The sequence below is a fragment of the Coloeus monedula genome (genome assembly GCF_965178545.1).
Source record: "Coloeus monedula genome assembly, chromosome: 17".
Lineage (NCBI taxonomy): Eukaryota > Metazoa > Chordata > Aves > Passeriformes > Corvidae > Coloeus > Coloeus monedula.
Window position 1 is genome coordinate 11,750,603 of NC_138797.1, and position 576,716 is coordinate 12,327,318.

The 576,716-nt window shown below is 42.1% G+C and overlaps 1 protein-coding gene across 1 annotated transcript; it reads right to left on the bottom strand.

Moving 5' to 3' along the window:
- Positions 1-30,936: 30,936 nt before the first annotated feature.
- On the bottom strand, positions 30,937-450,758 carry CDH4 (cadherin 4; the record flags this gene model as incomplete). Its single annotated transcript, XM_082292618.1, has 16 exons — positions 30,937-31,143; positions 32,515-32,679; positions 34,500-34,639; positions 38,808-39,041; positions 40,096-40,329; positions 44,272-44,414; positions 47,505-47,758; positions 53,067-53,252; positions 72,069-72,206; positions 104,104-104,276; positions 117,293-117,437; positions 125,364-125,519; positions 181,196-181,372; positions 197,258-197,481; positions 448,558-448,669; positions 450,693-450,758. The coding sequence occupies 16 exons, from the start codon at positions 450,756-450,758 to the stop codon at positions 30,937-30,939; spliced, it is 2,754 nt and encodes a 917-aa protein (XP_082148744.1).
- Between the last annotated feature and the right edge of the window lie 125,958 nt (positions 450,759-576,716).

The window sequence follows — 576,716 nt, forward strand, 5'->3', positions numbered from 1 at the left end:
GTCCCCGCTCCGTCCCCGCTCCGTCCCCGCTCCATCCCCGCTCCCGAGCGCTCCATTCCCCGCTCCATTCCCCGCTCCATTCCCCGCTCCATTCCCCGCTCCATTCCCCGCTCCATTCCCCGCTCCAGTCCCCGCTCCAGTCCCCGCTCCAGTCCCCGTTCCATTCCCCGTTCCATTCCCCGCTCCATTCCCCGCTCCATTCCCCGTTCCATCCCCGTTCCATTCCCCGCTCCATTCCCCGCTCCGTCCCCGTTCCATCCCCGCTCCGTCCCCGCTCCATTCCCCCTTCCATCCCCGCTCCGTCCCCGCTCTGTCCCCCCTCAGGAAACACAGCCCTGCCCAAACCACGGCCCGCGGTGGGGGCAATTCTCTTCTGCTTAATGCGAAGTATGAATTATTCATTTGCTGACTGCTAAATAATAGAAAGTGGGAGGGGGAGAAATGGGGATGTAGCTTAGATGATGTGGCAGGAAAAAAACCCCAAAACTCCAATTAAATAAATTAATTTAAAGGAAAGGAATGAGGAGAGAGCACGGTGTGCTTCAGTAGGCTTTGATCAGATTGGCTGCCCCACACTATTTATTTATGTATTTAAGTCTTTTTTGAGGGCACAGTCACTGAGTGGAGCAAATGTCTGTGGGCTACAAGAGCAAAGACAGGTACAAGCTGAGGGAAAAAGTGCAGAAGAAAATGAAACTATTGATTAGAAAGATTTACAAACAGGACAGAAATGTTCAAAGGGAACTTCTGGTGATGGCAAGATGTAAGAAAATCAGTGTCAAGAAGCACAGTTCACACAGAATCACCCTTTTAACCACGGCCTCTTTATTTCCCCCCTTCTTTCAACTGTTGCAATTCCTGCAAGTTGCAAATGCATGAGGCTCCATGTGAGTGCTTTTGGAGAGGATGGAGGCTAGCTGAGCCAGGAGCTGTGGATGCTGGAGGTAAAAAATCCCTACTATCCAAGGAATGTGCTTTGGGAGTTCGGGTCTGTGGGAGCAGGGCTGCAGAGCAGGGTCTGCCCAGGTTCTTGTCCCAGTCAGCTTCACTGCTGCTTCCTGCCCTTACCCTAACCCTAACTCCTGCACATGGAGGAGCAGGCTGGTGAGGGCTTCCCAGCTGCCTGAATCCAGCCAGGATCCCCTTGGCTCTTGGCCCTAAATCCCAGTTAATCTGTGTTGAGCTGTGCATCAGTGCGATTTCCCTCCCCTCATCCATCAGTGAGGGATGCAGTGATGGAGAGAGACGGGTGCAGGGCCAGGCTGTGGGGACAGCAGTGGGGTGACCCTGCTTCCATCCCATCCATCCATCTACCCACCCATCCACGCCGCTGGCAGCAATCAGAGGGTTGAATCTGCCCCTTTTCCCATCTCCCTGCGTGCCCAAGCCACTGTAAACCTCCAAGATGCTCCCAAAGCCACACTCTAATGTCACCCTGTGGCTCAAGGGCTGGCTTGGCCCTGGCTGCCAGCCCTGTCACATCCCAGCCCTGTCACATCCCAGCCCTGACTGCTGCATGGATTCCAGGTCAAACCACCCCACGGGCAGCACGGTGTCAGGGAATCGCTGTTTTCTAGGTTGTTAAGTCCTTTGCTCTTTAATTCTTAGCCTCCTGAACACCCCCAAGGTATGTTATAATCACCCCAAAATGCAGCCACTAATTGTTTGGTGTCCCCGTGGGGGAGGAAGAGCAGAGTCACATTAAATCACAACAATCAAGAGCTTCTGCAACAAATGAACTCGAACCCGGTTGACAGGAGGGAGCCGCGGTGCTGCCTCGCGCTCCGTAAGGGCCGTGTTTAGTTGTAATCTTATTTGTAATCTAATCAATATGTTTACTGAAGGAAAGAATATCATCAAGTATTACTTTAAGACACTTAGGGGATGTGACACCGTTCACAACTCAAATGTAAACAGGTTTGTTGGCTGTGTTTGCTCACAGGAGGAACACGCTGTGTCCTAGCGGGGCTGGCAGAGGGGGTTGTGTGGGGAGCAGGGGGACCCCCTCTGCTCGGGGTGCCAGGGACAGGCTGTGCCTGAGCCCCTCCTCAGCTCCCCATCCCACCATCTCCATGTGAGTGCCGAGGCCCTTTCCCAGGCTTGTGGGCAGGCAGTTCCCTCCAATCTTCTGTGGCTGATGGTGAACCCTGCCACGTACCAAGCCCATGTGTCCTGTCCCATGAGACTTTTTTTAGTGTTTGTGCCTTCAGGAAAGTTTGGAGGTTTCATTAAAAACTTACCACCTAACATCCATAACAAAGAATTAGGGTCTAATGCACCCAGTGGAGGAGTTTCCCCCTTGCCCCAGGCAGTTAGAAGGTGCCTTTAACCTGAAACATGAGGGTTATATGTATAAAAGTGTATATAATATTTTCCTTATAAAATTTTTATCCGGCCTAATGTATCCCAAAGCTCTTTAAAAGCTGAAAGCAGAAACTCTGGGGGTTTGGCTGCAGGTCAGGGGAGGGAGAAGGCTGCTTAGGTGAAAGCAGCCCCTGCAGACTGGCAGTGAGGGGGGACACTGTGTCCCACCAGGGCAGAAACATCATCCAAGACAGGCAGGATGGGACCATTCCCATGGGCCTTGGACAGATGTGCCAAGATTCTGAAACATCTTTAGGGGTCCAGAGCCCATGGCATCACACAGACATGCCCCCAGCCCACCAATGAAAAAACATATTACCTGTGAGTTAAACTGACAAGGAAGCTGGCAGGAAAATAAAAACAACAGGAAAAATAAATGCTGCCTGTTCAATTACTTAAATTAAGACTTATTTGAAAGCTGTGTTTGCAGCAAACACCCACCCTCCCCTTTAGTTTTTTAAGAGTTGGGGTTAAGGTAAGGCTTAGGGTTAGGCTTGAGAGAGCCAAAGAGCCTGGAGCTCCAGGAACACTGGGGCTGGAAAAGGTCTGCCAAGATGATTGTGGCAAGGCCCCAAAGTCGCTGCTCCTTCACATTTCTGATCTGGAAACCCATGGTGGTGAGTTTAGAGTTAGTCTTAGTTTCAGGCTCTAGTGAATTGAGGTGGGGGGGGGGTAATGTCCAATAAACTCCCCATTGCCGTTTGGGAACATGTTTAATTAATCAGGTAGGAAAAGCCTCTTCATGCACTGCTTCCAGACCAGACAGCATCAGCATATCCCCTGCCTGTGGGACAAGGCTCCTCAGGATTTCCAGTGGGGCTGGGGTGGGGTTTGGGGTGCAGAGCAGAGGGCTCCAAGAGCTTCTGCCTGTGGAGTGCAAGGGTCACTGCCAACCTTGCTCATGTGAAGTTTTTCCTGCATGCCTGGCACTGATACTGCAGAGAAATGGACTCACCCGTTGTGTAGACCAAAGGAAAAAATTCACCACATCTCTCCCTGTATGCACCTCATGGGGCCAAACCTAGTCCTGGGAGAGGTCCTGCTGGGGGGCTGGAGCTGGCCATGCCTTGGTGGAATTCCAGCAGCTCTTGTGGTGGATGGACTGGGCTGGCATTTGCTGGCAAAGCTCAGTGGCTCTCTGGCATTGCTGTGACTGCAGGGGCTTGGCTCTGGCTTTTCCACCTGTGCAGCCAGTGAAAAACAACCCAGGAAAGGGGGAAAGACTGAATGAACTGGTCAAAACATCCTTAAAATGCCATTTTCCATGGTGAGAGGGAGGCTGTGTGTGAACGCCTGGGAACTGAGGCCAGGCACACCCTGGGCATCATCTGTGTGTCCTTGTGTATCGCCCAGGGTGCATTGGGTTAAACTTTGGAACAGGGAAATGGTGGAGTCACTAGCCCTGGAAATGTTCACAAAATGAGTAAATGTGGCACTTCGCACCACGGTTTAGTGGGCAAGGTGGTGTTTGGTTGGACTTAATGATCTTGGGGGTATTTTCCAGGTTTAATGATTCTGTGATTCTATGAATGCATCTGCTGCTGCTCCGTGTGGAGCTAGCACAGGGCTCCTGAGGTGGCTTTTTGTGGGATTTTCGTGATGTTTTTCTTGGAAGTGGCATGTTTTTTTTTGAATAACATAAAAAGTGATTTAAAATAGAGCCCACTCATCACAGATGACAGGGTAGTTACAAAACCCAGTGTTTCAGGAGAGAAATGCCAACACAACAGCCCGGAGGCACTTGGAAAAGCCAATGGATAAAGGGTGGGCGGCTGTGCTGGGGCTGGTGCCTGGCACCAACCAGGGCTGGGAAGCTGCTTCCCCCTGCCAGGGAGTAGGGGCAGCAGGGTGGGGGATGGCATTTCTGGCACAGGGAAGTGAGTCCAGGTGCCTTTGGCTGCACAGGGTGGGTGTGTGGGATGTGGACTGGGAGCAGAGGAGAAGTATGAGGGGCGGGTGGGTGTCCACCAAAGCCTTGTAGGGATGCTCCAGGGCTGATGCCCCAGCCAGGACACCCCCTGCCAGCTGCCATCTCTCCACAAAAGTAGAGTGAATACTTTGGCAGCTCATCCCCCTGCACATTTGGCTGCTGATGCTGCCTGAGCCATCGGGTGCAAGCCTGAGGGTGCTGGTCCCTTAATTTAAGGGATACTGGAGGGGAAAACACAGGAGAGGTGTGTTGTTTGTTTCAGGGATGTTTTTCCAGTAGAATTGCCAGAGGCAGGTGGCTCATATTCCACTTTGCTGGCTCAGGCATGCTCCACTTCCTTCAAGCTAAGTCTGCTGCTGGAACGGGGCCCTACAACCGTGAGGAATCCGTGAGGAGCCGCTGGCATCCCATTCGAGGCAGAGCTCGGAGCTTGTCTTCCTGCTGCCTGCAAGCAGGGAGCAGTGTCCCCACGCTGGTTTCTCTGCAAACCTTTGGCTGGTGTGTGGTGACACGTCCCCATCAGAAATGCTGTTCCTGGGTGCTCTGACCACTGTCCCTCTGTCCCTCTGTCCCTGCCCATCCTCACAGCATGGATACTTTGCTGCTCCCACACCCACGGACTGGGAGGAATCGTCCGGAGTCCGGCGAGTTCTCCTGTGCAGGGAGAGGGCTTTGCTTTCATTCTGTTATTATCAGATAGACTGAGTCACACTGAGATAAATCCTGCAGATATTACAGTCTGTGTGTGCCTGAAAAAAGATGTGTGTGGATGTTAACACTGCCAGGTGTCACCATGCTATGAGGGATGTTGTGGAAATAGAAATGGAGAAAATATAATAGATACTTCAGATTTCCAGCCTTAATAGCCTTACAGCACATCTAATTATTATATATCTATCACATCAATATACTGCAGCACTCGTGGTATTTTTATTTAGCTCCATCTGGTGTATGATAACACGCTTCTGGTACCAAAACAAGCATGAATTGGAAAGGAATTTAATACATAGCTCTGCAGAGAAGTCCCTTAAAACATATCCTAAACCAAGCACGTGTCATGCAAAACCAATACTGCAGTTTGGACAGAGAAAGCACTTCTGAGTGAAAAGGAGGGTTGTGAGCAATTAGAAGTACACCCAGGCAGACACTGCTCCAGGTTTCTTGCCTGTAGCCTGCAAATCCAACGTTGATGCTGTGTTTGCTGATCTCCCAGCATTTAGTGTGTATTCCTGGGAACAGAGGTGTGGGATGATTTCAGGTTTTCTTTAGCTTTGAGAGAGATATAGGGGTGAAAAGGGCAGGCACAGAAGCACTGGAGACTGATGGTTGAGAGGGGAAGGGGCCACCAAAACACCCTGTGGATGTGGGAATGGTGGGAAGGAGAAATACTGAGCCCTGCTCACTGAGGGCTCCTTCACCAAGACATTCTGAATTCCTCACCTGTGTGGAAATCCCCTGATGGGAAAACCAACAAAATAAATTCCCTGCTTGCTTTCCCCTCTGTTCCCCAGGCGAGCGGCAGCGGTGAGTGGATGTGCCAGACATTGTGGCCCCATTAACTGCCATGGAATAACACTGGGGAACACATTTTAAGAGGGAGAAAAGGGGCTTTGTGAGGGGAAAAATCCATTCCCCAGCTGTGTGATGTGAAGGAAATGATGCATATGCTGCCAGCATCCCTTGCTGGGGAAACCACCTGCAAAGGCCTGGGATACACCAGTGCCGAAATCCTCCTTCCTCTGGCTCTTGCAGAGATTCACCTTCGCTCTCCCAGATGAGCCCTAGAAAAGGTAATTGCATTGAACAACTCCAGTAATGAACTCCTGGTCTGCAGAGAATCAGTTTATAGCCAGGCTGGCCATGAGCAGGTGTTAAAAACCTGGCTCCACCTGGCCCCAGGTGCCCTTGGGGTGTGTTGGCACCGTGCACTGACCCTCTAGGCTTTGGGGCTGCTGGAGTGGAAGCACTGAGGAAATAGGGGCTGTGGCTGTGCCATGGAGGAACCATGTGAGGCTTCCAGGGGCTGCTGGTGACACAAGGTGAAAGATGGAGGTGATACAGGCAGGTGAGTGAAGACCTCCCCACTTTGGCATCTGTGAGTTCAAGTGGAGTTTTCCAAGGAAATCTCCCTCTGCCTCGGTAGCAGCACATCAGTGACCTCACAGACCCCAGCTTTGAGGCTGAGAAGGACAATCACAAGCTCCTACATAGAACTGACCTGCAGCTCCGTGCAGCTGGTCCCGCACCAGAGGCAGGGATGTGCCTGACTAACCTGTCCCACAGCAGAGGGCAGGGGAGCTGTGCTATATTTACTGCTGGATTACTTTTAATCATATGTTTTCCTCCAAACAAAGAATTGCCAGCTCGGTACTTAGAGATCAATGCATTTTATTTATCATCTCCAGGCAGGCACTGTTTCCTATTAACGTTTTCCACACTTTACAGTCTAATTAAGGTCATCCGCCCAGCAGAATGCTGCTGTGTGTGTTTTAAACTACTGCATCCAATTATTTCTTTTAAACCTTGCATGGAGTAGCCTGTGTCTGACCAGCAGGTCCCCGCTGCAGGTTGGAGGCTCAGCATTGGCTCCCTCCTGCTCCTGGGCAGGAGTCAGCACGTGTGGGGACATTGCACATGATCTCTGATGCTTATTTTTTTGTTTTGTTTGTTTGTTTTAAGATTTGGGAGCTCAAAAAAAGCCCTGAAAACTGCTTGACATTGACCCAGACTTTTAGCATGAGCAGCACCAGGGCCTCTTGCTGTGGTGTGACCTCTGAGCAGTGGGAAAGTCCCCCCTGAGCCCAGTCCAGACACACCTGAACTGTGGTTCATCTCCTGCAGTTTTCTTTGATATCATCCCCACGCTCCCAGCACTGGTTTCATGGACCTTGGCTCCGTGTCACATCTAATTTCACTGCAAATAGCCTCAAAATTCTTTGAAAGGCACAGCTTCCCCTAAACAGATTGTGGGACCTGCACCTACCTCCCTGCTACCTTTAAATCAAACTTCTCTGAATATATTACACCGCAGAGCCATATGTTCAGTGCCACTTCCCTCGGCGTGTCATGTAATTCATCAGCTATCGGCTCCCCAAGATATATGGACATTGCCAAAAAAAGGGAATGCTGGACCAGACCTCCTCCCTCTTCAGCAAAAATGTGCTTTCAGCTGGCTGGGGGGGAGGGAGGGTGGGAGTGAGCTTGAGGTGTGACTACATGCAGGAAAATCCCTTAAATTTTGTTCTGCAGACCCCATCCTGTGAATGCTGTGAGGAAAATCCTTCAGCCCTGTCCCACCCAGGATTTTTCATGGCTTTCAGTCTGCATTTCCATGTAACACTCTGCTGGATAAAGAAATTGGAGTGTGTTGAGCAAAAGGCATCAAGAGCATCAATTAAGTTTTGCTGCCATGGGGGGACAAATACACTCCATTCCCACCTGAGGAGAATGGAATCTGCTAAAGCACTGGCAGGTTTCATCTTCATCAATAGGAACAGACTCAGAGGGACCATCAGTTCCCTGTCCCCATGGTGCATCCTGCTCTTCTCCTGGTGTCCCCATCCTGGCATGGGCATAGAACAGCTTGGGTTGGAAGGAGCTTTAGGGGTGAGGCTCTCCCAGGTTCTATTTCGCAGCCTCCTTTATCCCACCTTGGGTTTTGCACCTTTGGCTGGGGCTGCCAGTGCATGTGGGGATGCTCGGTGTCTGTGGAGGTGCCAGACCCCAGAATGGCCCCGGGAGCTGCCTGGCTCCGTGCTCAGCCCCGTGCCCAGCCCCGGCTCCAGCGCTGGCAGGGCACTGCCAGGCCCCTCCGAACGGGCACTGCCGAGTGCAATTACGGCTCTGGAACGCACTTTCCTGTGAATCCCTTCCAGGCCCAGCTAATATATGCTCTGATATTGGCATTGCTCTCACTAATATTCCTGCCAGCGAATTCTCTGCTCTGCTTGAATATTCATGGAAAGCGAATGTGAGGAGAGGAACAGCCTAAATGAGGTGAGTTCGTTTAAAAATTCAGCTTCCAAATTCAGTGGCTATTTCTTGCAGCACTCACCCAAGCGTTAGCTCCTATACTATTAATTTCAGCCTGTGTTTCAGACTTCTGAGCAAATTTTCTGTGTTTTTCCCTCACTGGATCTGCAAACTCTTTCCTCCCTCGAGATCTGTAGCTTTGTATAAAAGCAGCAACTCTCCTTGATGAACTTTGCAGTCAAAGGATTTGTTTTCCCTGACTTTTATTTAAATTATTCTGCCTTCACCTCCTCATGCATAGTTCAGAGCCTGTGGTGGCTCTGTGCTGGGACTGAAACGATTCTTGCTTAGGCAAACTCTCATTTGGACTTGTCAAAGGAGTTAGGTGTGTTTGTAATTAAGTGCCTCTCACACCTTCTTTAACCTCGCTTACAAGGAGTCGAAGCATTAGAAAAGCCTGCAAGAGGCAGGAAAGACTCATTTGCACCTTGAAATGCCAGTGTTTTGGGAGATCAATGCTGTCTGTATGGAACAAAACTATAAGCAACTTTCAAGTACTTTTTTTAATGTAGTGTCTCCTTTGCATATTGGATTAATGTCTGATTATATGGTGACTAAGGTGTGAGATAATAGGAAAGCAGCCTCCAAAGCATTAACTCCTTCACACGTGCCGTGGCTCGAGCCCAGCTCGGCTCCGCTTTCTTGTGCTTCCTCTCTCCTAAATATAATCACACCCGACCGGATGACGGGAAAGAAACGCTACTGTTACAAAGCCGAGCGTAGGAAGTTTAGACTGTATCAAAATTAGGGTAATTAGTGTTTGCATTAGGCTGTTTCGCAGCCCTACAACCGGTTCCACGGCAGGGAGGCAGGAAGCGCTGCTCTTCTCTTTCCCCCAGGAGGTGACACCAAGGCAGGATGACCACCTGACCTTGTCCTTGTGCTCTGGCTCCACGGTGGCCTGAGCCATCCTACATCCCTGTCCGCAGTGAGCTGGAACGGAGCAATCCCACACTTTGCCCAGCTGCCACTCTGCTCACAGCACTGCTGGGGTCGGCAGAACCAGGTACCTTGGTAATCATCCGTGGGCCACTCGTAAAAAGCTGTGAAATTTCCAATTAGCCTGGAAAAAAATGTAGATAAGCGTGTAATTCTCAGCCCAAATTAAATCAAGCGTCCAAGCATGCTCTTCCCTCACTGCTGTGCTTCATCCACCATCACCACCTCCCCTCTGCATCCTTTAGCACAGCACATTTTTCCTTATAATTGGTGGCAGACTTTATCCTTGGAGTTTAAACTTTGCTAGCGGATGGAAGGAAGGGGGTGTCTTCTTTATTTGATTTAGAGAAAGGCTTTGCTGCTGCGAGGATCTAATGCATAAGCTTTTTGGGGGTTCCATATCCACTGCCAGGGCTGTGTCAGATTGACTTTGGTCTGATGCAGCAGAGGAAAGCAGGAAGCTTAGTTTGAGATACTGGAAGGGAGCCCTGGGCCTGGCTCGTTTGGGAAGCTCTGCCATAGGGTTTACATTAGAAACATGTTGACACTGCTGAACATGGAAAACCAAGGGAATACTAATGGTCCATTCATTAAATATCTCAAAGTCCATTTAGGATCCCATAGAGACCCTGAGTAATTAGAGTTCAGGAGGCAAACTGGTGCTGTTGAATATGCAACAGTGAATTTGTGTGTCCAGCCTGCTCCGGTGAGGGACATCCCCCCTGACAGATGCCACCAGGAGGAACAGATCCCAGGGTTCCTGTGCTACCAACAGCTCCCAGACAAAGCCCAGGAGATGCTGGGCACGACAAATTGGAAAACCTGTTACAAAAATAAAGAAGTGATGCATCAGGCTGTGGCTTGCCCCACCAGAGCAGTGTTTTGGGCACTTGGTGGCATTTATAGAGGTAGACACAGAAATTGTCGTCACTCAGCACGGAGTCATCCTGTCCTTCCCACCTAGAGTGTCTTTTCCCAAGGCTTTTTGATGATTCCACCTTTCAACATTTAGCAAACAAAATTCAACAGACCCTTTTTTGTTTGCTTCTATCCCCATATAAAACCGTGAAAAACGTCCAAATCACAGGGATGGCCAGGGAGCCTGTTCCACCCCTGTTCAGTCGCTTTCCCAGTTGCTTTTCCAAAGAAATACCGATCAATCATTTTTCTGTTTATGCAGCGATTGCTCCTAATTGCTGCCTCCATTGTGTGCCTTCTGGTTTGGAGCATTTTTAATGGGAGATTTGTGCTCATCTTGAAAGGATGCTGGCTTTAATGATCAGGGAGAGCATCAGTGAGCTGGAAGTTCACAAAGTAGTGCCCTTATTTCTGATTTCCAGTGTGAATTTCTCCCGTCTGCGGCTCCTGCAATTTAATACTGAGGGGAACCCAGAGCTGGGCAGAGAGGTTTCAGGGTGGGAGGTGGTTCATGTGTACCAGGGCAGGTGGGAGAGTCAGGCAGACATGGAAATTATAGACCCATAGAACTATTATGGTTGGAAAAGACCCCCAAGCCCAACCTTTGAATGGGCACCACCATGCCCACTAAACCATATCATGAAGTGAATGCTGATGTCTACAGCAAGGACTGGACAGGAGCTGGACTCGATTCCTGTGAGTCCCTTCCAGCTCAGGATGTTCTATGAGCCCTTTGCTCCACCACAAGCACAAGGCCTCCAGCAGCTCCTCCACCTGCTGCAGAGGCTTGGTTTTGCTTCAGCTTTTATGTAACAGCAGGAGAAACCCAAATCCTCTGAGAATGGGTCCTGTGCCCAAAAAAGTTTGTTTTGAGCCAGGTGGGAGCAAGGTCACCATGTCCCAAGCTGGTCTTTGGCAATGAGAACAAGAGTCCTGTTGGGATTGCCCAGTGAGACAGCCAGCAGGGATGGCTGTGGGCCATGGCTGGGACAGGATTCTGATGGATGTCTCTGTGGGCTCCACAGGGATCAGCCAGGCACTCTGGATGGAGGCACAGGGCTCCTCAGCTCAGGGCTGAGCTTTCTGCTGGGGAGGGAGGGCTGGAGGAGACCTCGCCTTCATGACCCACTGCTTTCTGCAGCTGCGGGTCTCATTTGGTGGGGTGGATTTGGACATGGAGCTCTGGTGATCGTGTGACAGTGAGAGGCTGGGGAGGGCTGGAGGAAGGGACTGGTGCTCTTACCCATGTGCCAAAGGGCCACTCCTGCAGCCTCACACCCTGATTTTCTTGTGTAACTCCACAGAAATGGGAATGATTGTGATTAGATGGGTTTGGGTTTGGCTTTGATCCTGTCAGCAGAGACAGGAGAATGACGGAAAGGGAAATGAGTGCAAAGAAAGGAGAGGGGAGGAGGGAAACACCGTCAAGATGGTCTTGACAGACGGGGAGGAGGTGAGGGATGTGGCAGGAGGTTTCCCACTGCTGCTCAAATAGGCAGGGGGAGGAGAGGAGCTCAGGCTCCTTTTCGGGGAGAGCTTTCTCGTAAACCTAAGCTGTGATTTCCATTGGTACTGTCAGATCAGCCCCAAAACATTGGCAGGAAGGGCAGTTTGACATCAATTACTGCAGTCCTGTCTCTCCCTGGCCTGGCAGCAGCCCGGGGAGTGCACTTTGCAGACGGATGTGTTTGACTCACAGACGTGATGCAGAGCAGAGTATTAGGCAGTGCACTGAGTTTGGTGCTGCTGCTGTTTTAGTGGAAACCAAGACCCTGGACAAGCTGAATGGCTTCAGTGAGCAATGCACTGCCCAAATCCCTGTTTGTGGGGCAGAGATCCACACGGCTGAGGGGAGCTCTGGAAGTCACAACTGCAGCACTCAGGATGTGGGGACAGAACCAGCAGGGGCTGGCAGTGGGCAGTCTCCATCTCAGAGCCACTCGCCTTGTGCTGTATCAAATCATCCAAAAAGGCAGTGTCAAGTAGCTCTAGGTGTGCAATTCCTCTGGGAACTGGAGGATAAACAATCCTAGTGCAAGGCAATATCAGCTCTCCCTCCTGACCTTGCTCTCTTTGCTGGGGAGTGCTGTGTGTGGGGTCTCACCAGCACCTTCCTCCAGCACGAAGCCCAGGGTTATCCAGCAGCTACCACTATCCCACCTCCCACTTGCCCTCCCCATCCATGGTGGATCCCAAAGGATGAAGCAAAACTTGTCTGGATCAGATCTTTTTGTGAACACAGCCCTGATACTCCCACACTTTAATACAGCACTTCCTGCTCTCTGCTGGAGGTTCTGTAGTGGAGGCTTCTAAAAAAAGCAGAATTTCTGGCATTATTTACAGTTAAAGAGATTGGGTTTGACACATTTATGGCTGAGATGGTAAATATGACTTATGGCAAATCAATTTACTGCATTTGACTGCGACATGGGCGCTGCCAGGGATTTGATTGGGAATTGACAGGGTTATTTGCCAGAGGGCTGGGAGATGCCATCGGTGTCACGGCTGTCCAGGGCCCAGGCTGGAAAATCGTGGTTCTTGCAGCATGCTGAGAGCTCAGCCCATCCTGGCCCACCCTGCCATGCCCTTCCTGCTCTTCCCAAACCTTGGAATCACCACGGGACACTGTGATGAGGCTGATGCTGTCCGTCTGTGCTGAGCTAGCATTTTCATAGCTTCGCCAAACTTTTGGGTTTGTTTTCCATCCTTCCTCCTTTTCCTTGGAGTCCATTTGGATGTCTGAAAACAGAGATGTAGAAAACTGAATTTATGCTACAAGGAGGAGCAGTAGAGATAAGGGGAGGGGGGTGAGGGAGGAGCTCGAAAGGCAGCTTTTTAAAATTTTTTTAGAACTTTTCGCTGATGGCAAGTGGTAAGCATGTTTTATTTATGTATTCCAAGATCCGCCAGCATTGTGTTTTTCTCCTGACTGATGCCTTGGCTGCAATGACAGCTTACACCGAGTCGGCTGTGCACGAGCCTTATTTACCCTCCACAGATGCCTCCCCGAGCCTGACAGTGAATTATTCTGCACCTTGAACTGCTCCTCAGTTAATGCAATGCAAGTTTGGCTCCTTTGTTAAAAAGTTTTGGGTTTTTTTTTTCCAAATGTGCAGATTAGTTTTTCAAAGCAATGGGGCTGGAGGCTTTTCCGAGACGGTAAAAATAAGGCATCTTACAAAATTTTAGTGAACTCTACCTTCCACCTGCCTTGCTGTTCCCTGACTATGGTGGGGTGGTGCCTGTGTTAGGTGAGAGCTAAAGGATGGTGAATCCTTTCTCCCTCCTCTTGCTGCTGGAGAAGAGATGGGTTTTGCCTGTGAGAGCCTCGCTGTGCATTCCCAGTGCCTGCTCTTCTTTCCTATGACATTTGTGAAAACTCATTTATCTGCTTGTCTCCAAAACACTTCTTGGGGTGGCCAAAACCAGAGCTGAGCAAAGACCAAGGTATGAAATCAGAGAGGAATTAGAGGGTGCTCACTGCAAGCTGCCAGGCTCTGTAGGAGATGCTCATTCCGTGTATCCACGAGCACACGTGTGTGTTCAGGAGAAACTTTCACCACCAGGAAAGTTCATGCTGCTTTGCTGGTTCCAGGCAGCTCTTCCTGACAGAGCATGGCTTCGGCCCTGCTTCAATCCCAGCTGGGGAACTACTTTGCAAAATCATAGCTAAACAATGTTTTTAGCAGCGTGTGGTATGGAAGGCATCCAGGATTGTGGTTTTCCAAGGTAACAACTGAAGGAAAGAAAAAAAATGAAAAAAGAAAAAGAAAAAAAGTAAGTCTGAGTTTTTGTTAAGTAATTAAAGAATTCTGGGTTGCTGGAAAGCCCCAGGGCTGTGCTTCTGTGGCTGATCGGAGTCTTTGTTTGCACAAGGCTGGTAAACAATTTGCAGTTCTTGGCAATAACCTGAATTATATCCCACAAAAAAAAAAAAAAGGAAGTTGAAAATGCTGGGTTTATATCATTATTTCAGGGCAGGGAGAAGAATGAGGGAGGGACTTCTGATGGGCTGGCATTCACTGAGGTCTGTGCGGAGATGCCCTCACTTCTCTAGCTCCATCCATGGGATGCTTTTGGGTAAATAAATAAAGTTCAGCAAGAGCAGAGAGCCCAGGATTCCGCAGGACAGGAGTTCCTTCCCTCAGACTGGGTTTAGCCACTGATTTAAGCAGGGGGGCTGGCTGCAAAAAGCATTAATATGCTCCCTATGTACCCTGGCTGTGCTCACAGCCGGGAGATTTGCATGTGAAATCTCTGCTCCTGGAGCCTCTACACCCACATCCTTAATTAAGCAATGCCACATGTTTCTGCTCTATAGGATAAGTGAATATATGCAACTCCAATGCACAGGAGAGAATTTTGTAATGATTTTGCTGTTTGTTTAAGTGAGGAGGAAGTTTGCTCGGTGGGTTTGCCTGACCGCCAGCTACACTTGGTTGGAAAAATACATAAATAAAAGCAGGATGCAATTTCCCATCTGGGGTGAGCTGCCAAGACAGCGCCTTCACTGGCACGTGGGGAGAGCTGGACATCAGGGAGGCCATAGCCCTGCTCCCGTCTCCTGCTGGCAGGGCCAGGGTTAGCCCACATCCAGTGGTCAGCATGGCTTTGGGTTGGGGCACGCTCAGGGGAAGGGGAAATGGGAAAATTGGAATAAAACCAAGAAGCACATGTAAAATGCCCCCTGTCTTGCCCAGCCCTCTGAGGGTGAGGTTTGCAGGGGAGGATAGGGGAGCACATGCCCCTGAGCTGGGGATGGCTGTAGGTGTTCCAGCCCTGCTGCCCCATGTCCCTGTATCCCATCACGCTGTCACCACAGGGTCCCCACCAGTGCCTGGCCTGCCTGCCACAGGGATCCTGCCTCAGGGATGGGATGGCAGGCAGGAGGACACTCACTGCATCTCCTTCAGTCCTGAAAATGCATTGGGAAACCTCCATGGACCCCTCCTAGGAGCAGATGTTATTAGGAGGGCCTAATTTTTAAATCCTGTTGACTCTGCCCAACGTTGGGTCAAGTGGAGCTTGCTGGCGTGGTAAAGACCACGCTCTCCATGGCCTTTGTGAAGTCACAGGAGATATTTTTTTATTAGCCACAGCCACTGAGACAGGAAAAGAAGCTTCAGAAGAGGCACCCTTCCTTGTTGTGCTGCGGGAAAGATTATCTGAATTAACATGCGCTCCTTGGCTATTAAACGGAAATGGGAAGAAAATTCTGCAGTGACTGCTAAATTGCGTGTCAGCAGAAAGGGGAAAAAGCAACGTGTGTCATTCCTATTATCATCTCGAAATCCATCTTCCCTCTACACGCCATGACGGTGGATAATCCCCCATACAACGCCTGCATTGCTAATATTTGCAGGGGCAGAATTCCTACTTTGGGAGAATTTTGCTCTGCATATCTTATCCCCCACCTTGAAGATGTGGTCTGAGATGATTTGAAACGCTGAACATGCTGTTCCTGGGGGTTGAGTTTTGCCCCTGGCGGCAGCAAACTGGCCTCTGAAGTCCAAGGAATCAAGAGATTATTGGAATGCCAAGTCACTGCCTGTGTGTCCCTGGGTGCTGTGTGCCTGGTGTGGGTTAGACCTGCTGACAAGGACAAGGGGTCTTTTCAAACAGGAAAATGGTGCCAAGTCCAGCCAGGGTGAGGGGAAAATGGCAAATGTTTGTACCCAGGGCTGCAGGAGCACATCTTCAAAATGAAAAAGAGAATCTGTGCTGCTTCTTTATCACCTGTGGAAAAGCACAGAGATCAGACAGGAATGCCAGGGCATGATAAATTTTGCAGCATCTGCACTTTTTTAACCCCTTGGTTGCATGGGATGTGATCAGGTGTTTTGCTGTGGTGGGTTTAGATGTGAAATGAAGGTGGTGAAGGGGTCCCTGCTGCCGAGATGGGGCTGCATCTCCCGCAGCTCCTCTTCAGGGATGGGGACTTGGGGCTGTTGGTGACACAGCCCAGCTCCAGCTTCCTGCTCTGTAGGTTTGTCATGGTCATTACCAAAGTGGCATGGGGTGGATAGGCTCATGCTGGTGGGAATTCAAAGCAGGGCATCACAAATGAGTGATAATGTGCAGTTTGTCAGCCTTGGCAATGAGCCATGGCCTGCCACAAGTCTGCTTTCCAGCAGATGTCCCAGTGGGTTGAGGGAAGTGGTGGCTGTGATCTTGGTCACAGCTTTGGTTTTCCAGGCCAGGCTTTGGTGCTCTCATGGTGAAAGTGGGCTGTGTGTGCCAGGTATCACTCAATGGGCAGGTTTTGGATACTGCTGTGTGTGCCAGGTATCACTCAATGGGCAGGTTTTGGATACTGCTGTGTGTGCCAGGTATCACTCAATGGGCAGGTTTTGGATACTGCTGTGTGTGCCTTGGCTTTGCATTACCACCCTCACAACAACTCATTGGCTGTGCGAGAGGAACTGGGATGGGTTTGTTTGCAGCTGAGGAGTCAAGACATGGGAATGAAGTGAGTGATGGAGAGCCAGACCTTGTGTGTGCATGCCTTTGTGTATGGCATGGAAAAAATCTGGACTAACTCCCTCCTTGAGAAAAACAACCTCAGCACTAATAAATCTCCCCCTCCATGGCCCCATCCCACTTTGCCTGACAGGGACAGGAGCATGGGGATGCCCAGGAGGAGAAAAGCACAGAGGGGATGTGATCAAGGGTGAAAAAACCCAAGCTAATGATGTAGAGATTTGCGCAGAGGTTAAAAATGAAGCAATAAAACCTTTACACAAACTTCCAAATGCTTCAGCAGCCACACGCCGCAGCTCAGAGCAGGGAATAAATAAGGGAAGGTGCAGGCAGGCAGAGGGAGGCTGATAGAGCCATCACTCCTCAGTGGTAGCCTGAGAAATATGTCCCCATGCTGTCCCCATAGCCACTGAAGGGAAGGAGTGGAGAAGTGGAGGCTTGGCATGTCCTAATGCCTCCTGATGGGTTTGGGCCATCCTATGGGGAGCAGGAGGGATGAAGCTTGAGCTGAATTTGCCAGGTCTCTTTGGCATGCAGCTTGCAGGGTGGGTTTATGTTCCCTGGCAGGCTGGCAAGGGGGAATTGTAGCCTGTGTGTGGGATGGAGGACTTACCGACCACCCTTTCAGAAGGGGGGTGCAGGAGGGACACATCCCACTTGAATTTGAGGAAAGGTGAGAAGCAAACAGGGGATTCTGGGGTCTCACGATTTTTCTGCTCTTGGATGGAGGGGAAGGGCTCAGCCAGGGCTGGGAGCCCGGGGGGCTGCAGGGTGCTCTGCAGAGGGGTGGCAGAGGCTGTCAGGTGGCCCCATCCCCATATCCCCATGGGTGCAAACACCTCCTGTCCTTGTGATGCCTGGACAGCAGTTCCCCAGCTGTAGGGCAGCAGGGTCTTCCCTGGGATTTGGCTTGTGGAGAGGCAAATTCAGCCCATGTCTGGTGCAGTAATGCAGGGCTCGATGCTCAAAGGTTGAGTCCAGGTTGGTTGGGTTAAGTCCAAAATTGGTCCAAGATTAAGGTGTGTGCAGCACTTCAGGTGTTCTCCATAGATCCAGCTCTTCCTCTTGTGCTGGGATCACCTGAAAAGCTGGGCAGGATTTCTGTGCAGAGGGAGAAATGTGTGTATGGTCAGGCATCAAAATCCCACGAGCTCAAATGCTGCAGCACCTACTCCTGGAATAAGGTTCACCAAATGTGAGGGGAATTCCCACGTGTGTGCAGCTGATGGTAGGAACCACTGTTATCTTCCAAAAGGCTTTAAGTGGTTCAGGGTAATGGGGCTGTTTATATCCTCTTGGCCTAGGGGAGGTTTGAGCTTTATCCTGCCTTGTGAGCTGGAGAAATTTGTGTAGCTAACTTTCTGATCTTTGGGCTGACTTCCTCTCTTTACCTGCCTTCAGGAGACTGTTTCCCTCAATTCCTTCCCCAGCACCATTTCACTGCACCCTCCTGCCCTGAAAAGATTTGATCACTGCTATGACAGAGGAGAGCAATGATGAAAAATGGTATTTTCTGAGCACATACCTGTTACTAAGGCTGGTATATGGGGGATCCTTCAGCCCTGCCTTTGGTTCGGCTGTGTCTGGAATGAGGGTGTTTTGGCGACGAGATGAAGCCCAGTTAAAGCCCAGCATTTCACTGGTCCACAGCAGCTCTTCATCATGGACTCTCCCACAAAGATGTTATCCACAGGGCAGGGAGAGCAAGGAGCAACTCCTGGGAGGACAGGGACGATGCCACTTCCTATCTCCCAAGGCTTTCATTCTGTTTGCACTGACAACAGGCTTTTCTTAGCTGTGTCTCTGATTAGAGGTTCATCATGAATTTCCAAAGGCAGAGACCTGCTGCTGGGAATGCCCTTGGACTTCCCAGGTGGGTGCAGCCTCCCTCCTCCCATCTTGCTGGACTTTCTGATGGTGAACCAACAGCCACAGACATTGTCTGTGTCACTCTGGTCCATGGGGAAAGCCCCTTCTGGCATTGCAGCCAGGAGCTCTGGGTCATCCTGCCCTCACTGTTCTGGGGCTCCTGACTATGAGCCACATTCAGCACTGCTTGGAACCTTTGCTTTATAAATGAGAGTGGAAAAGGAATGTGAGCGTGTTGCAGCTTCCTAGGAAGTTGTTCTGCAGCCTCTGCAGATGAACTCATGGTCTCCTTAGCTTAAGGCCTGGGTAAAGAACTAATTATTTGGACCTAAGCTTAAATCTGTATCCACAAAGATGGATTTGTGACTCTTGCCAGCTTCCCCTAGAGGATCGCAACCTCATTTTGTTCCTCGTGAACTTCTGCTGAGGTGTAAAATAACAACAATCTTGAGAGCTAAAATCGCTGAAGGATGGATTAAATTATAATGCAATCAGTCCAAAAGACCTTCTGTCTGCAAGGAGCAGCATTAGGCTGTCCCAGAGCAGGCAGCCTGTCAGGATTACCCAGCCCACTCTGGCTTTGTCTCCACCAGGAAACTGCTTTTCCTGGGCAGTGCAATTCCATTATCATCTGCTGAATGCTCCTCAGGAGTCCTGGCATCACCCTGCCCAGGGCAGGACTCACACTGAGAAGGGTTCTATAAACCCACGACATAAAAAGGACAGATGGCAATGAATATTTTGAGGTCTGCAGCACATTCCTGGGGAAGGATTGCTTCTGACCTGCCATCTCCATGCGGACTTTAAATTGTAACTTGAGCAGAGAGCCCAGTCTGGAGTCTGTTAATATGTGTTTGGAGAGGATTTAGCATAGCAGGGCTCCAATCCCCACGGAGATTTTTGAGAATAAGCTCCTATAAATAACTAGGATGGAGCCCATGGGATGATTTTCAGACATTTGAAATACCCTGGGCCATGGCCTGGCAGCCCTTGCACAGCTCAGGGAGCAGCTGGGAAAGCAGGAGCTGCCTGGCTGCTCCAACCCTGCTGGGTCCTGGCCTGGTCCCCACTCTGCTGAGCCCTCACCCCAGCGGGTGACATGCTGCTCCTCCAGATGCCCCGTGCCACCACGTCTCACTGGCAGGAGGAACAGGGCTTATTTTGGGACTCTGAGCACCTGGTGGGATGCTGGACAGCGACCTCACAGCAAACAAGGCATCCCACAAGTGCCAGTGCAATAGATGTGGAAGTCCTCATGGTTCCTTGTAGCTGGCTGCAAGGCCTCTTGGAGGTTTTATCCCTCTTCAGGGCAGGTTTAAGACCTCTTTTCCTGCCTGAACAAAGGTAACAGGGGCTTAATTACCTTTCTGGCTTTGTCCAGTTTAGCTTCTCTTTGTCAACGAGTTCAGCTGTCTGTGAGGAGCAGGGGGAAGCAGGCAAGGGGGATGCAGGCAGAGCACAGCTGCTTTTGCTTAAGAAACCCTGCTAAAAAGACATCTATTTGGAAATAACCCAGTGTTGCCCTCTGCTCCATGCTCAGCCTGCTGGGAGCCTCTGTGCTGTGGGCTGTGCTCATTAGGATGCTTTGAGAAAAGTGGTCCTTGAGGACTCTGCCCTGGTACTCCCCTGCAGAAGGTAGGCTCAGCCTGGACTTCACCTTTTGTCCATTCACCTAAGTTGTTTTTAGGCAATGAAATGTGGAGTTTCTCTTAAAAAAAGCCCTCTTCTAGTTGGGCTGAAGTCTACAGGCTTACCTGTAGACCTTACCCAATCATTCAGGCTCCCTAGAAGGTGGGAGCCTGAATGATTGGGACTGAGCTTTCATCTGAAGAGAGGTGGCACAGCCAGGGACTTCCCAATGATTGGACATAATTTCCAATTTGGCTGAAGCCTCACTTGTTTCTTTGATAAGTTGAGATGAAAATATTTTGATTTTTGTTGGCTTGTTTGTTTGTTTTTAGGGCTGTTTTGTGTTAATTTTTTTGGGGGGAAGAGTTTTCTGTGCTGAAATAGTTTTCTTTGTAAAATGTCAAGTTAAGCAGGTCCACCCCTCCCCCCCCGCATGTGCAGTTGCCTCAGTGCCACCAGGGTCCTTCTGCAGCTGCACAAGTATAAGAACAAATGGGAGAGACAAGCATGAACAGAAGCAGAACAAATGGAAAGCTAAGATGCTCAGTGAAAAATTTAGAGAAGCATTTTAGGCAAGGAAAAGGTTGTTCCTTTTCTATTTGTTATATGCCTTGGAAGCGAGGCACTGCCTGCTTGCAGGGGGCTGGGTACCTGCAGCAAAGCCCTGCTCTCCATTTGCATGTTTCCTTGCATTAAGGCAGGGAAGATGATAAAATCCTTTTGATCAGAGGCTCTTAAATAGCAGGAGCCTCCTGTACAAACATGTTTCCCTGACCTGATGTACTCAGGAGTGTGTCTTAGCCAGGGCTTGGGGGCTTTGCACAGCACATGGCTGTGGTGGCATCCCTCACTGGGGCAGGAGGTAATGAGAATTTCATGTCAGACTTGTCCCAGGTCCCCTGAGCCAGCACGGCCGTGGCACTGCAGCGATGTTTGGTTGTTCTGGGATGGATGTTTGCTCTTGGCTTCATGCCTTTTACACGAGCACAAATGTAATGTCAAAAGAAACCACTTTGGTAATGTACTTGGAAGTTAAATATTTTATACAGTACTATAGGGATGTGATGTATCGCCTTCCTGACACTGCTTTTTGCCTGAGGTCTGGAATTTGGGGTAATCTGTGGGGCTGGATTCCTGCATCCTCTCCTCTGTGGTGCCTCATGTGCCTTTTTCACAGGGTGCTGAATTCCTTTCCATCCCTACAAAATGCTAAAAGCAACTCAATCCCAGTTCCTGGTAAAAGGTGAATTCTGATTATCCGGTGGTTATTGTTTGAGCTCTCAGGATCAATAGCACTATGTTAAAGCAAGGTACTCACTCCTTCTCAAGGCACAGCGTGAAAGAAGATTTGTGATGATAAATGTACGTCAGTCTGTGAGCTGGGTGCCAGGACCTCAGCTGGGGAGCAGCAAGGAGAAACAGGCCAGGGAGTCCTCACACGAATGAAAATATCTGTATGTCTGATTTGCACTCCATCCCAATCAATATGGTTTTCACAGACCAGGATTAGTTGGGTTGCCCTTGGTACTCTGAGGTGACTCTAACTACTTCATAAAGTAATGAGTTTGGCTATAGATAGCACAGGTTAATGGCATGGTCGTTATGTACTCAGTTATAAAGCTTCCATGTGGCCTCAGATATTATAAGTCTGGCTTATGAAGATTGGGAGTATTGTCAGAGACCCAATTCTGCCTTATTCCTTCTGCAGCCTGCCAGGGATTTTTGACAATCCACTTTTAGCACCTTCCAGCACAGGTAGAGAGAGACTTTATCTCCCTGAAGAAAACTGCTGGGTGAACACTAACTTGTTGTTTTTTATTTGCCAACATTTCTGAGTGTTTGGAGGCTAAACCAGAGCCAGGATAAGTACAAACCAGAGGGGCTGTGCTAATTCTCCAAACCAAGGTAGGTTTGAACTATTTTGAATGACGCTGACTGGACACACCCAGCCCAGCTATCTGTCCTTCCCATCCCAGCTCCCAGCTAATCATTGTGCCCGGCTGCCCAGCTCAGTTCAGCAGCTGCCGAGTGTTAGATGATGATTCTTTTGCATTTTTATTGCCAGACCTAAAGACAGATTTTTAAAAGTGCCAGTGACAGGCCAGCACCACACCAGGGAAGTCCATGGCACTGGATCTTGCTCACCAAGGCAATCCAGGAGCTGCTTACACAGCGATTTAATGGCTAAAAATGCCTCGAATGGCAGCTGCTGCTCTAAATGCGCTTCCTGTAGGGTCAGTGTGTGTGGTTTGGGGTTCACAGCTCTGCACACAGTGAGAGCCAGGCCCCAGGTTGTGAATTCCCAATTAGCTGATGGGGGGACCACTTTCCTTTAGCTGCAGGTCTTCCTAAAGCCACTGATTGCTAATTAACACAAAACCTTGAAGCAAGGTTTCCCTTCCAGCCCTGTCAACTGAGTGCAGCTCACCAAAGCCTCCAGGCATTTTAGCAAAGGTTTGGGGTCATTTGGGTTAGGCTTGCTTAAAAACCACCTTTGCAAGGAGGTTGACGAAAGGTGTTGATGGAGACGTCTCTCCTCCCCAGTCCTCTGATCTCCATAGAGAAGGGGATGCATGAGGGCAGCAGAGGGGAGGGCAAACCTGCCAGCAAGCCCTGGCTTTTTACAAAACCCCAGGGATAGCCAGGACAGTCTATTAAATTTGTATCTTTAAGTCCTCGCCATGGCACAGGGCCCTTCTCACCTTCTGCTCTGTGCTGTGCTATACTGTAACCTTGTACTGGCGTACCCATGCTGGGGACGCTGCCCTTGTCACAGCCACCCCCCCACTGCTGTGGCCCTGCTTGCACAGAGAATTGCAGCAAAAAAAGAGAACAAAAATCTGTTCTCATTAAAAAAAGAAAGCAGGGAGGGGGAGGGCGAGGCAAGGAGCAGGAGAGATGGATTGTGTTGGGGCGCTGAGTGCGGAGCAGCCGTACATCAACCATGGCGAGAGGGGAGTGGGGAAAAATCCTACAGCTCTCTCGGGACAAGGGTTTGCTGCTGTGAAACGGTGCTGCTGCCCGTGTCCCAGGGTACCTGTGCCTCGCCCTCTGCTCGGGAGCTGCTCCAGCCCCGCTGCTGGTGGGGGATCCCCAGTTCCCAGACTCTCAGGCTGGGAGCACCCAGCTCCCCTCCCCTCTCCGCTTTGCACTGACATCCAAATCCTTAATGTCTCATGAACTCTCTTTCCCCATGCAGATCGGCCCTGAACAGGAGCAGAGGACACCATAAATAATAACTGGAGCACTGCTAGGTCCATCTGAGCAGAGGGCAGTGCCTGTTGAAGCCTGTCCTCTTTGGGTGCCCTTGCTTGTCCCCATCCTTTCAGTTTATCCCACATTAAGAGGAAATGCTGCTCCCGGAACTCCTGAGTGCTCCTGGCGTGGTGCTGCTGTTCTGGCGGCTGGAAGAAGCATCGGGGGTATTTTCAAGTGAACTAGTTAAGGGAGCTACTTAGCTGGGCTTGGGCTTCCCACGGGTGTCCACATGCCCCTGTCTGTCCCATCCTGGTCTTCTGAAGCATTTTTGACCCTACTGATATATAATAAATGCAGGGAAAGAGGCCAAAGCTCAGTCTCAGCACCAGTACATGGTAGTGCTGGGCAGAAGGGATGTGCACACTGAGGGACTGTGAAGGTGCTCAGCTGCACGCAGGACCTCACCATGTCATCAGTACAGCTGAGCACATTTTTCTTTACACGTGGAATGAATTTGCCAGAAAAGAGGCCTTTGGGTTCTTTTACTTTTTAATATAAATATTTTTTGAGCCTAGTAAACATCTTGGCCAGTGATTAATAAAACATTTCACCTTCCCAATGCCTCTCCTGCCCTCACCCAGGGGCTGTTTTGAAAGTAGTGCAGTATGGCATACAGAGTGAGGGTTGATCTTCTTGGCTAAAAAACCTGTTCTGTATTTAAAAAGAGATGTGGGGGTGGGCGGTGGGGATGGGAAGGAAAGGGCTTTGGTAATGCAAAGGTTTTAGTCTGGAGAACAAAGAAAAGTTCAGTTATTTCATTTATTGAAAAAAATCATAATCCCTGTGTGCTTCAGTTTGATCTGAACCACATTCTATTTCAAATCTGACTTGGGAGAAAAAACGCCAACCCAAGAGCCTACAATAATAACTGTAATAGTAATTGTTGTTATTTTTAATTTTGGTACAAAAGTCCCTGGATTTAGGGGAGGGCAACTGTTTCCATCAGCTTAGGAAAACTATTCACATGGTCAAAGTTAAGCACGCAGCTAAATCATTTGAGGAACAAGACTTTCTGCAGGCAGATAAGAGCCTAATAACACAATGATGAGAGCCCAGCCTTCCACTGATAGCAGAAACTAATATTTGTGATGCAACAGTCTTGCATTATTCAGTAGTTAAAGATAATTCTAAGAAACAGAACAGCTTGAGAACTAGCAAAACTATCAATAAAATATTTTTAGCTGACTCCAGGGGGAAGTAAATTGCCATGTACAGGATTTGCATTCATCTTAATGTTTATTAAAAATGAGACAGCGCTGCTTTCCACACGCTTGGCCAGAACAGCTCCACGGATCGCTGGAATTGTGTGTCCTCCTGGCCCCAGTGAGCCCCAGGATCTGCTGAGGCCTCACCAACTCATGGCATGTGTGCATTGGTGTTGGGGTGAGTTAGGGTGGACCCAGCTGTCCACCCATGGCCTGGACAAGTCCCCAGGGCACCGTGAGTGATGGCTGCCAGTGCTAATTGCTAATTGTGTGCCCAGCACTTGCTACTCAGCCCAGCAGCACAGTGTTTGTGCCCCCTCCTAGGGGTGAAACTGCCAGGGAGGAGCAGCTGAAGAAAAGCAGAAATGATGGTCCTGAAGGAGAAGTGCTGCTGTGCACAGTAACGCTGACATGAAGGGTTTGCACACTCACCTACAGCAGTATCTCCAGTCGTGACTTTGCTCCTGCACTTGCAGAGAAGGTGGAGAAATACAACTGGGAGAAGGAAGCTCGGGTTTCCTCTGCAAGCCATCAGCTGGCCCAAGGTGCTCAGTCATTCCTTAAGACCTTTTTGGACCATTCCTGCTCCCTGGCAGTCAAAGGGCAGTGGGCAGGTGGAGGGGCTGGATGTCCTGATGTAGCAGTCAGGGGTGACCAATGTGTTAGCAGCAAGTAAAGACCCCTGAATATGCTGGAATTGCAGTGAAGCACAAAGATCTGGTGCTGCAGGAGTGGAATCACCACCCAACTATTTGCACCAACAGTTTAGTGCAGCAGAAATGGGTTGCTTTGGGATGTGTGAGGAACCTGCACCACCTCATCCATAATCCAAACAACGACACGGGCCAGAGGAGAGCCACGCTCCTGCCTTTAATGAATGAATGCAAATTCCTGCAGGAGCATGCAGGATCTCCAAAAACCCCACTGGTGTCTGTGCACCTGGACCCACACCTGCAGCCAGACCGCCCCTTGCTGTCTCACTGTGAGTATAAGAGCCATGAGCAGTGACTGAGCTTGGGGTGAACATGCGGGGAAGGAAAATGAAATAAAAAAAAAAAATTAAAAAAAAATAATAAAAAAGCAAGTGAGACTATTCAAAAGGGGGACTTTATTTTTATTACACTGGAGCCAGGCGTCAGTGCGCCAGTTCAGCTTTGATACACAATAAATCAGCAAACCTGTCACTCAGTTTGGAAACCAAGATTGCAGTGGCACTAAAAACACATTGAAAACATTTACTTTCTTCCCTTTTTTTTTTTTTCCTCTTTTGTTTTTGGTACAAAAATGGTACAAACAACAATACAAAATATTTGTGCTGTTGACGGTTACAAAAAAAGGTTTCTGAACTGGGTTAACGGACGCAAACTTTTGCTTTTGCGCTTCAGCGTGAATACAGCAGAACAGCAGAAGTCTTCCTTGAGAACAACCACACTCATGCGGGCTGCTACACAGCTTCTCCATCGGAAAGGAAACATGCAAAATCATCATTAAAATAAAAAAAAATTAAAAAAAAGTGCTCCAATTATACATCTATATGTTGTTGTTGTTTTTTCCCCTATTAGATTTGTAGCTTCAAGCACTAACTACGTTATGTACACTGTGTGTGAACAGTTGTATGTGGGGTTGGAGTGGACTGGAAAGAACTTTTATTTTCCCATGAAACCGAGTTAATTTGCGTGGGAGACACCTACGTTGTCTGGCTGCTGTTTTATACACTTGCATTCATCATGACACAGCATTTCCCCCCTCCCCCAATATTTTTTTTTCACACTTACAATGAAGAACTCCAAAAGACATCACAAATAAACGTTCTGTATTTTACCTTTAATTAATGTTTTTCTTTTTTTAGATTAAACAAAGTTGCAATCTTGGCATATTGTGTGGTACAGACGCTGCACTGACCATTACCATTCTTCAATGCCTGAGCGTCCACCCTATGTGGAGCAGTTACAGGCGATACAGCCACCTCTGAAATCCCACCTCTAAAGGCTGGATTTGGACCTGACTATCCCTAAAAACCCCATCACCATTGTAGAACTGCCAACGGCATCGCCTGGTCCAACAAAGAAGGGAAAAAAAATGGAAATAAAAATACAAAACCAGAAGCGAAACCATGACTAGAATGTGGGACACCTAGAACAGAGTTGCCTATTTACTGTCATTATTACCTGCTGAATCTCCTCCTTGCCCTGCAAAGCATTTCTGCGACTGATGTGGCTCCCAATTTTAGGCTACACGATAAACAGACCACCAGGGCTGTGGGTCATGTTCTGCCAGGGGTGGCTATGGGTACAGCTGTGACATTGGATCTGCACGGTCCCTGGCTTGGGGATGTGCAATCCTCATCCTTAGGAGGTAGGGAGACCACCAGACGTGTCCAGCCCCAGTGCCCTGGGAACTCACTGTCCCCATCCCTTAGACAGCAGGGAGAGCTGTGGTGGTGTCCCCTGGCAGTGCTATGGGGTAATAGGGCAGGACAGTGGTGTTTTAGGGACAGGATCCCCTCCACCTGCCTGAAATCAAGTCCTTCCCCACTGCCTTGTAGTGTACAAAGAGTGGGGATCACTTCTTCAGTTAGTGTAATGTTTTAGCTTAGATTAGTCAGGGAACAGGGACTCTGGTCTCAATGCACTAAAGCCTCCTGTGGCTTCTCAGAATTAACAGCAACTGCAGGCTCAGCCAAAGGGTTCTTTGCTCACCACAGCTCCTTTTGAGTCACCACCACCTCCAGCTGCAGCTGGTTGTCACCATGTCACATCAATGAGGATCAGAGGGGTACAGAGTGACGGCATTCTTGTCAATGGGACCCCTTGGATTAACGTAAATTTCCTTAGCTGGATCACAAACCATCAGTAATATTAGGAAGCAGAGAGGTTTGTAAAAAGTGATCTGTTTTCATTGCTGGATGTGCCCCATGCTTACCTTACACTGGTCCCACTGTGAGAAAAGGGGCCTGATGCTGCTGCTGCTGCTTGTGGGGCTGTAAGACTCAGGGGGTCAGGATGCAGGGAGGAGAAAGGGGAAGAGGAAAATAAGGAAGAGGAGGGAGAAGTCCTGCAGAGGGAGACTGAGCAGAACTGGGTCAAAACACAATAACCTGGTTGGTTTGATTTATAGGCTCATGGGATTGGAATGGCTGGATTGCAAATGCTGCAGAAAAAATATCCGCTGATTTTAAAAGAAGTCGCCAATGGAAACAGGTTAGTTTACTTTTAATCGCTCAAACAGTTTTGTTTGACTTAGGTTGCATAAATGTTCTTAAAAACCTGAAATGTTTAGGCAAGCTGAAGTCAGACAACATCCCCTTCATGGCTAAGTCGCTCCTTTCACCGCTGGGGACTGTGTGTGCTGCCGATGGCCCGGAGCCGCTGTCCCACACTGCTGCCAGCCCTTTCCCTACCTGAAATCCTCATCCCAGGCAAAGCCACAGAGGATGTCAAGCACCAAGTGCTCTGGAGCAGGGATTGAGCTGTTGTTCCCAGGTAAGTGGTGCCAGGTGGATGGCAGGGCACAGCTCACAGCAGAGACCTGGCATTGTGGGATCCACACGAGCGTTCCAGGAGCCGCACGGAGCTGGGAGGCAGTGGGACCAACCCAATGGACGGAGAACCGTCGGCATCACCCAGCCCTCAAGCTGAATCCTTCTCCTGTGTCGGTGATGAGGTTACGGCGACGGACACCAGCAGCAAGAAACACCAAGTGCATTTTTATTATTCACTACGCCTGTGCCTGGGCAGTTTCTGCAGAGGTGCAAAGCCCCGGTGGTGAAATACTCCAGCCCATGGCTTTTCCAAAAGAAAAGAAGGAGAAGCGCCATGGGTAAGGAACAGAGGCTGTGGGACCATGCAGCCTCTGTGCCAGGCAGCTGGGGACAGGCTGTGAGGTTTGCCAAGAGTGGTCAAGAGGAGGGGGATGGCACTCAGCAGAAGCAAACCAAGACTTTCATGGTGGTCACACAAGACGACTGAGATCACAACTACAAAATAGGAACCTGGAAAAGTGTCACGTGCTGCCAGCCCATGCCTGTGGTGTGACATCCTCAGCTTGCTGCTGCCATCAGCGCCGTCCCCCTCCTCTGAGGTCCACACTTTTGCCTCCTGGTTTCCTCAAGAACCCTGGGTGAGAGTGAGCTTGCTCTCCAAGCCATGACAAACTGACCCATTGACTGACCAACTGACTGACCAAGACAAAAAGAAAGATCTCACCCTCAGTAATTAATAACATCCTGGTAATGCTGAAGTCCCCTCGGGCAGACTTTTACCACATTCCACTTCATACAAGACACATTTCAAATGCTCATTAATTTACAGAAATTGCATTTTATAGAAAATATGATACAATGAAATATAAAATGCACTAGGAGCATTTCAAAAATCTATAGAGACGATCTTGCAGCCCAGTTTACCCTCTGAAAGGCGCCCACTCATCACCACAAGCTCTCGTCCTCTCATTCTCGCTCTCATGTGCACGCGCTCGCTCCCCCCCGCCTCCCCCCCTTTAACTCTTAGCATTCAACTTGAGAATTAATAGAGATATCAAAAAAAGCATGATTATCCCCCGGATAATCACCTTCCAATACTGTGCACATTCTTGGATTTAAAGGAAAATATATCTAAGCACTTTTACAAGTTTTAGCGAACCCACTGCAAAATCGTCTGCAGAATATAAAACACAGGTAATCCAAGATTTCATAGCACATTAATTAAGTGGCTCATAATCCATTAAATGTGGTTTATATTACACATCCATGCAGTCTAAATCATTTTACAAACATTAGACATAAACCCACTAGTCCAAATCAGTAAAGGAAAAATGTAATAAAAAATGCTAATAACTATCTGTTATTGGTTAAACTGACCCTACATATAAACTAGGTAGTTTGCTACCATTTATAATACTGATGTTGAATTATGCCTGGATGCTGTGAAACCTCTTGTTTACTTGGCAATGCTTGAGCATATTAACCACAAGATACTTAACAGGCCCTCGTTGCACTTCTTCTCCAAAAAAACACATTTACTACAGATAGCAGCGCCTACCCATCAAATAGAAAGGACACACATTAGCTGAGTTACACGATGTTGTTGAGCTTTGGCTACTAATGCTCCAAGGCATTAATGTGGTACTAGACTAACTCCATACTTACGGATGGGAAGAGTGTGGGTAACCTGTCCCTGTCCTTCGCACTGCCTCGGCCGCGAGCGGAGCCGCCGCACAAGCCCTGCCTCAGCCCAGGAGAGCAGCACCGGTGCTGGGCATCCTCAGGGATGTGGGACACCACCACCACCACCACCTCACCCCGCCGCTGTGTCCGTCGCTCACGAGGTCGTGGGAGCCAAAACACGGCGATAGCAGAAAAACAAACAGATGGGCCTTTGGTCATGTCACGATTTACTTTGTAGGGTTTAGGCAAGGGCTGTCGGAGATTCCTGTTGCAATAACCAAAGGCTTTATCAATGCTATAGTTCTATGCAGCTACATTGAGTGTGACCAGGGGCCAGCAGAGCCCCTGGTCAGTATTTTGCATCTGATAACACTGAATTATATACAACATGATGACTAGTTCACCGCCTGCTGAGGCTTAAAGATGGCTGTTAAGATTTTGACTCAAAACATCTTTCCCCCCCCACCCCAATCCTCTTCCACCCCAGAATGAATCACCCCCTTAAAAAAACCAACAAAACAAAACGAAACAAAAAAAGGCAAAAAAGAAACAATCTCCACAGTTCCTTTTTGTTAACTCCTTCCCAGCTAGAACTGGCTTAGGGTCACAGGGAGTGCTGCCCAGGATGGTTGTATGTTTGTTTTCATCACTCCTGAGATTGAAGGGAATCTGACACATGCACCAAAAGGCACTTTCAAATATATATATATATATATATTTTAAAAACAGTGCTTCTGTTCTAAGAAATTCAAGTTAAGACAGAGTGCCTTTCACTCTCTTTAGTCATAAAGCAGGTAAACGAGCAATATCCCAGCTGACATTAAAAAAACAAAAAACCCCAAAAAGAAACCTGCAGCAGAGACAAGTGTTCATGCGAGACAGCTCAATATTCTAAGAAAAAAAAAAAAAGAAAGGAAAAAAGGAAAAAAGAAACCTCCTATATCACCACTAAAAATAACAATACAGTCAGCAGGGGATATTAATTAAAAAAGCTGCCACATCTGTACAGTTCTTGCTCCTGCATCGGCTCTTTTTGTTAACGTTGTCTGTGGGTTTGTTGTTTTGTTTTTTTTTGTTCCTAAATTTTTTTCTTCTTCTTTTTTTTTTTTTAAATTTTTTTTTTTTTTTTTTAATAAGATGAGGTCAGTTTAATCTTCCTCTCCTCCCCCGTACATGTCCGCCAGCTTCTTGAACCTGGGCCCCCAGTCGTTCAGGTAGTCGTAGTCCTGGTCCCCGGAGCTGGAGGAGTTGAGGGAGCTGACGGAGCCGGCGGTGGAGCCGCTGCCCTCGTAGTCAAAGACGAGCAGGGAGTCGTAGGGGGGGGCTGTGGGGTCATTGTCGGCCGCACGCAGGCCCTGGGGGGGTGAACACATGGTGTTAATGCCCACCACGGGGTTTGAGGGGGTCTGGGCTGGGGGGATGTTTGGGATCCCTGCAGCAAAGCTAAAAGAGAAAAATGAGGGTCCCAGGGCTTCCCAGATGCACCTCTGGGTAGAGACCTTTCAGCTGCCTCCAGCAGAAAACCCAGTAACTCCCAGTGTCCCTGAAAAGGAGTTGTATTGAGTGGCAGGGGAGTTATTTCCATTGTTGATCCATTTCTGGATCTGGAAAGCTTTCTGTTCCAGCCAGCGTGCCTTTTCTGGGGTTGCCTGTTGAGATTTCCGGCTTAGCCAATGAAACAAAAACCAGCACCCTTCTTCTCCCACCAATATTTTAATTCTGATGATTTTCATTCCTTTAGGAAAACAAAATAAAAAAAGCAAAATTCTGCAATTAGGGCAGGTGTGGGGTGCAGAATCCTGGGCTGAGGGCTGGGGAGTGTTGCTACTCCTTGCGGTCTGGGCAGCAGTGTAGGCAGGCCATGGAAATGGCCTCAGGATATGGAGAAAAAAAATTGCTTTGCTGCAGAGCCCAGCGTCAGGAAAAGCCTGGTGGAATAGCCCTGCAATAAAGCAAATGTTCCACATTCCCACCTTCAGAAGCCCTGGCCTTAGCGTGGGGAGATGGGAGCTGGTTTCAGCAGCAGGGGCGTGTGTAAGAAGAGCGAGTCTTCACAAGCATGGATGTGTGTAAATGTGAGTGAAGGATGGGCAAAGGGACAAAGGAAGAAGGGATTTTAATGATAAAAATGAGAAAAGCACAGCAGGAAATGCATGTAATAATAGAATTAAATGGCTGTAACATTTATTTTTCTGGCTTAGGAAATGGATAGCATGCTTTGCCTCGGAGGAAATAATGCATTGATTGGTTTGTAACCACTCAATCACTCAAAACTAAAACTGAGATAAGAAATACCAAATGGATAGATATTTGTACAGGCAGATAAAGGAGCAGTAATCTAACATAAAATAAAGCAGCCCTCTCTGATCTGAGTCTCTCTGTGCTGCAAACTCTTTGAGGCTTTACACCAAACAGAGCTTAAGAGGAAGGCGCAGACCGCTGAAATAATTACAAGTCCAGGAGCCACAAATGGCTCACTCTGCCCGGGTGCTGAAAAGCATGGTGTTTGTGACACCCACAGGACAGAAATCTTGGGCTTTTTGCTGGTTCAATGCCCTCATTAAGCTAAGCCCTGCATACTTTGCTCATGCCAATCCTTTCCCTGGCTGGCATCAGACTTCTGGTGTGAGCAGTAACAACACTTGGTCTGTGCAGTCAGGGAAACCTGACTTTAGCTGGCTAATCAAGCTTTGAAGATGTGACACAGGACCTCCTATAGAACATACCTCATTAATAAAATCACCAATATCCCCCGGATGTGGGATTACTGGTCTTATAGGATACTGCGGTTCAGCACCAATAGGTCTTTCATCCACCCTTCTGACTCCGGGTGTCTTGTTCAGCACGTGATCCATGGTCTCTGGCTGCTGGAGCTGGCTTAAATCGTAATCCTGTGACAAATGGGAAGACACAGTGTGAAACCCAGAGCTTTTCGTTCAGATCACCTACTCACTCAATGTGCAAACAAGTCGAGGGCTCTAATTCTGTTTCAGCTGAAGTTCGATGGCAAATCTTATCCCTGGGTATGTAGCACCTCTATCTAAATTACAGATAAATTTGACCTCTGAGTAACTCATAAAACTGACCTCCTAAGAGTGTATCTTATAAATCAGATCAAGTATTTAAATATTTTCTGAATATTTCACACAGCCTCTAAATATTTGGGATAAAACCCTGGCTTTTGTTTGTGTGTGCACAGGTGTATGCATAACTTTTTTGACAAATGACATAATATAATGTAGAGACACAGTGTTGGTAGACATGTTATTGCAATTACGTTTCTACAGAAGTAAAAACATTAAAATGTGTATTGTATTTATGCATGTAGGCCTTTCAAAGTAATTATGCTCGTTTTGCTTGTGAAAAATCCCAACAGAATAGGTTTCTATCACGAAATGAGAACCAGGTAATATTTCATTAAAAATGTATTCATGTAGGTAATGGTGTTTTGCTGCTCTTCCTTTGCTGTTATTTTTAATGAATCCTTTCTAAAATATTTAAGCCTACAGTGTAGTTGCCTGAAACCAGATACTTCATGTTCTACCAGGAAAACTATCCTTGTGCTCAGACGGGGATGATTGAATCTCCAGGAGCAACATTTATAAATAACTTGACAGTAACAAGAAAAAAAGAAATGCTAATTGTGAGGATTTTTCTGTGGAATAAGAACTTTTCAAGATTTGGGTAAACTCCTGCCTCAAAGTTTGTCATGGCAGCTCTCACTGGGCTCGCCCGCTCGTCTTTGGAGGCCACCTGGACCTCCAGGGCAGGATGTGCTGTAGTGGTTTTGTGGGATCCCTAAGCACTGACCTGGAACCACGCAGTCCAATTCAACAAGCAAAAATAAAGCCATTACACAGTGTACAGTCACACAATTTGCATGAAGATCACATCTGAGAGTGTCCTGGGCTCTTTACTCGCATTTGGTAGGAGTAAAAAACTGGTGACTTCAATGTGAGTGAGCAAACTTTGCTATTTTAGCTGAGGAATTGGACATGTAGCAGTGAAAAAGCATATCTCAGGCCAGGGAAGTTTTCATGCAACACCAGCATCGGTGTCTGTAGGAAGAACCACTGGAGGAAATCTGACATGTTCAGGCAGCCTGTGGCTCAGGGCTCTGTCACCCAGCAAAGCTTTGCCACTGTGCACTTCGTGGTGAAAGAGAAAATCCCCAAATCTCTTTAGACACTTCTCACAAACCATGTCCAGAAATTAAAAGGTATTAAAGGCACATTAGAGATGATTAAGTAAATGCAGGGAAAGCCCACAGAAGCTCAAGGCTCAAGCAAGCCAAGGCAAGAGCCTGCAGCCACAGGGCTGGGCAGGCAGTAGCTGCTGGCTGGTTTTATGAAGATCTCTGGTAAAATACACAATTTTAATGACTTAAATAACAGAAATGCAATTTGAACATGAGTGTCAATTGAGTGATTTATAGTTCTTCCCCAGGAAATTGCCTAGGGGGTAGAAAAATCCACATGGCACTGGCCTGCTGGCAGGGTCCTGCTTGAACAGGAGAGTGTCCCAGTAATATCCTGAATCTCCTGGACCTGCTGGCTCTCACCACACCAGGGAAGCCAATAAAGCTGCCTGGTCATAAATAAAGGAACACAATCCTTTGCATGAATTTTACTGAAGATAATGTGGTTTCTGCCTGTTTGAATGTACAGACTGCACAGCTGCTCCTTGGCCACAACTCACGGGCTCTTCTCACCTGATCCTCCTCTCCACCTCCCTCTTCGTCGTACTTGAGGATGTTGTCTCTGACGTCGTCCTCGGGGTCGATGAGGAGCTGCTTGGTGTGGCGCTCCTTCTCCCGGCGCTTCATCCACACCACAAAGAGCAGAACCATGGCTGCAATGGGGAGGAAGCTGGGTGAGCTGGGACCTCCTGCAGCATGAGGCCAGGCTGAGAGTGTCCTAACATCTCACCTGCCCCTGCCCACTGCAGAGAACCTCACTGGCTGCTGGCAGGAAGAATAAAATGTTAAGCCATTGCATGGTCTAATTTTTAAAGGACAGATCAGTGAGAGCTGTAAATACTGTGACAGAATCCCACTACAAAAGTTTCTTTAAGATCCATCACCGAGGCTGATTGAGCTGATATATATCAGGAGTAAAACACAAAATCAAAGGAGAAGAAACCAGAAAGTGTGAAAACTGCAGCTTTCTGAAAATATTTGATCTAAATGCTGAGTTTTCAGGATTAGATTTCCACCTTTATTTTATTCAGGGGCATAAAGTAAAGATGGAGGGAAGACAGCTGCAGAGAAGGAAATGGGTACAGATACCCCAAATTTGTGCACAAGGGGCTGTTCCAGCAGCATGGCACAGGTTCAGCCCATTCAGGTCACAAGCCCTGACTGTGACAGTCTCTGCTGTTTACTGCAGTTGGCCAGGCAAGACTGATCTAGGGAGGCTGCACAACATTGGGTCCTGTAATCCAATTTGGCCTCCCTCATATTCTTCTTTGGTCCATGAAGGAGGCTCTTTAGACTTCTGAGATCAGATTAGCCAGGACATTAGCACATACATTTGGCCATCGACTTGGAAAGCAAATCTCAGATCATCTGAAATCCTTTCAAAAAGCAGGGCTCGCTTTGCAGAACAAGGGAGAGCATATCTGGTAGCACACAGCCAAGCTCCTCGGGCATCAGCATTCACATGCCAGGCTTGGCTAATCTCTCTCAGTACAGTAACAGAGAGAGATGAGCAGTTCTTGAATCATGAGAAATTTTTCCCTTCCTAACTTTACCCACAGGGAACACTGCCTCACTGCTCCACAACCTCACCCTCCAAAGGGACACCCCTGTCCCAGGGGCTGTGTGATCCCTGTGAATTATTGCATGGAAGACGACCTGGGAACTCAAGTCTCCACTAACATAAGGCAGCCAGATCTTGTCTTCTTCAAGAATGTGTTAAATGTTTGTTTTCATTCTTGTACTCAGTAGCTGCAAATAATGCCATGAAGGATGAAGTTAAGCCTGGACAGCTGATGCAGTTACACCTCCCACTGTCTGCCCTCCCCCCCCCATTCTCCATGCAAGCCCCATGCTGAGCTGCAACGGTGGCAATTTGCAGGAGAAGAGATCAATGGATGGACAGTGGATGTGGGAACAAGTGTCCCACGTTCATTTCACCTGGGTCAACCCTCAACTGTGCCAAAGCAACGCAGCCAACACAACCAAACCCAGGCAGGATGCGAGATCCCAAAGTTCACAGGTTTTAGCTGAGACCAGACCCCGGGCACATGGATGGGCCATCCAGCTTGCAGGAGGAGGTGGTTAGGAGGATCCAGATTCTTCCTCCCAGCACCAAAGTGTTTATACCCAACAGGCATTCAGTGAAGTGAGCGAAGAGGACCAGGCAGCTAATTACCGCCATTGTGTGCCAACTGGCGGCCATCCCTGCCTGCCAGCTAACAGAATTGTTTTCAGATAGTTCAGCATTTCTTTAATGCTTATCCTAGATCTATTCAAGAAAGAAAAAAAGAAAAGGAAAGAATATGTAACTCTTATCTGCAATATAAAACCTCAGCTATTTAGCAGACTATTTGAACTCCTTTTCTCATTGTTCATTTTCAAGTCTCTCACAACAAGATACCTGACTGGTCCACAAAGACAATATTATAATGGTTACCGGGGTTTATCTTTTTATTTCCTCTTTTTTTTTAATGATACTTTTTCATGCACTTGTGGAAAAAACTGTGTCATTAATGCCTTTAGAGCTACCTTGGAAAAAAAAAAGACCTTCAAAGTGTCAATGGTGGATGTAGTGCACTCTCCTTCCTTTTATTCACTCTGCAGAATGGGAAGTGCTATTACTGCTGTTAGAACCATTTTCGCTCTGCATGTAGTTTTCCTTGAAATCTATTGTCTTCACCCTTCACAATTTTTTACTGCATTGCTCTTCTAAATGTGTTATTTGTGTAGCTAATACATCAGGTAGCAAGAAGAAGAAAAAAACCCCTCTGAGCAAAGGTAAAGGCATAAACTTCCTTCACAGGAGCAATCCTGGATCTCTCCCCTTGCTTTTTCTTCCTTTTAGAGTCATCCAACTTTGACCTACTGACTCTAAAATGGACAAATAGCACAAGAAAATCCCCCATCTGCCTTTTTCTAGGCTATTGTTTAGAGGTCATGATATGAAACAGATACAAAGGAGGCAAAACACTGGAAGGATGTAACTGTAAAACTGATCATTGCAAATTACATTTTTCATCACTGATGCAGTGCTTTGCAGCTCTCCAAGATAAAAAAAAAAGTCAATTAGAATTACAATGAATGTAAAAATAAGCTTTTGTAATAAAACCCGTAATTTAAAATGGGATAATGTATCTGAAAATGGAAAGAGGAATCTCTTAAATCAAATGTCCTTCAGCTGAAGTTAATTTCAGTCAATAGGATTTTCAACCGTTTAAAATTGTATTTTAGCACTGGATTTATTCAAGAGCAGCAAAAAGAAGACCTGTGTTAATCACCTCTGTGGCTCCAATGCAAACTTTGAGCCCAGGGGAAACAGCAAACCTGCACAGCAAAAGGAGGTGGGGCTGATGAACATCTACATCTTCATCTTCATCGGGGTGTGCGACCACAGTGCCCCAAAATCCACCCCGGCTGAAGGGAGCAGCCAAAACTGGGAATGAAGGGCAGGAACTGGGCATCACGGCTGGGCACAGGGATGCTCCAGCAGCTTGGCTGGGCTGGGAGAGGAGCAGGGTCAGCACAAACACCCAGTTCCTTGCTCACTCTCCATCCTGATCCAGCAGATCAATTACACACCAATACATTCCCACCACTGGCTCGGGATGTGGATGTCTGTCCAGGGATGACCCATTCTCCTAATGTACCATGTCATGGCCCCATTAGGTGACATTTGGAGCATACGTCGCCCTGTCTGCTCTCTGTTTAGATGCACTGGGGGTAAAAATTAAATGTGATTTAGCACCATAACTCCCATTAGCTTTAATGAGAGTCCCATGGATTCACCCTGTGTTTCTTGATGAATATTTACCTCACTGTTCATTTCAGCGCTTGTTTTTATCTATTCCTACTGTGCCAACTCCTGCTTGAAGTTATAATGATAGAATTTTTATTTTTAAGTGTGTGCACACGTGGTTATTGGTAATGCTCATGGAAGCTTGGGACTGACAGCATTCCTGGGCAAAAGGGATAGTTTTGCCTTGAGTAAAGGGATGGCCAGTCTTTACCTGTGATGTATCCCCAGTCCTCCAGCGTCCCTGACAAATTGGGGATCCTTCCTCTAAAAACACTCATAATCCCCCATGATCCTCCAATCTGAAGTCATTCAAAAAGCAACGGGAATAACTACCATTCTTCTTTTCCTTGGAACAACCAGAAAAACACAGTTATGCACTGGCTCTGAAAGGGAATAGCCAGACCCTAATAACCAGTGTATCTGGTACTGGGAACCAGTATATCCACAGCCAGCCAGGGACATGAGAGCTATGGGAGAGCCTGACACAGGGATTTGGAAGGGGCCTTCAATCTTTTCCTGCAAAATATGGAGGATCCTATCACACTCACTACTCGCAAGTTGTTGTCAGGTGTAATAATGTTTGCAAAGCTACTGGAAGTCTTAGAAAGACAGGTCTGATGCAGGCAGAGCTCATTTTGCTAATGCTGCAGTGAAGGAGGTTTGAATGCAGATGTGTGAACCACCCCCACAGCCCAAGCTCAGGGATCTGCCCTCTGCATGGAGCGTAAATAATGCCAGCTATAGAAACAGGACAACAGGGAACAGGGAAACACGAAGGAGGATAGATTTAGAGCAGATACTGGGAAGAAATTCTTTACTGTGAGGGTGTGGCACAGGTTGTCCAGAGAAGCCATGGCTGCCCCATCCTTGCAAGTGTTCAAGGCCAGGTTGCACAAGCCTTGGAGCATCCTGGCATAGTGGAAGGCATCCCTGCCCATGGCAGGAGGATTGGAACGAGATGAGCTTTAAGGTCCCTTCCAACCCAAAGCAGTGTGTGATTTTAGGGCAGGCCCTGTGGTACTCACTCAGTAAGATAATGATGCAGATCAGGATGGCAATGATGGCCCCCGTGCCCAGCCCCGCAGCAGCCACGGCCCCGATGGTGGTGCAGTCGCCGTTCTCGTCACACGGGCACACCTTCACCTTGATGACAGAGGTGTTGTACAAGGGGGGGTTTCCTGAGTCCGTCACGATGATGGGCACATCGTACACTCCTGCTTCCAGGTACATGATCCGCAAACTGAGCTGGGCATAGTCCCCTGCACACCCAGACAGACAGACAGACAGATGAAAGACACTGGTAAAACCTTGCAGCTGCACTTGTGCAGGGTTTCTCTGCTAGAGCCCTCTTCTGAGCCCTGCAGAAGAGGTTATCAACAACACACCTGGCCAGGACAGCTTCAGACCTCTGGCAAACAGTCTGGCCAACAACCAGCCCGTGCTTTGCAAAATACTGTGTGTTCTCACTGCTGCACTAACCCACCTGGATGCCATTTGCAAATCCAGTTGTACGTGTTCAAAACGGCATCAAACACAAATAGGAACACATGGATAATGCTTCCTGAGGCTGGGCTGCCCCTGGCCACTGGGCAGGTTCTACACTCACCCACACTCCCACCTCAGGATTTTGGGAATCCACTGGTGACAGGCACAACTAGGTAAACCCATTGGGATTGAGCCCGGAGCTGTGAGGGCACCAGTTGTTGCCCCTGGTCTGGCACCCTCTGCCAGACCTCAGTGAGAGGGACCAGCTTTGAAGCCAAAACCAGCCCACAGTTCCACAATATTTTCCATCCTCTGCTGAAACTACCAATAAGCAGAGCAAATAGGGCCATTTGTGGTTGCACTCTGCAATATAAAAATCCTTCACATACTAGTAATCTTCACACTTACCTAGCCCTCCTGGTTCCATGGTAAATTAAAAGGCTGCCTTTATGCAATTATGGTCAGAGAAATGAACATTGATCCTGATTGTGGCTTATGACAATTACACTGGAGGAACATAAGGAAGACTGATAATAGCTTTTTTCCCCTTGGCCATTATGGATGATTTATACTCTGTTCACTACTGATAACTGTTCATAATTATGAACTGCATTAAAAAAAGCCAAGTGCCAAGGCTCTTAGAGTTATGCTGCAGGTCTGATACAAATCATTTCTGATTAACTATCTTGTCTATAATGTCAGCCGTAATGTGCTTTAAAAAATAAAAATCAGATAAAAAAAGCGAGAAAGTTTCGAAGTTGGAAGCCGCACGTGGGCTCATTAGTGAACCAGAGCCCAAATGTGCTCAGGATTGCCTGCCCCATTTACCATTGAGCCGTGTGATGGTCCAGTTCTTCCTCACCGCAGATGGCACACTTGGCAGCTCGAAGACGAAGGGCCCCACGTTTGGATCGATGTCAGCGTCCGCGGCTGTGATGTTGATGACATTCAGGTTTGGCTTCTCGCAGATCTGCGCCTCCTTTGGCAGCAGCTCCGGAGCGTTGTCGTTGATGTCGATTAGGTAGATCTGCAGCGTGCCGGTGCCGCTGGCGGGGGGAATTCCTGCACGGGAGACACGGACCTGTGACCGCCACCAGGGAGTGGCAACACCACAGACCAGCCCCTTCTCTGCCTTCCATTCCCAATAAACCAGGATTTTCACCCTGCCTCCCTGGACCTCATTAGGGACATGCTGCACTTTCACGGTCCCTTGCTTTACGTGGTATTATTAAAACTTCCCCAAGCCTCCTAATGTTGCTGTTTTTTGCTCCTGCAGAACAGGAGGTTGAGTTCTGCAGATGTGTAGCCTGCAGCAATGCCCCTAGACCCTGAAACTACAAGCAGGTGATGCCAAGTTGCTCCTGCAAATCTTGGTAATGGCTGTTTGGAAGAAGAAAAACCATTAGAAAGAGAGCTGACAAGAGGAAAAAGAGGGCTTGGAGGGGAGAAAAACCTACATAGTGTAAGCCATGGGTCAGCATTTACTGTAGCACTTGCTGGCCAGTTTTCAGCTTTGAGACCATTACTCTGCTTCAAAGAAAGCCCACCTCTCCAGTATGTCCCACACCCAGCCCTAGCTTCAGTGGTGAGAGGTCCTGCTCAAAGCCCACAGTATGAGCCATCACCAGACACATTGGGTGATGCCACTAACCCCCAGCAGCAGTGTTATGTCCCAATACACAGTTCCCCATCCTCTCCACATCTGTCCCAACCAGCAGGGATGCCACAGCATGGCAGTCCTGGTCCTCCAGCCCCTTCTTGATGGAGAGGCACATTTGTCTGACTAATGACCACTTACACAAAGTAGTATCTGCCCTGGCAGGAGAGAACAGCCTTCCCAGAAAGGGTGCAGTGCTTTTCATTTCTCTCCCCACACATTTATCTGGCAGCTCTGTGTTGGCCTGCCCTCTGCCTGCCTCTCTCCTCTGGCAGCATGGCTTCAGCAATTCTTTTTCAAGTTTGTATTTTCAGTTCTGGCCCTTCCTCCCAGAGCTAGATACAAAACTACACAAACCACTTCCCCACCAGGCTTCTGCTTCCTCGGACTTTCCTTCCTACATTCCTTCCTCCATTTCTCAAGGGAGCCTCAAAAATTCTGAAGGAACTCTGGAAATCCTTTTTTCATGGTTTCCACACAAGCTCTTCAATCATGGACTCTCATCCTTTCATCTTGGAAGCATGGGGTAGGTCTCCTTCTAAAACAATGTCTTTTGATCAGCCTTGAAAGCTTCTGGAGAGGCAGACAGCCCATCAGGATACTGGGGGCTGAACATGAAAACTGACTTTTGGGACCAAGCAAAGTGATTTTACTGCATCCACGTTACCCAGAATATCTTCTGGGATAAAAGCAAGGCTCCCACTGTAACCTCTGAGACAGACTGAACACAAACCCTCAGTCCTAAGAGACACTAACTGGCACGTGGCTGACATAACCTGCAATTGCTGCACATACAAATGTACTTTTGTTGGGCCATTGAGTATTGTTGGGCTCCGAGTCCTGGTTTTTTTGTTTCTTTGTGTTCCTGAGCGCAATTCTGGGGCAGTTTCAGGAGACATGAACAGTAAACAATTCTTTAAATGGTGAAATATTACAAACTATGGCACATTTCACATTATTTCAGCTGTCTAATATGGAGAGAGCAAGGACATAAAGCAGGTACTGATGTATGATGAAGGATCCTTGGACTTTATCCTCAGGAGATGAGGACTGCAATAGTATCACTGACTCCAGTGGAGAAGCTGGTCTGATCCCTGAAATTAAGATTGAAATACTAATGACAAAAGGAAGAGGAATATACAACCTCCACATCTACGTGTAACTGTTGCATTCTCTATCACTGCCTTTTTCACAGGGCCAGTGTCTGCATTCCCACAGCAAGGCATAAGCCAAGGTTTTCATGCTCAGCCCTCTGCTTCCTGAAACCTGTTGGAATATGATATATTTAAGTTCTCAGCTTCCCTGGGAGATTGGCTGAAATTGGCTTCGGGGTTCAAACACTGCCAGGCTCCACACCTGTGTGATCCAAGGGACTGTCTCCTCGGAAACCAGGTTAAAACTACGCTGTTGATTAGGATTCCCCTTTTGCCCTCCTTACATTGCAGCCAAGACTCTTCTTAAAGACAGCACCTCTGCACTGTAGCCCAGGGAGAGAAAGAGAGCACGTCCAAGGAGTATTTGGCTAAACTTCTCCTTTATCATGTACTGAGAGCAGCAAAAAGAACTTCAAGGAAAGAAAATGCTGCTGCTTCTTCAAGAAAGAGAGAAAAATCCCCCCCAAAACCCTTGACCCAAAGCTTTTCTTTGATGAGTACGTGATGCCGGAGAACCTGGAACTTGGGAGAAATGTGGTAAGAGTCTATTAGCCTAGATGAAACTTTAGCTGTTATCCTAAGCACTCTAGACAGAATTTTAAATAAGGTGTTGCTTTATGTGCATTTTGATGGCTGCAATATACCGGTGATAGATTAATTTTTCAGAATAAAGAGATTTATCTAGGCCCTCACTTTCTGAGCTGCTGAAATGATGGATGTGGAGGCGCTGATGCACTGCAGCATCAGCATCACAGCCAAGGAAAGGGGTTAACTCCACATCATGTGGCACCAAGTGCCTGGGATTTGCAAGGTCAGATGGTGACGATTAGGTTGGTGGGTTCAAACTCTACCACTGCACCTGTGAACAGCCTTGGCCAACTCATTTGACCTGTTCTGCCCTGTGGCTTTTGCAGATGAAGACCACTAGACCCTTTCGGGAATATTTTGAATTTCACTGTCCTGGCTGCCTTCATGGAGGGGAAGCTTAGGATGGGGCTGTGGGGTGAGTCCTACCATTCAAGGCACAAGGAAGGGTAAAATGCACTTCTTGGTACAACTCCTCAGCACTGAAACTCTTCCATGAGTTTCCCTTGCCCCTGTGACCCGGGATGCAATGATTGAAGTGATGCATGGAGCCCCAGAGGGAGGAAGTTTTCATTAGCCCTGCAAGCACCACTGAATCTGCTCATAATGGCCATGGCACCTTCAGCCTGAGGGATCACACAAACACTGCCCTGAAAGCACCTGCAGAGTATGAGCAATATACTTAGGTGCTCACAGCCAAGCCCAGACTTAATTGTGCTGCTGAAGCAGGGCTCTGGTTTGAGTGCTCAGCACCCTGGAGGTGAGGGTGGGTGAGGGGGAGGAAGGCCTTCTCCTAGTCCTGGGAAACTCCTGAGCTTTTTCCAGCTGCAGGAACTGAGGAATGAAATACCAGAATGGCCACGTTTGGGTGTGGTTAGCAAAGTTCATCAACTCCTCCTAACCAGGATTAGAAAGAGAAAAGCAGGGCAGCAGCACCGGGCTGCTCACCCTTGAGCGAGGCCAGTGCAGGAGTTTTCAGCGCTGACTGGACCAAAAGAACTGAGTGATCCTTAATGAGGAGAAAAGAGCCAACAGGACTTCTCCAAGAGACCTGGGTGGCCTCAGTGGCTTTGGTAATAAGCACACCAGCACCGAGATGATCGGATGACGGCTGCGCATCTCAGGAAGGCAGTGGCCAGAAAGAGCCCGGCTCCAGTGACAGCCACACCTTTATGAAAGCCACCACAGTTCAACAGATGGACTTATTTTTAATACCCTCCTGACATCCCATAAAATTATTTCTGGTTTCCTGATGGAAGGCTTCCTGAATGCTCTGATCAGTGCCTTTGGGAGGATTACCAGGACCGGTGTGCTTGGCACCCCTTGGAGAGCACATCCCTTTGACACTTTTTTAAGTTCAGGCTACACCGCTACACTGAGCTCCCCAAATCAATTTTCCATTTGTCCTCCCTTTCCCTTAATAACGCTCTCCGTATACTGCGCACATTTAATTTACTCCAGCAATTTCCCATCCCACTTTCACATTTTTGACCATAAAAACCTGGGAAAAAGATAACTTATACTGACAACTCTGTCAGGGCATCATTTCTCTTAATGCATCACATTAGAGTCTTACTGAAGCATGAACAATGTGAAGCCTGGGCTCACCGTTGTCAGCCGCCAAGAATGTGGCCTCGTAGACATTATTCTTAATGTAGTCTGACTCTCGATCAAGGACAGCAGCAGTAGTGATCTGACCATTTGTGGCATTAATGTTCAGCCAGTTTGCAGGATCTGACAGCTTAGAGTATCTACAGAGAAAGGAAATAAATACACGGCAGTCTTTTCACTGACATATCCTTAATATTGCTTGAAATACGTTTTTTTCTGGACTCCTGACCCATGATTCAAAGGACCTTTGGATAACTGGTTTTGTTGACAAACACAATGCTAATTGAGTATCCGGTTTTTGACCTTTACAATTATTCAATTTTTCAATTTCTTTAGTTTTAAAGGTTTTTCTTTCCACTAAGTGGCACTTACATGCCTGTTTCCTGCTGCTAGGAGAGGACATTTCCTGACATCTTGCAGATGAGGAGAAATGGGGTCTGCAATGACCACTGCATTCGTATGCCTGAATTAGAGAATGGATTCCTGCTCTGCCCTGTTCCTGACTTTGCCCTTCTGCAAACAGGTTTTTAAAGCCAAGGTTATCCCTGTTTTCTGCCCACCACGAATAAACAACAGTTTGGGAATACCACACCACCAGAGTCCCCTCCCAAATATTCAGTGAACTCACAGTTGTTGTCTATTCATGTCCCATGCAACCAGCTGAGAACATGGTTTGTTTTGGGCAAACTTTTCCTGTGTTCTCCAGATCAGTGTGTTCAGTTCATCTTTCTCGCTTGCTTGTTTTCTTACTTTTATTTAATTCATTGCTTTTGATTTCTACCTCTCAGTTTTGTACTGTTTGAACTGAGACGGACCATAACTATCTGACTGGAAGCTAATAAATATAGCCAGACTATAAACTGCTGAAATAAGCAAACAGAAGCTGAGCTTATTTCATGGGTAACTCAGACCTGCTGATAATTTGATATGATTATCATTAGATACACAGGTGAGAGCACTACTGGCTTCTGGTGAATATCCCTTTCCAGAATTGGGCTGTTTGAAGCAGAAACTCAAAGGGAAACTTGAGCTGCATCAATCTATGTGAAGAGGAAAGCAACACACAGCTGGCACAAACTGCTGCCAAAGGATAGAATTACATTTCATGGAGCTAGACTCTTTGGGATGTTTTCGTTCCAGTATCACTGCTGTGAGGCTCCTGCCCTTTGTCTGTTTAATGACCAGGGATCCAGTCTTAAAGCTGGCTTTGTGAATGTGTCTGTGGCTAATGAGGATACCTTGAGGTGTGACACTGGCCATGCCAAGCCGTGCATTACTGGAGATGCTCCTGCTTCCTCATCTTCTATTTGTAAAAACTCTGTTTCATCAAAGACTATTTAGAGACTGAAAATTGTATGCAAGGCTCTAGCAGCTGGATCAGCTCTGCAAAGTGCTTATCATGGATCTGTAGGCTTAGCCTTTTGGGTATCTTTGTTCCTAACTCACCAATGCCAACTGTGAAGTAAAAACTAAAATATCTGTTTTTCCATCTCACAAAGACAGGACCCCAAAAACACCCCACTGCTTCTGGCAACACCTGGGCATTGGCTGTCCTGATGCAAAGGGAGAGAGACTGTACTGGGGTTTGGAAATTAAGTGCTGGTGGATGCACAAAATGTGTGTCCTGGAAGCCCTAGAAAGAAACAACTCAAGTAGCTGGCTGTTCATATTCACAGGAAGCCTTACAAGACCCTACATGTGCCCTGTGCAATGATAGGAACAGCAGGTGCTCGTTTGGATTACAGATCACCCCCCTCCAGGTTAGAGGGAGTACTCAATCAGAAATGAGTTGTTCTCTCCTCTGAAAACCAGCCTTGGTACAGACATCAGGGAAATAAAGACCCTTCAAAGGCCAATATTTCAAAAAGAACATAAGAAAAATGAGCTTGTTAGTTAGAATGGTCTCTTTCCTCCAAAGTCCCAATACCTGTCTAAAGACAACAAGATGAGGCAGTGAATAAACGATCATTTTCTAGACCAGACAGCTCCGTGCCAGGTGAAATATTTCAAACTCTTCCTGACACAAAATGTCACAACTGATGCAAGTTTAAGTGGTCTCAGCTGTGGTCATGTTGTATACTCAGGTTTTGCCAAAAATACTGCAGCCCTCACAGACTTAGCAGTGCTATTAGCCCTTACAGACTTTCTTAAAAAAGAAACCAATTTCTGTGGATGTAGAAGCATCCAAGAGCAGGAAATGCATTTCCTGTCTGCACAGATGGAGCTGAAATAGTTGTGAAAGTGTCACAAGGGCTCTCATTTTCACCTACACTTTTCTGTCAATTATTTCCTGGTGGGAAGGTGTGTGAGCTGGGATCCTGGACTGTGGATTCAGTCCCCAGTCTGCCCAGGTGGGACAAAACAGAGTGAGTGACACCTTCTTGGTCACAGCATGAATTAAAAGTCATTTTAAGCTGCTTGGATCAAAATCTCACTTTTACAAGGTTAACATTTTGCCAGCTGAATCCCATTCACTGGGAAAGCAGCTAAGGAGGAGCTTATGTTTGGCAGCTGCTCTGAAGAGAAAGGGAAGGTTGGAACAAATTGCACCTACTTGCCTACTAGCAGGCAAGGGGAGCATTAGTGAGATACAGACCAAGTGCCAGTGGCCTGTGAGTGGGTGTTTGACTGCTCAGGCAATACTGAACTACTGACACTTTAAAAGCCTGCCCAGCAGCTGTTTGTAACCCCACCAGCCTTGCTCTGAGCTAGTGGACAGCTCCTCTTGCACTGCGCTTTTAAGCCAGGTTGAACCTAAATCCTCTGGAAGCAACACAAGGCATGATTAAAAATCCCAGCCATTCCCTTTGAAAAACCAGGCCTAGCCCTTTCTGTGCCTCAGTTTCCCCCCATAAAACAGAAATACTAACGCTGCCTTTTACCAAACCTCTGTGTTTATGAAGTGCACGAACCACACAGGCCAGAGCACGCTGGGCAAGGCAGCCCTGACCCCTGTAACAATGCAGAAACCTGCTTCATTTGAAGGTGTGACCTGCCCCACTGCAAGCCAGTAACACGGGACCCAGCTCTGTCTGCTCTCCTTAGCCCAGCTGCTCAGAGCCTGGCTTACCTGGAGCAGGGGGATTGTGAGTTTACAGGCGTGCAGGACACTGTGCAAGCACTCGACTGCAGGTGCCACTCCCTGCCAAGCATTTAATTCATATCCCACCAGTCAGTTTGGAAATTAGCTTTCAGCTGTAGGGGAGCCCCTTGGCTGCCTGGTGTCCCACCTTACTGCCTGCTGCATGAAGCGATCGGGATCCACCGCCGAAAACGTTGTCAGGACGGTCCCCGTTGGCACCCCTTCCTCCAGCCTGATTAACTTGTGGTTCGTTGGGAAATACGGTGCTTCGTTGACATCTGTGACTGAAATGGTGACTCCTGCTGTCGACTGGAAGGACATCTGGATGCCACTGGCCAGGGGAGCTTGGTTTGATACCATCACTGTCAGCATGAAAGCTCTGTTCATCTCGTAATCGACTGCCTAAAACAAACAAGCAAGTATAGAGCCAAGCAGAGAATAAATTCTACATTCTGGATGGAAGCTGCAAGATTAGAAGGCAGATGATATCAAAGTCATTGCCTCATCTTGTTTCCTCCTGAGCTCAGTACTTTTGAAGGTGTAAATCCAGAGCAACTTCAGCCTAGTGGAGGGTTTGGCCTTCCAGTGCAAATAGTTAAAAAAATTCCACAAAAAAACCCCTGCAAACAGCAGGGAGCATTTTCCCTGTGTTTCACTCCAGTGCTAAGTGGTTTCCAAAAGACAACCTGCCTGTGAGAGTTGAGCATCAAATGAACAAACCCACCCAGGGCTGCTCTAATGCAACAGGTGGAGCCTGTTAAGAGGGATGGGACAGGCACTTAGCAGTGCTATTAGCACTGAAAATTGCTGACTATGGAACCAGGACAGTCTCTGTGGACTCGTGAGCCTGAAGGGCTCTTTATTTTCCCTCTTAAATGAGCTTCTAAGCAAAGGTGGAGCAGCCAGGAAAAAATCCCTGGTCAGGTTAAGCGGGTGGTCCTTCCAGTGGGACCTCTCATCCTCCTGCAAGGCACCTCGTGGTCTCTGGAGGTTGCCTACAGCTCTTACAGCTGGGTTTTGCTGCTGGGAGGCCACAGATCTTTTCTCAACACACTCATGAAGACAATGTGTCTCAGAAGCCAGACGGAGTGGGAAGCCTCTGCTGGCACGACTGACTGAGCCCAGTATAATAATAATTTCTAAACCATCCCACTAATTATTATGAGGGAAGTCACTAATCATCTGCCAGAGCGGCTTGAGTTATGCAGGATCACACCTCTGCTTGTTAAAAACTGCTTTGCCGTGATTTATAAATTTAGAAGTGTATCCATCCTCCCTAATACCTTCTCCAGAGCTGAGTCTGCAAAGCGCTCACTCAAGGTGTAAAACGCCACAGCTACACCGACTTGGGCAGGGATTTACAGCAGCAAAAGCTGGCTGCCATGTCCTGTTTAAAACCCAGTATTGTCAGGAGGGAAATCAAATCATAGGAGGCTACACGAGAGAAACAAATTTCAGGGGCAAAAGGTAAAACAGCGGAATCTCTACTCAATTGAAGTGCAAATGTTCCCGATGCTAAATGGCTTCCTGACAGGCAGGGCCAACATTTAATAAATAAAAGGAAGCATAAAGATTCCCAGTACACCCACCCGTGCTGACTCACGGACTTGTGCTGCATTCAAAACCGATGCATGGTAAAAGTTCCCATTTAAGCACTATTCAAGGCCTTGAAACAATTTGACTAATGCATTTCCTCAATTTCTTTCACACCCCTTAAATTTATATTCCCCCAACTTTCTTCTTTTTTCTTTTATTCATGCTGGTCTGTTTGCTAACCTGCCCGCAGGCACTGTGTACCTCCCTCCCCACAGGGGCTCAGAGGCGGCTGGGGGCTGAGCTGAGCAGCTCCATGGGGAATGATGTGGGAAACTCCCTGCTGCTGGTGCTCAGGACACACTGACCACACACAACTCTGCTAGGATGTGGCCTGATGCAAAGCAGTGGGGGTTTTTTTCCCCCCCAAAATGTAGGGCCATTCTCTCAGCTTCTTCCTCTTTCTTCTGGGAGCAACAAAACCAGGGCTGCAGAAAAATCGTGTAAGGAGTGGGGCTGGACCAGGATCAGCCACCCCAAAGGCTGTCCAGGAGGCATCAGTGTCCCCATACAGTGTCCACCACACTTCAGTCTGCAAGACAGAGCTGATCTGCCCCCATCTCTCCTGTGTCCATTGAGTTGTATTTCACACAGTTTTGTTGGGAAAAAAAGGTAAAATCAAGAGCCTGTGCTGTCTCCACAGTGTTTGGGCTATTGAACCCCATGGGACAGCAGCCCCTTGCAGCCAAACACTGTCCAGCCCTAAGGCAGAACTTCTTTCACACCTTAATAAGCAATTTATACCAGAACAATTCATACCTCTGCTCCCTAGAGCTGCCTCCCGCTGAGGAAAATGGTGCACAGAGCACTCTGTGTTCCTCACACCACACTCAGCCCTTCCACCTCCCTGCATCTCACTGAAAATGCTGTATATTGGTCATCTGACGTGGTTCTAGGGACACGGTGGGCTTGGCATTGCAAGGTTAACAGTTGGACTTGATGATCCTAGAAGTATTTTCCAACCAAAATGATTCTTTCATTCTATGACAGCAGGCTCCTGAAAAAGCCCACAGAGCTGCTACATTTGGGCCAAGGACACATGGGACTGTTGCCTACTTTTCACTTTTATGTCCAAGAAGCACTTGACATGAAATTAAAAAGCAGCACTTTTGCAGATACTCCTTGCTGGATGTTTGGTGTCTGATCTGGCTGGGAAATATCCCCCTGGAGATGCTGCACATCCTCCTCCTTCATGAGCAACCTCCGACCTGGGTGCAGCAGAGCGATGCCGAGGGCTTGCCACGTGTCCTCCTTTTCTTGGGGTACTTTTAACTGAAGTGAACAAATTTGCCTGGTGTTATAGTTGATGCAAATAATAACTGAAGCTTCAGCAGCATCTCCATTATAAATTCACAGCTCTGATCCATGCAGAGTTTATAATAACATTTTACTTAGCTGGCTGCCACAGGGCAGCCACTGCTGCTCTGGGAGATTGTCTTCAGACTCTGCGGTGTCTCATCTGAGTGGGAAGTTTCTCCCCTTGATCAAGGCTTTCTTTGAAGATTAGGGTCTTGCACAGTTATGGAAATGGTTTGTAAAGGCAAGAACAGAAAAGGGAAATGTTGTACTTCTGGTGATCAGACTGGAGCTACAGATGGGGTTTTGTTGAGGGCAGCCGCAAAATGGTTCCCATGAGCATAATCTGAACTCCAAAGGGAAATCTGGTTTGGATGGATTTCTGGCCCTCCATTTCAGGCCCCTAAAATGCTGGTGAAGTGGTGGGATTCTGCACAGAGCCCCACTCCCTGTGCTGTTGCTGTGACTCCTTTGCTTGTAGCAGGAGTTACGTATAAGCGGCTTTGAAGAGCCACGTGAAAATCCAGCCATGTAGGGTCTGTAAATAAATGGTTCATTACTTGACTTAATTTTTTACCTGTGTTTTCAACCCCCATCAGTGATCAAACCAGCAAGAGACTGCTCCCACACCACAAAGAACAAGCTCTGACTGGCCACCCAGTCTGATGAGAGTACATCCCCCAAATCTTTAAGCATATTCACTTATTAACTGAGAACGACATATTTCAAAGAAGAAGGTGGAATCCTAAGAATCTTCCCTTCTTCACCATGAAAATTTAATCACAAGCAATTTCACTCATTCTCCTTGCTGCAAATACACCAAAAAGGCCCTCAGCCTGATAAGGGTAGGGAACCCTGGTGCCCAGGGGGATCAGGTGAGGCGATGTACTGAAGACATCCAATGCAATTTCAAGCTCTGGGCTCAGCTCGATGAGATTGGATTTTCATGTGGTTCTCTGCTTTGTGATCACTGTGGGTTACACAGCAGTGGAAAGTCAACACCAACATCAATGGTGTCTTGACAAATCTGCCCTGCTTTTTGCCTGCAAGTTGTGAATAAGGGATGGTTCATTATGCACAAGTCCTTGTGCGGAAGTGTTGATCATGCAAATCCCCTGTTGTTCACTTTGATGTGCCTTTAAACTACAGTCCTGACACTTTGCAAGATTTAGAACAAGGGGTCCTTCCCTGCTTGCAGTGAAAACGTTGGGATTTCGATTTCAGACTGGCTGCTGATGTCAGTGGAAGTTAAATTTTTGCACTTTACTTAATTGAATATTTTCTGTTTAAGCAGAAAATATACAGTACTTACACACATATATGCAACCATATACACATGTCTAAGCTTGAAGAGGTTTCATAATGTTGCACCGGGTAAGGCTGTCAACCATCAACACAGAGCAGTAAAAAGTGATAAATAAGAGGACCCTGCTGAAATACCATCTGGCAGGTAGGATGATGTCTCCCTTGAAGTTTCAGCAGAGCAGCATCTGCAGACACACACACATAGCCCAAGGGTCAGGGAACAGGACAGGCTCACACATTCCTGCCAGCGTGACCTCATTGGCATTTCACTGATGCCATTTTTCCTAAGACCCAAACTGAGCACATTAGGAATGACTGCAACTTGTTTAGCTAATAACAAGGAAACAGAGCTCAGCACAGAGCTATTCTTGGATCATGCTGCTCTTCAAACATTAGTATTTCTACCTATGTTGTTGATTAAAACTTTTTGTAAGGGAAGGCCAGACTTATCAGAAGGTGCTGGCTTTATCCACCCCAGCAGGTATTAATCCTTCCCATGTGCAGTGCATGGTGTGTGTTGTGCAGCTCCTACACCTCTCAACAGCCTATGCGTGATGTCTTCGCTGTTTTTTGTAGTCAGAGGGAGCATCCACAGGCATCTTATCTGGGAAGAGCTTTGGGGAATGCTGAAGGGATCCAGTGATGTCCTGGCTGTGTGTAATGACTGCAGAAACACTCACTGGCCTCAAAACTGAAAAAGGAAGCGAATGCTCCAATGAAGATAAAGCCATGTTCTTTGGAGGCAAGGAAGGAAACACAATTTGATACTTGCTGCGGGTATCTTGAGGCTTCCAGCTCTCCCAGCACATGGAGGGAAGACAGGATGGTGGATATTTACAGTCTGATTTCTTGGAGTCTTTAGACAAGATCCTTGGCTGATCCAATCTGCAGGGTGGCTTTCACTTGAGTAGAGCTGTCCTGAATTGAGGATCTGTCCCACTTGGTGTGTTTATCACTTAATACCTTATATCGCTTAATTTCCTTATAAAAGGAAAATTTCTCTTGCAGTTTTCCTGCCAAACAACTCAGTCAAAGGGAAGATTTCCTTTCCTTCTGTTACCAGAAAATTCACTCCTCCTGAGATCTCTCCCGCACTCCCTGCTTTCACAGAGGCTCACTTGACTGACCCAGGCAGTGAAACACTGCCCTTGATTCACAGCAAACAGGGGCTTTTCTGGCTCAGGAAGGGCAGGGCTGCCCAGCACAGGCCTGTTCCCTCCTACAGAGCTCAAAGAGCCAAGGAGATGCAGGAGGTGGAGGTCAGGCTCGGGTGCTGGGAATCCCTTCAGCATGTGAGGCTTTTTGAAAGCTCATGGTGGGCTGGGCTGAGCTGGGAAACCCAGAACCAGTGCCGTACGCTGGAGGTGAGAGTATTCAGGACTCCTACATGGAGAGAGACGGGAAACAACAGATCCCAGTACTTCCAGGCAGAGAAGGCATGAAAGAAGTGCAGGCTCCTGGCAATCCCTGCAGCTGTAAGGGTGACAAACATGGTGTGCTTTGGCCTCCCCCTTACCTTCACCACGGTGACCATGCCCTCGTTGGTGATGGGGTCTGTCCGGATGGTGAAGTGGCCAGAGGGGTCCCCGCTGATGATGCGGTAGATGGCATTCCAGTTGGGAGAGTGGGGCTGGTCCCGGTCCATCACTGTCAGGTTTGCCACCACAACCTCCACTCTGTTCTCAGGCACTTCTCCTGAATACTGCAAAAGAAAGACAGCAGTGGTCACGGTGGGAGCTTTCTGTCCATCCTCACACCTCCCTCCCCTCTCCCTTCCATCACCATGCCCACTGGGAAACCAGTCCCATTAACAGGACCATGCAGTTATTTGTAATGAGCAACACATCTCTCTCTAAATTCTGATTTTCCTATTTTTCTCCTTTGAGTATTGTCCCAAAGCCTAACTTCACCTCTCAGCCCAAAGGAGAACAAACCCACTATCACACGGCTGCTGCACAAGATTCAGCAAATGCTTCAAGGAAACCAACGAAAACCATTCCTGGTATTCTTGCTCAGTTACATCAACCAGAGAGTTAATTGTCAACAGCATGGGAAAATGGCAGAATAAAATGTCTAAATTTTTTAGGATGACTATCTCCATTTATCCCAAGGTATTTTGCCTCACTCAGATTTCAGTGATGCCATTTTATTGCTTCTTCAGTGATTTTACTTCATTTTATTTCTTTCTTGCCCTTGATTTGATTCTGTCTCATTATTTGAAGTGTTTCTTGTGATTTTGCCACAGCCTTTCCTGGTGCTTAATTCTCTCACTTAGCACTGATTTCCATGGACCATGTCCCATTCAGGCACATCCTGACACATTAACTGCATTCTTTTCTGCTTTCCAGTCCCTGATTTATCACATGGCTGATCAGGGATCCTGGCCTGTGAATACTTCCAGTGTTTGGGGCTCAAAAGCTGCCAGTAAGACACATTCCCAAATTTTCAACTGTCCTCATGTCTCAGCATTGCCTATTAGCAGCACTCGCAAATCAACACTCTGAGTGACATATGGCAAATTAAACACTGGGGAAATGCCGGGAGCGGCTGGCTCGGTGTCTGCAACTGAAATCCTGGCCCCAAACTGCAGGAGCAGAGCACTTCTAAAATCTGGCCTTTGGTGTGCACAAATGCCAGGTTGTGTAAATGATAATAAATCACGCCTTTGTTAGCACAAGAGTCCGTTTCCCCTCCTAACCCATCCCCATCCTTTGGCATCTCTCCATTACGGATGCTTATATTTAGGATATATTATTCCACCGCTGACAGCAAAAATATTCAGTCTGCCTTATGCTAATGTAAACTTAAATTTGCCCTTTAGTGGTATCCTGAATGGCATCTTGCCCTCTTTTCTGCTATGCACCTGTCCTAAACAAGTTTTCATTAGTGAATGCAGATGGCATCTCTTTCCAGCCATGCCGAGTGGTAGGGAAGAACAGTGGGAAGCTGCAGGATAATTCTTATTCTACTACATGCTGCAGCTCTTCTTTGCTCTTTATTTCCCCTGATTTCACTTTTTCTTTACCCATTCTCTTGCCCAATTTGTAGTCTCTGCAGCACACAGCTTAAGCAAGGGAAATATATGGAAATTTATCAAAAGCCTCTTGAAAAATCCATTAGATTATGTCATATGTACACTCTACTATCACCCTTGTCTGAACTGAAGGAGATTAGTTAAACAGGATCATCTCTTCCTAAATCCACACTAGTTATTGCCCATTACATTAAATTAATGTTGTATGGCACAGCAGCAGTGACAAGCTCATGAGCCCCCAGCCTCTTTTAGGCTGCACTGCCGACAACAAGGTATCATATTGTAATTCCAAAGGAGTTAAACACTCCCTGAAACCATCTCGGATCTTCAACTCAGGACCACAGATTTTTTCTGTCACTCCCAGGCTTATGCCCTGCAGAACCAAATAGAATTATGTCATCAAGAACAAACCATCAGCTGTATTTAACCCATTTAAGAGGGCCAGTCCTATATGATCCCTGAACACCTTTAGCAGGTCATAACCCAGGGGCTGCCAACGAATTTGGGTTACATGGAGGTCCCACGTAATGGATTTTACAGCAGCTCTTCCAACAGCCATCACATCTGTTTTCAGCCCACAATGACAGAGCTTACACATTTTAAAATATGAGGTTATGTTAAAAATTATAAATACACAAGCACATGCCAATATAAAGCCTGGAGGAAGATCACAGCAGCCTATAAAGCTTTTCCATTGGGGTAAATACCACAATGCTCAGCACATCCTGAGCAATCCAGGAGTTCACTCACTTGTTGTTGACCTCTGTTAGGTCCAGTTAGGAAATTATCAGTCCTAAGCAGCACTGAGAGTGGCTACTGCCTACTGCGCTTATAAAGCAAAATGTTTTTCTGATGAGAACAGAGCACCTTCATTGGAATCAAAGGAGCTATCCAAAGCTATTCAGGGTAAGAAGCAAATCTTGGAGAGATGTGCCATGAAGAAAAGAATAATTTTCATCAGCTACAGATCATCAGCTACTGGGAATTCAAACTGCAGTCTGCCTTTCCTCCCTCTCACACTCCCCCACTATCATTATTATAGGTAAATGCTGTAATGTGTATTGTCCACAATTGTCTTTACCTTTAATAAAATTAAGTAATGACATTAAATTACACCTGCTAAAGGAAGGATGGCAGCTCAAAGCTACCCACACTTCTTTAATGTCATTCCCTCCCCACCCTGGAGTAATTCAGGATAATGAACATCTTTCACTATGCCGCTTTCCAGCATTCCCTCTGCTCTAAGTTCTCTTTCATAAGATTACAATTGATTTTCAAATAAAGAGAAGCATATCTATTCAAACAATGTAAAACAATGGGCAACAGAGGAGCTGCTGGAGTAAACACAAGATTGATAAAGCAGTGCTTGACCTATACCTGTAGCATTTACTCATATTCCCCTGTATTTCATTTAGCTTCACTTTCAACTGTTGCATTTGAAGTTCTTTATTTCCAGGGTGCTTTTTTAAAGACCATTCACAAGGATTTCTATGGCTGATTGTTACACACTTTGCTTCCCTTCTCAGATAAGGATTCCTTCTGAAACTGGCATGTTCTTAAATCCTTAAATTCTGTAGGGTCTTTTTTTCTTCCCCTCCCATAAAAGCCTGTGCTGGCAAAACTCCTTCTCCCACTCCTCTGGAGCTGGCCTCTCTGAAATCATGCCTTGCTGAAAAGGAAATAATTCATTCTGATTTTTGGGCTGGTACTAAAATTGGTTAATCCCAGAATTTGTCTTTCATCTCATTTGGACCTGACAGCACATAAACACACAGACAAATATAATTCTGGAGAAGAAAGCGGTTGATGTCGGGGACAAATGATGAATTCAGACCATGACTTGACTTTGTGCAATAAATCTGGAGTCTGGGCAGTGAAGCCATGCACATCTGAGTAAAACCAATTAGCTACTGCAGCCCCTCCTAAGGAGGTGTGGGATTGAGACAGATGAACACAAAGATAATTATTCAGGCTTCCTTCTAAAGGGAGTTCCTTTTTTCCAGTGTTCTTACTTTTTTCCCTGGCTGGTTTTGCTAAAAAGCTGTGAAGGCAGAGACTTGATCGCATGAATGTCTGCAGGAAAGATCTTTCTGTTGTCTCCAAGATTTGCTAATGATGACACAATATTTGTTCCAGGCAGCAGTGGTTTATGAAGACTGAATTGCCTGGAGAAATAATGTTTCATGACCTATAGCTATGGATTAACACAGAAGAATAAGGGCATTTCAGTCCTCTTATTAGACTCTGAGCCCTTCCCCTGACAGCTATGGCTGCTGCAAAGTGCTGAATCTTCTCTCTGGGTCCCTTAGGCTGGGAGAAACCGAAATGAGAGTGAGTGCATGTGGTGGTGGGGAGTCCCATCACTCCCCAGTTCCTGCTGCCAGTCTGCACTCAGGGAGCTCCACTGGCCCACGCAAGCTGTGGGAGCAGGCACCCAGCCTGAATAAAACCTGCAGCTCCTCACGCTTCAGGGCATCCACCCAACCCCTGCTGGCATCCCAGGCAAGGGTTTACCTTTCCTGCATGATATCTAACAAAGATGCTTGAAAAGCAGGGAAATTAATAAACAACTGCGGTCTGGTTGCAGCAATCTGTGTAAAATGGAGGAAAAAAAAAAAAAAAAGATGAAAATCTCCTAATAAATCATTAATTGTGATGTGCTTGCCCAACTGCAGCACGGAAACAAGCAAATGCCATCCTAATTGATTGCTTCTTATTCCATCTTTATAGGCCTGCATTTTTTATTGTGGGGGTTGAATAAGCCCAGAGGTGTAAAAAACCTCTAGATTGTACTCTGCGTATCTGCCAACTTGATATTTAGATCAATAATGCTCTTCCCCTCCCCCCCGCTATTCCTACTACTGGTAATTTAGCTTTTCTTCCTAGCAGACTAATTGCTGTTTTCTTAAGCCTTACTATCAATTCTGTGACCTTTAATTTCCAATATTGTTTGCTGTAGGGATGACTCTGCTGGGGCTGTGAGCTATCCCAGCCCCTCTGCACCGCGTGGCTCAGCCCCAGCTCTCGGCTGCTGTGACAGTCACACAGGGACTGACTGCGAGGTTCTCCCTCCACTGTGTGCAAAGGAGACCATGAGCTGGCTCAAATCCCCACAAAACCCCTGTAAAGTCGGTCTTATTTTCCAAGTCAGGCTTTGAGATGCTCATTTCTGGTTTTAATAAACAACTCACTCCTGTGAGGTCTCGAGTGATGAGCACCGATGTCCTCACTCCTTTTTGAGGCTGCTCTGCATGACACCAGCCAGCAGTCCCTCCATAAACCTCTTGGCTGTTGTTTATCCAAGCTCATGACCACAATATCCCCTGCACTGCAGTGTCCCTGCTTCAGCTTCACATCCATGTGGATCTGCTCCACAGTCCATCCATGTACGCACTGGTGCTCCTTCACAAAGGAGCTGCCCAGACTGCAGGCACTGCCTCATGGTGGTCAGGCAGGAGTCAGCCTTGCCCAGCCCAGTCAAGGAAGTGCATAACAACGAGCTCACCAGCTTCAAAAAGATGCTTTGGAAGTTTTGCCTTTGTCCTCAGCAGTTTGTGCTGTTAAAGCACCTCACCTGCCTGCAAAGGAGCCCTCTCAGCTCTGAGCATGGTGTGGTGGAGACAAGGCACCCACTGGTTCACAGGGAGTTTGTGCAGGAAGTTTGAGCAATGCTCAGCGTGGTCTCAGTGTGCTGGTTTCCTTTTCTTTGGGCAAGTTTGAAAAACAACAGCAAGGCCTAAAGTTTAGCACTTCTGAAGCTGATCCCAGGCTGGAGCACAGACAATCTCTGTCGTGTTCCTGCCACAGGTGACAGCCACAGGCTTTACACTTTGTTGGTGTTATTTTTTCAAAATCTCAAGTAATGACTAATTCTGGATCAATATATGAGTTTTACTCTTTGAATGTGAAGACAAAGCTGGAGCAGAGGAGAATAAAGCAATACCCTCTCTTTCAGACACAGCAAAAGAAAATCCTCTCACTTCAGACTCTGGTGTGAGGAAGGAACGTGTAGGTTTCACCTTGGTTCAAAGACTCTTTGAGTACTTGCCAGGAGTTCAGAGCACATAATAGTAAAAGGATATTAAAAAAAAAAGTAGTTTGCATGTCTAACAAAGAGCACTAATTTTTTTTTCATTATCAGATGTTACATTCTTTTGATAGTATGAAAAGATGCCGCAGAAATGATGACACAAGACACCATTCTGCTGCAAGATAACCATTTCCAAATAAATATATCTTAAGAAATGAGGTTTGAAGTTTGCATAGAAATTTAGATATTTTATAAAAATGCATTACAACACAAAGGAGCTCTTTACAATGTTCATATGAAAGGTTTAAAAAGAGATTAAAATTATGTCCTTGGAAGGCATATAGCCTTGTCAAGAAAAAAAATTCTACATTAACCCTGTGTAGGAAAGTTGTACTTTATCTCTATTTCAAAGGCTATAAAGAACCACTTTAATCAACCTGCTTGACTTTGGGGACTTGCACATCTCACTGAAACTCATGAAATCTGGCATAGTGTGGTTTCCAGAACACAAAAGCCTTTAATCCGTAAACTGACACTCTTGTACATTCAAATCCTGATACTATCTCCTTGTTAGGAACTAAAATTGTGAATTTATCCAAAATGGGATCTCATCTCGTCTAAATGATGTAGCCTTTGCAACAGTGACCTTTAACAATGGTTATACCCAACAATGAAAGATTTTATGTCAGGAGCCAGTGGAAACAATATACATTAAAATTCTGATCTGATAGCACAGCCCTTTATTTTCCAGTTTTAGACAACGATCCTTTGAACATTTCATTTGCTCTCTTGTCTAACATACCTTTGTTTTTTGCCTACGGAATGAACAGCAGGAAAAGGTGGCTGATACTTTTCTGCAGACTATCTGATTGTCAGGTATAATTAGTAATGCTCTTAAATAGAGACATAGATTTTAAAACAGCTGGAACAGCCTACAAAGCCTTATTCTTAAAAAAACCCCCTTATATGCATACATTTATATAACAGAACCTTTTTGCACAGACACATCATGGCTTTACAGTGCTTGACAGCCCTATGCCTCCCTTCAGCTGCAGAACCAAAGGCTAAAGTGACTTGCCTGTCTCCTGAGGCAGCCGCAGAACGGGCTGGAGCCGCGCCCTGCGCTGGGGCAGAATCCTGGGAACATCATTAATTCATGTGTTACTTGATAAATCCATCAGGTCAGCCTGGATTAACCTATCGATCTCCCCAGTGCATTGTCACAGAGCCCTGTGATCCTTGCTGAGCTGCCAGGATGGAAAAGGCCCCAGCCGGGAAGGCTGGCGGGGAACTGGGATGAGCTGGATCACAGCACGGCTCTTCCCAGGCTCTGAGTTCCACTGGGGAACCCAAACAGGTTTGTATGGGCTGGGGAAAAACAGGGCAAAAGAACAACCAGAAGCTCTACCACCTCAAATCAAACCACCACTGTTCTGGATACTCTGACCTCAAATTGCCAAAGTAGTGCCCCCTGCATCCCCCACCACAGCACGGGGCAGCTTCCACTGTACTTTTACTCTCTAAAATAACCAGCTCCCTAAAAAGAGGATGCAATTAATTCATTTGTTGGCATGTCAATCCTCGCATTTCCTTCTCCTTCTGCAAACTGCAAAGCAGCAAATAACCACGCTGCTTTGAACAACACTTTGAAAACATGTTTTTCCTGATTTGCATGTAAACGAGAGCAGCAAAAGTTGTGTGAGAGAGCTCAGCTCCTAAGTGAGAAAAACGTACTGCACAGGTCTGGCTCTGTATCTCTTGGTGAAATGTGTCTAGAAGGGGATGTTTCAATTCAGGCACCTGTAATAAAGTTTCATAAGGAAGGGCCTTAAGCTGATAAATCTGGTTTAGGATTTTCTTATTAACTGCCCATTCCTCATAATGAGTTTTTAATTTAATTTTTTTTCATATTTTAAGGCATATAAAAGCTGCTCATGTGCCTCTGGGATCTCAAGATGGGTATTTGGGAAGAATTTTGAGAGTACTGAGACTGATTTTTTACATATGCTATAATCCTGGTATTGAGATTTTTAACAAGTTTCCCGTGCAGCACAGCTCAGCCCTTCTGCACACTAACTCCTGCTCCAACCTCCTCTGCACTGCAATTGAAATCTCTGTTATTTCCAGATTAGTCTCAGAATTAGCACACAGGGGGTTTTTACGGTTTTTTTAATGAGTAGATTGGCACTCCATCATCAGGCACTGGAAGATCCTCTAGTCTGGCCATAAGAAGGGTTCCTGACTGGACAGAGCACTCTTGTAAGGAGAAAGCCACTGAAGCAGGTGTTTTGTTCTACAAGTGTGGTTTATTCTGTGGTTTAAAGATGTGATCATCTGCACTGGTGCCACAATGGCCAATTTTTTATGTCCTTACTGATGTTTAAAATATAATGGCAATGTCTGCCAGTGGGGCGAGAACTTGCACTCACAGATATGTGCCAGGGTTTCTACAGGAGGGGATGGAGTCCCTAAAATCTCAGCATTACAGAATGGTTTGTGTTGGAAGGGTCCTTTAAAGGTCACCTAGTCCAACTCCCTGCCACCTTCACCTAGGTGAGAATCTGGCACTCTAGAGAAACCCCTGCCTGTTTACAGTAACTCAGAGCACAGGAAAGACTAAATTCAATGCTGTGTAATTAATCAGCCTTGCCATGAAAAAGAGGCTTCTCGCTGCAATTTTGTTTTCAACATTTCCTGTGGAATGGAGCAGAGAAATGCAGAAAGAAATGCAGGATATTGGGTCAGAGAAAACATGGAGTCACTCTCTAGTTCTAAATTTAGGAAAGAAAACAATATTATTTCTCCTTTATTTTTTTAAAAAAATTAAAACCTGTTACTGCACTATGCTGAGCAGTAGGAAAAACTCTACCATGCTCAAGAAAACTTTGCGAAACCTTTCAACCATTCTCTGATTTTAACCGGCTGTTCTCTGTGTTGTGACCCTTTCTCCTACAGCTGAGAAGCTCTGACACATCCTGGACAGTTAGAAAGTTTTGATAAGAGAAAACTCACTCACAACACTCCCAAATCCTTTGCTAAATCTCCCCTTTCCCCCCCCCCCCCCCCCCCCCCCCCGCATGTCACTAAAGATTTCATAAGTGAAATGTACTTAATGAAATTCCAGATATATATCCTCTTAAAATGACAGCCCTCAGAAGCAACTCTTTTTAAGGCAACAGAATATTGAAGAATTAAAAACCTGCCGACCCAAGGAAGTCAGCCAACCTCAGGAGCAGATTTATTTCAGTGCCTTGCAATAATGGAGTTACAGAATGTATTTAAATTTCTCAGTCTCCCACCAGTGCCTGAGATGCTGTGGACTTTTAAGATCATGAAGTAATCCAGCACAAATGGGTGCTTGCCTGGGACATCTGGCAGACATGGACATGCCATGGCTGTGTGGACATCCAGCCTAACCAGGATTCTGCTGGGTAACTACATTCAGAGAACTGAATTGGGCTCTCCAAGGCCAGGTCTGGAGGAGAATTAGGATGTTTCATATGTAACCAAAAGCCGAAAGAGGCACAAAATCTACAAGAAACCATTCAAATTTGAGGGAAATGCTACAGGTGGAAAAATGTCAGACAAGAAACGTGGGTAGATATGTGATATAGGAGCATCAGTGTCTGATTTCTCCTTGAAATTTTAGCCTGACTGATGCACCAGAGATGATGAGAACAGCGTCTGATCCACACACCCTGATCTGGTGGCGGAGCCCTCGGCGATTTCCATGGCAGCACAGCACAGAGTCACAAGGGCATTTCCCTCTGAGGTTTCCTTTAGCTCCAGAGATTCTGTCAGTCCCTGTCACACCTCACTGCACACAGGTAGCTCACACCTTCCTGGAACCTCCTTCTCCCTGGACAATTCCATGGAAAGCACGGGATGGGGATGTGGTCTATGGCTTCTCCCTCTAGATCCTGCACAGATTGAAAAGGGGAGGAGAAGGAGGAGGGAAATCCCTGCTAAATGAGACATTGAACCAGGAGACAGCTCTGCCAGAAGCTGCAAATGAGAGGGCTCATGACAAATGGGGGACAGCGAGTGATGGCTGATGGGTGCTGTCATGGGCCAGGGGTTGTCTGTGCTTTGATAACATTATATGATATTATAATATTAATTAAAACTTTATAATTATATTATTAATATAATTATAAGATTAATTATAAGATTAACCCAGCTGCACAAACCTGCAAACCAGCAGGTTAGAAAACCCGAATGTTAAATCAATTGATGTGTCACATACATGCATTGTGACTTATGCCCACGGTGCTGAGGATGGATGTGCCACTCACCCCCTGAGTGACAGCTGCTGAAAGCACTGCAGAGACAGGAGGGCCTCGTGCTGTATGTTCCAGGTGGAACATATGCAGGAAGCACATGGAATCTGTGCTGCTCCTCCTGGCTCTGCCTCCCATGTGGTGCTGCAGCTCCGACTGACTGAGATTACACTCTCCAGCATGGAGAGGAGGTTGTATTATTCTTGATTTTACACCAAGTAGTACATGTGTCCAATCTGAGAGAGACCAAGAGAGTATTTTTTTTATATCCCCCCCCCGCCCTTTTTTTTGTGACAGAAAATTGAAATTTGTAATGAAACTATCATTCTGTTTTTTTTTTTTTAATCACTGGTCTCTGGCAATTTTAAACTCTGAGGTCTGAAAAATTCATTACCACTAACTTCCATCAAGGGTGTTCCTGAAACCAAAATTACTTAATCAACTCAATTTAGCTTCTTGTGTAGACCTAATTCAGAAAAACTTTATCTTCTTGAATTGTTATTGCAATTAATTCCCCCCCCCCTTCTTTTTCTGCAGCAGACGACATTTCAGTAATCAGATATTCTATAAAAATGAGTTATTCATTCAGAATAGCTTCACTTTTATATTTGATTAATCATATTACCACTGAGGTCTGGGTTTTGTCTCCAAGGAAAGTTTAATGACCTCATTTTAATCCTTCTTTTAACCACCAGGCAGGTATCAATGAGGAGAAATAAAATTATCTTCTTTTTTCTTTTCCTCTGCTTTATTTCACAATCTCAAGATTACATTTGATGCTTTTTCTGTGTGATTGACCCATTTACAAGAAGGAATCTAGCTGATTCCAATTAGGTTCAGGGCAGAATCAGGCTAAACAGAGTCTTGAACTGTGCCTTAATGCTCAGTGGAAAGGAGAGGAACCAGAACTGCTTTACCACGTGGCAGCCAGTTTAAAGCTCTGTACATGATTAATTTGGTGATAATTTGAAAATGAATGTACTGAAAGGAAATAAACAAAACAAAAGGCACTGTAAATTTAGGTTTTGATTAATGGGGTCTATTAGGAAGAGACTTCTATCAAGGCAGTCACATTTTTTTTTAAATCAATGCATACATTCCCACACAATGTAATGGAATAATTCATATAAACCACAGTTTATCTGGGAGTAGAGACTTGGATGTGATTGACGACTGTTTGCCTTGTATCAGCATCTATCTATGCTTTGGATCCAGCTATATGCACATCTATATTTTGTATTTATACATTTACATCTCTGTATCTGTTTTGCAGACTCCACTAAGCAGTCTCAAAGGTATCTCATCCTTTCTGTCATATGTTACACTGGTGTAAACGCTCAACAGACATCACAGAAGAGGCTGATGCTTCTTTCATTAAGACATGAGGAATTATTGCTTTCTCATAAAGTGAGAAGTATCTTTCATTTTAGATGAAAGAGGTGATAAAATAAAGAACAAAAGTTGAGCATCCACAAGAGAGCAGGAAGCGTGTCCTGTGTTCCCTAGCACTGCACTGAAAGGGCCTCCAGGCACTCAGAGATGCTGTGCCTGTGAAAGACACAGAGCTCCCAGGGAATCTGCACTTGGAGCTGGGGATCACCCTCATTCTCTAACAGAATGAGACTGTGTGGGCTTCACCCTTCCTCAGCTCCCTTAGACAGGCTTTGCACTGAGGTAGGGATCCATCCCCAAAGGTTAGTTTGACTCCAAAGGCAGATCCAGGTGTAAATAATTTTGTAACCATGGTTAATCTGTGTGTCTGCAGGTGCAAAGCCCCTGGAATTATTGTGGTAAGTTCAGCACAGGCCTGAAACAGGATGGGAAGAATGAATATTGTTTCTCCTTGTGCTCTGTTACTGCTACCTCCCAACCTAACATCCTTTATCTACTTCATTGTTCACGGCAAAGGTTTTCACCGGGACATGCAACGAGAGGCAGAAAGCCCATTTCAATTTATAAGCACTGGGGTCTTATTTAGGAAAACTAGACTGATTTGTGGTTTTTAAGACTTCACTGACTATATATTTAATGGAAATGCACACAGAATTAGGTAGATGTTCATGTACCCAAATGCTACTGGGCATATTCGATTCACTTGAATATGATAATTTATTTCAGTTTGAGGATGACAGCTCTATAACAGCCCAGGCTTTGCTGGGTAGTTTGGCTGAGCCTCGTTTTGACTGGAAAATTGCAAGTGAACACAGTCATCTGGGAATTTCCATGAAAGCATAATTGATTTTTAACAATAAAGCCTGTCTGCAGGACTGTACAGAACCCCTGGGTTTGTCTTCAGCTGTAAAACACCACAGTCCTCTACATTCCCTTGCCACAGCACCTGGTCTTTCCCCTTGCCAGCTCTGACCTGTGCAATCTACTTGATTTCTGCCTCTTGTGACAACTGCCTCTAAATTATGCCACAGGCACAGTTTTGATGATTTAAAAATTCTGTATGATCCGGGCTAATCTACATTCAAATGTCACTGCAGACTTTCTGAATGGCGCAGGTGTAGTGACGGGGACAGTGAGATCTGAATGGACATTACATATGCAGCTTTAGTCTGTACACTGGCAAATCATGTACACAGTGCTCAAGATTTAAGCCCTTGATCTTTTCCAGGGTTTAGGAAGAGGGAGGAGACAGATGGACATGTGCCAAGGTCCTGGGAGATAGTAAGCTACCCACTTTCACTAGTTTTTCTTGGATCAGCCTCTTAAGATCCCTTTTTAGGAAGCCCTCGTAGGCATCCTGGTGCAAATTTCTGTCTGCAGGAAATCCCAGTGACATCCCACTCCTGCTGGGTTCTCCCTCCACAGTGTAAGATTAATTTGTAAAACATGAGCATGCATGTAAAAGGGATTTCTCATAACACTCCCATGTTCTGAACGCTTCCGGGTACATCTGCCTATAAATGTGTTTAGGAAACCCCAAGGCAGCCTGACGTGGATACCAATTTTGATTTCCTACGACCATTAAATACCATTTCTCCAAAGCAGACCTATTTGCATCTTTGCATCCCAGTCACTTGGAAGTCACAATCTCTCAGCCTGAAGGAAAAGCTGAGGGTTTTCCCTGCTACTTTGCTACTTTGAAACTCACCATTGAAGACGGAGCTCAGCAGGATTTCACTGAGGGGGCTGGAGCCCACGCAAAGCATTCACCCCACTTGCAAAAAAGTCACATTTTTACAGTTCACATCAGGTATTTCTGTGCAGTGCTGCTCTTGCACAGGTTGCTGCACAGCTATATTCTCTCCTCAAACAAACAACGAATGTGAGAACAAACGCATACGGAACAGGGAATACAATTTTGGGTTATGCTTGTATGCTTTGTTTCCACAATTTTGACAAGTTTACAGAGCAGGAGGCTAAGTGAGAGCTACACCATGGCTGTGAAAAAGGAAATACTAGTGCCCTTGTTCAAGGCACTGAAACTGGATTACTATATCCAAATTGGGTCAGAAGAATGAAAACTTAGCAGAGTGCGGAGCACAGCAGGGTTAGCAAGAGAACCAGGGAAGGGAAGCTGAAAAGTAGAAGGGGCTGGAGGATCTTGGCTTGTTCTGCCTCACAGAATGATGCACACTAGTAAATCATGGGGGAGATGGGAGAGAAAATGGGAAGGAAACATCAGAACAGGAGAAGGAAGAACTATTTCTGGTAAAGGACAACGACACCATGGCAATGATGCTCTGAGAACATCTTCACTCTCAAATTCCAAAGCACTTCTCGGAGTGGGCTCATTAATATCTCCCACAGTACTCGAGGAACCAGGACACCTGCACAGACAAAGGTCAGACATTTTTGGCAGTGTGGTGCCAAAACCAAGAAGCCCTTTTAACTCTGCTCTCTCTCCATGTTCTTTTGTTCAGGAAGCGCCGAGCTCTTCTCTGAAGATTCCAGCGCTGCCTGATCCAGCCCAGCACGAGCCACGTTAACTCAGCCTCACTGCAGCAGCCAGGGGTGAGCCTGCTCTGACAATATTAATTAAATAGGCCAGTTAAAAACTGGAAAGAACTGCTTTTCCCAATGTGCTTGTGACAAGGACTTGCTCCTTCACTGATCAGCAAGTCTGTGTTGTAACCAGATTAACCTTACCCAGAAACACATCCCTCCTGCTCCAGCACAGCCTCTCAGAATTCAGGTTACTCCAGACCAGCAACTCTGCTTTGAGTTCAGCCAGTCTTTGGCCAGGCAGCCTCTCCCAGGCCAGCAAATGACACCAGTGCCCTGTGAGCTGGGAAGCATGCACCCATCCTGATAGTCCAGTCCTAAACCTTTGGAGCTGTTCCTAACTGGTGTCAGTGTCAGGCTTAGCGAGCGAGGCAGGGAAGGGGATGATGTCCTAGAGCTGCCTCTTTAAAACAGACTCCACTGGAATTCAGCTTTGCAAGAGGAGATTCTCAAAGCAGTGCCAAAGGGCAAATTTTAAAGTAGCTTTAAATAAGACATCCTAAGGCTCAGGAGATTAAAGAACTTGAATAGCCCAGTTTCTTTCTTCCCTTTCTTTCTGCACCCCCTCTAATTTTTTTTTTTCTTTTTTGAGAGGTTGATTGCCAGGCAGGTTTTCCCAAGAATCCACAAGCTCAAGCAATCATGAGCACTTTAGCCCTGTGAAATAATATTTCCCTTACATGGGCTACTATAAAAACAAGTTCTGCACAGTAGGCAAATTTAAAATAACTTTTAATTAACATTTCAGACACAGAAGTCTGATCATGCAAATTCATCTGCGTCTCCTCTCTGCGCCTGATTGTTCCTGATTGAATATGATAAAAATAGACTTTGTATGAGTCAAGTGTAGGCATGGATTTCTTTCACTTCTCCTCCCCTCTGATTATGCATTTTCTCAGATAAAGTGGAAATCCTTGGATGGCTATTAACAGTATCATGGGTCAGACTGGAAAGGGCATCCTGCCTGAGAGGAGTTAAAGATTCCACTGGAATTAGAGGTGTTCCTTCTGTGAGCAAGAAAGATGCTTCAATCTTACATAAAACCTCACCTGAGACTATCCAGCATTGTTCTGTTTCAGCTGACTTTTAATCTCTGAAATACCAACACTAATTTCACTGCACCCCCTGTATCTGAGGTGAGCATCTGGCCAGAGGCCACGGATCTATATTAATATGGAAAAACCACAACTCACTTGCACACGGGAGATAAATATTTGAAGGGAGACTGAGGAATTTCCCCATAATTAAGACATGTCAGAGGACATGACCCTGTTATAAGTAACAAGGACTCTGGATAATGGAGGGCACAGTGATACCTTTATCTTACAACAGTAGAGAGCCAGTTTTCCAGTAAAACTTCCTATAGAGCCTTTGTAACACAGTCCAGTTAAAATCTTGATATTTTACAATAGCTGGTGACTTGGCAGATTCAAAACCCACCAAAAGTTCCACAGAATTGAATGAGCACAGCTAAAAACTCTCAAAGAGCGATGGAAAACTTGGGCATGGAGGGTTTAAAATACCTTTTTCTATGGCATCTGACCCAGAGCCTGTGGGCATGGGCTGGCTGGGCACACTGAGGAGCCAGTGCTACCTCTCCTCTTGGTCAGAGGGAAGAGCTGCCTCCCTTCATTTATTTTTGCAAGCAACAACGTCACATGAAGAACACGACACTGTGGACAGGCTGAAGTCCCTTATCCAGCCAGAAGATTATTCCCTGGGTCACAGTCCTGCATTAAATCATTAAAAATGCCCCAAACAGCTGCCTGTGATGTTTACAGCATTTCAGGGGATGCTCCGCTCTTGTGGTGTCTCTCAGGAGACGCTTTCCCACTGTTGGCTGCTCTCTGATACTTCTCAGCACAGGCACAGGTAGAGTTGCAGATCAAGGAAACATTCACAAAAAAGAGCTGGAAAGGATCAGAAGAGGCACCTTGTCCTCGCTGTACTCCAGTGCCTTGCAGCTCGATGCAGGTAGGACTGGTCACAACTATCAGGACTGGCCGTGCTGATGGGGACTGGCCTTAGAGTTAACAGCAGACTTGAGTTCCAAATTGTTTCACCCAGAGACTCTGATTTCCTTCCTCCCATGTAATTTCAGAACCCTTTGTTTGAGAAGGTGGGGCTGCTGCTTCTCCTGCCTTTCAGGTCGTGGGCCAAAGGATGTGAAACCCACTGACATCAATTTGCATGGAAGCACCCAGGCATTCTGGAGTTTTACTGAGATATCTTCATTTTTGTACCTTTAAGGATCTTCTCTGTGATTTTATTGCTCTTTTACGACTTCTCATCCAGCACTACACTTTGATGCCAGCCCATCAGGTATTTTGGATGTCCATTCACCAACACACCTCTGCAGGTCACCGACTCTGCTGGACACGTCATTTTGGCACTCCTGTGCCTGCACTTCCACATGGTCCATACACGCAGCCTCTCCCCCCTGCCCTGTGCTCAGCTACAGACGTGCCCTGACTCTCTCGACCATTGCAGTGGCTGTTTTCCTCTCTCCCATCCTGTTGTTAAATTTTACACAGCAATATTAATTCCTGCTGCTGAATACATGAGCTGTGACACCAGCGTGGTGCAGTGTCCTCCTGAGCTACATTCCCATCCAGAAACGATTAAGTCTAAAACCACCCTGGCTGAATGACAGGTAATTTAGGAGCGCTATAGGGTGGGCCTTCGTATCTGTCTGGGATGAATACAGCTCCTGAGTTCCTCTCATCTGGCAGCTTGCCAAGAGCAAGCCACAGTTTCAGTTATTCAGCCTATTTTTGTTTTTACAGCAGCATCTCAATACAACTATTTAAAATAAAAATATACAATATCTCTCCAAACAGTCCGCAGACTTAAAAGAGACCATGGGCTTTCTTACTCTCTGAGGAGCTGTAGATTTCCTGGAAAGTGATTTTTGCTATTTTTTTTAGAGGCGTTAAAATGCAGATTAGACTATTTGAGGACAGCGAGGAGATTCAGCTCAGGCTTAAAGAAACTCATCAGCCTGATGCTGTTCTCTCTGCCAGTAAGGGAAAAAACCATATTATACTTTCATACTCACATGAAATTCAGCCTGGCTATACCCGGGAGTATATCAAAGATATTTGTTTCCATAGAATCAGAAAGTATTATTGTAAAACACCCTTGGTTTTCAACTCTTTATAGAGAAGTCCCATGTGCCACTGTGTAAAGCCCTTTGGCCCTTGCAAAACTCTTTCTTCGGTGATTGAAATTAGAGAAATAATGGTACACATCAACTCTGCTTAGAGGAAGAGTAGCACTTTCTAATCCATTTAACACAATTCTGTGGGTAATTCTCTTGATGGCTTTTATTCTTTCTAGGTTTAACACATACCGAGACATTAAATACTCAGAATTCACCTGAAAGCAGATTTCCATTATCCCACCTTCCATCAGCTTTGAGAAGTGTTTTGGAAAGCCATTAAATTACACCATATCTGGAGGGATGCTGCTCTGCTGAAGGCACCAATGTGCTCATGCAAGTAACCCTGACCCTGCTCACCCTGCTCCCCAAAACCTCGCCTCCCAAACTGCATCTGGAGACAAGGACCCTGCAACCTGGGTCATGTGAACAACCTGTGCTGAAGTGACATGGCCACTAGATGTCATTCCTTTTTCACTCAAATGGAGGGCAGAGAAGTATTTACCTGGCAGAATAAAGTCCCCCCCACACACCAGGGAGCAGCGGCAGTGTTGTGGTGCAAGGTCCCGTGGCCCCACAGACACAAACCTCCTTCTGGAGAGAGTAATCCTGTCCTGGCAGGAGAAAGGACCACAGAGCCCAAGATCTGTGCTGTATTTTTATGGTTCTTCATAATTGTACCATACTGAAGGAGATATTTAAGCACAACTTTACAACACAAAGCTTGAAGCATCCATGATGGACACAAAGCACATGTGTGCTGTTACATCCACTGGAGCAGCAGCACAGCCTGGGCACTGATGCCCAGACCTGAACACGTGTTGAGTGCTCATTTTGCTGTGACTCAGGAGGAATTGAGTGCCTTTCTTCTCCTTAGAAGCTAGGTCCAAGTCACTTCATTAGAAAATGTGGGCAGTGTTTGGGAATTGAGCATGTCACAGCCCCAAGACCAGCTCCTGATGGAGATGGGAAGGAAGGACCCAGACTCCATAACTGACATTAATCCAATCTGGGTCCACAGGGGCATAAAATGGATGACTCTGCATGACTTCCTTGAGTTCTGCGACACATCTGCAGTTTGCAAGAGTATAACTAAGGTAAACTTTGGTCCTACGCTAATAAATATTTAGAGATCCTTTAGGATGGAATGAAAATTCAGAATAATATAAATAATAAAACCATTCCTCCAAGGATGTTCAGTGACTTGAGCACAAAGAAGTTAGACCTTCTGTATTTGGAAAGATTTGATGTCCATTTAAGATACATCACTTACTGCTTCTTGTTGACCCTCATATGAATACAGACAGGGGGTACACAAGCATTTCTCATTCATTAGCATATAGACCTCTGCACTGCTCTGTGGTTTCTAAATTTACTATGCACATTTCAGTCTACATCATTTCACCTTCCAAGTCTTAATTTTTACCTTAACCAGCTCTAAAAATTTTTCATTTGCAATCTCTGTTTTTTCCCCCTTGCCCCCCAGTAATACCTTGGAACACGTGAGAACAGAAGAAGACTGTGCTAATAAAATAAAAATGTTTAACTGATTAAAACCGGATGTACTGAAGAATGTCTACACATTTACTGCCAGCACACACAAATACATCTGTTAGAGCTAACAGTGAGATACAAATTTTACCAGCTACCTGTTACCATTTAGGGTACTTACAGCCCTCTTGAAATCATATCTGAGCTATAAACCCCAAATATCTCTCACTGCTCAGGATTTCACTCATAAGTATTAATAACTCTGATATGTCTACAGCCAATTGCTGTGAAACAACTGCATCCTCTTTAGTGCAATCAGACATGGGCTGTTTGCCACATTATTTCAGCTCCTTCAGCACCTTGGCCAAATCGGTCATCAAATAGTTTTGCTGCTTCATGGATCAGTCTTTTCCCTTTTTTCTTTTTCTCCCCTGAAAGCCTTTATTCCACAGCTATCCATCAAAGTTCCTTCTATCTGCCCAACCAGCTCGGAGACACAGCAGATAGCACCATCCATGAATTCCAAACACTGTGGCCATGCATCACCCTGCTGATGTGTCGATACTCACAGTGCTGGTCGTGAATTCAGGGGGGTTGTCATTCACATCTGTCACTGTAATGATCGCTGTGGCCGTGTTTGAGAGACCATAGTTAAGATTTCCTTCCATATCTGTTGCTTGAACAATGACTATGTACTGCTGAACTTTCTGGAAAGAAAAAAAGAAGAAAAGGAAAAGATGAGAAACAAAAACGTACTCTGTAAAATGCCTTGATTTATTTTCCACATACAAGTGCGATCTTTAAGCAGACTAAAAAGTTAATTGGATAAAAAATGTTAGTAAAAAAAAGATCAATAAATTTTTCTACAGCGTTTTTGAAGTGATTTTTGCATAGATTGGTGGACATCACCTGTCTCATGGGGAAATAAAAGTCTTATGGGCAAAATTCCCTGGTTGAAGCTGACATCTTTATTAACTTTTAAGCATTTTATGCAACATTAGTTTCTGTCTTCTGAAAACCAGTGAAAGTTTTGTTCATGTGTTTTCACTGAAAACATTGCTAACAACATTATACCCCCCAAATTGACATCAACACTGCCTGGCAGCCCTCCAGCTCATTCTGCTCACACAGTTTGATGCCCACAAAGCATTAAAATGCTCTCCATGTTTCAATTCTTAACACAATCTTGGTAAATAAGGAGAATTTAAGTCCAGTATGGAAGAAAAAAATAATTCAGTGCAATAAACAGCAGTTCAGCAAAACTAATTTAAATTCCTGAGCACCCCTAAAACACAGCTCTCAAAGGAAAAAGCTCACAGAGCCAGCCATAAAAATCACACAGTGAAGTTCGAAGGGATGCTGTAAGTCTATGCAACTGGAAAATAAACCTGAATAAAATAGGAGAGGCCATCTGATGTTGCACGTGTACACATCTCTCTGGGATGTCTCTTTATTTAGGAATATCTGCCTGCACCAAGAAAAGTCTCCTGATCTTTACAACCGGCCTCAATAATAAATTTTCATTTAGATCTGCAGAATTTACTATTGATTACATGTCATGCTCACAGAGCACTTTACAGGCAGATAGGAAAGCAAATCTCCTCTCCTGAAATGTGGGCAAAGGGATGCACAAGAACCAGGGAAGGACCCAGCCAAAAGCTCAACATGAGCATGTTCCTTAAAGCTGCAGGTGGCACATCAGAGAGCCCAAAAGGTGTGTAAACCAAGTGGAGGCAGAATTTCATGCAGGAAAAGCTTTTTTGTGAAGTCAAGTGGAGGGACTTTGATGCAAGGAAAGACTAACTACTCCCAGAACACAGCTCAGGTACCCAGGGCTGCTCCTTCAAGGTACCAATGCTACAAGTGTGTGTAAAATGTCAAATGTCCTCTGAAATTTCAAAGGGCAAGAATTAGGTCAATTAGGTCTCTTTATTCCCATATAAATATCCTTGAAGTGCTGTAATTGGCTCGATTCTTTTATTCTTCTGAATTGCCAGAATAAGAGATCTGCATTTTAGCTTTATCTTGATTCCAGGGCTTTTAATTGACCTGCTAAATTGACAAGACATCACACTCAGGGATCCATCAGCACCTTGCAACTGGAATATATTATGGAAATGCACTTTCATTATCTCTTCCTATCTTGTATAATAAAACATGAGGGAGAAACTATTGTTAGCCCTTGTTTTGCCTCATGCAAGAAGGTGCTGTTCATTACTCCATTTGTAAAGCACTGCACAAAGCTGAAATGTCCTTATTAGTGAACGTAATTTCTATTTCATACTTAGCTTTTCCTTCCTTATTCTCTGTTATAGACAACCTGGGAGGCTGATGAATTATTTCCTAACAGGCCAAATACTTTGGTTTAAATCACAGAAGGTTTAAATCACAGAAGTGGGGAGGATACTTAAAAAAGTAGCAGCAATCAGATTACACATAAATGAGAAAAACCTGAGTGTGTGCATGTGTGTGTACTTACAGACCCCAGGTTTACAACAGGCTTGTTTTATTTAACAAAGCACCATTCACTGAGCTCTGTAGCACAGTGTTAAATAACAAACCAAAAACCTGCACAAATTCAGAACACTAAATTAAAGAAGTTTAAAAAGAAAGATATCGATCAGATCGTAACACCAAAAAAAAAAAAAAAAAAAAAAAGAAAAAAAGAAAAAAAAAAAAGAGAGAGAAGGAAAATGGCCAGAATTTAGTAATGTGCCAATGTACCAGCCACAAAGAGCTGCTGTAGAAGGATAGGAAGAAGGAAAGGATGGTATCTCAGCACACCAGAGGCAGCTGCAGCCATCAGGTACACACCACAAGTGAGCTGCTGGGGGAATCCTACAGACATCCCCAAAGCTGCACTGTTTTCCATCAACTGAACACAGAACTATTGTGTTTGGAGCAAAAGCGGATTCTGACATGGAGAATAGTGTGGGAAGTTGTATAGAACTCGGAAATACGAAACCATAGAAACATCTAGGTTGGAAAAGACTCTTAAGATCAAGTCCAGCCATAAAGCCAACATTGCCAAGTCCACAAAAAGGAAACAGTCTGAGATCTGATCTGCCAAACCTTCAGGCACATGGTTGCCATCCACATCCAGTTCCATCCAAAAGGCTCCAGCACTGTGGGCATATAAGGGTTCTCCTTTCAAGTGCCTAGTTTTAGTTTATAACTAATTCAATCTCCAGTGAGATTGGCCCCAGCAGATAACAAACTACTGATTTTTTGTTTTTCTCTAGCTAATATTTTTGCTTTTGTGCATTAAGCTGATTTTATTGAACCATTCAATCAATTTCAATTTAAGCATGTCCTTCCAATTTGTCACATCATCTCCAGGGGCATCTCAGTTTGTTATCCTAATAGTATTATTACTGTTACCACTATTAAAAAAAAAAGGCAGCCTCATGCCCCCAAGCACAAGAGACATTTTTTCGATGGCATTTTGATCATACAGAATAATTCTCCTATTCTCTTTCTTTACAAAAATGACATTTTAAATAGCACAGGGCAGAAGCTACAGTATAGAGGTAAATCAAAATGGTCCTAACATTTATTATATGTTTGCTCTGATGGTGATGCTGTGGAACTCAAGAAATGAGCCCGTGGACCAAGGGGGTCTAGACTAAAAACCCAGCCCCAATGAAGACTGTGAGAGGTCCCATAGCAAGTATTTTTAATAAATCTAACAAACTTTCATGCTACAGAAAAGCAAATGTGCTGCTTCTACTTCAGCCAAGGAAAAAACCTCATCTTGGTAAGTGCAGAGCTTTTAGTCTGACCTAAAAACTAAGAAGGGCTTTTGAAGGAAAAAATTATGAAGGAAGGAATAATTAAAGGAACTGTGGCAGATCTAATCTGTCTGCTCTTCTGTCAATCATCTGATACAGTGCCCCAAAGAAACACATCAGCTAAATTCCGTAAGATGGGAATTAGTTGAAGAGATTTGTTTAGCTGGTTAATGGGAAATTAGTCAAGGGCTTCGTTAAAAAGGTAGCAGTGCAGGAGGAATGGCAGCTTGAAAGAAGGGCAACTAGATAATAGAAAGATGTGATTTAATAGCACAAAATACAGGAAAATGCAGCAAGGCACCAAAAAAAAAAAAACAAACTTTCCTAGAAGTTGTTTTATTGGGTGTAAGGAAGGAGGGCTGTCCCCACGTCTCACCAGCTCCCTGCCAACGCCGCTGGCAAACACCCTGTGTGCTCTTAGCACTGCACATCTGGCAATCCTGATTCCCTGTGCCAAGCACCCAGAGCTCATCGGGATGCTGAGCACAATCCAGGCTCACTGCTGAGCCCCCTGGATCCAACCAGGTGCCGGCACTGAAGAGCCCATCACTGGAGAAGAGCCTGGAAGAGCCTGGCTTGTTTAGTCTAGCAAAATGAAGGCTGATAGCAGATATGATTGCCGTCTATAAATAACATCAGGAGGATAAACACTAGGAAGGCAAAGAAGCAATTTAAATTAAAGGACACTGTTGACACTAGAACAAATGGGTATAAACTGGCCATGAATAAATTTAGGCTGGAAATTAGTAGGTCCTTCACCACTAAAGGAGTGAGATGCTGGAACAATCTAATACAGGGTCTGGTGAGCAAAAACATTCAAAAGAATGTATTAAATTAGGGCTAAATCCCCTTGGCCTAGGTAGGAATTATGACAAATTGAGCTAAAGCAGAAGGCAGATCTCTCAGCATTCTTTGTGTACAAACAACTTTCTAAAACGAAAAAGAAGAAAACCCCTTTCAGTCCAAATAGCATGGAATGTTCATGTGAAAATGGTTTAAGGCTTAACACTGATCGTTATCACTGAACCAGCCCATGCTGTTGGCACACACAAAGGACCAGGTGCCCCCAACAAAATTACAGTTATTGCAAGTGGCTCTCCCCATCGAGACAGAGGCTGGCACGGAAAGCACCGGCTCAAATCCCTGGCTGAGCTGAGCACAGTCTTGCTGAGAGAGGGTATAAACAAGAGTAAATCATATTCACAGACAGAGTAGAAAAGAACAAAGTATTTTAAAATCCAGTCCTAGTAATGGAGTGCTACCTGTGATCCCAATTTTCAAATGTGCACGCACAGTATTTGAGAAACGTGGCTATTGCCAGTTTACACAGGCAATTATTATACATCACACACGAGCTGGGGAACTGTGTATACCAAAGTCCAGAAATGCAGTAATTATGTGATTAAATTAATCTGCATTATGGACAAAGGGTTTGCAAAATTAGGACCTACATTTTCAAAGCTCTGTACAAATATTGTCCAATTAATTACTACTTCCTGAGAAATGTATGACCAGCTAATTTTAGCACCACGTCTGGTAAAGCAAACAAGGTTACCAGGATTTAGGATGTATTAGCAGGAATCTACTGGTGAAGGAGATAGAAAATCTGAATTCTATTTCCTCCCATGGTTATCCTCACATCTTCTTTTATCTATGTGATTTTTCATCTCCCCTTAATTTTGCAACACCAATGAGAAGAATATGAGATGTTCTTGTGACTTGTTTTCTAAACCAGTTTTTTGCATGCTAGTGAAGACTTGATGTTCACATTTTTGGTATCAGAGATGGCAAACACACCATTAATAAATACTGCACCAGAGCCTGGAAAGCCAATTTAAAAACAAATAAACAAACTCCCCCACAAGCCTCTGGGGTATTTGATTTTATGAGCTACCTGTGGTGGCAGGGCCCCAGGCTCAGGCAGTGCTGGTCTGTCCCTGTCCAGCACGGCACAGTTTACTCTGCTGGGAACAGCCCTGTGCTCACCAGGCTGCCTTTCTTCCTAGCAAAGGTGTTGGTGTGACAGCCTGGCCTGCGATGTGCTGGTCAGACTCTGTGTATTCCTGCGACCCTCTGACCAAACCAGCAACCACCCAAGTACAAATAAACTCTTCTGTGTCAGGAAGAGCCTCAGTCCCAACACCCACAGCAGTTTCATCCACACCTCCCATGTGGAGGAGCTGTTCCACTCACCTTCAAAAACCACTTTATCTGATACAAATGAAGGTCCATAGCCAAGCTCAGGATTTTCACTTGGCACTGGAGCTATATTGACATCCACCTTTAACAGGCTTCTCCTGGCAGCCTGATTAGCAAACAGCAATTAAACTTCTTTTTAACACTTTCCCTCTCTGCACCTGTACCCTGAGGGATCTCACACCTTAAGGACTCATCCTCTCTTAAACTACTGCACTTTATGACAGTATATTAATGTGTTAGAATTTACACCTTTTAACCCATTTGGAACCACCAGACACACCATTAACTTTTCCAGCTTCTCCCAGGGCGGGTGTTGAATCTCCCATGTAGGTGTAAATGGGACCTGCTCCAGCTTTTAGCAGCTATCTCCTCTTTTGTGTGGCAGCTTCTGAAAGCAAAACAGCCTCTGGTGGTGGGTACAACACCCAGCAACAGTGAGCTGAGCTTTCCTATGAAAGCATGAGGAAGTGCTTTAAAAGTTACCTGAAAGAAAGCGAATATGATCTTTTTATCACACAGAGGTTACATCATCAAAGAATGCCAGAAAGCCTTTCAGGAGTCTACTCTGTTTGGCCTTTTAGTAGCGTGAGACCAAACAGTTCAGTGGCTGCTGCCCAGGGCTGCCTTTTCTTGTGTCATTCAGACAGGGAAAGTGGTGAAGTGGAAACCTTTCCTGCACTAGGTACAGAGCAGACCCCAGCAGGCATCCCAAAAGCCTTCTAGCATCCTGGCCACATCTCCCTGGAGCCTCCCAGACAGAAGGTCTGTGAACCAAGCAGAATTGCTCATCCACCTCATCTCATGGTGAGTGCCAGGATGCTGCTGAACAGCTCCAGGAGCAGGGCTATTGACTGAGCATCTCAGCTCCGAGAGAGATCTGCCAGTTGTCAGGGATACACAGGGAAGCTCAGAAATAGCAACTCCAAGCACTGAAAAGCCCTGAAACAAAACCAGAAAAAAAGAAAAAAAATAAAAAAGGAAACAAAACTTACCCACAGCAGATAAATAACTGGAAATGGTAACATAGACTGGGGATCCTGATGGATCATTTTAATGATTCTTTTAACTATGCCTGGTGCCAGCAATACTGCGCATAGGAAGGGCTGTATTAAACTGCAGCAGAGGTGCTTTGAGTGCAATATGCTGCAATCACACTCATCTGAGATAGATACTTTTTTCTTTTTTTTGGAGTTTTGCCCCTAAGGGATTAGACATCAAGCCTGGGCTATCAAGGTTTTGAAAAAATACCCAAGCTGCAGTGGAAAATGTGAGATTTCAATGACACAACTTTTGCCCAAAGAAAGGGGCCTACAAGGAAAATATATCCACCAAAACCATAAAGTGACCCAAACGCACCTTGCAGAGGGTTTGCCAGGCTCTGACCCCAGCTGGCCACCACTGGTGGCAGCAGCATGTTTAGAAATGTGCTGTATCCAGGATTAACAGCAAGGTAGGGTTTGTTATTAACCTGATACTTGTTCTAGATTTCGGCTTGCACAGGGTGGGCAACAGAGGCCACAACATTTCTTATCACATATTTCAGCACAGGCATTTGTCAAAACTTGAATGAAGTTACTCAGGTGCTATGAGCTGACTTCAAAACTATTATTAGAATTATTATCAAAATTATTGTCAGAAACTCTGTTATTACAGTATCTCTGTCCTTGGATAATATTAACTTTTCTGTTTAGAAAGACTGTCAGTTAATGAGTTTCTCATATGGTTCTCTCATTTAATACCAACATTAGAATCACAGAATCACTAGAAATGGGCATCTCTCTTTTCAGTGATCCAAACTCCAGATCAGATGTAAGTCCACAAGGAAGCAGGAGAGAAATAAGGAGACTGAGTTACCTGCTTCTGACAGCATGCAAGGGGATGGCAGTGAGCTGGCATGAGCTACAGATACATTTCATTAAAAAAAAAGAGATGTGATGAATATCTTGGATAATGTATTTCGATTCTGACTACAGCCACTGTGCCAAAACAGAGGAGGGTTGTGATTAAGGCTGCAGGCTGCAGCTTGGAAGACCTGGATTTCTTTAGCATTTTCCCAAACACTCCCCAAGTGACCTTTAGCAGGTGATTTAATTTTTCCGTGCATTAAAGACATTGAAAATAACACTTCAAAATGAAATTAAAACTCTTTCTTATCTAACAGGGATACTGTGAGAATAGAAATCCATTTGTTGGCTGAAGCACTTGGCCACTGGGATGAGGGAGGCTGCAGCGCTCCCATCTCCAGCCCCTTCCCTCTGCATGGGCACTAGCACAGAGCTGGTGTCCATCTGCATCTGTCAGAACAGGAACCCCCATCAACACTTTCCAGCCTTTATGCCTCAGAGATTCCATGTCATCTCACAAAGAGCACTTAAAAGCAGACCTGAGGAATAATAAGCCTTCTAACTTTTGGCTGATGCAATTTCTGTAAAACCATGAAATTACATTTGGCTTTTCTTGGGTAGGGAGGTGAGCAATAGTTCAAAGTCTGGGTGGTCACACGGCAATTGGTGCTGCAGAGAGGTGCCCTTTGGTAAATATGCCAGCAGTAAATTGCTGCTACTTCCAGGTGGTTTCTGCCACACACTGACAAAAGGAGTGAGTGCTGAGACAGAAAAAACTCAAAATCTCAAGGCAGAGAAGGGAAAGTAAACAACAATCTCAGAAACATTTTTTTTAAGTAAAAAACAACCTTCTTTGGACTTGTGCAAAGCAAATTCCTCCTACAGCGTGTAACTTCTTGGTGATTACCCAAAGGCCAGGCTTTAGGATAAAAAAATATCCTAGTTATGTCCATTGCACTCTTATAATCCACAAAACCTTTGCTGTCAAATGCTGCCAGAGCAATTTAATAAACAGGGAGAATGCCTTAATGTATTCCGAAACCTGAAAACCACCCATCATTAGCCCCACATGCTGTTTTCCTACTTTCTCTGCTTTAAGCCATTTAGCTGCTACAGCTGTTTTTCTTGTAAGCCTGACTTCTGTTTTTATCAGCCTGATTTGTTTTCTGGTATATCACGCTTGATTAGAAAGAGGAAGAAAAACCTTTCACAATTCAGGTATAACTGCCTTCTTCTTTAAGCTCTGTCAGGCTGGAAGCTTTGAAAAGATCATCAGGAGGATCAGTGTAGGTGAATAAATATTCATAATATTGCTCATTATTTATACTTGGTCTCATTTTTGAAGATAAGCTTGAAATTCCACACTTGTGACACCACTGCTGTAGCCAGACCTTTTTATTCTGAGGAACATGAGGTTTTTTAGAACCTATCAGTGCAGCAACTAAAAAAATAAAATCAATGTAATATATTCAAACCATTTTGTCTAATCCTGTATGGTTACATGTGGCATGTACAACACTAAGATCGTGGATTTTAAAATTATTGGCAGTCAGGAGCACAACACAAGTCTGGGGCATCTGTACTGTGTTGACTCCTTATGGTCTGGATAAAATAAACTCATTTGGTGTCATTCGTTATTCATTGCTGAGAATTATTTTAAGAAAATAGCTTGGCTGAGTTCCTGCTGGCTGCATATCATCCGTGCCTTATGAATTGAAGGGAATGTCCAAACAGTGGAGGAACAGGTTATAGCCACAAAAGCAGCTGATTTATTAAATTTGGCAGAAGGAAAGGTTAGTGGAAAACAGTCAAATAACAGAGAAGAGATTAATGTGAGATGCTCCCTATTGTATTTCTCTTAAGAGCTGTTTCACCCAGTGTGGGCAGGGTCATGTTGTGTCGATTTGCTGAGGGAGAATGTGATTGACAGCTTCTGGAAAAGAAATTCAGTTTGCTTCTGAAGTTGGAAATAGTAAAGGGGGCTTTTGTCAAAACCAGCTCTGCCTGCATAAGGCTTTGTTTCCCTGACTTGGAAAAGGGCTACATGAAAACAGGTGCAAAGGAAAAGATCTCCAACACTGTGGGAAAATCAACTGAAAGCTTAGCCTGTGAGTGAAGGATTTTTTTTTTTCTGGCTGGAAATTCTGACCCATGACAAGAAACAAAGGCATTTGAGCCTGAGCAATATTTGATCTTGCTAATTTTGTATATATTAATAATGTTAAAGATGTAACACAAAATAAAGACAGGCAGTTGATTCAATACTGTTGTACTATGCCTTGGTGTAGAAGGGCTACAATTCAGACTGAATCTAATGGAAAAAACACTTAGGTCCAGAGTAAAATACAGTAATAAAGTTTGTGATAACTTATCAAATGCTATACAGCTACAATTACTTCAACGGTACAAATCACTCACTGAGCAGGATCTAGGATTAATGGAGGATAAGGTGCTATACTTTTCTGGAGAAGGCATCTCAGCTTTTTTTACAAGCTTATGATCCTGATGTTTATATCTAGTTGTATTAGACAAATAGAAAAGAAAGATTTTTTATTAAACATTGTATTAATGGATTTGAGTGAAGTCACAAATGGGTAATTATGTGTACTCTTACAAAAGAAAGGCCACCAAAATGAAGAACTATTTGCAGAGAGCATTATTAACAGCACAGGGCTTTCCATGCAGCTTCCTGATGGTTGTCAGATGCATTCACTGCTCTCTGGAGTACAGCATCTGGGGAATGAGAAACTGTGATCCCAGGAAAATATTGACCGTTATGTTGACCCATCATGGGTTTGCAATAGCAATTGGCTGCAGGATATTTGGGCAAACTTACTTTTGGGTTCCATTATACCCAAAGACCAAGCAGAGAAGCAGCACAGTGAGGTCTGAACCCCAGCCTCTGGTGACTCAGAGGTTTTGCAGATGCCTTTTGAAGGGTGCCATGGTCCAGCTCCAGTGGGGCTTCACTGCCCTCCAGGTACCTGCTCTCTGCTTTGGAGAGTACAACTCACTACACTGCCTGCTCAGAGGGCTTCAGACAAGAGATAAAACTGGGCAAGTGAGGAACAGGAACAAATGACTTAATGATAAACTGAAAAACTGCTGATAAACGAAATGATTGAGACGCTGGGCTGGCAGAGTGCCACTGCAAGAGCTGCTGTGATGAGCAGGGATGTTTTCCTTCCCATACTGAGCCTGTCAGCCTTAATCAGATCTGCCTTAGCAGAGCCTCTGTTCATCCAGGTGAGACTCCAAAGAGAGCAGTCACTGCCATCCGGAGGAAAACTGCTCCATGTCAGCGGCCAGAAAGGGTCCAGTCAGAGCAGAACTCCAGAAAAAGCAGATTGATATATGGAGTGTGAAATTAAATGCCCTGTTTATTAATTTGAAAGAGAAGGGAGTAGACCAAGAAGGATTTTTGATAGTCATAAACTGTCCCAGCTGTATAGGGAGACCTTTGGAAGGGTACCTTGGGCCTGTTCTGGTGACTGTGTATGACAAGAGCATGGAGCAGCAGCCACGAGCCACTGCAATAATTGAAGGCAAAATTTAATTTTCCCAGATCAGGGCCTTAATCAAGCAGCATTTAATTTCTATGCTTTTTGTCATCTAAGGGATGTGCAGGATCTTTGCAAAGTGTCAAAGGCCTTTAGGTGACCAGGAGCAGGTTCCATTGTAGCAGGGGAAATTTTATAAAGGAATTGGCACTGTAGAGACCCCCTTGACAACCTCCCAGGTTCCTGTAATATGGAATTAACTTCACATTGCCACGAGGTATGAAAGAGGAACTTGCCAACCACCTTTACGTGACGAAATGCAATTCTTGCAGTTACAAAATTGGAGGAATGTAGCATTTTCTTGGCTATTACCTGCAAGAGGGAATTTCAGCACTTCAGCTCTCTCCAATGCTGGCCACATTTCCTCTTAAAAAACATTTATGTAGGGAAGTGATGAATTTCATACAAGAAGCAAAATGACCCTGAATTTAGTAGGCTACATTATCAAATACTCAAAAGTAACAGACTGAAATGAAAAATTGCAAAGCATAATTCTGCCAAGATAATTAATCCTTGTTAACCCATGACCTGATCATATATGATGCTGCTCTGACGAGCTTACTGAAATGCTACAAATAATGCCAGCATATTTTATTTTCTTTGTAGGCATAAATATTGACAAATTCGTACTCAGTAAACTTCTGCAAGCTGAGAATTATTCCTGTTTCTCAAATGGGGAACAGGCAGAGGAATTCAAGCTCTTTTTTCAGAGGGATTCATCCATTTGGATAGTCCAGTTGGAGATGCTGAATGCAGTTTTAAGCCTTTTTTATGCACAAAAGTAAAACTGTATTGATTAAATCCACCCTCACAATGTTACTTCCTTTCCCCTCAGCTCCGACCTGTTTCTATGTGCAAGACAGTCCTTTTGCTGAGTGGCACCAGCTCCCTGAGCAGCATTATTCCAAAAAGAAACCTTTTGCATCTGTAAATAAACTGACTGAAAGTTCTGGGCAGCAATTCATTGCTTTATGCTCAGTGACAGAACCAGTCCAAAAATGTAACTGCAGACTTAGGATTTAGGTACATGAAAAAGTTGTTGTGGGACAAGCTGGGGTGTGGATTTACAGTGCTTTTGTCCATCCATAGGATCTGCTTCATGCTACCAATCACCTGCCATAAACCTGAGGTGTCTTATCCCACTTCAGGGTACCACGTGTGAGCTGGAATTTGTTCAGGCTATGTTAGTTGAAAGCAATAGTCCTTATTCCAGTACTGACAATTTCTGGCAATTACAAAGGAAAAGGGACACTGTGGGATAAAGAATTCCCTCAAAACAAACTATTTTTGCTTTGGTTGTGATGTGGAATTCAAATGAAACCATCTCATCTGTGGTTCATGCTCCAAAATCTCAGCTGCCTGTACAACTCAAGGGCAACATCCCCAATACCGCACTGGCATTTTCTTCAGAATCCAGTTTAACATCTTACCCCTGTAGGAGATTTAGAAGGAGCTGATGAGATTCTAAGTTTAATACTCTCCAAAATACTGGTGAGATGTGTACTTTTGGAAAAGCAAATTAGTATTTCTCCTACTCCTACCACAGTGTGCGATGTTACGTTTCTGTGCAGCCGCTCACCTCAGGTTCAGGTGTATGAACTTACACTAAGTAAATGCTGTATGTGTGATGCTGTATTTCCTCCACTTCTCAGATAAAACCATGCTGAGAAAGTAGAAGAACCAGAAGCTGAGGTACTTCACTGCAAGAAAGAAGCAGGGCTGTAACACCAGGCTCTATGTGGGCGTGGTGAGACCATCCTCTTCAGGCATAACGCAAAGGGATTGAGGAGTCTGGTCCTTGGTGTCTCCCAGAAGAAGCTGGAGGCTCTGATAAGTATGTGTCAAGAATTTCGTGAGATGGATTAACTCCCTGTGGGGAGTAAGTTGAAGTCATAAAATGTATTTAATTTTATCATAAGTTGAACTCACATTTGTGTCCCAGAGTGAAAAGGTTTTATCTCACCCCACTAACGGCAGTGTTTACCTCTCTCTCTTGGTTAATGGGAGCTGTATGGATTTTTTATTTCTTTTTTCTCATAGGAAATGTCAGAACAGTCCAGATTTAGAGATGTATTATCTGGCAGCAGAAACCAAGTGCTGTCTCACACCAGCTGTAGCAGGTCCTTACTTTTAGCCATTAAGGTCTCTAACTAAGCCATTAGCCCACGGAATCACTGATGGGAGCCTTTCCCATGGAAAACGCAACACACACCACAGAGGTCCCATTTTCACCACTCTGTTTGGAACAGAAAATACCATCCTGGGCTGGCACCTTCTTTGGTCTAAACATTAGAAGGTGCATGTCTGAGGGACGGGAATTATCCCAGAGATTCTGCATTGCCTGTGGAGAGATGCCATGAGCTGGGCTCCTGGCACGATGAGAGGGCAGGGGTGGGCACAGAGGGATAACCTGGATGCAGGAGCATCTCTTCAGGCAGTTTTCCCACCTGCTCTCCTGCGTGCATCAAGCAGAAGCTCTCTGCCCTTGGCTGTGTGGGGCAGGCTGAGCACAGGGGACAGACAGGGAATTCCTGCTCTAACAAACCCTCCTCCCTCTCCTGGAAAGCTGCAAACAGGCCTCTGGCCAAGCTCCAGGGGCAGCAGGAGCTGCAGGGATGCAGGGTTTTATGGGTTTGCTCCTGGAATGGCAGGTGGGGTACATTTGTCTGATGTTGCTTTTCAGATCCCTTTCCAAAGGGAAGAGAATGTTCAGCCCCATACCCAGGGGCTGGGTGTGCAGCAGGACTGGGCCTCAGGATTTTCACCAAAAGGGAGAAAAGCAAACAAACACAATCAGCAGATGGAAACCCTCAGATGGAAGGGGACATACTGGTTATTTATTTAAAGAGCTGTTAAGTCCTAATGGAAATTTTCGAGACCCATTCCATTTAGAACTAGCAGAGGTTTATTTAGCCCGTATTTTCCACTTGTTTTCACTCATTTTTCATGTTAAAGAACATTTGCTACCAGTACTCATCTCCAGCATCTTCAATTGTGTATTCCCCAGCATTACCCTGGTTGCTACAGAGACAACTGAGATGCCACAAACAACAGAAAGCTCTTCTGGTGCAGGAGCAGTGCTCCAAGGAGAGAAATAACCCTGGAAAACAAGCTATGTACCAGCCCTTGCACACAAACAGGGAAAAGGGGGGACATCTATGGGACAATCAATGTGCTGGACCCTAAGTCTAAACAAAGTATTTCCCCAGACCTGCTTCCCTGTTGCCTGTGCTGCTTTTCAAGCTGCACAAAAGCCATAATCCATATTCCCCTAGACTTGATGCCAAAGAACATTTTCTACCCGGATTTGAATAATGTGAATATATTAATTAAAGTTGATAATAGCTGATAATGATTTCCATCAGCAGTAGAATGTTGCTATATTTATCATTATTTATGAGATCACCGTAGCTCACTGTAATTTATACAGAGAAGACTTGAACTAATGTGACTTGACATCTTAACAACTTTTCTGATCACACCTTTAAAGCCACAGAACGTTGTTTTCTTGGACAACCAGATCATTTCTCAGTATGGAAAGGAAAGTAAAGGGAGGAGATCAAGCCCCCCATGTTTTGCTTTGATCAGCTTGCCCTTTAAAACGAGTAGACTTTGAGACTGGCCACAGCACTGGCAAAAATAAAGGGACAATTTAGCATTTGTATTTATTATGAACGTTGCTTTGCAGAACTCAGATGTGGGCTGCAGACAGAAGCAGGGCTTAAAGTAAAGAGAGATGTGGGAAGGAGAACAGAAACTCTGCGTCCTGTCCTTTCTAAAATTCCTCAGGAGCTGCCCCCCAGCTTCCCTATCCTGAGCAGCAATGCCCCAGGGGTTTGGGGCTGGCAATCCTCCCAGCTCCCCCTTGGACTCAGACAAAGAGCATCTCCCCTTAGGCAGTGCTGAGGGGCCCTTCACAATGGGAACTTTGGCAGCAAGAAGCAAGAAGCATCTTGCAAAGGCCAGAGGAGGCAGCAGGAAGAAATCTGGAAGATGTCTTCTGCAAAGTCTTGGGCTGGATGGGTGGGCAAGGACTGGATTCTCCCTCAAGGAGGAAGAGAGGGGATGATCACGCTAAGGAAGCAGCCAAATCCTCACACAGTGGCGGATCAGTAAGGTCTATAACCCTGTGGGGTGGAACTCAGGATTGCCTGGCTCTCAATCTGGATGCAGGAGGCATTTTTCCTGCTGCTGCTGCTGTGCCTGGGCTCAGTGATGCAGGAGCATCTCTTCAGGCAGTTTTCCCACCTGCTCTCCTGTGTGCATCAAGCAGAAGCCTTTGGCTGCATGGGGCAGGCTGAGCACAGGGGACAGACAGTGGGGATCCTGGTGGGGAAGAACCTTCCAGAAGAAATGTTAGAGAGTCAGACACTGAACATGAGGCACTCACAGTGCTTTCACAGTGCTTTCATGGTAGTATAACATAAAACCAGCTAAACTCTGACTTTGAAAATTCTGTTTTATATCAGGTCACTGGCTATAGACATGTGAGTGAAAATTCTGAAAAAACCCACCAAAATATCAAAATAAGCATTTCCTATAAAACAGGTCCTAGTGATACGAAATTTATAAAACATGAATTCATAAAATATGCAAACCAGATTCACTTTTAGCCGGCACGGCCAAAACTCAGAAATGTCAGTAACTGACAGACTGAGGTCAAAACAGTTCATAAAATAAAACAAGAAAAAAAACCATCCAGGAACCCCCTAATCTCTCAAAGCTGCTGACATCACTGCTTTTGGTTTCAGGACAACAGGAATCTTCTTAAACATTTGTTGTTAAGGTAAATCTAAAATGATTGTCTAGCACAATGTTAATTACATTGTACAGCAATCAAAACAGAGACGCTGAGTCTAATGAATCCCTACTCTCACCTTTGGAACTGAACTGGAGTGTCTTGTTCACCTCCTTATTAGCCCATAAATATTCTAATTAGGAAGCAACTCCAGATGAATAGGATTAGCAATAAGGACATTTTAGACTAGGTACACAAGAGATACTCAAAACTCTCATGTCTTATCTAAGGCTCTCCTGACATTTATAATCATGTAGAAACGCTAAATTTACATAGCTCTGCCTAATTAGACATGGTTGCAATTATGTTTGCAGGCTTCCTTTTTTTCCTGCCCAAGTATAACTTACACTGTCGACACAGGAAGCAGGAACTGAATAGAAGCTCAGCAAGAAATAAAAGTGTTTTCTGCTATTTATTTTTTCCTGGTTTTAATTTGAAATTCATATTTCTAAGATTTTTTTTTCCCGATTCCAGGCAAGTTCTGGCTGTTATGGATCCAAGTCCAGATCATTGTTGCTTTAGATGTAAAAAATGTGCTTTTTAGATCATCAACATCTCAAGAGCAGGCACTAAACCAGGCCAAATTCTGCAAAAGGTGACACATTCTGCCTGCAGCAGGTGGGTTGCTCGTGCTCTTGGTGAGAGCAAGAAACAAAGAAACTTGTTTCCTTTGAAAACTGTAAGGTCCCTGAAATTCTCATCCTGCTTATGAATTTTGCTAACTGCCCTGGGGTTTTTTGTTTCAGTCCCTCTTCCCTGCCTGAACTTGACATTTCTACAAGAATCCTGTGTTTATCTTCCTTGGCCTTCAGAAAGCTGGTGGGAAGCAGGTAATCCATCACGTTGTATTTCTGTGCAGCAAATGTTGGCATTATTGGGCAGAGATTTGATAAATGATGTGTACATTATAAAACTGAATTTCAATATATTGTCTTTGATGGCCATAATCACAGATAGAGTTCTTTCACCTCAACTCAAATATAAATCAAAGTAAGTTATATGCACTCAATTCAATGTGCTTACAAATTCCTCTTTCAGTACTAAACCATAACCATGAAAACTCACCTGCACAGAGCTCAGGCTGCAGCCAAGGTGGATGGAGATGCCCATACATATAAACCCTCAGGACTGGAATATTAGGGAATTCCCAGGGCAAACATCCACAGAACCTTTCTACTGACTGCTAGATGTATAATTATCTCTACTCCTAAATACTTTGTTTATTAGAAAACCAGCATCTTCTTTGACCCCCACATCATGTTTCCAGCTCCATGCCAAAGACCAGAGAATCACGGAATTATGGAACAGCCTGGTTTGGAAGGGACCCTATAGCTCATCTTGTTCCATCCCCTGCCATGGGCAGGGACACCTTCCACTGACCCAGGTTGCTCCAAACCCCTTTCAACCTGGCCTTGGACACTTCCAGGGATGGGGCAGCCACAACTTCTCTGGGCAACCTGTGCCAGAGCCTCCCCACCCTCACAGTAAAGAATTTTTTCCGAAAATCTCATCCAAACCTGCTTTTTCAGTTGGAAGGCATTAAATGACTCATGCCAGCAGAGTCACACAGCCCTTGGAAGCCAGGCTGCCTGGTGGCAGAGGTCAGTAGCTCCAGGCAGAGCAGCACTAAAGAAAACTGTCTTAAAGATTCCTGAGGAATGAGAAAACAACCAAAGAACAGGAGGAAAACCTCCTGTTTCCAGCTTCATTGTGTGGGAGATGTGGAAAAACAACAGTTCTGCTCCAGCAGGTTTATAGAAGCCAAAATTAAACAATTAGGAAACCAAGTCTCCTCCTTCAGCAAACTGAAGCGAAGCAGATCACGCAGCAAACTGACCCTTGTGAGCTCTCCAGGCTGTTCCTGCACAGCCCACACTGGGAACATCCAGCAAGGCAGCTGAAAAGCCCAAGTGCAGCCTCCCAGTGAATTCCATGCTCCAGCTCCACGGAGCTGAAGAGTGGGGGTGTTCCTGAGTATCTGCTTCTCAAAGGACGTACCCAGCACGTTTTCTTTGGCCAGGACATCAGCCCCATGCCTGCTTTCTTATCAAGCTTTCTGATCAGGGCTTGTATCGGTCAAGGCAGTCAGATCTGTGAGCTTCTGATGACAGCCCAAGGAGCTGAAACAAAATCAATAACCATAGAAACCCCATCCCATCCCCTGCTCTGCTGTATTTAAGATCAATCAATATGCATAAATGACCAGTGCCAGGCACATCTGCACTAGTTGTGCACATAATCAACTTAGTCTTGTCTCAGTTTAATACAATTTTCCACCATATTAGCAGCCTTTATGATATCCTGTCTTTTCAAATAGACGTGATTCAGAATCACTACATAGTTCAATTGAATTATTGGAGTCACACACAGACCCACACTCACACCCCCCCCAAATCTGCTCGCAGTGACAGCCTCTCCTCACTCCACTGAGGATGGGATTACAGCCATGTGTAAAGTGTTTGCAAGGAGGTGACATCTGAGGCCACAGCCAACTTCCACCGATACCTCTGGCAGAAGAATGTGTGTGTGTACGTATATTTAACAGACTGGGAAAAGAAATGAACAAACTTATCAAATGCCATGCTGAAGCATCCATTAAAAACTGCACACACTTTTAATGACTTGGGTGAGGGTTGCTGTTGCATAAATTTATTTAACGTTAATGTCCCTAGTTTGCTGTAAATTTCACACTGTGAAATTACCAGGGCAGTTCTAATGGAGCTGAAGCCTCCAGCTGCACTCCATGATAAAGGAGGAAATAATTATGAATTCCTCTGGGAAGCCAAAGAAAGTCAAAGATCTCCTTCGAAACTGCTCCCAGCTGAGCTGCTCATCAGCCAGCTGAGGAGGTGCAGAGCCGCTCCCAGCGCCGGGGGAAGTGGGATGAGCAGGACGCTCCCACTGACGATGGTGCTGCCATCAACTGACATTTAATTTGGAAGGATTGAAAGCTGGCGTCTGCAGCAACTTCTGCCAAGAAACATTATGAACAGTCAAGACAGAGCATGGAAGTGGTTTTATGTTCCAAGTTCAGATGATACTGTGTAATTTTACATCTAATCACCTAGCGCGAGACATAACCAGCACACACGGCTCCAAGAGCTCGTGCCTGCAGCTCTGACAGATGCCTGGATCATCAGAGGATGCTGCACCATGTGTGTTGTTCCATCTACAACGGCATTCTCTATAACCCTTCAAATCCAGAGCTAACAGCCTTTGCAAGAGTTTACAAGAGCGGAAAAAGGAAACTCCTCTCTTCCACCCTCCTTAATCTTCTATCCCTGCAAATATCTCTCCCTTTAATTTCTGTTTTTCCCTGTTTTTTCTTGCTTCCTCCACACCACCATGGGCTCCTTTGGCCAACAGTGCTCTTCCTACAGCAGGAGAGCCCACCTGGACAGTGAGCAGCTGTGGCATACCTGGAGACCCCAGTCCCTGCCTCCTCCCCACCACAATGCTCCTTGCCTGGCATCCTCCCTTCCGTCAGCTTGGAATTCAAGTCCAGTCATGAGCAAACCAATCATGGCTCACCTCTGAGTGCACCTCTGAAATGATAAAACAACTCATTCCTGGTAAAGAAATCAGAGAAATGTAAGAAATAAAACCACCTAATGGGGCAGACAGGCAGTATTTATTCAGTTGCTCCCGGTGCGTCACTCATAATAACATCTTGCAGTGTACTTCAAGCTTGTTTCACAAGAACAAATATAATTCTTATTTATAATGCAACAAAGGATAAAGCAGGTTTCCAGATTCTGATAAGTGACTCTCTGATTATTTCTTCAATAAAAACCGTCACGTCTTTCAGATTGTTCTTTCATGTTTTATTCTGGTTTGGAACAGAGACAGAACAGACGAGCATCTCTGCGCCTTGAGTCACTTGGTTTATTTCCTCATTTACAAAACCTGGGGACCTGCTAGAGAGCACTTCAGTGGTGCTCAAGGACTTTTGGACTTCGTGGACTGGATTTGCAGCAGTGAGTAACCAACAGCTGGCTCTGGTTAGCATCACCCTTTATCAGGTAACTGATCTGTGAGATGATAACATGGGCAGAGAGAGTGAGGCCTCGGAGTTATCGCCTCGGATAGTGACAAAGGGCTCTCCTGGAATAGCAAACACCAGCCCTTCCCAACAAACAGCAACCCGAGATGCTGCTGGGAAGCCTGTCAGCAGAACGCCTGCTCAGTGCATCAACATGCACCAGTCATTGGCTTGATGTACCGAAATGGGTTGAAAAACGTGAAATGCAATGTAGTCACCTCTTTGGACTTTCTGCTTGCGTTCTAATTTCTCTGCAAAATATGTGCCATATTATTTACTGTGTCTTCTTTTAAGGTAGCTGTCACCATACGACTTAGAAACTCCAAACATACTAAGAATGGGATTTTCTGTGTCAAAATGTCCCATTGAAATTCAGACACCTCCTTCTCACAGTCTGTGCAACACTGTGAAGCAAACAGGGCCCGGACCTTATTGGGAAAAAATCCCCAAACAAATGTTGTGTTTATGTAATGATGTATTTATTTAGGGCCACTTCAATCAGATACAGCTGGTTAGACTTGAAAATAACTGCATGTGAAAACGCAAACAATAATTTATGTAACTTTAAATGAGTTTTTGCAAGATGTTTTGATGCATTTTCCTTGAATGCTCCCCTGCACATCTGGATATGAAGTCTGTAATTTAGCTTTCCTTATTCCCTATGGAAGTTGCATGGAAAGGACTGTGCCTGTGCCCCTCTCTGAACTGCCCAGGCACAGCGTCTGGGGTCAGCAGAGTAACACAAAATCCATTTCTCAAATGTGTCAGTCAGCCTTTGAAGATGCTGATACTGCAGGCAATGGTCACTCTGAGTTACATTAACAGCTCTTCCTGCAAACACTGGAATTAGTTTTCAGAAGAACATCCCTAAATACCCATTTTGATATGGTTGGATGACAGTAGTGGCAGAGACCATATAGAGAGCTGAAGGGGCCTGAGGATGAAAACTGGTGGAGAATATTATGACAAAGTGGTTTTTCATCACGAGACGCTAAGAGTGAAACTGCTCCCAAGGACGGGCACTTGAAAGCTCTCCCTCACTTGGAATTTATTTTTACATTGCAAAGCAGTCCTTTTTAAAATGGTTTTAATGGTCTGAGCTAGCTTTGACAAAAATTGATCTTCTAAAATGTCAAACATCATTTTAAAAGACCAATATCAATGTGACATTTTTGCATCTATTAAAACAAAAATACTGAATCTCTCCAGATTTTTTTTTCTGACTGGTAATTACAATTTAAAAAATTCAATATTTTGTCCTAATTGGGGGGTGGAGAAAATGTTGTGGGGCGTTTCCTGCTTAATCAGGATAATTAACATAAATGACTGCTGATGCTTCAATTTCTGATCTGATGGATAGCTGAGAGATTCTCCTGCTTTCTGCTTTAGGGGTTTTCAGACATGTGACCAGGGCCAAAGGAGCTGGGGGTGGGCTACCTGTCCAAAGAACCATCAAATGTCCTGCAGGTTTCCCTGCAGGCTCTTTTTCTAGGGTATTTTGCTCAACTGCTTTGCCAAGAGCTGATACCCTGAACTCATTAAGGCACCCAGTGCCTCTCCAGCTCTCACTGGAGCTCTGCTGCTCATCTGTAGGGCAGATTTTCTGATAGTGCAGAGCACTCGTAAGGCCTCCAGACTGTCTCTTTATGCTCAAATATGCTTTCTTTCAAACCACATCTAGCTGCTGATTTCCCAGCAAATACTGCTCATTACCTTCTCTGTCAAACATCGTCTTCTGATATCAAACATATGGGGGGAGAGAACTGCACATAATTTAGAAATCTAGTAATGCATTTCCCATCACACTCCTCTGCATTGCCATGGCCACGAAAAGATGGAATCAGCCAAGATGAAAGCATTTTCAGGGCTGAAGTTTAATGGCTAAAATAATTGCAGAAACATACACATCTTCAAAACAAACCACTTCCAGAATGAAAAATGCGTGGAGTATCCTCTCATCTACTACTTCACATCAGCACAGGCTCCCCTGTGAGCGAATACACACAATATAGGGTAGGGTATTTCAATCACAGCAGATCCCTGTGGCTGGGCCAGCTCTGCTCTGCTGCAACCAAACCACAGGGTCTGCCCTGAGTTCAAGAGAGGAGGATGCTGCTCTTCTGATCACTCCGAAATTCACCTTCAGAAGGTGATCGACTACAGTGCCTCCTAAGAAGGCATTTTATCTGACATGTGCCTGCTTGGGTGGCACCAAACCCTCCCTTTAGAACAGCAGATACCTGGCAGAAAAGCTTTCCACTTCTACAAGAGTCACTTGCTGTTGACTTACAAATCCTGATTCCCATCCTCAGGCAGCAGAAATCAGTCTGGCCAGTCTACCTCTCTTTGGGCGTCTGCCCAAACCTTTAACCAATAAAACAAGATTCTTCCCCATAAACTGAGGTGAATTCCATGTCAGGATGAATATGAAACTACAGTCTATTTATTTTTCAGACAGATGTATAAATAAGACTGGAAAAAGCAACTTATTGAACATCTGGATAATATGAGTGCCTGCATTTTTATGCAATTAGTTCCCCTTTCCAATTTGAGCCATCAGATTTAAGGTCACTCAGTGACCTGTTCACTTTAACTGAAAACCACATTTATTTTTCTAGAAAGGTCTTTGGAGCAAAAAGCATTTTAAGTGCAAAAAATTAATAGCTTGAATAAAACATGATTGTACTGACATGTACTCTATTTAATGAGGATTTCTTACACAAAGTCTTCCGAATTTTTTAAAAACTGGAATAATAGAGCAACAATGAAAGGAAAATATTTAGCCTAAAAATTGGAAGAAAAATGGTGAGGTTACCATGACAAAAGAACAAACTGCCTCACTGCTTCGGCTCTGCTACTACAGGCTCCTAGATGCTTTAATGTGCAGTTCTGGGAAGAATAGCACACAGCTCCATCCTGCCTGCACGTGACACCTCGCTGGCCTTATCCACAAGCCCTCTCTCAGCCTGCAGTGAACGGAGAATAGCCCAAACCTCGGTACCTGATGTTGTGATTATTTATAGCCAGCCTAGCAATGCTCGCAAGTGTCTTTAACAAGAACAGTCCTCCCCTTCAAAGAGCCACCTTCTGCCACCTTTCTGGATACTAATTAGTATAGAACTCAAGGAAACAGACAGTATTCATGGTGCAGAACAGCAAACGCCCAGATTTTGGTCCCTGTGCACACATTTTTGTATTTTTGGAAGTACTCCATCCTCTGCAAATACAAACTCCATGATCCTGACACTGTTCCACATGAGATGTACTATAAAACCACTAGATACATCACAATTTAAATTATACTTTACAAAGCATATAACAGCCTCTCTGTTGTTTACACTGAGACCTTTCTATTTTAAGAATATTTCAGAATACAAGACTCTGTATCTGGTCTTCTGACAGTCACACTCTGCATTCAAGCTGCCTTCTTCTTATGCCCAGTTAAGGAAAGTCACTGATGCAGGGTGAAACATCCCATAAACTCACTCATGCTCTGGCAAATGTTTTGAAGATAATATTTAAGTAAAAAATTGTAGCCAAAGATGCTCATAGGAATGAATACTGTTATTTAAAAAATAGTGCTAGGTCTAGAAAAAAGGAGTTAACAAAGCCTCTCTTTAAAATGCTAATAACAGACAATGGTCTGTGGATAAGTTAATTAGTGGAGCCAGCTTGTGTTTAATTATTTCACTTGACCTGGTGCAGATTTAGACAATAATCCCTTTAGAGAGGGGAAGGGGCTGTTGGAAAGTATGTGATGTACCAAAAGAAAAACTTTAAATCTGCGTGAGCTGAGCAGGTAGTCTTCTATCTAAAATTGGAATGATATGCTCTTCTCCACTGTAAGACAAGCTCAAATAGAAAAAGAAATGCAGGTCTGAACCAGAGAGATTATGCTAAGGACCTGGTGAGCTTTCCACTCCTATACTCAACTTTTTTTCCCTCCTCCCTATTCAGCTGGGATTTTACTACTGAATAATGTATAAACCAACCCACTGTAGTCAGAGGTGGGATTTCATGAGCAACTTGAAAAAAGTGCAACCAGACTGTACCAGAACTCTCTGAACATATTAAAATGTGTGTGAAGAAAGAAAAGGATCTATAGACTATTAGTATATGTGGAATTTTCTTATAGGAGAGGCTCTGAAGATTTCCATATTTAAAGGAAGGGAACTGATTAGGTGGGGTATCAGTCCTGTTCTTCCTCAGACTCTGTGATTGGATCCAGTTAAACTCAAAGCTTTGTTTTATCTGAATAGTTCAACCCCAAATCACGCAGCTTTTCAATTTGGCAGCATCTCTTCAATAGCTCACCCAAATATGAATAAAAAGTCATTATAGTTCCACATATGAGCTAGTACAACCTCCACCAGAGGCTCCAGCATCTAAATGCTGGTGATACCAAAAGCAAGCCAGGTGTATAGAGAGAGTCTAAGCCAGATGGGAGAAAGAATTAAAAAAACAAATTGGGAGCTACTCTGGCAGGCAGTAAATAGTGTCATAGACACTGCCTGAGTGGGAGGAAACTCTTCAGCCAAAGGGCAGGACTCACTCTTGGTGGAATCGGCTCCATGGGAGATGTAAACTGGCTGCAGGTTTCCATTCACAGTCCAATTCTGAGGCTGGAGCATCCTCCTGTGCACATCTTCAGGAAGGACACACAGTGCACTGGGAGCAGAGCTGAAAAACTGCACAGAACAACCAGACCAATAAAAGCAGCCCTACTGCTCTGTTTGATTTTCTTTATTAAAAATGTAATCTGATAGGGAACGAAAGGCCTTAGGACAGGACAGGGCCAAGACGAGCGCAAGCAGATCACACAGCCAGGCTGAGCTCACACTAACTCCCAGCCAAACTGTGCCAACACACTCTCAGTTTGTACAGCCAGCTGATCTCCAGCCCATTACACCTGTGTCCTGATCATCCTCCTGGCGTACCTTTTTGGGAGATAAATACCACGGCTGTTTTGCTGTCTGCTCATAGGACTCTCACAGGTTCCAAGCTATATACCAGCCTCTTTCTTTGGAAAGCTCTTTCATTCTTTAAAAGTGTCTCCTATTATATCCACTTTTTTTTTTTTTTTTCCTACACATGCTATTTTCTTCCAAGGCCATGGCTCAGAGCTCTTCCTCTATCAGTTTTACTAGTTTATCTAGCCATCAGGCTTTTTTAAAGGAAAAGTAATCAAAAAACCCTTTCCATACACTGGAGCTCTAAAACTGATTGTCAGCTTCTCATTTAGAGAGTTGCAGCAATCATGCAGAAGACCAAAAGGTACAGAACATTCCAAAAGCACCCATCAGAAAGACACACAGGCACTGCAATTTGAGGAGCTCGAACAGGGAGACATATTCCTTCTGGGAATTGTGACAAGGCTTCAGAACCCCTGGCATTATTTCCTTCTTATTGAAAACAAATGGTGTGATTTCTGTGACAAGGCTTTGCTCACATCTTTCCCACCCTGCAACAAAAGGCTATGAGGGATCCCTTAAGCAGTGCTGGACCAACAGTGCTCAGAGCAGATTTGAGCTCTCCCCCTCTGCTAACTTCTGGTATCTCAAATTACTGCAAGTGGCCCTCCACTGAGTGCGCAACACACTTCCAAAGCACTAAACAGGGTTAATAAAATGAATCTTCTTCATTGATGAGTGGTAGTGCTCCTCACCATAATTTGCTGAAAAAGGTCATTCTTGTCTGTAATGAGAAAATGAAATGCACTGGAATGATGGAGCAAACTCAAATCAGTCCTATGTACAATGTAGAAACGTAAACCAGAATCCAGCATAAATCTGCTGGCTAAATTCAGCTTATGGCTAATCAGCTCTTCCTTTGACAGGATATGCTGCTGTGGAAATGGGATAATTTTATAACTGAATAATTTAACCAGTTTTATCTTTAAGTAATGATTTCAGGCATATTAATACATAAAGCTTCAGTATTTACATTTTCGTTACATGGCCCTGAAAAATTACAAGGTATCAGGGATAACGTAGTATTCACTGATAAACGACGGGCACAGAGTGGATTTCATCCCTCAGAGTGACTTTGTGCTCCACAAATCCCTGGGATGGCACGTGGCTGACAGGCAGACAGCGAGGGCAGAGCCTGTGGGGCAAACTGCTCCTCAGTGGCAGAGGGGAACTGTTTCCTAATGAGTCAGAAACACATTAGGGCCAAGGCTGGGCGGGACAAGTAAAACACAGTCTGACAGAGGATGCTGAAGCATTTTACCTGCTTGTCCCTGCTAAGACTCCAGTAGTTCATGTCTGGCTTGAAGACATGTTCCACAAGGACTCCCAATCACCATTTGAATGCTGTGAGAAGTGGAAAAGCCACTTAACCCTGGAAATCTGTTACAGTCCTTCATCATCTCAGTCAGTGGAAAACCCTTTGGGAGCCTGCAAGTCTGGAAGCTAAATACAAGGACTTGGGGTCCAAATTCATAGAAATGGATGTGCCTCACTGGCAAAATAATTACTAATCCCTCACTCTGGTTCTCCTCTTGTGAGTGCAGCTGTGGAGGCATTTTTCTGCACATGTTTTAATGCAGTGATATGGGAAGTTCATCTTGAACAGGAAGATACTCATCGCTCCACAGAGTATAACAACCTTGTTTTAGTTCTTCTCTGGAAAAAGTAATGAAAGGAACATGAAAACCAGAATCCCTCTCACTTTAAAGAACTCCTGTAATAGATACAAATAGCAAACACGGTGAATGCTTGATGGTGCTCGTCAGAAGATGACATGCTTGTAGCAATTCTGCATTACTCCTCCCTGCTCCTTGGAGAAGGCTAATCTGAGTGAGGAAAATAGGAACAGAAGCTCTCAGGATGCAGTCAAGCCATTTAGATGTCACTTTCCCTCATTTTTTTGTATTCTGTCAGTACGCACACACTAATGACAATCTGCCCAGGTAAACTCATCTATCACTCGTATGGTGTGGGATCCTTCAGCCTCACACTGCAGCCTCAGACGCTCCTCCAGCCCTGCCCAGAGGAGGAGGAGCAGCTTTGCAGAACATCACACTGATATGCAGTGAGGGAAATAATTAACATGGGCCATGGTAATTTAGAACAGAATAATCCCTTTGCTGTATTCCAGGGGTGGATGAAGGATCGAAAGCTGCTGAACTCCACTGTGAGAGGGAGGTTTCCTGGTACAAAAAGCCAGGCTTAGCCTGAGTTACCTGTTGGTTACACTTAGATAATTGGCTGGCTGGAAGAGACAAACCCAGATTAAGCCCACTGTATTTGGGTAATCTCAGACCAGTGGGTGTCCATCTGTGGGAATGTTTCACAGCAGTCTCAATGGCTAAAGTCATCCCTGTACCAGGGCAATGCCTTGTTTACTCCCAGACAGCATTTGAATGAACAAGGAGGTTTTGAAAAGCTGTTGCAATGACCTGCAGATAAATGTACCCCAAATAGTTACTGCAGATGGTAAAAACCATCCCTGCTCAGTGTTTGGAGCAGTGTACAGTTGTTTTTTTTCTTTAACATAACATATCAAATTCTGCACTATCAGAAATGTCTAGTTGCACCAAAACCAGAGTGCTGGAGAAGAAATCAACTGTCTCTGCTAATAAGAAGAACTTCTCCTCTTCCCCACAAAAATCCTGCCATTTCATTCATAAATAAAATAAGCCTCTAACTCAGTTGTTGGCAGGCTCTCCCTTTTATCTTTCACTCACTTGAGAAGGACCAGCAACATCACGTTTTTAGAAAGCCAAGTGCAGTAATCATAGAATCGGATTTCATGTATTTTTAAAAGCATTTGCAGCAGCAGAGATCCAATCACTTTTAGAAGAAATACAAACATACAGAAATTTGGAAGAAGTAACTCAGTGCTCCTGACTGCCTTCATTTCTCCAACACCAGATGATTGTGCTAGGAAGGGACTCCTTTCTAAGGGACATCTCAAAAAGTTAGCAACATTACACTACAAGCACCGCAGTGCTGAAATACTTATTATCTCAAATAAACCTGGATGACATTTGAGATGCCTCAACATTTATTGGCCTGCCAGCAGAGCCTGGGATCAACCACCTCCTTTTCTCTCATTCCCTTTTTTTTTTCCCTCCTGCTTGCTCAAAGTAGGTGTTCATAAAATATTTAGGGGAAGCTCTTCAGAGGATGATATTGCCTATACTATACCCCCAGTGCAGGTTTACTGTGCTACTGAGACAGATATTCTGCCACCAGAGAAAGCAAAATTGGTGATGGGGTTGAATTACTGCACCAGGAGCACCATCAGACTGACAGTCTGGGCTTGATCCCACCTGGGACGCTGGGCTGAGTGGAAAGAACGAAGTAACACATGGAACAGAGCTGGTCACTTCTGCAAGGTTATACAGACAAATGCTACTTTTCAGGATGGGAAACAAAAATATGAATGTTTTGCTTTCTGAATGTTTCTGAGACCCAGCTGACCCTTTCTTACCTCTTTAAATTTTCTTCCCAGTGGAAAAAAATAACCCCAGCTCAATGAAATGAGGAATTCAGATGTGCTGCTACACGAAGCCGTCAGTTGGGCAGCATCTCCTGCAGTACCACCCACTTCTGCAGCAGCCTGCCATAAATTAAATCAGCAGCAATGGTCCCATCCTACTCCTGAACTTTGCCACAACCCGTTCACCTCATGCATTCACAGCCTATAATCCACACATTTTGTGCTCCCACCACCACATGATCCTTTCCTCCTAATTTTATGAAATCAGCTAGAATGTTCCTATGTTACTCTGATGTTTTCCTGCATTACAGCAAGCATCTGCTTTTAACCTTCTCATCAAAACCTGGCTGTCTGAATGTACTTCTGAACCTCTGATGACCCTAAATCCCTATCATTTTCCCTCTTAGTCCAAGGGATAGGTGTTCCTTTGTTCCACCCTTGGCATTTCTCACCCTCAGGCATCCAGGCTTACATCAGGCTGTTGCTAAACTGTCTCCCTTTAATAATTTTTATGAAGTACAGTCCAATTAACTTTATCTTCCTTGGGGATCCATTCAATTAAGTGCAGTCATAATGAGCAAGTGGACACAGAGCACTGTCACCATATTTACATCCAGATTAATGGAACCAGGTAAGATAACTTTAAAGCCATCAATATTTTAATACTTTGACTTTTGAGTGTGCTATCTTCAGTGTCGGACACATTTAGGAAAGACCAGCACAATCTGAGAGGCTGAGTGTTTAATTGCCTCCATGGTTTGTGGAAATGGGGGTTTAGAAACAGCAGCAAAAATACATGACTTTGTCTTAAAATAGGTTTCTTGCGGCTCAAACAAAACACTTCTCATGACACAAAACAAGCTAAAACTTCATCCAGTTCATTCTTTCATGGATTGAAGGTAATGTAGGAAAACAGCAAAAAACCAATATTGAAGTGGAGATGCTGAGAACATCAGGAAATCTCATTTAATGAGCATACAACAGAAATGCTGAGCTAGGAACACCAGTTTTGAAGTGACTTTTCTCCCTTCTGAGAGACAAATGCTGGATCTGGAACATGGATCTGTCGCTCAGATATGGAATAGCTCTGGAAGTTATTTTTACTCCTATTTTGCATTGCAGAAGCAAGGGAGAAAGGTCCAATGGAGACTGAAAACCTGGTTCTGTATCACCACAGCTTAACTTAATCATGTCTCAGGCACTGATAAATGTGTCAATAAGCATTTTGAGAAATAACTGGTATCCAGGGAATTTATCTTGGTTATAGTAGTTTCAGCTGAATAGGTCAGATTTGTTAACATTTTAATTTACACAAATATGCATTCCAAATATGCATTCGTCTCCTTTTCCTAATGACAAGGAAATGTCAGCAGCAACCCCAAATTCACTTCTCTAATAGCTTCTTCAAGTTTTCAGGAAAAACAAACAAAACCAAGAAAACAATCTGTGGTACACTAATGGGGGTGTTTAAACACAATTTTCGATTTAGATGCAATACAACTTTATGTTAATAAACCAGAAAGTTTTGCCAGTTCCAGATATAATCCTGAAAGTAGGAGAGAGAGCTGGGAATAAGCATGCCCTGTAGCTTCAGGGCAGCCCCAGGATTATGCCCAGAGCTGGTTGTTCTGCCTCGATCCAAGTGTCCCTTGCCCAGTCTTGTACTCAGCTTGGGACACTCAGCACCAGATTTTCACATACACTGTGCCAGCTGTGACTTCCTGGACCCTGTGCACAGGGGAACTCACAGGAAGCACATGGTTCCCTTGCAACTTTTTAAAATACTTCAGATGCAATGAGAGAAACACGAAAAAGGCAATCATTCTGCCTTATGCTTTCCCCTTAATTATTACCTGCCTCTTTTTTCAGCTGATTTGCTGAGATTAAAGCCTCTCTCCCACCAAGTTATCCCAATCTGTGTTTCTGAAATTAATATAAACCAAGGACCTTTCTCTGCCCATAAAGCCCTACATTAAAATGCTGGGCCTCACTGACGTCGGGGGGCAATAACAGTTCTTTAATTCCCATAAAATCAGCATTTTCCTGCCAGAATTCCAATTTCTCCTCCGAGTACATGGCCACCGCCCCCCCAGGTGCGTCCAGCAATCTCTCTGGCACTTGTTTCTCTGCTTCCGCTGCAAGCCTGCTGCAGGCTCCAGCACTGCCTGGGATAATCTACCTGCTTAAGATTCAGCCAACTTCCCAGCTCTAGGAATAAAAGGAGTAGGGAAAGGTCAAATCTGCCCTAGGCTGTGCTTGCAGAGTCTGCAATGTCAGGTGGGAAGGAGCAGGCGCTGGAGCTCCTCCTGCTCCCCCAGCTCTGCTTCCTGTCTTCACACCTGGAGAGCTCTCTGCTCTCCTGACCTTCTCCTTGGAAAGCTGTTTCACACAGTGTGTCCCCCCTGGGCCAGCTCGCCCTGAAACGGTGCCGAGGGCAAGCCCTGCACTGCTCCCAGCCAGCATTCCCAGCCAGCATTCCCAGCCAGCATTCCCAGCCAGCGTTCCCATCCCATCCTGAGTGTTCCGGCGGCTGCCCTGGGGCTCCACACGTGCTGCTGAGCTGCTGCCGGGGCTTTTATCTGCTCTCAGCAGCTGCCTTTGGGATTCCTCCCCGAGGTGCTCTGAAGCAAAAAAGCAGCCCCAGACCTGGGAAGGAAACAGCACAATCCCTGGCAGGGAATGTCTCCTGACTGGAGCCTGGCACAGCACCCAGCAGTAGGGCCAAAAGTGTGCTGCTGGCCTGAGGGGCACGGCAAAAATCTCCAAGGTGCTGGAGGCTTCACCCCTCAGAGTTTAGGTCCCAGGCCCACATGTGGGGACCCCTGCTTGCTCTGTCCCTGCCAGTGTTGCAGGGTAGGAAAGGAGAGAAAGAAGAACAAAACCGGTTCCTGGTGCCTTCTCCCACAAACGCAGCACACTGGGCTCTCTCAAAATGAACTCTTCCACTGGATGTGTGACCTCTGGGGACTGCCTGAATATAAATATCAGAGCCTCAGACTGTGCAAGTCCTTCTTTCCATAGTCTCTGTGGTCATTGCTCCATGAACAAATGGTCGTTTCTAACATGTAATCGACTGAGCTCCCCCAGTTGCATTGAGCAGGTGACACTCCATGATCTGCACAGTCCAATGGGGAACAAAACCAGAACTGAAGTTCTGGGGTTCTCTCCCTTTACACCCATTGACCCCACCCCCTCCTTCCCACTCACTCCATCCCACCACTGACACTGCATTGATTTTTGTTTAATATATGAGGTATAAATGCTTTGTCCTTGAGCTACACCCACAACCAAAGGAAGCAGGGCTTTGAGAATCACATTATACAGTTTACACTGACAGAGTGGTTTTTTGTTAGTAAAAGTGAAATGTCTCCTGCATTTGGTAAACCTGCACCTTGTAAAATGCCAGAAAGAAGAGGCACTAAAGGCAGAACATCACACAAACCCAGAATCATTGGAAGACATTTTACTAGTTTGGAAATGGCACAAGGACACAAAGTGTGCTAAATGCAGGATGTGTTCCTTTTTCCAGGGATAACATGCAAAGAACTAAGCAAGACAGGTCTAGAAAGGGCTATAGATGCTTGGCACTTTATTGTCCCCCAACAGAAGGGGGGAAAATGACCATTTATTTATCCCCCTTCACCTCCTGGAGTATTTTCTACATCTTTTGAGTTTCACAAACTTATGAAAGGAAAATATCAGCTCCAGGAGTTTGAAGATTCTCTCAGGGTTTCATCGACTGATATGGATTAAGACAAAAATATCACATCAAAGCCACGATGCCCTACAGTTGCTGCAGAAGCAAAGACTGTGATCTCCATACCTCAGCTCAAGCTTTTAGAGGCTTGGGATTAAAGACAGGGTTTGGGCTTTTCACGTCAGCAACCCTCAACAACACCTGGTAAGACGGTTTCAAACTCACCTCCCTGTCGAGTCCAGCAGCCACGGTGACAATGTCTCCTGTCTCGCTGTTAATAGTGAACATGTTTTGTGAGGGGCTCTGTGGGGTCTGCGTGACGATGCGGTACCTCACCATCCCGTTGGCCGTGGTGCCGTCGTCTGCGTCGTTCGCCGTCACTGTCATCACGTAGGTCCCTGGGAACAAGAGGAGAGGAATGATCGGTGTTATCTCATTGCAGAGCAGATTGTGGTCCCATTGACCTGGGGTCATGCATTTTGTTCAGAAATGCTATGGAATAGACATCCCACTTCAATCCAGCCAGCCAGGCAAGGCGAGGATTATGGAAATAGCAACACTGCTGAGACAGATGATCTGGAAGGATGCTGATTACACATAACTGGTAGACAGGGAGAAGTCATGTGAGGGTATCTATGATTAACTTCTAATTCTTTCAGTGATTGTAAGTTTTAGGGCAGCATTTTTTGTCCTGCAATTTCACAGATTCTCACAGGAGATTTTTTTTTCCATCCAATCACTGCATTCACATACATTCAGAAGTACAGTTTAATAATGGAAAGCCCATCAGACTTCTCAGCAGCTTGAGAAGGACACCATCAATATGCCCATGCCCAGTGCAGGGAGCAACTGCCTGCTGCTTCCAGTTCTTGGAGAAACATCCACCTTTCTTGTCCCTCCTGGATTAAAAAATCCATTTCTGCAGTGCAAATACAACAGCTGCTGCCCAGCAGGACAGAAAATCAATGATTTGGTATGTGTGGCCAGTGATGTATTGAATTGTTGGTTTGTTTCTTGCTAATCATCAGTATCTTCATTTGCCTTGCAAAAAACAATCCCTACTTTCTCGATACTGTCGGGAGTGCACTGATGCACTGACAGGCTCATTAGCACTGGAGTTTGGCAGCAGGGTGTTTTGCTAAAGTGGGAAATTATCATTATGAGGGTAAAAGATGTTACTTGATTGGATGAACTCCTGCAGCTGCATGGTCCTGTGACCCCCCAGAGCTCGTAGGGCCCAGCTTTACACTTGTTATACTGGTAGGAGGGAATGAGTAGCAGGTCAGGCACACACTGCTCACACAAGGCAATCTGCAACGGTGGATGAATCTAATGATATGAGACCTGAGAGGAGGAGTGGGAGGCAAAGAGAGACAGTGAAACCAGACATAACCTCATTTTGTGATCACCAAACCCAACAGCATCCAGGAAAAGAGGGAAGGTGCAGCTCCAACAGTGTGCATTTGGGAACTCTGAGCCAATGGATCAACTTATGAGCCTGCCATGCTGGAGAGATGCAATGTGGTCCCAGCAAGAACCTGAGCTGACATGAGATGGAGCCACACATGGCTTTACAAAAAGGGCTGAGTTTGTTCTTCTCTCTGGCTTAGATGCGAGCCACTGGCAGACCTGAGGACATGTGGCCACATCAGCATCATGCCCTGTCTCCTCTGGTACGCCCAGGTCCCCAGCCTGGTCACACTAGGAGCTACCACACTCCCAGTTCAGGAACACCAGAGAGCTGGAGAGCTTGCATCTGTTTGCAGAAGACTTTAAAAGTACCCTGTGCTCTAAATGGGCAGATCTAGAAATGGCTGCAGCATTTTGTACCTTAGCCAAGTGTCTTTAAGCCACTCAACACATAGGAAATCCCCCCAGGACCTTTCCCAACTCTGGGAAACCAATGTTTCTCAGTATTAGCAAGAAGTTTGTGTTTTTGCACTTGTGTGAAGTGCTTTGCTGATCTTCCATCTGCCTCAATCAGGCTCTTTTTGTTCTCGGTGGTGATACATATATTCCTGTGAGTTTTCTTAGTTCAATAAGAATTATAGATTGAAAAATAAATGAATGTGTAAAGCAAATCTTAATGATGAATACATTCCTGTTTTTCTGCAATAATCCTGATTCACATTTGTGAAATGAAAACAAACCATTCAACAGCTTTAACATTCTCCCGATCAATAAACTTCAGAAGACGGAAGAAACACTGAATTGAAACAAGGCTGTGCAAGCAACAAATTTTCTCTATTTTCTCTACAAGCATTCGTTTTTTGCTCTTTTGCAAAACCAGTTATCACTAGACAGCTGATACAAATAATGAAACCAACCCTTAGATAACTACAGGGAAAATGTACGGGAGAAATTTAAATAGGAAATATGCTGAATGAGATGTTTGATTTGGAATTTATGTTATCTTAATGCATTCAATACTGAAAATATCTCTGAACAGAATGTCAAAACCTAGGGCTAATGAAAACAGAAGCGGAAGAGGAAAACAGGATCTATTTTAGGATGTGTGCAGTCTGAGGATGTATTCCAAACAGGTGGTATTTCATGATGCGCTTCTAGCTCAAATAACCAGCTTTGAAAGTCATTTGGACTTCCAGGTTTAGACAAGGGTGCCCCACAATTGTGGTCCCTCCTCATGTGGGATGTCTCAGACTGTACTGTAGATTCCAAAACTAACCAGCACACGTGTGAGATGGTGGGTTCCCAACTCGGTAGGGGAACCTGCCGGGCTGCAACTGTGGAAGGAGGGGGGTGGGGACAGCAGCTACACCATGGATGGAGAGCACAAAAGGTCTCCTTCACTCCTTCCCTGACCTTTTGGCTTTTTCTTGCAGTGTAGCACTGGACTGAACGTATCTGCTCTAGCAAAAAAGGATTATTTCAACAGCATTTGACCTACATCTCCATAAAGGGAGATGGGACTGGACAAATGTCTCTAAAGTCATGAACTGAGCACCACAGAGCTGTATTTCAAGAGGCAATCTGCTCCCTATCTCCTATCTTTAATTTCGGTTATGAAACCCAGCCACAGAGAAAATAAAGAGAGGAACTTGGCATTAATTACTATCTTGTAACTTAATAAAATGCCCTCTGCAAAGGGCCCTGTGTGGCTGCAGCACTTTGCAGCACATGATGGAGTTGCAGCAGCCGCTTCCTTCCTGGCTCTCCCTGGGGCTGCCTGTCTGACCACAGTCTGCTGTAAACTGGCTGCAAATTGCTTCTCGCTCTCCACAGTCTGGACAGTGGCTGGTATCTCCTCTCCCTTTCCTGTGTACACACTTTTCCCACCTGGCAGTGTTGACTGACAGCATCCCCTGTTCCCCGTGCTGAGGGCACCATCCCTAGGGACAGCTCCCGAGGGATCAGCTGGGGTAACCTACACCACTGTCTATGTTCCACTGGTTTGCTTTGCATTTAGCCTGTCTTTAAGAAAGATGTATCCTCCAGATACCTGCATGCTGCAGTGAATGACATAAACATAGATCTGTGCACAAGAGTATTCAGCAGAGCGATGTGGATATACACAGATAAAGTGTCTAACATCCTCTGGGTGCTGTATAAACTCCTGCACTATACTCAGATGGTTGGTGATGATTTACCTGCAATAAAAGTAAATAATGTCATGCTTCAATGTCCTTTGCATGGAGATACATCTTCATGTACTTTATATTAAAATAAAGGCAATATATCCCCATATCCAGCCCCTCATACCACACAGTTTTGGCAAATATACAGTGGCAGAGAGAACAGCTCTAATGCACTCAAGGATTGAAGCTGGTATTGTTTGGGTTTAAGTGAGGAAGCACTGACTACCCAATCTGGCCCATGGGGTGTGTGTGTTTTGTGGAAATCAATGTATTAACCACACCATATTTACAGCCCTATATCCTACCCAAACAGAGATAGTAGTTTGTAGTAGCAGTTACTACAGACCAGAAACACTGAGCAAACTCCTCCAAGTCACACTCAGGACCCCCAAACTGGACTGTGCCAATTCTGCATCAGACCTGCTGGTGGTGATGAAGCTACAAGAGTAGGTTAAACGAGTGTAAACAAGGACAAGAGGGACTTTAGGCTTTTAGTGTCTGAGAAAAGCATCACTTTTATTTTTTCTGCTCTTCAGGGCTTGCTCTCAAGCACACCGACAATATTAAACGAATGCGTGAAGTGCCAAATTCAGAAATTTGCCCCAGCCTGTGCAGTGTATCACAGGATGAATACCCTGTGCAGATATAACAGACCTATATCTGATATAACTGCATTAAACTACACACCTTGCCTAACTCAGGTATGTAACCTGCTGAAAGAAAACCATTTCTCATCAAATAAGGCACATGGTATGTTAAATAAAATACCAAACCTAGTACATCATGTCAATATTAAATCAAATTTGCTGCATGTTGAACAGCTCTTCCGAGCAGCAGATTGAATTACCATGCACAGCTAGTGATGACAAGATTACTGTGCATTAGCCTTCATTAACTAATGTGCAGAGTCCATATATCACCTGAGTTAAAATTAATGGATGGCATGACGAAGGAGATCTATCAATAAAAGGCAAGACCTCCAGAATCTGTAACTTCCCAATGCATTCCCTTTGATTCTCCCAGAGACCATAACCTCCCAGATGTTATTTTGTCAAATGAGATGGTTTTGTTTCTAACCATGGATAAGACATGTGAGAGAAATGCTTGAAAGCAACCCTTATGGAAAATATTCCCATTGGATTAATTAAGGTTTCCACAGGATAAGCAAAAAAATGCCTTACAGAAGCTGGGAGGATGGAAGCAAAGGGAGATAATTTATATCTGTATATTCAGTTTTGTTTGTCAATTTTAAAATGAATTGCATCTCCTTGAAAAGAATACAAAGAGATTTTGCTAGGTTCACCATATCTCATTCCATCTGTACACGTTAAGGAAAAAGAAAAGCAAAACAAGAGAGATAGCTGCCCTGAGCATGTGTAAGCAGATAAGCACAGTCATAAACAAATGTCCCCCCACCCCAAATCACTGTGGAATCTGAGAGTCAGCTCAGTTCTTTGTAGCTCAGACAATCCCAAAGCATCCTGAGGGCTGCTAATTCCCCTCACGTTGTCTGCAATCTCTACTCTCCCATCTATGCAACCTCATTTCTCCATAAAGATGGAGCTTTCAAGAGTTTAAGGCACACAAACAATATTTTGGCGCAGTTGTGCTCCCAAAGTCTTGTTACAATTGCTTTATAATTACCATTTTTCTAAGCTGGTTTGATATCCATTAGTTAGATTTAATGCATGTTAAAATAAAGAGCTAATGGGCACTTTTCAGGAAGCCAACAAAAAAGAAAAATAAAAACTCCTTTCATTTTGCCCTTTATCCCACATGTCACTGCAAAAACACATATTCCTCTTTGTCTTCTCCTATGATACAAACAGAAAACGCTAAAACTTCACCCAGTTTTTACTGATAATGCTTTTTCTCTATCCAGCTTTATCTCACAGTTTATGTTTTTAAATGGCTGGTAAATGGCTGCAGAATCATTAAAGGTTGGTTAACCTTCTCAGTCTAATTTTGACCTACAAGATACTTAATTTAATCATTCCCCATAGAAAAGGACGGAATCATTATGTGCAGACATGTGGTGATGGCCATATTACATTAGATCTTCATTAACCCAAGTTAATAATGGCTTTGTACTAATGGAAACTTCCCCTTACTCCTCATTTTTTCCCCCCAAATTGGAAAGCTCACTTAGTGAATCCTCTGCATCTGATGCTAGATAGAGAAGACAATAAGAGTTGTTGTGGGAAGATTAAATACTGAAGAACAGTGCAAAATTTACAACATTTCCTAAACCCAAAATTTTCCACTCAGGATAGTTTCCTGATATTAGTTTCCTTCTCCACAGAGGATGGGAATCTCATGCTTCTAACTCATGGCAGGCACGCTTCAGCCTTTAGGTGATTTCACTCATTGCAAGGAGGTCTCGGGGACAGAAGGACACACTAGAAAAGTAAAGGCATCAAAGCCAAGTTCCAGTGACAAGTATAATGGGATCCTGAAAAAGTCCTCAGAGTACAACTGAACTTGCTGTAGTGTTAAAGACTAAAGCATTTCATCTAACAAACCTGCACCCTCAAGTCAAAAAAATTTAATGTATTCAGTGGGTGATGTGAAACAATTTCACACACTCATTGTTAAGGGTTTCAAATGAAATTGGGTAGCTGACCCAGCAATGGTGCTGACTGGAGTCACAGAGGTGAACAGGAACATGAACAAGACATCAAGATGACAGAAGTGAGTGCGAGTATTGCAGATGTAATAAATTGCAAATGTACTTAAATTAAACTGCATCTCACATGCTCTGGATAAAAAACTAAATAGAAGCAGCACTTCCCTTCCGAATGATATTCCTTCCATCATAACTGATAGCTACTGTCATTCTCTTCAACGTAATTTTTGTAATCATTGGCAAATTTTGACCTTTCAAGCAGCTAACCTAATTCATAACGGATGTCACTTCCTAATTAGCAGAGACATTGGATTCTCAGCTTCAGACAGGGCAAGAGCCAACCTAATGAGAATAAAGAGAGCAAGCAGGTCTGGAGAGACAACAGAGGGAGATGAAGACACTGCTGTCGCCCAGAACGGAAATAAGACCTCCTTACTGTTAAAAATGGAATAAATACCTCCGGAGAGCCAACGAGCAGATGCACTGACTGCAGCACACACATGGCCCTTCCCAGATCTGAAGATCACTCCCCTCCAGCAGCCTGCAGCCTACTGAGACCCACTTACCCAAGAGAAATCCCACCAGTCAAACATCAGGATGGGCAAAAGCGCATCCAGCCTCTGAGCAAATGGTTCTGGCTGCATAAATTCATGAGGTGCAGCTCGGCTGAGTTCCTGCACATGAATCCTCTTGATTTCCAGGGCTAATACAAGGAAGGAGGAAAGCATGACTACTTAGGACAAGATATCCTGAACATTCCCACTGAATTGTGTGAACAGCACAGCCAGGTTTCATGCTGAACTGAAGGCACGTGTGACTCCAGACAAAATGCAGTCCCAGCTGCACAGAACCTGACACTGAACACATCCTCCACAAGGCTTCAATCCAATCCCTGAATTTTGACACTGTAAGGTAATACAATATAATATAAAGTGGTGTAATATAATATAAACATTATTATGTATATCATACTATGCTATTTGTAGTTAAAAGGAGGCAGAGAATAGACTATTACAGTGTTCAGTTGTAACTCCCTCCTAGAGTGGTCTCAGACCATGATTTCCCTATTTTTTTCCTTTCCATCAACTTGGCCATGTTTTTTTTTAGAGGGAAAACCCACAAGTCTGGGGATTTGCATTTTTTTCTCACACTCCTATAATTCACCTCCTTTCTCTTGGGACTGGATGCTTCTGAAAAGGAAATTAAGAGCACAGATTTCATAACCAGTCACCTCGAAAGAAAATGGAAAGCACTACCATGTGAGTCTGCAGAAAAACAATTTCTTATCTTAAAATTGTGCTCTGCTGAGCAAAAGAACTTGAAAAAGAATATTATATATCCTAAATTTGTGTGTAATGTGTGAGAGAATGGAATCAGGTTGGACAAAGCCATTTTTAATAGCATATAAAGTGCAAGAGTAAGATCAGCACCTGCCCAGAGTGCAGAAGATGGCACTGCCATCGATGAATACATTCAATCTTGGGATGGATCCAGAAGTAATGCATCTAACCTGTGAAGAGCTCTGGGATGAATGGAAGAATCTGTTGAGTCCTACTCTGGCCCTCTGGAATATTTTACCTGTGCATGATCGCTCTGACACATTCAGCATTTGCATTATTTTAGCTTTTAGTGCTAAAAACCAGAACGTGTGGCAGCCCCATCCATGAACCTCCAGGTCCAAGGTGCTCTCTTGAACTAGGACCTTCCTAAATGAAGAGTCTAAAATTAACTTCCCTCCAAGCTGGAAAAAACATATTGAATATTTTGACTATGAGCAGCACTATGGCATTTTTGGAATGGGTTGCAGTGGCAGGAAGAGGGATTCACTCCGTGTCCTATTAATTTTTAAAAATGAAACATCTTCTCTTCAGATCTCAGGCCCTGCCACCCAGCAACAACTGCTCTGTTCCTTCACTGAACAAACAACCTGCAGCACACCCGGCATCTCTTCGTGAATTACACTGTCAGGTTGGAGAAGAGGAACAAGCCAGAACTGCAGAATCCAAATTCTCCCCATGAATATATATACGAATGCAACTATATGCCTTAAAAGATTAACTTCACAAACCTTAAATTGCAGTTTAATTTGAAAACTAATTCAGCCTCATAATTGGCTTTCTGTTCAAATCACTGAGGCTAAAGATTTAAATTCTTAATATTCAGATGACTTTCGAGTTTCTGGCCCCATCTGTGCATTAGTCCATGGTGTTAATCTCTGAGGGAATCTCTGCTGGCATAGAAATAAAATAAACAAACTGGGACACCAGTAGAATAATCAGCTTTTAAAATCCTTAGGTTTTTTTATATACTGCTTATTTTTCATGAGATTTCTTTAACTCAATTTGCCACATATAGATTTGGCTCCCAGCTATTTCATTTTTCACGTGGCATGTTATCAACAATTATTCTATCAGAGTTCCATGGACTCAGGAGGACATGGAGAAATTTTAAATTACAACATTTAACGTTTCTCAGGTAAGAAATACTAATATTCCTTTATTTTGGAGGACTCTCTATACTCAGCACTCTTTCACACCACTCCCAAGGAAGGTGGTAGGAATTAACTATCCTACAGAATTCCAGGAGAATGAAGGGGCTGGAGTTTAAAAGAAGTCACTTGGACTTGTGCTGTTGACTTGAAAGGGACCAAGATGTATTCAGAGAGTTAGTGAAGTGGAAAGGATGAATGGGAATGGAAAAGGCCAGTCTGACAAGAACAAATTGTTTTGGAGAGATGAGTTAATTTTTGACAATCTTTCTGTTAAAACAAAATAGATACAACCCAGAGCAAAGCACTCAAGCCGCTGCAGAGCATTTCACATTGACCTTTTCAGAACTGAACGCTTCAGTTAAGTAAGACATCCACATCCTTCCGTGAGGAAGGGTTTGCGGTGGTTATAGCAAAACTTAGCTTCTGCAGAGATGGAAATAATCTTTCTCCATCACACTGTTGTTTTGTGATTAAATTCCCTTTCTTTTATATTTAAGCATTTTCATGTTATCTTATTGAGCAATTTTTTTCCGGAGACTGTAGAGTTTCTCCTGAAAGAGCCCTCCCCAAGGACATCGCTGGGATCCCGCACTGGCCGGCAGTACAAGTTCAGGGGCTGTGCTCACAGCAGGCAGCAACTGGTGCTGTACAGGGTGGAAAATCCCACTCCAAGCCCGAGGTCCTTCCTGCTGTAAGGAGCTGGTGTGATGCAGATTGGAAATGTAGGCTTGGAAAAGGCAGCAGAATCCTTGCAGGGCAGGGAGTGCTGGGCAGCCGAGCTCTGCAACCTGTCCTGCTTTGTCAGTGCTTGAAAGGCAACGCGCAGCTCTGGGAGAGCTCTGCTGATTAAGGCTGCCAGAGGGAGCAGGGGAATTTCAGCTCCAGCTTGCAGCTGCATTTTTAAAACTTGGCTCTGTTCTTCACATAGAGGCAAAGTTCAAAGAGGCAGAACATTATTCAACATGAGTAAAACATGGTCTTTTAAGATACACTTTCAAACAGTGGCGCGTTAAATCAAAACAACTCGTGAAGGGGGAGAGTGAGGAAGAAAGATGGTGCTGTGGAAAAGGAAATCCTGCATCACTACTCCTGTTCTGCAATTTTGGAAGGGCCTGCATTTACACATTTCAATTGCCCAGCTACTTGACCTGACGCTAGATAAGCTAGAAATGCATTAAACTGTTTTTCCAGAGAGTATCAGAAAAGGAAAGATGCAATTCAGTTTAAGAGCCAGCACATCTGAGGGTGTCCAGGGGGCCAGTTCTCACTACAGAGAACTTCACCAAGAGTGAGCTCCTAATTTCAAGAACACTATGCTACGGCTCAAGACAGCATTTCAATTAAGTTATTATAATCTTAACCAGCAACAACAACCTATTATAATTAATAATACTTGATGATTTCTTTTCTATTCCCGTCAAGGGTTGCTTCAAGGTGACTCACAGAGAGCACGCTCTTCAGGAACCCAGGCTGAGTGCTCTGCAGGCTGGGAAGCCCCTTCACTTAAACCCCATCAGACTGTCTAATGAGTCTCTTCACATTGCTGCCAATTTTTCCAGCTCCTGGACAATTCTGTACATCTGTATTCCAGGCTAAAGCAAACGTGCTTCTGTGGGAGGCTGAGTGCCCAGCAGTGTCACACCGTGCCGCAGGCTGGAGCCTCCTTCTGCATTCCTGTTTCCTTGGTTCACTCTACCCTCTTCTGGCTTGTTCACTGTTGAGTCAGTAGGTCACATCTTACTTGGCCACCCTCCGTGCCCTGCCCTGGCCTGGCACAAACTGCGGCTCCCTGCCAGGCTCAGAGATGAGGCCCCGCACTCTGTTCCAGGTCACCACATCCCAGCCCCAAGCGGGGACCAGGCTGCGCTTGGTGGCACAGGATCCTGCGGAGGGACAGCCCTGCCTGCTGTGCACACACAGCCCTGCCTTTGCTCCACCCTGGACCCCAGGAGTGCTGGGACAGCACCACAGGGTCCTTTCGTGCTCACCGGAACGGGATCTGCTCAATTGATCCTGCTGAAGCCTTACCCAGGGCTTTCCCCACCGCTCAAGGTCACGGTGCCCTGCTCAGCCTCTTCTCAACAGCACATTTTTGATGGTCTTGCTCTGCAAAATTTCCATTGGTAGAGCTCGAGCTCCATATGTCCTTTTTTATCTGGGTTTTTTTTTTTATTAAATCTGGGCAAGATTCCGACTGACTTCAAACAGCCATTGGCTGCTCATTCTAGCTGCCCTCAGAGTCAGCTTTATTTGGGATACTCTAATATTTTTCTCATTAGAGGTGTGCAAAATTATTAAGAACATTGCAGATACTGTCATAATCAAGTAATCCTGCATTTTTAATCACAGCCATTATAAATGGGCATATGGAAGATGTGAGAAATAACAATTGCACAGGATATCCAGGGAAGCATTTTCAGTCCTCAGGCATAGTTCAGCAGCACCAAGCAGAGAAAAATGAATGCTGAACTCCTGTAACATATAACAAGATTTTTTAGTTTGCTTGAAGCATGGATATTCACACATATGCAGATATTTTTATAGATGCATATACATATCTAACTTACTGTTGAATCAGTACTGAGCACATTTTGCTGTTACCTCAAAGAATATGCAGTGTCTTTCATTTGTCAACCGCTGCCAGAAATAATCATGAATTCCGGTCACATATTTCTCCTCTTGCAATGGCTGGTGTGGTACCTCCTTAGTTGTTATAATATTCTGAGGCATCTTGAATTATAAAAAAGTTCCTAAATCTTTGCAAGATCTACCCTTAGCTAAATACACGCTTGTCTCTGCACAAAAGAGGGACACACAACTCTGAAGCAAAGGAGGAGTATGCAGATATTCCCTTTAACTCCATGACCTCTCTATCACTTTCTCAAAGGCACAAGATCATGTTTCTTGCCAAGCACACGGAATGAGGGCCTCCGATACCCAAATTCCTAGGAGGCTCTACAAAAGCAAGGAAGAGAAATTCAATACTAAAATAAACCTTTAAAAGAATACCGATTAAACAGGAAAGAGAGAAAAAAACCCCCGACAAATACATCAAAGACAAATGTAATTGCTTTTGAATAAAAACAGATTGCTTTCTACCTTCCTGCCTTAAAGGCAAGCACTCCAGCCTGGGATAGAGAATACCAAAAATCACTGCTAGAAGCAGAGGCATGAGTATTTTATAGGCAAAATTATCCTTTTCTGATTTAATAGCTTAAAGGCTTATCTGGATTTCAGACAAGAAGAGGATGCAATTTGCTCCTTCTTTGACAGATGAACAGAGCTAGTTAAAACATTTGGGAACACTTTGAATATTGATCTGTCCTCGAATAAGATGTAAGAAATTTGATTTGCTATGGAAATGTTGTATCAATCTTCAAACCTTGATATGCCCCAAAGTGGCCTTCAAATGAAAGCTGGAAAAAAAATCCGGGAAGATGCCATTAGAGCCGTCAGCTCAGGGACTTCTCACGTTCCCTCCTCCAAACAGGACCGGGATCAGGACTTTGAAGCTGGGACATCACCACCCAAAGGAATCAGGAAGGGAGCCGTACCTATTCTTTGCTCAGGAATGATGTCACGTTCTCTCCCCACCACGTGTCCCCCACAGCTGCCCATCCCTCACAGTGCTGGAAGACAATCAATCACGACTGTGAATCACCTTGTTAAAAACAGTGCCCACCGGAGACTTCCCTGTCACACCTCTGGCAGCGGAGCTGCCGTGATAAATGTTTACTGACACAAACCAAAGTCACGGGGTATTTCACCCCTCAGCTGGCAAACAACTGAGGAGAGAATCAAGGAAAAATCTCCCTCTGATTTCAGACTTCCAATTGTACTGGTGATACAGAACAGTTTATGTTCAAAGAATGGAAAGACTCATTTTAGTTACGCTCAGCAGTGAGCTAAACCAACCCTGCTCCCATATTGGAAACTACAGAGTTACATCACACTTAAATAACAAATCAACAATAGAGTTAGACTATTAAAGACCTTTACAGCTCTGTTTTTTCCAAGCATATAAATGTGCTCATGTAAAAGTCATCGCTTTTCCCTATACTGCTTACATCCTCACTCATTTTTCACCCACAAATTTTCTGAAATTCTGCCTCAGGTTTTTCCCCATTTTACCCTCTGTTAGAAAAGTCTGTGGGACAGAGGATGAGTCTGCGATTTCAGTGGGAATACTCCCGCTTCTGCAGGTTTGCATCAGGACCCAAGTAACAAAGTGTTTTCTTGAGACAGAGCCTTTGGAGTCTGACTGGATGCCAGATATTGAGTTGGCAAATGACTGAATTAAATATCAAGGAGGAGGATATTGAGCATTTGAGACACAGGGTCAGTGAAAGGCCACTGCCAGACTGGCTTTCAGTGCTCTGTAATTAGCATAACAGCCCTGTATGTGTGCAATGAGTGTATGAGAATGGCGCTACAGAGCATTACTCTGCAAAACTGCTGCTTTTACAAATTTCACAGCCAGGAAGGGACCACCAGGATCCAGGTTCCCTCCAGCCCAAGTCTGCACTTTCTCTTCATCCAGAAAAAGAGAGACCAGAATGTTCTCACCTCCATCAGTCTTCCAGTAAGAGCAGCAAGAGCAAACCTCTCCCTCATCCCCTGTGTTCCCAGCAGAGGCCAAGCCACCACACCAGATGAATGGCTGAAAACCTGTGAAACTTGGGGACTTTTTTTCAACTGTACCTGGTTTGGAGCCTTCATCAACAGATCCATTATAGACTTGGTTGATGAACTCTGGCCTGTTGTCATTCATATCAATCACATAGATGTAAAGGTCAATAGGATTCTCCACCTTGTTTCCATTCATATCCACCGCATGAGCCCGGAGCTGGGAATAAGCACAATGAAAGCACAATATCAGCAACTGGATTTGTTGCAGAATGAGAGACTGTTTTGCAAGGATTGACTTTACATCATAAATACTTTCTCAAAATTGAATGGAGCCAGTATCTGGCTCAATTCCAGGAGAAAGCTCTGACATGGTTTCCATCTACACTCCGCTCACAGACAGTTTTTCAGAGCTTAATATAATAACCAAATAATGTTTTAAAACAGTGATTGTCAGTGGAAACACTTTAACTGTGGTGTAGTGATACTATCTCCTTCACAGCTCACAGACCACTCTATTTTAATTTTTAAGACATACTGAACCTTGTCTGACGATCTGAAAAGCAAATTTTTGCTTAGTTCCAAATAAAGTGAGGAAATGTTTTTGAGTGAGAAGTTTCTTATGAGAACCTGCAGCCTTTCACACCCATACTAAGAGGGATTTATAAGTGAAGAGACTTCAGGATGACATTAGCAATGTTTATTCTTTGTTTAATCATGGTCTCCAGGAACAGCAACAGCTACCAACCCCATTGCTCTGCACACTAAAAGACATTTAAAAAGTCCCTTTCCTTCAAATAATGGGAGCCCCCATGGCACTAAGAATGAAATTTCCTTAGGCTTGAATAAAATATCCAGTGCTGAGGCATTTCAGTAACCAGAGCCACAGGGCTAAGCCCTCAGTTAAACTAGAACTGCAGCTTCATCTTATTAGCAATAACCATCAGTAATAATGCCCAGAAACAAGAGCATCTGTTTTCCGAACAAAAGAGACAGATACAGCATGTCAAAATGAGTAATTAATAAAACAAAGCAATCAACAATAGTCTGGAACAATCAGTAACCAGGTGAAAAAAATGGATAGCTTTCTCATTAAAGGGAACAGATGGCTACTCTAAATGGTGTGTGGCTGAACGTGCTGCCGATGTCGGCTCCAGGAGAACTCCCGACAGCGAGGGAAGAGCTGCACCGCCCCTGAGCACGGCTGCCAGTGGGGAGGCATTGGCTGGTTGGGAGTGCTGCAGATTTTGGCCATCATCCCTCTTCATTTCAGCCCCTGTGAGCACTGCTGAACCTCCACCCTGCCATGAGAGCTGGGGACAGCACTCAGGATGGCCGTGTGACATCCCATGGGGCTGCTGGGCGGAGGAACCAAGGCTTCAGAGGACATCAGAATCACACAATGGGCTGGGCTGGAAAGGACATTAAAGCTCATCTAGTTCCAACCCTCTGTCACAGGCAGGGACTCTAGAGCAGGTTGCTCCAAGCTCCATCCAACCTGTCCTTGAACACTTACAGGGATGGGGCAGCCACAGCTTCCCTGGGTAGCTTGTTTGTGCCAGGGATGGCTGGGACAGCGGGGTTGAAGGACAGGGAACACACCTTCTGGTGCCATCCAGAGAGATGGAGGCCTCTGGTCACTCCTAGCAGTTCCCTACACCATTGGGCTGCTGCTGGGAGTCAGAGCTAACATGCCAGGAAGGTCTCCAGCTCCTCTGATGCATGACAAATAAATGTGCTAATTGCATTAGCACTGGTTCCTGTCTTTCACTCTTGCTGTGCTGGTGATTGATGCAACTTTCCCCTTCATGTATGGTGCTCAGAAGTCCAGAGCTTAACAAATATAACTGCACACCATTAAGATAGGCTGGATTGACAATTAATCAAGCAAAGAGAACAAACTGCCATGTGAAATGAGCTGGGAGAAAAACATTTTTTTTTTAAAGGAAGTTAAGCAGCACGTTTTCTTTAAAGCCTGAAGTCCAGCTTTGCTTTCAATATAGGATATACCATTTGTATTTCATGACTTGCAATGCTCTTAATATCTGCATTTCTTTCCTGCATAGGAACTGCCTTGGCTCCCACCTGTTGAGCTATCCTTCATCATGTCAGATGGAGCAATTCAATAACTTTACAGTCAGAGGTCAGACTGTCTTTGAAAAAAAGTAATTCGGAGCTAAAATTAAAGTTATTATCTTCAAACTGAAGCAGCATTGGGCTCTCTCTTACAGCATTTCCAGCAGCGGAAATGGTTCCATTCAGAGATAAAGCAGAGAGCAAAGCTGGTATCTCCCCCCTCAGATCTGACTCTCCCCCTCCAAATTTTTAATTACATTTGATAGCTTTTGTTTGAAATCTCCAGGAGTAAGGGATTTCTCAGCAATGCACATCTATCTGCTTGTTGCACTCACTGAGCACATGTACCCATTAGCGCGTTACTGCCTGCACTCAAGGCAAAAACAATTCAACAAGCAAGACTGCAGGAATCTCATCAAACCTGTGCTGACATGCTCAAGTGTCACCCCTGTCCTGAGCCCAACACCAGCACTAGGCTGAGCTATGGGAGGCAGGGCAGTGCTGGGCACACTGGTGTGGTCACTGGTGTCCTGACTCACAGCATCTGGGGTTCCAGGAGGATGGCATCCTCTCTCCTGCTCCTTTTTTTGGCCTGGCTTCAGTGAACATTTCTACTTTTTATCTTTAGTGCTCGTTTGCATTTATGTGAGCAACTCTCATGTGCCAAACCCTCCATATCTTCCACAACACGTTGCTTCTCTGTGGTCAGTGCCAGCCGTGGCTGAGGGAGAAGGGAGTCCTGAGCCAGAGGGTTGAATTTCAACTCAGCTCAATGGCAGCTCTTCTTGTTAAAAAACATTCCTTGTTAAGAGACAATTCCTCATTAGAGACCATCCTCAGCAGAGAGAGCCAAGGAAGGAGGAACTCCAGGGGGGCAATCTGTCTGCTGGGAAACTAGCTGGGTCTCTAAGGCAGATCTATACTACATTTCCCTTCCTTAATTCATCTTCTCCCTTGTTCTCTTGTCCTACTTTTGGTATTCATGAAGCATTCTCAAGCTGGACAATGCACTTTGTTCTGGAGTCATTCTTCAGTTGCTGAGATGGGGCTCATTTCTGCAAGGCACAATCTGAGTCCATGTGGTGCTCCATGGCTCAGACTGCCATCTGTGCCCACCTGTGACCAAGCCACCTCTGCCACCCCTATTTTGGTGGTAGAGTGATGGAGGGGATGAAAAGCAGATGCATGGGAGTGCTGTGTAACACTGGGTAAGAAACAAAAGGTGATGGTTGAGCTCTGTCAGACACACACATCATTTTGAGCTGGAAAACACATCAGTGAAAGGTCAGTGAGCATCACCTGGGCCACAGGACGCATGCCAGACATGGGGCACGCACAAGGATTCAAATGGGAGCTGGTGGGTGGCTGAAGAGACAGTTAAGAAACATTTATAAAGTTATTTTGAAATATTTACATTTTCCCCAAGAGGGAGAACATGACAGGAGTGAAGAAGGAATAAAATCAAATGAAATACCTTGCAAAGGATTCTGAAAAATTAATACATGTAGCCAACTATTCTCTAGCTGATGCATCACTCTGCTGTACCAGCCAAGGAGCTGGCTCGATATTCTTTAACAAATATTGCTTAAAAGTATGACAATTATTGCTATCATATTCAGCAGCAGCTACCACAGGTCTCTGAGGTTTTCCTACTGACAGTTTCCAGTGTAAATGTAGCTGTTGGCATACAAATGATTTGGTATCATGATTATTGATTACACTGGAGGCTGGTGGTATCTGAAGGTAGTTAGTCAAAGTCAACACAGTGAATTGTGTTAAATATGAATATTACTTAGGCACTAATACTACTAATACAAATATACATTATCAATCAGTGACAGAGCCTTTAAGCAATAAGCATACAATGTCATGCCTAATTTGTGTGCTCTTAATTGTGATTAAAAGTTCAATTTAGAGCATTGTGACACAAATGGCTGGCATTACTCAACATGGTTCAAAATACTGGAATTAGCTCTTGCATCCCTTAATTTGTAGTAAAATTGTTTTGTTCCTTTGCATTTAGAACAACTCTTTGTCAGTCTGTAACCCACCTGCTCTGCTCCAGCCATTTCTGAGGGAGTATTTCATCAGCCTGATGCTGACAGTGCACACATATGTCTGTAACTGGATTAGAACTTGCTTCAAAGTTTCCCTATAATGCGTATTACTTGAGTATCATAAGCAATGATTACTTACTGACATATTTATGCTGATGTCTTTTGAACACAGAGCTGGAAAAACATCTTGGAAAACTAATGTATCAATTTTCTATCCCTTGTACTTGCCAGGCCTAACTGCAGCTTAATATGAATCCGGTGTCTGGATCAGAAAAGACATTCAGAGCCACTAATTCTGTCAGCAGCACAAACGGGACTTGGGGAGCGCAGTTAAATAAGGCCAAGAGAACCCATGCATATTAAATGTCACTACCTGCTGAAACTTATTTGGCATGCAGTGAACATTTTAAGGGCTGACTGCAAAGGAAGATGCAGCACACACCTGCTGCAGTGAGATGGAAGAGAGATGTGGGGAATGTGCCCCATGGCTGTGTGTCCATCCCATGGCTGTGTGTCCTTTGGCTGCGTGTCCCATGGCACTAATGATGCTGGGGTGGCTCCAGGGCATCACTCAATGCCCCCTGTGCGGCTCCACACCAAAACATGGTGTTGGTTAAGTGGCTGCAGAGCCTGTTTCGCTTTTCTCTGCTTGTATTTTCAGCTGACTCTGCGACTGGGATGCCTGCAAGGTCCCTGGAGAGTTTGTGCTCTGGTTTGGAGTGCAGACAAAAACAGATGAGGCCAAAATGCAGCTGAACTTGCGATCCCTGGGAGTGCCAGCACACACAGCACCTGGGCAGGGGCTGTGAGTCCCAGAGGCGCATACACCTCTGCATACCTCAAGCTTGGAATGATCCTCCCTAAAAGTTCACGAATGATCACAAAAACAGGGGAAATTCTGCTGCAGAACTCCTGATCTAATTAGAAAAAATCTGTTTCACCTTAGGGAGCAAGGCAGGTTTCATCAGCCAAATGGCTTGCTGAATGCAGGGAGAGTTAAAACACTAGTATTTTAAAAATGGTAGTCCTGAAGCAATACAGATAATTATGCATAAGAAAATATGTGTTGAAAATGTGGGAGTTAATGAAACAGAACTCTTGATATGTAGCCTCACAAACACTTGCAAATTATTGTTCTTTCTTTTATAATTAGTTTTTAGATTACCTGGGAACAAAAGCAGCAAGGACAACACTCGACAGTGACAGAGATGCTTAAAAGATTTGGTTCTGTTTGGGCCTGCAGAAAACCTGAAGCTGCATAGGAGAAGCAAGGCTGCATCAGACACAGGGCCCATGTCCTGCTGGGTCAAAGGGACCAGGGGTGCCTTGCAGCTCCACTGACATTCTCTACCCCAGCTGAAGAGCAAAGGTACTAATTCAAGCTAAAGGAAACTACAGCAGATGTCAAACCAGTTTAAAGGTGGCCAAGCTCTCCAGTTCAGATCCAAGCCTACACCTCAGTCACTGCTCTTCCAGCACTCACTTCAAACCTGGCTCCATGTTGCCTTTCCTATTGGTTAGGGACTGGGCTCTATGAAGTGGCATAAATTCATTGACTTCTTCAAACCTTCCACCAGCCAAGACTTTGGACTTTATCTTCTGTCTGGAAACTGGCCAATTTTTTTCCAGTTTCCATCATCGTTCATTCCTACTGTAAGCTTTTGCTCCACTGTTTGGGTCATTGCTTTGTGCATGGTGTATTTATAAATGCTTTGTAAAGGTTTAGTAAATGAACAACTGATGGTTCAAGAAACCATCAATCCATTGCTACTGAGGCTGAAAGATCTAAAGGTCATTTACAGCCACAACTTAAAATGTTCTCCATCACCTTCTACTGTTCTGCTAACAAAGATTTTTCTATCATTCAGTATTACTGTCTCTAAGGTCTCATAACATACTTATCAGTTATTCTCTCTGTAAAATACATCTTCCTGTAACCTTCAGAGTACGAATACGCTTATTTACATATGGATGCCACTAGTTCAAGCTTTCTGTGAGGAACAGAAAGGGCTAGAAATCCTGTGGTATGTATAAGGCAGACTCATCCCGTCACCTTTGACAAGGCAAGAATTCAATTTACTGAATTCACCGTGACTGGTAGGTTCAGTTCATTTTTAAGGGGCACAGGGTTTGTTATGATGGAGGACAAAATCTGTTTCATCTCATGTTTTTGACTGAGAGTGTCTGATCGCACACATCACAGCGGCTCCATCAAAAGTCTTAACTTTTTTATTATTGACTAGACTGTTATAATAACCTGGCACAGCTGAAACAATATCAACAACACTGAGATGACACACACTTTATCTCAAATATTTCCTCTCCAAAACAACCTCTCTTCATATTTTCCTAGGCACGACAAACAAAATAATTGTTCTTGTTCACAGAGGATAAAATAATTTTTCTTCAGATCTCCTTCTACCCAGGGGAAATCTCTTTTTCTACCCAACTAAAGAGGTAATCTATTTTCTTTATCCTTCCACCCCAGCCCAGAAGCTGTGTCAACATGGTTAACTGGATACCTGATAAAGCTGACAGAATGTGCATCTCCGACGGCGCAGTTCGGGATGAGGTGTCAGTGGAAGTGACCCGTGTGCTCCGCTGACATTGGAGCATCCCTGTGAAGGGCTATTACCATGCCAGGAGATGGGGCTAAGGCTGATAGCAATCCATGAAACAACCTTTCACAACCACTCCAGGAGACAACTAAAGCGCAGATGCAGAAAATGTTTGAAATTTTGCCGGGCTATCATGCAAGGGGCAACCGAGTTTTTTAGCAGCTTGTGGGACTGGATCTGCTGTGCAATTACATTGGGCAATAAAGAGGCTGGGATTTATATCAAAACATAGCAACCAATTACACTGTGAGCATTCTGAAGGTAGAGCACTTTATGAACTAGGATAGCATGAGGCACCATCACTTTTGAGTGTAATTAATCTTAATTAATTCCCTGATATTTAATATTAGCCTATATGCGTATTTAAAAACCTATCTGACACACCCCCATCATACTGCCTGAACATCTCCTGGTGAATTAAAGTGAAAAATGACTATAGCAATTACTGCATGTTTAGATGCAGTAATGATTCTTAAATTAGTAATTTCCCAAGACATGCTAATGTAGTGACTGGCTTCTCATGGTTTTGGGTGGTTCAGTCTACCCATAAATTTGCATGGATTTAACAAGCAGTGTGAAGTTCCACCATTTTAAACAAATGACTCTAACTTTGTGTCTGAAAAAGACATCAGTTTATCTCCACTTTTATAGAATCACAGAATTGTTTAGGTTGGAAAGGCCCTCTCAGATCAAGTCCAACTGTTCCTCCAGCACTACCAAGCCCATCACTCAACCATGTCCCCAAGTGCCACATCTACATGGCTTTTAACTCTCTCCAGGGATGGTGACTTCACCACTTCCCTGGGCAGCCTGTGCCAGGGCTGGATAACCCTTTTGGTGATGAAACTTTTCCTGATCTCCAACCTAAACCTCTCCTGGCACAACTTGAGGCCATTTCCTCTTGTTCTGTCACTTCTTACCTGACAGAAGAGACCAACCCCTAGGTGGCTACAACCTCCTTCCAGGTAGTCACAGAGAGTCATGAGGTCTCCCCTGAGCCTCCTTTTCTCCAGGCTGAGCCCCCCAGCTCCTTCAGCTGCTCCTCATCAAACTCACTCTCTACCCTTTCCCAGCTCTGCTGCCCTTCCCTGGACATGCTCAATGTTCTTCTTATGGTCAGGGGGCCAAAACTGACCCCAGAATTTGAGGTGTGGCCTCACCAGTGCCCAGCACAGGGGGACAATCACTGCCCTGGTCCTGCTGGCCACACTATTGCTGACAGAGGCCAGGTGCCATTGTCCTTCCTGGCCACCTGGGCACACGCTGGCCCACGTTCAGCTGCCACCCACCAGCACTTTGCACTGGTTTGGCTGATTTAGCACGTCCCTTGTTGAACCCAGCAATTCTGCTTTGAGCTGGTGAGCCCAGCTAAAAGTCAGGATGTTTGATGCTCACATGGTAGGAAGCTCTTTCTTCCCTGTCCATCGGGCGTGTCACGTACATCCTGCCAGACACAGGGTCAATGTTGAAGACCTCCATGGGCGGCTGGTCGGCTCCCACTCCGGTGATGCTGTATCTGATATGGATCTCTTTGTCCTTGTCGGAACGGATCTGGAAGAAATAACAGAGACAAGAATCCATAAGTTCTGGACAAAAGCCATAAGGATGTTTAAGCACCTTTAAAGATCTGAGCCTGAAGGCTGCAGAGGTGTAATACCACTGTCAATCCTGACAAGGGAGCTGAATGCCAAAGATTTGGCGAAAAGCCACGAAAAGTATATTCCACATAGTTTCAGCTGCTTTACTCTTCTTTAATTCCTGAGAAATCGTTGAAATTGTGACTTTTTGACTGAGATGTGGAAGAGCCTAAAATGCACAAAACCCACTGTTTACATATTACTGAAACCCCAGTCTCCTCAAAGTGCTCAAATTTTTCAGCCATACCCAGAGTCTCCCAGCCATTAATCACTTCTGAAAACGCTGTCTGCAAGCTCCCACATCGTATTCTCAAACCTGGTGACTCTGCACACAAATACTCCCATGAAATTCAAAGAATGGGGCTGTTTGCTCCTCTTTGTCCAACCCTGCTGGCTTGACAAGGACGAGCTGGGAACGCCCAGTGGGATGTTACCATTTCACTTGATTATTTGTTGAGGAAAAGCATGTTTTGGACACTGTTTCTGAAAGCCTTTCCCTCCCTCACCTTGAGAACAACACTGCAAGCCGAGTACAGCACAGCGAGTTCCATGAACCTTGGCTACAGAGCCAAGGAAAAAAAGAAGGGAGGTTAATATGTTGTCCTAGCAACCCTGACTATCTCTTTAAACACAAATTTAATTTTCTGATCAAATGCTGAAAGAAGTTCTTGCAACAGCATGACTATTCCCAAAAGAAAGTGCAAGGTACAAATAAATTACCACCCCCTGCACCATCACAAAGTGTCTTGGCACTGTAAAAAGCGATGTGCATAAATTTTTCCCTAACAGGTCTATGAATACAACGAAGTAGTGGGAAGATAATAGAGCCCTTGTAGCTGAGCACACGCTGGCATCTCTGCTACGGCACCTGCACCCTTGGAGGGGCCTGAGCGAACTTAGTGGGGTGCTGTGTCCCCCAAACAGGCTCGATCTGGGGAGAGAAGGTCATTTCCCAAGGGAAGAGGAGGCTTTGTTTGTCAGGCGAAGGAACTGAGATGGGGCTGTGGGCTGCTCCACACTCCTCCCATGTGTGACCTACTGCTATTCCTTCCTCTCCTGACACAGGAGGCCGACAAGATGCTGAACGTGTCAGTGCAGGGCAATATGAGATCTCTGGCCCCCAGAATCTCCTTTGATAGCTTTGTCCAGATCTGCTCCTGCTAATGGCTAATCATGTCAGTTATTACAGACACCGCCAGGATTGATCCGTGTGGCACCTGCGCTGCTGGAGCTGCAGGTCAGGGAATAGAGACAATTCCATTTGTCTTCTCTCCAAGGATTCACTGCTTGTTATGCTGTTAGTATTGAGGAAAACTGATTGGACTTACACTGGTATAGTCACTTAAAAGAGGGCCTGGGGACACTGAAAGTGCCCTCATGCTGCACAGGCTGATTTTTCCAGGTTTATGTGGGGCTAGTGGGTATTTGGAAGAGAGACCCAAGTAGACAGCCACGAATCAAACTTTCATTAGCAAATCTGGGGGTGAGGAAGGGTATATTAAAATCAAGCCTTGCTGCACAGCTGTGGTTTTGGTGACAGCAGCTGACCCACCAGATCAACAGTTGAAGACCACAGCCCCCCTTTTCAGAAGGTCGGCTCTGCCCTGCCAGAGGGAAGGGCTGGAAATGGAGCTGGTGGCAACGTCTGTGCAAATGCACAGCTCAAGTCAGGGAGTTCAAGCTCCAACTCAATGCATCCACACCTGGAGCCAGGCTTAAGGTAAATGAAAACAGGGAGACACTGCTGGACCTCCAGCTTTGAGCCAGAGTGGGGATCCCATCTTACAAATTAAAGACACACAGTTGTGTGTCTTTATCAGTGTGTGTCTGCACAGCTCCAAACAACCTGTAATGTAAATTTTCCCTTAACAAAGGTGGGAAAACCCCAGAGCAACCCAGTCAAGGCATCTGCACTTCTCCCCAGCCCCAGCCTGGCTCAGCTATGGCTGTGTTTGAGCACAAACACCAAAAAGCTCAGCAGTCACTCCAGGGAACCAAAATGGGAGCAGTTTTAACCCGAATCACAGAAGGGGAGAGCCTGTTAGTGGACATTTTTCTGCTCTATTTCCTGTTGCATATAGTACCCAGATCCCATTGTGATAGAAGCATTAGAAATGCATAGAGGGAGACAGAAACAGGGAAAAGGAGCCTGGATTTAAATATTCAGTGCTAAAGGCACTATATTTTATTTTTGGGAAACGCAGATAAACAGAAGCTCTCGAAGAAAGCTATGTACAGTTTAATAAAGTGCACGCTATAGGATGTCCTTGCAGCACTTTTATTAGCATTAATAGGGTCTAAGCTGTCTGTATGTAAATCCTTGCAGATGTAGGAGATGAAATATATCATAAGACCCACACGACTTACCCAATTATACTGGGAGAAATCCATGACCTAATTATACCGCACTGAGCAAAACAAAGATGGGGGAAATGTATTGCAAAGATTCAGCAATGACTCGTTACTTGCTGTTAATTGCAATCATAGCACAAGGATTTGCCTGCTACCTGTACTTAAATCCATCTCCAGGAAAAATACAAGGGTGTGAAGTGTTCAGAAAAAAATCATGTAAGAAGTAGCACTTGTCACAGAAAGTTGCAAAGACCACTGACAATGAACCATAGTACATTTTACTACCAGGGAGATATTTATCACACACATGTTTTTTATATTGGAACATACAATTTTAGCACTCTTAATGAGATTAAAAAAAAAAAAAAAGATTTTTCAGTAATCCTGTAATATTTTGACCAAAGGTTTCATTTGCCTAATTCCCAGGGTGCAATTTATTAAATCTTGTTGCGAAGAGCATTATCTGAACACAATGCAAGGTTTACTTCTTTTGTTGAAACTGTTTCTGGAGCAGTTTACCATAGTAATAATAATAATAATAATAATAATAATAATAATAATAATAATCCCCTCTCTATTCCCAAGGAGCTCAATAGATCAGGAATAAAAATTACTGGTTGGGGGAATTTACTGGTTCAGAAGGGAATTATACTTTTTCCTTCATTTAGCCTGGGAAGTGAGAAGATGGTAACAGATCCATATGATAATCTTCTGACTGGAGAACATACACATGAATTTTCCTTTCATTTATCTCTCCTTTTATAATGCAGTCAAGAGGTATGCAGGGCTCTGGGTTACAGAACAGATGGCACAGGGATGGTTTTCCTTAGCTGCATTTATACATTTTTTACTTGGAGAACCCTTGGAGCTTTGAGCTTCTCCAGTGCCTGGCATGATTCAACTCTGCATATGATGATGTGAGCAGGATGAATGATGATGGCTGATGACTGTCATAAAAGGAATTTGCTTGCAAAGCAGCTTTTATGCTCTAAAAAACCCCTCTGGGATGGAGCTTGGAGTGTATTGATACACTGGTGAGGGAAAATGTCCCAGATCAAAATGCAATTTATGTTGGAAGACGCAATCCCTTGTTCCTATCCTACCTCACGAACACAGGTAGAATTTTCCATGCAGGAACCCTCACCAACTCTGACAGATACAAATGGGCCATCTGGAAACTGTGGGATCAGCCACCAAAGCCCCAGAGGGGACCTGCAGCAGAGCCAGGCACCGCACTGCCATTGCCATCCCTCTGCTTGGCTCTGGCCAGCAAGGACAGGGTGGCCTTGCAGCTCAGCAGAGAGTGGTTGGAGCTCAAATCATTGAGGCATCATCCAAAACCCAGCAATGGTTACAACTCAGAACCAGAACATCAGGACTCTGACTCAGCCCTTGTTTCTGTAAAGCAATCCCAGAAAGAGGAGAAACGGTGCATTTTCACAGATGGGTATTTTCCACTGCAGGTTCTGATCTAATAACTAAAATGTTTGAAAATGATTTGCAACTCTTGAGATAATACAGGGCTAAGCCCTTCCAAGCTGGCCTTCTCCTCTGCAGCAATGTCTCATTTAGACAGAAGAGCAGTGTTTGTGGCACAGGATTGCATCCTGCTTTTACAGATAACATCTGATGGTTCGTGCATCTCCATCAGGATTTACTAAAGGGTAGCTAAACCATTCCCACAAGCTTTACTGGTGAACAGAATTTCAGGTGATGAGCTCCTCTAAGCTACCAGATTTGATCACTGTTCTTCTCCTGTTCATCCACACCTGTGTGCTCTCAGCATTGCCCTTTCTTGCTGCAGGGGTTTGAATTCACGAGCCCTCTCTCTCATCCTGGCAGTGGCAGGAACCACCAGAGATCCCTGCAATGCTCCAAAGCCAGGAGCAGGGGTGGTACAGAGTATGGAAAGCTGTGTGGTCAGCAGATTGGAGGGCACCAGTGAGACTAAATGATACAGTTCTTGGAGCACGACATTGCCAGAAAAAAGTGTTGCAATGGAGACTGTTTAGAGAGCAGTAAAGAAAATGCCTGGAGGCCCAGGAAATGGGGTGTGTAAGGAAAAGCTGAATGAACAAGGACAACTGAGCCTAGAGAAGAGATGTGACCTTAACAACAGTACCTAATAACCTATACTGAGAGAATTTCACAAGGTGTCCATGGTCTGGGTTCTGCCCTTCCTTGTACTGGGCCTAGGAATGTATCTGGAGAAAGCAGAGCAGGACATTTATTCTCTGTTACATTTTCCTTCCACAGAACGAACCAGAAAATAAATTTCATTCGAAGTTCTTTGTCTTGCTCTACAACATATGGAGTAAAAAATGCCCTTCAAAAACCACTTAGTTTCCCAAATCTCCCATAGAATACTATACAACATTTGCACTAACATGACCTGGGGATACTTAGACTTGATTTTTTTGTTTTATAAAACCCATTATAATTATTAATGAACACATAAAATAATGTAAATGATAAGCAGTAAGTGTCTTTTATTATTAAGCTCTTAGCTATTTTGCCCATTAAGAAAACCAAATTAAAATAATTGAAGATTATAATCTGTCATGCATTCAAAATGCTCCATAGAAATTCAGACAGGCAAACATATTCAAAGCCTTTAAAAGAGCACACTTAAGAGTCAGTCTAAGCATTCCAGGATTGGCTCATTAATTTTAGTGGAAATATTTTAATTCAACTACTCTCACTGCTTATTGAAATCTTTGCTAAGGACTTACTTATTTATTTTTAACTGAATTTGCAATATGTTTAGGACTCATTTGTATAAAAGTTCTTAACTCTTATTTCACAGTTGTTTTAGAAGCCAGTAAAGAGACACATCTCTAGCCTTGTATTTCCAAACAAATTACTGTATGTTGCTGAAAGAATCACATATGGTTTCAATAAAAAGATGCAAAAGTGAAGCAGAGAAAAATGAAGATAGATTTGGAGACCCAACCAGGTGAAGGTAACATTTATTAACTTCTGTCTCCTTTTATCACACTTTCCAATGATCACAAGGTATGTCCTAGATGGAAATGGAAAAAAAAAAAATCAATCCAAACCAGAAGATCCTCTAAAACATTTCTGGTCTTCAGAGAAAACAGTCTCTTCTGTGCCTTGCAAAGAGGATGCTTGGACAAGGCAAGGGCAGTTTGTATAAATAAACCAAGCATTTTCACTAACTGCAGCCCTGGGTTTAACAGCAGCTTGCCCTGAAGTGTTCATCCACCCCTGGACAAAATGACCATCATCTGAGCCAAGTGTCCATGGTGGTGGTGTTTGCAAACAAGGTTAAGTAGGGAAAGACCTCTACTGACAAAGAAAGAAGGGATGGAATCGCCCATTTGTATGTGGGGATTTCTTTCTTTCCTCAGCTGGGACTGGTTTCATCTCACAGATGATTTTTTAAAGGCTTTGCATCTTGTCTCAGATAAACAGAAGAGAAGCAAGGGTGAAATCCATCCTCCTGAAGGCTTAAGTATACATCACATTTCCTGGAAGAAGTGGTATTCTCTTTCCACTAAGAGAAGGAGAGAACCAAGGACTACACCTAGACTAGAGATCAAATTTTCCCATGGTTAAGATTCACTGCTGGGAGCTGAAGTTTCTTCCTCTTCTTTAAAATACCACTCCAAAGCCAAACTATGAAACGTTCCCTTTGCCCCAGTGGCTGGATCTCTCCCATGTCAGGTTAGATCTTCCTGTGCTCCAGCTGAAATCTGTGCAAAGTGATTTCTAGCATATTTATTTTGACAATAAGACAAAACACAAGTAGTGCTCCAGAGAGATTAAAGCTGTCATTTTAAGCCATTAATGTAACTGATGATGCAGCCTGCATGAAAGAAATGAAGCTATGAGATGTCTGAACCCAAAAGAGAAGAACCTCTCCTGTGTGCCCGGCTTGTTGTGTGGTACCTGCAGAGGAGCCCGTTCCCATCCAGCCATTCCCATCCAGCGCTCCTGCTCCTTACCACGAGGATTTGCTTCCTCTGCACGCACCCTGCGAGCGCTTGGCTAAGGTGCTGCACCAAATGTTCTGCTGCTGACAGCTTCCAGCATTTCACAGGTCATTTGGCTTCTACATGGCTCCCTCTGTCCAAGGGCTCCTCTCCAACCCTGTGGCTCCCTTCAGGCCAATTACATCCATGTGGACACACTCCTCTGAAGCCTCCCTATGCCCACGGGTAGCTTTGATAGTTTTCACTCCTTCTCTTGCTTCCAAGTGTTTTGAATTGTTTACCAGGATTTTTCTCCTCTACCTGGATGAAAATGTAACACTGAGCAGATGGAGAACAGCATATAAATCAGGCTCAATAAGGAGCTGGTAATGCAGTGGGAGAGAATTTCTGCCTGCAACTCTGGCCAGTAACTGTGTGACCCCACACATAAGCACAGGATGAAATTGAACTTGTCAGACTCACGGTCTAATTCAAAACTACCATTATTCTGCTTGGGATAAAAGTGAAATAACAATCCTTTTGCCTAGGAAGCCAAATTTTGTACATGATGAGATGACACACTACAAGCACAGAGTACCTGGTGTGCAGCAGTACATCCAGACCAAGGATCTGCTGCAGCTTAACTCTGCTTTCCAACCTGCTGAAACTGCAAAGAATTTTTGTTTTAGCTTGAGTTGTCCTGACATGACAAGACTGAGGTCTGCAGGGCACATGGGGCCAGTCTGCTCTGTGTTACTCTGCAGCTGGTCGAAGTTTCTGCGTGGTGACTTGAGACTGCCAGAAGCTCCTGTCAGGTCTGTCTTTACCAGTGGAAAACTCAGTAAACCTCAATTTTTTTGCATGGTCTTTGTGATTAAATATTTAAGTAATTTTCATTACTCACTATTATGAAGGTCAAGAAGCCAAGGTGCCCGTATCAGGAACTGGCCAATGTGGATCTTCCACATCTCATGGTAATTGATATGGCACAGTCATTTCTCAAGCAATACGTGCCCTTTTTTTGGGCCTTTTGCAGCCTGAAAACTCCACTGTGGAAATGCCTCAGACTGTAGCAAGGCAAGAGAGAGGGAGGAGAGCAGCTCTGATGGGAAGATTGCAGAACATCTCCACATGACCAACATCTTACCACTGCCAGAACCTTGATAGCAGAAGCAACAAAACTAATTTTTATTACTCTTTCCCTTATCTCTCTTACAAGAAAGCAGATTCTTCACTGCAGTGACTGAAGGCATCCCAGTGGAGCTGATGTGCTGCTATCAGGTGAATTTTGGCCCTGAAGAACTGAGGCTGGTTCATACTGTGCAAGATGCAAGGGGCTGATACTGCCTGACTGGGATTTGAAGCAGATGCACAAACCCTCTGCTGTAGAGGATGCTCCATGACAAAAGGTGAGAGGAAATAACCTCTGAGAATTCAAAACACACTGTTCTTACTCCTGTGACAGGCAAGAGAAGATCATCCTTCATAATCTATTTAAGAAGGGCTACGCACTGTTTCTTTGCAGAAGGTACCATCCTGCAGCACCTTCTTGCAGCTGGCCCCACTGCTGCCTGTGATGGCTATGCCTAAATGAAGACAAAGTCAAGAAAAACAAATCATGGCAGTGGGAATTTGTCCTCATTTCTTTTTGAAGTGCATCTCTCCTGAAGCCTTATGTTATTACATCATGTCTGCCACAAAGCCAGCCTGGAAAAGAGAATCCAGCACCTTTCTGGGTAAAAATGAGCAGAAAACTTGAGTGCTCAGTGCAGAAGATAAATAAGGGTAGCAAATATTGACCTACACAGGAGTAACCTGATCACTGTAACTAATGATTGAGGCCCTCAGCTGGTATAAATCAGTGTAAACTCAGTGGCTTCAAACAGAGGCATGCTAATTTATTTCAGCTGAAAATCCAGCCCATGGCATTTAAAAATTTAGCTGAACAGCAGAAGAACAAGTGAAGAATGATCTTCACACAACACACAGCAATTTACCACAGGCAACATTCCTCTTGGTAGGACAGTGAGCTTGGACACAGGGAACAAGCATTCAGGGGAGAACAAACACACTTGTGTTCTCAGGAAGGAAGTTTTTCCCAGACTCAAGGGATGTAATTGGTCTTAGTGTGTGTGACCTTTGCTGTTGTAGTGAGCTCTGGCTTTCCCAGAGGCATGCACTGAACTCCCAATGGCATGATGCCTCCAGATATTACTGATCATGGAGAAGTGATGCTGTGGCATGATTGTGAGTGCTGGTCTCAGCATAAAATAAAGCTTTTGGACCTGCCTGCAAATAGCTAACAATGGGAAACAACAATAAAACCCTCCAGTGTGTCTATTTTGGAGAACAAAATCTGCTGAGGCTCATGTTTGAGATGCTACTTTGGGATGCTTGCAGAGCAGGATTTAAAGCTCTGCAGCTCTCAAAGTCTCTCTAAAAAGTTTAATTATAGGAAAAGCAAACCCATTTGTCTGTTCTGTAGGGTGGATTACACGGCACAGCATATACAGAAGTTATTTCAATGGTCAGTGAAAGGAAACACCAACATGAGGAGGCAGGAAATGAAGCTCTCTGTGCACACGGGAGCAATGCTAAAAGACATCAGTGCAGGTCTAGATTTGATGATCCTGAAGGGTCCTGTCTAACCTGAGATATTTTATGATTCTGTGATGTATTGCCCAGTGAACAGTGTGAGATGTCTTTGGTCCTAGAACTCATCCTCTTTTGTAACACAGACAAAATACTGAATCCTCCATAACTTTTCCCTGATGGCCAAATTCTGCACACGGATGCACACATATGTTTCCTTCCACAACAGCTATGCTGCATATCCAAGAGCTGTACTCTTCCTTCAACGAACTTGCAGAGCAAGACACCACAAGAACTCTGTGGTCAGGAATGTCCAGTAAGGTAACAGCAAACAGGCTGACATCAGGCTGGCACACCCAGCCAGCACACCTGGACCCAGCCCTTGCCCACATGTGGCATGCAGGTACACAGCTGCATGCAGGACTCAGCAGCTACAGGACACACTGCCAGGCTCATGCCAGCACCCCCTCTCCGAGCCAGCTCTCCTGTGCCCTCCCATCACCTTCCCACAGCCCCTGCCCAACCTGAGGGTCCCCCAGCAGCTGCAGCTCCTGCACCCACACCCTGAGTTCCAAGGGTACCTTTCCCTCTGGTGTGGGAACTCCGACACCCATAGTCTGTGCAGATGTGCCTCATGCATCAGGGATGGGAGATTGCCTTCGAGGAAATTACAAACCTGGCTGAACTCTGCTCATTTGGAATGAATTCACAGGGCTGGATTTTTGGCAAGTTTTTTGCTTTTGTTAACTCTATTTCTGTGCAGGTTTGATCTGAGACCCCTGCTTGCTTTGACTTGAATTCATGTTAGACTTATTCATGTGACTTATTGATGTATTTCACATCCACACACTTTTAATGCTAGAGGCAGACAGGCCAGCTTGAGGACATGGAACCATAAATGAAAAAAAAAACCCCAAACAAACCAGTAACTTCTGACACATTACACAGCCTTTTCATATCTCACTTCCATTTATGGCACATCCTGGTTTTGGATTTAACTCTCCAAACTCACTAATAGTCCTGAAAGATCACAAACACAAGCTTTTCACCCTCCAAAAACCCCAACAACAACAACTGCATTCAAGTCATCAAGGATTTTAGAGTCCAGCCTAGTCTGGGATGCTTACTCTCAACTCCCATTTTAATTGAAGATGCTCTGACAGACACACGGAATTTCTTGTTTAATTTTTTTTTCAGTATTATTAATTGATAATTTAATTTTTGATCTGGTGAATTACATGCATTACATGAATTCACCATCAGTGAAATGACAAGTTTAGAGCAGAATAGTTTAGGTAAGCAGATTGTCAGTGCTTATGGCTGTAAGACATAATTATGTACAGCCAACTGTGTAACGCGCTTGAAAAAATTATAAGCCTAGGCACAGAAATTAAAATTATTTCAAGATGAAGTTGTACAAATACAGCTGCAAAAAGCTGCAAAATCCTATTAATTTGTGCCAACTGTAGTGGGTAGTGCAGGGGGGGATCCAGCCCCCACCTCCCTGCTGAAAGAAGTTTAACACTCAGTGAATAAAGGCCTGGGTGCTCAAACATGGCTCCAGAAGACTATTTCAGCTATTCTTTATGTACTCATAAACTTGTGGGCCTCAGCTGGTAACTTGGTATGTTGACTCCTCAGCATGTCAGGGCAAAAATTAAATGCTAAATTACCATATGTCAGCTTAGGGTGGTTAATAATTCTACTGCATCTTGGACAACTTGAAGGTTTTTCTGAAATTGCTGTCAAATCAAATCTTTCTTTCGATCAATAATGCAGCCCAATGAAATACACCATTTGCGGTGTTGAAAAGAATAGATTAGCAAAGTACTGTAAATGCAGCTGGCAAGGACAACAAACTGCATTCTCTTAGCTAGTGATGCCCAATAAGTACATCAATACTTCCAACGAGAGGACCTGTGTGAGGAAATGGCAGTGTCTGTTCATCACATACCTATTGCTCTGTTCTGTGCTCTTCTGGTTGCCACCAAAGCCCCCCTGACCCCGTTTTCCCTGTGGATCTAATAGGCAGCAGGTAATTAGAGCAGCAATATTTGTTCTATGCCGCTGGGTCTATCAATTACAGCCAGAGGAATGAAATAGAGACCGACTGTGAGCATGGAGAACCCGTCTGACCTGCTGCTTGTTTTCCAAGCTGTGTAATAGAGATATCTCTGGCAATACTGAGGATCAGGACTAGCTGGCAACAGCCAAATCAGGTAGGAAGTGCAGAAATCTGCCCACTGGGCTTATTTAGAGGGGTACTACCCACCCCAGATCGTGCTGCTTCTGCCACTTTTACTTTCAGTCAAGCACAGCTACAACAAACACACGCTACTCCAGCAAGTAAAACAGATTGGAAAAGATGTTGTTTCCTCTGTGCATTTGACAGCATTGATGACACATTTCAAGATACTCAACACTAGGAAATCAGGACCAGATCTCCAGTTCAACTGCATTTCCTGTCAAAACACCTGAAACCTAATCAAATTACTCCTACTTTGTTTTCCTGCGCATCTTACTATGGATATGCAGAATATCTGACCATGGGCTCCTGTGGTGCAGCCACAGGATGCTGTAGCGCCTATGTGAGCCCTGGAAATGATTTTTCCTTAACATCAACTGAAAGAAAAGGTGTTGCACTGCAGATGGCTTTGCTGAGCAGCACCCAGCCTGCTCCTCGCTCCCATGAGCAGCCCTCCAGGAACAAGGCTGGGAAGCCCTGCTCCAGTTTCTTTTTTTGAAGCACTAACAAAATCTGAGCTCTTACAACATCTCAGTGTTTTCTCCTGCTCTTTGATCTCTTCACTACATTCACAGTCATGTCAGATTTTATAGTTCAGCTGTGAGTCAGAAATATGTTCTCTGGGTCTCACAGATCCATCCCATCCGGCACAGACACCTTCCAAAGCCTTGTTGGAGCCTGGTGACAGCAAGAATGGACCCAAAACACAGTGGTCCCCAACAACCTTTAAAACCATCAGCAGTGAGTAAGCAAAACCCATTTCTTATAGCACATTTTTTGAGCATTTTGATTTTTGGTAATTCAGGTCACTCCATCCAATACCCAGCTGCAGATAGATTTAGTTGTAGCGGTTGTTCTCAGGCTGCAGGGCCCTGAGAAAGTGATGTGAAAGTTGCTGGTAGCAGGAAATTGCCTTCATAATACTTTCAATTTAAAAAAGTTGGTAATGACGCAGGGAATAGGTCCTGTGGGAACCAGAAAGGTTGAAAATAATCCACCAGCGAAAGAATTGTGAACTGCTGACTTTGGGCATTTAATTGGGATGGAATTACAGGTCATCTCCCTCCATCAGTCCTGTGCACACTCCAAAGGTGATACTAAAAAGGAACAGATTATTATTATTATTTCATAGAGTATCTTTTCTTTTTTTAATCAGAGGAAATGAAAGGAAAACATTCTGCCACATACCCAAATCATGCAGCTGCTTTATAAGCAGTGCCTTGCTCTCTGAGCTGGTGTAAACCAGCACAGCTTCTCTTAATTCAGCTTTATGCCCGTTTCCAGTGGGTGCCAGGCTGACCCAGTATTTCTGTGGAGATTAGAGTGGGATATCGCTTCATGTTTATTTCTAGGAAAGCTCAAAGTTGGCTCTTGTGCCTTTGAGGAGCTGGATGTATGTGAGGAAATGATGTTTCTTCAAATTCTAAATCTTCAGGGCTTTTTTTTTTTTTTTTTTTCTTTTTAATCAGAAGCAGGAGGAAGATTTCCTGACCCTCTGAACTATCCCTGGGTTTGAATACGCTACACGGCATGCCTGTAAACACAAGAAGAAAGCTCTTGTGTGAAACTTCTTAAACTGCAGAGGATGACGGATGGCAAATAGGATGCAAGCCAAGGAACATGACAATTAGCACAGAGAAAGTTTTCAGGATTCATTCCATCAGTCAGCACTTAAGGAGGCTTTGAAGGGGGAAAAAGCATCCTTTTTATATTAATCCACTACTTCTGCACTTTCCCCCTATTCCATGGATTTAGTGCTTAGCTGCTAGATATCTATATGCAGAGCTTTATTAAGAGGAGTTGGTTTACTTTTTGAAGGATTCCACATCCATTAGTTCATAGAGAGAAAAGAGGCAAAATCATTTCTCCTGCTGCAATACCCACAGTTTAAATGACAATTTACTCTTCCCCAGCTTTTAGTACTTAAAGATGTGGACGAGAAAAGGACTAGCATTTCTTGCAATGTATTTCTGGTCATCACCTTGCTAAAGACTTGGTTGTGCTACTGATGATAAAGTAACTCAGTAAAAGCAAAGGGAAAATCCCCTTTTTCTCCCCCTTTTATATCTTGGCAGACTTCATATCTGAAGAGGCACCTTACTGTTCCAAGATAAAATATTTCTTTTTACTTTAAAGAGGAAAAAGTTCTCTCAAGCAAGAACTTGGGCAACAGCAGGGGACAACACCATGCCAGTATTAATTAGCAAATTCCAAATGAATCATGGTTTGTGCTTAGCAGGGTATGGTTGAAAACGATGTGAACTTTTAAAATGTTGTGTTGAGCATACTAGTTACAGCTTACTTTTTATATATTTTTTAATAAGACTAACAAAGAAAGAGTTGCTTTGGAAGAGCATCTTATTCATTTCCTCCATGGCCCTGTTCCCAGGCATTTGTGCTCTTGCCCATCTCTTTATCTGAAGGTTGACACCCCCCCTTAGCTCATCCCTTTTGGTTTGAGGCCATGACTGGGGGATGGCATTTTGCCTCTAATTAAGAGGTGGCGTGCGGGGTTGCCCCCGCTGTGACCTGAATCACCTAGCAGGGGGTGCATGGTGACATGCCACACTCATCATCTCCGTGCCTCTTTGATCCTGAGTCTCCAGGACTCCAAGATGTGCCTCCCCCACTGAGGAGTGGTGCTCCAGCCCCTCCAGAGCTCTCCAAAACAGCACAGGAGGCAGAACTGGGCAGTGGCTGCACCTGGCAGCAGTGATGGACTCTAATCTTAATTTCAGGATTATTCAGGTTGTGATTAAGCTGGGGCACCTGCCAGTGCAAGGCTCATCAATTCTCTTTGATTTGAAGAACTCTGCATCTGTGTCAGAACTTCAATTTCAATGCAGAGCTCTGTCACTGTTTTTCCACTCTCTCCCCTCAATATTGAGTTTAAAAGACACAGGAGTTGAGAGAAGAGACTGATGCACAGGTCTGGGGTAAGCAGCCATGGGAGGCTGTGAGCATTCATTCAGAGGTAGCTACAAGGAGAAAAAGATGCTCTTGGCAAGCTGAGAAACGTGAGATTCCCAAGTCTCCTTGTGCTTTCCCTTACCCTGGCAAACAGAACTGACAGTGCACAGAAGAGCTGGGGGCTATTGCAACCTAAAGAACAACTGCAACATCCACTGGGATCCAGAACATTCAGAGCTATTTTAATCAAATTACTATCGATTAGGGACAAACTAGAGTCTACTGAAGTTAATGGACACATTTCCATCGACTTCAAAGGGCTCTGAAACAGCCTGTAACCGAAAACAAGCAAGTACCAAAATGAGGAAATGCATCTGAGTCTCACTCTAATTGCATGAGATGAAAGAACTGTTTCAGCTGGAACTTTTTGAAACTGTTCTGCTCGAGACAGATGTCAAACACCTCAAATGGTCAAAAATTCCGCAAAGCTACCAGAAATAAGGAGAGCCTGACAGCAGCAAGCGTGGCCAGCTGAGGGTACCAGAGACACACAGACAGATGTATCAGCTGTACGGACACTTCTGGAAGACCTTCACCAACTTATGTAGGAAAAACATCTCGGCAACTCTGTGCGTGTTTAGATATACACACTAATTTAGTTTTACTTTCCACTCAAATTTATTTTCTCTCAGAAAGAAGAGGTTTTTTCTTCTTTTTCCCTGGAAATGTCAGTGTTTAATTCCACACTACAAATGTAACATTTGTCCTTTTGTCTTCACAGGACCTAATCATCTTCTCTGAGGGATGAATATGAAATCATGACACAAGCAATTTGTTTAAAGTAGCCTCTTTTACTGCCTAGAACATTTCGTTGTCTTTAAAGCTATATATTTATGTGACAGCCAGACAGCCATTAAAACCCACAAACCTTAAGGTCTATGAGGTACAAAAGGGATTTCTTCTTTTAAATTTTGTAAGGGGAAAAAAATCAGGCCTGAATACTGGGAGGTCATAACTTTACTGACCTTCACAATATTCGGTTCTTCCCAGAGCTGCTGTAATTAAGTGTTGAGTCAGTGGAAGAAATAAGGGGTTTTTTTCATATTTAAGAAGCTAAATTGAGATGGCATTTTAAATAGCTTGTTAGGACCAGTAGCACCATATTGTTGTCAACTCCAGCATTACCCTTCTCCAGCTTTTATTCATCCAAGAGCCTTAGGAGGTAAACAGATAAATTCCACTTGGGGTCACTTGTGCCATGCTGGGATGGCAGTGGAGGCTGCAGTGGCTTTCTTGACCATCTCGTACTTGAGAAAATTTGGGGCAGTATTAAAGGAAGATTTTGGGTTTAAATACTTCACCCTGCCTAGTTCCCTCTTCCATCAACATTCAATGGGATGTTTTTCTCAAAGTGTATCAAAGTAAGTACCAGAATCTGCCTACATATATATGTGTATATATGTATGTATATATGTGTGTGTACATATATATATGGATGGATGACAATTCCAGCACCACTGTTACCAATGAGAGAAGAGTACAAACAGCCAACAAATATCCAGCTACCAGAGCCCTGATCAACAGCTCTTTTGCTAGAAAATACACAGACGATTGTCCACCCAAGGCCCCAGTCCCGAGGCTTTCCAGACAAACCCTTCATTCATAAAAACCCTGTGGGGAAGAACAGGTGCAGAGCACAGCAGCAGCTGATGGGAGCCCTTTTTCCAGCCACGCTGCCATGTCAAACCACAATGTTCAACCAGGTGAGATGCTGTTCATCCTTCCCTTCATGTTGCTCACAACCAAATGTCACCTCAGTGGTCACCTCCAGTGTGTGACTGGAGCATGGGCTGAAGAGCTGCACCCTCCCCATCCCTTCAAAAACCCACAGCTGGGATTGAAAGACATGGTTCAAGCCCCTCTTAATGTCCTATTATCTGTGGATCACTGGCAGGGTTGATTATAACAGTTTGACATGGCTCCAGAGGAGCTGTTACAGTCTATTGTGTCAATAGGTACCCAGGGAGCCTTTAATCTGCAGACACATGTGTAAAAACAGCAGACTAAAACCACAGTTTGTTTTTTTTTTTTTTTTAAAGTTGTTACTGCTAAAGCAGTAAAAAGAAGCAAAAGTAATGCTCATTGTAGAAATAAAAGCCCTGTCATTTTTCCCATGACAAGAGCACAAAAAGTCTGAAACCCAAGATTTTCCCCCTTTCAGATGTAATATAAAAATGATCCAAAATGTTTACGCCAGGAGACAATTTGGAATGACTTGTTTTCCTGCTGAGCTATAATCTTGGTCAGCGGGAATGCTCCTGATGCGACTCAAAATGTATTGCTGCTGTAGTGTGAAGGAAAGAAGGGGTGAACTGTCATAATTCTTAAATTAGCAGAAACGGGTTTTTGTGTATATGATGTGTGAAAGTATGACAGTAAACATGGGGGGAAATTGTTTGTTTTCCTTGGAAACTGGTAGCTGGATTTGATTAAGGAAAGTGTACTTCCATGTTAGGTTCTCATGAGGTTCCTGGATACTGCAGAGACAGGAGTGGTGCGCAGGCACACACAGAGATACTGCAGTGGTGCAGACAACATACAATTATCACTTACGAAGTCACAGGCTCCTGCTTTTAACAAGCACATTCTTTCAAAACACTGCTTTGCCCAGTGAGGTCTATGAGATGCCACATACCCAGAGCACAGAGCAATTCCAATTTGTTTTCCCAGAAAATGCTGTTAAAAATGGTTCACTTAATAAAGAATTCTGTTTACAAGCAAGAAGTTAGAAGATGCCTTGGAAACATCTGATTGCTCATTCTTTAAGCAGTATCTTTTTGCAGATACAGTATAATTTTCAAAAAAGGGTATGAGCTGCATAAACATTCAGGATCTTTCCTGAGAACATCACTGACTTTTCAGTCCTATTTCCACTTAGTCCCGACAAAAACACATCCACTGGAAGTTTTGCAAGAGAATAAACACTTACGATGCTAGCAATTAAATCCTTCCTTGTACAAGGGTCTTGATGTTTCTTTCCACTGACAGTCATGACAGAAGAGCACCACCATCTAATGAGAATTTTAATAAAAATTATTGAATGCAGAACTTCCCTTGTGTGACTTGGCACACTTCAGTCCTCAGGTCTTTAGGGGGAAAAAAAGGCTGCATTGCAAAGCCCATACACTGGAAAAATATTTGACAGTGTGTTTCAAAACATTATTTAAATAGAGGCTTCTGTTCAAGTTATTAATGCCTTTAATATGGATTCTCATCTCCTCTTCTCTTTTTATTACTTTGTGTGTCTTTCTGGTTATTTAAAGGGTTGTGAAAAGAGCTGGTCAGCACTTCAGAGCTCCCACTGCTCGTCAGCGACAGATGCCGACCATAAAGTTAAAGCCAACACAAAAGAAAAGCCCAACACAGATTTCTTTTCTCTCCTCTCAGGGGAGGGAAGGCAAACACATCCATCCTTCCCTATCCTGCTCCTCCCAGCTTCCTACCAGAGAGCAACCCCGGAGCCAGAACCGAGCTTGATGCCTTATTTTAACTAAGAATATGGGGGAATGAACTCTTTATTAATCACTATCTGACCTGGAGCAGAATGCCTGTCCCATCAGGTAGTGCTAAGAGAAGCCCAGGAGAACATCCTGCATCCTCAGGAGAATCTGCAGGTGCTTGGGCAGCGTGTGCCCCCTCCTCTGGTACCACGCTGCCCTTTCCTCGGGGCAACAGCTGGCTGTGACAGCCTGTGTGTTTGATGGTCTGGATACCACACACATGGGAAAAGGGTCACGGTTTCCAAATCATCTGGTGGAGTAATGGGAGGAGACAGCTCCCCAGCAGCACGAGCCAGAACATCTCCGTGCTCTGACATCGCGTCAGGGCAGTGGGACAGGCACAGGCAAAGCAGTGATCTCCCGTGTCCTGCAACATCTGGTCTTCTCCATCAGACCAGGGGTGGTGTCAGATTGTGCCAAAAGCATCTGGGCTTCTTGTTTGCTTCATCTCCCACACCTTCAATCTGAACTAATTCAAAGCACAGATCAGCTGGTGAATTTTTAGTGATCGTGAAAGCTGGCAGCATTAAACAAACACAGCAGAACAGGACAGATACAGTCCAAATGCAAAAAATCTTCAGTCCTATCTTCTAATACACCTACCAGGGCAGTCCCAGGCTCTCCCAGTAAGAGTTTCTTATCCTGACAATGCTGAATGTTTATGTAGCATTTTCCACATTAACAGCACAGCGAGGAAATAAAGAGGCAGACGATTCACGTTCACGAGTAAACGATGTACACAAGCAGAGAAAAAGCCCTAATCCATTTGGAGTCTGAAATCAGATCTCCAGAGATGCTTTAGATTATTGCCCTACAGGATGCCCAGAGTTTGTAGCCAACTTAATGGCTTTCCTAATACCAAGATGCTCCTAATGAATAACAGGGCTGGACGAAAAAACTTTTTATAAAGTCACTTACAACTGGATTAAGTGTATCAAGATGTTTTCTTTGATATTGTCTTGTCAGTTCAGATCAAGTGACTCTTCCATGCTTTCATGTCAGGTAATTCCCAAGAAATTCATGGCTACAATCTAAAATAAATGTGTGACTTTCAAATCAGTGAGAGCTGAATGATAGGAATTTTAAACTGCTGGGATAAAACTGCTAGCTACTTCATAACACTCATGCTGCTTCCAGATTTAATACCTGCCTTTTCAAACACTATCAATTCACTTAATATGTCAGTGGGGAATCACATTACTTTATTTTATTTTCCTTTATAAAGATCATGAACCATTTTCTCTTACAGAAATGTACCAATTACCCACATGCCAATTGTCCCAGCCACACTCTGATCTTACAGCGTGGACATTCAGCTCAGGTGCACACAGAGCTTTCTGATGCTACAAAAGAACCACTATGGGCTAAATTCCGGACTGATGTAAGCAGGCAAATTTCTGCTGACATCAATGGAACTGCACTCCCCAACACAGGTTCTGAGTTTTGCCCTCTGCCCTAAGAATCTGACAAATGCCGATGGAAGTCAGAAAGAAACCTTTCATGTGAAAAATTCCTAATTTAAGAAATTAGCAGAGCAAAGCCATGGAAAGAGAGGGTAGAAATAAGAGACCATATTGTTCCATTTGTGCTGGGATAGGCAAATTGTGTCTTACTCTGGCAGCTGGGACATTTGAAGATGGGGAATTTCCACTGGGGTACGGCCAGAGGTGTTGGTACTGCTCCCTGACCTTGCAGGATCGCTTGGTATGAGGAGCAAAACAGGAAAAAAGGAAGCTAACGTTCAGGAAACAAAAAAATGTTTCCTTGCATCCAAGGAAACACTGAGGGATCAGGTATATGGGAGCAAAGCTTGGCCACTCAGCGTGGCACAGGGGCTGCAGTGTCTGCAGGGCACAGCGAGCAGTGCCAGCGCCGGAGGCCGTGTGGCTGAGCCTGCCCTGGCTAATTGGTCCTGCTGAGGGTTTGGGGGTGTTCTCCAGGGCACAGTGCCAGGCTAATGGAGCTGTGTGGCTGCTGGAGCAGGGCTGCAGCTCTGCAGGGCACTGGCCTGGGCTGGCCAGGCTGCTCACAGTACCACAGCTGTTTCACCTGTGCTGACATATTCCCAACTGTGCTGAAGCGAGCTCTGCCCCCTGTGAAGGTACAAAAGATAAAGGATAAAGGAGCTTCATTATTCCAAAGCTGCGTCCACTGACCACATCCCAGAGCTACCAGCTTGTGCTACACCTTTTGCAAGCTCCCCTGGAGGAGGCAGGGCACGGCTCTTTGATGCAGGCAGAGCTGGCAATGCGGGAGCTCAGCAGCAGGTCCCTGACAATTTATTTCTGGTAATGGATTGTCCCACTGTTCCAGCATTGTTTACACTGATTTATTCAGAGTATATCTGCATATATATTATACCTGCAGCTCTCACCAATGTTGGGTAGATCTTATTCTGCATTGATTGGGATGTGCTGGGAGATATGCCACATGTTGTTAGCACAGAGTATCACAATGTACTTGGAAACCTTTACCTTGAACTTACCAGTGCCTTTCAGCAAGGAAAACTCACCTGTCCTATTCTTTGGAGAACTATTAATAAAGTTCCAGCTTACAATGTTACCTGCAATACCACTGATGCCAACACAGGTTAAAGACACAAATACTATTCTCAACAGACTGATGAGCTCACTGTGATATCCAAAGCACTGGGGGATATCAGCCAAAGAAATAAACTGTTTTTTAGACTTGAAAAGTTTTAGGATTTAGGTGACACATTAAGAATTGAACTGTAGAATCCAGCATTTCAAAACCAGAAGTGCTCCGCTCCCGGTGAATGGGCATCGCATGATATTCCCCAAGGGTAAGAAAAGAAGGAACAAAACCCTAGCACGAGCCCAATATTGAACCTGGTTATCCATCTCTGTGATAGTGTGGCAGGGAAAAATTAGGGAGAAGAGACGGGAAAGAAATCAGTTGCAGCCGTGTGATAAAGGAGAAAGATCTCACAGTATCTGCAGACTGGGGTATAAAACCTGTGTGAGCCAGTAGGGAAGATATTAATGAGCATCAGACAAATCTAACAGGAGGTATCAAAAGCAGATACCAAAGATGCAAATAATGAAAGAGTGAAAAAACACGCAGTAAGAGAATAACGAGACTGAAACAGGTTTTGAATCTCTTGGACACCAAGTAACAATTTAATTAGCACTGACCTTCTAGAAGCAGCCACAAATCTGATTTTAGATAAGCAGGCTGCAGTGCTGGTGCTCATTCACAGAGCAGAATCCTGCTCATCCCCTCTCAGCAGTGCTGGAGACAAGGGATCGAGGGGACAACCTCCTCCTGAGTTTTCTGCCCTTCCTGGCAGAGCCAGGGCCAAGTGATAAAGCCCAGGGCACTGCAGGAGGCAGGGATGTGTTACAGGGATGTGCCACGGCTGGCTTGCTCTCCTACAGCCCAGTGGTTTCATGGCATATTCCTCTTATTAACAGGTTGTGCTAGTATTGATTCAAATCAGTGAGAGCTGTATTGATCCCCCCAAGGGTTTGACTCTTACATTGGAAGAACATTTTCAAAAGACCTGATCCTCCTTATTTTTCACGTTTATTCCCAAGGACGCAATAGGAGAGAGCTCGAGGCTTCCTCTGTATTCCTCCCTTTTACTGCTACACCTTAAAAACCTTCCAAGAGGCGATCCTTGGTTGGCAGCAGCATTTTGGGCTGAATTTCTCTGTGTAAAATCAGCTGGCGACCTCTCAGCATGGCTTCCTTGGCCAAGTGCCCTCCAGGCAGGTTGGCAGCCCCTGTGGCCAGCAGCCAACCTCCCAGGGCTCCTGCTTGGACAGGGCCCTTCTGTGTTTTATTGGCCTTCATTTCATTTTCATTTTAATGTGATGGTAAAATTTTTATCTGATAATCTAAACAAGGTAATAATTTTGTGCTGTAAAAGTGCCTGTCTTCTGCTGTTACTGTCACCATCGTATATTGGAGGGTAATACTTGCAACATTATACAAAATTGTTATTCTATTAAAATGATAAAATGGCAGTGGTTTTATTACATGAGTGATTTTGGAGGCACTGAGATGCCCTTTACTGCAGACAGGAATAATAAAAACATTATTCACCGACACATTAGGGAACAATCCTGTGATTTTGGAAAACAGTTGTAACAAACAAGTAAGTTATTACAGTGACATGCTCAGGAAACACAGCCCCAAATCTTCTCTACTGTAACTAAATAGTGCTAATAGCCAGGGACTCTGCCTGCTCTGCACTTCAGCACCCTGTCCCCGAGAAGCTGGCAAATCATAAAACACTGAGAATTGTTCATGCACTTTTTGCAATCCCATCTAATCCAGGCCTTTGGATTTTAACCCTTTATTCCTTCTGAAGTCTTAAGGATTTACCATCTGTCGCTGCAGAATCCGTGAAGATGAAGAAGGGGAGAGGATTAAATTAATTAACAAATTCTAATCCTGAAACAGTGTTGGTGATGTTAGGGCTCTTTGAATTCTAATGAGGATTTAAAGCGACGCTGACAACTTTCCCAGTAAAAAGGAGGAAAATAATGTCACATTATCACATCCCCAGCCTCTGCCCACCCCACACAGCATTTTATCCAACAGAAAATATTACAGGGATCATTCAGTTATCCAAAGCACCTTCCCAGCTATGTCTGCAAGCAGGAGCAGAAATCCATGTGCACAGGCCAGAGCTACATCAGGCTGTTGCTTGAACACATTGTCAAGGTTCTATATATACTATTATACATCCTCCAAGTTTTTTATAAGGTAATTCTGAATCAGGTAACAACCTGGTATATCTGACTGGCCAAGAGACAGTTGGAGGATTTTATTTCCTCTCCTTCTCTAACTCCAATGGATTTCCATCCATTGCCACCAAGAACTGCTGACAGTCTGTGCCTGCAGGAGATGAACAGGAAGGTCAAAACAACCCAAATAAGTGTGCCTGAGGTGTCTGAAGTCACCAGTGACTCCAGTCCAATAGGGAGAAAACAACACAGGAAAACAAAATTAAGCAGGGAGAGCTTCAGCAGGGAGAACACAGAGTTCCCCTCCTAATGTGTTTTGGTTTTTTCATAAAAAAATCAAGCATGGGATGAAAATTAGACCACATGAAGAAGCAATGCAGTGATGTACAACACGTTCTCTCTGCAGCAGCAATGTACAATGTACATTAAAACAACAGTCCACAGCCCCACATCAATTTAAAACCCAAGACTTCTGGGGAAAAGGGCAATTTTATGTTGGGAAGGGAATTTCACCAGGGGACCTGGGCCCTTTGCACGGGGAAGCAACTTTATATTTTCTGACATGGCCATGAATTTGGAAAGGAAACATATGGAAAGCAGATGACATATTTCACAAACTGCCAAGCAGATTCTGTGTGGTTTTAGAGAACGTGTACTCCAGGGAGTGTCCACAGCAACTTGATGGTCCTGATGGCCAATATTTGTTTTGCATCTTTATGCAGAAGAAGCAAGACATGACCATTCATCTGTCTCCTGCTTCCTTACAGGTGCACGTTTCTCAGCCGTGCTCAGAGGACAGATGTTGCTTGCAAATGCCTTTTTAAAGGAAAGAAAATAACAGGAGGGAGGGGGAGAGCCCACTGGAGCAGCTCAGAAGCTCGGACTGCTCTCTCTCCCGGAGAGCCCTGCTGGGCGATGCAGATGTGCTGGCTGTGGCATCGCTCCTCGGAGCTCGGGGTCTTTATGGGAACTGCTCACTACACTGCACACAAAAGCAGCTTCTTATTAGTCTCCATAGTGGAATAACAAAGTACAGGATTCATAATATCTAGAGACCAGTGGCTACATTTTGATTTCCGAGCTTTTGAAACCTCTGTGCGCAAACAAACTCTTCAAAACAAATGCAAATTTGGCAGTTTATGCAGCAGTGAAAGCCACTTGGGGGGATTAAAGGCTGATGTACTATCAGCTGAGGAAATGAGTAGCCCTGAAACACAGAAATAGAGCTCCAACATTTGTATATTGATCCTCTAAAAGCTAGTGCTGAAAGTGGATTCTGAAGGACACCAATTCTTTCATTTTTAAGACTTTTTTCTTTCTAAGTAGGAGGAAGCTGAAGAGATTTGACTGCCTGCATGTTGTGAATCCGATTTTCACAAGCAGACCCTGAGTTTTAGAAGCACAGCCTGTAGCACACAAGCTCCCAATGACACTGTTAATATGTACCAAAACCAAATCTACTGAAGCCAATGGGAGTCTTCGAGGCCCCCTCAAAAATTCAGCATTTTATTTACATTTTGCTGCTTGCTTTAAAGGACTGATTCATGACACAATGTGATGCATTTGCAGATACTCCTCCATCTCTGCATCCTTAAGTGATGGAGTTGTCTGAATCTTGAGTGTTTGTTCTTTACTAAGGATGGCTCACCTGCACATCAGGATGAGAACTTGTAGCTGCCAGTAAGCTTAAAAACATAATTTGGGAAACTACAGAAAAACTTAGGCTACAGCAACCTGAATCCCATTCAAATTAGCCTGTCTCCTTTGAGACAGCCTGCCAGCCTAGCAAGAATAAAAAACAACTTTCCCTTCTGTACGTTGTGCTGCAGAATGCTGTTATCTCCAAGACATTTTGTTCACTTCTTGAGAAGGCCTTATCAGGGAGGCACAGTATGTTAGAAAGCCCAAATAACCATGCTCCCAAAACGTGTGTGGGTATATATCCACTGGCAGGTCAGAAATAGATTTAAAAATACTTCCACATAGCCAAAAGAAGCTGGAAGATGGCTGGTAATTATATGTACATTACAAGTAGACTACACATGGGGGGGGTGGAGTGTTAAAGCATTCATATAAATTATACCAATCAGCACAGAAAGGAGGAAAAGAAACACTGAGGACATCAAATATGACACTTCTATACCTGTTACACACGAGTACTAAATCATGGCAAAACACTGCCTTAGAAAACAATGCCTAAAATGTCATCCTAAAATGAATTCCATCTATAGCTCTGCTGCCTCTCTAAATGCATGCGATCATCGTAATGATTTATGTTGAGGACACAGGATAAATTAGAGAGCCAAAAGACCCTATGGAATGTGAATACACGGGGAGATTCTTCTTCTGGAGGAAAAAAGGTATTGCCAAAGGACTGGGGTACCACTTATTGTAAAGATTTTTTAAATTGTGTGGTTAAATGTGGAGGTTGAACAGCTTCTGGGGTGTAATAAGAAAATGGCTTTATGAAATTTTCCCCCTCAAAGCAGAGCACAGTATACTGTATAGTGGTCCTGGAGTGCCTGACCTACATGCCAGCAGAGCCAGCATGACACTGTTTTGTTCAGAAATCTCCAGTCATGGTGCCTTGGGACAAAGGAATTAGAAAAAGAATTAGGATAATCTTTCCAGGCAGAAGATTTAAAGTCTGCTACAGTTATTCTCGATCGATCCCCAAAAGATTGCCAAGAAGTGTGTATCTTAAAACTGCTGCTAATTAGGAGGTTTTAAGACACTGTTATAAAACACCTTCTGCTTGGCTTGTAAGGGAAACCATTTAGACTTGTAGTATAGAGAACAAAACAGTCATAAAATGTTATTTGTAGCTTCTATTATATTACCATTACACTATATTATCACCAGCATAGTTACATACCTAACATAAAACCATTTAATGAAATGTTTGAACTTTCAGGAGACCTATTGGTAACCTTCTTATTTTCAGCAATGAGGCTGACATGTGTTGTTTGCTGCAATACAAACAATAATAATTACACATTGAGATGTTAATGGGGACAAAACCTAATATTTAGTGCTGCTGTCTGTTCATGACCATTCACACACAGTCCAGGATTAGTAATTTCAGAAGTCTTTGTTGTTGTTGCTTGGATATATAATTTATTTACTTAATTATTATTTTTGTCCTGCATGGAATTTTGAAGTTTAGACTAGAAGCAGTGACAGACAAGCAAACAGGCTGCTCAAATGAAGCAGGCTGCTCTACAAACTGGAGAACTCAATGTTCTTTTCATTCCTGTAAGAATGGAAAAACATTTGAAAAGTTTTCATCATCAGTTTGCACTTGGTGCAGTGTGCTGTTCTAAAACATGTATTTGGAATATGCTACATCTAAATGCAGGCTGTGATGTTGTCTGAGCATTGATTTCATTAGCCTGTAAGGATGGCTAATCTTGCCTGGCCAAACCGCATGACCTTTAACTATTTCTTAAGTGGGAGCTACAGAAAGCCCGTCCCAGACAATTCCTTGAGATGTCAATAAGAAAGGTGAAAGAATAATGAAAATGTTTCCCAATTTTTTCATGCTTTTTCTCCTCCTTTTTGTTATTTGCACTTTCCTCCCTGCTGTTTGTCTGGATCTCACTGGTGAGCCACAACTCTGCTTTTCAGTGTTGGTATCCAGACTCAATTTATGTGGGATGGTTACAGTCTTTGGTATTCACACTGAAAAACACCACACACCACAACTAGATGTGAAAAACCAGTCAGAAATAACTGTTGCCGGAATAATTGATTTTTTGGGATGATTTATTCTATTTTCTGTTTGTTTGCTTGCAATGGCTCACAGAAAAAGCTTTCTTAAGACTTCTGTAAATGGGGAAAAGAGCTGCAGGTTTAGGTAAACACAATTACGCCTGATCACAAGGCAATTACAACATCCCATTTCCAGTGAGTAAAGAGGTGCAGGCAGCAGGTCTGACTTGACTTTCCATCTGAAAGCTCAGCTGCTCTGATGTCTTTATGTCTCTTTTTTTTTTCACATGTTTTCTCATGATAATTTAGGATTAGCAGCTTTGAGAACCAAATCGGAGAACAAAGTTTCTTGAGCCTAAATTTAATTCTGGCTTGGTTCTGATCCAATGCCTTTGTACACTCACCAACTGTGCCATACAACATCACTGAGAAGAGGATCATTGAGTGATCTTTTAGGTCCTGCAAGTTTTTTTCTTGTTGAAAAATGAAAAAAAAAAAAAAAAAAAGAATTATGTGGCTTCAGCACATTTCAAAATATTTGACTAAGAGTTTAATATTACAGGATTTATCTCTTAGATCCACTAAAGCGATTGTGTCTTAATACTGAATCCCTGAAAACACCTGGTATATGAGGGGACTGGGTCAAATCTTGGTCATGAGAGAGCAGAGAGACTGACAATAGCATGTCAATTACTGCAGCATGCCTGTGACTTACAGCTGTGCCAGCTTTGCTTTAGAAACCACTGGAGTACAAAAAGAAAAGAAAAAGACCATTAACACTAGGGGGAAAAAAAAAAGCACGCACAGAGAGCTGTTAGTCAACTCAAATGCAACAATCTACTGATCAGCCATAAATTCTGGGGCAAACCTCTCCTCCACCCTGAGCCAGTCCACAGACATGTCCCACTCCCTCCATGGCTATTTCCTGCTATCTCTCCCAGGGGTGGTGTTTGCATTAGAACTGTCACTGCAGGCGACAGCTTATTCCACTTTCCCAGTGAAATACTCCTTGAGGAGTGTCTGTGTGCAAATAATGAGGGTGCAGTAAATTCCCACCCCATCTCACCACACGCTCCCATTTGATCTCTGTTAAGCTTTTAGACACAACACAGAAAATACCCAGAACAGCCACCTCTCCCCTGTGGGAAATGACCAGCCTGCTACAAGATGTGCCCAGGTGTTCAGCTGTGCCAGCCCCTCTGCACACCCCCAAGAGCACCATCCTGTATCCAAGCTCCCTGGGGCCCTGCACTGCTACAAGTGAGCTGGGGATGGGTTATGACAAATGTGACACAACTTGATTTTGGGGCAGCTAGAGTGAGGAGGGAGATCCAAGCAGGAGCTGGGAGTCTACCTGGAGGAACATATTTCAAATTGGATCAAGGTTAATCCCGTTCCCAGTGCTCACGCACTGTAGCTCATATCATAGTAGAGAAGGAGGGAAAGCAGCAGAGCCTGCTGGATGTGGTAGCAGGAGACAGTGCTGTGTATTAGGGGGAGGCCAGAGGAGAGAAATGGTGAAATTCAGAGGGAACACTGCTTTCTGTGAAAAGGATTAATGCAAGAAAGCCACGGGTTTAAAATAGCCTAATTGACCCAGGCATAATGTAGTTCACAGTCACATGGTGAAAGTCAGGCAGTATTTGAATGCCTCCTCATCATTTAATATAACATTTCTGCTAATAGAATATTTAAATCCTATTTTATCAAAATCTCATCACTCAAGTGTAGGAGCCTTTTCCATTGCTGGAGCATACAGTGTTATAAATTCATGAAGGTCGTAATTATGAGTGGCTTCAACACTGCAAATGTGTTTGGCAAAGATATTATGCCCTTTCTAAACAAGATTTGAGCGACTACAGCCCACATTCGGAGTTACAGGGTTTTGCTTTTCATGTGCCTTGCAAGAAGCAGACTGTTCCCCTTTCTTCAAGATTCCCACTTGGACAGAAATGTCCCATGGCCAGGAGCTCACCCCAAAACCACCACTGCCACTTCCCCAACAAGCAGGCACAGAGGAACAACCCTCTTCTCTCACAAAACAGGAGAAGTAGCACGTTCAAATCCTTATTTAGTTCAGCCATTTCACATCTGAATAATTAGTCGGGCAGGAGATCATTTCCCACGATATAAGGACTGATTACCCAAAAGTGCAACTCCAGCGTCCCCAGACCAGCACTGTGGCGGACTTGGCCACAGCACAACCCCAGCAAGCCTTCCTCTCTCTCAGGAGGTAACGCTTTTTTATCCCGTTTTCTTTCTTTGATAGGGAAACAGCTTCTCTGCCCAGGTCTAAACTAAGGATGTTGCTCCAGGATAACCGCTGAGCTCTTGATGTTTCAGGCAGAACGCTCAGGTCTGAGCTGATCTTGGTGTTCCTGGGTCCCTTCCTGGCACTGCCTGTTCAGCTGAACCCCTCTCTGTGGTGCTGGGATTGATTAGGTCCAAGCTGGACATCTGAGCATGGCCCACAACACTGCAAAACACAGCACTTGGTACAGATTCCACACAGGCCAGGTTTGCTGGAACTGGTGGTAATGCCAAATGCACATAACAATCAATATTTCCCTCTCTGCAACACCTGGGCAATCTAAAAAAGATCCACTTTGGGCAGCTGAGCTGCTCTGTATTTGCATTATAAGCAAGGAGATGAAATTTCTGCAACAGTTTTACACAGGGCTGGCTCTGAGCAAAGGCTGTGGGGTGGGGAAGTGGTTTGGGGGGCTGTGACAAAATCAACTCCGCTCTCTCTGGCCTCATTCAGGGATTTCTAAGCCCTGGAAAACCAGCCTGGCTGCTGTCACTGCTACCCTAACAGAGACTGAAAAAACAGAATTGCAAAATGGTAGTGCCAAAGCCCAGGACAACCACTTCCATGCACATCCATCTCTCCCTGCAGGGACACAGCTCAATGCCTCCTGGGCTCTCCATCCTCATCCCAGCTCCATCCTCTCTCCTGTGGTGGAAGCAACCAGCCACTTGAATCCATCCACAGTCTTGGGAAGCCCTGAGCTGGCTCTGGTTTACTATTCTCCTTACAGGAAGTAGCAGGAATTTGTTTGGGAAGGAAAACAAATGCTTAAGAGAGTTATTCTTAAGCCAAATGTAAAATTATTTTCCGATAGGATGAATTCTCCTTCCATGGGGGAAACTGACCAAGAGCTTGAAGTCATCTGGATGAAAAACCAAATGGAAATAAGTGGCAGAGTCGAGATCACATTCACAGAGATTAAGATGATACATTTTTACAGCCTTGTGCTTTGCGCACTTTAACTGGTGCAGGAATAAAAAGCGGCCATGTGGTTTTCCATGCTCTCCATTTGCTCTCTGTGACCCTTCAATCTACCGGTGTGCATCACAAACACCACCACTTCATTTCATACTCAGGCAACCAAGTTCATCCACCAGTTAGACCCCCCTGTATGTGGGGGTACACAACAAAAAATACAAGTCCACATGGTAGCTGAGAAGTTAATGTCTACTATTTAGCATTCCACAGCACACTAACACATCTTCATATTTATTTTACCAAATGTTCCCTTATGTTCAAAAAGAACATAGTTTTTATGCAACCCTAATAGCAAATTCCAATGATTTTCCAATTCTACAACTGCTCTAAGACTACTGAAATCAGTAGCAATGTTCAAATGGTTCTAACTGGATATTATTTGAAATGAATTGTCCTATGAATATCAGAAGGAACTGTTTTTATTTGAAAAGGCTCATTGTTAAATAAACTAGATATATTCATACCCAGTAAGATTGCCATGGCACAGCGTTAGGGGAGAACACCCTTTTCATTCAGATCTTAACTTCTGCACGCAAGTGTCAGGTCTGTAACTTTTCTATTTCTACCATCAATGGTAAAATCTGTCGTGAAGCACAATGAAAAAAATCACATTTGAGATAAGAAGATCTGCAGAAGCAAAAGGCAGCATACATAAAAGCTACTGCACTAGATTTTTTCTTCATGGTCATGACTTCTAGGTTGCTTTCCAGCAGGATATATCCTTAAAAGCCTTTTGTTCACACTCTTTATTCTCTTCTTACTTGCAAACACTTAACAAGAATCAAAGCCAACCAGACACACAAAGAAACAGCCAAAATGCTCAGATGCAAATAAAGGTTTGAGATATGTATTTTTTAATAATCAAAGCAAACTTCTTGGGTCTGAAGTAAAAAGTTCTAGCTATCAATGTTGGGCAAGGGGACACAGGCTGACAAGTAAATATTGAATTATACAGAGCCTTTTGTTAATATTTATGTTCATGCTCCAGATAGTCTAATAGAATTGATCAGATCTCCACTTTAAGACAAAAAAATATGAGCATACTTTTCACAACTTGTCTCTCTGCTGAAAGGTGAGGTTTAGTGAAACAAAAATATTCCACAGCTACAGCATTTTGCTTACAGGAAAGTGTCCACAGTTTTGAGCTCTTAAGTCACTTCTTGCCAGAGAGACAAGAAAATTCAATCCAAGAAAAAAATTCCTGAACAACTTGACTTTTTGACTGAAAAAATGAATACTGGCACCCAGCTTGGCTTCCCCAAACTAAAATAATTTCAAGGTGGTTTGTTATCTTCCCATTGTGAAGCAAACACAAATTCAGAAGCTTGGCAATCTCTTGCTGGATCAGGACGCACGGAACAGCTTCAGCCCTCAGAAGGGGCTGTGCACAGGGACCATGGCACATCCTGTGGAGATTTCTGAACCACCTGTGCTGAGACTGGGAGTGCTCTTGCCACAGCCACACCCCCAAAGATAGATGGAAAACTGAGTGGTGGGATAAAATGATCCAGGAGGGACTTGGAAAGGCAGACAAGGTCTCCATTTAACCCTTTCTTTGTAAGCCACTACCTCCAGCCAGCACTAAGCACAACCACCAGAATTTGATTGTATTATTTAAGTGGTTTTTGGAAGGCTTTTATATTTATAAATGTACCAGAAGAGAATTCCAAAGAAGGAAGTGGAAGTTGTTAAACTAACAAGACAAAAACCAACACTAACAAGACAAAAACCAACACAACCCACTGAGCTTTAGAAGCTGAAATCAATTGAAGCCTTTCCATTGACTTCAGTGAGTGCTGGATCAGGATTTAAAGAGATTACAATTCTGAAGTTCATCGCTGTTGCAGTTCAGACTTTTTCTTTTGTTTCACATCACATTAAAGATTCAGCATCTCTCTTCCTAATGCTCTGAAATATAGTATGATCTATAAGAGAACAGAAAACAGAACTAAAGGGGGGAAAAAACCCTCCCACACCTCATTAAGATCTAAAGTTTGTCCTTAATGTGTGTATGAACTCAGAATGAGTGTCTAAATGGAGACATTTTTTTCTGCTACAGGGTAAAGTGATTATAAATGTCTCTGTGCAAAAGCTTAGTGGTATTTTATGCAGCTGGCACTGCAGAGTTTGAAACAAATCCAAGAAAACAGATTGTAACTTTAAGGTTAGAAATCAAACTTTCCCTTGCTGGAGTGCACATTTGTTGGTAATGGGCTGGGCTATGACACCAGCAGCTATGCAAACAGGAGCTCTGCCACTTCTAAGTGTGTTGCTGTCTGTATTCCCTATGGCCTCTGCATCTATTCATTTCACTCCCAAACCATCATTAAACGGACATTATAAAGTCATTTTTTGTAGTTTTCTGCTTTGTGTACTTACAATTTTTTTCCTCTAATACCCATTCAGAAGTGTGCCAGACATCTTTTCCTTAAGCTTTTTAACCTACATTCTCCTATAGACCTGCAAACAGCGGCGGTGCCTTTGTCAATCAGCAAAAGCAGCAGCTTCAGTTTACAGGTAGAAATAACCCAAGCTGCTAAACCTCAGTTACAATAAACCTCATGCAAGAATAGAGATAGCCTCATCCTGCAATTCTTTCCAGACTTTGGAGGTATTTCAATGCCGAGCACGTATTTTGCATATGTTCTTTCAAGACGATTGAATTGACTGTCAAAAGCTTAAGAAACCCTGTATCACCATATAATGACATCCCACTTTGCCTCCACTGCTCAACCCTGCTCTCACCCAGTGAGACCAGGCTGCTCTGCAGGACTGCTGGGAACAGCAGGAGCAGGCTGCTGGATTCCTGGGGTAGAGCAGCCCCAAGAGCAAGGAGATTGCTCTCCACCCCACAAGCAATCTGTGCTCAAACCGTTTGGTGATGTGTAGGTTAAAAACAGCCTCTCAAGGTTCATTTGACTCCCCCGCAGTGGTGGGAGCCACAAAGTGGTCTGCTCTGCATGATGAACTACCCAACGAGTGGCAGCTGTGTTCTAATTTAGCTCCTGACTAGTCCTAATGAATAACCTCATGTACAGCACAGGCCACAGAGAAAGGATTTGTCTCCTATTCCTAGCTAGAGGCAGATGAGGAAAAATCCTATTTTTGGCTACAATTGCTGTTTGATCTTCCACAAGCAGTCCTGCTTCTAATAAAACTCCACTCAACCACGCTCAGTGGGGACACCGTGCTGAAGAGCGGAGGGCATGGAAGATGCAGGCTTGGAGAATGGCAAATGAGTCTGCGAACCAGCTGGATTTATGACCCACAGTTTGATCCAAAGTGGTCTGTGGCCAGCAATTCCTGCAGATGCTTTCAGCTCTCTCCGTGCTACTCCTGCAGATGAGGGGAATCTGTTCTTTACAATATCTGTGATTGCTGCTGACAAACTTCGGCTGTGCTGCCACCTCACCCCTAGAACTTGATCAGGCACACCCAGAAGCACATCTTCTGCCTTGGCATATAGAGCAGGGAGAGATTACACTCTTGCAGCACACTGCTATTAGTATTCCTTACATATTTGTAAACGTCTGGGTTCAGGGAGTGTGTCAGTTTAACACACAACCCCGTGACTAATTTCACTGGAGCAGCTCTGTGATTACAGTCTGAGTCAGCACAGGTACCAGAGTAGCTGCACAGAACCCATGGGATGCCCTCATGGGAACATCCGTGTGGGGTACTGACCTCAGCACATCACCTACTCCAACATAAAACCAGCTCCATAAATTTAAGTTTTCCTGGAATGCATTAAGGTAAAAAACAAGCAGATTACCCTAAAAGTTTACCCACCTGGCCTATGACCTGGGGAAAGTGAGAGCAAATATACTGTATCTCCCTGCTGGCATAATTCAGACCTGCAATCTCTTGTCACAGATACCTGCTCAAACACGACCTTGACTCGGTTCCTGGCAGCTCTGTGCCACTAATAACTGATAGACAAACAGGCATATTTACTTGATGTTTACCTTTCTCTTTACCTCCCCTGCACAGGCTGATGCTCAGAACCAGGCTACCCGATTAGTTCTGCTCACCGCAGTAACCCTGTGGCCCTCATTAAAGAAAAGCTTTCTGAGAAACTCTATCCATCCCATTTTCTATCATCAGTCCTTTGTGAAAACTGGATTGAAAGCACCTTGGTGGTAAATCTACCTCTCCCAGAGGTAAAATGCAAAGAGCAGAGAATGATGCTCACCAGTGGAGAGAGGAAGTGATTAAAGGACAGAGCAGGAGAACAGAGGATGAAATGCTGGCTCTAACAGGAGATGCTGAGGATAAATATTGAAATTCTTCATTTTCAAAGAAGTGCCTTTGTTTTGTTTCCTGCTTCAAGGAAATCTAGATCACTAGTCCCAAAAGCCACAGCATGAATTAGCCTGATGTCACTCAGCAATCAAAGACAGTACCCTACTTACTGATGGTGGGAAATGCACTGATCCTCCAAATATATTTCAAATATCTAGATCTTCCTGTCATATTTACTATTTGCATAAAATGATATTCTCCTTTCAAAAAAAATAAAAAGGAAAGAATTGTGGGGGGTAGAAAGATTAAAGGCAGTCTGTCAGTCTGCCTCTGCCTGGTTTGTATTCTCACTCGAGTGTATAAGTAATGCCTTTGATTGCTTCCACGATGGGGCTGGTGTCACCATGGCGTTTGAATCACAGCATTTTCTCTTTGTATTGCTTCTGTCAGTCAGGAACAATAAAGAACTTTTTTGTTAAAGCCTTTAATTTCACGTAGTAATTACCTATTTGATCAGACAAAAGGTGCTGTGAATGAAAGTCATTTACTTGTTTGATGTGACTGAGACTGAGTGTCACTACAGCTGCGAGACTGTCAGAGAAAACACTAGTGGCTGATTAGATAAGCAGTCCTGCCTGGAAAAGAATGGGTGAAAATGGAATGGGGGAAGAAAAGTCAAGTTCTACCTCATTTAAATACAAGGAAAATGAGAAATGCCTCAGAATATAATTAATGTAATTATCAGAAGATGCAACTTCTCTACAGCTTCATTGAGGTCAACTTTCCAGCTACTGGGTTAAACACCCTCTTCGCTCCCTCTACTCGATCAGCCAAGGCTGATTCACAAAGAAACCAAGGATCTGCTTGGCACTTGCTGAACACCTGCTGCTGTTCATGGGCACATTCACACTGCAGCAGAAATCGTGCTACAAGGACACGAAGAAGCATCAGCTGCTCATGCCAATCTCCTGCTATTCAGATGAAGGTTTGTGTTTGGAATCTGAGGTGTCGTCACCTTGCTAAGATGAGCCTTTAGGCACCTTCCGGGGCACAGAAGGAGTTCCAGGACACAGTGGGGATGGCTTCAGTTTGTGGAGTTCTGCTGGATTCCCCCAATGAATTACAACAAAAACGTGAAAATCTGTGAGGCTTAGCTAGACACTCAGCCAGACCACAGTCCTGAGAACCTCCCTCCCAGTTTCAGTTCTGGCTCTAGCACAGACCCAGCCACAGATGGGAGAGGGACACAGACTTTGTCTTCAGATCTAATGCCCTACCCCACCCACAGTCGTTTGCCTCCCAGGGTCTGTGCTGGGCTTGGGTCTCACCTCTCTGCACAATAATCAGGATTTTACAGAGAGAAGGACATTTTCTGGATGTGAAACTGATGAAATAGAACCTGCAGGATGAATTCACTCTTCTGATCATCTCGACTTCATGCCAGCAAAATATTCATTGCACGGCAGCTGAATCATCTCTTTCCCTTTTGTACACAGAAATTTGCACGAGGCAGGCGGCTCCAGCTCCCAAAAAGCTTTTCCTTCCCTCCCCTTTCTTCTTCTCACCCTCCATGAAAGCAGCAAACAAGGGAACTGCAATTTCCAATAGTTCCTTACTGGTAAGTGTGATGCAAGAGCAGGCTAAAATGCAGGCTCTCATCTCTGCTCACTGCTGGCCTCTCTGCACTAGCTGGTTAGAGCTGCACATGTTTAAAACATTAACTGGAAATATTTTATTCTGTTGGATAACGTATCAAACAACATTGCAATGAAACTTTCAAGAGCTTAGAAACTGACTGGAGGTACTTGAGAGGTCTTGTGGACTCCTTCAGCAGCACAGCCCAAAAAAGCCCAGGATGGGTTTTTTCTTCCATAAGTGACTCAAGACAAGTGACTCGTAGCACAGAGGCTGAATGCCTTAATTTGTCTTTCTACACTCTCAAACAAGACAGAAGATAGAAGGTAAAAGGGAAGTCCTCAGCTGGCTGACAATCTAATACTGTTTAGTGCATCCTACATGCAAGCCTACTGGAGTGATGTATGCCACGCTGTGGGAAGGCTGGAGCCCCTCTGGAAGAGTCCTTGTAGCCTCTGGCAGCAGGAGGACATGTCCTCAGTACCTCATATGGAGAGGGGAACCTGTGCCTGCCCCTGCCCTGCCTCTGGCCAGCGCTGCTCGAAGAACTCGTCTGTCTTGGGTGATCTGAGGTGTCCCCTGCCTTGTCTCCACGCCTCACTCTTGGTGCAGTGGCTCTGCTGAATGAAGGGGTTCCTGCACAGGGGTTTCTGTCTCTCCTCAGACCCCATGTTCCCAGCCACAGCTGGGAATTGCTTTTGAGGAGCTGCTGCTGCTGCACCATCTCCTGAGGAATGGCTCTAGCACTACAGACACTCTCACAAAGGCAAAGCCAACACCGCAGGGGCAACAGTTCCCTAAAAAGCAAACAGACTATTTCCCTTTACAGGCTGCTCTCAAAATCTAATTTCACAGCATGATCAGTTACTGCACTGGAATGACTTGCTTTCTTATTCAAATAAAATGAACATATTAACAAATAATACTCATAAAATTCACTGGACAACACAATGGAAAGAACTACAATGCATGAGGAACTACATTACAGAAGCTACATCACCGCTTGAGTTAGATGCAATATGTATTAACCCAGACAGCCTGTATATAGAATTAAAGAAATCATCTAATTTTAAAGTAATATTTTATTCAATGCATCCCTCAGTGCATGTAACTGCTAAGTGAAATGCATTGCATGCTCTACAAACACATCATCACCTTGTAAATAAAATACTCATGATATTAAAACTGATATAACATTTATTAAAACCATTATGCAAAGAACAAGGTTGGGTAGTTGAACTGCTGAAGGCAAGTGCCAGCTCTGGCCTCGCAGATGTGCACACACTAAGCACCCTGTGGCTCCAAAACACTAATCAGAGATGTCTTTTCTAAAGGTGAGAGTTCATTCAGCTAGAAAGAAATCCACATCTTCCGTGAGAAGCGTAAGGAAACGTGTTGGAGTCTTTGGCAGAGCCATGCAGGAGGTGAGGGGCCATGGGCTTTATGAAAAGTGTCCCTGCCCCAGTGCAGGGCACCAAGGTGTCTGCTCTGTTCCACATGAGGTCACTGTAAGAGCATGTTAAACCCCTCACAAAGCTGAGCTATTTGCTTGGATATTGTTTCTTGCTTCCAGTCTAACTGTAAATTTCAACAGTAACATGTTTTGGGATCAGACCATGACCTGTTTTCTCAGGATGGCAGAGGCTGGAGCACAGGGAGGATTTGGTGTCTCGCCCTCACAGCTCTGCTGTGATGGCCTAGGGATGCTACAATCCCCAGACTGAAAAGCAAAGCAGTCACTGATTTGAGAGTCACAAAGTGGATATGGAGGGGCTGAGCAGAGGCTGTGTGCCAAAGAGAACCTGTGCTAAACCAACTGGGTGATGCCGCCTTCTCCAGAGCCAGTTCGTGTGTCTCTGGACCATCCTTCTGCTCCCTTACAGACTGTTCTTGCTGCTGATTCTCTCCACACATTTTCAAGATGTTGGACAAGTTTTTCAATGCAGCCACCTTTACCATCTTCTCCTTTTCAAAACCAAGCATTGCACTACTAATTAATCTGTAGGGGATAGGCCTGACTGATTTAAAAGCACAGCTCTATTGTGAATACTTGAAGCATATTTTTAAAGGAAAATCTCAGAAATTTACTTTATGCTATTACTTCATTCTAGCCTATGACATTTTTAGCTTTGCACAAAGGATGCCTCTCTGCAGAACCCTGGCAGTTCAGCCGAGTTACACATTATAAAATCCCTCTATTTGTCACTGCCTTCAAGCCTCTTCAAAACGAATCCTGGTTAGGATATGTGAATGCAAAATGCTCTTGTTTCCTAGTGAAACGCTTTGAAACGCGCTGTAGGAGAAGCTTGATTTTACCCTTCCACAGACACAAAGAGGAGTTCTTGCCTTTAAATGTTCTCTCCTGAAAGAAGAATTCACACAAACCACATAGAGCTCAGGCTGCTAAAAAGGGAAATACAAACTCTTCTCCATCCCTTTCAACAAATCTCAGCATAGAACAGAATGAAATGAAGCATACATTCAGCAAAAAGGGATTAAAGGAAAGATGAGGGGAAAATCCTTTTAAATACTAATATTCACTGAAATTAATCTCCAATCACATCACAACAGAGACAGGCCCTCGACAAAAAAAGCAAGAAAAAACCCACCTAAATATTCTCCATGATGGTAACCCTACATCTTTCTCCAATCAGTGTTACAGAAATCTATACTTACATACCTATACAAACTTATCACCAGAATCTGTGATTTTGCTACATAGGCACCATATGCTGTGCTCCACATCTGGGGATGGTAAACCTGGCATCTCCTCATTTATTATAAACTGGTTAGAGATCTAACAGGGCTGGATTCTGGGCTAGTTTTTTAATTCTAAGCATGACTGAGCAACAGAACTAAAACATCTCATTTGATAACGCAAGTTTAAACTTACGCACTGCATGCACGAAGGTATTAATGTTTTTTGACTTTCAAATATTTGAGTATTGGGAAATTACACTGTAGAAAATGTGCCTGGACTGACTTTTTCACTGGCACCATCATTAACTGCTCCCTTTCATGAGTCACACGCAATGCCCTGAAATGCCGGGGACTTTCTGGTCAGACATTTCTAATCTGATCAAGAGAACACTGTGACATTTCATATGGCAACACACTGATAAAAGCTCTCCGACACTTCATTATGTAAACAGGTATAGCTGCTAATTAATGAATTACAGTGGAGAAAGAAACTGTTGACAAGGATGGAAACTTGGCCCAAAATCTCCCCCGAGTAATGCTCAATCAAGTGAACTAAGCCCTATTAATGCTTGCTGGCAGGTGCAGCTTTAGCACCTGCTGAAGAAAGTGGATTTTTTGCAATATTCACATTTTTTCTCTTCCCATTTTCCACTTACTAAGAATTCTCGAGACGGTTTTGCTTTGCTGCCACGCAGCTGATATTCTGTATGTGCAACAGCTCCCCACATCAGGCACGGAAACAAGGAGCTGAGGGTCAAACTGTTACTCTCTGAAAGGGACACGTGGTGCCACCTTCTCGTCACCTCCTGCCATCCGCACACGGCAACGCGCTCAAAACACAGCGGAGCCGCGAAGCCAACAAGCTGTTCAGACATGGCTTGGCTGCAGAGGAATCTTGGGGAAATTAAAGACTGCTTGGATTCTTGTAGAGTTTTCACTGTTTCCATGCAGGAGCGAGCAGGACAAATTTAGGAGGCCGTACGGAAATCTTTGGACGGCGGTAGGGAATACACGTGTCTGAGCAGTGGTGAAGTGTTGGAAAGCAAAGCATGAAAACTGAAACCATGCTGGTCCGAATAAGGAAAAATTACTGTCTCTTAATCATACTCCAGGCTGCCTGGTTTTTATGGGATGCTATTCCCATTTAGTTTAGTGGTACTGTTTTACACATGATGAGGATTTCAGAAGCGCAATTAGAGCTTTATCATCAACATAAAACCCAGCACAGTTTGCCCAGTACTAGACTTAAAAAACACTAAGTACTGTACTCTAACCAAGAAGAAAGTGGTTATATTTTCACTACATATAGCTTGGAAACCCGGGGTTGAATGAATATGAGAATTACAAACCAATATTCCAGAAGCACCACTGAACTGTATTTTAAATAAAAGCTATTCAGAAAGTGGGGTTTTTCTTTATCTGCAGAAAATTAATGAAGAACAAAACCTACATAAATATTAAGAATCTTAATTTTGCCAAAACAGAGTCACCTTTTGAAAACTAGGACCTTTGATTATGAGAATTATAATACTACTGGTAACATTACAGAATGTGAACACTCGAAGTAAGTTTCAGTTTGGCTGGATGTTATTTTTAAAACTAGATTTTGTAGAAAATCTATCAGCCCAAGTTACCACCAGCAACATCTTAACAACCCCAAAGCAGATGCAAAAAACCTAAAGTGGAGGGATTACTTGGGAGATTTGGGAGAGTCTGCTCAGTTCTCAAATACACCCTGGATTTCCTTCCTGACTTTTGCAGAGCCATTTAGGCTCCCCCAGTATCAGCAGCATTTGCATGCCTGCAACTCAGTTGTGAACTGAAGCCTGAGAGCACGTACTACTAAATATCTGACGAGAAAATCCAGGTAGCTTGAGCTGTAGATTCAGCCACAATTCCATTTTTAAGTCAGAACTGGAGCCAGAGGAAGAGAGGCTGGACCTTAACCTTGCTGGGTAATTCACTGCTTAATTTCTATCAGTTTCTTGTTTTAGACTTTACCAGGCGTCAGGAATAATTGGTTTTGTGTACTTGTGGTAAGAATGTGCTATGCACTGTTTACTATCCGAGTGCAGTTAACAGCAGCTTGGATTTATACAACATTTTCACGTTTCTAACTAAAGCAGATAACTCAGCAGGACAGCGAGCCAACCTACCCATTACAAAACAAATAAATCAGTCCTAAGATCAGACTTCAAAAGTGAAATGGTAGATGCTCCACGAAAATCTCTGTAGGCTGAGGTTTCCACAGAGCAGGAGCTGAGCAGCTCCATGGCTGCATCCTTGGACAACACATCATGGTCCTCGGCCAGTACAGATTAATGAACAGCAGGAATGGAAATGCTAATAATTAAGGAAAGGTTAAAATGTTCACACTGTCTGAGAATGAGGCATAAAAGGATACAACCGCTAAAAATCACTGCAGCGATGAAGAATTTTTTTTTTCAGAAACTAAATTCCAACTGGGAATATATTAAGAACAAGAAGAAATAAATTCTCAGGGTAAAAAACCCAACATAAAACAGCAAGTGAAAACCAGTCAGCTCTGTGGAATGGAGGCAGTATCCATACTACAAACTAAAGCTCCATTCGGAAACAAAAGCCATTTGAAAAACAAATTTAGGGAAACATCCAGACAAGACAAATCCCAAAATCACTATAAAAATCAGACATTTTTCCATATGAACAGTTTGTGTTCAAAGCAGCATTTGTCCCTTAAAACTCTACTAATGTAGCTGTAATTCAGAGCAAGAAACTCAGCCAAATTTTCCAGGCAGGTGTTCAGTCCCACTAGTTATTCCAGCAAATCCTCAGACAAAGCCTGTGCCACCCTCTGCCTCCCAGAGATTCCTCCCATGAGATCTGGTGGACCAGTCCCATCCTCTCTAGGCACACTAGATGTATTTACACACACCATTAGTTCAAATCTATCATATATATAAAAATATACATTTTTAGGGGTGGGATTTGTTTTATCTTTAGAATTCAGTACACAGTGACACACTAAGAGAGACCACCGCCTGAGAATTGCACCAGACTGCCCATCTCCACATTACTTCATCCTCCAAAATTTGGCAGTCACATCCTGCTACCCATGAACTGTTTTTAGCAACAAAATGTAAGGAAGCAACTTCCTGTAACTAGAAGAAAAGTAACACAAAGAAGAGTGATGGCCCTTCTTCAGACAGGGACACTGAGATTTTATCATTGTCTTTTGCTGACTATTGCTTTCATACACTTGTCTGAGATTACAAGCTTAGCCTAAGATTTTATTTTTACACACAGAGTCAATTTCCACTTGCATAACAATTATTATGTGCAAACCACTAGCCCTGAACACAGAAAACAGCATATAAAGACTTTTCCTTAAAGATAATACAAGCATTGCACCAGAGAAAACCTAATAGGAGAACAGGGCCTGTAGAACATGGGTTAACCCCACCTGTACAAGAGATCCTGTCAGCAACTGGTTTTGTAATCACCACAGATTCATTTTCCATTTGCTTGCTGCAATTATGCTATTGAAACCTGCAGGTCTGGGTTTCTTTTCCCTTCCCTTACTCTAAACAGAATTCAGTTTTAATGTCTATTGCAGAAGGCCAATATGATATAAAAACCCCAAACATTTCACTACTCATGCACTCTTATTCATAATATCACATCAAATTGCTGAAGTAGTACCATATGGTGCTTGAGCACCAAGCCAGAACAAGTTGTTCAGCTTGTCATAATCTCAAAAGCTGCATAAAACTTAAATAATTTCTCTATGAAGTGGAAGATCTTTGGGTTTAATATAACTCATCAGAAATGGATTCTGAATTTTCCTCCTATTATTTCCCATGTTTTCTCTGATTCACATTCCATTTTCCAGTGCAAGCTATCAGTATAAGTGGCTACAACTATGGGGCTGAAAGGCTTTAAAAGCATCCTGTCCATCCTTTCTTCTTGATCATTCATCATCAAATTGAATGGATAAATAGCTTTCTCAATCAGACAGACATATAATTATAAATAAAAAAAGCTCAATCAGAAAGACTGAATGGAAAAGATTAATGAAATCTCCCACACTTTGATTCAGCCCTTAAAGCAACACCCTTGGTTGTGAAATGTGTACACTTCCACCCACACTGTCCTGTAGGAGAACACAGCAGCCTTTCAAGAAAACTGGAGTGGTGACATTTAACTGGTACACAAATCCACAGAGAGACAACAGTGGGAATGCTCCAGGTTTCACCACAGATTGCTCTGTATTTACATTCTCAGTTTCTGGAGACACCACAAGTCTAGGTGTTTGTGGGTTTCTTATTTTCTTAAAAAATATTTCTAACTGAGAAAAAAGGTTTGAAACTGAAGGTACAAGAGCTAGAGACAGACAAGACTTCAGCCAACCTCACAGTTTTCAGGGATTGTGACTGACTCCTGATCCCGAACGGCTGAGCAGCAGTGCAGGGACCACCTGAGATAAAGGAAACACATGGAAAGATCTCCCTGGGAACACACTACAGCAAAAAAGAAAATGTGAAAGCAAGACCCAAAAAGGTGGAACAGGAGACAAGAACTGGAAATGAGAAAACACAAAGAAGGGAGGTATATAGGCTGCAGAATTGCCCTGGAGAGGAGGGCATTATGGAACTCCTCCAATAGAAGGCTTATTTTAGCAGCTGCTTAATCAATTGAAGAACAAAAAGGAGAGCACTAAATCAAGGAGAATTTCCTAGCCCTTCCTAGCATATATGTTCAAGCCTCATTCCCATATGGGATTAGGATAGGCAGGAACTGCAGGCTGGCACAGGCAGTACAGAAACAGATATTGCACAGCCTTTTGCTTAAGAATAAGACAGAATGGGGATATGTCTTCTGGAGCTATCATGGATTGGGAGTTTCCAGAAAAACATTTCTGTAATGGTTACATATGTGATTGTTCTTTTTCTTCTTAGCTGTATGGAGGAAAAGTGACTTGTCACCAGCCCAAAGGGAAAAGGATTTGGCTGCATGGATGAAGACAGGATGCGTTGCATCTGTGGCTTCACAGAAGGAAAGGAACAGCTCTTCAAAAAATGCAAGAAGCACAGAGAATATCCAAGATAAATAAATGAAAGGAATCAGTCCCACTTCTCTGGTGAAAATATGATGTCACAGCTCCCAGGCCCTCCACACTACACAGGCAGTATCAGCTCAGAAGGGGCAGCAGCAGTCTGGTGTCCCTGCCATGGTGGCCCTGGGCATGTGGCAGGATCTGCTAAGGCACCCAGCTATCCCTCAGACCTTGAGGGAATCTCTACTAACAAGAACGAATTCTTTGCTGTGCCTGATCATTCTCTGCACACTGCTGGAGGAAGGAATGGAGGTCCTCCAAGAACTAACAGTATTTTGGGTACAAAAAGGAAACAGACTAAAATACTGAATATGAGCTGCTTTGATGTGACTTAGTGGAGGTCTTCTATCAGCAGAGCCCCAAGGGAATATTCCAAGCAGCCCATGGGAATAGAGAGCCATCCTTGCTGGGGGGCTGACTGGCACCAAGAGCTCAGGCGACACAACATTTTGGGTTGATTAAATGCTGAAAGTGCCTTATCCCAGAAAAGAAAAAAAGAAGAAATGAAAAAGCTGTGGTGTGGAATTAGCATCTCCTTTCCAATAACACTACCTTTTTGCGAATACTTAGCTTCTGGAAAACTGATTTTGATATGGCCAAGGCAGACAGGATTTCAGAGAAGGATGCTGAGAGAGAAGATGACCTGTGAGTGACAGCACCCATGAACCTGGGCCAGAAAAATCTCCCCCATCAGCATTAACCCCCCAAATGCCTGATGCAGAGTTACAGCACAGACGCAAAGGGAACCTCAAGTTTTCCTTAGTTTAGGATCAGACCATTCAGCATTTACTCCATTCTTTCAACAACATCCACACTTGGTGCTCAGTACTTATGAATACCCTCTATCCAATTAATACCCCATTAAGCCGCCCGCCCGCGGTGACTTTATCCTCAGACCACTGTATGGCAGCTTTTAACTCCATAATACCCTGGCATTATTTCCATATTAGACTACAAGGGTTTGATCCAAAGCTCATGGAGGTTAATGAGGGCTCATTAAACTTTGAATTGAGCCCTAACTGCTCAGCAAACACAGAGTGAAGTGAAACAGTACGTGTCAGATGAGATGACAGAGGGTGTAGTAAACTTTAAGGCGAAATATTGAATGCTGATGGTGACAAAGGCAGGCAATAGCAGGGAATGTGTGAGAAAGCAGCCGTGGGAGAGAATTATGATTGTGTTACACTCGATACCAAGCAGGACAGATTTGTGCCTATATAAATAGATACGCCTGGTCTGACTCTGATGTGATTTTTGTCATCATATGGTTAGACATAGCATAATATTGACACTATGGCTTTCCTTCAGATTTTAGTTTTGAATATCAGCTGGAGAGTATGATACTAGAGACTTGAAATCAGTATGACTCCTTCCCTAATTACTGATTAATCAAGAGCTAAGGTTGCCTACATAAAGATTCATGGGGAGAAGGAGGAAGTCTCATTAAGAACAAGAGGTTGAAAAAAAAGGAAGGGAGGGGGACATTTAACAACTGAATGGATACAGAAGGAGGAGAAAAAGAGCTGATTTCCTAACAGTATAACTGAATGTTAAATTTTGTATTCATGTCTAATTAAAAAATTAAAAGAAAATGTGTTAATGCTTGCAGATACCATGGGTTATGGTTCAAAAGGAAGTACGGAAAGTTGTTGGGTTGTTTTTTTCCAATGACTTCAGAAATACATATATGTTGTGTCATTCAGTCCCTTAGGTGCTCAAAAGACACAGCAGCTGCTTCATAAATTCTGAATTGCCTTTTCCTTTAGCATACAAAAACCTGTACCATAAACACAACACTGTCTGAAAAATATTCGGTAAACCCAGACAGTTGTTCGAAATGCTTCCTCCGATATTTAAATTCCTCTCTTAACAGGAGTTTCCCTGCAAAAACAGATGCTAACGAACAGTGCTTTTGCCATTGAGCTGAATGGGAACACTTTGGTGCAGCATTTTCCTTTTTTCCATGGAGACATTACAGGGTGCATTTCCCATGACTGAAAGAAAACTGCCACCTTGCTTCTCAATTCTTTGCTTTCAAATAATAAATAACTGCTATAATCTTCCATAAAAGACTTATGCTCTGATAATGTCTGATTCTTCTACTGTAATTTCTTTTTGTTAGAGGCAGTTGAATGCCATTTACTGGTAAGTAAATTGTGTCATCACTTCACTGCAAAACACACCACCGAAAATTTAAGCTGGCCAAACATTTATTTTTGTTTTCCAACTCACACAAATCCCTTCCGAGGGCTTGGATTAACTAGCAACACTTTTAAGTACAGATCCTTAATCTTAGTTTCCTCTCCTCTCTCTATATTAATATGCTCCCTTCCAATGATGTTACTTCAGAAATAACTCCAAATAACTCACAGTGTAGTCAGAAACTCTGCCTTTTAGCTGCTGTGCCTTTTTTCAGTGACTTGAAAATATGGAAAATTTGCCATTCCCACTGAATTTTTCATAGTCCTGCAGTAATGGGGGCACTGCAGCTCTGCCTTTTCCACAGAGGAGTTTAACTAGCACAGGGGCACATGGACTGCAAGTTTCCCTAAAGGTTCAAACCACAGACTCCATGTCCAATCTTTTCACAACACAATGCATGGCTTTCATTTTTTAGACAGAAAAAACGAGCCCACATAGCTTTTCTTCTTCCTTAAACTGTCCCCTATTTAGCAAGAAAATGAGCTTCTTTGCCTAAATAAATGTTACAGCTCACAAAGCCTCGAAGCACAAATAAAAAAAAAAGTCAACTGCAAAACAGCCCAAAAGGGCTACAAACACAAGCACAGATGCAAAATCCTCCTCAGGTCATGATGTTTTGATTAAAATGAGCAGAGATCACAAGTGGAAGGAGGAGTCAGGAAGGCGACTGTCCCAGCGACGCCACCAGCACGATGGCATTTAGGTGTCTGTTGATATTTCCATGAGAAACTTTTAGGTTTAGGAGTTTACAACTTGAGTCACAGAGGATAAGTCCTGGTTTCCAAAACCTTATTCCCAAAGGGGAATTACTCAGGTAAAACTTTGCAAGGTGAGGGCATGGCCAGGTGGTTTGTTATGAGAAGGGCATGTACATGGCATGACTTGTTTTTTGGCTGTATTTATATGTCTATGTATCTACATACACACACATCTCAGAAACTGTGCACAGACCTGAGGCAGAGGAACATTAGATGAAACTTTTCTAGAACATGATCCTGCTGGAATAACAGCCTGTGCTGAGCCATCACCCCCCTGCTCCACCAGGAGCAGAGCAGGGATGAAGCACAACCACACAACAGTCATGGAAGGGTGGGTGACCCCTCCAGCAACAAGAAACACCACTACAAGCAACACCAAACCCTCTCTTCACTCTTTTGCTGGCTTGCTCTCTTCCACAGGACACCTAAGCTTTGGTCAAGTCCTTGGTTGTCCCCTCCAGCCACCTCTAGCTGAACCCTGTACCATGCTCCAAGAGTCACCCGCCTTCAGGTCCTTCACCAGCACTCATCCCTAATGAAGCATGAACAGCTCCTGCTCTGCCCTAGAGCCTTTTCCCCATGCACCCACAGTCAGGGTCAGCTGTAGTCAAACCCACCTCATTTGTCCACAGAGAGGAAGACAAAACCTCCCTCACCTGTGAGCTCACCTGCCCAGCAGCTGCAGGGGCTCTTGGGGGATGCATGAGTTGGTTCATGGAGGGGAAAGAATTCAGCTCTCTTTACCCAGTGCCAAAAATACGCAACCAAGGTCTGCTGGGTGGCTTTTCAGGGCAGGTTCTAATGTCTACTAGGAAAAAAAAGACATATGCAAAGGCTGATGTGTGTGCACATCTGAAAGTGTGTTCTCTGTACACTACCCAGTACACTCAGAGAAGTGTAATTAAAATTGGGAATCTAATAAAAACTATAAATGTGGCCAAAGAGGTTAGTACTGCACAGTGCTGGACACATTAATCCAGTAAGGCATTCTTAATGTCCTTAGTTTCCAGTCACCAAATAAATTCTAAAGAGCCACCAGAGTTACTTAAAGGCTCAAATTTAGGCACATACTTAAAATCTCTGCTGAACAAGGGCCAAAATGTTCAGTACCACCATCTGCAGATATCCAAATTGCCTTGGGCAAAATGTTTCCCTTAATATGATCCAAGGTTTTGTTTGTTTGCTTTTTAAGTTGTCTAACTGTTCACATAGGAGAAAAATGTCCTTTAAATTAAGGAAATTAGCAACAAATATGAATGTTATTATAAATATGGTAATTATTAAAAATATGGTAAGAATTGTGGGAAAGGACAAACTGCAAAGAAATGGGGCCTTTAATGAAACTGGTAAACTACTGCATATCCACTCTTTGCTGCCCCATCATGTAGCCATGGCTTACATCTTTCATCAGCCTGCATTAGAGACAGCTGAGAAAGGATTTGGATGGTGACACCTTTATCACTGAAAATCTCAGCTGTTATAAATAAAACAATTAACCACAGCAGTGAGAGCCTAAAATTAGCCCAAGAGTAAATTCTCTAAAATCTTAAAAGCTGACATCTGAAATTCCAGGGTGCTGTATTTAATTCTTCATTGGTGCAGACTATCAAGAACATATGCAATAGTAAGGGAATAAAAAGTGTAGATTTTTTTTTTTTTTTCCTATCTCATCCCAGCCTGCTACAGTGAATTTCAGCAACAGCCTAGCTGTCAAGGTTATATCTGCACCATCATTCTGCAAATCCAAACTCACACCCACACAGCACCACTCTGTCTTCGGGACTCCATTTCAACTCATCAAGGAAGCCAAGTCCCACAGTCACCTAATGTGGGTGATGAGTGTTAAAGAATGAACTCCTGCAGCAAAGAGGCAGATTGCAAGTTCTTTGTCTGTTCCTGTCTCAGCTTTTTTCATTATTAGTGTTTTACTTTGGAAAAGGCATGAGCAAAACCAAAGCTCTTTTCTAAGCAAATTAACCAACCCACTGTTTTTGTGTACACTGTCTTTACAGATTTCCAATAGCTTTCATGAGCTGTGTGCATTAGCTCTGACTGTGCCTTCCTGCCTTTGCCTGTTCACGCAATGACAGCCAGCCCGAATGGCTATTACAGTTATCTCACTTTCTGGAGGGGATGGGAGGTAATGATATGTTGCAATATGTGCAATGGGGTATTATAGCTAAATACTCTTTGGAGTGACTGATGAACTCTTTTGCAGTATGCCTGGTATGACAATTCAAGGGGTAGTTATCCTTCTGTGCTTCCTGAATCTCTTGCTCCTGATGTGAAGCTGGAGCTAAAAGGTGTGGGCTGGATGGGGGTGGGGGTGGTGGTGGAGAAATTGCTGGAGAGCCAGCAGAGAGCAGAGAAACACCTTTGCATGGCTGTGAAAACAGACCTGCACATCAACAGACCCAATGCACAGGTGTAGCAGTGAACTCAGACATGGAGTAATGTGACTGAATATAACCATCAGCAAAAAAATTCTGACTACTCCATTAAAACCCAAGTCCATTATGAGATTCTTCAAATAACCCAAGGACAGGCCCTGATGCTGATAACTGGAGAGTGCTGCCCATGGCCATGGCAACAGCTCTGTGGTCTCAAACAAAGCCACTCAGCTTCCCTGCCTCGGCCTTCTACCTGTGAGAGAAAAGACCATCCTCAGTGATGCAAGCAGGCTGAAAAAGTCAGATCCTGCACAGAAAAATACCTAAGCAAATGCTATATGGATCACAGCTGGACTTCAGGATCTTAAAGGTCTTTCCCAACCTAGAAAATTCTATCATTCCATGTCTCTCACTTACAGTTTGTATTTAACCAGCAGTCATCAGTAGTAGGGTCCCAAATCCCTGCTAGTATATCCCACTCCTCTGCCACAGGGGATGCTGAGTGACTGCAAAACAGTTTGAAACATCAACCACAAGGTCAGACCACATGTTTGTTATCCCAATCTCCTCCCAGTCTGACATGGTGTACCCCAAATTAATGACTTGAAGTTAATCAGAAATATTATCAATGATTTTTGAGACTTCTGAAATGGCATGCTGATACTTCCCGATCAGTGGGTGCAGTCTCACTGTTGCCAATGGCTTCTGAGAATCTCAGTTTTTATGTTATGTGGGAAATTAAAAATGGTTCCATTTCCTTCATGCAACTGGGATGCCGTATTCAAAGGAGATTTATCACTCCCAATCACATGGCATTTTATGATTTAGTGGGGCATTTTTCTACTCACGTTACTATTCCCAAAGCATCCTGGAAAATGGCAAAAACTCAAGGGCAGCTTTTTTAGCTGAACTGGGCAATAGGAGTCCTTGATATCTGTCTGCAAAGTGTCAATCACCTTTAAATCCGAACCTCACTTAAGACGGTTCTCCTTGAGTAAGTGACAAGGCCAGTCTGGCAAAATGAAATTCTTCAGTAATACATTGACAAACTCAGAACCACAGAGCACCAAATTCCCCTCAGTCTGGATTTGAATGCATAAATAAATAAGGCTCTTGCATTTATTTCTGCTAGAAGATTGTATTATTCCTTTCTGCAATTATGGAAAAATGCAGAGCACAGGCAAGATTTAGTGTCTGAGTTTTTGCTGCAAGACTTGTGTCAGTAGAAAGGCGTTTGTGCTCTTGGGAATCAAAGTGAGATTCACCCATTTGTGGCAGGTGTTTTAAGCACTCAGCCTAACAATCTACCCACGCATGGCACTACAGCAATTCAACGACTAAATTAAATCTCTGAATATTAAATTAATGATGGAAATCTAAAATATTAATATATTCTAATTGAATATTCTCCGATAAATTATCTAGGCATTCTCAGCAATTTGATTTTACTTTCATTTCTTAAGGAACTTTCAGCTGCATAAATACAGCTATTAAAGCAATTCAAAAAGGGAACATTTTCTGCTCAGACAAGAGAACTCTAAACACAAAGAATCTAAAAATTTCTTTCATATGATTGATTAAATCATAGAGCCCAAGACAGCTGAATCATTAAATGACTGCTTTCCTTCAGTCCCTCTGGCTTTAGCAAGGACAATATAAATTCCCTATGGGCCTGAATACAAGGAAATACAATATGTATAATTACAGTATAGGCTTGAATGCTGTTTAAGAGAATTTTAAATGGAGCATTTATGCTGTAGCTGCACTTTTCAATCCATAATGCTGGAAGTGCGTGTGCATGGAAAGCCCATAAAGCACTGGGCATCTGCTTCCTTCGACCTAGATTCCCAAATGGCACACGCTGGGGTAGCCCCACCAGCTCTGGCAGAGATGTGTGATTTGCATCAGGATCGGCCCTTCTGTTTTTGTGAATGCTGGAAATTGAGAAAGGCATCATCAGAGAGAATGCAAACAAAGGGATGTCCTTTGAGGAGTGCATATAGCGTGGAGTAGGTTTAGGAATTTCCTTCAGACTGCAGGTTTTAAAGGAATTTCAAATGGACATGTCAAGAAAGTAGCACTGTGTGGTATTTCCCTTTCTCCACTCATTTCGTGAGTCATGTGCGAGTCCTGGTTTGGTAACTCACACACACAGAGGAGAGCTCAATACCAGAGCCAAGACTGTGGCAACACTAACATTTAATGAACCATTTTCCTGCTCATCTTTCTCTCTTTGCTGTCAGGTTGGTTTGTGGTGTGAAACTGCAGTCAAGCCAAGAGCTGTGGCAATCTACATCCTCGAACCAGCTTTCAAAGAAAGGCTGTACCTCTCTAGAGCACCACAACCTGCACAACATCCCATTTCCTCTCCACCCTCTGGGCTTGCTCCTTCTTATCTTGGTCTGATTGTCACAGTAAGGCCAAATCCCCTCATTCCTGAATTTCAGCTGATGATGCTCACAGGGCATCACAAAAGTGAGGTGCACTGAGAGCCAGAACCAGCCATTTTTTTCTCTGAGTGTGTTTGTGGTTGGTAAGGCAAAAGAAACACCTGTTCCTGTGGAGAACAAGGAAGATCTAGGTCTATTTGTAATCAAGGCTGTCTGCGTCTCTCTCAGGAAAAGTAAGGTCTGATGTCCTTTGGGAAGCATTTGCAAGGCCTTTTCTCAACAAACCTTCTCTCACCACAGACAGATGCCATCTGTCTTGCAGCTGGGAGCTAATGGATTCTGCACTGCCAATTTCACAGCAGTGAGCAACGCTGTGATAGAGGAGGCAAGAGGGATTTCCTACAATAAAACTATTTAAAACTGTGCAAAGGCACACGCTGAAACAGCCATGAGGAGCAAAGGAGATGGCAACATTGAGGGCTCGTGGTCCAAGCTGGCAGGGATTTCACAGCTCAGTGTGCCTTCTGTGTCTCCAGCACCAGGATTTCAGACTTTGGGAGAGATGTCTCACCCATTTCCTGCACCAGGGTGAGCTGTGGCTCACAGACAGCTGGAGAGTGTGCTATCAACTTTTTTTCATATTAAATATTCAATGTCATTGGATAGCTTAAGATGTGCTAAACCCACCCAGGAGTCCAGCACACCGTTTTGCAGTGCATCAAGAGGAGCTCTCTGCTCCCTAAACGTTCCCTGTGCTGCTGGAAACCCGACCTGACAACGACACCTCCACTGAGCAGCAACACAAGAGTCTTCAGATACATTATATTCTGCCAACTTTCCAAGCCACTTCACGACTTTCTGATTAAATTTACATAAAATTCATCCTTCCCTCTTATTCCCCGTTACACACATCAGGTTATTTCTAGTATTCTTGTGGCTGAGATCACCAGCCCTCGGATATGGGAGCCCATGCTGTGCCTGTAGCATGCAATCAAGGCAGTTTGTGAGAGCACCAAGATCCTGTCTTGGTCATCCTCAGGGGATTTTCATGCTGGTGTAATGAGAACAAGTTGTTCATTATAAGAGATCTAACAGGAAACTAATACATTTTTCAGTTCCATGTTTAATAAAGGCAAGCTGGAAAAATTACGGTCTATGAAGTGCAAGATGGGAGGCTCTAAGAGCTCTGGAAAGGTCCTGGAGATGAACTGAAAGTTTGGAGCCCTCACAAAGGAGAACAAAGGTGCAGTGGTTGTTAGAGGAGCCCATTATCTAAGCATGTCAAAGATGACCAAAGGCCAATTCTGCACAAGACTTGGTTTTTTTAAATGAATTCTTTTCATGCAGCCCATTGAGATGGACCAAGACTTGCTTTGAAAACTGAGTCGAGATTCACATTAAAAGCAGCTGGAGACTGACTTGTGGATCCGAAACTGAGATTCTTCTTGAAGTTCAAAAGAGGATGAATACAAGATAAGCTAATAGATAATTAGATAATAGATAATTAAGAATTAGCTACGCATGTAGCTAAAAAGGATGAGTCAGTGAGAAAATAGACAGTGCTCAGCAAGGGTGCAACTATTTAATATATTATCTTAGCTGATCAGTGTGCCTGCATGAGTCATTTGCTTGGAGAAGGAGGGGGATTTCATATTGTTTTTGTATTTTTAATAGGCATTTTTATGGACTTCAGTTATAATAATGAGAGTACCTGACAATTAGTAATGAAATTAGCCTCACTACAGTGAAATATTTCACAGCATGTACAATATTATTCCTAGTACAAAGGTGGAAGTGAAGCAGAAGGAAATTAAACCCAAGATTGTCATAAATGTTTCCAAAATAAATAAGCATATATCAATAAATTTTGATAACTGTTTTCTCAGCTCAAAGACAAAAGCAGAATTTACAAAACATTTTTTATACTAACAAATTATTTTTAGCTTATAAATGTCAGATGTTTATTTAAACTCTTCGAAGAGTAAGTAAATCTTTTCAGCAGCCAAAACTAATTAGAAATTCCTATTATTATTTTTTCAGCTATTATTTTTTCTGAAACACATTTCCTAGTTAGTGTGGTTGATGTATATGAACAGACACGGATATTCCTCTGAAAGAAAAAACCCTGTAATTAACTGAAGGGATTGTTTGGCAGGGATAATGTTTCTTTTTTCTTTTTTTTCTCTAAAAACTTTTTCATTTAACATATTTTATCAGAATGAAATGGTTTAATGAGCAGAGAATTATAGTTGATCCCAGCTGAACCAGACAGAGCTGCCTTTCGAGGTGTGTGGCTCCCATCAAGCTGCATTCACCTTTGCTATGATTTAAACTTCATTCAGGCACAGCCATGCTAAAAATACTGACAAGTAACTAATCAACTTCCATAAAATGGAATTTTTACCTTCACAATAGGAAGCAGGAGTAGGAGGGAACCCAAAAGATTTGCCTATGCATTTTAAATTAGTCTGACCTATAAAAACGCAAACAGCAAGTGGTTCTCTGAAATTGTACTTCTGGTAGGGTTTTTTGGTTTTTTAATTTTGAAATTTTTCATGCCATCCCTTCCTCTCCTTGGAGGAAGCCAAAACCAAAGACAGCACTATGGAGGGACTGGTTTCCATTTGTTATACCTACAAAATGCAAGCTCAGGCAGGGCTTTCTGGACCAAAAAAAGTTCAGTGTCCAAGAACCAGCGGTAGGTTTGAAGGTCTTATATAAAATAGCAGAGAAAACTGTGACAGACCTGCTTCTGTACAAATGGAATCTGAGCTGCAACTTCACATGTGCACTTCTGGTTCCAGTTTGTGAGCAGATGGACACAGAAATATTCAGTGCCCAGTGAGCAAAAGCATGGGAAATCAGATCAAAACTGTTACCTAGATCTAGGAGACAGCAGAATGCTCCAGGGCAATCTGAAGATTATGTGGATGGAAATAATCAGATAGTGCTGGTCTTTGAAGATGTTGATTTGTCCTATTCTGGATAATTAAAGAGCAAAGTCTAACAGAGGGAGCTGTAACTCCTGATAGGAATCACCCAAGCTTCACATTCAGGCACCAGGAGAAAGGCCAGATGCTGCAGAGGAGCAGAAAACTCAACCCAAGGCTGCAACATCAGGGGTCTCACGCTTAATCAAGCTGCACTCTTTGTATGATCTTCCCTGTCATTACAATTCTTTCTGAATGTCAGGTGAGGAGGAAAACAGCCCTTTGTAAGCCAGTTTGGTTTTTTTTATTTCCCATCTCATTTTTACTTCATTTTCAGTGTTTCCTCTAACATCTGTATTCAAAAACTGCAATGGAATATATTGCTGAAAATCTGGGAGTTCTGCATTTCCATAAGCCAGGTTATCTTTCCAAGGTTACTGGTAGTCTAAGTGATGAATATAAATTCTTCTGTACCTATATAAAATTTATTATTTGTCGTTTCCATTAATATTAGAATTTTGCATAGTTGAGTCCTTCTGTTTCATCTCCAGACTGTAGGGTAAAAAGTGCCACAGAGATTTCAGTCCTTATAAATCAACAAATTTGCCATGGTAATCTGGTGCCAAGTTGTCCTCTCGCTGTCTAGACAAAAATCAAAAAAACCCAGTAGGGAATAGAAGAGAGCACAAGTTCATTTTGCAAGTACTACCCTTATTTTTCACAGGAATTCAAGATTTATTCTAAATTATTAATTTAGAAAGGCATTTTTGACACATCAGGTTATTCTCCTCTTCAGACATTTCTTCAGCTTAGTAGGATAACACATTAATGGGTCACTCCATACCCAGCACTGCTGACCACGCAAAGACTCCTTGGCTTCCCTCCCTGTTTTTCCAGGGCAGACATAAAACCACTTGTCACCTCGTCCTTTTTTAGTCCTTACTGTACTTCCCTAATTGCACAGAGAAATGACACCAACAATCCAAGCTTGTCCAGTCCTTGGTGAATTGGGAACCATGCCCCTTCCTTCCTCCCAGACACAGGCTGTGCACAAGAGTATCAATGTGAAACAGGTAATGATGCAACTCATGAGAGTCCAGGCACTGCTTCAAGAGGACTAAATGAACTTCCTGAGAAGGGATGCCAAGGACACAGCACTGCTACTCAAAATAACTTCTGAAATTCTATAATTGTTGCCATTTTCTTCCAAGGGGAGAGCTGCAAATGTCTGCCAAGGAGTTTTTTTGTTTTTTGGTGGGGTTTTTTTTTTTTTTCAGCTAATCATTCGGCTGCTCTAAAAAACTGAAACCAGCACCCACAAGAGAAATAACAACACGTATTTGTATTTCACTAACATTTATCAACAGCAACAATAAATCAACCAAATGTCTCTGTAAAATACTCCTTTTCCCTTCCTTTTCTTTTCCTGTCATCCCATAATCATCACAAAAAACCACATGGGTAAACTTGATCTCAGAGATTATCCTCGTGAAGAAAGAAAGTAGCAACACAGGGAGGCTGCGGGATCCATCTGCAGCGGCGGCAGGCAGCCAACCTCCCCCGGGCCGCCGCGCATCTGTACCGGGACCGGAGGGAGGGAGGGCAGGGCAGGGAAGGATGCGGCGCCCTCATCGCTGGGTGCCACCGAGCCCAGCTTTTACACCTGCAGCCGTTTTCTGGATGAGAGCATGGGCAAAGTGCCATCCTGGCAGCAGCGCCAGTGTCTCGGGAGGGACTGGCTGGAAGGAGGCGATTAGGCTGCTGTCAGCTGGGGAGGGAAACTGGGGTGAGGCGCTTTGGAGCAGCATGGGAAAGGCAACTATTCCTGCAGGAGGGAGGAAGAGCAGAGAGCCTGTGCTTTGAGCCAGGCTTCACCAGACCCGCCACAAGAGCATCATTGTTATTAGCACTATTACCACTATTTCTTATTTTAACTTACCCGAACCAGCTGCTGTGGGAAGGGCCCTCTGGAGTTTTCTGGCACGTTGATGGGTGGGATGACCCAGTCCCGCTTCTGCCGCCGCAGCCCGTTGGCGCTCTGGTGCTGCCGCCAGGGCAGCAGGGTATCACTCTGCTGCTGAGCCAGCTCTCCAGGCAGTGCCTTCCTTCCTTTGGGCTGTTTTGGAAACAAGAAAGTAAGGCCAGTTAGCTTCTTCCTTGCTTCTTAGGACCTGTCCCAACAGTGATGTAAATGGTCATGTGGAACAAAGACACAACGTGCTTTATGGGCAGCTCTGCTGCCACTTTGTTTTCACAGAACCACAGAATCACAGAATCACCTAGGCTGGAAAAGACCTCGGAGATCATTAAGTCCAACCTATGGCCTTACACCACCTTATCAACTAAACAATTCACAAATATATGGAGCTGTAACTCCCAAGTCAAGATGCCTCCCAGAATGTATCATCTTCATTACACCACCTGCAAGGGCATGCAGCAGAACACTGGAGTAAAGAAGTTCCTGCAAATTTCCTATAAGTACAATTTACCAGAACACAAAAAATGGGAGAGGATTCCTTTACAGCTCATGTCATGCGTCAGATTTATAGTCTGGTATTGAGCACAAGCAGGGCTACAAGAACCTGCAGTCTGTGGTTCGGCAAAAGTATTCTGCCACACCATCCCAATGCCAGCCAGAGGGAGAGTCAGCCCCATGGCTGCAAGGGTGCATTAGTTCAGATTCTTAGTGCTTCATAACAAAGGATCTTTTTATGAGAGCTGTGTTTTAAACACAAATCCCAAAATATACACCCTACATTGCCTGGGAAGTGTAGTGCATCGCAGGCACAGTAAATTTTCATTATTTGGTGTGACTTTGAGTCCTTCTTTGCGGTATTTTTTTAAACTACGGTTTCTCTGCATAGCATATTTTGGTGTTGGAAATGTTACAGAGCTATGGATAAAAATGGAAATGGTGGGACCATGGTTTTGACTTAGAGCAACTGGCTCACTATTAGAAAATTTATGCCTTATAGAATGATGAATCAATGAAATGTAGATTTGGGAATGCTCTTCAGAGGTTATGCAGTCCCAATACTTAAATACTCTGTGGTCTTCTAGGATTCTGGCAATTACTTTTGAAAGTCTGCAGAAAAGATAACTAGCAAGGGCTTTTGTTACCATATGGTGACCTGCACTCCCACCAGAAAATGTTTAAACTTTCATAAATCACAAGACTGCAAGAGACATTCTCTTCATTTGAGGTAAGATCCAGTGGGAATACTGTTCTCTGAATTTTACAATTTTCAGCTTTTTTTCTCAAAAAAACCCCCTCCCACCCCAAAACCAATGCCCCCGTACACAAGAACATTGCAGGAAAAGCTATGAAAGCATTTTCTGAGGCTCCTGCCATTTTAAGCCACATTCACTGTTTGTCTTACTCCAAACATAAAAACCCAAACACCCTCCAAGCAGATATCTGTAGGCACTGATTTCAGTGGGAATCATTGCTTCTAGTTTGACGTAAATCTATCTATTAGCACATTTCAGTTCCTGATTGGGAGGCAAAGAAACAGGCAGTCACCTCAAGAGTAGGCAGTGTACATAAACTGAACAGTGTATGAAAGTTACACTGAGATGTGGCTCCAGAGCTATGTGGACCTTCTCCACAAAGGCTGGAGATGCTGAGAGCTGGGCACAGCAGCAAGGAGCCCATTCTCACTGCTTGATCATGGCTCTGATCTCTGTCACCTGTGGAGGGCAGACATCAGCTGGCTACAAGGATTGGAAGCATTTGTGCCAAAATGCAACTATTTTTACTGCAAGCCTTAAAACCAAGCCTGTTCCAGAGCTGAATTTTCACAGAACAGATAAGTATAGTCTTTTCAGTCACACACAGAGGCACATTCCTCAGGTCCTGTCTCACACTCATGATGTGGGTTGTGTTCACCTAAGTGCTGTTTACACACCTTCAATGAGATCACAACACCATGCTCAATATTTAGATGTTGCTCTTAAAATGCTCACTGAAGTGTGTAATGAACAAAGAAACAGAATCATGGTGTGGCAGTGGGAGACTTTCTTGGGATAGTCAGGATATTGGTAGGCACTGCTGACCTCTTCCTTCCTATGGAATGCAATCTGCTATATCCAATAGAGGTTCCATTTAAAAAGGGTTTTATTGCCAAGAAAGGTATAATTTCTGAACACTGATGAAAACAATGTTATCTAAGGAAGACACCCAGAAATGCATGACAACATGAAATAAGACTATGAGACATGAGCCACAGAAAAGTGGATATCTCCTATTTTTTTTAATTGGCTTGTGATTCCCAAATGGAAATCCTTTGAGAGCAGGTATTTGGATCAGTTTATGTAATTGGCAAGTGAGCATGGGGACAGATTATGAAAGGATGGTCAAATAATTTGTGCTCTGCTGAGTTTACACAGTGGAATGAGTCTGAACTAAAGACAGACTTGAGAATTAACATGAATCCCAGAGCTCCGTGTATACCGAAATAATTAGTGTCAGCTCAGCAAGGCAATACCAGCCTTTTTAGTCTGTATGAAATACTTGCTGGCAGGTGACTAGACAGTGACTAGCTTGCTTGTCACTCTTGATGATGTTTTCCTATATTAGAATAAATCATCAACATGACTCTGAATTTGATATGTAGAATTTCAAAGCATCTTGCAACAACAATTTTTTTTTTCCTTTTTTAAACAACAGTTCTCTTTTATCTTCATTTGTTGACAATGCATTCTCATGACCTTAATTTCTCTGGTGTTGTTTAAATATGTTGTACATGTTTTCTGCTGTTTAAAAGCTGTGAGACAAATGCAGTAACAAAGTCTGGTGAGTATAAATGCCAGAACTATTCAGATCTCTGACTGAAACATCCAAGAACATATCTGGAATAACAGCATCGTCTAACTGTGAGCCCCAGAAAACTCTCCTGTGTTTTTGAGTTTACAAGAATCTAAAGTTCAGCTCAAAAGCAGAGAGTGACACCAAATTCAATTAATTCTAAAATACAGCTTCCAATTCTGGTTTTGCTGAATAACAGTTTTTACTGAGATTACAACTGCTCCTTCTCTCATGGCCTCACTGGCCATATGCTTTCTGGAATCTCAGAAACATTTTTGAAAGATAAAGTATTCCTCTATCTTTTGTAGTGCCACCAGAACACAAACTGTCCATAGTCCTTCAAAAATTCCACACAAGCACCTGTAATACTGCGGCTTTAGGGTGGTTTCCCTCCCATTGTTTTGTGACTCTTTTATGTATGGCACAAGGGTGATGGTGTGCAGCACAAGGGAAGGCAATGCATGAAACACGTGGCCAGTGGAAAGTGAAATCCACTCTCCATTCCAAAAATTACACGGTGACATTTATTACTTGTTACAACAGGATCAAACTCCAAACTTTTCTACTTCTTTTGGAGATCTCTTTCTCTAGTGCTAGCACAATATCTGTTTCTTTTTAACTCACTTTCTTTTCCATGCTTCTGCCTTTCCGTGCTGGGTCCTAAAGTCCTGGTCACAGATGTGGATTGTTGCTCTGTCCCCTCTATAATTTGCTGGCAGAGAGAGAGGGGCAAAGCAAGATGCGTTCTAACCTAAGACTGTGAGTCTCAAGGTCTTTAGAGCCCCTTCATGGTCGCCAGCAACTGATGCCTTTTCTTGGTCTTAAAATCAAGAGTCAAACACAGTTAGAAGGGGAAAAAGGGATTTTACCTTGGTATTTATTTTAAGGATCTTTAGGTGCACTACATCTAGGTTGAATGCACTGAAATGCACACTACAATGCACACCCCTAAAAGATCTGGTATAACATTACAGGCCTTACTAATTAGCATATCCACCAAAAATTCTCCAGTGAGAGGCTCGAGTGAGCCCCCCTCCCCAAGGAACCTTCCCCTGGATGGTTCTATCTTAGTTTACAGAATGTGTTCTGGAGAGGACCTTGGGGTCTGGGGCACACTAACCTCCACCTACGAAGCTTCTAAAATGTTGAGTCTCTCAACTTGACAAACAAGTCCAAGAATGTAGGCAAAAAGCACTAAGAACACAGAAGTTGTAAAAAGGTGTAACAGTGGTATAAAAGAAAAGGCAAAAAAATCTTCATGGCATTACAAACACAGAACATGTGAGCACAGTCTTTGGTAACACAAAGATAACTAAAGGAGGACATAAAATAGTCAGATAATTCAGTAATTATGCCTGTCTATCACTTTAGGACACTGATAAGCTAGAGAAAAACAGCCGAGCCAAAACAGATGAAAACCTTCAAGATCAAGGTGAAAAAGTAATTACAAAGTGTGGGACGAAGAAAAACAATGGGAGAAGAGCCCATGCTGGCATGTAAACTTGTTAGGAGAGTTTGGATTCAGTAGGATCTAATGCCTTAGTATTTGTATTGGGGCCGAATCTTTCAGAGCTTGCTCATGAAGCTGAGCAGTCCTGTGCTGGCTGCAATATTTAAAGCCCAAATTCTGCAAGCCTGGGATTGACACTTGGCTCTGAGTTATCCCATGTCTCTTCCAGTGGGCTTCTGGCCCATAACTGTGACACACATGGACAACACCAATGCTGGCAAATCATAACGCAGCCATTGCATCTTCTGCTGATAAATGCTTCTTTGGAATGTACAACTCTAATATTTGTTATGAGCAGTTGTAGGGCAGGGGAAGAGCCTCTTGGAGACCATCCTCCCTGAGTTTGATAAGGCAGTCATGCTGAAGAACTGAGGATTCACTGCAGCACAGTGTGGCAGAATCTGCCCTGCAATTCCCCTTGCTACTTTTTTGGTTTGGGTTTTTTTTGGCTATTAGCTGAAATCAATTAAAAACATACTGAAGTCAATCAGAAACCTTTCACTGAGATGGCAGATCAAGCTCTCAGAAAGCAATGGGAGGTTGGAGGAGGTGCAGCCTCACCTCTAAGTATTGTGAGAAGAACTTTCTTCTCCCAGGCTGCTTCACAGAAGGTGAAGGGGTGTCTTGGAGTCCATGTCAACAGCTTCAATAGCCTCTTCCAGGAGCCATTTCCAGTCCCTTTTCAGTCTAGAATTGCCTTTAAGGATGGGGAACACAACCTGCTGCATTTGGAAGAGGACACGGAGCTAAACCCCAAAGGGACTGTCAGACTTCAAAACCAGATTTAGGACACCTTACTCCAAACTGGTGTGGCTGTAGGGTGCTTCAACTAACTCCAATTACACTGATGTTGAGAGCTCAGGGACATTCCTTGTCTGCACTTGGCACTGAGAATAAAGGATGAGTTGGAAAAGCCATCTAGCGAGTCTATAAGCTCCTATCAGTGTTGGTCTTGGACTCGTCAGCCTTTCAGTTGTTGGGAGACTCAGACTAAACCCAACCTCTGCTCGTAAAAGAGGTCAAAAAATAATCCCCTGAAAGAACAGGACACGTGGGATGCCAGCAGCCCCTCCAGCTCTATCCTGCTCGTGACAAGGCGGCTACGAGCCGCTGACTTTTCACTAGTCCACAAATAAAACCAGAGAGTGTGAAGAAACACCAGCTTCCACCTTCCGCTACACTTAGCAGTAGCCAGTCTCGCCAGCTGGCTTGTCTCCCCTCCCAGCCAACCTGCCTTTGATATCCGTCAGCCTCTGGCTACGGAGACATCTGGAAGTTATTATCCAGCAGAGCGTATCACAAACCCATTTACATAATATAGTATCATATTTTGTGTTCCTGCTTAGCTGAGCATTTTGGATCACTCTAGTGTTTGGGTAAATAAGCCACCATTCCCTGTATAGAAATAACAAGTGAGTCTTAGGGTATGTTTGGTGGAGATTAATAATTTCATAGGGTTCAACCCGAAAAATGAAATGCTCCAGATTCAGCCCTAAAATATATTATTCTTGCACTTGTAATAAAAAGTACCTGCAATTGAAGTAGAGGAAATAATGCCTCTATTTCCCAGGTATCAAAATTATTTATGATTTAACCTGTTTTATTTATATGCCAGTCTTATTATTTTCATAGGATCTTTAACACTTCACACTACACATTTTTCAGAAAAGAAATAATACTTGGGTTACTTTGTTTCTATGTCACTCGTAGGGTTTAACTGAGGCAACGTGTTTTTAATATATTTTTATCAATACAAGGGGATACAAAGCCACCTTTAGTCCATTGCTCAAACATATTTCCCTTCATCTCCTATATCAATATACATTTTGAAAACTGGTTCGATTTTCTACCAGGGAAAAAAAAGAATCTATTTAAAAATATTTAATCTGAAGCATTTTTGCTTGTTTCCATGGTAGCTGCGGAAAGGACAGGAGAAAACGATATTTACCAAACAGAAAATAAGACAATGAAAATAGAGCTTAGTTCTTTAACAAAGGGAACATGAGAGCGCTGCAGAATAAACATTTGCATGAGTTCTGTTTGAAGGAAACAACATTTTGCTGACATCAGAGATGGCAGTGGAGGACGAATGAACCCTTTTTTCCCAAAATGCACCATTTCTCCAGTTTTTGATCTTTCAGCATAGAAAGATATTCCATTTTGTGTTCTCATACAGTAGAATGAAAGGGTTGCAGAACAAACAGCAAATTTATTTATTTTACGGTAATTGATTCCTTTTTTATTTAGGTCACTGCTGAATTTGCTGAAGTTGGAGACAGGAAAAAAGTAGTTTTAAAAAGATCAGACTTTTTATTTTAGACTTTAATTTATTATAGTTGTGCTATGTGAAGCTATTATTTAGGAAGTGCACAGGTAAGGAATCCATAATCTGTTTTTCTCCTTATCCACCCTCTAGAACTCTGTGATGACAGTGTGTATTAGCTTTATTTACTAATAGTTGTAAGCTGTGGTAAATTTAATCAAAGATAGCTTCATGTCACATCCCATTACCATCATGGCATAAATTGCCATTCATGAATGATTTGTGTCAAAGAGCTCTGAAAACTATTGTTTTAGCAGCAAGATGTTCCAACATGCACAGCTCTTCAGCAGGGGCATTAAATTAATGTGTTTGCAGAGAAGCCACTAATTGACAATGAGATGGGATTTTGGCAGTACACTTCCGCTTTAAAGATAATGAACAGCGTTCAGACACAGAGAAGAACCCCCTCTGCTCCTAAAACTATACAAGTAATTTCTGGTATAAACAAGAATAGAGGGAACCAATCCTGACAGGATATTTCCAGTACCCAAGCAAGCTGTTTGATCATCACGACTTCCAAAAGCAAACAGTGCAATTGCAGCGTTTGTGACCTTTATCAAATCTGGCTACGTACAGTCAAGAATGTTATGTTTGGTTAGGAACTCATTAAACAAAATTACCTCTCTATTTATAGAAACCATACAAGTACAGTATAAAACATTTTAATTAAATCAGCTAGTTAAGCAAAAATTCATTACTTTTTGTTTTTATCAGCTAGCAGTGGGGCTGCATAGAGTAGTTCACATTAGAGTCAATTAGTAAGAAAAATTGTCAGATTTGGCAAGTGCATGAGCTTCCAGAACACATCAGCTGACAGAGAAGAAAAAGTCTGACTAAAAGCTAACCAAGTTACTGCCCTCAGAGGAGGAGAATGAGCCACGTAACACACACAAATGCATCAGCCATGCCAAAACCTCTTGTTCCCAAGGAGTCAGTGTCAAAGCTCTACATGCCGTGTTCCTTGAGAGCTGAAAAATGAGGCATGCATGCAAATTTAAGGTTGTTAGGTATCTGGCTGGCTTTGCAGGCTTTGGAAAATTTTACCCGATAGAAGTAATAAAATGTGATCAGCGTGACCGAGGAATCAAAATGTTCCTTGGTTTTGCAGGGCTGCAAAGCAAGAAAAAAGCTGAAGAAGAGTAGCAGGTAAAACCAGGGAATTTTTAAATAGGGAGAACATGACACAGTGGCTTGTGAGTCAGGCAGGAGAAGATCCTTTCTTTGCAAAAGGTGCAGCAGGGCCCTTTGTGGGTAACTGTAATTAAATGCTGAGTTAAGTCTGGACTCCGGTGAAAAGAGATGCACCAGCTCTGGGCATAACCTATGTGGTTACCACAGAAGGCTCTTGTTTAAAAAACTCAACAAATACATGTTATTCTCTATTATCAGAAAACCTAACAAGGTTGGTGAGGGTCCCATGGACACAGGCTGCAGCTAATGCCCCTGGGGCCAGAACGGGGCTTTCCGGGTGCCTGCTGACCAGGCTTGGACAGGAGGTGTTGATTTTCCAGCAGAATTTAACTGAAATTCAGAAATCTCCTGAACTCACACACACCTTCTGCTGGGTAAGTTATCACCAATTTAAGCTGAAATGTAGCCCAGTCACCAGAGCACTTCAATAGGCTTCGCTTTTGTGCTGCAGTCAGGACGGGCACGGGCAGCACGCTCACTTCGTTACTGAGCAGACACAAAATGCCCACGGGATCTCTAAGGGATGGGAGTTTCAGCTGGGAAGGAGAGGCAGAGCTGTGCTCAGACTTATTCTGTGGTACCACACGGATGATTAGAGGCAGCTCCTGGCCAGTGCACTGCTGGCAGGGTTTTAAATGATCTGCCTCTTCCATTCTCTGGAAGAATCACGTATCAAAGCAGGTACATTAGAAATCCATCTGCCTTTGGTGGAATCTTTCATGGCTCCCACAGGTTTCCAGCACCTGTGATACTCTCCTTGTCACTGTCAGGCTTTGAATATTGCAAGAGCCTTCAATGGACAGAAGAAGATGACATCATCCACAAAGCACAGCTCTTGATGTACTTTTCCTCCTCAGTTTAAGGCTTGAACATCTTATCCCAACTAGAAAAGTTCTGATGAGGTTGTTTCCTTGCAAAGCTCCCCACATCAACTTGACCTTTTCACACTCCCTTTGTAAGATCTAATCTCACAGTACTTCTCAGGTAGGATTGTTTAAGAAACATCTAAATTACTGTTGTACTCTACCTTCTAGTGTTTACAAAGAGACACTTCTATCTTCAAGTTAATGTCATTCTCATAATTTGGAGAAGCCATACACAATGGCTTCAGAACCACAAGTACTTCTCAAGAGCAGGGCTATTAAATCACAAAATACTCATACTTGTTACCTGTAGGTTGGGAATAAAGGTGGTAGATCTTGCCACATACTATACAGTGAAAACCACTATTGCAGCTTGGAATTACCTCTCTCATTCTGCACCTAATCTTGAGAAAAATGTAGGAAATATCTGGGCTAGCAAGCTGAGTTCTTCCCCCCCCCAATAAAACTTCTAACAAATAATTGAAGACATGGTTCCAAAACACATTTCTTTTGCTTCTAAAACTCAGACTACTACAAGTGCTCTTCATCACAGAAAGAACCAGGAGCAAGTCTACCCCTTAAAAAGCCTGTGAAAAATTTTAATCCCATTTTATTTTTCTAAAGCATGAGGTTCAAAAGATACATGAATTAAAATAATCATAATGAATTAAATGTAACAATACTCCTCCTCTTCATAATGTTTGCAAGTAAAAAGATCACAAGAGATTTAAAAGATCACAGGCGCTGCTGCTACTTTAGCACAAAGCAAAGTAATTCAGTCTGGTACTTCTCCTCAGTGCTAGCGTGAGAATTTGCCCTTTCAAGTTATCCTTTGGTTATTTCAAGAGGCTCTTGAGAAAAGACTGTTCTTCTTTTTTTTTTCTCCAATTCCAGAGTGCACCTAAGAAATGCTCAAATTTGACCATGAGGACACATTTAATTTATCTCCATAATTTATCTCCATAATTTATCTCCAAGCCTGAGTTTGAATGCTTTGCTGGGTGGGGACAGTGTTTGAGATCCCACTCCTTGCCAGGCCTTCAGGCCACCCTGCCCTGCTGGACACCCATCCCTGGCTCCTCTCTTCCAGCTGGACATGCCACAGAGTCACTACCTCATCCAAAAATCCAGGACCTGGCCTCCAGAGGCTGGGAGGAGCCAAAACTCTCCTTCACACTGAGCTTGTTTCTACCAATCTGTCTCAGCTTGCTGGGCCAAAGAAAAGATCCTGGACACCCAAAACCCCTAAAAAAAAGTTTATTTTTATGGGTGTGCCTCCACGAAGCAATTTTTGTCTGTACTCAAACTCATGTTTACAAGCAGCTGTCAGCAGATTATCACACCGGTGAAGGTATTGAAGGTATTTTTAGGATATCCAGTCCAAAATACTTTTTTTCAAGTGGCAGTCAGACTTCAGCAGTTACCAACAAAGAACATGAAATGGGAGGTCAAAAGCTTTGATCTGGCAAGGGCAAGGCACACATCACAGGCAGGAGCACGCAGCAGTCCATGGGGTTTGTTTTATCAGAAAAAACTTATTTCTGCGTAGGCAGTTCAATCCTTAGGACTTCTTTATGTTTGAAGGAAGACAGATCTGGAGTGAATTTCACTTACAGATGGTCTTTCGAGCATGGCTTTGAGCCTGACCCTTGGTATGATGCTGACTGCTTAAGAGCTAAATGCAGCAAGTGCAGTGCTTGGAAACTTCCCGTAGTGGGCTGATTTTCCAAGGCAATGAGCACCTGTGTGTCATAGCTTATCTTGGCTTCAGCACAAGGCAATGGGATTCAGCACACCTGAAAATCAGGCCAGGGAAGTTCACGTGTTTTCACAAACACCACTCTGGCCTCCCGCAATGATTACATGTGAGATGGTCAAATTCACGTAAGTATGAGGTCAGGCAAGTTCAGCAGATGCATCTTCATTAGACTTGCACAAGTATCATGAGCAGTCTCACTGGTAACAATTATATGATACTAATTTATTAGTCATCCTCTTTCTCATCTTTTCCACTGATCTGATTTGTTAAAACCCCAAACAGCATCTCACAAGTTATCTGAAGGAAACGGGAATCTCTGTATGTACCCTCCCTGACAGATAAATCCAGGTCTTGCTTCACTGATGAGATACAGAAATAAAAATCATTCCAGCTGCCATTTTGCTGGATTTAGTTACTGCCTTGGATTCCCCACAGAGGTAGTGAAAGAGAACAGTGTCAGTGTAATGACCCAGTACTTAAAATATGCATCAGTATTGTCAGAAAAAGGCAGGATGACAACTAAAACCTACTTTTTTCAGGCCTTCTCTAGGGATAAAACAGTTTGATGGGGCAAACTCCCATCACCTTGATACCATAGGTAACATCTCAATGCAGGAAAAAGAAGGAAGAAAGGAAGGGAACACATTTTTTCTTGTTTCCTCCAGGTGCACCCACTCCAGAGCATCAGGGAGACCGGAGTCATTGGAAGCACAGCTTCCACTGAAACTCTGATTTTCTTCCCTCAAGGGAAGGCTCCCCAGCCTCGTGCAGAGCATCTTGGCTGCACAGTAACCCAGGTCATGAATGAGAGCAGTGCTGAATAAGCCTTTCCTTGCCCAGAGACCTTTGTGCTTGTGATCAGCAGTACTTGGAATTTAAAACCTCAGCCAGGTAAAATACCACAGATGATTATTTAAAGGCTTTAAATAAAAGAAACCCTCTGTCTGTAAGAATCAGCTTTTCACATTCACATTGTATGGCTGTGGACTCATAGCTGGGTTATGAAAGCAGCCCAAAATAAGATGAGACATAATAAAACGCAAGCTGGTCTTAAGAAAGAATTGATTTCTGACAGCAGTTCTCAATGTTTTAAACACTAGCTGCAGACCTCATATACTTCCAAGTTTAATTGCACAATTCCCAATGATTTAACATTACAAAAATTTACATATTTCCATGCTCAGAATTTGAAAAGCTCAAACAACGAGAAACTTTGGTTGACATAAACATGATTCAAAGAAAACAGTATTTTGTTTTTCTAAACTAAGTCACTGGAAGCAGATGACTGACATCCTACATGTGCTGAATATATCCTGTACCTCTAAGCTCTTCTGCTGTGAATTCCTCTCTATGCTGTATTTCTATGATCTGGATTTTAACTTTTGAGGTGAGAACTACAGAAAAATAGATGGCTAAATAAATACACAAGAAAATCTGCCAGATGTGCCTTAGACACATGAAAGGACTGCAAATTAAAGAAAACAATCAATATAAATGAGAGGGTCAGAACTTCAGATGGGATGAGCCAACACAGGGAGTGGAGGAAGTAGATTTTCAAGGAATCATGAGGAGGAGCTTGGACTGATGGACGCAGAGGGCAGGGGTGGGGTGAGAAGGACAAATGATACAAATTTCTACTTGTGCACATGGAAGGACTTGAGTTTCTGTGACTAAAAAACACTCTGAAGACTGCAGTCCTCAGCACTGTCACTGTTCACAAACAGAATCTTCATTTTTAGACTTTTGGTTAAATCAATATCCAATTTTTCAAGATAACAGCATGCACTCTTTGAAAAGAAGACTACACAGCTAATTCCAGATAAGTAAAGCCTGGCTTTACTTTCTTTTCTTCTGGAGCATTATCCCACTCAAGTTCATCTTTTGCAAATGCTGACACAAGCCACAAAGACTTTATATTATTTCATAAAACAGCATTTTTTGTCTTTTCTTTTTGCTTTTTGCTTTTCTTCTCTTTTCTCTTTTCTTTTCTCTTTTCTTTTCTCTTTTCTCTTTCCTTCTTCCCAAACTTCACCCATAGCCCAGACTGATACTTTCAATTGGAAGAACAGGCAGCCAGACAAGAACAGTAGAAGAAACTTTATCTTAAGTATTTATTGTTATGCTGGAATATCACTCAGTTTCCTCTGGGGTAATTCAGCACTCTTGTGGGAAATATGTGACCTCATTTGCATTTTCTAATTGAATTGCTATCAGGTTCCCTGCAAGACTGAACAAAAAAGTTCCTTGAGTTACTAACATTGCTTGTATTAACGAGAAAAAAAAGTTTACATTCAGGTGTTTGCTGGGGAGGAGGGGAAATGTATGCTTCATGTATCATAAAATCCATTTTTAAAGTTATTTGCCTTCTTTTCTATCATTTCATCCTACTAGCATGACACTTTAACGTAGTAGTGAACTCTTTCATTACAGTGGTTTTCACTGAAAACTGGCAGGTTTGCCCAGGTTATTCAGTCATCTAAAGCAATCAGCACATTTATAAGGCTGACACTGTGAAAGAGGGGAAATTGTCACTGTATTGGGTCCCTCCCCATTAAAATGTCAGGTTGCATCAAGAGCAAGGCTCAGCTGGGGAATCTGGGGCACAGGAATGGACACCAAACCTGATTTTGCAGTGAAAGCACACAAGGGGAGGACTGTCCCAACAAGAAATGATCTGCTGCCTTGGAAGCCCTTGGCCACCACTCAAGTGCTCTCAGCCTGTTCCACAGTTTTTCCGTCTTACATATTCTGACAAGAAAGGATCACAGACACAAAGGATCATTTATTGATGGATTAATCCTCTGTGTTCTCCTGGAAAGCAGCCCACTGCCCCCACTGTGCAGGCAGGTTCGCTCCTGGACCCCCAAAACCTCAGCCGAAAAACATCAGTATCTCCTATAACATTTATTCTGTATTATAACCTCCACAATAAACCAAATATAAACCAAATATCTAATAATGGCCATTCCAGGAGGGCTGGTTTTGATGCAGCTTTAATCCCTGGATATTCATGAACTAAATTCTGATTTATCCTTTCAGAGGGGGTTCTGAGGGGAACCAAGTCCCTCATCACAAGGGGCTGCTCTCACTGAGGGCCGTTGCTCATGGAGAGGAGGAGGAACATGGCAAAAGGACTTTTTTTGTGCTGCAGGTGACAACAAACAGTGATCAGCAGGTGCAGTAACTGAATTTCATGCCAATTATTTATAATGTCTGGGAACTGTTCAGCATTTTTGCAAAATCAGTCACAAATTTACAAAGTAAAATGGAAATGAATGGATGCACTAGAAGAAAACTGGTCTCTCTCTCAGGTCACCTCCTTTCTCTCCCATATTTGCCATTTCTATATCCCGAATATAACAAAACAGTCTGAAATGTCTTTAAAAAAATATATATAGTCTACTTGAGTCATATTATACTACACTAAACCAAATGTGAAATCTGCTTCTAGTAAAAGCCATAAAACATGTAAGGGTCACGGCCTGAAACATATTGAACTGGTTATTGTAAGGTTTGGGGTTCTTTTTTCAGGACAAACACTATTATTTTTTAAAATAATCTCATAATCATATTTATTTCTTTAGTAAACAAAGGATTATTCAGCTTGCAAAAACCACAGGCATTTAAATAAAACACAAGTCGGATGCCTGCTACAGGGACGCACAATAACACTGCTTATGACCTTGTCATTAGTCTTGTTTTCCGTATTTTTCCAGCCTCAAACTACACTCTAATAAGGCTTTTAGAAAGGAGGGATATGAATTTTAAGAAGCTTAGCTCTCTGTTTTCAACCAGAGTTCAGATTACATTAACATTAGATGAATTTCCAACCAAATATTCTACTGAAACAGAAATGTGTGCTTATTCAGGTTTTTTTTTTTCTGCTACATTGAGAAGAAATTTAAAGCAGTATATAAGACATCTTACTTTGTTCCTTCAATATTTAATTACTTTTAGAAGGAAGCAATATTTCTTTGGTTAGAAATGGCAAATAGAGTTGACATAACACACAGGGCTTAATTACATCCTGCACAAGCCCAAGCCTTACTGAAGAGCAGCAGAAGTGTATTTATATGACTCTAAGCCCTGCAAAACCTTAGGGGTCAGTCCACTGGGCAAGTGAAAGATTTAAGTCTGTCCAAGTCCTTTCCTTTTTCTCTCACACGTGGCAAAAATTCTCCCAAACGGCACAGAGCCACATGGTGGAATTCTAAAAATTTGACACAGAAAGTCTCTCCTCCTTCCTCCATCCTGCCCTGCTCTCTGTCCAAGCACTGCAGAACTGAGGAAAGGAGAGGCCAGTTTTGCTGTCTGGACCATTACTGCCGTGTATTAATCCAAGTTACAGGTACATCCAATAGACCCCACCTGTCCCTGAAGAAGCCATGGCTGCTCCCAGGACTCATACCTTCATCCTTACTCTGCAGGTCTTCAAGATCCAGCAATAAATCAAGGTCTTGAACCAATTCCCTGCCGAATCCTGCCCAAATGTCACCACCCAACCAGCCCAGCATTGTGTTGGTTTGAGTCAGCACCAGATGAGATACCTGCATTTACTCCGTGTAGTAAACGATCTTCAGCCCAGACTAACACTGAAAATGGAAAGGTGAACTGCTGCTGCCAAAAATTATACGGACGAGGCAGGAAAGTGACAGCTACACCAGGGGCAGACCAGAAGAAATGTGTTTCATGGGGCAGCCCCCAGTTCCAGTGGCTCTGTGCAGCCCACCACCACGCCTCACTGAAGGAACACTGCTCTCAGGCTGCCACACAGGGACAGAGCCCTCCTGCTTTTCAGCTGTGCGTATGGAACTAAAGCAGAAAGAAACCATCTGTACCCTTCTGACTGAAACGCTGGCTCTGGCTTCTCTCTGTCGGGGTGGGCGAGGGGAGATGCTGGCACTGAGCAGAGGGGACGTTTGGCACCGCAGTGCCACGTTGTGCTTCGCTGCCTGCATCGCGCACGAGCACGTGTCCCTTATCGGGCAGCAGCAATGCTCCCTGTCCTTGCAAGGGAAGGAACAAGCTCAAATCTCCCCTCTGGAAGCTGCAGGGCCATGCAGATTGCTCGCAAGAGTAACTGTGAAAACCAGAGAGATGAGCAGCAGGGCAGAGCTGCCAGTGCATGACTCCAGGCCTGTGCTGTCACAAAAGGAATCTGAACTTACAGCCATCTACAAGATGGTTGACTTTGAGTCTGCACCCTTCATCTGCTGGTTTTACTAGGAGTCAAGAGAGATTATCAGCAGTGAAGTGCAAACATGATGCACATGACCTGCAGTGTATAACAGACAAGTGGTCGCTTTAAAAATACAGAAGTATGAACTTAGAGAACACTTCCTTCACTGGTGACCCTAAAGCATTTCTGTCAGAGAGGTTCAAGGATCATTTGCAAGGAATTTGATGCTACTCATGGTATCTCCTACTTGGACACTTCCTTATGAAGCCCAGACCAGGCAACATGAACACTCCAACGCCGTGTGAACCTTCCAATGGTTTGGGGCAAAGGAAGAACAAAGTAGGAAAAAGAGCTTTGAAAAACTCTTACCTTGTGTCCATTGTGTTGGGACTTCTCTGCCACCAGAAACCTGACCATGGCCTCCCATCTGCCCAGGGTCTGGGGGTCCCAGGCGGTCACCATCAGGATCAGCTGCTTGGAGGGCACCTGCAGGTGGTGGGCAGCGTACAGGGTCCCGTCCGCCCTCACCTTGAAGTCCAGGCTGTTGGTTTCATACCGCACACCCTTGTTACCAGCACAGTTATTAAATTTTACTAGAACAGAGAGGAAGAGATGGGAGAAATGTGTGAGATTGGCCTGATAAGGAAAGCAATCAAATACAAGTTTCAGACATTTAATTTTCACTGATGTCTTCTATATCTCTAATAACCATCAAGGAAATGATTTAACTGTTTCTTCGACCTTTCAGGAGTGCTCTTGTGCTTTATCTCTGTTCCCCAGGGAAGAAGTTGTAAGCCATTTTTAAAGTATTTGATACAGTTTCATTAGATCTCAAACACAGCTGTTCCCCATTTCTACAAGTGGATTTCTCCCTTGTCGCCATTATCTTTTAAATTCAACTGGAGTCTATTACCCACGCTGTGGGTATTTTTTTTCAGGAAATGTTCTCCATTTCCCTAACCCTTCAATAACCTACTTACCACATAGCCTATTTGCACATTCTTAACTGAAATTCAAAAGCCCATAACAATTCCATTATCAGAAATATAGAAAAAACAACAAAAAATTAAACGCAGAAATAAAAGTTTAAATCATTCTGGAGCACACATCTGCTGCTGGAACTGGACCCCCCCATCCTGAGCTGCATTCCCACCCTGGCCAATCCCTCACGTTACAGCTACTGCAAAAAGGAACTGTTAAACTGTGTGTCATAAACCATAACATGTCATTTGAAAGTCTACTTTGTCAGATCAAAGCTCCCCACTTGCTGATATTTTTATTTTCGTCTTTTTTTTTTGGTCAAAGTCTTTCACAGTCTAGTTTGAAAACTATTTTTATTGGCATTATGATACATGTCACATACATTAGACCAAGAAAAAACCAACCCTATTATATGACAGAATTGACAAATCTGATAGAAATTGAACCTGCAGCTAATAACACAGGAAACAAAACACTTTCTGCCATTCGAGTAATCCACGGGGCGGAACACACGTGGTGAAGGAAAACATATTGCACCCGTAAAAACATCTCAAGTGAGTGAGAATGGATGCACAGCCCTCCAGCTCGGATTGTTAGGCGGGTTCTCATGCTGAGATGCTCCAGCCTGCCCCGAAATGAGGAGAACCTTCTTGGCCAGCTCTGGTGAGCTTCAGCAGGAGCTTAATTCCTGCAGAAGAAGGGCTGGGTAAGATGGATCCTACCTAGACTGGCTGTGGTGGGACAAGGGATGCAGGGCACTTCAGGAGGAGCTTCTGGGACAGTTGTACCCCAACAGTCCCTTTCCCCTGCACCAACCACAGCTCTGCAGCGCTGCCCTGAGCTGAATCAAGGACGAATTTGGATCTAAATAAAGAAAAAAAACAACCACGGCACAGGTGAAGGAAAAAAGCAGCCAGGAAATGGCTCAACCCATCTGGCAGTCAAAGCCCCTGGCCGCATCAAAGGACAGAGAAATAAGGAGCAGACTGTGGCAGAGGAAGGGAAAATCCTTCCCCTCCTTCCCCAAACTGCACCCCACAATAACTGGGGTGCTGTGATCGTGTCACAACTGTGCATCTACAGAGGCTTTCTGTGCTGTGTATTTATTTAGACCACACTGGTACGTTTTTATGTGTGTGGTGGGAAGTGTTACCAAATGCTGCAGCAATTGCTGGGCACAAACAGCGAATGTCACACACTGATTTATAGAAAATAAGATGGATAAAGTTATCTAGTAGATAAAAAAACCTGAAAGCCCTGGATGAGGGTAAGCACACACGGTTTGGTGGCGCCTACAAGAACCGGGACAATCTCTGAGACCTGTGAGGGGAGATACCCCGGACCTCTGGGACCACCCTGCTGGGAGACCACCTTCATCTCTCTGGAATTTCTGCAAATCTCCCCTGCAGTCACAGCTACAATAGATACGTGTGAACATATCAAGCGCATCTTCACTTCTAAATGTTATTTATTTTCAGCTCAGCACCCTGGGCACTGTTAGAAACATGGCACATCAGCTGCACCCCTTTGCTGTGTAATGGCCATGCAGAACTCAGATTCCAACCCTACTCCCCAAGTACCCACGTATCATATACTGAGAGACATTTAAAGAAGGGAGAAAGGAGTGATATGATAATGACTGCACATTAAAAAACTCAGAGCTTACTTTGATTTTATTGAGATTAAAAGAAAGCCCTACAGTGTACCAGTAGTCTGAGAGAAAAAAACCCCAAACCCTTTCTATATGTGTAAATAGCGATTTCAGTATTCAAAGTACTTAAACATCTGCTTAAGACCCAGCTCATGGCTCCAAGATGCTGCTCTGGTGTCATATGTCACTGTGTCGACTTTTATGCTCCATTATCTAAAAATGGCTACCTCGTAGACAAAGTCCCTCTGTGACTTGCTAATTACTTCCATTAGTTTAAAACAAACTTAACTAGAGACGGAGAAAATCCTGAGAGAAATTGTCTGATTTCTTTTTTTTTTAACAAGCACCGTCTCTGCTCCACATTGCTCCTCTCAGGTAGCACAGGTAGGTGAACGCTCAGCAAGGGATTAGCACAAGCAGCTCCTCTCCTAAGAGCCTTTAGGAACTGCAAGAAAGGCTTCAAGGACACAAAGATTCCTCAGTTTTCAGTCACTCTGCACAGCAGCAATGGGCCCTGCCTCTCCTGGGCAGCTCTGCAGGAGATTTCAGCCACACAGGGATGACCCTGCTCAGCTCTGTCAGGCAGAGGAGCTGCTCTGGCTCCAGGCACTGTTCATACACAGCATAGGAAACACACTGGAAATGCAGGAGAGCTGAGCTTCCTTCACAGGGAAGGGCATGGCTTAGTGGTGGGGTTGGCAGTGCTGGGTGAACAGTCAGACCCAATGATCTTGGAGGTGTTTTCTAATCTAAATGAGTCTGTGATCAAAAATCCTAAATTATCCTCTTTGCTGGCCTTTGAAAACAAGACCTTGGGATGTTTACATGACTACTGAGCTGCACTGTTTTATACATATATATCTATATATATACACATATACACAAAGATCCACATAATCTATAAATCTCATTTAGATATATTTATATAAAAAATATTTTCCCCAAGTATATGTGTGTAAGTTTAGGGGAGAAAAAAAATCAAGCTATTGTTCTATGAAAAATAGCATAGATCAAGGAAAGGAAATCTCACCCATATTTTCAAATTCCATCTCTTACACCTACTCTTTGCTCTTGTGGAGGCAGAAATTAAAATTTCATTCAGTGGCAGACAACTTCTGCTTTTTTTCCCCTTTTTCTCCTTTAGAAATCTCCAAGTCTACGTAATTTGCAGTTGATGCAACTCTTGACTTTCAAATAATGCAATAAATAAATAAATAAACAAACATTGGCTGTGTTTACTAGGCTTAGAACTCTCTGTGGACACAAATCAATCTTTCTTTGACCAGTTTGAAGCCTAAAGAACACTGCATGAAGTTAACATTCAAAAGCTGCAGCATCAGTAATTAGGATTTCAGATAAACAGCAGAGTAACACATCTATCATTTTTACAGGATGGTAAAAAAACCCCCAAGTTTTTAAAAAATACGCTGGAAAAATGCTCACTGATGCTTATCGAAAACTTATGCTGAAACCAGCATCTAATACCTGATGAAAGGAAAACCAAGAAGGCACCCTCATTAACAGGCTTTTAGGTTTAACCCTTTACCCTCATCATTTTTAATTGCTTCTCTATGAAAGGAGGAAGTACAACAATTTGATAAGCTGAAACAGGTACTGAGTGACGGGCAGAGAAGCTGCAGGAGTCTGCAGCAAACTGCTGGGCATCTGAGAAAAAAAAAGGTATTTTACTTCAAAAAAGACACAGGGTGAAAAAAAATTCAACAAGTTTTGCATTGTTCTCTTTTATTATTTAGCTTGTTAGGCTGGCTGGACAGAGTCAAATGATCAAGCCAGGATCTTGAAAGATGTAGGAATACACTGAACTTCTTGCCCCCCAAATGCCTGAGAGAAATACTGAATTTAATAGGACTATAAATGGTATAAACCAAAGAATTCACTTTTAGCCATATCCTTCTGGATTTTCCTTTAACTTCTCCTAGTCCATTAAAAAGTGCCCCCTCTGGCAAGCTGCACAGGGCTGGAAAAGCAGGAGGGATAATACTCGTTTATTAGGATAAACCCCCTGGCAGGACATCATCCCACAGTTCAGGACATGGGTCCCTTCAGGACTCTGTTTTTCACCATGGTTTTGAGGATTATCTCTGCAAAAGATGTTTCTTTCATGATGAACTTTAAAGCAGCAAACACACAGCACTACTTGCAGCAGGATCTATCTGCTTTTCAAGCTGTGTCTCTTGACCAGCTCCCTTACACCCCATGCACTGTGATAAATCTAAGCTGCCAAATCCACCCCTCGCACCCCTTCTGTGAACATCATTAAGGTGAGGACAGCTTAACTGCAACCTTTGGGAATTTCTGATGTCTGGGTAACCTGCAGAGTCTTCAGCATGCATGGAAATGTCCCTCTTGTGTGATCATGAGCAAATCACTTGTATTCCTGCTCTGGCACTTCTGGCCCAACGCTCCCAAATGTCTGCACTCATCCATCTCCTCTGGCTTTTGCAGGGGGTTCAGTCTTGGCCAGCATTCCTTGCATGTCACCACACCAGAAATTAAAAAATCCCAAACATATCCTGTGTGGAGAGGCTCCTGTTGCCTAAGAACAGGCATGAAACCATTCAGTTAACCACAAAAATGCACAGGCACATTACAGCCTCACAAAGTGATTTCTCCATTAAGTGCTAATGTGAAGCAGAGCGTGCTGTGCCTTGTTGGGAAGCTGCATTTATTTGGCAAAGTAAGTATGTAGCATAAAATTTTACATGGCCACGTTTTCGAGGCATCCTCTTTATGTTTGTGCAATACCTCTGCGATTCTGTGGGAAAGCTGTTTTATAGCAGTGGGAAGCAACTGCAGTGGAGTGAATTCCCCACAGCCACTCTGGAAACCTAGAGCAAAGCTGGGATCTGAGTCCTGAAATTCAAACAGCCAGGCCACTGCCTCCATCACCCAGATACAAGTGAAGAAGACAGAAAACTCAGAAAGATGGACTTTGAAAAACCTAACAGAGGCAGATCCTTCTCCCTACAAAACTGGGCATTTCCACATTAGTGCAGGGTGAAAAATTTAAGGGATGTCACACAAATTATTGCAATTGTTGCGTGAAATGGAGTCCCATGAGCACATGTAAATACATGGTGGAATTATTCTGGGACTGAAATATCTTGTCTAAAAAGGCAAATGCTGAAATGGAGGCAAGAGGATTTTAACAGAATTATAGAGTCATGAAGGCTGGAAAAGACCACTAAGTCCAGTCATTAACCTAACCCTGCCCGGTCCACCCCTAAACCATGCCCCCAAGTGCCACACCTACATGTTATCTGAGCACTTCCAGGGATGGTGATTCCACCACTTCACCCTGTTCTACTGCTTGACAACCCTTTCAATGAAGATATTTTTTCTCATATCCAACCTATCCCTCCCCTGTTGCAACTTGAGGCCATTCCCTCTTGTCCTATCTTGTCCTATTTTTTTTCTCTGTATTAAAAGGATGGATGTGTCCAGGTACCACAGGCTTTTTGACCATCCAGAGATGGTGTTTCAGTGTTTTGTGGAAATTAAAACTGACTTGAGCCATCACACTTACACACAGTGCTACATCTAAGCCTGGACTCCTGTTTCTATCCCACTTCCACTTATAGTAAATCCCACACTATCATACAATACACAGCCAGATTTGCTTCCTGCAGTTCATTAAATGCTCAGAGCCCTTCTCCTTCTCTACAAGAAAAACAACACATACATAGGAAAAAATGATGGCTGTAAAACCTGATGGAGACAATGTGTAATTTTCATCCTCTCATTACTAATTTTATAGGTTACATTTTCCACCATGTCCCCATAAAAGATATCAGACTAATAAACTCCTAGTGTCTTTATTTAATATTTATAGCACCGTGGGAGAACCAAACTCTACTGGTAAAAGGTAAAAACAGCAATTCAAACAGCTGCTTCAAAGACTAATAAACACATCCCTAGTGATGGAGCTTAAGAGTATACAGTTTAAAAAAATGCTTTGGTACAAAAAACTGTAGGAAATAAATGGAAGGATGTTGGTTGGTATATGAATGTATATAAAAATGTGCATGCTCACACCCTCAGCTGCACAAAGCATTGATTATTCATTAAGTGTTCTTGGAGTAAAAAACAAATATAATGAATGGTTTGGAGAATTAATGAACTATCCCACAGTCTATCATCTGCTGAAAACATTCAGCATGATTTAGCGTGTTCTTAATGTTATTTTCTTGCAATTAATGGAACAGAAATCTGTGGCATTTCTACCCATTTCCCAAATCTCAGGTCAATGTGAAACATTATATCCAATTTTCCAGTGCATTATTTACGATCTCTGAGCTATGACTGCTAATATTTGCCTTACTGAAACAATAGCAAATTATCATAACAATTTACCATATGTAATTATGTTAAACAAAATCTATCTTTATTTATCTTCTTGTAATCTTCAGTTACAGCGAATCCTCCTATTCAGAATATGCAATAATACAACATTCATGACATTCCCAACCTATTACATGCTTGTTAGAAGTGACTCCATGTCCTACTCCACTGGTGACACCTCGGAATCAGCAAACGAGTAGCAATCTGCCTCCAGCAGAAACTCAGGTAGATTTCAAAAGGGACACAGAAACATTTTATGTTTAAAGGCACATTTTGAATTTGCCCTCTTTAAGTTCCAAAGCTCAACCCCCTCCACGATCCATGTGGGGTTTAGGCACACACCAGTGAATTCCCGACTACCTCATGCTCATCTGCAGCTGTTTTGCTTCCACAAAGCCAGGACCGTAGGTCTTATGGGGAAAATGGCAAGACTTTTTTGAACATAAGTAATTTATTTTAAAAACATAAAATACTTCTGTGGGCTTGATGGGACTACATGGAAAAGTCATCTTTTCATTTCCTGAGCCACCTATATGCTTTCAGCACCTTTTCCAGCTTTATATTCACTTTTATCAGCTCTTGCTTGCACAGAATTTCTGTTTCCATGGCCAGAGAAAAAGAAAAGGAACAATACATTTCAACAGACAAATAGGGATCCTTTAAAAAGTCACTCTGTCACGTGTGCAGTCAGCCAGTAGCAATGAGGAGTCACGGGTACATTAAAAAAAAAAATCTAAATCCCATTCAAACAAAACAAAAATCTAAATCCCAGACACTGAGTGCCTCCTTCAAATTCCCACCTGTGCCATTTTTCATTTACTGGAAGCCAATTCAACTAAAATACATGTTTTTAAGGAAGAAAAAAATGAAGAAGTATATTTCACTTTTGGTTTGGAATTGGAGGGGAGTACAGACCCCTGGAGAGAAGGACTATAGAACATGATAGAAAAGATGAATCACTCTGGCAACAGCCAGCCAGCCATTAATTTTCAGCAAGCCAGGAGTTGGTCCAATTAAGCCAGGCTCCTTTCTCTACATTAACATGCTTTACTCAGTTTTTTTCTGAAGCTAAAACATCAGCTCGAGACCCCAAAGGCTTTTCTATTTAGGATCAATCAATCTACCTTGCTGCACTGTAAAACATACACTGTCAGCTCCGAGGCGAGCTCAAAAAAAGAGCAACGGTAGAAAAATTTGATAAATCGACATGTTCTGGCAGTTAGTAGAGGGATTCTTCCTACACTGCAACTTATTTTTATCTGATTAGAAACAAGTATTAGTAAAGGGAATATTCGCCTCTATTCTCTTCCTGGTATTTAGCATTGGTTTAAGAGTTTTTTTTTTTTAATCAGGTTTTTTATCCCTGATTTTCTACATTCAAGCCAGAAGATTCCTGCCACAAAGGCACAGAGATACTACCCAGATTTCAAAGGGCAGTGAGTTTGAATTGGATTTGCAGGATGTGGACTCACATTCAAGCATTTTCTTCAGCACAGAAACATGAACCTGCATCTATTGGTGCTCATGTTAAAGAAATTTTTCACTGCTTTCCACATTTTTATGCTCAAGGCTTTACTGTGAATATGCAACCTCACTTCTGGGTTTCCAGTACCTGCTCTATAGGATTGCTTTATTTGGGATTTCACTGCCCATTTGAGATCCACTAACTCTCCCTCAGCCTTACTGAGGCATCTCAGGAATGGTTAATTAATACATGAGCCAGGGACTGATGACAGAGGTAAGAAGGACACTTACAAGGTCTGAAGTTCTCTGCTGGGATAACTCAGAGGGATTGCCCTTTTCTTTGGTAAATGCCACAGCAACTCTGCTGTTGGTTTCCGTGTTGTTCTCAGCATCTTTATCTTTGGATAAAAACCTTTCCTAGCAGTTTCAGCATGACAGTCCCCCTCTGTTTCTAACAGCAGTGTAGACAGAAAGCCACTGGGATGTGCAGCTGATGTTCCAGCTTCAGATTAAAAGGGTAATAAAGAGAAGCCTGGTTTGGGTAATCCTGCAAATACCAACTGCACCACACTTTTGTGGCAGATGCTGAGTTTTTACAGGCAACCATTTTTGTTCTTTGCTCTTTAAATTCCACGTGTCTGTAGGATAGTACTGAGATTCACTACAGCACTAATGAGATCATTTTGCAATTAAAGGCTAAGTAGAAACAAACCTCTCACCACTCTACAGGAGAGTTTGGGTTCTCTGATTAAGCAGCAGTAAATAAACCTGTTTCACTCTTGGTCCTGGTGTACACCAGAGATTAACTCTCCAAACAAGATGGACTGATTGACCCCATGGATTAATCAATGAGTTTCCCAGCTTCAGATCAAAGTGCAAGTTGTGGGAGTTACCTGCAGTAGGATATGTTCTAATTATTATTACCAGCACAGAGTACATAAATCCCAGGGCACTTTATTTGGAGGTTTTACTCTTAGCACTAATGATCTCCACAACACTCTCATGTTTGTCAAACTACCAATGTGGGAAAAGACTTTAACCACCACTATGCATTTCTCGAGGAAGAACTGCAGGTTTTATGGAAGCTTGGTGTGATCATTATAAAGGGTGGAGCCTGTGTAATGGTAGGGTCATCTCTATTGTAACAGCTGCTCTCCCATCACACCTGTGGGCAGCAGCATCCCTGGAGGGAGCTATTGGGAGGCTGGGACTGTTCTGGAGACAAACCCCATGTGAGGAGGCAGGGAGCCCTCCTGGGCAAAGCAGAGAGCTCAGCCCTGCTGGTATCAGGAACATCCCAACACTGGGAGCAGTGATGGGAAATGGGCAAGGACACAGCTCCTGCACAGCCACCCCTGCCAGCTCCCACCTGCCCCACTGACAGAACCTGCTGGCCTTGGGGGGTTTTCTTTCTGTCACACATCTCTTTTCAACTTGCCAGAAGTGTATTTGGAAGACATGGGGAGCTGTAGGAAGATTTTTAGCGAGGAAAAAAAAAAGTGAACAGAGGGCATTTGCAGCCTAGGAAAAGAAGTTGAAAGAGATGCTCCAACTGCAGCTGTGCCAGACAGCCTCGGGCTTCTCTCTCCTCACACTCTTCAAACAAACAAACTCTCAACACCTAGAAACAGAGGCTGCACATGTCAGGGGAAAAAAAAATCAGACACACCAGTAAAGACACTGAACTCCTTACGGACTTGACTTGTGTGTAAACACTGACAACTTTGGGGCTGAGTGTTCTCATCTTCCTCAGCCTGGCTCAGGTGTGAACACACACTGATCCAGGGAGTCAGATCCCAGTGCAGTAAATGAATAGATGTTTCAGGCAAGAATATTAGAAATGGAAGACTTTGTTACCTGGAAGAGTCAAGGCTGGGTAGCTATATTTAACTTGCAGCTGCTGTGCACCTCTGCTCTTCTGCCTGCACAAAAAGCAGCAGCAGTCCTTTACCTTCAGCTCTAACCTACACAAGGCTGCACGTTTCAAGAGAAATTAATATTATGTAGAATAAAGCACTGTTTGCTACCTGGTGGGCTCAAGTGCTTTGACATTTGGACAAATTCAGAGAGTTTTATTTACAGACAGAGGCTCTGGGCTCTGTTTCTGGCAGATGATCAGAGGGAGCAGGAGGAGAACAAGTGGCCTTGATGCCCAAACTGCACTTGTGGGGGTAACAAACTCTGGCCAGTGTCAGAGCTGCCAGGCTGCAGAGAGCCAGAGGATCCTGCCCTGGGGCTGGGCTCCAGTGTCCACTGGCTCCACAGGAAATTCACCCACAGAGCAGGAAATTAACTGGAAAAGCAAAACCACAATAAAACACAGATCCAGGCAGTCTGGTGGTGGTCATCACTGACCCAAACAGAACCTCCCGGCCTCTGCAGCCACCCTGGAACATATCCTGACCACAGCATCCCCGCAGCCACAGAGCTTGGCTGCTGCTGCTGCCACCGATGGAGTCACAGGGATGAGGTTTACTGTAACTTTCCCTTTCCTCTTTTACACTCATCCCCTCTGCCCCTTCTTACTACAGTGGTGTCCAAAAGAAGGGCTGTCCCCTCACCTGAAGAACAACCTCAGGATTAAACTAGCAACCTTAAAATTTTGCAGGGCTCAGTCCCTTCAATTAAAACCAAGAGAGACTGAAGCCAGTAAATTAGAGAATGTGACAAATGCAGCACAAAGCACTGAAGATCCCAGAAGGTATAAAATTTAGTGTTAAAGTAAAGAAACAATAGGGAAGTCCAAGACATTTCAGAGTGTAGTGAATCAAATTAAATTGCCTGAAATTCCACATGGAATACATTTGACAAATTTCTTTCCCCCTCTTCAGCTTTCTGTTTGAGATGAACTGTCGTCTGGCAGCTTCAAACGTCTGGCACAGCTTCAGCTTCAGTTTGCTGGGGCTGAATCCAAACACGAACCTGAACTTTACCAGTTCTGCTCTTTTTGTAAACATACTTGCTGTGGCTGCCAAATGCTTTCCAAAAGCACACAAAACCCAGAATCCAAAAGGAAAATATTGTCTTGCCGCAATAAAATTTGCATTTTAACACCTATGGGCAGGAGCCCATGGTTGGGCAGAGCCCACCTTGTCCCACATTCCTCCCATATTTTGAAAGGCAATGGTGAGTTGGGGGCTGCTGTGGGAGGGATGAGTCTCCCATGCACCCAGTACAAGCTCAGCTCCAGCCCTGGCAGCGCCAGTGACACTTCTCCCTCCAGGGCTGCAGGGACAGACAATAATAATAATAATAATAATAATAATAATAATAATAATAATAGTACAAAAATTAGCAGTAGGATTCCTCAGACGTGCTGGGTAAGACAAGCAGTAAAATGTCATTAAACACGTGTCACTGATAGAGAAGACTGGTTTAGATTTCCCCAGTGGGTAGCCTCAGAACAAATTCATTTTAAGGTAGGGAACTTCAGCAGCGGAAGAGACGGATATAAAGAGGGTTATGATCAAATTGCTCCTGAGAGCAGATAGCATCAGCTTGGATATATCAGATTTTTTTTTCACTTTGCTTTTAAAACATACTTGGTTTTGCAAAATGCTTACAACACACACTGCTTTGACACAGGAGGTGATTCTTCAGCAGCATTCCACTACCTCCACAGATTCCCTCTTTCTTTCTCCCTTTAAAACCTTCTAGAACACCCAAGCTCCATAAACTATCGAACTGCAGACAGCTGAACCGAGCCCACCTTTAGGCTGGAGAGCAGCAAATGACAGAAGTGTCTGAGTTCTGGCACAAGACACAAAGGCAAACAGCTGCTGCTAGAAAAGCATATTTTACTGTCCACAAAGTCTCAGCCTCACCTCTGAGAGCCACGTGGTGTTCCACCACTGCCCAAAATAGACAACATCTGGTTCATACAAATTCTGGTTTTTTGCTTGTCTTCACTCCCCTTGGGTTTTAATTATGAGTAGATCTTGTAACTATTATATTTGTATTTGTTTTATCCATCTAGATATTTTTCTACACTATTAACTATAAACTGAAAGCTCTTTCTAAAAATAGTACAAAAACATACTTAAAATATGCATATGGCCTTCATTAAGGAAATCCCTATAATGAATTTTTAGATTAAGTAAAAGCACCACTGAAACCACTGATTAGCAGGCAAGCCTGCACCTGATTTCATGAACAGTATGAGATTAAGAAGTTTCTTTTTATAACAATAAAATCCTAAAGAAAACAAGAGTACAAAACTAAGTGCTGCTCTTAATGCAGTGTGGTGGCAGGTAAAAATCCCTCCTTACTGCACCACTCTGACTGCCCCCAGGGCCTCTTTGGGGCTGTTGAGCCACTTCCAGGGTCAGGTGTCCTCATTTCAAAGCACCTCCATGGCGTGGCACCTCCTCAGCAGATGGGACAGATCCCCTGGGTAAGGGTAACACAGTCAGGAATGCAATTGTTGGAAGCCTTCCTACTGAGACTTTTTTTTGGCTAAATTTTTTGTTGGTTTTTTTTTTCTTTTTCCTGATAAAACTCTTGATCTTTCTGGGAATAAGTTGATTCAGAAATGACTTTCTAATTTCTATGGTTGAACAGCTACCCCCACAACAGAACATACAGTGCAATAAATAAATACCACTTGCAAACTTCAGATTTCTCTGCCTCCACATCATCCATCAAAACTAAAGCTGTAAAAAAAAATAAAAAAAGGATGTGGAAAAACCCAACCAACCTTTCTCCCCATCTTAAAAAAAGCCTGGAAACTATTTCTGGAAATGTCCCAATGTTTCTACTGAATGACTGAGTCTTCTGAAAATGTTCAGTGGTCCTACACAGACCCTCCACAAGGACCAGCAGATCTCATCTCTGCCAGCCTAACACACGCACTGGGCAGCTCAGGTCCAAGCATTTAGGCAGAATCCTGTCCTACTCACGGCACAGAAGTTTTGGGAATATGATGAAAAACAGAAATTGCCCCAGATGTCTGAACTGCTGAAATTGGAAGGCAAAAAGGGCCGATAGCTGCGTTTTCCCTCCCCCAGTGTCAGCACATAGCACGACTCGTGTGCTGAAGCAGCTGCAGACCAACAAACCCTCCAGGTAGAGCAATAGGAATGCAAGAAATATCTTGGCTCTGTATCTGTTGTTTAATTAAAAAGTTTTGCATGTAAACAGATACCTTATCTTCTTCCAAATCCACACTGACATCCACTACTCATCATTCTGAGGCAACTGCTAGAGGAAACACGATTAAAAAAATACCATATTCCATGGAAGTGATCTCAGAACTGCCCGTCATCGGGCTGTCTGGTCCCCTTTCACACCAGCTCAACTGTGAGAGCTTCAAGCTGAAAACAAAATGTCAGGCCATTTGAAGACATAAAAGTCAGTTATGAGGGCTGTAATTTTATTTTTTAATTATTGATTGAGGGGTTGAAAAAGAAACATTGTCTGGTTGGTATCTTTTAAAGGTTAAATGTGATGAATGGTATCAAGGGAAGTCCTACCAAACTTCGATCCCCAGTTCTTTTATCAGCTACACAGATATCAAGGCTGGGTTGGATGGGGTTTTTTGAGCAAGCTGGTCTGGGAGGTGGCTGCTCAGGGCAGTGGGATTAGAGTGAGGTGATCTTGAAAATGCCTGTGCAGATGTGAAGGGCACTGCTGGCACCAACCCCACGAGGACACTGCACTGGCTCTTGTGTCCTGTTACCAACACAGGGAGCAGCCCTTCAACACTTTGCAGTCACACATTTGCAGTTTTTTCCAGAGCAGGCCTTAGTAAGGACTGTCAGCTACCACTGTCAGTGATGTCTAGCTCAGTGTAAACACTTCGTTAGGAACGTGATGAGATTACACCCTCAGGTTTATTCTAAATACTAAAATAAATCTTTGCACAGAACAAGAATGCGCTCATTTGTACTGCAGTACTATGACCACAGGTTTTAATTTTTACTATTTAATTATTCATCCTGGATCAGGTCTCAATTTAAGCTAATATGCAAACATGAGGGAGAAGGGGCACTTGTTTATCTCAGTTTTTGCCAATTAATTCAAGTTGTTCAGTAATCACATTACTTTTCTACAATGTGATAAGGAAGGGAAAAAAACAACCAGCAACCATCCAAATAACAAAAAAAGATTCCCTTTATACAAAAAGCAGGATATTCTACAAAATTTACTTGCATGAATAGACTCCAATAAAACAATTAAAATACTCATTTATAGGGATGGCTCATATTATTGACTCAGCCTACAAGGGAAATTTTTCTTCTTTTTTGCCTTTAATGTCTACAATATTACCAGTGAATTGACCTAATGACAGATTATATGATGGAGACTGGCACAAGTTTCCTGAAATTGTCCTGGAAACATGAAATTGTCCTAAATTTCCCTCTTGTTCCATGTGGGCAGTGGTAATAAATGGTACATCAAGCAGCAATTTCATGTCTATGAACTGGTGCTATACTTGAAATAATCAAAACCAAAGCTTCCAACACCCCAAATGTCTGCTAGAATTAACCATCTACAACCTTTTTTCAACAGAAATCTTGGGAAAAGTTGAAGTAAGAAACAAAAAATATTATTCAGTCCATAATTCATACAGTTTTAGTGGTATTTCTGACCTTTAAAACAAAAAGCACGAACAGCTCACCCAGACCACTGGGCAAATAGAAGAAATAACAAGAAAAGCCAGCAAAGAAAAGAGAAACTACTCAAGAGGAATCCTCTGCAGCTCCAAAACGACAACATTTCTACTCTGTAAAAAAATAAAATGCCATCAAAACTTCACCAGCCGCTCTCAACCCATCTCACAATCAGGTCATTACACGGAGGAGGGGACAGACACTGAGCTCCAGTGAACCCCAACCAGCCACACCAATCCTGATCTGTATCTGTTACCTTAATGTTTTCCTGAATGTCTATAAAAAAATCAAACACAAATGAGCAAATCTTTTTGTTAAATCTGCCTGCCACAGGCAAGTCCTTTTTCTCTGTAGGTCTCTCCCTGTGGATGCACCTCCCAAAACACCATGGACATTGATCCCATGTGGTGAAGATGAGGTCTTGGGAGCACCCCAGGAGCCTCCAGCAGTGCACAGGGGTGGAGCTGGGGTGGAGGTTAGGATAGGTACCATGCTGACGTGCTCCTTCTGTGTGCCTGTGGCCAGGACACCTGCCTGGCACACACCTGCAGCTCCCTTGGCTTGAAAACCACTCCTTTCCTCCAGCACCGAAGGGACTGAAGCTGTGAAATGGAAAGGTACAGGGGAGCAATGCAGCCATCTGGGCAAGATCCATCCTACCAGCAGCTTCAGAAAGAAAAATACAGGCTGTCTTGTTTAAAACACTGTCCTTTGCTCAGGCAGCCAGTTGGGTATCTGTGCCACACACCGCCCCTGTGGAGGGGGATATTATATGCTCGCTCCCTACCCTGTTATTTCTGGCTGCTTAAGCAGCAAAGGACCAATATCCTGTTCAGCTGTGCTCAGTTGGTGCAAGAGAAATCAGAGAGCGATGGCTCTGCTGCTCACTTCCCACACCTCGTCCTCATGTGGAGCCGCTGGTTTTTGGCAGTGATTGATGGCTGGTACCAAGGCCCTGTTACCAGGAACCAAATGGGTTTTTCTTCGTAAGCTGCCCGTTATCACGCAAACTTTATGAGCTTTTAGGGTAGAAAGCTTATCCTCTGGAACAGACATTCCCATCTAAAACACCTCCTCCTTTCTCCTGTGATTTGCTGCTCATTTATCTTTACTGGGAAGCTGGTGTACAGGCTAGAGACATCTGAGGCTCTTGTTTCTGGAAAAGCCAGTCACGGAAACCTAAGAAATGAAAAGCCAACACTCCCACCAGCATATTAGCTGGTTTAAGACTACAGTTAATGGCTTGGCAATAATAATTTCACATTAAATTTCATTTACATTTAAGTCACAGTGGACTGAGCAGTGGTGTACATATCCATCAACCAGTTTCCAGTGCCCACCAATAATTAACAGTCTCTGTTCACCCTATGGGGGTGTTTTCCAAATCCAGATTGACATCCACCAGGCAGACTGGCTCTCCAGACAGTATTTCCACAAAAACCAATTTGCACCTGAAACCCAGCACAGACAGCCATTCTTTCAGTGATCATTTAGTTCCTTTCCAAAAGTCACCTCTCTGTTTCTGGGCACAGGAAAAACACTCTGGTTTTGATTTGAAAGGGAGATTCAAAATAAGCAGTGCCAAGTACCTCAGACAAGGCAGGGAATCACTAAAGGATTAATGAATTTTATTCACCTACTACTCAGCACCCCACAGAAGAGCCACAGAAAGTGCTTGTGCCCTTCTCCAGCCTCTCATCCCAGTGCTTGATGGTGACTGTCTCGAAAATCCTGGTTCCACTGGGCATTATCCATTGTCTGGATTTCAACTCAATGTTTAAAGAGGAGACTGAAGGATGAAGGTCCTGGGCTGGCCTAAATCATACTTGGTATGGATTCACATCACTTGGCAAACAAAACATCACTTCATCTTTTGAAACTCTATCTGGTCTACCAGGGAACAGAGAAGAGTCAACCCAGCCCTGGCCAATTCAGGGCCACTCTAAATCATGACCATCCAGAGGACTCACAGGCAACTACACTGCAGCCTCCTAAGCAGGGTTTATCTCCATTATTGGAATGTGGGCAGTTTTTCTGGCACTGTTCACCTGGCAAATGAGAGCCAAAAGATGATCAAGTCTACAAAGAATACTCCAGGATAAGTGAAGAACAAAACAGTAACTCTATTGTTACATCCTGCTTGCTCCAAGCCTTAACACTGAAACTACACGTTATTTAGTGATTTATTCTGCTTTGTTCTAGCTAGATTACTAAAACATTCTCTTAGCAGCAAGGCAGGGTGTGGGTACACAAGGTCAAATCATGCCTGTTTACGCCACCTTTTAATTTAGCTGATTTGAACTGAAAGGTTTGCTCTGGAGATGAATTACTCCTCAAGAGGTTTCTTTAAAGCAGCGGATTTTAAAAAATTTTGAAAAGCTTAAGGCCTCCTAATACGTGTGACTACTTTTCTGTGCTTCTGCCCTGGAAAAAAAAATTATTGAAGCAAAAACTCTGTTTCTTCTAGTAATGAACAGTAAAAGCTTGTCTGGGGGAAAAACCAGTGATTAGATTGTGAATGTGTGTTACTTCCAAACGTAAAGCCCTTTTGCCTGAGACAATATTAAGACGCTAAGATGCAATGTTTGATCATTAATTTTGGCTAACACTACACATTAGTGTTGCTGCAGTCTTAGATTTTCTCCTTCTCCCCTGGTTTTAGACAGCCTTAATCATGCTTACAGCTGATCCTAATTGCTGAATCCTATCACTCTCCACCTTCTCTAAAATGCTCAGGGCAAAAGAAATAGTGAAGATTAATGACAGATGTGTAATTAGAAGAAAATGTAAAGATCTTGTGTTAATAATTCAGAAATAATTTGATAAATATGAAATCCTGAAAAGCTCTTGGAGTAAAAGATGATGGAACGAGTGCTGTGGCACAAAGCTGAGCACATTTGTATGTGCCACACTCCTTGCCACTGGAAGGAGGGAGCTCACGCCCGAGTGTGTGGGAATGCAAGGGAGGCTTCAGGAGCATAATGGGATTCAGCATGGAAGACCATCTGTTTTAATTGAGCAAGCTTATTCGTGCAATGCTTTGCTCCACTAATCTTGTTTAGATTAATGTTAATGTTCTATTAAAAGGCAGTTTATCATCCCACAATACTGAGTTAAAGCGATCCCACCCATGGCAATGTTCTCAGCTCTCATGGAGGCACAGAACTCCCTCATTACCAGGCTATCGATCATTTACAGCACAACTATGAGGCTGGGAACCTTGGCTAGAAATAACCAGAGGTCTTTTGTCCAGTGAGGGTAAAGGCACAGATAAACAGCTCTTATTTAATTAATTTAAAATACCAAAGACCACAGTCCACAAAATAATCCTCAATTATGCCTCTGGATAACTACAGGAATGATAGTTTGGCTAAAAACACCTTTCAGGATGTAACAGAGAAGTGTCAAATCTGGGATGGGTTTCTCTCAGTTACTTTTCTTCCTGTGACACGTCTTCTCACCATAACCCTTGGTCTCTCCTTGGTGTTTGCTTTTAATGAGAAAGCAGGAAGCTGAGTGCTAGCTGGAAGCACACCTATCATTAAAAATGCAGACGCAGGGCAAGACAAAAATGTGTAGCAATCACCTTTTGTATATGGATCTCAAAATCCCGAGTTGTAGGAAGCATTATTATAACCTGAAGTTTTGCTGGTTGTTTTTTTTTTTCAAATATGGCAGAATCTGAAAATGAACTCTTGCATCCTTCATGAGTGAGAATAATGCACCTATGTTTTGGTTATTATTTTTAGAGGCTTTATTTTTTAAAACAAAATCATGTGCCAGCCAAGAAATGAATCATTTCATCATTCTTTTGGGGTTGGGTGTTGGAATAGCAAAATGTATTACAATCTACCTATATTTAAAATGTTTATTTTGTACGGCTTCTACTTCTCTGGTGTCTATAACTGCAGCTGCTCAATACCACTGCAGCACAAATCAAGAAATAAAAGAAGCAACAATTGCAGCCCCTACCCCTCCTCCCCAAATTTCAAGTATGGCTTGAAAGAGTCCACTTAAAATTTTTATTTCCTAAGGGAACTTTTTATAATTACATTTTGGACATACGAACAAGGAAGATGAAGGATACCAAGCGAAGATGAAATACATCTGAAGAAATTCTTCACATGCCATTCTAAAAACAATAATCTCACAAAGCAATAATTCAAGGGAGATTTCCTCCCTGAACACCCAAACATGTCAGTCATTAATTACAACTCAGAAAAGCTATTCTGTGATACAAAAACATCACCATTCCTTCTCTGCAAAACTGGGAACCTGAGAAAGGGAAAAGTTTAATGCTTCATCCAAGAAAATCCAGCTGATAAACTGAAAAACACTGCAAGCAACATCAGCTGCTTGTTCTCACACTGGCTGTAGGGATGTCGGCAGCTCCCCACTTTAGCCTGGGGTAGGTTTTAAGCCTCTCAGTAAAACTAAACCTGAAATTAGCCCATGCACTAACTTTTGAAAATCCCACCTGAGCAGCCTCCCAAGTACATGAATTATGTCAGACACAAAGGCAATGTCTCATTAAAAGAACCACACTCTGAGATGAAGCCCTCTCTGATTGGTGTACTCCAGCGAAAACAGGACTGGCTGAGGACACGTGTACGAGCCACAATTTTTCATGGGAATGCTGGAAGAGACTTAAATGAAGACCTTAATTTGCAGAGTGGAATTGTTAATGTTTCCCTTGGAAAGACAAGACGCATTTCTACCTCTAACGAGCAATATCCATCCACAGCTAACGAGCCACACAACCTCCGAGCAAGCGCTGACAACTTCACATGGGAGGCACACGAGCCAGAGATTACACTGGAAAAGTTGATAGTGCTCAGGGTTAGAAATCACTGATTTCCTGAGTACTCGTCAAGCACCCATTCAACGCTCCAGGCTGTGTCCAACAGAAATTACAAGTGACAAAATAAAATTAAAATACCCATCTCTGCCCCCATCTGTTTTCAACATTTTTTGTCCTTTCCAAACAACTTCTTGTGTTGAGCTCCATCTCCCCAGCCTGGCTGTGCTCCACAGAACCATCCCTTCTGCAGAACAACTCTGGACCAGGGATGCAAGGGGTTTGCCTCATTAGTGCCTTGTTTTTAGGGCATTTGCCACATTCTGGGGGGCAGCTGCCCTGGCATAGAATGGAGAGCAGCTGGGATCTGTATTGCACAAGGCCCTGCATGCAGTTATAAGGCTGCCTCCAAGCACTGTCCCCAAGGGAAGGGAACTGGGAGAGGCAGCCAGGCACTGTAAGAAGGCTGGGGCAGAATGAAATTGCATGGGAAATGTGAAAGTGCAACACTCAAAAAGTCACAGATAGCAGACAATTCCACACTCTATTGTATTCCATCATCAGCTGTATCCAGCATTTATGTGTTCCATCAGTTTTATCTTGAGGCTGAAGTTACACTGTGCAGTGTGGGGGGGCGTGGACCTGCCTGTCCTGCTGAGCTCTGTGGGAGAGGAGATATCACACAATCCATGTAAAACCTACCTTTGCACCTTCCCTGAGATTCCCCGGCTACTTCCCACATTTCTGTGTACAGAGGGGAGGGAAAGATGCTCCACCAGCATCCTTTGGGGTCACTCCCCTGCAGTGACAATGCCGAGTGAGGTGCCTGTGGGTGGAGCAGGCAAGGACCTGCACTGACATAAGAGGCACAAACCTAAAATCCTCCTTTGGTCAATAATGCAAAGCAGAACATGACTGGTATTTTTTCCCCAAGAAACACATTCAGGAACCTGTGCCTAAGCTGCACAGGCTGTTAGCCAAGGCTCTGTATCTACACATGACAAATTATGAATTCATCCATTGTTTGAAAGTTTTGAATTCACTGTTGGTGGTAAACTTTTTACTAGAACACACAGATGGTCCTGCCTGATCTTGTTAATGAAAAACTCTCACACAGCTACAAAAACAGACGTGATCATCTGTTTTTCAACATTCTGAAAAAAATCTACAGAGGTGTAAGGTGCTATACAAATGAGAATAATTAGCTTGTGCCATCTGTGGACATTAAAAAAACCCAGTGTGTCTGTATTCCTGTGTTTTATAATGATAAGCATTATGTCTTCAGCAAAGTACATTCTTAATAACTTTTCAATTTATTGTGACCTTCTGCTCCAATTTACTTAAGGAACTATAATACTAGCTGTGCCTCACACCTTTTTCACCTTATAATTAGCAAGTAATAAAAAATGCTATTAAAAAGTAATAAGTCTGAAGCTCTCTGACAACTCACTGATTAATTCTTAAGATTTTGAAGTACGCTGGAACATACTTAACTAAAACATCAATTTTACTCAATTTTCAGCCCCACTAACGAGTGTTGGTGCATGATGGAGTCTCATAGCTCACTCACACCTGATGGCAGCAGGAATTGTACCCCTCAGTGTTACATGGCTTGATGACAGGGTCACACTTCCCAGGTCTTTCTAATCCGAATTTAGCAGTGAGCTGAGCTTTGTCCTTGCACATGCAGTGCTGCTTGTCTGGGCTCTGGCAGCACGGGCACAGCACTGCAGCAGCCTGGGAATGGATGCCCTTAGCATCCAACAAGGAACAGCCAATACAGATGAGTGCCTTAGAGGGAAAACAGGAAAAATGATCAGCATCCAGGACTGGATTTCACCTGATTTTGTATAACATCCCCATGAGGGATTTAAACATGCTGAGGGTGCAGAACTTCTATCCCTCAGCCTCCATAAAAATGAGAAGTGACTAGGCAGGCTGGACTTGCAGGCTGTCCTCGCTTGTTTTCACAGCACTCCCACAGCACGGGGAGAGACTGTCATTATTGCTGCAAAAGGGTCATTTGCACACAGAATGAAGAGCAGGTTAAACAGCACTGCACAAGCTGTCCCCAGGCTGGAGCCTGGCTAAGGAAGAGGAAACCCAGCCAGAAGGGCTGAGAGTGGAGCCCACATCACACAGATGTTTGCTGGACACCAGGACCAGATACGCTCGGAGAAGCTGCTCCCCCAAGTTCATTCTCTTCTCTCCCACAGCAGGCACTGGTGTGAAATATCCTCCATGTGCCACTCAGCTCCTCTCTCTGAGGCCTGCACTCTCCTATCAATGGGTTTCATTTCATATTAAGTGAAAGCAAAAAATGTTCAGTGGGCAGCTGCTGATTCCATGGGGTGCTGAGAGCTGGCACGCTGTTGCCTCAGAGCCAAGCAGAGTTTGCACTGCTGCCACTGCCATTCCTAGTGCCCTTCCACTCATGGACTTGTCTTACATTATTCCCACAGATAAAAAGGCAGGCAGCTTTCAGCCTCCCAGCTGCCAGGGAAACCTGGTACTTTTCTCAACAGCATTTTGTACACAAAGCTCCAAAACACCCCTGAGCAGTGGGTCAACAAATGCCACGTTTTGTTATTATTTAATGGTTTATCATTACTTTGTTAGATGTTGGTAGCAGACCCCAAGGTACAATGCAAGATCCAGGATGTGCCCCAAACAGCCTGACACCTAGAGAAGATTAAAATACAAAATACATCCTGTGCTCACCTTGTAATCCTAGCATGGACACCTGTAGCTGCAAATATACAGATGCACAGCCCTTGCTCTCTTATCTGTTATGTGTTTTAATACCCGCAAAACCCCTCTCTCTACTTGTATGTGGCTTGAAACCAGGACAGGTGAGTGAGGGAAGAGACAGCAGCAATTTAAAGCATTTTCAATTGAGAAGTCTCCACTCCCAACAAAATTTTGTGGTGTAACTCATTTAACAAAACACCCTGCACTTTCTAGGGTTTCTTTTTAATTTGTACTTTCTGATTTGAGCTACTGCAATACTGACTCACCTACTGTCTTTAAAACACTCATAGATTTACCTAGTACAGATGGTTCAGATTAAAAGTGTGACTAGATCATATAACACCAACTCTTTCTTACTCACTTTGTAACTTTCCTAGGGGCATGAGTGAGTTAGTCAGTCTTTGCTCTCAGTCCAAGGACTTCGTATTTCATCTTCTAAACCTTTTCTTCAACTGACCCATTTCCATTTGTATTTCTGAAATACCTCCAATTTTCCCTCCTCTGATGACATTTATTTATACAGCAATTATCTGCTGAAGGTTGGAGAGTACCTGCCTTTACTTTTGCTGTTGTACTCATTTAAGCTGCAGCCTCTCCTAATTAATTTATTTAAAAATGGTTTTTCTAGGCTCCTATTGGATAGAAAGCAGCATAACTCTACTCTGAGATGACTTGGAAGAGCCTGCATGCATTGCCATCTCCTAAGTGCACTCTGAAGTCAAATCAATTCACAAAGTCATGTTCACAAAATGGGAAATGATAAGAAAAGAATGAGTTCTGTTCTACAAATTACCAGCAATTCAGTGTGGTGCTTTAATGTCATTCCTATTCTTCGTGGATGTCACCGAATGCACCAGGCAAGCAAAATGCTCATATGAAATTAAGACACTAAAATAAATGTTTGCTCCTATGTTGTAAAGAACCTCATAAACGTCAGAGGTTTTTATTTCATGCACACCACAGCTTGTAGAGACACAGGAAACATTTGGTTCTAATGGGAAACTGATGTTCCTTTCAGTACCGTGGTGCCCATTAGTACCTGTCTGAGCGATGTTCTGCTGCCAGTCTGAGCAGCCCCACACACCAGCTGACCAGGACAGCACACACACACCCCCCCCTTCAGTTCTGCGTTGTTTCAAGTGCCAAGGGAAGAGAAATTCACATATGTCATAGGTTAGCAGGCATAGTCCCGGAAGGGACGTCCTTGCTAAGGGGTGCTTACAGTTTCCTCTGGGAACTGATAGAACCTATCAGCTGGCCAGTTTGAATATGGACAATTCTTTAAGCCACTTACAGTTGTGAACACCTCTGTGATCCACATTTAAGAATAGGCAAACTCCCCCTCCAAGCTCTCTCTCGTTTCTGGTGCTGGCACAGGTGGCTGCGGGCCCCGTGTGGGGGCCAGCGGGCCCGGCCAGGCCCTGCTTGTGCCAGGCTGGGCCGGGCCACGGCCATCCTGGAGCCATGGACCTGTTCCAGCCGTGGAACCCCCCCCCACTGCCTTGCCGTGGGCAGCCGGAGCGGCTCGGCTCTCCCCCCTCTCCACTGCGATGAGAAAAATTCAACATTCCAGCTGCAAAGCTGCAAGGCCGAGGTGAGATTAACCCTTTTACTGCTGTGAACAGCTGAAAACCTGAGGGAAGAGAGAGAGGAGATGCTTAAAGCTGAAATTCTGTTGTGAAGCTATGATATATCAGAGTATCCTGTTGTAATTTCATGAAGATATGGGGGGTGGAGTGTTCAACTCGTAAGCAAAAGCACCTGCTCTGAGATAGGCAGATGCTGACGCAGCTGTAATTTCATGAGAAGTTTGGACAGGGAGAGATGAACCAGATGAGGACTTTTGCTCTAAACGGGAAAGGAGAAAACCTCAGTTCCTAGAGATGCTCCCAGAGATGGTCCTAACGATGAAGATGATGAAGACCCTTTGCTCCCAGGGAAGGAGAAGGGCCTCTGTTTTTGTTTCTGAACGGCTCAACCTTAAAATTGTACCCCAAAAAACTTCAAGAGTGGACCCTCGAAAGCAGTTGCGGGAAAAGCTGCAAGTCAGGGGAAAGGACTCACACGCAGGCAGAGAGACTCCTCTTCCTAAATGGACTGAACAATATTTGGAAGTGGGCGGCTGTCTCGTTGTGATAATGTTTTCATAGCATGAGCAAGAAGAGACTTCTCTTTCTAAATGGACTAAACAAGGTTATTATGGAAGTGGTAAATAGACTGAACATCTTAAGGGTTGTCTTTTTACATTGTCAGTGGGAGAAGGGAGGAAGGTGGGGGGAGGAGGAGAGTTCTGAAGGTGGTATAATTTTTTTTTTCTTCCCTCTTTTAGGTCTGTTAATAAACTTTATATTCTTTCAAGTTTGGTGCCTGCTTTGCATTTCTCCTAATTCTTATCTCACAGCAGATAAACAGTAATGAGTATTTTGGACCAAACCACTACACTAAATTGATGTTTCCACCCGGGAGCAAACCGAACCCGCGACAACATACTTCTCAGAAACACTGTGTGTAAAGTCTTGTGTCCCTTCATGCTGTTACTCCATCAGTCAGACAAACCCCTACTCACTGTATTCCCACATACAGCCCTGAGTCCCCCAACTTCCTTCCCTCGCCTCCACATCCTTCATTTCATTCCTGTCTACTCGACAGAATTGTAACTTGGAATGTACAGACAGCTGGGAGGTGAGGAGAGATAGGAAACACATTTGGGGTACAGTGGGTTACTGCAAGTAGAAGAGAAAGGAGGCTGAGGCCAGTGATTCATTATTCCTTCACTGCTCCACTCATTCCTGAAATTTTGGGGTATACCAATTGTACTTAGATGAGCTTGGCAGAGTACAACTACCCTGTACTGTGATTTAAGCTGGATACTGCCAGCATAACAAGGATATATCACATTCTCTCAGTATCTCCTGGTACCTGCTGAAACATGGGTTAAAACCCCCTAAGGGCACGGTATCAGAGATGCTCCATTCCCATTACAACACACACAGACACACAGTCATCCTCCAGTGACTCAAACCTTGCAGTAGACTGGGTAACTTCATCAGGTGATTCAAAGGCGCTTCCACCCTTAAAAATCTGGTTTCAGCCATGAGAAGGCTACAATGGAGCAGCCGATCCCAGGGACCTTTGGAAATGGAGGTTGATCCCTTCTCACTATACAGGAATTATCCTGGGGAGAAAAGGGGGGTGGGGAAGTGTTCTGGCAGGAGCTCAGCTTGCTCAGAGGCAGACTCCCCTTTGGAAGAGGGAAAGGCATGCTCAAGTGGGCTGCTTTTCAGGCTTGGAAATTTTTCTGTTTGATTTTTGCCTTTACACCAGTCAAATCAAAATTAAGGGATTTCCATGTGTGATACTGAACACATACTTTTGCATTAGGGATTTGTGTTTTGTAAATTATACCCTTTAGCCATATCACTAGTCATTAACCTAATTTAAATTTCAATAAGGAGATTCTCCGTTTTTGTCATTAAAATTAACTAGCTCCTCATGCGCAGATACAATCAGAAGGGTGAGGTGAGAGGATATCACCAAGTAAGTCTGATTAAACCCACTTTTTATTCTGCAGCTCCCTGTACTCCCCTGCAGTGATACAAAAGCATCTCCCAAGCGACTTCCCCCGGCTGACGGATAAGGTGTCAGAGTATCCCTTTGCAGTGTCTCAAAGGCCACTAAGTGCCTGCTGTTCCTGCTAAGTGCAGGCTGGTGTGTGCTGCCGAGGTTTATACAGACACTCACAAGTGCCTTTCTACACCGGGTTCAAATGCAGGAGGTCATTCCAGGAGTTACCGGTGCCAGCAGCAAAGGCAGTCTCCGGGAACAGCCCTGGTGGCTCACTGTGCCAGCCTGTCGGGAATCTGGTCTGAAGTTCTGTGATGCTCAGAAATTTGCCATCAGAGCAAATTGTGCAGTGACCCCTTCGACCGCTCGCAGCTCCCCGGGGGCTGGGGATGCAGCTGGAGTCAGGTAAAGGAGTGGGGAGAAACTTGATCTGCCCGGACCCAACGGGATAGACCTTTGTGAAAAATCAGTAAAGAGATGCTGCCAGATCCAGAAACATGTGAAACAAGAAAATGCACATGTGTGGGAGGCAGAGTTGGGATGGGAGAGGTGTCCTTGGGGCTTCAGGATGCCCAGCTGAAGCACAGATCCCTCCAGCTCCCGGCACCAGAACACGGAATGTGCTGCATCTTGGGAAGAACTGAGCATCACAAACCAGGACAGAGAGAGGTCGAGTTCCCCCATCAACCTGTGCCCTGCAGCAGAAGCCAGAGGAATTTCCAGGCTTATTTGCCTCGGAGCATATTTTATTCTTTTGCAATTCCTCCTTCCAGAAGTAGCTCTAGAGCCAGGGTCAGCAACACCAGCCAGCAGTGACTGATAAACTGATCGTTGAGAGCAAATACAAAGACAAGACTTTTTCCAGAAAAAAACTTCCTCTGAACTAGAGGACATGCCAGAAGTGAAGTGACTCAGATTTTATAGGTCCTGATGATGTAGTAGAAAATTAACAAGATTGTGTATTTCACAGAAAACAGGTAATAGAGGAGGCTGAAAAGAAATGTTATTTTAATTGGATTTTTTTGTTCTTTTGTTATATTCGTCACCTCAACAATGCCTGCAGTACTTAAAATCTTCTGGGACTTAAGAAAGCTCCATTTCTTTGATTCCATTCTCATTTGAAACTTATATGAGCAATATTATTGGTATGTAAGAAAAACCATATGTACAACAGCATGCAAAGAACACCCTACACTAACTGGTATAGGGTAAACCCACACCACACAACCAGCAACAGATGCAACACAAGAATTCTAAATTCCAATCAAATGAATCTGAAGATTAATTGCAAAATCCATCAAAGTACTGTGAGGAAAAGTAGTAAACTCTACATAAACATTCAGGGACTTTTGCAAATTCCTGTAGCCTATAATTAGATTTACTGAAAGCCATCAAATCCGAGACTGCAGTGCAAATACAGTCAGTTTCTGTTGTTTTAAGATGCGCACACAGATACATGAAATGTGCCTAATTACCCACAGTTGTTTTGTTTCCCTATTTAATTTCAGCAGCACAAATCCACTCAGCGCTAGAGTTTTGCGTTCATTGGAATAAATAACTGCAAAATCTGAATGTCTACAAAGTTAAAAAGTAAAAGACAAAAATGGAAAATAGTCATAAGCACCTGATGAAGCTGTTTTGCTGGCCAACTCAAGGCAAGGATTGTGGTGTCTACACCTCTCATATAATCTATATCCAGATTCATTAAATTCTCATCTTTACTTTTCTCATCACAGAGAAAAACAAACAAAAGCCCTTAATCCTGCAATTTCACCCAGATGAAGAGCTTGCACAGAGCCCTTCCAGGTACTCAGGCTCTGCACCTGCAGCAGGGTCTCTGAAGTCTGCAGAACCAAAGCAGGTCATTTCCAGCCACAGAATCTTTAGGAAGTATCACCAGTTTCCCACAAATCCCCAACCCTCTTTACTGAGGAAGAGTTCTAAAGGAGATTTTGGAAAGCAAATTCACCTTCCCATATGCACCCACGTTGCACAAACAGGTTGCCTGAGTGATGAGGAGACAGCAGGGATGCTGCAGTGCAGATCACACCCTGTGCTCCACTCTGTGCTTCCCTATCAAAGAGGAATTCAGCTCGTCAGCATCTGCAAAACAGATGCTGAATCTACACCCAGAACAATGCAAGACTTGCTGCATCTCATATGCAGCTCATGTCTGCATCCATGTGTTGGAATAAATGCATTAGTACCTCTAATTAATGCACAATTATGCATCATTTTAAGACTAAAGTCACAGGATGTTTAAATACACATGGACACTACAGACAATTTAGGAACAAAATTACGGATGAGATTCTTCACCCTTAGCTGCTCTATGCAAAATATTTCCCAAATTTGAAGAAAGAAGACACTAATCTGTTTGGTAGCTGAAGTAATTTTAGAATTAAGCAGAACACTTTTTGTTATTGTTGGTACTTGCATGTTTAATTTTAGAAGAGTAAATCATGCAATTGAAGCTTTGACATAAGAAGTGATTATGCTCAAATGCAGCTTTCCATGCTATGATAAAATATGGAGGGATGATTTCAGAGTTCAGTATTTAAATAAAAAACCCCATGAATTTTAGAAACACAGAATACTGTATAACAAAGAGATACTGGGGCCATATAATGTAGGCTGAGATGCTCTCAAGCCCCAGAGCAACCCAGGACTGAAAAACTACAAATTACTTTGAGCCATTACAGCCATAATAAACTTCTTCCACACAAAACCTCTGTCTTCCAAAGAAAGATGACAAAATCTCCCCTCTATTGCCAAACAGGTCTGACAAATAGACAATTTCTGCTCCTTTCTTTTGCTCATCTTTCCCCCTTATTTAAAAGAATCAGCACTGCTGATTTGAAGTAAACTGATAGCTCCACAAGATAATTTTTTATAAAACATTCATAATTTCATATTGCATTAATAGGCTTAACATAATCTCTTAGACTTTGTTGGAAATTAGACCCTAAGGGAATTAGAAGCCTAACTCACCTTGACTTTCCATTGTATTTTGAGTCTAATTGGCTTAGCATCTTTTGAAAATTCTAGTTTTAATTATTGGTTACATTAGTTCTTGAAGTTACAGCCGAGTAAGGAAAGTGAATGAAAAGCTGCTTATCCCACTTTCTAGGCAGGGTAACAACCTTGCAAGCACATCATCTGATCCTCTTTTGGAGCAGCACTCCAGTTTCTCCAGGTTGCCAGATGCTTGGAGCCATGACCAGAATGAAGCTAATCCAGTGCTGCTGCAGAGATGCCTTAAGTTTACCAGATTCCCATTTCCCCTACTGCCTACAAACTTCCCTAGGCAGGTGTGACTTCAGATTTGCCACCACCACGCCCCTCCTGCCACACAAAAAAGGCATTTATTTATCACTGTTACAGGACACCAGGATCAGGCTGTAATTCACTTTTATCCAATATTGATTTTTCTACTCCTTCACCTGACCACAGTTTCGAAAAGAATCAAAATGAGACTGGATCCCAGAGTAAGGTGCAGGCACATCATAAAAGGTTTTTAAGAAACATTATGGGGTTGCCTCTGTTTGGTTTTTTTTTCAGAAGCAGAAAGCTCTACGTTAAACCATTTCCAAACAGATGGGATGTAAGGCTGAAAGTTAGGAAGGTTTTATCACAGGTAAGAAGTGGATATAGAATGTTAATTTGGCTTACACCTGATTTGTTAAACTAAACATTAAGCTAGGGATCAGGTTGCAAAAACTGGTATGGGGATAAAACATTTTCCTACTTTATCTGCCCAGTGAGAGCCAGGCTGGATCAGCAGGGGCTGAAAGCTGGTGCTGGGCGAGTCCCCTTTGATGGTGGCTGCCAATGTGGAATTACAGCTGGCTCTGACGGGCGGGCAGCCAGGCTCGGCTGGAGCTAACTGGCAACTTTGCAAGCAGTTTCATTTGCTCATAACATGCTAAGCAGAGAAATAATTTGAATCAACTATACATAAATGAGATGGGTTTTAAGCAAAAAGGAGGAATAAAAAGGAGAATTCACTCAAAGGTGCCTGTGCCTTTGGGTTATTACAGCAAATAGCCAGGGCACATATCCATAAATGCAGCTGGAATCTAATTTTAGTCTTGTTTTAAATAATAGCACATTCACATATTTCACTGGCATTTCTCCCAATTTACATCCCAGTAAATTGTACCACCTCCATTCCCTGCCTCCCTCCAGGAGCAGAGTTACCACAGGTCTGGGGCTCCTAAAATCCCTGCAGAGGCTGCACTTCTTGGGTCAGTCCTGGCTCCACACCTAGGAAAATGGATGCTTGCCTAAAGCACAGGCTGTGATCCATATGATCCATATGTACCACGGCCCCAGGGCAGAGCTGCTTTCACAGAAGGGAGGAGAGGAAAGAACACATTTGTCCCTAAAGCTGGCAATTTAAAGCAGTCTCTCTGTTGATAGATGGTCTATCTTTTTGTACAAGCAGTGCTACAAGACCAAGGAGAAATGCATGTGGGGAAGGCCTGTGTTAGAAACCATCTCTGTGTATAGATTATTGCTATTATTATTAGCCTCTGAATTAGATTTCATCCTGCAGAGATGCCACCTTAATAAATCTGAAGATCGTTTTAAAATGTAAACAGTTGGGTGGAATGTGTGAGCCCAGAAGAAAAGCAGAATGAATCTTCAAGCTGTAATGAAAGCAAGTTAACTTCGTGCCTCTTTCCAGCCTTATCACTATCCATGGCACAACTGTTAGTGTGGGGGGCCAGATTTGTTGCCATTACAATATGTATCAGTGGAGGAGGACATCAGGTTTTGAATGCTCTATACATTTTCTGAGTCTGAGCTTCTCCACATTCTCTTATTCCTCTCATTTCTTTGGCTGGGCCACGTGCTCCTCTGCTGGGAGCCTGAGTAACCTTTGTGGAAGTGTGGAACAGTCAGTCAGTTAACAGGGAAAATACTGAGTGGGCCAAAGTGTGTCCCAGATGACCACATTACACATTAAAATCCAAACACCTCACTCCTATGTATTGCAGTGAGGACATGCAAAATGTAGGTATAAATACAATCATTTTCCAATATTCTGTGAAATGTAAAATCTTCTGGCCATACTTTCAAGAATATGACATTTTAAATAGCAATCCTACTTCCAGAGGCATCTGATTTCCACACTCACTGAAATGAGGCTTTTCACATTTGCATTTCCTATTGGGAATTTTCCCACTGGGTGCTTCTGTCACCAACTTGCAGGTAACAAGGGAACATTACATATTTAACTTGTTCTGGATAAGGATTTGAGGAGTTAAAATGAAGACTTGACTATCTGTGTCAGAGAACTGTCCTTAAACTCTGTGCCAGAAACAAACAATATCCTTTGTCCCACTCTCACACTGCACAGTGCTGGGTGAGGGGAGCTGTTACCTGGGGGATGGTTCGAAGGTAGAGCAAAAGGTCAGTCCTCTCCTACTGAGCACAAAATTAAGAGAACAGACTGCAGATGGGCAAGGAGAGGGGTAAGGGAAGAGGCTTGAAAAAGAGGATATATTTTATCAGTATGTCTTTTTTCCCCCATAGTTCTTATAAAATGACAATATAAAAATGCTTTTTTTTCCATCCCTAAATCCCACATTTTCATGTTCTCTAGGTTTTCATTGCATATTTATGTACTGGTTTCCGTGTCTGCCCGGTTACTTTGCCTCTAAACTTACAATAGCACAGATCTCCTGAGAGATAAACTGCATTGATCCTAAAATATACAGTTATGAATATAGTTTTTAGCAATATTGGCATCAGAGCACATCTGTTTACTTTGAGTTAATCAAGATTAATATTTTATCTTCTGTCTGGCTGAAACACCCACCTATGTGAAGTGACTTGCTTCAGCTGTAAGGATGAAATCTTCAAGCAACATAATATTAAGCACATACCAGATTTCTGACAGGGTTGTATCAGGGTAATAGATGATGAAGACTGAGTGCTTTGCTTCATAGCCAATCCCATCCCAACATCCTGAAATAACTCGGAATCTATGAAAGGCACTCCCAGCCATACAGGGGATGCTCATACAGACGGACAGCGTGGCTTCATGGACACCTTCCAGTGATGTAAAGGAAAGTTGAGTCATATTTGGAACTTTTCTTCCAACTCTCTGTTTTAACAGTAAATATGGCACAAGGCAGCTGAGGGCAGACAGGGAACTCTCATGGCCTCACTGACCCATTTTCTCTCAAGCAGTCTCTGCCAGGCTTATGGAGAATTCCATTAATTCCTCCAGGCAGGTACCCATCATTAATATGGGCAGTCTGGAGGTACGATTTCGAAGCCTGAAATTCGTGCTCTTGGAAAACACGTCTGTTTTGATCTTTCTATGCAGCCAACCAGTAAAAATGTTGCACATATTTTCTGTACCTATCCAAAGAAATTTATCTTTCACACCCTACTTCATGCCATATGTTGGAAGCTGAAAGAATGAAGGATTTAGCTGTCAGTCTCTGAAGGCAGTACAGGCCCTCTTCCAACTGCACACGGCGTCAGATCTCAAAGTATGACATTTCACTTTAGCTTCTGTCAGCACTATCTGCAGTGTATCACTGGTGCACTGTTGAAAATATTCTTGATAGGCAGCTCATATGCGCTGGATAAAGTGCTCATTAATCTTGCCTTTAAAGAACTGAGAAGTTGGGTGGTAAATCCTTAAGAGAACACGCCCGGCTCCCGCATGGAGTGGATGTTCTCGCTGTATTTCCCAGCCAGCAAAGGGAGCCTTCAAAAAGCCGATTCTGAAGCGGTTTCAGCTCTGTTTGTTTGCTTCAGGTACACTGTTTTTCCTCACAGAAAATCTCCTGCCTCCCAGTGGGTTTTGTGTTGCTGCCCCACTGGCACACGGGCCGTGCTGCAGAGTGCCAGCCCCGCCAGGTACCAGCCGGGGGAAGGGTTTTGCCACCCCCACATCCCCCTGCAGTGGTGGCACCTGTGGCTGGTCACCAACCTCAGGGTACAACCCTGTCTCACAACAAACAGAAATAATCCTCTCGCAGGCACAGTGGAGGTGCATTTTGAAAGAACACTTTTGAACCTCCTCAAGAAATGCATGCATGGGGTGATTTTACAACTTCTCTTCCCCCCATGCTTGAATATTTTTGGTGTTTAACAGGAACTGTTCAGTCTGCAAGAACCTGGTTCTCTGACAAATATTTTAAAAATGCTTCCACAAAACAGGGACACTTCATGAAACATTTAATGAAAATATGGATTTTTGCTTGTTTTTAATCCCTTCCCTATTAATAAAAGATTGGGTTTTTTAAAGATTCACTATTTATTTTTCTCCCTCTGCAACCTTATACAGCAGAAGCAGGCAGTAGGTGAGGCATTTGCCAACAGCAACAGGAAAACAATAAAATGAAACAGAGTAATACCCTGCCCCCACCCAGCTTCCCTGAACAGAAAATGTATGATATGAAATTTATTTTGACAAGGGACTATCAATCACTTCCTTCAATTTGTTATTACTGCTAAACTATTTTATGCTTATATTGGCGCTCATATAAGAGAGTCTGGCTTCCTAGTGCAACACACTAAATAGCTGAAAAGCTGCATTTCAAAATAAAGCCAAACCCATGTTTTGGATGAAATCTTCCAGTCTTCCAGCTTAATTCTATCAGGAATAAAAAGCCAAAAAAGAAAACAAAATCTCAAAGAGACCAACCACTCTCTCTCAAGACAGACTTATCCTGTAAGCGATATGCATAATAAAAGAATTGAGTGTCACTTGTTTTAGCATTATTCATCATTTTACTCTTCAAATACCCCCACTCTAGGTAGCTATGCTGGTTAAATCCTGGCTTGCCCACTTACCAATCACTACACTACACAGTCACATAAACCTGCAATGATCAGCCACAGCAGAGCCTGCTGAAGCCTCAAAATCTCTTAATTTCAAACCAGGCTGGAAGGAAAGTGGCTGCACCAACTCCGAGTCTACCTGAGGTCCTGCAGGAGAGATGAGGAGAGATGTTCCGTGATTCATTCACAGAGAAGTATGAATGAATCAGAGAGCTTACCCCAAAATGTTCCTCAGACTCCATTCGTGAAACAGCAGCATCCCACTCTCAGCAGTGCCCATGCCTTTTTTCCCCATGATAAAGCAAGTTTTGGTCTACATTTGGCTCTTTGCACTTATTAACATGCAAAAATATCTACATCATGATTTCATATGAATGGAAAACCCTAAACCATATACACTGTACCAGGGGACCTCTCTCAGCACTAACATTCAGCCACCACCTCTCACAGCCTGGTGTTAACTCCCCTCTGCCAATACCTTAACACACGTACCCTTCACAACCCATCTGCTTTGGAGAAATCTGGCCGAGGAGAAGCTCTGGCAGTGCCTGTGAGCTGTGCCCTACGGCACACACGGGATACTGGGAATAATCCATGGACAGCAGCCTCTCCAGCAAAAACGTCCTGTCCCCCTGTGCCAGCTGACTGACAGCTCAAGCCCTGTAGCTGTGCTGCGGCTCTACCAGGAAAAAACCATCTCCAAGTCTTCACTGAAAAATGCTCCACTTTCATTCCCTTCTTCCCTTCCTAATTTCCAGGTCCCAAGATCATCTGGCGAGAATAATCATTGGGCTACCACAGGTGTCAAATGTGCACGAGTAAAAGGGAATGCTAAAACCACACCTCCCTTGGGAATCCCACTGCAGGGAATTTGGTATTGAGCCACCAAGCCCCTGAAGCCTTTGCTCACCATGAGCTTGAGAAAGAAGGGACACAAGTTCTGAAGGTGATCACCTGCTCAGCCAAACTCTTCAGGATGGAGCTTTGCCATACTTATCACCTAGCTGGGATCACAGGGAAGGAAACACAACATTTCAGGAATATCAGCAGACAGGACCACATCAGTTTGAAAGAACACTTTAAGTGACAGAAAACATCTGCTAAATCCATGTCTCATTATCACCCAATGACAATATTTTTGTATTCTGCCATGTGCAAGAGGCTCAGACCAGCCTGTGAGTGGTACATGAGAAGAAAAGAGTGAGACCTCACAGTACAACTGCTGCTGATGTACCTCCTTACTAAGTTCACAGAATGTCTGGAACTGGAGTTTGGAACAAATGCCACTTAGCCCTAGAGAAAGTAGTAACAAACTTGTATAAAAAGTCTTTTAAGCAAAATCTCTTGAAGCCTCAGACCTCTATAATAAATCTTCACAAACTCCATCTTACAAAGGTCAAACAACCAAGCAAGAATTTGACTGATGTATAAATTTAGTGACAGATGCTCTTGCAGGCTCAGCGTGTTTGTGCCAGAACAATTGTTCTGGGCATCAAACTGGCATTTGCACACAGTGATCCCCTGGAACAATCACAGCCTATGGATGCACACTGTGCAGAGACTTCCAACTGCAAATTTGCACACACACCTTACAAAAAGGCAGAGCTTAAATAAATGCCCTCAGCACTTCGCTCGTGGTGTCTAGTTGTGTATCTACCTACATGGATGGTTAAATAGAGAGGACAGAGCACCAAAATATGATTGAAGAGATCTTTGGAAAAGCACCTGTATGGGACTGTGCACATCAGGTGGGTCTAACATGCCTGAGACAATTTAATTGTACCACACAAACCCCGAGCTCTGTGCCATGTTCGAGCGTGTTATCAGCACCTAAGCCATTTGCGGTGGAGCAGAACTGAAGAGTTTATGTGAAAGCTGCTTATGTGGCCAGCCACTCGAGAGTTCTCACTTTAAAGTACCATGAAATAGGCACACTATTATGGGAATTAGAGACATTTCTCAACAGAGGCCAGCTGGCAATCACAGGGAGACCTGGCTGCAACTTCAATGGGATTCTGCACATTTTGCTTGACCCACCACACACCTGGAGAAACCCAGGGTGTGCAGAAGGTTTGGCTCCAGAGGAAAAGTCTCTGTGAAGACCATACAAGACTCCTGGCAGTGCTTTTGAGAGGAAGACCCCTGCAGGCAGGGATGTTGGAGCAATCTCTGGATGCTGGGGAACATTTCATCAAGCTGCACTCATGTTTTTGACTCACTACTCTTTTACTGACCAGAAACATTTGGAAGTGTTAGAGTTTCCTCTGTGAAATTTAACTCACAGGGAAGGCTCTCTTCTGACACATCCCAAATTCCAATCAAGAAGCTGTAACTTGCTGCAAGTGCCATAGAGTTTCCTATTAACCTTCCAGTGGCTGCCGTCACAACATGTTACAGAGGAGATGCAGCTGCAAACTACCACAACAGGTAAAGCTGGCTTGAAAAATTCTGAAAGAACCTGAAGAATAAATGTTGTGTGACAAAGCTGCCATGAAACATTTTGACTTCATCAAAATAAAACCTTACAGAGGGAATATGTAAACATTTCCAGTCGAAATTTTTCAGACATGCAATCACACAAGACATTTCCGTTCCTTTTCTGGGAGTGAAATTCCAAAACCCTGCTGACTGAAAAGCAGTTTTAAAAACACCTTGGTAACAATTTCACTAGCCCACGCCAGCAGCTGTGAGGGTTTAGCCAGAGGCAATGGGGACCCTCAGCACAGAAGGCTGGGACATTTATCCCTCCCTAAATCTGCTGTGCTCCAACTAGAGCAGCTACTGCCTTATTTTCCACTATGACTCACCACAAATCTAGCACTGAACACAGCACAGACACACTATTTAGAATGTTTGGCATTATTTGTCATTTCTGTGGCGTTTCATATGAATTTCCTTCCAGAATATGGTGGATATATTAATGATGGGGAAAGCTGTTTTAACAGCAATTCAGTATTGCAATAATGCTTTTGTTTCCAAGTATTTTCATCTCAAGACTACAATTTCAGATAATTAAACATTTTACCACGCCTGGGAAACAAGTAATTATTGTCACTTCTATCTAACAGACTGAGGATCTGGCAAAAACCAGTTGCTGACTGAAGTGAGCAGGGAATGAGATGTTGGGAATTGCTGCACAGGATCAAACCTGGCAGGAATCTCTCCCGCACGCTGTTCCCTACCTGGGGCAGAGGAAGACAATGGGAAAACAGTGGGAAAAGTGGGGAATTCATCCTGACCCCAGGAACTGCAGATCAGCTCAGTTCCAAGCAGTTTCAAGCTGTCTTTTATTTAGCAAGTGTGGTATTTGGAAGCCGTGAATGCTTTGCAGCCACTTCAATGCCATATTTCCCGTTGAAGATGCTCACTAAATTCTTAGTGTCAGTGACATCTTGTGGCAATGAACTCTTTGCTACAGCATATGGGAAATGCCAGCACGAGGGAGAGGCAGAAGCCCAGGGACAGGCAGGATTCTGGACTGGAATGTCCTCTTGTGTCCCTGTTTGTCCCAGGCAAAGCTCAGCCCCCAGCAATCCAAGTTTCTAACCCTGCTCAGGCTACAACCCTTTACACAAAGGGCAATCCAAGTGAAAATTATAGAAGGAATTATACCAACCCCTGGAACCAGACATGATTTTTCACATTTCTTGTCCTTTGTGCCGCTTGAATGCTTGGGCTTCTGAAGTCCATATGAATCATTCCAAAAGCTTCCCAGCTCAGAATGCAAATTGGGCATAAAATACATTTAAACAAATCGTTTGAGTTCATAAGGACTCAAATAATTTTGTTTTCTCTTTTTCTCATTCTTTCTTTTGTAGAATGAAAAGGGATTAGTGCATGTCCAGCTATCTAAACTGAGGTTTTTTAGGAAAAAATGTTGACAAAGGAGAATGTATATTTTTATAGCTCTGAAATCCATGCAGAAAATAAGTACTTCTGAGATAAATACCGCAACTTCATAACTTCAAAAAGTATTTGATGAAGCAAAATCAATTTTCTTTAGCTGCATTTTATTTCCTTCTGTTCTAATACTTTCTCTTTTAGACTTTCTTCTCTCATTTCATGTTGTTGGTCTAGTGAGTCTAAAAAAACCCACTGAAAAGCCTATAGCTGCTCCACAGCCTGCTCAAGCAAGTGGGACTCTTCTTTACTCTCAGCAAATCTGAGGCCAAGCCCTTTGATAGCCTTAACCAGATGGGTTTGGGTTTTTTTTTGCACAATGGTTGTTTCTCAAACACTCACAACATTCAGCTTATTTACACATCTTTGCACATGTCAGCACTTTGCTGTCGGTGGCAATTCTGTATCTCAGCACTGCTAATCCAGGTTACTTGCCTGGGATTTTAAAAGTTGGGGAAAAGAAGGATCCTGGCCAGAGAGACACAAGAGAAGCCCAGCAAACTAGAACAAGGTAATTAGGTGTGTTCAGGTTGCTAAAGGTCACAGTAAATGACTCGTCTCTGAAATACGTGGGTGATTTCATCCTAGTGAATGCACAGACTGGTGGTGTAAAGTACAAAAGGCAGAGAACAACCAGCCTTTTACAGCCTGATGAGAAAAAGGGTAGGAGAGGAAGGAATTTTAACAGGCGAATGGCACAACTTTAGATAACTGACAGTACCTCTCAGTATCTCTCATTTGAAAAATTGTCTGAATGGTCTGGCTCAGTGTCTAACACAGATTTTGGGCTCTGGAAATCCCACTGCTGTGTGCTGCAGAGAAACAGAGATGTTCATTTCTAACTGCAGTCTCGTCTCAAAGAACACGGAACATTCTGGAAAAAGCACTGGACAAAACCAAAAATTTTTGTCAATTACTATTTAAACATTTGTTCAGCCTCCTGCCTGCTCCCCTGATAATTGTTTCCCATTTAGACAAGTAATTAAAAAGCAATTGTGCTATTTTACACGTGTTACCACCAATTTGCTTGTCTACTGCGTATCTGAAAAAACACAAAATGAAGGCACTTGAGCCTGGATTTAGACACCCAAAGTTCCACCTGAGTCTCCACACCTAATGTCTCCTGTTAGAGAGGTGTTTCTGCAGACCCAGCAATCAGGAGCCAAAAAAACCTAAAGCCATGTGACTGTGGGCCCCTGTGCAAGCAACTTGTTCCAAAAACACAGAATCACAGAAGAGATTGAATTGGAAGGGACCTTTTAAACACTCTTATCTCTGAGGGCCTAGGTCAGCCAAAGGGTTCCCGAGCTGGGCCATCACTTCCATACATGGTTTCAGTCAACATTAGTTCACTGACTGGATTTAAAGCCAGGTTGCTGATGATTTATGTCATGAACAGGGATAGCAACTTCCTAAAAAAAAATATATATATCGATATCTATCCATAACCTGATCCAGAACTTCCCTGCAGAATTCAAAGAGCTCAGTCCTTCATCTGACTCAGAGAAGGTTTTATACTAAACAGTTGTAAAATACAGCTTTAGTAAAGTCTCTTGTTGAAAAAAAAACCCTCTTAAAAATGGAACTTTTGCTATGAGGTACAGATATCTGAACTAGATAAGGAAGGGTTTCTGAGTGCTGAGGGAAGTGTCTGAACTGCACTTATCAGAAATCATGAAGGAATGTAATCCATCCCTGGAAGGGCTCCTAGCTCACAAAAGGCTGAAGATGAAATGTTGGTACCACAAACCTGGAAGTCCCATGCCTTCAGAAAGCCAAAACTCTGTGTGGATGCTTTTCACTCATTTCCATGCCAGATCATGTCTGTTTTGCATGTGTTCATCCTTAAACACCAGGGCACCAGCTGGAAAAGCCAGACACCTCCAGAGTGAGAGGTTTGGGTGCCTGCATGCAGCAGGAACCACAGCAGCTGCAGGGATGTGCCTGAGCCAGGAACCAGTACACACTGCCTGCCTGGAGAACACTGTGAACGTGTTCCCTGATCCAGAGGGACACAACAAGGGTGACACTTCATCTGCTCAGACAACAGCTGAGATTTGACCAGAGCATCAGCGTCAAAGAGAAACACAAAGTAAACATGTGACAAAGAGAAAAGCAGCATCATTTCCTGAAGAACGCCAAATCCTATGAAGCCACCCACAAAGCCTTTCAGGAAAACTCAGATTCCAGAGTCAAGGCAAGCGTGTTAGCCTGGCTCAGTCATCTTCAAGAAGGCAAATCATTGTAATTCCTGTTCAAGGCAAAACAATTTTGAACTCACTTTCTGTCAGGCACCTGAGCACAAGTGGTCTTATTTTCAACAGCAGCAAGCACCAAGGCTCTCAAAAAGAAGAATGGGAGCTGTGATTGCTCACCACTGCTGACAATCAGGTGGCTTGTAGTTAAGTGTCTACATCTGCAAAAGAAAACAGCTGGCTCACAGGCTTCATTTTCACTGCAAGTGCAAGCTGGGGTATTTGAGTGCAGACAACAGCCTAACGCCTTCCTTCCAAAGACTTGCAGCCTCCAGCAAAAAATACTAAAAGCCTTGCACGGGTAATGCTCCTATTTGCAATTTGCAGTTGTACCTCCCTAAATATTTTAAAGGTTTGACATCAGCTGTAGGCATAGGTACCCAAGGAGCGCGTGCCTTCCGCACTGTGGGGTCCCACGGGATCCTGGCACCAGGCAGCTCTGTACTTACACTGCAGGGAATACTGCTGACTGAGGGCCATTTGCTGTGCAGGACAGAGAAGAAACGAAAAATTTCTTTAAATAAATTCTTTTAAGTTGGATCCATTAGGCTGGAGCTCACTTAGGCTGTGTATTTTTACTGTATTTGGGGTGGGGCTGTGAGCTGTCAGATAGGCTTAATAAATCTTCCCCCCATTTAGTCCATTTATTTTAAGAATCAGCTGCTCAGTAAAATACAGAGAAGGATCACTTCTCCCCAGGAAAACAGAATCAGCATTCCTTGCTCTGAGATCCTGTCCTTCACGCACAGAAAGAGTGCCCATAAATCCAGAATGGTGGATCTGAGAAGCTGAAATAGGATATATTTGGATGCCTTCCACTCGCTGCAGCTATATTTCATAACCACTTGCAGTGCTCACTAAATTTTGACATGGCTGCTCTTGAAAACACACTTCTCATGGGGGGAATAATTAACTGTGCACCTTCTACCCACTCAAGAGGTATCAGGCTGAGTGCACTACAAGCAAGATCTGAAATCTGTTGCTACTGCACTGGAACTCTTATGGAAAGAGAGTTTAAAGTTCTAGGCATGATAGCAGTTCAGAAATATTTAAAAACACAACCTGGACCCCTTCTTTGCATTCCCATCAAGATCTCAGTTGCCATGTTATCTCCCTGATCAGTGTCAATGTTTCTGCTACTTAACCATTCAAACGAGGAAGAATTGTTCTGCGAATAGGGAATGTCGTGACATCTAAACCAAGCTAAAGAAGAAGGATACAAAAATTTCTCTTTTAAAAATCTTATTTTGGGGGGAAAAACATAATAATTTCATCACCTACAGCACAACACACTGGTTCAAAGCCTGACCTGAAGGAAAGTGAAAAAGAAGAAAGTGAATGCTGAGAGGGGTGTCAGCTGCTATACCTAGGAGAGAAGGGATTCAAGTAATGAAGGGAAATTGGGACTGAACATTGAGATGGAAGGGAAATTTGTCATAGAGGGGCTTCTTAATGCAGCACATCACTTCAAGGCATGCTTTGCCTCATGAAAAGATTTACCATCTCTGAACGTGTGTACTAGGTGCTTGACTTCCTCTGGCTTTTGAAAAGAATTAGATGCTCTAACTGTCCTCTACGCCTTTGGAAGTTTTCTCCTCAGACCCTAACTAATCCTTATTCACTTCACTTGGTCCATTTCCAGGCTGAAAATTAAGCACTCAAGTGCTTTGCATAGGATTATGGCAAGGCTGAAGTTCCACCATGTGAAACATTTCAAAGGACAGCATCCTGATAAAGGCACCAGGGTGCCCAGCCAATCCTGCTCTTCAGGGCAGCCTGCAAAGAGCAATCCAGCCCCTCTGCTCCCTTTCTGCTTCTTCTATCCCAAAACCCCATTATGTAATGACAAACCCATAGTTTCAAAACAGAGCTGCGGCTTCTGTGGAAATTGAAGTTTTTCCTAAAGGGAGGATTTTTATGCTTTAAGTACAATAGATACTCATGTAACCATGAACCACCATTTTAATTTTCCTTTTTGCCTCATCAAGTACTTACTGAGCAGAAGGTACTACCTGTGATAAATGCTACCTGTCAAGACTTTACTTTGATCATGCTTCAAGAAGGAAGGATTTCCAAATCATTTGCTTGGAAATTTTTAATTCTTAAGTGGGTTGTTTGTTTGCCTCAAAGGAAGCACTAACCTATTTTATATTGTCAAAAATCTATTTTTAAACAAAATTTTCCTTTGTACTTAAAACATTCCCTAAAAATACTTCTTAGGCTCAATTAAAGTGAAGTAGATGTTTAAACCACTGTCTGATTCAGCAGCTCTGTCACTGTACTTATCCACTGCCTATGGAAGGATCAAATCTGGCCAATGGCTCTGTTCACCTGAATTAGGGTGTTGAGTTAATACTGTCATTTTTCATGGCACTGAAGTCCCTCTAACTGTGTCAAATCACAAACAGGAGAGATTTGTAGGTCCTCTGAAATTCTTTTAAAAGTCACAAGCAGAGCACAAGTATTAGAGCCCTCTCACTAGCCCTTCCTATGGTTTATATTCACTGTCAAAAATAAAAGTAGGAGGCTTGGTGTGGGAGGTGGTTTAAAAGGTCACCTCTATAGCTTATAGAAAGGATTTGCTGTGCTTCACTAAGCCCCAGACACTGTGCTTCAATTTTCCCAGTTAAATTTGACTTTGCAGGACTGGGCAGGAGGGGTGCAATTTATACAGCGTGGTCAGCACAAAACACAGCGCGATGCATCACAGGTGAGCAGTGCCAGGAGCAGCCCTGGGCCTGGCTCTGCAAGGGACAACTTCGCAGGGGATAAACCAGAGCAGCCTGTTTTCCTTGCAAAATGAAAGATTTGGAAGTGCATTGGAACCCTGAGCTGTCATACTGTGACTGGGAGCCTTTTTATGGAAAAAGGCAAAAAAATATCCAGGATGGTGTTACAAACTAAACACCACCTGTGAACAGAGGGAACTGAGCACTAATATTGCACTAAGATTTTAATCAGCAGTAAAAGTAATGGAGACTTTGCTTTTTCCATTTGGAGGGTGTTCTTTTCCACTCCCTCATCTCCTGTCTGAGGGAATTACTCACAGGAAACACAAGAGCTAGACCTCTTTGTTTTGCACTTGCTGTTCTTAAACTCAAGGATTTCATTAAAATCCTTTCACGTTAAAAAATTGAAAATCTTTTGAGGAAGGGAAAAAAATAAAGCTTTTTCCCCCATTTTATTTACAGACACTGCTAAGCCTGCTTAAGCTACTTTTGCCTCTCTGTCTCATACCTCGACAAAGCAGATGTGAAGAAGGCAGATATATAACAGTACAGCACACACAGTAGGGCTGCCAACTGTCAATAAATTTATGAACAGTTTGGAGATCTACAGGAGTTTTCTGAAAATTCTTATTCTTACAGTAAAAACTGGCAAGCTCTCCTTGATCTTGGCTAAGAAAAAAAAAATTACAATTTGGGAACATTCTGGTCTACTTACACCTGAAAAAAAACCCTCACACAAAACATAATCCTGATGTTGCTGGATCAGATCAATTCTGCATGGAGCTCTCTTTCAAATTCCTCTGATGTTGGAATGGATAAGAGTTGCTGATATTTAAAAGCAATTGGCAAATGAATTCCGCAGGATACTGAAAACTGAGCAATAGAACGTGAATGCAGTTCTGTTAACCATTAAAACAGAAATACTTTGTTTCTGAAATAACTTACTGACACTGGAGTTTTATAAATAACCACCAAGAATTACTTTTATGACTAATCCCACAGGATAGTTTCCTTTCCTTTGCCCCAAAACTGGGAAGGTTGGTATTCAAATGCTAATCGGCACAAACAGCCACGAGCTTCATTTTCACTGATCAACGTGAATGTGCAAGATCTGTGCTTCCAAATGCACTGAAACTGTTCTGCATAACTGGCTTAATATGCATGAAATTATAGGGGCATCCTACAAATTAGTCATCGTGTGCTTTGTACTTGCACCTGTTCCTGTGTCTACAACCTGCCAATGGTTGCTGTGGGGCCAGTGGGCAAAACCCCACACCTGGATACCCAACGCACACAAACATGGGGCAGGGGTAATTACAGAGGTCAGCTCGTGATCCAAAGTCATTTAACACCCCAGGCCCCAAATCCTACATCCAGGTTTAGCCCCTCTCCAGCTTTATGGATTGCCAAGGTTTTATTTAGGGAAGTGCAGCAAGAACATTATCAGAGAGGAGCCTTGCCTACAAGTTTTTATTGTAACGGAGTTGAATTTATTCCAACTGGCTTTCTACAAATGCAAATAGGGCAGCCAAAGATTCTACATTCAAGATTAAGCAGAATTTGAAAGGCAGAAAGTGTGTCTGCCTACAACAGCATCTCATGAGGTTCCACATCTCTTGCTATGGTTGAAAAAATAATGAAGAATCTACAAAATGTCCATTCTTCCCAGGAGCTTTCCTGGTCCTAGAGCTAGAAGGAAAAGATTTTTCAGGCTCATGCTATCTGTCAGGCTTCATAACCATTCTGAACACTCACTTCAACCATTAACCATGTCTTAGCTATGCTGTTTCTATCAGCTACTTTTATCAGCAATAGGTGCCAAGGCCAGGAGCATCCCAGGGTAGTGGAAGGTGACCCTGCCCAAGGTAGGGGGCTGGACTAGATGATCTTTAAGGTCCCTTCCAACCCAAATCATTCTATGATTCCATCAGGGATTTAATAAAATCAAACTAAGGAACTGAGGCAGTGTCATCTTCTTATTTTTTTTAGTTTGGGTAATAAACATGAGCCTTTCATAACTGTCTACTTGTGTTATTTTTGAAATGTGTTTACAACATATAAATTTGAATAGAACAAGTGAAATTAACTGTAACATTTCCTAGAATTTTGCATGTTCCCACCTGAGCTGGGGACGGAAGCAGAGAGAGAAACAGCAGACATACAAACCCAGACAATCATTCTGGTGGGGGAAAAATTTGCCCTGGATAAAGCTGAGATTAAGTGAATTTCTGCAACTGCTGAATGACTTGGGAACTCTATTCACTTTAACGTACTATGAGCTGTCATTCCCATCTTTATACAAAGACACACAGTTTCTCAAAAGCAGCTTGCAAAAGTATTCAACATTTTCTGTAATTTCTAGATGTATTTTTCTCCTGTAAAATGATACAGCTGCATGTTAACAGGAATAACAGAGACCTCTTGGATCTCCCTCTTTTCTGTTTGTATGTATTATTTATGGGGAGCACTAGCTCCAACCTTTGCATTTAGGCCAACAGTTGCTATTATAAAATATTATTGTGACCTTTTTTGAGTTCTTAACACTATTTTTTTGCAGCTAGCCTTGGAAACTCAGAAAATGCCCTGAAGGCTTTTCCTTGGTCCATGAAATTTGTTTCAGATTTGAGGGGTAATGATTCGAAAATCTCCATTTTGTTCTCTCCCTTTGTCAGCACCGTTTTGGCAGTCTCAGATAACATCTGGACACATGGAAGTGCTGCAGCCACGGCAGCAGCACATTTAACTGGCCTGCAAGGGCTGGGATGTGAACTCACGTCCTGGCTAGGTGCATGGTCCAGGAGGGACACCAGTGTTAGCACATCCTAAAGGGGCTCTCCTCTGTCCACAGGGCCACACTGTGCCCTGAGAGTCCAGAACTTGCTCTTTCGACAGACCCCTTTGAACTCTGGACTTCCCAGTGCCACCACACTGGAGTGTTGTGGATGACTTCACATCACACCACAAGATCCTGGGAGCCTGGTGGTGCCTTTTGCCCCTTTGTGCACCGGAACAGGCACAGCACTCACAGCAGCTCAGCTCTGTGTGCTGGGGATTCCCCAGATCCCCGTCCTACCACCAGCACAGCACCCCCAGCTCTGGCCCTCCTTGGTGGGTCCAGGATGGAGCCACAGCTCGAGCTCCCCAGCCGTGTCCCAGGGGCATCCCAGGGGGAGCAGTGGCTCCGGAGCCGTTTTGCGGCCGGTTGTACCCACGACAGGAACACTTTCAGCTCCAGTAACCCTCTTATACTGCAGTAGGGACAAGATGACAAATCTGATTATATTAATGTCCGTTCTTTCACCCAGCTCTTCAGAATTTACAAGTTCACCGTATGCTTTAATGGAAGAACAACCTGCCTTTTTTTAGGTAACTGTTGTTTCAGTTCTAATGGATTCAGCCCCTCCATGCGTGCAGTGCCATGTACACCGAGCAGTCAGCTCCTGTATATTCATGGACAACAGTCCTCTTGGCAAAACCCTGAGCTGTGTGCCCAGTGTCTGTCAGGCAGCAGTTAAGGGATGTTTGCAGATGGGAGTTCTCAATTTAGGGGCATCTGTTCCCAAAGTTTAAAAGATGCTCAGATGTCTTTTTATTGATTGTGTCCAATTAACATCAGAAGTCTATATATATAAAAAAACACGGAGGGAGGAAGAAATATATAGATAGACACAGTCTCTAATTTATCTTATAGATAGATTCTCTAATCTATTTTGTTGCCTCACAATCTAAGTATATTCCATTGCATCAGATCTGTAATTTATTATTATTTTTTTAGAATTTCAGAAAAGATGCATTATTCAGTTTGTCAGCAAGAGAAAACCCACACCAGGTGCTGCAAAGAGCTACTTAGGGGCACTGTATGTGATTTGTAGGTAATTCACATTAAATTGTATCTCCCATTCCACTGTGTGGTACAAGAACAAAAGATGTGCCAGCAAAAGTGACAACAGAACATCTGCATAGAGAATCTGCGAGTATGGGACAATAAGGCACATTCTTCCCACACAGCACTTGTGGAAATGTGGGTGACCTAAATCCAGGGTCACACTTTGACACCACTTATGTCAATGGGACATTGCCACCAAAAAGGACAAAAGATGAATTTCTGTCCCCATTACACTGAATATAAACCCACAAAATACATGGGAAAGAAGGGTGGTGGAGTTGTTTTTCTTTCTTTACGTTTTTAGGAGGGCAAAATTACAGATGTGGACTATTTTTTTTTCTCCTGATATGTGGGTGTCAGGGCATTGCAGCTTCTTCTGCACCTCATGAAATATGATTTTGCTCGTGTTTCCTTGACACTGTAACAAAAAGCCAAGTGGGTGGTATGGACTGGATTCCAGAAGTGCAAAGTCCCATTATGTTTTGTATTACATTCAAGTGTGGTCTGGAGGAAATGAGAGACTTTATTCTGCAGAAGGGACAGATTTTCACTCCTCAGCCTCAGTGTGCACGCACCTGCACCTGTGTTCCCACATCCAATAACACCAACCTGTGGAGGAACCCCAAAATAAGCACTAAAAGCTGCAGAAACTGTGTGCCATACTAATCCAGGAGGAAATTCTGGGCCATGTAGGTGTGAGGTTATTTAAAGGATTGCCAAAAAGTGTCAAAACGTTAGCAGATTTCTTCTTGCACCTGCTAAGTGAGGGTTTGCAAATACCCAGTTTTCAGCACATGTGGAGGCAGAGTTGAGGCACAGGTACATTCTGAGCTGGGATAAACATTGACTTTTTGTTCCTCTCCTCATATGAAGGCAAAAAAACCAGAATGGTATCTTATCAGAAGGATTTTATAGAGACCCAAAGCACAACAAGACAGAAGTAGAAAATCCAGAGCAGTGGAACGGCCCTTCCCAGCATGAACAGCAAAGCCCTCAGCCATTCCAACCATTTTTCTCTGAGGAATATTTGGTCTAGAAAAGCAAATGAGAGACATCCACCCCCGGGTGGGTGGCACCCCCCTCATCACATCCACACTGGGGACTCTGCTGCAAAGGAATTCCTGGTTCGTTCTATCTCCCTGGTGAGAAGGAGGAAGAAAGCAGGATCCCAGCGGGAACGTGAGGAGGAACATTGCCATCAGCCCCCTCACACCCCTGGCACAAGTGGGCCCACGTGCCTGTAAGTTCTCAGCAATGGCCATCGCTGCCCCCAGGTGCAGCAAAGGTTTCCAGAAAGCCCTGTGAGCACTGTCAGAGGAACAATCACTGCAAAACTGGAGTATTTTTTTGAGATGACTCCTTTCCTCACACTGCTTTCATCAAATACGTAAAGATCAAATAAATCCCCTAATTACAGTATGTGTATACATGCTGGCTCACACTTAACTAATCCCCATATTAACGAGTGCAGGATTTTAACGTCTTAATTCGAAGAATTCAAGTCTTTCGAGAGCTTTTCAAAAACACCAGCAGTTGGGGTGCCTGATGTTCTTCCTCCTGAGATTCTGTCACTTAGAAGATATGTATAAAAATGCTCTTTCCCAAAGCAAGGCCCCAAATGAAATTTCTGCCCCTAAAACCATCCTTCATAATTTGCATGTAGTTAAACACTTTCCATTTTCTGTCAATTTAAATGTTATTTACAGTACAATGCTGCCTGGTTTTAATTGAATATTTAAATAAATGCTTTCTAATATACGAATGCTCAGTGCCTGCAATAGGAGGAGGTAACGTTGCTATAGAAGATTGTGTCCTGCTTTGGTTTGGAGTTTATTTCAATGATAAAATAACCAAAGGAATGTGTTTAGCCATGTTTACTCATATATAATTGAGAAGGCCTGTATCTAACTTGCATGAAAACTCATCAAATGAAACTGTTTAGGCAGGAACTAATGTGCATAATTGGTCTAAATGAAATTTGCAAGCTGCATCCTGTCAAAACCCCTTCCCTTTACCATATGAACCCCTCTAGCCCACTGCACCACGTGTGCCACTTTTGTCAGGTCATGTGGGAAGGGAGTCTTTTGGATGGAGAAAAAGGTCAGTTCCTGTAAGACAGATAAGTAAGAGGAAAAAATTCCCTCGTGCTTGAGTATTAATTACTTATATGTGAATAATAAACATGTCCCATGAGTCTAAATGATCCACTCATGTTTGTAAATGAGCTATCCATAGAGATTATTCCCACAGAAACTTGTGAAGACCTAATCTTGCAGACACTGAAGTCAACAGCAACATCTCTATAAACCTCATTATGCTCTGAATTTGTCAGACCCATAATAAAATACTACAGTTTTATCATTGCAGGATAGCATTTCTCAAACTCCAAACTCACTGTCAGTTTCTCCAAGGTATGGATACCCAAATCCATCCTTCCAGAAATGATGATTTCATCAATTCCTTTCAAAGTGCACACGCGCACACACACAGACACATAAATGTTATTTAAAACAACTGATTTTGGAGGCTGCTCTATCCAAGGCAACACCCAGTACTAATCCATATGGATACATTTTCAGAATAGCTACCAGTGCACAGGAGAATATCCAAATTAATTCCTTGTAGTAAAATTCACAAAGGTGCTGTCTCCCTTAAACCACTGTGGCTACAAAATGAGTAACACTTAAAACCTAAATGGTGCCACACATTCCCAAGTTCACCACTGCTCTGCTTGCTGGAGCTGTGCAGATAATTAAAAGCCACTCTAAGTTACATAAGAAGATTATTTTTTTAGGAAACAGTACTTTAAAAGCTTCAGTTTGCTTCCCCAGCACTTAGCTATTTGTTTTGTTTCTGAGAAATGTTTTCTTTTAATAAGTGCGGTTTTATATGGATTCTACTGCTTTAATGTAAAACACATGAATATGAATGTGCAGTATTTACAGGAGATTTCCCCCCTGCATGCTGCTCTATTTTGTCATATTGTCTGCAGTAGATATGTGATTTTTATTTTCCCTTTAGCAGTGAGGTAATTTGCCCATGCTATTTGCTCTGTGGGCATCCTCATAACACATTCTGAATTTATTTCGTGATGTCTCCTGAAAGCACTGTGAATCCAAGACATGCCGAATCAAACTAATGAAGTAATCCCTGCACTAACAAACCCTCCCTGTCTCAGCTCTGTTAGAAGCAAAAAGGACACAAGACTGATCGACAAATATTAAAGATATAATTCTTTTGGACTTGGTCCACATGTTCACAAGATAATGAGACCTTAACAAAGACACAGAGACTCATAGGGAATATTAGATCTGACGTTTCATTTGAGGTGAAAATCGCCAGTGCTCCTAACGACATCTTTTCTTACCAGGTACAAGGAAAAAAAGGACGGAACTGTAAAAACTTGCTTTTTACACAGCACTGATTTTGATCTTATCATGCCAATCTTCATTGAAGAATTTTAAAGTGGATACAATGAAAAGATGGGAAGAAAAAAAACCTGAAAGCAGAACAAGCTGCTGGTAACTCACTAAGAATTCCTTTAATTTTAAAAGCCATGAAACAACCTCACTGATACCCCCATTATTCCCTAATTTGTGGCTGGCTCAGGCCCCTAAGATTTAAAATGCTCTCCAGGAAGCAGAGAGGTTGAATGTAAAGTGAGAATGTGCCTTCTCCAAGTCAACGCTATTTATCTCAAAATACTGAGGGGGTTAAAACTGGTTTACATCAACCTAGACATTTCCATTCCTCAAGCTGCATCTTCAGCTCAGTCTGTGACCTTACAATGCAATGTGTCAAAAAGAAGAGGCATCTGAATCTTTTATTCCAGCTGTAGTATTGCGTCCTGCATACATTTATACGTTTTGTTTATGCTCCGATGTCACATCCCATTCCACATTGGTCACTCAAACACAGCTGCCAAAAGTTATTTTCATTAAAGCCTTTCAATGTGTTGGGAGGGGAAGGAGGTCAGGTTCTGAGATGCCTTCTTTTTTGTTTGCTTGCATTTTGCTGGGGTTTTTTTATTAGAAGAGAAGAGAAAATATAAGAATGCAGAAGAAAGGAAAAGATTCCCAGACAATACCGCAGAACAAGGGAACGCCATGGCAGATATTCACCCCAGGAAGATAAAAGAGACATTCAAGCAAAAAGTTCCATTTCACCTATTTATTCTTAGCAAGAGATGACAAGAGTTGTAAAGCAGTAATAATAGTAACTTCACTGACTCTGAGGCTTTATCCCAGTAAAAGCAAGGGTCCCCCACTGTAAAGGGTGTAGAAAAAGGTGGTGAGATGTCCTCACAGTTGGATCTGTTCCCAATCCATAGCCAGACTATAGCAATTAGCCCTGAGGGTCTCCACGGAGCTCCAAAATCATTCTTGAGGCTTCATCTCCAAAATCACTGTGCACAATGGCCCAGCCCAGTCACAGTGATAACAACGTGTTTAATTTTAGTAACTTAGTCAATAGATCTGCAATTATGGGCCATGTTCTTTCTTCTCCTCACCCTTGCAGGGAAATTCTGAAACATGGGCGGCCCTATGAGAGAGCTGGAGAGGGACTTTGGACAAGGGCATGTAGTGACAGGACAAAGCAGGCATGGCTTTGAAAGGTCTAGATTCGATATTAGGAAGAAATTCTTCCCTGTGAGGGTATGGAGGCTCTGGAGCTGTTTGCTTGGAGAAGTTGTGACTGCCCCATCCCTGGAAGTGTCCAAGGCCAGGCTGGATGGGGCTTGGAGCAACCTGGGCTAGTGGAAGGTGTCTCTGTCCTCATCACATCGACCCTCTGTCAACACTACCTTTCCCATTCAAAAATAAAGCTCATTGTAAACTGGAATCATCTTGGAGGATAAAAAGGAAGGAAGGACGGAAGGACAGAGAAAGAAAAAGAGATGGTGAAAGGGAAAAAAGAAAAATGGAAGCAGACAGCATCAGTTAAAAATGTAATCTTTGCACATAGTTCAGCACAGCCTTAACACGACACACTCAAAGGTCTGGGACGTGTTTGATGCCAAATGACCCCAGTAAATCAGGAAGCAACCTTGCTCTCTTTGCCAACACGAGCCTCATGAAGGATGAATAAACATCAGCTGCTGTGTTATTGTGTTTGTGTGCTCAGAGTAATCTTGAGGTATTATTGTGAATCCTTCCAGACTGTCTAAGCCCCTATGAAGGGCATGTTATAAAAGGCATTCATCATCTGCTAAGAAGCTACATCTGGGACATTCCAGCTCCTAGGTAGTCACTAAAACCATTTAACAGGGAGAAATGGCAATCAGGAAGATAATCAACTTGTACCACCCAAGAGAGAAATCACCCAATCCCTCTTCTGAACATTCATGTATTCTTAAAGAGATTAAAATCTCCAGTTGATTATTAAGTAAAGCTACAGACAAAGAGGGATAAAAATATTTTTTAATTCTTCCAGAATATTAAAACACAATCTGGAATGATGAATATCAATAAGAACCCAAAGCAGTTTTATTGGTTATGAAAAACTGGACTGTTAAATGCTGAATTGGAGAGGCTAAAAATCCCCAAATCAATGCTTATTTATAGCATCATTCCCTTGGTAGCTGTAAATAGCATCATTTTCACAGTTATGAAATACACTGGCATGTGCTCTGATTCATTCAGCACAGGTCATTAGTTAGATCCAGGACAGCAGATAAGCACATGCTTTAAAAAAGGGTGTGTCTAACTCCCAAAACCTGGCCACTGTATACAGTAACATCTTAGTGTTTGAATAGTATCCTCTACTTCAGAAGAGAATTTCTTCTGTCTTGAGATAGCTATAAATATACAGTTCTTGACAACTGTTGGTGATTCTTAATTACTTTTGTTGCTGTTAACATGCTGGACATATTCCAATGAATTCCATAGCCTAAAATGGAAGAACTGTTTATCCTAAATTCTAAATTTTTATTGTGAACAGAAATATCGATCTGTCAGCAAGAACAATTTTATTTACACAGTATCTGTAAGAACAGGCTTACAGAAGTCATTTTAATTATTAAGTCTATGTTCAGCAGTTATATGTTATGTACAAATCTTGCTTCTTTTGTTAATTTTAACAAAAAAGTCCACTCTGTGCCTGCTGTGTTCTTTTTCTACAAAGGCATTTAAAAGATTAGTCTTAATTATGGGTTTCAAGATACAACGTGGGAAGGAAAAAACCAACAAACACACCAACAATGATGGATGGACTGCATGGCTTTCTGCTAATTTCTCAGCAGGCACAACCCCTGTGGCATTCAAAATACAGACGAAAAATGACTTCTAAAGTTACTGAGGGAAAACTACCAAAAAGTGAACTTCTGTGCTGTGTCACAGGCTGAATCTTTGAAATTTCCTGTAGCCATATATCAGATGAGGTTTTTGGGGGGTTTTCAAAGATGATTTTGCTGGTGCAAAGATTTCTCCCAGTGCTTTGCTTCAGTGAATTATGCATCCAATCAGACTCATTTCACTGGGTGTTAAAAAACCAACTGGTTTAAGCATTTAGCAAATCCCACCAGACATCTGCCTACATCCTTGGGGAACTGAATCCCTCCAGACAGCTGGATGAACACTGAATGTGTCCACACAGCAGTGTCACTCAGATAGGGACACACATGCACGCACACGGTGGGGACAGAAGTGTCCATGGCGCACACAGCCCTTTCTGGACCTCACACATTTGAGCAGATCAGGAATTGCCAACCAGTGAGTCTTTTCACACACCTGCAGTCACGTAAATTCCTCCATACTCTAAGGGAAGAGCAGTCACAAACATTAACAAAAGGATGGTGAGGACGGAGCTATGTAAACACTCCCAGCTTTGAACGTTTTTGCTGCTGCTCTGTCCTTACCACAGATGAGCACCTACAGCTGAAGAACGTGTGAACACCCCAGTGGCCTGGTGACAGCTCAGGAAAGCAGCTCTCAGTTTGCCATCCCCAGCCCAGCTCATTTATGGGGCCCAGATGGACTTTCCTCCATGAGAGATGCTGTGTTATCCGCTCCTCATGCCCCGTCCCTTGGAGCCCAGCATCCACCCTGCCTGCTGGAACTGAAAGACTCATCAGCCCCTCTATTTGTCCAGGATCTCCATGTGCTCATCTTCTCCTCTCTGCCCTTTTTCTCCCGTTCAGCTCAGTCTGAATTTCATTACAGCCTTTCTTTCCAGTGCCTCACTACATCCACATTCATCCACATTAACTCTGAATGGCAAAGTCTCACTATCTGTTGGGAATGCTGACAACAGATTGTTTCATAATTAATTGAAAGGCAAAACCTGGACATTCTCAATCAATGATGATGGGAATTACTTTGTCCAGCTTCAGTAAATCAGCAGTGCATGGCACAGGGAAGCCAATGCTCCAGTTAAATACTAGTTATTTCCCTGAGAGCTAAACATACAATTTTAAATCTGTGCTTATTTTAAGAAACCTTTTAAAAGCACTGCTTCAGTGGTGAGTAGTGTAGACATCTGGGGGTAGATTATATCTGGTTAAATTAGCTAATATTTGCCTTCAAGCCAAGATTACATAATATTATAGTTTCCACTTTCCAAGTCAATGTGGATGTGCAACAGGGATCAGACATCTGTGGTATACAACTACCCTAGCAGACACATGGAAAAGGGGCTCTTCTTTTTACAGCACCCATAAGAATTTGAAGATCAATTTGTGCACGTGTAATCACTTTGGTGCCCACGTCTGTGACACGTCTGTGACACTCAGGACATGGTGTACAGTGTTTTGCACCCAAGCTCCTGTTCCACTGGGTACGGATGAGACTCTGGTTTGGGCTGAACTGAAATAACTCTGTAGGAAGCTGTTCCACAGACACATTAATGCAGTTTCTATTCGAGTGCATCATGTGAACTGTAACATAGAAATGGCCCTTTGAGATGAGGCCAATGGTCTAGAACCTCCTCCTCAGTTGCAGTTCATCCCACAGCCTCTCAGCAGTCAGTACAGGAGGTGCTAGCAGCACAAGGACGTTGCTCATTATCCCCTTAATTAGAGCTTACTCCGAAGAACAAAGGTTTATAGTCTGTACTAATCCAACTCTGGCCATCTTTCCTACCTAAGTAATCAGGGCTCTCCCAAATCTTATCAAGCTTTATGTCCTGTAAGACGTAACACAGGGGGATCAGATCGAAGGTCCTGCTATGAATTACATCCTATCCTTGCCAACGGCCAGTATGAGATATTGGAGATCGTTTATTACATAAACAAACATACAAATATTTATATATACATCCATGTGAGTGTGCCAGTGCATACAACTAGAATGTGCATAATGCATATGAAACAAACTTTTAAAAAATCCTTAAAAGATCCTTCAAGTGATCCAACACACATGAAAAGCTGCCATCACACGTGTCTGCAGGGAAAAACAAGTAAAAGCAGAACCTGAGCAAATGAACCTACATAGTTTTGCAGGTTGGTTACTGCTCCTGTGGCAATGGCACCCCAGGCTGCAGTGTCAGCAGTGCCCCTTAAGCCCTGTCCAGGAATGGCCACGCTCCAGAGCCACGTGTGTTGAGGCACAGGGAGCAAATAATGGCCAGGGTTTGGAATGGACAGAGAGAAAGGCCATGATGCCCTTTATTATTTCTTTTCTTTTAGCAAGAAATTGGGAAGAAGGGATGTGTTACACAAAGGAATTCAGCACATTTTTTTCATTCTGAGAAGCTGACAGAGCAGCTACATTTTCAAAAGGCATCAACTTTTGTAAAGAACAGAGGACTGAAATGTTTAACCATTTGAAAGGCTCCCTACATCACAGTTTTGCTGCTTATACTCTTGACTGAACCAGGGAAACTAAAGAAGGTGTATTCTCTTAACACAGGTTCAAACCAAACTAACACAGATTTCAACTAATACTTTTAAAATGCTCCCTTTATTCTGTTCAAGATACTTTATTAAAATACAAGTTAATCTCGCACTATATATTAGAGCATTGTACCTAGTGACAGTATAGTAAAGGATCTGTCAGGCTTTTCATTACAAAACCCTATTCTAAGCCACAAAAAAAAAAAAAAAAAAAAAAAAATCCCTCTGGGCTGAACCTTGGAATACAAGAAACTTGAAAGAAATCCATTTTGTGGTTTTTGAATTCTAAGAGTGCAAAGAAAATTGATTTAAAATGTTTAAGCAACTGTGCCGTGCTTATACAACCCAAAAAAAGAAACTTCATGTTTCCAAACAAAATCTTGCTAGTTTATTAATCTCCACCATAAATCAAGCAGACTTGCTTTTAAAGTTAATGTACTCCCCTCAAAATCAGAAATCTTCCACCCTTCCCAAATGTATTCTCTATTAATGAGAATTTGTAGAAATGCTATATATTTCCCAACAAACTCAGGCAGGCATCTCACAGGAAATATCCTGGATACATCAAGACTGTGCTCAAATGGGTAGACATAAGTGATTTAAAAAAGACATAAAAGAAAATAATAGAAAAGGAAGAATAATGATGACAGCAACTCAGGATATCATATGAAAGCCATCTGATTTCTGCTGTTGAAGGAAGAAGGGATATTTACAGCATGAGTGGCTGTACACTGCTCCCCTGTTTTGGAGAAGACTGAGTGGGACTTTCAAAATGTGTAAATTGTGCAGTAGAGGGGTGTGGAGTTTGCTGTGTTGCTATGGGGGTGTCCATGGATGGCACCTCTGAGGCAGAAGAGCCACAGCAGCCGTGTGCAGCTCACAGACACCACTGCCCCTCACTGCTGGGAGCACATCCAGAAAGGAGCTTTGGGGTCTGGAACCCTCTGAAATTGCAATGCTTGCAGTGGAGAGACATGAAATATTCTCAGCCCACCAGTCTCCAAATGTGGACCCATTTTTGCAGCTGGTGGTGCAGTTCTGTGTGGTAAATGCTCCTTACCATGGCAAGGAACTCAGCTCACCTTACTGGTGCTTTTCCATCACCACCAGCACAAGGCACAAGTCCCACATTTTCCTTCTCCTTCTACCTGCTGAGATTTAATCCAACACCAGCCAATCACCATGCCTGGAGCTGCAGGATCTAATTCACTGCTCTCCTCTGCTGATAAACACAGCTTGCCCCATGGCCCAGAAAAACCCTCTTCTCCTCTTGGGACCAAATGTCCTCCCCTCCTCTCCCTCTGCTCGGACTTGTTTTAACTTTCTGTGTGCTGGAGCCAGCATAACCCCTGCCCTGTGATCAAACTCATCACAGAAGCTGTGTTTGTTTCTTCCCTGAAGTTCTGAACTCCTGGATCGATGGGTAGGTTAAAGGAGGCAGACATTGACTCCTGGCAGGGGAGCCAGGGCTGGATCCTGACTCAGCCCTTGCACTGACACGCTCCTGCTGAACTCAATGGGAGTTAATCCGTAAATGACTGGCTAGAAATTGAATCAGGATGTCAGAAGTCAGTTCTTTATCTTCACAATCCAAAACCTTTATTAAGTTCTCACTCAACCAAAACTTGGCAAAATCAATGGGGCAAATCTTAAAGCGCTTACTCGGTTTTTACAGCGTTAGGACTAAAGCAAATTTCAATTGAGTAGGAGCTTATTCAAGACAAGACTCAAGAAACAGAGTGAAAACCCTGTGAGATGGCTCAGAAGTAATTTGAAGTTTTATCCCCAATACCTTTTCCTCTCTAAGATGAGGAAAATGGCATATTTGCATCACAGAAAACCTTTAGAGATGTGCTCTTGCCAAAAACCTTTTGCAAAAACCTTAGTTCTTCCTTCAGCGCTGCTTCCACCAGTGCTGTTGCTCACCCATATAACACCTTCTTTTCACCCCTTCCTACAGCATGAACAAATATTCTTCACGTTCCCTAACTCATTTTTGGGGTAGGAACAGAAAGGCTGAGAAACTCCTGGTGAGGCAGATTTATAGCTGCAACTGATGCTCTTGTTTCTGATTTCCATGCCAGATTAGCAAACCATGCTCTGCCTCATTTACCCTTTGTGCCTGTGAATTGTATAGTGCATGATATTGTGAGGGTTCTGTCTAGTTGCATTCCCTGCAACCTCTCCTCTCCTTCCCCTCTGTATGTTAGAATTTCTGTCTGTTGGTGACTGAGATTTTTGACTTTTTAAATTCATCTTTTTTCAAGCTTGTCAGTAATAATCACCAACACGGCCAAACTAAATTCACTGGTACTAAAGCTACTTCTAAGCTTTCTGGCAGGGCCAGGATGGAGTACGGACATGAAAGCACCCATGGATCCTGCAGAGCTGTGATCCAGCTCCCACATTTTAGGTACAGTCCCTAAATCCTCCAGCACAGCATTTCTGCCTCATAATGTGTGAGAAGGCTTGTAACTGGCTATATCAAATTCTGTACCTTTGATACTACACTGGAAAAGGTGCTGATAGAAGTTCAATTACAGAATCCCTTGTTCAGTATGTTTGCTCAAAGGACAACAATGTCTTTCTTCATTTTACAGGTTTATTTTACTGCTCTGAACAAGGTTGCAAGGTTTGGAACTGCTGAAATGGAATCCATCCTAAATAATCACAAAACGTACCCTTTGAGATTTAATAATCTTGTAGAATAGCAGTATTTGTGTACACCACTGAAATAAAATGGGAGCACAATCATCCCCTGATATCATTACAGGGCTGATGGAAGTCATTCTTGAATTTAAAGGATATTTTATGCAGATAACTCTACTAAGTACATAAGGAATTTAGGCACATAATGTCAACAGTTTGCAGAGACGAGAGTTCATTCTGAAGTGAAGCAGCTCATTTATCTCTCTCAGTAGTGCTCTTTGCACTATCCACTTTAATTTTCCAACAGAAAGGTGAATAATAGAATTATTCAGATAATCCTCCACAACCCCTCCCCTGGTCCCAAAATCAATACAAACTTTGATTTCACTTGAATTCTCTCCCTAATGTACAATGAAGACGTAATTCAAATACTCCCAGGAATGCACACTTCATACAATATGCAGCATTACTGCCTCACATGGCCTTTGATTTGGCATTCTTTTAGCAACCTAGGAGCTGCCTGGATGCTCTTTCCAAAGCAGACTAGGCAACAGGAGCTCTTACACTACCTCACCTTCATTTAGCAGCTGATATTAAAAACCACAAGGAAAGCCAATCATTATTCTTTGTCTGGTTTCTAATTTATTCTGTAGCTGAAACTCATTCCAGCACAAAATCTTCCATCCAGCATGGAGGCAAAGAACTACTTACAGGTTAAGCTAGAAGGAAATGTTTTAATCTATGGATTGCTTAGTGTTTATACATTTGTGGTCTGACAGACAACTGCTGTCTTTGATTTAAAACAAACAAAGGAGAAAATGAGCTATGCTATGGCACTGTTGAGTTTATTAAAAAGCAGGACTAGGCGAGGCAGTAAATTTCTCCGTGCCCCAAGTTCCAGGATCCTGTATCATGATACAGAGCTATCCTCCTGGCTCGCACTGTCAGCAAGACCAGATGGGTCTGATTAGTTCCAACCCAGAAATACAAATGGTTGACAGTCTGTACGAGACAACAGGGAACAGAGAATTCAGTGAAGTGAAATGCTAGAAACCTCCAATTGCACACAGATATTCGCTGCTCCTCAGGCTACAATAAAGGAAACGCCAGGAAACGAAGAAGTTTGGCCCGCGTTCAACAAGCGTGCTGAGCTAAAAGTAGATGGCAATCCACTTACTGCATGGTTTCCTTTGTCTAATACATCAGTTACTTAAATATAGTTTAAATGCTAAATCCTGGTGCTATACAGACCGGAGCGAGGGGAGGAGTCCCCTGATCAATGATATGGGCATAATTATGCTCTCTGCTGTAGATGGAGCTGAAAGTCCTTGAGGACTAAGGCAATTTTTTCATTTATTTATTTTAGTGATGAACAAAATCTGCAGAAATGCACACCTCGCACTTACAGACTCGCTTAGGAATTAGAGAAGCAAAATATTAAGTCTGCTAAAACTGGTATTAAGAGTGTGGCATCCTTCAAATTGCTGCAGTTCTGCAGAGCTGCTGAAATCCTTCCCTGTGACAGGTGGAATTACAAAAAGTAAATGATAAATTGTTAATAATTGTGGAATACTTGTTTTGTTTCATAAGCTTAAATTACTTTTAGAGTGTTGCACAGGAGGGAAGGCCCATCTGCCTCTGAATAGTCACATGAACATTAGGAGACAGCAATAACTGCAGCAGGATGGATACTTGCTTAGGATTCAGTATATCAGAGCAGGTCTCAATTCCCCATTCTTCCAATCAGTCATTTCCTCCCTGTGCCATCTATATTCCTGGAGATGCACTGAAGATCAGTGCTCTGTATTTGAGATCACGTAAATACCTTAGAGAGAGAAATATAATAATCTGTTTCAAAAAAGAAAAAAAAAAAAAAAGGGTGCCTCAAGGACAGCCTGGGTAAGCTCTGCCTAGCTGATTTAGAAAACACTTTAAAGATTCTGATAAGCTCATTAGTACCAATGACTAGATATATGCATTCAAATCCCTGTAAATACAGGAGGGCAACATCATGGATAAGTATCTTCCTTCTTCATTTAATAAAGAGCTCCTAAGGACCACAGATTTCAGGATGTCTGGTTTCCTTCCGTGCTCTCTCCCTGACAGCAGTGCAAAAATGGAACAACTGTTGTTTCATTTATTCTTTCCTGGTAGAAATGGGAATCCAGTTAGAGGAGTGTGAGGGTGACACTGTCAAAATCCCCATCTTTTGCTGGGAATCTCAGGGTAATTTTCTACAATGAGGTTATCCTTCCTTCAATACAGACAAGGAAAGCTGGCACGGAGCAGCTCGAGCTGAGAAGCAGTTGCAGAGAGCTCAAGAGCTGCCACTCCAGCCACCAGATGCCTTTTCACAGGGGCATAAACACTCCATCACACGGTGCTGCCCATTTGTAAATGTAATTCCCACTCAATCAGCATGTTAATTCCAGCATGATTCATCCTTTCCACCCAAATAAGTTTACACTGACAGGTTTGTCAGGTACAGAAATATAAAGAATGACTGGATGTGTGGTTCCTCCTCACTCGATACAACCAGATGGACCAACAGGTGAGCAGACAACAGCCTGGGGCCAGAGAAAGGCTTGCAAATACCCCTGCAGTAAGCAGAATGATAACAGCTTATCGCCTTCATTTTTCCATAAATTTTAATGTACACACATGGTTTTAATAGGATTCTTTTAAGAACCTATGGCAAATCATGAAACCTGGTATTTCTGCCATGACCAGCCCCTGAAATGTTGTCAGCTCTACCCAGGAGACAGGGGTGTTACACAAATCCTCCCCAGTTCAGTGACAGTATCCCTGCCAACTTCAGGGATGCACAACCCAGCCTGTGACTGTAAGTCTTGTGAAAATTCTCTTAGCTTTTTGAGGGGCTCCAGCCTCGGGAAAGATGTGACATCATTTCATTGCTCATTAAAAGCAAAGTGGATTTTACTATTCCTCCCTGTCAAGAAAACTCGAAAAAGTCATCTCTGAAAGCTCTGAAACTGAGATACAAATATAAACAACGTTAAATGTGTCAGGTGCCTTCACATCACTCTTGGGTTTGGAGGTCTGACGCCTGTTTTCCATCAGCGATACTATGACACGCTTTTTCCCATGCAAAACTGCCTTAAAGTCCTAACTCTGCTATTTACCTACACCACTATTTACCTACTCCACACGGGGGTTGCGAGAACGACTGCAGTGTTTTGAATATGTAAAGTACTGTATATTTTAAATATTATTCTTATTTGCATGACTATGCAAACAAGCTGTATCCCGGATCTCAATCAAAATGAGGCAAATGGAAACCCAACCCTGTAACTGAAGGAAGCCCCACTAACAATCCAAATGCTGTGCTGCATCATACTTCAAATGGTCAAGTAAATTCTTCAAAAAGAGTAGATATGACTACCTGCATATTCTGCCTAATTATTTAAAAGAATCCTTAAGTTTTTTCTGTAAGTGCAGGGAATCTGCCACTCCAGCAATCCCAAACACCCCCCCTGAACACTTGTGCTCACACACAAAGGCAGCAGAACTCTGCCATTTATCCCTGAAAAGACAACAATGATTTGAAGATCAAGGGCTTGCATCTAGCACATCAGTCACAGGAAAATATTGTAGAAAAATCTTTTAAAATGCAGAAATGGTTCTTCTGGGTGACATCCTTCCTTCTTTAAATCATTAGGAATGGTTTAAAATGGGCTGCACTTTATTGGCTGCCACTATTGCTATTCCATTGAGTGGTATCAGAAGCTGTTTAACCCTGTCACCCTGGAGGAGGATGAGATAAGTTCTGCTCTCAGAACAAATGAAAGGCAAACACCAGAGGTTAGAGGACATTCATACACAAACAAAAGGCCCTACCCCTGCTTTGGATGTGTGCTTTCTGAGGAACCACCTGTAGGTGTCTAAAACTAAAAGGTTTTCCAAATCCTGGTATGTTAATATACACATAACGCTGAAGGAAGAATCCTTGAGAGAATTGGTTTATATTGAAATCACAATTTATTTTTTTACTTTTTTTTTTTTGGTGGTTTTTCTATCAGAAATACAGAGAAAGGCCAGAGATGAACTAGAACCCTGGCTGCAAACTTTACACCTGATTTGCCCTACATTTATGAGTAGCCTTAATCTGGAACCCTGTTTTGGGCCTTGTCTTGAATTATTCAAGAGAGAAGCACTGTATAAATCTGAGTTTAATACAGCCAGGGGGATCTCTCTGCCATGACATCATTACTATCAGAACAAGAGAGGGGGGGCTTGACTGGAATACAAAGATGGAGAAATGCCTGCAAGAATAACAGTAATTATTATAAAAGGTCTTAAATTCAACTGCAGGAGTGCTTGTGGCAAGTAGCTGTAGCTGCACAAAATGAAATGTGCTGCCATAAGCTGCAGCAGCTCCGAGTGCAGGATCTGACTTCAAAGGAGCAGAGCAAAGGCAGGAGGATGCATGGAGATGGGGAACTGGGCTGGGGGCAATTCCCAGTGCTGCTGAGCTGCCTGGTCCGGCCTGAAAAACTTGGAAAGACAAATTACCTCCTCAAAGAGTTCTGATTTATCTGGTTATTTCAGTATGTTCTGATTTGTGTTTCACCCCTCTTCCTTCCCGAAGCGAGGGAGAGAAGCCACAGCTCCGTGTGGAGCTCTCACTTCTACTGGCCTCTGCTCATGGGAAGTGAATGTAGGAAAACAAAAGCTGGCACATTTCACCCTGAAGTTGCAAAATCTTTCAGGCTACCAGAGAACCAGCTTGGCACCTCCCATTAAAGTGGTCCCATAATACCCAAACTCATTCATCCAACACAGCTCCTCCTGGCTGCAGGGACTCCCAGAGACACACTCAGGATGTGTTCTGCCTCAGGTAGATCTTCAAACACCTTTTGTCACAGCTGACACCACACAGGCTGTGGATGCTCTCTTCAGGCTGCATGGGGATTTCTGCACACTGAACCCAATGCCACTTTCTTCCTTGGTGCTGAGCAGGAGAAAAACAGAAGGGAGAAAGGAAACACTTATTCCAAGAAGCTACTTACAAAATAACCATGGAACTATGTGCTGGGGAGAAAAAACTGTCACTTGCACTGATCTCCTGAAGCTTCATCCTGCAAGAGGAGGACAGGAAAAGAAAAGAGCACAAGTAGGATGTTCAGGAAGAAGCAAAACTGCAGGGCTACACCTGTAGTATCACCTGAGCTCTCTCCCAACAATAACCAGAAGTCCCCTTTGGAGAGAATGAATATAAGTGTCTCCATCTGGAGCAATCCAAATATTGCATCCAAATGTCCAGAAAAACCCCATGTATAAAAGAAGTTTAACCCTGGTGCTACCCATGAGCTGCCTCTGGTTGTGATAAAAATTCAAATCCACACCTACGGGAAAGCAGGGAAGACAGATTTTGTGTTTGACCTCAACACAGTCACCCACAAGCTAATACTTCTACTTTACGAACCTAACTGCACTTCAACTGCAAAAGAGAAAGATGGAATAATTAAATTTAATTCAGGAATCCAGTACGAGGAACAGAGGGATAAATCTTAATAGGAACATGGGATTAATATCTTAGCATAAATAATAGTCTCAGGAATTGCGTTTTGATGATTCAACAGTTCTGCTATAAATAATTCACATCAATAAAAGAGAGATAACATCAAATTCAGTTGGAACATTGGTTAATCTGAGCATAAAGTGAAGGACTTCACTCAAACTAAAGGACAGCTATAAGTAACTGCTCTGCTGTATGGGAATCAGCACTGAGTATTTTCTGCACATTCACATGCGTTACAAATTGCTTTCCAAGGTTACAAAAGAGTATCTAAGGGGTGAAGAAGGATAAAAAACCTGGCAGTGGGCACAGCTTAAAGGCCTACATTGTGCAACAGAAAATGAGTGCAGAACAAACAAGTCTGCTGGGTGATCCTCTGTGTTCAATGTGAGAAATACTTTGTCATTTCTAATTTAGAAAAATATCTGTGTTCACCTGCAAAGTGCAGTGACAAGGAGGGTATCATTAACCAAGCCCAGGTATCAGGACTTTCTGGTTGCTCACTTCAGTCTGACTTCACAGTTTCCACCTTGATAGCACAATCAAGGGCCACCTTGAATGGGCCACCCACATTAACAAAACCCCCTTGTTCTGAAAAGAATAAAAAATATACATTAAATAAGCCATGGAGCAAGAAAGTCCAAGGTGGGGGGTGGTGAGGCACAAAGGGATAAATAAATGATCTGTCCAGTCTCATAGAGAACATTGGGTAGGGCTTGGTATCACAGCCAGGTTTCCCAGGTGCCAGGATATGACACAGACTGCAGAGTAACCTTCTCCCTGTCCCTGGGCTGGAATGTGATCAGCAACAGGATCAATATTAATAATGTATTTGAAAGGCTTATTATTTTTCAATGGTGCTCTTCACCCCAGGGAGGTTTCCAAAGCACTTTAACAATTATTTATATATGAGAGTCAGTTTTCCCAAAGAAACGCAGCCATCCCTGTGATCCAAAGTGGCAGCTGTGCCGCAGTGCAAAGCAGGAGGAAAACTGGCTGGGGCCAGAAACTCAGGGAAGGGACTGCACTGACTAGGAGCTGCGGGAAGTATTTAGGTAACAGACTGCAAGATTTAATTACACAAGTTGGAAGCCGGCCAGCAGGCATGAACAAATGTTTTCAGTGTTGTGTTTAAATATTTTAATTTGCTTTTTTTATAGATGTTACTGTAAAAATAATAAAAAATGGAAAAGGGTACTTGTTAGACAGAGCATTCCCAGCAAATGAAAAAAGTTGGTATTTTTATCCCCCAAAACTATGTAAAATATATTAAAAGTTCAACTCCTATTGAGATTTCCTCGAAAAGAGGCACAGAGCCTTTGCTGTAAAACACAAAACACCATCACTGGAAAAACAGGCACCAGCATCACTGTCAGCAGTGATTTAATTTTTCTATCTTTAACCATAATAAAACCCTCCTTAGGTCAAGGTTGCCTTGACTTCAGTAGATCATGGCTCAGACCCTGTGTCCTTACTTCATTCAGTAACTTACAAATCCCTTTTCTTTGGTCATCCAACTCCTTCCAGTGCCTTTTTTCTTAACGAGCTGACACCCAGTATGTCAGATTAAAACCCCTCTGTCTGCCCCACCTGTGTCCCTTCACACACGTGGAAGCAGAGCCAAGGTCACCAAGACATCTGAGATCTTAATTAGCACCGCAGGGCCCTTGGAGCTGCCCAGCTGAGGTTCTGCTGTTCATCACAGCCCTGAAATTACCTTTCATCTCCCAGGCTTATGAAGATCTGAAACCCTGGATGTGGGCAGCTCCGTGACAGACCATGCATCAAAGGCATGCTACCATGAGAGCCAGCACCAGCGGAACACCCCCATGTATCACCTTGGAAATCCCTGCTCAAAGCTGGATATTTCTCCTCCTGGACCAAAGGCTGTTGTTTCCTGACAGTGCTAGGATGGATTAGCTTGGAGAGAGAGGTTTAGCCTTCTGTGGATTGGTATTAGGGTAATTAGAGATACCTGTAAGTCCTATCTGCATGGAGAACAGAAGTATGCAATATTTGGTCCATTATGTCTCAATGACAGATGAGGCTGGGATCAAACAATGCTAAGCATGCACAGAGCCCTTCTTACTGAGTATGGGTCAATAACTCATAATTATGCACAAATAACTTGTGTCAGGGGTGATTGATAGCACTCCAACCCACTCACAGAAGACTTCACAGTTGGGCCAGATCATATGCCATAAATGACTTAAGTAATTTGTTTGCTTTCAATTTTTCATCTCACACTCAGCATCACCTTGACATCTGTCTATCACTTCAGACTCAAAGAACTTCTTTAAGGAAAGCCTTTGTGTGGTGAACTTCATTAGACATCAATGGAATCATAGCTCTTTAGTGTTTTGAATGTTTTGAACATCTTGGGAATGGGCTTGCAAGGATGTGGATGTGCCAGGACAGCAGTCAGGATACACTTTTAACCGTGCAGGCCATGGGATAATTTAGTTTTGCTTGATACTGCACAGTGTTAAAATATTTTATTAAGAAAATGTAAAGACAATACCTAAACTTATAGGAACACATTACCTACCGACAAAACCTAGCTTTTCGAGGAGTTTGGGTATTTTTTTTACTTTTGCTTTTTAAAAAATCTTTTCCCACAATTTATTTCATTATGGCCCATTCTGTCTCTCTGTTCAGTGCTCAGGCTGTAAAAGACTTGGATTACCATAAAAAAGTTATTTTAGAAATCAGAAATAACAACCTGTGTGAGAAGCAACATGAAACATGTTGTGGCTGGTTCCTCAGCAACAGTACACGTCACATTTTCCATGGATTTGGTGCCCAAATAATACATGCCTGTAATATCCCAAAGTTAGCAGTCCTTTCAAACAAATCTGCTGTTCTAAATACAAATGGAGAGAATTTCTTTCCAGGATCCCAATTTTCAGTGTCTGTCACAGCTGAATGTCCGCTTGTAACATATCCCATCTCCCCTGCCTGATGCACGAGAGAGAAACCTCTGCCACAGGCACTTCCCTCATGGTTTCACGATTCCATGTTCAACCAGGCTTTAGGTCGGAAGGACAAGCCTGGATTTAGGTGATGTCAGCAGCACATGGAAGGTTTGGTCAACAAGACTGCCTGGGTTTCTTCCCCTCCCACCTCCCTCTTTGAAAAAGACCTGTGGAAATCCGAAGTAAAGGATGGCGGAGGAATAGAGGAGGGGAAGCAGCAAGATGAGAGAGCACCCACCTGATCCCTCCTGAGTGCTTCTTGTCTCTGCTGCCTGTCCTGCCTCCACCTACCCCAATCCTGCCCCAAAAGACCGAGGAGATGATGAGACACATCTGTTCCAGCTCCTCCTCCCACCACAGGCATTATTTCTGGATCTCCTGCTCTCCCTGGTGCCACCCCCTGCCCGCTGAGCTGAGGCACCCAGCCATCGATGCAGGAGTGTCCAGAGGTGGGGCTGGGCAGGAACCACAGCCAGGGCACCCCAGGGCCCCCAAGTCTTGGCCCCATTTCAGCTCTGGGCTGTTCCCAGCCCTGCTGCAAAAACACTGCTGGGATCACCTCCCATCTCCCTTGGAGCAGTTGTTTACGTCTCCCAGTTCAGACCTGAACTATGAAATATTAAGATGATATTAAGGAGAATACAGAAAAGTCTCTGAAAATAGACCAGTCCTGTAGCCATAGCTTTCACTGTTCTTCATACATTAATCAATAGTTCATATTTAATTAATTAGCACCAAGTTCACTTGGTGATGAAAGTAGAATTTCCATGAATAGGAAAATAAATTAATGTGAAAATCCAGCTACCAGGCTGTTCTAAAGACTCTCTCCCACTGACTTACATGTGATAATAGATGTCCCTTCTTTATATTATTAGGCTTTTTGAGCTTTTTTTAATTTTATTTTTTTAGAGGGAAAAAAAAAGACAGGTCTTTTTTTTCCCCACCAGCTGGGCAAGAAATATCTTAAGCTCTTATTGCAGCAAAGCCACCTGTCTGGTTTAGTTAGATGGTATCAGCAATCTGTGGATCAGCACTGACTTAGGAGAACACTGAGGATGCATCGTAACTGCTCCAGACAGCACTTGAGTCTAAAAGTACAGAACATTTACCAATTAGAGAACCAACCCAAAGCATTTATTTCCAACCAGAAATTTAATAAACTGCTCATATACTATGGAGTAAACATCTCTACTGCTGCTGAGCAAAGTATGTTTAATATTCAGAACCTATCTGCAACATTATCGTGTTCTCTTCATTAGAGCATCCGTTTTGTTAATTAGCATTTGCTCATGTGAGTAGTCCCCTTGACTTTAATTGATCCATTTTCATGAATACACAGAACATAATTTTATAGTTAAAGAATTCAGTTCCTAGTGAATGCAACAGCCGCTGTTCTCGAAGTTTAATTCTTACCATAATAAGGAAATAAAAATGAGTACAACACTTTTCATCAGATAGAAGAGAAATGTGTGTAAGGCAACAGTGGAAACAAGAATGAGTCCAAGACAAGATACCTGGCTATCAAATCCATTTTCCTTGCTCCCTCACCATAGCAAAAAAATGCTGCTAAGAAACACAAAATACTTGGCTGGAGATAAAGTTGTTTCTATTATAATGGCAACTCCTTCACTAGCACTGCTTGTGTTTTCTGAAAAGCCAAGAAGCATCTGCCCTTCAAATGTCTGGAGTTAACAGACCACGAGATGATCTGCTGAGAACTGAGGTTTTAGAAGAAAGAGAAACAGCACAAGCCCCATCTGTTTCCCAAGGATTTGTTCTCAAGCTCTCACTTCTCATATATGCTCTGTGCTTACAGCTGAACCTTCTTGTTTACACTCCTTTTTATTCTTCAAACTAAAGGCTTCAAAACGAATTAAGGATTTTTTTTAAAGTATCCTTAGCAGTAGGATGGTTCAAGAAGATTATTGTAGCTGAAATTTGGGAGCTTTCTTTAAGATGGTAATTGAAGATGGAAGCAGTGTTTTTCTTTCAGAACTCCTTATCACATTTCAAGAATATCAGATTACAGATGTAAACAGAGGTAAGAGTTTGGGTCACAGTGAACTCCAGGCTGACAGAGTGGGTGCAGGCACTGTACTGCCTCCATTTGTACAAACCTCTCACAGTCCTGGCTGGAAGTTTTTCCTATTTCACCATGGGCTTTATGTCTTTAATTTTATTCTTAATCCAGAGTCTGAGGACACAGAGCATGCAATCACCAATAAATCTTTAAGTTTATGAACTAAAAAGGAGTCACTTTAACTAACTCAGAGAGAATTAATATGTTTCAGGAAGCAAGGCAATTTAGTGGGCTAATTGCTGTGTATATTTTTTAGAGGCCACCTTTGAAAAGGTGCCTGCAATCACCAGGTGCCTTTAGAGCTTTTTCATGTGACTGATTAGAGCCACAGATCTAATGGGGTGCAAAACCATGAATGAGGAATGCTGCTCTTTCAGATGAACTGCTTACACTGTGACCTTGCCATTCCTCAATTTTCATATATAAGTTAACATTCTTTTAACAATATTCAACAAATGTTGAAAGAGACAGAGCTGAACTTTTGTGAAATTGAAAAATAGAGGCCTCTTCAGCCAGCACCTGCACCTAATCTGGCTAACCCAATAAAATATCACCCCTTTTTTCCAGAAAGGCAGTTGTTTCCCAAGAGACTGACATCAGCTTTGGTGAGACAGCTGACCCAACAGCTGAAACAGCACAAAGGTTATGGTCAGCATGTGAAACCCTTTTCAAACACATCAGGATTTTGATGCTTTAAAACTATTCCAAATCCCTATGAAGAGAAGAAAAGGAGAAAGCAATCTAACGTCTCTTTGAAGATTCACTACAAAGCTATTTCCTTTAGTTTGGTAAAGAGGTAACTAGCAGACCAAACCTGAAAAACAGTTCCTTTCATGTGACACAGATGGATGACCTACCAATTCTGTCACAAACCACATTGTACTTTGATATATTAACTGTAACATAATATTTATCAGCTAGTGCTACAAATTGCTTTGAAGATGAAAAGACCCACAAACCAGGTTTGGGTGGTTTTGAACACTATTTAAAAGATGTGTTTTGAGAACATTATTTTCTCCAATGAATTCTATTAAAAAAAATCCTGCCAGGATGGCATGGGAGCTTTGGGGGTGGAGGTGAAGGGATGGAATTATATGCAATTAGCAGATATAACCTAATGCACGTGTTCCACCACCTCTTTACCTGGCAAAGTCCCACTGACCACCCTATGGAGAAAAACCCTGTGGATGGGCACTGCCCCATCACATAGGAGGAGCAGCATCCCTTTGTAGTTTGCAGGTTCTCAACCTGCAGCACAAGGAGGTTGGAAAACAGAGCCCTTGGGTTTGCTCACCCACCTCAGTGGCTGCTTCATGCACAAGACACCATTAGGATTATTTTTTATTACTACATTTATCATAGGTTATGAAATAACATCCCATTCCTTGCCCTTCAGGACCCAAACACTTCAATTACCAAATTCTTTTACCACAGAATGCTGGTAAGGCACAAAGCATTCACTGGGAGAGAAAAATAGCAAAACACAGGAAATTATTTATATAGCCAATAAAGGAAATCAATTAATTCAATGAGACAGAAGATGGTAAATTACCATGTGAGTTGATGTAGGCAATGGTTATTATCAATAGCCTGTTGAGTAACTGCCTTTGCTCCTGCTAGAGGAGGATGTGACAGGATGTGCTCTATCTAATTTAGACACTTTGCAGTCTGCATCATAAACATATTGATTACATCAGTTAGGGGTCAGGTAGACAGACAATAAATCATTGTTCAGCCAGCATATTTAGTCCACTGCTTTTGATAACTCCATGAAGGGTTTCCAAATCTCACATGCAATAATTTTACCTGGGTATGTACTGCATGTACTTCAGTTTTTTGGACACCAATATTCATTCTCGCGGATTTGTTTTTTTTTTTTCTTTTTTTTTTTTTTTTGCTTCATTATCAGCAGAGCCAGACTTGATGGTGTCGCTGATGGGGAGGGGGAAGAAGAGGGGAGTGCAGATGTTGCAATCAACTTTATGCTGATGAAGATTTCCTTATCAGGAAGTCTGATAGACTGCTTTGGTAGGTAGCAAAGTGGGTGACCAAAGACAGCGTGAAATGTGGATTACAACTGAACACACAAAAGGAAGTGGCAGCTGCAGTAGGGAAAGCAAAATTACAGTGAACTGAAGAAAAGGAGAGGGGAAAGTTGAGCTTGCAAAAGTGGTTCTCCTGCCGGAATACTAAAGACAGATCTTGTGGCAATATGAAGACCTCTAAGAATATTCAACCCTTACAGAACTGAGCTTTGCATTGCTGTTTTCTTCCCAATCCCAGGAGGGGTGTATTGTTTCAGTGAAAGGATGACACATGTTCCCTATCTGTAATGCCCAAGCATGAAAGTCATTCAGAAAAAGAAAAACCACCAGTGACTGCAGAGGTACCCAGCGAGCCATATGGAGCTCAGTTTAGGCTGGGCTCTCATAAAAGTAAAAAGGTAGTTTGTCTGTCTACTGTTATAAAAAATAGTTAGTAAACTCCTCCCTTGAATTATTTTTAAGCAAAATCAGAAGGAGAATTTTTCTCCTTCCCAGTGGAAGATTTGATTCTGAAGGAAAGACACAGAAAGAAAGAAAAATGGGAATAAAAGCAAGGAAAAGGAGAAAAAACAGGTTGGCTCATACTTTTCCAGACCATTTTCTGGAGAAAAAAGATCTAATGCCCACATCTGATTGTTTCAGGATGATTATTTAGCATGATTATTAGTTAAAGGAGCTCACAGTCCTGGGATGTATCCACAGCCCTACCAGTGGGTACTGAATGACCTTGCACACACTTTTCTGCCTCAGTTTCTCCAAGTGTAAAATAACTGCACTGATACTGACTTCCTGAAATGCTTCAGTGCCTCAGTACCTACTCATGAAAAATACAATTACAAGAGCTGAGCATAATTATCAGTTTCTGAGCTGTCTCTGGAAGGTGGTGAGGTGAATCAGCTGAGTCAGTAATGAAAAGCCAGGTTTCCTCCTCAGGGTGTTAGAGGAAATTGTTACCTGAAACACTTAGGATGTCACCTTCAAAAGAATTCAGCTCCCCAGAGTTCCAATTTCTGGCCCATTTTAGACACTAAGAAACAGCTGCATTTCCAGGCCAGCTTCTCCCACAATGGATCCCAACATTTGCACAAAGGTTCTTCTTAAACTCCCCCAACTCTGCTTCACTGCTGGGAATGGGGACTCGGCTTCTCCTGAGAATCCCTCCATCCCTTGTGAGGACCACAGAGCTGATTTCTGCATCTGAACCTGCATATTTCCACATGGAAAAAAGGCAGCACATGCCAAAATGTTCCACTCTTACTCCAGAGAAAAGCCTGACCGCATGACAAATGAGCATGGAAATGGCTGTCCTCCTCCTGTGCCTGTTTTAATCCTACAGGCCAACTCTGATCAGGGAAAGCTCCAACAACAAAAATTAATTCTCACAAAAAGACACACGGAAGACCTCGGGACAAAAAAAAGTGTTTTGTGTTTGGTTTGGTTTTCTGTGTTTTTTTTGGTTTTGGTTTTTTTTTTGTTGTTTTTTTTTACCACAGTGTCTGCAGGGTCTTTATTTCAGCAAGCGTTTTTACCCTGGAAGGGAAATGTAGTCTGGGGAAGGAAGCAGCATTTAGTCACTGTCTGGGTGTACAGGATACGTGCGTGCCCATGCAAGTGTGTAAATCTGATGCTGTCAGCAAAACTTGCTGTCTCCTGACAGACACCCCGTGCAGCCTTCAAAACTCCTACAGTCAATCCTCTCACCTGTCAGCCTGAAAGATAACCTGGAGTGCTCTTCCCTTCTCTTCCTCCACGAAAACACCAGCAGAGGTACAGTTCTGTCACTTGGAAATATGAAGATTCTGGGGTTCTCCAGCACAGCCTCTCTCCGAGGGGTTATTTGAAACATTTTTATCTTCCAGCTCGCTTAAAACTCTAACAAATAAAACTAAATGATGGTGTTAATTTTATCTGCTGCTCCATGTACTGCTGCAGTCTTCAGTCTTCCAACTGCGGCCCAGCCTCCAGCGGCGCAGGCAGCGGAGCTGGAGCAGTGGGCTCTGGCTGGCTTTACAAGATGCCTCAGCTAATAATCTGTCAATTTATCTTCCTCCACTATTCTCTACTGCCTTCCACGGGGGGGGGGGGGGGGGGGTAACAAAAAATGTTCCCAAAGCCTTTTTATTTTTTTGGCTACATACGTATGTCTATATAATTATCAAAGCATCACTTAACGGTCGCTAAGACAGATCGCGTCATTGAACAATTCATTTTCAGCACTGCAGCCTGGTATGACTGGGCCTTTTGGCATAATTGAATCCAGACTACTGCTGTCAAAACAGGGAATTTATGAATAATAAATTGATTGTAGCCAGCAAAGCTAAGTCTGAAAGATAGTGGGTTATGTCAAGGAATAAGAAGAAATTTAAAAACACAATAAAGATTAATTTAGAATCAAACGTGCAATGCTTCCATGGTGGACAATAAAGCAAATAAAACTGACATTCTTCTATGACATAACTTATAGTTATGCCACAAAGTGCTTATGCTCACAGACAGAAATAAGTGAAGAAAAAACACCTGCACACCTAAAATGTTAGTGCAAATATGAGACGCAACGTAATAATTCAACACTGTGGATGTTGCCACAGCCCTGATGGTTTCTAGGTTGGGTTATCACAGTTTATAGAAGAGCTAATGTGTTTTATTAGATCAGCTGATAAGCAGAACAGCAGCAGGCAAGTGTTCTGGCATGGAATGTGTTTGTGAGATCTCTGAACTTCAAACAAGCACGCTTCAAGGCTTCTGTACCACCAAACGGCAAAACTAGAGATACAAAGGAACTCCACCCACCAAAGAAACAGCCAGAATTAATGGCCACAACTGCAGGCAGAAAGTAAGCTGTAGGGTGAGACTGTCTTTACAGCAAAGGCACTTAGGAGATGGAACAAAGGGTCACAAGGACGAACATATTCCCTATCCCATCGCTTTGAAATCATGATGAGCTGCCTGTCTGCAAAGAGCATTTTAACTGCACAGAAGTTACAGGAGCAATGGAGTCATGGGGTAAAATCCTGCAGCCTGTGATCTGTAGAAAGTACTCTGTGACTTCTCAGTCCCTCAGGGCCTTAGACTGTGTTAACCTCCGCCTGTCCTGTGAGCACCCAGGGCTGTGCAAGTCCAGGCACCACATGCAGCTCATCTGCTAAGAGGAGCTAATTAAAACAGCACTGCTGGTTCAAAGAGGGGACTCCAGCAATTTCTACATCTCCTGTTACTCCTGTTGTCTGGGAAACTGTTTTCCATTTAACTTTCTTTAGCTTGTGTCTCTGATCATAGACTTCACAACCCCACTAAGCCTCCATTGCTGTTTCCGGATTCCTCTTGAATTCAGAACTAGCCTGATTTGATGATCTTCAGCACTGCTTCAATCATTGTGGAGGAGAGTCTACCAGGGCAAACACCTGCCCAAACCTCCAGCTTTCAACACTTGCTCTGCACGTGCTGGCCAAACTCCCTGCACATCACCTGCAGGTCAGACCACAGGAATGGCAGAGGCTTGGACTAATAGGAGCAGATGGTCCTCCAGCTTAATGGTTCCCAGGGAGCCAGTGGACTCGATGAAGTAATCATAAGCAGCAAATTATGGTGGTTTCATGACAAATTGTCCTCCAGGAATGTAAAAAGTTAACACAGGATCAAGACCTCTCTTCAGAAGTTTGCCATTAACAGATGGTCAATTATTCTACTTTTAAATAAAATGAGTAATCATAACTGAACTCAGTTTACACAAGACACATAGAAAGTTCCATAACTGCCTCAAATTCATCCTTCTCTTAAAACAAAAAGTTCAAATAAGCTAAACAAGAAAAAAATGGTATGACCTGGATCCACCCTTGTTCACACAGCAAACTGAAAGTAACCACTTCTAACTTGGTGGATTTATGAAGATGGGTGCTAAAATAAGAAAACTGTTGGGATGAGGTCTTCTCTCTGGCAACATTCTGAATAAACATTACTGACGTTTTAGCTGGGGCATGTCCTGATTCCTAATAACACCCAGGTTTCCAGCCCCGTATTCCCAGCCTGGATTCACTGCAGTCACATCTGCAAAGCACTGTAGAAACCTAGAACACCTACAAAGCTCTACATTTAAACTGTGAATTAAAAAAAAAAAAAAACAAAACAAAACCAACCAACTCTGCCATCTGCTAGTAAATGAAACCAGGGGTTTATTGGCAAGATTTTCAATAAAGAAATGGTTCTCAGAACAAGACTGATTCCAATGACAAGATACAGTAATTGGGGCAAACAGATAAACTTTCAGTCATTGCATTGGCTACCAGCCTGAAAACATCTGTGGATTTGGATGCTCAGGTCAATTCAAAGGGCAAAAGTCACAATTTCAGGATAGTGAAAATAGTAGAGGCTTTCTGCAAACCTCTGTTGACTTTGCTAAGAGTACAAACTCTCAAAAAAGGAGACAGAAAACCTATCTATATATTTTTATGGATGTCTGTATTCAGAAAAGAACTGCTCTGTGCCCTGACCTCTTATCATAGCTGGTCTTATTATATTCTTTTTCAATGGTATCGAGTGCTTCTATCATTATTAATAAGACATGTTGATATGACATTAATAAGACAAGCTAAGTTCTCCCCCACAGCCTGACAGAATACAGAGTAGCTGATAGGCTTATGTTCTTCCAGAACTGATGGATTTTCTTATTCCCAAGTCTTTCCCCTGCCAACTGCTCTCCCTTCTCATCTAAGAGGCCTGGAGAGAAGCAGGACAGTGTGGATGGGGGATGGAATCAAATGTTGCACAGATTTATCTTTGCCCACCTGGTCCTCTCTTCCCTTCCACCCACTGTGGAACATCAGGATGAGGCAGTGACAAGGGACTCCGTACCCCACGGAAGAGCTTTGTAACACTCCCCCCCTCAGCAGACTCTCTCTCTAACACACATATGTTTGACTTCACTGAAGAAGTTGCCAGGGAACCCAGCCATGATGGAAAAGCGAATCTATTCAGAAGGAGGAATGACACCTTCTCAAGGAAGGACCAAAATAGGATTAATGCTGGTTATACTTCCACCATCCTTTAGAAGATGATATTAAAAGTGCTTTGCAAATCAACAGCCTGCAACATCTCTCTTGGATGGTTAAGTACTCTTAATTTTCAAGGTCAAGCCTCACACTGTATCACAAAGACAAAAACTACAAAAGAGTCAAGAAACTCTCTCCCACACAGAGGATTGTGATCTATTTTTTTACTTTTTTCTCTGGTCCTGTTTTGGGGTGAACCTCAAATGTACAGTCATCAACAACAAAGAGACACTTTCAAGGAAATATTTCAAGGAACATCTTTTCTTCTCAAAACCAGTTAAAATGTACAGATGAAACCTTATTTTGGATACTGTAATGCTCATCACATTTCAGCCCTTTATGCTCTGCAGCTCTAAATGTTGCTGGTCAAATTTTACCCTCTTTCACACTGCAGTAAATCTGGGCTAAATCCACTGATTTAGCTGGAATTACTTGCGTTTCAAGCTCATCTCCTAGAGCATGAAAATGTTATTTGTGGTAAAATGAGTTATTGTATTTTTCTCTCCATTAACATTGATGTGTTTCATGTAGCAAATACTGGACGTAGCCACTGTGTGCACCACCGATGATGAGGGAAATCAGTAGAAGATCAGAACTTAATTGTTAAATGATCTTTCAGATTGTCAGAAAATTAATGGCACACTGTGGGCCATGTAGTGCATGCCTTGGAAATCTCAGTGCAAGTTCCCAGCTCATTTAAATAATTTCAGTTTATACATTTAATTTGCTCTTTGTGCAGACATTTAATTTGCTTTTGTTTTGTTTTTTAAAGAAAAACACCACGTATTAGGAATCTTTATGCACGCACATGTACATACACAATTTCCAAGAAAGTGCTATTTTCAAGCAAATTATATGAAATGTAAAATTAACAAAATGCAAATAATATAAACAATCTAAATTAAATATTAAAACAATGCTATATTTGAATGACTGGATTTTATTTTCATAAGAAGCTCAACTATAAAGCATTCTTACCAATGCAACACCCAGCTGTTTGGTGTTTAGCAGCAGAATAACATTATTCTAGTGCAGCTGCTGTTATTGTTTGCTGTATTTCTGCCAACTCGTGGAAGCCAGAGATGTTCGTCTCGCAGAGAGGGACAGCTCTGATGAAAGCTCCAGTTTGACAGATGCTCCCATCAACAACTTTGTTCCTCTGATTGACTACACGGTATTTTAGGCAAATTAACCTGTCCAAAAAAATTCTTTATTGCTGTGCTTGTGGCACAGATGGAAATATGAACTTGACAATTCTGGGTATTGGCTTAGCAATTAACTGAGATGTTTCAATAGACTAATGAACTTTCATTCAAAGCATGCTCCCTGTCAGGAGAAGAGACAGGCTGTTGTTTGAAGAAGTGTTACAGAATGTCAAATAGATCATGACAGTGATGCTACTATGAAATCTGAAATATTAGAGAGGCACAGAAAGGAAGTAATTTAACACCTTTATAATCTCGGGTGATCTGAGATGAATCTTTATTATCAAAGTCTGAAACTCTATAGCATTTTACAGTCCTTTTGCTGTAACTCACACCCTGGATAATAACAGTTCTCAGTCACTACAGCTGTTCCATTTTGAATGGTCACCCGTTATAGAGGGGAAAAGAAAAAAATCAAGCCATCATTCTTCTGTTTTATGAAGATACTAACATCCAACTAAATAATTATCTAAGAAACTATTACAGGAAATGCAAATTATCTGAAATAGTATGGTAAAAGCAGAACTATGCATAATTAGTGTAGACAGATAAATATTAAAATCATTTATTTTCTTGGGGAGAATCAAATGGAAGGTTCTAGAGCAGGCTGAAGAAAACATACAGAAATGACTTAAAAACATGCATTTGATAAACTGAATCGACATTTCTGGAATCCAGCTTACACCATGTATGTAGTGCTCTTAATGCAGTAACACTGGACAAATCTCATCCTTGATGGCCTAATTCCTGCACATTTCCAGGATGGGGGACAAGAGGAGCAGGCCAGAGAGTAACATTCTGCTAGATCAGAACTGAAAATCTGATGCTTCTCCCAGCTATATTTTTCAATCCAATTTATTCAACACAGGCAATCTATTCTTTAATTTTTTGAGAGCTGCATTATATTTATATTTTTGGGGAGGAGCTAAACCTCTTCCATTACAGTCAGGTACCTAACACTGGGTAAAAACGTGCACTGTGACAAAATATAATCCACTTTTCCTGCATACCTTGTAAACAGCTTGAATCTCATCATAAAATATTAAAGCCTAATATTGCAGTTGGTTGCTTCTGAGTATCAAGACTTGGAATAGCCCCAAGCATGTCAAACACGCATTGGAAACGGTACATTTTTGAAGCAAGGCAACGTGTTAACTGATATTCTGCAATATTTAGTCTAAAAAACTTCGAGTGGTTCTTAAAATTCTTGAAACCATTAACTGCTTGATGACCTAATAGCACTAAAATGACCAACAAAATTTAAGTGGGCTTTTTAAAAAGTCGCCAATAAATAAAATAATATGAAAATACTGCTCTGCTGCTGTATTTAATCCTACAACAGGAAAATTGCTTCTCCTACTTAATCTAACTGCAGTATTCCCACTGGTTTCAAGCTAATTCCACATATTAGCTTGTAACTTGGACAAGTGCCATACTAGAGTGATTCTTTGAGCTGACAAATTAACAAACCAGGTAAGATGGGCAAACAGCCCTGACCTGTGACTGCCTTCATCTTCCAGGTATACCAAGGGCAAGGTTGGATCTCTGGATGCCACTCACTCGCTGCTCCAGAGCAAAGCCCAACCCCTCCTCCATACAAACAACTGGATAAATCATTTATCCTGACTCCTTTCTCAAACAGTTAGATGCTGCTTACTTCTATTCCTCTTGATGGTCACAGCCACAAGTATCATAATTAATTATGCAGACTATTATTGTACATGACATACCTGTTTTTTACATTTAAACACCAGAGCAAACTGTTTAGCTATGACAAATGGGAATACATGTTTCCAGTGCTCTACTTTTCATTAAAGAAGAGAATCACAGAAAACCAGGCTATTTTTGTTGACCAGAATCAAATATGAATGTTTTCTATCCAGCACCTCTTAGGTTCCTCCCAAAATTTCCTGTTTCACACAATTTCCCAACACCAATTTATGAACATTTCTTTATCTCTGAAGATATAATACAAAACTTAAAGCAGTCAGAAGGCAAATATACATTTAAGCATCTTTCAGCTATACATGATATTCAGCAACACGTTCCTCACCTAAACTGCTCACCCTGATGCCATGAAGATTTTTTTGCTTTTTCTTTTATACCACTGTTAGACCCTTTTACAACTCCTGTGTTCTTAGTGCTTTTTGCCTACATTCTTGGACTTGTTTGTCAAGCTGAGAGACTAAATGTTTTAGAAGCTTCATAGGTAGAGGTTAGTGTGCCCCAGACCCCAAGGTCCTCTCCAGAACACATTCTGTAAACTAAGATAGAACCATCCAGGGGAAGGTTCCTTGGGGAGGGGGGCTCACTCGAGCCTCTCATTGGGGAATTTTTGGTGGATATGCTAATTAGTAAGACCTGTAATGTTATACCAGATCTTTTGGGGGTGGGCATCGCGATGTGCATGGAGGTGCATTTGACCTGGACGTGTGCACCTAAGGATCCTTAAAATAAATACCAAGGTAAAATCCCTTTTTCCCCTTCTAACTGTGTTTCACTCTTGATTTTAAGACCAGGAAAGGCATCACCCTCATACCGCTGAATCAAGTGATGAAACACCAGAGTTCAGAGCTAAAGGGAACAATTCAAAGCAAAAAGGGTTTGGGGAAAGAGACTCAGTGAGGAATTACTCCAGCCAGAACAGGGAAGGTAGGCTGAATCCCTCAAGAGGAACAGCAGCCCTGTTGGTAGCAAGTGGAAGGTCAACAGATAGCCCTATTCAGAGGCAAAAATAATGGGGATCTCTTTGTTTAAAGGTGGTAGAAGAGCAAAAAAACTCTGAGGACGTTTGGCATCCTGCTGAGATCAGTGCAGTATTTGTGTCCCAGTGCACCTGCTTTATATTCTCTAGCACAGGGGCTGGGGAGCAGGATGTCAGGCTGGAGCTCTCCAGAACCGCTCTGTCTGTGAGGGACGTGTCGTCGAACAGGGAGAAGTGGGCAGACGACCTATTGACTACACAGATCAATTCCTTTTGTTATCCTGGCCCATGAAACTCTGCCAAATTTTAGCGCCAGTAAAATCATCTGAAATTCCCTTTTAACTTGAGGATGAGGTTTCCAGCTCTTTAAAGCAGCCTGCTCTGATAGCAGGCAATGCAAAGACACTGCTGAAAGAACACTGCAGGGAAAGGCCAAGAAAAGTTCTGTTTGCCAGAAAGTGGAGTTGAAAGGCTTGCCTTGGGAACTGTAATCAAACGGCCAGATTAAAGCAGGGCTGGATCTCCTGAAGTCCACAGGAATTCTCAGGAAGGCCCCGCTCACGCCCCGAGAAGACAATGAGTCAGCAGCTGCTCTCTCTGTTTGAAAAGCTCCTCTATTTCTTCCTCCATTTAGTTTGTATCAGACTGAAGATCAAAGAACTGGTTACTGTCACATGCCTGGTACCTCCTGAAGCACAGGGTACGTCAGAGGGCAGAGGAATGAGCTCCATTACACAGGAGGAGAATAAAGCTGGGGGACTGGAGAGGGACTGCTGATGTAACAGCAACAGGGGAGAACTGCAGCCCCACACCTAGCAAACAATGGGACTAAGCCTGTGTGAGGACAGATCCTGGATGCATTCTGTGGTGCTTTGAAGTGATGGAAAGAGAAGAAGGCAGCATTGCTTGAATGAGGAACATATCTATAGCTATATAAACACAAACATATATACATCAAAATATTTACAGCTGTATGCTTTCGTAAATCACTGCGCTGCCTTCAGTCTGCAAAACATTGCTGGTGATTTCAACAGCTAATTACTTGGTATTTTCCCCCTCATTCTCCTAGTTTTTTATTCACTATAAAAATGACAGTTGTAACTCCTATAAAATGTTGATTCAATTCGAGACACTTGGTAAATTTACCATCACCATTTCCAAAGTGAGATTAAGGAACGCCCTACCAACCTGTTCCTGGTTTATAAATAAATTGTACTTCCTGACGCAGAAATTAAATGTGTTGCTTGGGTAAGGTGGTGAACTGCAGCCAGACTTACATTTTATGGAAATCTGTGACAAACAGGCTAATAAGGATTCTTTATTTTTCATTTACCAAGTTCCATCTTTCTGTATGAGCAATATACTCTGTAGGAGATGACTCTGAGCTTTTCTCTGCAATAAATCTGATATATTCTCCCTTATTTAACTATTATTTAACTACTGACTGTTCATAAAGAAATCAGACCATTCTTAAAGCTGAACCCTAAACAATCTTTCTCTTTCATTTTTCACAGCACAGCTTTTTACTTTCTTGAGTCATCAAACTGACAACTACAGTCCCATTTTGGTTGAAATGGTAAAAAGGTGTTTCAGTGCTTGCTGCTGCCCAGTCGTGATAGCTGTGGGTGTAAACGCTTGCCCTTGTTTCAGAATTGGGAGTTGGAGGCTGCATCCTGCCCATCATATTTAATTATCACCATAAGCTCTCCTCCTCCTCCTGCCTATTCCAATGATGGAACATAGCTCATACTACATTGGTGAATTTTTTAATGTAGGCACCATTTCCTTATTATGGTTTGCATTGTGCTTAGCACAGTAGGACTCTGTCCCTATGTGGCATCATAAAACAGTAAGCATAAAATAATAGTAGTAATTATCAGTAGAAAATAATTAGATGAAAAAGACTATGACCTCCCAGTGACAAATCACATAAAACCCCAGTACATAAAGCATTCAGGATTCTTAAAAGCATCAGCACCAGCAGAAGTCATGCTGGTGATAAAGACAATGCAAGAATCCATGGATGGAAATATTCTAATGCACTCTGGGAGCATTTCTATCCACTGTAGACACGTCTGTGCTCTTCTGTAATGGGGAAAGCCAGGCTCACCTGGAAGCTGGTGAGTCACCCAGAAGGAGCATCTCTGTCTGTACCAACTACACACAGAATGGGGGCAGAACGGGGTTGACTTCATCACCTCATCTGGAGACCAATGCTAAGGGATTGAAGCTCTCCCCTCTGAAAAATGGGGCATGGACTGCATGACAGAAGCTTCTTAAGAAAGGTGCTTTATGCCACTGAATCTGCAATGTTTTGCTCTGAACCTCTGTTAGGCAGTAATGCCGTATTATGAGAGGTTTCTCAGCAATTCAGAAGATGACACATCAGGAAGCAGCATGCACCTTGCAGAGCACTTAATGTTCAATTCAGACATTCAGAAACAGAATCTTTTCAGAGAGTCAATGATAAGCCACAGCAGCCACCCAGAGTCCTGCCCAGCATTGCTGGTGATGTCACTCAACACAGCTCCCCTGATTACAATCACAGTTAAGCACTAGACTTGAGCTGAGGATCCATCTCATGGTTTCTTTTGTTCAGAGGTCTCTATATACTTATTTCTCATTTTTCAGCCAGGCAACATGAAAACACTAATAGAAAAGAAGCATCCCCACAAAGGCGATAATGAGATGGCAAATCTAGCGATTCTCCTGGAGCTCCTGTAAGCAACAAAAAAGGAGCTGTTTGAAGTAGAGGTTTCTGTCAGAAACACAGAGGGTAATCTTTTAAATACTGCATTTATTCAATAAAAATATTTCAGTGAGGCTGCACAGGCTACATGCTTGCAAGGGAGCCTCTCCAATCCTCTGGGTAATGAATCCACAGTCACAGCTCCAGCCAGGAGCTCCAGGATCACGCTGCATCTGTTCTACAGACAGAAGGTGCAGGAGGTTTGACTCCAGCAGTTCCCATCTCTGGGGCAGAGGGCATATGTGGCTGTGCCACTGCAGAACAGCTTCCTCCATCTCCACTGACCTGGCTCTATATCAGCACTTTCTCTTTTCCCTGTAATGCCTAGAAATGACCTATTTACTTGACGTGCAGCTCAATGCCTTAATAACTTTGCCATTAGGGATGGAATTTGCATCCTCACTAATGCTTGGACTGTGGAATTATCAAAAATACCATTGAAAATATTAATGATTCTGTCACTGAATGGCACATTTTTAATGGCACCTACTGTATTAAACCAAGTATGCTGTGAGCAAAAAGGATGTTTATTGAAAAGAATGTTTAGTTTGCAAAGCTTGGGTGCTGTCCAGCCTGACTGGCTGTATGCATTAAGCAAATCCCTGTCCAGAGATTACAGCACAATTTCCTCTCATTAGTGTGAAATGAGTGACATTTTGAACTTTTGTGGGAAGACATGTTTCAAGAAATCAGAGAAGCTGGTGTCTGGAACGTAACCACAGCGTCATTACTGCCACTGTGCTGGGTGATAACTCAATAGCAGCTATAAAAACTGACCTACAAGAGCATCCCTGGAAATGGTTCCTTCCCAGGAGTTACAGCACAGCCTGAAAAATGCACTTTATAACTTGGTATAGAAACTGTTAACCAGCTATGGTCTCTCATGGCCATACTCTTCTATCCCTTGAACACTGAGAAGGTGGTAATGAATCTCTCCCCAAAGATACAGAAAATACATCCCTTTACCAACTTCCCTTCTGGCAATGGGAAAGAGATGGTTTTGCCCAAGTCTGTGGGCTCTGCTTTGGGAAGCAGCAGCTGGCTCGCTCACTTCCACTGCCTCAGAGGCATAATTCCCTTCTTCAGCTGGAAAGCAGAAAAAGCTTTCTCTCCTTACTCCCTCCTTTGAAATACCTCATACACAGAGTGCTGTGAGGGGAGGACTGCTGGTTCTCCACTGCTTCCCCAGAGCCCTGAGCTGCTGTAACTCAGCTGAGCACCATCTACTGAAACAATCGTTTGTTTATATTAAACCTTACTTCAAACATGGTAATGGTATCATTTTATATTTATACAGAGCTATTCATCCCAGAGGATCCCAAAATGTTTCAGCTACTTATGGGCAGCAGCTGTTTAATAGCGGATGGTATGACTGCACAGCAGTGCCGGGCAGGAGCAGGCAAGAGCTCCACATCCAACAGAAACTGCAGGGGGAATTCAGGCAGGTGAAACTGAATTACCCAAATTGCAATTTAGCCAAGACGCCTGGGGCTAACATCTCTCTGCTCACAAAATGTTGCCCTTAACAATTCGGAGGGCACTCATCTGTTGACAAATAGAGAGAAATGTCTTTGGGTATTCATGCAGCTTGCTCAACTCAAAAGCAAATTGAAAATTATAATAAAGCCTGTTCCACATTCTTCATTCATTAAAGCTGTGTTTGTGCCACGTTATTTCTGGGCACATTAGCATCTGCTGGGAAGAGCTCATTAAATGACCATTAGCCTGCTCTCCTCTCCTTCCAAGACAGTGCAGGAGCTGAAAGTCTGTCCTTCTTCCATGGCACCACACATAGAAGTGGCAACAGGACAAGATTTCATTTTGGCAAGACAGATAACAGAGAAAGTTTTTTGTTGGAAGCAGCTGTGAAATAGAAGGAAGAAAGTGCAGGAAAAAATGTTGCTGAATAGCAAGCCTAGGAAAAAATACTGCCACAGTCATCGAGGAACAACTGCAATCACCCACAAAACTAAACAAGGACAGCCTTGGCCACCGATCTACATAGATTTGCCTCAAATTCACAGACCAGTGGTCCATCAACAAGTCAAGAGATAGCTTAGGGTATTGAAATGGCCCTTAAAGTAATGGTGCTAAAGAAACATTGCTTGGCCTCAGAGTTTTGCCAGGCCCATCTGTAAGGAACACATCTGCAGCAACTGGAGGCGGCTGCAGAACTGACACAGCCTGAGCTCCATGGAGGAAGAGAAAAAGTTGTGGAAACAGCTAAGTTAAGGAGAGAATGAGAAAGAATCAGATTTGACATGGGAAGCACCAAAACCCAAATCAATTCGCAAGTTCTCATGGTTTCCACAGTACAGATCAGCTCTGAGACAAGCTAGAGGTGACACATTTACATTGCTTTGCTCTTCTTTTTAAAACAAATTACTTCTCACTCCTACCAGCACAAAACATGAGAGCTGGAGTTCACAGACACAAAAGTAATATTGCAGCTGCAGGAATGAAAAAATGGGAAGAACCTTCCACTCCAAAAGTAAATAAAAGAAGTTAAGGGCTAAAAATTATATTTGGGGATTTTTATTTTATGGAAGGCTTTCCTGGTGAAGAGAGTCCATCAGGGCACTGGTTTTATGGCCTATGTGAACATCACTGCCTCTTGTCTTCTTCCTCTTTTTGATTTACAAGGAATATTTCATTTATGAAGATACGGATTTGCAAGGAATTACAAGGAATAATAAGGAGTAACAGAAATTGTCATACAGGAACAGGGCACTACAGTCATCTCCCTTCTTATCACATCTGTGATACTCTTTCAAAACATCCAATTTGAAGCAAAGTTCAAAAGAGTCTATTGTTGGCAGTCATGGAATAATCCAACAACCATCCTCATGACTACCTAGCAAAATTTGCAGATTTACCAGGCCAGGAGATGATGCCTTTCCCTGGATTTATGGCTATTTGGTGCTTTAGCCTCATTTCTCAAAGAACCAGTATTAAAGAATCTGTATCTCTGTGCTCCCCTCATGCACTCTCCTCCAGAAGCTCTGTTTGAGCCCACTTCAGCTGACCTTGCCAGAAAGAGAGATCTCAACAACTTTTTTCAACAAGTTCCAGAAAAGACTGTGTGAGTACCTCCACCCATGAGAGCTGCAGTGCGAGCTCAGCTCCTGCCAAATTCTCAGGCATCCCCTGGGACTGAGTCCCCACAAATGCCCAGCTCTGCTGCCACAGCACAGGCTCTGGAGCAGGGAGCTCCAGGAGATGTCCCAGCAGGAAACCAGGCTCCAGCAATTCACGTGCTGGTATTTGCTAATCTTCCTTGTCGCAACTGCTCTGGCCAACTAGGTTTGGGAAACTTCTCAATGACGTTGTGTGTCAGCGAGTTCCACAGACTAATTAGACACTGCACAAAGGCTTTTCCTTCGGGGTGCCTTGGGTTTCACTGCCTATCCCCCCCTTCCCTGCAACCCAGAAGGAATTAGATAGTCTACATCGCAGACAGTAATTACTATCACCTTCTCCTCTTAATTGATCTGGCTCCAGTGAGCAATAAGAAATTAAAATAATTAGCAGATATGCCTAGTGTTCCTGAAGCCCCACCTACACTTTGTAGTCTATTTACTTTAGAATCAGCCGGGTCCATCGCTTTCCCTGCCTCACCACATCTGACTCGCCAAGCCTGGAGAAGTTTCCCAACTCATCCATAAAACCCAGCTGAAGCTGCTGCAATGGACGAGTGCTCCATCACCAGCCCTGGTGAAACAGCTCTTCCTGAAGGCTCATTTGGAGAGCAAGGGAGGCTCAGTGCTCTCCTGTCCCCTGGAGAGACAGAGCATCATGGGGAGGTTTTCATGCTGTCAACATTTATACATTTGCTCCACTTCCACAGAGAAACACATAGGTCCAGGTTGGGAAGAGAAGCTAAAGTCTTGGAATAAAAATAGCATATTTAAGGGATTAATTTCAGTTTTGTTCCTAGTGATTGCAGCATTGCATTAATTAATGTTCCATCTTGACTGCTGAGCACGGACAGATTTATTTTATTTTAATAGGAGGAGAGAGCTTTGAGCACCATGTGGTTTTTCCCAAGCACTTGCTCCTCCAGTAGCTAAATGTGGAGATACCACTTAAAGTAAATTGTGCCCTCTCTCAGCTCTTAGCAAAGAGTCAGTGGTTTTGTTTTTTTTTAATTTTTCCTTCTATGCACAAATAATCTGCATCTACTGCCCTCCTTTCAAGAAACAAGAGAAAATCCAGACCCCAGCAAAGTTCAATCTTCCCCTCCCTGTACTCTGTAAATTTAGTCAACAATATTAATCCACATCGAACAATTCTGCAGAGTACAACAACAAGCTGGTTACACAGACAGGGATGCATTCGGAATATAAATGAGTTCCTGTTATTCTCATTCTCTTCAAGCCTGCACAGTGCTGAAGAAGCCTGTCTAATGTCTCTTAAACAGAGAAAAAAAAAAGAATTTAAAATATTTTTGACTATTCTGCTACTACTATTGTCTGTACTCCTGAAGGAGAGAGTTTCTTGATTTGCCCTCCCTCCTCAATTAAAGGCAGTCATCAAAGATATGCATTGACCCAGTTGTCTTGACAATGCTTTATGATTAAAAGACTCAAATACCTTCAGCTTATCATGCATTTAAACACATAATGAAAAAAAGAGTAATTTAACATTCTGCAAGTTTGTTGTTTCCTTATTCCTTCTACTTTGAAATTCTTTTATTAAAATTTATTTTTATTCCTATTGCAATGCTACTAATGAGGGCAACTCCTATAATCATTGTGCTAGGAGCTGTACAAACAAAAATAATGATAGAATATGCTCTTATTTAACCTGCATTCACACAGTATATTCTCCCACCCTCAACTCAACATATTGTGTAATGGTTGGACTAATGCCTATCAGGGAAATGGTGAACATTTGTGTGTATTTAAGTGAAATCAGGTCATAGTCTGTTCTTCCTGCACAACACTCACTGAATTAACACACATTACATTCCCCTGTCTCTTTTTCTCCAACACATCAAGGGATTACTGGAAAAAAAGAAGAGAAGATCTTGGCTACCTTTCAAAGTAGGCTCATCTGTCTGTTTGTGTCCCCTTGAACAGCACCAGGTTGCACAAGTTAATGTGGACTGTACTCCTCCACTCCTGGCTTCAAAGCATCCCTTCCACCAAAGTGCTCATTAGGGAACTCTCCGACCCTTCACCAGTAATCTCTATTCCTTGCTCTCTTCTAGCACTCAATACAAGCAGCCTGCTGCCTTTAACATCCAGGGAAGCCTTTCTATGTATCCATATGGACACAGGAGCGAGGATGGCACTGACAGGCACAAGTGTCCAGTGCCTGCAGGTTCCCTTCCACTGGGTCAGCAACAGATGTGAAGGCAAAGATTGAAAGAAATGTTGCAATATTGACTGTGAAATAAAACGAGCTCTAGGGCTGAAGATAAATTCCTTCATTAGAGCCTCACCTTAGACAAAACCCAGTTACACTCTGGCCCTACAACACTGTACCCTGAAACAAAAACCCTAATGTAACTCAGAGCAGACATTTTCACAGTAAAAGCTGACTGCTACTGTTATGCTGAACTGACTGTGACAAAGGAGTGTATCTTCTTTTCAAGGCCCAAATATTAAATAGTATTTTCTTTGAAAACTTTGCTTAAGAAAAAAAAATCCCTTGCTCTCATTTGAGCTAAAAATTTTTCTTGGTGTTTTCTCCTGGGCTCTTAGAGCTCCTTTATCATTTTATTGTAAAGAAAGAAGGAAGAATTATGGTAATTTAATGTTTATTCTTCTTTGTGAACCACTCTCAGCTCTTCTGTATAAATAACTAAATGCTCTTATTAGTCCTAACATGCTGAGAAATACATTCTATTTGAGACTTCTCAGTGTGAAACCTATGGCAAACCAACTTCTGTCTCTTGCCCTTATTTTTTCAATAGGAGTCTGGTATTTCCCTCTAGTTTTTATTCACCTGCTGTTCCAGCAGCAGCATCCCTCCAAGTACTAAGAATGGGGAAGGACTATGCTCTTACAGGGATATCAGTGTTCTTTTCTGTGATCACACAATCCAGCCCTTGCACTCATTTCTGTCTATCAGCAGACACAACCTGCTCTGCAGGCTCCACTGGGCTGGGCACACACCATGGGAACGTGCCAGGAGCTGATGCCACTACTCCTAAGGATACTGCTAGAGATGTTCCCTGGATCAATCATCGGGAATTGCAAAGCCCTGGGAGGCTCACATCACGCAGCCATACCTGTGCCAGTGGGGCAGCCACGATGAGAACTGCACTATAACACATTCCTCTTCTTTTAATTGAAATGAAAGGCTCAGGAAAGATTGCAACCTGACATCTCCACATATCTGTAATAGTAAGTCAAACTGCTTCCCCCCCCCCCCCCCCCCCCAAGTCTGAAATTTTCATGCACTTTAGGCTAAAACACTTTCAAAAGAGCAGAAGGACACTGAGGTTGCTTGTGAAGTCAAGGAAGAGAAAAACGACAGTTCGAATTTTCAATGGATTGAACTGCCCAGTGGAAATCTCTCTCACTTCTCACTAACGAGGTAGAAAGCTGAGAAGGAACTGTGTTCCTCACTCAAGTGAAAGAGAACATGAAAATTAAGTACAGCATCTGCTTCAGCATCGGCTCCAGAGACCTCAGCAAAGAGGAGCAGAGATCAAGCCAACCTGAATTTCAGCATCAGCTCCAAATGTACCTTTCTGCCTTAGGGAAACTACAGTTCCTCTACTGCCTTTTTTTTCCATCCATAAAATGATGATGATAATATTAATTACCTGAGGAAGTTAAGCTGAAGTATGGATTTTATTGTCACATATTTATTCCACATTATTACGGCACATTTCTGTAGAACTATAATAGCAGGAACGTTTGAGCTTTTCTAATCTTTACCACACTACAGCTGCATTTGTAAGCACCCAGAGCTCAAATTGGCAAGTATTTGTTCTCTATTCTCATATTGATTTCAATAGGACTTCTGAGCACTAAGTGTTTTCAAGAGCAGTTTACATGCACAGGTCTCAGAGTAGCACATTGTCAGTGAATGGAAAGGAATACACGGTAAAAAGTAACAGCTGCAAAACATGCGGGGATGTTCAGTGTCAGATGCAAAAATCTGCAAAAGAAGAAAACTGTTCACAAAAGCTTTTTTTTTTTTCTATGAAGTATGGAGATTAGCAGACATTAAGCACAAATATGAAATATTATACATGTATCTCTATAAACCCATGATTTTCTGTCTTTCTAAAACTGTTCAGAATGGAAAGGAAAACTACACAAATGACTTGTTGATTGCACTGTGAATCTAAGAATTCTCTAATTATCGCTGACATCTCCTCATAATTTCAGAAGCTTAGTTGTTTAAAAAGAAGAAAATCAAATCCTGACACTAATAACTGTATCTTTCAAGTTATTTTCCTCCTCTCAGTACAGTAACTGCTTGTGTGTGCTAATAGTTCCTTTTTTAAATTTTTAAGATACTTTTACAAACAAATGCAAATATTGATGATGCAAACTCTTAAGAACCGTAATCATTTTTCAGCAAGTACATAAACCTCTGGAAAAGAAAAGAGAAATCTGGGCTTTGGTAGCACATGCTGGGGCCTCTCTGCATTTTAAGAAACTCCCTGTGCATTTGAGGTGGGAAGTTGGGAATTGAGGACAGCCAAGCTCCACGCTCCTGCCCAGCTGTGTCTAAGCCTGGGCCAGATGAATTTGGGATGAGGTCTAAGCTGTCTTGCCAGCACACCTATTTATGAAATCCCTCCTGGCTCAGCAGTCTGGGCCAGTAGAAAATGTAACATCAACCACAACCCACCCTTCTTGTGAGGCCAGTGGGATGCACGGAGATGTCTCCCATCTTTGGAGAATACAGTTTTGGAGGTCAAGGCACTCTGCAGCATTAGTGGGAATGCAGGGATAAATGCTCTCTGTCTGGAAAAGAGTTATCTAGTACATGCCAGAATACAGCAGTAAGGAATAGACACCTTCCTCTCTCCGAAAAACATTCCTTTCCTTTCTTGCAAATCAGTTCTTAATAAGAAACTTGCACAAAGAAAGGTGGCAGCATTCTTCCTTTCCATGTTAAGGAGACTAAGCTCTGAATTCTCATTTTGTGGAGAATGTTCCTTTAGAGACATGATGGCTATAAAATTTTTTAAAGAGACATCACTTCTGCATAGCACAGAGAGGTGAATTTGTATTGATGTTTACAAGATGGTGCTACAGAAAAACTCCCACAACTGGGCTGCTGCCCAACAGAATTAAACGCTCCATTTTTTAAAAAAGACAGCTCCTCAAGAACATCACTGAGGCTGGATCATACAAAGGGGGAATGCCATGAACTCCCAGTCTTCAGGCTGATCAAAATGCAACTTGTGCAGAAGGGGTTGGATGAACCTCAAGTGCACAGCTGCTTGTTTTACAGTTTCATTTTTTACATTCTGAAAGTTTATGTGATCTAATTAGCCATTTTATTTCACAAAAATACATTTTGGCACTGTTGGACTTGGAACAACTCAAAGGCAAGGGGTTTCCTTATGGGGGAGGCAGACAGGCACATGGAAAATATGCATTAGGCTTCCATTTCAGAAACATTAGGATAGGGAAGCAGAGCTGAGCTACATTTGCACGGAGATTACTTCACCAATTTGAACATTTCAGGTGCTATAAATATGTTTAAATCAAGCTAAGAAAAAACTGACAATGCCTAGCAGGAGTACCTAAGCATTATTCCAGCTTAATGAAAAGGCTGAGGAAGCAAGAGGCAGGAAAAGCAGAGTGCACTCAGCCCTGGGTTATCTGCACCGCTGACCCCCAGCCCACCGCGACGTGCGGCAGCACCCGGGACGTTATCACAGAGCCATCTCCCTCCCCAAAGCCCTCTGGTTCCTCATCACACTCTGCCTGCCCTTTCCTGTAGCAGCTCCTCTGCCTCTGATTTTATCTGGCTCCCCGAGAATGTGGATTATGATACTTCTCATTTCCAAGCACCGGTACTGTTAAAGGGTTATCCAAGGTGCGGGTTTTGCCAGGGAAAACACAGCAATTACGTTCCTGTGTCTGTAGCTGTTCAGCAACACCAACACCCCAGGGAAGACATCCTGGCCACAAATATATCCAAGACATCTGGATAAACAAAAACATCTCATCTCTGGAGCCAAATGTCAACCAGGCACTTTTTAAAAGCACCGAGATAAAATATCTGCCAGTGCTTAGAGAGCTGATACAGACCTGCTCACTACTTGACCCAAAGCAGCTCTTAAGCAGGAGCTAAGATGCATCCTGGTCCCACATAACTCTCTTCTGAGAAAAACTTTTTTCACAGCCAGAGAACAAAAATATGCCCTTCCTCCTCTGCCTTATCTTTGTAATGTGAAGGAAAACCACCCAAATTAAAATGCCTGAATTGAGACATTACCAGGAGGTTTCAAAAACAAGGCAGAGCCTCTTGTTAACATCTTACTCACTGTTTTCACGCCACCACTTGTGATAAAAGCAAAGTATTAAGGCATAAATTAGTCATAGAACAGCTGCATACTTAATACATACAGTCTATTTAACTCCCAGGGTCTGTGTGGATAATCTGCAGTCCTACATTCATCATGACGGGACAGAAAGCATCAGGGAAGGGCTGACTCTCCACAGCTGTATTCATCCAAAAGCAAAGACCCCAGCAAAAATCAGGGTATGTATGCTGTGGCTGTGAACCCCCACCAGGGATGTGGGATAACCAGTGCTTACTTCCATCAATTCTTGCACTAAAAGTGCAATTTGAGTAACCTGAGGCAAATCATGAAACTGCAGAGCATCTTGAAAATGTTCCAACAATAAGAACTTTGTTTAAAAGGATCTGTGAATGCAAACACGTCTAATCTACTGAAAACCTCAACCTTTTCTGCTGGTCCTTGCTTTAATCCAACCCACAGGAAATGACATTTAGCCCCAGCTGACAGCGACTGATAAGGATAAAATACCTTTGTACTTCAAATGCCCATCTATCACTACTGAAAATATGAATGTCCCTTGATGATGCAAGAAGGTGCATTTGTTTCTCTTACAGTGTTGATGGATTCATTTCTTCTCATTAGAATAGTAAATCTCATTGTTTATCTTATTGCCAGCAGCAACATGATTGGCTCCCAACCTGGATGAGGCCTCCCATGTCTGACAGTGTACATGGATTTGATGAAAGGCAGCCCTTACAGAACAACTGGCTGATCACGGGGAAATAGCACTATCTTACAGTCAAAAAAATATGGCACAGATAATAAATGATGGGGCTGTCAGAAAAATAACAACCTATGCACTTGAACATGCAGATGAGGAAGGGATCAGAACTTCTCCTATCATTTCACCTGCTCTTACAAGATGCTTGTCCAAAGTCACATCAGTGTGCTGGCCCCTAAGTCTCAACTTTCTCGGAAAACACATCAAATGCACATTCACTAAGCACCTTCTATGACCACACATTAAATACACTTGTTAATTTACCTATTAATCATTTATGCAGGAGTAACTCAAGCATATTGGCACAGAAATGTTGGTGTGTAGTGGTGCACATGCAATATCCACAGGCTCTGGGCATTTATTAGATGTGGTGATGTGCTGAAATGGTTTTTCTACACTGTAATCAGCTCTGCTCTAAAACTTCTCTAGACCAAGGAGGTTCTAATTTTCCTGTTTTCTTTTCATACTTTACATACTTAATCATCAATTGGCAGTTCTTTGCTCTCTTTCCTAGCTATATTTTTGTTTAGCAAAATTTTCAGACCATGCAAACAAGCATTTTTTAAGAGACTAAGGATATTTAAAGTGTCGAATAAACAAAACCCTTTTGAGTGAAGAACAGAAAGGTTACTCAGGACAGGGAAACTTTTGCAGGAGTCATGATGTTTTTCACCTGTGAGAAGGGGAGTGGTGATGGGTTACCTTGTATTCCTCTCATGACTGAGTGCTGGAAAAGAGTTGCAGAATGAGGCCAACTTGCCAGCAGAGACAAGACATTAAGAATAGAATTAACTGCATGGGATGGTGTGCCAGGAGTTCAACAGTCCTGGCCCACACCAATTCCAGCCCCGTGCTTGGCAGGGCAATTTTCAGCACCGAGTCCCACACACACTCCTCAGGCAGCTGGATGTATTTCAGCTGAAGGATGCAGCAATGAATACTCAATGCCATTAACATGTTACCAGTGGCACTGCATGAAGATCTGCTCTGTTATAATTTAGGATAGATGCTTAATCGATTGCCTTGATTTACTAAGCTTTACTGCTTTCTAAATGAGCAGCAATACATAACACAGTTTTCAGCCTGGTTTTAGGAACCTTGATCATTTACCCCATTAAATCAGAAGGAGGAATACAGGCTGCTAGTGGGAGCATGTGCTGATTTTTATATGCAATTCTCTGACAGCAAAACACACTGCAAAAATGCATTTGCTGTTTCAGCTGACATATAACACAATACTCCGAAAGAAAATATTAGCTTTGTCACTGCTACAGCTACTGATATGTCCCCTCAAATTTAGTACATGCAATAGGCTGGAGGATAAAAACACCCCAAAGATACCAGAAGAATTTATAAGTCAATGATCTGCTTATGAGGAATGGAGACTGCTGATGCAAGCTGTGGTCTTACTGATAAAAAAATAGATTTCCTGTAGCATTGCCGATAGCACTGGGAACTAATTGGCCTGAGTTTGCTCCCACTGACTGTCCTGTGCTCATCTGGGCTTGCTCTGGAGGACCCAATCAATCACAAGCCTCAGCTGCAGCTGACCCGTAGGCAGCCACAATTAAAACTCAGTTCCTACTTACTTAAAGGTAGAAAATGAATTTAACCTGATCTAAGTAAGGGAGAGAGTGCTTGAAACCACTCGCAGTCCCTGAGATGTTCTATCACTTCAGACAACCCTTTTCCTTTTTCAGCAGAGCTTTTCATTGCCTGCAGCCTTTAGGAGAGCTCACACACCGTTTTTGCAGCTGGTTCCTCTCCCAGGTGCAGGCTGGATACATCAGGATGCTCCAGCAGCCCAGGATCCTGGGGATCAGTTACGTGATTTTTAAAGAACTCACTGACTGGCTTTAATCAATGCTCTACCTAAAACTAATTATGTGCTGGTGCTCACAGCACTCTTCTGGGCATTTGACAATTCATTTGCCTATGTGCCACAGAAAAGCAATCCACAAGAAAAAACCCTCTTGGAACAAGCCATGAGTCACAATACATTTAGAGGCAGGTTGAGCACATCCTTGGAAATGTGGACACTTGGATTATGAACCTGGATTTAATCTGGCTCAGTGGTTTCTAAATGTACAGTACATACACGACACAGAAACTGCACCAGTTTAGTATCACCGTTGCTCAGACAAAAACTGTACTGAGAACAGCAGGTCAGAGGGAAGTCAACAACAGTTACACAAAAATCCCACCATTAACAAATAAAAACATCTCATAATGGCTTGTATTTACTAGCTCTGTATTTTCAGAGGCCTTTTTCAAAAAATAAAAACAAAAAATTATTTTCAATGGAAGCTGACTTTCAAAACATTTTCCACTATATACTCAGCCAGGTACCCCCAAAATCTCTTCTCTTCTAATGTATTTTTCAGGCTGAGCAGCTTCATCGTTAAGAAAGTAGAACTTCTTTTCTCAAAAGGAATGAGTTAAGGGAAAGGCAAGTCATAATTTCAAGCTGCTCACATTTTTGGCCAACTTCAGATCTCTTTGTACATTCCTGTCTGAGTGCTCCTCCCCACATAGAGCATGAAACACACAGCTGGTCAGGTTAGAGCAAACAACTGAGCAGTCGAGTAAATGGAAAAGTTCCTCTCTGGAACAGAAGGAATTTGCTCTGGATCAGTATCTGTAACACATCTCTTTGACTTAAATACTGCTCATGGACAGTGTTAGCATTTAGGAAAACAGAAATTGGTATTTCAAGTAAACCTAAAAAGATGCTAAAATGCTGGATACACCAGCCTGTTCTCTAGCTATTAATATGCATTTGTTCAGCCAATAACATGCATTCTCTCAGTGCTGAAATCCCTTCTTCTTTGTAATAGTCTAGAAAAAAATGGTTTCCTGTAAAATGTCACGTTTTTCTAGCATCAAGTGTGTGTCCACTTTTTAGCTCCATAGAGCTAAAACATAAAGTGTTTCCAATCACAAACTTACAGGAAGTAATTACTGTTTAGATACAACAGGACAGGATGACAGCAATTCAATTGTTGCCCAAATCACAAGATTTTCAATTCCATCAAGCATTCATTCTGGTTTTGGTGACAGCTACAGTTGGGCAGAAAGCCCAACAAGGTTAATTGGGCAACAACTCCAAACCAAACACTTACTATAAGCAGAATTCTGTTAGAGTCAAGTTTCTGGGCTCTGTTACTTTCTCTGCAGAGTGAACATCTACACAGTACAAACTGGAAAAAAATGCAAAAGACCAAACACTGAAAAAGACAAATTACTTCAATTTTTCAAAACTGTATTTCAATTATGACCTGGAATGCAGGGAATAAACATCATTTAGACTCTACTTCCTTTGGAAGAAAAGGGAGAGCAAATACTTGTTGCCTGTTAACTTGGGAGAAGAGACCAACCCCGTTGTTCTCTGCTATGTTGTACTTTCAGCAGACATCTGGAAAGTTGAAGTCCCCCATGAGGAAAAGGGGTAGGGATTGTGAGACTTCTCCCAGCTCTTTATAGAATATTTCATCCACCTATTCATCCTGGGTGGGTGATGTATAGCACACTCCCACAAGGATATCTGCCTTGTTGGCCTTCACCGATTCTCACCCATAAACTCTCAAACTTAAGTCAGCACCGTTAAGCTCTGCTCAACAGCTCATTAAAATGTAAGAAAACCCACAAAAACTATGGGGAAAAAAGCCATGCTCAGGACCTGTGTTTTATAAGATTCCAGCACAGCAGTGGTGAAAACATGAGAGCTGAATTCCTAAGGAAAAGCCTCCTGCCTCTGGACCAGGACCTGGTGCTGCAGTGGCAGCACAGCACAAGAGCAGATGTCTCCCCCTTATTTCCTGCTGCTTCTCCCTGCTTGGTGCAGCCAGGTCTGGTTTTGTCATTGCCCATCCCTTCAGGACAGAATCACCACTCTGCTGTCAGGAAATGCAGGTGAGACAGAGCACCCCAAACAGCTTATGGAAAACACTCCTTTCTTCCAGCCCTGTTAATCTCTCCATTAATGGAATTCTGCTTATTCCACTGTTCTTTGTGCTTAAATCCCTTGGGCTCCCCAGGCACTGACTGCTAAATTATGAAATGGTTTTGAGAGCTTTGGTTAGATGTGCCATCTCGTTACACCACAGCCTTTTATAGGTATGATAAGGGGAAACTCCAAGCCCTGAGGGTGCTGCTCTCCTGGTCCCTATCCCATGGCTCTTTCAGACCGTCAGATTTTAAGTAGTATTTGCCCAGAAAAAAAAAAGGGCTTTTTTCTTCCTCATCTTCTTCTCCTTGTTTAAAGTTTATTAATACTGTCACATCAAATCTCAATGCAAAGTGATGCGAAATGTCGTACACTAAAAATAATGTGCTGGAAATGGGTCAGTACTGAAATATTTGCACTCTCTACAAACTGGTCTATTATCTCCTCCAGTTTCAAGCTCTTTTAACCCAATTCTCAAGTATACCAACACGACAGGGAGTTAAAGTCTGATTAATTTTAAGAGAAATACAGACAGAACTGAGTATTTAGGTCACTGTTAGTGAAGTTATTTTGAGGAGATTTCATCATTTTTGTGTAAAATAATGAAAATACTTTCTTCTGACTTTTCCCCTCCAGTGCTGACATCTCCATAAAGCTGACAAGGTGCCCATGAGGTACTCACAGGGAGAGGAGAGGCAAGAGGCGCACAAGAGGAAGAGCACTATGGAATCCTGGATGTCGGAAGAGACCTTGGGAGGCCATCTGACCCAACCCTCCACTCAGATCAGGGGAAAAAAGGGAGAAGAAAAAAGGAGAAAGATGGCTTGAATGGCAAAGATGCCTCGGGAAGCAGAGAGGAGAGCTGTCCCAAAGCTGTCACTCATCAGCTGGCAGAAAGGACACAAAGGGTAATGTAGCTCTCCCTAACTCCACTTGGAGAACACAGACATAACACACTGGCTGTGGGGGATTATCAAACCAGCAAATATGTGTTGGTAAGTTTACATTGTTAATATAACCATGTACTTCTGTGCTCAGGTGTAACAGTGGGAAAGTACCTCTGCTGTAAGAGATGTGAGCAGTTTACTGAAATAACCACAACACAGTCAGCAATGTCCAAATAGCTGTCATCTTTTCAGTAAATAATTAGCAGGAAGCTGGAATATTACTCTGGGAAGTAGCCGGCTCGGGCTGTGCTGGGTACTGAACAATGACACCCTCACAGCGAGGACAAATGCCCATTCCAAGTTATTTACTCCTTTACACTACACATGCACATCCTTCGAGGAATGGCTCCAATCCACCTGGCACCCAGAAACGGAGGAAGCAGTGTCATAACATTTTAGAGTCTAAAGTGCAGGCACAATGTGCCAAATTGAGGTAACAGATGGGGATCCAAACATTGCTAAGTGCTACCTAGCAATGCAGCATATGCAGTGCCTGGAAATCATGACATCATCTCGTGAATGAAAAAGTCTTGCACTAATATTCAAATTGGATACTTAATCAAGAGGAAATACAGAGGTGAGCAAGGAGGAATGGTACCAAAGGTAAGATATAACAGTGCCAGGAACAAAGATAATCACCCTGGTCCCAGTGAATGACACAAGCGTGGATACTTTGCAGTCCTCATCTCCCCTCCTTCCTGCTTCAACAGCTTTTGGCACTTGGATAGAGACAACCTGTGTGATGGTTTTGTGTTGAGAGTTTTGGAAGGGTAGGCTGGTATCCAAGAATTTAAGATAGAAAGCTAAGCAGACTTGCAGAATACATCCACCTCCTGGAAGCTAAACATGAACTGTACAATTGGAGGGTCATCAGCTGGATTATTCTTCTTAATTGTTAAGTACATATCAATTCTATGTGATCTTTTATTTATATTATTTGGGGGGATTTATGATGAAGAGAAAAATTGGTACAGAATCACGAACACCCAGCTTGAAAATTCTGGCATTCAGTGAGAAGATGAAAACACTTTTTACTGATTCAACTTTCATTCTAAACTCATGTAATTTAATCAGATACGTTCACAGCTAGAATTGCTGCATGCTGGAAATCCTTCCTGGCAACATAGAAGCTACCATTTTACCACTCCACAGATAATTTTCTCATTACATTATATACTACAGTTAGGAAAAGCTCAGTTATATTTACAAGCATACAGTTCAACCACTGATTGTAAAAATATGCATAATGCATAGCTAGCTTGCCCAAGTAATTAATGTGATTATGCATTCAAAGCAGGTAAGTCCAATAATTGGGTTGCTGTGCAAGCTGTGCAAGTGCATGCACAATTCTGCACACCTAATGTTTTGGGAGGTTTGCCCACTTGGGGAGATTCTGAAGTTCTGTTTTGCAATCACAGCCTAGAAAATAAAAATAAGATTATTTCCTGTGCCGTAAACTGACCTAAGCACCAATGCTACTTTCCCAATATAATTAAATGTTAAAAGCCTTTAATTAAAGAATATAAATCAGAGTGAATAATGTCAGACCAGAGTAGCTTACCATACAAGCTGCATCCAGTGCTGAGAGTGCACAAGAAGAAGGCCATAAAAATGCCATTCACACCTTTTAATTGGTACATTTGAGCATTCTTTTTATTGCTCTGCCAAACCAGCAATGGTACCACTTCCCTTCTGCAAACATTTTCACTCTCCAAACTTCAATCCAAGTGCTGACGATGACAAATGGTGGCCCCTGCTTCCCTCAAGCCCCATCCAAAACAATGCAATTCTTTGCCCTGGAACGCCTGAAGCATACCTGGGCTTGGAATTTAATTCTCTTTCATATTGTATTTCCTTCCATCTCAAGCTCTTAGATAGGGATTTTTATTTGTTTATGTATTTTTTGGGGGGACAGCAAACATTATTGGTTCCCTTGACACGGCTGTGTCGTTGCATGCTGAGATAACACAGGGAAGAAGCTGCTGTGGATAAAAAGTGGGAAAAAGAGCTGCATTTTTGCCTGCTGAGGGGCAGAATCATCCCTCTCTCTTCTTGTCCTTCCCCCTCTGTGCTCTCTGCTCCCCAGCAGCAAAGTGATGGGTATCTATATATTGCTGCTGTAATAATATATTTATGGATTGTGAACACAGAAAACTGCAGCAGGGTAAATGCAATCAGATTTACAGATAAACTCGAGGCCTCTATAAACCTGGACTTCAATAGAAATTAGAGTGAGAGAGAGTGGGGGGGAAAAAGGTTTTCCGAATCTGAATGCTGAGATTCAGCTTCAGCCCAACAGTATTTAAAAAGATTTTGTTCCCACTTTCTACAAACAGGCAAGCATTCAGGGTTTGCAGCTAACATAGAGGAACACAGCAACAGATTTAGAGCTTGTAAATAATTTCCTACTGTGCATTCAATTTTAAATTTCAGTTTATACTGTCCTGGGTTATTGCGTAAGAGTCAAATACAGAAAAGGAAACTTAAACACAGGACAATACAGAAATTCAGTACTAAAAAATTCTGCAGTAATTATGATGCAAAAAGAAAACAAACCCTGGAAAGATGCACCAAAGACTTGTACAAATAATTTCAAATATAGAACCACTCTAAGGATTTTGCGGTCAAATCTTTAATAAAGAATTCCTCAAAGAAAAATATTTAAATTATTTACTCAGCCCCGAGGAAATGAATAGAGAATAAAGCAGATGAAAACAAGTAATCAGAATGCTTCTTTTAAAGTTGTGTTCTAATAGTAAAATTTTGCTAAATAATGGGAATGAATATCCTCATAGCTGTTGAGTATGCAGTAACAAGTGGGCCAGCTCTCCCTCCAGCCCTGCAAGTACAATATGGGTTTACATCTGGTCTCAAGAAGCACCAGGCAGATCTCAGACAGTTTGGCTGTCAGTTCAGATGAGCACCCAGCAGCTTGGGTTCTTATCCAAGGCTTACTCAACCTACCTGAACCTTTCGGGCCAGCAAAACGGAGCTGGCACTCTCATCAGCACAGGCGTCTGCCTAACATTCCTGGCACTCACTGCTTCCAGTGGGGCTAGAGATACTGCAGGAATAATCCTTCTCTTTTGACATTTCCTATTGTCAGAGTGGCAGGAGGCTGGAAGTGTGGAGATGCACAACATGCAGGATGAAAGAGGAAAGCATTTAGACCACCTGAAGCAGAATTTGCAGGGAAAGCCTGGTAGCCAGGAGCCACATTCTGCTCTTTGTCACCTTCCCATAGGGTTAAAATCACTTAAATATTTTCTTTTTTTTTAGTGTTTCTAATCCTGAGGAGATTATCACGCAAACAAGGTGCTTTACAGTGGGAAGTCTGAGGGCCAAATGGTGCCTCTCTCCAGCATCTGAGGCATGCATCCTACTGTGTTCAAACAACACTGCTCAAGGCACTCAAAGCAAGCGTGGGGCAGAGCCTGTATGGTACCTGGCAGATAAAAGGGCTGGAGCAGCTTCACAAGCAGCACCTTGACTTGCCTTTGCAGCTGGCACAGCAGTCCTGGCTCCCTGGTCATCCACATCAACAGGGGGTGGATGGTGGCTGTGGGGAGCCACCAGGATCTCCACACAAAACTGAGGATGGAAAGGCTCTGCTGCACTTGGGGGAGCAGTGATGGGCTGGGTAAAGCATCACACACCAGCTGATGGAGCCTGCCCTGAGTGGCACAGGAGGAGCACATCTCTGGAGAGAGATGGGAACTTCACTGAGGAAAAATGAAACTGCCTGTAAGGGAGGAGGTGGCCTTTTCAGCACAAAGTGTCTCTGAAAAGTAACAGCTTCTTTGTCAGTGCCTCTTATGGTGATACCAATGTACCACCAACCATTTGCAAAGCACCTGTTTACTGACCATAAGGTGCATGAAAAAACTGCTCCCCAGCCAGCCTGTGATTTCACACTAATGGCATAATTCAGAGAAAGCTTTCAGACAGCATGTGAACAATGAGAGCTATTCCACACCTATGGACTTTCTTGGTAGTGCATAAATGATAAAATATCCTTTATGATCAGCTAGGTGATCCTGGCAGGATTGGGCAAACCACCTGAAAAGCTGAAGTAACAGTTAAAACTAAACCCATAAATGAAAAAAAAAAAAACCCAAACATTCAATGATTTGATTGTGCTGAGAGGACAAGAGCTTTTCCCCTGGAGATGGGAGACAAGATTTTCTGGCTGGGAGAGCTCTGCTGCAAGCAGCACGCATGGCCACTCTGCTGGGCTGGGCAGCCCTGTCCAGCAGCCTGGGGGAGCCTCTGCAAGCCAAGAACTCGCAGCTCTAATCTGAGATCTGTCACCATTCACTGCACAGCCTTGGGCAAGTTACTTAACCTCCTTGTGTCTCAGTTTCACCATCTGCAGGACTAGGCTAACACTGACTTGGCCAGTAGAGAGGGGCATTCAGGGCCTTAATCAAGGGTAGCTGGAGTGATTAAATTCCAGCTGCTCGGTTTGTGGCTGCAAACTCACTGCCCAGCGTCAGGTCCTGGCACTACGGCACACGAGCCGGGCACGGTGTCCTCGGAGGAGGGCAGGGAAGGAAGGCGCTGCCACAGCACAATATATGGGTCAGCATCCTCAAACTGCAGCTGCCAGCGTGCTGACTTGGCATCAGCCTCCTCCCAGCCCTTGGCTGAGGCACACCAGAGAAATCCCATCACTCCCAGCCCACTGGAGAAGGGAACACAGCCAGGTCATGCCTCCAGACGGAGCCCCAGTGAGAAAAGAGTGGACTGCACCTCCACGCAAGGGAACTGGAGCCAGGTACATGGTGCCCTGACTGTGATGGAAACACAAAGGCACAGGAGTTGTGCTCCATCTGCCCTGCGGAAGTGCTGCCGACCAGCATCCGAACACCCCTGGCTGCCAGCCCAGGCAGGACTGGGCACAGCCTCAGCCCAGGCAGGAGTGAGCACAGCCTCAGCCCAGGCAGGAGTGAGCACAGCCTCAGCCCAGGCAGGAGTGAGCACAGCCTCAGCCCAGGCTGCCTGAGGCTCGCTCAGGGCACAGGCTGGGTCAGTCCCACCCAGGAGCTGAATCATGGACCGGGGCCACCAGACAGCACCAGAATGGAAAACAGAGGGGTCCTGCATGAAAACCCTTCCCAGTTAGAATTTAGTTTTTGCTTATCCCACCATACACCCTCTTTAATCTTGAGCTCAGTGCCTGAATCCCATCAGACTTCTCCCCACTTCAGCTCACTGCATCTCTCCTCATCTTTTTGTTCTGTCAAATACACATCCCTTCTCCATGCATTCCCTCACTGGCCATCAAACAGCCAGAAAAACACAGTCCGTCTTTTGGCTCTCTTCCCATTTCAAAGAGGTTTTCATGCCCTTTTCAGCATTCATAGGACTATTCAGGATAAGAGGATCCATATATATATAAAAATAGGTATTAAGTACATCTTGGAAAAAACATCAAGGCACAAGTGATTGCACAAGTTGCAAGGAGACTCTTTTAACAGGAAAGGGAAACTATTTCACCTGCAATCAGTAATCACTACATCAACAAGACACAGTAAAACAATATGGTTATAAGTCAACCCTATAAATCCACGAACCAACTAAATTTCCAAGATACATGCCTAGAATTAGATGACAGAAAAATAAATTTTACATAGATAAAGGAATTTCTTCTTAAATTTTCTTTCTGGGGATGGCAGAGGGAGGGTGAGGACAACCAGTCCCATATGTACCAAGAACCATGATTGTGTTGGCTGGTACCACTGTGACAGTGCATTAGGGGTGTCAACAGCTGTCATCAACCCTTGCCACATGAGATTAAACACTCTGTTGCTGACTCTGAACCCCAGCAGGTGCCAGCCAGAGCTTTGCCAGAGCCAACACCAAGAGAAGATTGCAGTATCTGGCTCTGAGTTTTTTACAAACAACTTTAATTCTCCCCACGTCCTGTGACCTAGGTAATAAAACAACATTTAAAACTCAATTAGGGCATCTCAAATACGGATCTGTGATTTAACATGCAGACACTTGTGGTACTGCAGATTTAATATGGTAATGACTGAACAGATGTTTAGGAAATTGTGTACACTGGCAGATGCTGACTGACAAAGGATCCCTGTTTCAGGTGTTTGGCTTCCATGGGTTTACACATGATTGCCAAAAAGTCTGTTCCCTGCTCCAAGAAGAGGAACTACAGAAGCCCCTGTGCTTTGCATCCATGGCAAATTAAAGTAAAAACTGAATCTCTCCTCCATATACAATGGAAGTGACTCAGCTTCCTCTTGCTGTGCTGCACAGGTGCAGCTACCACCACTCCTTGCACTCTGAAGAAGTAACTCCAGACGTGCAGAGGAACTCAGATCAGAGCTGTCTCCAAGTCAGGCAAGAAAACACACAAGCTGTTTTTAAAACACCACATCCTGTAACTGCACTTTCTTATCAAGTGATGCATGCCGCTGGATTACAGGAGACTGTTCCCATTAGGAAACATAATTCAATACAACAAAAGGTGGCAAAATTGAGCCTGGATTGATCAAGAAGATTTAACTTCAAATTGACAATATTGCTGAGCAGCGAGGCAGGGAGCACAGGCATAATTTGGTTTCCTGCAGCACCACTCCAAATGATGGCTATCAGTATTCCAATCAGTGGCTGATGGTTTTATTTCCCCCATGAGTTTCTCCAGGTCATCCCTGACAGTTAGAAAAGTGCTTACTCGCTTGGGCTGCACTGAGCAGATGGGTCCTGATCAGAGATTAGTGCCGGAGCCGGGGGTCAGTGGGCTGCCAAAAAACCTCATCCGGGGGCTGCCTATTGCAGTCACCCCGGGGACAGCAGTTTGCTGACCACTACAGACAGGTGACACGCTCAGCAATGCTACTGGACATGTCCAGGTCTCTCTGCAGTACATCCAGTGCTCACCTGATATATAATTTATAACCCTGCGACTTTGCTGCCTGGTGTTACAATATCACTCTTGCCTTCAGGTCACTCGGTATAGACTTCTGCAGGAAATGGAGGGCACACAGAGGTGGTGGCAGAGAATAATAAAAACCCAGACCATCCTGACTCTGCCCAGTCCCCACAACTAACAGTTTTCAAACCTCAGATCAGCATGACAACAGGCACTTCTTTTCATAGGTTTATTTTTATCCCCCCTCCCCCAAAAAAGGGAAAACAAAAGAGAGTAGAAAGATTAAAAACATCAAAAAGCTGGCGGGGTTGTAGAATGCAAGCTGGTATTTCAGGGCCAGGCTTCTGGGACTATGGCTATGCACAGCATCCATTTTCTTCCTCCTGATGTGGTTCAAAGGGAAGTTTTGTCATTGACTTGATTATCATGGAATTTATGCACACAAAAACCAGAAACAAGCCCCAGCTTTACAGCTGTGGACTCTCTAAATGGTGCTCATTTTTACTAAAACATGAGGACCAATTCTTGCCAAGCACTGTGTCTGTACTGTTTTTGACCTGGTGTTTTCCCAGTTTCAGTAGGGTTTTGCTGCCACAGGAGGAAGACAATGATAATGTTATGTCGTAAGATCCTAGGGCAAAATCACTTTTCCCTGGGAAAGGTGATGAAGGAACAAAGCTGAGCTGCTTTGCTCTTGTACTGAACACCATTTCTGATACTACTGCAGTACAGCAAGAACTATTGTATGGACAAGAGCCAAGCATAGAGTACACACCATACAAACCAACCACAGGGAGCCCTGCCCTCCAAATCTGTGTCTATACAGAGAACAGGAAAAGAGAAGGGGAGAAAAAAAAGTCGATGGAAGTAAGTTGCTGAAGGTAACCTGGAAAGTCACTAACAGAGTGAGAACACAGCCTCTTGACCCCTGTTTTAGTGTCTTCAAAGCCATCTGCACCGTAACAGCAAGCGACTGTCAGCAGTCACCTTGTTTCAGGGAGTTGAAAAATAAAGGAAAATATAACAACCATTTTACCCTTCCCGAAGAAGACAATCTTATTTTCCCAGATTACAGCATCCTATAAAGAATGGGTGCATCCTATGAAGAATGTTGCTTAGATACAGTACTACACATACAAAAATAGGTTCCTAACTGTTCTCAAATTATACAACAATATTAGTTTGGGGACACTTTTAAGTCTTACTTACTTGATTCCATTTTAATCTATTTTCTCATATGTGCTTTAATTTTTATATGCATTTAATTATGCAATTCTGTAACAGAACTAAGTCAGATCTCAACCCTACAAACACTTACATGCATGGTTAACTTAACATACACACAGCCTCACTATGAATTTATGAATGTCAAATTGGAATGACCATGGTTTCATTGTTTCCCATTTATAGTGATGTTTGCCTCATTCATTCCTATTATTCTTTTATTTCGTTGATTTGCTTTGACATTCATGCATTTATTTCCAAGCCAATACAGCATTTGAATGTAAAAGATAAGATTCTTCAGGAATTTAAGGCAATGAAAATGGAAGATCTGGACTTCTAAAAGAGGAAATTTGGGAAGTTATATCAGAGAAGCACATTAAACCCCAAAAAATAACAAAAACCTCTCTTGAGATTTCTTTTACGGTCACAGCTTGAAATCTGTTTGGAATTACCATGATGGCAGCATAGCTCCTGTCTTTGCAGTGCAGTTTTGGTGTGGCTGATGGATCTCTGAGGTTTGGGTTCTGAACTCCATCCTCTTATCACCTAAGCATGGATACCCTTCAGCATCTGTATTAGGTAAAAATATTCAGGTATGTTCCCAAAACCAAGGATAAAAAGGACGTTATACATCCTAGAGAAGCTGCATTTTAATATTGTACCCTACTCTATTACCACAGCAGTGATTGGTTTGGATTCTGAGTCCATGGCAACACTTGCTGCCTCTGAGTCCTAAACCAGCCAAACAGCATCTCCTGATAAAAACCTTCCCTGATGTTTGCTGCAAAATCCTTGTCCACTGCAAACAAACACATCTAGCTACATTTAGGACTTCAAATGTTTTCAAGTATTGAGTACTGTGGCTTCAAGCAATTGCACAGCACAATCTACAGCAAGTGGTCAGCAGGATTTCTTTGGAAAAGTACCAATGAACTTTATTAGACAACATGCTGCACTAGCAGGAGCAGCACACGTGGTTTGAAGACTTGAGAACAAGCTCAGTTCCCAAGTACATTCTCAATTTAGGCTTTGTACAAATGTCTTGTTCCCCTCAATTTTGGCGATACTGAAACCTTCCACACTTGAGGTGCTCATTTCTTCTTGCGTCAGTTATTAAATAACCCTTGTCCTCCTCAACACATGGGCAATGCCTCCTGCACACCAGCTCTGTTCCCACCCACTCACTGTTGGTACAGGTGACCCAGACCACCTGTCACATTATGTGGTAATAGCTAATGTCATATTTTGTCCCGATAATTACCCAGAAACTTGCTCTACTTCAGCGGCAACAACAAATAACCCAAACCCCAGCTCCAGCCAAGGGACTGCTGTGCAATAAAGCTGTCATATTTCTGTTCAGATCTGCCCCAAAATCAAGTATGTACCTCACAGAAAGCAACAGCCCTACTATGCACGTTCAAATGAATTGTTTAACACACAAGCCCCCGCCAAAAAGTTTTCCTGTAACAAACTGACTGGGGAAGGCTGGATAGATTTTGGATGGGAGGTCTGCTCACTGTTGCTGCACAGGGAACTCCCAGCAAGTGCCAGACACAGAAAATTTGAAACTGATTGGAGGGAAAAAAAAAAGGAGACATCAAAAACCTTCTTGGACAAACACACTGAAGCACTAAAAGCAGATGTGTGCACTCAAAGGGTGAGGGATTAAAGCCCTATTGCTGTGTGCTAATTGAAGCGGGGCTGGGCTGCTCACTCAGAGTCATTGGGATGTTAAAGGAATTTTTTCTCTTTGCTTCATCAGATGGTCCTAAGCAGTGACTATGGTTTGTGGGAGAAACCCCAAACAGTGTCTTTCTATCAGCATCACTAGCTAGAAATTGAGTGGACCAAAGCTACTCTCCACATTCTGCAGCTTTTTGTGACATCCCTGTACTGCCTTTCCTTGCTGTGGTTACTCTGCACTGACACTCAACTCAAGCAGCACTGATGGTTCAGTTCATCCTGAACAAGAACCCCCAAACCTGCGAGACACAAAATTCCCTGCTCCCAGAACTTTCACCTCATGTTGGCTGCAGAAATGAAAAATGAATCATTACATATTTCTCTTTCCCACTCTGAAGGTGAGTTTTTCAAGCCAAACCCCATCATTATTTGTGCGCTGGGGGAAGGTTTTTAGTGTAGTTAATAAAAATGTAGGTTCTAAAGCACAAGTTACAGCAAATAGAAAAAAGCCTGTGTCTATTTGCTACCATATACCAGCCAAAGCTCCCATGACATAATGCTTGCCACAATTACTACTCTGAGTATCCATCATTTAGACACCTTGAACTGTGTGCTAGTAACCTTTTAAAACAGGATTTGCTTTTGTTCCTTAATTGCCAAGAGATTTCAAAGCAATCACATTCTACTGATGCAAACTCTTGAGCATACAGAGTATTTTGCTTGAGTATTTACAAATGTTTTTCTTATTCATGAGCTACCTTGTAAGCAAGAATGTGTTTGAACAAGTATTCCTGGAAAATGAAAAATAAGTTACAAATATGATTGTTCATTAATGCCATATGCAATATTCAAAGAGTTCTTCTTTCAAAGGTGTTTTGAGAATGAATTCATTCTTTTGTGTAGCGCTACAAAGATGTAAAATATGCAATACCTAAGTGTTAGGTATTATTATACTACCAGTGTCTAAGCTTGTGGACCCTCTTGGAAACACTCATTTTTGTACATGTGAGAGGAGACAGCAAAAGCAGCTTGAGAAAAGACAGTTGAAAATCTGCCTAGCATATTTTTTCACCCAAATATTGCTTTTAATGTATAATCAATCTTTATGGTCTGTTGCTGCAGGGAAGGTGTAATAGAATCAAGTTTTCATAAAATTGCAAGTTGCTTGAATCTTTCAGAAACAAGACCATAACATTCTTCATTCCAAATCAATATCGATTATTCCTTAAGTTACATATAAATTGCTTTTAGTTGCAGACATTTCATGTCATACAAATGCAGTTAATAATGGGAAATATCCCTTTCACCACACTAACAATGCCATCCTGCTTGCGAGGCTCATCTAGTGAGAAAGGTTATTCCCTTCCTTTCCTCATTTGCTATTTTAAATATACTTTAGCCAACCTCTGTATCCTGTTTTACCCTTGTTACAGCTGATCGGTGCAGAACTTTCAAAGAATAAAGCATTTTGTGACACACAAGTTGCAGGTCTTGACCAAAAGGCCATTTCTTTGAGCTGGTATTTCCCTGCTGAAGAATTGAGCCCATTCTGAAGGCACATCACCCAGATTCTCTAGGCAAGAAGCAGAATCCAAATTATTCACACCAAGGAATGAGTCACAAAGCATGCAGGAAACAAGTCAGAGGAGGAGGCCCAACATGGAAGTGCTGCATGGGCGGACTTCTACAAACGGCCCTGGAAATGCACACACACGGGGTGAAAACATGAAAGCGAAATCCCTGCTCTGTTCCATCTTTCTGCTGTTTCCTCTCTATTTGCAAAATATACTTAAAATATAAATAAAAATTGAATAAAAAAGCCACAACAGTGAAATTTCCATTCTCAACAGACTGGGGATAAGACAAAGGGCAAAGAGCTGGAAAAATAAGAAGCCACTTGGATAAAAATTAGGGATTCAGCACATTCCTCCTTGGTTGGCTGCTCAGCCCGAATGGTGCCATTCACTGCATCTCTGCTGGTGCTCTGCCACTGCAGTTTTATGTGGGGCCAACACAAGAGTCTGACCATCATTTTTCAGGGTTTATTTCTACAAAAGGAAATACAAAGCTCTCTCTGCCATAAAATGTTTTGCATTATCTTTCATGGCTTTAAACCACAAAATACTCCTTACATTTTATCTCAGTGTTTAATGCTTTTTAAGTTTACATTTGAGCTCTGATGATTAACTTTAAGAAACAAAGTAAACTGCGTGTGCTTTTTTAGCCCCTAAGGACAGTTATTCCTTCAGAATGTAACTGCAAAGATATTTTTACATTGTAGGAAACCAACTATAATGTACATTACAGCTCATTTTCCAACACTGGATTGCATCATAAATATATTTTAAGCTGCCGTGTTGAAATTATAGTGGAAAATTAAAACAAGCATAACCCATATTATTTAAGATGAATTTTACAGCCAAGTAAGAACCAAAATGAAACAAAAACACAGTATTTGCATCCAAGAAAATTTGGTAGAAATAACATAAAAAAACCCCGTTATGGCTAAAACCTACTTAGCAAAAAAAGTAGATGAAAACATTTGCCATCTGCTGAGAACATGGAACTGGTTTCCCCATTAGGAGCTGCAATCTCAAAGCCAGGGATTAATATCCACAGCGGGGTCACCTCGTGAGGGCCAGAGGAGAGTGGGAGCGCTGCTGGTCCGCAGGAGCCCCGCGGAGCGTGGCGCTGGCACCGCACCAGCACGAGCCTGTCCCCAGGAACCTGGCCTGGCCACACAGGGCTCCTCCTGCTCTCACTGGGCTGCAAGCAGAGCCTGCTAATCAGGAGCTGCAGAGCCAAATGTCAGCAAGGCTCTCCAGCTCAGCCAGGATCGAGGAAAGACAGAAAGTGGATAGAAATAGCTGAGTCTGGGAGTTTGTTATGGTTTGCCTGTTTGGTTTTTTGCCCATTAAATATGGAACATTAATTCACCTGAAGCCCAAATTAATTATTGTGGCTGACAATCCTAACAGGCAACATGGTGAACTATGAAGGCTGAGAAATATTTCTTCTAAAACTGATGCATACTTGGTCAACATTCTATTCTCCTTTTCACATATCCACAGATATACTTAACAGATCTATAAAAAAAACATGATACTAATTACTGCCTTCAATGAGAGATCCTGCTCAGGGTTAACAGTGCATGAACATATCACACAATGTGATTTTCATGCTTTGTGCCACGTTCAACCACAGGAGAACAGAGAACATTGTCATGATCAGGAGTATGCAATTAAAATATATTGGCCTTGTCTTATATGCTGATGTTGGTACCAAAGACCAGAACGGTAATGAGGACTTTGAGTCTCAAGACACAGAGTTTAAGAACACTGAGACCTAACTCTGTACAGGAGCTTGATTTTTAAGTTGATAAATCTGCTTGCTGCTGCAGCAAAACAAAAACCATGGCTAGCTCCAGTCTTTTGGCAGAAGGATGGATTTCTGTCCTGACATCAAACTAAATATTTGTTATTTAATAATAAATTATCAGGGTGAATATTTTTTGCATTTTTCATCTGTGTCCTTAATAGTCAAATATAAATTTTACTTTTTTCAGTTCACTACTTCTAAAATATCTTTGAAAAATGACCAGAACTGGCACTGTCAGGTGTAAATGTCATCAGATACTGGGATTTTACAACAGTGTGAAGTATTACAAAGTATCATAATCAGTACAAAGTACTGTATACATAACAGCCATTTCTTGCCTCCATCAACTGTCTATCTTAACAATTCAGATAAACCATGGAAAGCAGACAGTGTCTTGGTGGTCTTGCTGCCTTTAAAAAGTCCATTACCACAAGCAGGCACCTTCTCTTTCCTAAAGGAAAATGTTAAACCCAATTCCAGCAGATCCTCAAGCAAGAGTTGATACAATCACAGTGAAAGTCAAGCCAAAGTGGCAGGACCAGAATCCCAGCTTCCTGACAGAGATGCAAATGACCCAAGCAGATGCACTAAAACAGGCCCCAAGGCATTAATAATACAATAGTAACAATACTAATTATGGTGTTTCATGGGGCATTATTGAGAACATAATACACACTTCTATAGGAAGTTAACAGTTATTCACCAATTAATGTGGTGTTGGGAAATGGGATTTTACCAGTCCTGCTGAAGTTTAAAAGCTGGATTTAAACCTGCACCTCAGTGACATGTTTTCTGAAAGCAGAGAGAGTTCAGACAGATTTGACAGCAATTTTATCTACACAAGATGCAGGGCTGAGTTTCTCAGCTAAGTCGCCTACAGGGAGAGGGACGGGAATTTTGTCGGGTATTTCAGAGACCGTGTGAGATTCTTCTGTAAGGCTTATCTCTCATCTCCCAGCTAGACCGAGGGATCTAAGAAATCCCTCTCATTCAAATCAAATATCAGTCCAACTCCTATTGTTCCTGCCCTTATTGGAGATGCAATCCCCCTGATAAAGAAGGATGTGCAGTGCTTCTTTAAGCACTTATCAATACTGCCCCTGCAGCAGAGAGCAGGCTTGCCCAGGCTCTCCACCTCTGAGCAGCACACACTGACAGAGGCTGGAAAGCCTGAACTTATGAAAAACAAAGTATTACTGCAAGGCTGTGGGTGGTTTTTAGCTACACTTTCAGTCCACAAAGTCAAATTCAGAGGCTTATCTGAGCAGGGAGTCTCATATCCCTGTCACACAGATGCACAGGAGCAGCGAATATCCTGTAGCAGGGCAGGAGATTTGATCAACATTTCCATACTCATTTACAACCCTCAACACTGCTGATGTTCACCAGGCTGTTTTGAGGCCCTGATTCTCTAATGTCCCCTCTGGACAACATCCTCAGGATGCCCCAGCTCTGCACAATCCCTGCGTGGGTGAAGCAGAGTCCTGTTTTCCAGAAAACTGCCCAGGAATGATACCACCTTAAAAGGTGCAGACACACAGGTTCATCATTCAATCATTCAAGAGAACATTAATACAAAATCATTTTTGCCTGGGGGCCTTTGCAGATATCAGGTCAAAAGAAAAGTCTGCAAGAAGGGGAGTGGTGATGTCCCCCGCAGTGCCCTCTCCCTCCAGCAGAAGGGGTGAGGGATTCAAGGACACACATAAATTGCCTGTCTTGGGAAGAGAGACCTACCTGTGTCATGCTACAGCAGAAGCACCTAACTCACACATATCATCCTTTAAAAAAGTCTGGGTAGGAGACCTTAATAAATTTGTGGCTTTATTAAGCCTGGCCATTCTTTCTAAAGCCCATCCCTAATTTTCTTTTCAACAGCTCATATGTCTGGATCAAAGAAAAGATGGGTTTTAGTGTATTTTAAAAACTGCTGAGCTTGGAAACTGTTCTTAAAAATTACTAACTGTATCTAACTAAAAAACTGAATCCCTTTTCTTGAAGTTTGGAAACAAGTCTCCTTGCTGCCCCTAGAAATAGCGGGGAGGAGAAACATTCCCATCTCCAAACTTCCACCAGAGCAAAGCGTGCATGGCAAGTAGAGGCTGTTGCGGTTAATTACTTCTTCATGTGCACAGACAGATTGGTCTGGATAAAATGCCAGCACTGCTGACCTCTGCCTGGCTCCTGTTCCCTCCCTTCAGCAGGTGCTCCAGCATCAAGAGGTGCCAGGTCCCTGTGGCAGGGCAGCTCCAACTGCTTCGTCTCCATCTCATGGAAAGCCATATGGAGATGACAAAGCTGCTTCTGAAAATAGCCTGTAGGTACAATAATCTGCCCTCAAGCCAGCCAAACTCAACATTCATTTTTATTACCAGATTTTCTCAACACCCTCTGCTAACAAAAAAGTTGCCTCATCACCTTTTTTCGAAGAACTTTCCTTTTCAGTTCCATCTTTCAGACAGGCACACTAATCATATTCAAGGCTAGACCTGCAAGTAGGATGTAAATCACTTTACCAGCTCAGCTGCCATGTATTTAATAACTTATTCACAGTTGCAGGAGGAAAAAAAGGTGCGATTATATGGGGGGTAGACGAAGAGGGAATATAATTTCCAGGAGTTATACAGGACTTTCCATAAATTTTTACAGTGTTATGGTGGAGGGAAGCCCCTTCATCACAGTGCAGGGGCTAAACCTGGAGCCAGAGTTAAAACCATGCTGGTGTTTGATGCCCCTTGGGCATAGGAGGGAATTGCTGCTTGTAAGCAAGAGTGAGTGAAAGGAAAGTCAGTTTGCTGGGGGAATAAAAAGGAAAATAGGAAAAAAAAAAAGGTTTTGTTTGTCAGACAGAGCTGTACAATTGTCTGCAAATGCCAAGAAGGGAAAAACTCTCCGAAGACATGTCAAGCCCCTGATCCAGCTGTCAGTTGTTCTGGTAGGCAGCAAATGAAGGCTGGCATGTGAGATGGATCCGCACGGTGCCTGCGTGGTGCAGCCCTTCCCACCCTCCACCCAGCCTCCCCAGCCAGAGCCCAGAGCACAGGGAATGTGCTATGCAGATTTCCCTATTAGCATGATTGACCTAATATTGGATGACTCTGTACCCAAGTGCTTATGTGAAATAATAAGCCTGGCTACTGAGCAATTATTAAATACAAGGAATTGTTAAATCCTTGCATTGTACATATTCTAAAGGAAATTAATCATTTTGAACTCTGGAGAATACAGTTTTATAAGAAGAGAAGAAATAGCAAATACACAATAGGGTATTTAAATGCTAATACAGTCAAACAGTTTAAAGCATAGCATACATTTTAATATTGGTTTACTGAATACTAATTATGCTCTCCTAAGTAGCAGTAAGTAGCATTTATTATGATTTGTTGAAAGTATTGATCCAGATGGTGACAAGTGCAATTTCCCCTTCTCACAAATATCCTTAAAAATACATATTATCAGATTACCAAGTCTTCTTAAAACATGTTTTTTCTTGGAATATTCTGCTCCAACTATCAGCAGCAGCCTGATACGTTATAGCCCAGAATTATTTCAGCCCAATTACATGAGGTGAAAAGATAATGTTTGCTATCCACGAGCCAAAATTCACTGTCCTTTACTCAAAGCTTTGCATGTTTTTTGCATCTGGTCACACAGTAGCCTATACAGGATGGAGAAGAGTCTTAAACATCCATTCCCTGTGTTCTGTCAGCAGAACTAACCCTATTAAACCAAATGGACTGTGCTTTGGGATGCTCTGAGGTGGTGCTGAGCTCCCCACTGACCTGAACATCATCCGTGGGTGGTCAGGCAGGAGGGGCTCAGCCTGAGCTGGGACCAGCTCAAAGCACCTAAACCGCCTGTGCAAAGACTACAGAGAGCACAGGCACTTCCACAGCCCAAACAAACCCTTTGTGTCCATGCTCACTTTGAGAAGTACCAGCCTGTGAGCCACCCACTGATTTTAATTAAAAGAAACTCTGCTAAAATACGGCAAATGAGCAAATTCAACCATGCTGCTACTAAATCAAACTTGTCTGGGATAGAAACCAGCACAGGATTTGTTCCCTGGCCTGTATGATAAAGCTCTTCTAAATACATCGAGCAACAGCTGTCACGAACACAAAGCAGCTAATTCTTAAATACATATTTTAATAGTAATCTTCAGTTTGATTAACATACAATACCTGCTGCATTAAATGCAAATTAAATATGCACTTAGTAAATTCAATTTAAAGCTTTTCTGTTTTCTTTTATCTGTTACATCAAAGATAGCAAAAAAGTAGTGGCTTTATTTTTTTCATGTGCTTCAGAAATATAATGTGAATAGAACTGACTTAAAGGGAACATGAATGCGAAAGTAGATTAAACTCTATTAACTTTTACAATTTTGCTGCAGAAATTGTTTCTCTTGATATTTTAATTTCAACTTTGCTGATCATGGAAACAAGCAAGGTCAGGACCTTTGCTGCTGTTCCTCAGACTGCACAGGACCACTTAGCATAATTCAAGCAGTTGTAAAAAATTAGTACTGCACGCTACAATAAATGGGTTAGTGTTTGTATCTCTAATGGAGCAGGATTAGGGTAAAAGAAAGTACCACTTCTGTAGTTCAACTGAAATAAACATTACAAAAGGCCAATTTACACTTCCAAGATTATGTGTAATGACACAATGTTTAAGAAATTATTTCAGTCTAGCATTGTTCTGCCACGTAGCTGTAAGTAGGCCATTCACTAAAATATCCCAGCCATCTTTCTCAGCAGCAACAAATCACAAATGTTTTACAATTTATTTTTATCGCTAAAATTAAAGAGAATAGTGCTGTGTTTACACTGTCACAAGGGTAATGTATCATGGCTGAGAAAGTAACAAAAGAACCTGAAACCGATGAAATTAGCATTGTCTTCCCTATTAAAACTCACCGCTAGAAACTTTACAACCCAAAACATCCACTTTTATATCTGTCAATTTGATACTAAAAATCCCACAAACCAAACAGATTATAAATAGTCCTCTTGTAATTTGCTGCCTCTGATGAGCAGGTGAAAATTCACACACACACACCCTTTTTATACCCCCCCTTGACAGGCTTTCAGTTTGAAACCACAACTTTTCCAAGTGTAAAGTTATTCGGGTACACACAATTAACATGTTATTTTGTGGAAGCAAAATGGCCAAATCCCCTTCCTACACTCCCACTCCCAGTACCTCCTTTTGGAGGAGAAGTTAGTCATGGCAGGTGATGCACAGAGACAAAATGGTTTTCGAGAGATTGGCAAAAAGCTTTAAACTGAATATCCTGTTTGATTACGACTTCATGCAACTGCAAGTCGGTGTGATAATGCCAGAGCCATTCAATCCCAGTGCTGCTGGAACGCTGCCAAAGCAATTAAGGTTGCTGACTTGGCCATGAAGCTGGGAATATACACACAACAATTTTACACCCCATCATACTGTGGTAACGGGTACTTGCACCCACAGAGGAGGGAGAGACAACTGTAAAGTGTGGTCTAAGTCAATGCACAGAATTTTTATCAAGAGCAAACGGCTCTCAAGTGGGAGGGTAAAACCCCTGCAACCAGTGCAGCCCCAAAACCAGGGAAGTGTTTGGGTCTTGAGGAGCCCAGGGCAGGATTTTTTCTTTCATGTATTCACTGGAATGCCCGCAGAAGGAGCACGCACCAAGATATGCTGAGGCACAGCCTTACAAACCTGGGGATGCAGATGTAGGAATGTACACTCAGTTTACATCTCTCCCAGCCCAGCTCCACCTGTCTTAGATTCCTGTTTAAACTTCATGTTCTCCTCCCAAGCACTGATTCCCAGTGAGGCTGTGTAGGATTCACCAGCCCAGCAGATGGAGAGGCAGCAAGCAGGGGTATGGAGGGCACAGCTCCAAGAACACCTCCAAAAGCAACTCTCTAAGTCTTGCAGTGAGCACAGGAGACAAACAAGCAGGTGCTGGGGCAGCCTTTGGGAAGGGCTGCATGAACACAACCCCAGACACACAATTATTATACAGCCAGGATTGCTCTGGGCTACGTGACCAGCCAGTCTGATGAGGGGACAGCACAGATCCACAAACACGTGAAGGGGTGGATTTTCAAATGGAAGAGTGCAGAGTTTACAGCAGCAGAGCTCTGCACCAGCCAGCAGCCTTTATGCGCCGCTTAATATAATTATCAATATATGGAGGGAAAAAAAAGAGGGAAGTAAATGAGGAGTTGCCATAGCAACTGTTACCTCCAAGGAATATGAAAGATGTGGGACCACCCTCACCGAGGGAATGTTTTATTTATTGTTTCCTATTTTGAATGTTCAGCAAAGTTATGCTGCTGGACACTGCTGCGCAGGCTGGCGACCTTCGCTGGGCACCACCTGCATTTCGTTGGTGGGTTCTGCCTGGAGAGAGGCCCCTCATTTCCAGTGCTGACAGGCAGGACCAAAGGCAAACTCTCCCATCAGCACAGCAACATCTGCTCCTAATTCAAGTGCCTGCTGATGGTCAGCACTTCCCCTGCTAAATTACAACATGCCCCCAGTTTATAAACTGGCTAAATAACTATTACAAGGAGAAAGACAGAGCAATGCACTCCAACCTTTGTGATGATAAGCATGTAAGGACCCATGGGTTTTCCTGTTCATTTGTGGATTTTTAACCAGGCACTCGTTTTTGCCCTGAATCACTATTTCTGTAATAGCTGAATGTCCATGCAAAGTATTTTGAAGCACATGCCTAAAATCCATTTGCATTAACAGGACAAAAGCATGTGTCAAAACATTGAGCTGTGCAGAAACAGTGACAAAAACATGATTAAGTAAAGCATAAGCTTAAGCTTTGAGGAATTCCAGCCTTTACACCATCAAATTTAGGCACGTGTCTATGTAACATTGCTGCTGCTGGACAGAGCTGAAAAATTGGGATTTGGAGCAAGGGAGGAGAATATCCCTGTTTCACAATCCTGCTCAGTGTCCAGGACACAAAGGCACAGCAAAAAGAAATTAACACATGGCTTACATATAACTTCATTAATATAATGAAATATTGGAGGTCATCTTCAGAGAATACAGCAGTTTGCAGATACCCTGCTTTTATGAATGGATCCCACAAGAGAAGGAAGTAAAGGGCAAAATGCAAGATTTAATAGCAGTAGGAGTAATAGGAGCAGCATCAAATAACCCAACCTAAAATTCTATGTAGCTGCCTCTACAAAACCAGATTGTGTTCATGAACTCAGAAAATTATTTAATTTCTCACCTTTGTTGAGGCTAAGCTTTGTCCCTGTGACATCAGCAGACCAGTCCTTCTCCATATCTATTTTATTTCCTGTTCAGCTTATGCATTTGCCTTTCTATTCCTGCTGTAGTGTCCTTTAGAGATGCACTGTTAATTCTGCCAACAGAGACAACAGGACCTTCATTCCCACTATCTACCATTTCCTTGAATAACAATCTAAGTCATATTTCTAATCCACAGATAATCCACTAATATTACATTAGCACAGTGCCAATGCACTTACATGTAACATGAAATATAAACTTCTAAAAAAATATCAATATTATCACCTGGAAGTAGAAACAGGATGACAATGCTGAAACACAAAATAAACAAAAATTAAAAACCAACAAAAAATATAACTTCCTCTATTCTCTTGTGCATCTCATTAAATGAAGCAGACTGGATTTAAATCAATCAAAGTCTGAGCTAGCTTTAAAAGGTAAAAAGAATGCAAAAATTCAAGCTTACTCTTGGAAGCAGAGACACAGAATTCAAATCACTCTTCTAAAAAAATTCTCGTTTTAGAAGTGTCATGTATTGAGCAGCCGTGTCTGAACAGTAGCTGACAGTGGCAGTGCAACATTCACTTGGTTGGGTTAAGCCACATGAAAGAAAGAAATTCACCCTTACTTTTCTACCTTGAAAAATGGAGGTTTCTTTTTTCCTGCCCCACAAGGAGTGTCCTCAGGAATGGAATGGAATGGCACAGAAATTCTACGTGTGTGGAAGCGCACCAGCAGCACAGCCCAGACAGCAATGGCTCTGCCACCAGCTCTGCTCTTCTTCAAGGCAGAGGGAGAGACAAGCAGCAGGAGTGTGAGGTGAGAGGGTGGGAGCAAGGAGATGTTCATTACAGGACACTCACTCAACACACTCTTCCCTCCAGGCACAAGATGGCCAGCGAGGAGCAGTAACAGCTTTCGCTGTGACAGCAGCTGTGGCAGTAGGAGCTGCAGCCTTAAAAAAGACACATCCCTGTTTTCTCTTTTCCTAGTGTTTCCTGTCCTAACTTCCTAGCTTGCTTTGCTGCCAAGGCTAAAATAACATCACTCTGTGCATCACATCATTTTAGAGAGAGCTGCAAACTCCTGCGCTCGCCCGCCAGACGGGAGCTGTGAGCCCACACACGGCGCGAGGACAACTCTTGGAAAAGGGCTGGCAAAATGGGAAATTTGGCCCTTAAACATGCCTGAACTCCTGTCTCAGTATCCAGGGTAGAGTGGAACAGCCCGAGGGAGAGGTGCTCAGACCACTGAGATATGTCCAAACAAAACACACCCGGACCCCTGAGCGAGTATATTTGATTATTTTATCTGAGCAGAGGCAGTGGCAGCAGGAGAAGCCACCAGCACCCTCTGCTCCTCCCCAGTCCTCAGGGATGTGGAAATCAGGATGATCTGCTAGGACGTGAGAGAGCTGAGCTCCAGACTTACACAAGCAGAAGGGAATGTGTGTCAATGACTTTCACATTTTGAACTCTGTGCTTGTGGGTGACACAGAGAACAAAGAGATCCTTCAAGCACAACATCCTTCCACAGCTCTGCTCCTCCCGTTTAGCATCTCACCACTTCTCTCACAAATGCCTGAAATGGCTGTCCTGGATGAGCTCTGATGGAAGGCCTTGTCTGACACAACTTTTTATGTCCCGCCCTGACAATTTTTTTTTTGCAAGTTTTGTTGCTTTTGGCCTCTCCTTCCATGCCATTTCAAATAAGGAAAAACAGAGATGGGGAAAAAACTTTAAAGGCATGTCAGTCCAAACAGAGAATCTGCTCTGTTTGCCAACTCGGAAAATCAATTATTCATGTTATTCATGCAGCCAAACTTGTAGGCAGAAAGGGATTGTCAGCTGAATTTCCTGATAGGACACCACAAATGCCGCATTGTCCAACAAACCCTTCGGCAAAGGTACTGACCCCAACTCCAGGCTCCATCAGGGGTGACTTCCAGCCATGCCCATCTCTGACATCTCCAGGGATGGGCACAAGAAACCCTTCCCTGACAGACCCACAGCTCCATTAGACACAAGCAGCCACAAAAGCACTCAGGAAGGGAATGAGTACACCTCCACTTCACCCCACCCTTATTTCAGCGTGGGGCAGAGCTCCAAGGGACTGCAAGGCAAAACAACACCAGCAGCAGCAGAGAGACTCCCACCAGAGAGGCTCACACAACCACCAGGTCTTTTTGATGTCACACACACTCAGTGACTGATGATGGCAAAAGTGGGTGTGGGGAGAAGTTGTCAGGATTTGATGGTTTAAGTGAAAGACACTTCAAGGGAGAAGAAAATGTTCAATTATAAAAAGGCCCATTTTACTCATGCACTTTAAAATGGCAATAATCCATTTGATGCCAAAAAGAAGAAAGGAAGAAAAGAATCAAAGAACAATAAGAAAGATGCTCTGGCTTATAATTGTACTGTCTTCTCTACAAAGTCTGTAGTCCTTTTTCTTCCTGCTCTATCCTGAATCTTCCATAGCTGCAAAGCCCTCAAGCTACAGACAGGTTTCAGTCCAGTAAGACTGTCTGTGGCTCATTACAGCTGAAGATCCATGATGAAGGGCTGAAATATCCTCAAGTTTGCACACTTGAACAACACTAGAGATAAGAACAAACTTTAAAATCCTGGATAATCCTCACTTTACTAATAAGCAATTTTATCTAAATCCTCCCTTAAAAAATCGTGCTTCCCTGAGTGATGCTGGGGGAAGGAAGTTTCCACGTCCAATTTCCAGCTCTATTCAGACAGTATTAACCTGAGCTCCTGCCGAGTCATGGGGGCTCTTTGGTCCTCCTCATCTCAGCTGCCAGGAGTTTCATCCTCATCCTTTCTCCTGACAATTTGAGGTTTAGCTCTCTCCAGGCTGCCTCCCTATGGTGCCAGGTATCCCACTCCCACTGGTTGCCCTAATGCAGGCTCCCATCTGCTGTATCACAAAATACTTATTCTCTCAGCACCCTTGGGAGGCAAAGTAGTGCAATTATGCTTTTATGGCTCTGAAGCTGCAGAAAAGGAAGGTGAAGAGATAAATTTGCAAAGACACTTTTATTTTGAGGCCCTGAGCTTTGACTAAACAAGTTCATTATTTGAGTACCCAGAGCAAGCCCCACAACATCCAATGAAACCCCGAGTCTCCCTTGTCTCCATTCACAGAGAGGCTGTTTTCCCACCTGGCATTTTGGGGCTAACACAATGCACCGGGTGAGAATGGATCAGGATTCTTAAAGGAAGCAAAGCTTTATCCAAAATATGACAGTTAATTAATCAACATGTTCCAAACCTTTCACTGAATGCAAAACATTCCCCCAAAGGACCCTCCAGCAAGCATCGCCTCACGGCAGGACACACACACACACAAAAGAAAAGCATTTTCTTCTTTATCTGTGCCCAATACAGTCTTATGAGACAACTGCTCCATGATAAGATCCCCAGGAAACTACAACAACATCCACACAAAACCTGTCACAGCCCACAATCAAACTCTGAGTCCAAGTGATGCACTTCTTCTAACAGGAGAAGCTACAGCGGGTCTTGGAGCCCAAGTCCAGAGGACAAATTCAAATAACACAATGCACAAGTTATTAATCCAGAAATGAGCCCAAGAAGCAGCTGTTGAGCTGTGTCTGACTGCTTCAAATTTGTCCAGGCAGTCGCAGTGACACGGCAGCACAGCCACACTCACACATCTGACTTATGAAATCCTAACAGCTCCACGGGGACCTACCCTTTGGAAAGGGGGGGAAATGGGCACCACACAGCTTGTCCTTTACAGGAAGCAAACAGGGGCTTTTCTAATGTGAGGCAGGAGAGCTGTGAAATGACTGAATTGTTCTGTGGAGGTATGTGCTGACCTGCAGAGCTTCCAGTGTGTCACTGCAGTGGCAGTGCAGTTGTTCAAATGAGAGCTGGAGCACAACTACAGCTTGAAAACATTTTCATCGTGGAAACTCTGCCTGGCTTCAGTTTTAATTTTGTGCCCTTTTTAGAGGATTAACTGTGCAGCACAGGACCGTACTCCAGCTGGCTCTGCTCTGGCAGAGGCGATCCAGCAGCAATGCGGGACGTGGGATCTCAGCAGGATCTCCTGATGGTGTGGCACATTGTGTCCTCACATGGCTCCTGGAGCTGTGTCCCTAATTAATGCAACCACATCAAAAGAAGTGCACTCATAGGTGTGCAAATGTGGTTGGAGGGTTTTCAGGGTGGAGAACAGCACCACAGCACCTCATATGTAAAAACCTCTGCCTGCCTCTCTCTGCCCCAACACAGTTAGCTGTAATTGTAATACAGGGGATGAAAGACAATAATTAGTTCTGAAAATAAATTGAGTACAGTTAAACAATCTCCTTGCTGCAATCTTCAATTAAAAAAAATGAAAGGAAATGAATGAATAATTCCTTTCCTCCTCAGGGAATAAGGGAAACCAGATCTTCAGAAATAGGGAGTATAAACAACAAGGCAAGATCTATTCCCAAACAAATTCATCTACAAGGAAAATACATTAGAAGGTTTTTTTCCATTAAAACATATTTGTTTCTCAGCTTATGAACCAAACAGAGCAAATTGCACATACATTTGAAATTCTACATTAAAAATGTGTGCAAACATTTACAATAATCAAGATGACTGTGAAATGTTTGTGCCAAGTGTTTCAATAGCTCTTCCTCGTTTGAAGATGGTTCATATCCATCACATGGGTATTGGTTCCAGGCCCAGTGTTTCAGCCTGAAGTACTCAAACATCATGAGTCAGTTTCCCTCCAAATCATTTCAGTGACTTAAAATGAGACACAACATACATAATTCTCGGGTTCATTTGAAACTGCCTTTTATCTTACAGGAATGTACATCACTCATTTTCAGGCTGCTTTTTTCTAACACTAAGAAGGTACAGAATTTACTACAAAAATTAACACATTAAATGTGAAAAGGGCCATGTTCTCACATTTATGTTATTCCATGAACTGGAGAGTTAAAAGACCATTTATGATGAGGGAATCTTGAAGGTCAGTTTGCTGCTCCTTGATTGTGAAGCTGATTTGAAACCTTCCAGACTCCCACTCAACTTATTTGGTTGCAGGGGTTGAAATCCAGCAGGCAGTGAACCAGCGTCACCCCACGATGACACTGGCACTGCATGTGACACTCTTCACCCTAAGTTATTGAGCTGCCAGGTAAACAATGCTCCTGGCAAGGGGAACAGATCCCTGGAACGCGGCATGTCAGGCTGCAAACACACCTGGGCAAGCTCCTATTTCTGCTTAATCTGGGTTATGCCTTTGCACCGACTTCTCTTTTTAACATTCTAACTTGTTACTTTTGCTTATGGCATTTTCTCAGCAGCCATCACCACCACATCTCCTGTCCAGCCTTGCCAGGCTGTGCCACCTCCAGACTGCCAGAGACAGCCACGCTGCCTAAACATGTCAAACAGCAAAATTGTTACATTGCAGCCTAAAAGAAGCTTTCACAAGCTTAAAACCTCACAAGCTTAAAGCCTCACACCCAAACCCCAACACAACACCACACCAACCCTCCAAACAAAATGAAAAAGAAAGTGCCAAAAGCTCATCATGCATAGGAAGTAAGTGAGTGAAGAGTTCTGCAGGGATTTTATCTAAAGTCAAATGCTCTCTGTCTCCTTGATAGGCAGAACCCGTGCCTCTATCCTTCCAAATACCAGAACAAACAACATGAAAAGCTGCCCAGATATTTTTCTTTAATCTGAGCCTTAAGACAACCTATTGTCAGTTCGGTTTAAAGCCAGAGAAGCTCAGAATCAAAATATTCCTGCAAAGTAACCGTTCTGCAGCCTGTTGGACAGCAGTATTTTAAAAAAAGGAAAGGAAAAAATCTCACCCTTACACTCTCCAGTGTTCGTAGGGGAGCGCTGCATAGAATTGTCACAATAAGTTAATATGACAGTATAAAAGCCAATACTCACCCTGGGATTACACAATAAATAGACTCCATTAAACTACTCTGTAAACTCTCCTGTGAGAAATTTCTCTTTGATCCAGAACTTAATAGGAATTATTTAATCATAATGAGATGGTAATAAAACAGCATCACCTGAATAAGCTATTTTATTACCTGTTTCATAATTAGCTCTTCTTCATTATAATTCTTTCAGATACTGGAAACGATGCTAAGGCACACAGAAAATACAGAGGTGATTGATGACAGCCAATGGGGCTTCATGAAGGGAAAATTGTGCCTGACAAATCTGGGGCCTTCTGCAAGGGGGTTACTGCCATGGTAGGTGAGGGAAGAGTGACTGACATCTACCTGTGCTCGTGCAAAGCATCTGCCACTGTCCTGCACAACATCCTGCTCCCTAAACTGGGAAGAGATGGGTTTGACAGGTGGGTTTGGGCAATTTTGCTGGGTTACTTTTCCTTACCACAGTTACACAAGGCCCTGCATTGGCACCAAGGAAGTGACAGCAAAATCCAAGAAAAACAAGATCTCTCCTGAATTTGTGTTCACAACCAAATCCATGGCTTAATGCATCTCTACTGATGATGTTAACACACTTTTCTTTCAAAGACTAAGAAACTTTGGTTGCAACTTCTGTGAGAAAGAGACGATCTTTTGTCTTCTCCAACCTTGTGCCAAACATCAAGTTCCTGCACCAAAGCAGGGTTACATGAGACCTTAAAAACAGCAAATTCATGACACAAGCTTGGAAAAACAGGACACTTTTTCAGCAAAGCACATTGTTGAGTACAACTGGACACCTGTTACTGAAGCTTTCCAAAAACTACCTGGCACACACCACACAAAATTTTACTCACATGAAAGATTTCAAATTGCCAAAGTTACCAGTGGACAGTATCAAGAATCTTTAAAATAGCCTTGAAACCTTCAACCCTTAAAACCCCTGAAATTAAGGGCAAAGCATGTGCATACACTGACCTATTTAAAAAATAATGTGACATAATAATAATCCACATTTCTGGAGAGGATTTTTGACCACACAGATTTATAACCACAGAGCATCCCACAATTTTTAGCAACTGTACACCCTGGACAGATGCACATCTCTCAAACAAGACTGAAAAAAATCAGTGTTTCACCTTTGTTTTTCCTCTACTCAAAAACTTTATTTAAGGATATGAAATCTTGCCACTACTATGAATTTTTTCTCCCTGTCCACACCTCCCTCATGAGTATTTTCACATAGAGGCCGGAAAAGTTAAGAGTATTAGAATAATTTTGTAACACTTTGGTATTGCTAATAATTTCCTTTAGCGCAATATGAAATCCATCAGAGTATTTTTTTTTCTTAGAGCTTGCTTCAAGACCTGAAAAAAGCATTAACAGATAACTTGACAATCCTTTAAATGCTGTTGAGCTCCTAACACAGAATTCATGCCAGAATCCAAAGCCCTGGCTGTATACATGGGAAGTGTTAGGCAAGTTTCACTCCAGTAAGAATGTAATTGAATTAAAACACATCATTTGATAATTTTGCAGTTAGTCACCGAAATAAGCATGTAAGTAATTTCAATTTGCAGAATAGTCCTCTTAGTGGAGTAGTACAATTTGGTAGGGAATTATTTTTAGGAAATTTTGAAAGACAGCACTATTTAAAATCATATTAAAGATGTAACTGAAATTAAAAAAAAAGTTGTACAAAATTCTGTCAATATCTCAATTTGTGAATTAACCAGCTCTTGATATTCAACTCTACTAGAGTGATTATGGGCTATGGCCAAGAAGGGGCATGTGTGATAAATATCTCTTTTTATGCCTTCATAAAATGCTCTTCTAACATGAATAAAAAAAGTACATAAACAATCTGTGATGACAAATTAGCATTTAAAATTTCTAGGCTATCTAACCTCCTCTGCACGTACTCCGAACAAACACTAATAAAGCGTTCATCTCTACAATGAAGCTGTTTGGGTAGCTAAATAGTAATGGAGCAGATGCTTAATATCAGCCTTTAAGCCTCAAAATGTACAAATACAATTAATTGCCAGCCCAATTTTGGAGGCTGAGTTGTTAGAAAAAGAGTGTCTTTGCAATTCTGACTGTAGGCAGAATTATTTTTTTGGAGGGGGGAGAGTGGTGTATTTTTTTAACATAATTAAAACCTTAGTTTCAGCGCAAGTATCACCTTCACTGCTGTTCTTCCCACCCCATCCACTGGTACTGAATTCTTCTTACTGAGATTCTTGTTGTTACATGGAGAAAGTCAGAATTTGAGCAACATGGATTGTCTTTTTTAAAAGGACAATTGCACCATTCAGCTCTTCACAGTGTAAGCAGTTTGAGGTTATCAGTCTGTTTGCATGTGTTTTCACTGCACTCAGCACAATGAAACCCTGACCTTAATTACTGGCTATCATCATAAAACCACCATGGTTACTACCACCAGCACTGAGTCAGAAGCTTTGTTTTATACATGATTACTAGCTGGTGAACCTTCCCTGATCAAACTGAGCGGAGCAGTGCTGAAAATAAAATAACCATTTAAAATAAAATCAGTTTTCATAGTCTAAAGTGCTGCTGGAAATAGGACAATATAAGCTGCTCATTCCCGACACTGCTGCTGCGAGTACAATCTATGGTTTATAATTAACAGATATACAATAGTTTTCCCCTGCTACTCCTTTTTTAAGCTCTCCTACATTTATGACTGTGCTAATTCCCAGTGGAAGTGCCTACACTGCAATGCTGCTGAAACTCCCCTTGTAGCACAGTCCTGCTAATACACGGCATTGATCCAGCAGCAATTGCTAGCTGGGTGGTAGAAAAGTTCCACATTCCTGGTCTTAATTTCCCCCCTGTGCCACAGGGTACCTGTTTCTGGGGCCGTGGGATGGTTTCTGGGGATGTGTGCAGACCCCACTGCCAGCAGGGATGTGCTCCTGGTACCGCAGGCACAGCACCGGGAGCAGGAAGGTTCAGGGCTGTGCTCCAGCTCTGGCCCTGTTTCCCCTGTGATGCAGACTGGGGTAAAAAGGCCACATCAGCACCAAAACCAAGGCAGAGCAGCCTTTCAGACAGGTCAGTGGACTTTTGATAAGCAAGGACACCACTGATGCACTTGGATCCTTACCAGTTTTTCTGCCTTGTGAAGCCCTTCGGAGAAGTGATGACACCCAAGCTCCTGGCAGGTGAAGGAGGGATGGAGAAGGATTATTGTAGCCACACCCCTTTAGGCTGCACATTCTAGAAACAGAATCAACTTGCTACTACTTGGCGTTTGGCCCACAAGAAAAAAAAAAAAAATCAGCATGTTTTAGGGAGATCTCTTCCTATCCCCGCCCAGTCGCACCTCTCAATAGAGGGGAAGAAAAGCAACCCAGTAAGGTTGAATTACACTGTCACATCCATCACTCTGAACTCTATCAATTTCTTTATTTCTTCTGTACAATGAAGAGCGAAGTACACACCTTAATTTTGCTGACACTAACCCTGCTCAGTAAATAAGCATTCTCTATCAATATTTACTTCCCTCTGCACAAGGCAATAAACCACTGCTGGAATTCAAATCTTCCTCGCTCCCTTTCAGAGGTCTCGGTTGCCCAGAAAAAAATCAATCAGCTGTAGCAGTCACTCCTGAAGGGTTCATAATAGCTCAGCTCAGGCACTGGACAAACCTCAAGATTATCATCCAAAAGCTAGTTCGCTCTGAAAGACATTCCTTCTTAAATTTATCACCAGCTACCTGGGACAGGCATCACACCCTGTGCAGTGTATTTAGCAAGGCTCAAGGAAACACCTGGACACCACAAACTGGCTCAAAGGCACCTCCATCCCAACCACGTGGAGCTCTGATGGCCAGAGCATCCTTCCAGCTGTGGCTCTTCAAGAGTCAGCTCAAAACAAGCCCAAAGGCCAGCACATGGCAGGCTGGGGGTTACCAGTTTGCTACCTGGAGAGACAGGAGCAGCCCACAGCAGCAGCAGAGAGCCTACAAAAGCTGCTACAGGCAGCAGCAGGGACAAGGGTGGAACACACAGAAAGCCCCTGGCTTTCAGTCATACCAGTGTTTTGGGGTTTTGTTTGTTAGATTTTTTTTTTCCCCCCCTCAAATACAGTTTCCAAGGGAAGCTTTGCCCCTGCCAGAAGGAGGAGGGAGAGCAATTCAATTAATAAAAACAGATTACCTTTTACCAAGTTAAATAAAAGCCAATAAAAATGAAATACCAATGCACATGGCAGATTTATGCTAACCACTTCATTGCAAGGCAGGCACACCTGGGTATCATATTAAAAAAGATCAAATTAAACTTTTGTGACTGCAACAGCAGGTGACAGAGCAGCACTTTCCCTTACAACATCTTGTGACTATAAAGTATATCCTTTCCTTCTGCCTGAACTCGCTTTTCAACCGTCCTCAGACAAGTAAATACCATTTCCTGCGCTTCTCCACGACCTTGCATGTACCTGTGGCAAAGGGGAAGAGGGCTGACACCAAAACCAGTTCCCAAAGCCAGGAGCCGTTTCTCAGGAGTATTTCTGACCAGATTCCAGAGCTACAGCTCTACTTAATGGAAAGACTTTGGGTTTGCAAAGTGACACACTGCTGCAGCAGAAGTTGTGCTGTAATAATGTGTCTGTAATGAAAACACAAAGCCACGTAAAGGGGCCTTTTGTTTAGACACTATGAACAGTTTGACATCTTCCATCATAGCCAGCACCATGTCAGAATTCTTTTATTAGCAGAAGTCACAAAGATGTAGAAAACAGTAAGATCTCATATTATGTAAATGCTAACTGGGGACAAACAGCTTCATGTCTAACAACAACAGCAGGCACTATAAATGTGGCTGCTTGAGCTGAAGGGTATTTAGCTTATTATTCCTGAAAAGTCATTATTACTTTAACCTTATTTACACACAACATACACAGCTGAATGCATCACATTTTTGTTCATGCTATGCATGAAACAGTCCTTCCCTGTTCCCTGGAAATGAGATTTTTCACTCTGTACCATGGCACAAGCACAGTCTCCAGGGCTAAGATGGAGACAACCAACCAAAGGCTGCAGATCTGGGACTCAGGAAAACCTACGGAGTGCTGAGAACCAGCACTACCGAGCATGGGAGTTGCTGGATTTTTAGCAACCCACCATCAAACGTGCTGTGACAGCAGCTCCCACAGCGAGTGCCTGCACGGGCGCCCACTGACTTCCCTGGGTGTTTACTACAAGAGTGGGGCCTGAGCATCAAGGAAAGAACCATTTCCCACCCCCGCCTCGATTTTGTGAAATGTCTAAATTCAATTAGTTATGCTTTCTCTCTTCTTCCACAGCCTATGCAGTTGATTTCACACTGTGACAAATGCAGCCTGGCTTTGAATTTCAGCAGTGAAAGTTGACTGCCCAAATGCGTGCAGAAAGCAAAAAGCAAAGTGATGCAATTGTGGCCAAGGTGAATTAATTTAAATTTTACATCAACACTTGTAAAGCAGCTTTTTAACACCACTCACCTTGGCTTTTCTCCCTCCAGAAAGAAGCACCATTTTAAGCAATCAGAAAATCCTCAATTTCATGTTTCTAGTTACATACACAACATTTTCTATTTTATATCATCACATCACGGAGAGTTGTTGGAGATTAAGCGTCCGTTTAACTTTTAGCACAACAGCAGGGCTGTTTGATTCCAAGGCAGAATGTCCAAGATAACAAGCTGAGGATGAGCAGTCCTTTGGCACACTGGGTACTTTAACAAGCAAATGTTCAAATGACTTTGTGAACAGTACATGGAAAATAGTCCTGAGGAGGAGGATGATGATGATACCCAGGGTGGAGTTCTGAAAATCACCACCAACACATTTTTGTCCTACAGTATGCTCCTCCCTCATGCTAAACTTGCACTTGCAATCAGTCCAGCACTGTTGGGACACCAAGCACACAAGCCCCAAGCAGCTGCATTGATAAGGAGCTCTCCTGCTCACCTGGGTTAAGCAGAAGCAAGGAGAAGTCACATATTTTGGGGCCAAACTGAGAGCAAAGCCAAGAACACAGATCCCAGCAGTTCCCTGACCTTTTGCAATTGTCCTCCTGTTCAAGTGAGCAACTACAAACAAGCACTTTTAGGCCACACTTACAAGCTTTGCAGCACAATTCTCCATTTGCCCTTTTATGTGAGACTTAGTATTAAAAAGGCTCTTCGAAAATTACTTTTGTCTATTTAATTAATCTTTTGCCCATATAAAAATCTTAAAATGATTATGAACACATTCAATTTTACTTTCATTGATTTATCTCCATCTGATGACCTATTTTATCTTTTATAAGGCTCACAATAGCAGAACTGGGTCATAAGGTAAGTAATACAGCAGAGTAATGTACATTTTGGTGAACCCTGTTATTAAACCTCTCATTCCTCTCTGCTCTGTTCCGAATGAAGCCTATTACAGCAATTGGACCTGGACTGCTTGGATACAGCTCTGTCAATTGGACTGACTCGACCTAATTTTTACAGCCTTAACCCTGACATTCAGTGCACCAAAACCAATCCCACCAAAGGAGCCCCACAGTGCTCCTGCATGAACGTAGACACAAGCAAAGTGGCCACAGCTGCAGGATGGAAGGTTTTAGGAAAGACATGGAGAAAATGAGAGGGAAAAAAAGGTCACTTGAAGCCCAGTGGGGAATTTCAGTCAGAACCTGCAGTGAGGCAGGAGCACTAAAGCTGGACTTTGCAGCTAGAAGTCCAAGGAACTGAATCAGCTACATAAAAGTCTCCACCACCAGTGACAAGTGTCCTTGCAAAGCTCCGAGCATGGAAACAGCCTGGGATCGTCCGACTTTGGACTGAGGATGAAGCCCAGGAAAATCAGTGCCTGTGAAGGGCATTATTTGGTTTGCTGCTAAGTTCCCAAGTCCCTGAAGTCAAGTGCTGCAGTCTGAAATCAAGATAAAACGAGCTGTATCTACGTTGCTGCAGGCTGCTTATCAGCAGCGTGGAGACATCCCAGAGACTCATTATATACAATATACATGAAAGATGTGGAAATAGTTTCTCCCAGTTTATTGTAGTATCAATGTCCTTAGGTGATAGATTCTGTCTTTGTGAATACTATTAAGAATTCTGGCATGGGGAGCCTTCTGAAGACTTCTTTTTCCAGGTGAGATCCACCTCAATTAACCCAGTGAGTACAGGGGAGATGAAGTATAGAGGCTGCTAATCAGAAGTTGCTTGAATTTCATTTCAAATAGAAATTCATCACCATGGGTGAATTCACCCACTTCAGAGGGCTAATAACATTCACAGCACGCTGGCATCCTTGCACAATCAGACCTTTAAGAGAAGTTGAAGTTTTGCATCCAACTTGATGCTTCACTGGGAGACTGCCATTCTCCAGCATCTTTCACTGGCTGTATCTTGTATTTTTATATTTGTGAACACATTCATCTGCTAATAATAATTTAAAGGGCAATATTTGAAAGCTATCTCTACATTTAATATGCTCTCTCAGCTTAGATGAATTGAATGCTCAGTTGCTGCTGCTGTACCAGTGCATTTGGTATTTAACTTTATGCAATGATGATAATGGACCATCATGGCACTGAAAATGGGATCCTTTTCTTCTTCAGACCTAGTCACAGCTCACCCTATGAGATGGAAATACAGTATTTTTACAGTAACCACCAGTCTGTCTCCTCTTGATTTACAGACCAGAAACCCAACCAAAGTCTTGCTGAACACAAATATTGAGAAATACAGGTTTTCTCAGTGTGCAGCCCCCACAGACTCCAGCATGACCCTGGCTGGTCAGGCAGCACAAAAACAGGGATGTGGGGGTCTGTACCTATGAGGCTCCCTGCCTCTTTTCCTCCTTTCCTGAAAACACTACCAGAACAGGTTTGCATCCATCCCTCTCTGCTCCCACAACTTCTTGCTCTCGATCCCAAGGCTGCACCTCCAGAGCACTCCCACCACCTCAAGCATGTGCAGGGACCAGCAAAGGCTCTTCCCTGAACACAAGGGAAATGTCTTTCTGCCACTTCTCAGCTCTGCTGGTACCACAGACAGAAAGGGAAAAGTTTACTTATCCCTACTTGATTAAAATTAATGTTACCCCTGAACACCACACAGAGGTTTTATTACCCAACCGAGTCTTCAAGGAAAGAGAAAATCCCATCAGCTTTATTTTGTCAATCTTTGCAAAAGTCTGTAATTCTTTTTAATACCTTCTGCCCGTTGTACTTGTGGAAACCGTTAAAACTGGAACAGGTCCCCAAGTAGCATGGAATAGCCACAGTCACAGAAGATATTCTGAGAACATGGAAATGCTGCATGTCCTCATTTTATCTCTCATTTATGAAAGAGCTTCAAGAGCTCTCTAGAACTCAGTGAAGAGGGGAAAAACCTTTATATTCACTATGCAAGAAGATGAGTCTTGAGATGTAAAACACCACAGACACTCAAGTCTTTAGGGGGCCTTTTGGGTTTTTTTTCTTATTTAAAACACTATTTTTTATATATACACTACTATAGACACATTTATATTAGTATACAATATGTATATATTAGGATATTTACATACATTCAGTAGGTAGTCAAAAAGAATTCCGGCCCTAAACTTCAAGAATCCATTCTGTTTCAACCCATTTTCAGGATAAAAATGTACAGCTTTTCTGTGGCAAAACAAAGAGAACTGTTCTCACTGCAGCAATCACCGATTAACAAAATTACCTTTTCACAATGGTTGCTGCCTCGTTTACCTTTCACATCCTTAGTAGTGCTGCATTGTCAGACACAAAAGAAAAATGGATGTTACAGGTGTTCTTTAAAACACAGTAATAATGCATCTCAGAGAACGTGGCAGTTCATGAAATAATGATGCCACAAGGGTTCACAGTGGAGCAGGAATCGTGTATGATCAATTCTAATCTACTACAGGTGTGACTGTCTCTCTTACTTAATAACAGCAAGACAGGATTGAGAAAACAAGAATGTTTTCCATTAGGAAGGGAAATGGAAACTGGCATTTTATGCCAGGCTGGGTTTCGAGGTGGAGACACAACTCTTCATCAGCCAGAATCCTTGAGAAACCCAACCAATATTGTCATTCTGACAGCAAACATTGCAGCCTCTTTCACAGACACAAGAAAGCAAATGCAGTGATTATATTTAGTTTTCATACAAGCTAATGTGTACTATCTGCCATCACCCTTAACGTCAGGTTATCAGAGTACCTTTTTCTTGTGCAATTTAAATAATTAAAAGAAATGCTCTTATCATGCAAAGCTTTACTTCATGTCTCATGCATGTGGTACCTTTCAGATGTGTTTCAACTTGACTAGAATTAAATGTTTCTTTTCTAAAATCCAATTTCTTAGCTGTTTTTAACCAAAGCAGTATCTGGCTGTGTCTTTCCAAGTGCTTGCCTGCTCCAGGTTGAAAGCTCCAGCTGAAGGAGGTCAGTTGGGTTCAAGATCAGGGTGAGTAAAACATTTGTATGCATTAAAACAATCGGGCAAACCTTTTATTTGAAAAGGTGTGGCATCTGCACAGTTTTGAGCAATGGCTGGGAATCTACTGGAGGGGGCTTTGAACACAAGAGATGCCCTTCCTCCAGCCCTCTGAAAACTGGGATGTTGGATCCCACACCATCAGCAAAATGCTGATCTGTATTTCACTGTTCAATATTTCATACAGAACAGGTCAGAGCTCCAGGGGAAAACACAGATCACAGCCATGAAAGGAGGAATGGGTAAAGCAAGAAGTCAGGTAAAGAATGGCTAAAGGTGGGTAAGAGGTGAGGAGGACAAGACTGCCAGGAAGGGCAGAGGCTGGAGTAGCAAAGGATATTCACAGAGGTGAAAAGGATGAAACAGGCAGGGAGCTGGTAGTTAAAGATCACAGAGTCCAATCAAATGGTCTCCAGGACATACCTAATTAAGAATAGAGTCCTTCCTCACCTTCACCAGTGCCAGCCTGGATGGAGGAAGGCAATCTTTCCACTCTGTCTGTGATTTCATTATCTTAAGTGCAGGGGCTAAATATTCACAGCTGCAAATGGACTCAGTGGGAGCTGCAATCTGGTTGTGTAAAGTGCTGTACATTGCTAAGTAAGCTGAAAAAAACAGGTCCAAGTCATCTCAGATTGGACACCTGAAATTAATGGGTAGTTTTGACCTTAATCTCTTGTTGGTGTATTCAATCCTACAAGGTGGGGGAAAACTGGAACTCTCTTAACCTCACACGGAGTTTTAATTCAAAAAAAAGAAACGCCCAGGTGCTTATGATCCAGTCAAATACTAAAATGATGAGCACTACAGAGGAACCCAAAAGGAAATTAATAGTTCTGTCTCCAGAACATGGTTTGAATTACAAGGAGAAATAAGGCATAGGGGACACATTGATTAATGAAAGGAAAACAAAATATTGAATAGCCTCTCATTAACTGAGCATCCTACTTTCTGTGCACTGAATGAGGCCAGGGTCCTGGGCAGAAATAGCATGAGACCATATAAAGGCTTCATTGTAATGGAGATGCACATAAGATGCAAATAAAGGTTGCACAGACAATCTCAATTTAAGGATTTCTTAAGGTTTGTGTGCTCTGTTTAGCTGCTTTTCTAATATCCTTTAATGCAGGTATTTTTGTGTGTAACAACTTGCTGAGGAACATGCTCTGGGAATGCTGAAAGGGCTGAATATTTCCCCCAGATAAATCAATTGCTAACCTCACCTACACCGGTGCCGCTGGAAAGTGTATTTGACACATGATTTATACAGATGCAACGCTTTAAACATCCAGGCACGCTCCCGGTGCTTTCTGATCAGCTAATTCAAATAACCACCTATACAAGAGCCCTTTGAATTGACATAAGTGTAAGGGCAATATTTTTACACGACATGAAAAACAACAGTGTCTATTCAATTAGGGAGAGGTGCATGTTTAAAGCACATTTTGCAAACTGTGGCAGCACAGTGTTATATGTACCATTAAAGATACTCAGCAGCAACGACTTCTGAACTTAGTAATTTTCCTCTTAGTATGGTCATAGTAATATACTTTTAAAATGGAAATACATTTCAAAGAAATAGCCCAGAGGTTATATATATGTGGAATATATCACTGAGCTAATCACAGTAAAGTAATATCATAGGCAATATTAAACCCCCAGTGATAACTGCCCCAGGTATTTAAAGTAGCAGTGCAGAAAATGCTGCTGTAACCCAGCCAGTGCTCTATCAGAAACTGAGACTATGCATTTTTCCCCTGATTTAAGTGCTTTATCCTGAAACATGCTGACTTCTTCTCACCTAATTTGGTATTATAACTGAATATAGATGTACTCTTTACTTTCCAACTGCTTTCACTTCCTTAGTGGTAATTCCCACAGCTGGTGCTTTAAAAGAGCAAAACCAGGACAAATGGAGGGTTCAAGGCCAAGGCAAGGTGGTGCCTGCAAAGTCTTTGAGGACAAAAGTAATGTGTTTAATTAAGCACAGCAGCCTGTCCACCCCAACCCCTCTGCCCAAACTGATACAAATCAACATGCACTGGGCCCATCTAGACATGTTTTATTCTTTCTCTCAAGGTGAGGGACCAAATGAATTTCACCCCACTTCCTGCCTCTTCTGAGGTTCAGCCAGCACTAAGTGCTTTAGTTGTGGCTGATTTATGCTACACTTAAACCAGGAATGTAGTTACAAGACCCTCTGTGCCACACCAGCTGCCACCTGCCCTCACGCTCCCCGTGTGATCCTTCAACGGGGCATCTCAGGAGATACAAAAATGGGCCACTTGAGTCTGAAGAGACTCAGCACTATTTCTAGAAGCTGGGACATGCTGTTGTGTGGATTTGTTCAAAGAGAAACCCACAGCATTCCCAGGGAGGGGTGACAGGATGGATGCAGCTGAAGCACAACGAGGCAAGCCCTGGCAGTGCCTCCGGTCACAGGCACCATCACCAGGAGGGACCCACACAAACACAAGCAGAGGCAAGGCCCACGGATGGGTAACGCTCCCAAATGTCCAAAGGAGGGGCAATCACTGCTTTGAACAGCTCTGCAAGTACTCTCAGAAATCCTGAAGTGCTGCTCAACCACTGACAGAACAGCCAGGGTGATAAAAGCAGGATCTGTGCCCTGGATGAACAGCAGTGGAAGACTTCAGAGAGTGTCTGTGCCCAGAGAGAACAAGGTGCTGCTCTGGAAGAATGCACATGAACAGGAAAAAACAGTAAACTCTAGCCCAATGTACCACCCAGCTTGCTAAAACCTGTCTGGAAGGGCTCCCCATCTTCCCAGGCTCCTATTTCTCCAACCCAGTCCCTTACCAACACCATCTGCCCCAAAACTATCTGACACTTTCTAGAAGGAGCAAATGTTGGGTGGAATTTCTTTGCTCTGGTCAAAAGCATCAGACACTTTCATTTGGCTTCTGCTAGGAACTGAAAATAAAACAAATCTAATTACAAACCCAGTGTAAAGTGCTGATGTACCGCTGCATTATCTGAAAGATGGCTATTATAATCAAGACAGCTCTGCTTTACTCTGCTATCTCCTAATGAGAGACACTGGCAAATGTTATTCCAGATTTTGTGGAGAAGGCACATTATTTTTTACATTTCATTATTTTTTACTTCTTTATGTATAAACTGGATTACACGTACAACCTGACACAAACACCAGCTTTATTGGCTCTGCTTCCTGTGAGTCAAACAGGCACCTCTTGCAAAGGTAAGATGTTTAAAAATGTTTTAATATGATGCCAGTACAGGTATTTTTCTTGTTCAGACTGAAAAGTCTCTTGACTTGCTGCATGAGGAGTGATGAACAAAACTGTTCTGTGTTTAAGCACTCAGAAGCATTTGTCTCCTTAAACAAGACATTATAATCATTCCTTTTGTAGCCTACTAAAATAACATTCCAGAAAAACTCCTCTCTCAATAAGGATAAACAACATGGTGGCTTGATCACAGCAGACTGCCAGAACAATCACACTTATAATCTTAGCACTGACAGCACATTTAGCAATCTCAGTTACAATTACTTGGTCTCATTTCACAATATCCTCGGGATGATGATTCTGAGAATGCTGAGAGAGAACTCAGGAACTGTTTCCAGAGATACAAGCACAACTTGGCAATACAGAACAAGGAAAGCCAAAAGAAGTCACTTTAAAAGAACAGTATTTTTGAATGAAATATCCATTTTTAAAATGCTTATCTGTGAGCATTTTTTCTTGATATCTACTTGAAAGAAAATAAGGTAGAAGTTGGAGGGTTCTCTGCATGATTTGTGAAATGAAGCCACCAGGCTACATTAGAAGCCGTAATACCAACCATTTTCCTAATGTTTAGTCCTTATTTTTATGACACCTATATCTGCCACTAGTAAATACTGCAGCATCCGAGGTTCTGTGTCTCATTTCTGTCCTTTCATACAAGAGCTCTCTCCAGTCTGGGAACCTGATGGGAAGTTGGGAGCGTGATTTGTTACATCAGATCAGAGCAATAGCTCTTACTTCAGTAACAGTCATTTCTGAGATCAATGAAGGCAGATACATGGTTTAAAATAATTTAAAAAGGGAAAATAGCCTGGCATCATATTTTTCTTAAGCCAAATATTCAAATATAACCAATGAAGTCTGAGAAACATAATCAAAAAGAAACACCTTCTTCTGTATTAGAAATGCTCCGAACTGCTGTCTGTGTTGTTTCATCATTTTTTCCATTAAATCAGACACTTCTTCTAAATCAAGCCCTTGGGGAGCAAGAGACAAAAGTGATGAGAATGCAATGTGTGAATACAAAAGTGGAGCATGTGTTTTATAACTAACTCTGTTCAGAGATCAAGGGAAATGTCACTGTTTATAGCCATCAGGAAAGAATCAATGTAATTATATTAGTAGTATCAATTCAGGTCAATATTCTAATACAGACACCGTAAAGCCACAATTACAATTTACATCTGCATCAAGCAGTGCATTTACCTCTTAACCTTATGTAAAAAAAAAACCAGAACAAAAACCTCTTTTTCCTTCTCCCACACACACACATCCTCATTATTTCAATCTTGAAACAAGATGTAGTTGAGCCCCTCAGATTAAGTCAGAAAACAACACAGTGCAACTGGATTTGCTCTGAAACCTCAGAGATCTGGGTTCAGGAGTGAAACCAGACCATCAGCTCTTTAAGGCTTTGAGACCTGGATGCAGTAAAAACCTTCACTGAATTCCCAGATTTGGAGCAATTCCCACTTAAAAAAAGAAAGAAAATCTAATAGCATTGCACCAGGATATTTTTCTTCACTCACTAACCCAGACACTGTCAGCTTGATGCTTTTTGGGAGGGCTGAATTCCAAAGGAACCAATCTCTGCCACTGTCAAAACAAAGTTCTTTCCAAACCAAACTCTGTCCAAGAAAAATCGTACGCTAGCCCTTAATCCTCTCTCCATGGTATTTACTACGGAGGCTAAAATCATAGCTATTACACAATAATATTTCTGTAGCACCATCACGATGGGTTGAGATGAACAAGCACCAGACTGCTTCAGCCTGTCTGCACACTCACAGGCAATTTAAATTAATGTGACTTTACCCAACAACAACAGAGGAAAAGAAAAAAAAAACATGAAAAATGTGATATTCTTGATTTTCCTCCGTTCAGTCTTTACCCATAGTCAGCCTCAAACTTGAATCTAAATTAAAAATGTTTTGCACACAAGTCTACCTCCTCTTCAAGAAACTGCAACGCCCATTAAACATGACAAAATTCAGAGGTAAAAATGTCCTTAAAAACTCAGAAAGGACTAAAAATCTGTGACAGACTTTACAAAAAACTTAAGCATAAGAACTTTACTTGCTCAGCAGGCATCCAACTTTTCTGAATTCAGAGAACTTTCCTGCAGTTTCAAAATGGAGACACTTACCTAGAGAAAAACAAGAACAACAAAAAGTATTAAAGGACACATTAGGCAGAGTTAAAACTTCTGGGAAAGTTTTGCTTTTTAAATTATGAGAGTTCGCTGGACAAACTTTCATTATAGATTAAAATTACATCTCATAAATACTTTATTATAGAAGGTTTCATTGATAAACAGATATCAAGTATTAATATACCATTAATGCATATTTTTCAGAATGGCTAACCAATTTTAAAAAGTTCAACAAAACTGGAAATTGCTGATGCTTATCACAACTTTCTGCAGGTATTTGTTAGTACTCTCCATTTAGGTTTAATCAACCCCTTGCTCACCACCTGGTAAAACAAGCCCCAAGCCCAGACTTGTACAAATCCATACACATGAGGCAAGCTAATATCAAAGTAAAACTTAAATATTTAAGGTTCAAATTCAGGGTGCAACCCAATCCAATCATTTTCAAACACCAGTTCCGTGTCTGGAAACCTCGTCTCAGCAATGAAGATCAGCACCTTCAGAAACAGGACGTGGAGCAAAGCTGAGTGCAGCGAGGCAGAGCATAAAACAACAAAAAATTCACCGGGAAGAAGAATGGGGAAGAAACTTGTAGGCAGGAAATACACAAACCAGGTTTAATTATCTGTCAAACCTGCTCATTTCCACTCCTGCCTGTAAAAAGCTTCCCTGCAACTCCAGTTACAGAGCACATTTCACACACCCAAAGTGTCCTGTGATGGGAGCTGGCAGAAATCTGGGAGAGGAGCTCAGTGTGTGTGGGGCTTCCAGTCCTTAATCCTCCCATTCCAGACAGGATTTTAGCACCAACTTAAGTCCCAGTGACTCAACTGGACTTATGCAGGTACATAAAGTTGAACATCAGCTTAAGGGTTACCTGGAAGGAAAGTCTAATGGCTTACATCACTTTCACCCTTCCTCCTCCAAACAAGGTAATAGTTCTAAGTTTTAGGGGAAAAAAGGGGAAAAAAAAGAAAAAGTAGAAAGTCTGCAGTGCTATTTTGATCCTTCTAAGCCTTCGGGACAAATGCTTTACAGACCTTCTAGTCTTACAGAGTGCAATTTATAAAGATTAAAGATTAACATTTATAGAAAAATGCCTTTCCTTAATACTGTAGGGATGCCATAAAAAGTAATACTTTTCATTATAATACCACTTTATAGTACATGAGAGCTTTAGTACCCCACAGGTCTTTTCCTCCTCAGTATCTGGAGGGGAAAGAACACAGATTGCAAAAAGTAGATGCTTCTTTCTTTCTTTTTCCAGCTCAGCAAATATATATCATTACTTCAGACCCTTCAAGGTGAGCTTTGTTGTGAAGAGAGATAAGGCCCAAAGCAGAGGCAAGGCTGGAACAAAATTAGTCATTGTATATGCATTTTTATCCGTTTTGACAATGTAGAATTTTAATGAAGGAATGCTACAAGGATTCTGCTCTGAAACAAGCAGTTTAATTCTCTCTGTAATTCAGAAAGCAAGTTTAAGTAATGACTTTATAATTCTTAATTATCATGGAAGAATCCTTTTTACATTCTCTTTTTCTTCATTACTCCAGTATATCCTACCAGAAATTTAATTTTCATTTTCAGCTTCTGCAATAATATTTTTCATTATTTGGCAAATAAAACACACTACAATGAACAAATTAGAGAGGGGCACATGCATGAAATGGCATCCTCTAGATTGTATTTTTCTGTGTTGCATCCAAGCAACTTTTAATATTTTGCAGTGGTTGTAACAAGTGTTATTTCAGCCTTTTTTTTCCCTGAATGTGACAGCTCTGCACTCAGGGCAGCGACAACAGCCTGGACAGACACCTCTGCCCAGTGACATCCTCGCTGCTTTGCCTGCTGCACTACCAGGGACTCCTGGTTGCTGGATCCCCTCTGTCCCTCCAGGAGGGCAGACCAAGAGCTGAAGTGACAGGATGCATTTACAGCTGCGATGAGGATTTGCAAAAGTCTGTTCTCATTCCAGCTACGAGGGATGAGACACAACCCACCCTGCTGTGCCCAACACAACCCAGCCTGAGATTGAAGCTGGCTGGAGTTGGGAGACTTGCTTCCAAAATCTGGCTCAAATTTCCTCTCTTCTACATCAACCATCCTGCTAAACCTTGAGAACTTTGACACTCAGCTTGTACCCAATTTGGCTGAAACTCCAGTAGACAATAGACAGCAAGCAGCTCTTCATCTCTGCCCATGTAAAAGCTTAAATTTAGTACAATAACATAAAATAAACCCCAAGCCCTCAGAACTAATTATCTGCAATATGTATTCTTATTTTTATATGATTTTGGCACTTGCCATCAAAATACCACGCTCATAAAAAATAGATTTGCCTCCTGTCCAGATGATCTATTACCACCACTGCTCATGTTATTTCCTCAGAAGAAAATGAAAAGCTCCATTTGAAACTCACTTAGCAGCTGGTTATTCTGCATTTCATACAGAAAGCAGCACCCGTAAAGGTGAAAATGAATAATGCTCCGTTTGCAAAGAAGTCACAAAAATTCAAATGCAAGACTTATCCAGAGCTTTGATACTCCAATCCTCTTACAGAGTTTATAAAATAATGCTCTGCACATTGCAAAAAACAAAACAAAAAAAAATTCCACCCACTGTACAAAACCAAAGGAAATTCACTTTATAAAAGAAAAACAAATTAAACAAATTTGGAGGCCTGGCAGGCCTGTAATTCATTAGGAGCAGCCCTGGGGTCCCTCAGGAACAGCCTCACACACTCTGCAGAGTACTTAGAGACCAGAATCAGCTGAAAACTTGCAAATCCAGAGAATGGTTCTCTGTTTAATTCATTTTAATGCTTTGCTTGGCTTTGACTGTTCTCTCCTCCCATATTCTGCACCCAAAAGTTTGTCCTGCTCCTGTCTCCTCACCAGACCAAGCCCCCTCTCACTGTGGAGCCTGGTTTGATCTTCTCCAGCCTCAGCTTCCTTCACCCACGCCAGCCCTGCCCACCTCCTCAGCACCCTGCACTGCAGGGCAAGCTCTGGCCATCTGGATGGGGCTTGGAGCAACCAGGGTCAGTTTTCATGGACCCTGTTTCCCCTGGCATTTCTGTAGAGCATCAGCTCCAACATCAGTGCCTCCCTAGCACAGAGAGTCAGAACAAGCCACTCTGCAGTACAACAACAGCAACAACAAAAAGGCAGAGTGAACTGGATCTCTCTGAATGGCAGGGGTGGGTAGGAACTAGATGTTCTTTAAGGTCCCTTCCAACCCAAACCATTCCAGGATTCTGAGATTCTAGAAATTAAACCACTCCCTGAAGGATGGCCAACCTGGGCAGCACAGACTCAGCTCCCTGCTAAGGTAACCCAGCCTGTCAGAAGTGAGACAAGAGAGCAAAGTAACACTGAAAGTGCAGCAGAGCCAAAAGCAAGTGCCAAAAGCTGCTGTGTTTTGCAGAAAAATTCTCTTCTCAATAAATATTTTTCTGCGGTTTTACAGTTTTATAAAAAAAGGACTGAAGTCCACATTTGAACTTTTTCTTCTTCAACAGAGCTTGACCACAGGCTCAGAAGCGAAGAAACAAACACATCCTCAGACAGCAGGGAAGCTGCTGGGCGTGAAGTTTTATTGAGAAAAACCCCATCAGGGGAAGAAGCTGTGTGGAACACAGCGGACTCGGGCTGGAGACGCCGGCAATAAACATCTGAGCTGAGTTTCCAGTCCAGTGGCAGTACAAATGGTGCTGAACACCCCTCACAGATATGCCTGGTCTGGCTTGAGCCTGTCAGACTGAAAACTTGCACAAGGATTTGTATGCAGCATCCCAGATTACCCTGGAGATGCTGGAGCTATCACAGTGTGGGGTGGATTTCTAAAGCAGCTCGGCCAAGTTTAACAGGCAGAGACAGGAAAGCTTTGGGAGTCAAGACACACACACACGTATCAAAGACACAATCCCCAAGCAAAAGCTCCTATTACACCTTTATGTGCCTACAATATGGAAAACACTAGTTGCATTTTAAATTTTTAATGCACCCCAATGTTCACAGAATTTTTTATTTTTGCTAAAAGGGAGCTTCTAGGCAATGTTGCTGCTGGTACATCTTGAAACGTACCATCTCTGTGTTTTAACAACTGCAACGAATTGGGTGATGCACGTCAAGAAAGTTAGACTGCTTCTGGTTGCTGGGGTAAAATAGGTCAGGAGAGCTGAATACAAGGAGACTAACCCCTACTGACAGGAGAAAAATCTAACATTTTGGGTTGTACCCCACATTTTTCAAGCTGTCCTTCCATTAAAGCATCCAGCACAGACAGGAAGGACAGAACAGTGTGACATGGTATAAAGGTGTTCTGGCATCTCAAATAGGTCATAAAAGCACTGGGGGAAAGCAAAGCTTCCAGGCGCCTCGTTCTCAGCCAAAAGGGAATCATCCACTGGAATGAAATGAATTGTTGGGGATAAATGTGGTCAGGGTCAAGAGGAACAATCCATATTAACTGCACTCATGTCTGAAACATTGTGGAGCACAATCCAAACAAAGACGACCTACAGAGAGGGCTGGATTATATTGAAAACATGTTCCTGCCAGGAAACAAAGCACAAACCAACCCATTCTCTGAACCTGCAGTGACTTGAGGGAAAACAAATAGATTTTAAACCAATCTTGTTCTAACTCCTTAAATTCCTCTTCAGTAACAGTAAAGGCTTAGCAACCATTACAAAAAAAAACCACCTTGGGATTTTTGTCTGTCCTGAAAGATCTTCAGTCCCCAGAGGACAGCCTGTACCAAGACATGGTTAAGTCTAAAAAGGGGCCCCATTCCAGCAGCAATACATTTCTGTCTTCTGTGGAAGATAAAAAATGAGCTCAGGGGAATTTCACTACTGTGTTAAGAACTGACAGTTTATATGTAATGCCTGATTAATTTGTCCCTGAATCAGACTTCTGGTCAGAAATGGGTCAGGTTGACCAGAATTAACTGTTAGGAAGGGAAACGTGGATAGGAGGGCTGAGTGAAGAACTGCAGCATCACAGGGAATCAGTGCCATTTTTCTCTGGAGGAGTGTGTATTCCTCCAGAGAAAAATAAACTACTCCACAGTTATGAGACCACAATGTTCTACCTAACCTACAAAAAAATTCCCTTTCTGCTTAAAGATCTATTAATTTTTCAACGTCCCATTAAAAAAAAAAAATAAAAAAAGAGAGGAAAAAAACCATGTCAGTCACAAACCCCACAGCAGTTTTCACCACCACACCTTGGCAGACATCCTCCCAAGGAACATGCACACAAAACAGACCCCTTTGTAACCACAATGACACTCTGCAAGAGCTGCTCCAGCTGATTCTCCAGAGAGAAATGATACAAAAACGAGCCAAATTACAACGGGACTCTCTACAGCAGGGCAGCATAACATACAATTACTGTAACCTTGCCCTGAGGCATCTCACAGGAAGATAAAAAAAATAGCCTGCATTTAAGTATTTAACAGTTTTCCTTAAGAGAAGAAAAAGAAAAGACTCATTTTCTTGCTCCTTCCAAAGCAGGCAGCACTGGGATGGATTAATCACGCAGAGGGAAACTGAAGGAGGGGTCCCCTTCATGAAGGACAGGTTTGTTGGGCAGATGTTTGACATGGAACACAGTGGATTCCCTCTCCTACGGATAGGAAGGAGGACAGTGCAGAATTGCAGCAGCTTATTAATAAATGAGATAATGAGTGGAGAGAAAGCAGCCACTCCCTTAGTCCAGAAGTGACCACGCTCCAGTTTGGGGTAACTATCAGGGTCTGCAGAAATCGGCTCCCTACAGACTGTTGTCAGGACCTTGAGTTATCCCTGACACCATCCCCGTGGTGTCTGCCCCTCAATCACAGCCATAATTTGCAGCACATCCCGAACCACTTGTGCCTGAGGCAGGACAAAATGGATGGCACTCAGGTATTCGTGTCAACTATTGGAGACTCCACAGCCCATTTCCCAACATTAAGGGAACACAAGGAGACTGGAAAGAGCAGGCAAAGCCTCCAGAACTGGGTCTGCTGAGAATCAGGCTCTGCTATGACAGAAAATCTTGTAGGATATAAGTCATGACATGGACTAATCTCTTAATGAAAATCTAATTTAGTTGTTTCTCCTGGAAGAAATGTGGAATCCTGCTTCCACCAAATAGGAAATGCTCAGTTATTAAGCTGAATTAGCTGATTCTCCCTTGGTACTTACTTTGGTCTCGTTCAATAATATCCCCAACATCACCTTAACAGTTGAGCAACCAACCGAGAGAATGGCATTACTCTTATTACTCTTAGGTACTGCTTAAGCAAAATAAATCGGTTTTTTTTCCCCCTAATTGGTAAAAAGGAACTTATCTCTATGGATAAGCATCACCCTGTCTAGACAACCACCGTAAAGTCTCTGCTATTCCACCACTTCAGTTCATTACACACAGATGCACAAAAGCCTGGGTTTGAGAACATCAGACAGAGAGATGCTCCAGCACTTGGTTCACATCTCTGGGAGATGCCAAGTGAGCCTCGGGAGCAGTTTTGTGTTTGAAGCAGTGACTGTGAGCGCCACTTCATCTCGTTTTACCAGTGCCTCACTGGCACCCAGATCCTGGAGCAAACAGCCTTAAATACAAGGCTCTGGACGCACAGCAATGCATTCAGGCTTCCTCCCAGTCCCACCAGTACCGCACAGCAGCAGGGCAGCAGGAAGAGCAAGGCAAGCAATTAAATGCTTTTATTGCTGACCAAGTCACAGGGATCCAAAGGGCTGGAGCAGGCAGGAAGCCAGCTTGGGACCCAACAAAATGCAGATTAGGTTTTGCACCTGAAATTCTGAGCAATCATCAGCTGTCAAATAAAAATGCTTGTGAAGGATATGCCAGTTCACTTGGAAGCCACAGCTCAGAACTGTGTTCGGTGACCACAGCCCACAGACTCACCTGCAGCTATTGATGCTGCAATTCAAAAGTGGACCCAAAACCCACACACTTGTGCATGTCAGCCACACCAAACAGCAGGAGGGGAAAAGAGAAAAGCACAAAAATAAAAATACACCCTCTCTGATCCTTTGAATTACACTGATTACCTATTTTTTGGGGAGGAGGGGAGAAGAAAGTTTTGATACTGTGTTACTGAGACACACATCCCCTGAGTTCGTAGGTGTTCACTGCTAAGGAATAACACTCTAGCCAAAGTTATCACATTAAAAATTAATCTTGCCAGTTTTCCCTCTATAACTCAGCTGCTCTTTGGGAGACAGCTGTAACTACAAAAACCAGCCTGAGAAAAAACATTTACAAACATGGTATTATTAGCATAGACATCTGCTATTATTTCTTAAAAACAGGACTTTCTGTTGCAAAGATTGCCCCACAGAGAAGCTCAAAAAAAAAAAAAAAAAACAAACCAAAAACCTTTCCTCCTTAAAGACCTGAAGATGAAGAACCCAAAACTCTGTGATACCTCTTAATGCAGCCCCATCCTCCTCAAGAGCAATTTTATGCAGAAAAAGCCTTTGATGCAAGAGGAATTAGAAGGACAATATTAACGAGAAAAATTAGATACTATTTAATCTCATTGTCTTCAGTAGTGCCATTAATGGCACTTAAAATAATGATAATTCAGGATTATTTTAATTACATTTCACACTTTTTCAGGGCACACCAAGGAAGGGCAGGGATAAAGGAGCAGTTCATTGTGGTGGGCGCTGTCAGAACTGCCCAGCACCCCACATGAGGGATGCACAAGTCAACTTCTCACCCTCACTATCAATTCCCTGTTGACACCTCTAACTCAAGGGCTGTCAACTTCTAGAATCCTGGCCAAATTCCAGCTGGATAATTAGATTGTGTCTAAAGTGCTTATTTATTCCTGGAGTTTTAATTGGATAAACACATACATTTTCTTTTCTGGATAGCCATGAGTGTTGCTGAGCACTTTTTTGTACTTTCAGAGTTTATGCCACAGTTGGCTCACGTTATTCCAGGTCAAACCCACTTGATCATCTTCTGATTCTATGCTGGCAAATCGTCCACAGAGTTATATCAACAGAAACTCTAAAACTAAAAAGAACAAAGTATTTCATCCTTCTTCAAAATTAGATCATAAAGCACTTCAAAATCACATTTTCCCCTTCAATGTTTATCAATAATTTTGAAGCTGCTCTATCCTCAAACCTAACAGCAAATTAATTCTTAGTGTACCACCAGCAAATTTCATGCAAAATCCCACAATAACAGAGCCTTCAGTTTGATAAAAGACTGTCATATGCCAATTTGTTTTTTCCAGATTTCACTTCCATGCTCTAGAACAATGTTTATCTCCAACCATCAGCCAAACATTAATCATTTATATTCCCATATGGACACAAAGCTGGAAGATGTGGCCTCAGACACACAGGCGAGCGTTCACACCTTTTTGTGGGGTGGGAGGTTGAGAGGCACAGACAGGAACCCAAGCTTCCACTTCACTACTGCAGACTCTGAGTGATGAGTCAGAGTCCTCAGGAAACTTTCTGGACTATCTAAAGAACTTCAGTCCCCAACAGACTCCTAAATTGGATGCCTGTTTTGAGATGTGTCAGTGTCTCATGTTTTCAATTGGACTAATTGGAAAAAGTGTCTACAGCTGCTGGATTTCCTGGGAGGGGAAACCTCATTCTCTACCATTAATTTCTACAGGTCCACAATTTTTTATGTAATCAGACAACTAAGACACTAGTTTCTACATAAATATTTTCATAACTTTGACAATTACTTTAAAATAGGAATAAAATGCTCAATTTGACTGCAGCTTATTTTCCTATTCATAACACATTAGGTACCTTAGGAAATTAAAAATTGATCCTTTGTGCAGCCAGCTTCATACTCATAATTAAAAAGCAGATTTTGATGTACAGTAGGCACATCAGACAGACAATTAATTGCCTTTATACCACACGGTACTCTGTTACAAATGTCTGCACCAAGAAAACCGAAGATACCATTTCTACTGGGCATTACTAAACCTGTTAGAAATACAACTGAGCAGAGCATTTCTGCTGTCCCTCCCTACCCCCAGATATCCTGCTGAGAATATATTTAGCCTGCAATGGCTAAAAACCATAAATGTTGAATCATCATCGTATTCTGGATGATCTTCTTTTAACCTAATCAGCCTAAAGTAGGAACAGTCCTGCTGAAAAGTGTGTGTTAATGTAGCAGAAGCATCATCATGCACATCAGGTCCAGCAGATAAAAGGGCTCTGAGGCACATCATTCTACAGGAAATGAAGCGTCAGTGATGAACATCGGTTTCTCATTTTAAATATTAAAACAGGCCATAGGACTTTGCCCTTTCTAACTGGGACTGAAGAGACAATTTGAAAGGTTAATTAAATGACTGACACATAAGGGCGACATGGTGCAGGATCTGCAGAGTAAGGTCTGCCCATGGAAATCCATGGCTTTCAGTCTGCAGGCAGCAGCAAGAGCAGGACCAAAAGTCACATCAACAACATAAGGACACTCGGGAAAGTTGAGGCAAATCCACTAATGGTGTGCAGTCACCATGCAGGAGTCGCAGCACATTAAATCCCAGTGGGAACGCTCCCACGGGAGAGCACAGACACCCCCCTGGGTTTTAGCGCTGCTTTTCTCCTGAGCGTCAACATCCACACGCCATTTAATGTGCTTTAACTTGTGCTGCACACCCACCACAGGAAAACTTTCTGGAACTTCTCAAAGCAAGCAAGGCTGGTGGTTTTACGGCACACATCTCCCAAGTGCTGTTTTTGTTTTCTCCACAGCCGAGTTTGCCCTGACAGAAGATTATTGGGTTGTGGAGGCATTGCTGGGCACACAGCAGATGTGATGGAAAGCACTTCAGCTCCACCAGTTCTGGCCTGAGAGCTCTCTGCAGCCCAGACCCCACAAGCCTTAGCTGAAATAAAACACAGCAGAACTTTTGTGTTTTACCTAACTTGCATACAGGACTGGAGAACAGCAGCTGAACTGGAAACACAAACTCTGACTGGGCTTTTTTAATATCTGTACCTTTATCCCCATAAAATTCAAAAGGAACTTTACCCCTGCCTGCAAAGGCAGCTGCACATCCCCTGGGCAGCCCCAACCCTGAGCATTTCCCATGAGCAGCACAGACCAAGGCAGGTGCATCACAGGACAGCCCTTGCAATCACAATTCCTAGAAGTGTGAGTGAATTTTAAAATGAGGCAATTTTGACATTTGGAACTCAAATTTATATAGAATTTATGTGCCTGCATGTACACAACTTCTCCCTTAGTTTTATCTCAGTATGTATTAGTGACTGATGAATAAACACAAGAAATAATTATAAGATTTCATACACTTTTACATCACTTATACAAGTGACAGATATTTTAATAAGATTCAAGCCAGCATCTTCACAAAACTTTTTTTCTCCCTTCTTTTCTCTAAATTTTTCTCATTTTTTTAAAAACATGCTGGCCAAGAAACTGAATTCCACACAGAAAAGACTGAGATTTTTCATCCAAGTCATTCAGTAGGGAAAAAGAAATCCATAAATTTATTTCAAGCTTGGATTCCTACTGCAACATCTTGAAATGCTCAATAATTCTATTAAAGCTTCGTAGGTGAGAAATATAATCTGCTATTCTGCTACTAAGGCTCCTTTATTGTAACACAAGCAACAGGAGCAATTCTTTGAAACAGTAAACAAAAAATCCACTCAAGGCATTAAAAATAATATTTTGAAAGAGAAAAAGAATTAAATGTTGGAAACAATCATAATTATGTTTTAAAGAGAAGGTTTGATTGCGTAACTTCAGTTACCCAGGGCATAATGATTACCAAATTCATAACTCTTCCCCATCAGAGAGAAATGGAAAAGTCATAATAATCTAAAAAATATTACAGTATCTTTCTCTATTTGGAGTGAATCAATGATATTTATAGCCCCAGAGGTATTGAATTTCTTTTGTATCAAAGAACACCAATAATAATGTACAAGTCCATTATGGAAGTGCATATCAAGAAAGTGAGCACTGTCTAAGACTACAAAAAGGGAGAAAGTCAAAACTCAGCCTGTGATCCCAAGAAAACATGTCAATCTTCTCCCACCACATGCAATGATCAAATAATCTTGCATGTTTGTAGCTCACCGTATAAAAATGGGATGAAAAATGGAGACTGGTAACTATCAAGACATTTTACAGATGGAAAACTTCACAGCCACACTCCACAAAAAAAAATCCTAAGCAGATTAGAGTTGGTTAAAAAAAATTTTAAAAAATTAGAAATTTTATATATATATATATATATATATATATATATATATATATATAAACCATTTATATATATATATATATAAAACAACAGAAGGCAGCAAAGAGTTTGCATTGATTCTGGAATCTAAAGTAATTCCAAGGTACAAGAACTCCCTAAAAGCAGGATGAGAAAAGAGACTGGCAAAGAGGGAAGCGCCTGGCCTGTTAACTGCACAGATCTCCTCAAGAACAATTTTTTGCTGGCAAGAAGAGCAGTTTCACTCTCTGGTAGCTCCCTGGCTTTATTCTCCCACCTCTGAAGAGTGTCCTCAGGCACCATCCAGCAGTTACAGAGGGACCAGTGGGAGTCATTAAAGTAATTAGAACTGCTTGAATGTCAGCAGCAGATGATGCCATGGAGGACAACGCATCCCTACCCTACTGTTAACATGAGATGTTAATTTTGTGAAATCTTTTCTTTTGTGTTCTGCTTTCTATGTTAACTATATAAAGCAGAGCCCAAGAGAAAAGACCTACAAAGATCTTGCCAAGCAAGGTACCCAAACGGGCCTGGTTACCATGGCATTGGCATCCAAGTGTTTGTAACCGCAAACCACCGAGCACCCTGTGTTAGCAGGACTTTTAAATACTTAGTAAAGCACTCAGCCAACTCAAATAATGGGATTTTAAGTATATATAAACTTAGATTTAGCTCGCTACTTTGGAAAAATCAGCATCTAACTCGATCCCTGTTTTCAAGGATGAAAATAGCACCTCAGCTGAAGGCTATCATGGGCACGATGCAAATTCCAGACGGTGCTAAAATCAAGCTCAGCACATGGGCCTCACACCATCCTGGGGCAGCATATGCCGCAGAGTCCACCACGGCTGCTACTGAGATTGGAGTCAACCAAGACAAGTTCTTTCAAGTGCTTTAATAAAGGAGAAATTTCCTATTTAGATGAGCAACAGATATTTGGCAGAGCTAAGCAAAAAGTGTTGCTGGTATTACCAATAAAAATTAAAAAAAAACATGCCCAGTGTACTTTAGATAGCCAAGGAGAAAGTGTTCTTGCCCCCCAAAATTTTCTGAGTGAAAGCATAAAACAGGCCTATGGAATAGAAGTGAACATATCAAGTCAGTACTTTATGAGCTATAAGCAGCATTGCTGACCTTCTAAAATAATAACTGATTATTGTGCAATTGTGAGAAGTCATTTCACTGTGAAAGAAAAAAGATCCTGGATATCAGAGAGGGCTAACACTTAAATCTATATGCAATATGAATTCATTTTGTTTCTCTTTATACTTTGCTATTCTTAGACAGATAACGGCTTCATGAGACCTGATTTATTGTCCATGTGTATCAAAATAGGAATGTGCTCTTACGTTTCAAAGCATTAAATGAGATTTACTCCACAGTAACTTCATTCTGCCTTACCGAAGCAGGATTTGCCATGCCCGGCACTTCTGCCACAATAGAAAATCTCCTCCAAGAAATGCAGAGCTTAGTGGAAAAGTTACTATTACCAGTGTCTTGATACTTAATATTGACAGCCCAGGCCAGCCAATGTAACTGGTCTATGACTAGAACTGTCTGGAGGAAAGAATGGATTAGAAGAGAGGAAACAGCAAAATACAGCTTAAAAGAGGTGAGTGCTGTCCTCAGTACACCCGAGGACTCTCAGCATCCCAGGCTGCACCCCCTGGTCCCCTCAGCCAAGGCTGCTCCCCGCCCAGTGCCAGTTTGGGCTGGGGTGGTTCGTTTTTTTCAAGATAAGCTATGGGCTGTGGTTTGGAGTTGTGCTGAAAACAGTGTTGATCACACAGGGATGTTTCAGTCAGTGCTAAGCTGGCCTTACACCACTGAGGCCTTCTCTGCTCCTCACCCCACCAGCGAGGGGGCACACAAGGAGTCTGGGGGAACACAGCTGGGACAGCTGAGCCCGACTGACCCAAGGGGTATTTCAAACCCTACGGCCTCATGCTCAGCATACAGAGCTGGGGGAAGGAGGAGAAGAGGGGGTGTTCAGAGTTCGGGCGTCTGCCTTCCCCAGCCACCGTCACATGAGATGGAGCCCTGCTTTCCTGGGGATGGCAGAGCACCTGCCTGTGGGAAGTGGTTAAAGAATATTTTGCTTTGCTTGTATGCACAACTTTTGTTTTCCCTATTAAACTGTCTTTACCCACAGGTTTTCTTTCCCATTCTCTTCCCTGTCCCACTGCAGGGGACGGCATTAAACCGTGACAGGCACAAACTGAAACACAGGAAACTCAATTTAAACATAAGAAACCACACAATTTCCACAGGTAACTTCCAGCCTCAACAACTTCATGGTTCTGTGATCTCCAGCACATTTGTTTTTTCACATATATGAGCATTACCAGCACAATATTTAATAACTGTATCCTTAGCTACATATAGATTTTGAATCCAATTTAAGAGAATGATAAAACATCCTAGATTTTAATAGGTCGTCACAGTGACAGTCAGGTCAATACAATCCCTGATTCATTACTCACACTGCTTCCTTCTGTTCTCAGAAAATAAATTGTGCCAAGAGAACATGTGTTTTATATCATTTTAACTGCTCTCTCTGTGTGTGTATATATATAAAGTTATTTCACAACATTTCTGTGAAAGAAAGACTATATTTCCCATATTAGAAAAATAATGGAAACTTGGGGACACAGCTTATAATTTTATTTTCCCAAGGCTATATGTAGTTAGGTAATAACTGACACCATATTAATGGAAACAAACTAAAATGGCAACAATAGGAAACCCTCCACACAGCACACACCCATGAAGTACTTTATGAGCTTTGGCAACTCTTTCAACAACTTACAGCTGAAGTGAAAGTTCAGATTCTTATTCTGAATGCCTGTACAGTCCAGACCCTTTGTCTGCGTTTTGTGTCAGGTGTTGCTCTGTACCTGTTTGCTTCTTGTTTCACTGCTCCATGAAGTTCTGCAACACTAAATGATATGGAAATAGCTACAAAATTATGCAGCTGGAAGTAGAAACAAGCGGTGTCCATCACTTCAAAGATGTGCACTCATGAAGCGATGCTGCTCCATACAAGCAGCATTTCTGTTCAGATTTCCTGTGTGTTAGATACTCAGGGATGGACCAGTACCTACTACAACACACCACAACAGCTGAACATTTTCATCCTGTTCTGCTTACGATCCAAGCTTCTTTTTTCTCCAAATCCCAGATCTGAGAGTTGCATGTTTTGCATACAACAGGACCCAGCAGCATTTAACTTTACCTAACTATTTTCCTACTAATATTATTTTAAAGAGTTTATATAATAACAAATGGACTATCCAATATGTGCTTGATAATGGCTCAGGCAACCTCTGACAACAGGGTTATCACATCCATTTGATAAGCTTCATGGGAATCCATAACATTCCCCTGAACTGTCACCAAAGAACAGGTTGCAAGGGAACGAGGTCTTCCAGAGGAGCATATTATAAAGGCAGCTTTTATGATACACATTAATGGAGGTCAGAGGCAAGGCTACTGTTCTCATTTATGAAGGGAAAACACTAGATCATAATGATGCCATAAGGATGGGGAGAATAATAAAGTCATTTCCCTGGTTCAGGAGAGATTAGCACATTTTACCCAGTTAAGTTCTTTTCACTATAAAAGTACTGCCTAAAGGTGCCTTTAAGTATAGATTTGCAGACAGTCAGAAGTAGGTGTGTGTATCACATCAATTGCAGCAGGTGACTCTTTACCTAAAAGTTATTAGGAATAAATACCCCATCCAGAGCAGAAGATCAACTCAATGCTCATGGCACTCCTTGATTGAGAAGATGTGGCTCTTGAGACCAGGGCAAACAAACAGCTCCAAAAGTGGACCAAAGCCTAAATTACAGTAAGTCTTAATTCCTGGCTTATATTAGGAAATTTTATATGGTACTAAAATGCACAGTGACAGTTCAAGTTTCATTTTGAGCCTGTAGATACAAGCAGCGACCCATGCCTTTGAGGTTATGTTAACCACTGCTAAGTGCATACTTGTTACTCATATAATTCTTCTCTAAATCACTTAAGATAAAGGAAGCCAAGAAAGAGCCAGGTAGAATCAAACATGATTGCTTCCTATTAAATGGCTGTCAGTTCCACAGATCTCACCTTGGATCAAAGGCAGTCACACTTGGACACTTTTCCTTTAATAGCTTCATTCATGCCTGGGCAGCACTGGGAGTCTTTAGCTGTGTTCTGATGCTATCTCAGCACTTGAATGAGCCCTGCACATTGTGCTGCTTTGCACCCTCGTTCAGTTCTGAAAGAAGCCTTCAGTTGGGTAGAGATGCACACAAAACTCAGAGAACATCTACTCCCTCACAGGAGGTGGCAAGCCCAAGCTTGGTGCCATTTAAATTTGGAAAAGAAGAATGCAGACATGTACAATATTTAGAAGACTTCTATAAAAATTGAGCATTGTCAATGAACTGCCCATAGGCCTATTCCCAGTGCTACCCCAGCTCAGAAATCCCATTTGAAACTGGCCACAAGAGCCATTAGAAGAAGCAGGTCCTAAATTGAGAGCAAGTCACCAGCTATTACAGCAGATTAAAGCTGTGTTCAACAGTAAGGTTAAAGCATGATGGCAAAAGTAACAGGTCACAACTGTGGCCCTCAACCTAGAGCAGTACAACTCCCCAGGAGCAGCTGAAAATTCTTCTTGAAGAAAAGCAGAATTATTGCCCTAGTTTAGAAGGGCCCTCAGACCGGCAGAGGTACCTGCCAGCACTGTGATCTCAGCTCTATCAGATAAGCAGACAGGAGAGCACCCCAGTGTATTCCATACATACACTTTATTAACTTTTACCTAAAGGTATTATAATTTGGAGGTCAGTATGCTGGGTTTTCCCACTTAAACAGGACAGAAAAAAGCCTGTCCCCTGAATATTCTTCTTGGCCATTCACTTCCGTGCCCCGCAAGAGAACGCCCACTCTGCTCCCTCAGCATACACCCTGCCAGTGCTCCATGTCTATGATCAAAGTTTCTCTTGGATTTCAGTGGGGACTTGGAAGCACAACCTTTAGATGTAAAGGAGTGTTAAAATAAAAAATAAAAACCACTGAACCCAAACCCCTTGTGTTTTGAAGACATACAGTAACTCCAAAGACTTGCCTAATACATGCACCAAATTTTACACCTCCAGGCTTTAGCTTATTAAATAGGGAAAAATGTAAAAATGCATGACCTGGATGAAAGTACCATTCTTTTCTGCTGTGTTCCCAAGTTTCTGAAGTTGGGGACTTTGTTCTTAGCAAAACTACTTTGGTAGCAACTCTGTCTCCACTGGATGAAAATCTGTGTCATGGAAAACCGACCTAGTTTGGATCCACTGTCCAGTTCTGCTCTAGAGAGAACTCTGATTACACTCAGAGTTATTCTGCACTCCTTTTGAGGGTTGAGGCATTCAAATTAGCTATTAGATCCTTAGCAACGATCTTGCAGTTCTTGTGCTAACTCAGACTAGCAGATGTATCAAGGACTATAATTTCTAGCATTACACAAACCAATTAACCTTTGCCAGCGGTACGCACTGCAGAGAACTAAATATAATAAAACATTTTAAGAGTATTGTTTAATTCATACTCAGAGCGGTTTCTCAGAGGTAGTTATGAAATGATATGCACTGAATCACAGCATGTTACTACGATGTTCAGTGTTGCTCTATAAGGTTCAAATTAGACTCCCTCAGCTCCAAAAAACCATGCCCAACCCTGGCAGCTGTTTCACCTAGGTTAGCTAACTCTTCTGCAGATAAAGCCAACAGATAAGCACAGAGGGTACATGGAATTTTAAAAAAAAATTTAATCTACATCTTAGAGAATCGTTCACTTCTACCCTGAGCACATGTATATATTTATATGTATTCAAAACTTTACCCATTTTTGGATTAACAAAGAACGTGTATCTTTAGTCTTTCAGAAACTGGAAAGAACAGCGGGTAGAAAAGATGTGTGTTTAACAAATGCCATTCTCAGCCTCTGAATTTGTATACAAAGATGTGCATGCAAGGCATTCATGGGATTCTCTGTGAAAAAGACACCTGGCAGTGCCAGATAAAATGTCTTATTGGTATGTATCTCATTGTATTGACAAAAAGTATGCAATATACTTAATAGCCAAAAGATGAAAACCATCAACCCTTAACGTTTTCTTTCTGTAAACATCTTTAGAAAACACTGAAATACATCCAGGCTGTTCAAACAGGAGGCTCACACATCCCCAGGGCCAGGAGGCACACATTTGGTACGACTGATGGCACACCTCCCCCAGAAGTTACACTGCCTGCAAAGGCAGACTGGAGCCTGATGAACCACGTGGGTATTTGAGCCAAGAGCTCATTTGAACAACCTGAAGCGTGTATACTCTCAAAGCAGTGTCAGCACACAACCTAGAGCAGATTTGCCAAAAGGAGATTAATCAAATTCCTCCCTTTAACAATTGGTTAAATCACAGTGATATTTTTGTGTCTTACTAAAGGCCTATATAGGATGTCACCCTTCCTTAACAAAAAAAGGTTCTCATCATGCTTCATCTCTGAGTGAAAAACCAAAAGCACTCCATGTATGAACTCCATGGTGAATTGCAGAAAGCTGATTTGAATTTTAAGATTCAATATAAATTATCTCCTGCATGCACAGAACTACACAGAGCACTATCATCAATTATATGGGCACAGAACATCACGTGGTGAAGTACCCAGTGCATAAATGGCACTTTTGGGTGTGTATGTTTTCCCAAATCAGCCTTGTTTTAATTGTCAGAGGGATTATCTTGCTATAACAGTCTGTTCTGTTTGTTTTCTTCATGTTTATCAGCTATGAAGTGAAATTCCAATCATTGAGTCTATTCAGCTTCCCAGCCCCTCTTCAAACCCCTCCCCATCTTCAAAAAACAAACCCAAAAACAACCAAACTAGAGGGGGGGAAAAAAAAAAACTTCCAGCTGACCACTCAGGAGTATCTAATCTGACAGGAAAAGGTGAATCCTATATGACATGCATTTTGTGGTTGGGTTGATGGGAAGCCTGAGGGTGCAAAAAAGGCAGACCAAAATCCTTAACAAACCTATAAAGTGAAAAAAGCAACATCTGCCTATGGAAAGATAGGAAAAGCAGGGTCTAATACAGACTGACACATCATAACTAGTGTTTATGTATATTGCCAAAACCATTGCCCTCCGAAATTTCTAAGTAAATTTCAGTTTTAGTCTCTTAATCAGTTCAGCATTCTGCTCTTGCTGAAATGTCTTGTCAAAAGGCATTACCATGACTTAAAAACTTTAAGTTCAGAGGAGCGCTAGAGGAATTTAAGCAACATCTATGAAACATGGCACTTCTCATCTTAATTTTAAAACAGTTTTCACTTTCATGATATGAGGCACTATGTTCTGTGCCCTCAAAATTTACACCACCTCCCAGGGCTGAAATAAGAAAGTGTGTTGAATAATTCCTCTCTTATCACTTACTACTGAAGTGTAAAGTAAATCTGCTGCTGTTCAATAAAATTCCTCCTTGAAATCACAAGTCTCTCAGTTACTCTTTCTGTCTCAGTGGCATTGAGTATTCCAGGTCACTGCACAGGTTAAGTGAACAACCTCACAAATGCAGAAATAACACAAACTGAGATTGTTCCAATTTCCCCACCGTAGCACTTGGAAAAAAAAAAAAAAAGAAAATAATCAGTTCTACCATCTCCTTCCAGATCTGCACCCCGTGCCTTTTATTTATTTAAGATTTTTGTTCTTACAGCCTCCTTAATATGACTGGCTCTGCCTCGAGCGTTCATTTCGTAGGCAACTGCTCTGATCCGCAGCCTCCCCGCTCCCTGAGCATTCCTGTCGGGAAGGGCCTTCTCCAGGGCCAGTCTCATCTCATCAGAGCTTGGTTAAAGCTCTCTCTGATAACAGATTTGCTGAGTTCTGACACTCAGCATTCTGACACTTGGGGTTGTTTCCTCACCCCCCTCTCCCCACTTTTTTCCCCTCTGTACTTTAAGTAGTTCATTAACCCCACATAACTGCCAATTAAGAGATTTTTTTTTTTCCTTGAGAAGGAACATTCTCTCTATGAAACCCACTTAATTACAGAAAAATGCACAGCTTAAGTATAATAACCTCCTCTCCTGTTAATTCAGCTGTGGTGAATTTTGCATGCTCTATTTTATCCTCTGGTTATGACATAAGGGAATGCTGAAAAATACTTCTTTTCTTTCTCTTGATTTTTTTTTTCTTTAATTTTTTTTTTTTTCAAAAGTTCCTGCAAGTTGGGTAAATCCTGAAGGCTTCACTCCTTTAGGGATTATTCCCACAGCGATCAGAAAGCACAACTTTGGGAACTGCTGTAGGTGTGTATTCTAAGAGAATCCACAGATCCCACAACTTTACTTGCTGAATGCTCACAAATACTTTATGTTTTTCTCCTAGACATATTCCTATAGAAAGAAAAGTTATCTTCCACTCACAGCATGCTCATGAGCCCAGGGAATGTGTCCAGGCTGACACAAAGATGTAAGTGAACAGGTACAGGACCTCAACCAAGCTCATTCCTAGTAGGAGGCAAATAGTTTAGCATCCTGTTCCCAAACTCCTGAAGAGACATATGGGACTATTCCCATAGCTTAAAGAGACTTTCCCTGTTGATCAGCAGATCTTCAAAGGACCAAGTAGCAGAGAGGCAGGAAAAAAAAAGATTCACTTCTGCAGAAATATTACTATTTTTGAGACAACTTCACCTATTTGGCATAATTTGACCAGATGCAATGGCAGAAAGGTGGGGGGTTTTAACAAAGCAAAGCTAGTTTGGGTGTAAGAGCATGTTTCCAATACTAGAAAAGCCACTGTTCTTGAGTTTGCTGAGTCTGATTCTCAGCTGGTATAAATTGATAATGTTGCTCTGATGTGGTTCTTTTTATGTCTGCTCTTCTCTCTGCAGTGTTCTTGGCACAAGGCGGTTGCGGGGTTTGCTGCATGACCAGAGAGCACACGATTGATGGTGGGAGATAAGCAGAGAAATTAAAACTCATATTTAGCATTATGAACTCTGGAAAGAAATGTATGCAGATCAACAGTTATCAAAATACAGCCTCTAATAATAATAGAAAAAAGATGATACCATTTGAATGCATTTATTCACAGGCAGCAGCACTCATTCCTGTACCTTCCCCTGGATGCAGGAATACAAGGGACAACCAACAGAAATTTTAAGTGGGATTAGGTGTAATACCCTTCCCGTTAAGTGTTACATGGGAAAAACACATCCAGCTCTTGTGCTGGCTCTTAATTTCCACAAATCTTCCAGTATCCATCTACCCTGCACAGTTTCCTGTGGAATGACTCTCCCTCCTCCTCACAGCTGCTACATCTGCCAGCAGGTAAGGAAGATTCAAAGTGGTGCTTGGTCAGCATGACCTCACTCAGAGACAAAGCAAATGAGCTGAACACCTGCCCAGCGTGTTCCCTGTCAGCCAGAGCCCAAAGTAGCTCCCGAACTCCAGTTCCTACCGAGCAATGCAGCACACAAATCACCAGGTGGCCCTATTATGTAGCAGTCATTACCAGAGACATCCCAGCCCTGCATAAGCCCCAGCTTTCATGCAGTGCAACGCTGCGTGATTATTTGAATAAAAATGTTTCCCATGGAGACAGCTCCCCGTGGCTTACACCTTGTTGGGGACAAAAGAAACGATCTGGAGATGCTGTTAACCTCTGGAAAGATGTGAGAAAGGCGCAGCTAAAGGCAGAAAAGTGAATGGCTGCAATGACTAATTGCTTAGTGCAGAATCCGCCGTGGTTACCAGCATATAAACTCCGCCTTTGGGCAATTCATGTAGGGCTTTTCCCCCTTCAGAGCCTGAAGTGGGATAGCCAAGATGGGAACTGACCCTGTACACAATTTCTAGGAGGGCATCCTGTATGAAAACAAAAGAATTTGTCATACAGTATCTTCCCAGCCATTTTACTGGCAATAGAAGCAATTTGTTTCATATTTTTGGTAATCAGATTTTAGCTCAATATATGTGCATATAAACAATTCTCACTGTGTATTACAAGTTTAACTGCTCTAAGCTTGGATCTTCTACAAAATTATATATGCACATAAAAAAAAAACTTCCTATTCTTACATCCCAATTAAAAAGGAACATATTTTCAAGTGCATTATCTCTCTCCTGTGGACCCAGTCACTAAAATGTGCAGCAAAAGCAGTTGGATTTACAGCCCTGGACTACCTGGAGACAAGCATCAAATGACTTCAAAAGTGGCACCAGCGCTACCTTTTTATACTGTCAATTTACCTGTGTGGGTTAATGTGAGCAGTCAGTGCATAAAGCTGAACATCTGTGTAAATCTTTACTTGGTCAGGACTTGGCCAACAGTTGCAAAAGTAGCTGCCATAGTTAACGTCAAGAAATTTTGAAAGGACAGGATTATGCACAGTTAAGTACTTCCTCCTTCAGGCTGTAAAACACCAACAAAAGAACAACGCATCCCTGGGTCTGTCCAGATGTGCTCCCTCCAAGTCACTTGGCACACACGGCGAAGGTGAGCTCATTTCCCCACGATCAGGAGGCACTGATGGAACACAGAGACCACTCTAACTAAAAAGAAAACCTCCAAGGGCCAGAGATTAAATTCTATTTGCCTCAGGTCAAAAGATCTACTGTAGTCCCCAGTGACCATTTGTGTACATCACAAAGCCTTTGCACAACTCAGCAGAACTGGCAGCCACAGGAGGAGACTTCAGTGCTGGAATTCCAGAGGGATTTCAATGCAGAAGTGAGATGTTTTAGCTCAGATTAAGAAAGCTTCTTCCTCATTTGCATCTGCCTGTAGCCTGCCTGTGTGAACCTGAAGCATGTCAGGGGCAGCCAAGAATTGCACCAACACATAACAAGAAAATAGCAAAACATGAATTTATCATTCCACCCTCTTTTATGTCAAAGGGTCCCATCAGAGCAAAACATGAGATGTAATTCAGTGGAAAGTCAGGTCTCGAAGTGAGCTTCTTGGATTACCTCCCAAGTCAGAATCTTGCCCTGTGTATAAGGTATAAATCACTAATATTCTCTCATGTTACAGTAACATTTTAATTGCATAGCATATTTTAATATACTCAGGTTAGGTTTTAGCTAAGTTGACTGTGTTTCTTGATTTCTTTGTGGTATTTAGCCATTTATTATAAATTGACATGGTTATTTCTCAAAGTTTCATTTGCATATCTTCATTTCCTTGCTTAATATAGACTCAGAATTTGATGAACATCTGCAGATACACAGACATCTCCACATACAGGAGACAGAACCTTAACATCCAATGCAGATATCGGTGCCCTAACACAAGAAGTAGCATCCCAGCAGCAAAACAAAGCCAAAACAAGTGTCAGAAGAAAATCATATTAAAATTCGTACCAGCACTGCCCAGAGAAGATTCAACACTTGCAAGTATATTGGTATTAGACAATACAGAACATGCATTATGACAGAAGTCTTCCCTTTTTTATGCAAGTGCTTCTACCAGAAAAAAAAAGAGAATGCATCTGTATGCAAGAAGTGGATGTCAATTCTGATACACATGCTTTATAAGAACATAAAATGAAAATGCACTCTGCTTGCTCTGCCCTGTAACACCTGTTAATGCTCCCATCTCAGCAGTTATGAAAATCAAACCCAGAGAAATAACCAATGATTTCCAAACCTTCGCTTGAATAGAAAATAAGGTTTCTTTACCATTACACTGTAGTTTCTTTGATTTTTTTTTTCTTGAACAACACAAAAAGAATAATGATCCTACCAATGAGGAGCCTTTGTAATACCTGTGGTTCATTAAGCACCTCAAGTTCATGTTGGCAGAAGATACTCAAAGCCATACATGTTATCCCTCTAACAGCACTATCCTTTAAGTCTTTTTTATTTTTATGAAAAGATATGAAAAGAAATCAGAATCTACTTGAGGTCACAATGATAAGCAACAATACCTACACAAATTAAGTCACACCCTTGTTGTCCATACTGGGTAAGGGCTGGAGTGCCCAGCAGGGATTTGATCATGGTCTCTATCAGCCAACTATGCTGCACCCTTACTCAAGACATTTAGCTAAAAATGTTTCGACATTGGTCATACTCCAAATGTGGTTTTTTTTCTGACTCTGGCTTTACACCCACAAACCACCCAATGTTCACGTTTAAGAAAAGGAATCTTAGCATTTGTTTATACTTTGCTCTCTCTGTCATCCCAGGAAAACCATCTCAGTGCACATGAAGTTGTCTGTTCATTCTCTCCTGTATTTTTTGCACAAGCTCAAAACATGATGGTCTCACTTGTGCTGCTGCTTGGAGACCCTGATGGGTCCTGCTGTGGAACAACAAAGTCAAACTGAACTGGGAACTTCCCAATCCCAAAATCCTTCCCTCTAAACACAGGCTCCAGCTTGACCACATGAGCTGGCTTGTAGGCGTTGCAAGGTTGGGTGCTCCAGCTGGATAAAGAACTGGGGTCTATTTTTAGGATTACAAGCATGACTCCTTCTTGCACACAGCCCTAGCAGAGTCCTCACTGGCTGCCTCTCAGGCTCAAAGCAGAGTTCCTTAGAAATCTCACCTACAGAAGAGCAAGGGGGAGTGTTATGCATAAAAATAATTTTAAAAAATATCTGGCATTAGGGTTAACAAATACAACTCACACTGACTGGTCTGGGAAAACAAAGGCTAGGCCAAGAATACCCTGTGGGACAGAACAGTTGTTACATAAAGAGCTGCTCGTGTTCTCCAACTCAGCTAATGTAATGGGGGAAAAGAAAGGAAGTGGAAAATGGTCCCTGTCATAGTGCAGCTTGTCCTGGATAATGAGGCTAACGTGGAAACTTGTAATATAGGATATTAAAAGCTTTAATTATTTCCTTTCCCCCCAGTCTGATGGCATCTACCTGTAGACATCAAGCACGACCTTTGTCAAACCCATGCCTCCCTCCTCTCGGCACACACCTGCTCCTGTGCTGAAGCTTCCTGAGGAACCCCAGGGCTGGGGACATTCCCTCCTGGAGTATGTGAGGCACGAACACTGCACTGCAATAAAGCAATCCATCAGCACACAGCTCCCACCACAGCTCTGCCAGGCCTCTTAATAAGCTGTTAGTGACAACCACTCCACGTGTCACATCCACAGTGAAAAGCAAATTACGAGGGATCAGAAGGTTTCTATTTGAACTCGGTGATTCCCAGGAAAAGTCATCATCTCCTCTCCCCTGGACTTAAAGTTAAGTAAACTGAAAGGAGTCTGAAGGTTCATGTTTCCTAATTATTTTATCGCATAAATTATGGGGCAGGAAAGCTGTTCCAGATGCTCCAATGTTCTTATATAAAACTATTCCCATACAACATTTTCCTCCTATGACTTGTTTGTTGTTGGGCTTATTATTTTTATTTTGCAGTTCATTCTCAGGACGTGCATATTCTCTTTGAATAACAACTTCAAAAATGAAACTCTGCTGTTTGCAGCAGCAATCACAGCACATTCCATTAAAATGGAGCTTTTAACAATATCTGTGATTAAATCAATTTTGTTTGCCCTTTTTAAAATACTCTGGAACTCTCAGAAAGCATACTGTATTCATTTATTTCCAAACCAGTGTAGCAAATACAAGTGAAAATAAAATGACATTATATATTTTGGGAGATTAGACATGAAAAAAGCACATGTAATTAACTGTACCTGGCTGGACAGTAAATGACAAATAGCTCCAGCCTGCCTTTGCATATAGAACTCTTGATTTCCTATTTTGTGTAATGTCTCATAACAAATAACAAAACATTCATGAAAATCAACATTCCTGCTGCATCAGACCCCAGGATTACCTACTGAAATATCTCCTAGAGAAACAATTAAAAAAGCATCTATTTAATCTACTCAGAAAAAGAGTATTTTGAATCATGCCTAACTGTTGCAACAGGTCGGTTTTTAAGTCTTAGAAGTAAACTCTGCAGCTCAGAAGCCAGAGTTAAACAGATGTTAAGCCAAAACAACACTACCTGAAATTTTCCCCAAATAATCCATTAATCATAGTAATACAGGAGAGTGGCAGAGAAGTAATGAAATTATCTGTTACAGAACTGATTCACAAAGGAGGAATGACTAACACATGACCAACACATGACCAGCTACTCTGATTAGTGCTCCTCAGCCTGATGGGAGTGGGATCAGACAGCAACAACATCACAGTAACACAGCCAAAAAAATCCTGTCACCTCAGCTGCCATGAGGCAAGACAGCAGACCTTTGCTATAAATCAGATGAATTAGAGCCTTCAGGTATTTTTATTTTAATAACTTCACCAGCAGTGTCTTCTTTTGGAATTAATATATCTGCCTTAGTGGTTTTTAGTTTTCCTTGTAAAACAATGACAGCTAATAGCAAAGCACTGTCATGTATCCTGACTAAAGGTAATGTATATGTGACAGCTGTGTGATCATCAGTAGGAAAGTATTTCCACAAGACAAAAGGAATAATTAAAATGAGCCTGCAGTCCTGGCTTTGGATTTAAATGTTTTAATTTGAAAGAACAATGGCTCCTTGAAGCTCCTTCCCTACCAGCTCTGACAGCCTATCATCTCTTAACCAGCCCTAAGTAACAGTTGTGCAAGCCTGAGCACCAAACAGCAGATTATGCCTGATAATCCTTAAAACAGCACCACTGCTTCCAGGAGAGCACTGGAGATGAACCCAGCTTTGCAACCTTTTGAAGCATTTATTCCACTAAAAAAAAAATCCTTGGAAATGAAGCTAATGAGAGAAACAGCGAGCCTGGATTTTATTTAGGTGTCTTTTCACATGCAGCTACTTGGTGGTACTGCACAGCAGAGCCCTGAGCACACTGTGTGTGTGAGGACTAACACAGACTCTTCCACTGCTGAGGGGCTCCACTTTCCATCAAACAACCACCCCAGAACTCATACAGGCTCCAAGGCAGTGGGGATGGCACAGGGATGTACCTGTATTCACCTCTGAGTCAGGTGATGTGACTAGCAAAAGATTTGCAACCACAGTCCGACAAGTGTTTGTCATTGAAACACAAGGCTCCACTCAAGCAGCAGCCAAAGCTTCTAAAAGTCTGATTTTTCCATTAAAAGCCAACTTCTCCTTCCTATAGAAGATTCTGCTTGAAAACAATTTGATTTATCTAGATTAACAAATGTTTTAAAGAAAAGAACTTGCTTTTTTCCCAGGACAAGGTATAAATGAACTGTTTCCAACATGTTGCAGAATTCCTCTCCTATCAACTCTTCTCCTTCTGAAGAGGATCATCCTCCCACTGATGCTGGTGGCTCCAGAGCCACACAGGCAGGAATCTGCTTCAGATTAAGGGATTCTGCATTTTCCCACTCTCTTTTGAGACAGACATAGAACGAAACAGTAGTAAAAATGGCAATTATTTGCATGAAAGGAGAAACTCCAAGTCCACATCAAAAAATACAAATGTGTGCACATCCAAAGTGTTTTCCACCGAACTGCAATGCAGAAGTCAACACCCACAGGAGCAGTCCCCATGACCACACTGCCCCAGGAGCCAGACTGAATAAATAACATGGAAGACACATAAATTGATCACATTTCAGTGACACAAGTGTCCCAGGAAGAGGTGCAATTCCAAAAGTTTTTGGATCCTGCTTCCCCTGCTTCTCTGCTTGCATCCTTTTATGAGAGAGCAAAAGGAAACAGAACAACACAGGTTTTTAATATAGCAGATGTTTCAGAGGGAAAGGTCAATGATTCAATCAAAGATTGAACCTTGTCAGCCAGCGAGGCAATGTGTCACCTGGCTGAAACAAAATAAAACATCCTACCAGTGCTGAACTCTCTTTAACCACACAGATAAAAGGCATTCTTTTCCAAATTTAGAATATATGATTCCTAAAAGAAAACACTGCTGTAAATATTTCCTTTAAATAAACACTTTGATTTGACAGACTTACTGGTGGTTAAAAAAAATAAAAACATCACAGGGAAGAGAAGAAGAAATAACCAATCAAAGTATTTTGCTGTGATTTGGGATTTTGGCTTCATTTAGATGTTTTAACTTTTCTGGTGCCTGAATTATTTATTTCTTCTCCCCTTCAGGGCATGCACACAGTGTTTCAAAAACAGTAAGAAGAGTAATATCTTCTTTTGTTTCCTACTCAACTGAACAAGAACCAGACTAAGACCTTGGAGAGCCTGGGGGACAGGACTAAAGCAGCAGACAGAGCTGGGAGCCGTGTGGGAGAGGAGGTGCATCCCAAACCAGGGTTCTTTTTGGGTTTTGGGTTTTTTATCTGCATCCTCAAGGTTTCTTTCTAAAGATCTGGGTTGTCCTGCAGGATTTTGGAAGGGGCCTCAGGCATTGCCACGGTGTGAGCATTGAGCACTGGCTGTGCTTCCCCAACAACAGAAGTACCACCAGCTCATTAGAGCCCTACCCACAACTCCCACACCCTTCAATGGGTTAAGATTTCACCCTGAAGGGTTCTGCAGAAGGCGATTTCTCTGGTTTTCCACATATATTGATCAGTTCTCAGGCCAGTGTTTGCCATGGCTGCTGCAGAGGAGAGCTCACTACGATAAACATTCCCCACACGTTAGTGAAATACAGACACCCAGATCTGCAATAAATTCGCACTGAAGGTGATAAACCATAACCACAAGCCAGCATCAATGGAAAGCCAAGTTTCTCTTACTCCAAGCATGACACTCAGCAACTTTTCAAGGGTTCAATAAAATATAAAACTCTCCCAAAGAGTACTCCACATACGTAATGTTTTCCTTTTGCTGAAAAATGCATCTTATTGATTTATAATGTACTCTCAAGGAGAACAAAACCTAGTCTATAAAAGTAAAATTTAGGAGAAAGCACAAGTGTTGTAAAGGAAACTCCATACCATTAGTGACAGGGATACATATTCTCATATTTTCTGATGGACACATTGTGCTCTAACGTTGTTCTTTTCACATAAATAGGAAATAAAGGACAAAAAATGCAAAAATAAGTGTTAAAGGTAGTCAGTACCTCTGCTATAACACACAATTTAAACAAAGCTTGCTATTTAATAAACTGGAAGCTGTTAAAATACATTTATTAAAAGTGTTACAGAATAGGATGTGAACCTTAAATATGCATTTGAAGAAACCAAGTTGTTTGCTCTTCTTGAAACTGAATTTTTTTAATAATTTACCACATTTTCACAGGACTGTAATCAAGACTTGAGCATCTCCAGAACAGTATTGCTTTTGTTTTTCTTCTCTTAACATCAACTCCTATTTCGATAAATTTTTGTTTACAAAGTGTTTTATCGACCTAAAGTGCAAGGAGTAGCTCAGGATGGGTATGGGAAAAATGTTTTTCATTCTTGTTATTCCATCAAAGCCATGTTTATGTGTGTGCAAAGGAACAAAAATCATCTCTACCTTGGGAAGAGATGTGTTGATGTTATTCAAGCCTACACTGTAACTGCATTTGTTCTCATGATAACACAATATAAATGTGTTACTGTGTTTAGCACATCAGCACACCAGAAAGGGCTTTTATTGTAAAACAACCCAGAGCAATGCCAAAGAGTCTGCAGATAAAATAGCCCTGCTACTCATTTCCTAAGGAAAGTTTATTTAAGTTTACAACTGTGGTGTAAAGGACTAGCAAAATAATTACATGCGAGAGAAGGCCATGCTTTCCGGCTCAAAGACATGAAACATCACCCACAAAGCCTCACCCTCTTTAAATACAAATATATAAGGTATAAATCTCACATTGAAGACTTTTTGTAGGAATTTTTAGGTGGTATATTCCAAGATGAGAAAGGTGTAACTCCTGAACTCGCAGAGATCTTGGTATATACGGCCCTGACTGGGAGTGCTTTTAATTATTCGTGATTTATGTTACATGCCCCAGAAGACACATTGAGAATTCTGGATAAGCTGTAATTCCAGTTACTCTTGCCACCCCTCCCAGTCTGTCCAGCCTCTGCTGTTCATGGCAATTCACACTGCTATAGAAATTCTTTAATTTTAACAAGTTAAAAGTCAAGGGTGCATCAATCCAGCAGCATTGCCAAACAGATCAGATTAAGAATGCAAGGAACAGCAATATCTGCACTTGTGGGAGCACTAGCTTTGCTAAATAAATATAATCAGAAAACATTGCCAAAATTGGAAGCCTTTGCGTCTGCAAGGTACAGGGAAAGCTGGTTCATCTGCATCCTCTAACAGGTGAGAGAAATTAATGGAATGCCCCACTGGAAGCAGGATTCCTCTACCAAATGAATTCCACTCAGTGTTTTCAGAGGTGGTTGGTTTGGTTGTTTGGTTTGTTTTTTTTTTTTTTTTAATTTAAAACATACATTTGCACAGTTAAATTCCCCACAAACAGCATAAATTTCATAGTTGATAACATCTGTAATTAGACTTTGAAATTCACGCTGCTATTAGCTGGCAAAAGTTTTGCCTGAAAACACCATTTAAGCTGTTCTCATTTTTTCAAACTATCAAATTTGAAAGCCTATTAGATGAGATGAATTTTTCTTGAAGAATAAAACTAAATTGAGTTTATTTGAAAGATCAAACTGTAAGGACAAGATTGAAATAAATGTTTGGTTGCATCAAACGACCTGCTCCATAAATCAAGCTCAAAGAAGATTATAAACAGAGAACATGCACCAAAAAAACCCCCCCCCCAGACTCCAATTCCTCAGATTTGACCTAAGAAAATGAAAACCATAAGAAGGAACCTGCATGATTAAAAGCAAAGTGGCTGCCAGAGAGCTGAGAAATCATCAGCTAAAACACATTCCCTTAGCCAAAATTCATATCACGGAGCACTGCAAGTGAGGGATATCCCCAGTGCCAACTTCAGGGGTACAACACCAGAGCCCCATTATTGCTGTATTTATCAGGAACAGTTTACATCTGACCTGAAGACATGCCAAGAGAACGGGTGCACCTTTAAATGTTCTCCAAGGGCTGCATAAATCAGCATAAACTGCATGAACTCCCCAACAGGAGCTGTAAATCCAAAGCCTCCCTCCAAAAGCCGTGGCGATGCTGGTGCTTTGGGATGCTGGTGCAGAAGGGAAGCAGGGTTATTTTAGTTTTCATCCATGACTTTGTGCCAGCCACAAGTTTTGTTGCTTCTCTAGCACACTTGGCTGTCTACCTCTTGCTTCTAATGGCTCCTTTTGCCTTTTAGCCAGGCTTTTCCACAGATCCTGATAGTCAGTTAACTTTCTGCTTGCTGAGTAAACTTCCCAGGATCTTTTACAGCACACTGCATTGTGCTTTAATGTAGAAGAGAAATAAAAAGACCCTAAATCCTTGTTGCAAATCTTCATTTTATAATCCAAATGAATTTTTCACAGACAGTTTCTCTGTATTCAAATAAGATGTTGATACAGAGATACTGCACTAGCAGCATTATCTACTTTATTGTGTATGGGTGGACAATGTGTGCTGGTCCAGGAGTTGATCCCAACAGCCCCACACACACACAATACAAGCAGTAAATTATTTACAGGGTATTTTTCCATGGAGTGAAGTGCTTAGCAGAAGAAGTACTTCTATTTGAATAATTAAAAAACCCTTTTTCCTCTCTGCCCTGCAAGGCTGGATCCTAAGTCCTTAGCCTGGACCCCTGTTTCTCCTCCATATGGTATGTTCAATTACCATTTAGTTTTCGAGTGCTAATAGTGGCCCATAACTTCAAGTACTGCTATTCAGAGTCAGTGCCTTTTCCCTGATTAATTACTATGGAGAGATGATACCTCTGGGAATCAAATACATCGTGTGCTAAACTCCAGAATAGACAGTTCTTGTCAATAACACATCCAAGCAGCTTAAAACTTCAATAGCCTGGTTTCTTATATACTGTAAGTGGTGCTGAATATTCAGTTTTATTTCTGTTTCCCTGCCAGTAGGAAATAAAGAACACACTTTTAGCTAAATGAGAACTGAAGTGCATTGGAAGAGTGCTATAAATTATATGCAGGCCACCAAATAAAATTCAATTTTCAGGTAATGTGAAGGTGTAATGCGTCTGGAGAAGCTGTTTTGCATATCACACACGACAGCAGGCAATAAGGAGCGGGGAATGACTAAAACCTGATCTGTCACATGCAACTCTTTGTTCCCCCTACTTTACCTACTCTAATCGCGCTGTTGCAGTGTTGATTCAGAACACGGCGGCCCATGAAAAATGTCACCGTTCTGTCGATGTTGCGGATCCGCTGGCAATTTCAGCAAGCACTGGATGCACATAAAGGGTGATAAGGCACTATATCCTGCCATGCTCAGCAGGTTTTCCATTTCCTCCTGCAATTACACATCAAACTGTTTTAGCTTCACAAGCTTCGGCACTATAAATGGCCTCAAGGCAGAAGTCTGCTCCGCACACTGATGAGTCTATCTTCAAAGCAGAGTGCAAACTCAGGTTTTGGGGAGAGAGATTTTTTTTTTTTTTAAATACCCTTTTTCCAGAGCTTTTAAGAGTTTACTTAGAGATTATACCTACCATTATCTCCGTGTTCTCCAATTAACAGGCAGTTTTATATCAACATTAACTGGAGCTGCCTCTAAGAGGAGGTGAAAGCCATGCATACACAAGAGCAAGCCACCGTCTGCACAAGAACCCTGCTCACAGCATTACGTCTCTACATAATGGGATTTTTCTTTAGCTCCACCTTCTATTTCTTCCTACAAGACTACCTGGAATTCCAGACTGACAAAAGGCAGAAGAATCTGGTTCCCAAACATTCAAAACTTTGTCTCTCACTACAGCAATGCTGCCAGAACTGTATCTTTCTCCTGTTGCTCCATTTAAAGCAATTCATACATTCTGGTATAGATATCTCACACTGATACTAACAGGGAAACAAGGCAATGTTAAAAGTTATTGTTCTCAATCATTCTGGCACTATGATCTGCTCAAATTCAGATATTTAACGACATAAAAGCAGCAAATCCCAGGATGAGCCAAACAACTGCGGTAGCATCCATGGACTCAGGCAGAGGACAAATCCCACCCAGAAATCACAGCTCTCACCTACTCACACTTCTCATGTCAGCCATGAGAAGTGGGATACTGCAGAAGTCATAACCCCAGCAACTCATGACTCATGAAAAACACACAAAACTCCTTCAGGTGCTGCCAGCTGTAGGACATGCTGGTGGCTTTTCTCACAGCCCATCCCTGGGATACCATTAATGCAATATCGGCACAGAGAGCAGAAACCACCACAGAACACAGTTCTCCTTCCCTACTTGTCCCCCCAGAGTCACACAGCAGGGACCTGAGCCACTCAAATGACACCCTTTGCCCAATGACAGCAACGACAATGAGACAAGTCCTGGGACTGGCCTGAAATAATAGTTGGTTTGTGTGCCCTCCACCTCTGTGAGACAGCATGACAAAAGGACTGTCAGAGAAAACGTGAAGCAGCAGCTTTAGCCACTGAAAATGAATAGGAACAAACAGCTCCCTGCACACCATAACTGACAGCTTGTTCCTGTGCCTCTCCAATGACCCCATCCATGAAGAACATGGACCTTTTATAATATGCCTCAGGGTGTATTATCATTCATTCCCAACCTTTGAAAAGCTCAGCTGTCACTGTTGCCTAAAATGGGCTTTAGGATCTTTAAAAAAAAAAAAGAAAGACAAAAAATATTCTGAACTAATTATGTTTAACATACACTTAATTTTGTTATGAAATCAATTATCAAAGCATATGCAGGTATGTCAACCCTTCCAACCGGGACTGCAGTGCATCCACTCTAAAACAGGCTTCAGCTTCCTCAACAGCAAAGACCTTTCAGGAGGGAGTCAACAGCTTCAGGCAGCACATCCAAAGCAGCAAAATCCTTACTCAGATGATCCACTTGTGACTCCAAGATGCCCCCATTTATGCACAGAGAGTGCACAGGACTCCAAAAACATCAGCACTGTCAACCAAACCAGTTTCACTGCCCGGACATAGAGAGAAGACAGCAAGGAGGGCAGAAGAGGGTGTTCAACACCTTAATAAAACTTAATAAAGCTTTGAATATTCCTGTGTTGGTAAGTAAAGCACAAGAGCAGTGAACCAAGTCAGTAATGGGCCTAAATGGGAGCGGAACTGCTGGCACAGCAGGAAACTCAAGTCAACACAGGGAAGATTTATTTACCTATTTGATGGTGATCTACACCTTGGCAAGAGCAGCATCTGCCCTGAACGTTTATCATCATTGCTACCTGCATCTCTGACTCCTCCTTTGCCATCCCATGATGAGATACTTCCTTGTACTCACTGCAAAGACATGTTTGGCACTGATTGCTACATGAACTTAACTACATGCTGTTTGTAATAAAATGACTATTTCCTTATTTCTTGGCATCTTCTCTTAGGTGGCATTGCTACAATACTTGCTGTAATTCTCAAGTGCTGCTCCAGATTGAAATCTCATCCAGGATAGGAAAAACCCCTTCAAAATTCCAAAAGTAAACAATTACTTAAGTGTGGCTGGGCAGGCTCTTTTGGTAATTTTTTTTGGCTGTTGTCATTTTTTAACTCTGAAGATATTTGCTGGTACTTCCATGCAGAACTACAAAGAAGAGAATTCTTTGGACGAAAAAAATGGATGAAATTCTGTGACAAGATGCAGATGGAGGACACCAATGTGAAATAAAGACCATGCTGCTATCAATAGGAGGACTAAGTCGAACCAATTTTGTATGTATTAACAGCTGTTTCTGCATAAAATCCATTTGCAAAGAAACAAATCAGGACTCACTAATTAAATACTTGTTTAAAAAAGCCTCATGAAATGTCATTTAACAGGGACTTCTCTAACCAGTGCCAAAACCAAATCCAAACCAATGAAAGCCACACCACCCTGAATGTGTTGAACGTGAAGTGGGTCCATCCTTGTGAAGGAGACAGTGCTGTTTACAACACATCCTCCCACAGGAAAGCTTCACTGATTAAGGAGAAAAATTAAGCCCTGAAGATCTCCTCATGAAGAGGAGTCCAAACAAGCCATGGTCAGAATTAAGTGGCCTCTACTAAATTTAGATTATATCATCTGTGAATAAGCCTGCTCCACCACAGTTAATAGTGTGGTTGCTGCTCCAACTTCTTTTTAGTTGTGGATGCTGGTCAAGTTGGTATCAATCAGCATAAAGCACAAGAGCATCCTCCCATCTCCAGCTTCTCAGAAAAGCTGTATTTTAAAGAGTCTTTAATGGACTATTAAATACAGAGGAAAACTTCACCACGATCACTCACTTAACCAAGGAACAATGAACATTTTCAAGCAAATCACTCACCACATCCACATCAGTAAGTGATTTCAGGGAGTAGCTTTGTTCATGTTATCCTAATGTGAGCTTTCCCTGATCCATCTGCAGTATATCTGCCGGAACAATTATGTCAAGCACATGGAAACAAAGCTGGCAGGAGGAGGGGACAAAGAGACAGCAAACCCCACCAGCTGAATGGGATGTAGAGTTACAAAGACAGCACCTACATGAAGCTGCAGAGACCAACTACTAAATGTTCAGCAAAATAAAATGCTGTTTCTCTGCTGTTTACATATTATGATTATTTGAAATTCAAGTATGCTTACAGAACAGTTCAGCTCCTTCAAAGCATCAATTGCAAGAGATGATGCTCAAGTCATTTCTATTACCTTGACACTGTTGACAAGTGCACCACTGAACGATTTTATCACTGTACAAACATCATAACCATCAGCACACCAGTACTGGTAACGAAAAGCACTTTATGAAGTGCCCTGTGTGAAATCTAAAATTTGATATGGCTCCTATCTGACAGCTATCCTGTATTAAACTCACCTTCTAACTACTGTTAAAGCCAAGCAAGTACCCACGTAGCCTTGGATACCTGCGCTGAGAATAATTGAGCAGATGGAGTCCAGAGAAGCTAAACAACACTGATATTAAGAGCATCTAAGTTCATACAGAGTATTTCCTCCAAGTACAACGTGTTATCTTCAGATGCTACATCAGCCCTTTATATGAATCCCGACAGGCAGTGAAGATTCACATGCAGTGACACCTGAAAACAAAAATTAATGCAGGTGGTTTTCCTGCCTGAACGTATGTTCTGCAGCGACGATACACAGCTCTTAATCCTGCTAAGTGCAGCACACAGTAATGCTAGGAAATTATGAGTGCACAGACATCTTTATGTTTTGCCTACTTGGCAATCTATGTTTTCTGTACACAGATTTATTTGTACGTGATCCATATGCATACCATTCCCAGAGTTTGTGTAAAGCCATACTTCAACAGCAAACAAAATAAAATCACTGCAGGTGCGGTGAAGGGCAAAAAAAGGGAAGGCTGGCACACAGTGTAATTCAGACAAAGAACTCGAATTGAACCTAAACTGCAGGAAATAATAGAATTGGCTCCAAAATCAGACAGACCGCTGATACTCAAAAAGTAGAGAGGCTTTTTTATTTGTGGTTGGTTTTTTTTTTTTAAATTATCATTACTTGCTTCTTTCTAGAAAAAGCCCCTTTGGGTAGTTTTTGCTACTGAAGAGACATCATGCCAACAAAATAGGCAAAGTTTGGATAGCTCCAGACCTGGCACTACTGGGTACCCCCAGCTGCTCAGTTCATGATTCTTCCCTTCAGGACTCAGTCACCTCTGTGTGAAACACGTTCTTCATCTTAAGAATATCTAATCCACCTAAAGGTTATAAATGATAAAACAAGGAATCAAAACTGAGGTACTGCTGGATGAGTCAGGCAGTGGATCCAATTTGCATCATGCAAGCAAACAAAACAAAACTTGGGCAAACTGAAGCCTGGAGAAACAACGACACCTTCAACATGTGCATTTCTTGCTGTTTAATCGGAACTGTTTTCGTTTCTATTTTTTGTGTATGTTTGATGCAATTACTGGAAAAGTTTTTAGCTTGTTATGCAGGTTGTCAGAAGAGATGATCTAACAGTGCCTCCTGGCCCTAAAATCTATGCATCTTTGATATATTTCTCAGGAGCTGGTGAAATATTACCCTTACTTTTAAAATGCCTAGGCATACACTTCTCTGGCAATCTGCAAGGTATTACTCACATTTCATTTACTTAATGCTCTATCTTCCCAACAATTTGAAATAAACTTTCTATGGGGGAGGCATGTCAGTGTATGCTCTCTAGTACTTCTCTGAAATTAAATTCTAATTGCAGGGTGTTATCTGCATCAAACTGAGCCTTTTAAACTGTAATATTCAAAAAAGCTAAACAGTCTTGCTGAGATGAATCCTCACAAAGAATGGCTGGTCCCTGCTTCTGTCCATCTCACTCTGGCTGTGACTGACTGGATGGACTCAGAAGATGATCAACCTCCTGATCCCACTCTCACAGCCAGGGCAAACACCACAGTTTCATACAAATGTGCTTTTTTCTGCCCACATACAGCATGGGTACAGAGACAGATTGGGACTGGGAGTTAAATACAAACTGATTTACAAGGGAAACGGAGAAAAACCCAAATCAACCAACAAACACGTTTTAAAGCTGGTCTGAAGCCTCCATTTATTGAAAAAAAGAGCTGGTTTGTAATGCAGGGTCCAGTCCCCTTCTCAGCTTGTAACACCACCGCAGTAGGAAATTTGCAAGTTAAAATACATTTCTAATGCACTGAAAACATATGCAAAGCCACATTTTTAAGCCATTTCCTCCCCGATTTCCTCTCTGTGGCAGCTCACTGCTGCACTTCTACTATTTCATGAGCTTATTAATATTGCAGCTGTGCAACCAGAGCTACTATAACCAGGCCCAAACCAAAGCTCCACATACAGGGGTCAGTTTGTCAAACTCCCCATGAACAACATCTATAACAGCTGAATTCAAGTTGCCCTGAACACTTTCCTGCCAGCAGCAGGTCTCTGCCTTATAAACTATTGACTTTGTTTCAGAGTTGCCCAGTAAAACTGCATTTTTAAACCTGATCTGCATCAACAGGAGCTGGCCACAAGCAGAAGAGTTTTCTGACTGCAGTATTGGAAATGATGGAAATACTTCCTTCATAATCACAATTAGACTTCTCTTGAAATTAGGCTACTTTCTGTGATCAGCAGCTTTGTACTACTAACAATGATTTCTTTTTATTCAATACAATCCCCCAAAATATTTCTTACCTGTATCTTATTTTAACAGATCTATGCTACAAAAGATCCATCACTGCAAACATTTAAGTCCATGACTGCGATTCACTTCAAACATAGCCAATGGCCAACTGGAGGTTTGTGAGACACTTCCAGGTTCCTCTCAGGATTTATGCCTGTAAATCCATTTCTGGCACCTTTCCCACCTTTGGCCAGTATTCATATCCCATAAAAAGCAGCAGTCAAAGGCAGAAATAGGATGACATCAGTGCAAAATACCTCCTGAAAGCCCTGCTCTGTCCCCATCAGAGTGAATCAAAATACAGAATTTACCTTACTTAGAATCCCATAATTTTGTAGAGAGACAATTTCCCATCTCTTTTAACTAGTCTTTTTTCCGCTTTGAGTTTACCAACTGAGTAAACAACTTAATTTTAACCTCCTCTATCGTGACTATATTTCATTTAAAACAGTTTCTGAACAGATTCTTCCCCTTCTGTATTTTCAGTTTGGGGACTTTCAAGTTGAATGACGGTGGTCAAAAGACATCACAAAGCCTGAAAATATCTTCCCAAGGAAAAAAAAATAGGAATGGAAAAAAAAATAATAGAGGGAGGCAAGAAACAGAAAAGAGATGGGTCTAAAATGGCTTGGGGGGGGGGGGGGGGGGGGGGAGGGAAATCAATCTGCTACAGCTGTGGGTCCAAACTGGGGCCAACAGAAGAGGTTCTCCCTTATCAGGAGGAATATCCCCATAACACCCCTGGTTTTAATACAAAGGCCCAGGCAAAACTTGGTAAGCACAACACTCCCCATTAGAGCTCCTTCTCTATGAAAGAATATCTTTTCTAAAAGAGATGATCCAGATTGTGGAAAAAGCTATACATCTTTTCAATAGATCCTTCTCTTTTCATCATAAAAGCGAGCTCCAGCAGCTCTCCCATGGAATTCACTGTGAAATAAAATTTGCAACCTGGCAGCAGTGTCTGATGAGCAATATACAATCCTTCCTGAAAGGCCCAGGAGGATTCTATTGTTTTGAGGCTTAATTTTCAATTTGCATCTTTAAAAAGGTATGATTTCATCCAAATTCACTGGTCTGCTCATTTATATTTATCTGTAAGAGACCACATTTTAGTTCCTTTGAGAAGAAGCACAGTAAAAAAATTTTATGTTCAAAATTCTAAGAGCACTACTCATATTTCTTGTTTTATTGCAATCTGCTTGGACAGAGATGTGACTAATTTATTTTGAAGGGCCTGATTCTGCAGGCACTCCACAGTCAGTAATCCCTTTGTGTTCAGCATGTCAGGCAGCGAAAAAGAGGAGTTCAAGTGGCAGAAATCGGCACAGTTTCATTACATCAGTGGCTTTAGGCTCATTTACACCAAAAGAGGATAAAGTCCTATACGTCACGATGAAAAATACAGAGATATTTTGCCCCACACTAAACAAGTCTCTTCTTAACAATGACAACCTGAAAATGAACAGCAACTGGAATCAATTAAAATTCATCACAAAGCACTGGTACCTTGCTTCAAACCAAACAAAAAGTTGTGCCTCGCAGCCTACAATATCTCGGGAATGTTCACGCCAGCTCCTTTCAGAAAAGGCTCTTGACTCTGCTTCTATAATGAACATCTCAAGAACTGTAAATGCAACATTAACTGGTGGTAAAACCTTCAGGATACACAATGATTTTGAAAGAGAGCAATTAAACGGCGAGTTATTTTGAACCCGTGTCCCCATTTAAAATATTTTCCTCGTAGCCCATCTGCCAGAGAGCCTTTAAGGCAGACAGGAAGATGCAATGCCCATCCCAGAAACCCGCTGTTGCACTAACGCTTCCAAAAGGCCCGCAACGCCGACTATCATGAGCCTCATTAAGAAAATGCAAGTTGTTCCACTATGCTTAAATATATGAGTTCCATGGGCATTGTGCACAGAAATGAGACTGAGCTCCTACAACAAACACAACCAAGAGCAGCACCACGCTCTCCACGCCTGCTGTGAGGCCAGACATGAAGCCAAGGTCCTGCTGATGGAAGCCCAATCCCATCTTGGCCATTTGCAAATTTTTTTTTGCATGGAAAGTGTTGGATTTCAACAAAAAGAGAGAAGAATTGATGAGAGAGGCCTTCACAGCTCTCCCAGCAGGAATGAAAGTTTCTCTCTCATTCACAACTACCAGATGGCAAAACAAATTCCAAGAGGAAGATGAATTTTAAGGTTGATATTTTTACTACACATGTTCAATAAAGTAAATAAAGACTGTGAGGAAATTTATGTAACTCAGAGGAGATTTTCTCAGCACACAAAAATTCAGGAATGAATTTAATTGCTGTACCTGAAGAAAGAGGAGAGATAACTAGGAAAAATTCATTAACCTACACAACATTCACTTTATTCACCTAATCATCAATGTCAGACAGTGGCAGCTATTTTCATCAAACCACAAAATACTCCAAGCAGCACTCTGGGATGAAATCCTCACCTGCTGGAAACAATGGGAATGTGATAACTTTGGTCTGGGAAGGATTAAAACATTTGGATTCTGTGTGTTTACAAAGACTGATGAACACGATTCCAGACTGATTTCTATTTGAAAACTTTCCCTCCTCACCTTTGGCATTTCCTCTACAACACTTTCCAACACCTTCATTGGCAATCCCCTTCTGAAGGCAAAGAAAATCAAAAGGTCAAAGCCTTAATTTGTATCAATCGTAGTGTGCGTGACTAAAAACGTACTGCTAACCTTGACACTCCAATAATTGATGACCCAACCTCATTTGGAAAGCAGTAAAAACAAATAAACAAAATCAAGGAAAATTCACTTTGTGGTTCTGAGAACCACTGTCAGCAGCACATCAAAAACCCTGCAACATTTATGTTTTCTTCTAAATCCTAGAAATTAGGTTACTAGAAAAGCCTCCCTTTAAAACAAATAAATACAATACAAAAAATTACACAAAAAATGTTGGAAAACTGGAAATTAGCATATATCTGAAGTCCTGGTAACCAAGAAATTAATAAAGAACTTGAAAACACATCTCCCTTCGCCAATCTCACAAACATCTGGAGACTGACTCATGGGTTTTGGGTTGTTGGTTTAGCACTGTTTTTTTTTTTTATTTCAAGGTGTTGGCACAACTCTGATGTTATGATTTGGCCAAATTATTCCTTTGGAGTAAAAGATACTAAGGAGAATAAAACAGATTAGATAAACACTATTTTTATATATTTCACTAACTTTCCCAGTCAATGTTGTATTTGTGAGACATTCCACACTGCAAACTTCAAGTAGATCTCTAATGTAAAGGCATTAAATAAGTGAGAATTGAACTAACAGAGCTGAAGCATTCAGCAAAACCTATCACCGAGGCTGCTCCATCTGCTTTTACTTATTTAGGAAACAGCAGGTTTCACATATTTGAGATGAAACGAATGAGAAAACATTACAGCAACATAACTTCCCTCAACTGAAAATATCCACCTAACAGATTTTAAAACAGATTTCTAATACATGTAGGAAGGGTTCCCTGATTTTTTTTTAATTGGCTCAGTAAAGTACAAAGATGTTTCATTTCTCACAGGTTTACTTCTGTAACACTTATTTGTTTAACAGTTTTGCAGCAAAAACGGTGCTGCCAGCTCATGCTGCTTCTTCCCACATAAAGTTGCTAGAACCCATCCTTTAAGAAAATAATAAATGAAACGTGGGCCCTGATGGTGTAAAGTGTTTACACGGGTGCTCAATCTTGCCCACAGGCAATGCCAAGGAGCAATTCTTCAGGCCTGTTTTCCTTCCTGCCTTCAGCAGCCCTCTAACACCTCTGATCTCCTGTGCATCCATCCATGTGCTGCTTCCCACCTCTCTGGCTACGTGTGAGCTGCACTCCCAGCAAAGTTTGGACTCTCTGACCCAGTGTTCCGGGTGCTGCAGAGCCCATCCTGCCCATGGGATCCTCAGCACTGCTTGCCCTTTCCTGCTCTCCACGCCTGCTGTGCATCACCAGCCTCAGCTGTTTGGGAAAACCACCCTTGATGCTGGTGCTGGATGCTGGACCTCCAAATCCCCTGAAATCCATTTCCAAACACCACTTTTTCCATACTGCTCCATGCAGCCTGTGCCGGGCTGCTTCATCAGCCAGACGGCCCAGCCAGTGCATTTGGGCTTCCAAGGCTCCTCTCCAACAGGGGAATTTGATGATAAAAGTCAAGATATCATTAGTCCTGTGCTTCCCTAAGATAACCATTCCTTTAGTACCATATATATACACACATACAGGCATATATAAATATATGATCTCTCTCAGTGCACTTACTTGAGCTGCACTGAGTCTTTTGACTTCAACTCAGCATAAACCAACTACAAAAGGTCCCCACTCAAAAAAATCTCATGCATCCACAACATATTGCACACCATGGACTTCTTGAAGCACCCTAATCTCTGACTACATCTGCAGTTTTCTCTCAAGTGAGCTATATACACGTAAGGCACTAAAGAGATGATAAAGGAACAGTAAAACGACAAAACTGGAGGAAAACCATAAAGGAGCAAATTCTCCTTCAAGCCATCCCACACCTGACAGCTTTACCATCTCCCTGTGCAATTCTCATCAAGAATCATCATGTGGCTTCTTTGCAGCTATCATAATTACAATTAAGTTTCAAAGAATTACCTCCAAACCAGGTGCTATCTACAGTTTTAATGTCACTGGCCATTTCTGAAATGCTGAGAAGCGTAAAATCTTTCTGATGTTGAATGTGACAGCAACCCACCATTGTGACAGAGTGTGCTAACTGTGAAAATTAAATAAATTAGCTCAATCTTCCAAAGATGGTATTGTCAAGGATACTGAGCCACTGCAATGTTATTGCCTACATGGAGGGGAAAAAAGGGAAAGCTCACTTTTCAAAGTAAAATGGAATTCTCTTGTTCTTACTGCTACACAGAAGATTGAGTCAAATGAATGGAATCAGGCAAAAGAATAAGCCAGCAAATATCTTCTCACTGTCAAGCTGCCAATTTAAACCAGCTTGATATTTGCTACAACTCCATAAGCTTTCTGGTCAATAGTAAGTGAAAGCAGTACTTATCCCTAACATTTTAATTTTCTGTGGTTGCTAGTCATTTATATATTTCAAGAAAATAATTTTAAAAAAACAACATGAAGATCTCCATATTTTCTAAAGGTTGCCTTCTGTAACATTCATATTTTACTTTACGGAGCAAAACCAACAGCTGGGACCATATAAGCACTCTTGAGTGGAGAGAACCAACTGATAGAAGTTTGGACCTGCAGTCTGGCATCCCATTTTAAACCAGTCCTTCCACTTCAAAAGTGGAGCTCCTGTCTTTCTGAACCTAACACTGCCAGGGGTGGAACCACAACTCTCAATGCTAGGGTTGGCATGAGCTAAATTAATTAAAAAAGCATGTAGAAATAATTTGCCTACTTAACACATCAAAGCCAATTGAAAAGTTGAGTATTTAACTAATGAGTACACTGGCATTTCAGAACTTACTCTACATTGTGAGGAGTTATTTGTGAAAATAAATTCTCACCTGAAAGGTTACGCAGTAGAGTTTTCATTTTATATTATAAATCATAAAATAACAAGCATAAACCTGCAGTTTGTTCCAACAGGGTTCCAATTTTGTATTTTGATCAGGCTGAAACAAACACCTCTGTACTTTGCGACGAGCACGCCATCAAATCATAACTACTGTTCCACACTGATTTTACCACAGCAAAATTTACTATTCAATTTTACTGATCCTTTGACCATTTCCACAAAGCTATCTGGTTCTAATATAATCTCATAATAAAAAAAGCCAGCAGTGAAACCAAACAACTCTCCTACCTTGATAAAAGCCTCAGCTTCCCCCTGCTTCACAGCATAAATTCTCTCCCAGCCATTTCCAAGGAAAAAACACTACTACTGTGTAAAACTGCACACCAGAAGTGATCATCAAATAGGACTGACCTCGATTCTGGCACAGCACTCAAAAGGCTGACCAACACTCAAGTCCATACATAGTAAAAATGAAAAAAGAATAAAAAACCCAGGAATTAATTATCCAGAGTTTACAAAGCACGGGGCTAATTACTGGCAGCACACCCATGGGCTGCAAGATGTTCAGTCATGATCAGCATCTGATGGTGCTGGTGAGGAGGATTCTGTGAGTACCAACAGCCCCATGGTTCTGCAGATGGGACAGTAAGGGAGGTCAACAAGACAGGATGAGAAGGAAGTCAGATCAGCCTCTAAATATGTCTGTGCTGAGGTTAAAGCTTCAGCACAGCACCAAGCAGCTGTGAAATGCTTCATTTTCAAAAAATTATCATGTACTTGCACATCTCCCAAACTCTCCATGAGCCATCTAAAGCCTGTGAGGTGCACAGGAGTTGAAACATCGAATGGCCAAACATCAGCTATTATTAGCTGCACATTGAAGAGCTGCATCTCCCATGCCCCCTGCATATATAAAGGCAATACAACATCATCCAATTTTGTTTTGTCATTTTTCTGCATAACTTAGTGAGTTAAACATGTATTTATCTCCTTTGCAAGTATCTCGCTAAAGGCTAAAGCTTGTGTTTATTTGTACAGACAGAAGATACATTTCACAACTGAAAAACATGTTTGAGGCTCAAACAAATGCATTAGTAACAAGAAAAGGGCAATTGGTTGATAAATGGGAATATTCTATGTAACTCCTTTAATTGATATATAAATTTTGCTCAGAGGAGGTGAAGGGATACAATGGCAAAGGATGAGCTGTACCTTGTTTTTTCTATCCTGCAACTCTATTAGACCATTACCTTGTGTATAAGGCAATTCATTCAGGACTCGTTCTGCTGCATTCAGGTTGTCCCAAGACCCATAACATTATTAGACAGATCAGTAATAGGTTAAATTTCATAATAAAGCCCAGAGTAAATTGTGTAACAGATCTGAGACTACAAATTTAACAGCAGCAGCTGCTACCAATTCTAATGTAAAACTTAATTTCATTTGGTAACAAAACTGGAAAATATGGGAAAAGAAAGGCCACAGCCAAATAGTCCAAAGGCAACTATTTTTGCAAGACAAGTGATAGTTTAATTTACTGGCCATGGTGAGTTTTGCAATGAAACAAACTGCAATCTAATTACTCGCTGCAAAACAAGAGCCTGATTTGATTTTAGGAGAGGTTCTCTCTAATTCCCTGTTATTGTTTTGTCACTGTAAACTTAGATATTGCTAGAGGGCTAGCAAGTTTAATTTTCAAATCAATCTGTGATTTACACACACATCCTGCCTGGTGTGCATGCTTAATGCGCACATCCCCAGGCAGGACTGGGGCACAAACGTACAGAACTGGAAGAATATCCACCTACCTCATGTCTACACACATGGATCTGGGGGTTAAAAGCAATGATTAAAGAAAGCCCTCAACCACCTGCATAAGGAGAAAGGGAAGAGAAACTCCAGGGCCCAGAGAATACAAAGCACATCAGCAAATAAGGAAATCTTATGCTCTATTTCTAGAATATCTCTTAAAACCAGTATGTATTAGAAATTAGAGCTATTTTACTTAAGTTACAGAAAGTAAAACAAGATTTCTACTCAGAACCATCTCTTGCAAGTGATGTTAAATTGTTCAGAAATAAAGGAGTTTACAATTTGTCTGAAACTTATTTGAAAGCCAAAGAAGAGCTCGTCAGTTCTGTCCCCGCATGCTCCTACTCGATTGCTCTGGACGTGTAAGTGATCCCATGCAGTAGCAGCTGCATTATTTAAAGCCATTTTACACAGCTCCCCACACATACACTCTCAGTTTGAGAATCTGCAACACGATTCCTGTGGAGGGCCTCGAAGGTGTATTCTTGGAGAAAACTGTCAAGGCAGGAGCAGAGTCCTTGGCAGGAGTCTCAGGAGCGCTCGAGGAAAGCCGGGCATCCCCTGGGCTCACCCAGGGCTGTCCTGGAGAAGCTGCAGCTCGGCCACAGCTCCCGCAAGCACGGAGCAGGGCTGGCATTCCCCAGCTGAGAACAATCCTCCTCTGGGAATGGGGCAGGCTCAGCATCCCACCCCACGGACAGGATCCCACCGGGAGCTCCACGGACAGCACCTGCAGGAGGGAGCTGCCCTGGGAGCCCATCCAGACCAACAGCCCAGGACAACCGAGATTCATGGAAAATGTCATCTTCAAGAGAACGAAAACTGTCTTTTGACTCAGAAGATGAGAACTCAGGGGAGTTAAATTAACAACATAGCACAACATTTTACCAAGTAATAGCACTATATTTTTTCTTTTATGGAGCACTGCTCGGGGCAATATTTAATCTCTTGAGTTTAATGAACTTTTAAAACTACTCAATAAATACTCAAAGCCATGACAAGTACAATCATAAGATAAATTTAGTCCTACTCCAGTGGACTATATCACTTTTTGTTATTAAAAAATGTTAATTTTAATATACTAGGGGACTTCATTTCTATAAAATAAGGTGTCAGGGTTTCTAAATTCATATCACAATGGTTAGTTTTCATTAAAGATGTTAAGTACGTTGTCATTTTTAATAAAAATACATGGTGAGCCCTTCTTTCTGGGCTAATAATAGAACTTTGGATAAATAGTCCTATCCATAAAATGTTCCAGCTCTCAGCAAGGCTTCCTTTAGTCACTATAGAGGTTAAGATTTCGTGAAATTACTTGATGAATTGAATTCATGTAGCTAAAGAATTTGTGATGGACCTCAAAGTGAAGCTAATTATTGCATATTAATGCATTATATATGTAATATAACATTACACACATAACAGTAATGTATTATGTTGTGCATATAGTGCATTAATATGCAATTAATATCCATGCTAGAATAAACAAAAGGACACTACATCTATAAAAACACTAAAATAAAACAGAGCCACCCTCAGTAACATCACTCCCAAATAATGCCTGTAAGGTCTGTTATTCCTGTCCACCTACATCCAGAAGAAAATGCATTAAAAGAATGTAAAAATCTCAAAGTGAAACACTCAAAAAGCAGGAAGCACTAAAACTGAGGTTATGGATGTAGGTTGTCAGTCATCTCTTAACTTCAGAGTGTTTTTATTTAGCTCTGTGAACAGTATCTGCCTGAAAGTGTTCAAGAGTAGCCCCCCATTCTCTGTCTATACCTCCCTGCATCAAGATGGAATATCAGAGAAAATAAAAAAACCATCAGGAAGGTTTGGTCAGTGGCATGAAAGTATAAAAAACCAGAATTCAGCATACACTGCCACACCCACACACTCTGCTCCAGACAGAACAGCCAAGGACACCGTCCATGCTGCCTTCATCCATAAATACATCACTCCTCAAATGCCTTTAAAATTGACTACAGCTTTGTATAAATGCTCTGAGTTATCAGACATGAAGTACTAAGTAGTCTTCCTACTTATTTTTCATTACCTCCCTGAAAAATGGAGAAAATCAACTGCTACAATTCTTTTTGAAATACATTTCTGAAAATCTGGGTATTGATTTAACCTCTTTCATGCCACATTTCTTTCAATTCCCAGAAGCGTGCCTTAGTAAAACATCCCTATTAGCTTGAAATAGCAGCCAGGACATACTGTGAGAGTTATGCAAGAATTCTTCTCATGGTAAGGAGCTCCCCAGATACAATAATGTTCTTCCTTCTTTAGCTTTGCATGTATCAGAAACAATTATATATCATCTTTCCTAAAATCAAACTTACTGGCCTCCCAACAAAAAAAAAAAAAAAAAAAGCAAGATTTTTCTTCTATAGAATATCTGTCTGAGATCTAACTACAAACATCCACTGCCTTGCCTTCAAAAAGTTCTGTGTGGTGTCTCTCAAGCCATACAAGTGGAATTGTACTGAAAGCATCCATGAAAAGCAGTCCAGGTTACACAGGACTCATTTCACTGCTTCCTAATTTTTTTTTCTTACTCTGATAAAGAGCTTTCCCCATTTTTACAGGACACAGGAGGTTGTCATTTTGGTCCACTGCAGGGATGACAGAAGTGCCTGTGCCCAATCAGTCACCATGGAAAAGCTGTTGGTGTTCCCAGCAGTGCTCTGCCAACAATCCAGAGGGGCCACGCGCCCGCGCCGGGGCTGTCTTCATCACCTGCTATTGTCAGAGTTAGTGTTCTCCAGGAGCCAAAGCCAAGCACTTACACTTGCCATTTTCCCTCAAATAAACCTCCTCTGCACCCTCTCCCACGTTCCATGGCATTGGTTCTTGTCTGTTTGTACGAGCTGCTCCAACAGCAATGGAAAATGCTGTAACACACATCGTACCTCGGCCTCTCTCTGCAGCTCTGGGGGGATGTTTACCTTCATTAGATGACCAGATAACTGAAAATTCTGGAAAAAACTTAGGGTTTTTTCTCTGAAAAGGAGAGCAAAGAGCTCTCAAAGGCTGGGACATCATATACTTACACAATTAGCAAAATATTCTTGGGGACAGTAGGGGTATTATGAAAAGACAGGACTTTTTCACCTATCCACAAATCCTGGGTCTCAGAATTATATTACACAACTTACTTTTCTAATGAACTTCCCCATTCTTCATTAGTTCCAATATTTATATAGGTTCTTTCAAGAACAACAACATGGTGTGAATTTATTAGTCTTCTTTTTAATGAATTCTTCTCTTACAAGGAACCCTACAGAATGAGGTTGCCTTCAGCTCAGCTGCTCCAGACAGCCACTGTACACATTATTACCACCACACTCAACCAGATAAGCCTCCTCTTATAAGCTCCTGACACCTTTGCCACTCAAAGCACACCATAATATGAACAAATGAGGTCATAAAAAATGGTTCTGACATATAACTAGTTAATTCACACATTTTGTTCTGAGGGCTGAAATTGCTTTTCCAGTTTTATGAAGAGACTTTAGGACTGGAGAAGAGAAATTGGGTGGTTCTATTCGCTCTTCTCTGATCCCATTACTCAGTGAGCAGAGCTGTCACTGGGAAAGCTTAAACACTACACATATTTACTGTATTAGCCATACTGTACTGGACATTTCATATATAGCTCAAAAAGGCACTTTCAAACTTGCCAATTATCTTTGATGAACATAATGTTACCCAAAGTAATTGTGTACATTCAGTGCAGTTTTTCTAAGGATTTTCTTCTCTTTAATACATTAGAAGGTTGCTGTTCATAGCTGATGATGCAGCTTTGTCAAAATGGAGCCAACACCAACAAAAGCAGAGCACAAAAGGCAAGATGACCTTTCTGCCGTACATGCAGCAACTAAAGTGAAAGAATGAGATAGAAAACCAGACTAGGAAAAGACTTTTATCAACCATGCAACCAGGGAGAAACTTTACATAGGAAAACTGTACTTGATTTGCCTTCAAACACAGTCACAACCAAACAGACAAAAACTTTATTATTTTGCCTTTTCTGAACTGAGCTACACAAACCCCTTTGTTTGGGGGCTGCAAGGATGACTCTGCAGATTCATCACTGGAAAAACACCCCATCCTCAGGGCTTGCATTCACTCTGTTTCTGTTCCATATGCCAAGTTAATTCAGATTTCATCAGCCAGCCCCAGCCCACACACTGCCTCACACCTGAGCTACCTTGAAGAGTGGCTGTGAACAAAAAAAAAAAAAAAGAAAAAATCTGTCTTTTACCAAGTGAAATCCACTTTTTTCCAATTTCAGATGGAGGTTTCCAGTCTCGTAGGAGTAATGGGACACAACCACTGACATTATAATTCAATAAAGCAAAAAGAAATCATATCTGTCAGTCCATCTTTGGATCACAGGGCCTCTTACTTGTTCCTCCTAGCTGACCTCTGCAACAAAGCTGTCAGCTTGGAAGAGCTTAATATCTTGAGAAGATAACCCCCTTAAATTCCTTCCCTGGCTCACTGACATTCTGTCAACTAGGAGAAAACCTGGCCCAAATTTGGGATCGCTGGGATTTATTTCAGCTTTCTGAGCAGCATGCCAATGCTGTGTGCATCTGCCCAGGGTAAACTCCCAAAGAGCCTGATCCTGCAAACTGTCAGGAGTCCAAGAACTTCACTAATGCCTCTCAGCAGCACGCTGCTTGGAAATTAGGAGAAACTTTTGGGCAGAGAAGGTTTAATTCTCTTTAATTTAAACACATAAATAACGCCAGACTAGAAAACACCAATGCCAGCCCAGCTGCACCTCTCTGCCTCCAAACTTTACTGGCATACTCAGAAGAACAGGAATTTCACTGTCCTTCCCCAACTGGAGTGGCTTGCAGTCCTCCTGGACCAAAATGGCAACACCACCACAGACACAGATCCAATTTCAACCTGCCAGAGCTGAGCATCACCAACACTTACACACACTGGGAAGTGAGATGCAAACTATGGAACCTGCCAGTCTCCAAGGTTCTCCTTGTGTCTTCTTCAGAAGTGTTTTATGTTAAATTACAGCAGTGTATTTGTATGTCAGACCACGACCTAGAAACCAGGTGCTGATAATCTGCCTTGGAAAGAGCTGAGACAGAAACAGCATTTACTTCTTGCACAGGGCTGGAATATCCTGTCCCACGGGCAGTGCACCCATTCCAGCATTATTTTGCTGTCTAATGATGGGAAAAATCTTCTGAGGGAAAACCTTCATTATTCTCAAATTGTTATAACACACAAGCACTACATGAACTTAAGGAATTCATTTAGGCTAAAAGATGCTGCTACTACTAATTTTAACTACTGTGGAGAAACTCAGATTTTAGTTCATTAACATTTGGGCAGTCAATTCAGCTACAATCCAAGCTGAGGCTTTGCTTTTCATGTTCCGACATTTCTGGCCTTCTTAAAGCCTTTGCCAACACAATCATTCACAGTCTTAGGACCAGAGTCAGTATTTAGTTATCTGAAGCCCATTTAACCAAATTTTCCACAATCATTTTCCAGTAAAACACAACTTTTAACTCTTCCCCCCCCCCCCCCAGATGAGCATTTTCAATCACCTTTTACACGGTTGGAATTTCAAACACTGAGTGGGTGCTAAAGAACCAGGAGTGAAAAAACTCCAGGGAAGAGACTGACAAGCAACTCAAAAGACATTATTTATTAAAGCATATCAAGTGAACATGTATAATTTGCAAGTTCAGCTGTAAAGGCTGACACCTGCCCTTTGCTATGTTAACAGTAAGGTACAAAATCCCTATCAGCCACACTAATATTAGCACTTAGCATGTTTTTAAAATGCATCTAAATCTAAAATCTGATCAGATTTATTGTAGGACTAGAAGAACTTAAATTTAAACTGCCTGCTGTTGGTGCCATGAAGTATTATTGCCTGTCTTTGCTGTGCACAGACGACAATATGAAGGATTTTGGAGGGGAAGTTAGCAGAGGGTGCTGGATGATGTGCACTTTTTATTGCCTTAAAATTTAATGTATTTCTGACAAGGTGCATGGAAATACCATATATTTTGTGAATCTAAGAACACCTGAGTAACATGATGGCCAGCCTCTGGCATTAGGCTTTGCACACAGATGGGTAGATCATTACATCTCTATCAAGGAATGGGGCACTACAAACTTAAACAAAGGCATGGGACAAAGCAGAGACAACAATGATTAATGTATGAACAGTGTCCACTCAACCACTGAGGCAGTAATAAAGGTATTAATTTGACTGCAAACATTAAAATATGTACAGTAAGATGGATTTTTGAACAATGCAGTGTGGCATAACCTTAATACAGTACATTAAAATCATTCATTACAATGAATAAATAGCTTAATGAGATTTGAAACATCCAGCACTCTCTGTGTAAGCAGGTGATGAAGTGAAGCCTGATATCAGCACCACTGAACATAAATTATGCAAAAGTAATACTTTTAATGTCATCTATTCACTGGCATTGTTGCTTTTGTTAAATATTCAAGTGTACATCTTTCTGGGACGATATCAAATTAGTCTGTCTTGGCATTTACAACAAATTTCCCTGCAACAGCCTGATTTGCATAAAAGTAAACAGAATAAAACTGTGCACATGTAGTGTGATTTCCTTCCCTTGGTTTATTTTTGTGAGGAAGAGAAATACATCTTACCAGGGCTAGAACATCTCTTTGTTTTGTTGCTTTTTGTTGCTGGTGGTGTATTACTCCCTCAAAGTCAGTTGCCACATTAAACATGGTATTCCATGTGAAACTGCAGGGGTATAAGATGAACTGCTGGAGCACTTTTTCCCCCCTAGTAATTTAAACAAATTATTAACAAATCAAGCCGTTTTATTTAAATTACGCGCCTAACCATGTAATTAGTTAAGTAAAAACCACTTAAAGCACATTTTTCTTCCCATTTTAAACTGTGATGTTGGAACTGTTCTATGCTAAAGCAGAAAGAAAAGTAATTACTCTAACAATGATTTTTTTAAAGGCTAGTACACAGGTTCTGTGCAGCATAGACAAGGCTGTGGGTTTTGTTTAATGATCACTTATTTCTTTACTGCGTACAGACACAGCTCGGAGTTTTGGATTAATTTCAATAAATATAAAATCTTTATTCTAACTGTTCCAAAGCACTTGTTATTTACATTTGGAAGTGCAGGATTACTCATGCATGGCTGCCTGTCAATTAATCCAATATCACCCTGCGGATTTTCCCATTTGTAATTGGAAAATAGAGCTTTCCTGGTTCTCTGCAGAAACAACAACCATTTAACTACAGGTAGTGCTCACTGTGGCAGTGCACACATTTCTTCAATGTTTATGCAGAAAATAAAACCCCTACTTCCTCCAGAGATAGTAAAGAATTTTGGGGGGTTATTTCCCTGTCTCTGGTATTAAAGTGAGGTTTTATCAATGACAGAAGGCAGAACAGCAGCAATGGGTGAAGGAGATTAACAATCTTCCCAGCATGGCGTGGTTTAACCCTGGCCATGGCTCAGACTCCCCCGGCGGGATGGGGGAGAGAATCCAACGAGTAACAGTGAGAAAATTTGTGGGTTGAGATAAAAACCCTTCTCTCAGTGGTGCCTGAGAGTCACTGATCTCCTCTGCTGAGTCCCCACAAGTTCCAGAAGCAGCAGGAAAGTGACCCAGAGCAGAGCGCTCAGCCAGGTCACCCCATGGGAGAGGGTGGCAGGGGATCTGCTGACAGTCACACAGCCAGGCTGCATGAAATCAAATGGAAAAGCTGGTGAATTACTGTGAACGCTGGCTCCCAGAACTCCTACATATTCAATGCAAAAGAGAAGGAATAAGGATTAACCGAGTGTATATTCCCTATAGTGTCCCAGGGAACTTGGGTTTTTACCAAGTTCAAAATCCAGCAAGTTTTACCATAGGACACCTATTCATCAGCTACAAAGTTGCCTGCAAAAACTTATCAGCATGCCTTTCCAGTCACCCATGACTACTCTCCCAAGCCTCTTGGATTCTTAAGGTATTTACAGCCAATTATTCAGATCCCTTCTTAAGTCATTTCCTACAAAAGATTCACACAAACATCTTAATCACTGGATATCTTCCAGGCACTTTCAGTTTTAGGAAATGCCATTACACTAATCAGTCACAGTGCTACAGCTGGTATCAGCAATCATCCAAATTCAAGGGGTTTGGACTCAAAAGTAAAATACAACAGCTCTGACTGTCTGACTCAGGTGGAGAACTGTCCTTGACAAACAGCAGGTGGGGCATTCACTTTCAAGGCACACACAGCAATATAACATTGCATGCTCCACAAAACCAAATACCATTTTAGTGTACAAATTCATATGAAGGAAAAGGGAAAAAAAATCTCAAAAAATATGACTCAGCACTAGAAATTTCATTCCAGAAAAGTAATTTTGGGGGAGATAAACCCACAGAGTCCAACCCTGCTGCAGGATAAATAGGTGTTTACTTTCATTCAGTGCAAGAGTAATCTCAACTACCACAACAGCATTAACATCACCTAATTACTCATCAAATGCAGGAGCAAAGCTTGCTGACCCAGCCAACATATTTCTTTTTTCTTGATGTTCACCATGTCCATATCTCTGCAGCACACAGCAAGACAAAAGTGGCCCAGCAGCTGTCACTACAGGGGCTGTGGGCTCATGCTTGCAAAATACCTCCCAACCTGATTACACGCTTCAGCAGCTATCACTTCTCAAAATTCAATAGAAATTAATTTCTCGACAATGAGGGCAATTAAAAGGTCTGCATACTATAAAGTAAGAATACCTGCTGACACACCAGCTATGGCAATAAAGCTGTAAACAAAGCTGGAATGCAGTGATATTAAAAGGAAGACATCAAACTTCCACGGTCTGATTATGGGTCTGTTAATACAGTTAATGAAACAGTTACTGGTTTAATACAGTATTAACTCCAGCACAGCTTGTGGTACAGTAAGTTACACATAACAACTAAATTTTGTCCTCTAATTAAAAGACTTAATGTGAAGTAAAAAAAGAAAGCCTTCATTATATTTGTGGTAAAACATCATTGCTAAAAGGTTCCAAACAATCAATGCAATCAGCAGTTCTGGAGCTTGTTTGAGGCCTTGTTGTCACCACTCAATATGAGTTGCTTCAACCTCCAGCCATGCTTGAAATCTGAGCAAAACAAAAAAAAAAAAAATAATGGTCATCAAAAAAATATTCTGATAACTCACAGGACCAACTGCTCTGTCTGTGAAGCAGCAATTTCCTGAAAGCAAGTAAATAGAGGTGCCCGAAATACTTCAGGAAATTCAGGAATGCCACAGTGATGCCTGAACAGGAATGGCATGAGAAGCCTTCCTCTTAGCGAACTTTAATCTAAATTAAACAGTTACCTTTCTAGACATCAGCAGCCAAAATTAGGGAGTAAAACAAAGAGCAGTTTTGTCAGAAGTGGGCTGAGACAAAGCTCCTGCTGACCATCAGAACAAGCTTCTTTTTGCTGACAAATTCCTTGTGCCCTAAGCACATGTATAAGTGAAATTCCTACTCCAAATAAGCAGAGCCTGGCTACTGTAACTCCACTGGCAGGTATAATAAAAGCAGGTACCTGTATTTAGAAACAGGCCACATGGCCATCTCCACAGAGGTGATGTATTTGCCCTTCCTTGAAAAACCTCCCCAAACTCCTGAGTACTCACCCTGAACATCTTTTGGTTTTGACACACTTCCTCAGTAGCTGCCTGAAGAAAGCTCCCATCCCATAAGATGACAAAAATAAAGGCAGGATGACAAAGTGCCTTTCCTTACCCCAACAGCTGGCTTTAACTAATTTTCAGTTATTGAACAAGCTCGCACAGGTGTGGAGTGTTTGTGGGAAACTTGGTGGCACGCAGATAAATGAGAACAGCAGCTTCCTGCAGCTCCCAATCAGGCAGAGGAGTGTCTGTGCCGGCTGCCACCGCGGCCGTCACAACAGAAACCACGGGGTGTCATCAGAATTCAGGTGGAGTTCGCATTTCCTTTCCATAATCGCTTTATTAAGTGCTTTTCAAGATATCTATGCTGCTGCTCTAGCAGCCCACAGCCTGGATGGTCTCTGGCCACACATTCGAGCTTTAAATCAGAAGAAATTGTATGTCAGATGCAAGTTATGATTTGGGAGGAAATAACCATATTTAGTCTTTTTCTTGGAGAATTGAATAAGCAAATTGAGGTGGTTTTGCTGAGCTCAGGCGGGTTCCTGGCACAGTCTGTCACATTTGACCCATAGCCTTGATGCCACCACAGCTCAACTCTTTATTTTTTAGTGGAGTTAACCCACAAGTTGATAATAGTATTACAGCAGAGGAAGGAAACTCTGGTGGTCACAAGTGAGAAATGCTCAGAGCCAAAGACCACGCTGGGAAGCTTCAGGAAATAGGAGGCTTAAAATCCATACACGTTTTTTGCAAGTAGTTCTTCAAGTTACGTAAGAAATCAGGCCTCTAACATTTAACCTTCTTGTTGCAAAGGGTCATGAAACGAAGATTTAAACTGCAGTCTAGGCTGGAAAAAACACCAGCTGCCCAATAAAAAGACCCCAAAAAACCCAAACAATTTCAGTGTTTAATCTAGAAAACACAACACAACGGTCCACAGAACTGTTTGGGATGCAACTTCATTTCCACAAATGAAAGTGAAAGCATCACCCTGAAACTGGGCTAAACAGGCAAATGAAAATTTCACTTGCTAAAAATGGGTAGTTAAAGAGGCAATCTCTTCCCCAAAGCCAACTGTAAGTTTACACTGTCTTTAATCTGGTTAAGTGCAAAAATGAAGCAGGTTTTTCCACGCCTAGTACCAATGTGTGCTTCAAGACGTTCAACCAGGAGAAGTTCTGCACCAGGGACAGATGCTCTCCTGCCACACCACCTGGCTCAGGCTTGGTGGCCACCCAGCCCCAGGCTCAGCTAAATCCTGGCCCCATTCCTGTCACAAAGTCACTCCCTGAGGGGTTGGAGCCTTTATTCACCAGCTCTCACTCTGCAAACACACACTTAAGCAATAATTAGGTTTGCAAATCCTTATGCTTAGACTTGTGGCTTTTCTCAGTCTGAGTAAAGCAACACCTCCAAGATCTCAGGCAGCCCTGGAGACCTCAGTAAACAGGACTGGCTTCTAATAATATGCAAGAAAAAAGTAAAATTTTAAGAAATAAGCCTGATGAGAATAGCAGAGTCCTCTGAATAATGAAGTGATGTCAGCTGATAGCAATCATTATTCTATTCCAGAAAAATTCCTTTACAATTTAAATACCATGAATACCTCTCTGCCCACAAAGGACATTCCACACCTGCTTTTTCTGTTCATTTCATTCATCAGCTTTTCAATTTTTCTTACTGCAACACAGACACAACTAATTAAGTGCTAATATCACAATGAAGGACTGGGCAAGACCAAAAGTCTACCTCAAAATTCCCTCAGAGAAAAAGACGTCTTCAGGTGATCAAATTGTGTGAAAATTTAAAAAAGAACTTCATATAAATTAAGAAGCATGTTGCCATTTCAGATCAGAGAGCAGCCCCGTGAGTAAATTTAGCTGCTGGTAAAATCACAGCATTGCTGTGACAAGACAATACTCTGAACTCAATCGTTTCCATTTTCTGCATTGCAAAACCTACATATGAAATGCCAATATATTATTTTAACATGAGTTAAAACAACATTTCCTCTGGTCAGAGAGGGGGGTTTTTTTTTGTTTTGTTTTGGTTTTTTTTTAATAAGGTTTTGCCTGCTGCCTCAATGCTCCAATGTCAAACAAGGTGTAAGATTGTTAAAGATTTCTCCCTTTGGTAGAAGCATTTTCCTCTTATGCCCACCTATAACCCTTGCAGGTACTTTATTATTTTTGACACTTCTACTTCTTGCCAGCAAAATCTGTAACAGGGTAGTGAAGCTGCCCAGCTGGTTGAAAAGTTCCTGGGAAGTCAGGGAAAGAGACAAGGGACACTCAAGCTTTGTCTCCTTAGAACAGGCTGAAAAGCTCTTGATGCAACACTGCCTACTCAGAACTGCCAGAATACAAAGAATACAAAACTTTAATTATTTATTTTACAGAGGATTTCTAGATTAGACAATGAACATGAGCTTTAAAATAACTTCCTTTTATCTTCAGTATTTATTGACCCCATCTGTGTGTGAATTAACTTAAGTTCCCTCCCCAGAACCCACCTTGACCTAAGAAACACTTGTAGCCTGGGCAGGAGAAAAGCTGAATCCATTTGGCTTTTATTTTTTATTAAGCTTCCCTTATTTCCATCATTCTTTCTTCTCAAGGGGATATAGACAAATCCATTTTTCTCTCCTTGTTGCTTTCAAAGTCTGAATAGATGTTTCATTAAAAAAAATCATACAAACTGTTGTGGTTCTTGGGGCAGGGGCAAGACAGCAGCAGGTTCTTTACCTGGCCTTTCTAATGCCAAAAACCCAGCACAAAGACAACCTGAAACAGAGCTGTGCCCACTCCATTTGCAGGCACAAACACTTAAATTGCCCCCACAGCCCAGCCATACATACCTGGACATTCTGCACAAACTCAATTAAATGCTCCAGCGCTTTTCAATATTTTCCCACTTGTCAGTGTAAGGAGATGTGTGCACACAAAAACCTCTGCCTCTTAAGCAGCCTTTTTATCTACTCCCATTACTTCAGTGGCAGTGCTGTGTTTTGTGACCTAACAGCACAGTGCTACAATACGTGGCAATGATGAGCCACACTCTGCATTTCCATGTTCCAGGGTATTAAGGTTGGGTTTAGATTGGAATTTTACAGGTTCCCCCCCCCCGTCCTTAATAGGGAAAGCCCCTTTTTGGAACTTTTCATCTTTGAGATTTTTCCAAGAGGCTCATAAGATATCAAAATTACAAAACCTCAAATCCAAAATTTAGTTTGGACTAAGCAACATGCCAGCATTTTTCTGTCCTTAACAGAACTAGTTGACAAATACCAAGTGAGATCTGACTTGAGGTCTCTGACATTTCCCCCTTTGCCTTGTTTACTAAAAGACAGATCTCTTCTGACAGGACTTCATTGGTTTTGCTTTTCTTCTTTCTTTTCTGAATTAAGTAAAATTTCTGCTATGGGCCCTATTGTACAATTCATTCAAACAAAACTATTTGCACAATGCTCAAAAGCTCCTTTTTTAGAACTGGGAAACAAACCAAAAAGGAACTAGGTCTGTACAATGAGATTATTAAGGAAACATTTGTCTTTAAACCACCTGGATCCCCAGTTTGCTGCTGTACTGTAACACAAGGCTCATTGCTTTCCCTCTGCCTGCCACGCAATAGGTTGTGTGAGTACCACGGGGACTAAAGTAAATTCTTTGTTATGTCTGCACAAAGTAGTAAATGAAGCATGCAGCTCAAACCTCTCCTGCAGCGGCCAGATCCTCAGTGCTTTTCTTTTTGGAGTGGGAGATTTAATGCTATTTTCTTTTCCATATGCTTCATCTTTCAGCTTTAGCATAAAAAGGAAAGGGAAAATCTAAAGGCTTCGTTTCGCACTAACTGCTCCCTTCAGATTCTGAGACACATCTTGATGAAAGCTCATTTGTGATGGTACAAAATCAAAAGAGGAAGAAATTTCACCCCATGAGATGATACTTAAAAGGGGGGGAAAAAGACCTTGGAAAAAAAGTTCTTTATTGAGTAATTAGCCATAATCTTAGATAAGACAACAGATCAAAGAAGTTCTCTTAAAAGAGTTGCTGTACGAAAGAGGCTTTTGGCAAGGGTTTACAAATAATTCTAAAAAAATTAAAAAGCAGAAACACTGGCAAACTTTTCCACCAAAATTAAAACTAACCATGCAGTTGGTATCTGCTCCATTTCAAAATGCAAAATTGGTGTGGGAAAACTCCAGAGAAAAATAAGCTCTTCCCCAAACACCAAGCCCAAGGAGGTCTCTGCTTTTCCAGGATTTCCAGCACTTACTGGGGACCTGCATGTCCAAGCTAGATCCATGCAGCTGGAGCAGGGGACACAGCCTGGGGGGCCCAGAGCTGGTCCCCACTTGCTGCTCCTCAGCTTTAACTTCACAGCACATTTCTTTGCCCTCTCCCTCTGCTAACTTTTGCCACCAGCTTAAACAAGCAAGATTTCAAATCCTAAACAATTAAGAATTCTACATTTTCCCCATTTGGAAGGAACCAAATTACTAGTTTGTGTGCCTGTGATCTCCACTGCCCTAAGAGGGCCCACCTCACAAGTATAACTTCAATAAATGCCATCCATGAACTACCAGGATGCTCCCATGGGCACTGATACAAACTCTGGAAACACAGCAGGATGAGCTGTGTATAAGCCTGCTGGCCTGAATAAAACATTAAGGGGAAAAAAAAAGGGAAAAAAAAAAAAAAAATCGCACCCTAAACTTGACATCCTCTTTTCATCCACATCCCTACTACATCTGAGTAACTCCCCAGTCCCAGAATAGTCACGCTCGATTCATGAGCTAACACTTACCGACTTGCCAGATGCTTTACCTCAGATGACAAGTTTTGTTTTATATATGAAATGAAGACTTAAATCAAAACCCAACTATAAATATTTTGATGAGACATTTTTTTGTCACATTGTGAAAACCTAATTAAAGGGCTCATTACATGTGAGAGTGAGTGCTGTCTAAATAAAGCTGGTACTTGCCCTGGGCTTGTTATAAACCCAAGCTAGAGCATCCACCCCTATTCCAAAACCCACACAGGGTTCACTATCCTCTCCAAAGGCTGGGCTGGAGTGTCCCTGATGGGTCTGTAGTGGTTTTCCTTGACAAGGAGTTTGCTCAAACCACTGGATTAGGGGCAGAACATTCTCCACTCAGTGGTGAAACAATCCCAGGTTCCACACGCAGTGGAAGGGCTGGGGATACAGTGAGGAACTGAGCAAAATCACCTTTCCCACAAAAATATTATCTGGACTTTTGAGACAGATTAATGGCAGATTGTTCCAACTCAACTCTTTTCAGTCTTTTTGTGCTGTAATTTTGTGTTATTCTCAAACATTCAAAAACATGTCAGACAAAAGAAATAAACACATGCACTCACTTGGATGGCAGTGGCTTTCTTCCTAAAATAAGTATTTCTGAAAAGGCACTTTGCCACCCGTGAAAACAAAACATTACAGCTGTAATTTTTTTCTTGCCTTTTTTAAATAATAGATTTTTAAATCCTAACTTCAAAAAGACTATTATGTTTAAGCTATTACGTTTAAGGGCATGCCTGACCTCCTTCATAAGCGTTCTGCCCCTTTCACACAGGTTACTATTAAGTTTCCAGAGGTGATTTGGAGTTTATGGCCAGGAGTCACAGCCTGTTCAGAGTCACTTACCAGCCATGACATACCCAAGCACCCTTCCCTTGTACAAAAGCACAGTGATACTGAGCAAGCAGTGATCTAGGCCATGGATCAATCCATGGTCTTGGGTATCAAACCAGAAAAGATGAATTTTGGAACATTTTTCCTTCAGATAGACCTTGATACACATTTTATATTTTGTAGATCTATTACATAAATAGTTTCAGCTGTTATTGACATGCTTCTACCTCCGGAAGATTTTCATCAATACTGTTTAGAGCAAATGAATTACCTAAATGTTAAAAACAGGAAATACAATGCAAGTTATGAAACAAGAACTCTTTGATCTGTTTGATTAAATGGAATTAGGAATCCTACATCTGCTGCCTTAATCTAACTCCTGGAGCACTGAGAAATGATGAGCCAGCCTGTGGACCAATGGGACCAAAGCAGCCTTTAGGTCATTCATTAACAACATAGCACATCTTGGTGGATGCAAGACAGGATTGTGCCTGTGACTGGAAGTATAAAATCTAAAACCAGAGATACACATCCACACAGAATTTTTAATAAAACAGGCTTTGCACTACAGGAATATATTTCCACATTTTTGCAAGGTTTAATCTCACAAGTTTTACTGAAGGAGGTGATGCGAGTCAGGACCCAGGAGTTACCACTTGACATGTCTTGTGGTTTATAATTGACTATATCCGACCTGAAGTTTCGATTTTTTAAGCTAAAAGGATTCAAAGCAAAAAGGATTTGGCCAGCTGGAGGTGCAAATGTTTTTTGGTGCATCCGAGTATCTTGTACATACACCAACAGGCACAGAGCAGGTTTCTGTTCTGAGTTCCATACCTGGGAACATCAGGGCTTGGTTTGGGCTTTGGTTGTTTTGTGCTCTTAGCATCCAAGCTGTGCACTTCTTCCAAGTGGTACACTAATAACATTATTGCTCTTAATGGCATTTTTTTATTATATAATTATCCCAGAAGCCTTACAGCCATGGAAGATATATGTTCACTGGCATTTAATTGCTTTATCATCACAACTATAATCACAAATGGGGGCCTTCCAGAGCTGAGAGCCAAGAGAGGCTTTTACTTACTTGGTTCTACCTGTCACTGTAATAAACACTCCCTGGAAATCTCCCCTGTGCTGTATTTTAAAGTGTTACATATCCAAGAGCCTTATTTATGTATTTTGAGTGGGTGGTTGCTTTTGTACAAAGCTGTTTCCATTTCTCAGGATGAAATGCGCTGTGCAGGGGGATGAACAAATGCAAACGTGGGTTCTCCCACACAGCTACTCATGGCACATGCCTGGAGGGAAGCTGGGACCCTCCAGGTGCCAGAGCAATGGTGCTACCTGTGCTCCAGGTGTTTGTGCACCTTCTCAGCACAGATGAACTTCCCCCCAGAACACAGCTTGCATCCCACATCCCATCCCACGAGGAAACTCTGTGCAAGTCAGTGAAAGGGTCAGGGGATATTCCTATTTCAGCAGAAATACTGCATGCAGAAAAAAAATCACAGAATCACCTGCAATACTTATTTCCATAGTTAAAACAAGGCCCCTAAAAAAAAAAAAAACAAACCCCCCAAACCCCTTCACAATAATGCCCTGAAAAAGACAGGATTACTTTTAAATTGTGTATGGCTTGCTTAAAAAGTAGCAAACCTGTTTCAGTTCAAACCTCATAATGTTAAAGAGCTCAGTTCTTGGGGTTAGAGCCTATTTTTTGATGCTGTGAGTATCAACTTTTCCTAGACGAGAAAACTGGGAGAACTCTTTTCAAGGCTATTTGAAGGTAAAAGTTATTTTGCATGAAAGCAACAATTAATTAGCACTCAGCAAGGTTCCCTCTACTCTATGCTGTGAAGTAAAAGCAGGTCACTTCTGCAGCCCCTCACACCTGTTACAGGTCACAGATCCTTACCTGAACACAGTATCTTATTTGCTGTTTCAGCACCTCAAGGTTAAAGCCTATTTTCCTTCTAAATATAATAGCAATTAAATATTTTTTTAGCATAACTGTATCAAGGGATGGAATCTGAGATGCTTCTGTTTGAGAGCTGAAAAATGCAATCACTGCTTACAATTTTAAAAACTAAGCATTTGTGCTGTAAGTTATGCTCCAGAGCCCAAGACAGTGTTTGTTCCTCTTCATATCCCGTCTCCTAGAAGGACCTTTAACAGGAGGCCCACCCACAATTCACCCTTCTTTAAGCTCTTGCTTAAAGAAGATGAATTCTTCCCTGTCTTTCCTGACTGAGACAGGGGGCAATCTCCATTTGATTAGTTAGGACGGCTGGCTGGCAGATTTAAATTATTTGTATATCAGTATTGATGCTGCTCCACATTAGTGTAAATGCAATTATCATTAGGGCACTCAGAGCTATCAACTGAGAGTACTTTGAGGAATGCCAATGCCTAAGCAGAAATAAATGCATGCACATGCACACAGGTGGACTCAGAATGAATCCCCAGGCTCTCTTCCCCTCCTTTGGCCATCAAATTTCTCCTCTAGGATCTCTGCTCTCATTTTCTCACACTTCTTGCTGTATAAGCTACTTGAGAAAAAGCAATCCAATCCGTGTAAGACAAATTTAAACTGTAACCCCCCACCCTCCCTGGAGCTGTGATAGTTCTGAAGTGAAAAGGGTGCTCTGCTGGGATGGCAGGCAAGGCTCCAGACCTATTCCCACCAACATCCGCGAACCTTGACTTCACCTCTGGGAAAGGACTCAGTCTGGGTCATCACCCCACACCCAGGGTGTAACTACACTGGACAGGAATTGCAAGGCTGATGGAGAAAAAGAGCGGGAAGGGAGAATTTGAACTCTTTGGATGCTGACCCTCAGTGAAGATGCGGCAAAAGGGCAGCTCCAGTCACAGCCCCAGCTCAGGCAACAGCGAAGTGAAGATCCATGGCCAGGACATCAAACCATGATAGGAAGAGGGAAGGGGGGAAAAAAAAAAAGAAAAAAAAAAAACAAAAAAAAAAAGAAAAAAAAAAGAAAAAAAAAAAAAATCAAGTGTAGGCCACTGGCCTACCAGACATCCAGACATTTCTGATGTGATTTTGTGCAAGTCTCAATGAAGACTCATCTCAATCTGAGCTTGAAGAGGACAAACAGCATTCAAGGGCATTTCTCCCTGCCCCTGCTGACCAAGGGGAGCTCACCAAACTAACACTGGCTCCATGTCTAACTTCTCATGGCAATGACAGGGGAAATCAATCCCTCAGCCTGGAAAATGGGGCAAGAGCAGTTCCTGCTCCCCATGGAGCTGGGAGGCCAAGAAATCCGAGATGGATGGGCTGCAGGGCTGAGATGGATCACTAAAGGAGGTCAGCGGGCCAGTGCTCCCTGGGGTACAGAGGTATCGCCAAGCTCTTTCCTAAAAATAAAATTTCTTCCAAAGAAACAGACCAGCAAAGCCTAAAACTAGATCCCACAAGCTGGATTCCTACCACTTAAATAACCTGGGTGGGGGAAAAAAAACAAAAAACAAACCAACAAAAAAACCACCAACAAAACAGAGTAACTAAACCAAAACAAAGACTCAAAGCTTGCTCACTCTGTTCTAACACTTTACTCAGGGAAATGACAGCAAGCCACAAATACAAGATGATTTCCAGCTACAAATAAAAAAAAAAATCACCCTGAAAAGCAAGAATTTAATAAAGCCACTGGAGCTTTTTTCATTGCACTATTAGTTAAGATTTTTGAATACATAAATGAGAATTATTTGACTGACAGCCTCTTTATCAGTGGTATAATCAGCTTTCTACTGTTGGAGTAAGTCATTTATTTCAACAGTAGAAACATCTATTTTAGCTGTAGAAATATAACCCTATTTATTTCCAATATGCAAAAGTAACCCTTGGTAGTATAAACTAATTTAAAGAGAAAGGCGATTTCTTATCTGCAGAAAGCAGCAGCAACTCCAGCAAAGGACAATGGTCTGCATTTTTATTAATGCAAACATTAACCTTCTATTGCTACACTTAGATTTCTAGCCTCAGAACAATATTATCTACAATGGAACTAAATTTATGGTAACCTAATTTTATCATACATTATTTAAGTATCAGGACATTTACCTATTAATCTCTCCTTTTCCCTCCTTAGTGTTAATATTCCCAGCCTGCTTACAACTTTCAAGGGCAAGTCTGCTTCATCACCAGCTGTCATCGTTAAAAAAATCATTTCTTGTATTTATAAAGCAAATGTAAAGTAGTAAGCTCTGTCACAAAAGCTAGACAGGGAACATACTTTTGCATACAGTCATGTGCTGATTCCTACTTGACTGAACACGATCATATTTTTAGGTTCTATAATTAATAGCTAACAGCTTTAAAAGTCTCACTAAATATTCATTATTGGAGGAAAAAAATTGAAAGGTCTAATCCATTTTAAATGGCTCTGACAACTGCCATTAAAGCATCCTCGTGCAGCCTGTCAGAGATATTTATATTCAGGCAGCGCTGAGATGGATCGTAGGAGTCCACATCCTGTGTTGTTCTTCCTCTGTTAAGGATAAGTAGAGTAAGCGTCAAGTGTTACAAAAACACCTTACACATTTAACTCCTCTCCAAAAACCACTTCTCTCTGTATTTCCAGAGTGACAGGGGTGCACCTTCTGCAGTGGTTTGAGTTGACTTCTAAAGCTCACCTCGTTCCAACCCCCTGCCATGGGCAGGGACACCTTCTACTAGACCAGGTTGCTCCAAGCCCCATCCAGCCTGGCCTTAGACACTTCCAGGGATGGGGAGCCATCACCTCTGGGTAACCTGTGCCAGGGCCTCCCCACTCACAGCAAAGAACATCTCCCGTACGTCTGGGGTGTGTGAAGTACACAAGGGCCAGCCTTTCAGGCTGTATCAGCTATCAGCTTTTTATGCTGCCCACAGGGCCATCAAGAGGAGCAGAGAGACAACACAGGAACACAGAGCCACCACTTCATTTACTGCTGCTTGACCAGGAGGGACCCTTCCCTCAGCTCAGGCAGAGCTGACTCCACCAGGAGCCTGAAGCTGGCACAAATGATTCTCCTGAAGGTCTAAAAAGATGCCGCAAATGTCAGTCCTGCCCCTTAACAATGAAGCCCATGCTTGCATTTTCATAGCAATTAATACTTTTGCCTTGTTGCTTAATATAGGTTTCCAAAGCCAAGGGTTTAAAAGTTCATTTTACAATTGACTGAGATGCTGTTTGGATCCAATAATAAGCTTTGCTTAACCTTGAAATTGGCTACTTTCAAGTCTGATGAGAAAGCATTATATATAAGCAACACATGATCTTTTTGGTGTATATATATTTTTCAAGGATTACATTTTAATTTTATTCCTTTTCTCATGAAATCACTTGGAAGTTATACTGCAAAACTCAGGCAATGGGTATAGCTCCCATGAATGCAGGAGGCCCAGGGTCCTGGTACAAGCAGTTTAAGCAGCATGGGTAGCTCTTAAAATCAGCATGTTTTCAGAAAGCTAAACTGCAATTTTTCAGACTGAAATGCATGACTGGCAGTAATCCATAATCCTGACACAGTGTCATGGGTGCCAAAGGGCCTCCAATGAGTGCTGCCTTTGCATTTTTAAAAATGTTTTATGAGCTCAAGACCCCAGAATTAAGTATCTTTACTTTGCAAGCAACCCGCCATCCACTAATACTATAGCAAAACCAAGCCAAAGAGAAACAACCAGTCAAGCACAGAACAAAGGATCTCTAACCCATAAGTAAAGTCTCTTTATCCCCAAATCCTCCACTTTGAGTGCTTGAGTGTTAAAAGCTAAGAGCTTTCAGCTTCGAGCCCATTACCATTTGCTCTTTTTTATCTGCACTAAATTGCTTTTGTTGCAAATCAACACTGGAAAAAGAGTAAGGCCAACAGATGAGCCTACCACATGTACAGATGATTCCTCACAAATGACCAGGTTTCCCATTAAGGAGACTGTAGAATTAAGCAGTAAGGAGATATTTACAGGGCCAGCAAAAGATGGACTGTTTTATAGTGAATTAGCGCCCCAATCAATTTCCTAATTGCCAGGCTGCGGTGTTTACCAACCTGACTCCAGAATTACTTAATTCCCTGCTCCAAATAAAAACACTTAACAGACTATTGGTTATTTTAATAAGCTGATGCAGCTCCATTTAGCATAAGGGCATGATTTTTTGTTTATTTTCAAGGAATATGGAAGCATGGAACTCCTTACAGTTATCTTTGTCATTGCCCTTCAGTCAGTAAAGCAAAGAGTAAAGCAAAAGGGCGAGGCTGGAGCAGCCTAATCAGGATTCTTCTTCTCCAAATGCTGTCATAAAAATCAAACATTAGTTTATAAAGAGTTTCTGCTGTGATCCTGAATGGAGAAATACAGAGCTAGTCACAGACAGTATCTCATTAACATTTCACAAGAACTGTGCTCTGGAACAATTTCTCCAGGTAAAATATGTAGATGATTTTTTAAATAAGGTTATAGATACAAAAATAAAAAAAAAATAAAAAAAAATAGTAGCACCATATCATGTAGTCTCCCAGATGGAAAATTTCCAGAGTGGTTTACAGACACCTTATGCATCTTTTTTCAAGCTTTGTAACCTCAGTATTTCTTTAAAAGAGATTAAAATCTCATCACATGAACTAAGCAAGTGAGTGAGACTGAACTAGATCAATACTGTTCCCAACACCCTCTGAAGTGTCCCTCCTGAAGGGAAAGCAATGTCACAGCTTTGTACCAGCCCTGCTGTGCCTGCAGCAGGTGCAGGACACCCCTAAATCCACACAGCACCGGGAACACCCAATAGTGAGTGCACCTGAAGCCCTCGGGCACCTCAGCACGCCAAGAGACTCTAGAGAGATGTGGAAGAGTTTGGATGAGCTTACAGACAGGGATATTGGTGCCCTGGCAGCTGTAAGCAGCAAGGACATCTCTGCAAACACAGCCAAAGGTCAGTGTGACACACTGGAAACCTGGTGACAACTCTGCACCACTGAGCTCATGGCATCACCTGACCCTCCTTCTCCCAGCCAGGTCTTGCTCTCCAAGATGAGAGTGAAAATGCCCAGTTCTTGCAGTCACACAAAGCTTCAGGAGCTTTTCACAACAGCACAGATGTTCATCATCATAATCCCAGTCATTTTTAGACACTGTGCATACAACAGATGCACATAATCCATGTCTGCAATCCACATTCCCATTGTCTGCATTAACCACGAATCTCAACCTTGCAGACAGCCTTAAAGGAACACAAAGGCTGTGAGAGCAGACCCTTCTTGGTTTATCCAGTCAGGAAGCAGCAACCCCAAATCTGTGGAACAGCTTTAGTTTCATCACCACTGCATTACTGAGCAGCAGTGCCATGAGATGAACTCAAGGTGCCACACAACTTCAGTCATTCTGTGATCCCAGATCTCAGAAGGACTGCAGATCCTTGTAAAGGGAGTGCAGCTGCTCAGGGCTCCTGTGGGACAGTTATTTCCACACCTCTGCTTTATTTTTCCAGACCTTCTAAAGCAAGAAAAACTGGAGTACTAAAAAAGCTGTAACTCACAATTCCATTCCTATAAGTGTTCTCCCACAACTCCAGGCATCAAAACCTCAAAGAAACCTTGCTTGGTGATTCTGTAGCTCACCAGGTAATGTCAGAAAGAACTGAATTTTTCTGTGAAGTGATTGTATCAATTAGCTTTTAATATTTAAAACCTAAAACCTAACCAAGAAATGGACTCATTCCAGCTTTGGCTCCTTTTCTTATGCCTTCCCTCTGCTGGTATCCATGAGATCTCACAGCTGGATTAGTGCTCCCTTAGTCCAGAGACAGCACATCTTCCTGGGGGTTTGTTCTGTGCCCAGCAATGACACCCCTACAGCGCTATTTCAACACAATACTGTATGAATTATTGTTACTTAATATCAGCATACTAAACCTGGAGCAAACTGATTAAAATTCAGTGTGTGTTACTGCCATTAAACCATCATTACCACCCATCCCTCCCTCTGAGGTTAAGTGTCTGTCCTGCTCTACCTCAGGATCCCTCTAACATCCCATAATGATTCCAACTGGGACATCACACAGCATGTTAATTTGAAAAAGAAGGGAGAAACACTTCAAAGCAAGAATAATGAAGAATTAACAAAAATTACAGACTAAAAGTAAGACAAGTGAAAAGTATTGGTCCCAGAGTAGAATTTATGAGTAGTCCAGCAGCTGGCATGTGAAGTTTCTGCCCATAATGATTTTCAATGTCCTAGCTATGATAAAACTAGAGAAATTAGAGGCAGGCAAGAATAACCAGGCCAAATGATCCTTTCCCCACCAAAACAGGATGGATTTAAAATGCTTTTTAAAAAAAATATCCCAACATACAATAGCAATACTTTTTACCCTGACCTCTAAGTACAGTTTAGTGAAAATGTAACCTCTCAGTGTTATAATTTACCAACAGAAAGACACACAATGAAGAACTTCAACTGTTCTCTCTACTCAGTGGTACATAATCAGAGGAACTTCAGATACAAAGAAGGCTCAAAATATTTTTTAAGTAACTGATAGTTCCACCAGTGATAAAAAGGTGGAATCACACACACCAAAACTGTATTTGAAATTAAATTTACACATCAACTGTCAAACTTACTGATCATAAACTGAGATGGCTACTTGGAAATTCAACCATAGCTATTCCTGAAGAACATGCTTAGACACTTACTTGTCTAAGGAAATGCCAGTTCTACTCAGGTAATGTAAATGCCTGGAATTGAGGCTTCCTAAAAAACTCCCACAAGTGACAACAAGTTGTGGATGTTTACCTTATACAATGCCTGTTCATCACTCATCTTCAATGTTTGATAACCTTCTCTCAATGCTTTCATCAAACCTGTGGGTTTGACCCCAAACCAGTTCACACATTTAAATTAACATGCAAATTATACACTTAGATCACCTCAAATTTGCCTTTGAGGGATGGAAATTGTCTGACAAGCTTTATGATGACATTTTAAGAATGATGCAGCTATTTGCAACAGGGCACTTGAGATGAGAGAAGGCAGCACTCAGCTACACAGTCATTCTGTCTGTGTTGATGTCTGGCTAAAACCTCATCCTGGATGAAAAAGGCAAGAATTTTAATATCCAACTCCTAATCATTATCACCTGCTAGAATAAAAGTTTCAGGTGAAAATTATATTGTTAAATCCAACAGCTGGCTTTGAAGATTTCAGTAGCACCTCTAGCTGCAGAGATAATGGAACACCCTCCTGGAAGATTCAGAAAAAAGTTTTAACAATAGAAGTTCCAACACCTTTTTCTTCCAGGTGCCTCTCGGACAGCTCCCTCAGAGATCCAAAGAAGTGATACAAACCGCCAGGAAAATTAGCATCCTGAAAGAGCTGACAGACACAAATGTACCGTGCAGGTATCTCTAGCAGGTATCTGAATTTATGATAATCCCTCTCCAAAGCACTTCTGGAGTCAGCAGCATGCAGCCTGACATCAGGGCTTTCAAGTCAACAGGGAGCAGCATGCCTGGCTGAAAATAGTAACTTTTGTTTCATTGCACTGTGTCACCACCCCAGGAGCTCGATATTCTGCGATTAGCACCGAGGGAAATGCTCCCTGCACGGAAGCAGCACCGTCCACATCCCTGGGAACGGGCAGAGATGCAGCTCAGGGCACTGCACAGGCCCCAGGCCATGATTAAAACATCGTCATTCGGATCACTGCATGTGCCAGAAGCGATCTGGATATTTTACCTTCCTAGTAACAGACTGAAATATGATTGGGGTAGGATTTTAGGAATGATCTTACTTCTTTTACAGCAAAGATCATGATTCTTAATTTCAGGAAATTTGCATGACTGAAGCCCATAGGAAAGTCAGACTGCAGCCTCTCAATCACTGACACACAGCAGCAACAGCAGGGCACAATCACCAGGTCAACAGACAGGCAGGAACATTTCTCAAGAGATTTGTACTCTAGAAAAAAAATACAATTGCTCTATGTGCACTCAAGCTGTCCCCTTTTTTTTTAAGCTTATCTAATTACATCAATACAAATACCTACAAATCTAGGCCTATTTCAGTAAAAATGCAATTATATTTCTTTTAACTCAAGTTGGAAAAAAACCCTCAAATGGATTAGAAATATTTTTTTCCCTCCAGTAAAATTAAACTTCAGGTAAACTGCTAGAATAGTTAATCTTAAATGTCAAGAAGCAATAGGAAAAGTGTCATTTATACACAAAACCAAATTTTGCAGAGTCCTAAACTTAGAGCTTTTGAACATCTGGCTTAACACACAGTTAAACTTCATGGTTACAAAAAATTTTAAATTCAAAATTTTCAAAGAATTTATTGTTTTGCATAATTAAAACAAGTATTACTTATAGCCCCCTAGGGTAAACATGGTGATCCACAGACAATCAGAGTTTTAAGAGATTATGGGTTCCAGCTGTTTGCCTTGCCTGGTAATCTCCCTAAGGTGCTGTTTCCTCATGATACCAGTAATCACTTTTCATGGGTTTACATAAAAGGTGCTGTATATCATCAAATCAAAAGGTTATTGCTCTCTTCTTGTCATACTGAATATGTGGCTTAGCACTAAAAACAGAGACCCAAAATAAAATGGGCATTTTTACATTACAATTGACCTAATGCTTTTTATTCAATATATAAAAACAAGCATTGAAGTTGCCCATTAACAAATTGGCTTCAATATTTCATATCAAATCATGTAAATATATTCACATTGTCAGTAGCTGTGCTTGTCCAGTACTGCTGAGCTTTCAAGTTATACTCAGGCTGAACAATACAAATCCATGACTTGCCAACATTCTTCATCTCATTAGTTTCACTCGGCAACAAATCTCAGTCATCATGTTTATTAAAATACAAATGGTTCTTATACCCTGTTGAAAACTGTGGGAGATTTGATGTGGCAAAATATTGCCATGGCAAAAATGCCTTGTAAGATCTTTTGAGGTTGGAGGGGAAGCTCAAGCATTTCTTTTCTTTCTTTTTTTTTTTTTTCCTGCATCTGACAGAAACAAACCTTCCATCACACTTCTGAGGCACAGAAGTAGTCCACAGTTAAGTTCCTCTAGTTGTGAAAATAGCTGAAAACAAGAGATTTTACTGGAGGGTCCTGTCCTCTGCTCTGCAGCTTCTCTGGCTGGAGCATCCAAGCTGACACCAGTTCCCAGCAACTGAGTGACCTTCACAGAATTTGGAACTCTCCATAAACCAAAATCAACCATTCTAAGCCATTTCCCACTTTCTCCATCTGGAAACCTGAATTTCAACGACGTTATGTTGACTTACAGGAGAAAGGAAATTGAGCATTAGGAAGCACCAGCATGGAACGGTTTGTGTTGGAAGGGACCTTAAGGAGTTACCCTTGGGGTGATGCCTGGGCAATGAAAATTGTTCTGGGCCACAAAAATCTAAATTAAAACCACCAGTGTTCTGTTGACAGGAAGTGCAGTGCAAAAACAAAACCCCCAGCAAATCACCCCTCCCTGCTGCTGGAAACCTGCACATACAATTCTTGACTCGAGTGCCACTGCTGCTTCTTGCAGCCACAAGTCGTTTACAGCCCCTGCTCCAGGAGTCTGTGGCTCATAGGAAAAATTTACTGCTTCCACTCAGAACTTCAGCATCCCTCAGCACATGTTCAGATTGCAGCTTTGTTTACTGCAATGTTTCCTTTCTAATTTTTTTTTTCCCCAGAACTCAGCATTATCATATTTTAAAAGAGCTTTCAAATAGAAAACCTGCAATATAATACACAGACTGTCTCTGAAGGAGTGGGAAGGACAAAAAGAGTTTGGATATAAAATCTAGGGAATTCTGTGATCAAAATAGACATTCACTGATGAAATTAGCACTGCATACATAGCAGACAATGAAGAACCTAAGCTTCCAAAGAACACAATAAAGACACTTCATGAAAACACCTTTTTATTTACATGGAAGATCTATTAGTACCTACAGTTAATAACTACAACTACATCTACTATTGTCCAATCAATTTTTAAAGTAATCCTTGTAAAAACACCCCATGTACACACATCTCTTACACTATCTGCACAATCTTTATTAAGTCCATGCCTAGGACAAGGACCATCACTAATGTCTCTGAACATTGATAATATTAATGAAGATTCTGGAAGCACTGCTTTTCTGGTACAGGTGAGGGGTGTCAGAGGGAAGCTCTCCAGGGGCACTTCCTCATGCAGTAGCTCCTGGGGATATCTTTATTAACATTAAGCTACACATCCCATGGTGAAGATGCCAGAAAATCCAGTTACAGCAAACCAGCAGCCAATACAAGCTGAGGACCTGACACAGGCAGGGTGGGGATAGACATTTTAAGCAACAAAAAGAATCAAATAACAAGGATTTTCTAATTTTGTATCTTCCATCTATCTATTTTAGCATAAATAACAATCCAGTTCCAATCAATGAGGAGCTCTGTTGTTGACTTGCTCTGTTGAGAGCTGGAGTTTTGCTCATGATGTCCAAGCACTACAGATTAAAATACAGATTTTAACTGTTTTAGGGTTTCCCCCAATCACAAGTATTTACTGATAATGAGCTATACTGCTTGGTTTTGGCAAAGGCAGCAAAAGCACACATTCTAAAGTAACCTGAAAATCCATAAAGCAAAACTAGCTGTCTTAAATTGACAGATCACAATAATTTTGTCATATAAATGTCTTCTGTGACAGTCACACAGGCCACATCCACCAGCAACTCCTGAGAGGGAGCACAGGAAGCCCTAAGGACCTGTCAAAAGGCCACAAGCAGGAGCTGCAGAGGATAAAAGCCAATGCTGAGAGCATCAGTCCTACATCCTGAAACAACTCTGACTCCAGAAATCCCATCATCCCTCCCTTCACTGCCCTGCTAAAACAAGGGCAAGAAGTTTTATGACCATCAGGCACATTACAGCATCTTTTTCAACATACTTTGGAAGCAGCAGGGGAAAAAAAAGCAAATAAACAAATAAAACCACTCACCATATTTGGTGTCAGTCTTTACTGTCAATGCAACTAAAACTCTTCAAAATATCGAAAGCTCCACAAATGTTATTAGCAGAAATTTCACACTTTTTTAATGGATATTTACACTTCGAGGCAGTCTTTTAATTACTTTTGTTATTTGCATCTGATGACTCTGGGAAATGTTGAATTCAGATATGAGACTATCAAGGACCGCTGGATGAAGTCCAATAAAAAAACTGAGATCAGCCTAGTTAAATTAGCCATCTGTCCTAAATAAACACAAATCAGAACTACTTTTTAATATTCTTTCAACCCAATCTTAAGTGAAACAGGGGCTTCATAGAAGGCAGCAGTTGTGGCAAGGTAAACTCCGAGGAGGTTTGCATCCATCTGATTGATGATGGATCAACTCTAGCGACAAATAACCCACCCCAGATATGGCATAAGAAGACCACATGATAACAACCAGATTTCAGCCTTTAAATTGTGATAGAAATGAATTAATGAATTACATTTGTACCAGTTACTGTTCTAGTTAAATTATTACCAGGAGAGTGGATTTATAATGTGCTGGTTCCTGTTCTCATTACAATCCATTCTCACGAGAACTTATAATCAGAATTTTAATGCCTCCTTCATTCTGGGAGAGACAGCTGTAAAAATATATTAATTTGACCTTTTCAAAATTTTGTTATTTGATTTGGTGCCGATTTTTATTTGCTCCTATCTACAGCTCTTATATTTGATCATATCTATAAAAATGAGTAGAAAATGGAATGTATGTCAGTAAGTCAGAAGAGTTTTCTGCTCATTTTTTCCACCCAACCTTACAACACTCCTTCGATGCCATACACAGGCCAAAGTCACTGCCTAAAGCAACCACTACACTTTAAATAATGTTTCATCAATAGCAGAGGAACAGTGATATCCTAAAAGTATCAAGAAATACAGTAAAAACCAATCCCAGTGGACCCTTCCAATAGACATTCCCAGAGGATGACCCACATTGGACACCCAGCTTGAGACAAAACCAATCCCCCTGGAGACTCTCCCCTCTCTGCACTACAGGAGCCTTGAGCACTTGGATTACAACACAAAGGTGGTTTTAATCCCCCTAATTGTCTCTGCTCATGACAACATACCAAAAAGCTGAGCTCCCAGGGACCTGGAATTAAACCAATCCACTTCCACGCTGAGAAAGCCCCAACAACCTGTGCCTGGTGGGCAGCAACGAGCACAGGCACAAGGCTGAGATTCCAGGAGTAAAAGGAGGATTTCATCTCTTGCCAGCAGCCCACAGGGGCTGCTCCCTCTCGTGACCTGTGCGCAGGCTTGGAGTCACTACACCAACCCTCTGCCCACCTAAATATTCCTTGATGACTTCATCTGAATTAACCTTAATTTCATGGCACACGAGGAGGTTAACAGAAAGCAGATTTATCAGACAGCAGAACCTGACCTTTACTTCACACCCAATCCTGTACAGTCAGTCTCTCTGTTCTACCTCTGAATCTGGAACTGTGCTACAAAGCTTTGTGGTACCAGTGACAGGCTGAGGACAGCTTCAGGTGACATCTCAGGAAACTACTCATCTGCTTTTACAAGTTTTGGATGCTTTATGTGACACCAGAGCCTAGAACTCTTAATTTTTTTTTAATTGGAGTCTTAACACCAAGCAAGATAGTATGTCACCTTCCAATCACTGGGGTTTTTTTTTTAAAAACATTCCTTAGGGTTCCACTTATCCAGAATACTATTTAAACTACACCAAGGTAGTCAAGTGAATGCTATCCAAGAAACTGGATATGAAATTCAACTGCACAGCACATGCAGTAAACTCACAAGAAACTGTATTTCTGTCAGCATCAGGACTAACAGTTCATTCAGGACCCCAAAGTAAACATCGTAGGTCAGTACTGTTCCCTCTGGGAGCAAAGAATGAAACCTGTAACAATAGGTAACTCTTATTCCTTGTCTGGAGGAGTTTTCAGATACTACCCAGCCTCCTCAATTCAATCCTTCTATTCTCACAGCATCTGCAGTTATCATTTCCCCTTTTTATCTGCCTTGGGAGCAAAGGCTTTTCCTGTGCAGCTATTTGTGATTACAGATAAGCACACACGAAAGGTGGTGAGGGAGGAATACACGTGTGTGTATATATATATATATATATTTACATACACACACTTTGCTAGGTCCTCAGTTCTACTTCAGATGAAGATAGGCACAAACCAAAACTGTGACAGAGTAACACCAGCAGCAGTGATGTAATGTAGGAACCTGAACTTCAGTGATTACACCGCTGATGGATTTGGGTTCCTGAGTTGCCTGGGTAGTTCTGAAAATTACACCTGTAACACCTACCACATCATTACAGGGATAAAAGGTGTTGGAGCCAGACCTGACAGCATTTCCCATCACATCCATCACAGGGCTGACAACAATGACAACAACAACAACGTTCAGCCCCAAACAAGGACAGCAGGTGAGACAGATACCTCCCTGTCTCCAGTGATTTGTTGCTCAGAGGAGTTTGGAGACATAAGTCACATCTTTTATACAAGAGTGCTCAGCAACCCAGCTCCTCTGGGTAAGATCTGGAGTGGCTACATACGCACACCAGCTAAGAGATCTCATGAACATCCTCCTCGATGGCAAAGCCATCTCTAGAAAGTTTCTTCTCCTCTGACCCAGTCACTGGAATCCCATTTAACTTCCTAATTTCAGATGAAATTCACGTGTACTAATTCTAAGAACACACTGGGACGTTGCCTTTTCTGCAGTCAATGAAAAAGCCCTGAGAGCTGGAGTTGTGCTGTGCAGAGATGATGTTTCTGTGACCACGTTGCTGCTCCAATGAAGGTAATAGCAGACAGTGCTGTTATAGTGAAGCTGCTGCGACCTTGAAATGTTAATTCCCGGTGACTCTGGGGATTGGAGATGTCAGCGTGGCAATGTTCGTGGCTTCCACAGGGGATGGAGCATGTTCACAGCTCTGCTCTTACAGCAACCCCTACAGTTTAGTGCACGGAGTGGAACTGATGCCTGTCTCCATAGAGACCTCCTGTCCTGCTTTTGAAAACGGAAAGAAAATGGAAACTATGACAACAGACAAACCTGTGGGATGAGAAGGCGTAAACAAGCCAGCAGGAAGCCCATGGTAGTACACTGAGGCCAGGCTTCTTGTTTTCCTTGTTATCCAATATTAACATAAACAGATAAGTGAAGTACTTGGGAACAGAGCTGCCTGCAGCACCAGCAGAACCAGAATCCAGCCCAAGACTGGGCTGGGCACACAGCTGGCTCTGGCATTCCTGCTGATGAGGAAACACGTCCATTTCCATCCCACCAAACCCCAGCACTGCAGTGTTATCAGTGTCATCTTCCCATCACACATAGACACAAACATTTTACTATTTAAGGCACTGATGGACTTAGCACGACATCTTTACCCAATATCACTTATGTATAGAGATGAAAGTGATGTAATCAGCTGAAGAGGACAAAGTTAAAATATAAATCTTAATTTACTGCACCTTCAAGACAACTTAAACCAAACCAATCTTATGGCACAGCTCCTGCAGACAGATCCAGGCAGAAAACACCCCTGCCTTCTCTCTATGAGCTATTCCTACACACCTCACTGGACTGAAAAAGCTTCTCCACTTAAAGGCAGAAAAATATTCAAGATTTTTAATAGAAGACATCCCTATCTAAAGAGCACCCTTGGTATTTGTAAAGCATTTTGCAGAAGTAATTTGCTTTAAGGATGATAAAGTCAGCTCTTCATTGTTTTATTAGAAAGCATCCAGAAGGTCGTTACCTCCAGCACACAGAGGGATTCATCTCCTGGATTGCAAGAGAGATGCCAACGGGCAGCTGTTTGGCAAGTCCTGGAAGAATTAGAGCTTGTAATCAACTTCTGGTCAGTTGGTTTTTTTCACAGCTGTAGCCTGGATACATGGCCTCCAACTACAGCTTTTAAGTAGCAGCACTGTAAGATTTTTGGGTTTATTTCTGCAGTATTTATTCAGTGACTCCTACCTTACACACCCACAATCATTTCCTACAGAGGAAAAACCACAGCGCCACCACCAAGGTGAGCTCTCAGGGTAAGGCAGACACCCAAAACAAGGCTCTCTGTTAGAAAAAAACCCCTTCTTTACAGGGCCTCTCCAAGGCCAAGTTTTCCTGTGCTATCTCTACATAAATATCAGTGCTTGATATTTGCTCTTTAGATGTTTAGCTATTTCACTGACTTGGCTCAATGAATTCATTAGCATTTCCCCAGCTTTCCAGTCACACACACACTCTCTCAGCCTCAGTTTAGGGGATTACCATCCTCTGACTCTTCCCAGCCTAATGTTGCAAAACCCAAGTTGCCTGGGTTGAAGCAGGACATTGTCCAGAACTGTGCGTGCAGAAACATTTCATACTCATTCCATTGTCAGTAATTAAAATTGCTGTTCCCATCTGGGACAATCTTCCCTGAGTTTGCAACAGAATCTCTTTGTCTGATTGCACTGATAGATTGAGATGATGTTCTCCTCATTATTATACACTTCAGATAACAACTGAGATGGAAAGGGACTACAGCTAACAAGGTCAAATTTTCATACAATAAACAATATATTGCATAAATATAGATTTATCAAATCAGGACCTGGGATGCCCTTTTGTGGGTACATGCTACAGTGCAAGGACTATTTTACAGATCTAGGAATGCAAGGTTCATCAACAGGTAAAATAAACACTGTAGACAACTTTTCTATTTTACCAGTAAAAGGAACAAAGCTGCATAACTTGCTATAGTTCCTAATTTTAACACAAGTCATGCGAATCTTTTATTCCTTTTTTTAAACCACAGCTGTTCAGGTTTGGGCAGAACAAGATGTCTGTTCCATAGAAGACGTACAAACTGCTTTCACTGAACAAACCTCCACCCAAAGAAACATGAAACAGAGTTAAACATGCAGATGGACATTGCCAGGTTTGTTTAACAAAGCAGCACCAGCAATGAGGTTATTTGATGTATGAATTTATCCATGAAATGCCACAATGAGAAAAGGAAGCTTAATCATCTCTGCCACTTACAGAAGAACTGTACAAAAACCTCCCAAGGCCATACATGTAATTTCTAGACCCACAAAAAGGGAGTGTTCAGGGCAACCCTAAGATCCCCACCCAGCAAGAGCCTACAAGGAGGTAATAGTGTGTAGCCAGGGAGAGATGCCATGCTAGAGGAGAAACCCATTATCAGATCTGAGCCACATTCCAGAATGCAAATCCAAACACAAATGGTAAATGAACCATGACAGACTCATTTTTCGTGGGCTCACAGACAAGGAGTTATTGAGGCAGACAACACACAGCAAGAAAACTTCTATTTTTGAGAGAAGTGCTCCTGCTCTTGCAAGTATTACTGAGAGGCCAGGCATTGGAGGCCAAGCAGCTCCCCTTCCTCACCTTTCTGTTCGTTACTAAAGGTCACTTCTATGGGCACGGTCACCAGTCAAACACCTGAAGGGCCTGAAAAGCACACAGCGATCTGTGAGCACACCTTCCTGTAAATAAGCTCAGCCAAAAGCTGTAAACAGCTTTAATCCTGTTCCAAAAATCCCTCAGAGTCACAGACCCCCATAGACTGCAACAGTCATTTGATCAATCCCTTTTCACAGCATTGAACAAAGGGAAAATACTTCAGTTATTGTTTCATGTTTAATTTCATTTGTCAACAAGTTTATTTACTATCAAACATTAGAATCCATCAACAACGTGACTACCCTGCTAAATCATCACCACCAAAGGCAGCCTGCTGTACCTTTAGCAAGCACAGGAATTTGTTTTCTCAAAAGATAAAGCATTTTTCAATAAGAAGAGGACCTCTCAAAAAAAAAAAAAAAAAAAAAAAAAAATCAGGCAGCTGAGAAGGAGATGAGTATTTTACTCTTTCTACCCTCCCCCCTACTACACACAAGCCAAAGATTTAATTTAATTCAGTTTAATTCAAAATAAAAACCATGCTTGTGCACTGACTTTTTAGAAGAACTAAGTATCCAGCAGACATGAGTACAACTGGATTTGTTTAATGCAAAATCATCCCAAATGTTAGGGAAAAAAACCAAACAAGAACAACCGTAATCCACAAGTTTGAAATGATCTGTGTGAAGTTTTTGCTAAGATTCAGCTCAGGACACACCAAGGGTAAGGTTCTATCACTACCAAGGAAAAAAAAGTTAAGAGTCTCTCTCCATTTTTAACATTCTCATCCCACCACCTTTTAATATACTTATCCACAGAAGAGGTGTATGTCTGAATGATTCGTGATCTGCATTTTGACAGGAATTTTGGAGCAAGTCAGCAGCAGAAAAACTTCAAACTGCTCCTCTAATTCACACAGGCAAAGGAATTTTCACTCCACAGTACATCTAATGATACTGCAATGGATTACAGGCCAACACTGGCACTGTGAATATCTTAAATTTGACTTGTGTGTGCCATGGAGGAGTCCAGAACAATGCAGTTGCTTCTGTTAATGAATGGTCCATCTCAACAGTCAAGACTTGTCTGATATGATTTATGCCTGTTGATCTGTGATTAACCACCACAGCAAGATTTACTGCAGCTCATTCTATAACTGGAAGTAAATTGACTGCATATAATAAAAATAAATTTAAAAAATCCCCACACTAAAAAAAATCTGTAATAACAAGTATGGTATAGACCACATTTCCTTGGAGTTTTTGTGAGCAACGTGCATTTGTCTCGTCAATCACAGAACTGCATTTTCACGTCAATCAATCACTGCATTAATGTGCTGCTCCATTTTCCACTGTAAACATGCATTTACTTTGTAGAGATTGTTACAGAGGGGGGGAAATCAGCACTTGCCTCTCAGAGGGTGCTGCTTGAAGAACTGAGAAAGTCAATATTTATCTGATGAGAGGTAAAAAAAAAAAACCTGAGGTAAATTTTCTCACTAGGAGGGAGATGGAACAAGGAGCAGCTGGTTTGATGGCTGGGCTCACACTGCCACATTCCTCAGGCACAAGGGACTCCAGTCAGGAGCACCATGACATGGATCTGGTACTTGCACAAGCTGGTGCACACCAGAAACACCCTCAATGTACCCCAGATAAGGCAGCTTCCTGTTCTCACTCTTTGCATCCAGCTATCTTCACAGTCAGCTTAGCTGCAGGTTGGAGGCTTGTGCCTTATGGCCTCTCAATAAATCTCCCCACTCTTCTACACTCCAAATACTTATACACCAAAGAACTGTAAAACAGGCTTATGTGAGCAAATGGTGGAAAGCCTGCTTGCCTTCAGGAGCCAAGAAGGCTGTTTATAATTAGCAGCAAATGCATCTACAGCATGTAACTGACAACTCTCTATCCAGCAGAAATCAAACTGTAGTGCCAACAACATCCAGAATAAATAAAAACCCTTCATGAAGTTCACACAGAAGAACCTCAAGACATGTTTTTATGTAAATGTACATGTTGTTTTACCATTATTTTCATCCTTCCCTGCAGATCAGCCCTCTTACATAAGAAAGAAACAACAGATACTAAGAGGGGTGAACTCCATCAAGATGACTTAGATAAATGCAACAAATTCCCAAATAAGATCAGAATAGCAGATAGGAAATCAACAACCATAGTGCATGTGTGTGAAGGCAGCCCCAGGGCAGCTTTAGTTAACATCTCAGCAAGTTACAGAGGGTTTACACAACTGTTTACTTTCCAGTACAGCAACAGCTCCCTCGTCACATGCTACCCGCACCTCACCCCAAAGACACATTCCCCAAACCACACAGGCTTCTGTACTCTTCAGAGCACTTGAAAAAGCAGCAGCACATTCACACTTCCAGTCTCACCTGCTCAGTGCTGATGCTTTTGTGGTCAGCATTGCTACAAGCAAAAACACTGCCCACCACTTTCACCAAAAACCAGCACAGTCCCTTCTACACAACCACAAAACCTTCACTTACAGAGCTGGAATTCCACACAGGTCACAGCTGACAGGCCAGGACATGAGCCAGCTCCCTTAAAGCTGAGTTTTAGGTGCCAAAACCCTGGGAAGGAGAGCAAAGCCACATGCAAGGAACCCAAGTCCTTCCTTGCAGAAAATAGGCATCTAAATACAAAATACAGACAAGGCAGCACACTGAGCACCTCACCATCAAGATCTAGCAAACACCTAGACAAAGAAAACAGAATTCTGATTTCTTGGGGGTGTTCTCACCTGTTCCAGAGCCACAGCCCCCACCAGACATGCAGCCTGAACCCCCAACTTCCCACAGCAAGCCCTAGCTCCCAGAACCCCCTGGCCTCCTTACAGCCAGGTCACACACCTGCAATCCACCACCCAATAAAGCCACAGCTGCCCCCAATTTGGGAGGGGGTGCTGGTTCCAGGTGCCAATGTTCAGCCTTGGAGCAGGGGATCACTGCCCTGTATCTGCTCAGAGCTTGCGTGGGGGGTTGGCATCAGCCCGTTAGCAGCTGGTGGAGAGAAAATTAAATGCCTCTGGAGATCCTTGTGCTCTGCTGAGTAGGGAGGATGCTGGGAGGCATCAGGAGCAAAATATTTAAAGAATTTTAGGATTAATTATGAATTTACTTGAGGGGGAAGAGGTGTCTCTCATAATTTTGGAATTACACTATTAAATTCTACCCCCTTTAAGTTTATTGAGCTACTTAATTGTTACGTGCCAGAAGGTCAGAATCACTTCAAATGCTTAGAAAAAAAGGGTATTTTTAACCTTTTATTAATGCGTTTTTCTGTTCTTATAGGATAGAAATATGAAATATGGCTTCATTTGGAGGAGTAGAGAGCTCATTCATGTGGGAAGCATCAGTATGTTGTTATAATGTGCTTTTAATTAAGCAGACATTGCACAGCACTTGGTAAGATCAAGTAAATGCTGCTAATGTTTCCTCTGCTATTGCCCCTACCCTGCAAAGCACAATGCAATCAACAAAATCAACTGAGAAAATAACAAACTTTATTGAATTTTCAGATTTATGAACAATAACAGACCCCAAAAGCTCTTATATGCCAGTAGATGGCAATCTTCAGATAGAGTAAAATTGTGTCATTAGCAAATGCAAAATTTCAAATTAAAGCTGTAGGAGAGGAAAAAAAACTCAACTCAAGGGCTGAAATTCCTCAGAAGTTATTCAGAATCACGCAGGTTTCATTTTATAAAAGATAAAAAGAGAACAGAGAATTTTTTTTATTGGTTTGGTTTTAATTTTCATTCTAAAAATTAACTTTTTTTTTTTTTTAGACAAGTTAAAGAAAGAGCAGTATGGAGACATACATTAGCGGGAAAACTGAATCTTGTATTCTGGACAAGTGAAATATCAGAGGTTTTCACTGAAACTCCTGTGTCTTGCTCCCTGGGGAGTCCCTCACAGGGCCAAAAGCCTGGCCAGTTTTACTTGGGCAGATGTGGCCCAGAGCCTACAGCTGGATATCCACCTTATTAGGGGCAGGGGGGAGAGACCCGAGTGATGGAAATGAGGGAAGTTTGAGTATTTTTTTGCCATTAGGAAATAAAACTGTGCACTCAAATTTTGGTTTCAAACTCAACTGCATCCCCAGCTCACGACACGTGGCCAGCACATCACCAGGAATGCACAAGAGCACACTGGCCTATATTTAATTCCTGCTCTTCAGAAAAGCTGAACTTGAAATTCTGCTTACTGTTGTTTCTTGATATTTTAAGACCTCAGGACATCATGAAATGTGATCACACTTATAACAGCAGAAGAAACCCAATAAACAGTTTCAATATCCATGCTGATCCCAGCTCAGTGTGCAACCATGGGAGGGCTGGGAACTCGAACACCACTCTGTTGTGTCCACTGATAAAAGAACACATTACAACACATGCAATGAGAATATTTTTCCTATCTGACATCATACTTTTAAATAAAAAAATAATAACTATAGGATGTAAGTTAAAAAAATAAATATTTTTTACATCCAAAGCTGTATTTGTAATAAAAATTGCAAATTCACTGCCTGTGATCTTCTTTAAAAAAAGAAAAAATCATCTCAGACATAGAAACCTTCCAACCTGCTACCTGAACTCTCCAAAGGAAACTCCTGGCCTCCAGAGAACAGAAGTGGGACAAAATCCGTAACAGCTGGAGCAATTTTCTTGGAGTTAAAATTAGAAAGTCTGACAGTGTCATAAAATAAAAGATCTCAGAAAAAAAAATTATGCAAAGGATGTTATTAAAGTAAGGTTTATGAAGTTTGAGAATAATTACAGATAATGTGTATTTATTATTCCTGCAGGATCAATCCGTGGCACAGATTTCAATACCAGAAGCCAAACGTACAGATATTTCTCATGTCTGTAGTTATCTTTGCTCTCAACTCCCACTCATCTCCCCACTGACACATTAACTGTTTCCATTTGTGATATATCAGTACCCTTCATTTTATTTATTTCAGTTTTCTCTTCGCAAGAAAAAAAAAGAAGGAAGCTGATTTTAATCTTTGATAGCAACCCCTCCATTTCTGACAGGACCCAAATCCAAGGAGTAAAAGCCCATGTCCAGACCATCATACCAGGCTCCCTAAATAATGGCTGATCCATGTAAAGAGCACATAATGAACTCTAGAGCTAAAGAAATGCCTCTAAAGCCTCAATGTACTCTACAGTCAAGAGGAAAGGGCAGATTCTCTGTTTCTTTGAGGACAACTCTCCCAGCAGGCAGCAGGGCAAATGAAGCTCTCTGAAGATGAGATACTGTCTGTCTCACTGGGTTCAGCTGCGAGGCTCCCTCTGCAGTACCAGCACACAGCCCTAGACAGACTTAAGTGATGCTTCAGAAGCACTTAACTCCTGCAAGCTCCATATCTTTGCTTCAGTCCTTAAATGAGAATGCAAAAGGCCTATTTTTAATTCTGAAACCACAGTTTACCTTGTTAAATAATATAAAAGGCGCCACTATCTAAAACACAAAATCCAAACATGCAGGGGCAAGAAAACCACCAAATAGAAATTTCTGCAAATAAGTTTCCTTTCATGTCAAACACAGAACTTTGTGACACTAAGTTGCTTAGAAAAATAACTTTCAGTGGATATCTTCATCCCTTTTTCTGGCATGTGAAGAAGTTTCTAGGCACAAGTAGGACACAGGACAGCAGAACACATTAACTACCTTTGTGGCCAAATTATGCCCAACTCAAAATTCACCTTCTTTTCCTGCATTCTCCACCGGCCTTGGGTTACCTGGTCACATGTTTCCACTTAAAAGTATGATGGAAGCAGGGAGGTGGGAAAAAAGTTTGGTTTTTTATTTACAGTTATATATATAGCTGTAATCCTACACACCAGTTTTGCTTTCTAAGCATGTTTTTTGTTTTTTTGGGTTTTTTTTTCCCCAGAGGAAAAGAGAAAAAACATTAAGTAGCCAGGCAGGCAAAACCTCACTGTCTTCATTTGCTAAGAACAGCACCATGACTGAAGTTAACACCAACTCCCCAAACGTGTTAAGAAATTTTGCTACTGAATGATTTCTTCTTATCATTATACCATTTAAAAGTTAATTTGATCAAAACACACCATTTAAACACGTCCAGGCTGTCTCTAAGTCTTGCACCAATTATCCTGCAGCATTATACCTCTTCAACATTTCCAAGAGAAACATTACCACCTTAAATACCCTCATTCATGCTGGAAATATTCCTACCTGCACATCCTATCGTGGCACCTAAGATCATTAGAACTGACTAATTAAAGAGAAAGAAATCCATTCCAGTTTGAACCTTTGAAAATGTAAACCAGCTCAGGATTTGACCCAGAGCTTAACTAGCAGATCCCACAGTGCTGCTCCCAACCCCGTGAAACCCTAAAGCCTGGAGACCACCATGCTTCTAATGAATAAATAAATAAATAAGTGCCCAGGGGCACTTCCATCAGCAGCCAGCTTCCTTGGAAATACAGCACGACATCTACAGCCAGCATGACATCTACTCCATCATGCAGGCAAGAAGAAGTCAGGGCTCTTGTACACCAACAAATACCCAAATCTTCAGCCTTTTCAATGAGCTGCTTCAAAAGACAGAGCTGCTCAATGCTATTTCACTTCCCTCCTTTAAATCAGCAGGTATGACAATGATGGGTAAATTTTTCACGGAAAATAGGAGACAAGCAATGAAGAAGGGAAAAGGAAAAAAAAAAAAAGCCCTTTTCTACTTCTGAAAAACTTTTAGAAGAATTATTCTTGAGGAATTAATGGAAAGAAACTATTTTTTATACACAGTATTAAGTGATTAAAAGCTTGTTCATCACTTTGCTTAGTTTAATTTTAGAAAGGCCTACTTGCAGATTCTTTGAAATGCATAATTAATTGATAGCAGCGTGGTTACATCAGTACAGAAGTGAATGATAGATGTGAAGTGGTTTTTCCACAAAAAAACACAAGCAGCACAGGGCACAATTACAATATCCGATTCACTCCGCCCTCCAATGAAGCTGTTTGATCTGCACATCTGATTGCACAATCGTCCATAAATATCCCTTGCATTAAAATTCTGACTGGTTTGCAACTCGTTTCAACTCGTGCGAGATTCTTTTTTTGTCAATTGGATCTGACAGAAAAATTAAAATAATCCTCTTTTACCTCTGCATTATCCTTTAAGTACTTAAGTTTTAATTATATCTCAAGTCTACCTGAAGACATTTCAGGCAACTTCCAGTAACGTGTATAAGGAGTTGAATACAGTGTAAAAGTGCATGTAATTTCCAAGTCCCCAGTTGTTAATGAAATCCCAAACATTCAGATTTTAATTGAACTAGATAAAGATTAAGAAGCTTAGCAGCAGCTGGCATTGCGAATTAGTTCTCAGCAGATTTTTATGTTGTACTCTAAATCATTGCTTTTGTAATCTTCCTAAATTGTCCTTTATCTTGCTAATGCAGATATGATTCTCAGAAAGCATTAGGCTTCCACTGTTCCCATTGCCTATAAAATCTTGAACTGTAAAATCTTAATAGTCTTTTTTTTAATAAGTATTATGATCTATATGTATAATGTGCATTCAATAAAATCTTACTGTAATTAGAAGAAAAGTTTTTAGGTTTTTTTTACGTGACCTGTTTTACAGATTAGATTTATTAAATAGCATAAACTGTTGGAGCTGCTTTAAGACCTATTTAGAGCCGTCTGGCATCAGATGAAAAAACAGTGCTAGACCCAACGCTTGGGGCTCAGCTCTCCGGGAGGTTCATTAGGAAGTTTCCTTCTCCTTCTGGTTCAGGGAGTTCGGCATAAGCAGTTTTATGTTGCCTAAACGCCTGACAATGTATTATCAGCACTGATCAAATAATGTTTTGCTTGCAGGGCTTTCCAAGGCTCGGGAAAAGGATTCAGACTAACACCAGCATTCATCAGCTGCTCCCCCTGTCCACGTCCGCTCCCTGCACCCCAAGTGCAATGCTGGGAAGGGCCCTGCACACACCAGGGCTTTCTGCAGGCTGCAGACTCTGGAGGGAAGGTCTGTGTTTGAAATTACCATGACAAATGTGCTCTCAGGACCTGTTCATGGATTGTAACAGCTCTTACGAGAGTTACAAGCGCAGTTATTACTTGCATAGTAAAAGGGGTTATATTTATGCATCTCACTTGAGGATGCACTGTTTTTATTCACACTAATGCAGATAAAAATGGAGTTCATGCTTTATGGGGGAAGTGTGGGGAAAAATAAAAGAAAAAGGATAAATAATACTACTACTACCATCATCAAAAAGCAAGTAACACGTCCATTTTTCTCCTACATAAAAAAAATTCTAGCTGTTTTTCCAGCTAATAGTATTGGTCTTTCAAGTCTGTTGGTAAATGACCAACTAATGCAGTTACGTATGCACTGAAGAAGAAAATTATGAAGAGATAATACAGCCAACTGGCATTAAAATTTTGAACAGAATGGAATTTCAACAGTTCTGCTGAGGTCTTTTAATACTAAGAATCTTGGCTGCTCCAATTTTCTTCCAAGTAAAGGAAACATTTGGCAGAACAACAAGCATGAATGTCAGAAGAAACGAAATATCTTCACCTGCACTTGATGACTTACTTATTTATTCGTTAGAAGCATGGGGGTGTCCACACTTCAGTGTGTTCTGTCACTCTGGCCTCTTCCCAGCTGCATTCTCCCCCTTCCCAGCTGCACTTTTCCCTCAGTGCTGAGCTCCACGGTGCCATCCTGCCCAGAGATGAGGATGCTCCAGGGCAGGGACAGCAGCACCACGATGACAAGCACAGTGATCATCAGTCTGTACCTGGCTTCAAAGGATTATGTTTGGTTCAGCAAGCTTTGAGATCTTTGAATGAGAGATGCTCTAAGTAGCACTAAGCAATTTTCTCTCCCTCAAACCAAGATGAAGCCACGAGCTCCTCACGTCTCCTCAGGCCCCTTGTTGCTCTGCCATTTCCCCTTAGCAATCTTCTCATTCCAGACTCTGACATTCTGGCAGCCCAGCTATTTTCAGAAACTATTATCTGAGTTTGAAATTGTGATTTTTCTGCTGGGTCTTTTTTCCAAGCAAGCATTTCTCTACCTAAACTTCAGCAAACTTCCAAGCAGATTCCTAGACACAGCTCTATTTTTTTTTTTGCCATAAAACAAACAGTTAACTTCACAATGCTGACTTCTCATTTAAGCCATTTTCTGAAGTACAGCTCTCAGAGTGACTTCAGTACTTTTGCCTCAATTTGCTGAGCTTTTTATAAAATCTTGACAACTTTTTTCCTAACATTAAATAACACATTCTTTGGATGTTCCAAGTTCACATAAAGTTTTCTGATGCTGCTGCTGATTCCAAGGTGCCCTAAATTGAGCATTTATCGAAAAGCTTGTTATGAATTTTGCCCTTCAAATTACTCCAGTAAGAGCAATGGAACTTGGCTGCCAAATTGCTTCCAAGGCTGAAGGGTTTCTTTTGCTTCAAGATAGCCTGTAAATAAGAACTTCAACCTTTTTTTTTTTTTTTTTTTTAACACAAAATAAATTATGCAAAAGAATTTGACACCAAAAGGAATTTTTTAATGGACTTTATTGGGAACATTCCTTAAGAGCCCATCATTCCCCCTGTGGCTTTATCCTCAAGTTTCTTCAGAATTTACCAATGCACCTTGAGAACAAGAGTAGCGAAACCAGAAATCTTTCATTTAGAACAAAAATGAGACATTTAATTTTCCTAAACATACAGAGAGGCATGCACAAGATTAATCATTCAACAAAATGTTTTTCTTATTTCATGAAAATACGCAGGGTGGGAATGCAAACAAATTATAATTATTTGGACTCCTGTTAAACAGACTAGTGAGCCTTATAATTAGTAACATAATCACTTTAAGACAAATACACTAAATAAAATAATGGATCCTCGGCAGTGCTCCACAGAAAAATGCTAACAATTTATGCTTTATTAATTAGCTTGTTGCTTTGTCAAAGTTTGGAATTCAGAACCTCAGAGAGTTGCCATCTTTGTTGACTGGAGGATTCGCTCTTGGTTGAACAGAGGTGCAAGAGCAGAAAAGAACTTCCATGGAGTCCTCACACAGCTCTAAGATCTGCTCGTGGGGATGTTGATTATCCAGGACAATGGATCAGTAGAATTCTTGTATTTCAATCCTCTCCTCCAAACACACCCCACCAGCCCTAATTGATTTCTCTGCTGGCTAATGACCAACCCAGATGCTCACTGACTTGAAAACGACTGACCAGCACTAAAGAGTGTTGTGGCCACATCCAATGAATCACAGGGACTGAAAAGAGCTGGATAAGCTATTTTTCTGATATATAACCACAGATGCAACTACTTCTATTACTCAAATCATAAGGCAAAGAATGCTTCATCAACTGACTGCCGGAGTTATTGGAATTAGCCACTCAAGTGCCACTTGCAGGCATTAAAAATTCTCCAGAAAATTTCACATAGAGGTGTGTTCATGTGTTGCCCTACATGGAAAAAAAAGGGGAAAAAAAAGAGTAAGGAGCTGACACCACAACATAGACAAGGAATGCCTGAAGCAGCTATAAAGGGAAGGCAGAAGTGAGGCAGGTCTGTGCCAGGCCAAGCAGTTCAGGCAGGAGCTGGGGCAGCAGGAACAGGCTGAAGCAGAGAAGCTGCCACATTAATCACCAACATGCAAGCCAGGAAAGGTGCTCCAGGATCAAAACTCACCACGTGCCAAGGTCACTTCAGAGAACACAAAGAAGGTTCAGTGATGATCTCACATTAAAAGTTCATAAGCCCATCAGAGGAATTTACTAATGAAAACTATTTTATCTGAAGAGGTCTCCTAAGGCAAATCACAGGTTTCAGTGTCTCCACTGAGAAGCAGGAAATTACATTTTAAAACACCACAGAAAGTTAAAGGATTTATAAGCAATATGGGAGTCCTTAACGTGAGGTCTCATATGCACAGGAGCCATGTGAAAGTGGGGACTTGCAGAACTGGGCTCTGCAAAAGGCTCAGCATCATTCAGAAAAGATCTTCTGAAAGAAGAGCAAGTTATTGTAGTCCTTGATAGAACAGAAAGTTCTTAGAAGTGTTTTTGCCTTTTTCACAGCATCACAGAATAACCAAGGTTGGAAGGACATCAAAAAATGGGCTGGTGCAACCTCGGAATTTTCATTTGTTGATCACTCAGTAAATTGTCTATCACTTCAATGAGAAACACAAGCTCTGACTTGCATCCAGAGCTACGTTTTTTGTTGGTAGAATGATTTTAGCAATACAGGTCCCAAACATAGCATTCAACACTTTTAAAGGTAGGAATTTAGAATTAGTTATAAAAAAAACCTTCCTTCAAAAGATCTTCAGAAAAGGCACATCACCAGCAGGTACTGCCACTCGAATTACTCTACTGGAGACAAACATCCCACACCACCATCCACAAAAGCCCAGGTGCTCTCTGGACACACACAACAGCTTGTGATTTTTTTTAATATTAAATGTAAAAGAAAATCCTTTCCTATTTCTTTTTTGCTCTCCCTTCTACTGTATGAAAACAATTTGCCTGCTTTCAGACTCTGGCTGTGATTACTTTGTTTTCACATCATCTGAATGCAGTGAAAAATCTCGGTCACAGCTACCAAGATAAAAGCCAAGAGAACTCATTTGTTGTCCCACGCAGACACGAGATGCCAGTGACACCTGTACCACCAGGAGGGCAACTGCACGCTGGGAGTGAACCTGCTGCCTCCACAGACCCAAACACCCCAATCCCACTTCATTCCTTTCTCTAATAATGGCACCAGTTTCCTGGACAAACACATAATGGCACAAGAACAGATCCATCCTGACAGCCAAGGCCAACTGTATAATGCTCATCTAAGTGGCAATAAGATTCATTAATTAGGTCGCTGCTTTAGAGTGTTGTTCCCCTGCAGCTATGTTCTGCTCAAGGGTATTTTCAATAGTATTGAATAGATGAAACAATTACTAAGCAAAATCCACTAACTGATGGCCAGAGTCAGATTCCTCAGGCCATGCTTTCAGAGAGTGTATATACACACTTACTTGAACGAGTGACTGAATTTAAGGGAAAAAGACAAAGCAAAGCAAAGCAAAATCCCAGTGAGGCACAGCCTAGGTGTTCTCCACTTTTAGAGGCGTGATCTCTAAACCAAAACTCCCCCTTAGCAGACACAATTAAGATGTAGAAGGGCTACAGGGTACCTGATTGCACATGCAAATCAGGCTGTTTGCTATCTAAAGACACCTTCTTAACGCTCACAATTAATGGCAGGCAAAGAGAGCTTTATCTGCAATTATTTGCCCTCTCTACTGACAGCAGTATAAGCAACTTGTAAAAATTGTAAAAACTGGATTCCAGCTGAGTGTTCCCTGTTCAGGTATCTGACTTGCAGGCTACTGTTTTATTCCAGTAATACTATTTTTATAACATGACATAGTTCTACACATTTGAATTAAATAAACACAGCACAAATATTTTGGCTCTACTGTAAACACGTGAAAATATTTTCTTGTGAATTGTTGGGTTGGCTTTTTTTTCCCCCTTTCTGCTGCCTCAGTTACTATGATGTTCAGACTGTGCCTCATTAAAGTTGGGAGCAAAAGTAAAAAAGTTTTCAGCACAAGCACCATTTTCAAAGTTCAGGATATCTGTAATTCTAACTGATCTTCCACCTGGCATTAAATCTTCAAAGAATGTCAAAAAGTATCTTAGAAACTTGAGATGCCTGGCTGTATACAGAGAAGGAACAGATGCACCTCTGTAATTTGCCCATAAATAAGTAAAAATGAACCCATCAACTTTTCAGGGATACTTGCATGCAAGCAGGCAAACACATCCTTTTTTCCTTTTTCTTGTGTGTTTGTGGTTTATTTTTTTATTTTTTTTTTTTTTTACGGTTTTAAAATATCTTTTGAACCAGACCTTACAGGGTGCTGGTAAAAACTGCTGTGTTTGTTTTTAGGAACTTACTATGCAGCAGTGCCATCTCGTAACCTTCTGCTACTGCCTTTGGCCTCCAAATTCAGGGGGACCCATCTGTGGCAGTAAAACACACATACACCAAGAACATAACTTCTCCCAGAAATAGTGAAAGCTCCGTCTGCAAGAGCTTTCTTTAAGGTCACAGCAAGTCAACTGCTGAAGAGAAGTTATCACCATAAATTAAACTGTTCCTGAAACCCAGCAGACTCTTAACAACTCTCCTAGTTCCCCCTGCTCCTTTTCATCTCCAGTTTTAGGCATGCCTCTGAGCAGGAGTGCACACCCTTCTCTAAGCATTCATCTAGCTGAGCAAAGAAGAGAAAGAAGAGAAAATCCATAAATTTGAAAGACATTTAGTTAAAGTTTTTAATGGCAACAAGTTTCAAAAGACAGATCTAAGAATCAGGTTGTGGCCAGTCCAAGACCACTTAGAATATCCAAATTTGAACCTTCATCTTTATTCTTTGCAGATTAATAAACACATTCTGACTACTGTTCTTCCAACTGATTTGACCAATTTATTTAAAATGTGATGTAGGAGTAGTGGACTAAAGGATGTGAATTTTAAAAATCCTTTGAAGTCACCTGTGCAGAAGTGACACAATTTGTGGCTTGCAAATTCAGAAGGAGTCAGCTACACAAGCACAGGTGAGGAACTCCCACAGCAGGAAATCCTTCGGGCTGATGGTATTCCCGAGCTTACAAAAGTGTCTGGGTGGGTGATCAGATGGGGCATCACGCTGATGCTTTGTTCTCTTCAGCAGGCTGTGCTGGGTTCTGTAATGAGCCTCAACGTCGACATCTGAATAACACATCTAGGGAGGAATCCTTTCATTCCCTTATCGAGAAGGCGCGGAATGAAAAGAAACAAAGAAATCAGCTGGTTTCTGCTAAATGTTCCGGTGCCAATTATGAAGTTGAGAATGGAGTAAGAGGCACATCAGTGGCTGACAGCACATGAGCGCTGCCACTGCAGATATTATTTCCCCTTATCTCATGTCATGATACTGGCACGCTTTTTCCATTTTCCTTGGCGTTTTCTACTCCTCCTTCAGGACTGCACAACGAGACAGGGAAAACTTCCAGCGCTTCAGGAGCAGCTGTGCTGACCTGGGCAGTGTCCCAGGGTTGTCTGTCTGCTCTAAAGGCCATCTGTGTGACCACTGCCTCCCACCTGGCTCCAGAGAGGTGTAAGCTTCCATTTCTCTTCTATTACTTCCTCCCATTCATGGATGTTCAAGCTTGAAGAATCTTCTTTTTCGATTATTCAGGTCTAGCGGGTGCCTTTCTCCTGCCCCTTCTGAAAACACCCACGTCCTTAAAGACAACAATAACACAGAAACCCCAAACCAAAACCAAAACATAACACACCAAAAAAGACCTGAACTGATGTCTGTATCACCCTGCTCTAAAACATCATCTCAGCAGGAGACTGAACAGCCACCCAAAGGCATCTCCTGTTTGTTTTATTAATTATTGACTTCAAGATAAAAGCTGGGAGACCCCACACATGGCCAGGATCCCACTATGCCATTTGCTTTATAAACTCAGGCCAGGAAAATGGTGATCTCCATCTCAGAGATTATTTGCAATCTATGAAAAGATCAAGAGGTAGATACAGAGGAAGACACGTGCACAACTGTACCAGGATTAGTCAATAAGTAAGAACAAAAAATTACACATTTAGTTTGCGGGTTGTTTTAATTTGAAGACATTTATTTCTGTCACATCCTTACAGAACTAATAGTAATTCATCGCATGTACACCTGGAAAGGAGCAGGATGTCTGATACCTGACAGACATTCACCACTTTGCCACAGGTTATACACAAGTCCTCCACAGAGAGGGCTACAATATAGAATGTATCGCACATCTGAATTTGAGGAAATAGTTATGAGCAGTATTCCCCTCCTTCTATAAGCTTTGATCAAGGAGACTCAAGAAATATGTTCTACCACGCTTTGATTTCACTCAAGGGCTTTTTGTTATTTAAATAGTGAATAAAGATGACAGGCAAATACTCTAATTAGCACAAATATCTTGTTTCCTGAAACTTCCAGCAATTTTTAAACATCTCTTGCTCAGCGTTACTACGAAGCTCTCCATTCCCAACCCCGAGCTAGTGCAGGTCTTTTGTCTGACACAAAGACACTTTTCTCTTCCATTTTTGGGAGGAAACAAGGCATTCCCACCTGCACCATCCCTGCCCTCCCATGTGGGAGCAGAGGGGCAGTGGGACTCCTGGATGCTCTCACATTCCAGAGGGTCAGTGGATCCCACCAGGCTAAGGCACATCTGCTGGGAGTCACTCAATGCCCACTCGCAAAGCTCAAAGGTCAAAGCATATTTCATTTCACTTGGTAGCTCCCTCCAACGGCAAGACCCCCACCTGTTGGAAAATCCATCAGGGCTCTTACTAAACCTCGAGTGCTTTGGTTCTCTGTCAAAATCTTGATATTCCCTTCTTCCGCAAGGATACAACAACCTCTGTGGATCATCAGGACTTTATGACAAGAAGGTTCTTATATTTGGCTAAGCATATGCCAAAATGAATCATGACAGTCTTTATTAATGCATAAAAGCCATCACTGCTGGACTGCCCTCAGCCTGAAGCGTGAGGTGACAGAGTCCTCGTGGCATCAAGAGCTTGTGATAATTGAAGTCTGAAAACATTTCACAGAACAGCTGAAATACCAATTTATATTTAAAGAATATATTGAATTACCACAGATCACACAAAAAGGGGGACTAGGACTTACGTATTTTGTTGCTGGACTTTCAGCTCAGCATTTTACGAAAGGCCATCTCATTTTAACCTAGATAAGTTGGAAAGATTATTCAACTAATGTCTTCTCTGGAAGACTGCAGCTCTGGTGCTAATAAGGGAATTTAATTAGATGGACAAGCCTTGACAGCAATCCGTTTCCAATACACTTAGTATTGAAATAGGTCTGGGAGTTCCAAGATTTGTAGAAGAAATCCACTACTCAAGTTAACGTGGAAAAATATCTGAAAGTTTTGACTAACCAAGATGTAGGCTCTTGTTTTTCTGACTTTATTTGTGAAATACATCACATTACAAACAATCACACCAACAGATTAAACCCCTGTTCCATATGTACATGCGATAAAGTTTGAGCAGAATTGATTTTTCCCTTTGCACTGGTAGATCTCTAAACTAATTCCCTGGAAATCAGCTGAGGACAGCAGCCCATCCAGCAGTGTTTCCACACAGGACACCCATGGTTTCACCTCCCCCCAGCAGCACCCAAAGCCCCAGGACAGAGCAGAGCTGCTGAGCACAAGGACTTGGTACAACCCCACAATGGATCTCTTTTAGGGTACTTACAACAGAAAAAGACATGCATACAGACAAAAGGCACAGAATAATTTAAAAAAAAAAATGCACAAAGCCAGTACTTTCTAAAATTGTAGAGGGAACCAGCCTGCCAGCAGGCTGATGAAACACTTGAGATAAAGTAGCATAATCAATAACAATGCTGCACCTTTAAAACCAGCAAGTACAACACGATCAATTCATATCTTGGTGAAGGAGCGTAATAAAAATCTGCAACTACAATAAGCTAATTTAATGATACTTTATCAAGCGCTCACATTTCCAACCACTGTTGTTCACGGCAGAATGAAGCCTGTGTAAAAATATGTCATGAGTCAATATGGCATTCTACTGAAAAGACCCACATCATTAAAATCTTAAATAAGCTTTCATTAAATAAAATACATGAAATTAGCTCCTTCAAAAGAATTTAATTAGTCAACACATGCAGGTTGAACTCACAATCTGCCACTGTGGTCTTTTAAGCCGTTCATTTTCTTAAAGCTTTGTCATAAGAAGGACATTTTTTATTGTTATTATTTTTATAATATGGTGGGAAACCACAGTTCCTTTATGAAAAAAGACAAAGTATCCCTTGCAAACAGCAAGACACATTTTCATTGCTGCTCTGTATAGAGCACTGCCTTGTTAAGGCAATTTCAGTCATTTTACGCATCTTCATTAAGTCAGAGATACGGTTCAGCTTTTCACAGAGAAAAACCTCAGCAGCTGCAGAGAAAAGGAGGGACAACAGATTCTTAAACAGAAAAGAGAAATTACCAGTTATCTAGCTTGAAATGAAGCCTCTGGGAAGCCCCATCTGCAGCCTCAGTCATTACAAATCACAATAATTACGTGAGCTCTCAGCCCATATATAAAATTTCAATATCTATGAAGAGCTGCAATACTGCAACGTCCACAACACAGAAACATTGCCAGCTCATTTTGCCAGGCTTCAGGCTACTTGTAACACCGAGAGAAGATGAATCAATAAAATGTTATCAGTAAAACAGTTTGATTCCTGCACAGTTAAGCGCATGGCCACTTCTATATTTCAATCCCCTCAGGTCAATATAATTTTACACAGTTACCCAATTCTCAGCAGTGAAATGATACTGGTAGATGTTTCAGATATTCTAAAGCGCTTATTTCTACATGGGGTTGAAAAAAAAAAAGGGAAAAAAAGCATCTCTTGTTTGCCATCTGGTTCAAAGTTGAGTTTTTAGACAGGTCTTAAATGCAACTCTTTACCCCAGCTCCAGCAAATTAAGTCCCTCTGAACAGCTCCCTCAGCCAAATCCTGGGTAGCCTATTCACCCAGTGCTTAAACAGACATTTGGGAAGAAACACAAGTCAAATCTGGATTTGGCCTTTCATTTGAAATAAATCTGAGACATGAAATAAGATGTACTTTCTGCCTACTCAAGAAAATCAGTCCATTTAAGCAAATTGAACTATTCACCAAAAAATTCTGCTAGGTTAGTCACCACAAGGGCTGAAGAAACTCTAAATGCTGCTGACAAAGACTAACTGCACAGTTAATACAACATTTTGCCTCATACCCCGGTAATTCTTCATGCATACTCTGAACTACCAGCTTCCCACCTGGGTCTGCAATGAAATAATGCCTCAGGTTAATCACACACCTCCAGAGAGCTGCATTTTTTGCATAAATAAGAGCAACAAGTGTGCTTCCAAACCCAAGGAAGAAATAATCATGTCTAATAAACTACAGTGCTCCAGAGAGGGAATACTCACAAGGAAACTCTTTTTAGATACAGGTCCACCTTCCTTAACTTGACAACATCCTAATGACACAGAATAAACCTATTTTTGGATCAGCTATGGGCACTGTGAAGTCAAAGGGAACTGATTTCAGCTGGACAGGACCTTAGTCCCAAAAAGCCAAAACAACCCCTCAATTTTATTTCATTTCATTTCACCACCAATTTAATCTCATTTGTTTCCTTCACTAACTCTTGCACTACAGACAACACCAGTGCACTCAAAGGCAAAAAGTATTTTTTGGGACTTTTTAAATTGTAACACAAGACTGTTTATTCCCATATTCAGTTCTCAGAAAAAGGAATGAATATTTTAATAACAAGAAAATTCATAAAGCACCATCTTCTCTCCTGTCACAGCTCTTTTAAAAGGCTTAGTTGATCTTCAATGATTAAAGGGTATTCCTATAAAGGAAATATCTAATGGACAAAGTTCCCTGATTTATATGGTGCAATTCCCTTGCCACATATGTCTCACTGGGAAATTACATGGATTTCCCAAATACTGGCACTAAATTTTTTAGTAGTTTAAAAATTAGCAGAAAAGGCCCAATTGCTAAGAAATAAAGCACACAAATTTATGGAAAGATAAAGCCACACTAACCCATTAATTTTTATATTTTGTTATATCACCAAAACTGTTCTCATTACTTTCTTCTGAACAGTTTCATAATTGCAAATTCTCAGACAGTAAAACTTAAGTGATCTCCATACTCTGCCTTCCTCCTAAATAATGAGCCAAGCACCACAGACACACACAGGAGGAAGCAGCCTGTCTATTTTACTAGAAGACTGAGCTCATGAAAATCCAACTGCATCAATCCTTCTTTTATTATTCTTTCAAACTTCCCAAATCAAATAACTTTCTTGAGCTTGGCTAGAGCCTTCTGAATAGAAATTCCACTGGGGAAAGAGGTTTTAGATTAACAGCACAATACATTCAGAAATCAATAGATAAACCCTCTGTGCAGCAGCTCTACCTGAGTCCATGAGACTGAACTAGGGCTCAGAAAATAGAACAAACCACTCAGAAACGAATTTCCTATCTGCCCACTTTTGGTTTTGCACTGAAACCAGCAACATGAACTTCACCTCTGTATCACACCCAGAGAATTACTGCCTGATGTTCTGAATCAAGAATACTATTTATTTGCAAAAATATATTCAGCTTTGTATTAAAAGCAGAGAGTTTTGTCTGGTGGTGCTTTTCTTTTTTATTTTTAAACTACAGAGTTAAATCTGAAAGGCAATAACGCAACTCCAAGATAAACACATGTGGGGTGCCCATCCTGATATAATGCAAGCCCCTTAAAGCTATAAAACAATGTGATGAGAAGTCAGATGAGGGAGAAGGGACAGAGTGAAGCTTCTAAACTTACGGTTAAAATTCTTTAAGCCTGATCTCAACTTCACTCCAACACCTGGCTTGGACAGGATCAGCTTAGATTGTTCTCTATGCTGGAAGCAGGATGGCTTTTACTTGATCTGTTTGACCTTTTCTCTCCTCGTTAATAGTTGCTTTCTCCGTTTGCCAGAGTCCCTTTTGCAATCATGAGGGCTGGAGGGGAAAGGGTAAATCAGAGCGAGCACTACTTGGCCAAAGACAATCGGACCAATTTCACTGCGAGCAGCAGTCGTGGAGCCCAACTGCAGAGCCCAGCAGAGCTGGCTCTGCTTTGGAAATACACAAAGCCAGCAGCTGCCAGAGAACAGAAAACATGCTTCTGCCTCTGCCCATGCGCCTGTTACAGCAGTCACAGGCATCCCAGCTCTGTAGGATGCGAACAGGGCACAGCTCACCACAAAGGGCATCTCCCCTTGGTTCAACTCCAAACCTGCTCAGATTAGATGAGAAATGTACCTGTACTGAGACACGAAGGGAAATGGATTTCCCCCACTTTTGGTAAGCTGGAACAGCTTTGATGGCACAAGCCCCCAGCCTCACTGGTGCTCCTGTTGTGTTGTATTCATTAAATCCTGCATTCGTTATTTATTATCCTGCAATTCTGTAAGGCAAATCTAAAGAAACGTTGCCATGACAAACACACACAGTGGAGTTTTCATACTAACTTGATCCCCATGATGTCCCTTCCTTCCATTAAAAGAGCTCCACTTTAGTCTATCTCAACAAGACAATCAAAATATTTTCAGTCCTGCTGCCATGAGCCTCACAAAGGGACCAATCGCCAAATCCAAAAATCCTCTGCAGCGAAGCAGAAGAGCTTTACACACAGCCAGACCTCTCAGATGCCATGGGCTAGGATACCATGTTATAAGGCTGTAAAACTATGGCCTGTGGCTCCAGTCCAGCTTGCAGAGTAATTTAATCTAACTCACAAAGAGATCAGGAAAATGGCCTCTGCTGTGCTGAATCAGCAGTGCTGGAAGCCGTGCCACCCTCTATCAGCTCGTAAGAGAGTGCTTTGTCCACGGTGCCAACTCTGTGTAGAGCAACTATTGGGCAAAAGAAAGGACCAGCAGGAATATTATGTGCCAGATTTTCAGTAGATGTAAGTCAGAATACTTCCAATGACTTAAGGAGCTGCACCGATTTACATCATTTCAGGATTATAAGGATTTACATCCACTGGAAGATTCACTTCTCTTTTTTGGTCTTTTAATTAAAAGAATGATGTAGTCTTGGCAGTATGAGCCTTCAAGAGATTGAGATTTGGGAAGGATCCTGAAAAAGTTTTAGGCTCAGGGAATGGCAATAAGCCATTTTTAGTTTAAAAAGGTACAGTGGCCAAATTGAAAGTCACAGGATGTATATAAATTCTGATCTATACATGAGCAGTGTACATAAGCATATATTTTCACTCTTTACACTGGAGCTCCCTAAATATAACAATGGCAAAAGAACAGCAATAAATGAAAACTTTGTTCAGTCAGTCTGGTCATATATCACAAAAAACTATCAGCACAGATGTTATCCCTATTTATGAGTCACAACCAGTGCCAAAACAAATGCCATGTATTACTTAATTTTTTCTCCTAACTGCAAGTGCCAAAAAAATGACTGCCACTGGGATTAGGAAAAAACACACAAGTGGAAGAAACCAGGGGCACTGCTCCTGAGGAAGCAAGCCAACTAGGCAAAGTTTGGTTTGCTCCGATTTCCAAATAAACTCAGAACAAGTACAACATGTCTTGTGACCTCAGAGCAGTTTCTGTTGCTCATCTGCTTACCTCTCAAAGAAAGATCCATTATAAACTTTGTAAAATGTGCCTAAAACCACCCTCAGAAACGGGCATACATCTCACTTGTTTCCTGTAGATGACCATGATGGGGAGAGAATAGAAGGAAAGTGGGAATCTGGTGCCTGAGATCCTGAAATGGGGAACAGATTGATGCTTTAAGGCTGAAAGTGAGCAGGACCTGTAGGTATGGCCACGGGCAGAACTACACAGATGCTCTTCAAGCTATTTCTGTGGCACAGTGACCCACTCCCAGCCCAGCTGAGCCCTGAGAAACACTTAAAAATAGGCCCATAAATAAACAGGCCACTGTTACCAGTGCAGTTCAGCTGATGTGTTACACAAGAACTTAAAAATAAACTGGTCGAGAAACCACCTCAGGAAAGCAAAACTGAAGCCCAAATGCCTCTGTGTTGAAGAAATGCAGCCTCATTCCATTGTACCTTTTTCACCACTCACCTCTGAACAGGTCAGTTTTAAATCTCCTTCTTCCAACGAGTCCAATTGAAACGTGTTCTTCAAAGGCTTCTGCAATTTTAGGAGTATTAAATTTTATACCTCCTAAGCTATTTATTAGCCGAGGAAGTACTTAATTGACATTCACCAGATATTAACTCTTTCTGAGCATGTGTTACAGATTTTGATATGTAACCTTGAGGTTTTTTCTTTACTCTTTGTTGCTGGGTTTGTTGGTTTGTTTGGTTTTTTGTTTTTCCTTTTTCAGGACAGTTCTCCTAAGAAGAGATTTCTCAGTGAGTGAATTCCCTACAAATTTCTCCTGGAAGTGCAGACAGATACACTGCAATAAAAGACTGCTCACAAGGGACCCCGATGCAGATGAAAGGTCAAAAAACCACTCAGACTGTTAATAAACTGTTGCAGAAATATTGCCTTTGCTTTAAGTCTCCAGAATATGCACCATTGATGGTGTTGTCCAGACCCAACAGGAGCCCTGGCCCAGCAGTTTTGTGGGGTCCCCAGGGCTCCAGGCATCCACATCTCTTTATCCCTCCCATCCTTATTTTAATTTTCTATATTTTTTTTCCAGAACAGCCCCACTCCACAGATGTTGAACTCTCCCTCCTACAGGTGCATTGCAAAAGGACACAACTGCTGCATTAACAGAACTTTGCTTCATCATCACATCTTCCAGCCATGAAACTTACTCTATTATTGCACAGGTAAAATCAGCTGTGCCACCATTGCTCGGTTCTGTGGCTCTTTAACAGGATACAGACAACATTATGTCTCAATTCACAGCAGAAGAGGAAAATAAAACTTTTGTTTATTGAAAATACCAGGAAAATTCATTCTGGTCAAACGCCTCATCTCTGCCAATTAAGTTAATTCAGTTACTTAAGTTAATTCAGCACTCACAAGAATTGCCTCAGTGCCATGCCCTGCCTGTTCAGTGAGTAAGGAGGGTTAAACCTCTGCTAACACCAACCCAGGCATTTCTAAGTGCCCACACAGCCCTTCTTTGGGGGCTTCACAGAACTGCTTAGGTTGGAAATGCCCTCCAAGATCATCAACCATTCACTGACCCGCAGCCCCAGGTGCCACATCCTCATGGTTCTTAAATCCCCCCAGGGATGGTGACTCCACCACTGCCCTGAGCATCCTCTTCCAGTGTTTAACGACCTCCACGGTGATGAAATTTTGCCACTGCCCAACCTAAACCTCCTGCCTTTCTTCTTGTCAGGAGGTCTCAAAACCACCAGTACAATTGGAGTAGTTTGCTTGTTAGCAGATCTAGCAACCAGCCTTTCAACTTTGAATTTCTCTTATATCTGAGACTCCAGGCAAACAAAAAAAAAAAAAAAAAAAAGCAGAAAAATCTTTCAGTAAACTTTGCACAGAGATAATCAATCTCCTATTCAGTTATTTGAACAGGCATCTAGAGTTTAGCGTTCCAGAGATCACTGAACTTGTCCTGATGAGGGTCTCTTCGTGCAGTTTGAAAAGAGGATGGGGAAATCTTTGGATGCAATCCAAACATTTTTGATAGTTGCAATCCTTGAATATTTCATCACTCCAAATCTTGCCTTGACCTATTGATTCTCCTTCATCCTATCAACCATACACATATTTTTCTTCATCCTTAACCTGTCCCTTCTCTGCACGGGCAAAGGAAAAATCCAAACAACATGAAAAATCCTTTTTTTTTTTTTTTATAATGCCATTTACCCACATTGCTTTATCCTCTACATAGAGCCAAAAGGAAGATGAATCAACTGAAAAATGTTCCAAAGCCCATAAAAAGGTAAACAAGTGAAAGTTTAATTTCCAAAATAATTCAGGCACAATATAAAAATATTTAAGGCGTATGGAGATAAGCAGTTGCCTTTCATGTGTAATTGTGTAAACCTGTTTTGAAGGGAGCAAAGCAACCAGCCAGCAACATCAGGCTCCTAAAAGACAAGTAGCAGGGCACACAGGGTCTGAAACAATGACTTTCTCTGCCTCCCCAGGGAAGGACTTTTACTGGGAGGAAACCACAGGAAATTCTGTAGCCCAGCTCTTTTCCCCCTCTAAATTGAGATGCTCCAGAAGATTTCAGCAGAGAGAATCTCTTCCTCCAGCACAGGGAGCAGCAGGCATCTGCCCTTCCTCAGTTACCAAAACACACAGACGTGATGGGCAAAATTCAGCAGAGATCCTAAACAGTAAAATATTTAAGTGTGGGCTAGGCCTCCTAAAACGGTCTGTGAATAATACAGATCTGTAAAAACAGGCAGTGCAACACCCAGCTGGTTTGTGTAGGGTGAACACCTTGCTTTCCACACCTTCCAAGATGAACTGGGAAATGGGAACACAGGAAAGGTGGAAATCCCCAGCCATCAGTGGAAATAGATTATACCACATACAGGTACAACAGTGCCATTTACTGCTTCAACTTTCATTTAATCCTATTCTTTCAGCTCACATTGGGATTAGTAACAGCTCTGTCAATAAAAATGTCTTTTATTAGCAGACCTCCAGCATCCAGAGGAAAGCCAACCTGAAAATTTTGTCCTGTAGCCTGGACACACCTCTGGTCCAGCAGCTGAATTGGGGCATTTAAACAACCCAGTGGGCAGAGAATTCCAGCAGTCCTTCCCCTCCAACAGCAACAGCATTTTATTTAAATTCCATGAACCTAGCCTAGGCTTTTAACGTAGAATGTCTCTAGATGGTGAAAATTCAAAGGTCCCAGCATCTGTAATTCCCTTAAAAGTCAGGAGAAGTACTGACAACTGAAGACATTTGGAATTGTGTTCCTACAGATCCCAGATAGACGACATGAAGGCTTTAAAGGCTTAGTTCACCAAGGCACCATTTCAACTTTAGTTATTGAAATAACTTTACCCAGAGCATGTTCTGATGGTGCATGGTCAGAGCAGAAGGCTCTGTCACATGGGCTCTGCCACAGCCTGTTTGAACTGGGTTTGTTCAATCCTTTATTAACAGAACAGATAAAGGAATGCAGCATATGTCTGTTACATCTGCAAGCCATGCACGAGCAGGATGCAACTGCAACGGTGTTGGATGGCAAGACAAGAATGCAAAACAATCCCAACCAGTTAGATAAGGCTGATGATAAAAGAAAATAACATGTAATTCAACAGAAGAGGAGCAAGGTAACACGATTCAGCAGGATTAATCTACTACACATATAGAAAATGACTGGGTAGGTAGCAGTTCATCAAAAAATGATGTGGGAGGTTATACTGGATCACAAGCTGAACATGAGTCAACAGTATCATACTGTAAGAAAAAAAGCAATCATCACATTAGATAAATCTAGTGGAGTATTGCCTGCAAAACAGGCAAAGTAATATTCCCTGTCTGTTCAGCACTGTGAGACGTGGCTGGCAGTGTCACATCAACCTGGAGTATCAAGTTAGTAGCAAAGATAAGAGCTCAGAGGAGGGAGCCAAGCACGACACACAAGAGGGAACAAATGAGAGGTTCAGCCTACAGAACCTGAAAAAAATATTTTCAAGTGTGTTGGGGGGAGAAGAATAATCAGCAACTGTTCTCTGTGCCTATGACAAATACAAACAGGTTTAAATTGCATCAAGAGAGCTCCAGCTTAAACACAGAGGAAGGGAAGCAATGTAATATAGTGGCTTTGGTCCCCACCAACAGATCTTAAAGTCCCCATCAGGGACAAACCTGTTCCACAGGAGCTGCTCATGCTCTGGGGAAGGAGTGTGCACTAGAATCCTCCTGGACTCCTCCAGCCCTGGTTCTGAGTGCAGGAAACACCAACATGCAGGTCCAGGAGACACCACAAACAGCTCTCAGTGACATCTGTGAGACTCACTGACAGAACTGTGGCATTTATATGGAATTATCTATTCACCCCCACTGACTAGATCAGGAACAAACAGGTGATTAAATTTAATACTTTAAACTAGTCCTGACTTGGACTTTATCACCTGTAGCGATTTCTTTATTTTCCACCATCTTCCCGAGCTTGTATGTTTTTCTTTCATATACCAATAGTTCCAATATGCTTTTCTTGCTACATGGTGAAGTAACAGACATTTGTTTCACTGACCTGCCTTCCATGACTCTCTAGACATGAACTGACAGAGATCACTGATACACAGCTTTGTATGGAACAGTTTTTGTAATCTTGACTGTTTCTCTTTGGATAATTGCTACATTCATAATTATTTTAAGAAGGGCTGGAATTACTACAAGACAAACCCAGTGTAAGAAAATTTTAGACTAAAAGTAATTTTTGTGACTAACCTCTGAACTGCTAGGAAATTGTGATTTATAATAGGCATAGTAATAGCCTTTAATGACTGCAGTGCTTCTGGGTATCAATGAAAACAGACTGGCTCCTTTCAAAGCAGAAAGGGCATCTATCTTATTTTTTTTCTCCTTCATGGGTGGTCCATACATATCTTCAGGGTCCTCAGAGGAGCTTCCAACACCCCCACTGTGCGTTGTACAGCGGCTGCCATTACCACGCTCATGTTAATGGGCTGCAGCTGATGCGACCCCTCCGAGCAGCAGCACAACCAGCACAGGCTGAATTACTGCCACTGGCTCTCTGTTACAGAATGCTGGCAAGTGGGGAGGAACAGCAGCAGCAAAGTAGTGAGGGCACAGCAAAAAATCATTAGGATTTTGTATTGGAAGGGAGCAGGAAACGGGAATCTGGATGCTGCAGCCTGGGGTCACAAGGCACAGGGCAGCAAGCACGGCTGACTGTTCCCAACGACAGTGCAGCCCATATGCCAGAACATTTGCCACTTCCCACTCCCTCTGTGCAACTGCAATCCAAAATTAATAAATAAATTAGGGATAATGAACATAAACAAGAAAAATCACAAGCCTGTGGCAAAAAGAGATCCTGTTCAACCCAATTATTTTTCATGTTGCAGAGAACTTGCTCAGGAAACAAACATCCTCCTGAAAGAAACGAAGTAGCCGGTTATAAGACAAATATTTTGGGAAAACAGAAACTCTGCATGTTCTCTTTCATTCTACTAAAACTAAAGAGGAAACTGAGTGCTTTTTCAATATAAGTGTAACATTTCCTTATGCCAGGAGACAAACTCTGCCTAGGTTAAGTCTGGACATTAATGGAAGCAAACAGCTGAATGCTGGTCCCTGGTGTTTCAATTATTCTCTCTTTAGAGGTTGTGCTTCCAAGAAATTAAAGAAGCACGATTTCCCAGTAAGGATCATGTTTTGCAGGCTGTTGCAATGTTTTTATTTAAAGCTGTTTGATTTGTATTTGCAGAAAAGCTCAGTTCATCCCTCTGCCTTCTCATCTCTTCCCCTGCAAAGTGCTTGCCAGGCTCAAAGCCCAGTGGAGGCTGCAGAGCTGCTTGCCCGAGTCCCTGCTCAGCACAAGGCCAGCCAGAGCAGGCTCCAGGACCATGTCCACTTGCATTCCAAGTATCTCCAAGAACAGAGACTTCACAGTGCCTCTGAGAAACCTCTCCCAGTGTGACAACTCTCAAACTGAAAGCTTCTTCCCACATTTAAGTGCAAGGTCCTGCATTGCAGTGTCAGTGCCCATTTTCTTCTGCCCTTGCTCTGTGCATCTCAACATACTCTCACAAGGAATTTATACACAATGATGAAGTCTCCCCCTGAGACCTCTCTTCTCCAGGCTAAACAATCCCAGCACTCTCAGCCTCTCCTTTCAGAAACTAATAAATAAATATTAAAACAAAATATCAATATATCACGGCATCCCGAGCAGTAAGATAACCCTGCCATGGCAGGGCTGGGCAAGGACACTTCTGGGTTTTACCTGGAAAAGCAACCCTGGGGTTCATGTAGGCACCAAAAGGAAAAATGAATGTGAAGCCAAATCCTCTTCAGAAGCTTTGGCTAGAGCACAAAAGGTTTACATACACAAAAAGGGATACAGATCAATTCCTCCTGCAGTGCTCCACATCAGGATCCTGGAGAAATCTGTCTGGAATCACTGGCACAGGTTCATCCCAACCCCCTTGTCAAAGCACTCAAAGCTGGAGTTCCCAGAGGCAAGAACTGGACTTTGCTTTTCAAACATCACTTTATAGTCTTAGTTCTTACTACTCCATTTGCCTGAAAATAAAAAATTCCACTTGATACAGCAATGGCCCTAATTTTGAATATACCAGTAACCTCAAATCAAACAGAAACTCCCTTCTTTCCTTATGTTACTCAAATTCATTCTATGAGAAACATTAAGCAGCAGATTTCCAATGAAATCCTATCCTCTGTAGTTTTAATCTCTTCTTGCCCTTCAAATAAGACTTTTAAGTATTATCTATACTGCTAAAATATTCTATGAGCTGTGCACATGGCCCATGCTGCTGTCGAACCAAGTACTTCCCCTCCTTGAGTTTGCAATGAAATAAGCTCCCTCTAAAAAAACATGAAACTCATTTCCAGAGTAGAAATTAAGGCAGAAGGCGGCCTACACATAAATATCAATGAAATTAGGCAATGAGAACTGGCATTAGGTCAATGAAAATTAAGCAAGAAAATATTTCACTGCTAGAATAAATAAGTTTGAATTGCCACATGCAAAAACCATAATTTCCAGAATGCTTTCAGCATCTGCTCAGGGAGATCAGAGCTCATGAGCTCTGTCAGTGACAGTCAATTCCTGTACAAAGAACTGACTTTAAAATTAACATTTTCTAACCTTAAAAGACTTAAAACGATCAGCTTAGAGTTCAAAACAACAGGTATTTCACAATAAATAACTAATTGATACTGTTCCAGACATAGCTTATTTCCTAAAAGCCTAAGCATAAATAAATGAATAAATTATTCAACAGAAATTATTGTTTCATTTTCTTCCTTAATACCTATTTAGAGTGCCTAATTTGAAGCAGCGCAATTCTCTAACAGACAAATCCCTGAAAAAAGAGAGAAGCTTCAAATCTGTTGTTGGAGAAGCAGATTTATTCAGATAAAAATCAGTTAACTCCCCAGAATGCAGAAAAAAGTAATTTTGCTTGGGTTTGAGGAATTTGGTTCAAAGCTCTGAACTAGAAAGCAATATATACAGTTATTAAACAGTGTAAGGGGATTAACTCTACAGAGTGTTATTGACTACTCCAGTCTCATTAAGTGCAATTTTATTTAGATAAAAATGTCATCTTAAACATCATTTTTGTGTCAGAAGTTAGATCTGAAGAACAACATTAAAAATACATAGGCATCAGCAGTTCCCCGATCTGCAGCAGCTCTTTCTGGGGTCTTCCCTGGAATTCATGATGGAAATTATGGTTTTGATTTGCAACATGCCTATCACAAGAAGCTGCTTTTAAAAGAAGTTGTCCTGCAGAATGCGAGAAGTGTTTTCTGAGAGGCAGTTTCACTGGAGCATGTACAAGCTGAACGCAGAGAGCTGATGCCTGTCTGCCTCTCCTTCCTCCAAGAAAGGAAGGAAGGAAGATCACGGAAAGAGTTCTGGGTTCCCAATGGATGTTCTCCTACTTGCAGATTTTATTAGAGAACTGTGAAACGAATTACATGTACAATAACTTCAGTAACTGCTTTCCATGCAGAATCACAGACCAGAAAATAAAGAAAACATGAATGGAAAAACCTCTCTGCTTTTTTCAACTCTGAGCAGCTTGGAGAAAGTACTGGCTATTCCAGGAGGCTGCAGCAGAGCTGCTGCAAGCACTGAGCAATCCTCAAGAGGTGCTCAACAACCCCACCAAACACCAGAACAAATCCCAACATTCCTCAGGCTCTTCCCTTTCCAAAAGCACCTGTAGGAGACACAAAAGGGCACCTGGAAGACACAGGCACGACTGTGGGCAGGGGAAGCCTCACACATCCCCACATACTCTCCAGAGACAGACCTTGACCTGCCTAAGGGAATCAAGCTCCTGTCAAAATTAAGAGCAGAGGGGTACCTGGGTATTTTCTGGACTCTAAACCCGGGAAAAGTGGGAAGCCTACACCACCTACACTGTTCCAAACTATCCCACGGGATTGTGGATGCTGGGGTTCTTTGGTCTATGCAGTCAACGCTTTCTAAACACTATTCACAGCCTTCCTAAGTTTTAATATTGGATATGGTGAGGGCTGAAAAGGATGGAGGTTTTGAAACCTCAATGGGGAGAACAAAAAGCTTTGGACCGTGAATAACATCCTACCTCTAAAAAACTTACAAGAGATGGTCTCCATAGTGAACTCTTATAAAAAGAAAAAAGAGGTACTTTAATAAAGCTTGTATGAATTTTGTTTGTTTTTAACCAAAAATCATGCTAGTAAAAATCCTAGAATGGAAGCAATTACATTTTTATGCATTTGCATGAGCTTGGCTACCTTTGGTTTCATACACTTGCTTACAGCAGAACATGCTGGCAGAGTTTATTCATCTTCCCTTATGAAAATAAACTGTGCTGCCACGCACTTGTCCCCAAACATAGCTGCCTATGCAAGTGAAGTTACCCTGCTCCATCAGCACAGGCCTGCTTGGGCTGGCCAAAGAAATGTGAATCACTGCAGATGAAGAGATGCACAGAAAAACAAAAAAGTGGCTGTGCCTCTCTCCTGCTTGTGTTGTCTGCTGTGAGTTGTTTTGTTTAGGTGTGTTTGAGAGGCGCTGGAGCTCTGGTGGGACTACACTGAAGAAATAATACATTCAACACCCTGATGCCATTCCACCCACTCCCAGTTGCCACAGCCCCACTGCATGCCAATTAAACCTGAACTTCTAATTTTGAAAAACATCTTTTTTTGTTAATTATAATCTTAAAAAACACTACAAAAAAAAAAAAGGGCATAAAGCCAATAGCAAGAATATCATATTGCACACCACTTTCAGCATCCTACTCCTTCTTTCCCTCCTTCCCCAAGAGGCCACTGGTGATCATCACTCCCAAGCACTGAGTTCACATCAGGAATCAGATCCCCTGGGACACTGCTGAACTGAAGTGCAGCCCTACATGTCCCTGCTCCCCACCCCTCAGGACCAATGTTCTCACCATCAGTTAAAATGAATAATTAACAAAGAGGAAAAGATCCCTGTGCCTCAATCGTCCTCTGCCATACTGCAGACATGGAGATCTTTCCCTTAGGCTAAAGAAGAAAATTCTTAGTGAACATATCTTAAACATTATCATGCATCAGTGATCAAGACTAAGTTTATTATCCTGCAAACAAAAACAAAGACAAAAAAAGTAGAACAGATTACACCCCAGTAACTTTCATTAAGAGATGCAGTGATGGCATTTCTAAGGAAGGCAGTGGCTCCACAAATCACCTCAGCTCACACCCCATCATCAGGCCACAGTGTTGGCAGTGATGTGCAGTGTGTGGTATTTGTGGCACTACTGGGGAAAACTATTTTAAATCTAATTAACATGAAATTTTTAGAATGCAGATGCTTTTCATTTATACATAAAACAAAATGCCGTGACATTTCTCCCATCCATTTATCATAAACAAGTTAATTACTGTGTAACAAATAGCTCCTGCTAGAATCTGTATGTTTTTGAGCATGTTAGAGAGCTGACTCAGGCAAATAAGATGAACCACAAAGTAGTAGCTAATAGCTTACGGCATACTTATAATAAAACAATGACTCTGTAAAAGCTCTTGTTGTCAAATTAAGGCTAAGCTATTTCCATTGGAATAAACCAATTATAGGCAGTCATTATCTGTTTAACTTGATTCAAACCTAGAATACTATAAACACTTTCATTTTGATGCATTCATAACAGTGCATACATTTGAGAGCTGGATGTTGCAAAGCTTAAAGGGGAAATGCTGAGTTTATTGCCATGCAGCTCATCCTGAGCCATGGAACATCCAAACTTCCCCGTGTGGAGGAATTTCACCACCATGCTGAGGTCTCCATGCTCCCTGATTTCTGACGGACAAACCTTTAGGTATAAACTGGCCCAGGACTGCCCACCTCTCCTTCTAAGGACAAGGTGAGCATTATCCATAAAAATCTCACGTTTGCTCCATGAAATCCCCCAAGAGCCATCCCAGCTACACACATGCTTTTTCCGCCCCCCAAATTCCATGAAAGCACTGACAGGTGAATTCCTGCCTACATTTTTTTTTTTTCTTTTTTTTTTTGCTCAGGCAAACAGTCCCATTTGGCCTGCAGATGAATTACTGAATGCTGATGAATAAGATGGTGGTAGCTGGCAGCAAAGCTTTGCGTGGTAAGATGGTGTGAAATAGTACATATGTCAATCTATCAAACATGATAATGTAAGCAATCTGAACCCATTTTTGGTCTGAACTATTGTACAATACTTCACCCAGATGGAAGAAAGAGATAAACATTTTATGCTTCAGACACATCAAGTGCTAGGAAGTAAAATTAAACCTAAACTGGAAAACTACCAATTTTACATGCTAGAGTATATATAAAGAACAACACAAGCATGAAGAAGAATTTTCTCGCCCATTATTGTATAAATTAATTACATATATTTGCTTCCTATGATAAACAACAGCATGTATTTGACTGTAGATTAAAAGGTGCAAAGATGATAGTTTGCTTATTAGCAAACACAGAGCTTGCACTTTTTTCTTCCTCCTTTTGTTGAGAAAACGCTTATAAATCATAGAACTTGTGACAATGTTACCAGGACATGAATCTTACAAGTAGGGCATGGATACTTAATGTCCCCAGGGTGAGTTCAGCCCTAAATCAGAGGCAGGTTTGCCATGACTAATGTAGAACTACAACTGGTCCCTAAAGGATAAAATCAAATAGAAATATATTTTCATTCAAATCAACTTGACAGCCTGTGTAAATATAATTTCATATTTAAAAATTATCAGTTAAACCAGAAATGAAATGACAGCCAGTGTGCTGTTTCGAAAGTCCCAGCCATCTAATGCCTCGAAACAGACCCTTCTGCTCCATCCCTGTTGTCCACCTCCATAAACACAGCACAATATATCAAGCACTAAACTTGAAAAACACTCTTCTGAGCAAATGTATTTATGACATGGCTTTCTACAGTACTCAGAGAACATTGTTTTATCAAGTAATTTGCAAAGCTAAAAGAGCATGAAATCTACTCAGTTTCCACACTGGCCTGTAAGGCCGCCTTCACGTTTGGGAAAAATTGCTACAAAGTGTATAAACTACTGCTGTTTGGTCTCTTTAGAGTTGCATATTCTTGGGCTTGTCCATCTCAATTCCCTCTTTGGTTACCCTTCAAACTAAAAATAAACTCCCCAAGGTCTACTAATTAATGCCAGGCCAGTCAAGAGAATTCCTGAACAGCAACACTAAGACAACTGGGCACAGAAACAAAAGTGATTGCCAGCTCATGCAGAGCAAAAATGTCCAGTCCTGGATTCTGCTGAAGCCAGAGAGAGCACTGACAACTCTCCCTCTCTTCTGAGAAAAATCAAAGTAAAGGAGCAGGTGTTTGCTCTGGAGGAAGACAGAAATCCCAGCTTTCTGGCAGAGACACATGCATGTGAGCAAAATGTGCTCAGGAAAACACTGCAAAGGGTTTATAAAGCCTGGAGAGGAGCATCAAGTCCTGATGTGCTCCCAGCTTCCTGGGGGGCTGGGAGGGGATTCTGATCTTCAAAAACTCTCTTGGAATAAAATATTTTTCTGTATCATGCAAATATAAAGTTTAATTATTTTTAACTTGAAAGGGAGACAGATCAATACACAGGATAATCTATTGTTATTTGGATTACGAAGACATCTTAGAGTTTACAATCACAAAAGTGGTTATAATCCTGCAATTACTATAAAGCTAATTGGTAGTTTCCTTTTGCCTGTGTTTTCATGTTGTCAGTGGGGCAGTAATGAAAATGAATGCCACATTTGTGAACAGAATGTCTGTAGGCTTGTTTACCACATTTCCAACAACAACGTCTGCTTTATCATCCATTTCAAAGCAGAGATAATTTAGGGATCTTTGAATTTCATACATAAAAATACTTTCTAAAATATCAGATGCAGAGTTCCATCAGACAGGGTGGGAGTGGGAGACTCAAGAGTGAAGTGATGACCTCGCATAGTATAACAAACAATCCACCTGAAGCAGACAGCACGCGGACTTGGAATGATTCATCTGTATTCAAAACTGTGCTCAGGTAAACCACTTAGTGTTTCATCCTCCTACAAACATAATTCTGCAGACAATTTCACCATCAAAACCAGCATCTTTAAGCCTCCTTTCACCTCCTGAAAATACAGTTATTGCAGAAGCTATTAAGCTTTTTATTCCACTTACCTTTGAGTAACTTCTGCCCTTCATTGATGTTCTGGGAGATGAATGCTGTGTAGTCTTGTTCTGAGAAGCCAGGCTTGCATGTGGGTCTAACTGTAAGATCCCCATTGTGTGCCTGCAAAAACAAAACAAGGAAAATGCAGACCATGACTTTTGTCATTTGGGAAAATGTTTTGCACCCAATGATAAAGTGTTTAGGCATGAGCAAACCTGAACAGTAAAGCAGTGTGCAAGTAGAAGTTGCTTGTGTTAGAGTGCCTATCTGTTGGAGGGGATCCATACTGTAGCTGCAAAAAATAAAATGGGCCAGCAATAGTTGCCTGACTACAAGAGAGCATTGTTTGTAGGAAGGCTGGAATACTGGGCACTGTCAGAATAGGCGAGGAAACAAAGAGCAGCAATTCATCAAGGCGCTGTGCTCGAACTGGAGACACGCAAAGGCCTGATGTTGCAACATCCAAATCACTGAGGTTTGCTACTGAGAAACTGGGCAGACCCCAGGATGGGAGAGGGAGAAACACAGGAGCCTGCGACCCGGTGAGGACACCCTTCCTTCCCCTTCACCCTGCAGCAGCATCCCAGGCTCTGCCTGCTGCTGCCTCTGGGACCCTCCAGGCTCTGCACTTGCCCCGGCAGTGGGCGGGGATGGAGGGGATCCCAATTAAAAACGTAACCATGCACAGTCTCGCGCACAACGTGCCAGCACCCAGAGGGAAGCAGCCAACTAAACACTCAGCTGCAACTTTGGACTGTGCAGAGGATCCAGCCCCCGCCACAGGGACAGGGCAGTCCAGTCACAACAGCCGAGGTTCCTTGGGATTCCCCATCAGGGAAGGTCCCAGACCCCAGCTCCAAAGGAACCCGCTGACAGCACACAAGCCCGTGATTTATGCCTAGCGAGTGCCAGGTGATTTACGCACTAACAAGTGCTGGTGGCAGGGGATTTCTAACGCGCCCGGGCTGTCGGCAGAGCCAGCCAGAGCATCGCTTAGCGATGCTGGCGGCACCTCCGACGCCTCCAGACCCAGCAGCGCCGACTGAAGCCGGGGGACCGGGAGCGGCGCTTCCCCGGCAAAGTGCAACTCCAGGCGTGCACCTGCCTCCCTGGGGGAGCATCGCAGCCCCCCTGGGTCCCCCGAAACACTCCTGCACACAGACAGCGCTGCATTAGACAGACGGAAGGGAAGCGGAGAGAAGGGTCCTTTCGGATGAGCTTAGTAAGCAGAACACAAGCCAATGCACTCGGCTTAAAATCACGCTCGGGAGACGGATGCCAGCTACTGCATGGGAAGCGCAAGGAAGCGGCGGCTCTGTTGGACTCTGACCGCGGCTGGCAAGATGTTGCCATTAGGAAACATTTCAAAGGGTCTCACCGAGGATAGCGGGCTTTGAATCTGAGATCGCCCCATTATTAGAGCGGTGCTCGCTAGACGAGAGCGCATCGGGGCTATTCCTGCGCACCCACCAGCCTCCCCAGGGCTCGGGACATCCTCACAGATTCAACTTGGCACCGGGGGATTGAGGCAGGGGAATAAGCGGCTCTTGTTCCTGCAGCCAGCCCAGCCCGAAACCCAGCAGCCACCCGGCTCGCTCTGTAACACTGCAGCCACGCGTTCAGGCGCTTGTTGATGTTCTACAGAAACCTCTCAATTTCAGGCGGCGTGGGAATAAAACCCTAAAAATCGCGAACTTTTCAGAGCATCACCCCCCAGCACGATCCGGGTCCGCTCGGTGGGTCTAGGGGCTTGTCAAAATAAAAAGTTACGGGCTGCAGCGCGGCGCAGGCTCCGCGGGGCTCGGCGGGGAGCGCAGCGCGGCCGCGGGGGCACCGCGGGGCTCGGAGCGGCTCCGCGCCGGGACGCGCCGCTGCCCCCGAAGTTTCTCCGGCGAGGCGCAGCGCGGAGGGCAACTTGTGCCGGTACCGCGGCGGCACCTGAGTCCCGGCTCAAAAAACCCAACAATTTAAAACTGCACAGCGGCGATTTAGAATGTTAAAAGGGGCCGAAACGGCGGAGCAGCGGCAGGAGCTGCGCGCAGCCACCACCATCCTCACACTCGACCCCGAAGTTGCCGCGGCGAGCGCGCAGGAGCCGCGGAGGGGATGCTCCTCGCCTGCTTCCCCGGGGCGCCCCACTTACCGCCGCCGAGCCCCAGACGGGAAGGAAGAGCAGCAGCAGCAGCCGGCGGCTCGGGCCGGCCCTCATGTCCCCGGCGGGCGGTGCGGTGCGGTGCGGTGCGGTGCGGTGCGGTGCGGTGCGCAGTCGGGCCGGTCCCGCAGCCGCCCCGCGCCCGCCGCTCGCTGCCCGCTCCGGGCTGCAGGTGAAGCGCCCGCCGCGCGCCGCCGCCACGCCCCGCCCCGCGCGCGCGGGCACGCGCCGCTTAAAGCGACAGGCACCGCCCCCCGCGGGAGGGGAGCGGGGCGGGGGGGAGGAAGGTGATGGTGGTGGTGATGATGATGGTGATGATGGTGATGATGGTGGTGATGGTGATGGAGGAAAGGGGTTCGGCGGTGCCGCCGCCGCCGCCGCTTCTGAGCTCCGCGCCGTGCCGAGCTCCGCGGCCCGCGGGAGCCTCGTCAGTCCGGAGAAGAAACTTACATGTGTGAATTGTGGCGAAAAGCTGACACATTCGTGGGGAAATAAACGAACAAACCAACCAGCCAGCGCGTCCAGAGATGATGGAGGGAGATCATAGAATCATCAGGGTTGGAAAAGAGCTTTAAGGCTGGTTAGGGCATGGTGGTGATGATGCCAAGGTTGTGGTTTGATCCCCGCCATTCACTTAAGGATTGGACTTTTGGACATGAAGATCTTCTGTGTCCCTTCCAGCTCAGATTCTGACTCCCTGACCATTAACCCAGCACTGCCACTGTCACCCCCAAACCATCACTCAGTGGCACATCCAGACACCTCTGAAACACCTCCAGAGATGGTGATTCCGCTGCCTCCCTGGGCAACCTATTCCAATGCCTGACCACCAGTGAATATTTTTTCTAATATCTAATTTCTAATATCTAATCTCAATCTGCCATGTCTCAGTTTAAGGTCATTTCCTCTAGTGACCTCTTCGTGTGCCCACAAGGGAACAAGTAGCACTCCCAGGGGAAAATTGGTACAGCCCTGGAAAGATGTGCTTAGTGGGCAAAAAACCAACATGCCCAGGTGAAAACCAAGTGTATCCCATGAGGAAAAATAAGTGTGTCCACAGAAAAGATCTTTGTCCACTGGTTGATGAACATATCACTTGAGGAGAGCAGAGCCCAGGCTGTGAGGGAAGGGTGGCGTGAGGGAGTAGTAGCAAATCTACAAAAAATTACATATTGGGGAGGAAAAAACTGATCTATCCAGAGACAAAAATCTCAGGATAGGGTAGAGAAATGAGTAGTGCCAGAATTGCCTCCTCAACTGTATCTGTGAACCAGCCTGAGCCTGGCCCTGCTTTTTTTAGAGGGAAATAGGCTTGTCAGGCCTAATCCACATCCACATTAGTAGCAGAGAAAGCTAACTCCACTAAACTAGCAAATTTCTGGTGTAAAAATAAAGGCAGATCAGTGCAGGGGCAGAAAGTGAAACTCCATCAGTCTCACAGAAAACTGAAAGCAGCGGTTTCAAGCAGAGTGTGGCTCCTGCTCTTTTCCCACAGCACGACCCTGGCACCCAAACCCCAACCTCTGCCTCTCCAGCTCAACGCCACAGATAGGAATTCCCAGGCACGAGGGTTTTGTGCATATAAATCCGACAGCAATTTGCATAAATAGATGCATATTATCTGATGTACGTGCAAAATCTGACATTGCAGCTGAAAAATCCGGCCATTAAACTATTCTGTTGGATTTGCGCGTTTCCCAAGGAATGAGACACATCAATCCACTGGCTGCATCTTTGGCTATTGAGTAGATTTAATGGCATTGTGTTAACACCTAGAGACGTTAGCAAAGAACTGAGGCCTCATTGTACTGAGCTCTATAGACAAGAATAATGAAAAGATTGTTCCAACCCCACCAATTTACAGTCTTAGTGGATTATGGGGTTTATTTTGTTTTTAAATAAGTATTTCTGAGTTTATTATATAACATGAAATAAATCCCATCATTGTATTGAATTTAATGTAGACCCTTTCTTATGAAGCACTTCCACAGAGGCAGAAATAATCGAGTGACACTATCACAGCAAAAATAAATCCCTATATTTTTAAAAATTCTGAATTTTTTTCCTTTTATCTTTATCCTCTGTTTCAAAGCTTGAAGCAGATTGCTCCAGGTTTAAGGGCAGTTGCTATTTAAATAAAACTACAAGTACTCCCTGAAGACTACTGAGGATATTTTGGATTTGGGCAAAATACACTGTGGATGTTCCTTTTTGAATACCTATGGCCAGTTATTTTGCCTCTTGCTGGACTACAGCTGTTGCTGTGCAAGTGCTCGCTCTGCTTGATAACTTTGTTAATATGACAAGTTCTACAAGTATTGTCAAAATAAGTCTGACACCACAACAGATTGTGAAGAAAAGGCAGAGCAGTAGTGAAAAAAAAATAGAATTCTTCAACATGTTTACAGTTGATTTCTAATCTGATGGCAAATTGATTTTTTTCCCAAACTAGTTTGCCATCCCGCTTTTCTAAGCTGTGGTAACAAACTCTGTGCTCAAGGAATGAGGCTGCAAATGGAGTGAATTCTCAGTTGTGTTTCCAGTAACAGTGCCCAGTGTGAGACAGCAGGTGCCTCCCAAACTGAGGTGTTTCCAGAAGGAGCAGAGGAGAATCCAGATCCATGTTCAGACAGTGGAAATCTCTGGTTTATGTGTGTGGTTGCTTTCACTCTACCATTTTCCTTCAACTCTTGACACTCCAATTAATTTTGGAAGGAATTACAGTTTTTCTAACTGATTAACTACTATTTGAACTACCTCCTTGTTTGGTGGCACATCACATGAAGTGCTCATAAAATGTCTTCCTTCAGATCTTTAAGGAAAATTAAAATATGCCACTTACATTTTTGTACCTACTGAATTTTTCCCAAACTTTAAGATTGCAGGCCTGAGCTGGGCCTGAACATATGTTATTTGGGAGGGTTTGCTTCACTTGGAGTCTGCTGGGAGACTGGTTAGGAATTGGTGTTCTGGCACAAAAAGGAAATAGGAAGCTCCACCATCTAACACAGGAATGCTACAAGATGTGGGTTTGGCGGGATGAAGACATTTAAGGGTGTACACATGCACTGTAAATCAACTTGCTAAACACCTCAAGAGCAAAACTGCTGATCCTAGGAGGCAACTTTCTGTACTGCACAACACTCAAGAGAATAAAAGGCTCATAGATGAGACATCTCCAGAGCTGACTGTGCCAGGATAATGAGGAGCGCAGAGCACACGAGGGATTTTTCCCTCCTTGATGCACACATGTAATTCCTATTGACAGCAGTGGGAGTTGCACATCCACACCAAGGGGACAATAGAACCCTTAGTGGTGGAGATGAGTATCGGATGTGAGCTGTGTGACCACGGAGAGGGAACCAGGGAGAGGGAGGTGTGATCACTGAGGGACGGTACAACATACAATAAAATTGTCAAGCAGCCATCAAGTATGTGAAAGCATGGGAATAACAAATTAAATGGACAGGAGGTGAGAAAACAGGGTCTCAAGAGGCTTTTGCCTTCCTAGCTTAGGGCTGATATCTGAATTCCTTATCTGGGAAATATTCCTGCTGGCTTAACCCGTTTAATTCTCTGACAAGTAAATATTTCTCTGAACTTGAGTAAATAGTTGTGGCCCAGATGCCAAGGATAAAAAGCGGTTTTATTAAAAAGTGCGATAAACAAGAAGAAATTAAATTAATACAGTGTGCAGGTCTTACTGTAAGTTTCTTTTGTGTGATCTGATGATTCTTGCTTTTCAAGCAGGAGAGAGCTGGATGACCAGTGGTTCAGAGTCATTATTACTAATTTGGGTTTGTGTCAGAAGCAGTAACAAAGGACACAACAGGAAATAATGATGATTCTAGTTTGATAGATAATGGCAAATTATGTGTTTGTGAAAGCAGTTCAAAAATAAGATGTATGAGAAAGGCCTTCAGATTTAATCTGCATTTGGGATCTTTTAGGGATGTGTAGGGAAGAGGGGACAAGATGAAACTGAACAGTGAAGTGAAATGTAAATCAAAGCTATGGAGAAATTAATGATCAGGAAAAGAAAAACTTCTATCAGATCTTGATGGAAACCAACAGAAGAAGCAAAGGATGCTCCTGAGTGGGAAGACCACAACCACAGAAGGAAAATAACTAATGCTAAAAGCCAGAGTTTGGTCCATTTATGTAAGTTTTTAAAGTAACAGCAACTGGAACTGCATGAATGGTTGGGCACAGCTCAACATTCTGGATTGCTTATGATCTGGCTCCAGTACAAAATCTAAAGACAAAATGATGAATCACAGAGGAGAAATGACTTGAAGAAAGAATCCACAAGAAAAGGCTGCACTGAACAGGAATGGGATATGCTTTAGTCCAAGCTGATTCCATCCCTGCACGTGCTCCCTGTGTGCTGGAATGGTGGCAATGACACAGCTATCTCCCTGGTTAAACAGCTCTTTTGAAAGCACATTTTCAGTCCGGCCAGACAGGCTGCAATGCCAAGGAATTTTAACCTTCTTTCTTTTACGCTACCTACTTATCCGCACATTGTGGATCCAAGGGATTCTTCTTCCCAGCTGGTCATGCAAGTGGCAATGAGGAAAACACAACTTCAGAGGCCCTGTACAAACCCTTCCTGCTCACTTAATTACACTGGCCAAGGGAGGCCAACTTTGGTGCACTCTGACCTCCAATTATGAGGCACACTGTGGTCTCCTCACTGAGCTGTGCAGGCATTAGTGGCAGCATGCCAGCAATGGCTATATTAAAATCAATTTGAGACTCCCAATTCTATGTCTCTTTCACCTCAGGTGAGGCAACACACCTTATACTGATGGAACTCTTTGTAAAATATTGTAAAACAAAAGTGACCTATGCAAAACAAGTAATAGTTCTATTCTTTTTTTTTTTTTTTTTGGTCTTTTTTTTTTTTGTATTCTTGTAAAAATAAAGGAAAAAGAGAAAAGCAGACTGAGAGGCTTAATAGATCTGTATCTTTGCAGTGGATGGCAGTTTAAAGAAGGGGTATTAAAAAAAAAGGCAGAAAAATAGAATTAGGTTTATTTTCAGAGTCACCAAGGAGAATAAACTGCAACAGCTCCCTGACACAGCAGGCAGGCAGCTCCCAGGCTGCTCCATGAGGCAGTGCTTGATATTCATGGACGCAATGAAATCTCACCAGATATAGTACAAAAAAGAGATGAATAGCCAGTCTGTGATTTTAAAAACAGGAGGAAGGCCACAGATTCCCAGTTTCCCCAAAGCCTTCAAAAACTTACTGATTTTAAGACTCTCCTCATATGAGCACCTGTTTAAGCAATATTGTGCCATCACCTCAGGAACAGAGAGTTACCTGAAGAGTCATCACCTGCTTTACCTGGAACAGCAATGGGAGAAGAGAACATTATCAAACACTATAATATAATACAATATAAACCCAGGGATTTCCTCCCCGCCCTCTCTGTGCACCCCTCAGCAGCTCAGGAGGAGATGCCTTTTCTAGAAAGTCCTGTGCCTGTGATGTCCTGTGCCACTGGAATGCTCACTCTCACACATTCAGTGAGATACCAGGGGAAGGGGGCAGGATCTGTGATCCAGCATCTGACCTGTGAAACTCTACAGGATTGTAATTTTTACTCATCACACACCAGAAAACTCTGAATTAATATCAACATAAATAATATCTTTTTTAAGTGATTGCTGAAGGAAAATTAGAATTTCTCAAATGTGCAGTTTGTGCTGTTGTTATTGTTTATAGCAGCAAATCTCATCACCATTGCCTTCTTCTGATAGACATGGCCCCATATACATTGAAATGTTCACAGTAATAGAACTTATTCCAGTCTAAACCTCAAACTAAGTTACCCTGCTACAAGCACCAATATTAATAAATGATTGCTCTTTTTACCTAGCAGAAACCTGAGGTCCAGATCAGCCTTTCTAATATCACTGACACTACATTCTTTTCTTCTTGATCAGTAAAAAATATGTTTTCCTCTGCACAGATTGGTAAAGCATAAATAGAAATGATGTTCTCAGCTCTCTCAGCCTTTTGTGGCACCCAGCTTGTTGGTATTCCTCACAAATATTTTTTCCTCACAAATATATCCAACAACACTTTTAGCACTGCAGCAGATACTCTAAATTGTGCGTGTGTGTGCCTGGTAAATGCTGAGGCAGAACTCCTCAGAGAAAGCCCCAGTTACCTGTTTAATACGAAGTAATTTTCTGGGGCTGTCAGCATTTTTGGTCAAAAACCACCTGGAAGACAAAGCACTTTGCAAGAGACAGCTTTGACAACCTATGGATTTTAATAGTGGAATTGAAAGGATAAGAAAAGAAAACTTGAAGAGAGGGGAGAGGGAGAGATGTGCTCTTGCAAGAGATTACTTTGTGATAAAATATCTCACATTCAAAGTAATGCAACGTATTTCCAATTAGGAAAAATAGTGAGAAATTTACAGTGTTTGCCTCCTTGCAGCTCCTGTCAAGTCAAAGATGTATATGAAATTTATTTAAATGTCTGAATCCATGATTTAGCTACAAATGAGGATAATAATATGTTCTACTAACAATATTACATTCCTAAGTGAAATAAAGCCTAAAAACAAAGGAAAGGGAACTATATAGGAACACCATATCCGTGAATAATATGGACTGACTGCAAGCCAAGAATAATAAAAACCAAAGGGTTCCACACATGCATAAACAGAAAGGAAGAGAAAGTGTAGAGTCACAGGGGTTAAAGTTTTATTAGCTACCATTGGTAGTCACCACCCGACTCCTGCTCAGCTGATAAAGGCTGTTTTTGATGTTGGTGGAGTTCTGTACATGAAGTAACTGCTGCTTTTGCCAGTGTCTAGAAATGCCTGAACTCCAAAGATTAATTTTTCAAGTTCATGCATTCATCTAACGAGATTATCTGCGTTTATCCTGTTAACTCTGGCCAGCAGATCCTGTGGCCTCACATCCCCTAATCCATTCCCAACTGCACACAGGCTTTCAAGTCAGACTGGAACCGTGTCCAGGACACACAAACAGGTGCTAAAAATGTTGGTACATCCAAGACTGGGTAACCCCCAGATAAAGAGTGGTTTTGGTCTCTTTGAGAGAGAAATCTATGGGAGATATTCCTGCACCATCTTTCGATGTGAGCTACAGGCAGACTTGTGTTCTACTAAAGCTCATTTTAACTGATTCTGATTGTGCTAATCCATCAACAGGAAATGGCAGAATCATGGAACAGGTTTGATTGTAGGCCAGAAGCAGCACAGGATTAAATGGGACATTCTTAAGGTTTTAATAGTTACTACAAATTATGTCTGGTGCGAGTTGTGGGCTGAATGTGGTAACCTGGACTTCACCTATGCAGATATTTCACCAGAAGAGTCATTTGCAAGCTGATCCTTAAGTACTTTATGAGAGATAAATCTAATAACCTTTCTGGGAAAACCTCAGCAGGATGCAGACACTGTAATAATCCATATGCAAGCTACCACATTGTATTGTGTGCTGTCAGACAACTCAATTATTTTCTTCCAGATCTAACATAAGCTTCTGTTTAGTAAACATGATGAGAGTCAAACTTTTACATATATATATATATAAAGTGCTTAATTTGCATGCAAAATTGCCCTAAGTATGTATGCAAATAGGAAAACTCATGCACAGATGACTAATTAAGTGCATTTATGTGAGAAATTACCCAATGCACGCATGGAATCTCAGTAATTGTACACACAACTCTGTGAGCCATTGCCTTTGCAATTTGGACACGTAACTGATTGAAAAAATTGTTTCTCAGTACTCTGTTGGAATAACTGATGTGGAGCACACGGCCAGAAGTAGGACAGCTGAGGGGGCTTTGGGAAGAAACTGCAAAAGCTGGTGAGGAGCTTTACAGTAAGAACAGAATTTGCCATCTCTGCTGTTACTGCTTTTGTATTCACTTACAGCCATCCTGTGCTAATCTGTGGCTTGAAGAGAGTCATATCTGTAAAAAACACTCAGAAAAATAAAATCAGTGTGATGGCACAAGAGATGGTGCCATTAAAATTAAAGTCTGTAGCCTGCTGTTGCCTGTCCAGTATGTGTTTTGAAAACAAACAGCAAATTTTATTTTATGTGTCTTGATCAAGCTGCCTTTTGTCTCATCCAAGCAGGCTTTGTAGTATGACAGCACAATATCCCTCTGGAAGGTTCAGGGACTTTTGGTGAGAAAAGGGGTGTCTATCTGTCTGTTTTAATTTTCCAGGCATTGATGTTATTATAAGTTCTGTTATCTCTAATCACAGATTAGTTCTCTTTATACCCCCAAAGTTAGAAAGTTCATGCTAACATTGTTAAAATTCAATACAGAGAACAAGTTCTTTCAGTATGATGTGATAAACATCCCTGACTTCAATGTCCTGCAGAATAAAATACCTGTCCAAATTGTTTGGATATGCTCTGCCTCCCGAAAGCAGGGAACATCCTCAGCCTTCTTTGCGATACTCTCCTATTTTCTGGTCATTGTGTTGATATTGAGCATAACAGCTAGCAGAGCACCTGTTTATTTATCCACAACTCGAGGTCAAACGTTTCAATCAGCCACTAACACAGGCAAAATGTCTTTTTGGGCTGTGTCAAATAAGAGGAACAGGCACAGGGAAGGCGGGGGGGGGGAAGAGGCTGGACAGGGATGCGCTGGCGCTGCCTGGCTCAGTCAGGGATGCTGTGCTGCAGGGACAGACTCGGCAGCCTGGTGAGGCTCTGAGCCTGAGAACTCAGGCAGGAGGGAAAAGGATGCGCTGTTGCAGGTTGGTTTGACTCGGAACGAAGTTCCTCAGATTCGATTTCAGAAGGGAGGATTTGAAGTCGACTTCTGCCACTAAGTGGTGCTCTAAACAGCGCAGCATCTTCTTGGTGCCGCAACTCACAGGGACGAACAATTCACAGCACTGTCAAGCTGATTAGACTGATGCAGACACTTAACAAGTGTCCATTACGCTGATTTAATCCTTCTGTGCCACTGGATAAATCGGGGGGAAGAACAGGCCAATCCAAAAGATTAAAGAAATCCGAAGATTGAGCTCTGGTATACAGCATCTGAAGTGGAGGATTACAGAAAACAATTCTATTTTTCTTTAAAGCTTTGTCTGGCTTCTTTCCATTCCTTTTTAATTATTACTATTGTTTTCTCCAAGTTTATGGTTGTTAGAACTTGAAGTACTTACCAAATCATACTGAAGCAAAACACTTAATTAATACTTGCAATTGTTCCAGAACTTATTTTTAAAACAGATGCTCTATCTTTTTATCAATTGAAAAAAAAAAAAGGTAGAAAATGTTTTTTTCCAGAGTACATATCAACACGTAGATTTTATCCTTCCCACTCCCCAAAAAAGATGCAATTTAAAAACAGGGTGGAAATTTGGAAGGAGAATGCAAACTTGCAGATTCTGCTCTCCTCGGTCCCAGGAAAAGTGGAAACACAGCAGGCAGAGGAGCTGTTTTGGCATTTTGACACCCTTGTTGTTGCCCACAAAATTGGGTTCGTTACCTGGTGTGCAACAAGCCAATAATTACACACTCCAGAGAGAGACACTGATTATTTATTTGAGAGTTGTGCAAGCCTGGATGCTCTGTGTGTTCCACAAATCAAACACCAGCACTGGGCTTGCCATTATTTGTACACAGAAATTCGGATTTAGTGACTTTCCAAGAGCAGCCCCTCTGTTACGGTTGGTTGGTATTTTCCATCCAGGTTACATAACCCCGGCTGACACCTACACACGCTCAGGGGAAGGGTCTGCACCTGGGCAGGGTCTGTAAGGTGTGATTTTCAGTATTATAATGAACATATTCAGTTCTAGGATCCATGGACCTTGCATGTGTTGCTAAATTAGCAATTCATACACAGACATACATAAATATCTTGATTTTAATACATCCTTACAGCCTGTTAATTCCTGAATGTCCTGGCTAGGAAATGCAGCTGCTCTGGTTCCACTGTTCAGGTTTCCTTTCTTGCTGATTAGGCTTGGAAGTGCACAAAGGTCTTACATGAAGGAACACGGTGATTTAAGGTAATCTCGACATATTCCACGTTTTGCAGTGCTGAGAGCCCTTGCCCCAAGCAATTCTGCAATCCGTGGTGCCTCTCAGGTGAGGCTGCAGCAGAGGACCCTGGGGAAGGATCAGCGGGCAAGGCTGTGCAATCCCAGGAATGCCGAGGCTCGAGTTCAGGAGTCAGGAAGCTTTTGTCCTGTTTAATAGAAGGAGGAGGAATTTGTTGAACCAGAGTCCACGAAGGAGTTCACTCCTTTTCTCTGCCATGGGGCTGTCCTACAAAATGAAGAAGGGATGGAGAGAAGGGGTGGATCAATGAACACTCAGCTTCTTGGATGGTCCCTTGGTGGATTTCTTGGCTCATCAGGGAGCAAGTTCAGTGCTCTGTATTTGCACACCCATCAGGTGGTGTGTCTGCAGCCAGGCCAAGCTCAGCCTTGGCAGTCAGCACATTTTAGCAGATCTGAGGACCCTAAAACATTGCCTTGCACTGAAACCCAATGAATATCTGCCTATGTGAGCTGCTCTGCTGAGCAAAATCCTTTAAAAAAGGAGGTGGAACTTCTGGGGAGAGGATTAGTGCCTTTTGTGAACTGTATTTGTGTGCAGGGTGCTGGTTTATTCACAACATTCCCTGAGAAGTGCTTTAAATCAAGAATCAAAAGCCGAAAGGGTATCAAAGCTGTACAGGAACTGATTACTACTATAAATTTTGCTGAAACAAGCTGATGCTTTGCTGATTCTTTGGTCTTTTTCTGGTAAAAATATGTCAGTGTTAACTCACAGCATTGACTTCTCTGTATTTTTCATTTTTGTTCCATGAGATTATTTTTAGCTGCTGTGCATTAGCTCTGCTTCAGAAAAATATTGAGGTAGAGGTTGCAGGTTCTTCCTGAAAAAACCAAATGATTTATTGATAGATATAAAACAATACCTGTATATCCATAAAATTAATGTCATATGACCCCTTCCCCTCCCTTTTTGAATGGAGTAGAGACAGATGTTAGAGACAGATGTGAATTTCTCAGGAGAGAAAGGAATATCACAGGTAAATCAACTTTATACCAGAAAATCTGATAGAAATGAGGATAACAGCTGTAAAATAAGTAAATTCTTACCAGGAGAAGGAACCATTTGCAATTTTAGGGGAAGTGGCCAAAGTACCCAAAGGAACTTTGTATGAGTTATTTATATTATAGAATAATTTCTGAGCTCCAAACAATGGTAAGGAACAGTAGCTCTCCAAAATGTCCTCTAGAGAGAGCAGCAGAGATGCAAAACTCAAATGCCATGAACAGGGTCAGGTGCAAGTCCAGAAAGAGTATGGTTCTTCTGACATTTACATTTCGTAGGCATGCATTTACATATTTAGAAATAAATTTAGAGTGGTCTACAATTTCCCTGGGAAGTTTTTGAGTTTAGCAAGTAGTAGCTTCACCACCAGAAATCCTGGCCCCTCTGCAATCATCCTCAGGCTTTCCAAGATTTAATCAGTGTATGCAATTTTTAATGTCTTTCTTGTGATGCAAGAATTTTCCAATTCTTTACAATATCTTCCAAGTGTTGAAATCCATTTTCCCAAGGCCAGCTCTGTGTGGTGGCTTTGGCCTGGCTGGCTTGTCCCTCTGCCTTTCCCACTGTTCATGCACTTCCTTCTTTTGTTTTCACAGACTTTTTCTTCAGAATAAATTCAAATGTAAGCAAACGTTCTGAGCTGCTGAAATCTTACTGTTGTATCTCCAAAAAAATATCACAAATTCAGTAGCAGTGACCTCAGTTCTTCAGCTAAATTTCAAATTCTCTTTCTGGGAGCAATTTTCTTGTATTCTGTTAGCTGTAAATTTGGCCTCAGATCTTGCTGTGTACAACTAACTCTGTTTTTTGACATCACCATTTATGAACGTGTTGGATTCAAAGAGTGAATATGTTCAATTTTCATCTCCTTTTGTCCTGTTTATGCAGGGTCAGACACTGCTCCCACAGTCCCAAGAGCAAACATGGAGGTCTTCCAAAAGGATTGTCCCACCTATCCAGCTGCCTCCTACTGGGAAATTAATCTAAATTTTTCCCACTTGTTCCTGGCTGGACAAGGAAGGAGGTTCCATATGAATGTCTTCATTTAGGAGACACGGGTCACACACACCGTGAACCCTGTCATGGACTGGTTTACCTCCAGTAATTATTTGGAAAAAACAAATTCAACTACTTGTATTTAAAGAACAATCAAGGGAAAAATCGGAAAATGTGGCTTCGTATTAGTTAGAGACAAAGATTTCTCAGTGTTAGTTGGATTCGCCAAAAACTTGTTTAAATATTAGACATAATTCCCACAGTGGTAGAAATGGATAAGGATCTTCAAAACCCCAGTTTAAACCTGCAGGAAGCTTTCTGTTAAGGAAAAATAGGGATAATATATTTGGAATATAAATGAAGCAGTGGGAAGGTTTTCCCCCTGTGGAATGTGTACATCTTGTTCCTTATTCTGTGAACTACAGACCAAATATTGATTACAATTTCAAATAAAATACAAAATGTCATTTATGCCAAGTATCATAAAAAACCCGATATCCCCTCATCTCTCAGAGTTTGTGAAGAATGGAGACAATAGCATTTCCTCACAGAAACTATAAAGAATTTAAAGAGTAAGATCAATATTGTAAGAGGAACTTCTCCATGTACATATCCAGCTGAATTCCCAGCAATATTAAAGGAAAATATTTGTGTTGAACTCCCTGCCTAGGGCTTTAAATTGCTGTATACTATCATGCATTACGGCCTGTATTAATTATCTAATTGAGATATTTATATGGTCATCAGGCAAGTGAGGACCTGGAGAGAAATCCCTAATTAAGACTTTGGAGTTTGATAAGAGGCTTCTACTGTGCGGTGATAAAACACTATTTTTGTCTTATCTTATGAATGTGTCAGGGCAGATTATGTTAAATGCTACCTACATGCATAATCAGATGACATATCTCTGGCAAGGCCCACAGATAACAGTCTGCAAATGCACATTTATTATTTTACAGTTCAGACTGTTAAAAGGAGAACAAAATTTGTAGATCGAAAAGTACAGCAAGTCCCTGGCGTGTCACGCCACGGGTGTTTTCCTTGGGGTTTGGGGACAGAGTGTTTGGGGTGTGATGAGAGGCAGAGCAGCTGGAAGCCAGCACCTGGAACCATCCTGTTGGCTCTGTACTGCTGAACTCTCCAGCACTCCCTTCCCGCTCCCTGACACGCTTGGTATTGGTAGGTGGACTTTAGACATCAGACATTCAATTATGCCAGAGGAACCCCTGTCCGAGTGCTCTGTTTAACCTTCATTACCCTCCCAGGGGGAGGGGAGCAGGGCAGGGATCCGGCCATTCAACTCTCCACATCTCATTTCATTCAGAGTGCACTCCCTGTTTCTTGGCATTATGAGTTTGTTGTGAATGCTGAATATGTAATGCAAAAATACCAGCAGTGAAGATTTTTTTTTTTCTTGACAAGTTTTATGGGAAAATTCAGAGCTGCTCTATTTTTTCCATGCAGCCTCCCCATCCTTCTCTCTCATCTGCAGAGTTGACTCAAACAATAGCATTCACTTCAGGATCTCTTTCCTCATTGGGTGCTTTGAGATCTCCAGGAGGATGGTCAGCTCTACCACCAAAGCAAAAGAAAGCAAATTCAGAGAACAAAACATACATGACAATTGTTTTTAATATTTTTCCTCTTGCCATCATCCAACAGCGCTGATATCAGTGGCAAATCTCCTGCCATATCTTCCATTGTTGAAGCCTCACTCCAACAAGGAAATGTTTACAAGGTTTATTTATATGCATATATTCATACAAATAAATATAAAATGTGTATATGCCCTATAAAGCTATACATTTACACACACACACACACACACACACTAAATTTAACACTGCAATTATAATTTGGGCTTATTCAAAACCTGCATTTTAAAACTTCCACAACCTCCTACCTGGATAATATCTTTTTTCATTTTCTGCTATTTACAGACATGCATAATACAAACTGACAAGTGCTAGAGCTGCAGAAAAGAGGCGAGAAACAAGGACCAAAGGTCCTTGCTAAGTAGCAGGATGAAAGATGGCTTAGTGTAATTTTGCAGAAGGATTCAGTTTTACAGATTTCCAAACAAGAAATGTGGATATTAATGGAGGTTTGCAAAGAGCAAACTCAATAACAGTCCTAGTCAATTAAAAGTACATAAAGTATTAATGTGTTGTACCCTGGTTTGTGTTTAAGGGGCTGTGGAGACTAATGTTTAAATCCCAGGAGAAAAAGCCCAGTCCTGTGCTCAAGCCCCGTATTTGGAGCTGTCATCCATTACCAAACATCACTTCATTAATATGCAAAAGGTTTGTACATGTTTCCCAAAACATGGATTAGGTTCAAGGATTTAGGAGAGCTGAGTTTATCCAGGCCCTGTCTCCCAGAAGCTCAGAGAGAGTTCAACTCCATCCTCTCAGCTCAGTGTCTCCTTCTCCCTGTGCAAACAGGGGCTGCAGGGCTGCCAGGTGGCATCGGGAAAAATCCATCAGATTCCCAAGGACTGGATGCTGCTGTAAGGAGGATCACTGAGGGCTGGAGCTCCTGATGTGCTCCAGGTCCGCAGCTCTGCCCCTTGAGAGCTTGGGAAACATGGAAGATTAATTGGAAGCACAACAGAAGAATAACTGTTCGAATGCTGCACACACCTGGTTGAGGTGCAAGCCAGGAGCTTTCCCACAGTGATGGCCCAGGCATGGAAAAGACCTGGCCACAACAATTGGCACATATCTAATTTCCAGCTTGGAAGGAAAAGAAGAAAATCAACCACTTGTGGAAACTTTATAACCCCTCTGCATCTTGTTTAACCTGATCACTGCATGTCTGAATAGGTGATGGAATAAACACGACCCAACAAAGCCTCTGGGGGTTTGATTAATGGAGTGCCCCAAAGTAAAATAGTTATTCTGAAAAGCTGAGGAGAAATGCAAACTTTTAATAACATTTCCAAATTATTTAATCATACAATCAGGCCTGACCTTGTTCAATATGAAACTTCATTACAGCCTGGAATGTTAATATGGAGTTCCAAAAGCATCATAAATTACTGGTTTCTTCAATGATGCATGGGCCTGTCCTGCTGTGGCCAACTGCAATTTTAATATTTTCTTAAGAAATGAAGAATTAGCAAATAATGGCATGATCCTGAAATTACTGTTCTAGGGATCACAGTTTATTAATTGGCTAAAAAGGATAAAGACATTAGCCAATTCCATAGATAAATGATTTAGCTACTCCTTTTTTTTTTGGGGGGGTGAAAACCCTAAATTCTTATTTTTGAATAGATCCATTAATCATCAATTCAACTGACCTACCTTTCTGCAACATGACAGCTCTGACAGTCAATGGAGGAATTACAACTTGTAACTGGCAATTTTACCATCAGGAACATTATTTTGTATACAGCTAGTACCTTGTAACAACTTAAAAATGGTATTCACTATTTGAAAAGGGCAAAATAAAACCACTTGCAATATTGACTGACAGAAATCCTTATGTGGTGCTTATCATTTAACAACAGAACAAGAGAAGTGAGTGGAAATTTTAAATGGCTTAAAAATTAAGGGAAACTGAGGGGCCACTGCACTTTTAATTCAAAAATGCATTTTGTAAATGACCTGCAATAACAGTTTGTTTGGAATTAAGAAGATTATTGCTAGAATCTCGGTGGTCTTCAGGAATAGTCCAGTTCAGTCCCCCAATTTGATGGTTCTGTAGATTTCAATAGGATTGGATTGAAATATAATGTTCTGTGCTCAAATCACTTATCAAAGCATCATAAAACATTGGAGTGGTTGTCCTGTGGGTCAGATACTGGCCCAGGAAACCTTTCCCTTCATGTATTAACACACCTGTCTTTGCTGAGGTCTGAGAGTCAACTTTGTGCAGAGTATTCCAGACATGAACTGTTTGCTGTCAGCACTGAAAAACAACAGCACAGGCCTGGAAATAAAGCAAATCAAACATTCTGCAGCAATTAGAAAGCAAAATTGCATTTTTTCATATGATTTTCATATAATGAACAGCATGGAAATGTGGAGATTTAAGCAGCTCAAATGCTCAATTAATTCAGGTTCTATTATCATTATGGCCAGCACTATGAACCTTTCCTCCATCCCTTTCCCCCCACCTAAATCTCTATTTGTAACCTCTTCTGCATTCTTTTAAATCTCTATAAGGTTCATTCTAAAAGCATTTTGTGTAAATAAAACACACACAAGACAGTTCAGCTTTTTTTCTATGATGCTCATCCAAGGCTTTACTTGCTAAGAGCCAGAAATACTGAGCAATATTGTGCAGAAATCTATAATTTCCTCTACAATAACCTCAGTTTGCTTTATATATATTTTTTTTTAATTTCTTTTGGCCATGAGACAACATCAGGAGTTTACATGGGCAACCCATTGCCCAGAACTAATTGGTTGGAAATCACAGTAAGCAAGGAATTTCATTGTTTTCAACCACAATATTAAACAACTACTCAGCAGAGGGAGAGAATAATGGAGAATAATTATTAACTGAAGAAAATATTCAGAACACATGGTAAAACAAACAATTAGGCCCAATTGTGGCAGTTCTGTGAATGTTTTACGCTGCCTGTAATGAACTCCCATTTGAAAGCTCAGTTTTACACTGGGCAATGGTTCAAAACCCAGAGACACATCAGTCCCAGGCAGGAGCTCAGAGAGAAGTGCCAGACTGTAACTGACTGACAGCACTTCCCACTGCAATCTGGGGTTGTCTTCGAGAACTTCTATTCAGCTCTGCTTCAAATCAAACTTCATTTAACTAAGGAATTCTAGCAAGGTCACAAAGCAAGAGGGGCTGCCTGCAGACACCAGCGTTCCTTTAGTCTGTTGTACAATCACACATGGGAGATTTACAGAGCGGAAATGCCAGATACCTTCTGTGGCAACAACCTCATCAGACAGAACTGCCACAAAATCCAAAATGTTGAATTTGCAGCTACTGAGCCATGGCACAGTCTGTTTGCAAAGTCCACTACTCAACAGTGTGGCTGTGCACTCGCATTTATCTCAGAGCAAAAATATAACTGGAAGAACTAATAGAGGGGAAAATACAACTGGACAGTGCACTGGCAATTACAGAGCTGAGAATTAAAGCTACAGAGGAAAAAAAAAGTGTTTTGGTGATGAAAGTCATCTCTAGAGTTACAATTAAGATGAAATTTATTGCCTCTGCTTAACATCTGTTTTATATTTATTCATTCTGATAAAAAATTATATCCTGGATCCAAAGCCTCAGCTTCCAAAGTTGCAGAATGAATGTTAATTAAATATTTGATATAAAGTCTTCTAAAAACCCACAAAAATTACTCAGTTTACTTAAAATAGGACCTAGCAAAATACAGTGTGGTATCAGATCCCATAATGAAGTCTTTCAGTTCCCTTGAACTCCCTACGTTTAATGTGAAATATAAAGGACTAACTTTCATATTTGTTTCCCTCTGGTATAAACAGACTGTGTAATGAGCTGCTGTGTGATAGGAGCTGAATGTCACTCAGAAGGCAACACACTGGTGGCTTTGCCCCTCTTAATCTTCACCTTATATCTGAGATGTTCTTTCCCTTTTTCATGGATGCTCATTATGTATCTGTTACTCAGCCACTTTTCTGGATTTGAATAAGTATGGACTTCTAGATATGACATAATCTACCAAAAACTACTGGAGGAGTGAATATTATTTGCTGAAAAGCCTCATGCTCCTGAACAGCTTGTCAGTCTGCTCGCTCCTCAGAGGTCTGTTTCCCCATTAGTGCACATTTCCCCAGCTGAAGATTTAAAGGGGTTTTTTTCCCCACTGTTACAATAAAAAAAGAGGAAAACGAAGCAGGTGGTGTCTTTCTAAAGTCCAAGTGTTTTTTAATGAATGTTCTCTATTTCTTCAAGTGCAGAAATTTCAATTCTGATTAAAATGAAAAAATTACAAGCCTTTACAGACAGACCTCCATTCTCCAAAGGCTCCCCTCTGAATACACAATATGTTTTCCTATATAATGCATGCACCATATTTCAATATTAATTATAGGAAGGTCTCTTTGGGGTCACAAGCTAATTATATCTGTTTAGAATTTATCATGCTACTTCCAATATAATGTGCTGTCATTGTGTCCTGTTGTTTTTCCTTGCCTGAGGCAGAAGGAAGCTACAATAAACCTGAAAATACTGGCAAGAAATGTTCATTTTAAAACATATGGGGTGAAAGCTGCACTAAGGGCCCTGCCCAGTGCTCATTGAAATCAGCAGGAATCCTTATGTTAACCTCAAGGGAAAATTATTTGAACCTGTTAAATGTGTACAGTTCTACCTGAGGAGCTCTGTGCATCTCTCAGTGTAATGAAATGGTTGTGCCACAACCGACTGTAAATAATCAGGGGAGCATCCAGCATCATGCCAGGGAGGATATGCACAGGGGAGTTTGAGCTCTCCTGATTCTGAGGGGGTTAGACTGGTACTAAATGGCCACAAGATAAAGAAGAATCAAAGCCTCTGCTCCAAATCATCTCGAGTGTGTTTGATATGTTCATCTACAGTATTGTGTGATCACTGGGTCTGTGCAGAAGGCAGTGACAGTGGGGATTTGTTCACTAGCCACTGTATTACAGTCCTGGATTCAAATACCTCACATTTTAAAAATTCTGCCTCGTTACAAGCACTGAAATATCAGCACATTTGCTGATAAACACTTACTGTGCTTATAATTTTCTTTTATAAGGACTGGTATAAGTCTGTCAGCATTATCAACCCAAGGCATCTTCTCTGTGTGAGGAATCCTCGAAGTTCCCTGCACAAATCACAGTCACAGTTAAATGGTGCCTCCTTTATGCCACCACCTTATGAACACACAGCCAAACTTGCAGCAGGCAGCCTTGCCACCTATGTACAGTTGTTAATGCTGAAGATTTGCATCTGCTTTCAAGAAATAGTAGGATTAAACAGGGATAACACAGAAAAAGTCCAGGCACCAAGATAAGCATCTTGTCCTAAATTATGTCTCTTGTGTTTCCTAGCCTTCTAAATTGTTAGTGCCACATTACCAGGCAGCAATGACACAAGTCAGACAGTCAGTGACTCAACAGGCAGGAGATTACCTCATCCAAATTTCCACGCATCCTTTCAACCCAGTTGCTGCCAATGTTGGTCCTTTTACCTTCTGTGACTTTCTGTGCCTGCATGAGGACTTTTCTAAACACACCTCCCAGTATATTTGTGGTGCCTGTAAGTAGCCTGACTCCTAGAAATAAGACTCACAAGATACAAACATGAAATGACAGTTACATGTCTATATCTCACTGGGGTTACCTTTTTTTTTTCAGTCTCTAATGAGATGTTTCCAGAATAAGAAAAATGGTAACGTCCAGCCCACTAACTATATATTTTTTTATTGATAGGTCTCAGCACAGAGCAAACCAATATTCAAGGGGAGAAAATGAATTATCTGGAGCCAAATGTAATTTTATTTTGGTATGCCAACAATCAATAGAAGAAATGCACAGTCATTTCAGTAATTGCCACAGCTTCATGACAAATACTTCCTAGAAACTCCTGGCTAGGTGATCTCGGCATCCAGTGTTACTGAGGGGTATCTTTAATGCAGGTTAGCGCAGATTTTCAGAGACACATTAAAATTATGCAAGCATGTGTGCTATTTAATTTCAATATCCAAGGTCACGAGTCAGATTGTCTCGTATAAAAATCTTGTAGTGGAAAACAAAGCTTAAGTGTGAGAATTTCACATTCCTTACCTGCATAAAAGGTAGAAAATCCAATTAAGTTGTTAAAACCCCATATGAAGATCTGAAGACACTTCTCCCAAGGTCTAAAGGCACAAGACCACCCTCCACATGGATCCTGTCACAATTAGCTGTGCCCCGTGAAGCTGCCGAGGCAGCTGTAAATCCTGCTCTGAAAACTGCTGAGCAAAACCGAGCTCCCCTCAGGAGCTGCTGCTCCCTCACCTTCTGCTCTACTGCTCAGCCCAGGGGACTCTGTCCAGCACGGAACACCAGGAGAGGAGATGCAGCATTCCCACCTGGACATGAAGGAAGAGATGTTGTTACTGCAATAATGGTCTGGAATTGGGCTGCCAAATCCAGCAGTCCACAACTGAGCTTCCAAAGGTTGGGTGGCCTGGGCTGTGTCCTGTGGCAGCAGCTCAGGGTGTACAGATGTATTTACATTTGTAGTCTCTGATGAGGTGAGGAAGAATTCAGGCTCAGGAATGATGGGGGAGAGATGGAATGGCAGCAAGATGCTTCACAGCTCCAAAATGTGAATGATGTGGCTGATGGAGTAATAACGGATCATGAGTTTTGACTGGGGCCCACAGTAGTGTTTTGGCTGTTTTGAAAGACTGGATATTGCTCTGCTTGTGGAGTTCATGGCATTTTGAGGGACCTTTAAAGCTCAAGGAGGCCTGATATTAGTCTGTTTTTAAAATGCCTTCAGGGAAACAGAGCAGTGGAATCACCAGTTGTGAGGGGGATTACAGAAGAAAAAAAGTAAAAAGCGTATTTTTCAAATGTGCATGAGTTATTAATTTACTTTCTCTGAATTTTCCACAAGGAATGAAATCCTGTTTTACTGAAATACTTTGGGATTTTTTCCCAGTGGCCATTTGTCTCAGAGTTTTCAGTTATGCAGATCAGACACTCGGGAAACGGAGAACATCTTCATTTCCCTTTTTGTTCTGAAACAAGAAATATTCCTTATGGCATCTGAGGGAACTTCCAAAGTATGAAAGAGACTTTAAATTATAATTTCTCCTTCAAAGAAAAGCTATTCTTTTGTATAAAGGGAAAAAAAGAAAACAAAACAACAAAACATTTGAAGAGTGTTCAATCAAAACAAACTTAGCCTTGAGTGTTGTTATGAGAATAGAAATTTCTTCTGCCAGAAATCTTTCCTACAGGTAATGCTATCTTTTTCAAATGTAACAGAAAGTAAAGAGTAAGGTTCCTACTTGTAGCATAATTAGCAAATCTTGGAAGAAGAAAGAGAATAAAATATTTTGCACATGTTTTTGCAGGGTAGGAAATGGAAAGGATAAAATAATTCTGGTTGGAAAAAAACCCCAGCCCAGGCATAATTGTGCATTAAAGAAACATTGTCGTGTACCTGTCCCTACAGGAGCAACGTGCCTGTGGTTGGTCAGACCCAAAGAAAAGACACTGGGTTCATTAATTTGAGATGAGAGTGAGAATGCCTACAAAGGAACAGACAAAATAGTTTCCCAACCTCCTGCTGGGAACGTGCAAGTTCAGGGTTGCACACAATTCCTAACACCTAGGAAAGGAGGAGTGGTGGTTTCACAGGGACGATGGGTAAATGCAGCCAGGATGCTCAGGTTTGTTCCTTGTTCACGGTTGTCTCAGTCTGGGGTGGTGATTTTATTTGGCACAGACACCTGAAGTATTCATGGTAAAACCTTCCTTCAGTCCAACCTGACCCACAGCACCTTCACAGAACGAGTCTGTCTCCTGCTCTCAGCAGCAAGAGGGATCCTCTGGAGTCTGCCCAATTCACATCCCTGCTTTGCCACAAACTAATCCTGTGTTCTAGTGCAGGAATTGGGGCATCACCTCTGCCATCTTTCCCACACTGACCTGATCTTCCTGCTGACTTCCACATCTACTTATCCTGACTGCACACACAGAATAAGTAACAAAATCCACCAAGTGTCCAAGCTGACCTGTGCCTGCAACTCCATGGTTGCAATAACTGTGTTTAAGCTGAAACACAGCTCTTTTCTGCAAAGCCTACAGCTTTATGCTGTTTTCTCAACCCATTTTTAACGGAGGTTCCTCATTTTATACTGTGACCACACACTACGTTTGTTCTTGCTAATTAAACAGCATGACTAAAATGTAGATTGCAAATATAATAATCTGGCTGTTCTCTCCTGAAATGGTTGTTCTGTGTACCAAGGGATGTTAAATTAAAAAAAAATCCAGTCTAGTTGTGTTTGGCCACATGTAGCCACATTAGCTCAAAAAAGGCCAAATAATGATTGATTAGCACTTACATATTCAAAGTTTTTGTGGTCTTCCATTTCTCTGCCCCCATGCTACTGAGTTTGAATTGCTTCCCTACAAGCCTGTGCACAGCAAAGTACAAGCAAATATTTTCAGAATCCATCTCTCACCCTCAGGATCCACACTTGATTTTGATATAAAATGTTATTAACTTTAGCTCCCAGTACAAAAGGTCTTGATCAATAATTGTTTCTACCTGTCTATCTTATTTCTGTGTATCTTCTAGGACACTTTTTGGGCTGCTGCCAATACATTTTGGTTTGTAAGCACATAACAGTGTATCATACACCTCAAATCTATGTGGGTTTATCTTATCTTTTCATTAGGTAGAAGATGGGGTTTTTTATCTACATAGATTAGATTAGTTTAAGGTCACCCTGAGAACAGAAAGAAGAGAAGAGAAGAGAAGAGAAGAGAAGAGAAGAGAAGAGAAGAGAAGAGAAGAGAAGAGAAGAGAAGAGAAGAGAAGAGAAGAGAAGAGAAGAGAAGAGAAGAGAAGAGAAGAGAAGAGAAAAAGGATAAAGCAAGGAAAAAATAACAAGGGTAATGCAAGCTGTTAGAAAATGGAACCCATATATTCTAACGTAAATCATCCTGTATCACATCTAGCCACCTCTTCAAATCGTTCTTACTGATTTTTCAAATCTAGGAATACAAGAAGCAAAAGTAGACAACCTTAAAGAGTATGCTGTGAACACCTGCCCATCCTCTGTCTCTTGACAGTTCTCCAAAGACACATTGTCACCATTTGGCCATAATATTCAAAAGATCAGGTAGTACAGCCAGATGATCCTAAATACCTGCTTAAATTGATTAAATAAATATTTAAATTTTTACCTGGTCAGTGTTTAATTCCTGAAGAAGCAAAATCACTGCAGATTATTGTCTTTATTCTCTTTATTGACCACAGTGGAAATACCAAAACCTGTGGAAACAACACAGTCACAGAAACTGATACTTTCTGATCTTATAAGGTACTCCACAAGTATACCAAAATAACTAAAAGGGGGGGTGGAAATTCACTTATTCTGTCAATAATTCAGTCCCCAAAGATGGTAAAATCATCAGAAAATAAGCAGTCTGGCATATTCAGTGGCTCCATATCTCACCCTTTCACTCAACTCAAAAATAAAACTCTCTTGCTGCATTCTTTACTTGTTAAAAATCCTGAACTCGAGAAATTTTCACCACCCATGGTGATACCACCAGGTGACAACTCACCCTGGGGTGCATATTTACCAAGAGCTGTGATAAGAAAAACAACTTCCTGCGGCACTATTGTGAATATATTTTAAAACAACTCTCCTTTGGTAGTGGAGGAAGAGCTGTGAGTGAGCAACCACAGGTAAAGAAAGCAGGAGCCCCTCTGCCACCTGCACAACTTTAAACATTCACTTTGAAAGGACTGGGCAGGAACTCCTCAAAGGGATAAATCACACTCAACAGATCGAACGGTTTTGGTTCATAAAAATCTATTTCCTGGTGCATAGCTACATTTTAGCTAATTTCTGGGTGATTTACCTTCTCTTGCCGATCTGCATTTAGAACATTAGTGAAACATTAAAAATTCTTCAGGGTAAAATAAAAATCAAAGGAGATTTTGAGTGTTTGGAAAACAGTACGGAAAAAGAGGAAGTGGTACAGAAGGAGGAGCATTGTGCCTGGAGGTAGCCGGGGAGGTAACTCCTCTCCTCTCTATTCTCTTGATAAAGGAACTCTCTCCCTCTCAGTGTTCATTCTCCTCATTTAACATTCGAGGCAACTTTCTGAGACAAAACATTACATGAGTCTTTGAACTCTTCATTGTTGAGAGTCAGTCTCTGACTCACCAGAAAGGGCAAAGATCTCCCTTATAAAAATGTTGCTACCAAGACACAAATATCATCAGCTGGCTAATTGGGTGGGAGGGGTGAAGGGAGCAGAAACCCTGCAATTGGATTAGACCACATCTGTTCACAGGGATGGAATCCACTTCTGTAAATCCACTTCTGTAGCCAGAGCCGTTCACGGCCCCAGGGAATTTTCAGCCTGTAACCTCCGACTCAAGCTTCAATGGATTTAATTGGAACACAGCCCTAAACAATCATCAGGCACTGATATGGTTTTACAACCATATATATTTAAGGCCCTGATGCCTGACACGTTATGTTTAAAAGAAGTTCTGGAAAGTGCATGATTTCTATTAGATTCTCCCTTCTCATGATCTACATTGTTTAACAAGATCTGCGCTAAAGATGGAATTTTGGAGGCAGAGCGAGTGGGAGGCTGTGAATAGTTTATTCAAAAAAAAGTTAATTAGAACTGAAATTATTCACCATTTTGAGTCAAGCTTGGCAAATAACTTGGGCTGAGCAAGAAAAAAAAGAAAGTGGGACATAGGTGACCATTCACAAAACTTGCAATCAGAGATCTCTGCATCCCTACCTTGTCCCAGGGACCATGACATTCATCTCACACAGGGACACGTGGGTTCAAGTGTTCCTTCTGCTTGCTTCAGAGCAGGATCTGGGGAATGCAGCCTCCCATTTCCAGGTAAAAGCTGACATCATCAGCAACAAAGATTCATATCTCTTATGAAAAGAAAGAAAAAAATGGGTGATATTTTGAAATATTTAACTGGTTGGTCTGAAGCAAATGAGAGATTCCAAATTTGGTTTTTTGTTTGTTTTTTCTTTTCAAGTGGAACAAATTCACTCCCTCCCCTCCCTTAAATTTACCTTCCTTTCCAGGGTGAGTCTCCTAATTCCAAGAAATGGACTTCTCATTGTGGTCTTCAGGGGGATTCATCTCACCTAATTTCAGGTCCCTATAATAGACAAAATACCTTTGAGTTTAACCCTCCTGAGATCGCTTACTCATCTAAGCTTTTCCATGTACCTGTTGCCCAAACAGTGAGTCCCATGGAGGGGGTTTAATTTCCCCAGCAGACCAGCAGGGGTGATGAGGAGGGGGTGCATTTCCATGTCAGTTTTCTGTATTTGGTGATGTGAATCCCATCCTTGATGCAGCCCTTTTTCCCCACCTAAGACTTCTATTAAAAGCAAGCATAAAGCCCTTTCATAATCCTGTGTCTTTGCTCTGATACCAAGATACTTTAGAAAACAGACAAATTGGTAACCAGTTATTCTAGCCTTCCTTTTCATTCCATAAATGCAAATTAAAAATACTTATCTGCTGTATAAAGACTTGCCATGTTTAAATAACTATTATCCTTTAAATATATTCCAGTGATGTAGGAATCATTATTCTAACAGATAGAATAGGCATTAAATCCACAGGGGAGTCATTATAAGATGGCTATTTCTCTCTGTTTGACCGAAGCAGCAGTTGTAATGTATTTATTCAGGATTTAGCAAATGGAATTCAATTAGAACTGAAATGGTGTTAAATTGAGTAATTCCTATTGTATTTGTCTGACAGCAGGAGTGGCATGACCTGGAAAGTTAAAAGGAGCAACATTCAGCCAGGATCTCCGTGGGCTGCAGCACTTGTTGACAGGATGTCACTGAACAGGGATCTGTCCTGCTTAACTTCTTAATCACTTGCTTAACACCTGTTATAAAGAATAAGGACCAACAAACATCTATGGACATTATGTGATAAAGTCCCACCTCAATAGAAATAATCTCATTTATTCATAGTGGCTGAAACAGAGCTTAATATTCATTGTACTACAGTTGTGTTTGAATCAAGTGTTCAGATATAATTCAATTCTAGGCAATGAGAGAGAATTCAGTATTATACAGTACCTTGTTTCTCTGGAAGAGTTCTTATTTAGCAGCAATGTGATTTTAAGGTATGCAGAAAAATATTGTCTTTTTTTTTAGCATAGTATGAAGGCATAAATATTTTACACATTATTTAAGGTGTGCATCTGCACATACAAAATGTAGAAAGCTACAAGGACACGTGGGATGAGTATGGATGAAGAAGGACATAAAGAGATATTAGAGATATATACATATATCTTTTATATATATATACATATATATATGTATATTAAGAGATTGTGTTGGGGCATTGCTCAATGTCATAAATCAAGGCAGGGATGTGCCCTCCCTATTTTTGTAAAACCTCTGACAGGAACAGATGGGGCTGGGGTGGTGTTTCCTGTGATTTTCCATGAGGAGTGCAGCCTGATGCCATTGAGCACCAGGCACTGCTGCTCATAATAAAGGTGCATCTGCTGCTGCATTTGCTGGGCTGTCCCTCATTTGAGCATCTCTCACTCACATGCAAAAACCAGTCTGGGAGTGACATTGGCACATGTTGAACATAGAGGAAAACAGAGAAAAATTGCGTGAGACTGGCCCAGTAAATTCAAGAGCCTTGTTAAGGAATTGCCCTGCTAACAACGCACTCAGGTACTTCAGCCACTGCCTCAGATCTTCCACAGTCAGACATTAAAATAGGGATCAGGCTAGAGGACTTTGCACATAATGGATATAAATATTTTTTTTCATTAGTGGCAAGCAAAACAATCCTGGTGTTTCAGTCCTGAGACACAGAATGTGACCTCAGATGATGCAAAAGATTATATTTTATTTTTTACTAATTCTATGGTTCGGATCTCTCTAACTCTAAGAACCTATATGACTTCACTCCCATTAGTATTCCCACCAGTTGCCAAATCTCTAATTCAACAAAATACTGAAGCTCCTGCTTAAAGCTGAGCGTGTGCTTTGCTGCTAGTGGCTGAAAGAGCCTGGGATGTGAGTTAGACTTAAAGGAAATAAAATGTCAGGCGAGTCCTCACCCACACCCACCGTGCTCCTGACGAAAGGGTTCTGCTGTAATTAGCATGCAAGGAACGGATTTTCACAGGAACAGAAGTTGCTCAATCAGGTCAATAGAATTCACAGTTGAATAAAGCTAGATTTTGTTTGTTCTTTTCAAAATGTAGATGTGATTGGTGATACTAAAAGGCATTTCTGAGAGCGTTTTGGTGAGCAACTTGTAGGGGACCAAATCCAAAGCTCCTATTGCAGCAAATGGGTCTGTTTTGTCTAATTTAATATATTTGCAAAGACTCTGAACCAAAAATTGCTTCTGATGAGTACACAGTAAATATCCATGATTAAATACGGAAGTATATCATTAAGTGTAGCATTTCTAAAAAGCATTTTACGACTTCAAGCTCAATTCGCTGAACATACATCCATGTGATTTTAATATATAAAGAATTATACTGTTTAGGAGGAAGAATTATGCCTTTAGCTGCTCTCTAAAATATTCAGATGTTCAGAAAAGGAGGTAAACATATGATAAAAATCCCACTGGACACCACAGTCCCCCTTGGAGCACTGGAAAGCAGATGGTGTCTTTAAAAACATGACAAGATTGGTCTTACAAAAAACCAGATGCTATCCATTTTCCAGGAAAGATCACTGGCAACTAATAAGTTCACACGATAAACTTCTGCTGACTCAAGAAACATATGAAAGAGTTTAGAATAAAGAAAATTATCTAGAATATTTCAAGGGAGAAATAACCTGAGGCTCAATAAAATTATTTTTTTTCCCCACAACAATTATCAACTTCACAGCAATCCAGTCCAATTTCCAAGATGAAAGATGAAATGATAAAAGTCCAAGGAGGTGAAAACATCGCCTAGAAATTTAGGAAAAGAAAACAATACTGTCCTAAGATCCTTAAATTAAAGACAAATCTGGAAGTATAGAAGACAAAACATTGCAAAGCAATAGGAGATGCAAATCTGGATCCATAAATCGAGTTTAGTTACTTCTACGTCCATAAGTTTGGGAGCACAGAGCAGTTTCTGGGAGAGCTGCTGGCCCCTGTGCATGGCAGTCACCCCTGATTTAGAAACATTTACCTCTTTGTAAAATGTTGTATATGACTCCACATGGAAAGAACAGAAATATATTATATTATATTATATTATATTATATTATATTATATTATATTATATTATATTATATTATATTATATTATATTATATTATATTTTTAAGATTATACCCCTTTTTTCCCCAATGTGTACTGAAAAATTAAACCTGCACTGTTTTTTTAAGGAATGTATCAATCTGTGTGGACTTCACAAATGCAAGACAAAGCTCACAAAGCCAAATTTTATAATTAGATGTTAAAAGGGAGAATAAATGATGAGAGACAATATAATGTGAGTTTTAAAGACATTTCCAGATTTCTTTTTATACATTCAGAAGGAGGGAATCCATGACTGTGAAAGTCATCTGATCCCAGCAGGAATGGATTTTCATTTGTTGTTTCCATGTGCAACCCTGGGTCATTGGCCAGTTGTGTTGTTGCAGGGGATGAATATTCCTGAAAAAAAGTGGGATGTGGACACAACACAGAAAATCCCCTGAGGAAAACCCTCCACTCACATAGACTGGTGCAGTTCTATTAACTCTGACACAGTAATTACAATATATATAATCTAAAAAAGTATCCAGGTTCTTACCTCTAAAAATGTTCTGATGTGTCACGAGTGGGGCTGTCCTCTTTGTCACTGAGATTCATCCAACATCTCAAAACAATATTCCAGGTGGGAAAATGGGATGCAACACCTTTGGGAAGCGTTTAGGGCTGGGACATAGGGAGCACAATGCACTACTGGATATTGCTGCTACCCATGGAATGATCCTCAGTCTGGGTACTGTTTTTTTGGAGTTTTGTGGGTAGATTTCTATAAACAGATCTCGAGCCTAAGCACAAAAGGAAAAGGAAGTTCTATGACGAAAATGCCATTCCCATTTCTTTTGGGAATTTACAACTGTTATAGGAGAATAATAATTCCAACAGTAGAATGTTTACAGAGGATTTATAAAAGAAAAACTCCTAACGTGTGTGAAGTGCTCAGATATTCCAGGAACATAGGGAAGAACATTTAAAACAGGTATTTTTTAGGGCCATAGGCAGTTCATACAAACACAAACCAATAAAAGGAAAAAAAACTGCAGAAGAAGAAAGAATGGACTTTTCACAGATGCTTCCTGACTGCCACATTACAGTCCTGCAAAAGTAATTTAAACTGAAAATCATTTCCATTGTGAACCTTTCACAGGGCCTGGTTTTGCTTCTTTCATAACAATTCTACATTTGGCTCATCTTCCCCTCCCTTCTTTCTTTTAAATCACAGTCAAACTTAGATAATATAAGTTGAAAATAGAGAGATAAAGACTTTCTGCTACATTTTTCTTATTCAGGTTAGAGGATAATTCTGTTTACTTGGTTCAGGTAATATTCCAGTTGTATTGCAAGCTGCCGCTGACGAATGAAAAATTGATTTTTCTTCTTCTGAAGTATAGCCTACATGAGCACCTATAATCTTCATGCATTTACAGTGATTTTAAAAAGACTCAAATAGTACATAAGTGTGTTAAAATCATAAAATGTTCTCCAGACAGTGCTGTCTTTGGGCTCCTTCAAGCTGTAATGTCTGCAGGTGCAGAACCCACTGCAGGCTCCCACATAGGGATGGGGGCTGCTCAGCTGGAGCTGCTGACAGGGGTGGGAGGGATGCAAACTTCCCAGTTGTGCTCTTGGATACTCACTGCCAGCTGTAGCACAGCTGCTCCAGGAGGCCCAGACCTCCTGGAAGCACAAGGATGTGCACCTGTGGGGTGTCACTGTTCACATTTATGGTTGCTGTAGTCCCTGTTAGAGCTTTTCTCAAAAGCAGAGGACAGGGCAGACACTGCTGCACATTTAATCAGCTCAGATCGTTGGATGGGAGATAAATTTTTCCTTTCCTGGAGAGCAGTGGTTTTCAGATCTGTTAATTTAGGCTTTTTCACCTGTTAGATCTGAATTTTCCCATTTAGGGACTTATTCTGTGTTCACCAGAATGAGGTTTCAGAGATTCAGAGCCAAGTGTGTGAGGTGCTGAGAAAGAAGTGCTAGATCTTTCCTTTTACCTCATTGCTTCCCAGTCAACTGAGTTTCAAATCCAGCTTATTAAAACTTGAGTCATGAAAATTACTGACTCTTCGCAAACACAAAGCTTTGAGTTAACTTTTTATTCACATGTCACGAAGATACTATTTATCAACTTAATTAAGGTGTAGAGAACATCAGACTCTCATTTTTCTTCTTAGCAAGCAGGTTAAAGAATGTAAAAAATTATATTAACACACTTTGGGAATTATGCCATAGTAAAATATGGCAGTGGCGGGGTTTTGTGTGTGAGAAACCTGAATGCATTGAAAAGATGTTTCCCACGTGGGGCTGTCACTTTTCTCCCTGATGTGTCACAGCCTGAACAACAACGGGGTTCTTCACCTGGCTTTGCATCTTATCACAGCATCGACACCACTGCAGCCCTTGTCCTGCCGGGCAAGGAAAAATGGCCCAGCCTGGGACAGAGGGAACGGGGCAGGCACGTGGGAACAGCTCATCAAAAGCTCTGGGATTTGTCCTCAGGGGCAAACTGACCCCTGGAACCACCCTGGTGTAATTGGAGTTAGAGCTCTACAACTCCTCACGTGGAGAATCTTATTCTGCACTCAAAGTACCTTTTCTTTGCGAGTCTTCTGTGGCTTTGAAAGGTACAATTATACCCATAAAGTTACACTGAGGAATTTCCCCATGTAGACAAGTCCTTACAGAATGCCAGCCTCATTTGCTTCCCAATCAAATATTACAGCTTTAAAGCTATCATTGTTTCATTTACTTGTTTGGCATTTACCTTCCTTTTGATGCTTATATTGCCTGACATATTATTCAGTCAGTAGTTAGATAGAACAATTATTCCCCTTAACTGCTATTAGAAATGCCATCTATCTCCTTTTGTTAATTCCTCTGCATCAAAGTTATTAACTCTCCAATCAACTCATGTTGTAACTACTGCACATTTCACTGCTGAATGATCTGTATTTGCACCAGACCTAAAAGGCAAACCCTCACTCTTTTTCCAGGAGCCAGTCCTCTTCTCACTCGTCAGGATTCTTTCCATCTTTTCCTTATTCCATGCCCACAGCTAAACAAATTTAAATAAATTGATATTATATTATCAGAGAGCTTGTTTTGTGGGGGTTTTTTTCTTATACTATCAAGCACGTTTACAAATGCAGAAGAAAAACCTTCAAAATATTTAGAAAAACATTTAAAGAATTCGTTTATAAACTACCTGTGAAGATGCACATTGCAGCTGGTGACACAGATTGCCTGTGGCACTGGCTTCCTTTAGTCCCCACTTATTTCAGCAAATAAATATGGTAATGCAAAAATCAGGGCTTGAATGTGTAATCTCTGGACTTTGTAAGCCAGTTTTTGTTTGTGTCACTGCAGTATTTTGAATATTGTCAAAGGTGGATTCTTGCAAAAGGTGTGAGGTGGTTGAGCAACCCACAAATTTTAACCACAAAGTGAATACCCTGAAAAGTAAATCAAAAATGAATGAAAATATCCAAGTTTATGAAATAATTCAGGAGTTAATGTGTAATCTTAGCTTTAGAATAAGCTTTAGAACACTTTCCCAATTTAGGGAAGGTGTCCATGGGCATCAGTTGATTTGACTAATCTGAAATATTCTTAGCAAACCCACAGAAACACCTTAATTTCACATTAAATGTCTGCTGTCCCAAAAGGCTAGTTCCTTGCTGAGCTCTCAGGTAGCAAAGAAGTTTTGTTTAGAAGCCCCTGAGGCTTCAGGCTGCTCTGTCCATGGCTGGGAGGTGAAGAAGCCAAGCCACAGCTGCCCAAAGCTCCCCTTCACACCAACTGAAATGTGCTGGGGAGTTGCCTAAAAGGAGCTGCTGCCTCAGGTTTGCCTGTCAAACCTTGCAGCAACATGAGGTAATGGAGCAAAGCACAGGAAAGGAAAAAAAAATCATCCTGCAAACCCTGACGTGTTCCTCAAACATAATTTGATGGGATTTCCCAGGGACTGCCTAACCAGCTCTGCATGCTGGGCTGATCCATGGTGAGAGCAGCATAAACCCTGCATTAACAGAAGTGACAATTCAATCTCTTTTTAAATCAGATGTCAAGAAGAAGCTTCATCATGACAATGCAAAGAGACAGTGATGGACAGCCAGGTATTTATTAAGTTTTGCTACCAAAATGTAGTACTCAGTGTCTCAAAAGGTGTCTCAGTTACTCTGGGAAGGTAACTCTGCCTTTTGGGGAGCCCAGCTCTGTGTGACCTGACCTTCCCCGTCCCCAACTGGATCATTCAACATAAAGAAATGCTATATCCACTTTACAACTTCAGCAAGGTGAGAAGCAACATCTTATGATTTACTGTCTCCCTTTGCAGTGAGGCATAGCACAAGTGCCATCCATCTCTGGCAGGGAGACTGTAATATTTGCCCCAGCACAGACATAAATTCATGACCTTCTCTAGACATTAAATATCAGGAGTTCTTGAGTGTTACTGCTCTTTGTCAAAATAAAATCCTCTCCCCATGGAAAAGGGACATCGTAAATTAATAGGAAAACAAAATTGCTCAACAACTTTGCCAAACTGGGGTATGGTGACCAAAAACCTGTTTGTTATGAAGACTGAAAGATGAAATAATAGCCCTGTTGCATTCAAAGTACTAATGTAATCAAACAATAACTGCTGCTATTAATGTGAGAACACCTTGTCAGGTGCTCTTCCAAAGCTCATCAGAAAACCTGTGACAGGTTTTGTTGTGACTTTATTTAACACCCTAGTCACTCACTCTGTCATCATTTGCTTCTGACTTGTTACTGTAGGTGTTCCAACCTCTTGCACTTTGATGTTTCACAAACTTTGCCAGCAATTTATTGGATTTGCCAACCAACTCTAAACTTGTCAAGTTTCTGACCATAACTTAAACTCACTTTTCCTCCCTCAATAGCAAAACCCAAGGAAACAGAAAAAATACCAACAAGCCCAAACTCAAACCCATCTCCAAAATGCAACGAGTGGATTCTGGGCAGCCTGGGTTGAGCTCACTGCCCTCTCAGCAGCCCTACCAACTCTCCCTTTGGCCATCCTTGGACATGGGCTGGTGGCTCACACCCTGCAGCAGCACAGGGTACAATGGTTCATTCACACTCTGAGGGGTGTGGACAAGGCTGGTTTGTGCAGAGAAAGCAGAGAGAGGATTTCGCCTTCCATAGGCACTGATCCCTTCCTCTCATTTTCTCCTCTTCCCTTACAATGTATTTAAGCATTTTAAATAAAGCTTCTCCCAAACTCACTCATCAGGAGTGTACAATCCCAGGAAAGAATTGGATTTCATTTGAAAGGCAAAGATGTCCTAGAACACACTAAAATCATGTTAGACTTGGCACTTTCTGAGTGCCATGAGCTGAACCATGTTTTGGATATTTTGGGGAGAACAAGGTGGTCTGAAAATATTCCACAGACCACACCCTGAATTTCAGATGTAATGAAGAAAGAGCAAAGTAGAAAAGTAATTTGTCATTTATTCTCAGGTGGAGGGCACTTGGTCCAGGACTCAGTAGGAGTCCCAGAGCATACAGATAACATGGCTTTTTATCAGAATACCGTTTCACAACTGTCTTTGTGTTAAACAGAGTAATTAGTGCATTGGGAGCCCCAGCTCAGAGGCATTTCCTGTACTGGGGGACGAGTGCCTCTATTAGTGTATCATATCTATAAAATCCAATTGTATCCAGGGCTGATGCCAACAGCTCTAGTCAAAGACCTTTCTCCTGAGGACCCTTCTCCATTCCTTTCTTCTTGTCCAATGAAGATATTACTCCTTGGGTAGTAATTATACATCAGTGAGGTCTAAATTATCTTCTTTTTCTGCAAAGGACAGACAAAAATGGGCTCTGTACCCCACAGTCCTGGGGGCTAATTTCCAGACAATATTGCACCTTTTCTATGCAGCTCTTTTTTTTTTCCAGGTGCTTCAATACTGAAGTGTTGCAACACTGTGTAAATTATAGTTTGCAAATGAGCAATGGGGACCTGCACAGTGATTTAGAAAACAAAGAGTGTCTTTTATCCTGTGGAGAAAATAGAGATGGAACAGGCTGAAGGCCATGTGGTAACTGGAGAGGCTAAATTGTATGCTGAAGTTATCCATTTTGTGTTCTAAGTCACAAAGAGGTTAAATATCACTGAAGTAAGATGGTGTAAAATCTGCCCAATAAATGGAGCTTGAAGCAAAATATGTCTCTTCTTTTGTTTATGTTCTTCAAATAAATTGTATAACCAAAAGCGAATATATCAACAATTTATGCTCCTGTGTGGAGCCAGGAACTCAAAACAAACCCAAGAAACTGACTTGTGCCACTCCTTTAAACACACATGGAAGGAAAGGCAATGACTCTTGTTTATGAAGATTTATGTGACAAGAGAACCAAAGAGAGAAGGCAGAAGGAAGCACCACATACAGCTGAGGAGAACTGGCAGGCTCAGAAAAACTTAATGAGCAATTTGGGGCCAATTAATGACTGGAAACAGCCAGAAGTGATAAGCAAAAGAACTTTCCAGTGGGGATCACAAACGCTGCATGTTCTTTGTGAGGTAAAAAAAAAAGAAAAAAGACTGCATCAAGATGATCTTCATTCATCTGTTTCTCTTGTTAAATGAAATAATCTGCAGCATCTGAAACTAGATTAATCCTTTAGGTACAGTGTCTTAACACACCTCCACTCCTATGTGACCTCTGTGCCAGACCAAAATAGATATTTGTGGCATGAATTATGCATAAATATATACACATACATATGCATCCATACATGTATACAGGACTATGATTTATTCATTACTCTTAGACATTCTGGATAAAACAAGTGGAAACCAGTAGTGGAGGAGATGCATTTACACTGACAGAGTAAAAACCGATGCACATTATTTATGAAGCCTTTTCTGTCAAAGTGTGTTGGTTTTGATGATCCTACTCGAGTCAATGCCTTCTAACGTTAGCTGTCAAATGAGACACACACCAATCTCCTGCTTCTCTGAGGGAGAAAAAAGGGCTCCCAAAAATGCACACCTTATTATAAATAAACATCAAGGCATGGTCAGATAAAAACACAAGCCTTGGTATATGTGTTTTAATTGGCACTAGACAAAAAAATGTACCCAGCATGTGTGTGCGCAGTCCCACAGCCACAGAGTGGGATTTGCAGTTTGGAAATCAAGGTTTATGTTTTCATTTCTGTTGGCACTGAAGAAGGCAGAGAAATAACTGCCAGAAAACTGGAAAGCAGAAAAGAGAAATGTAAAGATATTCCTCTTATTTGTCAGAAAATAAGAAGTTCAGATGCATCTTGTCATCGAAACAGTTTTGTTCCTAATGCTTCATTTTTCCTCCTTGTAGTTGAAGACTATTATAGAAACTAATAGAGGTGGGCAGCAATCTGATTTTCTGTTGTGTGTGTCATTCTGAGATTTTGACAGGCTTTAGGTTTATATAATTAAACAAAACAAAACCAGAAAAGAAGTTTATTTGGAATGAAAATCTGATTTGTGGGTAGTTGAAATGTGCCATTCAGGTTCCAGAGATTTACATTCTCTAACAAGATAATCCACTTTCAGTTTTTCACAAAGAGAGCGATCAGGGCTTGTTTTTCTGTGAAACATGTTATTTTGATTAATGAGGAAAGATGGAAAAACATTTCACTGAAATATTTTTGTTGGGTAGAATTTAAATTTTATGTTATGCAGGGACTCTGGCTCAGAGCACTGATATATGGCACTACAAAAATGAAGGAAGCTCCATGACAGCATTAAGTTAATTCTGGATTTACTCCAAAACCCCTAAGAGCAATATTTACTTCTACATTTTTAATAAGAAAAAATGTGCACAAGGTACAAAATATCCTCAGAATCACTAATAAGAAGGAAGAACAAACAGAAAGGAGGACTGAAAAATATTGCAGAAAGGAAAGGACCCACACATGAACCAACATTTTGTATGGAGTTTAATGAAGCAAACATTGGAGGTTTGAAGAGATGACAGCAAACATCCATTTCCTGTATTTGTACTACTGCAGTTTCTAAAGAATCTAACTGGAGATTTTCAGATTTTGAGAAGATATGTGACTATTACAGCAGGAAAGGTAATTATTTCTGCCCTTCAAATTTGCAGGTATTCTTAAAAAAAATTAAATCCTCAAAAGTTATTCTTTTTTTATCACTGACCATCTTTCCCATAACCTCCCAGAGAAAGCATCCTCGAAGAGGGGGTTGTGTGTGCAAATCCAAATATTGCTTTCAGTCAAAGTAATCAATTCTTGGGCAAAACTGTGCCTCCAAATTGCACTGGATCAGATCAGAGCAATCCCACTAACCCATGAAAGCTCCAAAACTCTTCCCCTCAAAACTGTAACTATTGTTGAAATCAAATGCTGAGCTTGACTTTTTGACTCTCTGAGTTGATCTTGCATCTCCATCAATTTAAAGCCATTTTGCACCAACTTTTACACTGCCAGGGCGTGGCTTTCTAAGCAAGAATCCAGAAGTACACATTCCTCTGAACCATCAGATCAGATCTGCTTCCCTGGGTTCACAGTGACAAAATTCCAGCAGGCTGCAGGGATGCGTGATGGAAATACACACCATGAGTCAGGACCACGATGTCTGAAGGGATTAAAGAAACCCAAGTCTTTCCTATGTTATTCCCACCAGCCAAAGATGGAGAATAATTTGTAGGACACCCAAACTCCACAGAGCTCTGCGGCACTCAGGGTACAGAAGTTCACTGAGGGTGAAACGACATTTTTGATCTTTTTGAAAAGAAGTCTTAGGTGGGTGTTGGCAATAACCTGGTGAGAGACAACGCCCTTATTTACTCAGTGTATCAAAGCCATTTGGGAGCAATCACACATGCAAAAATTATCTCTCTTTGGTTGGCAATGTCCTGTTTTCAGTCCACTCAGTCACAGAAACAAGTCTATTTTCTAGTGATTCATGTTGCAGGAGTGTTGTAAGTGAAGCCAGATCTGACTAGCACAACTGTTTTCCTTTTCTTCTTGCAGACTTTTAGCTCAATAGGTCATTTTGTGCTACAGCTAATATTTGTTCTGCATAAATTTCATTCAATTTAATAAATACGATTCAATAAATATAAAGAAAATGAAGATTCATTTTTAAATAAACTGAAAGTGAAGATTAGAGAGTGTGGAAGCATGCAGGATTGCTTTATGTCTTAAAGGTAGGAGTTCCCAGAAATTTTAAAATTAGAAGTGCAAGGATCCCATCTAATTTTGCAGTCATAGATGTGCTCTCACCTCATGGCACACAGGTTCCTGCAGTGGAGAGCTTCAGTGACTGGCAGGTCACATCATTTCTCACTTCTCTTAAAATGCTTCTTTTCATCCAAGAAAATTTTATTAATGGGATTCAAATTAAAAAAAAAAAATAAGCAAACTTCATATGCTTATTGGGACCAAGTATGGCCTTCATTTTAAAGGGACTAAAGTCAGCTGAGACTTTATCTGATGAAAATGGAGAAGCTGAGCAAGTCTGTCAGTTGTTTACATGTCTAATGACGACAAAACTTATCATCTAGTGCCAGCTGTGAACAAAACCAAGCAATTATCACCTCTGTATTTAATAAAGAGAGAAAGAAAAGCTAAATAATAACTGTGGACTTGTTCTTCCTGCCATGTCAACAGCAACAACAACCCCCTGAAGTAGTTACCACGTACTCAGGAAACACTTTCAACCCTCACTGTGGGACTTGCAATAGTATTTGAATTTAAGCATATGCATAATGTTGAATTTTAGAAACAGCAAATAGTATTTTCCAATGGAACCCTCTCTATTTTTAGTGTTTTCCAGAGAGTGTGCAGACTCAGAGAGGAAGGCAGCAATATTTACAAAAATTTCACCATGTGAGAAAAAATGTTAAGGAACAAGTGTAAAACATGAAGAAGATGAATGTAAATGTCTTTATAAAGTACACCAAGGCTGTTAATTTTCTTATGGCCAAAAGTACTTGCTGATGACTACAAGGAAAAACTTTCTAAAAAATTAAGAGTTTGCTGGGAACAAGAGATTGATTTGTGTTTGCTAACTTGGACTAATGAAAGCAACTGCCAATCATGCTTGTTAGGAAGAAAATGTCTTGCAGCAGCTAAGATAGAACTAAAAAGTTAAAAGGCAATTCAGTGCTGGGTGCTGGAGGTATAGAATATGCTGCATACAACAATCACAGCCGATAAAATGTGCCTGAACTACCCCAGGTGTCGTTAACAAAACGCCCCTGAGCTGCTCTGAAGTCAATACTGTTGCTCACACCCACATTAGCACAGCGAGGATTGGGATCTGTCCTCGTGCCCCATCACCTCAGTCAATAATACATCTGGTTTTATTGCACATTCCTGGTTTGAGATCACAGGTGCTGCAGAACAAACAGAGGCAGCGACGTTATTGGCCATGAACTGTGTCCATACATTACTGGGACTGCTGCTATCATGTGACAGGACTGAGAAGTGCTGGTACAGGGAATAGCTGAGCAAATCAAAGCAGCCAATAGGTGGAAAATCCCAACGGGACCACAGAGGATTTGCTGGAAATCTCTCAGCAGCAGACAATGAAGGCAACTGTTACTTGGAGACAGGTTGCATTGCTGTTTGGGGTATTTAACAGCATCTCGTACTTTTAGGAGTTATGTTTGTATTTTATTTGTTTAAACAAAGGCCTTTTTTTCGGTAGATGGATTACTTATCTCAGCTCTTATCATTATACTCATGGTTGTCTGGTTTTACTGGAAAGCCTTTTTAATTCAGTGAGACTGCTCGGGCTGTGCTGCGTGGCACTAAGTGTATTTCTTATTCCAAATAAGAATTTTCATCAAATGTCCCATTTCTCCCAGCTACCCCATCCAGTCTGTCAGGAGCAGTCTAAACACTCAGTAATTATGAAAAACCTACCTGCATTAAAACAAAGAACTCTTCGTGCACTTTCAAAAAATCAGACTGGATGTTTTTTTAGATGTTTATCATGGGGCGCAGCAAGCACCACAGCATTTTATTTATTGCCTTGATTTTAAGTTGTGTTTTCCTCCCAGAGTGGTCAACAAAGGAGTTGCTTGTCATTCTGAGCCTTATCCAAGCCCCTAACTGACCTCGCTGGGTCATCCTTGACAGCCCTTGTTTCAGCTCTGTGTTCTCCAGTCATATACAGGAGTGCCTGTCACAGGAAACATTAATCTTGTTCCCAACCCCATTAGAATAAACAGCAGAGAAATCCCATCCACAAAAAAGTCCATACCTTCGAGTGAGGGAAGAATCAGCTCAGAAGGAACTTGGTGGGAGGATGTGTGGAGAAAGGAAAAGAATTTGCTTATTTTTGGATCATGTGTGATGCAGAAAAAAGCACAAGGGACTACAACACTGCCTGGAAGGGCTGCTCCCCTTCCTGCAAGTGGAGGAGCTGATGGAGCAGGGGATATTCTTCATGGCTCAGAGCTGAGCCCGCAGCCAGGGGTGGCTCCACATCCACGGATTAGGATGCACAATACATGGCAAAGGCAGAACAGGTTGCCACTAAATGACATCAGTTCTGTAGGCTTCTTTAGAAAATAAGTGAGGAATAAGGATAAAAACCCTGCAAAACAAAATTCAAGCCACGTGTAAGAAAAGCAGGTCCATAACAGCTGCCTCTGCCTGTGCACTCCAGGTCAGCCGAGTTGGGGGCTGTTTGAGCAAAGACCACATGAAATAAGTTCATCTTTTCTAATGTGCTGTTCTGGGGCCTGATACTCCTTCACTTCCTCCTGGTTTTATACCAGATAAGCAAAACTGTCAAGTTTTTGTCATTGAAGAATTAGGCCCTGTGGCTTCTAACTATACACAGGACTGGGACAACCTCCTTATCTAAGCCCCAAAATAGTCTCTAACAGGTAACAAAGTCAGAAGAGAAGTGCAGTTTAAGGCTGAATTTCATTACATAGCAGCATATTATCATACTGCATAACATTTTATCAAGTCTACTCTCAGTTTCACTATTGAAAGGGCTTTTCTCCCCATTCTTTCTTTCCTGATGCCAGTGATAACTGAGTTTGGCTTTTTTTTTTATGCCGGCATGATAATTTTGCAGTGATCTTTCATAAATCTCAGCATGTTCTCAGAAAGTAAATGATGGCATAATTTATCACTATTGAAAATGCATTTTTTGCCATGACAGTATAATTAGACATTCTTTTCAGGAGACATATTAAGTATATACCAATGTGTTAAAGCTACTCTGCTGCAGATCCATTTAGCTGATTTATTCTTTGTCTCTGCCTCCCTTGCCTTATCATGATACCCACACAGTCGTGCATTCTTATTGCAAGAATATAAAAAAAAAAAAAGAAGCTCAGGCAAGGAAGCAACACATTGTAAGAGAGAGTATCCGTAGGTTAACTAATTCAAGTGGGAACAGGATGCAATTTGGCTGCACTCTTGTACCAATTCAGAACGCATTAATTATGCAGTGATCAAAATAATTTCCCATGCATAATGCTGACCTCATTCACTAGAGGGCAACAAAACCCCAGTTTAAAAAGCCTCCACCTTCTACTTTCAATGACAGAGCACTTTTAATGAGATGCGGCGTGGATTTCATAACAAACACCTTGTTAATTTTACATAAGTCCAGAGCTCCTCCTGAGCAGCCAGTCAGGCTGTGGCACAGGGAGGATCGAGGCTCCCAACAGGTGCCAGGAAGGTGTTGTTGGAGTCACAGCCCCACAGCAGATGGGTGGGTGTGTTCATTTGTTTGAGCACAATAGTCTGGCCCAGGTTACCCCATCGAGCTCTGTTCCACAAACCCCCCTGGACCCTGTATTGCTTTTGTAGATCAAAGCCTCTGGGTTTATCCAGAGATCATAAAGATACCAATGTTCAAGCCACTTAAACTGGGGCAATGAAAACCTCTCATCTGTCTGGCTGGGCTTTGCTTTTGATCAGGGAGGTTTGGGGGCCGTTTGCTGCCTGGCTCTGCCCCTGAGCTGCTCCTTCTGCCATCACCTTCTCTCTCTGACTAAAGAGAATGAATATTTTCATGCTTAACCAAACTGCAATAGAAACCCTTTGCTTGTAATTTTTGAGGATGTTTGTTAGGAAGTCTGAAAGAGTTGATACTATCTCTGCCAACAGTCTAACAACTAATTAGTTTACTATGGGCCACCACGTTAGCTCTGCTAATTTAATTTCGAAAAGTTCACTCTGCATAATAAAATCTGGTTGCTGGATCTTCTCCTCCAGTTGTAAATAAGAAATAGCTATTACTGTTATGGTCTATTGAAAAAGGGCTTCATACACTGTGAAAAAATGATTACACAGACACAGACCCAACCAATTGAAAAATAATTATGTGAATTTGTCTTTTGTCCTCAGATGCAAGTAATGGCTAATGCAAATAAACTGCCAGAGAAGTATTTTATGTGCTTTTTATAGCACGAATAAGAATACATTTAACCCATTTTTGATGAATAGCTAACTGGTTTTTTTTCCACTGGTTTTGTTAGAGAAGACAATTATTAGGACCAGATACAAATTCCCATCTCTTAAAGCACTTGTTCCCAGAAACACATCCTTGGCCTCTCCTTTAAAGGGTTTCATGCCAAGAGGTGACCAGAGATGTACAGATGCATTCCTGTGTTTTAGAGGCAGTGCAAAGATTAGGAAGGGGTGGAGGATGCTCAGGAGGGGGGAGATGTACAAATACATTTTTCTATTACACAGTTGACAGCCCCTTGGGAAAACAAGTCTAAGAAATGTGCAACCTTGAAATGTGTGCACGCTGCAAGGGATCTTTTCAATGTGAACCCTGTGTTGGGATTTTCAAAGTCCTTAATCATTTGGCTCTGCTGGGGAAGAGGGATATACTGAAACTCCTAAACAAACAGAAAGGTTTGATTTTGATGCCTTCTCCTCACAGAAAGGTGGAGTGGGCTGTCCCTGCTACACCCCCTTGGCAGGGCACTGCAGCCCCCACACTCCGTGCCTACTTAACAATATTCTCCCTGCACACAGTGCAGCATGACACATCCCCTTCCCACCAAAGTATTTAACAATTTCCTTTGAAATGCAGATCATTATACAAAAGCAGAACTAAATAAAAAATACTCCAGAGGGAGAACAGATTGCTAGATATAGATTAGATGTGCAGCCTAATCCTTCGCACACATTAAATATTTAACATAATCACACCACAGGTGACAGGAAGATGTCTGCATTGTTTAATTAGACTTAATTAAACATAAGGAAAATCTAATACTAATTCAGGTCTAGCTTTTAAATTGATTACAAAACTCTCTTTTTAAGGTACTTTGGTATCTGGAAAAATACATTCTTTTGTTCATTAGCTGGGGAATCCTCTCCATGCAATGCTCAAAGGCCATGAAGAGACGATCTGTTGTGCTCAAAAACCCATAGATGAGAGTAACTTTTCTCCACTGGGTTAAGGACAAAGCCAGAGGACTTGGCACCTCCAGCAGGCTGTAATGCTGAGCTCTTTTGGCCATATTTTGTATAAGCCATTACACTCGGGACATCATTTTTTTCTATTACCTCTTTTATGGTCTTATTGTTTACAAGAAAATAGATAGAGCATTTAATTATGAGATGGACTTAATGTTCTATAACAACTCCTGTATGCAATACATTGCCTCTGGAGCTCTGCTCACAACTCACATTAATGCGACAAATGAAAAAACCCAAACTAAACAGCGTAGCACAGAAGATGTTTTGCAAGAGGAGGGTGATATCTAATGCTATGAATCATTCCCTGATAATATTCTCACATCTCCCAGTTAAAGTTATGGTTCAGAACTGTGTTTAAGCACAGATGAATACAATATGAGTTGTCAAAGAACCAGGGAAAATTTATGCCTTGCTGTTTTGTTTCCCAATCATCTTATTTAGTGACATTAAGTGGAACAGCCTGATAAAGGCCCAACCTAAAAGGAATATCCTCATGACTGGATTAAAACTTACAGTATCATTTTCTCTAAAAACTAAAAGTTAGAAAGGATTAAAGAAGGGAAGCCATAACCATGCTAGAAATGAATTAATCAATCCAGTGAGCCCCAGCTTTGCCAGGCAGCAGTGATCAAAGTCAGTTCCAGAGATCACCAAACTCAGGGCTGGTGGTATCCTATATATCATTGATATCCTGTATATTAGCTCAATTAATTTATTGATGCAGTACTGAAACCAGAGTGCTACAGCTCTATGCTTTTATTGATAGTTTGTTGGTTTACCTGATGCTATGGCTGCTTTCCTCCTCCTCTGGTTTCTGGGTTACTGCAACAAATTTTTTTGGGGGGAGGGTACAGGTTGTGGAAATGGTAAGTGCAGAATTTTGGTTTCCAGATGTGTAATTCTCTGACCATGAGAGCTGGAGCTCCTGTCACCAGCCTGACTGTGCAGGTGTGTGCTCATCTCACAGACAGGAAGGAGGGGTTTGTACCGTGAGTATGCACAGGCAGTAGGTTCCTGATCTGGATTTGTGGGATAGAAATTTAGGTCTCTTCTTTCTTTAAAGAAATGAGATCCATATTGAATTGCTGCTATGAGTTTGGAACAAGAAATAGCAGAACACCCATAAAAGAGTTACAACAATAAATACCCATAATGCAGGTAAGTAACAAACTCCTGGTCACACACAGCAGAGGACTGGGTTTTTTTGCTCTTCTCTGGCAGAAAAAGGTTGAGGTTTTTGCTTTTTGCTCAGCTAACCTTTGGCATGTATTGGGGGTGAATCCACCCTGCTGACCTTTCTGAGTCCTCAGGACGTGCACTCTGACACGTTTCTGTCTGCTGTGTTTGAAAACACAGCTGGTGAAAGCAATAACCATATTCATGGTGCGGTGTCTTAGTCACTATTGTGCCAGTCAAACTGGGGTTTATCTACAGAGAATAAGGGGATATGCTCTGGAAATTGCCACACTTACAACAGAGAACAGATAATAAGCTCACAGGAAACACATTTTAAATGAGGGGCAGAAATCAAGGGAAATTTCTACTTTAGGCAGTTCTGTTCCAGAAATGGGGAAAAAAAATGATGGAAACAAAATTCCACAAACAAAGATCAAAATGAAGGCTGTCAATCAGAGGGAAAAAAAAAAATCGGAGGGAAGTACTGTAACAGGAGGAAATAATGGAAAAACCGAAAATGAGTGAGCAGCACAATCATTCCACATATGAAGTATATGGTATTTAAATTCTAGACACAGGAAACTAAGCATTGTGGGCTGAGAACTTTTTCCTCACAGGAGCTGGGAGGCAACTGGGAGCATTAGCACCCAGCAGAAGGTATCCAGCACCTGAGGGGAGGAGATGAGGCCACGGGGGTGATTGATTCCCACTTACACAAACTCAGCTCAAGGTTGATGTAGTGCATATATATATTTTAGGGCTCTCCTCTATAGAAGGTACATTGATAAACTAGAGACACTACTGAAGAGAGCAATAAAAATGATGAAGTGGACACAGTGCTTGTCCTAGGTAGTCAGGCTGAATGAAATGGATCTGTGTCATATGGAGGAGCAGTGACAAACAGGGGACAGATGGGTTGCAGGTGTATAAATGACTGAAGGTTACTGCCTGATGCTCCAGCCAGAGATTAGTGCATTTCCAGGAGTTAAACACAAATTCTAGAAGGCTGTGATTCAGTCATAGCAGTCTCTAAGGGTGCCAAGACCATCCCACAAAAATCCCCAAAGGAAGATAATCCATAAATATATCAGTGGCAGTGCTTCCCATGTGTCCTGCCCTCTGGAGAGAAAGGAGAGGCACTGATCCTTACCAGGAGGGATCCCTGGCTAATCCTGTCCTCCCCAAGCCTCACCACAGAGTCACAGCTGCAGGAGGGGGGGCACATCCACAGACCTGGCTCTAGCACCTTGTGCTGTCCCTAGTGATGCAGCAGCAGAGTTCCCTCCAGGCCAGAAACTCTGGCCACAGCTTGGGCTCAGGCCTAAGCCAGAAAAAGGAAGATGTCAATAAACAACTTCATGTAATTTTCCCTGTGATGGGCCCAGTATCAGCAGGGAGCAAGGGGAAGAAATGATGGAGCAGCAGCACTGAGAGGTCTCATGGGTGCAGTAGCAATTTGGATGCCTGTCCTCACTCATAGGTAAAGTCCCAAATATCTCCAACAACATCCTTTTAGATATGTTTGTGTTGAATGTACACAATCAGAGCCCTAACACAACGATTCAGCTTTCTGTTTCAGAATATGCCACAGTGTGGGGGGGTTTCACCTTCTAGAAACTGTTTCCAGCACGAAAAGATCAGTGCAGAGGAAACGACACATATCAGATCTCACACATCCTTTCGTAGGTTGATTTCCATGGTGTGTAGGTTTCAGCTTTACCACAGCCCCTCCCTGGAGGACATCTGGAATCCTCAGCTTTGTACCGGAGTTTCAATAGGGGAATATTAATGTTTAAACTATAATGGATCTGATTTAATCTGATTTCATTAACATTTTATTAACAGCTGTGTCTAGGCAGTCATTTTAATCATTTAACTATATTTCAGGAGTGGGGTGGGAGGGTTTGAGCAATTCAGGGGAAATGACAATTCAAAGTCAATTCAATACTGCAGTTTTTCTCAAGCACAACTCATACACAATCCCAGTTCAAGTCAGTTGCCCATTACCAGGACACAGCATGTCCTGCCCTTCCTGCCCAGTGTAAACCCCAGGAATGGCATGTGCTGGGGTTGTGCTAAGCCCCTCTGGCACATAATCAAATTAATATTTGTCATAAAACCCCACAGTCTTTCAGACTTCTGAAAATAAAACCAAAAAACCCCCGAGCACCAATGTTTATCACAAAACTCTTATTAACGTCAAAAGGTACTTCAGCAGCTGACGCACTTTGAACTGTTGAACTTTGTGTTGGCAGGAGGACCAGATACAGACCCCTGGTTTTCTAATTACTGAATCACAGACAAGCAAACACTTGAAAAAGCCCCCTTGGCTCTTGGCTGCTGTTTGGAGGCAGCTGTGGTGCTCCAGTGCCTCCCCATAGAAGGCAGCGAAGTGCAAACCCACCAGACACTGCCGAGCAGAGAAGCTGCTTCTTGCTGGCATCAGACACTGCCTTCAGCAGCTGCTTTTGCAGCCGCCACGATGTGAAGCACGGGCCTGAGGAGAAGAGGAGAAAGTGAGCAGCGTTTCACTTTGGGTGCAATCCAGCTCCTCAGCTCGGTGTGCGATTTGCAAATGAACGACAGAATTTCTCCACATCATTGTTGCAAATAAAATCCAATATAAAATCCTCTAAGACACAACATACGTCAGTACTTCATAGTTAAACTACCTCCAGTTATTCTGAAGCTCCTAAGCTTTCAGCATTTCACAACACAATCATTTCTGGATCACGGAGAGAAAAAATTGTGCATACTATACAGCACTGCATCAAACCCTGACGTTTTTAAAGACTAAAGGACTTGAGAAACGACCTTCTGCTCCCTCCCCCCCGACACAGCAACAAACAACCAGAACTCAAACATAAAATTAAATACAGTTTATCTCCTCCATGACATCTCTATTATATACACCGAATTGGAAGAAGTTTACAATAATAACTTTCCCTCTCTAATATGATACTTATTTCAAGCACTTGGAAGCAGAAAATAGCTCAGAACATTCTCGCTCTAAGACTGAGACCTCATTTCTCTTCACATTCCAGCCTTAGTCGTAATTCTTATCCTGGTTTATTCAAGAGCAAGCACTCCATCTCCCACATAAATTCTTCTGGATTTCCAAGAACATTGATGCCAGCTGAATGTGACTGAAATAAGTAAACCGTGGGTTCAGTGAGAGGGCTCTGATACCACCGTGGCTTAGTTTAAATCTGAAATTGAGGAGCAATATGGTAAATTCACAAAATGCAGGCATCTCTGAAGCATTCTATTTAAGGGTTTGTTCAGGTAAACCCAACCAAATTGGTGTCTTAAGTTTTGTACTTAGGAAAACAATTTTTTCCTGTTGTCCCATTACTTATAAGTCAGAACAGAAATCCCAGAGAGCCAAGTGCTCCTTCCAGACACTTCAGCACTCAGATCTGCTCAGCTCATCCACTGTTTGTGATGTCCTGAGGTTTGCAAACAGCCAGAGGACTCTGAGCCAGGCAGTTCTGACCTGCCTCCACCCAGAGAGTCAAAGGATGTTGTTGCTGCATCATTCTTTTAGAGCTTAACACAGCTTTGCTGCTCAACACACCTCTTAACAAGCACCACCACATATTAGTGGGATGTTGCCAACACTGTACACTGTCAAATTAACGCTGTTAAACACAAGGCCTTTGTTTACAGTGCGAAAATAAGCTGTTGTTGAACAAACGAGAGGGTAAACATTTACAAAGCTGGAGAAAAACTTGCACAGCTGACGCTGGGCTGAGGGTGTTCTTTCCTTTCTTCTTTAAGAAAAACTGGCACAAAATTATTCCAGTGCAGTCACTTGAACTAGAGTGAGTTTTCATGGTTAGTTTTCTTCATGGGACTAAGAGAACTTGAGCAAAGCGCCAGAAGGAGCAGAGCTTTCGGAAAATATTGAACTTGAAAGCAAAGATGCTCTGTGTAAAGATAATGGGCTCATGGAAGAGACATCCCGATAACACATTTACATGAGGACTGCACTGAATAAAGCACAGAAAAAAGAAGAGACAGCACATCACCCTTAGAAGGAAGGTTTGGCTCCTTATCACCGCTACACTCCTTCCCATGGAACCCTCAGCAGTGGTTCTGTGGTGCCTCCAGGGAAGGAGAACGTCACCTCATATCCCCACAGGTATCAAAATCCTCCAAAAGCGACCCAAGGCAAAGGCTCCACCATGAGTGTGCTGGCTCAGGGAGAGCTAAAACTGAGCAGAGCGGTGGGAAGCTTTGAGCACTCCCATTTTTCAGCACATCTTTGTGAGCACCTTGGGTCTTTCTAAAAGCAAAGGCTTTGTCTGGGTCTTATTCAAAGCAGTTTTCTGTTGTGACCTCATTTAAGTCAATTGGACATAAAGGAGCAAAGTAAAACAAAAATGTAGGAGCTGTATTTTTAGCAGTTTGAACTTGGACCTACTTTAGTCATCATAATTTTGAAATTCAAGTTCATCACCACAGAGAGTGTCCATGGAGGATGTTATTATAAGGAATGAACAGAGTCCTGTACTGCTTGTCATGGCCTAAGCTTACTGTGCTGATAAAATTTATCCTGCCCCACAGTGCATTTGTAATCAGAAGTAGTTATAAAACAGAAATATAGTTACTTCATACAAATACTTCTTTAAGACAATCACTTCCTAAACACAGGTGAACTTTGGGAATCCAAAGGTTTGGACTACTCCATTCAATTTATTTATAGACAATAACTTACAGATATTTGTGTGTATAGAATACCATCAATATAAATCAGCTCATAATATTTTGGTAGTGATATCAGTCTAATTTGAATTTTATATTGCACAGTAGAAGTGAATGCTAGACTTGATTTTTTTACAAGTAATTAATGAGCTAAGCTACCTGAGAGAAAAACAAAATGATGATTATAATTAGAAGTGTTCCATGGCTGCTACCAACTGCTTAGATATACTTACAGGTAGCATTTTTAATTAAAACCCTCTTGATGCTGAGACATCTCTCTGTTCATTCGTTATTAAAAAAGTGGGACTTTTTTTGCATTAAGAAATCCCTTAATAGAAAAATAATAGAAAAAGTTACATGTAATTACATTCTCTGTTCTATTTGTGGTGAGCAGTTCCTGTGAGAAAATGATCTGCAGGTGTGTAAGAGTAAGAAGTGCCAGCTCTGATTTCACTTGTTTGGAGTATTCCACCTGGAAAGGATTTGGGATTTAGGCTGGCATTCTCAAAGGAGCCTGAAAGGGTTGTGGGGGTTTCAGGGTGTCTAACGCCCTGGGGGCTCTGTGAAAATGATATAATTTGAGGGAGAGAGGAGGAAAAATAAATCACCCCAAGTTACTCTACTGAGAACTGTAAAATCACAGGGAGTTTTAAGCACAGTCCAGGGTTTGTGACAGTGAGCCTGGGATATGTGAGAGCCTGGCATGGACAGGCTTGCTGTGAGTGAGGTTGAGCAAAGTTTTCCCAGCCAAAATAGGTTTCAAGCCGCTGTTTGCAAACAAAAATTTCAGTCATTCATGAAAACCAAATCTGTAATGCCGCAGCAGTGTTCAGCTAGATTAGTTACCAGCCAAGACTCTGCTATTCCTATTTCTAGTATCAGCTTAAATATTCTACATGCAGGGGGAAAAAAGCAACCCTCGAGCCCCATTTGCCAAATTGCAGGGTTGGCAGTGAATGTTCTGGTAATACCAAGAGGGTTTCTTTCTGCTACTGCCTGGGCAAGGCTGACTGTTTCTCCTCCCACACTGAGTTGTGCCTCTCTCAGATGGGGATGGCTGTCCCTGATGCTCACCCTGTTGTTGATGCAGTTATGTTTAGGCTTCTGAAGCCCATTAACTTGCAGTCATGACATGGCCTAATGGAGAAGCCCTTGTGTGGATGCAAACTGTCCCACCTCTGGTGGCTTCACTAAACTGCTGCTGGTTTACACCACAGCAGAGTCCCATCTCATACTTTGCATTGTTATCCTTTGTGAGCAATAGCAGTCATGTTAATGAGCTCCAGCAGCAGCAAATTGTGCCTCCTGCTTTACATCAGTGCCAAAAGGTGAAGGGGAAGCTGAAATGAGGGATAATTAAGTCCAGAAGTGCATGTTTGAAAGACCAATAGCTGCTTCAGATGATCTGAGGAGCTGGGAGATAATCCATATTCCCACCAAAATCCCTCTCCTGGCCCAGAATTTGGCTGTAAGTACAAAGGACATAAACCAGCCTTCTCTCCTTCTCCAGACTGATCTTTTATAAAGCAGGGGATTTATATGCATTTGCTGTGTTCAATCACTTCTGATCATTAGGTATGAATTTCATTTTTTAAAAAAGTATTTTGAAGAAGTACCTTAAAAGGCTTTTGGACATGACTTTGAAGATGAGTCACAGAGTGCAGGATGTGTGTTCCTGTCTCCAAAACCACTGGGAACTTTGGAGCCAGAAAAAACAATATCACAGTGGGAAGTGAGAGAACCTGGTTGCTTTGATAGCAGGTGCCTTGCTGTCCAGACTTTGCACATTGGAGAGTGTGGGGACAGGATCACATGTACTGAAATGCCAGAAAGTCAAAGTTAGAGAGGATAGGAAAAAAGGAAAATAAATGGATTAAAAAAACCCTACAATATTGCTTGCTTTGGAGAGACAGGCTTGTGGAAAAGAACAATGAGTGAATAAAGCCACCCTGCTAAGTTTAAAGTGCTCTTTTGATAGCAAGTATGCCGCTTTCTCCTGTGGGAAGAATAAAAAAAGACACATCTCTGATGATTTCTTACTGATTTAGAGGGGTGGGTTTTGCAGATTAATTATGCTAAGTTTTGGTTTTCTTCATGAATTACAGCATGTCCAAACTGTTCTCAGCCACGATCAGGGATTTGAGAGTTTGGCTGCTTTGATCCAGGGCAGCATAACCCAGTAGAAGAACTACCTAGGCTGGAATTTTTATTGCTCCATCTAAAATGCTTTGCTTGCTGCTAGAACAGAAGCAGAATGCTGGACAGGTGCATAGATTTATGTTTGTATTGACCACTTTTGACCTGGATTTGACTAGTGAAATTGCAATATTCATAATGTGGAGCCCTTGGCCTGATTTCTGAGATTCTCTCTCCTTCCAGTCACATGGAATGTGCTTCCTTATTAATCTGGATCCCAGTGACACTCAGTTTGCACACAGAGCAGTGAGTTTTTGGCCACATTTCTCAGTAATGTTGTGCTCAGGAACACAACAGGATATTCACCTTTTTCTCTGCACATCCACCCCCTGATGTGTGGCTCTCATGTGACAGGGAAAAGGCAGGAGTTAAATACTGAGACTAATAAAGAAATACATTTATTGTGCATATCTGAAAGTTAAGCAGATCTGATGTGAAAAAACTTCAAGCTGTTTCATTTGAAGTAAACTGGTGTGCAAAATGCAGTGTGGTGTCCCTGTCATTTATACCCTGTGCAACAGAAACCCTTCAGAGACATCAATTAGCCATGCGTGACATTTATGTGCTGAGGTGTGCATTGTAACATGGTGATGCGGGTAAGATAAACTAAACAAAGCTAAAATCTGAGGCTGTTTAACACCCTGCTGTGAATTATCTCTGCAGCCTTATTAAAGTGGTGCACTGTGTGACAACAGAGCTGATCTTTAACCTATACATCCTTCAACCATGTCTCCGTCTCAGGTAGATGGCTTAAAAACAGGAGTGATTTAAACACAGGTAATTTAAACCAGGTAATCAAACATGTTGGAAAAAGGGAGAAACAACTTTAGGCTGTAACTGGTTAATTAAATGTTTTGCACAGCCCAGGATCATGCTATACACCCACCATGAATGGATTGAAGCTTCAGTATTAGAAGGGAGACTTAATAAAAGGGAATAGATATTTCTGAGTCTGATTAGGACAGAAATTTTCCTGTTTTAGTCAAGCAAATGAAAACTTGACAAATGAAACTTGTGCCACAGATAAATGTGGGGTGATAATCTTCTACAGATTTTTGTACTCCATTCCTTCTCTGCTTACTGATGAAATAAAAAAAAACAGAGGGAAGGATATCTGAGCCACAAGGTGAGAGTTCAGCTCCATGGCTTCCTCGAGCAGAAGGATTCAGCCTGGCTTATTATACGGGCTAAAAGTCATAAAATTTGAATGGGCTTTCCAAGGTTAAAAGATGTGAAGTTTCGGGCCAATCTTTAGTAAAAAGTTTTCAAAGGCATTGAGGGAGGTTATGCATAGGGGCAGTGGGTGAAGGAAAAGCTATTGTGTTATGCACTGCTCTGCTGCCAATCCCTCTCCACCTCACTCCTCTTCTCCGCTGGAAGTGCCCCAATGCCCAGGGCTGTGTGGGGGCAGGGGCAAAGGGCACAGTGGCAGCTGGAGCTGCAAGTGCCACCGAGCCTCCAGAATGTCACTGCTCGCTTCAGAGTGCACTGCACTCCTCGTGCACAGAAGTCTCTGTGAAACTGAATTCTACTCTGAACTTCACTACTTGAAAAGGGGATTTGTTCCTCAGTCCTCCACATCACAGTCTTGTCTCCATTGTCCGTGAAATCCAGAGAAGCTCACTGCCCTATTCAGACCAAAATGGCAGCAAAGTATGCTTGTGATATTAGGATATTTATACTGATTCCAACATAAAATAGCCCTAGAACTACGGATAGCAAACATGCTTTTTTTTTTTGGCTAGAAGTCAGGTTTAAATCCAGGTCTGTAACACAAAAGCAAGACCAAACATAAAATATCTTCTGCCTCCCATGGATTCTTCACACAGGTAATGTATGCACCTGGTCCTGACTTTCAGAACTATTTTTGTGAACACCTTTGAGTTTTAACAACCACACCACAAAAGAAGATCTAAATCTAGTTATTAAAAAAATATGCCATAGAAATTTTCTAGACTATGCCACTCATCTTAAAAATGAAAAAAAAAATTCTGGAGAAGGGATACAGTCAAAAGTAGTAGAGCAAGCTTAGCATACTGATAACATGGGTGCAAGGCAAAGGTAAAAACCAGTTTATTTTCTTCTGAACCAGCTGAAATTCAGAGCCCTGGTTTTCACAAGCAGACCTGAAGAAATCATCAAGAACAACTTCCCTTTGGAGTCATTTTTCATCTGGGGCAGTACTAAATTACCTCTCCCATGCCACCACACAACCGTGTCAGTAACAGGACTCAGAATGAGCTCCCTACGCTGCTCATTTCCTGGAGAGTTGCTTTTAGGGGGAATCAAGGTCCAAGCAGCAACAAAGGAGGAGCATAAACTGCTTTTGTATTGAAGCTAATGAAACCTAGAAACTATGCACCGTGATCTTAAGTGGATTTCTAAGACATATTGAAAAGTTCTTGGAGAGTAAATGAGGCATAAAGCAGTCAGCAGTGGGGACAATGGCCACCCAAACAGACAGCACAGCCAGCCATTAAACACTTCCACAGACAGAAGTAGAAAGACAAAGCATTCACATGACAGTTTGTAAAGAAAGTGGAGTGGGATTCAAAATAGTCAAATATTCAGTAATGAAGGAAAGCATTTGCTTGTCACCCACTGCATGACAGCTGCTGTCATGGGCATTAGTGAGCTGTGCCAGGAATTCCCAGAGTAAGGCTCTACTCCTGCAGGGGGAAAATTTTTTCTTGGTTTGTTAATATTTGCCTGTCGTTGTCCACAAAATTAACTACAGGCAAAAAACATCCCCAGCGTGTGTACATGTAAGGATGAGATTTGCACACTAAATCAAGCAGTTACAGGTCCCAGGGTTGTTCCCATGCAGCACTGAAAGTGTGAATAACTTCCCAGGAGAAGAACATCACAGCTACACTGTGAACAGACGAGTCTTATTGCCAGAAGTAATGCTCCTTTATTAGAGGAAACGTGAGAAATGGGGAGTGAGAGGGAAGAAGCTTCTGGGACATTCCTCCATCAAGTTAGATTCATGGGCCTTAATATTTGGTTGGTTGTTTTTGTTTTGTTTGGTTCCTTTTTTCTGAGTACTGGTTCAACTAATACATGGCATTAGCAGTCCTTGCAACATTTTTTCAGATCTTCTCCTATTCTGTCCAGTGGCATCCCCTAAAATCTCAGTTTGTATAGGACCAATAAAACTCTAACAAGTTTGGCACCTAAAAATCTCTGATGATTCATCCTGTGCTGGCTTTGCTCAATGCAACAAGAAGCTAAAGGACTTTCACTCTACCCTTGTCATGGCTGCCAGGGACTGCAGAAGTACAGAACACAAGATCTGAGAGAAAAAGTCCCTCTGGCAGAGTCCAAGTGGCACAGAGAGAACAAGGGAAGAGACTCAGTGGAATTCTCAGGGACAGGGAGCTGAGAGAGATGAGGACCCCGGGGGAAAAGGATGAGTTCTGATGTTGATTCCACTGAATAATCGTTCAATAGACCTCTGTGAGCCATTTGGAAACAGGACCTAAATATAAAATAATACACAGTCTGGAAGGGAAGGATATGGTTTCAAATAGCCTTTGTGAGCACACTGGAGCAGTTATTTTTCATAATAGAGTGCAGCATGGATTCTCTCTCTATGGGTGTGCTGGGTGAGATAAGTAACACTTCCAGAGGATCCAGGGTGACTTTCCTGAATGCCATTTTATCTCCATCATCACCAGTGTAAGTTTCCCAAAGCCATGGCCACAGCCGACAATCCCAAAGTGCAAAGCCTTGCACGAAGGGCCTGTGCCAGCCCCATGCCTGTGCCTCACACAGCTACAGCCTCAGCTGCAGATAAACACCTTTCCTCAGTTCTAATCTCTTGTGCAGACATTTTTACAGTGCCACGGCAAAGAGGTACAAGGAACTTTGTGCCACAGTGCCAGGATTTGCACTGACAGGGCCCACTGCCACTGGAAAAGGTCCACATGATGACCTGACTGCACAATACAGTGTACACCAAAATCACAGGAGCTGCAGAGGGGCAGGCTACACCCAGTAGCAGCAGCCAGAACAAGCAGATTACCAGCAGCAGCAGCATATATTGTAACATATCTCTGCTTTTCCTGTCACTAAGCCATCTGAAGCATTTGCTGTAGAATTATTCTTACATCTCTTCTGTTGATAAGCTACTTAGCAAGGTGGAGTTGGAGCTAATCTGAGTGCTGTGTGAGAGATGTGATGTGCTATTGCACTGTGCTGTTCTTTGATATTTGGTCGCCTCTTCCCAGGTACCTTTTGTGAATTGCAGCTGCTATCTCAAAGGTAACTCCTTGGGCCCATGCACAGGTAGTAAAAAGACCCTGAAAGCAGAAGCATCTCCTGAGCAGAAGGAGGGTAAAACACTTTCTCTTAGTTTGCATCTGAGAGCAAGGGAAGGGATTTGGCATCTTTAAACAAATTTCTTCTGAACTGCACAAGGAAGCAATAAGATCCTGCTTTGCTCAAGTTTGATAAATGACTTATTAATACATAAAATCTATTTCTGAAGGAGAAAGTTTATGAAAATATATCAGGCACCATTCCTGCAGTCATATGACTGATATTGCCCAGAGCAGCCAGTGTCTTGCAATTATTTTCTTCTGTAAATCTTTTGACAGTCTAAAATAACTCAATCAGGGGTTTTCAACCACCAAAGTTTATAATTTCAAGGTTTTCCCCTCCTCTAATCAGCAGTTTTATAACCTACTGCTCTTCCTTCAAAAAGAGCTGGTGATGATCAGTGTTTATTCCAAACCATTTAAGAAGGCAGCTGTTTATTAAAGTGCCAACAGCTATGATTGATTTCTGATGCTCATGAGTGCATCTGTTTTCTAGTTAATGACATCATTGCAAGCAAATAGATACTGCAAGCTGAGGCTCTAATGGAGAACTAAAGCAGCCATGCCTTCTCTATAAAAATAAATTGATTTCGCTCAGAAAAAAAATCTATTAATATGTCAAATGTTCGAGTTACATTCCTGCCAATTGGCATTCTTATATGCAACTGGCATTTCCTCAAAAAAGAATCAGTGGGTTAACAGTGTTTATATCAAAATCTTTAAAGAGAACATCTGTTAGCTGAAATTCCAAAAGTAGTGACTGATTTATGATCTAGTAAATCACATCTGTACAGGGTAAAAAAAAGACTGAACCGCAGCAAACCCAACATCTGTCATCAGGCAACTACAGGCCTTGAGAGTGAATGGAACATGGAAGTACTGCAGGTTAGGAGGGTCCCCCTTAATTCTCCTCTTTTTGTGGTGTTTGAGATAAGGAATAAAAATGAGTATACTCCAAGCTCCACTGAAACTTGCAAAAGTGATAGCTTTTTAAACCTCATTTCTTAGGACCGAATTTTATCTGGTATAAACCAGCTCACTTTTTACTGGCTTTACCTTTTCCTGCCTCCTCAAGAATGCACTGCAGGCCACAGTGTTGTCAAGAAAGCATTGATGGTATCTCCTTTTAAGAGTGTCTTTTTAATATGTTTATTTTTCTCAGAGAAAATATAAAGAGCATATGTAACCATTTCCTTTGCAATTCCTTGTCTGCATCAAACAGGGACGTGGAGCGAAGAGCTCTGCTGCCTCCCCACCTCCTCCTGGAAATGTCTGGGAAATGGTTCATATTTTATGGCAAACAGGGTTTGATGTGCTCAGAGAACAAGGCCATGGCTCAGAAACCCTGAATTTGAAGGGCCTGTCCTGACCAGAGCTTTCGCTGGCTCTCTGTGATGCGTTGAGAGGTGGAGAATGGGCTCATCTTCACCAGGGCTCTGCCTTGGTGCTGGCCCTGCTCCATCTCCTGGCACTTTCTTCAGGAGTCCCTTCCCTGTCTCTCTGCTCACTAAATGCCTCTTTTGGTGTATGCACATTTTGCCTAACTCTGCAATTTGAATTGAATGAGAGGCACTAAACCTTCAAAAGTAGCCATTTAAAGTTCTGCACACTGGGGAAAAAAAGGGTTTTTTTTTTTAAATATCAGAAATAGTGAAATCAAACTTTGAGGCCTGAAATAAAGCCTTCAGTTGTCTTGGCTTTTGAGCCCTTTTTACTTCTTCCCCAGCTCTTGACCTGAGTATCAGCAGCTTCTGAAACCTGGAAATATTATTCTGCAGCAATGCCTGCTTTCTCCCTGTTATTTCATTATCTCTGTGTTTCTTTCTGCCCCCATTCTTCCACTGGAGCACCAGGGAACAGCACTGTTCTCCTCACAGAAAACAGGAGATGTCCTGCTCAAAGCCTAATGAGCCTAACCTCATTCAGGTTTAAATATTTAACTTTGAGACTAAATTTAACCCTACCCAGCCAGTTTTCATTCTTTGTTATTTTTTAACTTTTCTCTCCAAATAATAACTCTGAACCTCATACCCTTTCCTAACTTCACTCACAAATTCAATCCTCCTACAAATAAAGAATGTCATTCCCTATTTCCTCTTATGTCTTGAAATAATTAGAGATGGATAAAGAAACAGCAGAAGGCACTGGTGAATCCCTTGACTTGAAATCTATGGCAAAGCCTGTCCATGTTTGCTCTTTTGGTTGAGATGGTAAATCCCTTCATTTTACCCAAAAGAGGCTTCTTACAGCACAGTTTGAGCCAAAAAGCACCAGGTCCTTATGGGAGGGCTTGGCATTGGACATCACTATTGCTTTATGTAACACTCTGAACCATGCAGACCCTTATCTTGTCTCATTAACAGCTCCATGTGATCAGTCCCCATCAATAGTGGGATAATCAAACTGCATTTGTTCCAGAGAGATGTTTTGTGTAGTATTATTAACATTAAATGTAATCATGCACCTTACAATGAAATGCTTCAGTGTGATCACAGGTCTGACGTCTGGAAGCCTGACTACTCAGTTTAGTTTTCCAATAGGGAAATAAGCCCAGGGAATTGCCTGGGAAATCTCATCCTGTGCCTTCAGGGAGTTTTGAGACATGAATAACCTTTCGTGTGATTACAGTGGAAATGTTTATCATGGAGGGTAAATAAATATTTTGCTGAAGGTTTAGATAATTCATACTATCACATCAATGGACTCATTTTGCAATGTTTGATACCATTTCATTATGTTAATTAGACAACATATTCAATAATGAAAACAAGCTTCTTACAGCCTTGGAACATGCAAAAAAATATTGGATCTGTTTCCTCATGACTTTTCTTTTTATAGCTATTTTTAACTTGCTCTTCATGAAACTTAGGGGAGGAATTCTAAACCTTGACCTTTCCTACAACAGCTTAGTGCATTATGCTGCCCTTACTCCATGGGTAAGTGCTTTTCTAAGTATCCCTGATGCTGAATTTGATATCCTAAACATTTTCATTAAGCTCATTTTTTGGGGCATGCATTATCACGTCAGGTAGCCGAGCAGCGAGTGCAGGTCCCGCTGTGATTGCGCTCAGCGAGCGTCCGTGTGCTCGGGATACGCAGCAATTATCCAGCAGGGCCCTGGGAAAGGTGCAGTGCAGGAGCACATTGGACGAGTTATGGCTGGGGAATTACCTTGCAGCAGACACAGCAACAGCATTAGAGCTGATTAGATTGTTTGAGGAATTATACTGACAAGATTTTAAATCTTGTAACTTCGCTGCCGTCGCTTCCCGACAACACTAAGGTTTGGGTTGTGGGTGATGGACACACAAGCAGAGTAAGATCACAGAATCAGAGTCAGTTAGGTTGGAAAACACCTCTGGGATCATTGAGTCCAACCTATGACCCAACATCTCCTCATCAACCAGACCATGGCACTCAGTGCCACATCCTTGTGCCTTGAACACCTCCAGGGACGGTGACTCCACCACATCCCTGGGCAGCCCATTCCAATGTCTAACCACCCTTTCTGTAAGGAAATTCATCCTGATGTCCAACCTAAACCTCTCCTGGTGCAGCTTCAGACCATGTCCTCTTGTCCTGGGAGAAGAGGCCAACCCCCACCTCCTGTGTAGGAAGGTGCCCCTCCACAGGAAGGCTCTGCAGGGCAGAGACAGAGCTTGCATTTCCACAGGGATTTCATGGTAATGGTAATCAACAGATAAAAACACCAGAAGGACTGAAATGTCTTAAGGAGACTGAACTGTAAGAAATCACGAGCCATTAATTCAGCTACTTAGAGAACAATTTAGGATTGTCACTTATTTTCTGTCTCATTCTCAGATGACATATGGCCGTGGTTTCCGAATGCAGCCAGCATTTAAACATTGACTGTATAAAGAGAAAACACTCTCATTATTTCAAACTTTTAGGGAGGATAGTTTAACTGCCCAGTTTCATCTGATTTTGAGGTGGGGAATTGCCAACTCTCCTCAAGCAGCTGACCAGGGCACCCGACAGATGCGCTCAGAATTAGCACATTTTACACTTTCAATGTTGAGACTTGAATAAGAAGCAATATATTATTTCTGCAGCCATCAAATTAGTAAAATCTTCTTGGTTTTGTATTTTTTTTAATTCTTAGCAAGGAAAACACGCAAGTTCAAGATGAGAAGAAAAATGTACAACAAGGTAAATGTATTAGTGTGATCCCTGAAGCACCCAGCTCCATATGCACATGTTTGTGAGGGATTCTGCTCCAGTGAACAACTCAAACAACACATAATTTCTCTGATCCTGCTTGATCCCTGGAGAAACACTTGCAGGTCGCTGTTTAAATGAGGAGAAAATTGGCTATAAATCAACTTAATTTTCAAATATATTAATCCAAAGAGAACCCAATTTTGTGTGAAATGGTAGCATTTAGAGAGGAGTATAAGTAAATCTCAATAAGAAACCCCCTCGAGTTTAATCTTAGCTATCATCCAAACTGATATTGTCTTTCTCACTTTTCAGGTCTCCAAGTTTCAGCAGTGATACAGAACACAAAGGTATAATTGATCATAAACAAAATACTTACATTTTTGTACATGTAAGTATGATGGAATATTTGATCTTCCCTTTCTTGTCTGACTTTGGATAAAGTATAGGCTATGAAGAATAGCTGTTACATGCAATTTCTGAGACCTTGCATTTCTTCTGAAAGGAAATGGTTTTAAATCAGAATAAGGTGACATGGTTGCTTTAATGTCACAACTTTTAACTAGCAAGAATAAAATAAATGTTTGAATTCAATAACATATTTATCTCTGTTCTGCCACGCTCTGCCAAAAACCTTGCAATTGTGTCCTGCACTGGTACACAGGAACACTCACCCCTCTCCTCTCCCCAGGGAGCTTGGTAACTGTTGTACCTCTAGAAGGTTTTTCCTTGCATCACAAAACTATCACACAACTCATCCCAATCAAGCTGTGTTCAAAACAAAATGAGATGCTTTCAAATGGTGACAGAGCTGCTCCTTTCCATGGCTTAGGTGGAGAAGCAGAAAAAGTTTCCTGACCAAGATCCTACCCCTCGTGCACGCAGTTACCGATAGAATTTCTCGGGAGAAGGATTTGGTGAGGGAGCTAATCCTGCAAAGCACTGTCTCTACTCAAGTGGAGAGAGCTTGCCAGGGATGATCAGCATCTTACAGAGCAGACTCCAAGTGACAGCACGAGAACAGAATGACTTCAAGGTCAGAGAGATGCAGAGAACGTAAATCTCTGCACGCTCCAGACACGGGCTCTGCACAGTGCCTATATTTCACATTAGAAGTTGCCACATCATTTTTATAACAATTTTTGGGAAGGAGAGGGGGAAAAAAAAAATCAGCAGAAATAAAAAGCAAATAATCTTCAAAGACAAGAAAGTCAAGATTCCAGAAAATATGTGTACTGAATCAGAGACAATTTGGACTTTCTCATTAGCTGGAGGACAAATTCTCCTCTCTTGTCCTGTTACAGAGTTAATGAGTAAGGTCAGACTGAACTGAAGCCAGCACTTTTTTATATCAATATGCAGCGTGTTGGTACTGAGGGATGTGCTTTTATCTCTAAACGCAACAGAATCTTAAAAACATTCATAAAGCAACAAACAACCCAACCCCTGTGGAAAATCCAGACCAGTACTGGAGTGACACACAGCTGCTCCCAGTCTCTTCCCAGAGGCAGAAGATCCAGTGATTGAAGCACACAAATAGGGCTGAACATCTCATCTCACCACTGATTTACTACGTGACCCTCCCCACCTCCTTTCAAGCAAATTATGCAGTCCCTGTCACTTTTTTTTACCACATGGTCAGGAAAATACTATTCCATGTTTCTCTAGCCCACACAAATTGTGAGAACCAATTATCATTTGTGAAATGCTTTGAATATACATTGTCTGAGCACAACTAAGGGAGAGAATGGTAATTACTCATAGTTTTCACTTTCCAGCACATTTAAAACAATTTTCCGTGCCTCAGCTGAAGTGATCACACCCAAACCTGATCTCCCTCAAACCACTGCTTTCAACAGGGAAACAGTGCAAATGTGTAAAACAGACCAGGGAAGTCTGAGAGTCTTCACTAAATGTGCTGGCTGTTAGATAAGATGAATTACAAAGTTATTCTCTTGAGCATTTAAATTTACAACTCTCATCTAATTGAAGCCATTCACATACAGCTTGTGTAGTGTCCCGTGGATAATGATGAACTGAAGTGTGCTAAATACTTGAAAAGCAAAGATTTTCCTCCCTGAATGAGAGGGAATTGTATCTACAAATACATTTATACATACTTGTATATAAAACACAGCCAGATATATGTGAGTTTATAAAAACACCAGTGTTACAGAGAAATCAGGTATCTATAGTAACAAGATGCTGGTATTCTAATGTCACTGTGCTTCCTCATAATAGGACCATTAATGAAATAGTTGTTTGATGTTCCATCACATGTAATGATAGCTTTTTGTGCCCTAAGTAGACAGCAATACAGATGTGTGCAGCTATGTTGTTATCGCCAAAAAACTCCTCAGCAAGGCCATTAGAAAAACCCATTATTCCAGCCTCGCTTTCTTTGATTTGTAGTCGAAATATTCCCAATCTACACTTAACAGCAAAAATACCTGCAATTCTGAGAATGCAATGGCTTCCCACCTGCTGCAATGTAAACAAACAAACAAACAAAGATAAAAATCATTAACCTGATGAAAAGAGTTCGTTTGCAGTATGGAACTGTTGAATGAGGATAGTCACACCCTATCACGTTTTAGGGCACATCATGCAAATTTGCTGACTCTGGAGTTCTCTCTCATTCCCTGGAAAATCTGTACTTCACTGGCATAAAACTCTATGTGGATTTTTTTAACCCGATAAGAGAGAAAGTCTAGTTTTGGGTAAGGATTATTCACTACAATATCCTTTAATTTTTTTTTAAAATTTATATTACTACTTTTTCCTATGCAACCACTGCTTTTTTTTCTTAGCAGATAAAGCAAAATCCACTCACATTTGGACAAATATCCTTGACTGATCAGACTGTCTTATCCTTGGCTGGCTGGAATTTACATGTTGCAAGACAAATGCCTTCCTTTCTTTCTTTTGGTTGTAAAGTAGAAAAAAAGAGTCAGCTTTAAAGCCTCAGATGTGAAGGTAAAATAAGGTTCTCTGTGGCTCATTTGTACCAACACACATTAAGAGTGTTTAAGGCTGGGCTCATTTCCACTTTTCTACACTCCAAGGCCTGATGCCGTAATTTCTGGAAGAGAAGGAGCTTCCTGCTGTTCCCAAGCCCTAAACTGAGGAACAGATCAGCTCATGGAGTATTTATGACAGCTTATTCTGACATGTAAGGCCTGGCAGCATCATATCCTCATCTTCAGCTGGACTTGGAACTTCTGTGACAGGCAGAAACTTGTTCAAAAATATTGCTACACTTATTTTAGGTCTGTGTTAAAGAAACGAGTTTGAAAAGGATGTTTACTGCAGATGGTGGATTATAAGGAGTCACACACGATACAACAAACTGTTTTTAACAAACAAGTGGTTTGTGTCCTATTTTCCAAACAGGTTTATAAGGCAGGCTTCAATCTGGCTCTTAAATTCCCCTTTGTTTTTAAAGTACTACTTCTCAGCTTCAAGAAACGATAACAGCACCTTGAAAACAAAAGCCAACATATTCAGACATCCGTGCAAAGATAAAAACAAACAGTTTAGAGACAGAACAAAATCAGTATGTGCAATTTATACAAGCGTATTCCAAGGAGAATGACATTACAGAGAAGTACCTTTCAGCCTGCAGGACGTTCTCAGAAGTGTCACACTTCTGCCTATTGTCCCTGCATGGTGATGGCTCCTCCTCACCCACACTACAGCTGCAAACCCACTTTGCAGTTATGTGCTCTTAAATTCAGTGCCCTGAACAGACTGGTCAGCTCTTCTAGCAGGGAAGAGCACCAAACCTGCTCCAGCTTCCATGTGATGATCTAAAGGGAGCCAAGAAGATTCAGCAACCTGAGCCCTACCCATGGTACAGGAGCATGGGAGAGGCTCCTTTTCCACTGCTGGCAGGAGGGTGCCCGACCTCGGAGCTGGGCAGCCCTGCCACTGAGAGAACTAGGGCATTAAGTGTCTGCAGCACCTTCTGGCTGCAGCTCCTCGTGACTGTCCTCACACACTTATTCTGTATATTTGGCACAGGAGTTATCCTACTGTATTTTTATCCGCCAGAGAGCTGATTTTGGAAGAGTGTTAGAATACTGAAATTAATGTTTATTAAGGAGGACACACTTTTTATTCACTGTTCTACTGCACGTATGTGTACACATTTCTGCAGGAAAAGGCAGTGACCATGTTGCCAAAGCAGAAATGTGTGAAGAGCTTTTAGAACAAAACAAAAGATGGATGTCTTGCTATGTAAAACACATCCTTACTAAGGACATTTTCACCTTGAATCCCATCAGCCCTCACTTTCAGATGAATTCTGTCATTGTTTGTGTGCATTCAAACAGCAAAGGATGCTTTACACAGCTTCAGTTTTATAACTGTTTGCCCTTGGCCCAGGCCCATTGGAATAAGTAGAACTGGTAAACATCCTGCTCGAACAATGCATTTCTTTTGTTACCTGAGTTTAAGGTGTAATGAGTCATTTTTTTTTTCTGAGTAATTATAAAGCATTCTCGATTTTCAAACCTTTATGACATACAGCGAAATATGACTTACAGCACAGAAATAATAATAAAAGCTCTCTAAAAGTTTATAGCCTCCTGCATGTTGTAAAAATGCCTCACACGTTCATTATATCTCCCACTAGAAAATTATTTCCATGGTATGCTTTCATGAAGCTGGCGACAGTTTCAACACCTAGGCTATTGAGAAGGAAAACTATTATTTTCCTTTTGATAGACTGAGGCAACCTTTCAGCCATTTAGCAGCTGCGACATTTTCAGACACAATGCTACCCTTTCCTTATAGAAAGGGAAAATTAAAGACGTTGTGATGATTTGATTTATCAAATATGGGTAACTAAAAAAAAAGGAGGGTTGGTGGTGGTGTGAAGGAAGTATCTGTCCAGAGCACTGAATTACTGGATTTGGAACACACAATTAATTTTAAATACAAAACCATCTTTATAATAACTTCATAACAAAGTTATAATAGCATTAAATAATACTTTGTCCAAAAGCCTGAAAACAATAATATAGAGTCTAATTGATAAGAACTCAAATTCACTTATCTGAAATTTATTTAACCCAGGCACAGCTATTTTCCCCATCTATAGGTACAAGGAGAGTGTGCCTTTGTGTGTGTCTTTGCAGAGGGAAGAGCACTGGAAGGGGCTGGACACAGGGAATTCTAATGCCCAGTATGGGATTAAAGGTTGATAAAATGTGACAAAGCCATATTGAAATATTTTGCTGCTTTTAGTTACATTTGGAAAAGTTTTCAGTTATTCTAGCACAGGACCAAATAAACTTCCCAAAGGGGATGTACTCCTATAGTACATTCATCCTGAAGTACTCCATTTTTACTGCATAACACAGAATTCAAGATTAATAACTTTGCACCAGCACTAAGTTCAGTTTATTTTCTTACATGCTTTCTTAAAATCCTAAACACAGCAAGTAGGTATTATAATTATCTCTGTAGAGATTAATTGTTATTGAGACTTTACCCAGTTCTGTCATGAAGTGTAAGTATTTTCCTTGAGTTAAGCCAGAAGTAAATCACGGCATTACATTTGATGTAATTTCAGTGAGGTGTTTGTGACATCCCTGAATTGCAGGGGGAATATAAAAGCAAAATGTTGTCTGAGAGTGGTTTATTACTGTGAAACTCCTCTTTGCATCTTCGTTTTCTGCTTCCACACCTTTTTCTTCTCTCAGAGAGCTAAATAATGTGAGATCAGGAATTCTGCAGTCTGTTTTCAAACAGGGCTGCCTCTGGGCCCATGCAGGTTCCTCTGGGTGGCTGGTCTAACCTGGACAGCCTTTCTTGCCCTTTCCTGACATTCCTGCCCATCTCAGCTCCCATGACCACACGGAGACTGCAGAGCTGAGCCAGATGTGCTCTAATGTAGACTTGGTGCTCTGAATATCCAGATGTGCTCTAATGTAAACTGCTGCTCTGAATAGCCACAGCTCACTGAGAGCAGCAGACGAGCTCAGCTCCTGCCAAGGGAACTCGCAGTAGCCTGTGCTCCCAAGACAATCATATCAAACAAATGACATTTCTCCCCATCAACATTATTAAAGCCTTTCTGTCATCAGATCTATTTATCACTGTCTGTCTTCCCTTTCTCATATCACACATCTTGGTCTAACCAAATTCTTAAGATTAAGCATCTCTCATGAGGCAGCAGTTACAGCCTTCCTGTCTTTTCCAGCTATACACACATAATTAATAATAATAATAATAATAATAAAAAATAACTGTGTGCAGCTGGATGAATTATTCATAAATATATACCGAAATGCTTGACGTTATCTTCATACATACCCAAGAAAGATGACTGTGTATATTTCAAAGTCATTTTTCTGTTAGATAGAGGAGTAAAGGTTTTGATGTGTGCACAGTTAAGTAAAGTCAAGTGAGTGTAATGCAAAGCAAAACTTTCCCAAACCCACAGCATTTTTGCCAGAGCACAGAGCTGGCTGTGCAAACAGGAGGCTCTGCACGTGTGCGCAGTGCCCACAAACACAGATTCATTGCTGAAGCTGTGCAGACATTCCCGCTTCCATTTCTTCTTCCATCCGTGCTCCTGACAATTTACCAACGTTTTTAAATATAACTACTCACTTCCCTCCTTTCTGCAGAACTGCAATTTTGGAAACTGCCTAAGTAAGTGAATTTTTTTCCTGTTTCCATTATACTGGGATCATTTTAACAGAGTAGTAGAAAATGCCACATAATATTCTGTCTTACACTTTAAAATACAATTATAGTCAAAATGTGAATCTAAAAATGGACTCATGGGACCAAAGTCTCAGACACTGTAAAATGGCACAGATTCATTCTCTTAGGCAGAACTGGAGTGTATTGCTGAGAATTTGACATAGCAGCTTTATATCAATGAATTCATTTAAAACTGCAGCAGCTTCCAAGCAAAGAGTTTTCCTGTTCACCAGCCTGATAAACAAACTTGTAAATTTAGTATCAGAGTCCTTGATATTGTGTAAGTGGCTATAAATGATTCTGTAGTCAATTAACAATTCTGTTACTGATATATGAGCCAGATTTAAACTAGATCAGTCTCCCACGTTTGCATGACCTTGGTTTGTGCAGCAAATGCAGCTCTGAATTCAGGCAGCATTTTACCCTGGTAAACCCCAAAATTTATCACTAAACTTATGGACTTGACTCTGGACCATAACTGCACTTCATGAATTTTTATTCCTTAATTTCTCTTGGCTTAAAGAAGTATTTATTTATGCAGACCTCCCACTAAATTTATGGGTGTCCTCCAGGGAATATGGCAGGAAAAGCAGAGCCCTTCCCATCAGTGGCCATGACAGCACAGACACCAGGACAGAGGCTACACTGGGGGATAGAGCCTAAAGCATAAATTAAGCCTTTTTTAGATCTGCAGGATGAGTGGACGTGGCTTTGTCCCTCCTCTGAGTAAATCTAGTTCATCTCTAGCTCAAGCTTTCCAGCCAGGTGTGTACCAACGCTAAATAACTTACACAGAACATTGCCTGCTTTTCATATGTTGCTGACTTTCACAGACAGCTCACTAGCAAATTTCTATCTTCCCAGCAATAGGAATACAGAGAACAATTCATATTAAATAAAGAAAACTCAGAAAAAGTCAAATGCATTTTTATATCTTTCTTATGTCCACAAAGTGGGACCTACCTAGAGCTCTAATATCTCTAGACTTCGACTGCTAGATCCCTAATACCAATACACAATAGAAACAGGGGAAATATCTAAGTCAATTTTTTTTTAATGTATTTAAAACACACCAGTGGTATCTTTGAGTGAGATAAACCAGTGTGTCTCCACTGACAAGAGTGGAAGCTGAGGGCTGCTACACCATCACTGTTGAGAGGATACAGAAACTCAGCTGGGTAACACAACATCAAGAGCAACTCTTTAGCACTGCTTTGTATTTCAGAGGCTCTCCTAACTTGACTTACCAGAACAAGTGTTCTGTTTATTAATAATTCCCCCCATTTCTATAGAAACAACCAAAACAAACAGAAATTTCCTACACTTTCCATTGCTCAAGTTCAAATGCATGACTGTACGACTAAAATAAATACCTAGGAATATTTGAAAAATAATATAATTATCTCCAAAATGTGCTAATAGTCCTAAAGCAAATGGGGTTTTATTGCATTTGTTACTTGTGACCTCTTAGCTCAATAATTCAGCAGAAGGTGACTGCAACCACTTTCCATCTAATGGAAGGAGTAAATGCTGTTTGGTGTGTGGGTATTTCTGCAAATCTCAAATAATTGTTTCTTGGAAACAGAGGAAGTGATACTAGACACAAAGATGCACAGCCAGAGGATTGTGTAGCCACAGGAAAACACGAGTTTTGTGAAAAGTAAAGAGACCCTATCCAAAAGTCACAGCTCAGTGTGGAAAAGGACTTGGCATATTCCTCAGAAAGGAAAAACACATGTCAAAGCAATACCTTATGTATTGAAAATGGATAATCAATATGAAATATCACTAACAATCAATAAATAATTGATTTTTCTAATGGAAACAATTCAGAGAGGCCCAAGTGCCCTAATTCCCAGCTCACTTGCACTAACAGGCACCAGCACAGGAATGTGGCGCTCAAACCCTAGCTCCTTTCTCACTGGAGAGATCTACCAGTCCACAGTTTCCACCCCAAAAATGCACTGTCTAAATGAGATTCTGGCCCAGTAACTCCTCCTTCTTCCTCTGATCCACTATTGCTGCCACCAGTTTGGCATCACAAATTCACCCAATCACAAACATACCTTCTAGACCATTTGTTCATGTTGTATTATCACTATCCTTGTGTCTTCCAGTTAAAAACTCCAGAGGAAGTTAGCTTATCTTTCATCCATTTCCCAAGACTGTTTTCCCTGCCCCTGAAAATTTCTGCTTCTTTAAACTCCATCAAATAATATGGCTAGTTTGGGTTTTAGACTGTCAGTGAAAAAAACCACACAAGAAGATTGTGGTAATGGAGACCCCAGCTGACATCTTCCTTTGTAATGTGTTTCATGTGCCCTCAGATCTTTTCATTAAATAATTCAGTGTCTGAAGGGGGGAGGACAGGACAGGGAAGAAATTGATTTTAGAATTCATCATTAAATGCCCTTGGATTTTTTCCTTTTTTCACTCCTTTTGTTTTTCTAACAACAGTGTGGCATTGTCTGTGGACAGAATCAAAGACAGAACATCAGAGAAGTCATACCATTGGAGGGTTGGTGTCTATACAAAGTTTTAATATTTAAAACCTTATCATGTAAGGTGTTTTCTGGGAACTCTTCATGGAAACTGATTTCTTTTTCAGTGCACAAAAATATCCCCACAGTCACGCACACACAAAAAAGGGATTTTTTGTTAAGTGCTCTCCAAGTGCCTGGGCTGGGATGGCCTTTCCACCTCCACTGGCTGGCAGGTCAAGTGCCTCACTGCAGCACTACCACGGACTCCTGAAAGCATTTCCAGCTTTATGAACAAACTGATAGAAAACACGTTAAGTGTGACCCTGCAATTACGTTGCATTGAGCAGGATCAGCGCAGTTATTGCCCCCTTTAATCTCCCCTGAGTCAGTTCAAATGCAAAGAGCACTGATAAACATTACTGGCAACCAAGTAATAGTTAAGCTTCAACACTAATTTTTAACCTGACTACTTTGGTAATAAGTCCAGGGACTGCCATTTGAAGATAATGAGACAGGTGTCAATGGCATGGATGTGTTTTAATCCCACAGAACTACAGGGATGGCAGAAGAATCTGCAGAATGTCTGAGTTAATTCTATAAAGGTCCATGTATCCTCCATGATGCTAAAAAAGTCTTGTGAGAAGCACTCACATTTCTGTTTTGCCTGATGTAGAGAGGGGGGAATGGGAATCCTTTCTGAGTCAGACAGGTCACTGGCACGATCATCTTCAGTCTGGGTTTTCCCCCATTCTGTATTCCAGGAAAATTTCTGGTCCATATTGACACCCATGACCGAGGGATCTCTTCCAGCCGCAGCCTATGCCATCGCTGTGATGGAGCTGGCACTGCACTGCCCCACTGGTGGGACCCTGTGCTGTCCCCACCTCGAGGAGTGAGTCCCCTGAGTGGGAAGGTGGGCTCTGAGCAGCTCAGAGCTGGAAGCATTACAGCCAAGCCATTGTTCTCCGTGGATGAGTAGGGGACAAAGAAATAGTTTTGCCACCTAAACCAGTGCAGATCCAGCACGAGCAAGGCTCCTGCCTGAAGGGTCCTGGGTACATTGTCACTTACTGGTCAATTCCATGAGACAAAACCACCTCCATCCATTTCCCATAATGAGCAGGTTCCTGTCTCCATGTGCAGCTTACAACCCATAGTAAATACCCCTGAGCCCCACGGGATCTCTGATCTCTTTCTGCTGTGCCTTCCAGCCTGAATGCCAACACAAAGGCCTCAAGTTTTACTTTACACAGACCCTAGCCTATGAGGTTACTTCTCCAAGAACTTTTCAAGCTAAGAGGTATAGAGGAATTTAAATCCTGTCTGTGGTGTAGCACGAGAGCTCTGAGTTATAATATTCACTTACACGCTGTATCTGTTTTTATCCATCTGTGTCAATGACAACACACAGGGAGCCAACAGCTTCAGCTATAATTGGTGAGAGTGTAGGTACAAATAAAACCCATTTTTTCTCTTTAGTATATACAACATATGGAGCAGCGCTGTGGGGTCAGGAGAATTATGTCTCAGTGTTCGTGGGCAGGTTTCTGACGGAGGTTTTATTTTTTGGTGTTGCAAGCTTTCAAGGAGTTATGACATTATTGTTTCTTTTCAGAGTGCCTCGATTGAGATCAAAGTTCAGGGGTTGTATTATGTTACCCAAAGATTGCTTTGCTCCTGTTCTTTCCAAAGAATTGCATGGATCTGAGCTGAGCAGCTTAAGTTGCAGCAAGCCTTGGCTTCATTTTTGCTTGCAATAATGAAAATCAGGACTAAGGAAACACAATTAAGCTCATGTAAAAGAGAAGAGACTCCAACCCACATTTTTTTCCTTGTTTTCCTGCCATGTTGTTTACAAAGTGGTTAAAAAGGAGTTACTGAAAAGACACAATTTGTTTCAAATTGTTTTCATTGTTATATTTTTTTTCACTGCTTCTGCTTGCCAGGCCAAAGACTTTCAGGGTAATTCTGACTTCAATGCCCTTTATACTTATCATATAACTCCACAAGGGAATTATCATATGCAGGGTAATTAAGCATCTTTGCTGATGGTGGGCTTTGACTATGGCAAGATTCTTACAGTACTAGTCTTATTTTCTGAACTATTTTGTCATTTGCTAATTAGAATCTGGCCTTAAGGTCTTTCAGAAACATTTTCCTGAACTCATCTTATTATCCAAAACTTTTCTCTGAGTTTTCCTCGCCATCATATGGCAGCTAATTGCTGATGTATATATATTCACTTACAGCAGAACCTTTGTCCTTAGTGAGCAGCCCTTTCCTACAGCCTTCTTTTTCTCCAATAAAAAGTTGAAAACTGTTGCCCTGAGAAGGACAGAGAATGGATTTGTTGTCAAAACCAGCAGTAGCCTGTTGCTATTTTAGTGTGTGTAAACTTCATTCTGAGGATGCTGTATGGGAATATCCCGAAACCCCCTAGATAGGGGCTGAGATCTGAAACCAGGGGTTGCACACATCTGAGAACATGTGTGCTGTGAAATAACAAGATCACTCCAAGGTGAAATCGTGACTTGGAAGCCTTGGAGCAAAATTCAGGGAAATGGAGCAAGATTAAGAGTTTAATTGTGTGAAGACTCTATTTTGTTTTACTTTACATGCATGGATTTTCCCTGTAAAGCTAAAGGACTACTTGAACATTTAAAATTAAGCACACAAAGTTAAATGCTTTTCTGGATTCAAGCCAGACTGCTCAGCAACTTGCTGTATTATCCCTCTAGAGAGCAGTTACTTTGTCTTTTGAAAGCCAATTTGTCCACCCTAATGAATCACTTCTTGCCTCTGACCTGTGTTTTGTTTCCTTGGTTTTTACATGAATTTTTATGAGATGAAGAAACCATCCCTGCCACCCTTGAAACACTTCTGACAACCCAAATATTCGGCCCAGAGTAGCACTGAATCCACACTCCTGGCAGGATGAAGATCCATAACATTACCTCTGGAGCACAAAGTATGAAGTGCATGATCACACTGCCTTTGCCAAACTTGAGCAAAAAAGGCAAACACAGAAAACTGCAGCTCAGGAGGATAAGAAGGGAGGTGAGTCAGCCGCCAGCCCAACTTTATCATGGCACGATGTTCCTGTTCAGCTCTACAGAAATAAAGAACACAAGAGAATATAAAGAAAAAACATCACTAACAGGCTTGTGTACTTCATAAACATACCTAAGAGAACTGCAGCTCTGCAAACAATCTGCCTATGACTGACAAAACATTTATTAAATCAAACAAGATGCTTTTGGCACTTCCAAAACAATTGAAATGAGAGGAGAAAGGATGAAGTGAGGACCTGAGTGAAACGATCTGGAAGCAAAAGTATCAAAAATACACATGCCACAGGACCCTCTAAACGTTATTTTCACTCATTTTCTAGCAATTCATTTTGCTTTAACATGGGCATAAAAATTGATGACAGCCCAACTCTCTTATACACTGATTATTTCTCATGATAAAATAAACATTGTCCAGTTCTTAGCTCATTCCTTACTAGAAAAAAACATCAGATAGCTGCAAGGGACAACTGTGCTTTTCCAAAAGGAGAAAGAAAAGTTTGAACAAACTAAAACACCTCTGACAGGATCGGGCTCGGAACCGGGAGTGGGGAAAAACTCGGACTGGCTCAAGGCTGGGATACGGAATGGTGAAAAACCTGGACTGGATTATGGTCAGAATATGGAATGAGGAAGAGCTCAACCAGGCCTCTCAAGAGCCAGAGAACTGAATAAAAGTGTCCAAAAAAACCTGTCCCTTGGCAGCAGCAAAAATTGATCTCATCCTTTCCATGCCGCCCTGCGCTGCAGAGACACAGCCGGGGCGTCAGTGACCGCGCTTCCCCTCCCAGCAGTGGGAAAGGCTCTGCTGGAAGCTACAGGATGAGTAAGGTAGAATCAGGATGTGAGTAGATATTTTAAGAGCTAAAACAATCCTCTATCTGATTTAAGATTAGACCTGCATTACAGCTCTTTGGGTTGACTCTTCCCATTCCCCTCTCTGGTTCTTACCAGAGCACTGAAGCTGATGAGAACTCAGCTGGGTTTTCCCCATTCCAGCTCAGGCAAAGTGGTAAACGAATGACAACACAATTCTGTGTCCTTTGGGTTAAAAACTGCTGCTTGGTTTTCTATAAAGTAATTCCAGCACTTGGTGCATTTTTCAGGAGAGGCATTTAAAATCTGTGGGAGCAACACCCATTCTGTCAAAAAGAGGCCTTTTGCTTGCATCAAAGCAGCGAAACAACTCCAGAAACACCATCTGAAGCAGAAGCCTCCAGCTCATCAAATCTACTGTACATGCATTATATGCATCACTACCCCCCAGAACAACAAAATTAGCACGTGGCTATAAGAAAGTGCAAGTTGGCAAGGTGGATTTTATCCTTTTACTCTGTCCCTGACTTGTGGAGGAGAGACAAAGCAGCTGTTGTAGGGACCATACAGGATCTTAGGCCACAGGGAGAGTTTAGAAGAATCAAACCCAGGGGTGCAGATGGAGAACTGTATCTTGCCCAGTTTAATAAATTCGTCTCTCTGGATTGGATAAATTTGGTTACCTGCAAGAGTTTTCACTCTGACAGTCTGAAGGAAGTGTTACGAGTGTGTCCCTGGCTGAAATGGATACTGTAATACTAAAAGACATTTTATATTTTTGGCACAAGAATGGTACTTAATTATTTTAAGCTATTACATTGCACCATGCAATGGCAGGGGGAGCCAAGGTGATAGAATACCAGCTACAAATTCTGAGGTTTATTCTGCCCACCTATTTTTAGGTATTCAGGTTGCTATCAGCTCTTATACCATTTCCAGGGGAAATAACATGACAGACCAACAATTCAGTGGAGGGACTCAGAGCAGCCTGTCAAGCTCAGACTGTCAGAAAGACCCAGTTTGTTGGTATTCAAATTACTAGGGAGCTGGATGACCTGAATGTGGCTCAAAAGGCAAAAAAGAAATCACTCACCTGAATAACCAAAGGAAAGGCATTGCAGGAGAGGTTTGGAGCAAAGTAAATACTAATGAACTTATCTTTTTCCTCTCTACCCAAAGAAAATCAAAGTAATATTCAAGATATTGAATTCCAGCAAGATACCCATCTGTACAGACTTCCCTCAGATGGAAGCTAAGTAGCGGAAAAGTGACTCTGGAATTCTGTTTCTGCAGTTTCTAAATCAGACCATTTCATAATGGATCTCTGAAACCTGTGATCAGATATGGCACTTGCAGCAAATTCTGAAAACAAGCATATTTCTTAGGAAACAAGAAGAAAAACCTTGCAGAGGTTAGCAGTAAAATAAAAGGAAGGAAATGGCTCTCAACCTACCTCAAAAATTGTATATATTTTAAAGTTCTGTCTATGCCTCAGCACAAGTACACATAACCTTTCATACCTTCATTGTTAAGATTTGCCAGTTAAGAAAGTGCTATTATCTGTCTTTTATAGATAGGGAACAGCACACAGAGAACCTGACTAACTTGTTCAGTGTCATAAAGGGATCCCACAGCAGAGATGAGAATTAAACTTTGTTCTCAGAGCTCTCCAATAAATGCCATTGTTCGTGAGTTCTTTAAATAAAAAGCATGTAACAGGAAAAAAAGAGGAGGCAAGGGAAGAGGGGTTTTGTATCATTAGAGAGAAAGAATTGGAAGTGTTAGGAGGAAGAAAACTCAATGCAATTTAATGTAGGAAATGCTATAAGGGACTTTTAATGAATTAATTAATCTGACCACTAAAACCAAACCAACAAACAAAACCTAAGAGGGAGGAATATTTCTTATTAATTTTTAAATGGAAAACCACATTTTTAATGTGAAGCAGAAAATCAAGCCTTTTTCATTCCCAAATAACGTTGAAAACATCAGAACATGTCATCAGGTCTTCATAGCATTTAAAGGGAAGTTCTTCCGATTCAAATTTATCCATTCTACAATGTTCAAAATGACCAGAAAATCCCACCCTACCTGCATTTATTATGTTACCACTTCTGTGACAATAAAAACTCTTCAGTTAGGAGGTGCTCTATGGGAATGCAAGGTTGAAGAGGGTGGTTTTCAACTTGAAATAATCAATAATTTAGTTTTGATCAATTCTAATTTCTGTGCAAATCAATGTGGTAACCCTGGCCCATCTATTAAGTGAAGCCCACACTGAATGAACTTGATCACACAAGCAGTCTAAATTAAATTCAGACCTGTAATTCAATACTAAAGGGAAAAATTACCTGTGACGGTCAAAAGTTGGACTCAGTGACACCAGGAGTGGGGCCCACTGACAGAATTAGGAACACTGAGATGTCAAACGTTCCCCCAGTATCCCAGGAGCAGCTAAACAGCACAGGAGGTGATGCACTTTTGATACCTTGATCATTTCCAAAATATATTCTCTGCAATATGGCAATTTCCATAAGAATTCTGTTGCACAGTATGTATTTATTTATGCACACCACATATTCATGCCTGTCAGATGTCTGCGTGAAGATCTACTTTAGTGGACTCCAAATGATGCCTCTTTCCCTGGTGTTGAAACACAAACAGCAAAGCTCCTCATATTTTAAAATCATCCCCATTAGCACGACCTCCTTAAGCAGTTAATTCCTGCTCTAGGATATATTTGTAGCGTGGCTGGGATATGGCTTAAGGAAAAAGATCCTACAGAAATCTGCAATCTGGTCTGTCTCCAATTTTCCCTTCCTGCAAATATTTTCTGTTTGCTTCCTCATTATTCCTCAGTGAGATTCTCTGCTGTAACATAATTCACATAGAACGGTTTATGTTCGTCGTCGTCATTGCCTTGGAAGACTACAATTAAAATCTTTCCCTGCTCCTAAATGTTGCCACTGTTGTGTGTTCTCCGAGCGAGCATTGTAAATGAACTATGAGGAAGCGAGCTCACACAAACAGAAGAGAAGAGAGAAAACAAATCCTGTGCACTTTCCTCCTTAAATCACAATAAGGATCATAAAACCCCCACGAAAACAAGGGAATAATCCTCAATAGAACAGAGCTTACACTGACAAACTGCATGAAATCTTCCTTCTGGTGTTTCCTTCCCCTCCTTTAATTTAGTTGTAAACTAGCTTGGAATAAATTCTGGAGTCTCCAAATACGCATTGAGATGAGTGAGACACAGGGAAAAATCTGCTTAGAAATAATCTGTAGGTAAGGCTGCATTTTCCAAGCAATACTCTGACTTCATGTCCCCATGAGAAAGACTCCGTTCATCATCTAAAAGGCTGTAATTAATTGGGAAAAAAATAACTGAAGGCGATTAGTGGGACACACATGGGAGGTGAGATAGACTATTAAATTTATTTCCAAGAGGAGATGTGAAAAGTATTAAATTTCCTTGTCCAAATAACCTTAGTTAATATACATTGATCAACTAGTGCTTCGGATATGTGCACGGCTTATCAGTTTATCAGCATCTCAAGGTTTTGTGCCAATTGTTCTGACATGTTCTCAATAAATATAATAATTGCAAAAAGGACAAAAAAAAAATAAATGGGAAGATCCATCTTTCAGTGACTACTACCACCTCAGTAGATCAATACGTGTCATAACATTCTTATCACTTGGAAAACAGAAATCCTTTTATGGCAATAAATCTTTGGTATTTTAGTTATTAATTGAGATCAGTCATGACGGACCCATGAAATTTCAGACAGGCACAGGAAAAAAACCTAAAATTAATCCAAAGTAAATGGGAAAATCATGTGATCTTATGTTAAAACTTTCACCTGTTTCATGGGTTTGAGATTTTTGTCCAGATTTTCAATGCCTATTTAATGGGACAGATTCTGGTTTTACCTTGTGATGGAATTCTGTAAAATAAGTAAAATGAAGCTAATGTGCTGTTTTATATTACTGTCAATCAGAGAATAGTCAAACCCTGTTTTCTGGAATTGGAACATGACAACTGTCATACCAAACAATAAAATACTGCCAAATACAGGGTAGATTATTGCTGCTGTAAGCCATGAGCAATAGCAGGTGTTACAATACAAAGTATTCAAGTTTTGTGGTTTTTTTCCACATTTACACACTAGATAATTTTTTTTATCTAGTCGAACTGGATGTTATTATTATTATTATTGTTACTGTTATTATGATTATTTTTTTTTCTATAACTAGTGACAAAATCCAGGTCATCTTGACTTTTAATATTCTAGCCCACTCAGTATTTTTATAGAGTGATAAATTAAACATTTTTCCTTTAAAGATAAATTTAACCATTGGACTTGATGATCTTCAAGGTCTTTTCCAACCTAAAAAAATTTATGATTCTATGACTCTATAGATTAACTCATTATCCTGATTAGAGTAAACATTGATAGCTACTGTCTGGTTGTGCTAAATCATGATTCAGGAATTTCTGTCATTGTTTGCCAATTCACACAGAACATCAACCATTCTTTAAAAGTTACATATGTGCAATTCACTTTGAGCCTAGGAGCTGCTGCTTCGACTGGGAAGGCTGGAAGAAAGCTTGGATATAAAAAATATATATAGATTGTGTATGTTCATGAAAAAAAGATGGCATCAAATATAGTCAACTTTTCTCTCACCCAAGGCTTGGAATTTATATAGGGCATATTTCAGGGAAAGGCTGTGGTTGTATTTCATATCTGGCTGCACCACCACAGCTGCAATACTAATCTTTGGCACAGGGGAAAGCTGTCATGTCAGACAAACTCCAGCTGTCCACTCCGCCTGTCACTTCCTTCAGCTTCAAGTTTGCAGCAGAGGGATGGAGGGGTCTGTGAGCACATTAGCAGCAGGACCCGAGGGACAGGAGCAGGACAGGAGTTACTGAGCAGGGAGGAAGGTGGGCAGAAAGGGACACAAGCACATTAGAAGTGAGAAAAGCGTTAAGAGAGGGTAGGATGGGCAGAAAATAAAAGCCTGGACAGGGAGTGGAAAGAGAGCAAGATGATAAAGAGAAAAGCCACTGGGTGTCCCTTAGGGATATTTGCCTTTTGGAGAGCAGAGGAAGTCGATGAACACTCGTTTTGGAAAGCTCTCAGTGTGCAGGTTCCTTTAAGGTAAAAGCTGGATGGCTCTTGGCTGGCTGCCATGTCACTGGAATGATTCCTGCCCCAGAGCAATGACATCAGGACATGCATGATGGACTCCACCTGATGTCATCGTCTGGGGCTTCCAGCCATGTGTCTCTCAGGAAGTGCAAAGCTAAAATTTGTGGAAGGCTGTTCAAAGAGAAGAGCAAGAGGCATTTGCCTCTTGAATGTGAGACATCCTTTGAGCACCCTCATCTCAAGGTGAATAAAACCTTAAAATTCAACACATAGGTGTTCTGGGTTCATTAATATACAGAATAACGCTCACAGGAATTTTAGGTTCAAGTTCCCTCCAAGTTTATGAAAAATCTGGTTTTGGAATGTTTCTCTATTTGGCTGATACAGCCATGAAGTGCTGACAGAAAGAAAAGCCAGGAGGCCTGGAACACTCCCTGATAGCACAGGCATAAAGAGTGACAGAGGCCAGGCAATACCCCCTCCCAGCCTGTGGGGAATTAATTGCAGCATTTTCATACTCTATAGACGACTTTTTGTGGTTGGGAAAGCTGGGAGAGATTTTGGAGATGGGTGCTACTACACTTTGTTATAGGGGTAAACATCAGTCCCCCTCAAAGATATTACTTCTTTATTAAAAAAGTCTTTTGAAAATATATGTTCATTCATTATTCAGTCTAAAATAGTTCTGAAAAGTATTTTCCCTCTGTTCATATCGAGGTGGATATAGCAGTCATCCACAATCGAGGGCATCTTTGTCCAAAGATAATGGAACAAGTAGCCCAAAGGCTGTTATTGCCCTGCACTTCTTATCAGTGGTCCTGCAGCTGGTCTTGAGGGAAACAAAAAAAAAAGGAATAAAAAAATTTGCTTTGCTCTGAGAATTAAACTACTGAACATTCTTTGCAGCTTTATACTTAGTCTAGTACTTTCTATTTCTCTTAGTTTGATAAAACTTTGGTCTATAATTAAGCTCCCCAAAGCATCACCCCAGTTTTCAGAGGTCTGGAATATACTGTCATAAGTCTTTTTGGGAAATTTTAAATTGCTTTCCAGTCTTTTGTCAGAAGTTGTATGTATTATACCGCTGAAAAGAGTTTCTTTTCAGTATAAAAAAATTTTCTTAGAAAATAATAGTATCCATAATGCCATTTAATTTTCTTTCAAGAAGGGTTCTCCCCTTCAGTTTAGCTTTTGTTTAGCTTCTTTTAAGATTTTCAGATTTGCAGACGTACAGTTTTGAAAGGCTGCTTCATTACTTTCTTCTCTCTCAATCATTTCATCAACTGATCATACAATGATATACAATGAAATTCAGATTCCAAGGAACAAATGAAAACAACTTCTAAAAAATATGAAACTGATAATCAAGAGCCAAATAAATCTTAAACCTACTTTTAAGCTCCAAAGAAAGCAGTGCTGTGCTTTTATACTTCTGTATTTCTGTTCTCTTTGCCAAAAGACAGGAGATTCATCCGACAGGGGAAATGACCACCCATGGGCTGTTCTAGGATGTGGCACAACAGGCTCAACAGCACCGGAAAAAGGGACAAATACTGAACCTGCCCCATTCAAATTAGGCGATGCAAATTACAGGAAGGGGTTACAATCACAGACTTTTCCTAAAATAACAACAAGCATCTCTCTCAACACTTTTGTCACTCCTCGAAGAATTTGCGTCCATAGTTAATTTTCAGTAGTTCCACAGAATCCCAAACTAACTAAATCCTTCCAGTGGTATTTTAATTAAAACATGAGGATCACATACAGAATATTTTAGCTAATTTAAGACATGTTCACAGTGCTTTTACTGAATTTTATTAAAACTCACTGCAGGTGTATTTAAATTTTGCAATTTTATTTTTGTCTACTTTTTTTTTACTGTGAGTGATGTTTCAAGGGCATATCAAAAACATACCAAATCAAGAAAGACTATTCAGCAAAATGAAGCTTTTCCCATGCTGAGTAATTAAAGCACTGCAGGTTTCCATGGCTCTGTATGAAGCTTAATCCTTGCTGAAATTTAAAAGTAAAAAAAACCAAGAACAAACAGCCTGTTTACCACCATTAGAGAAAGACTTCATTAACTTTGGATTCTTGACCCTATTGGCAAGAAGTCATTAGAAATCTGCAATGGGGGAGGATGGTTTTGTGGTCAGAGGGTGGCTACATATTCAAGGAGTGACCACAGACATTGGGCTTAAACATTCCTCTCTATTTTAACTTCTAGTTGTCAAAATAAGGATGATAATACCTTACTAATGTCCTGGAATTACAGAATGCCAAAAGATCTGGAAGAACTTGAAAAGGAAAAAACCCAACCATCAAGGCTTTAAAATTTTTATAGTACATCTAAAATTAGCTGCATATTTACTAAAAGCAGTTTGCACCTCAAGGAACTGAGTGCTAATCTGAAATAAAGAAATTCTGAAGAATATAGTTAATCATTACTCCGGGAAACTGGATGTTGTGAGGTGACTGTATTTATTATGAAGCATCTTTTATGTCTTCCTATAGATTGGAAGGAATTGTTGGAAATTCCACAAAATGAAACCATAGGCTGAACAAAGGTCATTGATAAAGTTAATATAGTTTAGTGTGTTGCAATATATGAAAACCCCCACAAATTTTCTTCCACAGTTTTTCATTTCTCCAAGTCTAAATTAAACTTCCAGCATCGTATGCTGCATAGAGCCTGGAGCTGCCACTAATATACCTGTTTCCACGTGAAGAAGCAATTGTTTCTCAAGAAAAGATTGTGAAGCCAACAGAAGGAGAATGGGGATGAATTTGGTAAAGTTGTCCAAAGTGGAACTCAGCCCTTTTTGCATGATGCATCCTGCTTTGCATTCTTGTGTCATATAAAATTCCCATAATCTATATATGTTGCCAAAAATATACAACAAAAGAAAAGAAAAATCCCTTGCTTCTCACACATACAGGAGGTCTTAGCAAACCCCAAATCAAGCAATGAACAAAATTTAATACAAATCTGCCCTTGGGGGTTTTGTCACTTGCCATTGTTTCCACCACAGCAGTCAGAGCCACCCGTTCCACAAGCACTCACAAACAAGTGGCAGTGGAAATAAACACCCCTAAATCTGTGCAAATTGCTGAAATTCTGCCATTTTAGTGGTGAACACTGGCAGTGGAAAAGGCTGGGTAAACAAAATGTTAAAAGACGTTTTGCTTTAATTTGGTCCAACAGAGACGGTAAGGGAGCGCCCAGACAATAAAGGAAGCCATGGATTAGTCACACACTGTGTTCAGCCGATGCCTGTGCTCAGTTAAACTTGCCCTTCCTGACCTGCCTTCAAGATGTGTTATCATATTTTCTCTGAGTATTATTTTGGAAAAAAAAAACAAGACAAGCAATTCTTTTTTATTGATTTCTTCTGCCAGGTTTCTTGATGCAGAAATATATTTTATGATCAAACTTCAGCCTTTAGTTTTATGATAGTAAATAATATACAGAGCATCTTTTGCTATTTTTGTAAGGAAGAATTTGTGCACATGTGTTGAAGGAGGTAGAAGAAATGGGTCGTTTCAAAGCATTCAAAGTTCAATTCTCTATGTATTTCCTGTTCAGTTCCTTCAATCTACTTAACAATAATCACCACTAGAGGTTAAGAGTCTAGTATTGCCCAGAAGGTGAAAAAAAAGTGAAAATCAACTTCTTCAAAACTTTCCTTCCTAATTGCCAATTAAATATTAATTAAGTCTTACTTAATACATAGATCTGCAATGCAGCTGAGTGCCACCAGAGCATGAATCACAGCTCTCCAGTGACTGGCTAATGAAGTCACCACTATGTCAGCCTGCACACACAGGCACGCAAAAGTTTATGAAATTAATTCATAGTGTAGTTTTAACATCTTGAAAAATTGCAAATAACCTTCCCATCCTGCCCTTCAGGATGTCTGCAGACATCCCTGTGTCTTTAATACTAAACAAGGGCTGTGTCTGTCTGTGAGGGCTTTCAGGACAAGGTCGTGTGGTTTCTTGTCCTTGAAAGAAAAGGACTGGCTAAATCCCCAAAAATGTGTAGCAGGTACATACACTGTCACCAAGAACTGGAGACAGGTTTGATGGCTCACAGAAGAATATTTGAGAGATTTGTTTAAAGAAATATAGAGAAATCTGCTCTTTCTTTAGGCGCTGATCATGTGGACTATAAAGGAGTCAAAATTAGTTAATACCCACTAGACGTATTTATAAAATAAAGCTAAAAGAGAGGGGTTATACTGAAAGCCCATCTTTTATTTTGTCAGGGAATGGGCAGGGATGGAAGAAAGGATCATATGCAGCACCTGACTGCTACAGAATGTGGAATCACAGCACTCATCTATAATTTACGAGTTACTGCAACAGTTCATATACAGCTACTTCACATAGTTTTCACCCCAGCAGCCAGAGTAACGCTGACAGAAGGTTTTCTCACAAAGTGAGGATGGTCATTAGCTATTTCTCTGGAAATTCTTAAAAGAAATAAAAATATATAGAAATATGCAACCCTACAGATTTTTGTGAGCAGGGCTGACTGACAGAATGACTTTGAGACCACTGAATTCTTGGAAAGTTGTATGTGGTGTTGGTGGGGAAAACAAAGAACCTGTTCAGATTGAAAAAGGGAGAAATTATGAAGCAAGGTACAAACCCAGATGTTTATCTATACACAAACCCAATACAAATGCAATAAACCATCATTTAAAAGTTGATTTACTTTTGAAAGAAAATTCTGCAGATAATTTCTTCAGGGAAACATGAACAAAAGAACTGTTTATTCAAATGGTGGCTTCTTTACTTGACAGCAGTTGTTGAGTGTGAGGAACCAGCAGACCCCACCATGCTCAGTCACCCAGTGCTGGTTGCACATTAGGAACACAATAAACAGTGAGGAGAGTGTTTAATGCCTTTCCTCGTAAATGGAAAAACATAGATTTTCTCTAACAAATACCTTGGGAAAAGAAGCTTCGTGTTGTCAAATATTGAGTAACTTAATCAATATGCAGCACTAAAGAAAGCTGAAGCACTCTAAAATACCATTACCTCAGCAGGTATGAAAAGCAAGATTTCAGCCTTTCAGGTTTTTCAGGGGGGAAATGCAGCAGGATTAATTTTTCGTTTCATGAAAAGGACTGTCACAATAATAACTGGCCTCAGCAGAAGCTCTTATGTGCATAACAGACAAAATCATGAAGAATACACACTTAAATATCTAAAATCTGTCTCGGAAAGTCCTCCCTTTCTCAGCTTACAGAAAACAACATCCCTGTATTTCTGTATAGAAAAAAATACACCTCAACATTTCAATGGTGAAGGAATGCTTAGAAAAACTGTAAATACACTATAAATACTGAGAAAAAATAATATTATTTGTTTATTATACTTTTCTAGCTTGAGATTTGCATTTAATGTCACTTAGAAAATGCAGAGGGAAGTGGAGATGTCAGTTTTCACAGTTTTCTGGTTTTAAATACACATACAATGATACAAATGTATTTTCTCCAGTTTCTCCACCATAAATTCAGTATATTCCCATTTCTTAGACCAAATTCCAAGTATTTCCATGACAGGTACTTTGTTGAATCTTCTGTTCAGTTCTGATTTAGAATGTTTCTATTTTGGGGAAAAAAAAAAATATATATATATATATATGTATACACACACTTTCTAGATCAAGGATCTTTCTCTCAGAAAGTGAGCTGTTGTCAAGAAGTAGCAATCAAGCAATCAAGTAAATAGCAAGACAAAATCTTTGCCTGCTGCCAAAATTCTCAGCTTCAGGACACACTAAGTACATAAGGGAGGTGAATAGAAGGCTGAGATCATTTACGTCTTCCCAGTTATCAAAGAGATAAATTCACTGGAGCACAGGAACTCTAAGGAAGAACATACCCAATTGTCATGGGATTTCCAATAAAATTCAGACAGTCCACCACAGCCTTTTCCTTGGCATGACTGAGCTCTGCTATTCCACTGGTGCTTTTGCAGGTTATTGAACAAGCATCTCTCCTGCCCTTGTACAGCCCTGGATTCTGTTATTAAATGGCATCACAGCTCGGCTTTGGTTTGGATTTTGGGGCTTCTCCAAGATTCTGCATAGGAAGAAGGCTTCAAAGCCTGCTTTGCTTCCTGCTATTCCACAGGGTCAAGCACTGGTGAGTGCTTTGGGCCAGGACTCAGGGGTAAGAGCAGCACACACAAGGTCAGAATTGACAAAATCCTGGAGAACCAGCAAATTATTCAACAGCAGAAGTGACTCTAAAGACAAGAGGAAGGAACAGGGATGTCTCTGACTTGCCCAATGAGCCACTTCCCAAACCACTGCTGCTGCACCTACTTGGAACGTGCAGCACCTCTGCACAGTCCTAAATCAGCATCCCTCTAAACCAACATCTTAAACCTCCACAGAGTCATAAAACACGGCATAAAACATGGTGCTACAGCTCGAGCTGACCTGGAAGCTGATTTGTTCCAGGCTTCTCAGGTGCCTGGTGCAGCCAGGGACTGCCAGCTCTTTGTCAACTGCTGTCTGTGGGGGATTTTCCAAACCAATTGCAAGTTAGCCTGGAGGCCACTGCACCTGCCCTCCAACCAAATCATTTTCTGGTGAAAATTAAGATCCGAATCGCTGGAGACTGGCAAATGGAAGGTACAGCTCCCCACACATCATTTTTCAAAGGCAGAAAACAAGCCAAATGCAAACTGAGGTTAATGCAATATATACAAGAAGGAGAAATAAGATTAAATGTGATGTATGTGCCAAGAGGCCTTCTGCAGGCAAGGGAAGAAAGAGAATAAGGTTAACATCTTTGATTTTTCTCCTCCCCATCCCCAAGAGCTGAGAGGAGTCTTCATAGCATCAAGGTCAATTCTAATCGTATTTCCTTATTCCTCACAGTTATTTCATTACCTTCATTCCCATTTTTTAAACTTCACAGCAAAAATATTTTTTCCAGAAATTTCTGCAATCCAGGATCCGTTAGATATCATAGTAGCTTATTTTAAATAATTAACAAGCATGAGATGTACAAAGAAACCTCTTTAAACAATAGCCACCTGCAACAAATTCTGTAAGAAAATGCACCCTTTTCTTCTTCTGAATGATTGCTGCCTCTCATGAAAACATTAGCGTTTTGCACACAAAAAAAATGATGTAATTAGCAAGAACTTTCTCTATTTCTGTTCTCATTATTTCTGATTACCAAAAATTATCAGGCAAATAATGGCTGCTTTCTCTTCTTGTGATCAATTTGTTCACCCTCCATCTGATTTCTCTGGCAATGAACTCGAATGTAGCCTCTTGTGTCTGTGGCACTTTGCAAGAGGGAGAAAATGGGGGGAGGGAGAGTGAGAGTGAGAGAAATTAAACAGCAATTATGTGTAAAGTGTCAGAAAGTATTTAAATCATCTGTGCCAAATCAGAATTTTACTTCAAGCCCTGCAATTTTTAAAAAAAATTTTGTTAAAATCATAGGTCCTAGAATCTGATTAATCCAGACTTCATTTATTAATTATAAAAATAAATAAAACAGCTTCTCACATAGCAAAAAACATGTTCTCAATGGAAGTTTGAAATTATTAAAATGCTTAAAAGCTCCAAATACAGTCACCCCCCAAAAAAATCATAAAAGAGAGACCTCAAATCTCATCATTTCAAAGGCACTCATGATTTTGGGGTGATAACATCCATTTTTCAATAGTAGGGCAAGACTGTTACCATGGCAGCTGGCAAGAGATGGGGATTGCTTCCACTTGAATACCAAAGCACAGCCAAGTTTTCAGCAGTTGCAGAAAAAGCTATCTGGGAACAGTGTGGGAAAAAAAACCTTACAAAACCACCCAAAAACCTGTGCTGAGTTCTACATTACCAGAGCTATTGCTATTACTATGCAACTCCCCACTTTAAATCTATTTGGCACAAACCCATGCAAGCTGCAGACAATCTTTGGGCTGCATAGACACCCCAGTATTTTTCAAGAGGGGTAGGAAAGATTTCTCTCACTTGAAGCATTTAATACCCTGAGGTTGAGGGTAGAGCTGAGCAGGCTGATCTTCTGCCTGGGAGGACACCCCCAGCCCCCTCCAGGGAGCTCTTCCCTGAAGGCATAACTGCAGTTCCCATACTTAAGGCCAGGCAAAATGATTTGCTTTTCAAAATGGTGAAAAAAAAAAATACTATTCTCAGCCTGAGACTTTGCATTTTAAGCTTTAGCCTGGAGCAAATTATTAAGGCAGAATTACTGTCTAAATCCTTGGAAATAGGGGTTTATAGTGAAAATACTGACAGATCCATAACTATAGCCATGCAAATACAGCAGATAAAAATATGTATAAATGATAATGTAATTTAATGGCTTAAAGAATTTTTACTGGGGAGGAAAGGAATGTCTGCTTTATTTTGACAGTGTAAAATGTCAGAGCAGAATCCAAGGATGTAGCAGAGTCATACTCTATACTTCTTGGAGATTATTTGACAAGAACAATTTCAGTGTTCTATTTAACGCACTTACGACAAATTTAAGTGATGAATTGATGCCTGAGAGACAGTGTGGCTGGAATTAGGAGAACAAATTTTCTTGTTATGGGAGCAGCTACAGGCCAGCTCAGTGCTGAAAGGCATACTGAAAGTTAGGTAAAGGAAATCTGAAAAGAATATTCTGTCAGTGGAAGTGAAAGTGGAAAGCTATATATTTATTAAACCGTAATGTCACCAGGTTAGACTTTGAAGTAGCTGAGAGGCACTGACTCCTCAAAGTCTGTGGATACAAGAACAGGATCAAAGTCTTTTTGGAAAAGTCGGTTTGCTAAGAAAAGCAAACATTACTGTACAACTCCAGATGTCACTTCTAGTCAAATATCATATTATTTCATTGATCTCCTCTAATATGGAGTAAAATTGAGCAAACTGCTCTATAAAAATGAACCTTCATTTAATAACAGTGGAATGAAGTCTGGCATCATTCTAGAGGTCTCATTTTTTGTATCGTTTTCCATGCTCAGTAAATAGTTACAGCCACACTGAAATCTGCAGTTACTGGAGGTCTAATTCCACCAATGTCCCAGACACAGCAGTTCAGGGGAAGAAACACACCCATAAAGAATATTGAACTGAATATTTTTAAAGCATAATGGCAGTGAAAAGCAGGGGTTATAAAGTGCTGCCCAATCTACATCCTCAAAACAGCCACATTTGCAGGTTTTTGGAAAGAAAGTTTGGCCACCTGGTGAAGGAACAGATCAGGGGACCTGGACCCTATTATTAAATCTCTCCATATGTAGCCTCAGCTTAATATTTTACAGGTGTTTTGTCCATCTGTAGAAAAGAAACTATCCTTCCCTCACAGAGTTTGGAGAAATATGGAAATGCCTGTGCAAGAGATCTCCTGCTCTGCTCAGGTGCCTCTATGCAGAGGATCTGCAGGCGTGGATATTTAGGTGCTGACATCCTTAAAAACACTGCTTGTGTAAAATTGGGGTAGGAATTCGAGGTGAATACAGCAGAAACTGCTGCTGTCACTGCTTCTTCTAAGCTTTATACATAAATGATGGGAGAAGAGAGGATGAAACAGTGAATATGTTTGCAAATATTGCCAATGCAGATGATGTACATTTTTTTCTACAGTTTTTGTATTTAGACTTCATTGCAGATGGAGAGTCATGCCAGATATGAGGACTTAGTAAATGCAATATGAAGAGTAGCCTCTCTTAATTCAGAAGAAAAGTAAACACTCAACAATTCAGGTATGATCCCCACAAAATCCTGTTGTGGAGTCCATGGAGTCACCTGTATGTGCTTGTGGACTTCATAAATCTTCTAAACCAGCCTATGCTTAAACTACTTCTTGATTTCTCCCTACTCTCATCCCTTTTTCTCCTACTGGCTCTTGCCACTAACATTTAGCTTCACCCACTGACATGATAGCCAATATTTATACCATTTGGAAAGAAAAGAAAACATGTCTGGCAACTTAAAAGTCAAACCAAAAATTCTCCCAAATCATATAAATACTTATGGACCTGAAATCAATAATTAAAGCAAGAAAAATCTACCATTATGATTTTTTGTAGTTCCCATATTACTCTACTTTATCAAAAGCCACGCACTAAGTGATCAAATTAATCGGAGGCATTTAGAGCAGGGACCATGTGGCAGCTTACAAAGCATTGGTTGTTCACAATAATTTGGACATGGCAAGTAGCCAGAGGACTGCTCACAAACATATGGTTATTTATTTCCACTAAACAGCCACTAATACAGCCTGTTTGCTACATTACTTGATAAATATAACAAGCTTCAAAAACAAAAAGGACCACAAGTGCACAAAGCAATTAAAGAAAACAGCCCAAAACATCATGTAGAACCACCAGCATCCTGAATCCCTGTGTGATTTTCTAAATTCTTTTTCACTGTCACTCAAGAGATCCCCAAAGACTGGCTCAAACTTAATGTACTGTAGCATGTTTGACTCCTTTGTTTAATCACATCTGAAATGGCACCTTCTGGAGTGACACCTCAGCTGAAAGAGTTTAACTGTTGTTCTGAAAACAGCATTGATCCATGTTTTGCTTTCAAGGCTGGAAGAGGTGTCTGTCTGTGTAAAGAAAAGGTGAGGAAGTGAAGTCCATGTAAGTGGTGACAACAATGGGCTGAATTTATTGTGGTGAGAAAGAAATTCACTTTAAAATGTATTTCATCATTTCAAGTCATCCCATGAATTTAGATTCTTTGCTCCTTGCCAGGTGCCACAAAACAAATCCTTAGTTGCCCATGGAATGTTTGAAGCCAAACAAAATATTCAATTTTCAATGAAAATTATACCAGCAGAAAATATTAAACAGAAAACCATGTATGGTTCTTCCCCATTATCCAGATCACACCACCTCTGTTCACAGTCCCCAAAGCAATCCAGCAACTGCTGCTTCCCAGAGTCAGCCAGGCTTTTGAGGTGGATCCATCGAGACCTTTTCCTCACCATTAGCAAACCAAAGCTTGTTTATTTTCAGGATGCAAACTGGGCTGATTACCCTTCTGGAACAGAAAACTAGAAAATGAACCAGAAGAGATATATAAAGGTATGTAAAGCAGCAATTTCCCTCCCAGCCATGTTCTCAGGGGGAGTTTCTCACTTCATGACCTGGTCCCATGGAGTCTCTGGGACACTTCTCCTTCCATCCCCATGAACGCTGGAGCTGTAACTTCCCTTCCCTTCCCCCACCTCCATCGGCTGGAGCCACCCATCATCTACAACTCCCTGATTATCTGCTGCTTCCAAAATGCCCTACCTGATCCAGGTACAGCTTTCCCAAAGGAGGGTAACACATGTGCTGAGGGAAAACAGAACAGGTGCTTTTTGCCACCTAGCCCCACAATTTTGAAGGCAAACCCCAAGAAATTCAACCCATTTTATGGCTCAGTTTTCCTAAAACAGGTCTGCAATGAAAGATGGGACCCACCCCTCTGCTGGGAAGCTTCTGGACCACCAGAGCAAGTTGTCTTTTTTTTTAAACAAACAAATCTTAGGTGAGAGGAGCAGTTGTTGAATTGTGGTCTTAAATCAGAGTGATTCCCTCTGCCAGGATCTCACTGGGGATCATCAATAGCTCATCCGAGAGCGCTGCTGCACAAATCATCCTCATCCCAGGATCTGTTGTATGCTAATGAAGAACTCTGACTTCCCTGCTCAGTTAGGCAAGATTAAGTGACAGGATTTACAGGCAGAAAATGCAGCCAGAGGGTTCAGATTCTGAGGCTGCCAGAAGGATGCAACAGCCACAGACTAATGCTTGAATTTGGCACTCAGGGAGGATAAATGTTTAAGGATAAACACAGGGAATAGGTTACAGAATATTTTCTCTGTATCTAGAATAACTCTATGACCTACAATGTCACATCCATTTACTTCTTCAGTCTTTTACAATATACTAATATCTGCTGAAAAATAATGGCCAAATACTTTCTAATAGGAACAGATATTTTTCTGTAAGAAAACTGAAAAATAAATAATGATAAATTGGTAAGCAAAGTATTATTTTACCCTCTTCTAATGGAAAATAACTGAATGTCATTTAAATAGAATTTGATGAAGTATCCTGTTCTTGACTGAATGTAGAGAATGTAGAGCTTCCTCATAAATTGATCCGTTTCCTGGGGTTTAAGCTCCACCAGAAATTTTACTGGGTAAGAGAACTGACAAAGCCTTATCCATGGTAGCAGAAATAATACTGCTAATTATACCAGAGAATAAGCTGTCATTTCACAATTTGCATATACAGAAGGCTCATTAATAGTGATTTCTAACTTTCTTTACCAGCATTCTCTTAACAAGTGCCATGTCCTTTGGAAATGAGGAAACAAAGACAAAAGAAGGGAGACACAGGATGTCCCATTTCCTGCCCTGAGCAAGGAGCAAGACAACTTTGGCAGCAGCAGATAAATCTTCAGGTTCCCACCCTGAGGGATGTTATTACCCAGCTGGGGAAATACATGGGCAACATCTGTGAGGATTGGACAGTGGACATGAGCCAAACCTTCAGAAAAGCATGAGACATCCTGGAGAAGGAGGGGAAAAAAAAGAGAAACTTGGGATGCCAAAGTGCCAATAATGTTTGTAAACTAACGCCAGTGTAGCACACAGTAGGACTGCAGACAGAATTCAAAGCACAGCCAGAACAGTCAGTGACCTTCCTAAATTATTCATAATGTGTCATTTGTTTGCAGCCTGAACACTTACTCCAAACTCACAATCAAGATTTGAATCCCACTTCTGGTTTTGGATAAACAAAACCGATTTTTCCGTGACCCATTGAGCTTAATTTGAATCTTTCTATGGAACTTGCCTAATTAACCCATTGGGTATTTTCCTGCTCTCTCTTTAAACCACTATTGACGTTTGTTTTAGTGCATCCACACATGGGACCACCCATCACGCTCTTCTTCGCTTGTAGAACATGCCAGATTTAAGCTCCAGTGAAAATAAACCAAATAATTCTCATTTCAACAAAACATTTTTAATTCTTGGAAAGGGTGTACCTCAAGCTGACCTCTGAAATCCCAACAACTCAATTTATTATGTCAGAGCAATAGAAAAGGAGATGGTAAAGATGAAAAGAAATCAGGACATGTAAAAGTAAAGATGTTCTGACCAGAGTTAAATAGCTTTGGGTACAAAGATCTGTGCACCTAATATGAAAAGCAAGGTCAGCTCTAGGGTGTGCTTTACACAGCTCCTTTTGAAAGGTTCTGGTATCAAAGCCAGCATGGAAGCAACACTATGGATAATTTTCTGTACTTATATTCCTCCTTCCTTAAGTTCAGCTGGTTTTTGGTGACCTTGATGACCTTGGGAGGTGTCAGTCAGGGTGTGGGTGGTGGAAAGCAGGCTCAGGTTGATGGAACTCAGAAGACAACTTGTGCTGCTGCTGACTCCCCACCCTCTCTCCAAGACCTCCCAAACATCAGGACCTTCCTGCAAACCAAACCAGTAGTGACAGATCATTATGCAGTAGCACCCCTGGGTTTAGTCAGGACTCTCAATAATCCAACTTCTCCAGAAGGCCAAAGAATGTCTTTGTGACCAAAGCAATGTGACTCATCAGTGTTTCTGGGGCAGCGCTGAGTTACAGCTCACTGTTTTCCACTTTCACTGAAGGCTGTCTGCCTTAAGATCCCGAGGTCCTTTCGTGCAGAACTTCTGAAGACAAAGATACTTTGTAAGAAAAGCCTCTGTAGCTGATTCTGATGACAAGCTCCCCTAAATCTGAGGTGCACTATTTCCAGTAAGATAGCACACGAGTCCCACACTGCCTCCCTTCCCTTGGGCTCCAACAGTTTCCCCACAAACTTCAGCTATTCAAAAGTAAGGAGTCTCCTTTCTCACCACCATGTGGTTTCACTTCCTTTCAATTCAGTATTACTGGAATATGTAAATGGAAAATATTGCAAATAACTTAAAGACTTTTTCCCCCTCTGAGATTTGTCAGTTTATACCTTTTTACACTAATTATCAACTATTAGCATGTTCATAAATATATTTTACTGAGATACATATCTGACTTTCAAAACACAAGTGCTGCATCAACACGTACAGCATTTCATCACACATCAAGTTACAAGACAATTTGATACCATTTCATTCTTTTATGCTATCTCCCAAATTCAGTCCAAGGTTTCTCTGCCTGAAAAGGCACAATTAGTTTAAATTTCTGGAAGTGAGCTTTTTTCCATTTTTCATATTTAAATTAAGTTCCCTTGAGATGGAAGAAAAGCAAGGAATTTTTATCAAGAGACTAATAATATAACCAGTGAAAAATCTGAGCATTTTTATATTGAATTTATAAATCATGCTAGCAGTAACCAAACTGTTTAAATAATACATAGAGTTTAACTATAACATACTTATTGGCATAAGTAATTTTAGTGCTTTTTAATGTAACAAATCACTCAGAAAATATTCTCGGTTAATCATTAGCATACTCAAGTCTAGAGAGAGGTGTATATATTGTTCCCTTTATAATTTGGTAGGAATAGCTGAGTCATAAAACCTCACACTGTGTGCCACTTGATTTACAATTTCCTGAAGATGTTTGGGTACCCTGACAACGTATCAATTTATCTCTGTACTATAAGCCACACTCTGGAGATAGAATAGCTTGTAATTAAACTCAGGAGCAGGGACTAATTAAAATATACATGTCTGAGAGTGCATAGACATGTATTTGTGTTTATTATAGAAACAGTGAAAATACCCTCTAGCACAGATACGTGTGAGATGAGCCTCTTCCTCACCATCAGTATTCGTTACTCTGTTTATCACAGAAACAGAACACAAAAGTGGTGACTACACGAAATTACTGGGGGCAAGGGGGTTTAACTTTGGGGGGTGTAACTTTGGGCTGTGGCTGAGTCAGGCAGTGATATTGGACAATTTCAGGGTCTCATTCTGCAGGTGATGGCTCATCCTGAGCATCGAGCCACCATTTGTCCACCCACCCCTTCCTAGGTCCTTAGGAAGCAGCATCTCTGCGATGTTCAGAGGGCTTGGAGCTTTTCTTTGTAGTGTCCCCTGTCCCCTCCTACAAAGGAGCCACCCAAGGGGTACACAGGGTCTGGGTAAGAGAGATTTCCTGAACAATGAGGTGGAATCCACTCAGAGCATTCCGTGTGAGGAAGGACCAGAGCTCAGAGAGTTCAACCCAGACACACTCCATTGTGAGCCTCAGTTACGTGAGATGGCATTTTAATTAGAAGGGGTCAAAGCTGAGAAATTTGTGTCAAGCCCCAGATGTGAACTTTCCCAGATTACTATAGCAGTAAAAAGTTGAATTTCATGCTGTTTTCCAGTCCCATCTCTCATTTTCATGTTGGAAATACTTATCTATTAGTATTACCATCAACATTCACCCAACTTCAAGGCATTTCCCCTAAAATTTCAGGCATACACTGTATTCTTCTTGCTGTTTCAGTGACAAATTCCCATTCAACTCATGCAGTCATTGTACTAGAAAAGCACAGATCTTTGAGAAAATGACAATTTAGGGTGGGTTTTTTTTGCTTTCGTAATGTTGCTACTTTGTTGAGCACCAATCATTTTCCCACAGCATTATAAGACAAAAGAAATAACTCAAACCCCAGTGGATATATTGGAAACCTGAGGTTTATCAGGACCAAGGTGCCAGCTTCATGTGTAAGTTTGCAGCAGGGCAAATACCCTAATTCATCACATTGTGTGGTTTTTATGCTGCTGTATAAAATTAATTGGCTTACTCTGTTAGGGTTATCTTATGATGAGGTCCTGTAATTAAGAGATTTGAGATGAAATAGAGGGTATGAAAAAGCTGAAAACTGCCCACTAGCTTCAGTTTATTTTTTATGACCAAACTACTTAGATTATCAATTAGCTTGAAAAGACTATTTCTTTTTCAGATGTTTAAATATTAAAAAGGGCAGAGTCCACAAAAAAAAGAAATAGATTAAGGCTAAAACAAACGTCTTCCATATGAAAATGAAAAGGATTAGCACAGCCATTACAAAAATCACATCATTCATGTGTCACAATTGCTGGAGATTATTTAACTTCTGAACAATTGTCTTCACACATTTGAGTTTAGGAGAAAAGCAAGAGTAGCTCCATTAAGGTCTTTTCCTTAGAGAATTGTTTCCTCCTAAATAAAAATATCTACAGAGAAGCAGGTGGGAATTACAGGACATACTTGGAGAGCAGAGTGGTTGCACCTCACACAGGAGCATGCCAAGAAAGAGAACCACAGTTAGTGGTTCCCAAATTAGTTCAAGAATCCGTATTTCTTCAATATTTTAGTATTTCTAGTGCATGTATTTCAAATAAAGTGATGGGTCCCTAAAAAATTCCTTTATAATCTGCTGAAAGGGAAGTCTGGTGCTCTTTATAAAATGTCACGTGTAAGAAGGAACTCACTCAAGTACACAGACATTTCACAGGAAATTCTGCCTGATTGATTTCAGGCTGATAATACCCCCAAACTAGGCTTTATTCTACACTCATCTATAACTTTACTGCTCTCTGACACCTAGGGGTGCAAAATGACCATTTCTCTATACTGTGATAACCTTTCCACTATGATTCTCTTCATCTGGTACTGAAAAAACATAATGAATTTGCATTATGAGTTCTAGGGGACAGGAATACTTGTCTTGTTTTTTAAAGCATTAGGGGCACACCAATGACTCACCAATAAATAACATTAAAACCTTAAGCTCACACTGTGGTAACAGGAGGCAAAAGGGTGTTAGTGAGGTTGTTCCAACCCTTTCACCTCACCCAACTGAGACACCAATATTTTTATTGAAAAGCTATGTCATGCTTAAAAGACAAATCTTTCAGCTGTCATCTTTTCTCCTTGGCTAGAAAAACCTATTGTTACCAACTGTGAAGTTCCCCATCCTTCAAGTCACATCTACGGCTCCAGCAAGCCCAGTCACTTTGTCCAAGTTGCTCAGCTGTCGGGTCTTAATTTCGGAGTGATTGGAGGATACACTCAAAATTTCTCAGGGGACTCTCATGACCTTGTTATATTAACCCTTCAAATGGATATAAATTTTATTCCACAGTTCAGCAGACATGGGTTCTATTCTCAGTTCTGTGATTCTAGAAAAAATAGAAATAAAACCACTGAGGGCCATGGTTTTCCAAAATAGAGGCATTTAAGGAAGGCTTTAAATCACTGTGTGAGCTCCTGAAAAAAGTGACCAACAAACAGTCCCAGAATCTTCCTGCCATGAATGGGAATTGAAGGAGAATACAGGAGGCACATTCAGAAGGCAAAGTGACCACACTGATCCATCCCTTGTCTGAATCCCTGTCCCCCTGAGGTGTGTGTGGGACAAGCCCTGCTGGATCCCAAGGTGTCCAGGGCTCTGGCAGCTTTTAGCTGCCTGATCTACTTTGGCTGGAATGGCAGCCGCATAAGGGGAAAACCACTCATTTTTACAGATAATACATCAGGGTTTTTAATAAATATTTCTTTGCTTGCCTTTGGAACAGAAGTCACTTGGAGACTGTGTTCTGGAGAGATGAAGCACCCACAACAAGGCTCTCACAACACAGCTCTCTGAAGCCAATAGCCCAGCTAAATCCACATCGTGAAATGAAATTCTAAGCCAGATTCTCAAAAGACTGTTTTGGTTTAACTCTACAGCCACAGAATTCAACAATAAACCTCCCCAGTCTTAGGGGGCGCAGTTTTAGGTCAACACCATTCAATTTCTTTCTGCATACTTTTCAAAAATATGTACAAGTACTTGCCCCAAGCACACTCAGAGATTTTGTCTCCAGGAGCTGCATCTTAATATTGGGGCAAATTTCTGTTTAAGGGATAGGAAAGATACTGTAAAGCCTTTCCTCTTCTGCCTTGTCTGCAAGTACACGCATCCTGAGGACAAAGGATTTATCACAAGCTAAAGAGGAACATTTTTGTGGGTGCCCTTTGACAAGAGGTACCAACACTACACTGCACAGGGACAAAATAATACAATTTAGGCTATTGTATTCTTGCAAAGGAGAAGGTTAAAGAGGAGATTGAGTTTTGGTGGCTCAGCTCAGAAGAAGGATTAGCAAGGGAATGTTGTTGATATTCACTGAACAATATCTACAATTGCTTTTTGTGCTGTATTAATTTTCAGCAACAGAACAGCAGCCAGGAGAAATTTTAAAGGAGAGCCCTAAATGGCTGATACCTCTGTAAGATCCAAGTGATTGCTCACAAGAGATCACAGAGGTGCATTAAACATGTTAAAAAAAGAGAAAGTCATAATAAGAGTATAAGTAGCTGAGGACAAACCCCCCACACACGGTGCAATTTCTTTTTAAAAAAGATGTTTTCTTGAGATGTCTTAACTTGAGAACACAAGCAGTGGGCACAGCCCAAATTACTACTGATTGTTAAAAATCATAGCCAAAAAATACCAGAAGGGAAATGTAGTAAGATGCTTAATAAGCTTAAGCAGAACACTTGTTTATGCATTTATCTCGCTTCAAGAAATTAGATTTCTAGAATATCTGCTATTGGCCATAAAGTATTTTGCCTCCTCTGTTTCAGAAATTTAATTTAGTCCCATTCTTAAATATTCAGCATGCATGATGGTTTATTTCCTAATCTACCATGAAAGAAACTCAGAAAATGTTTATATTCATCTCTTCTTTTGTGGGGAAGAGAGGTAATCACAGCTTTGTCTCTAATGTGGTTTCATGCTTTCCTTATAGGCATTATTAGATTAACCCGATAACTCTCAAACAAATTTTGCCACCAGTGATGATCCAAAGACATTTTCAATTATAACCTTTCAGTATTATACATATCATGATTACCACTTAGCAGATGGAAGAACCGTGCAGTAAAAGCCTTCACTGAGGAAGTTTCTCATATTGATGTTGAACACATTTTCACCAAGATTGATTCAGAGCATAAATTTGTCTGTGTCCTTGGTCTTTGCTACTGTCATTAGATAAAAATGCCTTGTTTTGCTGCTATGTTTTTTGCTGTCAAGAAAACAATATTTAATTCTTTTGAAGTACAGGGATAATATCAAGCAGATTATGCCAAATTGACCTGTTTTTTTCCTAGCAAGACCAGGATCCAACTTTCATGTTTTGCCTCAGCAAAACAATCACTCTCAAACTGTTCTGTGGTTGTTTTTTGTGCCACTCCAAGTTCTTTGCAGTGTTAAATTAACCGAATGGGTCTTGTGAACAAAAGCAGTAGAACAAGTAGAATTTTCCTGACAGCATGTTGGCCTCCTTACTCGAGGAGTTTAAGAAATCTTGTGCTCAGGCTTTCTTTTTTATCTCTTACCAGGCAGAGGCTGATACCACGACTGTTACTCAGTCTATTCCCACCTTTCTCCTTGAACGGCTGGAGCTGGGTGTTAGTAAGCAGCTCTGCCTGATGGATTCTCATTAAGCTGCAGCTTTTGAGGAGGTTTCACTGCAGCTGCCATTTATCTCACACCTGAAAGGATCCACTTCCTGTAAGAAAGGCGGATTTTAAGCCTCCTTTTTCTGTCTCCAGCGCTTTCACTCGCTTTCTGAAAACTTGTAGCAGATGCTGTAAGTTGTTAGGAGCAGTCATCAAACAGAGAGATAGACTGGGGTCTGCACAGAGACTTAAAAACCCAGGGCTGGGTATGGGAAGGTGCAGGGAGATCTAAACCCTCTTTGGTGTCAGCAGAATTTTTGGACATTTGGTACATAATAGAATCTGGTTCCTAAGGCAGGTCAGACTGGAAACACAATAATCTTCATCCTGGTGCAGCTGAAAACAAATACCTTGCCTGGCTTGTATGGCCTCAGCCTGTATTTTAGGCAAAATCCAGCAAATAAGGATTTTCTTCAGAACTATTAATCACAGGAAAAAAAAAAAACCAGCAAGGCAAGCCAGTGCTCCTTGTCTGGACCCCAGTGACATCCTGTAAGAAGTCAGAATCGATCCACAAAGCCCTCTTTTTTTTTTGCTTTTCACTTTATAACTCCCACAAGCAAGCAAGGAAAAAGAATGGGACAAAATTCAAGCAATAAATGGATGTTTGCATTTTAGTTTACGGACAGAAAGCACAGTGCCAACAAGCCAACATCATCTGCAGCTATTTGACTTTTTTTGCAATACTCTTACAAAAGTTTAGCCAGTCCTCTGACTTTAAATGTTTGAGAAACACAGACTTCAACTGTTATTCCTGGAATTATGATGGTCTCAGAAAGAATTTAAACAACATTTATGCAGTTAGCAGCTGTAACTATCACCCTACTGCTCTCTCACAGCATATCAAGGACAGCCTTCTTTGAAAGGTGGTCCTGGTATCTTGGGGTTTCCGTGTTTTAAAGGGAGGTAGATCCCAAGAAGGCAGAAAAATCCTTTTCTCAGTAAAGCAAACATTGATTACAGTCATTATAAAGCTCCATGACCCAGGTGAAGCTGGAAATCATCTCTGGGATCAAGGCCACAAACTTGCAGAGGGTTATGCATATGCCTTATTTTATGAAATGATGCTATTTCCCTTTGGCTTCAAGGGAAATATTCACTGTATAAAATCACACAGATGTCTAAATCTGAGCTGGACAGGTTCCCAAAAGCTGAACAAAGAAGCCAAGAAGATGGACCAATTACATAGCTGAGAATACACAATTCTAAAAGCCAGAAAGAGACAATTTTGTAAGAAAATACGGAAATAGTCTTTCATCCAGAATTTGAGAATGATCAGCATCTAACCATATAAATACTCTGCAGAATGATAGGTTTTTACCTTGTACACCTAAACTTGTTTGTCGCATTATTCAGAATTGATAAAAAAAATTTGCTGTGCCTTTTTGCTCCTTTTCCCAGTGTATCACCAGGGATAGATGGGATATCATAAAGAATAATTGCTTGCATATAAAATGCACAGTTTCAAATTCTGGTCTTTATTTTGGGGGTACAAGTTATACCTACATCTGCACATGAATTGCTGGTGCAAATATTAACATTTGAATGGAAAATGACCTGATTTATGAGCATCTGCCAGGTTACCAGCTCTGCAAGTGCTAAATCCATATCCTCCTTTCCAAGGGTAGGCAAATTTGCTGAAGCTGTATCTCAGCCAGGATAGAAACATGTTCCTTAAATATCTCCAACCATTGATGGTGAGGTGCAATTCCAAAATGCTGGATGGAGATGGCTTATTCTGGAGTAGAAATAACAGAGGTTTGGTGCACAGGTAGATTAAAGCAATATTTAGGCATTTGCATATCAGCGGATCAAGAAGTGTCTGAGGCCTGTACATGAGACAGACCTGTGATGATTTAGGTTGTGCTAGAAAAGCTTTATCAGGATACCAGAGAGTTGTCATAAATATTAAAAATTACCAAGGAGGGAACACAACCTGTATTCAAAGCTTTACTATTACAGGCAGATAGTATAAACTCTTCTATAAATCCATTTCTAATTAAACTTTCAAGGAAAAAAAAATAATTACTAAGCCCATTTATCCAACCTTATTAAGATTATTTATATGTTTGTTTCAAATATTACATTAACAAATGTTGACAGTTTTCCAATTAATAAATTAAAGCCTGCCAATATAAACAAGCAAAAGGAAACAAAAGACAAGATTATGAGAAATCATTTCCATAGCTCCTGAGCACCTTTTAGAAGAGAATAAAGGCTATTATTGAACAGTCAATCTGTACTGACTCAGAGCAAGAAGAAAGGGATGAACATCTCTTTTCTATTGGTTTGATATCCCCAGTGTGTTTTGGGGCGTCTTTTCCTTTTTAGCAAACTATTTAACCTTGGCAGAACACACCAAGAACACAAAGGCTGAGGCAGAGAAATATTTCACTGCACATAATTTAGGAAGGAATGATGATTGTTGCCAGTTTTCATCATTTCAGTTTTTTTGAGAGCCATCTGATACATGTTATTAATAGTCCTTAGGAGGAATATGTTCGCCTCAGCCCAATGTAACCCTAAAATGAACAGTCCCCATCCTGCTCACACACAGACAGCTCTGAAATGTAAAACTCCATGGTTGAAGATACTTTATGCTGAACCATGCTCACTGAACTCCCAAGGGAAGCAGAGGGGAAATGTCCCTCATGCTGAAGCAGAAAGGCATTGCTTAAGCAGCCAAATACACAGGTAATGCTTTCATCTGATGGATTCATGTGCCCCTAAATAAATGGGAGAATCTTTCTCTGATGTAGGGCAGTGGCGAGTTCTCCTGAACCCCTGAAGTCTGACTGGCCCCTGAAGTGCTCCAAACAGAGCCAGCAAGGAGCTGTGCTGGGAAAGGCTTGGCAATGATAGAATTCAACACAACACACAGCGGCACGGGGCGAGGCAGAGCCTCTAAGGAGGTGGTTGTGACATCCCACAGGGTAAAAGAGAACATACTCTTCATTCGGGTCCTGGCACCACAGAGACCAGGAATAGAAGAAACGTCTGTCAGTTGTCAATAACAAACTGAAAGCTGTCATGAACCAAGGTGCTGGGAAATACACCTGAATCATTCATTTAGGTAACCACACAGTAAGTTTTGCTTCATAAATTTCTCATAGTATTTCTTATTAAGTCAGAAATTCATGGAGAAACACAGAACTTTAGAATATTGGAAAGATTACTTATTTTAAATAAGCACAAATGTGTATTAAAAATATAGAGATGCAGAAAGACCAAGGGATTTGCTAGAGACAGCAAAGAAGCACAATTGCAAGAAGTGAACTTGAACTACTGTATGCAGGTACTTCACCCACAAACTTCATACTTTCTGTCTGTGATGTCAAACAGTTTAAAGTAAAAAAGGTCTCATAAGATCTTTTTAGCGTCAGTGAACATTGTAGAGGAAAAAAAGAGGGTATTATGTATATTCACGAGATTCTAAATGCCTTTTTTTTCCTGCCTGAGGAGATCCGACACTTGATTAGGCTAAATCAGGTGATGCTGTCAGACAGACTTCACCCATACAGAGACAACAGTCATGTACTGTGACTGTGCCCCAGTTAAAAGTTTTCTAGTCTCAGGGGTGTTGAATTCCTGAGGTGAGTTGTGCTATTAATGAAAGAATCAGCAGATATTGCAGTTCAGAGCTTGTGACCTCCATGGAGGATTGGCTGTTCTCACAACCAAAGACCAAGAGATTTTATCTGCTGAATGCAAAGACGTTATCAAGTATCATTTATCAGAGCTGATATTATTTCATTCCAAACAGAAGTAACAGTGTGACTCCAAGGCTGGTATTTATTGTGCAGAGAACATGCAGCCATTACTGGGAGCCTTTCAAACCAGGCCTGGCAAATTACATACATTGGGAATTTTGGGTTGTTCCACTCCTGTTTGTTAAATCATTAAGAACTGGTTCTGATCTCCCAAAAACGTATTTTTAACTCAAAATGCTGGTATGCAATTTCTATTTGTTTATGAGCTGCACCAGGCACTCGATGTATTACTCTAGAGATCCCATGGGCTTGGGGCGGAAATCCGTCTTCCCTTCCACATGGACAAAGATGGCCAGCTGCTTCAGGTCCCACGAGTTGAAAGGGGGTGGGAGGAAGTCGGGGTAGTAATATTCAGATTCTTTAAATCCCATTTCAGGGACGTGTTCCAAACAAACTGGGTCGATTTCTTCAGCTCTGAGGATGAGTTCTGGTGGTGTGCAGGGAGAGGGGGGAATGGGAATCCTTTCTGAGTCAGAGAGGTCACTGGCACCATCATGCTCAGTCCCGCTTTTCCCCCATTCTGCAGTCCGGGAAAAATCCCATCCGGGTTTTCCCCCATTCCGTACTCCGGGAAAAGTCCCGTCCGGGTTTCCCCCCAGCCTGGATCCCGGATGGAATTGACCGAAGGCAGAGGAAAATCCCGGTTTTTTCATGGCTCCCCGTGTCCAGCAGGAGCCGGGGTGTGCTGAGCTGCACCCTCCCCCCCCACACTGCAGCACTGGAATTTTCTCCAAGAAAATTCAACGGTGCCATCCTGAGAGAAAACAAAACTCAGCAACAAACAGAGCAGTATCTCACTTTTAATGTAGCAAATATACGGCACCTTTGAATTACAAGATCACTTTCCCATGGAAATTCGAAGTTCTTAACTGGACAAATTTTGGAAAGCATGCACTAATTATATCTCAGATATTTTGCAGTAGTTAATGTATAGATGGACTCATTAGAGGAACATGTTCATTCTTGCTTAAATCTTTTCTCTGAGCAAGTACATTAAGATACAGAAGACTGAAATCTTAATAAGGTAAATTCGTGTATTTCCTCATATGAATAAGAAAAAAATGCAGATTTACCCTGACAACTGACAGCTATAAATTTAAAAAAAAAATGACCTCTGTTAAATGAACTACAGCACTAATGAAAATAACACAACCTCCAAAACTCCCCAGTCATACAGAACTGCGCAGCTCTGACATGCCAAGGTGAGCTTTCCCCCCTCAAAATGCTGATGCAGTTCTCTGCTGACCCTGGAAAACTCTGCCATAGACTGGCAGATTATTTCATTGCTCTGAACTGACTTCTGAAAACATCATTTTTTCTCTGTCAGTTTGGTTCTTGACTTCTCTGCTGAGGTTATCAACTCGGTGTGCAAATATTCAGTGATTTTCTGGTGCATGCACCTATTACCTCCCCAACTTCTAACAACCTCCAGGCCACCAACAGCCACGAAGAGCATCCAGTCAAAAAAAAGTAAATATTTTGTAATCTGATTCACAACAACCAATCCGAGCATGAAATAATTCTCCAGATGTAGTTAGAACTGTATAAAGCGCAAGATGAAAATATTCTCATGTGGTACCTCACATGTTTGACCTGAATCTCGTTAAACAGGAGCAGGTACAGCCACAGAGCATCACAGGGAACCAAGGGGCTAAGGCAGATCTCACAGCACGTAATCATGTAAGAGAAGGTATCAAAGCAGCCTGAACACCCCCAGAATAGATCTGCTCCCATACTGATACCACCAACTTATTAGCGATTTTTGGCAGCCTCACTCAGTTACATCAACAGATCTCACTGAGTCTAACTTGATTTGTTATTGATTTCCTAGAGGGTGTATTTGAAGCAGCAATTTTAGTGATCTTTGGAGTGGAAATACAGGGCAAAGAGAAAGCTTTGCTTATAAAGAGGGACTCGAGTGTGTCATACTTCAATAAACTGAATTCAGGGGATTTTTCCAACAAAAAATCTGCAGTTTTGGGAGAAAATGCAAATAATTTCAGACACGTTATCTGCTTTACTAGAAACCTGAACTACTTCAAATTCCAACACCTGACTGTTAGCAGATCTGAAAATAGGTATCTTATCTTAAACCTGGCATATTTGTGACAGCTGTCATATATTTGCTGACATATCAGAGATTGAACTGTGGAGCTGCTGAAGCAAAAAAATGAAGCTGGTATAGGCTGAGCTAATAATCCCCAGATTGAGCTGCAAGCAGGTTCTTTCCAGGTAAGCCATAAAGCAAAGTATGTGCTCAGCTGTTCACATCAGACCTGGCATTGTGACATCTACAGGGGAGGGAAACTGTGAGCATCCAACCTGAATGGAAAATTTCAATGCACTCACACTCGTGGAGCATCACGAGGTGTTACTAACAGAGGTGGATGCTGCATAAACTGTGCCTCAGGATTAAACAGTCTTTCAATCTGACTCCAGAAGAACATCAAGCATGGAGTCATCAAAATTTCACGTGGTTACATGTGAAACATAGTTACAAAAAGCTCATGGTTACTGCAGAAGCTGCCACTGGATGAGAGACAAAAGAGATACGAGAAAAGGGTCCTTTACCACATCAAAAGATAGATCTGCCATTTTCAAGGCTTCACCCAGAGTCTTACACACATATAAGCCCATAATATTTATTTTGGCTGTAAACAAATTGTATTTTTATATTAATGGGAAATGCCTTTTCTCTATAATGACCCCTAAGTACAGACTTCTACTGTGACCTCCATAAAATCGTCTGAAATCCAGTTTTTTCCCTAAGAAAAGCCTACACACAGATTCTCATACCACAGCTTACTCTTTGTTATTAGATTGCTTATACATGCCATTATTTTTTGTAGAGTAGCATCAACATTTTTGATCATTAAACCTAAAGTAAATGTGTGCCAGTATCAAATGTGATGGTTTTAGATAAGTGAGGTTATATATAGACAAAGATGGAGGGGTTGGGTTGCCTTTTTTAAAATTATATCTACTCTAGGAGCCTCTAACTTCATACCACCATGAGGATTTCAGATGGCGATTATTCTAAGTATTCTAATCATCAAACCACACACATTGGATGTATTTTGGAATCACCTGAAAACAGAAAGAGCAGCCTAGAACAGCTGTGTAAAGCAATAAACGAGTCATCTTTGCACACTTTTCCTCACTCCTCTCAATCCCTTTTCTCCTGGCAGCTCCAGCAGTCACTGCCAAGAGAAGATGTAGGAGACACAACACATTTGTCCTTGTAAGCCTTTGTCAGCCCATTTCTAATGTGATAACCTATTTTGTTTGATTAAAATGCATGAAAGTAGCTTTTAAAGCACATCCTACTATGGACTTTAATCCTTCCCGACCAGAAGGGGGGATAGTGAAGATTTTTGTTGCTGTTTACTTATGCCAACGCTCAAAATAATAGCAGTGTTTACATTTGGCTGGGATAAAAATTTCTCCTATTACTTGGCAATGTTTTGATTTTTTTTCAAGTTTTGAAGTTTTATGGAAGTTTCAAAACTAAGCACTGCAAATCACATTGATTAATACACTGAGCTCTGGAGGAAAACTGCCATGGTTAAGAGGAAATGCATATATTTATATAAACAACACTAAAAAATTGTCAATAAATATTTTCTAGAGTTTATTTACTCAATTGTCTGATATGCCATGATTTCAGAGGCAAGTTTTCCTAGTTATATCAATATAAAAAATGGAAATAGAAAGTCAAGGCCACAGATCCTTTCCAGACACTAACCAAAGCATATACTATAACCAAAAAAAATAATATAAATTGGTACAGAGCTTTGCTTATTTCTTGTTACTTTAATGAAAGCTCCATTATCCTACAATGCCTTACTTGTGATCTAGCTCTTTAGAGAGTTGAAAAGGTCTTAATTTTTTATCCCTGAAATCCCACCACAAACTATTCCAGGATTTTCTGTTGGTGTATCTTCTCATTTCTAGGCAAACACATTTGCACTGAGTTGATATAACAGTAAATAAAACAGTTCATGGTAACTACACATATTCTATTATTATAATTGCTCTGAACAAAGATCTTCAGCAATATTGTTATCTTTTAGAATGGCGGACAACATTTAATTAGGGAAGTAATTTCATTTTCTACAGTATTTAGGAGCTGAGGAACTTAGCCATGCGCTTTTTCTGACATTCATGTAAAGACCTCTCTTAAAGTACAAAGAAAATCTGTTTACACCTCCTTTCTCAGTATTCTATGGACAAATTAGGCCTCCATTTTCTTTAGGCAAGTACTTTGAGATTTCTGCAAGGCTGGAATTCTTTGTAGCTAAATGTGGATTTCACTGTTTCCTTCTGAGGACTTGCACTTTGGATCAGTTGCTCAGCTTTAACAGTTGTAAACCATTGGCTGCAGTGTATTTACTCTTGGTTTGCAGATGTGTAACTAAGATGGAAAATAAAAAAAGAAACTAAAAAAACTAGTGGGAAAACAGCTTTATTTTCTTCTTTATTAAACTGACTTTTAACGACTGAAATTCATTCAAAGCTGCTTCCCTCTTCCCAGAAAGCTCGAGTTTTAGGAATTTACAGCTTAGAGAAAAACAAATTAGCTCAGAATTATAGCTATAAAATCCCATTGTGGCATGTGATGTCAGGCTGCATCAGTCTTGCTTTATTCTATGATACAACTCACCAGGAGTGACACAATCCAAAGTGACTTTGCACAAGACAACATGTCAGCTAAAAAAACTGAAACAAACTACTTTTATCAACATTATAGCTTAGACAAGTCCACTTTTAAGAATGACAATTTACTACTTTCAAAATGGAAGGTAAAGAAAGGAAAGAGGTAAAAGAATACGGCTAAAATGTTTATAAACCATACAAGAACAATATGTACACTAGAGACTCCAGGGATTTTATTAATTTTCTGTGTCATCTACACATTCTAGGGCAAACCTCACACATTTCTGTCATCTGCCCAGCACCTTTGTGCACACAAAGCCAATGAAAATCTAATTCAGTAGAAACACAAGCAATCATTGCCAACACACACGTGCACCCCCCACTTCCTAAACTGATCAGAAGCTGTTCCTCCAGAAAGGGCTGAGATCAAGGATCACCTCCAGTCATTCCCCTGTTAATGAGGTTCCTACATACACAAAGGCTATTTTGGAATATCTACAATGGAGTTTGCTCTGGTTTCTCTTGCTGTTCCAGGGCTTCTTGCCCACTGATCTTTGAAACAGGAAGCTCACTTTCCTCTTATCTCTTTGGGATGCTGCCTGTACTTTTATTAAGGTATCAGGTGTGATGCAGAGACTGGAATGGGGTTCACAGGACGGCTGTTCGGTCAAAACAGCAAGTCACGTTACCTAGTTAAAAAGTTAATTGATGTATTGTAACACTTCCCAAATATTTCTGTTCTTTTTTTCTTTTCTCTTCACGCGAACAGTTCCTTTGTGTCCTCCCTGCACCTAAACCCACAATTTCTCCAATTATAAAACTCAACTGAAGCCAAATTCAAAGTGTGTATTAGCACAGGCTGTGATTCCATGGCAGGGAGGTGCAATGGGCATCGGGTCAAATGTTGAGATGAATTGAGCTTGACATCTTTCAGGGACATTCTTGCACATCTGAATTGCAGAATGTGCTCTGTGCCAGCCTAATTCAATTGATAACAGAGGCTTCACACTGACCACGACACATTTCCCACGTACAAGCGTTTAAGCACAATGGGATTTTCTTCTTAGAATGTTTCTGGAAACATAATGACTTAGAGATTATATTAAGAGCATAATACAATACTAAAATCTAAGCGTTATCTTTAGCTTTCTTGGGAAAAGAGCAATTTTTATGTGTTTTAGCAGGTCTTTCAGAATCATTTTTAAACCAGTAAAGTTATCTCCACACTAAATATATTCAGTAAGAGGCAGAATCTGTCAGATATTTAGATACCTACTCTATATGGGGAAATGCAGGAAACAACTGAATTCTCTACAATCTACATGAACTCAGTGGAAAATGTCCCACATGGTGCCTAGAAATACTACTTGCTATTAAGACCTCAAATGCCAGCTATAATCTAGACATCTGTAATCAGCCAATCAATATTTACTTTTCATAATAAAATAAGAAACCATTTTCTACATACCATCCAAAAAAAAAGCAAGCATTTAACTGTACAGACTCGTATGCCTTTTAAATTGCTGTCCCTATCTTTACTCCCACTTATAAATCAAAAACTAGAAAAGGTACCAATATGTTATGCATTGCACCGTAAAAATTTAAAATCAGATTAGAAAACATGGTTGCCATGGTACCTGAGAGCTACAGTTTCATGCAAAGCAATTTAACAGATGCAGAAGAATTGAACCTTACAGCAGGCATGGTATCATTTTTAGATAAACTTAAGAAGAAGCTGTAAGGATATTTCCAGATGGCTGGATGGCTTCTTGTTCTGCATTTCAGGAAGCTGCATCTCTGTGTTTGCAACTGCTTCAAACCCTCTCAAAGGGCTGAAATGTTCCAAGGATGAAAACTGGATGTTACTCGAGTCAATGGGGGTTTTGCCACTGACTTCAAAGAAGACAAGGTTTCCCCTTGGCTCTTTGAAGAAGGATGACAAAAAGAAGCATTTAGGGAGAACATTGACCTCGAGCCAACCAGGTCAGGCTAGCCCACACTATGGCCCTGCTCCCTCACTCACAGGAAATATTCCTGCAGCCTATTTTTACAAAAGCTGCTTCTCTGGGTACCCTGTATTAAGTTTAAGGGGAAAAGGTTCACAGATTAATGAGAATAATTTCTATTTCACAGTATGATTTGCAGGTGTTGTACATATTCTTTCCTTTGTCCAGGGGCACTATTAAGGAGAGAGAACAAAGAAAGAAACATTGGGAATACTCTGGCACATAAAAGGCAGAAATAATAGGGACTAAAAAATACCTACTTTTCTATGCAAAAGACTTTTTTTTCCCCAAAAAAAGGAAAAGTCACCTTTCTGCATTGTTCTTACAGGAACATTGCACTGGAGGGCTCCTTCTCCTGACATCATTGAAATTTGATTCACAGAGACATCTAAGTTGCCCAAGAAAAATCTACTTCTTTGACAACCAAGAACCACCTCGACAGACTATTAAATTACTCATCAGGAGTCTGGGCTGGCCTTTCAAATTGTTAAACACCTACTATTTTCTGTTCTGGCAGCAAATTGATGGTCAGGAGAGCAAGCTGGTCATTCTTCCAGATTTTTTTTTTGACCTGGTCAAAAGCCCCTAAGTTCAATGCTTTTTAAAACTTAGTCATTTCAGCATGACTAAACATTAGAAAGGTTTAAAAAATCTGCTCCCAGCAGTTTGCTCCGTGTAATTTATACACCTCAGCCTGTGAGCTCGTTAATAGCAAGAGCTAAATCTGAAGATGAAAAGCTGCCTCCTGTTTTGCTGGGCCACCAAGAGGCAGTGCTCTGCCTCCCACTGCACTTCATTCCCTGATTTCTGGGCTCAGCCAGGAGGAGCAGATGTGGCAAACAGGCAGCTAGAAAAAAGGGAAATTGGCACCAGCTTCCTTTGGTGCTTTAGTGAGATTATTTACTCTAAGAGACACACTCCTAAAACCAACTTCTGATCACGTCAAGTACCATAGAGGGCTTTGTGCACTAAAAGAATTTGAGAGAAAAGCAAGCCAACAAACAGGGAATCTGCCCCAGACAAGTGCCTTGATTGCTGTTATTCTGCAGCCCAACGGGATTGCTGAGCAAGAGAAAAGATAAAGGAGCCCTTTGTAGGCACTTGCAATGACACAGCACACGTGTATGCACATCATGTACCACCTTTCACTGCTTTATCCTTTGCTGCTGGGGTTTAGTTTTGAAGGAATTATCTCACTTTGTAGCACAGAGGATTGCCAGTGGTTTCAGAAAGCCTTTTAGGTAGATATAACTCAGTTTAAAAATAGCATTTTAACAGAAAGGGGAAAAAAAGATACAAAATTCCCACTCCCTCAATGAATAATTTAATTTTACCAAGAAAAATGAGGTATTGTGTTCAGACAGCAGCACAATGTGCTGCAGTGAGTTGTAAATTGCTGAGGCAATATCCCAATGTCCTGACACCAGATTTGAAGGGCCACACTCTTCCCTCCTCAGATGTTTCCCTGCCACTCTGTACAGCCAGATCCCACAGAGCCACCTTCTGCTCATCTCTTCCTTCCCCATCAGGGAGGTAGAAGGTGAGGAACAGGGACAGCCACCCACAGCCACCAGGCCCTGCAGCAGGTTGGGTTCATTAGAGCCCTGGCATGGAAAATCTCCTCATTGAAATTCCCCTTCCTGCACCTGGAATGTGCTCTCCTCAAGGAAGCTGCACTCACAAAGTGACAGTGCCTTGCCTGCTGTGTCTAGGCCTGATTAAGAGAACACACAAAAACTTCAGATTTTTAATTCATTTCCAGTCTGCCAGGAAAGAAGAGCGGCCATCCCACCCACTGCCTCTCCCTGCAGACTCAGAGAAGGGATGTGGGATGGGAATTCCTTGAGTGGCTGCTCTGGGATAGTCCTTCCCTCTCTGGCTGTTTTCCAGCACTTTTTCCCTCCTATCTTCAACCTCTTTGCTGTGTCTGTATCTTAAAGCCTCAGAAATTCTGAGGAAGCAGGAACTGAGGTCCCAGGGCTGTCTCTTTTTGGCAGTGCCTGGCCTGGAGGCTGCTCCAACTCCTCTGCAGACCCAGAACTGGTGGGACAGGGAGGAGGAGATGAGGCTGTGAGAGGTGTTTGCTGCAGTCCCATTTTCAGCAGAGCTGGAAGGTCCAGGTTAGCTGAGGTTTTTAAGGCACTCTGAGATTCTTCCATCACCCACAGGAGGAAAAGAAAGGGTATAAAAGGCTGACTTATTTAGGACCTGAACTGGAGATGGAACATATGAAAACAGTTGAGATGCCTTGAGAGAGTTTTTGAAGGGCCCACCTATTTTAGTATTTTAGCTGTTATTTTTACAGTCCTTCATAACTCCTTTTTCTGGAAAATGAGGCAGTTTGGGACAATGGAACTGCAGCAATGTAAAAGAATTTTCTTTACTAACCTTCACTGTGCTGATTTTGACAGCACAAACTTCAGCTTGTGGCAGACAGGGAGAGCAAATGTGATGAGCCACCACTGAAGGAAGGCTGCTGTCTGCAGCCCGAGCATTCTCTTCATCCTAATGAATCTATCTCTCAAGCCTCTGCTGTTTATATAGACACAACAAGGCTCAGCCTTACATTTCTGGTTCTAATTAATTAGGTGAGAATACTGAAACACTTGATTTTTAGGGAAGGGCAACAAACATTTCAATCTTGACTCTTCCTTTCCTTGCTACCACTCAGCCTATTGAGAAAAATTTTATAAGGTTCAGGCTGTTTAATTCCATTTTGAAGAATGCATTCAACAGCACTTAAAAAGTGATACCATTAGCTATTCTTTTCCTCCAATATGTTTCATATTAACAATAAAGTATCATAGTGAAGAATGATTATTAAAATCTAAGCAATAGGGCTTTAGAATAAATGAACTGGCACACTTGACTAACCTTGAAACCTGCTTTATAGATTTAAAGTGCTTTTTTTGCCATGAACACTTCAGTTGCTTCACTTTCTTTATATTTTTCCGTATCTGAATTGTATTTCATTCTTTCCCCTCATACCCTTGCTTCTATTCAAACAAGGCAAGTCATTCTGAAAGCCCTGAATGTGCACCTGATCACTGAGTTTTCCTACTTTTAGGTCGTCAACAATGGGCTCGTACTCACACCGAGGTTCTCAAAGTTTCATCAGTGAGCACACAAAACCTATGCTCATGTAGAGATTGATCAAATTGATCAATCAGGGCATTTATGCAGGTGGCACATTTTATTACTCAACTCCCATTTGAATACTGACCTCTATGTTTAAAACAGAATAATTTAGAGGATTTAAATTTAGGACCCATTGGTATAGAATATTGTGTTTGGCCGTTACAGCATAGTGTGAATTGTGACAACAGTCTGTATTAAAAAACTTCTATCCCAACAAAAACTGCAGTTCTATTGGAAAAAAAAAAGAGAGAAACCCCTAAAAAACTAAGAAACAACTCATAGCAAGATATTACCAAAAGCTTTTAGTTTACGGGGCACAGGAGAGAGACATTAAAATGAAGATAAAATGGATAGGGTAGCACAATTATAACACATTGATAAAAGAAAAGAAAGGGGGGAAGAAGTGTAACAGAACTGAAAATAAACTTGCACCTTTGTGGTTTGTGTACGCACACAGCTGAAAGGTAAGCAACAAAAATTGCATGAAGAAACATAAAAGGCTACTTGAAACAAGATAACAAGCAAAATCAATGTAAAGCCACTTCAAGTCCAAAAAGAAATGAAAAAGAATAAAATAGAAATCAATGGTATTTAAAAGGATTAAAAACAATAGCCCATCCATAAAGCACATTTCCCTTTTGGTTTTTAATTGACTAACATCTAGAGCAAACAGCACAGGCCACTGTGCTGCAGATGGCTGCACAGCAATTTGTTCCTGTAAGGAAAGCTTTCAAATTTGTTAATTTATCTCATTAGCAAAACAATCAGTTTTATTTGAGATGCGCACAAAACCCTTTGACATTCTGTACCTGTGTAGAACAGGCTGGTGTTGGGTGGGGAGAGCACAGATCTACAGTTCTCCAGCAGGGCTGATGTGTTTATTTGGGATAAGTGTTCTGTTACATGCAGGCAGGGAAAGGGCCAGCACCCCTTCCTGCACAAAGCTGAGACAGTCGTGTTTGCAGGGAAAGGGGCCTTGGGAATCTCGTCCTAACACACTCCTCACATCCACAAATGAGTGTACTCCAGCAAATACAATTGGCTTTCCCTACCAGGCAGAGGATGGCTAAAAGCAATAGATCCAGGTAGTCACAGATCTGACCTTTTGTTTCTATTTGTTGCTCTTCCCCTGCTCTGGCTCCTACTTCCCAGCTCTGATGTGTGCTGGTGTGTAAGAGGCGTGCATGAGGTGCACGGACAAGAACCCTCCTCTGCTCCCTGTCTCCCATGGAGCAGGGGCACACTTGGGTCAAGGAAAAGTCAGAGCTTTTGGCCATTACAAGAAGGTGTGGGATGACAATGGGTATTTTGACAAGAAAGGGGGAAAAGAAATCACAGGAGGCAGGGTCAAGGCTCATAGTTAAAAGCTGCAGTTCTTCATGGATTCTTACCTCAGGGTATAAAACTATTCCCGCATGGTCAGAGACCCACATTCTATCATGAAATAAATTCCCCTTTCATTTTATGCCAAGCCCCAGCTTATTTACAAGTCCATGTAGGCAGCTGATTCCTGGCACTATGTGGCCAAACAATGACTAATTGTTACTGACTTCCCAGATGGTCATTGTAATAACTGGAGAAGGGCAACCAACCCAGCAATCAGGTTTCATTTAGCTGAGGACAGCACAACAGCTGTCTTTTCCTTTCCTACACACTCAAGCAGAGCTTTCTGTTGTTCCAGCAGTCTCTTGAGCATGCAGCAAATAGAGCTCCAATGAGCTGGAAAGCCCTGCTTTAGATGATGCTTTGCTGAGTTCTCCCCTGCCCCTCCTTCCACACTGCTCTGCATTTCTCTCCACTACAGTTGCACTGAAACTTTTGGTGGGGAAAGTGGCTTAAACGCAATTGCTACCCCCAGCCTGTTCAAAGCATTTACATTCAAAGGTGTCTTATGAGAGAGTATCCAAAACCCACACAGAAGTCAGAGCCTTTGCAAATTGACAATTCAGTTCAGTTAGTTCTTGCTCAGCTTGGGATGGACTGGTCCGTTCTGCAGCTCTGGATACCATTCTGAAAGAAAGGCATACACAGCTCAAATGGAAAGGCTTTTCCCGAGGAATATTACAGCCACAGAAAGCAAGAGAGGTCAAACCTTTGCCTAGGAGAAACTGTCTTGGCTTAAATAAGGCCAAATAAGCCAGAGGAAACTTTGAGGCAGAGACAGTCTGGCACATGCTCTGATATAAACACCAAAACTGGGATGATAATTCGTGGAACAGCTTTTGGCTGCAGCAGAATTAAAACTCTTTCAACTGTGTGTTTGCACTTCAGCAGAAAACCATTTCTATCCTAAATTTATCTTTGAATGTGTTATGGTTCCTGACTTCCAGACTGAATACAATTCAGCCAAGCGCCAATCTTGAAATGCTATCAGCTACTGAGTCTAATATTATCTCAGGTGAGAAACCAGATGTCCTCCACAGAGTTTTAATTTGTCACATTTCTTTCCTTGGTTTTCTAGTCCAGCCTTTTAGACCATGTATTTGGCCCAGTATTAGCCCAGGAGCAGCAGGTTTAACAGACCACACGTGAGGCAGGATGCAAAACTCGGAAAGCTGAGGGAAGAGGAGACTTTTGGCAGGTACATGTTAACCAAGGCTTGTCCTGACCCCAGCTGTCACCACTTTGATCCAGTTCTCAGTGGTGCCAGCACCAAAAGCCCACTGACTGCCTTCTTCCCCTGGCAGGATTTGGATCACCCTGCAAGCCCTGTAACAGCAGAGCTCCTCTGCTCATCACATCGTGCAGCTCCACCACTGGAAACCCTTCCCTAACAAGTCTCAGGTGACCTACCCTACATTAGCCATTTGCAGAACAATTACACAGGTAAATGCTACAAATAGCTAATCCCAGCACGCTTTCCCCTTTGTTTCTTTTCCTCCTAAAAATATCAGACATGGGAAGTCAAGGCTTGTAGCACAACAGAATTCCAAACTGCTTCTTTCCTCGTGGTTTTTAATTGCTATCATGTTGGAAATATGCAGATGTCATTACAAATTGTTTGTGAAATCCTTTCACTGGGAAATACTATCATCTAAATGCCAAAAGATGAGTTTACAAATAATACAGTTGCTCACGTATCTGAAAGGGAATATATTCCCCTAAACTTAAAAGGTAAACCACACCATTTTGGGGGGCTGGTAAATCACTTTCCAGCTAGACACAATTGTTCCAAAAGTAGCATATCAGATATTCCTAAATGATTAATTTCTAAGCACTTTTACTAAGACATATGACTTTTATACACGTTACTTTTTGCGGAGAGCATTTCCTATGAAATCACACAGGTGTGTAAACTTGTGTGCCAGAACTGGGATATCCTAAAGTACTTGAAATTTTGGGACTCAGAAATTATTCCACATCTTTTCAGCAATTACCCAGGATCAGGAATAGACAATGACTTTCAGTTAATAAAACAAAACCTTCACTAATATAAGAATTAAAAAATATTTACTGATAAGTGCTTTTCTTTCCATTTGATATCTTTATTTGTCATTAGTCTGAAAGTTTCTGAATTTGGGTCTGAGGAGGGTTTCTGGCATGTGAATCCCAGGAGGGGAGGTGAAAACCCAGGGTATATGGGTTTTCTTTATGACTGGAATTGAATGTGAAATCTTCAACTTAGAATATGAACTTCTGCTGGCTGGGCAAAGAGTTTGAACTCTGAGTGTGAGAATGCAAAGCTTCAGCATTAGACTGGCACAGAAAGGGCACTTAACACACTGTAGCATGTAGCTGTGTTTAGGGAGACTGTTAATGCCCAATAAATATTTATTTCTGCAAAACCATCTCTAGTAGGAGCCTAACTCAAGCCAAACATATCTGAATCTAAATATGAACATAACCTAATAAAATGTTTTCATTTTTAAATTATGCATTGCATTCAGAATTTTAGAATACATCAAAAATTCTCTTTGTTAGCTTGGATTAATATTTTAAAGCTGGAAGTATGACAAGGAGACAAAAGGAGTATTGTAGCGGATTAAACAAAAAACACCCTTGCCACATTAAAATAGCTTTTAGAAATAAAGGGACAGCTGTTCACAGGATGAAAAGAAGTTGGAATAAATGAAACAACTACATGATGCCTTGATAGCCTGATGTATGCACTCCAATGCCACAGATCTCTCTTTGTACAATATTTATATTTGTTTCTCAGTAAGATAAACCATGTTCTTATTATTCATTTGCATTTATGACTCGGTTTCAGAACAGCTCTCAGATCTCCTCCACATCTCAGTTTTACCTCTAAGTGTGATAGGAGAAGAAAAACAACACCTGTGCCCTGCAAAAGAACAGAGATCCTGCAGAACATAAAGTAAGGAGAGGTCAGGCCACTTTATTTTTCTTTAAGAAATAGCTGGAGCATGACTGTATATACTAATTTTACTTCTGTAACGAAGGAAAAGCTAAAATTTTCTGCAAGAGCCTTTGGATAAGTAAAATAGCAAATATTCTACCCTCTAACTGTATCTGATGGCCCAAGGGAATGCTATAAACATTGGAACTCAAGGTAGGGATCTTTCACATCTCGGAGGCCACAACTCCATTAAATGCACACAGGCACGTGTGACTGCAAGGCAGAGAGGAAAATTAACATGGTTTCTGAAACGTAGTTATGTTGAACGTGACCCATGTTTTTCCCAGTAGGTTGATAATTGGTTTGATTTTAGGGCTAGCAGCTCACCCCAGGAGCTTCCTCTAAATCAGTGTCTCTGCTCAAACTCCTCTGCACATCAGAGGTGAGTGAGGTGAGAGAAAGTCAGGTTGTCAAAGTAAGGATAAGATCTTATCTGCCCCCCAGCTCAGCTGGGACAGCAAAGGTGTCCTGCTGACGTCTCTCAAAAACCTCCAAAGTGCCCTGACACCCACCATGCAAAACACCCCCCAAAGAGCCACGGGAGTTTCTCACCAGGCTCATGGTTATTTCTGCAATCACTGCAGCTGAGCCATGGGGGAATTCTCCACAGCAGAGCCCTAACAGCACCCTGTTGACAGAACTACTGCTAAACCTCCTCAGCTCGTGGAATTCCTATTCCTGGGGAGCAGCCCTCAGGGACTGCTTTCCCTCAGGAAGAAGGGGATTGCCTATTCTCTGCCAGGCTCGAGGATTGCCATGTCTCAGAGCTGGCTGGCAGTGGGGAGCTGAAGGTCTCCTCTGTCCTGGTCCAGCAAGGAGAGACAGGCACAGCTCGGGGGGAGCAGGTCTTGAGCAGGGCTCTGGGTGAATATTCAGTGACTGAGGCGCTGCAGGAGAGCTCCAGATAAAACCACCATCCCTTGTGCACCTACACCATAAACCTGTAAAGCCCTGTCCCATGTTGGGGTGTCAGGGTGGAAATAATTCCAAGTAAAAGGGATTCTGTTCTGTCTCTGCTAAGCACCATTTCACCAGTTTACCCTTCAGAAACATTCCATTTTTTCTGCTAGCAAAATTCCTCCTCAGAATATTGATCTATACAGGCAGTGCCTGCCTCTGAACTTACTCATTAGAGAAGGATTAAGGTGGGCAAGAGAAAAAAAAAAAACAACAACATTCTTTGGAGTTTATAAGCAGTGTCTTAGAAATTAAGCACCAGAAAAGTGAGTCATAGGGTGGAAGAGATCGATGGCAAAATTCAAATGAATGCACTTGCAGCTAACAAGTGATCCAAAAATGCTGATTCTCCCTGCAGGGCAAGTGCTGTGCTATAAAGGAAACAGAACAGAAATGAATTTATCATACTGTTCTTCACTTGAAGCAAAGTGTGAATACTTGATAAGAAAAATGTATAAAGTTGAAAAATAAGATTAATGTAAAACAATTTTGCTTTGCTTTTATGTCCTCTTCCTCACAGTGAACAATGCTATCTACACATTACTAGTCCACTATAAAACAAGAAAAGTTTCAAGAGAAATCTCTAGAGAAGTCTTGAAGGCAGAATGGGAGTAAAACCCCAAACAAACAACAGACCTGCTGGCCCAACACTGTGTGCGTGGATCCTGCTTCATTCCTGCCTCCATGAGCAGGGAATGAGCCCGTGTGCTAATGAGAGATCCACACCTTGTTGATACCTGGAGCTCCCTAAACACGCAGACTTAAGGCTGTTTTACATTCCACTGTGGGATAAACAGGACACAAGCTGCTCCAGGGCTGGGGAGTCATAAAGGCAGTGCAGAGTCCTTGGGTTTTTTAATATGTTTTTATTCTACCTCCACTGGAGGTGAGGGCTGACTCCGTAGCTCGATACCCTGCTGAACGACTTGGATGCATCTTTTTGGACATTGATTTTAATGTTTGGAATTATTTTGCTGAAGATCTCTCAGCAAGTGTGTGCTGAAAGAAGAATGATTAAATAACTGGCAAAAACCTCCTGTTTACCTAAGAAATCCCTTCATGGCAGACACAGATCTAAAACCTTACCATTTTTCTGATTATGTGTAATTTAAGGTAAAACTATAAAGTAGCAAAGCATGGTGTGTCCCTGGTCTTTCCCTGCCATTTCAGTGTCACAGTTCTGCCACACATTTTGGGGAGCAATTTGTCACTGGCTGATAGTGTAATGCATGTGTGGCACGTTGTACCACGCCTGGTGCAGGGATCTCAGAGATTCAGCGAAAGGAGCACACGATAAACAGGTCAGGTTTCTGGACATATTTTCTAAACAGGAATGACAGAATTCTTCTTTGTTATTTTCAGATAAAGCTCTTTTTCTTCGACTCTGTTAGAAGCAAACAGCAGAGACAAAATGAATCCCAGACTTCTCTGGCTATGTCTGCTTCCTTCCATTGAATGGTGAGAATGCATTGCCTCCTTTAGGGTCTTATTCCAGCTTGATGGTTTCCAGTAACACATTTCATGTCAATCCTAGACTTGTCTGAAAATTGTTCAAAGTATTTTTATAAAAATCGAAACAAGCTGAGCTATTTGTAAGTGCAATTTGTAAAAACTAAACAAAACAAAAACGCCAAAAAAAAAAAAAATGTCTTTACTGTCTTGTGGGCAATTACACAAAGCAGCTCTAATATGTAAATAGTTATAGGAAATATCTGAAAATATTAAGTAAAAAAAAAAAAGATACAAAATACTAGAGGGAGACTTACAGCTAAGAGGGACCATTTTAGTTGTCCCTGCTTTATATCCACAAAAATCAAGAATGCTTCCCACACCATGTCCATACCACTTGATTTAATTTGCACCTGCTCCATTGCAATGTAATGAAGAACTCTTGCACCTTAGGTACTTTGGAAGCTGCAAGATAAAATACCAGAATTTTTCTAGAGCAAATTTTCATTTGTTAGATCATTTCTCTTCTAGCACAACTGAAGAATATTTTTATAATGAAAATATTATTTTCCTTTTTTTTTTCCAGAGGCAAATGCTTTTCTATTCAATGTTCAGTGTATGATGCAGATTAAAGATCATTTGTACAAAAATACTTAATATAATAAATACTTCAATTAGAAATATTAATATGAAACAAAACTCTAGGTGCAAACATCTACTTAATTTATATGATTCAGAAATCTAGGGATGCATTATAAACACCCTGTGGGCTGTTTTTCAGACAGAACCCCTCAACCAGAGCCATTGAGCAAGAAACACTGGAGACAGAAATGACATAAGAAACTAAATGAGCAGGGGTTGATTGGTACAGCCACCACAACATTTAAGAAACAAGTTTAGATAAAGCTGAAGGGAAACCATGAAAATGCTGTGACATGATATTTGTGGCCCCTGATTTTTTGCATGACTGGAATTGTCCTGGAATCCAATACCCTGCTTATCCCCAATTGTTAATGGTTGATCTATTTAGGAAGGAACACAAACTAACCCAGTATAAATCAACAGACTTTAAATGAGATCATGGTGTGCCCAAATCAAAGAATCTACGTCATGTGTATCTTCAAACCTGAAAATAATATAGCAGATACATTAAAGATCTGACTGTAGTTCAGTCTCCTCTGGGCATCGTGATGTAAACACACTTGTTCTGCATCACAAATAATACACCCGATCAATGCTCAGCCTTTGAAAAATCTTGAACAAAGTTTCCCTCAAAATGATCAGAGGCAATCACACTGTGGGGTTGCTGCTTAATGCTTTTACACAAGGGTGTTCACAGTAGATTTCACGTGGCTTGAATACCTGCTGTGGTTACCTAGAAATGTAGGGATGCTGCTGGGATGTATCCCATGCAGGTTTTGGTAGGTCTGAAGCTGGGTATCCACAGAGAACAGATCAGCTCCATGGGCTGATGCTGGAATGCCTCCTAGCAAGACAATTTTTGGAATTAAGCAGCAGCACTAGGCTCAGCAATTACAAAAGAATGCCTACTAAAAGCAATCTGAATATCTAGATTTACAGATTACAGAAACACAGACCCAAGGGCTCTGCTGGCAGCTCAGTAAAATCTGCAAGGGATCGACCCCCCTGCCTGCAGCACTCCCAGGAACCGCAGACACATTCCAGAGGCACTCCCCGAGCCCCCAGGCAGGAGGAGCAGGGATTGCTGACAAATGGGTTTCATTTCTTTAGACACACACTGAACTTTACATTGCAGAGGGGATTATATGCACAAATACCAACATAGCACTGCTACAGCCACGCTTAAATCTAACCCTAAAGTGTCTTCTGGCTCAGTAACAAAACAGCCCTTCAGAGACCAACAGTGCTGTGTTTTGAAGGATGCAGTCTCTAAGGTGCATTTTTTAGAAAATCTGGCCACTCATCCTGCAGCCTTCTAAGATTTGCCAAACTAAGTTGACTTCAAACAAGCACGATCAGCACTCACTCACTTTGTGCTGATACAAAAGCAGAATTCAGCTCTGTGATATTGCTGCAGCTGGCTCCTACTCTAGTGCATAAAAAATTATTGATCAATTTGCAAACCACTTAGAGAGGCAGCCTGAGGAGCTGAGCATGAGATACCCACAGAAACATGACAATTCCACAGGTACTTTAAAAGTACAAAGAAAGATAAAGAAATTTTGTGTAAGATAAATAAATTTTGTGTAATATTAGCCAATAATTTAAATAATATTTAGATTTAAATAATAAAGATAGAACTCCAACGTACAGAGAAACTTCTTTAAAAAGGGGAAGGTTTGTCCCTGGAAGAGACCTGTCCTCAAAATTACTATTAATTCAGTTACAAAAAGCTTTTCATGTTTGAGGATAGCAGCTGTAGCAATGCCAGTCCCTTTTATGTCTACACTATTAAAAAAAAGAGGAAGAATACTCATAAACTTAGAATATCAAACCTAAAATCTTGATCATAATTGGGAGTAATATTAAATACTCCCCCAAAGTTGGTTTGGCCTTGCTGTTTTATTCATGATAACCAGAAGCTATGGGTCAATTACAGAGTTCATAATCTAATACTACAGGTACACAGAAAGATGAGTTATTTCATTCACTCTGCCTAAAACTGAATTTACATCAGTTATCCTAAACAATGCAACATCAAACTTGATATACCAGATTCTGTCATAACAACCAATAATAAGTGGAAGTGCTTCCTTCAATAAACCTCCTTAGGTAATTTATTCCACAAATTCTAAAAACCTTAAGTTCACAATTATATTTATTGGTTAAATAATCAATAACCCATCACTAAACTCAGCAATTCATATTTTCAATCAATGCAATAGTTGTCGTCTAAAATGTTTTCTTTTGCTTCTGCCTATAATGTGGTTCACTGGCACTTCTGAATAAGAGGTACAGATTGTGGAAAGTTTTTAGTGTTATGATGATTTAATTGTCAATTATTATGTTATTTTCCATGGCTAGAAAATTAAAAATATTGCAAACTGTTGTAGAGATGTATTATTCTTCCAGTTCCCCTAAACCAACATTAAAATGCACTAGTCCTTTGCTTATAATTTTCAGAGATATTCTTTGAAATTTTAGAGTGATGTCAAAGATGAGAGATCCCTTCCCTTCCCTAAAAATCTGGAAATTTGGCTCCCCTCACCCATTCCACCTACTGGGCTGCTTTTGGCTCTGCCTGTCAGTCTTGAGACCCTCTTCTAAATCATCAGGTTCCTTGACTCTGTTCCTCTCTCACCCTTGTCCTACAACTTCTTTTCACCAAGACATATCAGGAAGGGTAAAGAGCCCCATTCCCTTCTGGCAGTTCAAAGAAGAACTCTGCAGGAAGGGGGATGAAGGCTGAGTGTGTGGAAGGACTCAGTTCCCTCCTTGTATGAGCCAGCCACGCTCAGAGCAATGGAGAAGAGCACAGCAAGGCTTCTTTCCCACTTTAATAGGATATGAAATGAGCACAAGTAGTTAAAGTAGCAGCTCAAACTGAAGGTTCACAGAAGAAACTGGAGCTCGTGGATCATCCCACGATGTGCTCAGAGCTGGAAGTGATAAATGGGCTAAACCCAGACCTGTCTGCAACCGCACCTCCAAATGCCACTGGAAGAAAATGTTCTCTGCTTAATTTTTCCTCCCAACTGCATGTCATGTTTGGAATAAGATGATTTTTCTTCTTCACAAGAGCCACCCTGCTTGCTCAGCAGCTTTGCCATAAACCAGGGAACAGAAAAGAATGAACCTCACTGACAACTTCATGCCTTTTATTGTGTGGTTTTGGGTTTTTTTACTGCTTCAAGCCACAGCTCCCAAAAGGAGGTAAATACCCCACTGTGTAACTTTAGAAAACACCAAAGTTTCATTAGCATCTTTGGCCTGTTTGTTTAACAGAATTCCAGGAAGTCCTTGTACACAGGAAACAAGTTTCTCAGATTCTGCAGGTAAAAGTGAGGTATGAAAGGCTATGATTTTTTTACAATCATTATTTCTTTTAACAAATAGATTCTATTTAGGCCAGGTTTTCTGAAGAATTAAGACCTTTGCCTCACATCTCATTACAGATTCTTCTATGAATTAAATACTGTCCTTTCTTAAGGTGAGAAGCAGCTGCTCTGACTATACAGACTTTGTTCAGTGGATATTGTGAAACTTCATGGTCCTGAATCCCAAGTCCATTTGGATGTCAGGCAAAAATACTGCAGGAGCAAGGCAGGAGGCCTTGATGGTATGAGCAGGTCATATTCCTGTGAATGTCTGAACAGAATAAAAGTTTATGGACCCTCATTTTCTTCAGCAGGAGCTTATCAGAATAGTTGGTGTTCAATATTTAACATCTTCCCCCCGCCAAATTTACACTTAGGGTGAAGGAGTGTTTTAAATAAAACATTAATGTACATACTATCAGTGGGAGGGAACAGAAAATAAAAACTGTCAAGATGTAAAGCCTTAAACATCATTATTTCTGTTGGTTTCCTTTATGTCCCAGTTTTTTTTCCTCAGGATAGCCATAGGGTATCCTCTTTGTGTAATGTACTATTCCTTTCTTCTCCTTTCAGAGTTTTTTCAATTGATTTGGGAGAAAAGCAACTTTTAATGATTTTTTTTTCTTTTGCCTCAAAATCTGGTTTTTTTAATATTCAGTAAAGATTTTCAACATCCAAAATCTGTCTTTAAGGTGCTTATTTCCCTTATATTTACTTTCTTGTTTGTACCATGCAGAAATTAAGATTGGTTAAATAATTCCTAATTTTCTATTAATGAAAAGATAATTTTTTTCACCTTTTAGAAAATAGCCTTAGAAACAGATTCCCTTCATGTTTTTGAAAGAAACACTTGATAATATCCACCAGAGAAAAAGACATTACTGATAATGTTTCATAGGTCATAGGCACCCCACTGAACCTTTAAATGTCTGATGAAATTAGGTAAAAATGTTTAACTTTCATCTGGGCTGTTATAAAACCCCAAAGTTTTGATACTGTGGCAAAGTTTCTTCCCAATCTGCAAATTCTCAATACCAAACACAAAGAGCTGCATAAGCAGGAGCAAGATGAGGATCTCTCAGCTGATTGTATGGGCAGAACAGAGAACACACTGACACCAGAATTACTGTCACTGATTAGGGATGAGCTCCTGTGACCCACTGAACCCGTGCTTTTGCTTTGTCATTTATGCATGCCAAGGTTGTCTCCATCCTGCTTTAAAAGAAATGATAACAAAGAACTCAAAATGCTTGAATGGCTGTAATTTTCTACATAGAACTTATAACATTGTAGAAGAACTAATGTGCAATCTGAATAGGTAAAGGAGAAAAAATAAATTGGTCTAGCAACATTTAAATGATGGCAAATGTAAGTTTAATATAAAACCATATTAGAACAATTGAGAATCACGAGAGGCTGATTTATTATTTATATAGCACACTAAACGTTATCTGTAAAGGAAATTGTGTAATATGCAGTAAATTAGACAAAGCTGCACTATAAATTGGGATTAAATCTTAAACTGGTTTTAATATTTAATGTGCTATCATGACTCACATTTTCAATAATGCTTGTTCAAAGTTCAGGAAGAAGTATGAAAGCAAGACAGAGGAGGAGCATTTGCCAACCCTTGCCTCCTGATAATGCAAATTAAATCAGATAATCTCTTAATTGCCAAAACCAGACAAAACTAGCACAGGTCCTCTATTGAGGACCGGATCCAAAACTCACCAAGGATACTGGAAAAACTCTCATTAAATTTGTTAGAGTTGAGGCCACAGTAACTGCACAGGGTGCAAGGAGGTGGGTTCTTGTACATAGGAGAATGCATTTATTAAAACTTGTTTATTTGTGAGTTCCACCTGAAGTCCTGTGGAACACTGATTTCGAGGGTATTGACCTGCATGGCTTAGTCCTGCCTCAGACATTTAGTTTTTGCACTACTATGAAAAAACAGTTGTCTCACTTACAGTCTGTGGCCTTAAGACACTGTGCAAAGAAAATAAATCAAAGTCCTTGACCGACAAGGTTTATAACTGAAGAAGTCAAACAAGAGGCAGACAAAACAGGGACAGTTCAAGGAAACCATGACACAGCTTTGGTCAGCACTTTAGGCAGTGAGCTCAGCACATTGGCAGCCTGACTCCCTCAGGAGAGCTTTAAAGAGGAAATGACTTTGTTTCACTCAGGGTTAGAGGGAGTCTCAAGGGCAGCATGGAAAAGGCACCAAAATCCTACATGTACTCCCTGGGGCAGTTGTCAGGCTGGGGCAAAAGTCCAGCTACAACCTCTTTGTCCTAGAGGATGACAGAAGAAGTGGGATATGGCTTTACAGAAGGAAAAATAATTAATATTTCATCAAGTGGAGAAGACAATCACAGAATCAGAGGTAATATTCCAGCAGCAATGGTCTGAATGGAAATGAGTGGGTGATGTTGTTGGTCAAGACCGCAGGAGAGGATTTGCACTACTAATCAAGACACAAAGTGATCCTTTATCTGCATGATACTTAATTTGTGGCTCACTAAGAATCCTATCATAGGTATTCTTTATGCAATAAGTTGCAAAATATATTTCTATCTGTGTATACAAAGAAAGATGTCAGGGTAAAAATACACATATTTCAACTCCCCTCTATCATATAAAAATGCCAGATGTCTAAATGGATGTCTAGTATGTTGAATCACAATCTGGCCAGTCTGTCTGACAGTGGAATAGTTGGGGGTTCCACACTAAACCAGTTCTCCTCCTGTTGTCTGGACAAACCCTCAGGAGTTTTGTTTGAGTTTAATTTGACCTCAGCAGTTTAACTCCTCTGCACTGCTCTGTTTGATGCCCATCACTCCCCTAAAAGCATCACAACCATGAGTGGAGCAGACTTTAAAAGAAATGCTGTAATTTGCAGCTTAGACTTTACTAATCTTTTTAAGGCTAATGTGTTCTGCACAAGAAATAATATTTAGTTGTCTGGAATGTTTTGAGCTGCTTAAAATGCCTAATTGTCTTTTTGATGAATGTAAAATAGGCATAAGGCAGATAAATGTGGTCCACAGTGCATTGGCATTACAAATGGTAATACTTCCTAGCACTGCTGCTGTAGGAAATATGGATTTTAATTAATATTTTCTTTTTGAACAATAAAGGGTCTCCTTATCTGCATGAACTTCAGACTTCTGAGCTAAGTAGTGTGCTGGAGTTTTCCTTGAAGGACAAAGGTGGCCCTCCATTAACAACCTTTCTGGGGACACAGAAACCTGTGATCACCTGGTTCTAGGACACAGTTTCTGTACTAAAAATGTTTCTATCACAAAAGAGCCTTCTGGAGTCTCTTCAGCTCCTGTAGTTTATTTCTTTATTGTCTTTAAAACTAGAGTTTGTTTGTGGCTAGTTATGATTCCAGTCACATGTGACACAAATGCAAAATTATTGTGTATTAATGGCACACTGACTGTACACTATTAGTGCAACATCCTGGCCCAAATAAACAACAGGAAAACTTACATTACCAAAAAAGTCAAATATATAGGGAAAAAACCTCAACAAGAACCCACAACACCATCTTGAATTCATGTATTTTGGAAATCAGTCCAATTTTCCCCCAACCCCAGTGTCAGTAAGAGTTTTAGACATTACACTAAATACATTTTTTTTCCATTTATAACAGCCTCTCTCTTTACAGTTCCACAATAATATAGCTTCTAGATTGTACTTGTATCTTTGTGTATCTCCCCTCCCAGCTTTAATTTATCTCCATCCTTGTTACAAATATCTGAAAGCCAGCAGCAGTTTTTGGGAGTTGGCCTGATTAGGCTGCGTTTTATTATCTAGAGGAACTGGTAAAAGATGTGAGGATGTGTTTCATTCCCAAAAACTATCCAGTCACTTTATTGGTTGTTGAAAGAAAAGTGACAAATTTTTGGTTCTCAAGGGAAAGGTACGTTAGCAAGTAAGGATTTCCACAAAAAGCACACCATTCGCTTTCTGCACTATTAGAGCCCATGTTTATCAGAAATTTATCTATATATTTTCCCAAAGAGTACTGGAAGTAAAGGTTTATCAATTTCTTGGAAACACCAGATACATTTCAGACTGTGAAAGAAACTGCTGTACTTCTTTTTGCTAAAGACATCTGATGTTCAGAAGGTAAAGGATAATAAATTAGAATTCCAGACATTTTCTGCACCTGCTGCCTCTGGCCTCAGTCCCAGGATAACAACTGAAATCATCCCTAACAGCACGAGCTTGACAGCAATGGGGACGAGACCCACTTGTCACTTACACAACATCTCCCTCCGTAATTAGAGATTTTAAAGGATATTCCTGCAGGCTGGGATTCCTATCCAGCGTGGTACCAGGTGCACAGGGTCACAGGACCAGGCCTGACAGAGCTCCCCTGACTTCAAAATTTGGCTGGAAAAATCACACAGGGTGGAAATTGGGATACAGCCCCATCTCTGCTGGGCTGTGCTTGATGCACAACTACAACCACATAGCCTCTCCTGTGGGAGAAGGAACTCTGGGAGTGCTCCTGTGTGTGTTTGTTCCCCAGATCAGCATCTGAAAATCCCTCTCACTGCAGATCAAAGATGATAGAATAGACAAATAGTCCATTTAGATATTTCCAGGTGTGTCTCTCTATATATTATTACCACTCTCTTGGAAAAATGTAGCTCAGATAAATGTAAGCCGGTCTCCTTATGGAAGAACACACTCTGAAATATATTTCTGGCGCTGATTATAAGCTAAGAATTTTTTAAGAATATTTTTAAAAAATTATCAACAAGGACATATCCAATCTTTATCATTATATGAAAAAACATTATGATTTCCAACTTGGTATTATTTTTATGAGATCCATTCTTTCTTAATAGAAACTTGAATAA